The following is a 576716-nucleotide window of genomic DNA, read 5'->3' on the forward strand; positions in this document are numbered from 1 at the left end:
ACAGCTACTGCAATCAGCACTATGATGGAGCCCCGGAACAGAAATGAACTGAACTACTCACCGTTACTAATGCAATGGACAACACTCTGGTGTCTGTTTGACAAGGGTTCCATTTGTTCCTGTTTTATTTGCAGTATGGAATATCAAAGTCGACTATATTATTCTATACTACTAAATAATAAAACAAGCAGAACCCTTGTGAGACGGACACCAAAGTGCTGTCCATTTCACTAATGACAATGGTTCTGTTTGAGGGCTCCATCACAACGCTGGTTCAGCACCTGTGGTGTAACCACCTGACGGAATCCCACAGCGAGGTGAAAAATTCTGTAGGAACAGATAATAACATAATGGCTGATGCAGACATAAAAAGGGGAAACATTATTGCTAATGGGGGCATGAATAGGAAGCATTATTACTGATGGGCATAAGGAAGAGCATGAGAGCATTATTACTGATGGGGGCATAATGGGGAGCATTATTACGGAGACCGCAGAGATTGTAATGCCTGTATGTCTTTCTTATTGGGATTTTACTGATTCTTAATAAATCCAAGTTTTATCGACATTGGCCTTTCTTTGAGTACGCAAACAAAAAACAGATGACACACGGATGTAAAAAACAGACACATGGTGTAGCGATCAGATTCAGATTCAGAGTGCCTAGTCGTAACCGATACAGGTAGGTAGCGTAGTAAGGCAAGCCAGAGGTCGGTACGCAGGAGAATCTATGACGTACAGAAGAGCCGGGAAGTGGAGTAGTCAGGTAGGCCAGAGGTCGGCGCACAGGAGAATCTATGACATACAGACGAGCAGGCAAGTGGAGTAGTCAGGTAGGTCCAAGGTCGGTTCAAGGGAGCAATTATCTTTTGTAAGAGAAGCAGGCAAGTGGAGGAGCTTGACTAGAGACTGGAAGCACAATATCGCACAAGGAGTGTCACATGGTCATACACGCATTGAAATCAGTTTGCTTTTCATGCATCCAAATTGGACATACCAGTGTGAATAAGGCCTAAATGTTTTCAGCATTTTTTGATGTTGGGTGGGGGTGCATTACTGATGTTCACCCATTTGGTCAAATTCCCTACAAAACTGCCCTGGTCTTGTGTCCTCATCTGCTTGAGTGAGCCCTTTTCATTGTATCTTTGTTTTACTTGTCTTAAAAGGGGTTTCCCAGGCAGAGCTTCACTTGTAATAGTAGACTGGGGGCCCATAGATTTCAGCAAGAGCTGCGCCTACGAGTATGATCACCGGCCACTGCACAGGGGTCGGAGTAGCAGCTTCCACGTTGACCCCCCAGTATCCCGGCACTGACAGCTAGGGCTGCCTGGAAGATCCCTTTACGTTTGCACCCTCCTGCATAAGACAGTGAATCCTTCTGCATAAGATAGTACTATTTTATAGATATAGGATAATAATGTAATTATTAACCCTTTGCAATCCAATTTTGGATTCAGGGTTTCCTAGGGGTTTTTCTCTTTCTGCCATTATACAATGTTGCCATCTGCTGGCTAGAGCCAGTACTGCGGTATGTGATATGCTGGAGAGGCCCCCAACAACAGAGCGGCCAGTAATATACAGTAAAAATACCCTGCCGGACGTCTTCCGATATTAGAATGTCTGACGATGTCAGACAGTGGATTGAAAAGGGTTAATACTTATAATTAAAAATGGATCCAAAAGGAGGCGAAGTTTTGAAAAAAGACAGAAATCAGCTCCCAATATTTTAAAGGGTAAATATCCTTTATTTCAAAGTAAGATGTCAACAGTATACCATCACCTTAATTCCCAAGCTGACAAACTCTCCGGGATTAAAAACATTTTACTTTTATTTCATACATAACTTATTACGCACCTTACAAAAACAGTTCGCTTCCTCTAATGTACATTTTATGTCTGAAGTTTAGTATACCATGAAATTAAGATGCCAGTGTAATATATGACAAGCAGAACAACAGACAACGCATATTGAACGCCAAAAAACCTATAGGCAATCTTGTTTTTTTTTTATTTTTTTCATCTAAAACTAGCCTAAAATAAGACAGAATAAAAGAGTTATTGTAGATTATGTCACAGCGGATTCTTCCTAATATATACCGAAGAAATATTATAATTGTCTGACTTCACTAGAAATGAAAAACTAGGATTTTATTTTACAGCCATTAAATTTATTAATACTTTTTTTAACAAAAAATAGTACATTCTTTTATTGCTGGTTTTTGATGGAATGACTAAAAAATAAAGAAATAATATGCGTTGCCGTAATGAGGGGAATTTACCTGGGTCTTTTCAATAGAGAACGTCTAGGGAATATTTTAAGGAGGCTTTTACTGGAGGCCTTTGTTTTGCAGTTCAGATTTTCGAATGTCATATTTTGCATTTTCCTCCTTTCTTGCTGATGACAATGCATTAAATATGGGCGAAATTCATCGTTTTTTTATTTATTTATTAGGTTTTTTTTTTACAATTTAATCACATCACATTAAAATGTAAACCCTGTCTCGAGAGACGAGGGGCACAGGAAAATATTCAGTTAGATAAACACAGAAAATTCACTATTCCGAGGGCTAAGCCAAACTAGATTTTTTTTACGCAACCAACCATGACTTTAAAACACTTATCTGTGCAATTATACCATCAGACATATTAACAGCATTTTCAATTCCTTTCAGTTAAAAAAAAAGAACATTTTACTGATTTAACCCTTTGCAATCCAATTTTGGATTCAGGGTTTCCTAGGGGGCTTTCTCTTTCTGCCATTGTATAATGGCGCCACCTGCTGGCTGGAGCCAGTACTGCAGTATTGGACATGCTGGAGAGGCCCCCGACAACAGAGCGGCCAGTAATAAACAGTAAGAATACCCTGCCGAACGTCTTCTGACATCTGAGCTGTACAGCCTTCAATCAGAATGTCTGAAGACATCAGACAGTGGATTGGAAAGGGTTAATGAGCCTAAAGGAAATGTGTCACCTATATATTTTTTTAAGAGAGTGGATATATTCTATTTTTGAAATCTGTTTTACTTTTCTCATTTACTCTCTTATTTGTACATAAATGGTTGCCATATCCTGACTTTGCCGCACTTATCAGCAATTAGAGATGCAGAACTCACAGGCCATAGGGCCAATGGGCAGGACGGGACCCATTGACTCCTATGGTAAAGTGTTCTAGGCATGTTCTGTGACCCATACGGAGGTCAATATGTAGGGAGGGGGAGTAGATAAGATGTGATCATCACCTATAGTGAATGGTGGATTCTGTGCTATCTCTATATAGGTGTTACCTTTCATGGTAATCCTGCCTGTGATGAGATTGAGATGACTGCTACAAGGTTTTCGCTACAGAACAGGAAGTATCAGACTATCATTAGGCTTAGTGGTCAGTGTGAAAACTGGAGGATATTAGGATTTTTTATAAAATATAGATTGTGACATTGAAAATATAAAAAAAAAACACCCAAAATTCTTTAAAAATATGTTTTAACATAAAAACTTGATTTATTGATACAGTTATTTTCTGATGATACATTCCCTTTAAATATCACCTTTATGCTGCTATTTTTTATGACGCTTCACAGTTCTGAGTAAAATAAATATTGCTGAATTCTTTTAAATTAAAAATATATTATTTTTCAAAACGTGGTTTATTGTTAAAGGCTGCAATACCTCTGGAAGCCAACAGGTGTAGATCGAACTTCTGCAATCGGCTTTTTGTTTGGTTGCAGAGCACAGATGGAAAAATTTTTTTTTTTTGACTTTTTATACAGTTTAGTTTACAAAATGTAATATCATAGATGTCTATAAAACAATGTAGATCACATATCACTAGAAAATGTCAGGTGTGTGAAACTGCGAGATGACCGTCGAGAAATTGAATGACACTGAATATTTATATTTTATATATATATATATATTTGTAAAAATGTAACAAGCTTGGGTGTGTGCCAGTGGTATTACTGTAGTACCGAAGGTTAAATATTGTATTCTTTTTTTTTTCTTTAAAAAAACATAGAAAAACTGTAAATGAGACTTACTTTTAGAAATATATGGCACAAGTATATCGATATGGGTCACTTATTTATTAAAATCTACCGAGAAGTAGAATGGCCTCTTTCCCGTAAGCATAGGTTGTTCACACAGCTAATATATTACGAAAATGGTGATGACAGGATAAATACACTTTTAATGAGTGTTTGATCCCATAGTTTTTCCCTTTTTTTACATACAAGTATTTTTTAATGTTTACAGTAAGTCTACTTACAGTAAGTCCACATCATGAGTCATTAATTTCTGTATGGACAATGGTCAAGGTTAACTTTAATATGATGGCCTGGAGGTCTAAAACATGGGTTAGTGATGAGTAGAATGACACGACATCAACTCTCACAAAAAGTTCCGACTTTTCGAGAAAATAGAAAGTCTTCACCGGTTGACTATGTTACATGAGTTTCTTAGATGTTGAGTTATGATGGAAGGCATGTGAGGTCGAAAGTAGTTGTTACAAAATATTCATATTGAGTATTTTACAGACTTGTGACATCATTTGATTATAGTCTAGAGTAAGTTCCATCCCAATCTACCTACCACATCTATTTACAAAGCAGGTTAAGATAAAAATTGGATGGAGGATGGGCTTTAGTTTTGTGCTTGTTGAGATGCACCCCACTATTTCCTACATTAAGAGAGCAGACGATTTATAGGCACTAATAAATATTCCATGAAGAATGAACCTTCTTTCAGATAAAATTGTCTCCCTCATGCTAGTAGACGTTCATAACCTCACCACCAAGAGAAATGTTGGTAACATACTGGCAAACTGATGAAGGATGAGAGATGTTGAGGTGTTGACTACATGCTACATACTTAAATATTTTATTGGCCTTGTCTGTCTTGCAATAATAAAGCTCTGTCCCCCAGCCGGTATACATATTTTCATCATTGAGCAACTCTTCACTAGACAGCCCGTTAAAAGTGTTTGACCCATAGATAAACCCAAGTGTGTTAGCATAGATAAGCCCTTAGAAAACGCCCTCGATGCCCCTATCTTTTGAATCCAGTTTCTTCTGCTTCGTGTAACCACCCATGACATAGACAAGAATGACTAATGGGCATGAGGTTGACCGATGTGACATAAAATCAGAGGTCTTCTTGGCCCACAAGGCCACTGTAGTGTGGTATCCTGGGACTGCTTCAGTCTGTAACGATTATCTACAAATCACATTATGTAAATCAAACAGTCACTTCTGTTTTGCTAGCTGTGCGATACTGTTGGTGGTGTCCAGGAATATAATGCAGTTGTTCGACTGTGTTGTGCCTTCTTGAAGCAAACGCTTGGCGTTTGGCAGCAGTTTGGTTGATACCCAATGTATTATATAAGTTATTTGAGGCACTGGGATGAGAGTGCATCTTTGTCATCCGATAGCGATCCAATACGGGTGTGGAAACAAAGACATCCGTTTGGGAAATGGCTCTTGACATGGACTTCTCTTGAAAGTCAGACCTCTTGAGGGTAATGGCCTTGTCTGGTGACAGAAGAGGATCTTGAGAGTGTAATCGTTCAGCAGACAGAAGTTGTTCATCTGACAAGATTCGATCATATGGCATTCCATACCCCTCCTCCGGCATGTTCTTGTCTGGAGACAAAACTCGGTCCTGAGACATGGCGCGCACGGGTCTTCTTGGCCTCTCTCTATAGTTTGACTGATCCTGAGTCATTTTGATGACATTGAGGGGAAGTGTCCCCCTAGCAGCCAGGTCTGGAAGATGCCGTCTTCTCATATAATATTCATCGGCTTCTTTGTCAACTGTAACAATAAGAAATTAGGACATAACAATTAGTTTGTGCCCAGTGATAATAGCTTCTCAAATCCTTGGTTTAAAAAAAAAAAAAATAAGACAATGAATCATTGAGATGTATTCAAGCTGTAGATAGATGAGAACTGCAAGAATTAACTTTAAGGGTGCCTGCACACGAGCAGAATTTCAAGCGCGTGATTTTAGGCACATAATCCGCCCCAGACCGCAGCCAATATACTCCTATGAGGATCCGCAGTTGTCCTCAGACGGACGGATGTGTATCGCGTTTTTTCACGCGAGTGAAAAAATCTGCGACCTGTTCTAATTTTGGTCGGATCATGCGTGTGAAGCCTCCAATACAAGTGAATGGGTGCGTTTTTTCACGCAGTACATCCGGAGTGCAGCTGCGGATGGAGTCACTGGTTGCTATGACTACAGGAAGTAGGCATGGTAGGAGGCGTCCCAGCACACAGCACAGAGCTTCACAGGCACATTTCAACTGCAGATCTGTCCTTTCAGTCCCCTCATCTACCAGAGAGCAGCCAGCAGACACCAGCCAGGGTGCACCCAGTACCTCCTTTTTTTCCTGGGGGGCTCTTCCTCCTCCGTTACCGCAGTACGTCCGAAAAAAGTTACATGGATCAACCATGCCCACAAAGACATCTGCTCACCGGGTGAAAGCATGTTGCCAGAATAATTTAACAGTGCTCACACAAGCAAGAGGGACAGAACGGAGTCTGGGTGTTGGTTTTTAAGCTGTTTTCCAGGGAATGGGCAGTTCTCTAGGGGTTGGGTTTACAATAAGGGTGTCTTCCGGATTTTTCTGCGCGTTTTTTTCCGCAACACATCCGCGTATATCCGCGCGTGATTTTTCACGCATCCGCACCTATCCGCAAGCACATTTAGTGAAAATCCGCGAGTGGAATCCGGAACGCTCGTGTGCAGGCGGCCTAACATTGACATTAAACATAACATTAGCATAACATCGAAACATGTAGAAATAGGAGGACAACCAAAAGACATAACGTAAACCTGTGTGAGAGAGTTCTGCAAAGATGCTACAGTATTGTGACTGACTTCTGGTTTGACCTGTGCTTGATTCATCCAGCTTTCCCGTCTTCTCATGGGGTGACCTCAACTTGTACTTTGACCATAATTTAAATATGTGATGGGTATAAATAAGGTTTAGGAGGGAAGTGTTTTAATTATGAAACTAAGTCCTAATGCCCGCGGCCGGATTTCACGTGGTGGAAATCCGCGGCGTTTCACTGCAGCTATTAGGTTATATTGAACCCAATAGCTCAATGTACATGCTGCAGAATTCCACCGCGGAATTCTGCAGCATGAAATTACCCGCAGCATGTCCTATTTGCTGCGGGTATACGCGCGGACGGCTACCATTGTAGTCAATGGAAGCCGTCCGTCACACTATACTTCCGCTGTAGCACAGTGAGTTTGGGGTCTTTGGGAGGGGGGAGCCGTGACGGACTCCGCTGCGGTATTCTGCTTGCGGAGCCTGTCACAGCCGTGTGCATAAGGCCTAAAAGCTAGAACACGAGGGCTCAGTCTGAGATGAGTTCGGTGGGGAGATCAGAAACAATGTCTACAAATAGTTTTACTGACAAATTAGTAGATTCTTGGAACAAAATCCAGATATAGTGGGAAAATTCACAATAAATGAATTCAAGCATGCCTGGGATAAGCTTATATCTACTAAGAGAAGAATTGACTAGTTGACTATTGCCAATTTTCTATGTTTCTATATTTATCTGTCAGCTGACCTGTCAGCCCTGACCTTCTGCCTGTCTCCCCATTGCACAAGAACTCCGCCTGTCCTGACCTTGCCTTGAATATTGACTAATTTCCCATTTACACGGGACGACTGTTGGCTAAGCGATCTCCACAAGTGGGTGAGGTCACCGCTAGTTGCTAGCACTCGTGTAGAACGTTTAGACAGACAGATCATGGCTGACTTCTTGTCCGCTGGTGTTGGGAAGTATTGAAAGTGACACAGCCTGCAGATGGGGATACAAGCGAACGGGCCGTGTGATAGTGGACTCAGTAAATGAAGGTCAACTAGGGAATATATGGACAACGCTTTCTTCCTCTTGTACTCTACGAACCGTGAGTGAGGTTGACCTCCATAGACTTAGTGCTTGTGCACACTCATAGGGACTGAGTCTAACAGGCCTGTTACATAAATCTATATAGGAAAGCTGCAGCTATTATTTCTAAAAGGAACGTTGTTCGCAGAGGATCAATGCGGTACATCAAAGAGAGCTATAGTAGGAAGGATGCTGAGTGCGGTTTATTACACTGTTAGCTGTGAGTGCGACCTTTTCTCGGCAGTACTGTGACTTATAACCTGTCCGCTATACATTTCAGTGTTATAGAAAATATCTTTGTATAAAACCATTAATCTTGTTTTCCTCTCATCGCCGTTTTCTTATTTCTGAAGCGTTTTAGTACTGGAACTGAGTTGGCGCAGATGGCATACAGGGACTTATTTTGATTCAGTTTTCAAAAATGAACTTTGTGTATAGTTTTGGTACTCTGTGGTCTGCAATGTATTCCTGTACCCCGAATCGAATCTACCACCCACGACAACTGCTCTTGGGAGTAACACAAACTCAAATTGGGGGGTCCATACCAGCTACATAACACTCTGTCAGCCAAAGATCCACTTATACAATGATACAAAAATACAGTGAATATAGCAGTAGATGGTGGCATGTCATTGGAGTCCAATAGGATGTGCTTTATACCATAGCTTCTGGATTATGCTATACTTCTCTAGATAACTTTTAGGAACATTTAAGGCACAATGGATCGCTGGTCACCTTCTATGTGACAGATGTGCTGGTCAGAAACGCTATCTTTTTTCCTTAGGGAGAGCACCTAGATGGTGAGGGGGAAATTAAAAGGCCATTTACGCTCCTCTGGGTAATATGCAAATAAGGGAGATGAAACACAACACATGTGAGCACTCTACTGGGACCGTTACTCTTGGATTTTGCAGTCATATAAAGCAGCTCTTCTCAAAGTTGCTGTATGATTATGATTGGAGGAATTAATACTTTATTTTGAGCATATGTTTGGGGGGGCAGGGGTGTAAAGTAGATACAAATCTGAAATGATCAGGGCTACATGACAGCTGAGGTGCTTTCAAGCCACATCATGGCCTCTTTGCGTGTTTTTTGGGGTGCACCCCCAACCCTTTTCGTGTGGTATCACAGTAGCTTCTGAGCAAATACGGTTCTGCTGATAATCCGATAAACTACTTGTATTAAGGATGGCTTCACATCTGCGCTTGGGGTTTCACTTTCCTGAAAGGGGAATCCCGGTGGCCGAACAGCTCTGTCTCGGGCCGAAACTGAGCAGCACCAGACGGATCTCGTTGCTGCTTGGCTTTTGGATGGAAGAAAAGGAGCTGCATGCAGCGCTTTTTCTTCCAGTATTTTGAGCCAGATTTGCACTGAACCCCCAGCCGGAGGTTCCAGTGCTGATGTGAAACCGGCCTAACATATCGTTTTTGCTGTGAGATTTAAGAAGCAATAGTGGTACCATCAAATATAAACAAGGCATATCCTTTTCCGACCATAGGTCTTAGGAGGTGATACATTTGGTTGCTGATGGGCCTCGTGTGGCGCAGAGTATTAAGGCAGCAGAATGCAGTCCTAAGCTCTCACTCACAACCTGAAGGTTGTGGGTTCAATCCCCACTTGGTTCAGGTAGCCGGCTCAAGGTTGACTCAGCCTTCCATCCTTCGGATCCTTCAAATCGCATGTATGTGAAAAACCCATGTTTTTCTACGGGTTCCTTCTAGAGATGAGTGAGCACGCTCATTTAAGGCTGATGCTGAGCATCGGTCTTGTCGAGTAACTGAGTACTCGACCCAGCGCCATGCGGGAGGGAGAGTGAGAGATATCTCTCTCCCCCTCCCGCTGCCCCCCGCATGGTGCTCGCTCATCTGTAGTTCCTTCGCATTTGCGATGTTTTGTTGCATGGGACATTGGGTGTCAAAAGCCTTGCGGGTTTTGTGATATGCATGCAACCTGTGAGATTTTATAGACCATGTTTCCCTATGGAGCCTTCCTCTCTATTGCATCGTATAAAAATGTAGTTTCATGTGGTGCGATGCAACTTTGACAGTAGGAAATCCTAATATCAAAGCCCTCAACTAAGCCCTGGCTGCATAAAGAAAACCCCAAAACACATGTATCACCTAGAAGCACTGTCCGGCTCCACTGCTCGTCTTCTCCCCGATCCCCAGAAGTTTTCTTCAGCATCTCTTTTGGCATAAGTGGTGCCTTCGGGGTGGGGCTTGAAATATAAGCCCTACCCTGAAAATAAGCCCTGACTGCAAAGCGGGATTAGAAAGAAAGAATACATCACCTTAGAAACGCTGTCCGGCCAGCTGCAACTTCTACCTGGTCCCCAGCACTGGTCTTCAGCATCTCTTGTGGCCAGGGATTGGAAAATTCCCACCTCAAGGAAGTGCTGCCTCTGATTGGCCGAGTGCTGTAATGCTTAGCCAATCAGAGGCAGTGTTTCCTGGAGGTGGGGATTTTTCATTCCCTGGCCAGAAGAGACGCTGAAGAACAGTTCCGGGGACCAGGTAGAAGTTGCAGCGGGCCGGACAGCGTTTCTAAGGTGATGTATTCTGTCTTTTTAATTCCTGTTTGCAGCTAGGGCTTATTTTCAGGGTAGGGCTTATATTTCAAGCCCTACCCCAAAGGCACCACTTGTGACTTTGTAGCATTACAAAATTGTGGTATTGCCACAAGCAACTGCAGCGATATCGCGCGGACCACCGATGTGATATTGCTGCCATTTTCTCACAGTCATATGTCGCCCGTGTAAAGGAGGCCCAAAAGGCATTTACCTGAATTAAAAATATAATTCCCAGTGCATATGTGTCCAACCTGTTTCTCATACCCTGTATATATCATGTTTAAACAGTATGTTTGACATAAGCTCCCAAGGTATGTGCCAAATGTATCCATAGGACCTCATTGACCCAACATATACTCAAAAATGTCCTTTTGCTTTTTTGGCACATGCAAAAAGTACAGTTAGATATGCTGGCAAATCAATGGTTGTTCAGCAAAAATATGGCGCTCATGTGCGCACAAATATGCATACGCTCATGTGAAGCTGGCCTAAGAGTCATGCTAAAGGAAAATACATCTGTACATATCTATCTTTCTCTTGATGTGTGGATGGATCTGTGTATCTATCCATCTATCTTACGTATGTGCATCTGTGTGATTAAGAACCAGCAATAGATACGCGCTTTGGGGGTGAACTCCTTCATCAGTCATGATGGGGGGTACACAAATGGTAACGGTGGGGTAGTATGCATCCCATAAGCAGGATAGTGACACCAAGAACAGGGATCCTCGCTTTTCCTTCCCGGGATCACCGCCTTGAATCTCCCAGCTCCTGGTATCCCTATTCTGCTTGTTTGGTACACACTATGGTATAATTGATGTACCTCCCAGCATGACTGATGAAGGGGTTCACCCTGAATTGGGTATCTATGGCTGGTTTTAATATACTTAAATAAAGGAGAAGTCAGATATTTTATTCTGTTGACTTTAGAGTGAAGAGTTGCACCAACTATTAGTTCTTTATTGATTGGTGAACTGTCAATCACAGTGATGCCCCACCCATGCTTAGCTGCTCAGTATCATAAACAGTAGTGACAACACCTTAGTTGCTAGAAAATAAGAATGAAGTATATTTACATAGGGGCATAACTTAAAAACCTATAAGAGGGTCCCCCAAGTATTATAAATCATTTATAGTCTTGGTCCCCTCATGTGCACCAGACCATGCACCCCCTAGAACTACATTAATGTGTATGTCAAGGACGAGGAGGAGATAATTCAGATACTGTTTTATACTATACTGTATGCCCGGCTGTCTTTTTGTCTTCGGGATACAAGATCTTATCAGAGGGGGCTTGTAACTTTAAGCTCTGCTCACTTGGGACAAGTATCTGACGTGTAACCATACTAAGGGGTCTTTCATGCAGATCACTTGTACATCTTCTTTAGGTTGCAGCGACGACAGAAATAGGGCTGCTACACAGAGCGCTAATGTGAGATGCATGAATCCTTTGTTCTCGCTGTAAGATCTGAACCGCAGAGAAGGAACAATTGTTTAAATAAGGTTGACAAGGAACAGAGTTTATTTTTAGAGGGCTCTACCAGGAGCACCTGAGAGGGTACACTCTGGGGTCCTCCTGCCAACTTCCTCCCACACTATGGAAAGGTTGAGAATTGTCTTCACAACATTTGAGATTCAAAGACATCAAGCTGTTGTTTACTGAATTTAGTAATATTTTCCAGCTCGATGATTCCGTATCCCACGACACCAGAGAAAAGTCAAAGCAAATAAAAATTAATACCGGTTTAATCAGAGCAAAAGGGAAGAACAGAGGAAAATATCCCTTTGCTTCCATACTAATCTCGGGCTGTGACATCATCGGGTTGGGGTTACTGCAATATCCTGGTTGTCATGAAATTATCTCATATCTATCTCTCTATTGTGTTTAATGTGACTAGAGATGAGCGAGTGTACTCGCTAAGGAAAACTACTCGAGCGAGTATTGCCTTTTGCGAGTACCTGCCCGCTCGTCAGAGAGCTCTCCCCCCCCCCCCCCCGTTCCTCTCCACTCTCCCCCGCTGCTCCCCGCCGGCACACGAATCTTTTGAGACGAGCGGGCAGGTACTCGCAAAAGGCAATACTTGCTCGAGTAATTTGCCTTAGCGAGTACGCTCGCTCGTCTCTGCATGTGACCCTCCAGGTCTGGAGAAACAAAGATGTTTGCACAAGCTTCAGACTACCTGATGCATGCTGTACATTAGTATTCTTCGTTAGGCCTGTTTTCGCACATGATAGGCGCGCAAAAAGATCATGTCTAAATAGAACCAATGGTTTCCTATCGAAGCATTTAGATGAATGAATTTTAGACACACAAAACGTTCAACCTGCCAAGGATCGGACATACAAGTGCAACTCGCATCTGAGGTCCGTGGTGCAAGAAAAGATAGGACCTGACCTATCTTTGGTGTGTGATTTCCATAGACTCCTATGGGAGCTGGAAAACACACACCACGCACTTCGAATCATGTGAACTGGCTACTTGAAATAGCTGGAATACACACGTTCACGCGATCTTTAGTGCAGTATAGCCACGATCTTTTTGCGTGCCTATCATGCGCGAAAACAGTACTCGTCTGGACAAGGCCTTAGTCTAAGGCATTACATTCTGCTTTGATTAACCAGTTCTACCCATGTGAGCTGCATTGACCAGTCATAGCAGCATGTAGTGTATTAGAGAAGTGGTACGGCCATCTTTGTTTGTCCAGGCTTGCACGGTCGTTCAATGTGCACTGTAGAACCTCAAAATTCTGAGCATAGTAAATATATCAAGAAATGCAATTTAAAATAAAAAGACCATTATAGTTGTATAAATCTTAGCACCCATAGAGTGCTGCTACATCTAGGGGTGTACATAGAACTTATGGGGCCCTATAACAAAACTCAGAATTTCTACTCTTCCCCAATAAAATAACATATATATTAAAGATAGTGTAACTAGCTAACAACCCATATAGCAATGCAGGATTAAATGGGCCTTTCGACGCAACGATTATCGCTCAAAATTCGCTCAAAAGCCATCTTTTCAGCGATAAACGTTGTGTCTAGATGTGCCCATCTTTCACTGTTCGGCCGAACGATGGTTTTCAGTTCTGCTTGAAAACTATAGTTTAGCAGAACAGCTGATAAGCAGGACCGCACACTGTGATCTGCCCTTGGAGAGCTGATTACAGCTGATAACATTGTTACAGCTGTTCTCAGTTCTCAGCCCCGCCTGCAGAACAGCTGATAAGCAGGACCACACCTGCTATACATGGTGCTGAATTCTCCACTGTGAGCCTGTGGCTGGACAATGGAGTTAATGAAAGAGCTCAGACCTCCTGCTGAGTTCTGTAACAGCTCCCATAAGCTCATTTGCATGCAAATGAAGCTAATAAAGTACTAATAGCAATTAGTGCCTATTAGTACTTTATGCAAAACGATCGCTGACCTTTCAATCTTTTGAGAGATATCTGTGTGTGTAAATGGGCCTTAGGGCTCTTTCACATGTCAATAGGTGTTTTTACTTGCGCCTGCCGGCGCTGTAAAAACGTAAACGGTCACACAAATCTAACGTTTGTGTGCCCATTTGGACAGCACAGCTCTGGTGCATATACGTCGAGGCCGCAATGCTGTTGGGCGTGGGGAAGCAGCTCACTGTCTCCCCCTTTCCTCCCCCTCACTGGCTCACCTCCTCTCTCCTCCCCTCCAGCTGTTTGCAATGAAAGGCGGAGGGACGGAAGCGGAGCTTAGCTCCGCCCCTCCCTGCCCTTCGTTTGCAACCAGCAATGAAATGGGAGGGGACGAGGTGGAGCTCAGCTCCAGCCCCACCCACCCCTTCCCAATGCAAACAGCAGGAGGGGAGGAGAGAAGGGGGAGGGAGTTTAGCAGTCATGTTGCTAAACTCCCTCCCACCTCCCTTCTGAGACCACTGTCATTGGCTCTCATTGGAGCTCGTGTAGCGGCTTGGGGGGTTCCATAACATAGTAATTCCTCTTTCTGCCACAACCAGGACCTGAAGGACTATAATCACTGCCCTGCTATTACTGTGTGACAGCAGGTGGCAGGCGACATGGGACGATGTGGACACTAGGCTTGCAAAAATATATGGATTTACTACAACAGTTGTACTGGGAGAGTGAGATGGCAATAGAAACTTTTGCTAACAGCTAATTGATATGCAATTATTACAGAAATGTTAGACAACCTAACTGCCTCACACTAAAGGCAGGTGCAGCTCCAATGTGCGCAGAATGTTATAACAATCTTTCATAAATCACAAAGACCAGCAATACACTTCAACTATAGACAAGTGATATTACTACCGGACGAATACCTCTCAATCAAGGGTTCTTTAAGTTCCTGACTCAAGGCTGGTCACATTTCTGTATTTCTCTGGCGTGTGCTCAAGCTCATGTAGTTTAACTGGCAGGACTGCGTATAAGTCACTACCTGTATGCCCACGATGATTTTTTTCTGAGGACACACCTCACTTACGTATCTCCAGAGTGTTAGGTATGACAATGTAAATGAATCATCTTTGAACATCTATTGGGAGTACCCTGATTCACAGAACCGCAGGATGATGTGTAGCAGTCTCTCTAGCTGTAGTCTCTGCAGATTTGCTCTCTCAGCAATGTTGGATCCAACAAGTTGTGGGGCTCCTTTTAGAACAATTCAGCTATGGTCTCTCTGTATCTGTAGTAGGTCTTTGGCTTCCTTCAGCCTCCCTCTGCTGGCAATAATGTCCAGACGCAGCAACAGTACAGGCAGCGATAATTGGCACTCTCAGTCTCAGGCTGCCTCCTTTCTCAGGTCACTGTCTTTCTGCAGCAGGCACAGAATCTCCAGCTTGCAGTTCTCTCACTTAGTGCCTGGTTCCTCTCTATCCCTGTGTCGGAACTCCTCACTCTAACAGTTCCATGACACTCACGCCAAAATGTGCTCTGCCACATATTAGAGGGGTGGGAACTTCAACTGGCTCAGTAGATACCGTAGGAGCCACTTTTGGGGGCAGAGCTTCCTCCTGTAGCCTCCATGAGACTAAAAAACATGGCGCAGTCCAAAGCTTTTGTAGTGACCCAGAGCTAAAGGCGCCCCTCCATAAGTATGAATACATTTGTCTTGTGCCTATATGTTGTCAGTTTCTTCTATGTTGCATGAATTTGATGTGTATTGCACCTCTGCAGCACTCAATGGGTTAACGTCCGAGAGCTGGAGAGAGAAAGAGAGTATCCGGGAGCAGAACCCCACAGATAACTAGGACTGTGCATTCATCTGACATCCTGTGAATCCTCCCTGTCACACCACCATTCTGTATGCACCAGTTATGCTGGCATGTGTAAAGTTTAATGGACTGTAAATAGTTTTCTTCACAAGTAAATGGGCTCAACCGACCGTTCCCGGTTTTGCACTGAAACTCTTCCCTGTGCATGGATTTAACTATCCGGATTCACAGCACAGGAAGGAACGGTGGCGTCACGACTGACAAAATGGACTTAAGGTAAACCGCATCTTGGGTTACCCTGTAAAACTCCCCCAGCAGTAACTTGGTCGGGTCCCATGCTACCCCAGGGGAGGAGATGGTAGAGCCCTGTGTCAAGGCCTCAATCTACCCCGCTATCTTCTTCGCTGTGGGCCTGCTCCTCGGACGCTGCACTTTTACACAACTCAGATCTGCTACCCTCCTTGTCCGGGTCCCAGACCGAGGAGACTGACCTTGCGGCCAACAGCCACTTATGAAAGGGTGGCTGCCTGCAAGGCAGAGTGTTGGTAACCATTACTCCCCCTACCCCTACAACTGGATAGCCCAACCACTGCACTCAAGATCAGCACTCAAGATAGCCCAACCACTGCACTAAACTAGATCAAACATTGTCAACTTGGAACAATTAAGACAAGAGATTTACAATTTTTCTCTAACAGCTAAACAAGTTATGACTATACAAAGCATATGAATTAGGTTTAGAACAGCGGAGACCAGAAGACCACACCTACATACAGAAGTAGCTGAAGTGTATAAAGCATTATTGCCTTGTTTTTAGAGAAGAGCTTACTGTGGCTTTTGGGGAACTTTGTAATACTGATGACCATATTTCTTCCGTAAGACCCTCAAGTATGCTAGACTATGCTGCAAAAGTACCAGTGATTAGTACATATTTCTGAGAATTAATCATACATTTTTCTAATAGGTCTTTTATTGCTAAGGCATTGGTAATAAAATCAATACCTTCAGAGTGTCAGTATATTTGTAAATGCTCTATAATCATAAAAAATTTGATGATATTGCGAGTAATGAAAAAAATTGTAATAGACAAGCAAAATTAAAATTTTCAGCTCTTCAAAAGACTTGAGTGTAGAGTTTTTTAATTAGTGAGGAAAAGGTAAGTGAAAGGAAAGGGCGACTCACCCCTGAAACAGATTTATAGGGAATGTTCCACTTCTAAGACCTATCCTCAGGATAGGTCATTAATAGCTGATCAGTGGGGACTGCTGCCCAGGACCCCCATAATCATCTGATCACTGAGACCATTGCTCTAATGCAGTGGCCCTGGGAGGTACTGCACCCACTGTGTCTCATTCACCTCTCTGGGCCACTGCAAGGAGCTGTCAGCCAACAAATCGGCTCCATAAAGTGCATTAGAACCCCAGACCCAGTGATCGGCTGTGTCATGTGGACAGTTATCAGACTATATATATATTTTTTTTGCCTAATTCAGAAGACCAGACTCTAAAACTAAATACAAACTAACAGAATTATAGTATAGAGTTTCTGCTTGCAGAACAGAATGTCTGAAAACATCATACACCCACCAAACTAATTGCTGTAATTGTGATTCATCATATTTCAAATCAGGAAGTGCCAAATCACCTCGTTTAATAAAGAGGTTTTTGTGAATCTAGCTTTATTTTTGGATCCCCCACCAGAGAATATCTTTTATAACAGCCGTAAAAGTGAAGACAACTGCATTTGGAATAACTATAGGAGAACTTAGAAAGCAATACTAAATTAAAGGAAGGCATACAATTTGCATTAGGGCGGCCCTTACCACTAGGGGTAAAGGATGTTGCATCATCCCTAAGTTTTTTAATAACCGACATTATGGCCAACCTGATGTAATCTGTGGGTTGCTTGAGATAAAGATATCCTCTACATTTTAGTTGAAATGATGGAAGAGCTTGTATTGGCATCTCTTTCCCAAAAATGTGGACAATGCTACATTCTATTTGCTTTGAGCATTAGATCCGTACTTTTGATTTGTGGTAGAGGAATTAAATTAAAAAAGCATTTTCTATCTCCTGAAGACTGTTAGACAAAAATTGTATGCTAGACCAAGATCTGCTCTGGAGCGGATGGATTTTTTGAATAATAGCCTTCTGCAAAATGCCTTGAACGTTTCTCATAAAAGGTCTGAACCACCAGAACTAGAGCTGGAAAAAAAACCTGACTATTACTAGATAAATCAATCCCTTTTTAAAGCAATGATGACAGCCTGGCACTTACTCTAATAGCGCGGATCGGAGACGCTGCCAAACCCGTTGTTTAACCCTTTACATGTTGTCGTCAATGTGACCATGACATGTAAAAGGCTGATAGAGGTAGAGGGCTCTCCCTGTCACCCATTGGAACCCTTGCAATGTGATCACAGAGTCCCGATGGGTTGCTATGGCTTCTGGAGGCTTTAAAATATCCTCCATGTCTGCCATCTATTGGTGAACCACATGGGACCATATAATATACTGTAATACCGAAGTATAGCAGTGTATTATAAGAAAGATCAAAAATGATGACCTTCAAGACCCCTAGTGTGACAAAAAAATACAAGTTAAAGTATAGAAAAAAGGGGGCGGAGCCTGACCGCTGCGCTGTATGGCCGTGTGAGAGCACAGCTCCGGCGGCAAGACACCCACAGAGGATCTGAAGCGCCGATATGAGAAGAGTTGGGAAGGAGAAGGGCTCGGAGCACACGGGGACCCCGCGGGCAAGCAGGGGACAGGCAGACATGCAGCGCTATTTAAAAGAAAAGAGTTCCCGCTCCCCGCTCTTCCCTGCCAAGATGGCGCCAGCACAGACCTCCGCTACAGCTCACAGTAAGGAGGGGGAGGAGGGGGCTATCTCAGACAGCGAGGATGGTTGATCCCCATCGGAACTCCCAGTGGGGAGTTGAAGGTCTGATTGTTCCAGCCTGATTTACTATATGTCGGACTACCCTGGGTCAGCGGTTGGACTCGGACTAAGTCCCGAAGTTTCCACGCCGTAGCCCCCGCCGATTCGCAAGGAGTTCCTCGTTGGTCTTGCTGGACTTACTGTTTGCTCTCTTTCCTTTCCGCAATGTGCTGAGGGCTTCTCTTACCCTTCTACCCTGACTCACTAAAGTTATGTCTTCTTTGTTTTGTATTCTGCCTTTTAACTAGATCCTCCAGGGTGTCGGTCAGGGCAGGTTTCATGCAACTCGGTCTCTCTGCCTGGTATCGCTTGCATACCAGTTGCCCACTTTCAGTTGGTTATACCGCCTTGCACACCACCCCCACTGACTGTCCTTGGACTAATTGGTCTTTTTCATAACTAGTTTATATATTCAGTTGCTGTGTTACCCCTCCCTTGTGTGTCTTCTACCCATTCCCGGTGTCTATCCTCTCCTCATATCTACCCACCTCATCCCTAATATTTTATATAGTACATACAGATTTATTGACATACCAGACTTTCTCTTCCCTAGGACATTTCTGTGACATTCTATGCCTCCATCTCTACTGCCAGCTGCGGACGATTGTCTTCGCCTTTCCTCCTTTAATGTGAGACGGATCAATTCTTCCTTTGAACGGCATAATGTAGCTCAGCTACTCCGAAAATACAGTACAAAAATCGCCTTCCTTCAAGAAACCCACTACAAGAGGGGTAAGTGCTTAGCTTTACCGGGCAAACAGTTCTCTCAGGGCTTCCACAACCCACATCCAACATCAGCCTCCAAGGGAGTTTCCATCCTGTTCCATAGGTCTATCCCCTTTATATGCGAAGCGCAACATACGGATGGGGAGGGTAGGGTCATCTACTTAAGAGGGCACATCAACAATTTTAAGATCACTCTGGCCAACTTATACACACCAAACTCCAGTCAGGTCTCATGGCTGATCGGGCAACTGGAGACCCTTAGGGAGTTCGCGGTGGGCCCCATCATATTGGGCGGAGATTTGAATCTCACAATGAATCCTTTGGTGGATTCGTCCGTGGGACGCTCTCAGATTTCTCAAATTAAGCTGAGGCGACTGCATCGATCTCTCTCAGAGATGGGACTGGTCGACGCGTGGCGCCAGTGTTCTCCCTCCATCAAGGATTATACCTACTTTTCACATGTACATGCCTCATTTCAGAGGCTAGACTACATCCTCATAGCATCAAAGCTCCTACCTTTCCTGGTTGACTCAACCATCGCCTCTACTACTATTTCTGACCATGCCCCGTTGCATGTAGATTTAAAACCACTATGCAATGCTCCTCGGGAGTGGAGATGGTGGCTGAACCCTTCCCTTTTAGACTCGGAGGAAGATAAGGCCTCGCTCTCCAAACAACTAGAGGAATTTTTTAAGCTCAATACAGGAGGGGACCAGCCAGCTACTCTAGTGTGGGAAACGCACAAAGCGTTCATCAGAGGCCTACTGATAGCCCTGGGCTCCAGGAAGAAAAAGAGGCAACAGAAAGACATAGACGATTTATTGAAGCAAATCGCAAATTTAGAATATACTACTAAACTCTCACTCTGCAAAGAGAACCTAACTAAATTGATCACCCTTAGAAAGGAATTGAAATTATGCTTGAAATTGAGATTCAACAAAAGATGCCTCCATCTTAAGCATCTAGTTTTCGTCCAAGGTAACAGGGGTAGTAAATATATGACAGCACTGATCAAGAAAGCCCACACTAAGAATCAGATTAACGCAATAAAAACCCGCGCAGGGGCGAAAGTCACGTCCTCCTCGGACATTGCGGCGGAATTTCAGCAATTCTACTCCCAACTACAGTATATAATTTACGCCCCCAGAAAGATCGAGACGACACCATAAAAGCCAGTCGCCAAATTACAGATTTCTTAAAAAAGCTCCACCTTCCATGTCTGGAGACTGAGTCAGCCAATGCACTCTTAGCTCTGGTGATGGAGGCGGAGGTAAACAGGGTCCTTGAATCTTCCCCTCCAGGAAAGAGCCCCGGCCCAGATGGCCTCCCTCTTATATATTATAAATCTTTCCGCACCACTCTAGTTCCGCACTTAACGGAAATGTTTAATAATCTTTTGAAAGGCGGCTCTCTTCCAAAGCAGGCTCAAGAGGCCCATATTACCTTAATACAAAAAGAGGGCAAGGACCCGGAGATGTGCGGTAGCTACAGGCCCATCTCCTTAATAAATCTTGATGTTAAGTTATGGGCCAAACTACTCGCCAAGCGTATGGAGAAATACATTCCGTTTCTGGTAGATAGGGAGCAGGCGGGCTTCGTGAAGGGAAGGGAGGGGAGGGACAACTGCATGCGTGTCCTTCACACAATGCACTATGCGCATGTAAAAGGAATCCCACTAGCCCTAGTAAGCACCGATGCCGAAAAGGCTTTTGACAGAGTCGATTGGTTATACATGAGATCTGTCTTGCTCAATTTCAACTTCCGTCCCCCCTTTGTCGAAGCCATCTTCTCCCTATATGCGGAGCCCTACGCCAGATTAAAAGTAAATAACATCTTGTCTCCCCCCTTCGAGATAAAAAATGGCACGCGCCAATGGCATGCACATTTTGGGACCCTTTCAAACTTTAAAATCAACTTTAATAAATCAACAGTTCTGAACATTTCTATTCCGGGAGCTTGTTGCGGGAATTTGATGTCTGGATCCCCGTTCTCCTGGTCCAACACTGCAGTCGATTTTCTGGGGGTAAAACTGACTAGGAAGGCTGGAGACCTTTATGCAGCGAACTTCCCCCCACTGTTAGCTAAAATCAAAACCCTGTTACAGAATTACGACGTCCCTTACATTTCCTGGTTTGGGAGAAAAAACTTAATAAAATCCTACATATTCCCTATAATTTTATACCACATCAGATCCCTCCCGATCCAACTACCTTCCAGCTTCTTCAGTACCCTTCGCTCGATGTTCATAACGTTCATATGGAGACAAAAGAGCCCCAGGCTGGCTTACAGCTTGATGATGAGAAGGAGAGAGGAAGGGGGAATCGGAATGCCCAATATCCATGATTTTTATATAGCCTCCCACATTAGCTACTGGCTGAGACTAACCTCCCCCTCTGTTGACCCCCTCCTGTATCAGATGACTAATGAAATGTACGGAACCTCATTAATGGGGAATCTGTGGTTCCCTAAGTGAGCTACATATAGAAGCAGAAAGTTTAATCCCCTGTTAAAGGGACCCTGTGAGGCGTGGGACTTGCGGAGGGAGACGCTGGCTCCAACGCCCTACCAGATCACCCCTCTAAGCTTTCTACCCGCCCTCCTGGGACTACCGCCGGACCCGTGCACAAATAAGCTCTGGTTGAAATTCGGAAGCAAAACTCTTGGCGAGCTGAGCCATCTGAGCCCTAAAGAGGTAGTGGGGTCCCTGTTGCCCGATCAGCCACTGACTTTTCTCCAACAAGCACAGGTAGAGGGAGTGATTGGAGATTTCACCAAGACATTTGTCTCCACTAGACCCCTCACAGTCTTTGAGAGAGCTGTGAAAGAGAATATGCCATACGGCAAGAGAATTGCGTTCATTTGTAAACACTGCTTCCCCCCTTTGCCAGATGCAAAATCAGCGTTTCTCTTTTCATGGGAAAAGGAGTTACATATCACCCTGACATCTCACGAGATCCATCTAATTTTGAAGTTCGCATATGGGCTTTCTTCTTGCATCATCACACATGAAGCTCACTATAAGCTTCTTGCTAGATGGTATAGAACCCCACAGTGGCTCTCAGATCATCAACTCTCGCCCTGCAGCAAATGCTGGAGATGCGAAGGAGATACAGGCACCTTTCTACACATTTGGTGGAGTTGCCCAGCCCTGAACGTCTTCTGGCAAAGGATAGCAGAGTCCCTCCAAAAAATAGCCCCTAACTTCATACTCACTCCTGAGGTGTTGTTTTTGTGGAAGCCCTCGAGCAGCTTTAACCCCTTAAAGCAAAAATTGCTAGCACATGCGATTGATGCTGCCAAAGCACTTATTTCTCTTCTGTGGCTGCAAAAAACCCCCCCTCTCTTGAGCCAATGGAAGGACAGAATGGATCAGACCTATAATCTGGAGGAACTCTCTGGTTGGTCTAAGGGTTCTCATGAAGAATTTTTGGAGATTTGGGGCCCATGGAGTAACATACGCACTATGATAAGTCCTTAAGGCTCTAGAGGAGTGTGACTAAGACGTGTCCGCATTGTCTGGGAGGTTGGGAGAGGCTTCGGTGGTTGTGGCGACGCCCGCGCCGAGATCCTTCCCCCCCACCACCACAATTGACACTTTCTTATGGTTCCTTCCCCATCTTCCCTTACTCCCATACCCCCTTCCCCTTTCCCCACCCGTCTGTCTTCCTTTTTGGTTTTACCATGCCAAGCTAGATTTGCATTACCCGGTAGGGTCATCGTCCCATTTTCTAATATTAGTTCCAGTCATGTTTATCCGGTGTTTAACCCGTGGTTCTGGCACTATGTTTATTGTATACTTATTTGTCTTAAAATCTAATAAAAATCTGGATTTGAAAAAAAAAAAAAAAGTATAGAAAAAAAAGAAAAAGAAAAAAGTCAAAACCCCACCTTTCCCTTAAAGGGGTTGTCCCGCGAAAGCAAGTGGGGGTATACACTTCTGTATGGCCATATTAATGCACTTTGTAATATACATCGTGCATTAATTATGAGCCATACAGAAGTTATTCACTTACCTGTTCCGTTGCTGGCGTCCCCGTCTCCATGGTGCCGTCTAATCTTCAGCGTTTAATCGCCCGATTAGACGCGCTTGCGCAGTCCTGTCTTCTGTCTTCTGAATGGGGCCGCTCGTGCCAGAAAGCGGTTCCTCGTAGCTCCGCCCCGTCACGTGTGCCGATTCCAGCCAATCAGGAGGCTGGAATCGGCAATGGACCGCACAGAAGACCTGCGGTCCACCGAGGGTGAAGATCCCGGCGGCCATCTTCACAAGGTAAGTAAGAAGTCACCGGAGCGTGGGGATTCAGGTAAGTACTACCCGTTTTTTTTTTTTTATCCCTGCATCGGGTTTGTCTTGCGCCGAACGGGGGGGGGGGGGCTATTGAAAAAAAAACAACCCGTTTCGGCGCGGGACAACCCCTTTAAGTATGTAAAAAAATATGCAAAAAAACCCACTAATTTTGCCACATTTGTAATGACTCATGTAAAAAAGTTAGCACAATTTAAAACTCGCTCAGTGCACATCAAGAAATATAAAAAAAACATGGCAAAAATAGCTAATTTTGCATACCAGTCCTCACAAAAAGTGAAATGGCTTAAATGAAGAATAGAGCTCATCTCACAAAAATAAGCCATCCTAAAGATCTGTTGAACAATAAGAACATTATGGCTCTTGGGATGTAGTAACACAAAAAAAGCAAATCTTAAGAAAATTAAAAAATAAGGTTAGTGTACAAAAATAAAAAAAAACATAAAAAATTGTTTAAACTTGGTAACGCTGGAATTGTGCTGACGCAGTTAGTAGTGATATCACATTACTTTTATTCTGCATGTTGAACGCCATGGAAATGAAATCTATAAATCAGCGGTGCTAAATTACATCGTTTATTTTTTTACTTTTGGTTTATAAAAATAATTACAATTTTTTTTTTGTATTGTTGAATTCCAACAGTCACAACTTTTTTTCTTTTGAAGGAGTTGTGTGAGGGCTTGTTTTTGCATGACGACTTGTAGTTTTCATTAGGGCCATTTTGGGGAACGGAAAACTTTTTGATTGCTTTTTTTTTTTCCGGTTTTGGGGAGATGGCTGAACTCAAAGCAGCTATTCTGACTTTGTTTAATTCTTTTTTTGTTGTGACGGTCACCGCAGGTATAATAACATGGTAGCTTTATTCTAACGGTCAATACAATTCCAGTGATACCAAATTTCTATGCTTTTTTCCCCCTATGTTTGACTACTTTTGTACAATAAAATGGCAATTCTGGCATTGTTGTTCACTGTGCTGGACAAATAGGTAATTTTATAGTTTGTGATGTTATGAATGTGGTAATACTAGTTGGAAGTCATCATTTTTTTTTACTGTTTTGTGTAAAAAAGTGCTTAAGAAAAAGCTTATTTTTTTAACTTGGGTTTTTTTAAAATTACTTTTTATTGGGTCTTTTGTTTTATACATATTAGTCCTACAAGGGGACTTGAAGATGTGATTGTGATTGCTTAACAAAGCATTACTTATGTATTATTATCTCCATGTAGCTGTAGGGTAGGCCCCTAGAATGAAATTTCACGGTGAGCCCTAGGTACTCCAGTCTGACACTGCCTGCAAATCAATGTCTGACCTTCTAACAGGCTTATAACAACGGCTCGGCATATACGCCATTTTAGCCAGTTATTGTACACTGATGACGGGCAAAAACTCTCAACAGTCTGTCTATATATGGTGATCTTTTCCTTCCAAGAAGACTCTGGCTTTGTCTGATATTGACTTGCAGGAATGCTGCCTTCCAATAGGGGGCGCTGTGAAAGCATTATTCCATCTTCCCATTTGCTTTAATGTTTTAAATGGTTTCTAACAAAGAGGATTTTTATGCTATCCAGAAATATTGGAAACCTTTTGCTCTTTCCTAACCTCCTGCTGCTGCCGATGGCACGCCATGCACATGGAGGAACAGACCGGGCTGTGGATCTATCCATAGTCACTTGCAGCAATTGCGTGAATTTTTACTATCGATATCTGGTAAATAGTAGTTTAAAACAGGAATACCTCTTTAATTCCATCCTTTTTTACATAGTTGAAAGATGCCCTATTTTTCCAGATTTTAGAAGCAACATTTGGCAAGAAGCCGAATTTGGTTGCCACTATATGATGGGCGCTCATAGACTTAGCTACTTGTAAGACATGGTTTTGATCCTGGTGGAAATTGCTATAAAGAAACTGTGTGAGCTCTTTGAATAAAGAAGAAATTACTCAGATCTTTACTATCAAAGTTTTAAATAATCTTCTCCTTGATAAACAAAGTATAATTATCTTCCTCGCTGCCCTCCGGGATTCCCAGGAGACGCGGTTTGCATTGTCTTCAACAGTTTTCCAGATCAATTGTTTTTTGAACAAGTTTTAAATTTTCCTCATGTCTTCTATGTACTAATTTCAGTTTCTTTCAAACCGCTCTCTCATTTGATGTATGTTGTCCCTCATCAATGAGATATCCGATTTGATATAAGAAGTTTGCTTAGCCAACTTTTTAATCTCGGGATTAAATAGCTGAATGGCAGAGAAAATATGTCCTACGTTGGTGGTTGAAGAGGAGAGGGAAAATGATGAAAGATATCCGAAATCTAAAAGGATTCTGCATCTAATTCAACTGGGAGTCCAGAGAATCATTAACTAGGAACACTAAATCAATGGTTTCTTCCTTGTTCTTTTCAGTAGTGCTGCTTGTCTTGATTGGCCAAATCGAATGGAGTAAGTCACCTACATCACATGACCTATATAACATAGGCGCAATGCAACCAGCAGCCAATTTTACAATTGAGCACAGGGCAGAAAAGCTGCATCATGTTTATATGCCTATATAACACGTGGTCTGTTGTTAGGGACAGATATTCTACAGCAGATATATTGCTGCTGGTGTGAAAGCTTGTATACCGGCAGAGAAGTTAAACAGGATTTTATTGGAGGGAGCAGAGAAATAAGCTACATCACGTTGTAGTGTACAGGAGATATTGTGCACATCTGTTCTGGAAGTTTCTGGATGGTCTATGGCCTGTGCTCAGATACCCTTAGGCTGAGTACCAGAAGAGATGGAAGAGGCTAAGTTGATATCCTATTAATGCTGCGAAACCCTTCTTCTCCTTCCCCTGTTTCTATGGGGGTACAAATGGAGTTTGCCCGCTGTGCGGTGTGAGGTGAAAAAGTTGCAAAGATCCATGAGAGTGGACCGGTAGAGTGTTGGTGGAGTTTCTCAAGAGTCGTTGTTCGGGGACCAGGGAACCACAGTTAACTAGGCCTGTGTAAGTCACCCTGTTTCTCCCGTGTTTCCTCCCTGTCACTTCACTTGTTCTGAACCCTCACTATTTTGCCAGTGGATGTAAAGAGGACTGTTGTGAACTGCTATTTCAAGTTTCTCAGTAAACAGCTTTACAGAATTCTACCCCGTGTGTGGACTCTTATTTATTCTCCGAAAAGAGATCACCGTGGCGTAAGGAACAGTGGCATCACGAGTGACAAGAAGGACTCAGGTAATCCACTCGTGGGTTTCTTTATTTAATATAGTTTGCCCGCACCCCTTGGATGTGTCCCTAGTTACCTTCTGAATGGGAGACGGTAGAGCCACCATGACAAGTGAACCACTCTACCCCCACTGTCTCCTAGGCTGGTGCCCGCTCCTCGGACGCTGCAATGTCTATATGCCTATATGAAAAATGTTCTATACATTGGAAGAGCATGTATTTCTGCTGCTGTCATCATCTATAGCAGCAAAGCAGAGAGATAAACTACGCTTTGAAGAGGGAATATTGTAGTTCTCTGTGTGTTACCTCAGATGTTTAAAATCGCAAATCTGGCTACTACAAATTATTTGCAGGAATCAAGCAGCTAGCAGTGGGGCGAGGGGAATTAATTAAGCTGCGCAAAACAGGGACAGTTCACAATATACAATCTATACTGTGTGGCCTGTTCTCACATATCGTGCCACCCAGGGATTACAGCCCAGTTAGTTATCAGTGGTTTTTGTTGAATATCAAAGAAAAAATAAAACCCAAACAGGGAAACAGCAAATACACGCAGTGCAAGTCAGCGGTCTTAGACATTGTTCAAAGTCACGAGTCCAGCCACTAACAAGTATTTGCAGGCCTTACAAAGTTAGCTGAAAAGTTACATAAAACCACACTAAAAAGTAATATAATAAAAAATAAACCCCGAACTTTCACCCATGTTTGTGGTCTCACCCCCTTTCTCCTCCTCCTCGAGCCACTTTTCAACACCCTCCACTTCAGCACAGATAGCCGTATGTGACAAAACCATGCCTCCATACAGCGCTACACGTGATAAACGCCAATATGTTGTCCTATATCTCCTCTATTTCTAGGGGAGCGCAGCCACATGGATGAAGAGTTGTTGACGGCTCTGAAGGCTCAGGCTGACAGGTGGCTGACCCCACATAATCTGAAACCAGGCAAGGTCAAATGTAACAATGGGGCCAACAGGTGCTGTATGGAGGTTGGTCACTGTGGAGTGGCTGCAGATCAAAGACCAGTTGTGATGATGCACTGATCAGTATGACCATCCCTGTTGTCTGCCTGTTGGAACACATGCTACAGGGTCTCCGGGACAATGATGTGTTATTGTCACATGAGGAGGAGGAAGTGATATCAATCTTCTATCTGTCTGGCCAGTCCATCATTACTTAACGCCACAAGGATAGTGGCTTTTGGCAAGAAAGGGGGAATCCACTCCAATACGTTTCTTCGCCCATTAGAGAAGTGTACAGAAGGAAGAAGAGAAGGATGTGGATAATATAGTTTTAAAGGAACTGGAGGGGGCTATGCAATGTTTCTTCCATCCATCACAACCCCCAGATATTCTAAGTGGACAGTGGAAACAACTAGAAGACACTCTAAGGCTTGACCCTGAGGAATGTGGGTCATAGAACCTTAGACACTTTAAGGCATAAGGCCGCCTGCAGATGGCAGAAATTCCACGATGGGATTCCCCGCAGAATTTCCACCCGTACACGCCTGCATAGGATTGCATTACAGCACGTAATCCTATGCAGACGGCCGCGGTTAGTCTGCGCGAAATCACGCGCAGCAAACAAACCGCGGCATGCTCTAATTCTGTGCGGGGCTCGCAGAGCCCATGCACAGAAACATCACTCACCGGCCGCCGGCTCCGCTCTGCGCACGCGCTGGCTGCACGGCAGCCGGAACATGAAAGAGCCGGAGCTGCGGGAGTGGGTGAGTCTGCGGTGCTCTCTGCAGGCGCGCTGGGAGAATTCTTGCAGCCGGATCCGACCCGGCAGTCTGCAGGCGGCCTAAGAGTGCTTTTATGTTGCAGTGCTTGCAGAAGGACAGTTACATAGCCCACATCAAAACATCAGATCATTACTGGGTGGCCACTGCCCTTGATCCCTGCTACAAGGACAAAATTACAAAACTGACTGTTAAGCAGATTGAGCAGTGCATATCCCAAGGACCATGGGGATGCATCCGCAATGGATTGCAGTACTGGCGGTCAAGCAGGAAGCCACTGCAGCACCGCCACCACTGGTGGCAGGGAAAGTCTAATAGTGGTGTTGCATGGTTTTTTCAGCCCATTGCTGCCTGCAGTCACAGCACAAGGTAGGTCTGACAGTCGCAGGCAGCACTTACCCACAATGGTCCAAGAGTGTGTCAGTTCCCGTGTGGATGTACTCAGACGTTGGCCCCTTTGAATCCTTGGTGTCTAAGCTGGACGAGTGTGCCCTCAAGGTGCTGCGCGGAATATTCCCTTCAATGTCCAAGGTCCCTAAAGAGCCCAGGTTATGATTCAGCGTTAGTCGTGCTCTCCTCATATGTGGCAGAGAAAGCTTTTTGGTCCCCCGAGCCTCTAGGGTCTGGGTATGAATTAATTCTCTGCCACCCTATAGACATGCCCCTGGCTTCGATAAATAATGAATATTGAAAAAAAATAGCTGCCTTTACTGCATTCATGGGATGGGCACTTTAATTGAAAGTCTATTTTATTAACCTCAGCCTTGTCCCTTTTTGACATCCCCGAATCTGCCACCTAGTGATTTATGTTCTCGCCCATTGAAGATAAAAGTGAATAAATATTCACCGCTCATGAAGCTCAAGGAACGCTTTACAATTTCCTTTCTGTCCTTCTGAAGACACTATTGCTTTACATGCAGAAGAAATTAGATTGTATATTTCAGATAGCCTTCCTGGATGAGTCAGACGATTATTTTGGCCCCTTCCTTAATGCCAGACTTAATAGTCGTCATGGAAATTGAGTGGTCTCGTCTGTTCATTCATATACATGCAAAGGAAGCCTTCAGCCCTCTCGCCGACAGTGATGAATTCCGCTGTTCCAGAACCGTCCTGTGTTCTCTGCAGATTGGGTGTGTCGCCATAAAAGGAGCAATTTGTTGCTTTTTTTGCTAAACTGATTGCATGGTAAATAATGACTTCTCTCTGCCTGGCAAGATGGAGGGGCTCACTGGAAAATCTCTGAAGTGACAGTGAAACGCAATTAATTTTCATGGTCGGCTAAGAAATTCTGCAAAATCCAGGAATACATTAGAAGAAGTGTAATATTATTTTGCATTGTTCCAGTGGAACTAGTCGTCGTCTGCCGGCTTCTACTCTGTGTTTGTGCTTTGCTAATTTACTGCCATGTCACATAGGAAGCGCTAGGATGGTTATCAGCTGCCGCATGAAGTGATGGGGCTGGTGCGCGGTTAGTCCATTCCCTCTTGGTTTCCGCTTGGGCCTGTTTTCCCAAAACAAAACTGGGCAAGGATGATAAAGAAAGGGGATTTGTATTACTGTTCTTTATGAAGCGTAGAGATAAGGATCGAGCTCTCATATGTGACCTTTGCTTTATAAACAGGCTGCATGGCACTAAGGCCGGCTTCACAGAGACACAAAGAATAGAACCCATCGATTCCATTGGGTTCATTCACATTTTCATGTTTTGTTCGCACATTTTGGTTACGTCGAAAAGCAAAGGCAGCGTGCTCTACTGTGCTGCGTATTTGCGCACCAAAGATCCCCACAAAGGTCTAATGAGTTCCAGATGTGTTCTCTTTCCACACCCCACCCCATTTACGCACCCACCTTTCCCCTTCATTGAGACATCCAACACCCTAGAATCCCTTTTTTTACCCTAGGTTGGATGTCTCAATGAAGGTAGGGGATCCATAAATGGGGTGGGGGGATGGGGGGTGGAAAGAGAACACATCTGGGGCTCATTAGACGAATATGCTGATGGGCATGCATAAAAGTCTAGTTTGTTCCACAAGAGCGCTACACTCATGTTCACAAATACGCATGTGCTCATGTGAATCTGGTCTAAGGCCTGGGTCATATGGGCATATGTGTGAAGCGTTCCCTTAGCCACCCCCAGCATACAGCATCATCTAAAACCTCACAACCGTACACAAGTGTAGACGTCCAAGCAGTTTGTGCAGAGACTTTCTGTTAAGGAGTTGTAAAAACTCCTGTAATCCCAGGAGTCCCCGCCCCTTCCTCTGATAAGCCCTCCCACTATGACATCACAAACATCAAGAGAGGAAACCCTTTCTCTGATATTGATTTCACACCTGTGCGGGGGGATTCTGCATTCCCGCTCCAGTTGGGGAGCAGGAAATTGGAATCCCTACGGCTGTCTCTGGATGGAACAGAACAGTCCCGGGCAGACTCCATTGAATATAATGAGGTCTATCCGTTTTCTGCCTAGTTGGCCCGCTTTTGAAAAAGCGTTGCATGTGTGTTTTGGCGCATCTGTGATTGAACGTCCAGCTGGAGGTTCGGGCACAGATGTGAACCAACCCTTAGGGCTTAAACTGATGATAGTATTTACAACTACGCTCACCACTATGGAGTGTAGTTGTGTATGACTCATGGGGTTTTTTTTTCAGACAATTTAAATTCTGAGCTTGAGTTTAGAATTATTAACTATGTGCAAGAAATATAGGGCAAGTCCTATCTTTTCTTGCACTTACTAGTAACACATGAGAATACCGCTAGTCAAAATGCAACTATTGAAATAAATGGTTTTGTTTCATCCTGTTATGTGGCCATGATTTTCATGGCCACAGTATGGGACAAAATTACGCCCATCTCTTTAAGCCTTTTTCATATGCCTGGCCACTCCTTGTAACAAAGAAACAGCTGAAAAACAACACTGAGCACGTAAGAGGTTCTGACTAGAGATGAGCCAGAATACTCGTTAAGGCCCCCGCCCCCCGTAGCCCCCCCGAATCTTCAGGGACGAGCCAGCAGGTACTTGAAAAAGGCAATGCTCTCTCTCTCTCTCTCTCTCTCTCAAGTAAATCGCCTTAACGAGTATGCTTGGTCATCTCTAGTTCTGACATAAAAAAAAAATTCTTTACTCACCTATTCCTCCCCAGGCAGTCTACTTACTGCATCTTCTCCCTACCAATCTTATTCTGTCTCCTGCAGTCTCCCTGGGTCACCTTACCTCCAGCTGGCTGATTCTTCTGCTTCCTGTGACGATGCGTACATTCACAGGCATTCTTCCTGCCCAGCAATGTACGCCATGTCACTAGTTCACAGCCTAACAGGGAGTGCCAAGCTATCGCAGAGACTGCGCATGTGCACTGTCTCTGTAATAGATCAGCATTCCTTCCTAGCCAGTGAACGCTATGTCACAGGGACATGATCTTCACTGACCTGCAGGGAGAAGAATGCGAGGAATGTATGCTTCATAACAAGAATAAGAAGATCTATCCGGCTTGCGGTGAGGTGACCTGGGGGACTGGAGAAGATCAGCGAGGAGAAGATGTGATAAGGAGTCTGCCTGGGGAGGAATAGGTGAATATATATTTTTTCATGACAAAACCCCTTTAAGCAGGGGGACCCTTTGGAAATGGGGGCCCTTAGCAATTGCCCAGTTTGCCCCCCTAAAGGACCTTTCTCATGGGACAGAATAGGCCGCACAATGCACAATAAGTTGTGATGAATTCATCACCATGTCATGAATCTGCAGGCTACCTGAAAATGGCTTTAAACCTGACTGCAATTCCGTATCAAAATCTGCATTTAGATCTGTGGATTTCAGTGTGGAATTCTGCAGATTTTGTTGTATCCTGCGGCTTTATTCCATCCCATGTGAAAGGTCCCTAATGCCTGCCCTGTGTGGAGCACCGCGGTCAGTGTTTCACCTAGGCCCATCATTCAGTTGCGTACAGGACTTCATTCTCTCTCTGCTGCTATTTGTGCACATTTTTTATTGAAAAAAATAGGCACAAAAACGAACAGGAGGGAAAAGTCAAATGTGTATAGACTCCTAGACATCTACTTTGGGACTCATCTCATTTTCAGCAGAAAGTATTCGTGGTCTTGATTTAGAAAAGCTAGAGTCTTCTTGGACGTGAAAACAGGAGGAACATTTGAAAGTTAGATTTGATCTTAGTTTTTGGGGTGGAGGGTTCTTCTAGTGCTCCATGAACGTTAACCAGAGTGAGGTTACTGATTTAAGTAAAAAGACTAACCTTAGTGGTTTTCAGTATGCTGACTATACGGCTGACGGTTGAGGAGTTTGGGTTGGGCTACACCACCACCACCATCAAAATAACCACGCAAACAAGGTCGAACCAAAAACTAATGCTAGACTATGGAGATTAAGCCAACAAAACATCAACTGAGAGATAGATAATATGTAGGATATCATCCTTATTATTGAACCAAAAAAGTAAAAATAAGAAACCAATACCCAAGGAAACAGTACAGCGAAACGGAAAGTAACTGATGACACAGAATCCACCACATTCAGTAAATATCAGAATCAAGTATGAATTTATCATATATATGCATCTTCCCAAAAGTAAATAGATAGGAACAAATAGATGACAACTTATTTAGGTTGCTTTCACACCGGTGTTAGGGTCAGTTTAGGGTTTCTGTCTCTCTGCTCCATTTTTGGAGGAAACAGAAAAAAGCAGATCTGTTTTTTTTCCCCTTTGATTTCAATGGGGTTTCAAAAATAGGCTTCCGTTTGCTTCTATTCCATCAGGATTCCAGTTTTTGGATGAAAAAGTAACACTAAAGACTGCGCAATGTTCCCGTCTAAAAAAATTAGAAACCTAATTTTATTTCAGTTTCTCACCTCCAAAAACAGAGCATAGAGACGGAAACCCCGAACTGACCCTAACGCCGGTGTGGAAGCAGCCTTATCTATCTCTGGTTCTCTCAGTTGGTGTTTTCAATGCCAAATGTGTAGCACATTTTAGTGACATTACAAAGGACAGACTCTAAAGGTCATACGCAGTTTACACGCCAAGACACAGATATGTGATGTCCAAGAAACATGTTAGTACCTCGTTGACTACCTGCCCAAGGCAATGAACATGAAGTGAAATGAACAACACCTACTTAATGTCTTCAGAGAGAAATATTTACTTGGATTGGTCTTGACGGCTGACTCATAGGACGGAGGGAGGTGGGAGAGGTTCTGAAAGGATCTGGAGAAGGACAAGTCGTATGGCTCAGTCGCGGAGGTCAGGATATTGTTCACACGTGGTTTTTCTGTTAGAAATAAAAAATATGGGTTATTTCAGACTCCTGTCCATTTATAACATAGGCTGAACTTTCTACTACTGGCATTCACAGATGGGATAAGTCATACATCTTCCAGGACCATGCTGATATAACCCAAGCATCTCTTATACTGTATATATGGACACTCCTCTTGTCCTGCATGTTGGGTGTCTAAGGTATGTTTTTATTTTGGGGTTTGTAATTTTGCTTCAGGGGTCTGAGTTTTGGAGCCTGGCCACGGGGTCTATACATGTTTTTTGTTTTTTTCTTAGGGTCTGTAATTTGTAGGGGGGTAGGTTTGGGGGTTGCATTTATTTTGGAGCCTGGGCTAGGGTCTAGTATAGGGTCTATGTTAACTGAGGAATTCCGGTCTGGGAGTCTGTACTTTAGAGTTCTGTCTGGTCTGGGGTCTGCATTTATTTTTGGGTTTGTTCTGAGGCCTTTACTTTTTCTGGGATCTGTATGTATTTTGGTGCCTTTACTTATTTTGGGCTCTGTATTTATTCCGGAGTCTGACTTTGTAGACACTTTGGGGTCTGGTCTGGGGACTATACTTATTTCTGAGTGTGATGACAGAGTTATATATACTACTTGTGATTAGGTTAGTGGTATTTGGGGGGCATAGCCTATGCAAATTGGCACCTATATGTTAAAAATTTCTGTCCGTTGATTAACACACATTTTGTATGTTGGAATCACCCTGATGTAATTACTGAAAGGTAGTGTAATATGTTGTGTGTGTTTGTGTGTATATGCTCTACAGTATATATGTGTGTATATGCTGTATACGTGTATGTAGGTGCTGTCTATATGAATACATGTCAGCCTCGCTGTCTCTATCTCTGCACTCTCAACTACTGCAAACCTAACTGCAACAGTGATTGGGCCACCAAACAGCATCGGGGTGGGAGGAGGTAAGTAAATGACTGGACACCAGGAATCAGCTCATTCACTTCTATTAACCCCTTCATTAAGAAGAACATGTAGTTGGGATGTACAAAAAGGGACAGCACTCCCATAATGAAACCAAAAAGTAAAACAATGTTTCTTCTGCAACACATTTCAGGGGTTACAGATTAACAATCCCCCTTTCTGAAGCAGTAAACATATGTTCCCAAAGCAGTGATTTATACAATAAATGGGTACGGTTATTATCTTCATTAGTGAATGTCCCAAAAATGGTAGGAAAGACAGCGCCCCGAGACCGGCAGTGACACACCCGTGACAGTCCAGTGCTTTCCCAACCAGATGGAACGTCGTTGTTAGAAAACCTGCACTTCAGTTCCAGTTATTGGAGCGCAGGATTTTAGAACGCTTATAAAAACCACTGCTTTGGGCACATGTATTTGAGAAAAGGGGATTGTTACCTTGTAACCTCCGAAACGCATAGCAAAATAAATATTGCTTTATTGCCTGACTTTAATAAACTCTGGCAGACTTCATCCAAACTGTGTGTTCTGTACCCCGGACCACTTCTTCTTAGTATATCTGCTCTTCCAGATCACAGGGAGTTGACGGAAGTTTGGTTAGGCCTCACATACCTCCCTTCATTTTTCACCTCCAGCAGCAGGAAGGGCAGCTACACCACTGATATTCTGGTATATCATTATACATATAACTGATATAACTTATCCATATTGTTGGATGTGATGTGAAATACTCTTGTTATAGTTTTATAGAGGTGATACCTTTTCAGAGCACTTGGGCTCCTTCTTCAGGCAGGTAATAAAAGAAGGACTGAGAGAACATGCTCAGCTTAATTTGTTACCCTGCCTGAAGAAGACCCCTCTAAGATATGAAAGCTGGCAAATATTTTTTGGGTTAGCCAATAAAGCTAAAATCACCTGTATATATAACATACACAGCAGATGTAAGTATACATCGCCCTGTAAATAGTAATATGGAGCATGCTGGTATAACCTTGCTATCTCCTGTATATAATTATATATGCACAGCTAGTATAAGTTATACATTTTCCTGTATATAGTGATATGGACCATGTGGGTATAACCTGGGTATCTCCTGTACATCATCATACATGTACAGTTGCTATATGTTATACATCTTCCTGTATATAGTAATGTGGAGCATGATGGTATAACCTGGGTATCCACTGTATATAATTATATATGTACAGCTGATATAAGTTATACATCTACCTGTATATAGTAATATGGAGCATGCTGGTATAACCTGAGTATCTCCTGTATATAATTATATAAGTACAGCTGGTATAAATTATACATCCTGTATATAGTGAAATGGAGCATGCTGGTATAACCTGGGTATCTCCTGTATATAATTATATATGTACAGATGGTATAAGTTATACATCACCTGTATATAGTGATATAGACCATGCTGATGTAACCTGGGTATCTCCTGTATATGATATGTCCAGCTGATATAAGTTATACATCACCTGTATATAGTGATATGTACCATGCTGATATAACCTGGGTATCTCCTGCATATAATTACATACGTACAGCTGGTATAAGTCATACATCCTGTATATACTGATATGGACCATGCTGGTATAACCTGGGCATCTTCTGTATATAAATATATATGTCCAGCTGGTATGAGTTATACATCCTGTATATAGTGATATGGACCATGTTGGTATAACCTGGGTATTTCCTGCATATAATTATATATGTACAGCTGGTATAAGTTATACATCCTGTATATAGTGATATGGACCATGTTGGTATAACCTGGGTATTTCCTGCATATAATTATATATGTCCAGCTGGTATAAGTTATACATCCTGTATATAGTGATATGGACCATGTTGGTATAACCTGGGTATTTCCTGCATATAATTATATATGTACAGCTAGCATAAGTCATACATCTCCTGTATATAGTGATATGGAGCATGTTGGTATAACCTGGATATTTCCTGCATATAATTATATATGTACAGCTAGTATAAGTAATACATCTCCTGTATATAGTGATATGGACCATGCTGGTATAACCTGGGAATCTTTTGATATAGTATTATACATGTACAGCTGGTGTAAGTTATAGATGTGCTTGTATGCAGTAATATGGGCCATATTGGTATAACTTGGGCATCTTCTGGTATATAAGTGTATATATACAGCTGATGTAAATTAATCTTTTTATATATGAAAATATGCTTAATATTCTCAGATATCATCTCCTCTGGCCTGAAAGAAAAAAAATCCAATCATTACGGGGTACATCACAGTGGGTGTAATTTTGTACATAAATATGATTTAAGGAAAAACAGAGTGTGTTTTTGTTTCCGCCAGCAGTCACACATCTGAGCACTTTGGAAGCTTTATGCTTCATTTACATATGTTTCAAGAGCAAACTCCACAGCAGGAGATGTATGTTCTGCAGTCGGCTCCAATTTTTGCAGAGCTGAGGTCACTGTCAATCAACTGTACTCTCTTTAATTGTCTGAATTACAAATAGACGTCTCCAGGAGTTCTAGGGACAGAGCCAGAATCACACTTCTCCCATGAGGAACTTTGCTCCAGTACGAAATGAAAGCGATTTATGTAATTTACAGTCAACACCACTGATCTATGCAATGTTTGTAGCTGGAGATCTAGATTTATTAAAGAATACATTCCCCAGGAACATTGTTAGACATGATCCACCCCATGCAGGTTTCTTCAGATTCTCGGCTCTGTTTGTGATGTGCATTGGTTTTAGTTATAGTAGATGAATCAGTTTGTTGCACTCACATTCCCAATCCTGGGTCATCCTTTGGTTTGCGTATTGCTATTAGTTTTACACATAGTATCTCTAATAATAAATAGTTTCTTCCACTCAGGGATAAAAGGTCGATTTGCACATGATGAACTTCTGCCATTTCAGAAGTCAACATTGGTGTCCAGTGATGGTAGAGAAACTCCTCTGATTTTCCTTTGTTATTATGACATATGGTGCGTTGTGTAGAATTGAAGGGAAATTCCATTTTTGGTTATCTTTTGATAGGTCACAGAAGCAAATGGCAGGACAAGATTGGTGGCCACCGGTGATATGGGACCTCCACAAATTTCTTAGGGGTATCGTTCTTGCTAAAGTGTTGAAGCCCCTTGAACTTTGGTTGAAGGTCTCCATGCCTTGGAACATGACCGATTTCTAGCCAAGTACTTTGAAAAACAATGTAGTCCCAGCCAGATGAATTTAATAAATCTTCATGGTTATGAGGACTAAATCAATCTTAGCCTAATCATACCAAGCAAACCCACTGGTAATAAATCAGGGCAATTCAAATCAGACTGATTCTAGTCTACTCCTACTTGCTATTATGACCATATACTACATACCAAAAAGACTAACTTCTACAGCATACATACAGTACCTAATACCTCTACCCCCCCCCCCACCACCACCCAATCTCTCCAAGCTTCTAAGAATGTGGTCCTTTACAAACTGAGGTCATCAAAATGATGGGAGGCCCAAGTTGACCAAGTCTAAAGGAACATTAAGTCATCCTATCAGAATGGTCATATCTTTCCCATCAATTTACCGTACCTGATTCATTAATATTACAGCTTGTGGAATGCAATGGGTGAGTTTATTTACTGACAGCATACCCAAAAACATATCAGGTTGAGTTGCTCAATGTATTTTAATGGTAGGCAGTCACCTGTATAGAATCAACATTAGTACTTGTCTGGAATTGCCCTGAAATTATGTCGAATTTCTTATTATTACCATCATGGTGCTTTCCACTGCCAAACATTTACAGGTAACACATCTGTGACAGAACATACATTAAAACATTATGGAATACCATACAGAACAGATGCAAACATAGTATAAAGTACATATAAGAGGCATGATGACCCTGCTTATATTAGGTTACAATCTATAGACATAAAATACTCCTTAGCATAGTTGATAAGACCTTCTAACCAAATAGTATCATATATCATTCTGCTCTCTTATGTTGCAAAGGGCCATTGAGGTCCTAAAAAAACATATGGTCTTAGACTCAATTAGGACCTCTACAACCCTAATTGCATTCTAGGGACCATCAGGGTTGCAAGGGAAATTATATAAATCCTCACGAAATCTGGTGTGTTGATTATATCTACATAGGAGGTCCTGAAACCTGGAAACCATCTTACCGTTTGTGGGTGTCTGGGAGGCGTTATTGAGCACGAGATGATTATAATTTTGCAGATGGTCACCTAAAAGAAAATAGAATGTAGTCTATAAAAGAAACATTTTATTTTTGGATGATTATGCTGATAATGGTTGGATGTTGGGAAGGGCATTATTTGGTATATAATGAAGGTTGCGAACTATTTTTGTTTAGGCCTGTTTTTGCCCCTATAAATATTGGTTTGAGGAGTAGGCTCTATCTCTTCCTGCATCACAACAAACCTCAGGTCTGGATTGGCAAGGAAGAGTAATGAGGTTAAAATATTAACGAGCCGGCAATATTTTTTAATTTTGTAGCTCTTTCCAAGCTAGTCCTCCAAGCTGAAGAAAACTACATGGCTATCTGGTAACTCAATCCAGAAGTGTCGAAACACTTACTGAAGTATTAACCAACCACACCTACCTTTATGGTGTGTTATGCTCTTTTGGACCTCTTAAGCACAGAACAAGGAACTGGTGAGCTATGTGAGTTGCTGACAGAAACATATATAGACATTAAATATAGACATTGGTTGATGTTGCCAACATTGTTCTGATCTTTTTAAGTATATACAATTTCTATGGTCAGGTTTGCCATCAATCAAAATCGAACAGGAGCAAGTCCACCAGAATACAAGGCAATCTTAACAGTCACAAGAACGGGATTCGTACCATCTCAAAATACCTTTAAGATCCAACTAGTACAAGGAGCTCAGTGGCGCACCAACACGTTTAATAGAATTATTATTATAACTTCAACATGGCTAAATCCCTAAAAATTGAAGGTCATCAATCACTGCTATCCAACTCTCTAGTGATAAGGTCCACAAGACCAAACCAAATCAGTCAACAGTGTCAACACTTTAGTCTTGAAGGGGTTTCCATCAAAACATCAATTAAACACTGATTTGAGTCAGATTGGTGGGTTTCAGACAGAATGAAAATTTCTATTTCGTATTTTAGGCATGATTACCAAATTGGTTAGAAGCTAAGAAAGTCTAGAGAGCATTGTGGGATTTTCAACTGAGAACATGGAACAGGACCTGCTCATAAAAGTTTACGGTTCCAGCTGCTGGATCCCCACGATCTGACTTTAATCACATGCCATCTGCTGAAAAACCCTTCCGACCTTAAAGAGGACTTATTAACACTCCTATTGAATTCCCTGGAATGACAATCTTGGATTATCTCTTCTTCTTGCTGTTCCTCTGTTATTCTTTTGGAAATATATGAATAAATTTGCAGTTAGGCATTACTATTCCCCTTTTCACTTTCCATACACATTCTTAATGAATTTATTCAGATGGGTGATTTTCCGCTGCGTACAAAGCTTTTACGCACGGCTGGAAAAGAGAGAACTTGTGCTATCTTTTGCCAGAATACGCCGGCCATTCCTATAGAATCCTATGGAAGCTGCTGGAAAAGGGAGGTGGGAGGGAGTTTAGCAGTGGCTCACATTGCTAAAGTCCCTCCCCCTCCCCTTGCCGGCAGCTCCCATAGGCTTCTATGGGAGCTTCTATAACTGCGATCAGCCGGCAAGGGGAGGGGAAGAGACATTAGCAGTGCTAAATTCTCTCTCCTGGGTCCGGTGTGAATGGGTGAGAAAATCGCAATGTCCGTGTGAAAGATGCCTTAAACTGGGTTTTCGCACTGCAGTAACGGCAAGTGAACAAAACCCTTCCCACCTGTGATAGCTAATGGATCTGTTATTTCATTGGGGGAACAGAAGAATTTATTGAATCAGATATGAGAGGTCCTCTCTAACTGTGATAACAATTCTTACCCTGATGTCATAAAATGAAATATCCTAAATAGTCTGAAGCACATCTGGAATACTAACCCTAGCGCTAACAAAATGATAGTAAACGTCCTATAATCAGGCACATGTTGGTTATCATTAGCGTTGCTCATCTTCATCGTCGGGTTGCTAAAATTGTCTCAATTTTTGCGAATTCAAATCGGGTTAGTCCGAACTGATTTTTAGTAAAAGTCGCTGGAAAATTGAATTTCCCATAATGCCTGCTGCAAAAGCATGCAGCCAATCAGCAGCCAGGATGCCTTGCTGATGTCACCAAATGTGTCCTTCATCTTGCATAAGGGGATCAGTTTCATTGTACACCTGTATCACATAACATAGGCACAGTGTAAACACATTACACATGGATATGCCTATATGACACACGGTCTGTTAATAGGGACAGATAGTTTACAGAGACTATATTACTGCTGGTGTGAAAGCTTGTATACCAGGAGAGAACTTAAATAGGGTTCTATTGGAGGGAGATGTGGTCTGTGCATCGGGAGAGCGTATATTTCTGCTGCTGTCGACGTATATAGCAGCAAAGCAGACCAACAAACTCCGCTTTGGCATGGGGAATATTGCAGTTCTCTCAGATGTCACTCAAAGTTGTCAGTCTGGCCACTTGAATCATTTGGAGACCTTACGCAACTAGCAATGGGGCTTGGTGAATTCAATTACTCTGCGCCAAACAGGGACAGCTCACAAAGATACAAGCTGTGCTCTGTGGCCTTCTGTTTTCACATATCGTTCCTGTGTCTTGTTTAGTTGGCAGTGTTTTTTTTCGTTAATATAAAAGACAACCCAACAGGGAAACAGCAAATACACACAGTGCGTGTCAGTGGCTTCAAACATTCTTAGAAGTCGCCAGTCTAGCCACAACAAATTATTTGCAGGCCTTACGCAGCTAGCAGTGGTTTTCTGCAAACTACAAAGCTAGCTGATAAGTTACATAAAACTACACTAAAAACAACTTGAGATAAAAAACATGAAGATAGCAAGGAGTGGAGGTGGTAGAGGACGGGCCAAGTTGGCACTTCAATCAGCTCCCACTGAAGCAACATCTCTGCATTCTGCAGGAGACAAGGCAAGCCCGCTGCTATTCCTTAGAAGAAGCTCTGTCTATGCATTACATCCACAGCATGCAGAATAGATTGTAGAGTGGATCACACAGCTTTCCTCAAGTACCACCACTTCCTCTTCCTCCTAGTCGCAGGCACACAGCAGTTAGTCTGCACCAGTCGGCTATGGCTATATCCCCACACTACTTCATCCAGTGCCAAATCCCCTGGATCCTCCAAAGCAGTCCACATGGATCAGTCTGAGGCGCTGTTTGATCATTCAGTGTCAAGTCAACCGGGCAGTTCAAACAATGGTTTTCTTGAAATTGGCCCAATAGCGTCACAAACTGATTGTTCCACTAATAGCGCGTCACTAGTTATCATCCAACTTTTCCAGGAACAAATATTAGTTGGACATAACTAGAAATAGAGGACATTCATAAAGCCGTATACACCTGTTTTATGGCATAATAGTCACATATTTTTGAGCAAGTGTGGGTTTGCACAAAAATTCACCAGTTTTATAAAATGTGGATGGGGTTTCAGGAGGGGTGTGGCCACCCAGATGGACAGATTTATGTATAATGTACACGGGAAACTGTAAATTCTACCAGAAATGTATGCCAGGTTGGACCTGGTGGAGATCTCTGTGCAGGCGCATGGAGGAGCTAACATGCACCTAATACCTGAAGAGCTGTGCGCCTCTTCAGGTATTAGGCACATCACATGCCAGAGAAAATCATATTAAGCCTGGCATTTAACATACTGGTCTTAAAAAATTTTCCACCATTTTTTTAAATTTGGCATAAGAGGGTGATTGAGGTGAAGGTAAAGTCCCCTGGCGCAAGCATCAAGCCATGATTGACTCCTATGGAGACATCATCTTTACCTCCCACCAAGCTGGGTACTCATTTTACTGACCTCGGAAGGATGGAAGGCTGAGTCAACGGCTACCTGAACCAAGTGGGGATTGAACCCGTAACCTTCAGGTCACGAGCAAGAGCTTAGGACTGCATTTCTGCTGCCTTAGCACTGTGCGCCACATGGGGTTCTTAAGAGGGTGATTCAAGGACTTTGTTAATTTTTCTAGATTTGAGGAAAATTGCAAATTATTGGCTGGGTACTGGCGGTCATTACTCTAAAATCCTCATAGCTGGCAGTTCCCTTCTTCTAATCAGCATCATTGGTTTGTAAAAAGGCAATAATTAAAAATCAAACATAAATATTACCTCTTCTTTCTTGGCACCGAACACACACGAATAAAAGTAGAAACTAATTGGCATTGTTTGAGTGAATTACTACCTGCAAGCCTATCATTTTATGGGAAATTAGCCGTTGGGAGAAGGAGCTTCCCAAGAACGGGAGGAATCGGGGCGTTTTATTGAGGGCTTTTAGAAGAGATAATCAAGTCATTCATTACCCTGGGAGACACGGAGCAGCTCACCTTATCTGTCACCAGACTTGACAAAGGATTATTGGAATTTTTATGTCCCACGGTAATTAATCATGATCTGTGTTCTGTACAAATGAACAATTTGAGCTCGGGAATGCAAATATCACTTTTTATGTTGGAGGAGCAGCATTTCATTATAAGGCGCAGGCCTCGTCGCCGTTAGCTGATGTAGCTCACAGCAATTTCTCATGGGTAATAGCGGTAACCTTTTACAGGCGGAGGAGTTTAAAAAGCTGTTTATGGGTTAGGGCTAAGGTTAGTGCTGGGGTGACGGTTAGGGCTGAGGTTAGAGGTAACGTTTGGGTTAAGGCAAGTGTTAAATGGGTTTTCCAAGTTTTTTTTTTTTTGCTAAAATAGACTACTCATATTAAACAAATAGCAAACCTGGTATTTTTCAGCCACCCTGGATCCCCGCAGCACCAGCATGGCATCTCTGTTCATCCTGCCGGGTCTGTGTTTACAGGCTGCAGTCATTCTCATGAAATCCCAAGTGCTCAGTTGTCAACTAGTTTTACAGGTGAGACGACCAATTACAGAATGTGGCCCCCTGCGGTGAACAGCTAATCCCTCTGGGTCCTTCTCCTGGCACCCCCAACAAATAGCTGATTTTGCCAGAGGAAAAATCACTGCCAGCTAGTCATTTCCCTGGCAGCTAGGCAGTAAGCAGTATTTCATGACAACCATTCGGAAGAAAGTCTGCCAGAACAGAACTCCATTCTGGTTCATGTATGGTGAGGTAGGTTTTTGAGCGGGGCCCAAATTCTATGATGTTCATATACCCTATTAAGCCATATGAACAGAGTTTATGTTCTTGCAAAAAATCTTCGGGTTAAGGTTGGGGTTGTCCAGGATCTGGAGAACATAGCTACTTTTGCCTAGAAACTGTGATACAACTGCCCCATGTTGTGGCTCGGCACCATTCAAACTGCAATGCTATTAACAACCTGTGGACAGATTTGGTGTTTTTGGAAGGAAGCAGCCATAATTTTTGACTATCCATATAAGGTTAGTGTAAGGGCCCATTAAGGCAGACATATTTTTGGGCTGTTTGCTGTCTTTGTATTCCATGGACAGCACCAGGGGCATCACTAGCAGTGGACATCTGGGGAATTTGGCCCATACCTCCAGCCCAGTGCCCCAAATTCCTGGTGCCACTCTCAACTGTATCCTTGTCCACAAGGCACTGATGCAGTTGAGAACTATGGTGGAGCAGGGAGTCAGAAGTTCTCTGCTCTACCTTTCTCCAGCACCACGCATTGTATAAAAAATATATATTATACTCACCTAATCCCCTATCAACACAGCATCTTTTTTCCTCCATGCACCTTTGCCAGCATGGCGTTGGTGGCGTGCTGTAGTGATATCATCATGCCTTGTGCATCGGGTCAGCAACAGGGCAGGAAGGAAAGAAAATGCTGATTGGGGATCAGGTGATTAGAATGTTGTTTTTTCCCTCTGGGGCACAGAATGGAGCATCATTCCAATATAAGGTGGCATTGCTACAATCTAAGAGGGTATTATTGTGATATAAGGGGCATTACTACTTTGTAAGGGAGTATTATTAGTATATAAGATGTATTACTGCTTCGTAAGGGGGCATTATTCCAATATAAGGCGGCGTTACTAAATTAAGGGGGCATTATTCTAGTATAAAGTGGCATTAATACTTTCTAAGTGACATTATCACAATATAAGGGGATTATTATGGTATAAGGGGTTCATTATTACTTTATAATGAGCATGACTACAATATAAACGGGTATGCCTCCCTGAAGAGGTGCGTTTTTAGAGCATGCCTGAAGTTATGTGTGTCAGGGATTGCCCGGATAGTTTGGGGTAGCGAGTTCCAGAGGACTGGTGCTGCTCTGGAGAAGTCTTGGAAGTAGGAATAAGAGGTTTGAGTTAAGGGGGCGCTTACAGGGGAATTATTACCTTAAAAACGAAAAAGTGAACATTATTTCTAGGAGCCACAGAGGGGGCATTATTATTTTCAAGGGAGCACTACTGCGGCTAATATTACTATGTGTGGGCACAAAAGGGGCATTATTACTGTGTAGGAGTACAAAGGGGGCACTAGTATTGAGTTTTTCACATCACACTGTGTGGAGAACTAAGAAGAGCACTATTACTATTTTTTGGTACAAAAGGTGACACTTGTACTGTGTGGCGCACTAATAATGTCTATGGCATAATATGGGGCACCGTCTGTCACTATTGTTTTCAGGGCTACTGTTTGAGGCACTATTTTTGGAAGATAATTATAGTTAGGAAACTTATTTCTGAAGTACAGTATTTGCGGTCACCGTATCACACAGCAGGTACAGTAATGGGGGCAGATAGGGCAGTAATAGGCACAGAATTGGGGGGTGAGGGGGTAGCAGCAGGATGAAGAGTTTGTGTAAGTTAGTAAAGGGCTGCTGGAAAAGTGAGAACCCAAAAACACTTGTGTTGCAAACTTTTCAAAAACAAATCATGGCTGGAAGAAGTCATCATGGTGCTCTGCACTCGATAGACAAGACAGAAAAATGAATGGCTCCAGCCAGAATGGACGTCGCCTGTAATCACTAGATATAACGGTACTGCAATCGCTTTTATGGTCTGCAGAGGACCAGTAGAACTGCTAGTATCTACCGTTATGGTTATTGTATGGTGGTAATAGTAGTCTTTCTATAATGCTTTTTATTCAGTAGCAGTATGGTAATATTAGTCGGGCACTATACAGTAGTAGTGGTAATGAAGTGGTGGTATTATTTGGACTTTGTTTTGTGGTAACTTTGGTATTTATATAGTGTGTTTTGTTCAGTAACAGTATGTAGATAATGTAGATCATATTTAATTATTGTATGTTACTTATGGTATACCTCTATAGAGCGCCCTTCTGTTGATCAGGTGATATGGAAGCGGCATCACCTGACCAGTGTGCTGCCAGTTGCTGGGTGAAAGGCTGTATGAAAGTACAAATAATTGGGAGGAGGTGGTGGTGGTGGTGGTGGTGGGTTGTATCGGACTCGCAGCTGATTCGAATCAAAATCCAAACCCATAGATTTTGACTCTGTTTTGGATGTGGAAATGTCGCAAAATCTGTAGCGGAAATTTCCGCTACAGAAATTCTGCAGCATTTCCGCCCCGTACGCTTAAGTAATTCTCAAGGGCTTAAATTGGTTCTCCTGGCTTTATTTCAATAAAGATAAATATTTTGTGTTTCACGTCTTCATCCTGTTCAGGAACTCTGCCTGCTGTCAGGGAATTGGAGTGTTCTTGTCTCCAGAAGCCAAAAAACTGCCCCATCCATGTCTAAATAATACAGCACGCTCATAGAGATGCCCTACGAGTACGTTAGTCTTGGTGCCGGTCTACGCCCTCACTTTGCTCTTCTCGGAAGCCTTTCCGAGGCCCTCAGTTACAGCGGTAGAGTGAGCCGTTACGTGGAATCAGATTTAATATTATACGGCATCTCATTTATTTTAGACGCGATGGTAAACACAATACGGATTCTTTCTCGGCGCATCCATCCATGTGAGACAGTCAATGAGTAGACCTTGATGTATCCACTAATGAATGTTCTCCGGCATCTCCTGATCTCCGGGGATAATACTGTCACTGTGATTAAAACCTCTCTGAGCTCCCAGCCTTGTTTACTGAAGTTATGATCTTTGAATGTGTCGCAGTGTTCTGTGTCTTACGGACGCCATCGCTCAGCTGTGTCAGACACGCCGGAGATTTATGAGCGAAGGAGGAAGATGCTATGACAACGCTTTATTTTTTTACCGCTGTCTGGACAAGGGTTTACTGTATACATCGATATAAGGGTTTACGGTATACTGCAATGTGTATGGGGACAAGGCATTTGGTCAGACCTCATCTGGAATACTGAGATCAGTTCTGGGCACCCTAATATAAAAAAAGACAGACAAACTGGAGCAAGTTCAGAGAAGAGTTACCAGGATGGTGAGCGGTCTGCAAATCATGTCCGATGAGGAACGGTTAAAGGATCTGTTACTGTTTAGGTTGAGAGGAGCCTTAATGGCTGTCTACAAATATCTGAAGGGCTGTCACACTGCAAGGGATCAGCCCTATTCTCATCTGCACAAGGAAAGACTAGAAACAATGGGATGAAACTGAAAGGGAGAAGAGACAGATTAGGTATCAGACAGTGAGGGGGATCAATGAGTGGAACAGGTTACCACGGGAGGTGGGGAGTTCTCCTTCAATGGAAGTGTTCAAACAGAGGCTGGACAGACATCTGTCTGGGATGATTTAGTGATCCTGCATTGAGCAGGGGGATCCACCCGATGACCCTGGAGGTCCCTTCCAACTCTACCATTCTATGACAATGCTGGCCTTGTTGGTTGGATGGTGCAAATATCTTACCTTACATTAATACCCCTCCGATTTTGGTGCACCATACAGTGCCGAAATAATCCAATGATACAGCGCACAAATAAATATACAGTACATTCCCCAAACACTACCAGAAAAAAACTGCAAGAGAATACAGTTGCAGTTACCTTTCCTTGAGTTGGGAATGCAAGACTGAGGTCCCAATGGCACCACCTTTAGGGCCGGTACACAGGGGGCAAGCGCATTTCAGCCACGTAAATACGCTGCATGATTATATGACTGAAAAATCACTTATACCTGCGTATTGCGCCCACTGCAGCGTGTTTTTGTATGCGCAGGTACACTGTGTGTCAGGACTGAAAAGAGATTCGTCCTGATGAAGCGCTAAGGCAATGTTCACACTTGCATCCGAGTTTTTCATTTCCCAGTTCTATCTTGGGAACAGGAAGAAGGAATGCCAGCCAAGGTCAGATATACCCCAAGACAGAAACAAATGGCACCAAGGGACCCCATTCACTATAATGCATTGACTCATTCTAAGGCTACATTCACACAGGCATGAATCTCGCGTGAGTTTAGAGCATTGCGAGATGCACAAAACCTGCACAAATACAAACTCCACTCTTTTGAATGGACTTATTTCCCATGAGCGATTTTTTACAGCGGTGCTCAGAGGATGACGATCGCAGCACGTTTTATCTTTGGGTGTTCCCTCTGATTTTTTTCAATGGCACCTCAAGAAACATCATATGGCATTCGTAGGGGCCTCGTGGGGTGCAGAGTGTTAAGGCAGCAGTATGCAGTCCTAAGCTCTCGCTCACGACCTGACGTCCGTGAAACACGTGCCTGGTGCATCCACAGGAAAACACGTGCTGGCAGCCGCGATATTGTGCTCACGCGTGTGAATGTAGCCTAGGATCCATAACATTATGTCTGGCAGAGGAGCTCTGCAAGGGCTTGTTTTTTGCAGGAGGAGTTGTAGTTTTTATTGGTACCATTTTGAGGTACAGGTGATTTTGGATCGCTTTTTGTTACATTTTTTAGGAGGTGAACAAACGACAAGCAACAATTCCGCCTTTACATTATTTTTATGGTGAGTTAAATAATAAAATCTTTCCATTGTCCGGGTCATTATAAGTGCAGTAATACTGATTATGTGTTGCCTTTTAAAATGGTTTATTTTTGGTATTTTATCCATTTAAAAATGTTTTTGTGGGGATAAATATTTATTTATTTTAACTGTATTTTTTAAATTAAATTTTAATGAAATTTTTTTACACTATTTTTTAGTTCCTCTAGGGGACTTCAGAATGAGATTGTTCAATCGCTAGGATTGTACACTGCATTACTTATGTACTGCATTCTACTAAACGAATTAGACTGTTCGAGGCGGGGTCTAATAGGCTGTGTTACATGGCAGACATGGAGGCCTTTGTCCGGCTTCCAGCTGCCATGGGAACTCATTGGTACATTGCGGGCTACCGATGGGTGACAGAAAGAGATCCTCCCCTTGTCATCTGCTTACATCCTGTGGTTGCTATTGATTGTGGCATGTAAGGGGTTAAACTGTCCGGATCTGCCCTGGCAGTTAGAGCAGGAACCTGGCTGTTGGTAGTCAGCTAAGCCACTGCCCTAAAAAGAGGTATGTGCAGCTTTAAAGCCAATTAGTGATGTCAGAAAAAAGGTGTATTGGCCGTCACTAAGGGGTTAAAAAAGCAAACTCTATTTAGTGGCTGAAATTAAAATTTGTTCTCGGGAAAGCTGAGTGACAACATAAATGGCCGCTATAGCAGCTTCCACAGAGGTTTTCACCTTGCTTTCCTAGATTCCTGAATGGTAAAGCTTCCCAGCATGCGGCCCTGAGGATGTAAGACTGCAGAACGTCAGGAGTGAAGGAAAGCTGGGTGATGGGAATATTGGGTGCCACCCAGCTTTCCCAGAATTGGATGATGACTCTTTTGCTTTTTCATTCTGCATTAGTTGTAGAACCTTGTAAATAACGTTTTTTTGCCCCCACTCAGGGATAAACTGGTCCAATAGTAAATCTGGGCGAGCGACGGGCTGGGTGAGACTGGGGAGACAGCACCCATGATAGAGATTTTACAGTTGGCAGGTAGAAAGGACACAGCTGGCAGTGCCAACCTGGATCCGCCCACTGCAATAAATGCTTCCCCTTCTAACGGTAGTTATTAGTGAGGGGACGGCAGAACTTGTCACCAAGATTTATCATCAGCTCGGAGCCGGCGAAAGAATCGAAGGAGCTTTTATTATTTTATGCAAAGTTTAATTCAAAAATGCCTTCTCCATCACAATTACAGAAAGCTGACAGCTTATAAAGTGGGCGATGCACTGGAACAACCCCCAGGGAGATAAGGCACAATCCTCCTCTGGGGACACTTCCACTATGTACTTCTCAGGCCTGTGTCACACAAGTGCATGCATATTTACGCATCAGGCATGGCGTATTTGCATGCGCAACAGTGTCTTTTACTGTACTTGTCGTGCACGCAAGACGTGCGCAATTGTGCAAACACGCACCGATGCTCTCAGCCATTGAAATGGCCAATTAGTTTAATGAGTTCAAGATGTGTTCTTCTCCTGCACATTTGCGCAGGTAGATAGAGCATGCTATGTTTTCTTATGTTCGCTCAAAATACATGCTTATGAATGAACCAAAAACTTCGAAATCAATGGGTTCTAATTTCTGCGTATTGCATTCGCCTACGCCCAAGAGACCACAGTCTGTGACTTCACATAAGAGCGAAGTACTGAAGTATTCTGTATCCGGCGCCATCACTGTACATGATGCCTATTCCGATTCGCCACGCTTTTCTTACTAGATCATCTGTAGAATTACAATCCGCTGGAAGCAGTACCGCGTCCCAGGAATCCTTATCTCACCCCCACTTCCTTTTCTTTAAGAGACTGTTACACTTCTGTCTTATCTGCGGCATCGGAAATATTAACAGAGTGAGTGCGGAGCGGCGGGGATTTCTTCACGCCATTATCTCATACGGTCGTCGTGGAAACATTTAGAGATAAATCACAACTAAAGGCAAATAACAGTGAATATTAATGCAGGCGATACAAAGGATGAAGGGAATGCCGCGCCGTCTGACTGGTCCCCGCAGAACACACAGACAGTTTAGGTTTTGATCTCGGGACCGCGGAGCCTTTTGTCTGGGCGTCCTCTTTGACCTTCTCACTCCCCGCTACTCCCAAAACTGAAAGAAGTTCTTTCATCGGTGCTTTAAAACTCTTAAGAGGGTTGTCCCCATGCAAGGCCATTTTATAAAAATTGACCCAATTGACCCTGTTAAAAATCAAAAGCAGAGATATTTACCCGTTCTCTGCCCAGGTGATCCAGCGCTGCAGCCCGGCGGTCCTCCCGATCTTTGTTTTGAAACAGCTACCACTTGACCTCTGAAGCCAATCAGAGGCGGCACCAGTCATGTACCATTCTTCTGGCATCATGGCTCCCAGTTTCTCAGCAGTGATGCTAGGTGAATGGCACCTGACCACTGTGGCCTTTGACTGGCTGCAGCGGACAGGTGGGAGCCGTTCGAAAACAAAAGCCAGGAAGACCGCGGCGCTGCAGTGCTGCTTCACAGGTAAGTATGCAACACCCCAGAGGGGTTACCCTGGGCATCTGGCTAACATACAGAGCTGGGAGGGATAAGTGCTGGCTTGTCACGGCGGCACTTACCAATCTCTGGTCCTTGAGGGATGACACATAGCCAAGCCCAGAGTAGGATCGCAGGCCAGCTTCGACATCCCTATGATAGGGAATGCCAATAAATGGGATGGGAGGAGTAGTAGTACTTATCACTCGTGACGTCACCGTTCCCACCCACCGGTATGCTACGTAGCAGAGAAAAGAACAAAGAGACTTGTGTATAGTACCTGGGGTCCCCAGCAACGGTTAGGGCCCGGTATAACTTAACTGAATGAATAACGTTTACAATAAGTATTCAAGGTAAGGCAGGTACAATTCACTTTCAACGCCAGCAGGCTAAAGCTCAGAGGTCAGGGTGGATACACAGGATGAAAACCAGGCCTTACAGTCCACGTTATCTGTACGGCACCACTCCTGGTCTGGGAGCACTTCAGAGGAGGAAGAGGGGTAGGGGTCACTCCACAGACACTCTGGCAAACAATTATTTACAGGAAGGCTTAAGCAATAAACACCCTGCACAGCAGGTGCATGGGTGTGTCTCAGTAGAATACCTCTGTGCAGTGATCCTAACTATGGATGGCAGCACAGGAAAAGCCTGTAGTGTGAACTGATACCTGTACAGAAGTATTGTAGGGCTTTCTCTCTCTCTGATGATGGGACTCACACCTTCACATCCACACTCCAAACACTACAGGATATCGCTCCTCTTTCTCCATCTACACCTACATGGAAACTGAAGGTGCTTCTATGCAGGTCTGTGTTAGTACCCTCTTGGGTCTCTGAACAAGATGGCACTCACAGATTGAAGACAAAACTCAGATCCTTTCCTGCTCTCAATCACTCCTATTTATATCTTCTAACACACAACATGATATGACAAATTGATACATTTACATGCAGGCTATGATTCTGTTACTATTAACCTCCCAAACACCCCAGTTGTGCAATATACACTCATTGGATAAGACAAGACAAGCTTGCACAGTGCATCTACACAGGACAAAACATGTATGACATTTAGGCCCCCTGTCCACGGCAGTGTATTCGGCGGCGAATCACGTTGGCTGACCCTATCTACAAGCGCTGGCCCCTATCTACAAGAGGAGAATCATTCGCATGCTGCAAATTGCCCCGATTCTCCTTGGCCAGCCTATCTATCAGATAGGGCTGACCATCAGAGATTCAGCGGCGGCTCCTCCTCCCGGGCGGCGGAGATCTGCTGTGGGACTTCGCATCGCCCGTGAACAGCCGACCTTATGCAAGGGACCAGGATGGTGTTCTGGGACGCTACGAGTAGCGCTTCTTTTATTGTTTGCACAGACCTGAATCGATTTTTTAAAAATGGCCTTGCATCGGGACAAATCCTTTAGGGAGCAGCAATTTTTTATTATTTGTCCCCACTTTAATTTTACCGTTTACTAACTTGTATTTTGTGGAACACATTATATTTTTCATGCTACCAATTAATATTCCATATAACGTATTAAAAACTAAAGCAAATTTAACTGGGGTGAAATGGAAAAAACACAGGGTCATCATTGAATGGCTGTGATTGGTTAACGCAGCGCCGGCTTTCATTGGCTGACGCCGCACTTAGTTAGCCAATCAGAGCATTAGCTTTCTGGAGGTGGGGTGTACAGTGTACTAGAGCCTCCATGCCCGCCCCTATCACATCTTGTATCCAAGCTAGAGGCGGTACAGTAGGGTGCAAGAGCCTCCATGCCCACCTGTATTACTTGTTGTATCCAAACTAGAGATGGTACAACAAGGTAGTAAAGCCTCCATGCCCGCCTGTGTCACATCTTACATCCAAACTAGAGGCGGTACAACAGGGTACTAGAGCCTCCATGCCTGCCCAAATCACATCTTGTATTCAAGCTAGAGGTTACCCAACAGGGTACTAGAGCCTCCATGCCTGCCCGTATCACATCTTGTATCCAAGCTAGAGGTGGTACAACAGGGTACTAGAGCCTCCATGCTTACCCGTATCACATCTTGTATCCAAGCTAGAGTTGGCACAATAGGGTACTAAAGCCTCCATGCCCATCCATATCACATCTTGTATCCAAGCTAGAGGTGGCCTAACAGGGTACTAGAGCCTCCCTAACTGCCCGCATCCCATCTTGTATCCAAGCTATAGGTGGTATAACAGGGTACTGGAGCCTCCATGCCCACCTGTATCACATCTTGTATCCAAACTAGAGGCGGTACAACAGGGTACTAGAGCCTCCCTACAAGGGGTCAGTTTTCCACATTATATTCTTATTTTGCCCTGTTATTGTAATCACTTACTTATAACAATGTTACAATCACGCAGTTTCATCCCATCTGACAACTTCTAGGGGAGGGATTGGTTTTGACAGTGAGTGTAAATGCCTCGGGCAGTACGAGGTGTAAACACAGTCCTGCTCTGGGTTGTTGACAAGGTGCTTATAGGTTACATCAGCAACCAGAAAAATTAGTAAAACCGTAAACAGATCTGAATTGACTGCAGTATAAGAGATCATGGAAGAGCTGAATTGTTAATGCTGCTCTGGATGTAACTGCAGTACAAGCGATAGTGTAACAGAATAGTTCATGCAGATATGGACGTGCCTGGTGTACAGGAGTTGCTATACAGTAATTTGTGTTCATTGGAATATATTGTGTAAACACAGGATCTTCTGCTATACACTTCCCCAGAGCATATACTGTACATAATGTGAACCAGCAGGGGGGCGCCAAATCAGATGTGAGCTCAAATTAGCTAGAAGTGAAGTGAACCCTGGCAGAACTGAGCTTGTGTCTCTGGATATGACAGGCGTGTAAGGCATGATGCAAAAAAAATATTTGCATAACTATTCAACTTGTGTTGATTGTAAGTCTTATACTGAAGTCACAAAGCAACATTCTCCATTCTGCACGTTTCCCTCTTAGCTTAACTCCCCCTGGTGTCTTAGTAAAACTATGCATAGACCTTTAAAACCCATACATACTCAATATCTGGTTTAGCTGTTACGTCGCGCCATAAACCTTTTACTTTCCCTGTGCCAAATAAATCCGGGTTAAGCCTCTTACATCCTATTATTATCCTAAAGTAATCCCGTAAAATGCATTCCGGTATAGATGAGATGCGGAGGCAAAGTCGGAGAGGCCACGCTGTACATAATTGGTGAAATCAATAGCATTTGGATTAACGAGGGGCTTACCTTCACTGAGACAATGGGAAAAATAAGTGACGTTACACAGAATTATATCGTAATGCACTAACATTGAGTTAATAATATAATCAACTGCATGGATTCGCTATAAGAAAGGTCAACTTTAAAATTTGGACAGTCCAAAAAAAGTAATGCGATGTTGTCTATTAACCAATTAGATTCCACTGGATGGAAACTAATCAGAATCTACAGAATGAAAACCAATGAAATTTCAGCCCTCAACTTGTATAAGAAATAGAAACAATGACAACCAATCAGATTTCAAGGGATAACCCCCAATCCGAATCTAAGGGATGGCAACTAGAGATGGGCGAGCATACTCGCTAAGGGCAATTACTCGAGCGAGTATTGTCCTTAGTGAGTACCTGCCCGCTTGGAAGAAAAGATTTGGGTGGCGGCGCGGGTGAGCGGTGAGTTGCGGGAGTGAGCAGGGGGGAGAGAGAGGGAGAGAGAGATCTCCCCTCCATTCCCCCCCGACTCTCCCCTGCCGGCCCCCGCACCTTTTCTTCCAAGCGGGCAGGTACTCGCTAAGGACAATACTCGCTCAAGTAATTGCCCTTAGCGAGTATGCTCGCTCATCTCTAATGGCAACCAATCAGGTTTCTGTTGAGTGTTGAAATCAGTCAGTATAGATAACTAATCTTATCCCAAGTAAGGACAGCCAGTCAGATACTACTTTAGTAGTAAGCCCCCCTTGGTTGTCATAAAGTTAGAGTAATCCCTTAATTCTTAGTGATACTCAAGGGGTATCGAAGCCTCATCAACCAGGTATGTCCAATTGTTTGTATGGTGCACCGGAGAAGAACACAACATTGAGCAAGTAGGATTCCAAAGATAGTAGCCAACTCACAAGAGTTTTTATTACAAAAAGTAGAACAAACAAGTGTGTAATAGACCAATCATTGTGGACAACACCCTACGTTACACCCTTTTTGCAGTGCTAGAATAACAAATATGGTAATACGTAATACAACACTTGCATACATTACTACTTTGAATAAGAAGTACAAAAATTTGGATATAATAACTAAATATGATTTCCAGGAAACAATGAACCCCCCCCCCCCCCCCCCTCCAAAGCATCAAGGACACACAGTTTCCACAAGCTTTGGGCCATAAATTAACACTTGAATAACAAGGACACACACAGAATACTTAATAATTTCACATAACCAACATGTACCTCCCGACATCAGAATGCAATATGGCAGGGCATTTCACGTGCCATCCATGTTCCGACTGAGAAAATCCACCAAATTATCCAAAAGTCAACTTTGTGGTACTGCTTGTAGGTAATATTACCCTTTTAGAATGTGTTTAGGCAGCCATATTGTTAGTTAATAGAGATGAGCCCCCGAATCTTTACAGATGAGCGGGGAGATACTCGGCTAAGGCACTACTCAATCGAGTAATGTGCCTTAGCGAGTATACTCGCTCATCTCTATTAGTTAACCAATGCAAAGCTGGTCATAAATTTGCCAGCAGTGACATAAAGATGGGCAGAGACTGGATGCTAGTGCTTCGCGGTGATAGTAGTCCATGGGATGAATATATACAAGTCCAGTCATATTACATCAAATGAAGTGCAGTATTGTAGGATGTTGCAGGTTGTAGAATGTAAGGCAGAAACACAAGGTGAATCTGGCCCTTCTAAGCTGGGGCCCCTCTTCTCTCTGGGTTCCATATTAGGAAAAGAAAATAATGCGTGTAGCCAAATGACTATAGTGATAGCAACAAATTGATGCATTAATCCTCTCCGTTTCACATATTTCATTGCCTACTTGCCATAGATAACTTTTTGATGGCGCTATCCTTTAATCTTTTCACTCCCAGAGTTTTTTTTGAAATTTTGCACCTTTGGAACCCAGGACAATTTTCATACTTTTGACACAGACAAATAAAACCTAAATCGTGGAAAAAAAAAAATCATACAAAACGCTCATACCCATATGTTTTCTTAAAGTGGATTGGCTTTAAAACAATACCAAGATCAAATCTGTAGCTACAATGCAGATTGAAATAGTCATTAGTAGCAAGGACATACCTTGTACATTATTGGCTATGTAAGTGCCTCCCTGTAAGGCCACTGTCACATGGGCGCTGCAATTTTCCGGTTGCTCACATTGCAGCCAAAAATCGCATCAATGAGAGGTAGCCGCATTCAAGTTGTGGCTGCATCTCTCATCTTCTCGCCCATTCAGACAAGCGGGCTGCAGTGTATATATGCTGCAGCCTGGAATACCATTGGCTGGGGGGAAAGAGTTCAGCTCTGCTAAACTCCCTCCCCCTTTTTGCCCCTCGCCGGCAAAGGGAGGGGGCAGGGCTTAGCAGAGCCAGTGTGCTAAACTCCCTCCCCCTCTCCGCCCCAGCCTATGGAAGCTGCCAGCAAGGTAAAGGGGAGGGATGGTGCAGGAGCTCAGCAGAGCTAGTCGTGCTAAACTCCATCCCCCTCCCTCCACAGTGTATGGGAGCTGCTGGGGAGGGACATTAGCAATGCTAGCCGCTGCTAAATTCCCTCCCCCTTCCTTTTTCTGACGGTGCTCATAGGCTCCCATGGAAGTCTATGGGAACGGATGGCGTATTCCCTCAAAAGATAGGGCAAGTCCTATCTTTTCCGGTGTTGTGTAAAAGCGACCGGATGGAACGCGCACCATGTGCGCTATCTTTTCCGGACGGCCAAATTTCCGTGCCGGAAAATCGTACATCGATTTGACATCTATCTCATATATATATATATATATATATATATATATATATATGTATGTGAGATATATATACGCCTTAGTGTTCTGTGTGTCGGTTTGTGACCAAAATACTGCCACCTTGTGGTTGGATAGCCACATGACACACTAAGGCATTTATATATGTGGATCAATAGAGGGGGACTTGACACCTAATTTTTTATACTGTAGAGGACACTGTTGCTCGCACTTACCAGCCATACCACCCATTCACCAGGAACAAGACCTCTGCAGCGCCACTTATTGGAGGGCAACAACCTACTGCACACCGATGAGTGGCAAACACCCTGAAACAGTTGTCTGTGTATGGATTTTGGCTTGACTTTCAATTCCCAGTCATTGCTACACGTCTTGTATAAAGAGTCTAACATTGACTTGCAGGAGTGCTGCCTTCCAATAGGTGACGCTGCAGAGGTATTGTTCCCTCTTTCTTATTTGCATATTACCCAGAAGAGCATGGATGGCTTTCTAATTCTCTTACTTACTCACCTAAAAGATAGCGTACCTGACCCGTTAATTCCTTACACACACATCTCTGTGAAATTCCCAAGAAAAGCCACAGGGGCTTCATGGGGGTGAAGAAACTTGATGATGATATAGACCTACACAGAATCATCTATAGTATACTTAAGGTGCTAGGAAGTGTAGGCGTACGTCAAGCAAAAAGCTTAAAAAGGCAAAGCCAAAAAGTGGTGGTGCAGCCAGAACGGTCGTGTGATTGGGACATAGGATAAGGATGTCATTGGCACTTGTCTGTACCCATCTGCTCCAAAGTGGCAATTAGTTGGCTACTTCATGATTACATGTGGTGGCTTTCCTCCACAAGAAGTCTCACATGTCAACTTTCTTGGCCCCTGCGATGCCAGCTCTTCCTGGCTCAGTGGTTAGAAATAGCATGTGACATTTGCCGTACACATTGAAGATTTTTGCTTAACACACCATTATGGTATTGAGATTGGGGCCTACCATATTTTCATTAGTTGCCTAAAAGTTCATGCCCAGACAACTGTTTTAGGTGTGGGGAAAATCTGGGATTGCAGAAACACTTGTTGGCTGTTTGTGATTTTTCCCAATCCTTCCATACACATGCTTGCTCAGTTTGTCCTAGTGAACATGTGTTTTTAATGGGGAGAGGACTCCTCTGGTAGAAGGACATCTCTTGTGAGAACAAAGGGCTGGGCATGTTGAAATCCAATGTGCTCAATCCTTCCTTCCTTTGTCAGATAATAGTCTGGAGTTCCATATACACATTAGAGAGATCCAGTCCTGCCAAAATCAGTGGGTTCGGCCAACTGACATCCTATATATATATATATATATATATATATATATATGACTTGACAAAGACCGCATACAGTGGTCAAAACGTTGTCTACCAGCTTGGGCTCTTTATTTTTGCCTACAAGATGTATCACTGTACTACCATCAAGATCCCTGGATGCTGCTCGTGTATATTGGGATTCTCTCTCTCTCTATATATATATATTAATCACGCTATGGCTGATCCAGGTTTTGCATTGGGGTGGAAGTCCAGTAGTATACCTCTCCCAAGATGCCATGGACCATATCCACACAGTTCCCATCTTCTTGCCTTTTGTTTTTACTGTACTTCAACATCCAGTAATTGATTTCCATCTAATTGTGTCTGTTTTCCCCATCACCCTCAATGTCATCTCCCTTCTAAATTAAGTATGTCTAATTGGCTACAATTTTAACACAGCTTAAATTCTTAATTTCCCGTGTCTCTACATTGATAGACTTTGAACTACTTTTAGGTCTATTGGGCTTTCAGTGGAAAGTTGTGGAATTGTACTTGTCTCCTGTTTAACACAGAATTTCATAGCAATTCTGAGAGTTCTCAAACTCTTCCAAAGAAAGTCTATTCATTAGATTCCATGACTGCGGCTCCACCTTTAGGGCTCTTATATAGTATATTCTAGATATAAATTCCCTGATATAAAATTGCTATTGCTTTAACCCTTTGCAATCCAATTTTGGATTCAGGGTTTACTAGGGGGCTTTCTCTTTCTGCCACAATACAATGGTGCCATCTGCTGGCTAGAGCCAGTACTGCGGTATGTGGCATGCTGGACAACAGAGCAGCCAGTAACATACAGTAAGAATACCCTGCCGGATGTCTTCCGACATCGGAGCTGTACAGCCTTCAATCAGAAAATCTATAGACGTCTGACAAGGGTTAATTATAATCAGACTGTTCTTCTAATAAAAAAAAATCTTTCAAACTTTAACAATGGTCCTCTTTAAGTTATATCAATTTGACTTTGCCTTATTCCACTAATTCTGGCTCTACAGGGTAAATCAATGAGATGTAGAACTGGGAAATAGTCAGAAATCAACTAAAAAGTGAGCCAAAGGAGATACTAAGAATAAGCACCAAATATGGACAAGCGCCATCATCCATTACTGGGAGCATGACCACTAACCACATGACAAAGGTACGGAATGCAATGGCAAGGACACTACAAATAGAGAAAGAGGTAAGCCACTGTCAGCCACGATGGCTAAACTTATCAATTTGGATACATTTATGCTAAAAAAAATTCTAAAATTGTTCAAAAGTACCTTTTCCATGGAGCAGGAAACAACAATATATTTGTATAGTGGCTCTTTAAGTCCTCAGCGGAATGAAACTCAATACATACATTATAATAAAAGCCTTATTAAGTCAACCAGGATGGTCAAAAATACATTCATTTGATCATATAACCTGTACAATTTCATTACCGCAGCAGACGTCTCGGCTGGCGCTAATAACTTACTGATATATTGAATTTCTTTTTTTTTTAGAACACTTGAAATGAGTAATTGAACGAGATTCATCTCATTACTAAATCTGGCATAGTTACATTGTATCACTATGAATCGCTCCCCCTTATGGTCCGGGATGTTTTTTTCTTTTTTAACCGGGTTTTAACATAACAGTTTAAAAGTGAATGATTCATAAAAGTTGGGATATTTCCCATAACACATTAGGAAATAAAGGCATTGCTCTACAGCGCTGCAATCATTCACTGAGGGCTCTTAGTCAGAAGACAAGTATTAAGCACGGTGCCAGAATTCAAGTTCTAGCATTATCCTTTTGAAGAGTAGAGAGACATTAACCCCTTACGGACGTGGACCCCTATTTTTATCATTTTATTTTTGTTTCTTACCCCTATTTTCAATAAATTCTAACTCATTTATCCATCTCCGTAAATGTCTGAGTTGTATTTTTTAATGGTAGTATTTAATGTACCATCCAGTGTACTGAAAAACTTGAAAAAAATTCTAAGTGGAGTGAAATGAAAAACAAAACCCAATTCTGCCATCCTGGTGGGTGGGGAGGGGTGGGAGGGGTTCTTGCTGTTACGGTGTACATACTGCAGCAAACCTGACATGATGACTTTATTCTGAAGGTCAGTACAATTATTAATACAAAACTTATATAATTTGTGCCAATTTTAAAAAATAAAATATTTTTGGAAGAACAGTAAAATAATTTTCTGGAAAACCAATCACAGTTATCATGTTGGGGAGGCGGGATTTATGAATTGGCCAATCAATGCGGTGCTCAGCCAATTCATAAATCCCACCTCCACAATGCGATGACTGTTATTGGTTCACTGAGCACTGGATTGATTGGCTGAGCAGCGTTCAAGAAGCAATCACAGCATCGCTTCCTGGAGGCGGGATTGGGATTTATGAAACCCACAACCAGGAAGTGATCTACGGTGAGCAGCCAAGGACTGCAGCAAGCGCACCGGAGCACTAGAGAGCAGCGTAAGGACCTGCATTATGCCTGCTAGGCAAGTATAATAAGACTTCCCCCAAAAATAAGAACTAGTGCCTCTTTTGGGGCAAAAATTAATATTAGAAATGGTCTTATTTTGGGGGAAACATGACAGTGAGGGTGCTGGTACACAACGGGCCGTGAGGGGGTGGTGTGCCGACATGGCCAAGAATCACATGGCATCTCTGCAAGCAGTCTTATCATGCATCGGTTTTAGAATACGGTTTTCAGCTGTGTTACTTGTGCAGGTGATGTGAACTATCTGCTTCATCAGTAGAACCTGCACTACCGAAAACTGCGCTGTAAAACCACAGCGATTCCCCGTAAACCGCATTGTGTGAACACTCTTAGTTACGCTAGGTTGAAAAACAATCATGCATTCAACCTTTTTCAGATTAATCAGGCCGCTCTCACACCGGCGTTGGGGTCACTTCAGGGTTTCCGTCTCTCTGCTCCGTTTTTAGAGGAAAGCAACTAATATAAAACTGAAAAAATGGATCCGATTGTTCCCCATTGATTTAAACGGAGCTTCAGTCTGCATCTATTCTGTTAGGCTTACTTTTTTTTGGAAAATAGTGTTATTTTTCCGATTCAAAAAAAAATACGAAAACCCAATGGAATGAAAGCCTTTCTGAGGTTTTTTTTTAACTCTATGGGGAAAAAATTGGTCCGCTTATTTAAGTTTTATTTTACTTTCTCTCCTCCAAAAAAGGAGCAGAGAAATGGAAACCGTAAAGGACCCTAATGAGGTGTGAAAGCAGCCTTATACATTATTCAGTGCTGTAGAAATAATCGAAAATAATAATAGCGCAATAAGAGCTAAGTGATAATAGAAGTTATAACAGTAATGGTGATACTACTACTACTAATAATGAGGATGGTACTAGTAATAATAACATAGTAACCTACCATAGTATGTTAGATTTAAAAAGCCATATGTCTATTCAGTTCCCCAATGATGATCCAGAGGAAGGCAAAAAACCCCAAAGAGATAAGTCGATCAGAAGATAAAAAGTTCCCGCGCTCCAGGCGTACAGTGTAAGACAATCAATTTACATAGAATAGTACCAAAAGAATGGGACTGGTACCATTCTATATAAATTGATTGTCTTATACTGTACGCCTGAAGTGTGGGAAATTTTTAACTTCTTATCGACTTATCTCTTTGCTTGTCTGGAGTGTATTCCACCTGCAGAAATTTCATAGACACTCCCCACCTCGTGGAAATCCAGTAAGGGGGTCCTTTGGCAATAGCTCAAAATTTGAGTCTTAGGCCTTGTTCAGGCGAGCGTGGTTTACACGTTGCTACAGCAGTGTGTAAACCATGCCGCTGTCATGCAGGAATTCTGCGGTGAACGAGCTGCTCCGTGCTCCATGGAGCAGCCTGTTCCCATGTCCGTGCTGCGAGCAGAGTGCTGCCGCAGCTCCCATAGCGGTCTGTGGTCAGCGCCATGGACAGCGCCGCAGCATGGAGCTGACAGGCAAGTTTTATCTTTTTCACCATAACAGATTCTGGGCTGGTAAAAAAGCTCCGTGTGAGTGCTTCGATAGCAACCTATTGGTTGCTGTAGAAGCGTGGTTTACAGGCTGCTGTAGCAGCGTGTAAACCATGCTTGAGTGAACAAGGCCTTAAAGCAAACCCGGATGATAGGTGTGTCAACCATTCCTGTTGGGAAGTGGCTGCTCACACTAGGTGAGTTATCTCTACTTAAGCTTTCTTGTTTTTTTAGTATACCATTTAGATTGCTGACCTTGCTTTAATTGCTTTAAAAACACAATGAGATAGAAGCCAATATTCCTCATTTCAAGTGTAAAATTCCTTCCAAGAATAATCCCCAGATCACAGACCCTTCTGAAGTTATTAATGATTATAACTGGTAATATTGTATCACTCAAGAAAGACGTCCAGACCCCTCTTGTACTCTCATCGAATTCTCCATCACCACATCCTCAGGCAGAGCATTCCATAGTCTCACTGCTCTTACAGTAAAGAACCCCCTTCTATGTCAGTGTAGAAACCTTTCCTCTAGATATAGAGGGCGCCTCCTTGTCACAGTCCTGGGTATAATGACGATGGTAATAATGGTAGTAATGAATCTAGTGATAATAATGATATATTAATAGTAATTCTGATAACAGCGCTGATAATAACTAATATTATAGAATTAGGTGCCATTTATATTATTTGGAATGTTTGCTGATTGCTATTTGTATCCCTTTCTCTTTCTCAATACTACATGTGTGTTAGCGGATGAGAGGAATGATAAGATCTGGATCTGACCTTGCCTGAAATCCCTGCAGGGTGCACTACACAGAGGGGAACAAGATGTTTGATAACCCATGCAGCGCCCTCAGGAGGCGGTGACGCTCCAGCGCTCCGCACCTCCACATGACAATCTCGGTTCAGTAGTAATTGTGATTTGTTGCTGTGAAGCAAAGTGAATGATGAAATCTCTAGTGAGGACATTAGGGATGAGCTCTGGAGCTTGCAGTGAAAACAAATAATTGGCTCCCCTGATAGCAAACACCACATCTACATAAATGCAATGCAGCTGTTATCAACTGCCTTCCATGATATATGAACCGGAGAATATTTATTATCAAGCGTGGAGTGTGAAATTCCAAGTTAGAGTCTATAAGAAACACAAGGTATAATGACGTGACGGGAAAACTAGCAAGATTGATTGGTATCTGTCACTTCAGGCCTCCTTCACACGGGCGACAAAGTTGCGTGATTTCCTCGCGATGTGACAATGCTACAAATCGCATGTATGTGAAGCCCCTGCTTTCCTGTGGGTTCCTTCACATTTGCGATGTTTGGTAGAATGCGACATTGCTTGTTGCACGATATGGCCGCGACTTGTGAGGTTTTGTAGCCCATGTTACTCTATAGAGCCTTCCTCTCTGTTGCATCGCATGGAAATGCGGTTTTCGTGCGGTGCGATTAAACTTTGACAGCAGGAAATCCTACTGTCAAAGCTGTAAAGTAAGCCTTAGCTGCCGGAAAAAAATAGAAAAAGCAGTATACATCATCACCTTAGAAGTGATGTCAGCCCGGCCGCATCTTCTCACCATGCCCCGGCACTGTTCTTCATCATCCATCTCTTCTGGCTGGGGATTAAAAAATACCCACCTCTTGGAAGCACTGCGTCTGATTGGCTTTTGCTGAGCCAATTAGCGCCAGCACTTGATAAACGGCTGTGATTAGTTCATTGAGTACTGGCTCTGATTAGCTAAGCGTCAGCCAATCAGAGGCAGCGCTTCCAGGAGGTGGGAGTTATTCAATCCCCAGCCAGAAGAGATGAAGTAGAATAGTGTCGGGACCCAGGAGGAAGCTGCAGCGGCGGAGCGGACATCGCTTCTAGGTAATGTGTTCTTTTTTTCCCATTTTTCTCTGCAGCTAGGGCTTATTTTCAGGGTAGGGCTTATATTTCAACCCCCTCCTCCCCAAAAGTCGTGTGACTTTGTAGAACCACTTGTGACCTTGTAGCACTACAAAATTGCAGTATCGCCGCGAGAAAACGCAGTAATATCACACGAACCAGCGATGTGATATTGCTGCGGTTTTCTCGTGGCGATGCAGTGTCGCCTGTGTGAAGGAAGCCTAAAGGGGCACTACACTTTAGGACGATCTTCTTTTCACTTCTACTTTATTGGGGTTTTTTGCCTTCCTCTGGATCAACATTGAGGAAGGGGGTACCGTATATACCGGCGTATAAGACGACTTTTGAACCCCGAAAAATCTGCTCTGCAGTCGGGGGTCGTCTTATGCGCCGGTAATACAAAAAAAAAAATGTAAAAAAAAAAAATCATTACTCACCTCCCCCGGCGTTCTGTCGCGCTCCGGCAGGATGTCGCTCGCTCCTCGTCCCCGGCGCAGCATTGCTTTCTGAATGCGGGGCTTGAAATCCCCGCCTCCAGAAAGCTAATACACACGCCGTCAGCCGGTACAGCTATTCAATGACAGCATTGAATGGCTGTGATTGGCTGAAGGCGCACGTTGCTTCAGCCAATCACACCCATTCAATGATGTCATTGAATAGTGTGATTGGCTGAAGCCACGTGCGCCTTCAGCCAATCACAGCCATTCTGTAACTGGCTGACGGCGTGTGTATTAGCTTTCTGGAGGCGGGGATTTCAAGCCCTGCATTCAGAAAGCAATGCTGCGTCGGGGACGAGGAGCGAGCGACATCCTGCCGGAGCGCGACAGAACGCCGGGGGAGGTGAGTACAGATTTTTTTTTTCTCCACTGTAATACCGGCGTATAAGGTGACAGTTGGGGGGTCGTCTTATATGCCCCGTCGCCTTATACGCCGGTATATACGGTAATAGGCTGAAGCAGATGGATATATATCTTTTTTCAGCCAAAGGCCGGCTTCACACAGGTGAGAAAATCACACAAGATTTGTGTGCTGCGACAAGCACAAATCTTGTACGAATATGAACCCCATTACAAGTGAATGAGGTCTTATACATGAGTGTTTTTTTCCCTGCTGCATCCCATCTCATCACGATGCGATGTAGGAAACAAATCGTGGCAAGTCCTATCTTAGTGTGTGCCCTCACATCGCCCATTGTTTTTAATGAGGCCGGCAGCAGCATCGCACCACGTGCTAGGTACATGCAATGCAATGCGAGGTCTTCCGTTGAAAACAATGGGAGACATTCTGTGATCCATCACCATGGCGGAGGATCGCGAGGTGGTTTTGATATAAGAACGCCTCGCACCTTTTGGAGATATCGCACTTGCTGCCTAACATACTAATGCAGAGAATAGAACCTATTGATATCAGTGGGTTTATTCTCACTTTTTTTTTGTGCCCACAAAAAAATAGGACCTGCTCTATCTATGGAGAGAGGTCTATGGGAGGTGCGCAAACACGCATATCTGCACACGCGGTTATGCGTTAAAAGCAGCTCATACCCGCAATCACTGGCACCCCTTTAGGCAAATTGGCCTTTTAAATCACCACACTACTATTCAGGTTTGCAGTTAGGCAGTCTGGAAAAGCTGGGTAAGGCCTCATTCAGACGGACGTTTTTTCGCGTGATTTGCGCATGTGCATGCGTCCGGCAATTTTATAGAACCATTGCTTTGCAATGGTATCGGACACATGAGCACTTTTTATGCGCTTGTCCGATAAATTATAGAACAGAAATCGCAGATCGCACTTATCTGCGATTCCTGTTCTCTTCTCTATATGCGCTCAATGGGGCCAGCGGCAGCTGCGCCGACCCCGTAGAGAACATATACTAGACAAATCATTCTCCTCTGCCACAGGTGTAACAGCTGTGGCAGAGAAGAATAATGTTTGCCCATTGAATTCAATGGAGCCGGCAATACAGCCGGCTCCATTGAAAGCAATGGGCTGCCGGCGATCCCGGGATGAATTGTCGGGAAGGGGTTAAATATATAAGCCCTTCCCTGCAATTCATCCAGAAATGTGTAAAAATAAAAAATATATATACTCACCTGGTCCCGGCAGACGGAGTTCAGCCGCGGCGGCCAGCAGTTCTCCTGAACTGCTCTGAGTAGTATTCAGCAGCCGGGGCTTTAAAATCCCCGCCTGCTGAATGAGCTGCCTCTGATTGGTCACAGCCTCACCAATTAGAGGCAGCTCTCACTCACACCCATTCATCAATTCATGAATGACAGCTGAGAGCTGCCCCTGATTGGTCCCTGCGCTGAGCCAATCAGAGGCAGCACTCACTCACCCATTCATGAATGGGTGTGAGTGAGAGCTGCCTCTGATTGGTGAGGCTGTGACCAATCAGAGGCAGTTCATTCAGCAGGCGGGGATTTTAAAGCCCCGGCTGCTGAATACTACTCAGAGCAGTTCAGGAGAACTGCCAGCCGCCGCGGCTGAACTCCGTCTGCCGGGACCAGTTGAGTATATATATTTTTTTTATTTTTACACATTTCTGGATGAATTTTCGGGAAGGGCTTATATTTTTAAGCCCTTCCCGAAAATTCATCATGAGATCGCCCGCAGCCCATTGCTTTCAATGGAGCCGGCTGTATTGCCGGCTCCATTGAATTCAATGCGCTGGACAGCTCCGGCCCGTTACTAATGAAGCGCGGCTAGGAGCAGTTTTTTCGGGCGATTTTTCGGCCCCGGTCACGCGATTTGCGGATGCGCATCCGTCATGCGATCCACAAATCGCGGGAAAAAACGCCCATGTGACTAAGGCCTGATAATGTAAAGACGGCCACATTGGTGGTGGTTCAACTCTTTAACCCTTTCCAATCCACTGTCTGACGTTTTCCTACATTCTGATTGAAGCTTGTACAGCTCCAATGTCAGAAGACGTCCGACAGGGTATGCTTACCATCTATTGCCAGCCACTCCGCTGTCGGAGCCTCTCTGGCACACACACACTGGCTTCAGCCAGCAGATGGCACCGTTGTATAACCACAAAAAGATAAAGCCTTTTAGGAAACACTAAATCCAAAATTGGATTGGAAAGGGGTAAGACTCCTATATAGGATTGTTCTGCAGCTTGCAGTGGGATTTGCAACTATTGAAATTCTCACCAAAATTCACACGGCTCAATGCGGATTTTGAAATCTAACAATTTCCGGCAGAATTAAGCCGCTTTCAATTCCGCATCAAAATCTGCATATTCGGGCTTATTCAGACGACCATATGTGCAAAAACACTTGCAGCAGCGCAACGTATTAGCGCATGAATGTTGTTGGATGAGGTTGATGTGGTCGCGTGACTGCACATAGTATTGTACTTTTTACACCACGAGGGGCCAGTTCACATGACACAAGCTTTCCGTGGATTAAAAGTTTATTTAGCTTAATGAAGTCCAGATGTGTTCTTTTCCTCATGTTTGGCACAGTGTTTCACACTTCCCCTTGTATATTTGCGCACCTCCCATCTATATATATAAAGGCGAAAGCCCTCACTCTCTGACTAACTGACTCGCCACTAATTCTCTAACTTCCTGGTGTCATACAAACCCAAAATGTGGCAGGATCATCCTTTACATTCTAAATAGGAAAAGTGAAGGGGTCACAACTTGATTATTCAATGCTAAGTGCAAAAGTAAGTGCACCCCTATGTTATGTAACTTCCCAGTGTCTTACAAACCTGAAATTTGCCACGACCATTCTTTACATTCTAATGGGGAAAGTAAAGGGTTTGCAACTTCCACATTCAATTCTAAGTGCGAAAAAACTGTGAAAATCCACGATATATGAGATAGTTTTTTTCCCAGAAACCATAAAGCTTTGGGAAATGATTTGCATACTGAGGATAATCTACCTCACCTTTATATGTATACACTAAGGGGGAATCTACCTCACCTCTCTGTGTATATACTGAGGAGAATCCACCTCACCTCTATGTGTATATACTGAGAAGAATCTACCTCACCTCTATGTGTATATACTGAGGAGAATCTACCTCCCCTCTATGTGTATATACTGAGGAGAATCCACCTCACCTCTATGTGTATACACTGAGGAGAATCCACCGCACCTCTATATATAAATACTGAGGAGAATCCACCTCACCTCTATGTGTATACACTGAGGAGAATCTACCTCACCTCTCTGTGTATATACTGAGGAGAATCCACCTCACCTCTCTGTGTATATACTGAGGAGAATCCACCTCACCTCTATGTGTATATACTGAGGAGAATCTACCTCGCCTCTATGTGTATATACTGAGGAGAATCCACCTCACCTCTATGTGTGTATAATGAGGATAATCTACCTCACCTCTATGTATATATTCTGAGGAGAATCTACCTCACATCTATGTGTATATACTGGAGAGAATCTAATGCTCCTCTATGTGTATATACTGAGGGCAATCTAAAACTCCTATATCTGTATACGCTGAGGAGAATATAACTGACCTTTGTGTATATACTGAAAGGCTGTAAAGTATATAAGTAAAAGGCCATGGACTGCAGGCATGGAGCATGCCTTTAAAGCTAAGAATGGGCTGCAACCTATATTTGAATAAAAAGGGGTGTTAACTTTAGGGATAAATAGTGAGGAGAGTGGGAGGAGTGGCACATTAAGAGAGACATCCGTACATGCAGCCTGAGGAGAATCTAACGCTCCTCTATGTGTATATATATTTTGTCCCTCGGTTCCTCTGAAGTAACCACAACTCCATAAAATGTTCTGTGCGAACAACAGGTAAACACCGGGTGCCAAATTAACTTGTGCAAAGCTGGGTATATCAGCTACTAGACTTCTATGGGGCCTTTGCTGTGCAAAACGCAGAAGAATAGAGTAGGTCCTACTTTTTTATGTGCGTGCAAATTCGCGGGAAACATGCTCATGAGAATGACCCATGGAAATCAAAGGGTTCTATTCTCTGCGTTTAGCACGTGCATATTTTGCATGTGCAACACCTGCACAAACACGGTCATGTTAAGAAGCCATTAGGAATTTGAATTTTGGTACAAAATGTTCCACACAAAGGCAAATTCCACTGTGGGTTATGTGTGCATGAACTGCCCATGACTGCTGAAGATTGGCTGCAGCGGTAATGTGAATGATAAATATAAGGTCATCACTGTAGAAGCTTCTGGGATTGGAGCCTAGGGGGACCGAAATAATGGTGCTAGAACATTAAACAGGGCGTGTAAAGGCTTCTTTTCTTTATTTTATTCAATCATCAACTCCATACAAGCTTTCTAAGACCCCCTTTTAAAGGAGTGATCCCAGCGTGTTTCTGACTATCAGCATTTTTTCTTTTTATTCTTGAAAGGGTTTTCCCAATATTTAAAACTGCTCACAGCCACTCTGTACTTCCTGATTATTGCTGGCCAGGACATGTGAATACTGCAGCCAATCATGGGCCATAGCAGTGACCTTCTATAGCCAGAGATTGGCTGCAGCAGTCACATATCCTTTTCAGCAGCAACCAGGAAGTACAGAGTGGCTGTGGAGCTTTAAGTACAGGGAAAGCCCCTTTAAGGATAAAAAAAATCTGCCGATAGGCAGAGGCATGCTGGGACAACTCCTTAAAAGGGGGATTTTAGAAGAATTTTAGGTGCCGATATTTTGCTATTTAGAACAAGATGATATTTCAAGGCAAATGGGATAGAAGTAAAAGCTGGAATTGTATTTGCATGGAGTTCATTTGAATTCATGGATTGCAGCCTCCCTTGGTCTAATTGTACGTTAGAAGATCATCTTTCGCTCCTTCCTATAATCACACATCTATATGATATGATGATTGTAGAAAGGCGTAGCGGCTTGATATTGCTTGACCTTGGAACTTCCTTTCTGACTAAGTACATGGTCTGTCAATCCTATGTCTGTGCGGAGACGGTGGTTATACAGAGGAGCACATTATGGCAGAGCTAATGGTTTTACTCATTTCAAAGGTTGGGGTCATTTGAAACTTAGAAACATGGGTTTATGAAGGGTGAAAATCTAATGTGACCTTCTATCAGCATCAGACTTCTTATGCGAGGTTTTTTGCAAGGGCCTTGCATATTTACACACCACAGGGCAACTTCAGTCAATGATGATATAAACATAAGAATTTACAATGTAATACAATGCAATATTTCAGAAGAGACATCCCTGTTTTTTTGTATTTTGAAAGCCCTCCCACAATGTCTTAATGAGTAAGACACGGAGTATGACTTATCAGACACAGCAAACAATGTACAAAGGTGTATCTACTATTATACTGCTGCTTTGTACAAGAATGTAATGACTATAGTACTGCTCCTATGCACAGTAATATAGCTACTACCGTATAATATGACTCCTTATGTACAATAATATAACTATTATACTGCTCCGATGTACAAGAATATAACTACTATAACACTGCCCCCTATGTACAAGAATATAACTACTATAATACTGCCCCCTATGTACAAGTATATAACTACTATAATACTGCCCCCTATGTACAAGAATATAACTACTACAATATTGCTCCTATGTACAAGAATATAACTACTATAATACTGCCCCTATGTAGTAGAATATAACTACTATAATACTGCTCCGATGTACAAGAATATAACTACTATAACACTGCCCCCTATGTACAAGAATATAACTACTACAATATTGCTCCTATGTACAAGAATATAACTACTAAAATACTGCCCCTATGTACAATACTATAACTACTATAATACTGTAATACTGCCCCCTATATACAAGAATATAACTACTAGAATACTGCTCCTATATACAAGAATACAACTACTATGGTACTGCTCCTAGGTACAGGAACAAAGCTACTATAATACGGCCTCCTATGTACAAGAATATAACTACTATAATACTGCCCCCTATGCACAAGAATATAACTACTATAATACTGCCTCCGATGTACAAGAATATAACTACTATAACACTGCTCCGATGTACAAGAATATAACTACTATAACACTGCCCCCTATGTACAAGGAATATAACTACTACAATATTGCTCCTATGTACAAGAATATAACTACTAAAATACTGCCCCTATGTACAAGACTATAACTACTATAATACTGCCCCCTATATACAAGAATATAACTACTATAATACTGCTCCTATGTACAAGAATATAACTACTATAATACTGCTCCTATGTATGGTACAAGAATATAACTACTGTAATACTGCTGCCTATGTACAAGATTATAACTACTATAATACTGCCCCCTAAGTACAAGAATATAACTACTATAATACTGTCCCCTATGTACAAGAATAAAACTACTATAATACTGCCCCCTATGTACAAGGATATAACTACAATAAAACTGCCCCCTATGTACAAGAATATAACTACTATAATACTGCCCCCTATATACAAGAATATAACTACTATAATACTGCTCCTATGTACAAGAATATAACTATTGTAATACTGCTGCCTATGTACAAGATTATAACTACTATAATACTGCCCCCTAAGTACAAGAATATAATTACTATAATATTGTCCCCTATGTACAAGAATATAACTACTATAATACTGCTCCCTGTGTAAAAGAATATATCTACTATAATACTGCTTCTATGTACAAGAATATAAATACTATAATACTGCCCCTACGTACAAGAATATAACTACTATAATACTGCCCCAATGTACAAGAATATAACTACTATATTACTGCCCCCTATGTACAAGAATATAACTACTATAATACTGCCTCCTATGTAACAGAATATAACTACTATAATGCTGCCTCCTATGTACAAGAATATAACTACTATAATACTGCCCCCTATGTACAAGGATATAACTACAATAATACTGCCCCCTATGTACAAGAATATAACTACTATAATACTGCCTTCTAGGTACAAGAATATAACTACTATAATACTTCCCCCTATGTACAAGAATATAACTACTATAATACTGCCCCCTATGTACAAGAATATAATTAATTTAATACTGCTCCTATGTACAAGAATATAACTACTATATTACTGCCTTCTATGTACAAGAATATAACTACTATAATACTGCCCCCTATGTACAAGAATATAACTACTATAATACTGCCCCCTATGTACAAGAATATAACTACTATAATACTGCTCCTATGTACGGTACAAGAATATAACTACTGTAATACTGCTCCCTATGTACAAGAATATAACTGCTATAATACTGCCCTTTATGTACAAGAATATAACTACTGTAATCCTAACCCCTATGTACAAGAATATAACTGCTATAATACTGACTCTTATGTACAAGAATATAACTACTATAATACTGCCCCCTATGTACAAGAATATACCTGCTATAATACTGCCCGCTATGTACAAGAAAATTACTACTATAATACGGCCCCTATGTCCAAGAATATAACTACTATAATACTGCCCTCTATGTACAAGAATATAACTACTATAATACTGCTCCTATGTACAAGAATATAACTACTGTAATACTGTTGCCTATGTACCAGATTATAACTACTATAATACTGCCCCCAACGTACAAGAATATAACTATAATAATACTGCCCCCTATGTACAAGAATAAAACTACTATAATACTGCCCCCTATGTACAAGAATATAACTACTTTAACACTGCCTTCTATTTACAAGAATATAAGTATTATAATACTGCCCCTATGTACAAGCATATAACTACTATAATACTGCCCCCTATGTACAAGAATGTAACTACTATAATACTGCTCCTATGTACAAGCATATAACTACTATAATACTGCCCCTATGTACAATAATATAACTACTATAATACTGCTCCTATGTGCAAGAATATAACTACTATAATACTACCTCCTATGTACAAGAATATAGCTACTATAATACTACCTCCTATGTACAAGAATATAACTGCTGTAATACTGCCTCCTATGTACAAGAATATAACTACTATAACCCTGCTCCCTATGTACAAGAATATAACTACTATAATACTGCCCCTTATGTACAAGAATATAACTACTATAATACTGCCTCCTATGTACAAGAATATAACTACTATAACCCTGCTCCCCTATGTACAAGAATATAACTACTATAATACTGCCTCTTATGTACAAGAATATAACTACTATAACACTGCTCCCCTATGTACAAGAATATAACTACTATAATACTGCCCCCTATGTACAAGAATATAACTACTATAATACTGCCTCCTATGTACAAGAATATAACTACTATAATACTGCCCCCTATGTACAAGAATATAACTACTATAATACTGCCTCCTATGTACAAGAATATAACTACTATAATATTGCCCCCTACGTACAAGAATATAACTACTATAATACTGCCTCCTATGTACAAGAATATAACTACTATAATACTGCCTCCTATGTACAAGAATATAACTACTATAATACTGCCCCCTATGTACAAGAATATAACTACTATAATACTGCCTCCTATGTATAAGAATATAACTACTATAATACTGCCCCCTATATACAAGAATATAACTACTATAATACTGCCCCCTATGTACAAGAATATAACTACTATAATACTACCTCCTATGTACAAGCATATAAGTACTATAATACTGCCCCCTATGTACCAGATTATAACTACTATAATACTGCCCCCAACGTACAAGAATATAACTATAATAATACTGCCCCCTATGTACAAGAATAAAACTACTATAATACTGCCCCCTATGTACAAGAATATAACTACTTTAACACTGCCTTCTATTTACAAGAATATAAGTATTATAATACTGCCCCTATGTACAAGCATATAACTACTATAATACTGCCCCCTATGTACAAGAATGTAACTACTATAATACTGCTCCTATGTACAAGCATATAACTACTATAATACTGCCCCTATGTACAATAATATAACTACTATAATACTGCTCCTATGTGCAAGAATATAACTACTATAATACTACCTCCTATGTACAAGAATATAGCTACTATAATACTACCTCCTATGTACAAGAATATAACTGCTGTAATACTGCCTCCTATGTACAAGAATATAACTACTATAACCCTGCTCCCTATGTACAAGAATATAACTACTATAATACTGCCCCTTATGTACAAGAATATAACTACTATAATACTGCCTCCTATGTACAAGAATATAACTACTATAACCCTGCTCCCCTATGTACAAGAATATAACTACTATAATACTGCCTCTTATGTACAAGAATATAACTACTATAACACTGCTCCCCTATGTACAAGAATATAACTACTATAATACTGCCCCCTATGTACAAGAATATAACTACTATAATACTGCCTCCTATGTACAAGAATATAACTACTATAATACTGCCCCCTATGTACAAGAATATAACTACTATAATACTGCCCCCTATGTACAAGAATATAACTACTATAATACTGCCTCCTATGTACAAGAATATAACTACTATAATATTGCCCCCTACGTACAAGAATATAACTACTATAATACTGCCTCCTATGTACAAGAATATAACTACTATAATACTGCCTCCTATGTACAAGAATATAACTACTATAATACTGCCCCCTATGTACAAGAATATAACTACTATAATACTGCCTCCTATGTATAAGAATATAACTACTATAATACTGCCCCCTATATACAAGAATATAACTACTATAATACTGCCCCCTATGTACAAGAATATAACTACTATAATACTACCTCCTATGTACAAGCATATAAGTACTATAATACTGCTCTTAAGTAGAAGAATAGTAACAAAGTAATAAAAGAAATAAAATATAAAAAACGCTATTTGGTGTTGCCATATTTGTACCATCTGCAGAACAAAGTAAAGTCTGATAAAATTATACCAAAAAAAGCAATCCCAAAAATTGTGCAATAGCTGTTTTTTTGCCCGTTACACCCCAAAATTTTTTTCAACTTTCCCAATGCACTGTTATTTTTCATAACATATATTTTGTTTAGGTATCAATTTTTACAATAGCAAAATTTGCAGAGTTTAATTCCAACAATAAGAATCTTTGAATTCAAATAGTATAAAACAATCAAATAAAGAATAAGTACAAAACATTTCTGCACATATTATGTGACATTAAATCATGTCAAAAATACAGCTTGATTCTGCAATAAAAAAAGGCCATCAACTGCCGCATGTCCTGCTCTCACCCATTGGCATCAACAAGAATAGGACATGCAATGTGCAGAGGCAGTGCATACTGGACAGTACATAAAGGCATTACTGAGTACTGTCTGATGTGATTTGTGCCCAAGTCTTTCTCTTGCAACTCATGTATGGCCTACTGGGTATGGCCTTGTCAGCTTGACCATGCAGTCTGATTGGCAGCAGCATGTTATCGAGCAGGAAGCTGTTCAGATTTGTATACAGCATATTTTTCTGACTATAAGATGCACTTATCAACAAGATAAAATCTTACTGAAAAGTGTCTGCACCTTATTGTCCAAAGGCAGGGGGGTCTGGTAGATCCAGAGTCTCCTGACCACTGCCTTAATGATCCAGCAGTGTGCTGCCTAATCATCGCGAGAACACTGCAGCAATTCATATCACGGCTGCACCGTCCTTCCTGCTAGATCAGTCCCCCCCAGCAGATAACATTGGTGATCACTCACATATCTACCTGGGGTCCTCCTCCGCTCATACAGTGACAGAGAAGAGAAAAAAAAAATCTAAGGTCTTACAGTAGCAGCAGGACCGTAGATGATGTTGTAACTATGTGAGCAGGAAGTGGCTAGAGGGGTGATGTATTACTACTCTTGTATGTGGGGATTTAGTGTTAATAAAAGCAGTGTTTACCATACCAGCTTCAGATATTTGTGCATGTAACAGAGCTGTATGAGCTGTGTGTGTGGGCATGCAGCAAAGCTGCATGTATGTGTGTGAAGGTATTATAGCTGTATGTGTACATGTAAATGTATTAGGCCTCCTTCACACGGGCAACTAAGTTGCACGATTTTGTCGCGTTGCTACCATGCTACAAATCGCATATATGATAAGCCCATGCTTTCCTATGGGTGATTTCACACATGCAATGTTTTGTAGCATGCAACAACCTGACACATAAACCTCACAGTTCCAGTGATATGCTCGGCAATATGCCCGTGACACATGAGCTTTTGTAGCCCATGCTTACCTATGGAGCCTTTCTCCCTGTTGCATCGCATTGTATTGCACGAAAACGCGATTTTCGTGCGGTGCGATGCAACTTTGACAGTAGGAAATCCTACTGTCAAAGCTCTAATTTAAGCCCTAGATGCAGGGAAAAATAAAAAAAGACATACATCGCCTTAGAAGCACTCTCCGCTAATTCTCTTCTTCGTCTTTAGGCCAGTGATTAAAGAATCCCGCCTCCTGGAAGAGCTGGCTGTGATTGGCTGATGCTTAGCCAATCCCAGCCAGTGCTCAAGTCAAGGACAAATCTCCTAGTACTCTATAAGATTTCTGAAATTCAGCAAAGCACTCCTGGACAATACATCAATGTGCCTGGCTCTAAAAATAGTCAATCTTCCATTTTCCATGGATCTGGCTGTGATCAATTTTTCATCGACTTTGCAAAAGCAGGAGACTCAATCTAATGCCCCATAGGACCATGGGACAAAACTCATCGCTGCTGGATGTATTGAACTGGCCATTTTTTTCCTGTCTGGCAGTAAAAGTAAAGGAGTGACAAACAGTTAACTAATCCCTTTTATCATGATGGGTTTATGATCCCTTAACAAGATCTGGCTCCCAATGAACATCCTAAGGGGCTAGAGCTTATCTCGAGAAATAAGACCCCAGGGAAGAAAGTTTAGCTCTAAAAATCAAGATGGCCTTCAAAAATATTTTCCATGTTTCCAATATTTTTTGTTTTCGTTTTTGAATTTTTTGCTATTCTCTTCTTACGGAATAATTGGATGTATGAAGGCAATTTGTCCTATAAAATGAAAATTCTGCAAAAATTGGCCCCATTTTTTAAATTTCACAATCTTCATGTTAACAGTTCTTATTATTTTATATGTTTAAGGCATTTTATGAAGGAAGTCTGTCAGATACTTTCAGTATATGAAGTTAATCTCAATATACGATCGGCACAAGTAACCGTTAATTGTATCTTTTTTGCTCTTTCTGCATGCTTTCAATTATGAAATATCCCACTTTCTGTGCTTTCTACAAGGTATGAAAATCAGTAGCCAATAGAGATGAGCGAGCATGCTCGTTCGAGCATTAGCATACTCGAAAGTACTCATTACTCGAGCGAGCACCACTGTGGTGCTCGAGAAAATTTCACCCTCTCTATTGTCTTCAATGGAGCCGCGCGCTCCGTTGAAAAATGGTCGGGTCCCCATTGACTTCAATGGGGTTCTTTACTCAAAATGAGCTCTCGAGGATTAGAAAAAGCTCAGCTCGAGTAACGAGCACCCGAGCATTTTGGTGCTTGCTCATCTCTAGTAGCTAATAGAGATGAGTGAACTTACTCGGTTCGGGTGTTTTTGGACCCGAGCACCGCTTTTTCCGAGTAACTGACTACTCGGCCAAAAAGATTCGGGGGGCGCCGGGGGTGCAGCCTGCAGCCTGACGTGATCTCATGACTCAGAAGACCGGTACCCTCCTCGCTATGACACACACTAAACAGCTGATTGATAAGCAGCAGTGGACCCCAAGACTGATACAGAGAGTGCCCACTGAGACTGACTGAACCTAATTGCCTCGGTTTAGTGATCCTGAGTCAGCAGCCTGAGCCCCCTGAGCCTGACAATGAGAGGGCCCCTCTGTCACATGTGGCACAACTATCACTATAAAAACTACTATAGGGCCCTAGTCATTGGACAGTTAATCTATGCTAAGCTGACAAGCCCAACCACTTGTGCAGCCTTTCTGTATTATCTTTCTACCCCTCTCCTTATTATACAATCATCTCCAGTCCTTAGCACCTATCTAGTGCCACCCCCATCTCATACTTAAAGGGGGATTCTCATCTTGGCTTTTCATAGCCGGGATGAGAAATTGCTTTGGTAAATATGAAAACAGCCAAGCACTTCAGTGCAGTGCTGTTTGCATAACTGAAAAGGACTTGTTATTTGTATAGCACCAACGTATTCCACAACACTTTCAGGTAATTTGTTTATTACTAGAGATGAGCGAGCACCAAAATGTTCGGGTGCTCGTTATTCGGAACGAACTTCCCGCGATGTTCGAGGGTTCGTTTCGAACAACGAACCCCATTGAAGTCAATGGGCGACCCGAGCATTTTTGTATTTCGCCGATGCTCGCTAAGGTTTTCATGTGTGAAAATCTGGGCAATTCAACAAAGTGATGGGAATGACACAGCAACGGATAGGGCAGGCGAGGGGCTACATGTTGGGCTGCATCTCAAGTTCACAGGTCCCACTATTAAGCCACAATAGCGGCAAGAGTGCCCCCCCCTCCCAACAACTTTTACTTCTGAAAAGCCCTCATTAGCATGGCATACCTTTGCTAAGCACCACACTAGCTACAACAAAGCACAATCACTGCCTGGATGACACTCCGCTGCCACTTCTACTGGGTTACATGCTGCCCAACCGCCCCCCCTCCCCCCCCCCCACACCAAAGTGTCCCTGCGCAGCCTTCAGCTGCCCTCATGCCACACCAGCCTCATGTCTATTTAGAAGTGCGTCTGCCATGAGGAGGAACCGCAGGCACACACTGCAGAGGTTGGCACGGCTAGGCAGCGACCCTCTTTAAAAGGGGCGGGGCGATAGCCCACAATGCTGTACAGAAGCAATGAGAAATAGAATCCTGTGCCACCGCCATCAGGAGCTGCACACGTGGGCATAGCAATGGGGAACCTATGTGCCACACACTATTCATTCTGTCAAGGTGTCTGCATGCCCCAGTTAGGCCGGGCTTTTTAATTCATAGACACAGGCAGGTACAACTCCCTATTGTGAAGTCCCTGTGGACCGACAGCATGGGTGGGTGCCAGGAAGCCACCGGCGGTACATAGAAATATCCCATTGCATTGCCCAACACAGCTGAGGTAGTAATGTCGTGCATAATGCAGGTGGGCTTCGGCCCACACTGCATGCCCCAGTCAGACTGGGGTTCTTTAGAAGTGGACACATGTAGGTTAAACTCCCTGTGGACCCACTGCCTGGGTGGGTGCCAGGAAGCCACCGGCGGTACATAGAAATATCCCATTGCATTGCCCAACACAGCTGAGGTAGTAATGTTGTGTGTAATATAGGTGGGCTTCGGCCCACACTGCATGCCCCAGTCAGACTGGGGTTCTTTACAAGTGTACAGATGTGTTAAAAACTCCATGTGCACCTACAGCATGGGTGGCTCCCTGGAACCCACCAGCGGTACATAAAAATATCCCATTGCAGTGCCCAACACAGCTGAGGTAGTAATGTCGTGCTTAATGCAGGTGGGCTTCGGCCCACACTGCATGCCCCAGTCAGACGGGTTCTTTAGAAGTGTACAGATGTATTAAAAACTCCGTGTGCACCTACAGCATGGGTGGCTCCCTGGAACCCACCGGCGGTACATAAAAATATCCCATTGCATTGCCCAACACAGCTGAGGTAACGTCAGCTGTAATGCAGGTGGGCTAAAAATTTATTTGATTACACTGTAGGCGAGGGCCCACAAAAATTGCTGTATCAACAGTACTAATGTACCTCAGAAAAATTGGCCATGGCCAGCCAAGAGGGCAGGTGAAACCCATTAATCGCTTTGGTTAATGTGGCTTAAGTGGTAACTAGGCCTGGAGGCAGCCCAGTGTAACGAAAAATTGGTTCAAGTTAAAGTTCCAACGCTTTTAAGCGCATTGAAACTTATAAAAATTGTTCAGAAAAATTATATGAGTGAGCCTTGTGGCCCTAAGAAAAATTGCCCGTTCGGCGTGATTACGTGAGGTTTCAGGAGGAGGAGCAGGAGGAGGAGGAGGAGGAATATTAGACACAGATTGATGAAGCAGAAATGTCCCCGTTTTGGATGGTGAGAGAGAACGTAGCTTCCATCCGCGGGTGCAGCCTACGTATTGCTTACGTATCGCTGCTGTCCGCTGGTGGAGAAGAGAAGTCTGGGGAAATCCAGCCTTTGTTCATCTTGATGAGTGTTAGCCTGTCGGCACAGTCGGTTGACAGGCGGGTACGCTTATCTGTGATGATTCCCCCAGCCGCACTAAACACTCTCTCCGACAAGACGCTAGCCGCAGGACAAGCAAGCACCTCCAGGGCATACAGCGCTAGTTCAGGCCACGTGTCCAGCTTCGACACCCAGTAGTTGTAGGGGGCAGAGGCGTCACCAAGGATGGTCGTGCGATCCGCTACGTACTCCCTCACCATCCTTTTACAGTGCTCCCGCCGACTCAGCCGTGACTGGGGAGCGGTGACACAGTCTTGGTGGGGAGCCATAAAGCTGGCCAGGCCCTTAAAGACTGTTGCACTGCCTGGGATGTACATGCTGCTCGATCTACGCACATCCCCTGCTACCTTGCCCTCGGTACTGCGCCTTCTGCCACTAGCGCTGTCGGCTGGGAATTTTACCATCAGCTTGTCCGCAAGTGTCCTGTGGTATAGCAACACTCTCGAACCCCTTTCCTCTTCGGGAATCAGAGTGGGCAGGTTCTCCTTATACCGTGGATCGAGCAGTGTGTACACCCAGTAATCCGTCGTGGCCAGAATGCGTGCAACGCGAGGGTCACGAGAAAGGCATCCTAACATGAAGTCAGCCATGTGTGCCAGGGTACCTGTACGCAACACATGGCTGTCTTCACTAGGAAGATCACTTTCAGGATCCTCCTCCTCCTCCTCCTCCTCCTCAGGCCATACACGCTGAAAGGATGACAGGCAATCAGCCGGTGTACCGTCAGCAGCGGCCCAAGCTGTCTCTTCCCCCTCCTCCTCATCCTCCTCATGCTCCTCCTCCTCCTCCTGTACGCGCTGAGAAATAGACAGGAGGGTGCCCTGACTATCCAGCGGCATACTGTCTTCCCCCGCCCCCGTTTCCGAGCGCAAAGCAGCTGCCTTTATGGTTTGCAGGGAATTTCTCAAGAGGCATAGCAGAGGAATGGTGACGCTAATGATTGTAGCATCGCCGCTCACCACCTGGGTAGACTCCTCAAAATTACCAAGGACATGGCAGATGTCTGCCAACCAGGCCCACTCTTCTGAAAGGAATTGAGGAGGCTGACTCCCACTGCGCCGCCCATGTTGGAGTTGGTATTCGACTATAGCTCTACGCTGTTCATAGAGCCTGGCCAACATGTGGAGCGTAGAGTTCCACCGTGTGGGCACGTCGCACAGCAGTCGGTGCACTGGCAGCTTAAAGTGATGTTGCAGGGTGCGCAGGGTGGCAGCGTCCGTGTGGGACTTGCGGAAATGTGCGCAGAGCCGGCGCGCCTTTACGAGCAGGTCTGACAAGCGTGGGTAGCTTTTCAGAAAGCGCTGAACCACCAAATTAAAGACGTGGGCCAGGCATGGCACGTGCGTGAGGCTGCCGAGCTGCAGAGCCGCCACCAGGTTACGGCCGTTGTCACACACGACCATGCCCGGTTGGAGGCTCAGCGGCGCAAGCCAGCGGTCGGTCTGCTCTGTCAGACCCTGCAGCAGTTCGTGGGCCGTGTGCCTCTTCTCTCCTAAGCTGAGTAGTTTCAGCACGGCCTGCTGACGCTTGCCCACCGCTGTGCTGCCACACCGCGCGACACCGACTGCTGGCGACGTGCTGCTGCTAACACATCTTGATTGCGAGACAGAGGAGGAGGAGGAGGGTGCTTTAGTGGAGGAAGCATACACCTCCGCAGATACCACCACCGAGCTGGGGCCCGCAATTCTGGGGGTGGGTAGGACATGAGCGGTCCCAGGCTCTGACTCTGTCCCAGCCTCCACTAAATTCACCCAATGTGCCGTCAGGGAGATGTAGTGGCCCTGCCCGCCTGTGCTTGTCCACGTGTCCGTAGTTAAGTGGACCGTGGCAGTAACCGCGTTGGTGAGGGCGCGTACAATGTGCGGGAGACGTGGTCGTGCAGGGCTGGGACGGCACATCGGGAAAAGTAGTGGCGACTGGGAACTGAGTAGCGCGGGGCCGCCGCCTCCATGATACTTTTGAAGGACTCCGTTTCCACAACCCTATACGGCAGCATCTCAAGGCTGATGAATTTTGCTATGCGGACGGTTAACGTTTGAGCGTGCGGGTGCGTGGCGGCGTACTTGCGCTTGCGCTCCAACAGTTGCGCAAGCGACGGCTGGACGGTGCGCTGAACTACACTGCTGGATGGGGCCGAGGACAGCGGAGGTGAGGGTGTGGGTGCAGGCCAGGAGACGGTAGTGCCTGTGTCCTGAGAGGGGGGTTGCATCTCAGTGGCAGGTTGGGGCACAGGGGGAGAGGCAGGGGTGCAAACCGGAGGCGCTGAACGGCCTTCGTCCCACCTTGCGGGGTGCTTGGCCATCATATGTCTGCGCATGCTGGTGGTGGTGGTGAGGCTGTTGGTGTTGGCTCCCCGGCTGAGCTTTGCGCGACAAAGGTTGCACACCACTGTTCGTCGGTCGTCAGGCGTCTCTGTGAAAAACTGCCAGACCTTAGAGCACCTCGGCCTCTGCAGGGTGGCATGGCGCGAGGGGGCGCTTTGGGAAACACTTGGTGGATTATTCGGTCTGGCCCTGCCTCTACCCCTGGCCACCGCACTGCCTCTTGCAACCTGCCCTGCTGATGCCCTTGACTCCCCCTCTGAAGACCTGTCCTCCTGAGTAAGCGTTGCACACCAGGTGGGGTTAGTCACCTCATCGTCCTGCTGCTCTTCCTCCGAATCCTCTGTGCGCTGCTCCCTCGGACTTACTGCCCTTACTACTACCTCACTGCAAGACAACTGTGTCTGATCGTCATCGTCCTCCTCACCCACAGAAAGTTGTTGAGACAGTTGGCGGAAGTCCCCAGCCTCTTCACCCGGACCCCGGGAACTTTCGAATGGTTGGGCATCAGTGACGATAAACTCCTCTGGTGGGAGAGGAACCGCTGCTGCCCAATCTAAGCAGGGGCTCGAGAACAGTTCCTGGGAGTGTTCCCGCTCCTGAGCAGGTGTCATTGTAGTGGAGTGAGGAGGCTGGGAGGAAGGAGGAGCAGCAGACAGAGGATTCGGATTTGCAGCAGTGGACGGCGCAGAACTGCGGGTAGACGATAGGTTGCTCGAAGCACTTTCTGCCATCCAGGACAGGACCTGCTCACACTGCTCATTTTCTAATAACCGTCTCCCGCGTGGACCCATTAATTGGGCGATGAATGTGGGGACACCAGAAACGTGCCTCTCTCCTAATCGCGCAGCAGTCGGCTGCGACACACCTGGATCAGGAGCTTGGCCTGTGCCCACACCCTGACTTGGCCCTCCGCGTCCTCGGCCGCGTCCACGTCCTCTAGGCCTACCCCTACCTCTCAGCATGCTGTATTACCAGTGATTTGATTTCACAGGCAGCTAATAAATTGGCGCAAGACTGCAGGCCAAATATAATTTTTTCCTTTTTTTGAAAACGAAAGGCCCCACTGCCTCTAGTGAATGAATAATCTAAGTTTAATAACTGTGCTGTTTTCCTGCTAATGTGTCACAGAACGTGAGGGTAGCAGAGTTATTAACTGTGGCAGAGCAGGTATTTTTTTTCCCAATTAAGGAAAGCAAATGGCGAAGCCAGGAGTAAAACGTAGCTGGGTGCGTCTGATTTTTACATGTTGCACACGCAGCCGACACGTGTCCAGCGGCGTTAGGACGGACAGAGGCAGGACAAATAGAATTATTTTCCGTTTTTTTGCACCAAAAGGCAGCACTGCGTATATTCTATGAACATGAGAAGTTTAATAACTGTGCTGTTTTCCTGCTAATGTGTCACAGAACGTGAGGGTAGCAGAGTTATTAACTGTGGCAGAGCAGGTATTTTTTTTCCCAATTAAGGAAAGCAAATGGCGAAGCCAGGAGTAAAACGTAGCTGGGTGCGTATGATTTTTACAGGTTGCACACGCAGCCGACACGTGTCCACCGGCGTTAGGACGGACAGAGGCAGGACAAATAGAATTATTTTCCGTTTTTTTGCACCAAAAGGCAGCACTGCGTATATTCTATGAACATGAGAAGTTTAATAACTGTGCTGTTTTCCTGCTAATGTGTCACAGAACGTGAGGGTAGCAGAGTTATTAACTGTGGCAGAGCAGGTATTTTTTTTCCCAATTAAGGAAAGCAAATGGCGAAGCCAGGAGTAAAACGTAGCTGGGTGCGTCTGATTTTTACAGGTGTCACACGCAGCCGACACGTGTCCACCGCCCTTAGGACGGACAGAGGCAGGACAAATAGAATTATTTTCACTTGTTTTACCAGCAAAAGGCAGCACTGCGTATATTCTATGAATAATAACTGTGTTGTGGCCCTGCCTACACAATTCTTTCCCTGCAGTATCAATGGAGGGTGCAATGCTCTGCAGAGGCGATTTTGAGAAGCAAAAAAAAATGCAGCACAGCTAACAGCAGCCTGGACAGTACTGCACACGGATAAATATGGCCCTAGAAAGGACCGTTGAGGTTCTTGAAGGCTACACTCACTCCTAACACTCTCCCTGCCTATGCAGCACTTCTGTCCCTAATGCCAGGTGCAACGCTCTGCAGAGCCGATTTTGAGAAAAAAAAAAATGGCACTGCTAACAGCAGCCAACACACAGCTATCAGTGGCCCTAATAAGGACCTTTGGGGGGTCTTGAAGCCTACACTAACTACCAATTCTTTCCCTACAGCAGCTCCGGTACAAACAGCACTGTCCCTCATCTAACTCACCAGGCATCTGAGCCGAACCGCGGGAGGGGCCGACTTTTATGTTCGGGTGACACCTGATCTTCCCAGCCACTCACAGCAGGGGGGTGGTATAGGGCTTGAACGTCACAGGGGGAAGTTGTAATGCCTTCCCTGTCTTTCAATTGGCCAAAAAAAGCGTGCTAACGTCTCAGGGAAGGAAGTGAAAGTAACCCGAACACCGCATGGTGTTCGTTTCGAATAACGAACATCCCGAACACCCTAATATTCGCACGAATATCAAGCTCGGAAGAACACGTTCGCTCATCTCTATTTATTACCCCTCCAGCAAGCTGGGTACTCATTTTACTGACCTCGGAAGCATGGAAGGCTGAGTCAACCTTGAGCCGCTACCTGACCCATCCAGGGATTGAACCCACAGCCTTCAGGTCATGAGCAAGAGCTTAGGACTGCATACTGAACCTAACTCTTATTGCCATAATGGTGATCTTGGCCTTTTAACACTTTAGATGCAATATTGGCCCTAGCCATTGGACAGTTAGTCTATGTTAAGCTGACAAGCCCAACCACTTGTGCAGTCTTTCTGTATTATCTTTCTACCCCTCTCCTAATTATACAATCATCTTCAACCTTTAGCTTTAGATGCAATATTGTCCAAAGCACTGAAGGGGTTAAAAAAAGGGATGGTCACCCTCATTTGCACCCCTGCAGTGCAATGACAAGATGCTGATGGATTTTCATGACAGCTGGAGGTCAGTTTACTATCTTTGTACACAAGGCTGTGTGGGAAGCCATGATGTTCTATCATACGCCATCTTGCCTTTGTTCTCCAAAGTTTTTTTGTGTACTTTTCTCTCTGTATCTTCATTCCCAACAAGTGTCCCGGTGCCTGAGTTGATGAAGAATCTCAATCAAAGTCATGCAAGGTCAGTGTGAAAAGCCTCCTTTGTAGCAATTATGTTTTTCATAACTAGATTGGAACGACATGCAACCCCCTGGGAAAGATGAGGGCAGAAGACTGCAAGTGATAGAAGTTGGGAACAGATATGTCTAATTTATCCTTTCCTTATATATGTACACAAATCCTTGTAAGCCTTAAATAAACATGAGCGAGCATACTCGAGCGAGTATTGTCCTTAGCGAGTACCTGCCCGCTCGTGGAATGGAGGGGAGATCTCTCTCTCTCCCCCCCCTGCTCCCTCCTGCTCACTCCCGCAACACACCACTCCCCCCCCCCCCCCACCGCCACCCAAATCTTTTCTCACCAGCGGGCAGGTACTCGCTAAGGACGATACTCCCTCGAGTATGCTCGCTCATCTCTAGCCTTAAACAATTAGTAATTACAAAACGCTTCCAGTAATATGCATTAAGCACCTAACGATTTTACAGATAAATAACATATATAATCATGTGACTAGGAAGAGAATTAACTCAGGAAATGTATAGATTAACTAATTACCAAGTCTAGAAATAGTTAATATACCGAACTGACCATGACCTGCGGAAAGTTCTGCTTGGAGACTGATGTCACTGCACTTGCTGATATTAATAACCAATGGTAATAAATGAATTATAAGTAATTATGCATATATACAATTAAGGCATCTGCTAAGCCTCGTTTTTAATGTCTTTTTCTAAAAACTGTATAAATACTGCTTGTTATCAAATAAAAGAAGAATCAGTTGATTACACACGATGCTGTGTGAGCATTCTATGATTCTTCAAGCAGCTCGAACTTAACCTTAATTTGGAACACAAGAATATACTTGTAGCGCTCCACTGCACTAACAAGGCCTAATAGGATGCACTGCAATACAGAAGTATTGCAGTGCATTACATCAGCGATTAAGCAATTACATGCATTTTTTATCCTGCACAGTGAATGTCAGAAAAAAAATAAAAATGACTGTTTTTTTGGTCATTTCACCTCCAAAAAACAGAATAGAAGTGATCAAAAAGTCATATGTACCCCAATATGGTACCAATATAAACTACAGCTCACCCCCCAAAAAAAACAAGCCCTCACACAGTTCCATCAATAGACAGGAAAAAAAAGTGGTGGGTCTCAGAATATGATGATACAGTAAGCCATTGTGAGTTATTGTTATGTTAACATACACTCTGTACATATATAATATGTTGATTTATAAGTTATATTAATTGGCGGGGGTAGGGTGCATAATAGGTAGAATTAAACTTCAAATTGTTGGCACCCTTGGGCATTGACAAGGTTTGCAACCACTTAGCCCATTCCTTCCTTGGGGTACATTTGCTGACTTACACAATGCCTCGGGCAGGTTTTCCATTGAATTGCTAATGCCATCCTTACTGTTCACCATTTCTCAGTCTGAATATGTGGGTCAGGGAAAAACACTGATAGGTTGGCACAACCTTTTAGATACGTACGGGTTTTTAAAGGAGTATCTCCTTATTAGATTAAAAAACAGCATGGAACACCGAGCGTTTCGAGGCACATGCGCCTCTTCCTCAGTCTCACTGGAGACACAGTATATACAGTTCACATGAGGAAAAATAAGTAAATAAAAATATGGCATTAGTGTAAATCTTTCCTTGTGAATGTAGTTTTTTTGCTTGTCAAACACATTAGTGCTAGAGAAGAGCGAACCTACTCGTTTCGAGTAATTACTCGATCGAGCACCGCGATATTCGAGTACTTCCGTACTCGGGTGAAAAGATTCGGGGGGCGCCGGGGGAGGCGTGGCGGAGTGGGGGTAGCAGCGGGGAACAGGGGGGTGCCCTCTCTCTCTCCATCTCCCCCCCACTCCCCGCTGCAACCCCCCACTCACCCACAGCGCCCCCCGAATCTTTTTGCCCGAGTACGGAAGTACTCGAAAATTGCGGCACTCGGGCGAAAAAGGGGCGTGGCCGAGTAGGTTCGCTCATCTCTAATTAGTACATATCTTATAGCTACCAAGCTCAGCTGTAAATGTGAGGTCATAGACTTAGCTAAAATTTAATATATGCGTATTCATATACCCACCTAAACATGTATCTCAGGTAATAGATTTGAATCAACTATTTATGCCTCCTGACTAGAGATGAGCGAGCACCCAAATGCTCGAGTCCATGTTATTCGAGTCGAGCTTGTCATAAAATTCGAGAACTCTACTCGAGTAACAAACCCCATTGACTATAACGGGAGACTCGAGCATTTTTGTATGTGGGGAGCCGGGTGCCGAACTTTTTTTTTTTTTCTAGGTGCGTCACTCTCTCTCTCTCTCCTGCCTGACAAAAAATTTGCCAATGACACGCGCTGCTGTGGGGAGGGGCCAAAACAGGCACATCACAGCGGGGAGGAGCCAAAAACTGGGGCGTACTCGAACACTGCTTGATGCTTGTTCCAGTAACGAGCACCATCGAGTACGCTAATACTGGAACGAGCATCAAGCTCGGCAGAGTATGTTCTCTCAACTCTATTAATGACCCATTTTCTATAGATTTCTTTCAGCTCTATATATCTCAATATTTATTATTTTTATGATTTTGGACTAATATTCCTATTTTATCAATTAATTCATTTATTGGATCATTTCATTATATTCATTTATTCATTTTATTTCATATATATTTTTATTTATTTTTTCCTCATTTTCCCTTCCTGTTTTTCTTTCTTCTTTTGTTTCGTATTGATTTCTTATTTACCACTTATTTATCTCTGATGTAACCAACTTTATGCACCCATATCATGTACTATCATGTCACCGCAATCATGTATCACAATGTGAACTGTATATAGCGTGTCTCCAGCGAGACTGAGGAAGAGGCGCATGTGCCTCGAAACACTCGGCGTTTCATGCTGTTTTTTTATCAAAAAAAGGGATACTCCTTTAAAAACACAAACAAGTGCATACGTGTCCAAGGGCTCAGTCACACGGACGTTTTTCCGCACGTCAAAAAAGTCGCACTAGATAGAACCAATGCTTTTCAAAAGCACCGGTCACATGTGCAAATTTTACATGCGGAAAAACGCCTGCGGCGACAATTATGGGATACAACGATTCACAGAACGCATGTAACTGCATTCTGCGGCAAACCGGAGTTCTGTGTTTGTGGAACTGCTGGATACTGTCGCATCCAGGGGTTTCACCTTGCACTCAATGGGGCTGGCGGCAGCAGCGCCGACCTCATTGAGAACATATACTGAAGATCGTGATCCTCTGCCACAGTTTTCACAGCTATGGCAGAGGAGAGTGATGTTCTCCCATTGAATTCAATGGAGTAGGCAATACAGCCGCCTCCATTGAAAGCAATGGGCTGTCAGTGCTGTAGTAATTTTCGGGGAAGGGCTTAAAATATAAGCCCTTGCTTGAAAATCAATCCAAAAATGTGTAAAAAAAAAATCTATACTCACCTCTCTGCAGCTGCCGGGGCTCAGCCGCGTCCAACTGGCTCTTCTCCTGCACTGCTCTGAGTAGTATTCAGCAGGCGGGGATTTAAAACTTTATTCTATCTACTCTGAGAAATGGGGCACTTCCTTCCTCTTTTAGTTCCCCAGTGAACTACACATCCCACAATGCCTTGCTTTTTTTGAACTTGTAACCCTATAGACTATAATGTAGAAGACTCTGCTCTGTCTGACCCATCAATTACTAAAGGGGTTATTCTATATAACATTTTATGCCAAAAGTCCTGAAAGACTGAAAATAGTTTTAAAGTAATTTACAGTGTTCCTAGCACAAAAAACAACATTTTTATTGTTTTTGGTTTTTTTTTTGCTTCCAAAAGTCTCTCCTGATGCTGCTACTAAGTTGAGCTACTGGGTGGTGGAAAATTCTGGACAGAATCAATCTCCTTCCCCCTCTGGCGACTGACAATTTTTCTTGCTTCCATTTTTGCTTCCACTGTGGGTCTTCTCCTATATACTGCCAGCAGAGGCTCTGGTCCTTTCATGACAAGCAGATGACAATTTCCACTAGCTCCTGTGTAGCGAGCAGAGGATCCCTATGCAGAAAACTCTCTGTGGGGAAACTGACTGAAAATGCCTTGTCCTCCAGCACTCAGCTCATCAGGCGGCACTATACTATGCAGGTAAATGTCATATATTGGCAGGATAGTTTGTCTTGTAGCATGCACTGTACATGGCAAACATTGTTAAGTCTATACAATGAATGATATGTATCACCCTATTGATGCCTCCCTGTCTTTGGATGGCACAGGGCCTGAGGTCGCAGCAATATAGCGAGCAGGTCTCTGGCTCCGGCCCCGTCTGTCATCGCTACAAGTGTTATTTAGTTGCGTTTACTAACATGACGCTATCAAATATGTTCTTTTTTTTACTGTCTAGATTTTTCTATGGAGTTTTTTAAAGTTTTAATATTCTTTATACCTTTTTTTAGTCCTCATAGGAGACTTCAACTTGAAGCGATCATTTGATACTTGAAATTACTTGTTGTACTTCAATCCAGGCAGGTCTTCATAGGCATCCATGCATGAGAGCCCTGGGAGCTTTCACTAGGCCTCAGGCTACCATGCTAACTCATCAGTTGCATCATGGAGGGGCTGAAGGGATGCCACAGGCATAGACACCACAGAAGCTTTGACATGTAAATAGTTAACAGTCACAATGAGAGCTAGCCATAATTGTGGCCGTTGATGTCAACGGTTTTGAACAGTTGACATCTGCAGGGCATGGAGAAGAGTCTCATCCTGAGCCCATTCCATGCACCCTCCATGACTTCATGATGTATCTGTACATTATGCGGCCAGGTAGGGGTTTAAAGTAAGTATGCTGCTGTTATTTAACTACAGTATTGTGGTTCTATCCAGTCGTGGGATGTTGATACTATTCCAGTATGGCAGTATTCAGTCACAGTATATTATTATATAGTCACTGTTCAGGGTTATTAGAAATGATCCCCCCGATATGAGAACCCCATAACTCACATTTACTGACACTTAGATACAGAAATTTGTTAGCAATGGAAACAAAAAATTTTCATTTAGTAAAACTGTCTTCCATAAGACGTCCTTGTTGGCCGTAGCAAGTAATCACAGTGCAGCTTTCATCTCTCAAGCTGATGATGTGAAATAAAAGCTGCGCTGTGATTGGTTGATATGGGCAACAAGGACATCTTACTGTCAGTTTTCCTAAATGAGGCCCAAAAAGTTTCATTCTGTTGTAGCCGTCATGGTGCAGCGACCAAGAACCAGGCCTTCAGCCGAGGAGACAGTGGGGTTAAAGATGGCAGTGGTTCATGGTGGCTCTAATGTCTCCTTTCCTCAAGGGCTGAAGCATAACCCGGCTCAGCCACTAGCAAGGGAGATAAGATTGTAGCAGACTTGATAACTGCAATTCAGTTCTGGATTATAGTCGTGACGCCAGTGTCCCTACATGAATCATTGTCACTCGCCATGCATAAATAAGTTCATGGACAAACAAAATACTTTTCAAAAACAGGGACACTCGTTTTTCCTTTTACTCACATTTCAACTTTGATTTACCAGTACAGGTAAATTCAGTAGTACTTCTTAACATGAAGTTACAGGTTTCAAAACAACTTCCTGAACTTAACTTTTCAGAAAACTTTTGATAATAGATGGTTTTTCCCCCAAAGCATACGCATCCTCAGTCGCTCTTATCTGAAGGGCACTTGCTTGGGTAACACAGTTTCTCATATCACCCTCACTATAGTCGTTAGTTGTAACGGACTTCTGTGCTTCCCCTCCATATGCAGCTCAGTGGGGCACGTCCAACTCTTGCATTCCCATACCAACTCTTAAGTTGCATCTGCTGCACTTTCATTCCCGGAAGAGAGAAACGTTCCCGCAGCAGAGACATAGTCGCAGCCTAGCCCGGGCAGGAGAATCAGCCCGTCCCTCCTGTGCGCACCTCCTTCTCTGACGCCACACACCACACTACTCTACTCTCTCAATAACTAACTCCTCCCCTAGTTTACTCAAAACCACCAATCACAACACACTGACAAGACAAAGAGACAAACAAACTCACTTACAGACAAACAGACTTATAAATAATGGAGGGACCCTACTCTGGGTCACTACAATGGCTAGATGGATATGAATCAAAATGGCTGCCAACGAAGACAGAAGGTCATTTTGTGTTCTTGATTTTCACGTCAACTGGTCTCTTATTAGTGTGCAATGTCATTTATGAACAAACTTGGGTGAAGCTCCGGACAGCAGGTGCATAATTCGTAAGCGGTACTCCAATTTTAAGGAAAAAGGTTGCATCTGTAAGTAAAAACCATTGGACATCCACCAGTAAGCGTGGAAACAGCGGCACATCTGTGCAAGTTTCACACAAAGTGCTCAGAAAGCCACCATCTGAGCAAGCAGAAAGTTGGATGTCCCGCCACCGACTATGGGGAGGATTCTGCGCAAACGTTTGCGATGTTATCCCTAGCGATTGCAATTGTTACCGGCCCTGAAACTGGATGACAAAGCACGGCGACGCTCTTCCTATGAGAGTACACAGACTGTTACGGTTTCATGCAGCCTTTAGTGATGAAGCCACCTTTCAGCTTTTGAAACTCCGTAACCAAATGTAATATCAGAATCTGGAGAGTGAAAACCCACCTGGAGCGTACGCACGACTCCCCCAAGATGAAGGCATTATAAGTTAACCTGTCGGAAACTGTACGGCCCTTTCTTTTTCCATGAGGAAACAATTCCAAGGATTTCGTACCTGGACGCTACAGATATGACAGTTTGCATCCTCCAATGATGGGGGTACGGGCCCCCCATCATTTTCACAATGAAGCCAGAAGTGAACTCATTAGGTGACAAATGGGTTGGCTATTCAGGTGGTGACGATGGTGAACTTCCTTGGCCTCTACATTCCCTGGACCTTACACCTTGTGATGTTTCCTCTGGGGGAGTGTTAGTCTACATGCCCCTCCTCACCACCCACCATACATGATCTGCAGCATCCCAGAAGCCATTGCATCAGTCCATCGTAATATGTTACAATGTGGCAGGGACTTGACTCCAAGCTCCATGTGTGTCCAGTGACAAAGGGGGTCACATTCACCACCGCTGAGGGGGAAAACATTTTTGATGATGTACCAATAAACTTTTTGAGTTTGTTTCTATCGATATCAGATTTCTGTATCTGAGTGTCATTAAACCGGAGTTATGGGAAGATCATTTGTAATAGCCCGGTATTTGTAGGGATACTCTGTCAGATTTTGGTACGGCCAGGGGCGTAACTATAGAGGATGCAGGGGATGCGGTTGCACTCGGGCCCAGGAGCCTTACGGGGCCCATAAGGTCTCTCTGCTCCATATAGGGAGCCCAGTACTATGAATAAAGCATTATAGTTGGGGGCCCTGTTACAGGTTTTGCATTGGGGCCCCGGAGCTTCAAGTTACGCCTCTGGGTACGGCATAGTATCTCCTGTATTTCCCAATACCAAAAATGAGTCTTGGGATGCAAAGACCACATCCCTGGGTGCCAGGACCAGGCAGCAGTGCCGGGTGTAGATGTCATGGGGAGACATTCAATCTATCAATCATCCCAGAAATGACAATTATTTTTATAGCATGACAAGTGATGATCCAAGGCAGATTTATTAGTGATCTTCTCCCCTGACCAGTTATCACTATGATTGTTCAGAAACAAGAGAATCACCCCATAATCCACTTATAAATAATAAATCCCCAAAAAATAAAATCATCGTATAGGTAACTGCGCCAAGACGGCTAAAACCCTGATGCAATCCTGGATAATGGCTTCTACCTAGCCATTAGCATGTGAATAATTAATCAACGCTTTCAGAGATCTAATGCAGCGGCACTTCAGTGCGCCAGCAGGTAAGAGAAGCAGATAGAACTTCACAATACGGGCTGATTCACACGTGCGACATTCTCAGCACCCAAAACTCACACAAATGTAAAATCCGTTCTTTTCAATGGATTTATTCACATGAGTGATCTTCATTAACCCTTTCCAATCCAATTTGTATCCTGGTTTTCCTAGGGGGCTTACTCCTTTTCTGCCATTATACAATGGCGCTATATGCTGGCTAAAGCCAGTACTGCATGAGGTGACACGTTGGATAGGCTCCGACAGCAGAGAGGCTGGCAATATACAGTAAGAGAACCCAGACGGATGTCTTCCAACATCGGGGCTGTACAGCTTTAAATCATAATGTCTTTAGATGTCAGACAATGGATTGGAAAGGGTTAAATTGCAGCAAGTTCTTTGGGCATTTCCTCGAACATCTCTCCCATTCCAAAGGAATGGGCTAGGGACCTTGAAAGATGTGTGATGTGCATGCCAGTGCGATGCGATGCTTCCCATTGAAGTCAATGGGAAATGCTTGCGATACTAACGCACAGGTGAGGATAGCATTTTCACAGAAGCGATGTGATTTTGAATCAAAAACACTTCGAATTGCCATGATAAATGCACGGTGGGAAGTGCAATATTGGGCCAAGTTTCTGTGCCCGTTGTTCGCTGGCTTGTGTGAATAAGTCCTAACTAGAGATGAGCGAGCGTACTCGTTAAGGCAAAATACTTGAGCGAGTATTGCCATTTTCGAGTACATGCCCGCTCGTGAGAAAAGATTTGGGTGCTGGCGGGGGGTGGGGAGCTGCGGGGGAGAGCGGGGAGGAACTGGGGGGAGATCTCTCCCTCTCCCCCCGCTGCCCCATGCTCACTTCCACAACTCACCGCTCACCCCTGCTGCCCCCCGAATCTTTTCTCACGAGCGGGCATGTACTCGAAAATGGCAATACTCGCTCAAGTATTTTGCCTTAACGAGTACGCTCGCTCATCTCTAGTCCTAACACTACTAGTCCAAAACACAAAGGAACAACCAGGATCAGGGCAGCAACATAGTATTAGCTATTCAAACTCCACGCTAGTTTGAAAAACAAAAAAGTTGGAAGATTGGTCCTGCCCTATCTTTCTCGCACGTAGGAAAACTACATATGAGAAAGCTGGTATTCACTATCCCAATAGTGAAGTCGAAACCATTGAAATTAATGCTCTGGTTTCGTCCCGTTAGGTCGCTGCAAAATACACTCGTGTTAAAGCCCTTAATAGTACAGCTTTGCATGATACTGTTGATCGCTTGATATAGTGAGCCAAAGATACAAAGAATGATATGTAGTATAAACCCTGTTTCGCTGAAAATAAGACAGTGTCTTATATTAATTTTTGCTCCAAAAGATTTCTCTTTTTTATGTGTATAGCTTCCTATTTAAATTTACTTTTTTTATTAAGCGCACTAAGGTACGGCCGTTTTCTTTCTGCCTTAACGTCTCAGTCACACGGGCACATCGGCGCCGGTGTACGGGTGCCGATGCGCCCGTGTGTCTGAGCCCTTAGGCCTCATTTGGAACAGGGTTTATATTTCAAGCATTCTCAAAAATCCTGAAAAACCTTTCTGCATCCTAAAAAATCATGCTAGGGCTTATTTTCAGGGAAACATGATTTATATATATAATATATATGTAATTATTAAGAAATTATAGTAGCAGTGTTTCTCGTGGCGCCACACGGCTCTGCTACATGCACATCATGCACACAGCACTGCAACATACATTGTTCATCCCATATATCAGGGATCAGAAGCAGCACGCATATATTTCTATTCCACAACACTTCTGCTCGATTCACAACCTGATTGGTTGTTTGGGTTGGCTGATTCACAGTGATTGGTTGTTTGGGTTGAATCGAGCAAAAGTGTTGTGGAATATAAATATATGCAAGCAGCACAGCACTGGAGATGAAGGACCTGTGATGACGTCCCTGTTATGCGCCGCCCCTGATCACATGATGGTCACACTCATACTAAGTGAATGACTGAATGACTTACATGCTCTGCCCCTGATCACATGACGGTGACGTCTTCAAACGTCCTTTATCACCAGTGAGGAAGTTATATGGTCCGCCCCTTATTACATGGTCCTGCATCCCTGTGTAGATTACGGACGGACTACAAACCCCCTGCAGCCTCAGTTGCTATGGAATACTAATGAACAGCTAGGCAGACAGTCATGTGATCAGGGGCGAAGCATGTAACTCCCTTACTGGGGATGACGGACCTTTGATGATGTCATCATCATGTGATCAGGGGCGAAGCATGTAAGTCACTTACTCATGCACGGACGGACAGATCGTTGTTAGTAGCTTGATTACATATACACTATATAGTAGGACAATTCAACAATGCTACAATAATATGAAAGCATAAAGAGTTGCCCAGAACTGGTGCAATAATAATCAAAGCAAATATAACAATGCCTGAGCGCCTGCCATGATATCATGCTGCATTCTGCATACTTTCATTAGGCAGTTCAAGTATAGCCCTCTATTTATTCCTATATTGGGGGGATCTCATCTGGCAGTAGTCATCTTTGCGCAGACGCACAGCGCGGATCATATGGTTTTCTTCACCCTTAAAGACCAGGGTGTTTCGGTCCTAAAGGACTAGACATTTTCATAGATTTTACCCATGTGGTGGTTTTATGGCCATCTTTTTTTTACCTGGCCTGCCAATATTATTTTTGCTGTGATTTTTACATGCATAGTGGGCTATATTTTAGTATCTTTTTTTCACTGAAAATATTTTCAGTTTTTTTAAATTTTAGTTGGGGTAATGTGTACAAAGAGCAAAAAACCCATAGGATCCAGTTACAGGGCAAAACACCACCCTAGTGCTAGTCACTAGTAATAGTTACTGTCAGAACTGGTCAGGCATCTGCCAAGCCCCCTCAGCTCTGACATGCCAGGGGTCGTTGGCGATCACGGGATTGCCGAGACCCATGCAGGAAATGGCACTAACGCTTCCTGCATTCACTACATAGCGCTCACTGAGCATTATGTAGCTGCTACAGAAATAGAGTGAAGTAGTTAAAATACGTTTCTGTCTTCTCCTCCAGGTCCTCGGCTGTAACTGACAGACAAAAATCCAATCTGCTCCTTCTCGATTGCTGGAGAAGCTTTAATTCTGCACAGTATTTTTTTACTATCAGCTGATCTTAAAGCCCAGGACCAAGCACCGCAAATTTAAAGTGCTTGGTCCTTAATGGGTTAAGCAGCACAATCAAAGTATGATAAAAAAAACTAACTAAATAAATAAATAATTGAATTATTATTAGCGAGCCTGAAGAATCCCGTGTGAATGATGACTTTGGCATATTCTGTTTTTATTAGAAAAGTTTCCCTTTAATTTTAAAAACGGTGTGTACTGTTCCTTTAAATGAGCAGCGGCTCGTGTATTGAATGCCTGCATTCCCCTGCACACTGCTTTCCATCTGAACATGTTGTGTTTAGACTGTGGGTATTGTCTATTTAGTGAGGCTGCGCACGCTTTGTTGCGGCTGTATAAATCCCGGCACACATAGAGAATGCAGCCATCGACTTGTATGGCTATCAGGACCTTCTGTACTTTTCTTAATTGAATTGCTCCTTCGTTGGGGATTTCTTGTAGTACGAATGATAGCGGTGTGGAAAAAAATTAGATAAATGCTAAATGATTTTTCACAGGGAGAAGAATAAAAAACATAGCTGAAGCCGAACTAAGGGCTATTCAATAACAATCCACACAATAGGAAGGGAAATGCAACAGGCGGCTGTCATCTGCCATTATATTTAACCTCCTGCGCAGATTACTGAGGAGCGACGGGGAGGCCTCCGTCCTGCCAATACCGCTACATGTCATCTGTCAAGCAGATGCATCCCAGTGTCAAATACTCATGCCGAAACACTACCCAGAATCCTCAGCTTACCATGTGCCCATTAACTTCAGAACAAAATCATCAGCATCAGCGGGTTATGATAACGCTGATGAGAATTGTTTATGTGCCTGCGGAAATGTCTAAGTAATACTACATACAGAGAAGATCCTGGGAAGTAGGAACATTCTCCTGCCAGTGTAAATACATATTCTTCTAAATGGGGACCAATATTATAGTAGTAATATTCTTGTACATAGGGGGCAGTATTATAGTAGTGATATTCTTGTATATAGGGGGCAGTATTATAGTAGGTATAGTCTTGAACATAGGAGGCAGTATTATAGTAGTTATATTCTTGTACATAGGAGGCAGTATTATAGTAGTTATATTCTTGTACATAGGAGGCAGTATTATAGTAGTTATATTCTTGTACATAGGGGGCAGTATTATAGTAGTTATATTCTTGTACATAGGGGGCAGTATTATAGTAGTTATATTCTTGTACATAGGGGCAGTATTATAGTAGTTATATTCTTGTACATAGGGGGCAGTATTATAGTAGTTATATTCTTGTACATAGGAGCAGTATTATAGTAGTTATATTCTTGTACATAGGGGTCAGTATTATAGTAGTTATATTCTTGTACATAGGGGTCAGTATTATAGTAGTTATATTCTTGTACATAGGAGCAGTATTATAGTAGTTATATTCTTGTACATAGGGGTCAGTATTATAGTAGTAATATTCTTGTACATAGGGGGCAGTATTATAGTAGTTATATTCTTGTACATAGGAGCAGTATTATAGTAGTTATATTCTTGTACATAGAGGACAGTATTATAGTAGTTATATTCTTGTACATAGGGGGTAGTATTATAGTAGTTATATTCTTGTACATAGGAGCAGTATTATAGTAGTTATATTCTTGTACATAGGGGGCAGTATTATAGTAGTTATATTCTTGTACATAGGGGGCAGTATTATAGTAGTTATATTCTTGTACATAGGGGCAGTATTATAGTAGTTATATTCTTGTACATAGGGGGCAGTATTATAGTAGTTATATTCTTGTACATAGGAGCAGTATTATAGTAGTTATATTCTTGTACATAGGGGTCAGTATTATAGTAGTTATATTCTTGTACATAGGGGTCAGTATTATAGTAGTTATATTCTTGTACATAGGAGGCAGTATTATAGTAGTTATATTCTTGTACATAGGGGGCAGTATTATAGTAGTTATATTCTTGTACATAGGGGGCAGTATTATAGTAGTTATATTCTTGTACATAGGAGGCAGTATTATAGTAGTTATATTCTTGTACATAGGGGGGCAGTATTATAGTAGGTATATTCTTGTACATAGGAGCAGTATTATAGTAGTTATATTCTTGTACATAGGGGGCAGTATTATAGTAGTTATATTCTTGTACATGGGGAGCAGTATTACAGTAGTTATATTCTTCTAAATGGGGACCAGTATTATAGTAGTTATATTCTAGTACATAGGGGGCAGTATTATAGTAGTTATATTCTTGTACATAGGGGGCAGTATTATAGTAGTTATATTCTTGTACATAGGGGGCAGTATTATAGTAGTTATATTATTGTACATAGGGGGCAGTATTATAGTAGTTATATTCTTGTACATAGGGGGCAGTATTATAGTAGTTATATTCTTGTACATAGGGGGCAGTATTATAGTAGTTATATTCTTACATAGGAGGCAGTATTATAGTAGCTATAGGAGGCTGTATTATAGTAGTTATATTCTTGTACACAGGGGGCAATATTATAGTAGTTATATTCTTGCACATAGGGGGCAGTATTACAGTAGTTATATTCTTGTACATAGGGGACCGTATTACAGTAGTCATATTCTTGTACATAAGGGCAGTATTATAGTAGTTATATTCTTGTGCATAGGAGGCAGTATTATAGTATTTATATTCTTGTACATAGGGGGCAGTATTATAGTAGTTATATTCTTGTACATAGGAGGCAGTATTATAGTAGATATATTCTTGTACATAGGGGGTAGTATTATAGTAGTTATATTCTTGTTCACAGGAGGCAATATTATAGTAGTTATAGTCTTGCACATAGGGGCAGTATTATAGTAGTTATATTCTTGTACATAGGGGGCAGTATTATAGTAGTTATATTCTTGTAGATAGGGGGCAGTATTATAGTAGTTACATTCTTGTACAAAAGGGGCAGTATTATAGTGATTATATTCTTTCACATAGTGGTAGTCTTATAGCAGTTATATTCTTGTACATAGTTATCAGTATCATAGTATATTCTTGTACATAGGAGCTGTATTACAATAGTTATATTCTTGTACAAAGGGGGTTGTATTAGAGTAGTTATAGTCTTGTACATAGGAGCATTGGTATAGTAGTTATATTCTTGCACATAGGAGGCAGTATTATAATAGTTATATTCTTCTACATAGGGAGTAGTATTATAGTAGTTATATTCTTGCACAAAGGGGCAGTAATATAGTAGTTATATTCTTGTACAAAGGGGCAGTAATATAGTAGTTACATTCTTGTACATAGGGGGCAGTAATATAGTAGTTATAATCTGGTGCGTAGGAGGAGTATTATAGCAGCTATATTCTTGTACATAGGGGGCAGTATTATAGTAGTTATAATCTTGCACATAGGAGGCAGAATTATAGTAAATATTTTCTTGTACATAGGGGGCAGTATTATTGTAGTTATAGTCTTGTACATAGGAGGAGTATTATAGTAGTTATATTCTTGTACATAGAAGGCAGTATTGTAGTAGTTTTATTCTTGTATATAGAGAGCAGTATTTTAGTAGTTATATTCTTCTACAATGGGGCATTATCATAGTAGCTATATTCTTGTACATAGGGGTAGCATTAGAGTAGCTATATTGTACACAGGAGGAAGTATTATAGTAATTATGTTCTTGTACATAAGGGGCAGTATTATAGTAGTTATATTCCTGTACATGGGAGGCAGTTTCATAGTAGTTATATTTATATATATGGGAGGCAGTATTGTAGTAGTCATTTTCTTGTCCATAGACGCAGTATCATATTACTTATATTCTTGTATATAGGGGGCACTACTATAGCAGTTATATTATTGTACATAGTTGGCAGTATCATAGTATATTCTTGCACATAGGAGCAGTATTACAGTAGTTATATTTTTGTACAAAGAGGGTAGTAATATAGTAGTTATAGTCTTGTACATAGGAGCAGTAGTATAGTAGTAATATTCTTACACATAAGATGCAGTATTATAGTAGTAACATTCTTGTACATAGGGGGCAGTATTATACTAGTTTTATTCTTATACTTAGGGGGGCAGTATTATAGCAGCTCTATTATTGTGCAAAGGGGCAGTGTTATAGTAGTTATATTCTTGTAAACGGGGGGAGTAATATAGTAGTTATAATCTGGTATGTAGGAGGAGTATTATAGCAGCTATATTCATGTACATAGGGGGCAGTATTATAATAGTTATAAACTTGCACATAGCCTGCAGTATTATTGTAGTTATATTCTTATACTAAGGGGGCAGCATTATAGTAGTTATATTCTTGTCCATATGGGGCAGTATTATAGTAGTTATATTCTTGTACATAGAAGGCAGTATTACAGTAGTTATATTCTTGTACATACGAGCAGTATTAGGCCCCCTGCACACGGGCGGAAATTCCGCAATGGGTTTTCACGCAGAATTTCCGCTCATTCCCGCTGCCATAAGATTGCATTAGAAAATGCACATAGACTCAATTCGTCCGGGTGAAAACACGCGCGGTAAACAAACTCCGGCATGGTCTATTTCTTCCGTAGTGTCCGGCCAGCTCTGCCCTGCGCATACTCCAGCTAGCTGCCATCTGACACATAGTAGAGATGGAAGACACCAGGAGTGGGTGAGTCGCAGGTCTCTGTAGGGGCACGGAATTCTCGCAGCGGCATCTGACCCAGCCATGTGCAGGAGGCCTTATAGTAATTATATTCTTGTACATGGGGGCAGCATAATGGTAGTTATATTCTAATACATAGGGGGCAGTATTATACTAGTTATATTCTTATTTTCTTGTACACAGGGGGCAGTAATATAGTACTTATATTCTTGTACATAAGGTGCAGTATTATAATAGGTATATTCTTGTACATAGGGAGCAGTATTATAGCAGTTATATTCTTGTACATAGGGAGCAGTATTATAGTAGTTATATTCTTGTACATGGAGGAAGTATTATAGTAGTTATATTCTTGTACATAGGAGGCAGTATTATAGTAGTTATATTCTTGTACATAGCAGGCAGTAATATAGTATTTATTTTCTTGCACATAGGAGGCAGTAATATAGTAGTTATATTTTTGTACATAGGCGGTACTAGTATAGCAGTTATATTCTTGTACATAGGAGGCAATATTATAGTAGTTAAATTCTTGTACATAGGAGGCAGTATTATAGTAGTTATATTCTTGTACATAGAGGGCAGTATTATAGTAGTTATATTCTTGTACATGGAGGAAGTATTATAGTAGTTATATTCTTGTACATAGGAGGCAGTATTATAGTAGTTATATTCTTGTACATAGCAGGTAGTATTATAGTAGTTATATTCTTGTACATAGGAGCAGTATTATAGTAGTTATATTCTTGTACATAGGGGGCAGTATTATAATAGCTATATTCTTGTACATAGGAGCAGTATTATAGTAGTTATATTCTTGTACATAGGGGGCAGTATTGTAGTAGTTATATTCTCCTATGTAGAGCCAGTATTATAGTAGTTATATTCTTGCACATAGGGGGCAGTAATATAGTAGTTATATTTGTGTACATAGGGGGCAGTATTATAGTAGTTATATTATTGTACATAGGGGGCAGTAATATAGTAGTTATATTCGTGTACATAGGGGGCAGTATTATAGTAGTTATATTCTTGCACATATGGGGCAGTAATATAGTAGTTATATTCGTGTACAGAGAAGCAGTATTATAGTAGTTATATTCTTGTACATAGGAGGCAGTATTATAGTAGTTATATTCTTGTACATAGGAGGCAGTATTATAGTAGTTATATTCTTGTACATAGGGGGCAGTATTATAGTAGTTATATTCTTGTACATAGGAGGCAGTATTATAGTAGTTATATTCTTGTACATAGCGGGCAGTATTATAGTAGTTATATTCTTGTACATAGGAGACAGTATTATAGTAGTTATATTTTTGTACATAGGAAGCAGTATTATAGTAGTTATATTCTTGTACATAGGAGCAGTATTATAGTAGTTATATTCTTGTACATAGGAGCAGTATTATAGTTGTTATATTCTTGTACATAGGAGCAGTATTATAGTAGTTATATTCTTGTACATAGGGAGCAGTATTATAGTAGTTATATTCTTGTACATAGGGAGCAGTATTATAGTAGTTATATTCTTGTACATAGCGGGCAGTATTATAGTAGTTATATTCTTGTACATAGGAGCAGTATTATAGTAGTTATATTCTTGTACATAGGGAGCAGTATTATAGTAGTTATATTCTTGTACATAGGAGCAGTATTATAGTTGTTATATTCTTGTACATAGGGGGCAGTGTTATAGTAGTTATAGTCTTGTATATAGGGGGCAGTATTATAGTAGCTATATTCTTGTACATAGGAGGCAGTGTTTTAGTAGTTATATGCTGGTGCAAAGCACCTAGTATTATGGTACCAACATATATTTTTTTTAAATAAATTGTCCTGACCTGATGCAACAAAAGCATCCCTCCCCGTTAAACTCTGCATTATCCCTTGCTGTCCTTCCCATCTGTGCTTACAGCAGAAGTCAGGTGACTACTGCGCCAACCAGAGGCTGCAGCGTCCTAGGCCTATCTACTGTCATCAGCTCTCACATCCTGGGCAGTACGGTGCCATGAGTTAAGAAAAGTGACGCGGCAGGTATCTCCTGACGTCTGCTGTAATCACAGACCAGGAAGGCAATGGGAGCTGTTGTGCTGCTTACTGGAGGGAGAACAAAGGCACGTTTGCTGCTTTTGTTGTTTTAGTTTATAGCCAGTTGTTTACATTTTTTTATGTCTCATTAATATTCGAGTTGTATTCGACCGGACGCGGACTAATGTCAATATCTGTATTCACATCTGCAATTTTTTTCCCGGGCTTGTTGTCTGCTTAAAAAAAATTGCAGTATATCGTATTCTGGTGCGATTCTCAGACCATAATCACCCATTGAAAAAAACAGAACGCACCCTAATGGAATGCGACTATGTTTCGTTATTTTTCACAGACCCATTAACTTGCAAAACGGATTGCATTCAGCAGAAACTGTACAAAAACTAAAGTAAAACGCACAAACACTTGCATTGCTAGGCTATAACCACTATAGAGCCTTATTCACAGCAGCATCTAGTGATTTCACTCCCTATATGAGGGCTTTAGTAGACGAGCGTGCCATACGCTTGCTCCTGCGCAATTTGTTTCTGCAGTGAACGAGTGTATTTTCTACACGTGCTTTTGCAAATACTGAGAACATTTGCGTAGGTGCCGCTCGTTCACACGGGTGGGGGAATCACCCTGCCCTGATATAAATGGCTAATTAGCCTCACATGGTGATCCTGGGCGTGTGCTGATGTGCGTGTTTGCGCACCTCCAATAGAACTCTTTGGGCTTTTGGATGCGCAAACACACACAAGATAACGCAGATTTTACTTTTTGGTGCCCAGGAATTTTTAAACTGCAGTAATGCAGATAGGCCTTTACCAACAGCAATAGAAAAAGCAGTGTGGGACAGACTTAGGCGACCTCACACGAGCGCATTTGTGGCCGCAAAATCTGCACCCTCAAAGCCCAGCAAATAGAGCCCATTGATTTCAATGGGTTTCTTCACATGTGATGTTTTTCTGCACGCATTTCGAGTGCGGGGAAAACCATGCGACATGCTATATTTTTCTAAGCCATTGCACGTGATTTTGCGGGCTTAAACAAAAACAGCCTACTGAACCGCTTGCAAAGTAGCCTGCCCCGCCTAACCTAACATGGCGCTGCGGGAACCGCAGTACAGTAAAATGCGCCAATCCAGGCAAAATAGCCCACGATCGTGCGCCATGCATAGCACATATACATCTCGCGATAGCATAACTGTAGCGTGCTTGCACCTGAAGGAGGGGAATTCCTTTTCCTTTGCCGGCTTTTCAAACTACACGCCAGAACGCAGGAGTTTAAAAAAAACCCGTGAAGATAATTGGCGCCCGACCTTTTCCGCACAATGTATTTACTACATGTGGGGAAGATTGGGCAGGTGAAATCTTTTCCCGGCTGTGCAAACGACTGAAATCCCATAGAGATCGGTAGTTTGGTTTGTCCCGTTATACTTCAGTGATCATCGCGGCCGCATGAAGGGACAAAACCGCGCTTGTCTGAAGCTGCCCTCAAACAGATGACATTAGAGCATGCTGCTTTTTAAACCCCTTTAAGGGCGCCGCCCTTTTTTGTTTTCGATTTTCGTTTTTTCCTCCTTGACTTAAAAAAATCATAACTCCTTTATTCATCCATCCACATAGCTGTCTGAGGGCGGGTTGTTTTTTGCGGGACGAGTTGTACTTTTCAGTGGTACTATTTAATGTATCATTTAAAGTACTGAAAAACTTTTTTGAAAATTCTAAGGGGAGTGAAATGGAAAAGAAAACTAAAATGCCGCCATATTTGGGTGCGTCGGGTCTTGTTTCTGAACTTTATTCTTATTTTATATTTTTACATTATTTTCTGCCACCATCTTGTGACAGCTACAATTTTTTTATTTTTCCACAACATAGCTGTGCGAAGGCTCGTTTTTTGCGAGATGTTCTGTAGATTTTATTCGTCCGCTTTTGGGGTGCATTTAAGTTTTCGATAGCTTTTTATTATATTTTTTTCTTGGAGACGAAGTGCCTTAAAAAGCGCAATTTTGGCATTTTTTTTTATTGTGACGGCTGTAAGGCATAAATAATGCATTACTTTGATAGGTCAGAGTTTTATGGACGCAGCGATATAAAATGTGTTTTTGTTTTGGTTTTATTTAGTTTTTTTAGTATGAATATGGCAAAAGGGTTTAAAAAAACCAAAAAAAAATCTCCTATTACCTTTCATTTTTTGAATAATTAATAAAACTTTTTAAAACTGATTTTTACATGTTTTTTAGTCCCCATAAAGGACATAAACTTGCAATAGTTTGATCGTCCCTGCAGTATGATGTAATAGCATAGTATTACATTATAGTGTAACTGACAGGCAATCTATCAGGCATGGCTTGATGGACACTCTGCAATGGCAGCACTGGGGGCTTTCAGAGAGGGCCCGAACACCATTGCAGCCGCACGGCAACCCGGGCGGCAGTGCGCACCCAGAACATCGATTGGGGCATTTAAATGCTGCTGGCAGAATTGATGGTGGCATTTAAAAGATTAACAGCTCCAATCAGCGGCGCTGCTGATTGGAGATGTTGTGGGCAGCTGTCAGCTGTAGTAAACAGCCGGAACCCAAATTGTATGGAGCGGGATCGACCCCCAATCCCCCTCCATACAAACCCTGAACCTCTACGTACGTTCTGAAGTGTTAAGGGGTTAAAACACATTATATTTTATGCATGCATGCAGATTCATAGATTTCCATTAGCTCTGTATTATGGTCCACAAAACATAAATTAAATATTGATATAAACCATGCTGAAAGATGTAGGTGACAAGCTGCAGTGGATGCTGGGCTGGATGTGGCGCACTAGTAAGTTCTAGTTCTACATAAAAGCTGTTAGAAACATGTAGTTCTAGAAATACAATTTTTCATGTAAGTGTTTCTATTGTATTTCTATAAAAAATTGTATTGAATTCAATGAATGGCTGAGCCTTGCCTCTGATTGGCTGAGTGCTGTGACCAATCACAGGCAACACTCAACTGTCATTCAATGCGCTCAGCCAATTAGACAAAGCCCTTTCAGGAGGAGGGGATTTTTAAATCCCTGGCAGGAGAAGAAGCTTCAGAACAGTGCTGGGGAAGCCAACGAGAAGACGCACCGGAGCTACACAGCGGCAGAGAGGGGATGTATATATGTTTTTTATTTTTTACGGCAGCTAGGGATGATTTTCATAGAAGGGCTTATATTTCAAGCCCTTCCCCGAAAATCACTGCAGAGGTTGCCTGCAGACCAATGCTTTCAATGGGGCTGGCGGCAGTAGGGCTGGCTTCATTAAAGCAAGAGCATGGAGCTTTGGTCACACACACTTTTAACATGCGTGGAGCGCAAATAGGTGCGCAAAAAAAACCCGCTCATCTGACTGAGCCATTATTGACACGGCCTATTTTGGGCATAAAGACTCACTGATTTTTGGGCGATTTTCATCTCCACTTTTCAAAAGTCATAACTTTTTTATTATTTTGTCGACATGGCCATATAAGGGTTTGTTTTTTGCATGGCGAACTATAGTTGATACCATTCTTGGGTTCATATAATGTATTATAAAACTTTTGTTTTTGTTTGTTTGAGAGCAGGGAGAAAAAGCACAGCAATTCTGCCAAAGTTTTTCTTTTTTACAGCATTAATCATACAGCATAAATGACACAATAGGTTTTTTTCTGCCGGTCAGTATGATTACAATGATACCAAAAATATTATCCTTTTTTTACATTTTTTCCCACTTTTGCACATGATAATTATTGGAAACAATAATTATTTTTACATCGTTGCATTCAAAGTCCCATTACTTTTTTTTATTTATCCATGTAGTTCATCACTTTCTGGGGACTCTATTACTCTATAATCACTTTTCTGTCCTTAAAGGGGTTGTCTTGTTGTAAACTATCCTCAGGATAGGTCATCAATAGTAGATTAGTGGGGTCCGATGCCCAGGCCATTGTGTTCATGCACTAAGCTAATTTCTGCGAGAAGCAGGCAGCTCACCTCTTACTGTAGTGGCTAGGCCTGGTCTTGCAGGCATAATTTCCATTCATTTCAATGGAAACTTGGAATGCAATACCAAGCCAGGCCACTGCAGTAATATAGTTCAGCACATGAGTGCAAACAGCTGATCAGAAGGGATCCTGGGTAATGGACTCCGGCCAATCTACTATTGATGACTTATCCTGTATATGCCATCAACAGTTTACAATCGAAAACCCATTTTAACGTCCATTAGTTGCATCTGCCATAAATCACTCATACACTGTCATTCCATGCTTTTTCATTCTTTTTCCTTTTTTCAATTTTCTACATTATAGTTTTAATGTCTTCAATATAAATCTACAAAGGAACACATATAGAAGGAAAAAACAAGAATGTCTTAAACAAACCAGAATATGTTTTATATTTTAGATTCTTCAAAGTAACCCCCTTTTACTTTGATAACAGCTTTGCACAGTCTTCGAATTCACTCAGTGAGCTTCATGAAGTAGTCACCTGACATACCTTTCCAACAAGTCTTGAAGTAGTTTCCAGAAGTGCCGAGCACTTGTTGGCTGCATTTCCTTCACTTTACCATCCAAATAATTCCAAATTATCTCAATTGGGTTTAGGTCGGGTGATTGCAAAGACCATGGCATAAAATGCAGCGCTCCATCACACTTCTTGTACATAAAATACAACTACTATAATACTGTTCCAATGTCAAAAACATAACTCCTATATAACTGCCTACTGTGTTCAGTGAAAAAACTACTATTATTCTGCAACCTATGTAGAATATAACTACTACTCTAATACTGCTTCCAATTTACAAGAATATAACTGCTATAATACTGCCTCCTATGTACAAGAATATAACTACTATAATACTGCCCCCTATGTACAAGAATATAACTACTATAATACTGCCCCTATGTACAAGAATATAACTACTATAATACTGCCCCCCTATGTACAAGAATATAACTACTATAATACTGCCTCCTATGTACAAGAGTATAACTACTTTAATACTGCCCCCTATCTACAAGAATATAACTACTATAATACTGCCCCCTATCTACAAGAATATAACTACTATAATACTGCCCCCTATGTACAAGAATATAACTACTATAATACTGCCTCCTATGTACAAGAATATAACTACTCTAATACTGCCCCCTATGTACAAGAATATAACTACTATAATACTGCCTCCTATGTACAAGAATATAACTACTATAATACTGCCTCCTATGTACAAGAGTATAACTACTATAATACTGCCCCCTATGTACAAGAATATAACTACTATAATACTGCCTCCTATGTACAAGAATATAACTACTATAATACTGCCTCCTATGTACAAGAATATAACTACTCTAATACTGCCCCCTATGTACAAGAATATAACTACTATAATACTGCCCCCCTGTACAAGAGTATAACTACTATAATACTCCCTCCTGTGTACAAGAATATAACTACTATAATACTGCCTCCTATGTACAAGACTATAACTACTATAATACTGCCCCCTATGTACAAGAATATAACTACTATAATACTGCCCACTATGTACAAGAATATAACTACTATAATACTGCCCCCTATGTACCAGAATATAACTACTATAATACTGCCCCTATGTACAAGAATATAACTACTATAATACTGCCCCCTATGTACAAGAATATACCTACTATAATACTGCTCCTATGTATAAGAATATAACTGCTATAATACTGCCCCTATGTACAGGAATATAACTACTATAATACTGCCTCCTATGTACAAGTCTATAACTACTATAATACTGCCTCCTATGTACAAGAATATAACTACTATAATACTGCCCCCTATGTACAAGAATATAACTACTATAATACTGCCTCCTATGTACAAGACTATAACTACTATACTACTGCCCCCTATGTACAAGAATATAACTACTATAATACTGCCCCTATGTACAAGAATATAACTACTATAATACTGCCTCCTATGTACAAGTCTATAACTACTATAATACTGCCTCCTATGTACAAGAATATAACTACTATAATACTGCCCCCTATGTACAAGAATATAACTACTATAATACTGCCTCCTATGTACAAGACTATAACTACTATACTACTGCCCCCTATGTACAAGAATATAACTACTATAATACTGCCCCTATGTACAAGAATATAACTACTATAATACTGCCCCCTATGTACAAGAATATAACTACTATAATACTGCCCCTTATGTACAAGAATATAACTACTATAATACTGCCCTATGTACAGGAATATAACTACTATAATACTGCCCCCTATGTACAAGAATATAACTACTATAATACTGCCCCTATGTACAAGAATATAACTACTATAATACTGCCCCCTATGTACAAGAATATAACTACTATAATACTGCCCCTTATGTACAAGAATATAACTACTATAATACTGCCCCTATGTACAGGAATATAACTACTATAATACTGCCCCCTATGTACAAGAATATAACTACTATAATACTGGTCCTATGTACAAGAATATAACTACTATAATACTGCGCCCTATGTACAAGAATATAACTACTATAATACTGCCCCCTATGTACAAGAATATAACTACTATAATACTGCCCCCTATGTACAAGAATATAACTACTATAATACTGCCCCTATGTACAAGAATATAACTACTATAATACTGCCCACTATGTACAAGAATATAACCACTATAATACTGCTCCTATGTACAAGAATATAACTACTATAATACTGCTCCCTATGTACAAGAATATAACTACTATAATACTGCACCTTATGTACAAGAATATAACTACTATAATACTGCCCCTATGTACAAGAATATAACTACTATAATACTGCCCCTTATGTACAAGAATATAACTACTATAATACTGCTTCCTATGTACAAGAATATAGCTACTATAATACTGCTCCTATGTACAAGAATATAACTACTATAGTATGCCCTCCTATGTACAAGAATATAACTACTATAATACTGCCCCTATGTACAAGAATATAACTACTATAATACTGCCCCTATGTACAAGAATATAACTACTATAATACTGCCCCCTATGTACAAGAATATAACTACTATAATACTGCTCCTATGTACAAGAATATAACTACTACAATACTGCCTCCTATGTACAAGAATATAACTACTATAATACTGTCATCTATGTAAAATAACACAGACCTTATAATTAGGTATAGGTCTGACTTAAAGAGACTTTGTTATCTTTTTGTAGTCTTTACTGAGAGCACCGTAAGGTAGTGCCAGTCAGATTGAGTACAGTGATATGTCTGCTGTCTGTATCTGTGTGTTAGTAGCAGCCAGACACAGAGCTGCAGTACAGTCAATCAATAGATGGAGGGCAGGGTGGGGGGGCGAGTCTAGCCTGCAGCTCATAAATATCCCGCACTACTTTAAGTAGTCCTCTATGCACGTGCTGCTACTGATAAAAGGCAATTTCCTACAAAGCTACCGCACAGATCCACACAGCAGATATAGCACTGTAATCAGTGTGACGGGCACTACCTTATTCTGCCTTCAGAGAGGGGTGCAAAAAGATGGTGACGGAGTCTCTTTCTGTTGCTCTTTAAGCTGAGCAGCCATTTGGTTATTCTCATAATTACACAATATATATAGTATCAGCATGCAAAGGTCTCAGTCTTCTCCACACATACACTATATCTTGATTTCTGATAATTCATCACTTTCCTCTGTTGATCAATGGCATCATTACTCTTGAAAAGTTCAGACTACTTTTGGTTTTCCAGCCATTGTTTTTGAATGGGCACTCTGTGCCTTCTTACCCGTCTTTTCTTGAGTCTTGAGTGCCTCCCGTCTGCAGCTTCTGATGACATCAGGGCTCCAGTGGGCAAATCCTGCCGCTCCCGCTGCAGATAAAAATACAGATAAATGCTCACAGACGGTGCTCCGATTCAACTTGAATCAGACAACCATCGTGAAGTCCCAAATCTGACATGGAAATTGGTGGATGAAGCACTAGACAACACCAGACATGGAGGCACCTACACAGATATCATTACGCTAAATTCAGTGCGCACATTGATTATACAGAAAGGGAGGATGCCACAGACCCTTAAAGTGTACCTGTTGCCTTCACAGGGAAGGGGGGCTTGGGATACCACACGACATGACCTTCTTCACACCCCAGAAAATCCACTGGAAGTTAACAAAACAACCTCTACTGCATTGTGTAGACAACAGGTACGCTTTAGTGCAAGTAGATAGGTTAATCATGCACTGGCATTCCGTCTAAGGAAATAAAAGGGGTTATCCAACGTTTCAAAGATAAATCCTCTTGGTCCTTATTTACAAGCACCAACATGTGACCGCTGCAGCCAATCAGTGGTTTCCGCAGTCACGTATCATACTACGGTCATCATGGCTCCCATTGCTGAGCAGTAGTATGGCTCTTGGCTATTAGGGCCACTGAACGGCTGCAGCGGTCACATGTTGGCGTTCGTCAAGAAATACGGTGAGGACTGCGGGAGCACTAGCATCGGCTCAAAATGCAAGTGTTGTTTCTTTTTGGGGTTTATACTATTAGCAGCTGTTTTTCAAAAAGTTGGATAACCTCTTTAATAACACAAAAAATACTTATAGATTTACCAAAACGAACAACATAATTTATTTGAGGACGCCTGTGCAGAAATTATAGTCCTCTACTGATCCTATATTATGTCACGTATTTACTCCAGTTACATCCAAAGCTGCAGAGTTCTATTCGCTTCCTGTAAGCTGTAAAACTTCTTTTTATATTACACCACAGTAAATTGTGAGATCTGGATGTGCTTTGGAGGTGACTAGAGTATAAGACAAGATGTACAGTATATCAAGAGCAGTAGGATATGAGTAAAGCAAAGTCGAAAAAGTATATTCAATGTTACTCAACTAGGTTACTTGATTTACCCAAATAGAAAGTTAGTAGACGATTGCCAACCTTAGAGGAGGCTTGATGTACTGCCGATGCCACCTTGTATCCTTACCAAAAGTGTCAACTGAACTGCGCTACTGTCGTTATTTTGTGGACTGCCAACGTTCTAAGAACCATATTGTAGAACATTCAGGCTTAGCACCTTGTTATGGATGTTGCAGTGTTTTGCTATCCTATGTTCCAACTATGTTTATATGCTGGTGCTGTGGAGTCTAAATGGTTAAATGTTACCCTATGATCTATGTGATTGGCCATGGGTGTGGTCCCTAAGTGTAGGGTTACATGTGCTCTGTCTAGGGAGAAGTCCAAGACTAACTATAAGAGTGTTTTTAGACAGAGCAAAACAATCCGCAACAGAGTTGCGAAATATTCAGCAGCGGAAAACGCACTGCTAACGATCAGATTTTGGTGCAGAATTGAAAATTACAGAATTCTGCCCGCAATTCCACATAAAAATCCACAGATGTGCGGACTTTGGTTCGGAATTTCAAGACAGCATAGTCCACAACGCTGTTCCAAAATATTCTGTCCCTGCGAAGCACCCTAATAGATGCTGTTTCATGGTTGTGACATAGTGGCAGTGAGTGCAGCAGTGTTAGGGTGCCTGCACACGAGCAGAATTTCAAGCGCGTGATTTTAGGCACATAATCCGCCCCAGACCGCAGCCAATATACTCCTATGAGGATCCGCAGTTGTCCCCAGACGGACGGATGTGTATCGCGTTTTTTCACGCGAGTGAAAAAATCTGCGACCTGTTCTAATTTTGGTCGGATCATGCGCGTGAAGCCTCCAATACAAGTGAATGGGTGCGTTTTTTCACGCAGTACATCCGGAGTGCAGCTGCGGATGGAGTCACTGGTTGCTATGACTACAGGAAGTAGGCATGGTAGGAGGCGTCCCAGCACACAGCACAGAGCTTCACAGGCACATTTCAACTGCAGATCTGTCCTTTCAGTCCCCTCATCTACCAGAGAGCAGCCAGCAGACACCAGCCAGGGTGCACCCAGTACCTCCTTTTTTTCCTGGGGGGCTCTTCCTCCTCCGTTACCGCAGTACGTCCGAAAAAAGTTACATGGATCAACCATGCCCACAAAGACATCTGCTCACCGGGTGAAAGCATGTTGCCAGAATAATTTAACGGTGCTCACACAAGCAAGAGGGACAGAACGGAGTCTGGGTGTTGGTTTTTAAGCTGTTTTCCAGGGAATGGGCAGTTCTCTAGGGGTTGGGTTTACAATAAGGGTGTCTTCCGGATTTTTCTGCGCGTTTTTTTCCGCAACACATCCGCGTATATCCGCGCGTGATTTTTCACGCATCCGCACCTATCCGCAAGCACATTTAGGCCTCATGTCCACGGGGAAAATCAGATCCGCTGCAGATTCTCCATGTAGAATCTGCAGCGGGTCCCTCCTGCCCCGCGGACATGAGCGCCGAAAATAGCAATTTAAAAGCATTTACCTATCCGGCGCGGGCGGGGAATGTCAGCTGTTCCTCACGGCCGGATCTTCATTTTCGGCCGGCGGATGAATTCCTGACGCCGGCGGCACGTCGCCGGCACGTCGTCGACGTGCCGCGCGCATGCGCCGGGCACATCCGCCGAGCCGAAGCAAGGAAGATGCGGCCGTGAGGAACAGCTGACATTCCCCGCCCGCGCCGGATAGGTAAATACTTTAAATTCCTATTTTAGGTCTCCCGCGGATCCGGACGGCTTCCATAGGCTTCAATAGAAGCCCGCACGAAAATGGAGCATGGTCCAGATTTTTCCATGCTCCATTTTTTTTAAAATCCCTTTTATTGACGATCCGCGGGTATTTATCTACCCGCGGGTGGTCAATGCATCCCTATGTGATGCGGATCCGCATGCGGGAGATCCGCTGCGGATCTTAAATCATATTTTGCCCGTGGACATGAGCCCTTAGGTACCATACGCGCGTGAAAATCCGCGAGTGGAATCCGGAACGCTCGTGTGCAGGCGGCCTTAGTGGGTCTAGGACTGTCTGAAAAACAAGAGCAAGGCTCATTTTTCTATGAGTTTGGAGTTGGGTCCAATGAGCATACTGCTTAGCCAAAGATCCAGATATTCTGTGGGTGGTGATCCGCTGCCTGTCCTCTTAGACTGTAGGCTATGACCTTGCGTGGAGCTGCAACCTGGAGAGAGTTCCCTTCAGCGAGCATTCCTGGTACAGTAGGGTATATCAGGACCGCTACATGGAAGTCTGCACTGTGGACTAGTCAAGCCTTGGGAGAGCGGCCAAATGGACCCCATTGTGGGGCATAACCTGTTCTGTTTAGGTGAGCACCCTGTGAATTAACGTAATCAATAAGCCAAGTGTTCTACAAAGAGGCCACAAGCATTAAGGCCTCCAGCACACTAGTGTATTTAGGTCCGTGTGCTGTCCATGTTAATTCACGGACAGCACACGCACCCATCATAGTCTACAGGGCTATGCACACTGCCGTTTTCATACAGACCTTAGGTCCACATGAAAAAACTCATCACTTGTCCTGTTCTTGTCCATAGCATGGCCTAAAATTAAGACGTGCAAATGAATGTGGATGTGTGGGCTCTGTGTATATCGGACAGAACACAAGCAGGGGTCCATGTGGTGTTCAGTGTGAGCGGTACGCAATACTCTGAAGCGAAACTCGCACACATGGCAATTGTGTGTCCGGCCTAAGTTGTGTGTCATCACTGAGAGACTGCTTCTTCTTCTATGCAATTGGCCCAGCTAAGTGCTTTCTGACAGAGACTGTAAATGGCAAGCTTTGTACCATTATTGTATCGGCCCAGCATTGTGCCTTCTATGGACTCTGTAACCAACCAACATGCACCCGTTGTGACTACAACTTCTACGTTTTCTACCATCTTCGGAGTAAAGAATTTGTAAGATTACTGCTGATGTCCTCCCCATTTATTGTTTGTTACTGAATGGGGTCCTGCAAGTGGGTCAAGGACCACACCTAAAAACAGACCTACTTACAGACTTCCCAACAGATTTGCAAACCATTTGGACTGAGAACCAAATCATAATTGTCATACAACAAGTATATTTTCAGTACCCCAATTAAGCAACACTCAAATCAATAATATCTACTAAACCACGTGTGTCAAACTCAAGGCCCATGGGCCAAATCTTGCGCCGCATCATTTTATGTAACTCTCGAGGTCAAGATGCAGAAGAGCCTCTTCTAGATCGGAAGGTCCTGAGCTGTTAGATAATACTATTGAATCACAAAACCCGAAAAAATTGAAGTGGTTGCCCAGTAATTTAAGAAATAATAGTTGCAACATATGAGAAAACCCACAATCTCATTTGTTACATCTCCTGCCCCTCCAGTGCCAATTTTTATTTACATAGAAGTGGTAATATTTGCTGATGTGGTCCTCAGGGCCTTTTTACACAGACTGGTCCAATGAGAATCTGAGTGTCGGTGAGAGAAAGTTTGAACTTCTGTAATGCTGCTCAGTCATCTAACCCTGCAGAATCAGAGTCCGACTTTTCTGTCACCAGTGGGTTAGGTGGCTGAGTGGCGATCACATGAAGTTCACGCTTATAGCAAGGGGGAGACAGCAGCCATCATAGCGTGGAAAGGGAGGCCCATGGGTCCTCCTAGCTTAGGGGCCAGGTCACAATTGCGACCCCTGCGACCCCTCTAGCTACACCACTGTTCATATCCCCTTTCTTTGTCCATAGCTTGGTAACAGACTATGTCAACTCTCCCTTCTCCTGACAGACAGAGTGTCGCCATGCATTGTTCCAACTTTTCCGAGTCTATCTGAGAAGTTCTCACTGACAGTGCTTGTAGCTTATTCACCAACACATTAGAACAGGAGGAGGACTGATGACTGCCAGGAGCCCATGCTGTTCCTGTCACACCGCTCGCCTGTCAGGAAAAACCTGACAAGACAGATGCTGTGATTGGGTGAGAGTCACTAGTACCAGCTCCTCCCTCTCCTTAGTCTATCGGTCTCCTACTGGAGTACAAAAAAATCACAAATGAGTATTTTTTTTGCTGGACAGCCCAGTTGGAAGAAATTTATGCAAATAGAATGATAGATCAGTACCTCTACAGCACCGCCTATTGGAAGGCAGCATTCCTGCAAGTCAATGTCAGACCTCTTAATCAACCTTGTAGCAATGACTGGGAATAAGAGCCAAAGCCAGAGTCTTCTCTAGAAGGAAAAGATAAACCATACATATACAGCTTGTTTTGAGGTTTCTGTTACTGCATGTACTTGGCCGATGCACACATAGAATGAGAGAATCATTCCTTTCATTATGTAGTAGACCGCGGTGAGCATGCAGCAGTGGCAAGACCCTGAGGAGCGTAAGTATAAAACTCACATCCCTGAATTTAGTGTGCCAGGTCTTATGAACCCATTAGTTTAGTTTATGATAGGGGATAACTTGCCGATCAGTGGGGGTCCAAAGGCTGGGACCCCCACCGATTCCAGAAATGCCAAAATTTGGACATCGGAGGAAGGGCATGTGCTCCTGCGCTCCAATCACTTCAATGGGACCACCAAATTCAAGTGCTCTCCTATCTCCAGTGGTCCCATTGAAGTAAACGGAGCAGAGGTGTGCATGCCTGTCCTCCACTGCCCATACTTTGGGATGTGCCAAGGCTACATTACCAGCATCACACTAGTCGGATCTTCATTGGATAGGGTATAACTTGCTTGGCGGGACAACCACTTTAAGAGAAGTAGTTTTTAAGCAATGTGAACTATAATTGGTAAAACACACCAAGGAGGAGCTGTAAGAAGAAATGTGGGCCTGCTCTCTACAATGCTATGTAATTATACTGTGTATCTGTGGTTATTACGGTGGAGTTAGACTTTAACTTCACAAATTACTAGGAAACTCCATGTTCTGATGATTTCAGACCTCAATCTCTAGGCGAAATATTTCTATAATTAATAAGATCGCCGCAGAGCTCTCTCTAATTGGTATAACACCCACCATGTTCCTGCGGATTGTTAGCAGTGGATACTAATAAAACAGGTAACAGTAGATGAAAATTGTGCATTTTTCCCCAAATCTCGACTAATCAGTGTATCTAGACTCCGTAATGTTGCACTCACAGTGGGATTTCGCTTGTTATAGCGGTGGAGAAGGCTGTTTAATGAAAACCATTAGAAAGAAATGCTTAAAAATTCAATCATGGAGAGAATTTTTAATTTCTTTTAGATAAAACCCCCAATAAAACATTGTCGTAAAGTTAAAAATGTAATGGAAAGGACTGAGCTTCAAGAGAAAGTATTATATTCAAAGAGTTGGTCCTCTCAAATGACCAGCGCTTAGCCATACTATTATAGGATATTAGGTGGCAAGTGAACAATCAGTTCTTGTAGCTTATGTGATGGGAGAAGGAAAAATGGGCAAGCGAAAGGATCTGAGCGACTTTGACAAGGACCAAGTTATGGGTAGATGACTAGGGGAGATCAGCTGCAAAATAGCAGCTTTGTGGCTCATTCATAGTATACAGGGGTTAGTACCTAGCAGTGTTAGGGGTCGCAGAGGTAGCAATTGCATCCGGGTCTCTAGCCTAGGGGGGCTCCCTCACCACTAACATCGCTCGGTGGGGAACACAGAGAGGAATTATTACTTTATGGGGCACAAAGGGGTATTATTACAGTGTTGGGGCAAAGAAGCCTCATGTGGCGCAGTGTTAAGGTAGAAATCTGCAGTCCTAAGCTTCTCGCTCATGACCTGAAGGTTGCAGGTTCAATCGCTGCATGATTCAGGTAGCCAGCACAGATAAGCCAGGTAGGCAGCACAAGGTTGACTCAGCCTTTCATCCTTCTGAGGTCAGTAAAATGAGTACCAAACTTGCTGGGGGGTAATAAATAAGTTACCTGAAAGCGCTGCGGAATAAGTTGGCGCTATACAAATAACAGGTCCCCCTCCCCCCTATTTCTTGCGTTGGTCACTATGGGGGAATGATTACTCTTTGAAAGAACTATTACTTTGTGGAGCACAAAAGGGGGCTGTTTTACTATGGGCGGCACTGAGAGTGGTATAGGAAGTAACAGCAGGATGGAGAGATTGTGCTATCAAATCTTAAGAAATGTTCTGGGCCGGATGGAGAAGAAAAGGGAAAGTGGATGACAGCAGTCAGAGAAGATGTACCTGTGATGATTGTTATTAATCTTTTGCTGTGGGGCAATGGAAAAAAAAGAAATTCCAATGGATTTATGGGATTTATTTTTTGGCACTTAAAATGTGATATAAATGTTATCTTAAAGGGGTTGTCCCGCGCCGAAACGGGTTTTTTTTTATTTTTTAACCCCCCCCCCCCGTTCGGCGCGAGACAACCCCGATGCAGGGGTTAAAAAAAACAAACGGAGAGTGCTTACCTGAATCCCGGCGGTCCGGCGTCTTCATACTTACCTGCTGAAGATGGCCGCCGGGGTCTGCTCCCTCCGTGGACCGCAGCTCTTCTGTGCGGTCCATTGCCGATTCCAGCCTCCTGATTGGCTGGAATCGGCACGTGACGGGGCGGAGCTACACGGAGTCGGCATTCTGCACGAGCGGCTCCATTGAAGAGAGCAGAAGACCCGGACTGCGCAAGCGCGGCTAATTTGGCCATCGGAGGACGAAAATTAGTCGGCTCCATGGGAACGAGGACGCCAGCAACGGAGCAGGTAAGTAAAAAACTTTTTATAACTTCTGTATGGCTCATAATTAATGCACAATGTACATTACAAAGTGCATTAATATGGCCATACAGAAGTGTATAGACCCACTTGCTGCCGCGGGACAACCCCTTTAACTCTATTTTAGGCCGCCTGCAGACGGGCGGAAATTTTGCGGCGGGATTCCCCGTAGAATTTTCACCCCTGGACGCCTGCATAGGATTGCATTACAGCATGCAATCATATGCAGACGGCCGCGGTTTGTCTGTGCGAAATCACACGCAGCAAACAAACCGCAGCACGTCCTAATTCTGTGCGGGGCTCACAGAGCCCCGCACAGAAACGTCGCTTACTGGCCGCCGCCTCCTCTCTGCGCATGCGCCGGCTGCCCGGCAGCCGACACATGAAAGAGTCGGAGCTGCGGGAGCGGGTGAGTTCGCGATGCTCTCTGCAGACGCTCGGGTCGGGTCCCACTGCCAGAATTCTCGCAGCCGGATCCAACCCTGCCGTCTGCAGGCGGCCTTATGGGTTTCTACGATAATGACAACAACAAATTTACATAGCTGTTATTATGTTTTACTACTTTTGCACAACATACACCTTTTTTTTTACTAAAAAGACTTTGTGTGTGTCGCCACATTTCAAGACCAGAGCAGTTTTATTTTTCTGTCGACGGAGCTCTATGCATACTTGTACCAATAAAAACTACAAGTCATCCTGCAAAAAACTAGTTCAAGATAAAAATAGTATTTTGATCACTTTTTTATTGCTGTTGTGCGTTCGTAATTAGAGATGAGTGAGTATACTGCCGGCGCGGGTAACAGGTGAGTTGTGGCGGTGAGCAGGGGAGAGCAGGGAGGAGAGAGGGAGAGAAAGATCTCCCCTCCGTTCCTCCCCGCTCTCCCCCACCGCTCCCCGCCCCCCGAATCTTTAGAGACGAGCAGGAGGATACTCGGCTAAGGCACTACTCGCTCGAGTAGTTAGCCTTAGCGAGTATACTTGCTCATCTCTATTCGTAATATGAACAGAACAACAACTATTTTGGCATTTTCTTTTTGAGCGTTTTTTAATGGAATGTGCTGTGCTGATAAATAATGCAATATTTTATAGTACAGGTTGTTATGGACGTGGCGATTCCGATTATGTTCAAGGTTTTTTTTCGTTTTCTTTAATATTTCAACATTTCAAGCTTTGCGTAAGGGGAAAAAAAGCTTTTTACATTTTTTTTGAAAAAATGTTTAGCTGCTGATGTCATCAATAACTCCAGCATCTGTGGGGTTTAGCGGTATAGAGAAGTGATTCGATGAGCAAGTGTGGCAATTAGAGAATAAATATGTTCTATGATTGATAAGGGGGTGACAACATAAAACTCCATGTCACCCCACCCAGCCTGCTACGAGCAGGAGAACATCACAGCTCATTCTCTTCTGTCTGCTCGTCTCCCCACTGCTCTCCCACCCCACACAGACCTGACAGCTGTGAATTCAGTATTCCTGACCCCACTTCAAATGGCTGGAGCTCCGGCTCTATCAGTTCTACTGACATGCTTCTAGCCAATAATCTTCAAAAGCATGCCACTGATAGAACCGGAGCTACAGCCGTTTGAAGTAGAATGAACTTAATTCATCTAAAAATGTAATGTTCTTTTACTGTAGGGGGATAAATATCCAGAAATGAGACGCAGAATGTTGCCTGCAGTAACGCAATACCAATAGGCCAGCTTCAATGATGATCAAACCTGAAGAAATGGCTAATACAGACATTTCTCTAATTATCTGATTGACGGATATAAAAAATAAAACATAGTAAAGTACTAAACGAAGAACCACCCAACCAGAGAACCATAGAAGACGGAGGACCCTGACATCTGCTGTGTGATAGGCCCCCGGAACATCCCACTGAGAATGCTTGTGTGTTTGTGTGACCCTGAGGAACCAAGTGACTCCGAATGGAGGACTTCATGCTGCTTTCGCTTCATCACCGTTGTGCTTTGTAATTCCGAAGCTTTGCTTAATAAAAAAGCAATTAGCAAATCATACCAGGCTGGATACTTGAAGAAAATAACGAAGGTTACAAGAGTTTGTTTTAATTAGAATATTATTTATTGTACTCAATTTCTCCATCCGGTTAAGCGTTCATAGGATGGAAAATAAGAGTGAACTCTGGACAGCAGAAGGATGTAGGTGACTAAGATTTTAGTTAAACTACCGTAGTATTACTCTTGTACATAAGGGGCTGTATTTATATAGGGGGCAGTATTATAGTAGTTATATTCTTGTACATAGGGGGCAGTATTATAGTAGTTATATTCTTGTACATAGGAGGCAGTATTATAGTAGTTATATTCTTGTACATAGGGGGCAGTATTATAGTAGTTATATTCTTGTACATAGGGGGCAGTATTATAGTAGTTATATTCTTGTACATAGCAGTATTACAGTAGTTATATTCTGGTACATAGGGGGCAGTATTATAGTAGTTATATTCTTGTACATAGGGAGCAGTATTATAGTAGTTATATTCTTGTACATAGGGGGCAGTATTATAGTAGTTATATTCTTGTACATAGGGGACAGTATTATAGTAGCTATATTCTTGTACGTAGGGGACAGTATTATAGTAGTTATATTCTTGTACATAGGGGCAGTATTATAGTAGTTATATTCTTGTACATGGGCAGTATTATAGTAGTTATATTCTTGTACATGGGCAGTATTATAGTAGTTATATTCTTGTACATAGGGGGCAGTATTATAGTAGTTACATTCTTGTACATAGGGGGAAGAATTATAGTAGTTATATTCTTGTACATAGGAGGCAGTATCATAGTAGTTATATTCTTGTACATAGGAGCAGTATTATAGCAGTTATATTCTTGTACATAGGAGGCAGTATTATAGTAGTTATATTTTTGTATACAGGAGGCAGTATTATAGTAGTTATATTCTTGTACATAGGGGGCAGTATTATAGTAGTTATATTCTTGTACATAGGGGACAGTATTATAGTAGTTATATTCTTGTACATAGGGGCAGTATTATAGTAGTTATATTCTTGTACATGGGCAGTATTATAGTAGTTATATTCTTGTACATGGGCAGTATTATAGTAGTTATATTCTTGTACATAGGGGGCAGTATTATAGTAGTTACATTCTTGTACATAGGGGGCAGAATTATAGTAGTTATATTCTTGTACATAGGAGGCAGTATCATAGTAGTTATATTCTTGTACATAGGAGCAGTATTATAGTAGTTATATTCTTGTACACAGGAGGCAGTATTATAGTAGTTATATTCTTGTACATAGGGGGCAGTATTATAGTAGTTATATTCTTGTACATAGGAGGCAGTATTGTAGTAGTTATATTCTTGTACATAGGGGGCAGTATTATAGTACTTATACTCTTGTACATAGGAGGCAGTATTGTAGTAGTTATATTCTTGTATACAGGAGGCAGTATTATAGTAGTTATATTCTTGTACATAGGGGACAGTATTATAGTAGTTATATTCTTGTACATAGGGGGCAGTATTATAGTAGTTATATTCTTGTACATAGGGGGCAGTATTATAGTAGTTATATTCTTGTACATAGGAGCAGTATTACAGTAGTTATATTCTGGTACATAGGGGGCAGTATTATAGTAGTTATATTCTTGTACATAGGGAGCAGTATTATAGTAGTTATATTCTTGTACATAGGGGGCAGTATTATAGTAGTTATATTCTTGTACAGAGGGGACAGTATTATAGTAGCTATATTCTTGTACGTAGGGGACAGTATTATAGTAGTTATATTCTTGTACATAGGGGCAGTATTATAGTAGTTATATTCTTGTACATGGGCAGTATTATAGTAGTTATATTCTTGTACATGGGCAGTATTATAGTAGTTATATTCTTGTACATAGGGGGCAGTATTATAGTAGTTATATTCTTGTACATAGGGGGCAGTATTATAGTAGTTACATTCTTGTACATAGGGGGCAGAATTATAGTAGTTATATTCTTGTACATAGGAGGCAGTATCATAGTAGTTATATTCTTGTACATAGGAGCAGTATTATAGTAGTTATATTCTTGTACATAGGAGGCAGTATTATAGTAGTTATATTTTTGTATACAGGAGGCAGTATTATAGTAGTTATATTCTTGTACATAGGGGACAGTATTATAGTAGTTATATTCTTGTACATAGGGGCAGTATTATAGTAGTTATATTCTTGTACATGGGCAGTATTATAGTAGTTATATTCTTGTACATGGGCAGTATTATAGTAGTTATATTCTTGTACATAGGGGGCAGTATTATAGTAGTTACATTCTTGTACATAGGGGGCAGAATTATAGTAGTTACATTCTTGTACATAGGGGGCAGAATTATAGTAGTTATATTCTTGTACATAGGAGGCAGTATCATAGTAGTTATATTCTTGTACATAGGAGCAGTATTATAGTAGTTATATTCTTGTACATAGGAGGCAGTATTATAGTAGTTATATTCTTGTACATAGGGGGCAGTATTATAGTAGTTATATTCTTGTACATAGGAGGCAGTATTGTAGTAGTTATATTCTTGTACATAGGTGGCAGTATTATAGTACTTATACTCTTGTACATAGGAGGCAGTATTGTAGTAGTTATATTCTTGTATACAGGAGGCAGTATTATAGTAGTTATATTCTTGTACATAGGGGACAGTATTATAGTAGTTATATTCTTGTACATAGGGGAAGTATTATAGTAGTTATATTCTTGTACATGGGCAGTATTATAGTAGTTATATTCTTGTACATGGGCAGTATTATAGTAGTTATATTCTTGTACATAGGGGGCAGTATTATAGTAGTTACATTCTTGTACATAGGGGCAAAATTATAGTAGTTGTATTCTTGTACATAGGAGGCAGTATCATAGTAGTTATATTCTTGTACATAGGAGCAGTATTATAGTAGTTATATTCTTGTACATAGGAGGCAGTATTGTAGTAGTTATATTCTTGTACATAGGGGGCAGTATTATAGTAGTTATATTCTTGTACATAGGGAGTAGTATTATAGTAGTTATATTCTTGTACACAGGAGCAGTATTATAGTAGTTATATTCTTGTACATAGGAGCAGTATTATAGTAGTTATATTCTTGTACATAGGAGCAGTATTATAGTAGTTATATTCTTGTACTTAGGAGGCAGTATTATAGTAGTTATATTCTTGTACATAGGAGCAGTATTATAGTAGTTATATTCTTGTACTTAGGAGGCAGTATTATAGTAGTTATATTCTTGTACATAGGGGGCAGTATTATAGTAGTTATATTCTTGTACATAGGAGCAGTATTATAGTAATTATATTCTTGTACTTAGGAGGCAGTATTATAGTAGTTATATTCTTGTACATAGGAGGTAGTATTATAGTAGTTATATTCTTGTACATAGGAGGTAGTATTATAGTAGTTATATTCTTGTACATAGGGGGCAGTATTATAGTAGTTATATTCTTGTACATAGGATACAGTATTATAGTAGTTATATTCTTGTATATAGGAGGCAGTATTATAATAGTTATATTCTTGTACATAGGAGGCAGTATTATAGTAGTTATATTCTTGTACACAGGGGGCAGTATTATAGTAGTTATATTGTACATAGGGGCAGTATTATAGTAGTTATATTCTTGTACATAGGAGGCAGTATTATAGTAGTTATATTCCTGTACATAGGTGCAGTATTATAGTAGTTATATTCTTGTACATAGGAGGCAGTATTATAGTAGTTATATTCTTGTACATAGGAGGCAGTATTATAGTAGTTATATTGTTGTACACAGGAGCAGTATTATAGTAGTTATGTTCTTGTACATAGGGGGCAGTATTATAGTAGTTATATACTTGTACATAGGGGGCAGTATTATAGTAGTTATATTCTTGTACATAGGGGGGCAGTATTATAGTTGTTATATTCTTGTACATAGGAGGCAGTATTATAGTAGTTATATTTTTGTACATAGGGGGCAGTATTACAGTAGTTATATTCTTGTACATAGAGGGCAGTATTATAGTAGTTATATTCTTGTACATAGGGGGCAGCATTATATTAGCTACATTATATATAACTATGTTTAAGATTAAAATGTAGAGTGATTTCTATGTGAAGACAGTTTTATCATACTCTGGTGAATTGATGATTTTATTTGCACATTCTGCGGAGTGTTGGAGATTTTTAGTATTCTGCCGTCAGTGTTATAGTAGTTATGTCAGTAGTATTATCATAGTTATATCAGCAGGTAGCACGGAGCACTTGTGACTTTTTTCCCTTACTCTTATTCGCAGATTATTTAAAGTACATTACTCAGCAATGGATGGTGAGGAAATTTCTCAAGGCAAAGAGGAAACAAAATCTGTTCTCCTCCGGAGGTATGATGGGTCAGGCAGTCAGAATTAAAAATTTATTCAGGAAAACCTATTGTCATCACATTTTTCAGATGATAACTGCACTATGGAAATAATATCTCCCTCTCTGTCTCTCTCTCCTTTTACACACACAACCTCCGCGTACAGCCATAATATTCACTTTTCTTATCAGTGATTTTAATAACATTGATCATCTCCTACCAATGGCCGTTGTCAAGGGGTGAGTCAGAATAGGCAGCAAATGAATTGTAAATTCTTGAGGTTAAGATGTTAAAAGTTAGAAAAATGACTTTGGCAAGAGCTAAATTGTGATGGCTGGAGGACTGGGTCAGAACATCCTTGTGGGGTGTTTGGGGTATAGAGTGGTTAGTACCTATCAAAGCTGGTCCAAAGAAGGACAACCTGGCACCTACGGCTCATCAATACGCATGGTTGGCCTGATGTCTGGTCTGATTCCACAGATGACCTACTATAGCACAAATTACTGAAATAGTTATAGCTGGCTATGATGAAAGGTGTTAGAACACACAGTGTATAGAGCCTCTTGTGTATGGGGCTATATAGCAGCAGATTAGTTAAGAGTGCTCATGCTGACCCTGTTGAGCACCGAAAGTACCTACAATGGGCATGTAAGCATCAGAACAGTACCATAGAGAAATAAAAGCAGGTCGCCTGATCTGAAGAATCACATTTTCTTTTACATCACATGGATGGTCAGGTGCATGACTTATCTGGGGAAGGAACACTATCTTTTCTCCATAGAGAGAGCAGTGAGTAAGGAGACTTAAGAGGCCATTCATGCTCCTCTGGGTAATATGCAAATAAGGGAGATGGAACAATACATCTGCAGCGCCACCTATTGGAAGCCAGCATGCCTTAAAACCAATGTTAGACTCTTTACACAAGCCTTATAACAATGACTAGGAATTGAAAGCCAAGCCATAATCCATATACAGACAGCTGTTTCCAGGTGTTTGCCCCTAATCAGTGTGCAGTAGGTTTTCGGCTTTGCTAGAGAGAGGCTTGTGATGTGGGTCAGGAACGCTATCTTTTCTCCTTAGGGAGAGCACCTAGACGGTGAGTGAGGAGGGTCTTATAAGTAAGACCATTCATGCTCCTCTGAGTAATATGCAAATAAGGGAGATGGGGAAGAAATGGCAGCAGGATGCACTATGGAAAGAAAGTCAGCTGGTGGAGGAAGTATGATGCTCAGGGCAATGTCCTGCTGTTAAATCTTGGTTCCTAGCATACGGTACTTGTACCATCTAGCTAAACATTGCTGCTGACCAAGTACACCCCTCCATGCTAGCAGTATTCCCTAATGGCCTCTTTCAGCAGGATAATGTGTACTGTCAGGCCTTAGTCAGACGGGCGTTTTTTGCCGCGATTTGCGGATCGCATGACGGATGCGCATCCGCAAATCGCGTGACCGGTGCGCGCAAGTCGCCCGCAAATCGCCCGAAAATCTGCTCCTAGCCGCGTTTCATTAGAAACGGGCCGGAGCTGTCCAGCGCATTGCATTCAATGGAGACGGCAATACAGCCGTCTCCATTGAAAGCAATGCGCTGCGGGCGAGCCCGGGATGAATTGTCGGTAAGGGCTTAAATATATAAGCCCTTACCTGCAATCCATCCTAAAATGTGTTAAAATAAAAAAAAATTGCATTCTCACCTTCTGCCTGCAGCTCCGGGCAGCCGTCCTGCAGTGGGTGTGAAGGGGGTGTGAGTCAGACCTGCCCCCTGATTGGCTCAGCGCTGAGCCAATCAGAGGCATGCCTCACTCACACCCATTCATGAATTCATGAATGGATGTGAGTCAGACCTGCCCCTGATTGGCTCAGCGCTGAGAGGCAGCAGTCACTCACCCATTCATGAATTCATGAATGGGTGTGTGAGTGAAACCGGCCTCTGATTGGTCAGGCTGTGACCAATCAGAGCAGATCATTCAGCAGGCGGGGATTTTAAAGCCCCGCCGGCTGAATAGTGCCGAGAAGCAGTTCAGGAGAACTGACAGCGGCCGCGGCTAGACTCCGGCTGCAGCGGAAAGGTGAGTATACAATTTTTTTTTATTTTAACACATTTTAGCATGAATTGCAGGGAAGGGTTTATATATTTAACCCCTTCCCGACAATTAACCCCACGCACGCCGGCAGCCCATTGCTTTCAATGGAGCTGCTGTATTGCCGCTCCATTGAATTCAATGGGCAAACATCGTTCTTCTCTGCCACAGCTGTTACAGCTGTGGCAGAGAAGAATGATTTGTCTTCTATATGTTCTCAATGGGGTCGGCGCTGCTGCCGCCGGCCCCATTGAGCGCATATACAGAAGCGAACAGGAATCGCAGATCGCAGATAGGTGCGATCTGCGATTTTTTGTTCTATAATTTTTCGGACGAGCGCATAAAAAGCGCTCATGTGTCCGATACCATTGCGAAGCAATGGTTTTAAAAAATCGCCGGACGCATGCGCATGCGCAAATCGCGGCAAAAAACGCCCGTCTGACTAAGCCCTCACACTGCAAGAATTGTTCAAGTATGTTTTGAGGGCTTGATAAGTAGTTCAAAGTGATGACTTGGCCTCCAAATTCCTCAGATCTCAATCCAGTCAAACATTTGTGAGATGTTCTGGAAAACAAGTCCATCCATGGAGGCCCCACCTCACAACGTACAGGATCGGCTGCTAACGTCTTGAGGCCTGATACCACAGGACAACTTCAGAGATCTTGTAGAGTCCATGCCTCAATGGGTAGAGTTGTTTTTCAGTTCATAAAGTGCAATTTGTTCTCATTTTCTCATATTTGCCTAAGAGATACCCACATCTCTGGTTAAATGCAGGTGCCTTAGTCAATGACCTGGGTCAGGCAGACGTAAACCCAAGCAGCTAAATCTTCCAATTCCCTTTTCCATCATGAAGCTTAATATGTAATATATACAGTAAGCTGGTTCCTAATGAGTGTAGAAATGGAATGTTTAAGCCCCTCTACAATGAACTGCACTAACAAAGATTTAAGTCCAAGCTCTCATGTGTCACTGTAATCCTCCCGAGTGACTGGAGAAAAAAAAAATTGCCTGTTAAGAGGGACGAGGGCAACTGAATAATAAAATACAGCTTGTAGCAATGCCTGGAGCGCTCACTAAACTTCAGTCCATGCTTCCGAAAATGGACTCGACGAAGCACAATTTACCTTAACCCCTTGTGCAGGAAGCTGGTCAGGGCCAAGAGTACCCATATTAGTAACACATGGGACTGATATTAACTTATTTCCGCTTACAGGATTCTGCAGTTGCGCAAGATGGAACCCAAATCCCCCCCAGACACGGTCTTGCGCACCTCAAAACACTTTGCTGCCACCACTGAACATTTTACTGTTAGGTAGGTCAGCCACTTCGGTTCTGCTCATTGACTGGATGTAGACCCTTTCTGGCTCTCCAGCAACCCAAATACAATGACTACACTTATTGGGTTCTTGTTTATAGAGCTGCAAGGACTGACTAATTAAAGTATAAGACCGGCTGCACACGGCCGTGACTGGCTCCGCTGCGTGAATTCCGCGGCGGAGCCCATCACGGCGCCCCCCAGAGACCCCAAACTTACCTGCAGATCCAGCGTCCTCGCTCTCGCATGACGCTTCGGCGTGACGCGCCGCAGCGTCACGTGACACGCCGGCCACGTCAAATGACGCCGCGGCGGTAGGTGGAGATGAGATTTCATGCTATCTTCCGCTGTGCTACAGCGGAAGATAGCGTGAACGGATGGCTTCCATTGACTGCAATGGAAGCCGTCCGCGCGTACACCCGCGGTAAATAGAGCATGCTGCGGGTGAGGACGGGAGATTTCACGGTGCGGAATTCAATAGAACCTAATAGCTGCGGGCAATGTAGCGGATTTCAGCCACGAATTACACGGCGGAAATCCGTCCGTGGGGAGTAGCCCTAACACTTCTTTTTTAAAAAAAGGTAGCAGTCCTTATACATAAAAGGGGTAATGTACAAAGGATCAGGGACATATAGTATATACAAAAACTGTTATTGAAAAAAAGGGGTAAAATAATAGAAATACCAGTTCTTATGAAGTTGGGTCGATTGTCCTGGTTGCGAGGAGCATGAAGAAATATACAGGCAGTCCTGTATAGAAGATCCAGCTCATTGGTTTGACAGCTTGGGGTCTGTGCCCCCATAGTCTTAAAGGCTTTGTGAGACCTCTGACTTCCCCTCTGTGACATCAGGGAGAGGCCAGCTGAGTAGATGTACAAATCTTCTGCAATTTATTGTATTGGCCATACTTCCCCAGGAGGCGCTCTGTCCGCCATATTTTGTGACATTATATAGGGAAGATTATCAGTTCAGCATGTATGCGATTCTGCGTCTTCCTGAAATTGCATAACAATGGGAGTGAATGCATTAGATTCAGGCTCAACTCCCGAATTCTTAGACTATGACTAGTTTGGGGCTAAACCCCTCGGATAACTCATAATCGCAGTTATTCATTTTTCTTTGTCTGGTTTCATTGTTTGAACCCCTAAAATGCGCAGTATCGTGACTGCCTATTTGTGTGAATGGAAAGAAACAACGGGGCAAGAATTATTTCATGGCATCTCCTGAGCTGGCTAGTTAACTTCATTACTGTAGGACAAAGGACGTTCTGCGCTCTCACAAAGAGGAGAATGGAATCAAAAGTTCTATTTAGGTATGAGTTAACAAGCCCATGAATCTGGGCCTGTATAGGATGAAGGCGTAATAACATCGATTTACAGGATATATTCATGTGTTTCACAGGCATTGCCCTAGTAGGCAATGACTGATAACAGGGTGTAGTAGATGACACACCATAGCACATGGCACAAGAAGATGGGTGAATCTCCACATATCATAATACATAACTGTCACATTTAGGACTTGGTAGCAAAGGCTGGTCATTAAAAATGCCCTCGTCTGGAAGGTCTTTCAACAAGGCTGGGAGATCTTAGCTCTAAAGCAGTTCTGTGTACTGGAAGGCAAGTGAAGAAAGTGGCATCCAGAAAGGTTTCCATGCCTTTTTTGACCGGAACAGTTGGTATTGTACTTATAATATCATTATGAAGCATTGGTAAATGCAGATAGATTCATTACATTGTCCTACCCTGTTTCCCTGAAAATAAGACATACCCTGAAAATAAGACATGGCATGATTTTCCAGAATTTTTGAGCATGCAAAATGATTTTTCAGGCTTTATGAGGATGCTTGAAATATAAGCCCTACTCCAAAATTAAGCCCTGCTAACAGTTAATTAAAAAACACATAGTGTCCAGGCAGCTATACATGTAAAAAAGTTAAACCTTTTTGAACAAAAATTAATATAAGACACTGTCTTATTTTCAGGGAAACACGGTAGTAAATTATTTCAATAATGCTTTGCAGTCCTATTAAAGCTCAATACTACTCCATCAAATTTGATACCTAACTGATACACTTAAGATCTAAAATTAACGAGCCCCAAGTATATATGATTCTTGCTGTAAATGGAAGGGGGAGGAGGGTTGTGGTGAGAAGGTATAAAAATGCAAAGTCCCTTAAATTTTGAGCATGAGAGGATAAGCACACTATTAAAGGACACAATTGCTCGAAAGCAGTAACCCAGATCTACGTTCTGCGTTTGAAGTGCATTATGCAGATAGCCCCAGAAAACACTATGGAAATTCAGATAGAACTCATGATGGGGGGTTGACGAACATAACAACCCAAGAGCTTGATATCAGTTCTTATGCCTTCTAGAAGAGAGTATGGCCCACCTGGGTTTGGGCCTATTCCTTATCTCCTTCAGGTGTGTGAACCAATAAAGAGTTCCACCTCCCCTCAACCTCATCATCTTAGCAAACAGAAGAGATAGTAATAAGCTGGAGAATCTTGAGGCCCTTCTCTCTTAACAAGGAATGTGAGTCGAACAAACATGGAGCCATTATCTCTGGGTGGGGAATTTGGTTGCACCAACCAACTACACGAGAGGACCCAATTTGATTTTTGCTATAGGTCACCATGTGAATTCCCCTTGGTTATACTAAAATGTGTTTAAGCAAGCCACATATCCTACTCCTCTACCACTAAAACTGAAAATATGTTTTACCCAGGTAGTCTTTGTGTTTCATTAGATCTTCGGTGTACGTGCCCAACAGTAAAGATCTATCTAAAAGCAGTACTCAGTAACTCATTGTTCATCAACCCAACCCACATAGAGGATGACTTAGAAAACCTACAAAGTGACCCCAAGAGTATGGTTATCATTGAAACAGCTGTAATACAGAGACAATTACTTCCGACACCCAGAGGGGACATATAAAGCAGGATTTATATACCAAGGGATCAATAGGACATTAATAATGTAGATTGCGGCATGTTACCAATCATTATTACGTTATATTATCTAATATACATTCAGTTATAAAGAACAAAAAGCAAGAACTTATGAAGGGTTCGAAACAAGAATTAAATCTAACATCTGATTGACCAGAGATATTAAAGTATATGCAAAAATCTTGGGTCACCTTCATACAGGTTCTCTACTAATACAGGTAAAGTGTATATAATGTTCTATGGGTATACAATCATCCAAAATATTTTGGCACAACACCTACTGTGTTTCCCTGAAAATAAGACCCTGTTTTATATTAATTTTTGTCCCAAAAGAGACACTAGGTTTTATTTTCAGGGGAGGTCTTATTATTCTTATCTAGCAGGCTCGGTCCAGGTCCCTCCCGCTGCTCTCCACCACTCCAACACGCTTCCCACAGTCCGTGGCCACTCATACAACTTCCTGGTTATGGGATTCATAAATCCCGCCTCTACAATGCGATGGCTGTTGATTTGTTCTTCGACCACTGCTCAGCCAATCAATGCAGCACTGAGTGAACCAATGCGATGGCTGTGATTGGTTTATCCAGCACTACATTGATTGGCTGAGCAGCAGTGGAAGAACAAATCAACAGCCATCGCATTGTAGAGGCGGGATTTATGAATTGGCTGAACCATGGCCAATCACAGCCATCACAGTGGTTCATAAAGGGCTGCATTAATTGGCCGAGCAGCAGTCAAATGACTAATCACAGCCATCGCTTCCTGGAGGTGGGATTTATGAATCCTGTAACCAGGAAGTGATGTTGTATGAGTGGCTGAGGACTAAACCTCTAGAGAGCAGCGGGAGGGATCTGGACCGAGCAAGCTAGGTAATGTATTTCTTTTCTATGTTGTGAAACTAGTGCTTATTTTTGGGGCAGGACTTATATTTCAAGCCTCCTCAAAAATTAGACTAGGGCTAATTTTCGGGGTACATTTTATTTTTGGGGAAACAGGGTAGTAGTAATCTGAGGACAAAGACTATGTGAGTGATAATGGCATCTATATTGCTCAGCAATTTTCCTGCAAAAATATCAAAGCAGAGGCTGTATGGCTGATAGAATTTACATAGAAAACCTACAGATTCCCCTCAGTGGAGACCCAGACTTTATTTTACTTTGCTAAGTGAGCATTTCCATATGGTGTTGGTTGAAGCCCAGTTAAAGATTATAGTGCGGTAACTTTACTGCTTATGCAAATGATCTACTCAGCCATCTCCATTATGTTTTTGGAAGAAAGCCAGATGATGTATTAAAAGCAAAAAGATCCCATTTTGACTCTTATCCTTCACTCCCATCAAGTAATTACATTAGATTATCCCAACAAAAGGTAGAATATAACCCTTTACTGAAGTTCAGGTAATTATCAATTTGTGGCTTCCCGGCTGTTGACAAAGTACATTTCCCAACAGGTCTTGATGCGGTAGGTGGTCGACGTCACGGTTAGCATGGGGCAGTAGTTTTTTAACACCTGGAGACCCACAGGTTGAAGACCATTGCTATATAGCCTCTCTGATCTATGGCCATGCTGCAGCTCTCAGGATATGCTGGGAGTTGCACTGTAAAAATAGCTGGAGAGCCTCAGGCTAAAACTACTGTTCTTTAGCCTTATACATTTTTGGTCATTCTGGAATTTCTACTTTCCCAAGAGCTGGGGAGCAACAGACTACCAACCACTGCGCTTTAATTGTATCGCCCGTGGTAGCCTGCAGCTGTAAACTCATAGTGGGAGTTGTAGATTCCCAGCAGCCGTACAGTATAGTATACTATATACCATAAAGGGCTTTACATTCAGAAAAATACCATATAAAACCCTAAAATGAAAGCTTTACAGTCATATGGATATCAATCTAAAGGGTGAGCCTTAAATAAATACAATATAGAGTACAGCATAACCTAAAAGGCAAACTGAAAAAGGTTATTAATCACTTTTACCTTTTACAAGTAACGTACACTGCCAGTCAAAAGTTTTAGAACATCTAAATTTTCCCAGTTTTTATTGGTATTTACACACTTTATTGTCTCAAATGCACTTTAAATGAAAGCAGGGAGCAAATAAACAAGTTAAGATGAATAAAAATAATGACGTGTTTCACCAAATTAAAACTAGATTTTTGACTTTTTTCCAGTCGCCCCTCTAGCTGATATGACAGCTTTACACCATCGAGGTGTGCTTTTACAATAGCGTTCAGATATTGTTCAGAAATTCCTTCCCAATATTGTTGCAGAAGTTCCCACAAATGTGCTGCACTTGTAGGTTGCTTTGTTTTCACCCTTCTGTCCAGTTCATTCCAAACAAGCTCAGTGAGGTTTAGGTCTGCAGGCTGTGCAGGCCATTCCATTCTTTGAAGCCTACCTGCTTCTTCTTGACTTCTTAACCCTTTCCAATCCAATTTTGGATTCAGGGTTTCCTAAAAGGCTTTCTCTTTTTGCTGTTATACAACAGTGCCATCTGCTGGCTAAAGCCAGTGTGTGTGCACCAGAGAGGCTCCGGCAGCATAGTGGCTGGCAATAGACGATAAGAATACCCTGTCAGAGTCTTCTGACATTGCAGCTGTACAAGCTTCAATTATAATCTAGGAAGAGGTCAGACAGTGGATTGGAAAGGGTTAAGTAGTTCCTACATAACGTAGAAGTAGGTTTTAGATCATTGTCTTGCTGTAATATAAAACCCTGAGCAACAAGGTGTACACCAGAGGCATATCAAAATGCTGTGGTAGCCCTTTTTGTCCGAACTGGCAGTGATCCTGTACAAGTTGCCAACTCTGGATCTAGCAAAAAAGCCCCAGACAATAACGCTTCCTCTTCCATGTTTAAAAGTTGACGTCACACACTCAATAGTAAATTGGAATTGTGCGATTCAAGCGGCCCATAGGGAGACATTGGCATCCACAGCTTAATTAAAGCATGAAAATTTGTTTGAGAACCTTCTGGTCCGGAAAACCAATCGCAGCATGCTCCATTTTGCTGCGGTTTCTGCATGGACGGCTTCATAGAAATCAATGGAGGCCGTCTGATCCGCAACCCGTCTGCAATTTAATTGCAGACTCACCGTGGATTCCTCGGGTAAGCAGGAGATAAAGAAAAACTCTACTGCGCATGTGCGGCGCGTTTGTGGGCGCTTCCGCGCATAGCTGCAGTGAGGACCCGGACAGGCAAGCACTGTCCTCAGACACGGGCCAGGTTGGATTCCGCTGCGCTCTCCCGCATGCGGAATACAATCTGGCCGTGTACATGAGGCCTCAGGATCTTTTCACCTACTCAGCAGTGTACAAAAACCCAACATGATGTACCAAAGATGTCAAATTTTTATTAATCAGTCCATAAGACCTTATTCCACTCTTCCACTGGAGGTGATGCTTGGCCCAGGCAAGTTTTTCTTTATTCTGAAATCTTAGCAGTGGTTTTCTTATTGATTCTCTACCTGTGAAACCTGCAGATAGAAGTCTTCTCTTCACAGTTGAAATGGAAACTTGTTTATTTCTTGCTGCATTAAGTTGTGCTTGAAGATTTTGTGCTGTGAGGCTCTAATCACGCAAACTACTGACTCTCAAAAACTTGTCATCTGATTTAGTAGTGGCCCTTGGTCTCCAGACCTCTTCCAGCCAGAGTTTCCTTTGGTTTCCAATTGACTTTTGATGGTATAGGAAAGTATACTGACAGCCACCTTGGCTTCCTTAGAAATTTCTCTGTAGGACAGACCCACACTTTTAAGGATTATAATTGTCTAGCTGTCTTTGGTTAATTGCCTTTTTCTTGCCATCATGATGGCAACGTGTTCTGTCCGGAGGAGCAAAACTGTCCAAATCCTACCCTAGAGGCTGTTTGAATGCAGTCTGTTCCAATACTGAATATATAGATTCAGAGGGTTTGAAAGTAATCTACAAAAGTTAAAACATCTGTAGGAATAGCTTGCATCCGATTTCAAACCATAATTTGTTCTCTGTAAGCTTGAAGTGTTCCCAGAAAAATTCTTTGGTTAAAATCAGAAATTCAGACTACTGTTCTGTTTCAGGTTAAAATTTCAAAATACTTTTATGATTTTAACTTACATTTGAACCATTTCACAGGATTTGCTGGACTTGAACTGTGTTAAAGTAAAAAATAACTAGAAAAAAAAGGTGTTCCAAAATTTGTGACTGGTAGTGTATTTGCTATGGATTTTCCAGAGGTGAATCTGCAGCAAAATAGCATGGGTGGATTTTGTCATGGATTTGCAACAGATTTGACTTCATGAATTGTACTAGGTGAAATCTGTGGTTAAAATCCACCACACATCAATTAATGCATAAAAATATCTTCAGCGTGTGGATAAGACTGGTCAGACTCATCTCTGAGCAAAAACCAGCACAAAAAAACCCCACACACAACATGCACATACTGTTTCCCCGAAAAGAAGTCATCCCTTGAAAATAAGAACTAGTAGAGGTTTTGCTGAAGTCCTTAATATAAGGCCTCCCCTGAAAGTAAGACCTAGCTTTGTCCCTGCTGTGTGAGTCTGCTGTGATGAGCTCTCCCTGGTGGCCGGAAGTTGCAATACCATCCCTGCTGTTCAAGTGGTCCATGAACTGCTGTGGGTGATCGTTACAGTCTGCAGACAGTGTGTGGGAGCCAGGTACTTTACAGCCCTTATTTTTTGTGGCCCTGTGTGTGTCAGGCAACCAGTGTGTCACTTTGATTCTATAGGGGGTGATCGTTACATTCTCCAGACAGTGTGTACATGTAAATAATGGTAGTAACAAGAAATGCTTGTTAGAATTCACATCTTGTCTGGTTCTGCTGCTTTGTGATGACAACTACTGTACACTATATAAGAAATGTGCATTTTTTTGTTCAACAATAAAAGTGAATCCATTGAAAATAATACCTGGCGCATCTTTGGGAGTTAAAATTAATATAAGACACTGTCTTATTTTCAGGGAAACAGGGTATACCCTGACATTGAAAACAACAGAAAGAGTCTGAACTTTTGAGAAGTTTTGAAAAAGTTCTGTGCACAAATTTTAGGTAAGAGAGAGATAAATGGAAAGTGAAGAGTATTGAGACTTCGGCTTGTCAAACAAAACAGCAGCCACTGCAGAGATTTTTTTCAGAAGTTGAGCAGCCAGTAACAAGATGAAAAAAGTTTGAAACTAATTCACTCATAAAAACTGCAGCTGACATGCGGAACACAAGACCTTGGTTGATGGGCAATTGTTGGGGTGTAGAAGTGTCAATTACTGAGTTAGCTTTATACTATAGTTCAAGGAAGACGGGAAGAAATCTCATCATGGGACAACGCCAGAAGTGTCAGTCTCTCCACAGTGGGAGGAGGCAAAGAAACAGAACTGATTCTAATAAACAACCATAGTCCAAAGCAATTCCATTGTATTTTAACATCTTTTGATAATTATCAGCAGTTGCTAGTGTGGTCAGACCCCGAGATTGAATGGTAGCTCCCAGAAAGATAGTACTGTGTTTAAGAATGTAGCTATTATAATACTACCTCCTATGTACAAGAATATACCTACTATAATACTACCTCCTATGTACAAGAATATAACTACTATAATACTGCCCCCAATGTACAAGAATATACCTACTATAATACTACCTCCTATGTACAAGAATATAACTACTATAATACTGCTCCTTGTGTACAAGAATATAACTACTATAATACTGTCACCTATGTACAAGAATATAACTACTATAATACTGCCCCTATGTACAAGAATATAACTACTATAATACTGCTCCCCATGTAAAAGAATATAACTACTATAATACTGCCCCTATGTACAAGAATATAACTACTATAATACTGTTCCCCATGTACAAGAATATAACTACTATAATACTGCCCCCTATGTACAAGAATATCACTACTATAATACTGCTCCTATGTACAAGAATATAACTACTATAATACTGCCCCCTATGTACAAGAATATCACTACTATAATACTGCTCCTATGTACAAGAATATAACTACTATAATACTGCTCCTATGTACAAGAATATAACTACTATTATACTGCCCTCTATGTACAAGAATATAACTACTATAATACTGCCCCCTATGTACAAGAATATAACTACTATAATACTGCCTCCTATGTACAAGAATATAACTACTATAATACTGCCTCCTATGTACAAGAATATAACTACTATAATACTGCCCCCTATGTACAAGAATATAACTACTATAATACTGCCTCTATGTACAAGAATATAACTACTATAATACTGCCTCCTATGTACAAGAATATAACTTCTATAATACTGCCTCTATGTACAAGAATATAACTACTATAATACTGCCTCCTATGTACAATAAAACTACTATAATACTGCTCCTATGTACAAGAATATAACTACTATAATACTGCCCCCTATGTACAAGAATATAACTACTATTATACTGCCTCGTATGTACAAGAATATAACTACTATAATACTGCCTCCTATGTACAAGAATATAACTACTATAATACTGCTCCTATGTACAAGAATATAACTACTATAATACTGCTCCTATGTACAAGAATATAACTACTATAATACTGCTCCTATGTACAAGAATATAACTACTATAATACTGCCCCCTATGTACAAGAATATAACTACTATTATACTGCCTCCTATGTACAAGAATATAACTACTATAATACTGCCCCTATGTACAAGAATATAACTACTATAATACTGCCCCATATGTACAATAATATAACTACTATAATACTGTTCCTATATACAAGAATATAACAACTATAATACTACCTCCTATGTACAAGAATATAACTACTATAATACTGCTTCTATGTACAAGAATATAACTACTATAATAGTGTCCCCTATGTACAAGAATATAACTACTATAATACTGCTCCTATGTACAAGAATATAAATACTATGATACTACTCCCTATGTACAAGAATATAACTACTATAATACTGTCCCCTATGTACAAGAATATAACTACTATAATACTGCTGGTATGTACAAGAATATAACTACTATAATACTGCTTCTATGTACAAGAATATAACTAGTATAATACTGCCCCCTATGTACAAGAATATACCTTCTATAATACTGCCCCTATGTACAAGAATATAACTACTATAATACTGCCTCCTATGTACAAGAATATAACTACTATTATACTGCCTCCTATGTACAAAAATATAAATACTATTATACTGCCTCCTATGTACAAGAATATAACTACTATAATACTGCCCCCTATGTACAAGAATATAACTACTATTATACTGCCTCCTATGTACAAGAATATAACTACTATAATACTGCCTCTATGTACAAGAATATACCTACTATAATACTGCCTCCTATATACAAGAATATAACTACTATAATACTGCCTCCTATGTACAAGAATATAACTACTATAATAGTGTCCCCTATGTACAAGAATATAACTACTATAATACTGCCCCCTATGTACAAGAATATAACTACTATAATACTGCTCCTATGTACAAGAATATAAATACTATGATACTAATCCCTATGTACAAGAATATAACTACTATAATACTGTCCCCTATGTACAAGAATATAACTACTATAATACTGCTGGTATGTACAAGAATATAAATACTATAATACTGCCCGCTATGTACAAGAATATAACTACTATAATACTGCCTCCTATGTACAAGAATATAATTACTATAATACTGCCCCTATGTACAAGAATATAACTACTATAATACTGCCCCCTATGTATAAGAATATAACTACTATAATACTGCTCTCTATGTACAAGAGTATAACTACTATAATACTGCTCCCTATGTACAAGAATATAACTACTATAATACTGCCCCCCATGTACAAGAATATAACTACTATAATACTGCTGGTATGTACAAGAATATAACTACTATAATACTGCTTCTATGTACAAGAATATAACTAGTATAATACTGCCCCCTATGTACAAGAATATACCTTCTATAATACTGCCCCTATGTACAAGAATATAACTACTATAATACTGCCTCCTATGTACAAGAATATAACTACTATTATACTGCCTCCTATGTACAAAAATATAAATACTATTATACTGCCTCCTATGTACAAGAATATAACTACTATAATACTGCCCCCTATGTACAAGAATATAACTACTATTATACTGCCTCCTATGTACAAGAATATAACTACTATAATACTGCCTCTATGTACAAGAATATACCTACTATAATACTGCCTCCTATATACAAGAATATAACTACTATAATACTGCCTCCTATGTACAAGAGTATACCTACTATAATACTGCTCCTATGTACAAGAATATAAATACTATGATACTAATCCCTATGTACAAGAATATAACTACTATAATACTGCTGGTATGTACAAGAATATAAATACTATAATACTGCCCGCTATGTACAAGAATATAACTACTATAATACTGCCTCCTATGTACAAGAATATAATTACTATAATACTGCCCCTATGTACAAGAATATAACTACTATAATACTGCCCCCTATGTATAAGAATATAACTACTATAATACTGCTCTCTATGTACAAGAGTATAACTACTATAATACTGCTCCCTATGTACAAGAATATAACTACTATAATACTGCCCCCCATGTACAAGAATATAACTACTATAATACTGCTCCTATGTACAAGAATATAACTACTATAATACTGCTCCTATGTACAAGAATATAACTACTATAATACTGCCCCTATGTACAAGAATATAACTACTATAATACTGCCCCTATGTACAAGAATATAACTACTATAATACTGCCCCTATGTACAAGAATATAACTGCTATAATGCTGCCCCTATGTACAAGAATATAACTGCTATAATACTGCCCACTATGTACAAGAATATAACTACTATAATACTGCCCCCTATGTACAAGAATATAACTACTATAATACTGTCCCCTGTGTACAAGAATATAACTACTATAATACTGTTCCTATGTACAAGAATATAACTACTATAATACTGCTCCCTGTGTACAAGAATATAACTACTATAATACTACTCCCTATGTACAAGAATATAACTACTATAATACTGCCCCCTATGTACAAGAATATAACTACTATAATACTGCCCCCCTATGTACAAGAATATAACTACTATAATACTGCCTCCTATGTACAAGAATATAACTACTATAATACTGCCTCCTATGTGTAAGAATATAACTACTATAATACTGTCTCCTATGTACAAGAATATAACTACTATAATACTGCCCCCTATGTACAAGAATATAACTACTATAATACTGCCTCCTATGTACAAGAATATAACTACTATAATACTGCCCCCTATGTACAAGAATATAACTACTATAATACTGCCCCCTATGTACAAGAATATAACTACTATAATGCTGCTCCTATGTACAAGAATATAACTACTATAATACTGCCTCCTATGTATAAGAATATAACTACTATAATACTGCCTCCTATGTACAAGAATATAACTACTATAATACTGCTCCCATGTACAAGAATATAACTACTATAATACTGCCCCCTATGTACAAGAATATAACTACTATAATACTGCCTCCTATGTACAAGAATATAACTACTATAATACTGCCCCCTATGTACAAGAATATAACTACTATAATACTGCCTCCTATGTACAAGAATATAACTACTATAATACTGCCCCTATGTACAAGAATATAACTACTATAATACTGCCTCCTATGTACAAGAATATAACTACTATAATAGTGCCCCCTATGTACAAGAATATAACTACTATAATACTGCCTCCTATGTACAAGAATATAACTACTATAATACTGCCCCCTATGTACAAGAATATAACTACTATAATACTGCATCCTATGTACAAGAATATAACTACTATAATACTGCTTCTATGTACAAGAATATAACTACTATAATACTGCCTCCTATGTACAAGAATATAACTACTATAATACTGCCTCCTATGTACAAGAATATAACTACTATTATACTGCCCCTGTGTACAAGAATATAACTACTATAATACTGCTTCTATGTACAAGAATATAACTACTATAATACTGCCTCCTATGTACAAGAATATAACTACTATAATAGTGCCCCCTATGTACAAGAATATAACTACTATAATACTGCCTCCTATGTACAAGAATATAACTACTATAATACTGCCCCCTATGTACAAGAATATAACTACTATAATACTGCTCCTGTGTACAAGAATATAACTACTATAATACTGCCCCCTATGTACAAGAATATAACTACTATAATACTGCCCCCTATGTACAAGAATATAACTACTATAATACTGCATCCTATGTACAAGAATATAACTACTATAATACTGCTTCTATGTACAAGAATATAACTACTATAATACTGCCCCTATGTACAAGAATATAACTACTATAATACTGCCCCTATGTACAAGAATATAACTACTATAATACTGCCCCTATGTACAAGAATATAACTACTATAATACTGCCCCTATGTACAAGAATATAACTACTATAATACTGCCTCCTATGTACAAGAATATAACTACTATAATACTGCCTCCTATGTACAAGAATATAACTACTATAATACTGCCCTCTATGTACAAGAATATAACTACTATAATACTGCTCCTATGTACAAGAATATAACTACTATAATACTTCAGCAAAGAAGTTGTGTTTGTGCCATGTTTGAAGTGCAACCTGACTAATCTGGTGATCGTTTTCGTTAATAGGTCATTCAATATAACTCATTTATGACCACATCTGTCATCAAATATTAGAATATGCTTAGCAGTTTGTTTATAGAGGGCACAATTATTAACCACTATTTCATTCAGAACTTGCAATCTAAAGAGACCATGGCTTCATGACCGGTGCTGCTCGTATCTATTTAAGGGTTGCCATTGTTTTTTTGATATATGACTACTATAATATTGGCCCCTGCGTGCGAGGATATAATTCTCTTGGCAAGTAAACAAAGAGAAAATTATCGAACTAGAATATGTTAATGCGTCATCATGCAACTTTTTCATTAGCAGTGACTTTAATAACTTTCCTCAATCAGTGACCCTCTTTGCCTACATGTCTGCTTCCATTCACTATGGTCCAATCTGATCTGGATGAAGTCTCCAAACCCTGAAAGACACAGACTCACCGCTACAAATTTGATTAATGGGTTTGAAAATGTAATGACATTTTAAAAATAAAACACTTAATGCATCTTTCATAATAAATTGGCCACATAACTACATGCTAAGCAGCGATCACGCCGCACAGCTGAGAGCTTTAATTGAAAACCGCAATTAGAAATGAGGGCTATTTTTAAGACACTCAGAAAATTGCATACAAAACTTGAAGCCAATATTATTAAAGACTAATTATATCTCAATTATTATTCCATTAGCATCAACCTGGTAGATTGTGGTTCACCTATATTTGCAGGGCTTTATTCAGCGTTCCTCCCTTTGTGGGAGATGTCTCACAAGGGTGATAGATTGGGAGGAGAAGTTGATATTATTACTGAACGTCTACTTGCCTGAAAATACCCTTCACATTCTTCAATATTGTACGTCTAGCAGTCACCATAAAGAGTTTGGGCAAAGTTTTATGGTTTGAGGAGTTCTGATGAAGATCTAACGCCAGTAACAGAAGCGTAACAAAAGGGTCTTGAAGGCAAAAGTTGAGAATGGCCAGCCCTTCTACAGCTTTCCTCTGCATCGTTGAGTCTCTTAAGAAGCTCACCGATGCAACAGTAGCCGGCGGGGGCATTGCTAGAATCTTAAAAGATTAGGCAGAGGCTAAATGTAGGGGGGCTCAATGCAAAATCTGTAACACGGCCCCTCAGCCACCCATGTGCCATTTATAATACTAGTACCTTCTTATATGATAGAGGGACCTCTTGGTCCCCTAAGGCTCCAGAGCCCGGTAGCGACTGCTACCTCTGCATCCCCTGTAACTACGCCCCTGGTCAGTAGTATCAAAGCAATGAGGTCCTCAGACGTTTTTCACTTCCCAACAAAACTCTTTGTTTATCTTTCGCCTAAGGCTGACCATTATGCAGCCCGCATCATTTACGAAGTAACTTTCCTACGGTATGCACCGAGACTTGAAGTTTTACGATTTGATAGATTGCAACTGTGGTGGGAAAGAGTCACCTTCATTAATTTCTTTAGCATACATGGATCTGTGGGCTGGTCCAAGACAACACAATGAGTTGAGTTTTTCATTGACCAACTTCCTGTCCTTAAAAACGCAAAGGGGTGAGTTTATGGAGACAACCACTTTCTTAACCCATTCGTGACCGGAGGTGTTTTGGGCCTTCATGCCTGGAGTAATATTTCATATTTTGGAATGCTACACTACGAGATGATTTCATTTTGCTTTTTAGTCTACCCCAGTATGTTTTGTTTTTTTCAGAACAAATGGGACATTTTATTTAAAATTTGAATAGATCTCAATTAATTGTGTAAGTCTATTTTAAGGGAAAATGTTCAGAAAGAGGAAAAACGACAACTTTTTTTCTGATTACCGATGCTATATTTTAATGTAGTTCAATTAATTTTTCTCCCAAAGATTAGTCCTCTAATTCTGTACATAACAGTATTAAATATTTGCATGTTGTGTGATGTATGATCAGGGCCGGACTTAGGTTAGATAGCACCCTGTCCAAAAATTTTTTGGGTGCTGCCAACCAATTCCCCATCATAGTAAGAAGCACTAGGCCAAGCCGTGTTGAGTCATCTCTTCAGATAACAGGGGTGAGCTGCAGTTCTACCAGCCGAGTGCAGCACAGGGGCTGGTTGGCAAATTGTGCCCTGGATGGCAAGCACAAAACACTGGCCAATGAATAGATGGGCACATTTGGGTATGATCACACATGGTGGAGTGGCTGCAAATTTACTACAGTGGAAAAAATATATAGCAAACCTGCACCAAAATCGTAGTCACTTTGTGTATACTGTGACGCATAGTTCGGTGTGGATTTTGAGGCAGATTTGATAGAAATCCACAGCAAATCCCCTACATGTGCATGCACCCTTAGTTTAGAAACACGCAGTGCAGCTCGCTGCACCCAGCCAAACAATGACCACACCAACTACTAGCTAAATTGTTCGGCCACTGGCCATCGTGAGTGGCCATGGTTTGGGTATGTGTAGCCAGCCCCACCATATCCTTCCACTCGTAGGCCGGGCTCAATTGGTTGTTATTCGCCATGTGCTCATAACATTACATACTTACTGCGTGCTACCAATATCCATTCACTATCTTGACATGTATGAGTGCTAATATGTGCCAAAATAGTACATGCTAAAAATTATTCTTGCGCATGTTTTTTTACGCAGTTTCTGTGTGACAACATGGCCGCCTATAGGAGATTTGTACAGCATATTCTGTGTGCAAAACTGCAGTGTGGAATAAGCTATACCAACAGAGTCATATAAGTCTGGTCTTAACTTATTTAGAAATATGGCACCAGAACTAACCTCAGTGAAAAATACACAGTACCAGTACCAAGCTCATAACATGAATACAGCACCAGAACCAAGCTCATTATATGAAAACAGCACCAGAACTCAGCTCAGTACATAAATCTAGCTCTAGAACCAAGCTCATAACACAACTATAGCAGTAGAAAGCAGCTCATAACATGAATACAGCCCCAGAACCAAACCTTTACCCAAATACAGCACAAATCACCATAGATATAATACTAGAGCCAAAGTCAAAACATAAATACAGCATTAAAACTCCTAAAAAAATTATATATTTTACAAGACAACTTTATAACGCGGCGGGCATAGATACAGCAGCTCAGCTGTAGTATTCTTCTAATAATAAAATCACCATGTCGGAAAATAACTAAATATTTTAATGGTTTGGGCAATCATTAGGAGTTTGGTGATTAGAGATGAGCGAGTAAACTCGCTAAGGCACATTACTCGAGCGAGTAGTGCCTTGGCCGAGTATCTCCCCGCTCGTCTCTAAAGATTCGCGGGCCGGCGGGGGGGGGGAACGGAGGGGAGATCTCTCTCTCTTCCCCCCACAACTCACCTGTCACCCGCGCCGGCCCCCGAATCTTTAGAGACGAGCAGGGAGATACTCGTCTAAGGCACTGCTCGCTCGAGTAATGTGCCTCAGCGTGTATACTTGCTCATCTCTATTGGTGATACCTATTATTATTGCATTTTTTTATTTTTGTAAATTTAAAAAAAGTGTTTTGCAATGAAAATGCTCTTTTTCCACTGCATCTTTTAAGCTAAACCTTCTTGAAGTATTTTTTTAGTCCCTCAAGGGGACGTGAAGGTTCAATCGTTCAATCGCTAGAATAGTATACTGCATTACTTGCGTAATGCAAAGTAATATGCCTATGATATCAGCCTTTTAGATTCTGCCTATTAGACGGAGGCCTCCGACTAACATGAGAACCCATCGACACCTTGCGGGGTACCAAAGGGTGACAGGGAGTAATAAGACCAGCTGTATGGCTCGCTTAATAATAAGACTCCCAATGTGACCCCACTCCGTACAGGAAAAATCAAAATCAGCAAAGAAGAAACCGAAGCAGTTCAAGTCTTTGCCTCCCTTAGAATGAAAATGGACGGCAGTGGAGAATTAGGACCCAAAATAAAACGATGAATCGCGGTAGATCGCGGCGCAGTGTTAAGTATGGATGACATCTGGAAAAACAAAGACATTAGCGTTGCAACGATATGCCGTCGAAAGTTAGACACTGGGAAAATGGACCGGAGAAAGATTAACACCTTCGAAATGTGGTGACGGAGGAAGCTCCTATGAATTCCTTGGACCACCAAGATCCCGAACAGAACAGTCCGGGACCGCACCAAACTAAAGTTATCACTGGAGGACAAAGTTACAAGACAGAGACTCTCATACTTCAACCACATAATGTGAGCTACAAACATCTATAATGCTTGGAGTGGTCAGCGGCAAAAGAAGACCCGACCGCCAAAGAATGCGTTGACTGTCAAAGCCGAAACTAACATGCAAATGATCAAACTGAAAGAAGCCGAACAAAACAGAGAGGGACAGTCCATAAAGTGTCCGAGAGTCGCCCCGACTAACCGGATAAAGATAGATAAATTAGTGATGAAAATGGAAACTAAATGGGTCCCATTTAATATTTTTGAATGTTTTGAATTTTTCTGCTTGGGCATTATTATCCCTTCTCGGCAGCATTACCGCTTTCATTGTCCCTGTATTGTAACATCTCCCTGAACTATGAGGTCATGTGTGCGTTATACCTACGAGACATCATTATATTTTTCTATGTTGCTAGATCAGGAACATGCTGAGCTTTTGTTTCCTGTCATATCAAATGCTGGTGTGCATTATCCCTATACGGTGACATCATCTTACATTTATATCCCAGCGCATTATGGAAACCAAATAATAATAAGCTTCTCATTCTCTGAACCTGTGATGAAGGCGATCATAGTCGAGAAGGATCCTATTGGCTTTCATTTACTTTATCTCTATGCAGACCCTGAAAAAACACAATTTCGGTGACCCTCAACCTCCTTTCAGGTGTTCTACATGGGACTATATTAACAGAAAATGAAGACTGTCAGCAGAGCTGGCGGTATTATTCCCAGCTCTACATTTGGCTAGACTTTTAACGTAAGCCTCCAGACACGCTTATTAAGAATTTAAAGCTTCAGTGGCAGAAATGTAATCTTCTTTAAACATCTCCGGACTTCACCTGTGATTCATTTTCACAGAGCCACAGAAGATAATTTCATGGCACATTGTTGGGTTTATACTGAAGATTTAGTACTTGTTTTGTTAGGGAGTTCAAGGAGCTGAAAAGCCGCCATCAATAAACGATCCTTGGGTTGCGGATTTCCAGTGCTGGATGAATGAACAATTATTTTCCCTGATATCTGTATTTTCGTGCCTCTGTATATTGGTCACTTATAATGACATCAGATATTATACGGTAAGATGACATGAAAACTATTTTATTGTGGAACCAGGTTCATGAATTAGACAAAGTTGCACCTCAAAGTCATTCACCCAAATCATTACCTCCTTCAAGGCTTCTTGTAAACATCTTGAAACTACCAGATAATTAAACTACTAATGATTTATTAAAGACTGAGCTGGAGCTGAGCCGCTGTTTAGCGTATCAATCCACCAGAAGGAAACAGTGACCTCATCAAGATGCTTCATATTCATGAGAGTACAACCTATCAGTTCACCTAGAGGAAACAGTGACATCATCACATTCATGAGAATGCAGTGGCCTCATCGAAAAACTTCATGTTCATGAGAATACAACCTATTAATTCACCAGGAATCAATGACATCATTAACACACTTCATACTTTCAAAAATACAACCTATCAATTCACCAGAAGAAAGAAGTGACATCACCAACACACTTCATTATCATGGGAATGCAGCCTATCAAGTCACCAAGAACCGGTGACATCACCAAAACACTTCATATTCTCAAGAATACAGTCTTTTAATTTACCAGGAACTGGTGACATTTCCAAGACACTTCATATTCATGAGGATGCAGGCTATCAATTCACCAGGAACCAGTGACCTCATCGAAACGCTTCAAATTTAAGAGAGTATAACCTATTAATTTACTGGGAACTAGTGACCTCATCAAGACACTTCATATTTATGAGAATACAATCTATCAATTCACAAGGAACCAGTGACCTCATCAAGACACTTCGTATTCATAAGAGTACAATCTATCAATTCATCAGGAACCAGTGACATCACTAACACACTTCATATTCTCAAGAATACAACCTATCAATCCACCAGGAGGAAGAAGGGACATCACCAAGACACTTCATATTCTCAAGAATACAGCCTTTTAATTTACCAAAAACTGGTGACATCATCAAGACACTTCATATTCATGAGGATGCAGCCTTTTAATTTACCAGGAACTGGTAACATCTCCAAGACACTCCATATTCATAAGGATGCAGGCTATCAATTCACCAGGAACCAGTGACCTCATCGAAACACTTCTAATTCAGGAGAGTATAACCTATCAATTCACCGGCAACTAATGACCTCATCAAGACACTTCATATTCATGAGAGTACAACCTATCAATTCGCCAGGAGCCAGTGACATCACTAACACACTTCATATTCTCAAGAATACAACCTATCAATCCACCAGGAGGAAGAAGGGACATCACCAAGACACTTCATATTCTCAAGAATACAGCCTTTTAATTTACCAAAAACTGGTGACATCATCAAGACACTTCATATTCTCAAGAATACAGCCTTTTAATTTACCAGGAACTGGTGACATCATCAAGACACTTCATATTCATGAGGATGCAGCCTCTCAATTCACCAGGAACCAGTGACCTCATCAAGATACTTCATATTTATGAGAGTACAACCTATCAATTTCCCAGGAACCAGTGACATCACTAAGACATTTCACATTCTCAAGAGTACAGGCTTTTAATTTCCCAGGAACCAGTGACATCACCGAGACACTTCATATTAATTAGTATACAACCTATCAATCTACCAGGAGGAACAATTGACATCACGAAGACATGTTGGAACAGGGAAATACAATCTATGAATTCACCAGGAATCTCTGATATTGTGACACCACCGAGGCATTTGTTATCCATAGGAATGCAGCCTATCAATTCATCAGCATCCAGTAAAATGTTAAATACTCTTTAGATGATTTCATTAGTTTTTTGGAAGTCCAACCACCAAAGTGCCCCTGTTGCATGTTCTGCTTCTATCGTCCTTTGCTTGGTAGTGCCAGCATTTAATGACACAGAAGTGCTCAATTTCCAAACAAATAGCTGTCATTTGAGCGGTCATGTTTCATCTGTTATAAGTGTGACTGTCTTGGCTGCCCGAGAGTTTGTTATAGTCTCGTCTTAATGGAAATTACGCACTCATTTTGTCAGATGGAATGAAAACACACATATTCTTTTCATCCATTCTGTTGAACTAGCAATTTATCTGATATAAAAATTGTGCTTGGTTCTTGGCCAGCAATATTAGAGTATAATTTTTACATCAATGCAAATTACCCATTTTCTCAGTGCCTCTGTATAAGTTATTGGGATTGTGATAGATTTGCATATTCCCGGAAGAAGAGTCTAAAGAGAAGCAATTGTCGATGTGATTGCAATTTGTCAGAGATATATTTACATTGCAAATACATATATACATAGAGTGGAGATAGCAGACAAAAAGCGTAGTTGATGTATTAAAAAATCTCATTGAAACATATAGGTAACTAATAGGTAAAAGCCTAATATATATACACCTTATTTTGAAAATACGAACAAAATATTCTATACTGATTAAAACTTCCTTGGTGGTCTAAGGGAGTAGAGGGGTTACAGAAATCATCCTTGCATTCCCCTGCTGCTCCCGTTCTGATGGTGTCGTCACTTGATCTTCACTTCCTGGTGCATGGAGCCAATGATGATGTCACCGACACCAGAGCCATATGACCACTGCAGCCAATCACCAGCTGTGCCCATATGTCCTGGTGTTATGATGTCATTGCTCTGCACCCAGATGTGAAAAGATGTAGGAATCCTGTGCCGAGGGAGCAGGTAGGAGAGGAAAAGGGGCGCATGTCTTCTGTTATGTTCATACTGCAGACTGAGATGGATTTTGCAAACATAGATACCCTGGATAACCTCTTCAGCTATCATCTCCTGATAATCCTAATGCATTGTCATTTCCTGACCATTAAAACAATGGCGCACATACAGGAGCTCCCTCATTACACTATTACATAAAATAGTAATACATACAAGACTGTAGCACACACAACTCTGCTACAAGTACAGTATATATATATATATATATATCTCTGCAGAACACACATTTCATACGACCAAAACATACAGAGCTCTGCTGCATATGCACTATACACACATAACACTACAGAACACCCCTAATATACACACACAGAAGTGTTGCATACTGTATGTAGATAGATAGATATGAGATAGATAGATACATATTCGATAGATAGATAGATAGATAGATAGATAGATAGATAGATAGATAGATAGATAGATAGATAGATAGATATGAGATAGATAGATAGATAGATAGATAGATAGATAGATAGATAGATAGATAGATAGATAGATAGGAGATAGATAGATATGAGATAGATGGATACATATTCGATAGATAGATAGATAGATAGATAGATAGATAGATAGATAGATAGATAGATAGATATGAGAGAGATAGATAGATATGAGATAGATGGATAGATATGAGGTAGGTAGATGGATAGATATGAGGTAGATAGATAGATATGAGATAGATAGATATGAGATAGATAGATAGATATGAGATAGATAGATAGATAGATAGATTGATAGATAGATGGATATGAGATAGATAGATAGATAGATAGATAGATATGAGAGAGATAGATAGATAGATAGATAGATAGATATGAGAGAGATAGATAGATATGAGATAGATGGATAGATATGAGGTAGATAGATGGATAGATATGAGGTAGATAGATAGATATGAGATAGATAGATATGAGATAGATAGATAGATATGAGATAGATAGATAGATAGATAGATAGATAGATAGATAGATAGATAGATAGATATGAGATAGATAGATAGATATGAGATAGATAGATAGATAGATAGATAGATGGATATGAGATAGATAGATAGATAGATATGAGATAGATAGATATGAGATAGATAGATAGATATGAGATAGATGGATAGATATGAGATAGATGGATAGATATGAGATAGATGGATAGATATGAGGTAGATGGATAGATATGAGGTAGATGGATAGATAGATAGATAGATAGATAGATAGATAGATATGAGATAGATAGATAGATATGGGATGGATAGATAGATAGATAGATAGATAGATAGATAGATAGATAGATATGAGATAGATAGATATGAGATAGATAGATATGAGATAGATAGATAGATAGATATGAGATAGATGGATAGATATGAGATAGATGGATAGATATGAGGTAGATGGATAGATAGATAGATAGATAGATATGAGATAGATAGATAGATAGATATGAGATAGATAGATAGACATGAGATAGATAGATAGATATGAGATAGATAGATAGATAGATATGAGATAGATAGATAGATAGATAGATAGATAGATAGATATGAGATAGATATGAGATAGATATATAGATATATAGATATGGGATAGATAGATATGAGATAGATAGATATGAGATAGATAGATATGAGATAGATATGAGATGATAGATAGACATGAGATAGATAGATAGATATGAGATACATAGATATGAGATAGATAGATATGAGATAGATAGATATGAGATAGATAGATAGATAGATAGATAGATAGATAGATAGATAGATATGAGATAGATAGATAGATATGAGATAGATAGATATGAGATAGATAGATATGAGATAGATAGATATGAGATAGATAGATAGATAGATAGATAGATAGATAGATAGATAGATAGATAGATAGATATGAGATAGATATGAGATAGATAGATATGAGATAGATAGATATGAGATAGATAGATATGACATAGATAGATAGATAGATAGATAGATAGATAGATATGAGGTAGGATAGGAGATAGATAGATATGGGATAGATAGATAGATAGATATATAGATATGGGATGGATAGATAGATAGATAGATAGATAGATAGATAGATAGATATGAGATGATAGATAGATATGAGATAGATAGATAGATAGATAGATATGAGATAGATAGATAGATAGATATTAGATAGATAGATAGATTTTACTAATAAAATAGGGGATTGAAAGCAGTTGTGCATCTCATTTGTTAGCACTGTTGCCTTTCAGTGCTGGAGTCCTAGATTCAAATCCCATCAAGGGTAACATCTGCATGGACTTTGAAATATTCCATCCAGATGTCATCCTTATTCAGCTTTGAACCTGCAACTCAAGTGCTGCAAAGCTCCAGAAGTGGAGAAGAACAGAAAGAATAAATACAATGAGAACATAAAAACAACATCCAGTTGTTGCCTGTGGACAGATTTGAAACTAAAACTCCAGCACAGCAAGGCACCAAAGCTAACAACTGAGCCACCACACCTTCCACATCTCCGGAGGAGAAAGGAGAGAACAGGAAGAATAGACACAAAGAGAACATAAAAATACAACCCTGAGTTGTCCTTGGAGATATTTAAAGGGGTTCTTGTCAGCAAAATAAAAAAAATTATACTTACCTGCATCCCATTACAGTCTAACTGTGGAAAGAAAAGAGTTAAAAAAACAGAGTAAACTTACCTAATCCTGTTGTAGTTCTTCCCTCCGTTGTTTAGCTGTCGCGTGAAGGGTCATCGCCCAGCAGCTTCTGCACGCTGATGCCGACCTGGCCACGTCTAACCTCTGACGTTCTCGGAGGGTCGACGGCGAGTGCACAAGCACACCAGGAAGGGGGGCGCATGCGCACTCGCCGCCAACTCTCCAAGGACTCCAGAGGTTAGACGCAGCCAGGCCAATCAGTGGAGATGATGCGTTGACCGCTTGCCCGGGGCGGCAGTACTTGCCGTCCAGCAGTGGTCAGAGCGGTGGCGGAAGCTAGCACTTTACCAGCTTCTGCACTAAATAGAAAGGCTGCTGGATGGACATCAGGAGAGCCCAGTAAGGCAAAGGTGAGTATAATTTTTTTTTCTTTGCTGACAGAACCCCTTTAAGGTGGCTTCACATGAGCATGTGTGTATACCGTACACAGGTGCGCACCCACGTACGTGCACAAACATGCGTGAATGCAGGTCCGTGCCCATTGCCTTCAATGAGGCTGTGGCTGCTGCCAACGGCCACATTGCAAGCAATGGGCTGCCAGCAACCCCTGCAGGGATTTTCAGGGGAGGACTTTAAATATAAGCCCTTCCCTAAAAATCATCCCTAGAATGTGTTAAAAATTAAAAAAAAAATTATACTCACCTCTCTTTAGCAACCGGGGCTCAGGCGCGTCTACTTTGTCTTCTCCCTGCACTGCTCTGAAGCTCTTCCAGCAGGCGGAGATTTAAAATTCCCACTTGCTGAAAGGGCTGTATCTGATTGGCTGAGTGTTCAGCCAATCACAGGCTGCTCTTAGCCATTCATTGAATGACAGCTGAGTGCTGCCTGTGATTGGTTATAGCACTCAGCCAATCACAGGCAGTGCTTGGTCATTCATTGAATTCTATTAATGGCCATGAGGAGAACTTCCAAGGAAGATTCAATAAGTAGTCAATAGATAGAGCTATGGTCAATGTTAGAAGGTACAAGGCTAAAGTTCGAAATGTCAGAGGTGACATTCTTGATCATGGCAATGGTAGGTATCCAGAATTGGAGAGACACAGGGGCAAGAGTGGTACACCAGACCATGGTAAGCTAGAGATGTAGCATATGTTCACTTAACTATTTCATGAAAAAGCTATCCAAGGAAAATGCCCTGCTGCTGAGACACTGAGTTGGGACCTGGTTGCTGGAGTGGCACATGGACAGTGGAAAAGGAGACCTGGAAAGAAAGATATTTGTGGAGTCATCTTAGAGATATGAGAAAGGGTGCCACCGGAGGGGTTGGAAGGACCTCGTAAGAGACCACTTGTATGATATAGTATAAAAATAAAGTATTGTTTACTGCACGCTATTGCTTCCAACTGCATACTGTTGCGCCATGACACAACACTACCCCGGCATTATACAGTGTATGGAAGACATCATAACAACTGGTCTCTTCCAGTTGAGGGAAAACAGAGTTACAGATGGTGCTCGTTAAGGGGAAACCTGCTAAAAATACTGGTCATAGTCATATAATGGCCAGAAATACTGCAACTTTTCATGCACATATGACACCTCAATTTGAAATGCTACCAAAAAGTTTAGATACACTTTAAGCACTACTGGTCTATCTGTCAATAAGCAAGAGTAGGCCGAATCAACGAATCCTTTATCCCTTTTTCATAAAAACAACATCCAGTTGTTGCCTGTAAACAGATTTGAACTTAGAACTCCAGCACTGAATGGAAGCAAACTGAGCCACTGCCCCTGTCATTTCCACTTTAGTTGAGGAGAAGAACAGGAAGAATAAACACAAGGCGAACATAAAAACACAATCCAGATGTTGCTCTTGGACAGATTTGAACCTAGAACTCCAGCACTGCAAGATGGTCAGCTAACTCCAGCGTCTACTAACTTGCTGACAGCATCCTGGAGAGCATGTGCACACTACTGGCTGCCCTCTTAAAGGGTCAGCACCCCTCATTGTAAGTGTTGTCCTACCAATAGTCTGTGAGCCTTGGCTATGTCAGGCATCCTTCGTCTCTAGAGGGGGCCTTAGTATTGTGGTCTTGCTCAAGGTGCTGCTAAAGGTTTGTTGCGATCCTCTGGTTCCTTACATTGGCTATCCTTGACTATGTTCCCATCTATGCTCCAGACCTTGTCTTGATATATTGACTACGCTTCTGTCCTTTGCCTATCCTGAACTCTGGCCTGCTTGACCATGCTGAACTTGTTCTCCATGATTTGACCTTTGGCTTATTCCTTGCACTGAAGTGTGCTACCTGCCCCGACCAGGACTGTTTGACAATGCTCCCATTCACACCTCCAAGTACCACACCTCCGCCTAAAGTAGCATCAGCTGCCACTCTACTAGGACCACTTTCTGAGTAACAGCCTGGGGGACCCGCAGTGAAGCCCACATCCTAATTGGGGAGTTAAAGGGTGAAGACCACTAATGCTGAAAGTCTAATGATCCAACATTTGATGCCACCACTCTCTAAAAACAAAAAGTGTGTTTTATACATAACTGTTCAATACTCCAGAATATCTGAGATCAGTTTTAAGGAAATTTCCAGCAAATCTATTGCAAATGTTGTCATGTCTCATTGAAGAACGTTAGCACCTATATTTATGGTTTGTATGTCATGACCGCACACCATCCACTTCTGATGATCCCAGGACTGGAAGATGTTAGCACTAATTCAACCTATCAAGGGTCTGAAAAATGCAGAAAATGGTGAGATCCCAGTGTAGGTTAAATAATCAAGCATAAAAGTGTAAAACCCATTAAGCAATGATATAAACCTCCAGGGTCTATTGAAAAACTCTTCCTGTTCTTCCTCATCAAAAATGTGCTCTATAGGGTTAGCCCCATCTGTTAACACCATGAGTTACGCATTGATCTAATACTTTATGGGAAATAAAAACACCACCGTTAAGCAGCCCTCGAAAATTCCTCTGGGCAACTCATTGCGTTGCTTAAATATTCCAGACTAGGAGAATATTTTTTTTCTCTTTTCTCTCCAACAGCTTTCCCACGTCTAATTCTAAGCCCTCAATGACCTTGAAGAAAAGCCTCATGCATTATTACTGAGGCTGGGTCTAATGAAACTCTTGGACCAGGTTGAAACAATTAAGCCACAATATGGCTCAAAACTTCTGGTTTGTTACGATAATTTTTTTAACTCTTCACAGCAACGAGATCTTCAGACGTCTTCCCTACTTTTTGGCTCCTTTGGTATAATGTGCTGCGTTCAATTAAGAGCAAGATTTGTTGATGCTCTGTTTCTTTTGGATTGTAATTAAGTTGACTGCAGCTTATTGTTAGCTTGGCTTATTCAATGCTAGCGGAAGGCGAGCCTATTATGAACAAAAGTCAAGGAAGATACATTACAGCCTACGTGGAGCATGAGATGTAAAAATTTCAAAAAGAGTCTCATTCCTTCTATTGTTACTAGGAACACAGTGCAGGTATTGTGCATTTGTGTGAATAGAGAATTGTAGGGAGGGTGGATAGAGATACGGGGAGGAATAACACAAGAATATCTAGTCAAACATTCTCCAGGAATCTTAGAATAATAATCTAAACAGGCATAGTTTCACCAAATGGGAAAAAAAGCTACGGAAATTTGGATGAAGAGCAATTACTTTCCAAGAAAATCATAGAGAAATAATTGTTTGTGTCGTAATTCTGTTCTCACACTTGCATATGGAATCTATTTACCCTTTGCAATCCAATTTTGGATTCAAGGTTTCCTAGGGGGCTTTCTCTTTCTGCCGTTATACAGTGGTGCCATCTGCTGGCTAGAGTGAGTACTGCAGTATGAGACATGCTGGAGAGGCTCCCGACAACAGAGTGACCAGTAATATACAGTAAGAATACCCTGCAGGACGTCTTCCGACATCGGAGCTGTACAGGCTTCAATCAGAATGTCTTCAGACGCCAGACAGTGGATTGGAAAGGGTTAAAGTGTAGCTCCCTGTTATTGACATTATGTCCCTGCTCAGACTGGCCAAAAGGTGAATGGTGGGCCTTGAGCCTTCAGCCCCTCAACCCCACATGAGCAGCATATGGTACAGTACACTAGCTGCAGTATATACAAATAGGCAGTGTATCAGCCAGTCTATTAAGCCATATAATAAAGTGGCTGGTTTATATGTTTATAAGGGCGGATGAAATTATATCAAGGTGAATCGGGAGGCTGGCCACTTTCTTCTCATCCTAGGCACCACCTTCATCATCTGTACAGTTGGCCCCCAAAATGAGTTTTACAAATGGGCCCTGGACACTTCCGTCTGATGCTGATTATATAGCATCAGCATAATATACCCTCATCCATGTTTTGCTATATGAGACATCTATAGCACAGATAACACGCTGGCCTGGTGACCCCCTAACACTAATTCAAGGACCATATTTTAATATGCCTGAGGAAGGACCTTGAGAGGTTCAAAAGCTTGCATTAACATCATGTATTTTTGTTAGTCATTAAAAGGTATCAGATCTACAAGATTACTTGGTTTCTCTTGCTGAGAACAATCACATTTTGCTATTTCTTCTTATGTTTCAGTTTTATGCTACATATGAGATATGGAAAATTTTTCCCTCTAGTATTTTAAAAATGTCAAGAAGCTTCTGTTGACGGATCCTATTCTTATTACTTGTCTCTGTTTAGCTATTTTGAGGACAGGGGTCTTCTTAGCTCATTAACATTGTAATATCCATTGCAGCTCTACTCATGAAGATATAATCATTAAGCTCATCATATTGATACACACAGCAACACTAATCATTTAACCCCTTAGTACTAAAGCCTGTTTGCGCCTTAATGACTATAGATTTTTTCAGTTTTTCTCATTGTTGCATTCCTACAGCCATAACTTTTTAACACTTTCCAATCCACTGTCTGACGTCTGAAGACATTCTGATTGAAGCCTGTGCAGCTCCGATGTTGGAAGACGTCCGTCAGGGTATTCTTACTGTAGATTACTGGCCGCTCTGTTGTTGGGGGCCTCTCCTGCATGTCACATACTGCAGTACTGGCTCTAGTCAGCTGATGGCGCAAGTGTAAAATGGCAGAAAGAGAAGGCCCTCTAGGAAACCTTGAATCCAAAATTAGATTGCAAAGGGTTAATCTTTCTGTCAACATAGCTATATGGGGGATTGTTTTTTATGTGGTAAATTGTGTTTTTAATGACATTATTTGGAGGTACATATAATGCATTTTTTACAAACGCTTACAAAATTTTTTGATGGGGATTGGAAAAAAAAGGAATTCTGCCATTGTTTTTTGGATTTCTTTTTTCTGGTGTTCAGCATGCAGAATAAATAATGTGATAACGTTATTTTCTGGGTCAGCATGATTCCGGCGTTACCAGGTTTATACTTGCTTCATGCTTTGCTATTCTTGTACACTAAAAAATATATATTTTAAAGATTTGCTTTTGTGTCACCGCATTCCAGGAGCCAAAATCGTATTTTATTTTCCATTGACAGAGCTCTATACCGGCTTGTTTTTTGTGGGATGAGCTCTAGTCTTCGTTTATCCCATCGTTTGGCCCCGGTCAGACGAGCACTTTTTTGTGCACAAATAGCCATGCAAAAAGAACGCGTCAATGTTTTCCTACTGAAACGTTCACATGAATGATTTTCAGATGTGCAAAATACTCGCACCTGCAAAATATAGGACATGCGTGGCTACAATGCCTGCATCTAAGGTGCATGTGCGAGAAAAGATAGGACCAGGGCTTTGCGCAGGAGTTCCCATTGACTCCTATGGGAGCTGGATTAACACACAGCACGCACCACAGAACATGGGAACCAGCAAATTATGCGCAAATTAGTTGCTGCGTTCACACAATTTTTCCACATGCGAGCGGCAATCCTTTCCGCTACTATTTGTGCGCAAAAGAACGCTCACTGAATGAGGCCTTAGGAACATATAACATTTGGATCATGTTTTTATAGCATTTTTGGGGGGGGACAAGGTTAACAAAATCGGAAATGCTGGTACTTTTTTAATGGAGTTCGCCGTGTGGTATTAATGAGATGATAAATTATTTCTGCAGTCAGATTGATTATGTCAATAGCAAAATTATGGAGGTATTTTTTTGCAATGATTTCAGACTTGATCTATATGACTTTTTGATTACCTTCCATTCCATTTTTGATGAGACAATCTATGCAAAATTAGCTATTTTCGCCATTGTTTTCACTGTGTGAGTTAAACAAATTGTGATTGTTCTCAGCAAGAGAAACCATGTAATCTTGTAGATATGATACCTTTTAAAGGATAACAAAAATATATGATGTTAATGCGAGCTTTCCAACCTACTTAGGGTTCTTATTCCAGCTTAAATTAAATAGATTCGAAGAGGCATGCATATTTATATACATTTATTACAAGGCACAGACATGGATGTGATTAATTTGCACTTAAAGGGGTTGTCCCGCGGCAGCAAGTGGGGTTATACACTTCTGTATGGCCATATTAATGCACTTTGTAATATACATCGTGCATTAAATATTGGCCATACAGAAGTTATACACTTACCCCCTCCGGTGCTGGCGTCCCCGTCTCCATGGCGCCGACCAAAGCCGCCTTCTCCCTGGATTAGACGCGCTTGCGCTGAAGGGGCCGCTCCGGCGAGCTCGCGCCGCACAGGTCTTCTGCGCATGCGGAGGGGGTAAGTGTATAACTTCTGTATGGCCAATATTTAATGCACGATGTATATTACAAAGTGCATTAATATGGCCATACAGAAGTGTATAACCCCACTTGCTATCGCGGGACAACCCCTTTAAAAGAATACCACAACAGAAATACAAACATCTTGAAATAGTCACTGATAAGGGAGCGAAGGTTTTATGGTCCCTAAATCAGTGTAACAATAATTTCAATCAATTTGCAGTGATGAATAGGCACACTTAAAAAGAAATCGCACAACGTATGTGTAAAAAACACATGACCGGAGGTAAAAATCACACATAATTAGTGTGTCCCCATTGAAAGCAATGGGGAAGGATTGATATCCCGTGCTGTGGCTGTGACAGCTGCAGCAGAGGATTCCTTGGATGTGAAACTCCTGGATGCTGTCACATCCAGGGGTTTCACCTTGTTGTCAACGGGAGCGGCGGCAGCAGTGCCAGCCACATTGAAAACATAGGAAGAAGATCACGCTTGTCTGCCACTGCTGTGACAGATGTGGCAAGGGATTCCTTCATCCCCACGGGGAGTCCCCTCCTGTCACAGTGCTCAGTGATGAGGGGACTCCCTGCGCTGTGGATTTTATTTTCTTTCTTTCTTTCTTTTTTTTTGTGTGTGTGTGTGGGGGGGGGGGGGGGGGGAGTTAAAATATCAGGCCTACCCTGAAAATAAGCCCGAGCTGCAGAAAAAAATAATTGTCACCTAGAAGCGCTGTCCGGCTCTGGTGCATTTTCGCCCCTGGTCTTCTTCATATCCTCTAGCCAGGGATTGAATAGCTGTGATTGGTCACAGCGCTCAGCCAATCAGAGGCAGCGCTTTCAGGAGGCAGAATATTTTCAATCCCCGGCCAGAAGAAATGAAGACGACCAGTGCCGAGGACCTGGGGACAAGATGTGCAGAGCCGGACAGCACTTCTAGGTGATGTCTTATTTTTTTCCTGCAGCTAGGTTTTCCTATTGTCAAAGTTGCATCCCATTACATGAAAACCGCGTAATAGGATGCAAGAGAGACTGAGCCTCATAGGCCATTGTAGATAACCATCTTCAAGACTCCGAGTGCCATAGCAACCGGTTGATGGGTATGTTGGGTGACAGAGGGAGCCACCCTCCAACATTCAATGGGTATGTTGGGTGACAGAGGGAGCCACCCTCCAACATTCAATGGGTATGTTGGGTGACAGAGGGAGCCACTCCCCTCTGTAAGCCTTTTATATGTAGCGGTCACATGTAAAAGATTAAATGGTTTAGCAGTTTCTACATGGATCAGAATTCTGAGCATGATGTCACTATAGCATACAAGTAGCTGTTTTTTCCTTCTTCTTATCATTCCTAGTTCTGCGCAGTGCTGTTGTTTTCAGGCGGCCAGGATTTGCTGCGGCTGAGATATAAGGAATTACATTTCCAGTTATTTCTCTCTTATTCTCATACATTGTTTCCACCTGCATCTATGTGGATCTGTTTACTGCAAGGCATGAGGTTGTCTACAAAGACAACACAAATGTGCTAATTAGACACTGTTTTACTTCTCATTGACTGCACAATCTGCTGCCGAGTATGTGAAACATGTTACCTCTAGGGTCAGGAAGGCAAAGGGAAAGCTAGTGATGAATGCAGAAAGCATGGAGAGAACAGACATTTACACAAGTGTACATATGTGAAACATGCTACATAGACATTCATGTGTTAATCAAGTTTTTGTACAATCCAAGAGTTAAAGAAGAACATATAATAAAAGCTATCTTCACCACCTTTAACCTACTTGTTGGTGGTTTCCAGGTGACAACAGAAGATTGTTTTACATGCAATAAATGTATGAAGAAATAATTGAGATATAATATGAAAACTTTAGCTTTCTCCACCAGGTGCGAGTATTTTACTCCTGTGTAAAAATGGAACACTTCATAGGGAACCAATGGTTCCAATAGAGGCAATTTGTTTTGCGCACATAGGCGCGTAGAAAAAATAGCTCGTCTGACTTCGGCCTGAGGGTAAATCTGGTGCCTACACTTTCTTCACCGTCTGCTGATGACAATGTCCAGTGGGCTGGACGACTAGCTGATGGACAAGGGTCCTGAGTGGCGGACCCCCGCTATTAACTACTAATGACCTATCCAGAGGATACATCATTAGTTGAAACAAGCCAAGAGACCCCTTTAATATCTACTAGTATTTCATGAGTTCAGAATTTCTTAAGCCAGTATTATGTACTGTGGCTCTTCCCTTTGCAGAGGGAACGTACTGTTAGCTCGGATGGGCACTTGCTGTAATTCAGCACCATGGACAGGGACACTATTACTCATGTGCACTTGTACAATACGCTTTTGAATTTATGGAGCAGAACAGACATCAATAAGTCAGCGTCTTTTGATGTCTACTAATCTTCACGCTGGATTAACAAAACGGGTCACCTTGCCTTGTCGCTTATCACGAGGAATGAGCATCATCTGAATTAATAATTATCTCTCAAAGATAATTACTAAATAAAACTGCAGCCATATTTAAGGAGATTAACCAAGGTTAAAGGAAGTTTAAAATCCCAGGAAATCATGACTTGCAGAATATGTTTTTTCCATCATGTCTCAGAAGGTAGAAAAGATTTTATAGTTCTTTTTTTTATCATGGGAGGAGCCTGTGATTATAACCAATGACTAAAAAGTACCTGAATACAACTATTATTATACTGCTCCCAATCTACAAGAATATAGTATAAAACTGTCCCTATATAGAACAATATAAATATATTAATAGTGAGCCCTGTGTATAAGAATAGAACTACTCTAATACTGCCCCCTATGTACAAGAATATACCTACTATAATACTGCCCCCTAGGTACAAGAATATAACTACTATAATACTGCCTCCTACGTACAAGAATATAGCTACTATAATACTGCTCCTAAGTACAAGAATATACCTACTATAATACTGCCCCCTACGTACAAGAATATAGCTACTATAATACTGCTCCTATGTACAAGAATATACCTACTATAATACTGCCCCCTACGTACAAGAATATAACTAATATAATACTGCCCCCTATGTACAAGGATATAACTACTATAATACTGCCCCCTACGTACAAGAATATAACTAATATAATACTGCCCCCTATGTACAAGGATATAACTACTATAATACTGCCCCCTACGTACAAGAATATAACTAATATAATACTGCCCCCTATGTACAAGAATATACCTACTATAATACTTCCCCCTACGTACAAGAATATAACTACTGTAATACTACCTCCTATGTACAAGAATATACCTACTATAATACTGCCCCTATGTACAAGAATATAACTACAATAATACTGTCCCTATGTACAAGAATATACCTACTATAATACTGCCCCCTACGTACAAGAATATAACTACTATATTACTGCCTCTATGTACAAGAATATACCTACTATAATACTGCCCCCTATGTACAAGAATATAACTACTATAATACTGCTCCTATGTACAAGAATATAACTACTATTATACTGTCCCCGATGTACAAGAATATACCTACTATAATACTGCCCCACTTATGTACAAGGATATAACTACTATAATACTGCCCCCTATGTACAAGAGTATAACTGCTATAATACTTCCTCTATGTACAAGAATATAACTACTATGATACTGTCCCCTATGTACAAGAATATAACTACTATAATACTGCTCCCTATGTACAAGAATATAACTACTATAATACTGCCCCCTATGTACAAGAATATAACTACTATAATACTGCCCCCTATGTACAAGAATATAACTACTATAATACTGCCTCCTATGTAAAGGAATATAACTACTATAATACTGCCTCCTATGTACAAGAATATAACTACTATAATACTGCCCCCCATGTACAAGAGTATAACTACTATAATACTGCCCCTATGTACAAGAATATAACTACTATAATACTGCCTCCTATGTACAAGAATATAACTACTATAATACTGCCCCCATGCAAAAGAGTATAACTACTATAATACTGCCCCCTATGTACAAGAATATAACTACTATAATACTGCCCCCTACGTACAAGAATATAACTAATATAATACTGCCCCTATGTACAAGAATATACCTACTATAATACTGCCCCCTACGTACAAGAATATAACTACTATATTACTGCCCCTACGTACAAGAATATAACTACTATAATACTGCTCCTATGTACAAGAATATAACTACTATAATACTGCCCCCTATGTACAAGAATATACTGACTATAATACTGCCTCCTATGTACAAGAATATAACTACTATAATACTGCCCCCTATGTACAAGAATATAACTACTATAATACTGCCCCCTATGTACAAGAATATAACTACTATAATACTGCCCCCTACGTACAAGAATATAACTAATATAATACTGCCCCTATGTACAAGAATATACCTACTATAATACTGCCCCCTACGTACAAGAATATAACTACTATATTACTGCCCCTACGTACAAGAATATAACTACTATAATACTGCCCCCTATGTACAAGAATATAACTACTATAATACTGCCCCCTATGTACAAGAATATACTTACTATAATACTGCCCCCTATGTACAGAAATATAACTACTATAATATGTTAATTTTTTTCTTTTATATCTGGCCACAGCACGTGTTAAAAAGAGGGTGGGCCTAGTGATAATGGGTGTGGCTACATGCGGCCTTTCATATTTACAATAACTTGAGCAAAAATTATACTTGAAACCAATACCAGCATAGATCTCCATATGTTTCAATATTGATGATAGATAGATCATTATCTATCTATCTATCCCATATCTATCTATCTATCTATCTATCTATCTATCTATCTATCTATCTATCTATCTATCTATCTATCCCATATCTATCTATCCCATATCTATCTATCCCATATCTATCTATCACATATCTATCTATCTATCCCATATCTATCTATCTATCTATCTATCTATCTATCTATCTATCTATCTATCTATCTATCCCATATCTATCTATCTATCTCATATCTATCTATCTATCTATCTATCTATCTATCTATCCATCTATCCCATATCTATCTATCTATCTATCTATCCCATATCTATCTATCTCATATCTATCTATCTATCTCATATCTATCTATCTATCTATCTATCTATCTATCTATCTATCTATCTATCTATCTATCTATCTATCCATCTATCCCATATCTATCTATCTATCTATCTATCTATCTATCTATCTATCTATCTATCTATCTATCCCATATCTATCTATCTCATATCTATCTATCTATCTCATATCTATCTATCTATCCCATATCTATCTATCTATCTCATATCTATCTATCTATCTATCTATCTATCTATCTATCTATCTCATATCTATCTATCTATCTATCTATCTATCCATCCATCCCATATCTATCTATCTATCTATCTATCCCATATCTATCTATCTCATATCTATCTATCTATCTATCCCATATCTATCTATCTATCCCATATCTCTCTATCTATCCCATATCTGTCTATCCATTTATCTATCTCATATCTATCTATCTATCTATCTATCTCATATCTATCTATCTATCTATCTATCTATCTATCTATCTATCTCATATCTATCTATCTATCTATCTATCTATCTATCTATCTATCTATCGTGTTTCCCTGAAAGTAGGTCCTACACCAATAAATAGTAAGACCTACTCAGTTTTCAGGGGAGGCTTGAAATAAAAGGCCTCCCCCGAAAATAGGAACTAGCTAACAAAAAAAAATCAATACTCACCTGGTCACCAGGATTATCTGCACTGCTTTATATTCAGTGTTTGCCTTTAAAGCGCAACTGAGTCGCCGTGACCAAGTTGTCTTCCGGCTGTATTGATGCTTTAGAGTAAATGTCATTCACTGTCTTTACAGCGAGACGAAATCCTTCAATAAATCTCTTTGTTGACTTGAGAATGCGGTCGTCTCGCTGTTACCGCACGTTAACGCCGGATTCACATGACCGTATTTGCACGTGCAATACGCAGAAAACAGAACCCACTCATTTCAATGCATTAGTTCGCATGCGTGAACGTGTCGTGTGCCATTCAACTGCGCAAAAAAACATGCAGCATGCTCTATTTTCCTGTTGATTTGCGCAGGGAGAGGGCTGCCACACACGAGCTGAAATGCAGAACACTTGCTTCTGCGCAACGTATTTTTGCAGTAAAGAAGTGTTTTTTGTGCTCGTGCCTGCGCAAATACTGAGCTCATTCACAGGGGCGGGGGAATTTCCTGCGCCCTGATTTAAGAGGCTTGTCAGCCTCTCGAGGAGGCGGTATGCACAGTGTTTTGTGCATACCTTTGCGTACATATGTTTGCATTTGCGCGCCCCCATGTACTCCTACGGGGATCTAGAGTGCGCAAACGCACACAAAAACACAGCATTTTGCGTCTCTTTTCGGGTGAGTAAAATACGTGCACAAAAAACCCCATGAGAATGAACCCATTGACGTCAGAAATACGTAGCGCACATTCTTCAAAAACACGCACAAATATGTTTACGTTTACGCAACTCAATTAATCCGTGAATGTTTTACATATAAGATGTGGAGCCGGTCACAACTTCTGGTTTACACTGGGACTCCGTTAGACTGTGGCGGCATCAGACAACTGTATGTGCCTTAGCGCACACTTCAGCGCAAGGCATTTGTGCAGCAAACAAGGTTTAGGAGGCAGAATTGCACGCTTATCGGCGCATAGTACTGTACTTTTTGCGCACATGTACACATAACCACCTCCGCCCTGATTTAACAGACTATTTAGCCTAATGAGGTCCATTCATGGAATTGCGCATTTGTTTCATTTGTGCACCTCCCATAGTTTTCTATGGGAGCCTTAGTTGCGCAATATGCAGAAAGATAGAGCAGGACCAATTTTTTTGCGCATGCAGAAAAAATGTTTATGAGAACAAATCCATTAACCCCTTTGTAATTGAATTTTGGATTCAGGGTTTCCTAGGGGGTTTTCTCTTTCTGCCATTATACAAAGACGCCACCTACTGACTAGAGTCAGCACATGCGGTATTGGACATGCTGGAAAGGCCCCGACAACAGAGCGGCTAGTGATATACAGTAAGAATACCCTGCCGGCCGACTTCTGACATCGGAAGCTGTACAGCCTTCAATCAGAATGTCTTTAGACGTCAGACAGTGGATTGAAAAGGGTTAATATAAATGGGTTCTCTTCTCTGTGCATTTTGTGTGTGCAAAAACACGCACAAATATGGTCGCCTAAAGCTGCTCGTAGGTCACCCTCACACATGCAGGATCCGCTGCGGAAATTCCAATTATGGAGCCGCTGCAGAAATTCTGCAGTGTTTACAGTACAAGTCGAGTGAATGAGACTTTACAAATCTCCATCACAGATCGTGAATTTTTTCTGCTGCGGATACGCAAGAAGTTTGAGAGATGCTGCGGATTACAAATTATGTTGCCGAAACTTAACGGAAATGCAGCAGATTTTTCGCAATATAGAAAATGGCAGGTACGCAGGGATGCCGGGCCAGGAACAGAGCTGGATTGCGCTGTGGGCTTTCGCATGCGGAATCCGGATCACCCGTGTTACTGGAGTATAATAAGTTACAAAAACTAAATGAATGATTCAAGGAATGGCTGAGATTGGTTCCTTGAGTGATGGCTCTGATTGGCTGAGCCAGCAATCGAGAACCAATCAGAGGCAGAGCTTCCTGGATGTGGGGATTTTTAAATTCCTGACCAGGAAGCTCTGCAGCAAGTTTGCCGAAGCTTCAGATGTGCAGGAAGATGACAGCGCCAAAGAGGTGATGTATTCTTCATTTTTCCTGCAGATAGGCCTTATTTTAGGGCTTTGACAGTAGGATTTCCTACTGTCAAAGTTGCATCGCACCGCATGAAAATCACGTTTTTGTGCAATGCAACAGAGAAGAAGGCTCCATATGGAAACATGGGCTATAAAACATCACAAGTTGTGTGCATATCGTAAAACGTGCAAGGTTTTTGACTCGCAGTGTGGCACGCTACAAAACATCACTAATGTAAAGCATACGGATACATGCGATTTGTCACATTGTCACAACACAAGAAAATCGCGCAACTTTGTCGCCCGTGTGAAAAGGGCCTAAATGTACCGTGATGAATTCAGCTTGCTCTGTTACTTTGAAGCTCCGCTCACGTAGCCCAATTTACAGGTTATATCGTCATAAACTGTCTACAAAAGCTTCAGATTATTAGATGTGTATTGATGTTGATCATATCTTGTATTCCAGTCACATCGAAAGCAACGGTACATTCAGAATCCATAAACACTGAGCTGAGAAGCACAGCAACTAATCATTTATCTCCCAATCCAATATTGCACAGTATGATACACTACACCAGAATAAGAGAAATATGACCGCCGTCGCCTTGGATTGGGGGAGATCTCGATTTACAGAATGCCTTATATGTTCTCCAATTCTGCCATTAACTCTCAAGTTGTTGGATCTCACATCTATTTTGCGAATACCACATCTTAAACAACTGATGCTAGAGGTTCAAGAGGGAGGTGGGCCTAAACTTAAGTACTAGGAAGGCTAGGATCATGATAGCAGCCAATGTACGGTGTGGGATCAATAGTGAAGAAATCAAGGCAGTTCAAGACTTCATCTTCCATGGATCAAAAACCAACCACAATGGGGAATCAGGACCCGAAATAGAGCAATGTATCGTACTCGGTCAGAGTGCAATGTTGGTGGTATCTGGAGAATGTGGACACGGGCATTGAGGCAAGGTGCCAGGTGGTCGGAGCAGTCAATGTCTCAATCACAGCTTGTTTCTGCGAACGTTGGACACTTAGGAGGATTGATGCCTTCAAACTTTGGTGCTGAAGGAAAGTCCTACAAATTTCTTGGACCATCAGAATCATGAACAGAACAGTCCTGCATCGCATCAAACAAGGATTTTCATTGGAGAGCAAAATTACGGCACAGAGACTCTCATACTTCGGCCACATAATGCGAGCTAATTCATCACAAACATCGATGATGCTTGAAATGATCAGCAGCAAAAGAAGACCCGACCGCCAAAAAAGGCGCTGAGTGATACTATCAAAGCCGACACCAACATGCAAATGATCGAACTGAAAGAAGCCATACAAAACAGAACCATGTCGAGAAGGCAGATCCATTACATAGTAACATTATGTAAGGCCATATGGCATATCTTGTTACGTATGTCCATCTAGTTCAGCCTATTACTCCCAATGTTCATCCAGAGAGTTGGCCTTGACTAAATGGATAATGAAAGATCCCCTATTTGAATCAGTGTCTACACAGAGCATGTTTTTTTTCTGTTGCACTACGTGAGATTATTAAGGTGATCTGTTACACTGGTTATTGAAGGGTTAACATTTAGTCTGACTCAGCATTTCTTGAAAACCATATTTAGTCATGTTTTTCACATTCCTTTACTCTTCTAGACTCTGTATGTTTTGCTACTTTCTATAATGTTGGTCTACTATGACTGGACACTATACTTTCCTTTGTCCTGCTTTGCACTATAAATAAAGTTAACACTGGGCTGGGCTCCTTAGAAAGAGCACAGTGGTGACTTCACACAGTTGATGCCTCTCGTTCTCTCTCATGATCATTGTTAATTTGTATGTCACATAAGAGAACTCAGACTTTGGTAGCCTTATTGATAACTCTAAATTAAGAGGACTACTCCAACAACTATAAGAGATGCAGTGGTAAAATAAGTGCACAGTAGACCAAGGCTGTCAAACTAGATCTCCTGCAATGCAGTACAATATGGGACCACAGGTTAAGCTGTTAGGGATGTGTCTGTGGGTGCCCTGCTGACAACCAGTATAAATATAGGAATTGGAGAGGTCAAACCTGCACTTTGTCCTGTGATTTGGGAAGGTGGTCTCGGGAGGGGGGGGGGGGAGAGATGCTTTGGATGTGCCAGCAGCATAGCCAGTTCTGGGTGTGTTTTGTGGATTATAGGACATAACAGTACAGAAACGTAGGAGTAGCTATAAGGGGTGCAGAGCTAGCAGTTGCTCCAAAGTCCTGGTACTTGGGCGGCTCAAACACCCCGTTACAGATTTTGCGTTTTGGTCCAGAAGCTTCATACGAACGATCCTTTAAGATGAGCCAAGGAAAATGAAGTAATGGCAGGGAGCCTACTCCCTATAGACTTGTCCTCCAAACTTTACTGACCATAAGGCAGAGGACAAATCATGACCACCTTCTAGTTTATGGGTGGCCTGTAAGATGTTTTGACCCCTCTGGCAGAATACCAATTACTTCCTTCATTTGTAGTTGGAGCAGATTCTACAGTCGGAACATTCGAGCTGAGCCATAAATCTTGGTGACATTATCAAGTTATTAGAAAGACGGATGCTAAACGAATGCAGTCTGTGATCAACTGTTCACTGAGATAAAAGATCGTCCTCTCTCTCTGCTCAACGTGCTATCAAAACCATTTATTTGTGCTAAAGTTTCCAAGCTCTCTCTTCTGAGTCGTCTGTGGCCCCGGAATACAACATCTGGCAGCTAGCTACGTTGTCCCTCAGGATCCAACATTGGCGTACCAGCCTGGTAGTTTATAATGCTAATGTGCTCTGGAATGTGTAAAGACATATCATTATGAGAACGCTCTGTATCTACGACCGAGCTGGGATGACTCCACGATGGGGAGACTCTGTTTAACAAAGGGTCAGCGGCTCTGGAGTGTCTACATGAGCAACACATCGATGGTAGACAGATGGTAGCCCTCAAGAGTCTGAGCGTAGTCTGTGGGGTTAAGAGGGGATAAATGATGAGGACTGTCAATGAGAGGAAGGATGGAAAATTGAAAGATGCCTGTGGAGATACAGGCAGGAAATATACTACATCATGGACCTTACTGCTTACAGGACAGTCCAACCATGTGTGAATTGCATCCATACCCCCTCCTTCCAAGTAAGTGGCATTGGTTTGTCACTTACATTTCAGTATTGGGAGCTGTCTAGGTTTCATCCTCCTATGAGGATTTTTCATACGTGTATTCTAGGTTTTTACAAAACGCCTTTCTGGAGTTTTGGTTAATTTGCAGCTCTCCATTTACTTCAGTTGGATGCTACCCTAGCATAGGAGGGAACCTCTAACATAGGACAGGACTGCAGGTGTGATATCTGGTCCATCAGGCCCAAGTGTTCACACCAGGTGAGTCCTCCATTACTTTCTTTCATCGCTTTTTGTGGTCCTGTATCATCCCTATGAGGTGCTTTCCTCAATATCTATTTGTAAGAGCTTGTCTTCGGTACTCAGTCACAGTGTTACAATGTGTATATATATATATATATATATATATATATATATATATATATATATATATAGAATTAATCTACAGAACCAGTGCAGTCATTATATTTATTATATTGTACTAATCCTGAGTAACATACTGTATTATACTCCAGAGCTGCACTCATTATTCTGCCAATGGAGTCACTATACATGTATTACATTACTTATCCTGTACTGATCCTGAGTTACATCCTGTATTATACCCCAGAGCTGCACTCACTATTCTGCTGGTGGAGTCACTGTGTATATAGATTACTTATTTTGTACTGATCCTGAGTTACATTCTGTATTATGCTCTAGAGCTGCACTCATTATTCTGCTGGCGGAGTCACTGTAATAATCTCTGCTTTGGTGACTCACATTCTCAGAAGCATCATACTTACACCAGTCACTAAACAGTCACCTAATTGCTCACCCTACATTCTAGAAAGCTTGAACTCTTAGGGGTGGGTCTGTCTCCAGGTTTTCTGACTGTTTCCAATGACAATCAGCAGAATTGCAGTTTCAGCTCTGGAGTATAACCCAGGCTGTACTCAGGGTCAGTACAGGATAAGTAATGTATGTACACAGTGACTCCACCAGCAGAATAGTGAGTGCAGCTCTGGAGCATAATACAGGATGTAACTCAGGATCAGTACAGGATAAGTAATGTATGTACACAGTGACTCCACCAGCAGAATAGTGAGTGCAGCTCTGGAGTATAATACAGGATGTAACTCAGGATCAGTACAGGATAAGTAATGTATGTACACAGTGACTCCACCAGCAGAATAGCGAGTGCAACTCTGGGGTATAATACAGGATGTAACCCAAGATCAGTATAGGATAAGTAATGTATGTACACAGTGACTCCACCAGCAGAATAGTGAGTGCAGCTCTGGAGTATAATACAGGATGTAACTCAGGATCAGTACAGGATAAGTAATGTATGTACACAGTGACTCCACCAGCAGAATAGTGAGTGCAGCTCTGGAGTATAATACAGGATGTAACTCTGGATCAGTACAGGATAAGTAATGTATGTGCACAGTGACTCCACCAGCAGAATAGTGAGTGCAGCTCTGGAGTATAATACAGGATGTAACTCAGGATCAGTACAGGATAAGTAATGTATGTACACAGTGACTCCACCAGCAGAATAGCGAGTGCAACTCTGGGGTATAATACAGGATGTAACTCTGGATCAGTACAGGATAAGTAATGTATGTGCACAGTGACTCCACCAGCAGAATAGTGAGTGCAGCTCTGGAGTATAATACAGGATGTAACTCAGGATCAGTACAGGATAAGTAATGTATGTGCACAGTGACTCCAGCAGCAGAATAGTGAGTGCAGTTCTGGAGTATAATACAGGATGTAACTCAGGATCAGTACAGGATAAGTAATGTATGTACACAGTGACTCCGCTAGCAGAATAGTGAGTGCAGCTCTGGGGTATAATATAGGATGTAACTCAGGATCAATACAGATTAAGTAATGTATGTACACAGTGACTCCACCAGCAGACTAGTGAGTGCAGCTCTGGAGTATAATACAGGATGTAACTCAGGATCAGTACAGGATAAGTAATGTATGTACACAGTGACTCCACCAGCAGAATACTGAGTGCAGCTCTGAAGTATAACCAAGCGCTGCGGAATAAGTTGGCGCTATACAAATAAAGATTATTATTATTATTATTATAACCTAGGCTGTACTCAGGGTCAGTACAGGATTAGTCATGGAATGTATCTCAACTATTTTATGGCCTATGACTTAGGATAAAACTGAAGTTACAGCATATCTGTAATAATCAGGGAGGGGAGAGGAACGTATTTTCAGCCCTGACCTCATAGTTTCAAATCCAACTAGACTCCACTTGCAATAGGAATTGTTGCATTTTTTCTTTCTAATTATTGCTCCCTTATAATTTATGGGTATTAGGCTGGTTGATAGACTGAAGGTCCCCATAGACATTAGACATCAGTTGTCCAAAACGGCCAATAAAGTTGGGGCCAGACAACTCCCTAATATGTATGGGGGCAGCTCAATTTTCCCCTGGCATATTGGGGGAAAAAAGGATCAAGACATTGAATTTCAACGCCAATCATTCTGTTCCCCAGGAGATAAGCAGCTGCCAGAGCTGTCTGGCTGTGGCTTACCTCCCAGAAAACTTGAATGTTTGGCCGAGTCGAATTTCCGTGTGCATGAGACAGCTGGAGGAAGCAGCTGTCAGATGAACGATCATTCATCCGACAGTTGTTGAATGTGCATGGGCAGCCTAAAGAGGACAACTTCCCAAGCATAGAGTTAGGTTGGGCATGATCACACCGGGGTGTGACAGCTGGAGACTACGATCTGGAAACTTCCAACTATGGTAGACAGCCATAAACTGGAAGCAGGAAAAACATCCTGCGCACATTTCACAAAGTCAATCACTAATAACACAATGTTCATCTGATAAAATCCCCTCTACAAGGCAAAATGTAGTAGTTTTCTAAATGCCATGTCCTTTAAGAATAGCCGCCATAGTAGAGTGACTTTTTACTATCCATATTGACCCTAAATGGCTCGAATTGTGGCCCTGAAACTTGTACCATTAGTTATAAAATTTGACCTTGAGGATGTGAAGGTCACTGAGTGTGTTTTGTGACACAGCACATTAATTGTTAGGGTTACGAGAAAAATTCATGGCGCTTGTAGGCAGTTGCTTAATAATTGAATAGATTGAATGCCAGGCACAAGAGGTGGAATCGCCCGTCTTTGAACATAGCATTGTGATTCAGAATTATGACCTTAAGTAAAGTCAATGGATGTTAAAGGGATTGTCTGCTTTTTGCAATTCCTTTTTGTTAAAATGATCCCCACAAATAAGGTGATCAAAAGTTGCTGTAATCTCTTGGAAAACCATCAGCCCGGGTTCATTTTCCCTGCAGTGCCCTTAACCGCTTGAGGGCTTATTCCAACGTGTGTATTTTGGCCGGTTTTCCACGCCTGGCCAATATACGCTGTCTCTCTCTGCACGAGAAGAGGCGGGCCGGGAGCAGTGCAATGAGCTCCTGCCCCCTCTCTTCGCCCCTCACCACTATTTGCAATGGGAGGGGGTGGAAGTTAGCTCCGCCCCTCCCATTGCAAACAGTGGCAAGGGGCGGAGAGGTGGCGCGAGCTCAGAGCACTGCTCCCGGCCCGCCTCCTCCCCCTGCAGAGAGGGGCAGCGTGTATCAGCTGGGCATGAAAACCCTGCCGATATAAGCACGTCGGAATAAGTCGTAAGGACCAGGGTGTTTCCGTCCAAAAGGATCAGACACTTTTTAGAGATTTAACCCATGTGGGGGTTTCACAGCCCTATTATTATTATTGTTTCTTTTAAGCTACCAAAACTATTTTTGCTGCGTTTTTTCCCTGTGACATTTAGGACTATTTTTTTATATTTTTTTTTCATTTAATTTTTTTTCAGTGTTTTTAGTTTCATTGGGGATAAAAAGCTGAAAAAATATAATTTTAATTTATAGTTGTTTATTTTTAAAATTAGTATATTTAACTAAAATAAAGTCCAGGAATGGGTTCCTCATATTGATTTGGGCATTTAAGATACAAATTGAATAGTCTCAGTCTAATTTCCAACTACCGGTATTAGCTGGAGCATCCATAAAGGCGGCATGCATAGGAACCCTAGTTACATGGAAAACATCCCCCTAGTGAGACTGTAGTCACTAACTGAGCTGATATGAGTCTGAAAAGCCCTTGCAGCTCTGCCATACCAGTGGGCACCCAGCAGTCACATGATCGCCAGGTCGAATTGATAGATGCAACACTTATGCTTTCTCTATTCACTACATAGTGCTCATTGAACACAATATAGCCTGCAAGAGAGAAGGCAGAAGTGATTAAAAACTATTTCTGCCTTCTACTCCAGGTCCTCGTCTGTCACTGAAAGCCTAGGACCTAACCTGCTCCTGCTACATTGCAGGGGAAGGAGCTTTAATCCCTCATTGTATTTTTCCTACTCTGTTTCCCCCGAAAAAAGGGTTTACCCTGAAAATAAGCCCTACCCTGATTTTTTGTGATCATGCAGGCTTGAAATATAAGCCCTTCCCCCAAAATAAGCCCTAGCTGCATTACACTAATGGAATATTTACCTAGCAAGCTTGTTCTGGGTTCTCCTGCTGCTGTCCGGAGCCCCACCATGCATGCTGCAGTCCTCGTTCACCCAAAGAAGACCACTTCCTGGTTACAGGATTCATAAATCCTGCCTCCAGGAAACAATAGCTCTGATTAAGTGCTGCCCAGCCAATCAATGCAGTGCTTGATGAACCAATGCAATGGCTGTGATTGGTTCATCGAGGGCTGCATTGATTGGCTGATTAGCGGTCGAAGAATCAATCGCGTTGTGGAGGCGGGATTTAGGAATTGTCCAATCAATGCTGCAGCTTAGCTCAATGGAGCAGCAGAACGGACCTGGACCGAGCGTGCTAGGCAAGTATAATAAGACATCTTCCGAAAATAAAACCCAGTGCCTCTTTTGGGGCAAAGATTAATACAAGACAGGGTCTTATTTTCTGGAAAACACGGTATTAGCCTGGGATTAAAGCCCTGGACCAAGTACCATAAATTTACTGTACTTGGTCCTTAATGGGTTAAAAAAGAAATTAAGCATTACAACAATTTCAATTAAATCAATGGGCCATCCATGTAATGCATTGAGCTGCTGTGTCCACCAGAGAGAGTGATACTCTTTGTAGCTCATTGATGGCTTTCCAAAATGCTCTAATGGGGTATTCGAAAATGGGTTTTCTAAACCAGTCAATCCCTTTAATAGGCTCCGGTGTCAGAGATTGAGGAAAACTCTACATGTCCTAAAAGGAAAAGAAAGTTTGAAAAATAATTTTAGGTCCTTGAGAAGATTTAGTAACTTTCAAAGGAAGTAAGACCCAATGAATCATTTCCCAATTCCCCCAAAAAGTAAAAGTAATTAGAGTAACTCAATAGAACAAGATAAAATTGTTGCTCTTTTGGCATTGACCTATTTCTCAGTAGCTAGGAACTTTAATTAGTTGTTTTAAAACTTTCCTTCTATCTGACTTGATTGTCGACTCGTTTTATTTTGGGTCAGAGATAGAAAATCTTTTGGTTAAAGTGAGGAACATAAAAAAAAATGCCATCAAAATGAGTCACCAAAATTGACATATTTAATATGGTGTTGATACTTTTTATATACTTGAAGTGTACATCCTGTTGCATCTCTTTTCGTCTAAATAGGTCCTAGAAATGGTGTAAATTAAATGTATAATATATATTTATAGTGGTCAGAACTCAGTTTTACTAACACAGGGACCCTACATATGGTAGGCACAGTTAGAGAGGTATCCCCATCTCAGACTTTCATGGCATATCCATAAAAGTCTTATAGGAAAAAGTTCCACCATTGGGACTCGCACCTATCTTAAGTTAGGGCCTACAGCACCTCCAGCCAACCGGAATGCCGTGGTCGGTCGGACAGATGGAAATAGTGCCACAGTGATTTCCTAAACTGTGAGCTACACCTTTTTCCATAACATATGCTGTTTGCATAACTCCCACTGACTTCTAAAAGAGTTACAGAAATAGCACAGCCCCCTTGTAATCAGCAGTGTTCCCATCTTGGTCATGTTTGGTCAAGATGTGAACACACCTTTAAATGGGTTTCACAAAATTCGCTGTTTTTTCCCCCAAATCCTGTAGCTTCCTAAACAGGGGTGTAACTATAGGGGATGCAGATAATGACAGCTGTGGCAGGGGATTCTTTCATGCCCGTGGGGAGTCCCCTCATCACTGAACACTGTGACAGTGCTGTCACAGTGTTCAGTGATGAGGGGACCTTCGTGGAGCAGCTGCACCACGTCTCATGCGCTGCACATATGAAACTTTTCCTGTTCACATGTTTTACACTCATGCACATAGGCATGCAAAAAAAACCACGATCGTCTGACCAAGCCCTACACAAGTCCCTACAGAACTCCGTCTATGGAAAAATAAAAACGTTATGGGGCTTTGAATGCAGCAATGCAGCTCTCCCAAAAAAATCACATGCAGCTCTTACCTGGCCAGCAGGTGACATGTAAAAATCAGGTAAAACCAGTTTTAATGGTTAAAACCAACTGCGCGGTACAACCTAGGACTTCAAACCATCAAGGCATCTATGTTACGTAAGAAGCAGAGATCAATGGGCTGCAGGTCCCTTCTAATCATAGGAAAGCTCGAGTCATTTCATGTTATGTGTACATGGAAAGCCAATGGTATATTGATCGACAACACATACACCTACTGGACTAGATGATGAATAGTGACAAAATATCCCAGTGAGTTAATGAAGAGCAGGAAGAGATGGGATGTGAACTATATTGCTTAATTCGACCGTGCTGCAATTACAGACTCTCTACTGACCATGGCTAATTGGAATAGAGTTCCCTGAAGACAGAAAGCTGCAACAATGTAATTTATCTAAATGGTATCAATACATACAGCTGCCATATACTGCAGCAATGCACATCAGTCTATGTCCTCAGCGGGGCTTAGGATAATTCTTGGTATATATATACCATTGACAATCAAAGTCTCATAGGACCCTTTGCCTACACCACCCTTGGCTTGCTTGGTCCATAGACCCACCAATGTGGAGCTCTCAATCTTTTTTTCACTAGCTCAATCACTCATATATACTAGAGCTATACATATATACTAGTTATACATACAATGCCAACTACTAGAAACTGAGCATACCCGAACCAGTTCTCCGAAACAGCACCTGTAGGACAACCTCCCAATCACATATGAAGAGGGACAGGTACCGCATCGCGGCATACCACGGAACAACTTTTTATGTTATGTCAAATTGTAATACTAAGATTTATGTTAGTTATCCTGATCATTATGTAATAGTAACACTAGTAGGCAACAAAAAAAACCACAATGTTTGTGTCTAAGAAAAGTTTATTTGTTCCTTTCATTGTAATATATAATGGAAAGTAACTTTCGAAAAAGTTTGCTTTTGTGGTCAGGACATCGATAATTAAAAATATATGATTTTGAATTTCGAATCTTTCAAGGACAGCGAGAAAAGTACTTACAATCATGAGCCAAAGTCATTATACAATGCTGAGTATGTCCGTACAGGTCAAAATTAATAAAAATGTCTGGCTCTGTTCATTAATGCCTTCCAGTGGCTCACTCTGAACATCGCAAGGAGTGTCACATTCCTGTTGCAAGTTCTGAAGTAGGATCAGTATAGTTGGGAGGTAATTGGAGGCTTCAAGATGATTGCTTTCCTAATGGGTCTTCCAGGTGGTTTCACAAAGTTTCCTTGCTATCTTTGTCTTTGGGGTAGCAAAGCCAAAACTGAACACTTCCATCGATGAGACTGGCCTGAATGTATTGGCTTCACAGTCGGATGAAGCAACGTCAAGTAGACCATAAGATGATTCTGATGCCATTTCTTCACATAAAACTTAGGCTTATGAAACAATTTGACACAGCTCTAGATAAACCATCTAAAGCGATGAAACATCTACTAAAGTCTTCCTGAAGCCAACTGAGGCCAAGGTAGAAAGCTGGCATCTTTGTGGGACCACAAATGAAGAGGATCACAGAATGTCCGAAATTTCCTGACAAACTCACAGAAGAACAGAAAGCAGCTTGGAACAGTTTTGTTGCCACAGTTCAGGGGTTCTTGGGTAATCACAAAGCAGATGACTATGTGGAGTCGGTGAAAACAGTGGTGAAGAAGTACCAGGCTATGGGCTGCAGGATGTCGCTCAAGGCTCATTTCCTGGATTCTCATCTACATAAATTCAAGTAGAACAGGGGAGTATACTCCGAGGAACAAGGAGAAAGGTTCGACCAAGATATGTAGCAGCTTCAGCGTTGCTATCAAGGACAATACAACGAGAATACGATGGGCGACTACATCTGGGGGCCGGTCCGTGAAAGTGACCAAGTACACAATCGTCAATCAAAAAGAACCAGACATTTTCATTAATTTTGACCTGTATGGACATACTCTGCATTGTGTAATGACTTTGGCTCATGATTGTAAGTAATTTCTTTTCTCACGGTCCTTGAAAGATTCAAAATCAAAATCATATATTTTTAATTATCGACGTCCTGACCACAAAAACAAACGTTTTTGGAAATGAAAGTTATATTCCATTATATTTTAAAATAAGCTAACAGGAACAAATAAACTTTTCTCAGATACAAAAATCGCGTTGCCTAGTGTAATTATTGTAGAAGTGTAGCAAACCTTTAACGCGTCAAATATACAAGTCCAGCAAACGTTAGCTTTTTACAATGGGCTTTGTGTCAATTTTAAATTTGCTGGAACTGTGTATTTAGTATGTTATGTGTAGTGTTGCTCATTGTAAGGTGTGTGTGTCTTCCATGAATGTGGCTCATTTGTTAGCACTCTTACCTTTCAGTGCTGGAGTCCTAGATTCAAACCCCATCCAGGATAACATCTGCATGGACTTTGAAAAACTCCAGATGTTACCATTGGTCAGATCTGTACCTACTACTCCAGCACTGCAAAGTAGCAGGCCTAACAACTAAGCTACCTCACTCGCCTGTCGTATACCAGAGGAGAGGAACAACAGGAACAATAAACACAAAGACAACATAAAAACAACATCCAAATGTTGCCCTTGGAGAGTTGAACCTAGTGCTACAACAGTGCTAGCCACCAAGCCACCAAGTTTCCTCCTTCTTCCTCTTCCTGCTTCTTCTCCGCAGGAGAAGGAGAAAAAGAAAGAGGAGGCATAAAATTGTAGAATCACATTTCCTGGCAGCTCCCTGTCCAGCGCTGCAGCCTCAGTGCCTGCCCCACGCAAACAGGAGAAAGTGTCATGTAGTCAGAAGCTGTTCATTGTTCACGTGACTACTCAGCCACTCCTAGGCTATTCTTCCATGGCTGAGTGGTCACGTGCATAATAAATGGCAAATGACTACCTGATGCATCTACCAGGTTGCGTGTTTTGCGGGGCTGCAGCGCTGAACAGGGAGCCAGTAGTATAGGTGAGTGTTCAATTTTATTTTATTTTGAGCCCGTTTAATGTTCTTTTTTTTAATGTTCTGGAAACCTCTTTTAATAAAGTGGTGCTGTACCTTTTATCTTTAGTAGGTCTTGAGTCTCATTCTGTTCTACTTATACAATCTGTTGCATAATCAAACAGCTCTTGTATAGGAGTTGGATCCAGAGTACACAGTCTTCTCTCATTTAGCTATTCCATGGCACTTACTGATTTAGGAAAGAGCGATGCTCGCTCGAGTAACTGCTTTATCCGAGTGTGCTCGCTCATCTTTAATTGTGACATTTTCTTGGCAGACTTGCCTTCCCCACTCATCTTTTTTCCACCCCAGCAAGTTAGGTACTCGTTTTACTGACCGCGGAAGGATGGAAGGCTGAGTCAACCTTGAGCTGACTACCTGAACCAAGCGGGGATTGAACCTGCAGCCTTCAGGTTGTGAGAGTGCATTAACACTCTGCACCACACAAGGCTCATAGATGGAAGGTAAGTCCTTGGAATCAGTTTCTCTGGTAGGTCCTACATACATTACCCTAGTCCCACACTCCATGAAATTACTGGTGAATTGAGTCCAAACCTCACCATGTCTGCCCTTATTTCAGACTACCTATTTGCTTGTTTACGTTGTCACGCCGCTGTAGCTTCCTGGACAGAATGTAAAATACTTACACCCCATTTTTACCTTTATGAAGGCAGTAAGATATTGAGATCGCCTTCTACAACACATTGAAGATATGCAATAGAATCCAATTTCGAAAAGAACAAAAGAAATCCAAATATAGGATGCTGAAAAAAAGAGACATCCCGTTTTTGTTTTCTTCCCCCGCTTCGGACTGTTTCATTACAATTTCTATTTGTGGGTACGCCATCAGGTTGGGGAGATGTGAAGTGTTTGCATTGTAAACTGCTATTTATTACTGGAGGTCCGTTCGGCGGCATCGGCGTCTTTCAGCATTGTGAGCCTGGTCACATTGTGTCAGCAGATTTACTCGGGCAATGTGCACATTGTCCCGGCCTGCATACGTGTTATTATAAAAGCAGCCAATAAGGAAAGGCTAATTTGCATACCGTGTTCCCCGCTGTTATTGTGTAATCAGAAGGTAGATGGGACGCCGTCCAAATCTTACTAACAGATGTGAAAACACATTGGAAAAATAAATCATGAAAAAAAAACTAATTTACTCGATGTGGGGAAGAGAAGATAATGGAATTGTATAGTCTATGGGCAAACAATGGAGAGTTTCAGGAAGAGTCTGCAAGATTCATGTCGGAGAAAGACTCTAAAAGTTCTAAAAAGCAACTTATTTTTGTTAGACACCCCATACCAATAGGTAAATCCTGTCCCTTATAATAGACTCACCTCTACGGTCAGTTTATAAATATAACATGGCAGAATATTATCTTCCTTTATACAGGTTAGACAGAAGATTGGTCAGCTTCCTTACTACTTATCCCCTTAAAGGGGTTGTCCCGCGCCGAAACGGGATTTTTTTTTTTCAATAGCCCCCCCGTTCGGCGCGAGACAAACCCGATGCAGGGATAAAAAAAAAAAAACGGGTAGTACTTACCCAAATCCCCGCGGTCCGGCGTCTTCATACTTACCTTGTGAAGATGGCCGCCGGGATCTTCACCCTCGGTGAACCGCAGGGCTTCTGTGCGGTCCATTGCCGATTCCAGCCTCCTGATTGGCTGGAATCAGCACACGTGACGGGGCGGAGCTACGAGGAGCCGCTCTCCGGCACGAGCGGCCCCATTCAGCAAAGGAGAAGACCGGACTGCGCAAGCGCGTCTAATCGGGTGGTTAGACGCTGAAGATTAGATGGCACCATGGAGACGGGGACGCTAGCAACGGAACAGGTAAGTGAATAACTTCTGTATGGCTCATAATTAATGCACGATGTACATTACAAAGTGCATTAATATGGCCATACAGAAGTGCTTACCCCCACTTTGTTTCGCGGGACAACCCCTTTAAGGACGCGGCCATTTTTTTTCATTTTCGGTTTTTCTCCCGCACTTAAAAAAAATCTTAACTCTTTTATTTAGCCCTCAACATCGCTGTCTGATGGCTCGTGTTTTGTGGAGCGAGTTGTGTTTTTCCATGATACTATCTAATCTACCATATAATGTACTACAAAACTTTTAAAAAGAAACATAATTCCACCATCTTTGGAGGGTCTTGTTTCTAGGGTGCGCACACTGCACCAAAATGACATGATAACTTTAATCAGTTGGTTAGTATTATTACAGCAATACAAAATTTATATACCGTATATACCCGAGTATTAGCCGACCTGAGTATAAGCTGAGTCAATACGTTTTACCAAAAAACTGGTAATACTTATTGACTCGAGTATAAGCCGAGCTATGCTCGAGTATATACTGGGTAAAAAAAAAAACCTCCATACCTCCCAGCCGGCGTCTGTGTCCCCGGCGGTGGTGCGGAAAGCTGCTTCAATTTCTGTGTTCCCGGCAGCGGTGTGGCAAGCTGCTGGACTCCTCTCTGCTATCATCCCCCACCGTCCTCTCTGCTCAGCTCTGTCATCCCCCACTGTAAGGCTGTGAATGATCGAGCACCAGCTGTGATTGGCTGGCGCTCGATCCAATCACAGCGCTTACTTCCACAGTGCTGACGGCGGGGGATTTGAAAGCCGAGCAGGGAGATGACAGTGGGGAGAATTCTAAAGCAGCTTGCAGAAATTGAAGCAACTTTCTGCACCGCCGCCGACGGGGACACAGACGCCGGCTGGGAGGTGAGCATGAAGAGTTTTTTTTTAACCCTTCCCTGACTCCAGTATAAGCCGAGGAGAGCTTTTTCAGCACAAAAAAATGTGCTGAAAAACTTGGCTTATACTCGAGTATATACGGTAGTTTTTCTTTTGCTATACTACTTTTAAACAATAAAATATCTTTGGAAAAAATATAATTATTTCCGGTCACCATCTTCTAACAGCCGGAACGTTTTAAATTTTCATCAACATAGTTGTGTGGGGGCTCTTTTTCTGTGGGTCATCCTGTAGTTTCTATTGGTACCATTTTGGCATGCATGCAACCTTTTGATTACTTTTTATTAAGTTTTGGAGACGGGAGACCAAAAAAGTACAATTCTGATATGTATATTTTTTCCTGACGACGTTGAACATGCGGGATAAATAATGCATTATTTTGATAGATCAGACTTTTATAGCTCCAGTGATACCAAATGTGTTTTTGCTTTTTATTTTTTTATTATAATAATTAGAAAAGGGGGTTATAAAACTTTTTAAAAATGATTTTACATTTTTTCACCAGTAGGGGATTTCATCTTGTAATTGCTTGATCGCTCCTGTAGTATAATGCTATACCATAGTATTACATTATACCATGATCTGACTGGCAATCTATTTGCAATTTGCAATGGCAGCCTTCAGAAAGTCTCTGACTGTCATGGCAACCAAACGGCACCCCACAATCTTACCACGTGGAGGACATTCAGGACCCCTGAACTCCAATCAGAGCATTTAAATGCCGCTGTCAGAATTGATGGTAGGTGTCAGCTGACAGCCGTCACCCGCGCTGTATGTATTGGGAGTGGCTCCCGGTCCCCGTCCATGAAAACCCCACACGCCCAGGACATAAATGTACATCCGGGAGTGTTAAAGGGTTAAAGAGACTTTTTCACCTTGGAAGCAGGGTTATAACAGGGGATATAGGCAATGGTAGCCACCTAGGGCGCCGCCTTCTTACAGCTGAGGAAGGGGGCGCAATTTTATTGAAAAAGGAAAAATGTTGCTATGTTAAGCTTTATTAATAATAACAAGCTCTCCCATCGGTGATGGAAGCACTCATTGCTACAAGAGGTCCAGGGAGCCAGGACAGTGGGCCTGATGTACAGTAATCACCACTCCCTCGGCTGCTGCACTAAGTCCTGACTCCTGTACTGCAATGTGTCCTGGCACTGCCCATCATAAGGCCATTGTGGGTGGCAGTGGTGGTGTCAGGATGTAGCGCAGAACCCCTAGCAGAAAAAGACCAAGAGTGTCAGCGGCTGCTCCTCTTCCTCCTCAAATTACCGCTTCCAGCCTAGGACCCAGTGCAGTGAAGGTAGTGCCGATGCCTAGAAAAGGTCTAGTCTGAGGTCAGTATTAACTACAGAGGCTTATCCTGGTGGTGTGTTATCTGTGGGGGACGATCTGGGGGTCCATATTAACTGTGGAGGCGGGCTGATCCTTACATCTTAGTCAAGCCACACCGAAGAGGAAATCAAGAATTAAAAACAATCACAGAAAATGGCCGTTACTTACTGACTGAGGAGTGCATATAGATGCATCCTCTCACCATGCAGGTAGCTGACTACCAAACGGAGGAGCCAATAACACCTGTGCGGGACACCGATGAGACAGCCACTCACACTGCCTCCTGATAATGAGGGGGGTGGATGCTTGGTGTACACTCCCACACATAGTGGATACAGGGTGCCAGACCATTCTGATATATGTAGTTCACCATGCAGACCAGCAACCTATTAATGATGCCATGATAATTCGTCGGGTCGCCCTGCATATCCATCAGTGAACCACATTGGTACTGCCACCCTGGGCTCCCCCTGGAGTCTTAATGCCACACTGCATGTGAATGATAGATAATAAATGCAAGGCATTGGTTGGATGTTGGCCAAGATACATGAGCCCACTTCCCTTCTCTGATGCATTTATATTACTGTAAGGACTCACTACAACGCAAGGAATCCTGAAGTGGTTAGTGGGCTCATGTATCTTTGCCAACATCCAACCAATGCCTTGCATTTATTATCTATCATTCACATGCAGTGTGGCATTAAGACTCCAGGGGGAGCCCAGGGCACCAGATCACCTGGTCTCAGCTCTGCTCGGACGCCCCCCATAACCTAAAGTAATGAATGACTAGCAGAAAGTATACCAACATCAAATGTGTAATTTGTACATTTACATCCCCACAAATTGTCTTATTCATTGCATACTCATGAACAGAGAGAACTAAACCTCTGTATTATGTGCATTTACATACAGCAAAGGGCGGTTTGCAGGCACACAGCAGGGGAGTGGAGGAGAGTGTACACTCATTATTTTTGGTAATTCCTTTGAAATGCTGTGTACACCTTCACATTCTTTTTTATTTTCCTTTAATTAATGTGTTTTGGGAAATGAAGACGTTTTGCAATTGGCTTTCATTAAAAATTTCTGGCTGTTTGGTTTTTATGCTTGTACTGTTTTCGAAGGCATTGTAGACTGGAAGACAGGTAGATTAGCAACATCTATCAGTGAGAGTAAATAGCTTGCTGTGAGGGGGGCACATTACACAGCAAGGGATTTGTGAGAAATGACCACTCAGGGGCTTCATACTGTGGCAGGAAGAGGGCAGCACATAGTCATTTGTGAGTTCATGTGAATCTTCCACACAGGGAAGTGCAGTCTATGGAATGCTTATATGTCACTGTTTATTACAGTCAGCTACAAATTTCAGTAAAGGACTTGAGGCAAAGCAAGTATCATGTTTTTTACATGCATCAGAACAAAACTCAAAGCAAAACAGATAAGTGCATCATTTTTTCTGCAGGGACTTAATAAGATATGTGTGCATTGATTTTTAATGCATAACATTTTCCATAGCCTTTAACTTTGTGAGTAAGAGGATAGTGCAAAAGAGAGGGTTGGAGTAACCCCCAGGAAGAAATAGGCAGATCCTCTTAAAAAACAAATTTTGGTTTCCCGATAGGGCCAGAATATGCCTGACATGTGCAGCCAACCCAAATACCATCTCAGCCTGTAAGGAGGACAAGTATATAACTGATCCAATAAGCAATTTAAAAAGGAGCATTTTCCTCACATACCCATATAGTATCATGTACATCTTGTACAGAGCTTGTTGCATATCTTCCATTACTGTTTAGTGAGTAATGCAATTGCATCCGCAATTTATTTACATGGGACCACTTGTATGATATAGTACGTGGCTGTTTTCTCCTGTTAGGGTGCATTCAGACGAGCGTGGTTTACACGCTGCTACTGCAATGTGTAAACCACGCTGCTGACATGCAGGAATTCTGTGGTGAACAAGCTGCTCTGTGCTCCACAGAGCAGCCCGTTCACATGTCGGTGCTGCAAGCAGAATGCTGCCACGACTCTCATAGGGGCCTGTGGTCAGCACCATGGACAGCGCCTCAGCATGGAGTTGACAGGCTAGCTGGCACTTGTTGTCCTATCTCTTACCAGCGCAGATTCTGTGCTGGTAAAAAAGCTCTATTTGAGCGCTTCCAGAGCACCCTATTGGTTGCTATAGAAGCGTGGTTTACACGTTGCTGTAGCAGCGTGTAAAACATGCTAGTCTGAATGCAAGCTTAAAACTGATTTCTATGGGATTTTATTCTGCTTAGCGCTACTGTCAGCCTGGCTAGTAAAGGACTATTATCAGGTCCCCCATCTCTCAAAAAAAATAAGCGTAATTTTTTTCGTACACCCGTTTACTAATTGCGTATTTTTCGCCCTGTTTTGATACTGCTTTTATTTGATGATGAAAGTTAGTAAGAGCTGCATTTTACTTATTTGTACTCATATATCAACTGCACATTCTTCAGTCTGCTTTGCTGCTGTTTTTTAATGCTGAAATGAATGGGATCTGCATTTTTTATTCATACCCATATACTCCTTTAGTAATTGCATATTGTTGTGTCTGATTTATTTTCGATTGGTTCACTTGTACAGTACTGGACAGAGATTTTGAAGTTAGTTATTATTTGGTTTTATCCGCCATGTTTTTAGTCTACTTTTAGGATATGAACTTGTTTTCAATCATATAGTAAAAAAAAAAATTTTTTTAATAATGATGTTATTTTAGCTAGCTAGCTCTGCTTTATATGAAAAATGGTCAGGTTTAGAACATAAATTATGAATAATCAATTATGCTGGTTCTCTGCTGCATGGGACTTCTTTTCTTCCTTGAGAGCTAAGTATTGTTTGATTAATTCATTTAATTCAGGGTAACTTCACACTGGCAAGGGAATCACTCAATTTCCCAGCGTTGCGAGACTGCGAGAAATCGCAAACTTGTAAAGCAGATGGCTTCCAATGGCTCCATGCACATTTGCGATGTTTTAATGCTGGCAATGCAGCATTAAAACAAAATTGCGGCATGTCCATTTTTTTGCGATCTCGCCCATTGTTTCCAGCGCAGTCCCATTGAAAACAATGGATGAGCATCGCGATCCTCTGCCCAAGGGACTCTCCGCGACAAGGATTTAGTTTTGGGGGGGGGGGGGGCTTGAAATATGAGCCCCCTCCGGGAATAATCAATAACTGTACAAATAAAAAATAAGAATACATCACCTTAGAAGCGCTGTTATCTCCGGCGCATCTTCTTGTAGGTCCCGGCACTCTTCCTCTGCTTGTCTTCTGGCTGGGAATTGAAAATTGTCTGAGCGCTGTAAACAATTAGAGGCAGCGCTCAGCATTAAATGACAGCTGAGCGCTGCCTCTGATTGGTCACAATGCTCAGCCAATCAAAGCCAGCGCTTCAGGAGGCGGTGATTTTTCAATCCCTGACCAGAAAAGCAGCAGAGAAAAAGTGCCAGGGACCCGCGAGAAGATGCGCTGGAGATGACAGCGCTACTAAGGTGATGTATTTTTTTTTTCTACAGTTACGGATTAATTTCGGGGGGGCTTATATTTCAAGCCCCCCTTACCCCCTGCTGAAAATCCTTGTCGTGTACAGTCTCCTGCCACTGCTGTGACAGCAGTGGCAGAGGATTGTGAGAATCTCACAATGATTTCAATGGGGCTGGCGCTGCTGCCGCCGGCCCCATTGGAGGACATGGGAAAAGATCACTATCTCCTGCCGTGGCTGTAACAGACACAGCAGGAGATTCCTTCAGCCCTGCAGGGATCGCAGGCTGTTTCCCTGGCAAAACGCCTCACATCCAGGGCTTCAAGAAGGATTGTGAGAGTGTCATCGGGGCGTCAATCACATCCCGATATCGCTCTCGCCAGTGTGCAGGAGCCCTGCTGTACTCCTTTAATTTTCTTTAGTTTTTTTTACCCCTGTTCTGCTCCTTCTCTCTAAGGACTCAGTCACACAAGCAATTTTTAAGTGCATGTATAGGCGCAATTTTAAATCGCATCTACATAGAAACAATGCTTTCCATGGGCTTAAAATTCACAACTGCAAAAGATAGAACACATAAGTGTCAGTGGACCCGGTCTTGTGATTTTTCTACACGCAATGTGCGATTTTTTTTTTAATCGCACCTATACATGCATGAAAATATCGGTCGTGTGACTGAGGCCCTTATATACATTTTTTAATACTTCAAATTGTATCCTGATATCTGTACCTGTAAAATATCCCTCTCCTATTGGTTCTTGTCACATGTTTTAATAATGTATGTCCACAGCAAATACTGAGGAAGGGGTGCCTTAGCACCGAAATGTGTCTGTGTATACTGGATTATACTAAGGGTGGCTTCACACGAGCGTGTTTTTAAGGCGTACATACTCACGCACAAAAACACGCTTCTATTTGCAACAATGCAGTCCCTATGGTGTGTTCACATGTCCGTACTTTGCAGGTGTGTGCCTGAAAAGACAGGACATGCATGCACCATGGCACCCCTGCATTCTTTTTCAGGGAAGAGCTATACATATAAGCCCTTCCCTGAAAAAGAAACATTTTAGTGTAAAAAAAAAATGCGGCAGATGTTTCCTTCATCTCCACTAGTTAAAAGAATTCCCTGCTGTTACATCTGCCACATCTCTGGCAGATGCAGCAGAGGAATTCTTCATTTCTCTACTGCAGCTGTCACACAGGATTCTGCTGCCGGCAATTGATTGCAGAGACGGGCTTTAAATATAGGCTCTTTCCTAAAAATCAAGTAAAAGTGGGTTAAAAAAGAATAGATACTCACCTTGCTTCAGCTTCCGGGGCTCAGCCGAGTCTTCTCCTGCTGTCTCCTGCATTGTGGCTCTGATCTATCCCTTCCTGCTGAAAGAGCTAAATGTGATTGGCTGAGGTGCTCAGCCAATCATAGGCAGCTCTCCTCGAATTAATGACGGGCAAGAGCTGCCTGTGATTGGCTGAGCACCTCAGCCAATCACATTCAGGTCTTTCAGCTGTGTTTTTGCTCGTACCTAGGTGCAGACGTATAACTACTATAATACTGCCACCTATGTACAAGAATATAACTACTATAATACTGCCCCCTATGTACAAGAATATAACTACTATAATACTGCCCCCTATGTACAAGAATATAACTACTATAATACTGCTCCTATGTATAAGAATATAACTACTATAATACTTCCCCCTATGTACAAGAATATAACTACTATACTACTGCTCCCCATGTACAAGAATATAACTACTATAATACTGTCCCAATGTACAAGAATATAACTACTATAATACTGCTCCTATGTACAAGAATATAACTACTATAATACTGCTCCTATGTACAAGAATATAACTACTATAATACTGCCCCCTATGTACAAGGATATAACTACTATAATACTGCCTCCTATGTACAAGAATATAACTACTATAATACAGCCCCCTATATACAAGAATATAACTACTATAATACTGCCCCCTATGTACAAGAATATAACTACTATAATACTGTCCCCTATGTACAAGAATATAACTACTATAATACTGCCCCCTATGTACAAGAATATAACTACTATAATACTGCCCCCTATGTACAAGAATATAACTACTATAATACTGCTCCTATGTATAAGAATATAACTACTATAATACTGCCCCCTATGTACAAGAATATAACCACTATACTACTGCTCCCCATGTACAAGAATATAACTACTACAATACTGTCCCTATGTACAAGAATATAACTACTATAATACTGCCTCTTTTGTATAAGAATACAACTACTATAATACTGCCACCTATGTACAAGAATATAACTACTATAATACTGCCTCCTATGTACAAGAATATAACTACTATAATACTGCCTCCTATGTACAAGAATATAACTACTAGAATACTGCCTCCTATATACAAGAATATAACTACTATAATACTGCCTCTATGTGCAAGAATATAACTACTATAATACTGCCCCTATGTGCAAGAGTATAACTACTTTAATACTGCCCCCTATGTACAAGAATATAACTACTATAATACTGCCTCCTATGTATAAGAATATAACTACTATAATACTGCCCCCTATGTACAAGAATATAACTACTATAATACTGCCCCCTATGTAGAAGAATATAACTACTATACTACTGCTCCTGTGTACAATAATATAACTACTATAAGGCCTCCCACCCACTGGCGATTTTTTTTCCTTTGCGTTTTTTCTGAAGAGCAATTAGAATTGAATGTGCTCCTGTCCACTTGCGTTTTTTTTTCCAGTCTGTTGCAATTTTTAACATAGGAACTGTCAGTTGCATATGTGTCCTTATTTTTCTCTTAATGCACCCATGAATGTGAATGGAAAATAACGGAAAAGGCGCGAAATAGCCGTGAAAAACGCACGGAAAACGCTGCGTTTTTCACGCACGAAAATCGCAAAGGCTAGTGGGTGGGCGCCCTAATACTGCCTCCTATGTACAAGAATATAACTACTATAATATTGCCCCCTATGTGCAAGAATCTAACTACTATAATATTGCCCCCTATGTACAAGAATATAACTACTATAATACTGCCACCTCTGTACAAGAATATAACTACTATAATACTGCCCCTATGTACAAGAATATAACTACTATAATACTGCCCCCTATGTACAAGAATATAACTACTATAATATTGCCCCCTATGTACAAGAATATAACTACTATAATACTGCCCCCTCTGTACAAGAATATAACTACTATAATACTGCCCCTATGTACAAGAATATAACTACTATAATACTGCCCCCTATGTACAAGAATATAGCTACTATAATACTGCCTTCTATGTACAACAATATAACTACTATAATACTACCTCCTATGTACAAGAATATAACTACTATAATACTTCTCCTGTGTACAAGAATATAACTACTATAATACTGTCCCCTATGTACAAGAATATAACTACTATAATACTGCCTCCTATGTACAACAATATAACTACTATAATACTGCCTCCTATGTACAAGAATATAAATACTATAATACTGCCTCCTATGTACAAGAATATAACTACTATAATACTGCCCCTTATGTACAAGAATATAACTACTATAATACTGCCCCCTCTGTACAAGAATATAACTACTATAATATTGCCCCCTATGTACAAGAATATAACTACTATAATACTGCCTCCTATGTACAAGAATATAACTACTGTAATATAATATAATATAATATGTAATACTGCCCCCTATGTACAATAATATAACTACTATAATACTACTCCCTATGTACAAGAATATAACTACTATAATACTGCTCCTATGTACAAGAATATAACTACTATGATACTGCTCCTATGTACAAGAATATAACTCCTATAATACTAACCGCTATGTACAAGAATATAACTATTATAATACTGCCCCCTATGTACAAGAATATAACTACTATAATACTGCTCCCTATGTACAAGAATATAACTACTATAATACTGCTCCCTATGTACAAGAATATAACTACTATAATACTGCTCCTATGTACAAGAATATAACTACTATAACACTGCTCCTATGTACAAGAATATAACTACTATAATACTGCTCCTATGTACAAGAATATAACTACTATAATACTGCCCCCTATGTACAAGAATATAACTGCTATAATACTGCCCCCTATGTACAAGAATATCACTACTATAATAATACTCCCTGTGTACAAGAATATCACTACTATAATAATACTCCCTGTGTACAAGAATATAACTACTAGAATACTGCCCCCTATGTACAAGAATATAACTACTATAATACTGCCTCCTATGTACAAGAATATAACTACTATAATACTGCCTCCTATGTACAAGAATATAACTACTATAATACTGCCTCCTATGTACAAGAATATAACTACTATAATACTGCCTCCTATGTACAAGAATATAACTACTATAATACTGCCCCTATGTACAAGAATATAATTACTATAATACTGCCCCTATGTACAAGAATATAATTACTATAATACTGCCCCCTATGTACAAGAATATAACTACTATAATACTGCCCACTATGTACAAGAATATAACTACTATAATACTGCCCCCTATGTACTAGAATATAACTACTATAATACTGCTCCTATGTACAAGAATAAAACTACTATAATACTGCCTCCTATGTACAAGAATATAACTACTATAATACTGCCCCCTATATACAAGAATATAACTACTATAATACTGCCTCCTATGTACAAGAATATAACTACTATAATACTGCCCCCTATGTACAAGAATATAACTACTATAATACTGCCCCCTCTGTACAAGAATATAACTACTATAATACTGCCCCTATGTACAAGAATATAACTACTATAATACTGCCCCCTATGTACAAGAATATAACTACTATAATACTGCCCCCTATATATAAGAATATAACTACTATAATACTGCCTCCTATGTACAAGAATATAACTACTATAATACTGCCCCCTATGTACTAGAATATAACTACTATAATACTGCTCCTATGTACAAGAATATAACTACTATAATACTGCCTCCTATGTACAAGAATATACCTACTATAATACAGCCCCCTATGTACAAGAATATAACTACTATAATACTGCCTCCTATGTACAAGAATATAACTACTATAATACTGCCCCCTATGTACAAGAATATAACTACTATAATACTGCCCCCTCTGTACAAGAATATAACTACTATAATACTGCCCCTATGTACAAGAATATAACTACTATAATACTGCCCCCTATGTACAAGAATATAACTACTATAATACTGCCCCCTATATATAAGAATATAACTACTATAATACTGCCTCCTATGTACAAGAATATAACTACTATAATACTGCCCCCTATGTACAAGAATATAACTACTATAATACTGCCCCCTATGTACAAGAATATAACTACTAGAATACTGCTCTTTATGTACAATAATATAACTCCTATAATACTATTTTTCATATTACTAAAATATAGACCCTCTTATATTATTTTTGTTGTCATATTCCTATATCCTCTCCCCTACTTCCATCAGTTGATTACTACATGTGACAGTGGTTTTGTTTCTCTTCCCTCTGTGTTGTAAGCCCTGTGGAGTATGTTGGCGCTCTATAAATAAGGGTATTTATTATTAATATTATACCCATAACCTTTGTAATTGTGTTGTGTAAGGGTATATGTTTCGCAGGACGACCTGTCGTTTGTATTGGTATCGTTTCAGGGTACATAAGGCTTTTTGAAAAAAAATTTTCTCCAATTCTTTTTTTGAGATGCTGTGTCCAAAAATGTAATTCTTTCGTTTTGACGATGTTCACTGTACAGGATAAATGATATGATTTTATTTTTTTGAACTTTTACAGACACGAAAAAAACACAACTTTGTTTATTTTTTAATATGAAAAATAAGAAAAGGGTTGCTTTTTTTTTAAACTGACATTTTTTTTACTCTCTTTTAATATTTACAAAATGTTCTAAAATGTATTGTAACGTTTTATTTTAGTCCCTATAGCGGACTTGAATGTGTGATCCTTAAGCACTTGTACAACATTCTGCAATACTTCAAGATTGCATTATATTGTATTTTTAACGTTAGTCTATGAAGCGCTGCTGCAGACAGAACCTAATAGACTGCAATGTATGGCAACCCTGGGAGCCTTCACTAGGATCTGGGTTGCCATGTGAACCTATTTGCATCCAGCAGTCATTTGGTGTGGGGGGTGACGGGCACCCCAGAGGTCTCCCATCCAGCTTACTATTTAATTGACAAGGCACCCAAGCACTTTAGAGGCCAGGATCAGAGCTCGCTTTGATCATGGCCATTGCAGACGGATGTCAGCTGTTTCGAACTCAGCTGCTGAGCGCGCTCCATACTCCACCTGCACCCGCCAGCTGTACATCCTGCACGTCTACAGCAGGTGCTCGTTAACAGGTTAAGCAATGCATTATTTAGGTGCTACATCCTGTATTTTATGCTGAGCTGCACTTTTCCCTGAATTTCTATTGTATCCCGGCGAGTTGTTTCCAGACTCAGGAGTGGAATCTGTAATAAATGAGACTTAGTGCAGATATTTGCTGGAGCCGCACATAGGAATACGTATGCTCACCCATCTATCTGCGGCATGTACAGTGAAATCACAGGCTAGCCAGGCATATTAGTTAATGCATTTTCCACACTTTGAAAATCCTTAGAGCAGATGTGTATTAAACATCCTTCAGGGTCCTGCTTACTTATTTTGGAGAGAAAGGAAAATTAATTGATTCCAACTGTGCGCACAAGTGGGATATTTAAGTGTTTCAATTTATAAATATACAGAACACATCTTTCTGACGGGCATAGAAAATATTTACATACATTATTCTAAATCAATTTACTATGGCTGCTGAAAGTGAAGAATGTCGGAATGGAGATTTCCACTTAAAGAGAATGCTGGTTTTGCTCATTTTATATGATATGTAATTCTGTAGGAAATTAATAATTTGAGGTTATTATTCAAATTTTATCCAATTGGTTTTCATGTGATATAGTGACATTGGTGCAGCCAGTTTTGGCCTATGCTTGCCGTTAATAGTGGAGGTCTAAGGCCGCCTGCAGACGAGCGGGTCGGATCCGGCAGCGAGAATTCTCGCCGCGGGACCTGACCCGAGAGCCTGCAGGGACGAGCGCGTACTCACCCGCGCCTGGTGGCCCCGGCTCTTTCATGTGCCGGCTGCGGCGCAGCCGGAGCATGCGCAGACCGGAGCCGGCGGCCGGGTGAGTGCGTGCCCTGCACAAAAATAGGACATGCCGCGGTTTGTTTGCTGCACGAGATTTCGCGCGGCCAAACCGCGGCCGTCTTCATAGGAGTGCGTATTGTAATGCACTCCTATGCAAACTTTCAGTGGCGGAAATCACGCGGGAAATACCGCCGCGGGATTTCCGCCCGTGTGCAGGCGGCCTAAGTGATGGAAGCTCCTCTGTATAGATGGAAAACTAAAATGTAAACTTCTGTCTGCTTTCAACTCCACTGGAGGGAGATCAGCTTTCTGCATAGTGTTGTAGATGATATGGTGGAGGAACCTCAGTGGAGGTCGGGTGCAGTGGTGGTGAGTGGGTTATTGTCCTAATTAGGGATCCTGATGGTAGAGTAGCAAGTGAGGTATATGCATGGGGAGTCACCATGGACACGCTAAAAATGCTCACTGTTGCCCTCATCCACTCCCGGCTCGATTATTGCAACTCGCTGCTGATCGGCTTCCCCTACACCAGACTCTACCCTCTCCAATCCGTCCTGAATGTGGCAGCCAGGCTCATCTTCCTGTCCAGCCGCTACTTGGATGCCTCTGTCCTGTGCCAGTAACTGCACTGGCTGCCCGTCAAATATAGAATTCAATTCAAACTTACCACCCTCATCCATAAAGCTCTCCACAGCGCAGCGCCCCCCCCTATATTGCTTACCTCACCTCAATTCACTGCCCACGCCCTCTGCTCTGCTAATGATATCAGATTAAGTGCCCCTTTAACCCAAACCTCTCATTCCCAACTCCTAGACTACTCCAGAGCAACACCAGTCCTCTGGAATGCGCTACCCCAAACTATCCGGACAATCCCTGACACACACAACTACAGGTATGCTCCTCAGGGAGGCGTACCATATCTCCTAAACCAAACCCATCTGTACTCTGCCTAATAACATGCTCCCTGTCCTAGTGACTGCAACCCCTGCTAGCCGTAATCAACCACCCCCTGCAGTCATACCGATACAGCCACTATACGGTTTATGTCTGACCATTGTTTATGTGTATAGCATCTCTCACTATCCACCTCGCCATACCGGGCACATCTCCAGCCCCTTTACCATCTATATCAGCCCATTGTCTGTAGTATGTAAGCTCGTTGGAGCAGGACCCCCACCCCTACGGTCTCCAGCAACTGATTACTACATGTAACCATAGTTTAGTTTTCTGTATTCCCCTGTCTTTGTAAGCACTGCAGAATATGTTGGCGCTATATAAATAAAGATTATTATATCGGGTGCACCCAACCCAGTAAATGTACAACCCGTGAGTAGACGTATGAAGAATGGAATGCTATAAACCAAAAGGCTGGTAATAAGGCGCAACCGTTAAATGGTAAAATCAGATTTTACTGAATATGTGCAAATCCATTTAAGGGTTAAGCCTTATTCCAGCCTTTTGGTTTATACCATTCCATTCTGCATACTGCTGTCAATCAATGGCAGAGATGACAATATGTGTCTGTATGTCATGGCCTCCGGTGGCCACGATTACAGAAACAGCCAAACTGACTATTCCACACAGTTTCCATAAGTCCCATATAAGTGGATGCACTATTATGTAATCCTGGTATTACATCATGTGACAGTAGTCACATATTTCTGATGTCACACACCGCATTTACCCACGGTTTTGTGTATTGTTTAAGGCCAGAAGATGTCATTCCCACACTGAAGCGCGTTGCCGTCAATAAAGTATTTCCTCTATCCTGCGGCCCCGTGGTTCAGTCTAGCTGAGAATCCACACATCTGCCACTACAGGAAAAAGATGGGACGATTTAATGAATGTCTGATTAAAATGTATCCAGCTAAAACCTCTGGATTCTTGACAATGGACCAAGCAACATTTATCAAACTGCTTTGGATAGTTACCCTTTGGTCAAGGAAAGAGTGATGCTATACGAAAAATGACAAGCTATCATGTCCGACCCGATGGAGGGGTTCTAAAACAACATGGCTACCATGGTTAGAGTTTTTTAGATTTGCACAGCGCCTGTGAGCTCATAATAAGTACTACACAATTGTTCATCCTGTGTCTTGTATTTTGGGAGAGGTAATACCCATCTGCCTGGAATATTGTTTTACATTGTATCTTATCTCTTTTTGTACTTTCCTAGTATGTATGGTTCTTTGAGTTCTCTACTGTAATGTAGGGCGGCTTGATTCCAGTGCCGTACCTTTAAATACAGAACTCTAATATTAGGGTGATTTGCAGGAGTTCATTCTCACTGCTGTTATGAACCACTTTCTTTCTCCTAGCTATGTCTCGCCTCAATGTGCTCCCTGCATGGAGAAATTAGGCACTGTTATGTGAAAAGTTTAATAAAAGTTTGTGAAACTATAATTTATGTTACATACGGTATAACAGTTTTACATGTGAATATATGACATTTTTCTAATTCATTATTTTAGGGTAAATTAGGATTTCTTCACTTCCAGAAGTATTTTGTCCCTATTTTCTATCGACAATCCAATTCTCCTTCGAATGAGTGAGTGACATCACCGCTAAATCGTTCACTCTTGCAGCCTGTTTAAACAAATCACCGTTGGCTTGTTCAAATGACAATTGTTCAGAATTGTTCAGTCCCTGTATTAGCGAATGAGAGAGACTGAATGAGAGCTGTTTAGCCCCTTAAGAACCAAGCGCGGTAAATATATGGCGATTGGTCTTGGGCTTTAATCCCGGCCAATAGTAAAAAAAATGGCGCGAGTCAAAAACCCCTGTTCTGCACTCAAGCAGAAGCAGGTCAGGTTGTCAGCTGTTAGTCACAGCTGAGAACCCGGAGGAGAAGGGAAAAGCGATTTTAACCACTCCTGCCTTCTACTTTCCCCTGTACATAGCACTCTATGAGTGCTATGTACTAAGAAGTGAGAGTGGAAGTGTTTCTTTCACTACGGGTTCCCCTGGCACAGCAGAGCTGCAGGGTACTTGCAGATCCGGATCAGCTGTTAGTGACTATTGTCACTACAAGGGGATGTTTTCCACTGTAACTGGGGCTTCTATGGATGCAACTCACATGGATCCCCAGCTACAAGGGAAAAGTGTCAAATAAAAAAAAATGAAAAACATTTGAATGACCCCCCCGGGGTGTTATATGACATCATGGGGGACAAAGATAGTAAAAAAAGTATATATACATAAAAATGAAAATAACCCAAAGCTGACTCCAACCAAAACAATCGCAGTATGCGCCCTGTAATTCTAAACCATGGATATTATATTTGAAAACGTCTGAAACAAAATGAGGAACCCATTCCCATACTTTATTTTAGTATAACTATACTAATTTTAAAAAAAAACTAAAAATGTTATAAAAAAATCTTTTTTTTAGCTTTTTACCCCCAATAAAACTGAAAAACGGGAAAAAAGTCAGTGAAACAGATATTTAAAAAAAAACGCAGCAAAAATAATTTTAGTAGCTGAAGGGAAAAAAATAGGGCAGTTAAACCACCACATGAGTAAAATCCCTAAAAAGTGTCCGGTCCTTGAGGTACAAAACAGCCTGGTCCTTAAAGGAGATGTCTCGAGGAAGCAGTGATTTTTTTTTTTTGCCCAGTCCCCCCATTAAGCATACATTACTAAGCCCCCCTGTAAATGACTTTTCTAGCTGGTTTGTACTTACCGTTCCAGCGTTTCAGCAACTTATAAAAGTTTCCCCAAGATGGCCGCTGTCTCTTTTCCCGTCGCTTGCTGCAGCCCGACGTGCGCGCTCCCGAGACGCTGCCAGCTGTGTCTCCATGGCAACCAGACGCCCCGCAGCCGCCGACCGGACCCACCGCAGCCGCCGACCAGTCACCCACCGCCAGGCAGCAGGTAACCGGCGCTAGCCCCCGGCTCCCCAGCGCTACGCTCCCGGCTCCCCAGCACTACGCTCCCGGCTCCCCAGCGCTACGCTCCCGGCTCCCCAGCGCTAGACCCTCACCCCAGGTGAAGGCCCCGGAGCCCAGCGCTAGGCCCCGGAGCCCAGCGCTAGGTTCCGGAGCCTAGCGCTAGGTTCCGGAGCCCAGCGCTAGGTTCCGGAGCCCAGCGCTAGGTTCCGGAGCCCAGCGCGTCAGTGAACATCACCCCCGACCCATCACTTACCTGGGCGGCTTCTCGGGACAGCTGGACACCTGGGCGGCTTCTCGGGACGGCAGCTCCAGTTTCTGCACCTTCCTCTAACAGAGGATGGTACAGAATGGCCGCTCCAGCGCGCTCCCGAGCAGTGACAGCTCGTCTGCGCATGCGCAGAAGAGCTGTAGCGGGGAGCACACTGAAGTGGCTCGTGCTGAAAGGAGAAAACCGGACTGCGCAAGCGCGTCTAAAAAAGCAAGCTGCCGGCGAATTTAGACGGAACCATGGAGACGAGGACGCCAGCAACGGAGCAGGTAAGTGAATAACTTCTGTATGGCTCATATTTAATGCACGATGTACATTACAAAGTGCATTAATATGGCCATACGGAAGTGTATAACCCCACTTGGTTTCGCGAGACAACCCCTTTAAGGGGTTAAACAGAATGGGACCTGAATGAGCAAACGATGATTTTTATGCCTGAATTCTCATTGGTTGTTCAGTGGTTGGCTCGCGTTTAGACCGAGCGATTGTCGTTCGCTTTCACTCGTTCCAATGATTTTTTGAACAATAATCGTTATCTCTGAAAGCACCCTTACCCCCCCCCCCCCCCAGCAGGCATGGGGGGCACAAAATATCCATTTGTATGCCCACTGCTACAGGTGCGGACAACATCATGGCATTATCCAATCTGTACGACATAAACCCGGAGAGTGGCCATGACTACTGCCTACCGCTTCTGTTTAGAGACAACAGCCCTTGCTTGCAGGTGCGGAATATGTTCTTTCCCCAGAACTGTCTATTTCCTTGGAATCCGTCATGAAGGTAATTTTGTTAATATTTATGAAGTGACAGCCTTGTGAAGTTACATTAAAAGTTCTCTGCAAAACACCAGCATAAACAATATGGGAACTGTCAGCAGGAATCCTGCGGAGCGCCAAAGGTTTCTACACTGCTTACAGGCATAACAAAAATGGCCCATGTTTTATTCAGCCCACTCTGGGAACCAACATGGAAAAATTATTCATTATTTTAATCAGTTACAATTAGACAACTCTGGCAAATACATGTATATTAAGGACCCACTACCCCCTCCGTGTGCCTTCCAGAAAGGTGATGTGCTGGAGATACCAAGCTGTGTCATCATTTCATTAAATGTATTTTAAAAGCCGTCATAGTTAAGAGAAGACATGGTGGCTGTCTTAAAGTATTGGGACTGTACGTCTGCAGGCGGAGGGGGTCATTTAATTTAAAGCCATTTCTGTATAGCCATTTCTGGAGACCATATGATGTTTCCAGTTCCAGGAAACCTACAGTTTTGGGGTTTTTTTCCTTTTTTTTAACCAAGGTCCTCGAGTACGTATAGTGCTAGTAAAACCCTTGACAGGCTGCATAGCAGCTCACAAGCTGTTAGGGTTTCTGCTGGGACCTATGGTACTACATGGGTTTCCAGCTAATCAGCCCAACAGGTGGGTTGATTGAGCTGACTGGGCGTGGATTTCTCGAGCCAGCCAGTCCCACGGGTCTTAGACCCCTGTGTGTTAGGTGCTTGTATCTCCACAGGCCCCTCTTTAAGGGGGAGGTTTTATTAGGTTTCACTTCTGGAATCTGTTGTACTACATAGATTTCCAGCAGCATAGCCTCACAGGTGGTGTTGATTGAGCTGGCTGGGTGTGAATTGCTCCAGCCAGCCAATCTCCCAGGTCTGTTGCTCATATATACCAGCTGCTTTGCTAGAGGCTGCTGACCTTTTCTCTGTTTGTTCAGTGTGAACATTGTCATGCTCCTGCGTGTCTGTGCAAGTGGCTGGACATAAAGTGCCTGTGCAGCATTCAGGATGCTCAGTGTGAACAGTGTCATGCTCCTGCGTATCTGCGGCTCCTGGTACATGTGCTGTGAACTGTGTCTTGCTGTGGGTCCTTTATCATTTAGAACAAGGTAGGTACCTAGGTTCCAGCGTTGGGTCGTCCCTATCAGGACGATTACCCTGCATTGCAGGCAGGTTTCTTGGGATTATAATATCTCCTTCATTCTATAGTTATTCCATCTGGCTATGTGTACAGATAAGCAGGTGAGTGTTTTGAGTGTTTGTCGGTCAGTGTGTTATGTCTGTCCATGAGTTATGTCTGCTGTTTCTGAATTCGCCTTTCGGTGGGTTTCGTGTCCAATTCGCAGTTGTGCAGTTAACAAGCTGGTAAGACTCTGCCGAGTGTTCATGTCCCCGTTTGACGTTACACAAGCACTTGGTGGCCTCAGTAGACACAATAGACAACTTGTGATAGAGTATCATGAAAACATGTTGTTTTGAAAGGTCGGTTACCTCATAACACATGTATCTGAGTTATGAAAATATCTAGCCTAAAGGAAAGGTAAGGAAGGACACTTCTGTATTTGTATGAATCATTCACATTGTGTCCTATTATCTATACTGCAGGCTGTTACAGCAAATCTCAAGGAGGCTTGGTGATGCCTCATATGACTCAAGCAGCCCAAATATCTCTATTAGTTTCTATCACGGAGTCAAAGCATTGGACTGAATTAGAAAAGACAGCTACCATAGCACCCTCTCCAAGGAAAGACCGGCTATGCTTTCCGCTAATCTTTCCCAAGCCCTATCTCCATGAGATCATTTAAAATAATATGTTCTACTTACTTCCCCTCCATAACCCAGCAGCCACATTGTTGGGTAACCCAAATCTTAGTCCACGTATGTGTACTCATACTTTTGCGCGGTGGCACTTGAGGGGGTTTTGTTGCATGGGTAATTTTCGTCCTATAGCTTAGGTATTCACCCATAATCATTTTTCAGCATATTTGCAAAATGCCAAGTACTGAACTTTATCATCATCATCATCATCATCATCATCATCATCATCACTAAATAACCCCTTTTACTCAGAGTCTGTAGTCTCCAAAGGTTGGCCTTACTGTTCGGAGCAGCTTTGAGAACCAATGTGCTGGAGGTTGAAAGCATACCTCCATTCTATGTAGTCTGGCAATCATGCCAATGAAACTTTCCTATATGACTTTATGGGAAAAGATATAAGAAGGACCCTATCTTTAGAAGACTGCCAATGAATGGTGACATGATCCTGAAACTATGTACTGAAGTTTCTCTTACGGAGGTCATGCTGAAGTTCTCATGAGATGGTATATGTTTCTGTCAAGGATTCGCAAATTTTATTCTCATGTCTTCCCGAACAGTTTTCATGAATGTTGTTTTGATGCATCCATGTATCATATTTGGTGGCCATGTCCTAAACATGAAAGTGCTATGGATTTGTGTATATCATTTTATCCATTCTGTCACTCACTGTAATGTTACAGGATACGGTCGTCTTTAGGGTGAACATTTTTTTAATGTGATTGCATGTATTTTGGGTTGACGATAATTTTTGCAATTGGGCTTAATTAAACATTTTGCATCTTTTAGTCTTCTGCAGTTTCTACATATCACTGTATCAAATGCAGTCTAAGTCTCAATACATCGGTCAGTGAAGCTGGACTAATGGCTTAGCTTCCCTCAGCTCTCTTCTCTCCTGCATTTTCGTATCAGCTTGTTTGTAACCACAACAAAGATTAACTTTGCCATGGTCATAAATTTGCTAATATGAAGGTATACTAGAGAAGAGATAAGGCTAAAAACCAAGCCATCAGTTCAGCATCACTGACTGATCTCCTACTGAGACTAAAGGTCCATTTACACACAAAGATAATCATTCAAAAGAAAGGTTTTGAGTGATTGTTTTGCATAAACTGCTAATGGACACTAATGTCCATTAGCAGCTCATCACCTTCATTTGCATGTAAATGAGCCTCCTGGAGATGTATGCAGAGAACAGCAGGTGGTCTGTTCTCTGCAGTCAGCTCCTTTGTTCTGCAGCGGGCCTGGAAGCTGAATACAATGTAATCAGCGCTCCCGTAGAGAATATAGTACCATACACAGCAAACACAGCATGCGGTCTCTGTTATCTTTACTCCAGCTGAACAGTGGATTTTATGCTCAGCTAAAAATCATTGTTCAGCCGAAGAGTAGTGAAAGATGGGAGCATTTACCCACAATGATTATCACTCAAATGATGGCTTTTGAATGATTATTGAGCAATAATAGTTGCGTGTAAATGGGTCTTTAGACTGTAGTCCCTATATACATTGATATGTACAAGCTTTCTTTCATTTTCTTGGCAATTAACATTATTATAGCTTGTTCCTGGAAATCAGCTTTTCTACCTTTTAAATTATCTAAAAGCAAATCAATGTGGATTGTGATGAACATTTATCTAGTAGGCTTAATGATAGAATGTCAAAATTTTACCTAATTTGGCAACGCTTAATGAATTATTCTTCCAGTCAGGGGCGTAACTATAGAGGGTGCAGGGGATGCGGTTGCACCCGGGCCCAGGAGCCTTAGGCCTCTCCTCTCCATATAAGGAGCCCAGTACTATGAATAAAGCATTATAGTTGGGGGCGCTGTTACAGGTTTTGCACTGGGGCCCAGAAGCTTCCAGTTATGCCTCTATGCAGCATGGTTTAGGTATGGGTACGGGTACAGATACAGATAGAGGGGGGGCCCAGCTCACCTTTTGCATCAGGGCCCCTGAGCCTTTAGTTACGCCTCTGCTTCCAATCCTTATGTAGGTCATACTCTACATGGAAGCAGCCTCTGCACCTATCTTGCCCATAAAGGCCGCCTTAAGACAGATAGGTTTGTCCATTTCTGTTAATAGTTGGCCGCTCATCAACCTGTTGAGTTCCATCAAACATCTTTAACCCTTTCCAATCCAATTATTTTTTCTCAGCCATTCTCCCCAGTTCCAAATAAATTGGAGCTGGTGAGAATGGATGAGAAAAAAATACATTTCCCTGCACCCTCCTGAACTGACAGAGTTCAGGAGGGTGCAGGTGCTCACTGCACCGTGGGGGGGCTGCTTACCTGTCCGGCGTCTTCAGCATTCTCCCTTCTGCCTCCCGGCTCGGCGATCATGTGACCGCTGGGGTAGGTGGCACCCGGGGGTCACATGATAGCCGAGCCGGGAGACAGAAGGGAGAATGCGGAAGACGCCGGACAGGTAAGCAGGCCTCCCACGGTGCAGGCTCCCGACTCGGCGTTCATGTGACCGCTGGGGGTCAGGTCACACCGGCGATCACATGATCGCCAGCCGGAATCTCGGTGCATTACATAGCACTAATTGAACGCTATGTAATGTGTAAAGGAGAAGGCAGAAAGGATTGAAAACCCTTTCTGCCTTCTCCTCGGGGGTCCTCGATGAGGACCAGTGCAGAATTGTATCTGCACCCGATGTGTCTGACGATCGGGTGCAGATGCACTCCTGCACTGCAGTGTCGGGCCTGCCCCGACATCAGAGCTGTGGAGGGAAATTATGATGTCGGGGCAGGCCCGACATTGGATTGGAAAGGGTTAAGCTCTCTTGTGATGAGTAGAGAACGCAAACGCAATACTACAACGTTCCTGAAAAGCAGACAACTCTTCTCTGAAGTGCCTACTATTATATAGAGAAGGCTTTATCTCTTTTCATGATCCCTGATATAACAATTATTTATTTTATTCTGAATTCTATTTTTCTGTCTCTTTGATAAGTCATGTTTTTTTAACCTCATGTTTTTTTTATTCTTCTCTCTTCAAAGAAAGTCATCTCATTCCTCATTTTAAGCCCAGAATATTAACGCTCTGATCTTGGAATAATATCTGTGTTGACAAACCATTCTTGCATTTCAAATCTCAAGTTATTGGGTGGGAAAATGCGAATCTTATATTCCACATCAATGCATGTGCAGGTGCATCTGCCAAATAGGTTTTACCATTTAATAAAAATAGCCAAAAGCTTATTGCTTGTCCAATAGTCATCCACTAAGGGAGTTGAAGGTTACTTTTCTTAAGTGTTATGAATTAGGAGATAAGGGTTAAGACAGTGGTGTAACTATAGAGGGTGCAGGGGGTGCGGTTGCACCCGGGCCCAGGAGCCTTAGGGGGCCCATAAGGCCTCTCTTCTCCATAGAGGAAGCCCAGTACTGTGAATAAAGCATTACAGTTGGGGGCCCTGTTACAGATTTTGCATTGGGGCCCGGGAGCTTCAAGTTACGCTTCTGGGTTAAGATTAGAGTTATGAGTCAGGGTTATAGGCAAGGCGCAATTAGGTCTCATAGGCTGCCCTACTGCTCCACGTTTTGCCCTCTAAGGTGCTGTCTAGTCTTGGACCATCCCTTGCAAATAGCCAGATATGATAACTTTACATAATCAGGGTCTGTTTCCTCTTAAGAAACAGAGTATAAAACATCTTACAGAAGCTGCAAATCATAAATGCAGCTGACTGGAATAAAGGCCCATTTACATTGGACGAATGACGGGCAAACGACTCCCGTGCTGTCACATAGGAGTGAGTATCGCTGGCTCTCTGATAGAATGGCCAAAGATACTCGCTCCTGTGCAGGAGCACGGGAGCGAGTACACACAGGGACGAGTATCGGGCATCGTTTGCCCCACATTCGTCCTGTGTAAATGGGCTTTAACACATCATCCTTGCAGATAAATCTGGAACTCTTCAATATAATCAGTAACGATGTAAACAGCCTTTATAGTCTCAAAAGAAGGTCACAAACAGTGATTTTCACCCTTTCTTTCTAAATTCTGACATTTTCAATTTTCTGGACTCCTTAAATAGGCATTGCAACAGAAAGGGAAACCAAAGATAAATCCTTGATCTAGTATGATGAGGCATTCACACATGCATATTAACATGTTATACAGTTGTCTTGTTTTTCCATATAACAATACTGGAACTAACGGTATAGTAACGTATATTGTACACAGTACAGCATCCAGTGGTCAGCAGTTTTGCTTTACCATTCGGAAGCCAGCGGGGCCTTGGGCATTGGTGTGCAGGGCAAGTGGAGTTAAGATGGTGGTAGGATAGTTTACACTTGTTATCTGCCCTTGGTCAATTAAAGATCCCCTACATGGTATGGCTGCCGGCCCATTAACGCCAGACAGCCGTCCTAGTGACTATCAGTCCTGTACTTTATACAAGAGTGATAATCATTCTGTAAATGCAGTCAGAGCAAGATGGGGATCCATTCACTGCAAACAGCAGTGGCTCAAAGATCTGTTAAAAGGCCAAGTCACTTTGACAAGTCAGCGATTTGTCGCTCAGCGCCTTGTCGATGGCATGTATACTGGGCGACTATCGACCAAATTAGCGGTTTCCAGTGATTATTCCAGTGATAATCGCCCTATGTAATGGTACCTTTAATTTGCTACATGCACAATCAATTCAAACTATCTACTGGAAACATCCAATAAAGATTTGGCAACACCCAATCAAAAGAGGCTCCAGCAAGCCATGTTACAACAACATCTACATCTTTACAGCCTTTGCTTTTTATTTGTCAACCAACCAATGGGGGAGCAATGTCTTGTAAGAAAGTTCCACTGATGATGAGCCAATCACAGGCTGTACAGTGGATGTGAATTACTAAACGATCACTTTCCGCGCAAAGACGTGTAGTCAAGGAAAACGTGCATGAAATGAACGATAAATGAGAGGTGAACGAGAGAATTCTCATCTGTCGTTCAATCGTTGGCCGTGTTTATACTAAACGACTATCATTCAAATTCACATGATCCAGTGATTTTTTTGAATGATAATCATTCCGTGTAAAAGGGCCCTAACATATAAGAGTCCTGAGTAAGAGACATCCCTCCATTCCTTAGGAAGAAATCTGTAAAGTGGGTTTTCCAAACTTTCCAAGCCCTTCAAGCAATAAGTTACAATGAACTGACTGTAACTGTAAGGCTGGGTTCACATAGGGCAGATTCCCGGTGGAAAATCTCGCGGTTTGGCTGCAGCGAAAAACTGCGAGATTTCCGCCGGGAAAAGCACTGCTTCGAATTCTGCGAAACTTAGCCGCGGTTTTGAAGCAGCCTGGCCACTTGCCTTCCTGTTGCGGCCGGCGCTCCCATAGAGTAAAAAAAGAAAAAAAATGAACATGCTGCAGCCGCCAAATCCACGCCGCAGCGCCGGCTTCTGACGGCTTTGCCGCGGCGAATTCGCCGTCCCATGGGGACGAGATTTCTGAGAAATCTCGTCCACTTGGCTGGCCAACTTCCGGATTAGCGGCCGCGACGAAATTCCGGACGGAACTTCCGCGGCATGTCCGCCCTGTGTGAACCCAGCCTAAAACATCCCAATAGGGTATTCCTGAGAACACTCAAGTGACAATTCGACCTACCCGCATACAATACATTCTTCAGTTCACACGACTTACAGTATTTTAAAACTTTCTACTTTTGTAGTTTTTTCCCCTTTTTTATTTTTTTACAGTATCGCCTTGTTATACTGACTCTAAATGTCACTAGTGTGGCATCACTGCCAATTTCAAACAAGAAATCCATTCGCCTTAAATGTCAACAATTTCAGTTCGGTTATTCGGCAAGAAAAAAATCCAAACAGGTCAAACATCCAAATCATGAACAAAATCAAAATGTTGCGGCTATCTGATCAGACGCAATATGAAACCTTCTAGCGTAATGCCTTTCTACAGTATGGTTAATAAAGGGAATAAAAAACTTTTCTTAATATTAGGTTCTCACCAGTAACGGTGCTTTCACTTGTGGCGGAAAAATCCACATCAAGATCCAAATGCCTAAAGTGGATTTTAATGCAGATTTGCTGTGAAACTGCTGTGGATTTGCAAGGGGCAAAATCCACAGCAATTTCAATACAAAATCTGTATGTCAGACATGTGGATTTTTGTGCATAGTTTTTAGTGGCATACTATTCTACATATTACCCTAACAGGTAATTATGTCATTAGCTGTGCTATCGATAATGATGGATGGAGCAGTATCACAAAATACACAGAAATTGGTCAAATTGTACCTTACAGAAATGCTTAGAAGTACTGAACATGGAACACTGAATACTGATGGGAAGTACACAATAAGGACGATTGGATGATTGAGTGAAGAGGGGCAGAAAGGGAGGAGCTTGCATAATTAAGACACACTTTTAAGATGGAATGCAACACCTCCGAAGACCAACTTTATAACATTGAGATTTTACAACTTAAGACTTCACAATCCTTAAAGCCACTAAGCCAGTCATAGACATTTTTTGTAAAGTCGTGGTTGTAAATGTTTTTGAAAGGTTCCAGCAACTTTTGGGTTAACATTTGACAATAATAATGATTCATGAAGGTAACATTTTGGAGGAAATGGGACTGGATGGACAATGTTGGATTATTTCAACTATTCATTGATGACTATGGACTCTCAATAAACTTGTAAGTCAACTACAAAGTATCTGTACAGTTCAGGGGGGTTGATATTAATATTTTCCAGGTGGACCTGTTCATAGGTAGTGCCAACCCAATGAATATTGAAGATATTAGGAGTATGACTGGCCATCTATTAGCCTGCAGACCTTCAACTAATGACTATAGACAGTTATAGTGTGGCTGAAAAGCTAAAATGGTCCATATATTGCTCTGAAGAAGTTCAACATACAGATGTAGCAATTGCCAAATGAACATTCAGCAGTGTGCCAATCAAGGTGGTGATAATAAATCTATAACACCAGAGCAACCAATATTAAAGATTATTTCATCCAGTTCTACGTTTGACCTGAAAAACCATTTGAAATGGCCTAGATTGGTCCCGTTAAAGGACTTTAATACAATCATGGATACATCTACTTGTTATTCTTCAAATTGTTATTAGTCCATTAATCTCAGCGTGGAAAGCAATATACCATTACAGCCCGCTAAATGGGCATCTCCTAAGGGATAAATCTATATGAGTTCATCACTGTATAATAGAATCCACTGTCCTCTACTCCTATATGGGATATATATGTTAGGGCGAGGGGTAACTTATGTGACTCCAGTACAAATCTTGACATTCAGGGCTCATTCACATGGGTGTATACAATTTTGGTTAATTAAAATGCACCATTTTTAATACATTTGTAGGAGCGCTTTTGGTGCGTATGTGCAGTTTTGCATTTGGATTTATAGCATTTTTGCCTGTGCAGAAAAAAACTCATAAGAAAACCCAAGTGATGCCAGTTGTGTCACAACCTGCAGAAAAGAGGGTGTGCAAAAGCGATGCAGTAAATACAGATACTAATGCATATTCACAGCATTTTTTCACACACCCATAGACTTTAATGGGGGATTTTGGTCTTTGAATACACCAATAATTCAATAGGTCCGTATTCTATCTGTACTCAGTTAGTAAAAATATGGACTGAATACATATAGAAAATACACCTTTGTGAATGGGTCCAAAGTATCAGTACTTCCGAGTACTATTTTCTAGAGATCAAGACATAGGAAGTAAAGTTTTCTTGAGAGTCAAAATTGGCGCAACCCAAGATGTTGACATGTAGTTATTAATGGAAACGATGTTGTTGCATCCAGTTAATGTAATAACATAATTTATAAGTTAACCCTACTGATAAATACACAGTAAACAACTCGGCATGTAACTATCTAGACTTGATGGTTAAGCATAACCAATATAACAGTTGCAAGTACTGGAACGTTGGTGGGCGCTGGTAATATGAGTACAGTCACCATAAAATGCATGGGGTTAGAGATAAAAGGTTTGTACTGTACCCTTGAGATGTCCTCTTCCCAGGGTGACAAATCCTGAAGAAATAAAATTGTGAAGGTCTGGTCCTCCACTCCGATATATATCCTTCCCATAGTGTCCTGCTGAGAAGAAAGGAACTAATTACTTCACCATAGTTGGAGATAGGTGGACATAGAGACCTTCAGAGACAACCAAATTGGTTGGTACTGCACATAAACTAACCTAACCTGTTAGCATTCGTTTTCCTTCCTCTACCACAATGATGTTTTTGTGACCAGTTCCATTAAAAAACAATAAAATGTCCGGCACTACCATGATTGGTCAGCAGGGATGGTAGAGAAATTCTGATCTTAATTTGTGTACTATGTGGGATGTTGTTGGAGTTCATCTTTTCTGACTATAGTCTAAAGTATAGAGAAACATTTCTATAGGGTTGATGATATGGATATCAATGAGAGCCTATTACCATTTCATCCAATAGGGATTGGTCTGTAGGTCTTCTAATCTATTTGATATTTCAAGCCGGTCTAGTGTGGTTGGATCTGTATCCAGAAAATGTTCCCATTGGACAACTGCTATGCAGATACAAGAGGATAGTATTATTGAGCTTCTAGCTGTGGAAGGGCTTACCCCAGGGGTGATAGCCATTATATATATAGATTTACTGTAGAGCTATCTGGTTAGGCACCCCTTAAATATCAAGGGTAAGTGGGAGTCTGATATATGTCCCATTGGGGAAGACCAATGGCAGAATGGTTCCTTAGGCTTCTTTAAGTGAAGCTAATAGGTTATCCCAGCTCTACCTTTTCACAGGCTGTAGGACACGACTTATGTTATTTAAAACAGGTATCCATATGGATTCTGGATGTCTTAGATGCGCAATGGAGTTTGCTGATACGTTACATATGTTCTGGAGTTGTACTTCTTCCAAGGCTTTCTGGCCTATAGTGACTGATATTTTGACTACAGGTAGTGATTCCACTAGAACCCCTGATGTGTGTGTTGGGGTGCACTACAGATATACAGACTGATGACAATAGGAAGGTGAGAGATTGATATACCTGCCAGACAGCTACTGGCATTTCATTGGATGTCTCAGGCTCCTCCTTACAGGAGTGACTACATCAATAAGGTAAACTTATAAGGTGTAGCCTTTAGTGTTTTGAAAAAATTTGGGCACCCCAGCTGGACTCACCTGGTTTAGGGTACTTTTACTCGGGTCGACTATCGGCTGAAAAATTGATCAATCGAGCTATTTTGAACAGTAGTTGTAAAAGCGGGACCCAACAGGGTATTGAGCAATCACTCATGAGTCGCTAATCTTTGTGTTTCCGTTTACTGAAACAAAGCAACTAATGAGTGATTATAGTCAATGAGATCCGCCCGGTGCTGTTCGGTTTTATCCAGAGATGGAATTGTTGGGCCGCTGGGATTTGCCTTGCCTGCTCCCCAAATGGAGCAGGAAAACGCAGAATCCCCAAAGCAGATGTGAAACCACCCATACGTACTGTGTATTTTTTGAACTTCAAGGGGGAGGGTGCAGAGAGGGGCACTCCTTAAGGCCCCTTTACATGCATAATTATCGTACAAACTGGTTGTTAGATCGAACGGTTTGCACGATAAAATTGTTAGGAGTAAACACGTTGAGTGAAAGAGCGATCCGTTCTTTCATGCAAACCCAAAAATCATTGTTGGTTTGCTGCTTTATCGGTCTGTGTAAATAGGTAGTCGTTCATCTATGAAAGACTGCCTGTTTGCTGTGAATGGAGGCGGGCCAGAATGATCACCATCCCTCTTCACCTCCATTCACTGAGTGATGATCGCTCCTGGAGCGATCATTGCTGGGACGACTGTTGGGCGTTTGGCGCCTCATAGTCCTCCTGTCTAAAAGGGCGTTTACTGTTTTGGGATGTTTAAGAAAAGTGTTCGATAAAAACTGTGTGATTAAAAAAAGAAACTGTTCCCATGTACAAATTACACATTAGGCAGTGGCTTAGCCTCAAGCAACCTAATCAAATGACTTTGGTCAACCAAAGCTCCCCCAAGAATGAAAACAGAAAAATGATGACCATGGAGGACTTATATCAGTGGTAAAAAAATTAGAGGCTCATGTACTACAGTACCATTATTGACCAGAAGAGGGTGTAGAAAAGGTTGCTTGTTAGTCTATGATTTGTGAACTATTCTAGATGAGGATTGTGTTATGCTTGCTTGTGTAGGCGCTAAAGCCAGCACTCCACATATATACAACATTCACTTAGGCAGTAACATACGAATAAGGCACTATAACCAACAAGTTAATATTAATACATGTTAATATTGCATGCGATACACAGATGACAATATTTTATATCATCATAGAACAGTGCAAAAGCAATGTAACAGAGCACATAGATCTGCATAGTACACTACATACATACAGTAATAATGCTATATCTATATCACAGCAGTACTGTAAAATACCCAACAAGACCATTTATTATGGGGTTAATAATACAAAGAATGGAGACTGGTGACTGCTGTACACAAAACTTGTCACCGTCTTGCCAGCTGCATGTTAAGCAGAGATTAGAACACCCTGAAAATAGGTCAGTGAGTCACTGGTCTCGGAGCAGTCTGAGTGGCGCCCTCTGTTGGTTTCCGGAGGACATGAAGTCACTGTACTTCGTGGGGGGAGGGGGGTATTTATAGCTATGTTCCCATACAATACTATTGACCTTTCCTAGACAGATGGAAGAGAGAAAAGTAGGAAGGGTGAAGGATGAAAAAAGGAATAGATGGATGGAGAGATAGATAAAAATGTTTAAAGAAAGAGATACTACAAATCTGACAACATACACGCTGTACATTACAACACATGTAGTGACACCCCGGGCAGCTAGGACTGGAGGTTCTGATGTCTGAGGAGAAAAGTACACATAAGTGTAAATTGTCATGGAAACCAGCTGATATGATGTGTAACGGATACTTTTTCTTGGAAACATAAGATGCCTTAGCATAGAAGTCCAGAAAGATAAGTATTAATATTTCTATCACAAGTAGAGTAGGTCTGTAGATAGATATGAAATAGACAGATAGATATGAAATAAATAGATATGAGATAGATAAGATAGCTAGATATTAGATAGATAGAGATGAAATAGATAGATAGATAGATAGATAGATAGATATGAGATAGATAGATATGAGAGAGAGAGAGATAGATATGAGAGAGATAGATAGATAGATATGAGATATATAGATAGATAGATATGAGATAGATAGATAGATATGAGATAGATAGATAGATAGATAGATAGATAGATAGATAGATAGATAGATAGATAGATAGATAGATAGATATGGGATAGATAGATAGATAGATAGATAGATAGATAGATAGATAGATAGATATGAGAGAGCTATATAGATAGATAGGAGATAGATAGATAGATAGATAAGATAGATAGATAAGATAGATAGCTATGAGAGAGATAAATAGATACAAGATAGATAGATAGATATGAGATAGATAGATAGATAGATAGATATGAGATAAATATGAGATAGATAGATAGATACATACATAGATCAATATGAGATATATAGATAGATAGATATGACAGATTGATATTAGATAGATAGATTGATATAAGACAAGATAGATATAAGATAGAAAGATAGATATGAGATAGATAGATAGGTAGATAGATATGAGATAGATAGATAAGATAGATAGATATGAGAGAGATAAATAGATATTAGATAAATATGAGATAGATAGATATGAGAGAGAGAGATAGATATGAGAGAGATAGATAGATAGATATGAGATAGATAGATATGAGATATATAGATAGATAGATATGAGATAGATAGATAGATATGAGATAGATAGATAGATAGATAGATAGATATGGGATAGATAGATAGATAGATAGATAGATATGAGAGAGATATATAGATAGATAGGAGATAGATAGATAGATAGATAGATAAGATAGATAGATAAGATAGATAGATAAGATAGATAGATAAGATAGATAGCTATGAGAGAGATAAATAGATACAAGATAGATAGATAGATATGAGATAGATAGATAGATATGAGATAAATATGAGATAGATAGATAGATACATACATAGATCAATATGAGATATATAGATAGATAGATATGACAGATTGATATTAGATAGATAGATTGATATAAGACAAGATAGATATAAGATAGAAAGATAGATATAGGATAGATAGATAGATAGATATGAGATAGATAGATAGATAGATAGATAGATAGATAGATAGATACATACATAGATCAATATGAGATAGATAGATAGATATGACAGATTGATATTAGATAGATAGATTGATATAAGACAAGATAGATATAAGATAGAAAGATAGATATGAGATAGATAGATAAGATAGATAGATATGAGAGAGATAAATAGATATTAGATAAATATGAGAGATAGATAGATAGATAGATAGATAGATAGATAGATAGATAGATAGAAAGATATGGGATAGATAGATAGATAGATAGATAGATAGATAGATATTAGATAGATAGATAGATATGACAGATTGATATTAGATAGATAGATTGATATAAGACAAGATAGATATAGGATAGATAGATAGATAGATAGATAGATAGATAGATAGATAGATAGGAGATAGATAGATATTAGATAGATAGATATGACAGATTGATATTAGATAGATAGATATGAGATACATAGATAGAAGATAGATAGATAGATAGATAGATAGATAGATAGATAGGAGATAGATAGATATTAGATAGATAGATATGACAGATTGATATTAGATAGATAGATTGATATAAGACAAGATAGATATAGGATAGATAGATAGATAGACAAATTAGGATAATATACATCTTGTAGAGACAAATGCAGAAACACATAGATACTCAAGCGCAGAAGCACAGCAGATACAATACAGCGTATATATATTATATATATATATATATATATATATGCGCACAATGCTGTAGATTGTGTAATTCGCAACACACAGAGAGCAGATGTTAGTCTCATTCTGCATGAGGAGAAGGTGGTAACCTTGGAAACGGCAATATTTAGAACTTATTTTTGTTTATTATTAGACCAATTACATGCTGAATAAAGGAGGCATGAGGCAGGGAATTGGCCGTGTGCAGGGTCTGCCTGCGTCTTCCTGGTCTGCAGATGGGGCCATGAGTGTCCTGTCACATAGATTTACATTGACCAGAACATACTGAGAAGCACGGAGCCACAGGATGCACAGGCAAGTGCCCAGCGGACTGACAGCACACTCAGTACCTATGGTGTTCGGGTGGCCATGCGGCTCCACGTTGGTGGGGACATCGGAGAAACGTCGAGAGGCTGCAAGAGAAAAGTCAGGCCCGAGAGCCAGGGGTCAGGGACCTTGAAAACATACAAGCTGAGCAGTTCCTGAGGTTATAATAAGGACCATCACATGCAACGTAAGGCTATAATCGTACTGATGCATACCTCAAGACCATGAAAGGGGAATGGCTTATGCAAACATGCCAGAAAGAAGGCTCCCTGGGCCGTGGTCACAAGTTTTAGATTGCTGGGAGATTGAAATCCTGGTAGATGCCGTAACACTGAACTAGGAGGTGCAATTTCTCCCGGCTTTGTTGCGATCACAATTCTCCCTACATCCCAGGCCTCTGCCTAAATCTTCAAAAACTGGATTTAGATCGAATTCTTGGACATTACTATAGGCTTTCATTAGTCAAACAGAGAGCAACAAAGTCTACGTTCGAGCAGACCGTCCCTTTCCAATATTAATGGCAGACAGAATTGTATAGTCAACTATCAACTTTGGACCACAAATGGAGGTGAGTTTTATGCAAATCTGCATTAAAGTGGGTGGTTCTGAAAGAACTTATTCATAGGCCCTTCCCCTTTTGTGGACCTTCTCAGCCATTCAACAGAACAGACAAAGGTCATATGAAACACTGGCTGCAATTAGACACATTACCCGATCTTTAAGAGAACAAGTCATTGGGGCAAACCCCAACCGCTTGGCCACCCAGCTCTACCATTGGGTTGGACAGCAGGTCTAATGCTACGCAGCTACTCCAGAGTCTATAGTGAGTATACACTGCCAGTATGTGTCCTACAGGGCATAAGCGGCTGACCGCCCGCTGTTCTATTTTTTTCTCATCTCTGTAGAGTCTGCATTTGGGGTACAGCACAGAGACGAGCAGAGATACAAACAGCAGTGGGATAAAATGAGCTGGCTCTTCTTGCTGACCAAAAAAGGGACACAATTCCCATTACTACAACTTGTCACACAGAGGGCAGAGAAGGAACAACTTCCTGGCTCTATATGGTGTCGCATGGTGTATCATGTGATCCCTCTCAGTCAATTAGCAGCTGTGAAAAAGGTCATGTGATGCAGGCTATGGCTCTTGTTTCTGAGGAACCATAGAGTGCATGTCACATGATCCTTTTCTGAGCTGCTGATTGGCTAATAAGGGATCCTGTGAGTATTTTGGGTCCAAAATGTACTGATGTTTATTAGAATAATGTACATACAGATACAGCAAAGTTAAACTTGACTGTGACAACTTTCTGCAAAAAATTATCTTATCTTAAGCCATTAAAAAAACTATTGTTCTCTTAACACAATAAAACTCATTGTAAAGCAATTAAAAGTGTAAATAGACTGGGGCACAAGATATCATAATGCGTTAAAATGGCATGTTAAACTCTGTTACATCTGTAGTATGTAAACCACATGATTGCACAGAATAATCCAAATTATTATAGTAAAAATGATGTAAAAAGATATATAAAATTCAATCTAATGGATTTCTAAATTTTTGTAAATATATTTCTGTCTTGAATATATATATACATTGTATTGTAATAAATGTGACAATGCGCTTTGTCTGCTTTACTCTTCATGAGATGCTATGGGACCTCATTAAAGGCCCTGGGTCTTCCCATGGGATGGAAGTATTCCACCTGTAAAGGACGGCTGCTGAAATGGCTAGATACTTTGCATACAAGATGTACTCATTGTCAAAGAAATACCTTCCCTGGAAGTTGTCGAAATATAATGAGGCTTTGTCTGTGTGATTGTAACATTGCTATACGTGATTACAATATTAGAGCAAAAGCATCATTCATTGTGGAGAACTGACCCCTGGAATGGAGGCTCTAGTACCCTGTTGTACCACCTCTAGCTTGGATACAAGATGTGATACGGATGGGCATGGAGGGTCTAGTACCCTGTTGTACCACCTCTAGCTTGGATACAAGATGTGACACGCGGGGGCATGTAGGCTCTAGTACACTGTTGGGTCACCTCCAGCTTGAATACAAGATGTGATGCGGGCGGGCATGGAGGCTCTAGTACCTGTTGTACCGCCTCTAGCTTGGATACAAGATGTGATACAGGCAGGCATGGAGGCTCTAGTACCCTGTTGTACCACCTCTAGCTTGGATACAAGATGTGATACGGATGGGCATGGAGGGTCTAGTATCCTGTTGTACCACCTCTAGCTTGGATACAAGATGTGATACGAGCGGGCATGGAGGCTCTAGTACCCTGTTGTACCACCTCTAGCTTGGATACAAGATGTGATACGGATGGGCATGGAGGGTCTAGTATCCTGTTGTACCACCTCTAGCTTGGATACAAGATGTGATACGGGCGGGCATGGAGGCTCTAGTACCCTGTTGTACCACCTCTAGCTTGGATACAAGATGTGATACGGGCGGGCATGGAGGCTCTAGTACCCTGTTGTACCACCTCTAGCTTGGATACAAGATGTGAGACCGGTGGGCATGGAGGCTCTAGTATCCTGTTGTACCACCTCTAGTTTGGATACAAGATAAGATCCTGACAGGCAGGCATAGAGGCTCTAGTACCCTGTTGGGTCACCTATAGTTTGGATTCAAGATGTGATCCTAATGGGCATGGAGGCATACGGGTTCTGTATGGTTTCCTGTGACATACTGATTCACATTTGCTGTAACTAAGCCTCTACATCATTCAAACTTGTAGGCTGTCAAAGTTGGTATCCCAGATGGTCCCCTACATGTTCTATTGGTAATAAATCTGGTGACCGGGCAGCCACAGAAGTGTGACAATGTTGTAAAGACATTCCTGTGACCCCCTTGTGTGTGCGGCCGGGCATTATCTTGCTGCCTCTTTGAAGCCGCCATGAGAGGAACACATGTGGCTGCAGGATGTCCTGAACATATCGCTGAGCTGTTATTGTACCTTGTACCTTTCTAGTGGTGATCCACTGTCACATGTGATGGGCCCTCAGACCATCACACCAGCAGGGGGCAGTGTGCCACTCTACAGTAAAGACAGGATTGAGGCGCTCAACACAAACATGGACGTCATCAATGCCCAAACGAAACCCGGATTCATTGCTGCAATCAACCCGTTTTCACTCTGTAGCATCCAGTTTATTAGTTCACGACACCACTGTAAACAGAGGTGACGGTGGATGTCAAAGGTAATACTCATAATGGACACCGTGAAGTTAAATGTCCTTCAGCCAAGTGCTTGTAAATGGTTCAACAGACACAGGGACCTGTAAAAATTGTGCCACCTGTCTCTGGACAATGAAATAGTTGGAGCAGCTTGTACTTGTCAGACGATCACATGATCCTCTATACTGGAGGTCTGTCGAGAGGTCCTGAGCCCGGTCGCCTTGTGTGCCCTCACACACCCACTGGTCTCAACACCTTCTAAAAGTCTAGTCAGAAAGCGCCCAGGTGGTGGGCAATTTGTTGATACGATATCCAGCTTCTCACATCCCAATAATGCGCCCCTCTCAGACTCTGGTAACGGGATGAAATCTCTTCTCTGCGTCGTAGAGTCATCTAGTGGTCAACAAGCTCTACACAAGGGGGAGAAGAGGTCACTACACACAAGGAGCCTCCGAGAGCCTTTTATAGGCCAAGGGGGGAACCACTTTTAGGGCCTAACGTGGCAAAAACCATTCATCTAATCATGCAACAACTCTAATGCCAATTCCTTCTAGTATCCATAGATGCATCACATACAATTTAATTTGCCTCCTTAAAACCACTAATCTTTGTTAGGTATATGGACCCATATCATTATCGTAGCATGCCCACACTATTTGCGTAGCCTGGTAGTCTGTGGACAAACATTCAGCGTGCCAAGAAAGCAGCATTCATTTGCTTAACATTAGTTTAACAAGGGATACTGTACATCGAGTGGTGGACTGTCTAAGAGGCGAGGTGAGTACCCTGCCTCAGGAGGCACGCCTCTTCTCAAATGCAGGGGTCAGCCATTCCACTGTCTGTATTCAGGCTCATACTGGCAATCTGCCAGTGAGTTGCCCTGCAGCCTGGGATCAGTGGGCCGCTGGCTGACTTTGAAGTTAAATGTATCTGTGTCTTTAAGATGTGGATACAATTAACATTGGCAGCAGCGGTGCAAGAAGCCTCATTGGGATCCCTGCATGGTTGCTCAGTGTCTTCTTTGTGACTCAGGTGGCATGATCGTGTCATTACATCCCCTGCAGGAAGTCATCCAGAAGGTGGACAGGAGGCTCCGTGGGACCGTGGGGGGAGGGTGAGTGACTATTATTTTTATATGGGGGACAGTACGATTACCACTAGAGGGGACATTATGGCTACTACTTCATAAGACATTATGGCTGCCACAGGGGACATTATGGATACTATTACAGGGAACATTATAGCTACTACAATGGACATTATGGCTATTGCTACAAAGGATAGTATGGTTAATACAGTGGACATCATGGCTATATATTACTGCAGGGTAACAGTATAGCAGCTTTTTATTACTACAGGAGGATATTATTGCTATTTATTACTACAGGGGACAGCACATGAGCCCAGGTCTTTGATGTAAATGAGCATCTTGCAACACTGAGATCTATTGGCACCTTGGAAAGGAGTTTGCTGCTCACTGAGCTGCACTCGCTGGGGTGGATAGTAGTTCGGGAGTGCAGGATGATCAGACAGCTAGCTGGGTGACAGTTAAAAGGGGGATTTAGGTATAGTTGACATCTCCTCTAAAGTCATTCTCTTTTGCCTTTTCTTCTCTGTCCAGCCCAGACCATCATGAAGACTGTATGAATATGTTCACATATTGTGGAGGCTTTTCCGCAGCAGAAAATTTGCAGCATATTACAGTAAAGGCAATATGAATGAGACTTTGTGAAACCTCGTCCACATGCTACATAGAAAACTAGCATTGTAAATTGACCTGTGGTAAGAATTGTATACCCATAGTATGTCAATCTGGGCTGCTAATTTTCAGAGTGAATTTCACCTTTTTAGATGAGGAGTTGAAATCTGGGTCAAAAGCCTCATTTAACATGTATGGCTTTTGACATGAATTCACAGCAAAAACCACAACACGTGAGAGTAACATACGGTGGTATTATTTAATCAATGTATAGCACTGTTATTAAAAGGAACCTGTCACCTGCCTAAAGCGCCATAAACTAAAGCTACCAGCCCCTGTATCCTGCGCTACCCGCCTGTGAAGTCGGACTATTTTCAGAGTCCTATGTGCATGCTCTCCTATGCAAGTCTATGGAAAAGCACAGGCCCAAGACTCTGAAAAGAGTCAGATTTTCAGCCAGCGCATGGACTTTACAGGCGGGCACTGAGGGATGCAGTGATAGGTTCAGAAAGAAATGCGGGCACTGAAGCCCGCAGCGCTGTAAGTGAAGGCAGACATGACAGAGATAACAAGGAGGGAAGAGGTTAATGGTAAAGGGCTTGCTGGGTAATGGGGGGGAAAGGGGGATTCCGGGAAGAAAGTGCGCGAAAACCAGGTGGAGGAACCAGTTCCAGCAGCAGAGGAGGAAGAAGGACCTGGAGCAGGACGGAAAAGAGTCCCATCCACCCGCCCTAAGAAAAAGAAAGTGGGGGAGGTGACAATTGTAATAGCAATGGTAATGGGGAAGGGGTCATTGTAGTCAGCATAAAAGTGTGGTGGGGGGAGGCAGGGGCTGGATAGCTACCTTCCCCTGTTTGTGATTAATATGTAGGTGGGCCAGTCGCCTCTTGGCTTTGACAGGGCAGTTCCCTGCAAAGATGGTTGGAGTAGCTAGCCCTGGTATGGCTAGTTGGCCTTGGTATCAGGAGGTAGGCGACTAGAGGCTAGTTGGCGAGTGGTGGGTCTCCTGAGTTAGGTGACTTGCGGTGGGAGGCGTGGTTTGTGAAATAGGGTCTCCTGAGTCAGTTGGTAGGCAAAGGGAGGCAGTTACAATTATTTTCCTAGTTGGTAGGTGACAGGCGTTTTCAGGGCTCCAAGGATCTCTCCACAAATAATTTTCCTATTGGGGTTGAAGGTTTTATATGTTTATTGCTAGGTTTGTAATAAAATTGGCTGCTGTGGACAAAGAAAGTTGTTGGTGGTCATTTTAAGTAAGGCTGCCTGTCCACAAGCATTGCGGTATCCTGCGGCGGATCTTCGCCGACCGGGAGCAGGAGCCGGCAGACGGATCTCCGCCGGTCAGCCTGAGAGATAGGCTAACCGCGGAGAATCGCGGCAAATTGCAGCATGCTGCGATTTGCCGTCCACGAGTGGAGAATCGCAATGATTCTGCGCTCGTGGACAGGGGGGGGAAGCGCTCTCCATAGCGTTGCTATGGAGAGCTTTTACTGTGAACAGGCAGCCTAAGATGGTTTTAGAGGGATGGTTATAGCAGACGACTCCATTATTTCTGGGTCATGAAAAGTACAGTGCCCGGCTCCCGGTTACCTGCCCTAACAGCACCATAGGTGCTCTAGGTAGGTGACAGGGTGTTACGTGTGCTGCTGGGTTCTGTGGTACTATGTACTCCTAGCAACACAGTCAGGCGGTTGAGGGTTAATTGAGCTGGCTGGGTGTGGTACTTCCTGCTAGCCAATCTCCTGGATCTGTGCTCACATATAAACCCAGCTCCTGGTCAGCTCTGTGTTTGCAAGTAGGTCTATTGTCTCTCTGCTTCCCCAAGATTGTTTGGACACCTGTAGTCCTAGTCTGCAGTACATGCAGCCCCCCTTTCCTTCCCCCTGTACAGGTGCAGCCTCCAAAGGTCTTATGTCTTATTCTGGGTGTCAGTTGGTGTAACTGGGCACTCCCCTATGTCAGCTTGTGTAGCTGACTGTCTATTCCCCCCGGTATGAGGACACATAGACTTGCTGTGGTTTCATCTGTGTGCATGTGATCTCTGAGTGGAGTCTGTCTTGCTGTGTGCTCTGTACTCTGTCCTGTTCCTGATGCAGCTGGCTGTGTGTCCAGTGCTCTGTTCTGTCCTGTTGCAAGCTTTGCTGAGTAATCTCTGTCTTGCTGGTTCATGTCCGTTTGTACGTTTAAATTCTGTCTGTTTCGTGTCAGTTTGCTGCGTGACCTGCTATCTGTGTCCTGTCCTGTTGCAGCTTTCTGTGTGAACTCTGTCTGGTTCTGTTGGACTCCTGGTTAGTATAGGGACTAGCGGTATAACCAGGAGCCGTGAAGTGGCCCGCTAGCTTCCATGTTTTGTACAAAATGTCAACCAATACCTGGTATTTATATTCAGCTTATTATCTGTTTCTAGTGGTTGCATTGTGGCTGCTGTATGCTGTGTATCCTGTGGTTCTGTTTCTGTCATGTGGCATGTGTATGTCTCCTGTTCTGTGGCGTGGCTCCTAGGTTCAGCTAGGGCCCAGATCCGAAGACTGCTGGGCTGCCCTTATTGGGGCAATGTTCCCCGCTTAGGTAGGGCCATGCCATCCTCCCGCGTAGTACAGGGTCAGTTGCCTGAAACCTGTGTGAATCCCGTTTGACCCTGGTGCTACCTGTGTGCTTCCATCCCACATGATCGTAACACAGGGTCCCTTTAAGTTACTGTATTGCTACTTGGTTTTAACACTGTATTTGAAAATATAGAGACAGGCAACATTGACACTTTGAATGTTTGCAGCACAAATCGCTCACACATCAAGATTCAGTTTCCACAGCAACAGAATATACAACTTTATATATTTTTTACACCTTAGAAAAAAATCATAGCAATGGGTTCCGAACAACAACTTCAAAAGTTAGTGTCAACATGAATAATAATTGGCAGACAGTCACAGTAATGCAGACCTTATGTCGAAAAACTACAGCAAAGTACAGAAAGCTGAAAAGTACAGAACCTGTCAGAAGTGAAAATAAAGAGGGGACTCAATAATGCTTGAATTTCCTGATGGTGTTGGATACTACAGAGCTGATGCATCCCTCAGATTAAGCATGAGAATGTAGTACTCGAAACATGCACCATAGTATATGAAACTTTGCCCGTCCGTGCGTTTTCCGCTAATGCGAGGAATGCATTTTTTTGCGCACATAGGAATACAAAAAAGCATGCTCGTGCGAATGAGGCCTTGTACTCCCCTTTAGACGAGCTGATTCTCGTTTGCATGCACGAATGAGTAAGTGACATCACTGCCAACTTGTTCGCTCTCGTTCAGCCTGTTTAGACCGGCAAATGCATTGTTGGCTCGTTCAAACAATCAGAATCGTTGAGGCGCTCACATTCGCTGTATCACTGAGAAGGACTGAAGAGCACCCTTTAAACCGAACGACAAGTGAATGAACCAATCATGATTGTTATGCCTGCATAAAGTGAACGATGAATGAAAAGTGAGCGATTCTCGTTCGCCATTCAGTCGTTTATGATTATAGTTCCCTTTTGCTTGTTTAAACAATTTTTTAGAATGATAATTGTTACGTCTCAAAGCACCCTCAGGGCGTGAATGATGCGTTTTTGTGCGCAGTTTTGCACGTGTTACTGTACTGCTTGCGCTCACAGGGCCAGTTCCCATGGGCACGGGACAAACCCATGCCGTGATTTTGAAGCCTATTTAGCCTAATGAGTTCCAGATGTGTTCTTTTTCCCATTGCGCTTAATATTGCATATTTGCGCTCATATTGTGACATCTTTGGGGACCTTTGGTTCGCAAATGCGCGCAAATATAGAGCATGCGGTTTATTTCATGAACACAATAAAGAGTAATGAGAATGAACCCATTGAAATCAGTGGGTTCTATTGCCTGCATAGTTTGCGCAAATTTTGTGTGCACAAATATGTTGGTGTGAAGGGACCCTTAAGGTGTATTTTCTAAGCTACGAAGGAAAGAGATGTCTTGGATCTTCCGGTTGGACACGCTGGACCCTAAGGGCTTGAATGAGGTGCTTGAGCAATTATACAAATACTTTTTTTCCCTCTCCCGTTTTCTCCTGGATTATCCTGTTTTTCCTTCCCCCTCCTTCATTCTCTTATACTGTGTGATTTCATTCTTTTTGTATATGGCCCCATGCAGTTCTGTTTTATATGGCCTTATATGGGGTTTTATTCTATTTGACCCTTTGGAAGTCTATCTGGCATTATTCTCTCTGATTTTATATGATCTTATGGTTTTGCTATCATTTTTATGTAAGACGCTTCTGAATTCCATTTTTACATACATTTTAACTGTCTTTTTGGACCATTTCTGTTGTTTTTATCTTTTACCCATCATGCTCTGTGCATTTCTATATCATTTATACCATATGTTTTTCTGCACAATTTTGCAACTGTACACCACCTTATATACTTGCAATATCTTGTATCTATGTTTGCATTATTTATATTTGCATTGTCCATATTATTAGTGCTCAGCGGCATCTGTTCTACGATTTATGGAACGCACCTCCATTCGTTTCAATCAGCTGAATAGTTCTGGCGCGTGGAAAGCATGCGCACTTCCGGTTCTGGAGCACTTCTATTAGTGTAGGCATCTGAATCATCAGTCCTTTTCACACTGACACCAATGGAGTAAAGGTAATTAGATACTTTTATGCTATATATATCCACTTTGGCATGTAGACTTTAATGTGCTTGGCAAAGGAAGTTGTTTCTTCCGCAACGCGTTGCTCTATACCTGTCTTCAATAAACTACTTGGGGTGCTTTTCTGTAAGTGGGGTTCTTTACTGTAAGAGCGGAGTTCTTTACTGTAAGAGTGGTGAGACTGTGGAACTCTCTGCCTGAGGACGTGGTGATGGCAAAATCCATAGAGGAGTTTAAGAGGGGACTAGATTCCTTTATCGAGCGGAAGGATATTACAGGATAAGACATTAGGTGACCAGCAGGGTTGTAGTTCCAGGTCTTATATTTAGGTAGGAACTATCAAAGGTTGATCCAGGGATTATTCTGATTGCCATTACGGAGTCGGGAAGGAATTTTCCCCCAAATGGGCTAATTGGCCTCTGCCTCTTGGGGTTTTTGCCTTCCTCTGGATCAACTAGGGGTTGAAACTGGCTGAACTAGATGGACATTGTCTTCATTCAGCCTAACATACTTGTTACACCTGTTTGTAACATTTCAACATCCCTTCTGAGTGGAATTTCTATGGGTGAACTTGGATCTCTAAGGGGGTTCGTTATGACACCAACTCCCCTCTGAGGTAAGTAGTATGTGACAATTACGAACTTCTTGAGCCACGCCTACGCCTGGAGTACTGGGACAGTTTTTTATGCTTTATTTTGGCTATATATTTTTAAAGTGAGGGACCCCTTTAAATTAATGTTGCTGGAAAAAAATCCCCAATTGTTTCATCTCCAGCATTGACATTATCAAAAACAGAATGTAAATCCTTGGTTAAGTTTTTGATGTAGAAGAGGTTATTGCCTTCACAACATTCTCCACAGACAGAGATGTTCCGGCCAGCATTCGCACTGCACCTCTTTGGCAGCACAGCGTACGGGATTTGCCTGAAAGACTTGTAATTACTGTCATCCAACCTTGTGACACAAGTGGCTATGAAATGTCAGCGCAGCATTTGGATGGCTTCCTGTAATCATACGGTTGTTATTTGTACAAAATTCATAGCAAAAGGGCTAATTGTGTAGGAGAAGAAAAAGTCTGGAGTGGGAGCAGCACTTCTGGCGGCACACAGCGAGAGATGGCGAGTTCTTGATCTGTAGCTCAAGTCAGTCTGTCAGTCATAATCTAAATTTATGGGCTCATAGGAGCTGAAACCTGAATCCAGGGACGTAAGTATTAGGCCGGCTGCACTCGGGCGGCTCGGATGCTGCATGTGGGAGCCCGCAGCTGTAACCGACCCTGTGCCGAGCCGGCATCCCAGCGGACCTGTATTTTCTTCTTCTTTTCTGTACTGCGGATGGTCTGCATGGCTCGCTATCGGACATGCACAGTACAGATTTTTTTTTTTAACTTTCTGTGGGTCGAACGGCTTCCATTGACTTCAATGGACGCGGTCCTTGCAGAATCTGCAGGAAAATGGAGCATGCTGCGATTTTTCATCCGTGAGCGGAAACTGCAATTGGTTTCCGCTCGTGTGCATGAAGAATCATTTTTGCATTGCATGCTATGGGCAGTATTTGCTGTGGAATCCGGAGGCGGGCGCCTGCTCCAGTTTCCACAATTCAAATCCGCCAGTGTGCATTCACCCTTAAACTGTGCTTACCATCCTTGGTGTCCCCCCCACTGAGTCCTGGCAAAATTACCGCTGCATGCATCCGGCGGACTACATAGGCACGCATATAGAATTATTGGACTAGTTCGCTCATTCTATGTACTTGTACAAGTAGTCCGCCGGATGCATGCAGTTGTAGCTTTGCCAGGAACACCAAGCTTATAGGGCTCATAGGAGTTGACAGACTGCCTTTAAAGGGAAGCTTAACCTTTGAGGTTACATTGGCCAAAGCTATAAGGGAACTTATTAAAATGACATGATATACTGTTATTGTTGGGATCCCTCTACAGATTAAGTCCAAAAAAGTTAAACTTCATATGGCTGTATTTTCAGATAATATGCGGTTCATGCATTCCAGGGTCCCATAATAGATTAAGAGGATATTCAGATGAAAGATTTCCATGTGAAAAAAAATGCTGCATGTCCTATTCGTTACCCCTTACAAAGGCAAGAATAGGGCATGCAATGTGTAGGGTCCATGGAGATGATACAGCACACGAATGGGTTTCCTTATGCTGTCCAAGGTGCGTAGCGTCCAAGTTACTCAGGTGCAACACGTGTATGACCATGTGATTCTGGCCTAAGGAATTTTCATGAGCGGAACTCTCCAAAACCATGTCTCAGGGGAAGGACCTCTGATGCTCAGCAGAATATCTGGACCTCATTGATGGTTATCTCCAAGATGGTCCTTTTTTTAGATTTGCAGTTCACTTCAAGGCATGAAAAGATGCATGTAATTCTGTCTCAGGACTGTAGAGGGAAGGAAGTATATTACCTGCATTTGTTCTCTGCCGCCCTTCTAATCCGCTGGTTTCAGGCCAAGTTTTCGATCCTCCAAGATGGCGGCACCAATTTTCTAACTACCTAATGCACACTGCTCTCTGATTGACCAGTGCTGATCACATGAGCAGCTCTAACCAATCAGGCAGAAGGTTTAGTGCATTGGTAGTCTAACACTATTAGGTAGTCTGAAGACAGCTGAAAACAGGACTGTGAACTGGTGGATCAGACAGACGACAGAGAAAAGCAACTGTAGGATATATATATTCCCCTTCCTCCTTGGCTCCCAGGAGAGAATTTTGTCCAGAAAGTGGAAGGTCACTTTAAGGAAGGCTAAGTTGTGGTCTAAGAAGGCTGCTATTCAGACCAGTTATCGAAGACTGCCATACTAAAGAAAGTATTTTAGCATGACACAATATTCGACATTATGATAACCTCTGACACAAATTCATTTCTGTTTGATTAGGGGGTTGTTAGACCTCATCTTGCTCTTCTTTAAGCCTAGGTTGCTTGTCATAGAAGGAAGCCATAGATGACATATAAGTATTAACTGCCTAGTCTATTTACTATATGCAGTTTTTTGTGCTGAAGCGCATCCCCTAACTTCCCTGCAATTTGCTTTGTAACAAAATACCGAAGTGCTTTTATGTTTCGCCTGCTGCACGCCGGGGCCGAGGTTAAATAAAATCTTGTAATGCTGGCAAATAGGCAACAAAAAAGAGGAAACACTTTGTAACAAAGACTCAAACAAACCAGATACTGGCTTAATTCTACAAGAATGAGACTAATAAAGAACAAAGCTGTTCATAGTTGCTCTGATTGGATGAACAATGCATTCAACTACATTGTTTGTATTCATTACAATCTAAAAATGTATCAGCCATCGTCACGGCAACCTCCAGTAACAATAGCATAGGCTTCGGGGAGGTTGGATACGGCTGACTCTCCAGTCTTTCTGTTCACTGAAGCAAAAGAGAACTTTGTAATTCTTAGCAATTTCCACATCTGAATCTATAAAGGACAAACCCCAATCCCCAAATCAAAAGAACAACTGAGGTCACATTCACATCTACACTTGGTTTACATTCAGGAATTCTGTTTTCCTGCTTCTTTATGGTAATGGGAAAATGAAATCCCTGCCTAAATGGATCTGTCCTATGATGGAATTGAACCGCTCTGAATGAAGCCCATTAACTGTAAGGTGCTCCGTCCGGCTTCTATTATGCCCTCAGGCATTTTCCAACCATCAGTAGGTGACACCACTTGATCTCCATGCTATGTCACTTCCCCTATAAGTTAAAGGAGGAAGATGACTGCTGGTCTCCATCCATTAACTATGGATTCTATTGGTCCTTTTAGATGAGCCGATTCTCCTTTGAACGAACGAGCGAGTGATGTCACGTCTAAAGGCTCCCTTAGATCAGTATCTGAGTAAAGGGTCTGTGAGAGAGACAATGGGGGAAATTTACTAATCATGTTAGACAGTGTAAATGTAAGGCCCATTTACACTGGACGAGTGTCGGGTAAACGATGCCTGACACTCGTCCCCGCACATACTCGCTTCCATGCTGCTGCATAGGAGCAAGTATTGCCGGCTCGCTCAGCTGCATAAAATCCTGAGTGATGATCGTTCAGTGTAAACAGCAGCTGTTCAGTACTGAACGGCCGCTGTGTTAAGTGAATGTAGAAAGGCGGGGAAGAGCTAGGAGTCAAAAGTCCTCCAGCTGTCCCGCCACCCTGCTGAGCGAACCAGCGATACTCGCTCCTGTGCAGCAGCATGGGAGCGAGTGTGTGCGGGGACGAGTGTTAGGCATCGTTTGCCTGACATTTGTCCAATGTAAATAGGCTTTTAGACTATAAACCCTGAAAATATGCCAGTTTTATCACAGCTGCTCATGCTGGATGATACATTTGGTCCATCTTTAAGCTCTTTTGTCTACCTTTACACTAGGTATTGGTTGGCTTAGTTAATAGCAACATTTTATGCAAAAATTTTGGAGACTTTTGTAAAGCTTTGTAAAATTTCCAGCTACACTCCTTTTCTGATAAGCCATGCCACTTTGTCAAGTGAGGAACAAATAACTCTGTCTGTCATCATGGCATGTATATCATTTTTTTTTGTTCAAATTCAGCCAGAATTGGTTGCATTTAGTTTAGTAGGTTGTCCACATTAGAAGGTTTCGGTTTTCTACTGGCTATTATGTAAAAAGGACACGTCTCCAGAAAAAATACCTGTTATTACCTCAATGAGGTGCTCATTCAATCACAAGCCAGGTATCTGATGACATTCATAGAATCATAGAATGGAAGAGTTAGAAGGGATCCCTAGGGTCATCGGGTCCAACCCCCTGCTCAGTGCAGGATCACAGACAGATGTCTGTCCAGCCTCTGTTTGAAGACTTCCATTGAAGGAGGACTCACCACGTCCCGTGGTAACCTGTTCCACTCATTGATCCTCCTCACTGTCTAATATCTAATCTGTGTCTCCTCCCTTTCAGTTTCATCCCATTGCTTCTAGTCTTTCCTTGTGCATATGAGAATAGGGCTGATTCCTCTGGTCTGTGACAGCCCTTCAGAGATTTGTAGGCAGCTATTAAGTCTCCTCTCAGCCTTCTTTTTTGCAAGCTTAGCTTTCCCAGATCCTTTTACGGTTCCTCATAGGACATGACTTGCAGACCGCTCACCATCCTGGTTGCTCTTCTCTGAACACAACAATTCAAAACAAAGCAGATATCTGTCGAAGCAGTGGCCACTTTGAATATATTTGAAACACTCATCATTGAATGTAGTCCTATCTTGGGAAATACCCATCTGATCATAAGAATACCATATGGCGTAACTTCAAGCTTACGGCACCGATACAGTCTGGACAGGGTCTCCTACTTACCAGTAGTATGCTGTGCTATGCATAATGCTGGTGCCTTCTTATGTAGCAATGGGGTCCCACTGCTGGTGGTCTAAGGCTTTGTTCACATCTGTGTTGGAGCCTCCAATGTAGATCCAGCATAAAATCTCTGAAAGTATAGCACACAATGCTACTGTATTTTATCCGGTAAACTGCAGGTGGTATGATGGAAGCATGATGGACCCCTTTACAGCCAGTGGAAGCCATTGGGCACCATTAATCTCCTTCATGTGACACGTGTGCCCCAGGCTTATTTTTTCTGTTTCAGTAAAGAAAAAGGGAAAACAGAATGCCTTGACACAGATGTGAACAAAGCCTTAAAGCAAACTTAAAAGGATTGTCTAGTTTAGTGAAATTATTTTTATATATACTCATGGTCAAAAACAATCCCCCTCCCTAGAAGAAGTTGTCGTTTTGATGCAAAATTCGGCATGCAGTTCCATCTCAGGCAGACATGCAAATGATTAGAGTTGTAGAGTGTTTAGATGAACAGTCTTGCCACCTGAGACCTTACAAGTGGTTTCACCATAGGCCAATTAAAAACCTCTCAGATAACTTGTGTGTAGTGGCTTCTTCTTCTGCTTGTGTAGAGCTTGTTGACCACTAGACACCTCTATGATGCAAATGAAGAGATTTCACCCAGTTAACAATGTTTGAGAGGGGCGCATTATTGGAGTGCAAGAGGCTGAATGGTTGAAATGACGAATGGCCCGCCACCTGGGCCATTCTGAGTAGACTGTTAGGAGGTGTTGGGACCAGTGGATACGTGAAGGCATGCCCACGAAATGATCGAGCTCAGGATGCCTTCGACAAACCACCAGTAGAGAGAATCATCTATGATTGTTCGACAAACACAAGCAGTTTCATTTTCTGCCATCCAGAGACAGATGGCACCATCGTTACAAGCCTCTGTGTCTGTCAGAACCATTTCCAAGCACTTGACTCAAGGAAATTTTGTCTCACAGCATCCATTATGTGTACTGCCTTTGACAACCACCATCACCTCTATTTGTAGTGGTGTCATGAACAGCAAAACTGGACAGCTATGGAGTAAAACCAGGTTGACTTCAGCAATAAATCCCTCCAGGTTAAGTTTGAGCACTGTTGACAGCTGTATTTGTGTCTAGATACGTAGGAATGAGCACCTCAATCCTGCCTTTGCTGTGAAGCGGCACACTGCCCCCTGTTGGTGTGATGGTCTGGGGGGGGGGTCATCGCATACAACGGTCGGTAATCCCTAGTAGTGATACGAGGGACAATGACAGCTCACCGATATGTTCAGGACATCCTGCAGCCACATATGTTCCTCTCATGGCAGCTTCCAAGAGGCAGCACGATAATGCTCGGCCGCACACACAAGGGGTCACAGGAGCCCCCACAACATTGTCACACTTCTTTACATGTACGGACCATCTGGGATGCCAACTTCCACAGCCTACGAGTTTGCACAATCTAGAGGCTCAGTTACAGCAAATGTGGAGTGATGTGCCCAGGGATAACATACGGATCATGTATGCCTACATGCCCGCCCGTATCACATCTTGTATTCAAGCTAGAGGCAGCCTAACAGGGTACCAGAGCCTCCATGCCCACCTGTATCACATCTTGTATCCAAGCTAGAGGCGGTACAACAGGGTACCAGAGCCTCCATGCCCACCTGTATCACATCTTGTATCCATGCTAGAGGGAGTACAACAGGGTACTAGAGCCTCCATGCCCGCCTGTATCACATCTTGTATCCAAGCTAGAGGCAGTACAACAGGGTACCAGAGGCTCCATTCCCCCCTGTATCACATCTTGTATCCACGTTAGATGTGGTACAACAGGGTACTAGAGCCTGCATGCCCACCCGTATCACATCTTGTACACAAGCTAAAGGCGGTACAACAGGATACTAGAGCCCACACGCCCGCCCGTATTGTATGCAAGCTAGAGGTAGTACAACAGGGTACTAGCGCCTTCATGCCTGCCCATATCACATCTTGTATCCAAGCTAGAGGTGGTACAACAGGGCACTAGAGCCTCCATGCCCCCCTGTATCACATCTTGTATACAAGCTAGAGGCGGTACAACAGGGCACTAGAGCCTGCATGCCCACCCGTATCACAACTTGTATCCAAGATACAGGCAGTATAACAGGGTACTAGACCTTCCATGCCCACTTGTATCACATCTTGTATCCAAGCTAGAGGCAGTACAACAGGGCACTAGAGCCTCCATGCCCGCCTGTATCACATCTTGTATCCAAGCTAGAGGTGGTACAACAGGGTACTAGCGCCTTCATGCCTGCCCATATCACATCTTGTATACAAGCTAGAGGCGGTACAACAGGGTACTAGAGCCTCCATGCCTGCCCGTATCACATCTTGTATCCAAGCTAGAGGCAGTACAACAGGGCACTAGAGCCTCCATGCCCGCCTGTATCACATCTTGTATCCAAGCTATAGGCGGTACACACAGCCTCCCTACAAGGAGGTAGTTCTCCACAATTAATGATGCTTTTGTATTGTAATCACTTACTTATATCAAGGTTACAATCACACAGAGAAAGTTTCATTCCATTTCGACAAGTCCTTCTAGGGGAAGGATGTTTTTTGACAATGAGTGTACTTTTAAATTTTAGGTCAATATAGGGGTGTACTCTGTTTAGGATCATCACTTCCTGGCCAGAGTGAACAGTGGCTTCAAAGAGCATCTGTTGATCCGAAGAACCTGCCTTGTCTTGCCTTACATGGATATTCAAGTGACACAAATAGGCACTGTGTTTACTTTATTTCACTTGTTGGCATTGTAGGGCAATTGAAAACTACCATCTTTCCCCATAGTTTACAGTTGACCACTTGGGGGCCCCTATAGAGGGACACTTTGTGATTAGCTTAGTGTCAGGGGACCTCTCTAACAATTAGGGATTTTGCAGAGTAGACTATCCCTTTAAGATTCATTGATATTCCTGCTTTCAAATATTGTTGCTGACTGGAATGACAAGTCACACAATGTTTACAGACATCTCATCTACTCGGAGCCCATATTCCGAGACACACTGCAGTACCTTCCTTCGGTGTACAAGGCTGTTACAAAAGAAAGTGTCAGAGTACAATTATTATTCATAATACAAGTCTCATTCAAGCACAATATGAGTGTACATACAGGGGTGGACTGCGGAGGATTTAATCAAGGTGTGCTTTATTCAGGATGAATACATTATATTACAGGCTTTCTCTGCTTTCTTGTACTGTGCATGAGAAAGTTAACTGCGGTCTTTCTGATCACCAGCAAAAAGGTTTGTAGATCAATTTATTTAAAGGGAACCTGTCATGTTGTCACTGTGAGCAACAGAAAGTAATGACAGACGCTGATTTCAGTGGTAAGTACCTTATGGGATAATGTGCAGTAGTATTTAAGAACTTACAGCGTGTTTCTGCAGCTCCCGGCTAGAAATGAGTCTGGTTTATTCATGAGGCGCTGCCACCCATCCACCCTGATTGACAGTCTGCTAGCTACTAGTACCAGTGCTTCTGGTGGCGCAATGTGCCGCTTACTAATATAGTAAAAGGGATTGGAGTTGGGAAAAATATAGTAAGCTATTGCCATTATTTGCTATTTTGATGACCATGTCTCGCTGAGGAGACATTGGCTCATTGCTTTCGCATATGAGCTGCCCGTGATTTACGAATTTCAGCAGCTGGCAGAGGAGACATGTTTGCAAGTAGCTTTTGCACATGAAGTGCATGTATTTTACAAACTTCAGCTGGTGGTTGAGGTGACATCATGACTTGTCGCTGTGTCATATAATCTGCATTGGCTTCACGGCAGCGTTGAACTCTCTGTGGTGACATGTTTGCACGACAGTAACGGTTCGTTTCGTCACCATCATGTGAGGCAGGGCTCAGAGCCCCGGTGACTGATTACATGATAGTGACACCATCAAAGGTCTTGTATGCACACGGCTGCTGCCAGGCTCTCCATGTTTTATGTTCTAGGACCTTTGATGACATCACCGTGATGTGATCAGAGGTGGAGTATATAACTCACACAGTCACTCATGGACATGGGACAGAGAGGATAGAACCCATTGATATCAATGGGTTTATTCTCATTTCCCTTTTCTTGTATGTACAAAAAATAGGACATGCTCTATTTTGTACGCCTCTGCGCACCATAGAGCCCCATAGAAGTCTATGGGGGGGTGCGCAAATGTGAACGCAATATGCAACAGGATGTGCAAAATAAAGCTCCAAACTGTAGGGGAAAGTACACATCTGGACTTCATTAGGCTAAATAGCCTTTTAAATCAAGGTGGAGGGGCGTCCCGTGCCCATGTGAACATGCACAAAAAAGTGCTGCAAACGTGTTGCGCTGAAATGTAAGCAATTGCACATACGCTCGTGTGAAGCCACCCTAAAGCTGCTTTTACATGGAATGATTAAAGTTTAGTGCAGATGCATTCACCAACCAAACGACAAACTAGAAGGGGGGGTATGCGGAAACAATCTCCGGCCTGCTCCACCTCCATTCAGTGAGCGATGCTCACTCCTGTGTAAAAGAACAGGAACAATTAACGCTGGGACGGCCGATCAGGCATCTGTTGCCCAACAGATTGTCCCGTATAAAAGAGCCCTAACAATGGTGAACTAGAAAGGTGCCACCATACTCTCAAGACACCTTTCCAGGATGTTACTTAAAGGGGTTGTCCAACATCTTTTTTTCCTATAACACACAGCTCCCTCTGCCATAATACAACACAAAGACATATGCTCTCCTGCCCCTGCACCCTGGTGTGTCCGCTACCACTGCTCTGGGTCTTCCCTGAGACATCATGCTTACAGGCTGCCCCAGCCTGTTTAAAGGACGTCACAAGCTGCTGCAGCCAATGGCAGAGCTCAGTGATTGAGTGCTGAGCTCTGTCACTGGCTGCAGCAGCCTGTGACATCCTGTAAAACAGGCAGGACTGCAGCTTGTAAACAAACAAGGAGAGTTAGTACTGAGCAGCAGTATGGGACACAGCAGAGAGTGGGAGGAGATGAACATATGACTATTTGTTGTTTTACGGCAGGGGGACAACAAATAGTCCGACAACGTCTTTAACACGGCATCATGACATGGCATGAGAGATGTGTGCAATCAACAGGATAGTGTTCTATCGCCCAACTGCAATAAAAATCTGAAGAGTAAAAAAGGACATTTTGGACATCCATAAGTAATCAAGACTTAAGAAAGACTTTGTCACCATGTTTTTGCACCCCTCTCTGAGAGCAGCACAAGATATCACTGTAATTAGTGTGACAGGCGCTATGTCTGCTGTGTGGATCTGTGCTGTAGTTTGGGAGAAACTTGCCTTTTATCAGTAGCAGCATAGAGGACTACAGGAAGTAGTCCTGGATATTCATGAGCTCCAGGCTAGCTCCACCCATCCCACCCTCCAGCCAATGATTGACAGCTGTCTGACTATTACTGTGCATAGACAGAGATGCCAATCATTGGCCGGAGGGCAGGGTGGGTGTGGTTAGTCTATAGCTTATGAATATCCAGGACTAGTTCTGTGTCTGGCTGCTGCTAATAAAATGTAAGTTTCTCCAAAACTACTGCACAGATCCAACCAGCAGACATATCATTGCAATCAGTGTGACCGGCACTACATTATGGTGTAACGTGATGTTGACAGATTCCCTTTAAATAAGGCCTTATGAAGTAACTCCATCTCTCTAAGAGGTGCATTTGAGCATCATTGAGGGTTGGCTATGTTACAGAGAGAGAGGTTACCTGTTTATGGCCTCACCTATTAGTGAAAGTCAACAATTATGGGAATATTCAGTGCTATCTATCTAACTCTCAATCTCTGCTATCTACCCATCTCTCTATCTATCCCTCAGATCTATCAGTCTCTCTCATATCTATTCAGTAGCATAAGGGTAGTAGCGGTTGCAATTGTGACCAGGCCCCCAACCCCCCCCCCCCCCACCACCACCACCACTGTAGCCATTGCTGGCAGCCCCAGCACCCCCAAAGTTCATCCAGCACCGCAGTCTAATTAGAGGTCATCACTCACATCACACTGTTGTCCGTCCAATTATATGTCTTTATGCAGAACATTGCCCGACTCCCCATTCCCCCGTCTCCTGCTTTCTGGCACGCAGAGCATATACTGAGCAGGAGCCAGGGAGCTGCTAATGCCTCATCAAGGGGGAATTTAAGAGATCCAGCCATCAGATTTGCCAACTCTAATTTTTCTTTTTCCTGGATAACATATCCAAAAATCACAGACAGCCAACATATTTTACAGACTACTTCAAAAACTGTAATGAATGATAAGGAATGTGTAAGTAATAATGTTTATACGTCAGATGCTGTTAGAAACTCAGTACCAGCATTTAGTGTGAGCTGTAAGATGGTGAGAATTACAATCACAGTGACCTGCTCAACGACCATCAGCCTCAAACAAATAGTGGAACGCATCCATTTTTTTTCATGAACACTGAAAGAAACGAGTGTCCAGGAATTTCTAGACGGTTGGCAATCATGCCAGCAATAGAGCTGAACTTTCCAGTTGCGGGACAGAACTCAGAATTTTTGCCCCTCTATCTATCTATCAATCATCTATCTCATATCTATCTCTCTCTCATATCTCTCTCTCTCATATCTATCTCATATCTCTCTATCTATCTATCTCATATCTCCCTATCTATCTATCTATCTATCTATCTATCTATCTATCTATCTATCTATCTCATATCTCTATCTATCTCATATCTCTATCTATCTCATATCTCTATCTATCTATCTATCTATCTATCTCATATCTATCTCATATCTATCTCATATCTATCTCATATCTATCTCATATCTATCTCATATCTATCTCTATCTCATATCTATCTCTATCTCATATCTATCTCTATCTCATATCTATCTCTCTCTCATATCTATCTCATATCTATCTATCTATCTCATATCTATCTATCTCATATCTATCTATCTCTCTATGTCATATCTATCTCTCTATGTCATATCTATCTCTCTATGTCATATCTCTCTCTCTATGTCATATCTCTCTCATATCTCTCTCTCATATCTATCTCTCTCTCTCATATCTATCTCTCTCTCTCATATCTATCTCTCTATCTCATATCTATCTCTCTATCTCATATCTATCTCTCTATCTCATATCTATCTATCTCATATCTCTAACTATCTATCTATCTATCTATCTCATATCTCCCTCTATCTCATATCTATCTATCTATCTAGCTCATATCTCCCTCTATCTCATATCTATCTATCTATCTCATATCTATCTATCTCTATCTCCTATCTATATTCATATCTATTGTGAGGGATTAGCGTTTAGGATCGGTAGCAACCTGGGCATAAGCAGTCAGACAGTGACACTTGCGATAAAGTCTTTAGTCCAGGCTTTGCCTGGGTTTATTTCCAAGCAAACAAAGGAAAATACAGGCCTTAACATCAGGCAAACATAAAGGAAATCCTGCTCGTCTGAGCACTTACTAAACATGTAGCGTTCCTGTCTACACACTGGTAAAACAAATGGCTCCTGCGCACAGCTAGCCAGGCCTCTCAGACCTGCAGAGGTCTCAGCTCTCTCCTAGGCCCTGTAGGTCCAGGCTTTATAAGGCCTGGTACCAGCCTCACCTGGTACGTGGGAGTGACCATCCCACCCTTCACTTTGGTCACTCCAGGAAAAGCCGGCCCGGATTATGTGGCTTGGAGCCACTTACATACTACAACGTGTTAGTAGCTTAATGCTACTAACACTATACTGCCGGCTTCCTCCACCGAGCCCAGGCTGCTCGGTGGCACGTATCTGCCCAAGCGGTCCCCAAGGCAGCATAGGAGAGCATCCTAGGCAATATATACCTGCCCTCCAGCACCTTGCCGGTCACCGTCTCACACTATCCATCTCTCTCATATCTATCTATCTATCTATCTATCTATCTCTCTCATATCTATCTATCTACCTACCTATCTCATATCTATCTATCTACCTATCTCATATCTATCTATCTCTCTATCTATCTACCTATCTATCTATCTGTCTCATATCTATCTATCTCATATCTATCTATCTATCTATCTATCTATCTATCTATCTATCTATCTATCTCATATCTATCTCATATCTATCTATCTATCTCATATCTATCTCTCATATCTATCTCTCTCATATCTATCTCTCTCATATCTATCTCTCTCATATCTATCTCTCTCTCATATCTATCTCTCTCTCATATCTATCTCTCTCTCATATCTATCTCTCTCTCATATCTATCTATCTCATATCTCTCTCTCATATCTATCTATCTCATATCTCTCTCTCTCTCATATCTATTTATCTATCTATCTCATATCTATCTCTCTCTCTCATATCTATATATATATATCTATCTCATATCTATCTATCTATCTACCTATCTCATATCTACCTATCTCATATCTCTCTCTCTCTATATATATATATATATATATATCTCTCTCTATCTATCTATCTGTGACTGTCCATTCATTTACATGAGCAGGTACATTTTAATGTAAGTCGGGGTGATAGGCCCGTAGCCTCATTTTCTCGCAAGGCCATAAGATTATATGAGAATATTATCAAGGAAGATTTACCTGTAATTCTGCAAGGACAAGGGATAAGGGAGGAGAAGGGTTGAAAATGAGTTCAGACACCAAGCGGCGTCTATTCCCAGCGGAGCCCCCTGTGTGAGTCCTGTGTAAATTCCAGACAGCAGAATGTTTAAATCCACACTGCGGAATAATTCCTGGCGGGGAGACGAGGATGTAACGTGCAGCTCTGTAAACCCAGCGCTGTCACTTGGCTGCTAAGTAAAATGACTTAATGTATAACTTAATTTAATTTGAAGTGATTATATGCTTAAAAAGTGAAGTCTGCCGGTTGACTACCTCAGTGGAGACAGATGTTTTGTGGTCTATAATCTGTGATAGCCCCTTTTGTTAAGCGGTTGGGTGATTAAGCACTCCTTTGTTGTACGCACTATTAGGGATTGTTGTAGGGATTGACATCACAATCTTTTAGCTAAAGCAGAGAGCTGTGGAGGATGGTTAAAGGAATACGATAGTGTTCCTGACCCATATCACAGGCCTCTCGCTAGCCAAGCCAAAAACCTACTGCACACTGATGAGAGGCAAACATCCCGAAACAGCTGTCTGTGTATGGATTCTGGCTTGGCTCAATTCCCAGTCTTTCTTACAAGGCTTGTAGAAACAGTCGAACATTGACTTGCAGGAATGCTGCCTTCCAATCGGTGGTGCTGCAGAGGTATTGTTCCATCTCCCTTATTTGCATATTAACCAGAGGAGCATGAATGGGCTTATAAGTCTCCTCATTCACTCAACTTCTAGGTGCTCTCCCTAAGAAGAAAAGTTAGCGTTCCTGACCCACATCATAGGCCTCTCACTAGCCAAGCCAAAAACCTACTGCACACTGATAAGAGGCAAACACCTTGAAACAGCTGTCTGTGTGTGGATTTTGGCTTGGCTCTCAATTCCCAGTCATTGTTACAAGGCTTGTATAAAGAATCTAACATTGACTTGCAGGAATGCTGCCTTCCAATAGGTGGTGCTGCAGAGGTATTGTTCCATCTCCCTTATAGGCAAAACTTAGTTATGTCTAATCCTTGTTCTGAGGGTGTGGGGCATGATATGCGCTTTGAAAGGATATCAATGAGAGAATCCCAGTGCCATATGCCACCAGGCCCAGCAGTAGGCATAATGCAGTGTATTAGGGCCCGTATACACAGGCCAATAAATTGTTCAGATTCTGGCATCTAAGATTATCGCTCAGTGTAAATGCATGGACTGCAAATTGAACAACGCATCATTCTGTGTGAACAGGCAGTATCACTTATGAACGACTGCCTGTTTACTGTACATGGAGTCGGTGGGCTGGGATGACCCCTGATCCTCTCTATCTCCATTCCTTGAGTGATGATCATTCCTGTGTGCAGACACCGGAATGATTATCCCTGGGACAACTAGCATTTGTGTCCAACAAGTTGTCCTATTAACCCTTTCCAATCCACTGTCTGACCTCTAAAGACATTATGATTTAAGGCTGTACAGCTCCGATGTTGGAAGACATCCGTCTGGGTTCTCTTACTGTATATTGCCAGCCTCTCTACTGTCGGAGCCTATCCAATGTGTCACCTCATGCAGTACTGGCTTGAGCCAGCATATAGCGCCGTTGTATAACGGCAGAAAAAGAGTAAGCCCCCTAGGAAAACAGGATACAAATTGGATTGAAAAGGGTTAAAAGGGTCCTAATAACCGGAGTTCATTTAAATGCATGCCAGACTTCCCAGACTGCAATAGATCAGCTGATCACAGTGGCTCCACATTAAGATTGACTGTTATATCTTAAGAGACTTTTTCATGTAAAATACTGCTTAATCCCACCCATAATTACAGACATGTTCTACAATTACATGTATTCAGAAATGTTTCTATCCCCAGATATTCCAGGGCTAAGGTTAGAATTACGCCCCGTTATTCTTGTATTACAGGCCCACCCTTCTCTGCAGAGACCCGTTGAGGATGCCACATACGCTGTTACTGGAAGTACAGATCCAACTATTTTGCTAAGGAGTTAGAGCCTTCACATTCTAGCTAATATCAAGACAAGCATATCCAAAAACCATTGTATATTTACAGTCCTGTAAAATACTTTTTCTTTGTGACACAGCATCTGTTCTAACACCAGAGAATTTTATGCAAATAAGAAAGATGGAAAAATACCTCTACAGCGCCATTTATTGGATGGTGGCATTCCGTCATATCACAGTGACCTTATAACAAGTCATCAATGATTGGGAATATATAGCCAAGCCAGAACCCATACACAGACAGCTGTTTCGGAGTATTTGCCGCTCATTAGTATGCAGTAGGTCTCTGGCTTAGTCTGTGAGGGGCCTATGACTCCCAGAGGAGCATTGCCTTATAAGTCTCCTCCCTTAGCTTTTAGGTGTCCCTATGCCCCTTCTGGGTGCTCTCCTAGGGGAGAGACTATACCATCCCCTGAGCCACTCACCCCCTAGGTGGCCCCACACACTTTTTGTGTGCTCTCCTTAAGGAGACACGACACCGCTTCTGACCAACACCAGAGAAGGCACAGCAACTTCAGAAGCAGCTGCTCTCCATACAAGGATTCCTCCACATACCCCGAGCTGGGGACCGCTGTATGCAGCTCTGCTCCAAAAAAGGCTACCTTAGTGGCCTGCCGGGACCTGCTGCCCAGCCACTTGTGCAGCCAATCAGGTACAGGGGGCATCCCCCTACTGTCAATCTTGGCTCCACCAGGACTTCCTGGTCGCGTCAAGATACAATAATACCAGCCTGAGTTCATAAAAAAGGGCAGATTTCTGGGCTGGTGTATTACGCAGAAACTTCTGAATGAGTAAGAGGGACCAGTGCTGGTATGAGCTGACAGAGCAGAACACAGGGGTGCTGTGTATGGGCAAAAACTCATTCTGCAGGCAAAACAAGTAGCCAATAGAAACTCAGAGAGCAGGATCCTGGACTGGTGCAAGTGTAAAGACCACAGTGACAGCAGAATTGACTTACAAAGGGCATCCGGATAAGTAGCCTCAGCAGTGCAAAGTGATTCTGTAGTACCCCAACCTTCTCGATAAAGTGTGACCCCTAAAGCACAGTGTTCAGCATGAGGTACTGCGCTTGCATCTTAGTCTGTGGATAAGGACTCGGAAATACCTGCCAATACATAGGAACCTAATGTATGGACAAAATTTCCAAGGAACTGCTTAAAGTATCACTAAAGTCTAAAGACTATCCCGACAGTTATATTGAAGGAGCTACCCATCAGTGCAAGTTCGGATTCAGTGTGTGTTACTACCCCATGTCAGGGTGGACTTTATATTGAGCATAATCACTTGAGGGTGAGCACCTATCATTGCAGGTGCCTGTTCTTAAGGGGACTGATATATATATATATATAGGTCTCTCTCTCTCTCTATTATATATATATAATAATATATATATATGTTATTTCAGTTATAGGAAAATCACATTGCTTAGAATTGCCTGACTACAAGTTATTGTTTTGCTTTTTATTGCTTCATTGCCCAACTTTTAGGCCTCCTTCCCACGAACGGATTTACGCCGCGTAAATCCGCGGCAAAAATCCGCTGCGTTGCCCCCTGCTATTAGGTTCTATTGAACCTAATAGCACAATGCACACGATGCGTAATTCCACCGCGGAATTACGCACCGTGAAATCTCCCGTTGTCACCCGCAGCATGTTCTATTTGCTGCGGGTGTACGCGCTGACGGCTTCCATTGCAGTCAATGGAAGCCGTCCGTTCACGCTATCTCCCGCTGCAACCAGTGGAAGATAACGTGAAAAAAACGCTTCCCCGCCTACCGCCGCGCGTCATATGACGCGGCCGGCGCGTCACGTGACACGGCCGGCCGCGTCATGTGACGCGGTGGGCGTGTCACATGACGCGACGGCGGTGGGCGGGGAAGCTTCTTCACGCTATCTTCCGCTGGTAAGTATGGGGTCTCTGGGGGGCGCCGTGACGGGCTTCACTGCGTAATATAACGCGGCGGAGCCCGTCACGCTCGTGGGAAGAAGGCCTTAGTAAAGTATGGTTTTTACTATAAACCTTGGTGAAGCCTTTTCATAAATGGCATCAAATTTCGTATGTGTTACAATGTCACTGAAATGAATCACGTCCCCTGGTCATGTGACTGTAGGCGGGGTCTACGGCACACAACCCTTGAAATCTATACAAATATTTTAGCATTCTTCATGGTGCGGCTCATGTTATTCATTATTTCCGACCTTTAAACACTAATTCCTGTGTGCTCCGCTTTGATGGCGATACATGAAGTCTGCAGTGCGTTCCTTATTTTTTAATCTAACCTCAGATATCTTCCATTGTGATGAACTTTACAAAATGTTCCACATCTATTGGTGAATGTCATTAGCTATTCTATAATGAGACATCTTGTTTATGGCTTTTTAGTGTTGTTTTAATTAATCCTTGTTTGTTCCTGTGCTTAAAAGCTATATTCAATCTCCTTTTTTTTTCTCTAAGCTCTGTGTTTCATTTAATGTGCACATATCTGACAACCAAATGCCGACTTCAATGTTCACTGAGCCCAGAGAGTGGCTGTATCATGCAAGCTTTGCAAGCACAGAAAGGTTACATGGAGCGCTTTGCAAATAGCAATTTAATACTAGGCTGTTTGCAACAGAAAGCTATTAATGGAGACCAGGCAAGATCTTAACGCTCTGGAGCGTCATCACTGAACTTGTTCACCCAGAGCATCCTACCCTTCTCTAATGCATGCTGTGAAAAACGCCTTTCTTATGAAGGGCTAAGATAAAATGTTACATATGAACCAACAGGTATTAAGATTGATATTTACTGGCTCAATGCTGTCTGTGATGGAAGAGACTGGAAACCGTGTTATTACACCTACCACCTACTGTAGAAAATTCCGTTTTGGTTGGACTCGGAGGAGCTGATATTCTTTCCATATGTGGAGGTCTTAACAGCTATAGTTTCTGGTGGAAGATACTACGAGAGTCTGGTGTTGACCATCTTGATGGAAGCCCTCTTGACTTTCCATACATACTCTTATAACGACTTCTCTATGTAATATGTCAAAACTGTCTACTGAGGTTAGAAGGGTTCAGCAATATAATTTCTTACCCAGATCAATGAATAGAATACAAGACTGGTGAAGAGTCTAGAGGACATCTTGGTCCACAAGTAATTATTGTAGAGTAAAGGCCCATTTACACAGAGCGATGATCGCTCAAAAATCGCTAAAAAGTGATTGTTTTAGCGATAATCGTTGCATCTAAATGTGCGCCCATCGTGCACTTTTCGGGCACTGCTAGCTGATCGTTAAACTCAGTCCAACCTAAAAATCATTGTTCAGCCTTATCAGCAGTTCTCCATGGGTAGTACTGATAGCATTGTTTCCCGCTGGAAAACAAAGGAACTGAAAGCAGATAAAAGCCCTCCGGCTATTAACTGCTTTCAGCTAAGGCTTCATTTGCACACTTAATTGCTCTTAAGTAGTTGAGTAGCTACTTAAAAGTTTATGCAAAATGATCACTCAAAGCTGTCACTCAAACAGTGATCTTTGAACGATCATCGGCCCGTGTAAATGGGCCTTTAGAGGTATAGGAAATTACACTTAATGGTCACTTTATTATACACCCATCTAGTAATGCTGTGGACCTTTTTCTGGCCTGTGTCATGGTATAGATTTCACTAGGTCTTGAAATCGGAATCCCCAGGGCAGGTGTGAAAGCAGCCTTAAGTCTTCTATGATTAGTAAAGTTATAACGACAATGTATTTTTCAATATTGCGAATATACGATGGTTTTAGGACGTACTGCTTGTCTTGCAACTAGTTAGAATGTTGAGACTCTCACTCCTTAGTAAAATAGTTAGATCTGTTCTGCCATTAATAGCAGACGCAGCATCCTCAATGGGTCTCTGCACAAAGTTGGATTGTTCCTGCAGAGAGCAGTGGGGCTTGTAATGTATCATTGGATGTCTGTTTGAAGTTGAATATTTGACAGGGATCAATAGATTTACACCCTCCTGTGGTGTCAATCTTGTAGCCAAGGAACAGACTGTTTTAGTGACTCACACTTTGTGTCTGGCATCCCCACACTCCCTTCTACAAGCCAAAGTCTTATCAAGCTAACCCAGGATATTTGTCACGATGGAGATGCAAAAGATTTCACTCCTTGGCATCAAATGGATCCATCAATAACATAAAATACTCGGACATAGTGTGAGGTAGTAAACTGGCGACCCTGCAAACGCTTTAGCAAGACTGATCATTCCTATATTTATCATCAACCATCAATATATTCAATAATGGGCATATTGTACCTTGAAATAGTAAAAGAATTTACAACGTAGCCTCCATTGAAATCTTCAACAAAGGCTTCCTGATGAATTATGTTGTTATTTCAAAGTCCATTAAAGGACGCCCCCTCCTGTTGCTGGATGCGGACAAGGGGCGGGGAGGGTGCAGGTTCTTAGCTCCACCCCCATCCCGCCCACTCCCATTGCAAAGAGCCGGAAGAAAGCAGAGAGGAGGTGAGTCGGGGAGTGGGAGGGAAGAGGAGGCAACGGCATTGCAGCCTCGGTGTATATGCGCCAGGGCCCGTGCTGTCTGACCGGGCGCACAAACATTAGATTTGTGCGTCCGTTCATGTGTTTTTACGGTGCCAGCGGGCACACGTACAAACGCCTACGGCCGTGTTAGAAGGGCCTCAGGTTAAAAAAGCTGTGCAAACTTTATAATCGCATAAGTATTCAAGAATTACAAAAACAACCCAATGAACTCATCTGCTAATAGACTAATTGTCTCGCTCTACAGCCTGCTGCTTGAAAGACGCAACCAGCATGTACAAATCCATTATGTGACAAGTGACAGGCTGGAAAGAAGGACTTCCTTGGAGTGTTCCTAATTTAAAAAAACTATTTGGTTTTGAGAAAAGTAAGTTGTAAGGAATTCTAACAAACAAGCTGCTCAATCTTCAATCCATACCTCGTTAGGCCGTGTCACCTACACAAAGGCTATTTCTAGTGAACTGCGGCCAAATAAAACCTATTCTTGAGGGTTGGTCTGGAATCTTGTGGGGTCTTTGAAAAAAAATGAGCATTTTTTTCCCCAAATCAGCTCAAACTTCAAAGGAATGTATCACTAATTGGTTTCTTAATCTGGCTACACTTAAAGTAATTATGTTGGCATTGTTACTTCTTTGTGCATTAATTAGATATGGTGGGGTTTTTGGCCACTGAGACTTTGTACATTCAAATTGTCTTAGAGCACAAGCTATTTTCACAACAAATTGCCCAAAAAGTGAAGAAAAACAAAAAACAGCTACCGGTAATTAACATCTGAACATAGAGATAAGCAGTGTTTGGAATATTTTGCTTTAGGTAAATTACAGCTCTAAGTTTTTATTTATTGACTTGATCCCATACCCTCATTTGGTGGTCATAACTCAACCTATTTTACCTTATGAGGAGGGTCTGCAGACACCCATAGCCTTCCATAACTACCATCATTCATAATCTCTCCTCTACTGCATCCATATACTCATTTAGAATCCATAGAGGAGTTTAAAAGGGGACTTGATGCCTTTCTGGAGAGGAAGGATGTTACAGGATAGAAATCTTAGGTTAATTGTTAATCTGGGTATACAGGCAGGTAGGAACTATTAGGGGTTGATCCAGAGATCAGTGTGATTGCCATTAGGAAGTAATTTCCCCCAAATGGGTTAATTGGCTCCTACCTCTTGGGTTTTTTTGCCTTCCTCTGGATCAACAACACAGGAGGATAACAGGCTGGACTAGATGGACATGGTCTTCATTCGGCCTTACATACTATGTTACATTAGCCCTCATTTATCAAACCTGTCTAATACTAAAACTGTTTTTGTTGCCCATAGTAGCCAATCAGATTTCTGCTTCCATTTTTTTAAATATTGTGGAAAAATGAAAGCAGAGATTTGATTGGTTGCTTTAAGTAGCAAAGACAATTTTACTGCTAAAGACATTTGATGAATGAGGCTCAGAGTTTATTTATGTAAACATTTCTATAGAAAAACAAAGTAATGGGAGATATGGAGAAAATGATTTATAGCAATGAACTTATGCCCTTATAACAAGCAGAGGGGTTCTAGAGTATGGAATCTATCATATAAAATAGTGGGAAATTAGGGTACAAAATATCCCTAAATTGTGTGTTATGGATGCTATACCAGTCCAGCCTTACTTGGATTCCATGCCGTAGAAGCATATCATCTGAGAATATTGAATCTAATAGGACTATCTCCTCTTAAAAATATTCTCATTGACCATAGTCCAAGACCATTTTGTCTTTGCTAAGTCAAGACTATATTAACTTAAGCCTTGTGTGGTACCATTGGGTCTCTTTGACCCCAGCCTTGTTCATTGCAGTCTTGCACTTTGAAAATGGTACCACATGAGGCATAGAGGACCTCATTGATGGGTTTGATAAACAAGGTCTTAAGTGAGGATTCAGATAAGGGGTCTGTGTCTGAGTGTTCTCATTTTCTATGTCCATTCATCAAGCACATCTCTACCCTCTTAAGCTCAGTAGTTTCAGCTATGCGAACATATATTTTAATGGGAACTATAATAATCACTCTAGATACAGTCGGTACTGCACTAAAGCTCTTTGTTCTCATCACAAATGGTCTCAGAATATTTTTGGGTGTCACCCATTGCCATACATGTTTCATACTGATTTAGCAAACAACTTCTTTGGGGACTCCAAATCCCATACGTATAACTGGTCTTCCAGCATCTAGATGATAAAACCTTGGCTAACCCTAATCTGGTAATATATCCCCTATCAGACATACGGTAGGTTCTTCACTAACCTAGTTTTTAGAATTCACTGTCTTCTTTTGGTTCTAAGTCAATAAACAGATTTTCTGTGTACTGTCATGGATTTCCATTGGTCATAAACAACTATAGACACACAGAGCACTGGTCTAGACCATTGTTATTGATGACATAGGTCAATTATACAGGCATCGGTGGTCAATTCTCAGTATGTTTTAATTTCATTTATTTTACTTTTTTTGTTTTTAAATATACTGCAGTCACATCCAAAGTAAGGGTAAAAGTTTAGGTGGGTGCTGCCTCAATTCATCTGAAGCTTATGAGCACTCTTAGCAGCTTAGTTGTTTCCACCTTACTGCTATTCCACAACGCAAATCACTCTGATAACAGAAATCAGCAAAATTCTATATTCAGCTTTAGGCCGGTGATACAGTGTCAGTATTTTGGCCATGGCATTGCATCCGTAATTCAAAACGGCATCCCGGCCTGTCTGTGAGTCAACTGACCCAAACTCCAAGCGGCATACATACTGCAGTGTTCGGGTCACAAGAGGCTGGGATGCACTTCCGTATTATGAATGCAAAATGGTGGCTGAAATACGGTAGTGTGTCACCAGCCTTAGGTGTTACCGAGGAGCTACCGAATATTATATCTAGAGGGGCATGTATTATTTTACTTTGATTTAGAGTTATGGTAAATAATGAATTTGCCACAATCCTTAAGGCCGCCTGCACACAGGCGGAAATGCCGCGGCGGTATTTCCCGCGGGATTTCCGCCGCTGAAAGTTTGCATAGGAGTGCATTACAATACGCACTCCTATGCAGACGGCCGCGGTTTGGCCGCGCGAAATCTCGCGCAGCAAATAAAACCGCGGCATGTCCTATTTTTGTGCGGGGCTCGCACTTACCCGGCCGCCGGCTCCGGTCTGCGCATGCGTCGGCTGCGAGGCAGCCGGCACATGAAAGAGCAGGGGCCGCCAGGCGCGGGTGAGTACGCGCTCGTCCCTGCAGGCTCTCGGGTCGGGTCCCGCGGCGAGAATTCTCGCTGCCGGATCCGACCCGCTCGTCTGCAGGCGGCCTAAACAATGTATTTTTTCTGGATTGCTTTATGAGAATGATATCACATAGTAGTCAACCTAATCCCAGCTAAAGAATGAAAACTGGAATGTGAAAATAACTAATGTCATTCTGATCAATCTCACACTTGAAGAATAGTGCAACACAGCCAACCAGAGTGTAGTATTTCCAATTTAATAACCAGTGGCCTGGATCTCAAAGAACAATGAGTTTCCATCATTATAATTCTGAAGTCCAACAGTCCCCTCAAGTACTATCATACCATCCCGTTAGTTTATTAAACAGCCAGTTTAGGGCCCGATGAGTTCTGGGGAAGATTCCTGGACCTTGGACGTAAAAGATAGAAAGGGGCACTAAGCCTCAATAGAAGAGAAATGTAGCAATGCTAAGAAGATAATGTTCTACAGAAACTTTCATATGAAGAGGGTCATCGAAGGGTGGCATCTAGGTAGATGGTATATGTGCTTCATTGGCAAGAAACTAATTCTACCCTACTTTCATCGCATGTCTTACAAAAACAGAGCCTATTGAATTTATGTGTAGCATGGTTTCTCAAAATAAAATTCTGACTATGATCCAGGACAAAACTAACAGTAATCTTTTCATTTAACCACCAGGGAAATGTGTCCATCATTATCCTAGAATGGTAGAGTTGGAAGGGACCTCCAGGGTCATCTGGTCCAACCCCCTGCTCAGTGCAGGATCACTAAATCATCCCAGACGGATGTCTGTCCAGCCTTTGTTTGAACACTTCCTTTGAAGGAGAACTCATCACCTGCCGTGGTAACCTGTTCCACTCATTGATCACCCTCACAAGCTGTTTCATTTTTAAGATGCGTTCTAGACTTTTCAGAGAGGAGCATTGACTTTTGACACAAGGGATAAAAGAAGGGGGATATACGGGAGGTTGGATAAGAGGAAGGGGCACTAACACTCAACAGAAGAAAAACTGGGCAATGGCAAGAAGGGAGAACTCAGTGGGGGTTCTAGAACCTTCTATGTGAAGAGGGTCAGCTAGGTGTGGAATCCAGGTATCAGTGTCTCATGGGGCAGGAGACTACAAATGCAGCTGGACCATTATGTAAGACAAGCTCTTGTACCTCTTGTGTCACCCGTATTTCCTCATAGTCTGTAAGCTCTTGCGAGCAGGACCCTCACCCCTATTGTTCACATACTCTAATACTGTATGTTATGTCTTACTTTGTCTATGTTCCCATGTTGGCGTTATATAAAAAAAATTATTATTATTACCCTACTCCCATCTCATGTTTTACAGAAATTGACACAATTGAACCCAAGAATACCATGTTTCCTTAAATCTACATTCTGCCCATGATCCAATACAAGGCACACAATGGGCTTTTTTTTCAGATACCAGGAAAATGTACCCATCGTTATTGCGTTTTTTTCCTTTTTAAGAACCCATTTCCAGTCTGCAAATATTCCGTCTCCAACACATGCACATGATACTTGAGAATGTGTGAGGTAGAAGATAATGGAAGATTTATTCAAGTCAACTGAATTTCAATAATCTTTTATGCCGGCAAATGAGCGTTCAATCATATTGTATAACACAAAATGGGTACAAAATTACACAAATAACAAAATTGGATCCTTAAGCTTTTGATTTTGAAATAGATCCATATTGTTATTATTCATCGCTGCCCTCAGTTCCGCAGCCTTGAGAATAAATGCAATCTTCTCTATAGCCTTAGTGCCACATTATTGTGTTCTCATTTGAAAAGGAGGAATATGTTCAGTCTCCCACGGAGATGCCTCGTTATCGGGCTATAAAAATATTGTATGATCCAGGTGCTACTTGACCGCTGACAACAGTGATATGCATTGATTAGTGGGAGATGAGAGGACTTACATGCAGAGTTAGAATGAATAGACAGTCAATGACAGCTGTCATATGGCTGCACTACCAATTAGCAATCTGTGGATCCAAGGTAGCAGAACTAAAGTCGACGACCATTTATCTAGCGTATAAAATAAGCTGCTGCAGCACACAAGGGGGATCCTGCTAAGGATTGTACGGCATAAAAGAAGGTCTCAGCACCTTCAGACAACAACAGTTGAAAGTAGAGGAAGATGTGATAAAGGTGGTGATAGTGGTAGTGGGGGTGATAGTGGTAGTGAGGGTAGTGGTGGTGATAATGGCAGTGATGGTGATAGCGGTAGTGAGGGTAGTGGTGGTGATAATGGCAGTGATGGTGATAGCGGTAGTGAGGGTAGTGGTGGTGATAATGGCAGTGATGGTGATAGCGGTAGTGAGGGTAGTGGTGGTGATAATGGCAGTGATGGTGATAGCGGTAGTGAGGGTAGTGGTGGTGATAATGGCAGTGATGGTGATAGCGGTAGTGAGGGTAGTGGTGGTGATAATGGCAGTGATGGTGATAGCGGTAGTGAGGGTAGTGGTGGTGATAATGGCAGTGATGGTGATAGCGGTAGTGAGGGTAGTGGTGGTGATAATGGCAGTGATGGTGATAGCGGTAGTGAGGGTAGTGGTGGTGATAATGGCAGTGATGGTGATAGCGGTAGTGAGGGTAGTGGTGGTGATAATGGCAGTGATGGTGATAGCGGTAGTGAGGGTAGTGGTGGTGATAATGGCAGTGATGGTGATAGTGGTAGTGAGGGTAGTGGTGGTGATAATGGCAGTGATGGTGATAGCGGTAGTGAGGGTAGTGGTGGTGATAATGGCAGTGATGGTGATAGCGGTAGTGAGGGTAGTGGTGGTGATAATGGCAGTGATGGTGATAGCGGTAGTGAGGGTAGTGGTGGTGATAATGGCAGTGATGGTGATAGCGGTAGTGAGGGTAGTGGTGGTGATAATGGCAGTGATGGTGATAGCGGTAGTGAGGGTAGTGGTGGTGATAATGGCAGTGATGGTGATAGCGGTAGTGAGGGTAGTGGTGGTGATAATGGCAGTGATGGTGATAGCGGTAGTGAGGGTAGTGGTGGTGATAATGGCAGTGATGGTGATAGCGGTAGTGGGGGTAGTTGTGGTGATAATGGCAGTGATGGTGATAGCGGTAGTGAGGGTAGTGGTGGTGATAATGGCAGTGATGGTGATAGCGGTAGTGAGGGTAGTGGTGGTGATAATGGCAGTGATGGTGATAGCGGTAGTGAGGGCAGTGGTGGTGATAATGGCAGTGATGGTGATAGCGGTAGTGAGGGTAGTGGTGGTGATAATGGCAGTGATGGTGATAGCGGTAGTGAGGGTAGTGGTGGTGATAATGGCAGTGATGGTGATAGCGGTAGTGAGGGTAGTGGTGGTGATAATGGCAGTGATGGTGATAGCGGTAGTGAGGGTAGTGGTGGTGATAATGGCAGTGATGGTGATAGCGGTAGTGAGGGTAGTGGTGGTGATAATGGCAGTGATGGTGATAGCGGTAGTGAGGGTAGTGGTGGTGATAATGGCAGTGATGGTGATAGCGGTAGTGAGGGTAGTGGTGGTGATAATGGCAGTGATGGTGATAGTGGTAGTGAGGGTAGTGGTGGTGATAATGGCAGTGATGGTGATAGCGGTAGTGATAATGGCAGTGATGGTGATAGCGGTAGTGGGGGTAGTGGTGGTGATAATGGCAGTGATGGTGATAGCGGTAGTGAGGGTAGTGGTGGTGATAATGGTAATGAGGGTAGTGGTGGTGATAATGGCAGTGTTGGTGATAGTGGTAGTGAGGGTAGTGGTGGTGATAATGGCAGTGATGGTGATAGTGGTAGTGAGGGTAGTGGTGGTGATAATGGCAGTGTTGGTGATAGTGGTAGTGAGGGTAGTGGTGGTGATAATGGCAGTGATGGTGATAGTGGTAGTGAGGGTAGTGGTGGTGATAATGGCAGTGATGGTGATAGCGGTAGTGAGGGTAGTGGTGGTGATAATGGCAGTGATGGTGATAGTGGTAGTGAGGGTAGTGGTGGTGATAATGGCAGTGTTGGTGATAGTGGTAGTGAGGGTAGTGGTGGTGATAATGGCAGTGATGGTGATAGCGGTAGTGAGGGTAGTGGTGGTGATAATGGCAGTGATGGTGATAGCGGTAGTGAGGGTAGTGGTGGTGATAATGGCAATGATGGTGATAGCGGTAGTGAGGGTAGTGGTGGTGATAATGGCAGTGATGGTGATAGTGGTAGTGAGGGTAGTGGTGGTGATAATGGCAGTGATGGTGATAGCGGTAGTGAGGGTAGTGGTGGTGATAATGGCAGTGATGGTGATAGCGGTAGTGAGGGTAGTGGTGGTGATAATGGCAGTGATGGTGATAGCGGTAGTGATAATGGCAGTGATGGTGATAGCGGTAGTGGGGGTAGTGGTGGTGATAATGGCAGTGATGGTGATAGCGGTAGTGAGGGTAGTGGTGGTGATAGTGGTAGTGAGGGTAGTGGTGGTGATAATGGCAGTGATGGTGATAGTGGTAGTGAGGGTAGTGGTGGTGATAATGGCAGTGATGGTGATAGTGGTAGTGAGGGTAGTGGTGGTGATAATGGCAGTGATGGTGATAGTGGTAGTGAGGGTAGTGGTGGTGATAATGGCAGTGATGGTGATAGTGAGGATAGTGGTGGTGATAATGGCAGTGATGGTGATAGTGAGGATAGTGGTGGTGATAATGGCAGTGATGGTGATAGTGGTAGTGAGGGTAGTGGTGGTGATAATGGCAGTGATGGTGATAGTGGTAGTGAGGGTAGTGGTGGTGATAATGGCAGTGATGGTGATAGCGGTAGTGAGGGTAGTGGTGGTGATAATGGCAGTGATGGTGATAGCAGTAGTGAGGGTAGTGGTGGTGATAATGGCAGTGATGGTGATAGCGGTAGTGGGGGTAGTGGTGGTGATAATGGTAATGAGGGTAGTGGTGGTGATAATGGCAGTGATGGTGATAGTGGTAGTGAGGGTAGTGGTGGTGATAATGGCAGTGATGGTGATAGTGGTAGTGAGGGTAGTGGTGGTGATAATGGCAGTGATGGTGATAGTGGTAGTGAGGGTAGTGGTGGTGATAATGGCAGTGATGGTGATAGTGGTAGTGAGGGTAGTGGTGGTGATAATGGCAGTGATGGTGATAGCGGTAGTGAGGGTAGTGGTGGTGATAATGGTAATGAGGGTAGAGGTGGTGATAATGGCGCAGGAGTAGCAATAATATTGGTGTATACACTGGTCGTTGTGGTGGCAGTGATAGTGGTGGATGTTGGGGTGATGATAATGGTGCAGTTGGTGGTGATTGTGGTAATGTTGATGATGATGATCAGCATTAGCACAATTCAAGATACTTTCCGCTTTACTTTCTTGAACCGATGTGAATAGTAGGATACACACTACCGGTAGGCAATGGGGTCTCCAAAAGGAAAATAACAGACCACCCGCTGTTCTCTAAATACATTCAATGGAGTACTAAAGGGCTGATTTAGCCCATTAGTACCTATGCAAAATGATGGCTCAAAACTGTCAGTTTCTGACAAGTTTTGAGCGATCATCTGTGTATGTAAATGCACCTTAAGATTTAGTGAGTTATCCTTCCTCCTGCATAAGAAGTGAAGTTCAAGTGTTACACAAAAGTTAACCTATGTGAAGTTGCAATTGTACTGCTGTTACTACTGCTGATATATGAGCAGTTCCTTAGAGGGGTTCTCAAGGAAATGAAAAAAAAAGGCCGTCATTCGTGCAGCCTGTGAGAACCCATCCTAGAATATAACTAGAATGGGTTGCATGCAGCTCGAGAACTGAGGGGGAGGAGTCTGGGCCAAACAAAGTCTAATAACATACTCTTCATTTCTGAAGAGGATGAGTGGAGTTGACAGTGGAGATGGAGTCTAATACTGCACTGCTCATTCTAGTCATGCTTATGGGAAGAAACAATGTGATTGTGGCCGTTTCTAGCATTGGATGAGGGTTGCAACCAACCAGGGCATGACTAGCTAGAAGTTGTTGGGGGCGTAGAAGAGATTCTGGCCGTATGGCTAACTAATTCATTAATGAGCTCCATCGTCTCATCAAGGCACCCCGCCCAGCAGCGTGTGTATTTCATCTATTCTCCCATTTTCTCTATTCCGGCCCATAGAAAGAACCAATGAGTAGAAGAGGGGAGGGGGGGGGGGGGGGGGGGGGGTTAAAGATGCTGAGCTCTGGAGTGCCGGGCCATAAAGTGGGCTTCTTACTGTGGGACCACAAAGGGAGCACTATAACTGTAGGGGCCACGAAGAGGACTTATTACAGTTGGATCACAAAGGTTGGTCATTACTCTAGATCACTAAGGGGGCATTGTTATGGTATTATAGTGGAACTTTACAGTGTGGGAATTATTGGAGCACTATTACTTTGTTGCCCCTCCTGTGACCTCGATCGTTGCACCATGGCCCAATACTCTCTGTATAGTCCATACACTTTAAACATACTAAGTATCAATAGTCTCTGAGGCAGAAGAAATACATCTTAACATTCTCATATTCATCGCTCTCCTGGAAACATTTCTTATCTTTGCATAAAAATGTTTTTTTTTCTTAAGCTTCAACTTTTTCTAGCAGAAAAGTGGCAATAATCAGAATCCGGGGCAGCTCCCACTTGCCGGTTAACATTTTATAATATGATTCTACAATATGCTGGGGTCAGAGGTTAATTAATTGTAATCCTGCAGGCTGCCTTGCTGCATGATAAATGTCTCTGCGCTGGGAAGTTGCAACCAATTCGGTCCATGGTATAATTACAATGTACAGACGGACAGCTGCTTATGGGAGAGGAACAATGCTGGGTTTTGGAGAGGTTGGAAAGCACATGTCTTAGGTCAGGGCCATAGGACACAAAGGGACTTTTGAAAATTCATTTCCTGGTTTTATGCAAAAAAACCTAATAGTAAAAGTTTTCATTCCACCCAAAAGCCTCAAAAACTGTCTTCATTTAATATAGATGTAGCAAGCGCCAAACGAATGATTGGCACGGTACAACACCTTATTTACATAGACAAGTGTTATCTATTGACTACTGGGCTACACAAATAGTGTTGGCGCGCTACGATAATTTCATACCATGCTGTGTTATTCAAGATAGCAAATGCTACATCTGTACTCACAGCGGAGAGTTTACTGTAGTTTGCTAACCACTTATCCCGCACTATATGTAAATACTGCTGTCCTATAGGGAAATAACAATAGCGTATTTGAATAGAAAGGCATGACTGCGCTATGTGATGTTCCATGGGGTCCTGGAACATGAATTTCAATTTTGCTTGTGCTATGGCTAAAGTAAGGACTCAGAAGTTCTAGTAGTATGTCCTATGCGAAAGCGTACTCAAAGTGGCCTAATTCTGCTACGATAGGGGCAGATCATCTTGGAAGTTATCTGCAGTAGATTCAGGTACCGATCCATGTTGGGCCTCTTTCAAGTATGCTTTCGCATAGACTGCACTACCAGAACTTGCATTTCCTTGCATCAGTCACAGTACTTAGAAGGAGAAATCTGCTTACCACATCTCCCTAACATAGTATGCTAGACTAAAAAAAGACATGTCTCCTTCTAGTTCAGCCTATTACTAGTTCAGCCGTCTCCCTGTTGATCCAGGGGAAGGCAAAAAACCCCAATAAGGTAGAAGCTAATTTTCCTCATTTTAGGGGAAAAAAGTTCCATCCCGACTCCAAAACTGGCAATCAGAATAATCCATGGGTCACTGACCCTTCTGAAATAATCAGTGACTATAACATGTAGTATTGTAATGCTCAACAAAGGCGACCAAGCCCCTCCTGTACTCTTATCGAATTTGCCATCACCACGTCCTCAGGCAGAGAGTTCCATACTCCCACTGCTCTTACAGTAAAGAACCCCCTTCTGTTTTGGTGTAGAAATCTTTCCTCTAGACCTAGAGGGTGCCTCCTGTTACAGTCACAGTCCTGGGTATAAATAGATCATGGGAGAGATCTCTGTATTGACCCATGATACAGCTATACATAGTTATTAGAGCGCCCCTTTTATCAAACTAAATTTTGATAACCTCTTCTTTCCTTCAAAAAATACCATAGAATTACAAATGGTAGGTACCATGTAACAACCTGTCTACGCTCAGACACATTTCGAGAGACACTTCTTTCTTGATCACAGCTAACAAACTCACATGGTATTCTTCTTAAAGTCAATTACGGACAAATCGTTATACATTTATATCGTATGTGCCCCATATATCATTTCCACAAGCTTGATTGAGACACTCAAAACCTAAAAAAAAAAATTGGTCTTGGGTAGAGATGAGCGAACGTACTCGGCCCCGCCCCTTTTTCGCCCGAATACCGCGATTTTCGAGTACTTCCATACTCGGGCGAAAAGATTTGGGGGGCGCCGTGGGTGAGTGGGGGGTTGCAGCGGGGAGTGAGGGGGAGAGGGAGAAAGAGAGGGCTCCCCCCTGTTCCCCGCTGCTACCCCCTGCGCCGCCACACCTCCCCCCGCCCCCCCCCCCCCAAATCTTTTCACCCGAGTACTGAAGTACTCGAAAATCGCGGTGCTCGATCGAGTAATTACTCGAAACGAGTAGGTTCGCTCATCTCTAATCCTGGGTATAAATAGATGATGGGAGAAATATCTGTATTGTCCCCTGATATAATTATACATAGTAATTGGGGCCCCTCAGCCTTCTTTTTTCAAAATAAATAACCCCAATTTTGATAAGCTCTCTTGGTATTGTATTCAACCCAACACATTTATTACTTTAGTTGGTCGTCTTTGAAGCCGCTCAAACTCTGAAATGTCTTTCTTTTGTACAAGTTTCCTGGTTAAAGCCTCTTTTGCCACTTTGCAGCCCAAGCCCCCAACTTATCCAGATCCATTTGCAACCATATACTGTTATCTTTTGTTTTAATTACTTTACATTCTTTTGTATCCTTTACAAATATTGATATTTTACCCTGCAATCTTTCCACCAGGTCATTAAGATGTCTCGGCACTCCTTCCTGGGTTAAACAGGTGACATTTAGTGGAGAGTTTACTTCATCACTCTGCATCCTGTCTGACATTAATTTTTCTCTGTGTATACACTGGAGAAAAAACTGTTTAATAGATTTGCTTTCTCTTTATCACCCTCTACAATTTTATCGACATTATTTATTAAAAGGCCCACACTTTCAGTATTAATCAAAGTGCTAATGACCACTTGTCTGTCAGTCCGTGTGTGCTGTGTGAGTTACATGCAGAGCCTAATAGCATCTGTGATGATGTCACCATTATGTAATCAGTTACTGGCTGTTAGCTCTGCTCCCTGATCACATGATGGTGACGTCATTACAGGTCCTTTATGCTCCTTGTGCACTGAATGAGGGATTATGGGCGGACTACATACCCCACAAACCTCTGTGGCCTCAGTTGCTATGGATACAGCAGTACTCAGTCTGGCAGTTTGTACCTGGTTGTGAGACAGCTGGACACCTGTATGGAGACTCCAATAAATTACCCCTCACAAATGTACACATATATAGCTGGTAGTGCACATTGACCAACAACATTGAAGCATAGTCCTTTATCGCTACCTTCACATCTCCTGAACGTGATATCATGTCATCTCAAGTGCTAGTGCCGCCAACACAAGTCCAGCCTTCATCTAATTGTCAACCGTTGTCCAGTGTGTGACGTGCACAAAGCAGAGCTGTGTGGCGCACTGCACCACCAGAAACATTGGTACTAAAATTTCCGAATAATTATTAGTCTTTATATAATTGAAGAATAGTTTGGGGTTAGTTTTATTCTCTTCAGCAATAAGTCTCTCTGTCTCCATCTTTGCTGCTTTTATCTGATTTTTACATTATTTATTTTTTTCCTTATAGGTTTTTAGTGCTTGTTCGCTGCCTTCTTGTTTTAGTGGTTAAAATGCTTTCTTTTTGTTGTTTATTGCCTGCTTTACAACTTTATTGAGTAACATTGCTTTACTTCAATTCCTCTATTCCTGTAAGGTATAAACCTCTCACAGGAAGTATTTAAAGTGCTTTAAACATTTCCCATTTATTGTCCGTACTCCTATTTTTGAGGACATTGTTTCAGTCAAAAATGTTAAAAGGCTGATCGAACTTTGTCTTCCTAAGGGTGACTGCCCACTACAGTTTTTTTCACTGCGAAACTCGCAGCGTTTTTTTTCTGCAGCGGTCTATGGGACTTGTAATGTTAAAATTGCGATCGCGCAAAATCACGATTTTGCGGTAAATTGTGATTTTGCGAGATCGTAATTTTAACATTACAAGTCCCATAGACCCCTGCAGGGAAAAAAAACGCTGTCAATTTCGCAGTGAAAAAAAACTGTAGTGGGCAGTCACCCTAAAGCTTAGTATTTTAATAGCTCCCTGATAAAAGTCCCTTTTGACAGACGAGTTGAAATGTATTATATTATAGTCATCGCTTCCCAGGTGCGCCTCAGCTTGCACCCCTGCTATTGTGTCAGATCTGTTGTTTAATATTAAGTTCAAAATGGCCGTCCCTCTAGTTGGGTCCTGTACAAGTTGGGTCCTGTACAAGTTGGGTAAGGTAATTATCTCGTTATGAGATCCAGAGGTTTCAGCTTCCCGATTTATATCTGGATATTTAAAGTCCCCCATAATAACGACCTCATTGTGATTTGATAATTCACCTATTTGCCTCAATAGATTTTTAGTAGCTTATGTTATATATAGTAGTCTATAGAAAACCCATATGAGCATTTTATTGTTGTTTCTCCCTTCATGTATTTCTACCCATAAAAAACTCCACATGTTCATCTCCCTCCAATATATCTTCCTGTAATGTGGGCTGGAAACAGGATTTTACATAAAGACAGACCCTCCCTCTTTTCGGTTTTTGTGATCCCTTGTGAACAGACTGTAACCCTGTAAGTTACAGCTTTCATCCAACCAGGTCTCCGTTATTCCCACTATGTGGTAGTTTTTCTCAGACACTGTTCCAGTTTGTCAAGCTTATTGGTCAGACTTTTAGCATTAGTCATCATTCAGTTTATAAGGTTTTGGCTACTTTTTTATTTTCAGTGTATCCTTACTAACTGTTCTAACCCCTCCCACCACTCCACCCCCATTTCCATTACTTAGTCCCAGGTCACTGTCTACACCATCTTCCCCTCTATCACTCTGGTTCCCCTCTTCCTAATCCCTAGTTTAAATACTCCTCCAACCTTCTGGTGGTCAGAGGGCACGTCGTGCTGCAGCGGTGCTAATCCTGTAATGGCATCCCTCTCATCTGCCAACTTTGCAAAATTGTTAGGATTTGCCAGTTCAGGACTAGCTTCCCTGATTCTCTTCCCTCAACCGCTCCTCCTGTCACCCAGCTAGCTGCCTGATCATCCTACTCTCACAAACTACTGTCCACCCCAGGGGCATAATTAGAGGCTCATGAGCCCAGGTGCAGAAGCTTGGGCCCCCCTCCCCATGCCCTTAGGCTGGTTTTACAAGGGCGATCGCAAAATTGCAGCAATATTGCAATTTTCCTCATGGTTTTCACAAAAGCATCGCTGCCGCTTGTAGTTTTCTTGTGAGAAAGACAATAGGAGTTTCTAATGTTAAAAATCGCATTGCACTAAAATCGCAAGTTCGTGCGATAAAACGAAGGCTCCATAGGGAAACATGGGCGATAAAAAAGAGCAGAACGCATAAAGATGGGGCAGGCAGCGCTTTGTTTCCCCACGCAACATCACATAAGTAAAAACATCGAAAATGTGAAAGAAACCATTGAAAAGCCGGGGCTTCATAATTCTGCGTTATCGCCCGTGTGAGACTGGTCTTGGGGTCTGTGCCCACGTAGTGGGAAACGGGTATTGTTTCAATCGGACGATCCGCGCAAAACCACAAAAGAAAATTGGAAAGGTGAAATCTGCTGCGGATACACATAAAAACCTGCGCCAAAGCCTTCACCAATGGCGCGGATTTTGACATTTTTTTCTGATGTGGTTTTGATCCGGAACTTCGTGTAAATTGTCCGCTGCGGACAATCTGCGCCATTTTACGTACTTGGGAACATACCCTTAGGCCACTTTCACACACAACGCGTTTTTACAGCGTTTACCGCGGCGTTTCAAACACTACAGTAAATGCTGTACAACGCCTGCATTGAGTTCAATGGAACTTGGCAGACTAGCGTTCGGATGAGGCGTTTCTAACAGCGCCATTTTCCAGAGTTGTCTGCTATATTTTCATGTGTTTAAGCACTTTTTACACCTCATCGCCCATCATAATGATGGGGTGCGTAAAGATCTCCGTGTAGAGCCGTACAACGTGTTCTTAAACACCACTCAAAATCACGGCTTTTGAAACGCAGCGTTTCACTGATGGTGTCTGACCGTGGCTTTAGGCCGCTCTCACACGGGCGCTCGGCAAAACCCTGCCATTTTGATTGCGGTATTTTGTTGTAATTTTACTTTTGTTTTTGGCCCATACCGGGTTTTAGCGCACAAAATTATTGATGAGGAGCGCTAAAAGTGGCAAAATAGAGCAAACAACGCTCGAAATCCAGCGACCGTCTGCGAGGCTCCATTAAAAACAATGGGAGTGTTTTACCGCGATTACCGCGGCGTTTAAAGAGCCACGGTAATCAGCACCTGTGTGAGGATGGGCTTATGACTGTCCCATCACACAGGATGCCCATGCATGGTTCATCCCTGCCCCTTCATGGCTGTCTCTGCCCCTTCTGACACAGGATGCCCATGCATGGTTCACCCCCTGCCCCTTCATGGCTGTCTCTGCCCCTTCTGACACAGGATGCCCATGCATGGTTCACCCCTGCCCCTTCATGGCTGTCTCTGCCCCTTCTGACACAGGATGCCCATGCATGGTTCACCCCCTGCCCCTTCATGGCTGTCTCTCCCCCTTCTGACACAGGATGCCCATGCATGGTTCACCCCCTGCCCCTTCATGGCTGTCTCTGCCCCTTCTGACACAGGATGCCCATGCATGGTTCATCCTCTGCCCCTTCATGGCTGTCTCTCCCCCTTCTGACACAGGATGCCCATGCATGGTTCATCCTCTGCCCCTTCATGGCTGTCTCTCCCCCTTCTGACACAGGATGCCCATGCATGGTTCATCCCCTGCCCCTTCATGGCTGTCTCTGCCCCTTCTGACACAGGATGCCCATGCATGGTTCACCCCCTGCCCCTTCATGGCTGTCTCTGCCCCTTCTGACACAGGATGCCCATGCATGGTTCACCCCCTGCCCCTTCATGGCTGTCTCTGCCCCTTCTGACACAGGATGCCCATGCATGGTTCACCCCCTGCCCCTTCATGGCTGTCACTGCCCCTTCTGACACAGGATGCCCATGCATGGTTCACCCCCTGCCCCTTCATGGCCGTCTCTCCCCCCTTCTGACACAGGATGCCCATGCATGTTTCACCCCCTGCCCCTTCATGGCCGTCTCTCCCCCCTTCTGACACAGGATGCCCATGCATGGTTCATCCCCTGCCCCTACATGGCTGTCTCTACCCCTTCTGACACAGGATGCCCATGCATGGTTCATCCCCTGCCCCTACATGGCTGTCTCTACCCCTTCTGACACAGGATGCCCATGCATGTTTCACCCCCTGCCCCTTCATGGCTGTCTCTGCCCCTTCTGACACAGGATGCCCATGCATGGTTCACCCCCTGCCCCTTCATGGCTGTCTCTGCCCCTTCTGACACAGGATGCCCATGCATGGTTCACCCCCTGCCCCTTCATGGCCGTCTCTGCCCCTTCTGACACAGGATGCCCATGCATGGTTCACCCCCTGCCCCTCCATGGCTGTCTCTCCCCCTTCTGACACAGGATGCCCATGCATGGTTCACCCCCTGCCCCTTTCATGGCTGTCTCTCCCCCTTCTGACAGAGGATGCCCATGCATGGTTCACCCCCTGCCCCTTTCATGGCTGTCTCCCCCCTTCTGACACAGGATGCCCCCACCTGTTCTCTCCCCCTCCCACACTGCCTGCTGCTCTGACCCCCCTCCCCCACTGAGGCAGACATGTGTGAGTCACTACTTACACTTTCTGTCAGGCTGCTCCCGCTGTGTGTCGGCCGCTCCACCTCCATTCCCCTGCTGGCTGAGGATGTGACTGTAGGAGCCGGGGGAGGGCTGCATGATGTAAAGCCCTCGGTCTGCCTGCTGACTGCCCTTCTCTAGGTCCTCTGTGCACCGCGGGGAGCTTCTCCTGCACGGAGACACTTCCCCCCGGACCTCCGCTCAGACTCCTCCCCTCTGGTGATCGTGGAGGAGAACAAGACAGGGGAGGAGACTGAGCGGAGGTCCGGGAGGAGGCGCCGGCGTGCAGGAGAAGCTGCAGAGCGCCAAGTGACAGTAACTCTGCAGTCAGTCAGCGAGTGGAAAAGGGGCCCTCTGGCTTAGGGGCGACCCCAGCGACTCCTATATGTACGCCAGTGGTCCTCCCCCACATCTACCCCAGACAGTGCCTGCTCAGTGAGCAGCAAACCCCTTTCTATGGTACCAATGGATCTCACTGTGACAAGCCACACATTTAGGTCTAAGATCTGGGCTTCCACATGTTCCACGCTCACATCTCATACAGCAGTATGCAGCCAGCAGTTCGGGCACCGCATACATGGCCCCAGATGTACACTGGACCGCATTGTCAATCATGGAGCACGTTCTAAATGGGTATGGTACAGAGAGATTAGATACAACGTAATATATGCAAAAATTCAAATAGATAAGCAATGAATAATACAAGGGACTCTTCCAAAGTCCGTGAACCCAAAGTCACCAATCCCAAGTCACACACTTAGAATACAGCGCACACTCGCTTATGTTTGCTTTATATAGCACTTATCAGTAAAACTTCTGCTCCTCCTCTGCTTGGAAATGCTACTCTTCAACTTTGCAATTGGGTTTTACTCTATATATTACAGGGGCCACAACACAAAGTTGAAATCCATGTTCCGAGGCCCCTAGGGGCCACTGCGCAATACCACCATATAGCGCATCCATGCATTCCTATTCAAGTACTCTCTTGTTATTTCAATATAGGACACCAGTATTGCGATATAGCACTGGATCGGCCTTTTTGACTCCGTCCTGTACTTCTCACATATATAGATCATCATTTGGGAGATATATTCAAAAGCAGCTCAAATATCTCTTCTGGTGATTAGTTACAATGTATCAGTGCAAATCAGATGTATCAGCATGGAATCCAGACTGTTTTGATCATAGAGAATTGTCTAGACTACATACTCAGGATAGGTCATCAATAGTTGATCGGCTGGGGTCGGTCCGTCGCTCGGGACCCCGACTGATCAGCTAATTGTGCGACCGTTGACAGCGCTGCAATTACACAGAGGTCAGAGTGGAAGTCTCTGCTCCGACCTCCATGAATTGGCCGGCACTTGTAACTGCAGGTACGGCTGGCTTTGATTTCAATGAGAGACAGGCCTGCAGTTACAAGCGCCGGCCACTACACAGAGGGCAGTGCAGAGACTTCTGCTGCTTCCACTCCGACCACTTCTGATGCCCATAACTTTTTCTCTTGCAGGTTGATAGGCTGTATGAGGGCTTGTTTTTTTATGGGCTGAGCTGTAGTTTCTATTGCTTTCAAAGTTTGCCTTTTTCATAGTTTTTTATTACATTTTATACTCGGGGACAGGGTCGGCAAACAAGCGCAGTTCTGGCGTTGCATTTTTTTAATTAAATTCACCTTGTAAGATAAATAATGTGACATTTTAATAAACTAGACTTTTATGAACGTGGCAGTAACAATTAAAAAAAAGTTTCTATTTTTTGATGTGATAACTGGGAAAAAGGCTTTTTTAAGTTTATAGTATTTTTAAATTTACCAATAATTGAAAAAAAAAAACTTGCCCTGCCAAACAGGAAGGAACAGGAGGCCTAATAGAAAGAAATCCATGGCAGGTCTGGAGGCTTTTACAAGGCCCAGACTACCATAGCAACCAAACAGCAGCTCTGCAATCTCACTTTGAGGCTGAGTTTTCACAGCCGGCCGATATACACTGCTTCTCTGATGCATAGGTTTACAATGTATAAGTTCACATGGGCGTAAAAGTGCCCGGCCGGCGTAGTGCATTTCGGCCGAGCGCTTTTACACCGCTGCCAGCTGAATAGACTCCTATGGGAGCCTATGACAGCTGCCGGAGAAAGGAGGTGGGAGGGAGTTTAGCAGCGTGACTGCTAAACTCCCACCACCTTCCCTGGTCCGCTCCGCCTCTTGACGGATGTTTGCAATGGGAGAGGATGTGGTGGGGGCGGAGCTAGTTGCGGAGCTCCCGCTCCACCCTGACCCCTCCCAGTTGCTGGCTCTAACAAGGGGCGGAGAGAGGGCGGGAGCCTAGCTGAGCTAAACTTTCTCCCCCCCACCCAACGACACTGCGGGCTTGGCGTATCTGCGCCAGGCCAGGGCCGTCTGAACGAGCACACAAACGTTAGATTTGTGCGCCCATTCAGGCATTTTTATGTCGCGAAGGGGTTAAATAGGCAGTGTTATTTCACAAACTTTGAATGGAGCAATACAACAAGTGAGTATACGGAAGTTTGCAGTATAATCTCATGTATACACACATGCAGTTTATTCTGAAAAGGCATCTAAAATGACAGGTATACTTTTAACCCTTTGCAATCCAATTTTGGATTCAGGGTTTCCTAGAGGGTTTTCTCTTTCTGCCATTATACAATGGCGCCATCTGCTGGCTAGAGTCAGTACTGCGGTATAGGACATGCTGGAGAGGCCCCCGTCAACAGAGCGGCCAGTAATATACAGTAAGAGTACCCTGCCAGACGTCTTCTGACATCGGAGCTATACAGCCCTCATTCAGAATGTCTGAAGACGTCAGACAGTGGATTGGAAAGGGTTAATGGGGGTCATTAACCGAGATCGGCTAATACCGTTCTGGAATCTCCCTAATATTGTTGTAGGGGTGATGTATGTAGTGATAAAATGACATGATTTATCGGTATTCGGAGAGCTCTCCTGTATGAGCTACTTTTGAGCTACTTTAGCTAAATTCTGACTTTTTCATTTTAGATGAGTCGCCTTTCTCTTTAAATTTCTGCTCCATGGTTTTGCATTGTGAGCGAAAATCACCATCAGTTGTGCAATTTTTCCTGAGTCTCCTAGACTGACCATATGGTACGCAGAGCAGCCATTTTTGTCATGGGATCTCCTGACGTCCTTAAGGCTGCTACTGTTCACTGCTTTACAATATGTTTGGGCTTTAATGTTGTCGCCGATGCTTAATGCAAAGATATTCCATTTTTTTCAACAAAACGTAACCCTGAAAATGAGACCCACTATTGGTTGTTGTGAAAATACGGTCGGCAGTGAACGTGTCAACTTCAGCCTCCGACCATATAAAAAACACGTCATCCATATATCGTTAGAAACAATGTGGGAAATTTATGACTCGATAACTCAAATTTTGGTGGAAAAGTTATATCACTTTTAAGAAAGGAGATCTGGCTGGTCAGGAGGGTCCGCGGCCGTGCCAATGGATTTATGTACGATTTATGCCAGTTTGTGGCATAAATTACACCATCTAACTGCTTCAACTTGTAGCTAAAAGGTAGTCCCCTGGTCAAGCCCCGAGTCATGACTGACTCCTAGGGTGACGTCACATTGTGACATTTTCTTGGCAGACTGTTTCTGCGGGGTGGTTTGCCATTGCCTTCCCCGGTCATCTTTTACCCCCCAGCAAGCTGGGTACTCATTTTACCGACCTCGGAAGGGTGAAAGGCTGAGTCAACCTTGAGCCGGCTACCTGAACCATGTGGGGATTGAACCCGCAACCTTCGGGTCGTAAGCGAAAGCTTAGGACTGCATTTCTGCTGGACAGCCAGAGATGTGGCCTAATATATCTGTATGTCTCTTCATGCATTAGTCACATCTTGCACCTGCCGTATCATATAAGACTGATATATGAAATGTTAGTCTTAATAAATCTCCTGCAATAGTCTTACCAGACCAAGCATGATTGTCATAAATGTATGAGTTCTCAAGGTCCACAATGTACAAAATTTGCAACACTTGGTGCAAACCCCATGTCTATAGCGTCCCTCGGTGCATGAAAATTCAGTTTATCATTGCCGGGATTTTTAAGTAACAAGGAGTTACCCAGGCAGCATCGGCTGTCAGTGCTGGGATACATTCTGAAGTTGGAGTGGAAGCACTGCTCCGACCACTGTGTAGTGGCCGGAGCTCGTAATTTCAAGCACGCTGTCATTGAAATCAATGGGCCCCCAGCCTGCAATTACAAGTGCAGCACCCATTGATATCAATAAGAGCTGCACTTGCAGTCATGAGCACAGGCTACTACACAGGGTCGGAGCAGTACTTCCTCTCCAACCCCAGTGTATCCCAGCGTCCGCTTCCTGGATAAGCCCTTTAATGTTCAACGTGTTGCTATTAATGAACCAATAATTCTCAATAACCAGGTTATGTGTGCCCCACACTTCAGATGACATGATATGGGATTTGGCTGCTAGTGCTCGATTTGTTCAGCACTGCATCTGCTGGAGCATAAGCAATCCAGCAGGTTACATGACTCACTCTATAGTGTCAGGCATTACTCTGGGAGTAATCCAAGAGTGCAATGATGAATATACCCCATAAGAAATGAAAGCTGTGCTCTAATTGGTTGCGGTGGGCAACAAAGACCATTTTTGTTTTAGGGAGTTTGATAAATCATTTTGTGTCAATATGAAATGTACATCCTCCAAGAGTCAAATTCCTTCTGTGTGGAGGGGATACTTGGAATGCTGTAAATAAGAAAGATCTTTCTTATTTGCATACATTTCCCAGAGGAGCATTGCCTTATAAGTCTCCTTACTCATCTTTTATGTGTCCCCACACCCCTTCTGGGTGCTCTCCTTGGGGAGAGACTATACCATCCCCTGACCCACTCACCCCTTAGGTGACTTCACACACTTTTTGGGTGCTCTCCTTAAGGAGACACGACACCGCTTCTGACCCTTGGAATGTTGTGAAACATGTTTCCACCGATCCAACTCCTAGGTTGGGTAGAACATGTGAATAGAATGAGTCAATGTCCAACGCCATTTAGTGTCCCCTAGCACATGAGTGTGAATGGAAGGCTATGTTTGTCAGATATTTTTGCAATAATATTTCAATGTGTTGAGATAACGGATTTGTTAATCCCTTCCCAACCGCCCCATGACTCGTTAATCCCTTCCCGACCGCCCCATGACTCGTTAATCCCTTCCCGACCGCCCCATGACTCGTTAATCCCTTCCCGACCGCCCCATGACTCGTTAATCCCTTCCCGACCGCCCCATGTAAATAAATGGTGGCTAGAAGTGGACCAGTCTGCAGAACTATCATATGTTTATGGTCTCCCTTCCTCAGGAGTCACAGAGTTCCTGCTTCAAGGGGTGTTCGAATATAGCTGTAACTAACAGCCTCGGGTCTGGATATTGACATCGGAACCTGATTGTTTCTGGTCCTGATAACAACTGGATCAGAAACTATTTATTTTCTATCCAATGCCAGACGCTCTTATGAAGCAGGAACGCTGTTCTCAAGACTCGTGAGCGCTCAGCTGTCATTAACATAGAGACCTGAACGCTGGGTCCCAATGACGAAGGGCTTTTAAGCTTTCACATGCAGCAATGGTCTGGGGAAGGAGTACCCAACCACGACTGAAGACATAAATATGGCTCCCTCTTGTACTTTTTCTTGCAAGCAATTCCCTGAGATTTCCTTGATTGGTTCTTTCTTGAAGCAAGCAAGTCCTGATGAAGTGATTGCCAGGAAAAAGACAATCATGGTAATCACAGGAAAAGTTGGCAGGGTAGGGGCACTAAAGCGGGTGCGATATGTAGGAAAACCATGACATCATGTGACCAGGGTGGTTTATAAATCGCAAAACTGTTGCCAAGTGCAAAATCACAGCAAAATCAAGGGATCATTTAATATAAAAGCCACAATAGCCACATGCCAACAGTTTTCAGACTTGTGCTGTTCTGGGTGTCTCTACCTCAACAACTGCAGCTATACTGTATATACTCTCCTCCCTATCTGCCCTGTCAGATCTGAGTCCATATATACAGTACAGCTGGTAGGAGTGTGTAGTACAGTGTTTAAGAGACCCTGTCATATACTTTTATCTCTATGAGCTAAGCTTATGGGCTGAAAGTAGAGGACCCACTGATTCCGGAGGTGGAAGAGTTACACTTAACTTCACCGTAGTTCCCTTGGTGTCCTAAATCAGTGTTTCTTGACTCCAGCCCTCATGCCCCCCCAACAGGTCCTGTTTTCAGGATTTCCTCAGTGTTGCACAGGTGATGTAATTATTGTCAGTGCCTCAGACATTGCCACAGGTGTTCTTACTATAGGATATATCAGGAAAACATGACCTGTTGGGGGGGCTCCAGACTGGAGTTGGGAGACACTGCCCTAAAGGACCAGACAATTTTTAGGGATTTTACCCATGTGGTGGTTTAACTGCTCTATTTTTTTCTGCGTTTGTTTTTCGTGATATATAGGGCTATTTTTTGTCTCTGTCTTTTTTTTTTACCTGTCTTAAGGTTAAAAAGATAAAAAAAACAATATTTTTTAATTTATAGATATTTTTTTTATTAGTATGTTTATGCTAAAATAAAGTACAAGAATGGGTTCCTCATTTAGTTTAGGATGCTTTAATATATATTTGCATAGTCTCAGATCACATGGCGCATACGGTGGCAGTTTGGGTTGGCGTTGGCGGTGCGTCATTTTCTTTTTTATATATTTTTATTTTTTTACTTATTTTATTAACTATTTTTTAACATATAAGAGTTCTGGGGGTCATTTACATTGTGTGTTTTTTTTTATTTCATACTTTTCCAATATAACTGGAGTATCCACATGTGCAGCATCCCCCTAGTGTGACAATAGTCACTGCTAGGACCCTGCAGCTCTGTCTTGGCAGGGAGCACCTACAGTCACGTGATCGTCAGGTTGAATAGCGTAAGTAACACTTCCACTTTCTCTCTTCACTACATAGCACTCACTGAGTGCTTTGTATCCTGTAAAGGAGAAAGCAGAAGCTGTTATAAACCGCTTCTACCTTCTCCTCCGGGTCTTTGGCTGTCACTAAAAGCTAAGAACCTGACCCACTCCTGCTACATTGCAGGAGCTTTAATCCCACGCTATATTCGATTGGGGTTAAAGCCCAGGACCGAGCTCCATAAATTTACTGTGCTTGATCCTTAAGAGGTTAATGACTAGAGATGAGCGAGCACCCAAATGCTCGAGTCCGCATTATTCGAGTCGAGCTTTTCGTAAAATTCGAGAGCTCTACTCGAGTAACGAACCCCATTGGCTACAATGGTAGACTCGAGCATTTTTGTTTGTGGGACGCCGGAAGCCGAGCTTTATTATTTTTTTTTCCTAGGTTCGTCTCTCTCTCTCTCCCCCTGCCTGCCAGACAAAAAATTTGCCAATGACGCACGCTGCGTCGTGGTGGGGAGGGGCCAAAACAGGTACGTCACAGCGGGGAGGGGCCAAAAACAGGGGCGGGGTCGAACACGATGCTCGTTTGAGTAACGAGTCCATTGTGTACGCTAATACTCGAACGAGCATCAAGCTCGGCAGAGTATGTTCACTCAACTCTCATAATGACCCATTGAGCATTGGAAATACTTGTACAGACTGGGCCTAATTCTATATGTAAAAGGTTTGTCTACTTTGTACCATAGCACAAAAGGTTAAATGAATGGGAGTTGATTTTTGATTGGTACAAATGTGTCCACGCTAACATTAGCTTTAATTTGGTTAAGGACTGCAATTTCTCATGAAACCAACTCAATATAATATCGCAACATGCTTGCAAAACCCTTGAATTCTGCAATTCAGAACACAACCACTGTGTAGCCACAATAGACACATAGAAGATAGAGATCTCACAAAGTACGTTCATGTTGTTCAGAAAAACTGGTCATCTGGTGACACACATACTGAACGTGAACATATCCAGCCGAGAGGAAAGGTAAGACACATCTGTACTTCTAAAGCCAGTAGCTAAATACAGATGTGTGCTTCCTTGCCTTTCCTCTTGGCTGGCTATAATCAGATAAAGTATGCGGGTGATTGGGGGGGTGCTGGCGTTATGGCGCGGTGGTGACAAAAAAAAACTTTTCCTAACAAACATAATGGTTAAAGGGGTTGTCCCGCGCCGAAACGGTTTTGTTTTTTTTTTCAATAGCCCCCCCGTTCGGCGCGAGACAAACCTGATGCATGTTATAAAAAAAAAACCGTCCAGTACTTACCCAAATCCCCGCGCTCCGGCGACTTCTTACTTACCTTAGTAAGATGGCCGCCGGGATCTTCACCCACGATGCACCGCGGGTCTTCTCCCATGGTGCACCGTGGGCTCTGTGCGCTCCATTGCCGATTCCAGCCTCCTGATTGGCTGGAATCGCCACACGTGACGGGGCGGAGCTACAAGGAGCAGCTCTCCGGCACAAGCGGCCCCATTCGGAAGGGAGAAGACCGGACTGCGCAAGCGCGTCTAATCGGGCGATTAGACGCTGAGATTAGACGGCACCATGGAGACGAGGACGCTAGCAATGGAACAGGTAAGTGAATAACTTCTGTATGGCTCATAATTAATGCACGATATACATTACAAAGTGCATTAATATGGCCATACAGAAGTGTATAACCCCACTTGCTTTCGCGGGACAACCCCTTTAACTGTCTACACTCCATAGGAGGACACTCATACTTTAAACATTCTAAACCGGAAAAACACACTAATAACATGTATTCACATAACTATGTCTGGGGAGCACCTTAGCGGGACAAGGCACTTCGAACTTCAAATATTACTAAGCGCTGTCTTCGTAGCACTCCATAGTCAATGCCACTACTCAGAGTGCCTTGTTGTCCTGTTATAGTATATCACATATCTTCACATGGCATCACTTCGCACATGGTGCTTTACATAACATATTATATCCTACTACTAAACATACGATACTGCGTTGCCACAATTCCCGCATTCCATTTATCACAGTCCCTGGGGAGATACTCCTTCAGTCATATCAGTTCATTATAGTACCTACAGTGTGCACAATTTTGCGTCAAATTGGTCTGACATATTCTGTAGTATTGCTTCATGTTTTCAGGTCGATAGCTCTGTTGTCTGTTTCAGCATCAAGTCCCCTCCTTCAGCCCCTGGTCATCAAAGCCCTTTAGTGTCTACATTTTCAGCCCTCTGGTCATCGGGGCTTTTTTGGTGGCCTCCACTGCACTGATCCCCAGCCCTGGGACAGCACTGCTCACAGTGCTCCCATTATACAGCGCCCACTGCCGAGTCACTGGCCCACTACTGTGTCTCTGCTGGGCTCACTATCCTGTGTTCTACTAGATAGCGCGTACTGCTGTTCAGTCTCTTTAGCTGTGTCACACACATTCTGCAGGCTCTTATGTACTGCTCCTCCGTGTCCACTTGTAATACAGCTGTAATAACTTATATCGCCATGATGGCCACTGTGACATCACCCAAGGGCTGAGCTTAGTATACATTCACAGCCCCAGCACAGAGGCAGTCCTTGAGAGTTCCAAGACCATTCTGAGGACAGGGCCAAAAGCCCTTTTCACTCCAGAGACACAAAAATCATGTGACCTCTGTCTTTGAAAGTCCTTGAATATATAGACGTCTACTCATGAATAGGCAGGCACATCAAAAGGGCTTTAACCCTTTACGTTCCCCCCTTGCATGGGTCATAAGATGACTAGCTTTTTGAAAGCAACATGATTTTGTGATTTTCTGTCATGAGATGCCTATCTTATATATGTTTATTGTTAACCCAGCAGTTGTGTTATGATCGTTTTACTGAAAATTAGACCTATCCTGAAAATAAGCTGTAGCCGGATTTTTGGGGATTTTTGGGGAGGCATGAAATGTAAGCCCTACCCCAAAAATAATCCCTAGTAACAATACATAAAAAGGAATACATTACCTAACAGACGCAGTGCGGGTCCCTCCCACTGCTTTCCGTAGCTCCGGAGTCCCGCAATCCTTGGCCGCTCATACAAAATCAGTTCCTGGTTATGGGATTCATAAATCCTGCCTCCAGGAAGTGATGTCTCTGATTGGTTCTCGAGCGCTGCTCAGCCAATCAATGCAGTGCTTGATAAACCAATCACAGCCATCGCATTAGCTCATCGAGCACTGTATTGATTGGCTGAGCAGTGGTCGAAGAACCAATCAACAGCCGTTGCATTGTGAAGGCGGGATTTATGAATTGGCGGGCCGCGACTCAGCCAATTCAGAAATCCCGCCTCCACAACGTGACAGCTGTGATTGGTTCTTTAACCGCTGCTCAGCCAATCAATACAGCGGTCAATGAAACAATGTGTTGCCTGTGATTGGTTCAACGAGCGCTGCATTGATTGGCTGAGCAGCGCTCGAGAACCAATCAGAGCCATCGCTTCCTTAAGGTGCAATATAAGAATTCCATAGCCAGGAAGTGATGTTGTATGAGCAGCTGATGACTGTGGGACTCCGGAGCTCTGAAGAGCAGTGGGAGGCACCTGGACTGAGCCTGCTATGTAATAATAAGACCTCCCACAAAAAAGACCTAGCGCCTCTTTTGGAGCACGACCCATCTTCATGACTCGGAGCTCAGTTCCAAGTCAAACCTCATGAACCTGGTGACAGAATCCCTTTAGCTAAATTAGAACTAAAGCAAGGTTGGACACACCTATACTTCAGGCATGGAGAACCACAAGCATCACTTCTTGGCAACTATGAATACTTTGCAATACTTTGTCTTCACTGCAGAGGAAACAAGAACCTACTGTCATGCCTGTGTCCTGAAATCTGTTGTACTACAGGTTCCCTGGAGCTTTTTGTTTGGTTATGTCGCTAGACTCCTGGTTAGTGTAGGAACTAGTGGTATTGCCAGGAACCATGACGTGGCCGGATAGCTTCCATATTTTTCGCCCCAATAGGGGATGGCCCAGCGGTTTTTGGATTTGGGCCGTTGCTGCCCCTAGAAACCCATGCACCCATGCTAGGACACATGCCACCCCCGACAAGGACAACTGGACAGGAAAAGACGACACCCAGAGCCATAATCCCACCATACAGCGGCCAATACACAAACACTAGTAGCAGATGTTAATGCTATAAATGCCAGGTATTTGTTGACATTTTTGCCAAAATATGGAAGCTAGTGGGCCATGTCACGGCTCCAGGCAATACCGCTAGTCCCTACACTAACCCTGAGTCCAGCAACATAACCAAACAAAACCACAACACACAAACCTTTCTTGCAGCCACCACACATAGAACCTGCTCATACCACACACAGAGAGAGAATGAGAACAGAGAAAGCTGACCACACCCACACCTGGGAAGACAGCTGACCACATCCACACCTGGGAAGACAGCTTTATGTGCATAGACCTATGGTGATTGGCTGACTGGAGACACACACACACCCAGCCAGCACAAACCCCCACACCTGAGCAGGAAAGCTCCAGTGATCCTGTAGTACAATAGATCTCAGGAGGCAGATGTGACACCTACATTATGCTTTCCCTACTGCTAATGGTTTGTACGTAGATCCCTTTAATGACCCTCACTGTGAACTGGATATTTCTTTTAAGTTTCAGTTAAAAAAGTACATTGGGAAGTTCACTCTCCAAGCAGATTTCCTCAGTTACTGCTCACATTGTCACTAATTGTCTGCTGTTTTCTATTTTACACCTGACATATGAAAAGCTCCTGGCGATGGGACGGTGGTGAGGAGCGGGTTATTCTCACTTTTGATGAATCCGTGTAATTAGTGTTGCTGAAATAAATAATGTGCATTAATGATGGTGGAGCTGTAAAGGATGAGGCAGAAGACAGCTGTTACCCGTTAAATACTTCATTAGGATCAGGAAACACCTTCCTTTTCCTGTATGATGTGCTGCTATTGAAAGAGTAACACTTCCTAGAAAAGAAGCTTCTGTGTGTTAGGAAACTGCATAAGTAGCAAATCCCTGCAATATTCTTATTACCAGGATCACTTCCCTTATAAGTGGGACTGATCCAGTAATAGAGCAGGAAGTCAAGCCTGTGTCTCCCCTGTCATCCCATTGGCATATACAGGTTGTTATATGACATCTTGAAACTCTATAGCAGGGGTGTCAAACTTATTTTCACCAAGGGCCACATCAGCATTATGGTTGCCTTCAAAGGGCCGTCTGTAATAGGAAGACTATACAGTAATAGTGACCACCATAGTGGCTGCAGCAGTTAAAGTGACCCCATAATGATCCCAGTAATTGTAGTGACTCCTCTATGGTGGCCCCAGTAGTAATAATGCCCCCATAGTGGCCTCAGTAGTAATAGTGACCCTCACAGTGGACATATTTGTAATAGTGGTCCCTGTTGTAATAATTCTCCCATAGTGGCCCCAGTAGTAATAGTGCCCACCACAATGGTCATGGTAGTAATAGGGACTCCCATAGTGGTCCCAATGGTAAGAGTGACCTCTATCATGACCCCAATAGTAGTGACCCCTATAGTGGCCCCAGTAGTAGGTGTTTCCTATATTGGTGGCCTCAGTAGTAATAATGCCCGCAGACAGGGGAGGGATTGGTGATTATAGACCCTGCACTGCCACCACCGGCCTGGAGCTGCAAGCTGGGTGAGTGGAATACCTGTTAGTTTTACTGCATGGCCAGTAGGTCACATACGATGTCCATTGTACTAGGCTGCCTGGTAGTGACTGCCATCTAGTCATGGTTTATTACAGTTGAAATGCATTAATCAAACTAGTGTTATTGGGGGCATATGGAAAACTTCATTACTCACAATTTTGTGATTGCAAAATATATGACATTGGTGGTACAGCGCCATCCAAAGGTTAACACTAGCAGTAACGACCAAAAGCGCACAGCAATCTATCATGATCATATAGTGAGATAATCATCATGGAGTCCAGACCTAAAAGGAACATCCATATGTATAAAGAGAGGCGTTCTGACTAGAGATGGGCGAGCATACTCGCTAAGGGCAATTACTCGATCGAGTGTTGCCCTTAGCGAGTACCTGCCCGCTCGGAAGAAAAGGTTCGGTTGCCGGCGCGGGTGAGAGGGGAGTTGCGGCAGTGAGCAGGGGGGGGGGGGGGGGGGGAGAGAGATCCTCCAGAAGCAGATAGAACGGAATAGAAATTTGAGGACGACTCAAGGACTTGTAATTACTGGGATTTTTAATTTGAGGGATAGGGGTCCCCTGAAGAAGGTAAAGAAGGCATTGTGTGCCAGGTTGGTACATAACAAAAATTCTGAGGGACTGGCAGTTTTACCGGCTGAAAATGTAGAGATTTGCTTCCGTTAACTAGTCCAGCCATATGCTCGCATTACTAGGACTATAGGAAAATGATTAAATCTAGCAGGGTCATTTGATGACTCTAGGCGACGGCGCTCCTCCTGATTGTGCTCCAGCTACTGCGAATCCCTAGATAGTGGCAGCTCAAGATCTGCCAGATGGCTCCGTCTTCGAAATAGGACAGCTCAAAGGCTGAGGATGATGAGAGCGCGGGGGGTCAGAAGACGGCACAATAATCGCAAAAACATCACAGAGCTCACAGCATCCTAGAAACTGTCAATTAGTGAGAAGCGATGATCTGCAGACACGAGATTCATAAGGCCACCATTGGTTCAAAGACCCATATAGCCCTGCAGGTCGAGGAGACGTCCAGTGATCTATAGAGTACCTGCACCGACCCAATAAAGACACAGGCTGAACCCTACTGTGTCTTCAGTTGACTTCAATCTATTATCTCCTGTTATCAACCATCCCTGAGTGGGAGACGCTGACTGCAGCACAGGTGAATACAATCTTCTGCTCTCTGTTATCAGTCATTTCATGCTTAACCCCTTAGTGACGGCCAATACACCTTTTTACTGAACTCACCAATGGGCTTTAAGCCTGCACATAGATCTTTTTAAGGCGGTGGTTTAACTGACTACTGACAGCCCGGCTCCTGCTCTACCTGCCAGATATGGAGAAAACCCAAATCCTGGCAGTTTAACCCCTTACATGCCACAAGCAATAGTAACTGCAGTATGTAGGTGACAAGGGGAGCGGCTCTTTCTGTCACCCATCAGCACCCTACAGTACGATTGCAAGGTACCAATGAGATTACATGGCAGACAGAAGCCTGACAAAGGCCTCCATGTCTGCCATGTAACTCAGCCTATTAGGCCCTGCTTCCGGCAGAGTCTAGTAGGCTGCTCTCATAGGCTTAGTAGAATGCACTACATAAGTGAACGAATGATCGCATCTTCAAGTCTCCTTCAGGGGCGAACAAATATATATGGACAGATTTAGGAGCGCTCCGAATAAGGCGCCAAAGTGAATTCAATCTCCTCAATGTCAAAACAACGCGTTTCAGGGTGTTCTTCAGGTCAAAGGCTTAAAATGTGCACCAGAGCACGTAGTACATCGAAAAGAGGGGATCCCGCACCAAAGACTACATTGGGATCTTCACTAAAGCTGGTCTCACACAGCGTGTGTGTATTCGCGTGTGTCCAGCCGTGGCATTTTTGCTGAATGAATGATGCTTATTATTTCCGCTCATTAGCCCATTCTACCGCACGTTTTGCGCCCGCAGGGCATGTTGATATGAGCGGAAAAACGCAGTGATTGAAATAGCTAATTAAACTAATGAATTCCTGCGCAATTACAGCATGTTTCGTGCATCTCCTAGAGTATTTTGTGCACATTTGCGCATCCACATTCTTTTTTAGGGTGGACTTACATGGCCGTATACACAAATACGCACATGGTAGCGCAACTTTGTGCGCTGTGAACGTTTTAGTGCATTTTACTGCACTTTCCGCACTGCCTGGAGACTGTTCACTTCGCCGTAGGACACCCCTTGCTTTGATTTAAAAGGTTCAGCCTAATTAGTCACTGGTGTGTTCAATTTCTCGTGAAATTGCACAACATAATGACCAGTTATGTGGATATCATTTGCGCACCCCCATAAGCTTCAATGGTCCCTATGGTGCACAAATGTGCACTAAGATAGAGCATGATGCGTTCTATTCTCTGCCTATGTGAGTCCGCCCCTAAGGGGAGTCTTGGTGCGCAAATGCGCAGCAAAATAGATCATACTGCGATTTTTTTTTTGTTCTAATGCAATGCAGCTTGTGAACAAAGACATTGAAATCAATGGGTTCTATTCACTGCGTATTGTGCACAAATCTTGTGCGAGTAAATGCATGCTCAAATATACCCATGTGAATCCAGTCTAAATGCGGGAAAAATCGATTACTAATTAGGCTTTGCAGCCTTTTAATCACAGCGTGGATGTGAAGGTCTTCGGCAGAGCGGAAAGTACAGTAGAATGCGCTAAACTGTACAATAGGGCAACCTTCGCAGTTCAAAAAGTCACGTTACCGCAGGTGTTTTTGCACTTACGGACATCTGAAGCAGCCCTAAGGCGCAAGGACAAAAGGGCCCATTCCATGACTCTGGAGAAAAGAGTCCTGCATGGGTTCTTTATACCATCATCATAGAGTATAGGACCACCCATTACTGTCCACCACTCTCCAAGGGGTAGCAGCCAAGTGGTCCATCTCTATGGCTCCTTGTACATTGCACATTTCTCGTTGACTCGTTGACCTCTCGTTCAGTGTTCACATTCCTATGAGAAGTGAATAAACGGAACGACAAGCGAATGAGCCAACAATGATTTTTGGTCCTGCAGAAACTGAACCACAATCGAGAAGCGGACGATTCTCATTCATCATTGAGTCGTTGGCTGCATTTAGACTGAACTATAGTCGTTCCTCTAAAAGCCCCCTTAGATGTCTACAACCCCTGACGTCGTAAAAGTAAATACTTTTGCATAAATAAAAAGTTGCCAAAGTAATAAACTAATGTAAGTATACTGCGTGTCTTGGTGTAATTGTCAGGCTGTGGCGGGTGATATGTGCGCTCCTGACAGAACGGATCTGCTCTGTCTGGTGAGCGCTGGCCAGATGGCGCCTCACAGTAGGCTCAATCCTATCAAGCAGCGCTGTTATTGTTTTGAAGAGAAGAAGTCTTGTTGTGGACCGGCTTCACACCTTGATGTTAATTCATCTGCTTAAGCACTGCGGTGCCAGTCACTCCCCGTTACATACGGGCACAGAGGCTTCAAATTCTTAAAGTGACATCTTAAAGTTAAACAAAACACATAGAAATATAAAAGAATAAACATGAGTCGTATCCTACACTGCGTTTCTTCTACCTACAATCACAACCCAAAGGGCGAATACGGTAAGAAGAGTAGGTCAAATGCTGAAAAGGGGTGAGGCCAAGGGTGCACATACCATGAGATGGTACTTAGACAGAGGGGTCCCAGTTTTGATCGCATCACCCCTTTTGCTACTGTGTAGCGAGAACATATAGAGAACCTTCTCACACTAACACACGCACACATACATACACATAGAGCAGCGGCTTGGAGAGAGAGGGAAAGAGAAGCGGCATGGAAAGAAAGGGAGAGAAGCAGCATAGAGAGAAAATGGAGGAGCGGCATGGAGAGAGTGGGGGAGAGAGAAGCAGCATGGAGAGAGGGGGAGGAGAAGAGAAGTGGCATGGAGAGGAAAAAAGATGGGGAAGAGAGAAGCAGCATGGAGAGAGAGGGACAGAGAGGGGGTGAGAGAAGCGGCATGGAGGAGAGGGGAGAGATGTAGAGAGAGGGAGAAAAAAGCGGCATGGAGCGAGAGAGAGGGGAGGGGGGTGAGGTAGAGAGGGGAGACAGAAGCAACATGGAGAGAAAGGAAGAGAGAAGCGGCATGGAGAGCGGGGTAGAGGGGGAAATTCACAACAACCATTTTCCCAAACATCTTATATTCGTGTAGTGAACATCAGGTCAATCTAGTTTAATAAAAGCTGCAACCTCTTCATAAATTTGGCGCATTTTGGATAGTTCCATAATGTTAGAAATTGTTGAGTAATGGTATAATGCCTTCACAGCGCCACCTATTAGAAGGAAGCTACTCTATGAGTTGCGTCTTTGCAGGAAGTCTTGAACGATCTATAATGCTCCCTGCATCCTCTTGTTGCTCTCTACCAGCAGAAACATTGAAATAACCCCCAGAACGAAAGTCAGCAAAAATGTGTAACTGTGCTATTTTCTGGCTTTAGTAGTAATAACTTTGTCCAAAAGTTAATGACCACGCCCTCTCCCCGTAAACCACATCCTCTTTTTTATGTCATTTTCAAATTTTTTAGAAAGGAAGTGAAAAAACTGAAGTTTTTACACAACTTTGGCACACATTTTAATTTATAACATTGATTGCCACAGTTTGCGTCAAAACCGGTGCAAGTTACTGAATACATATATGTGACAGTATCTGGGTTGCATTGCATGCACCCGTTTACTTGGTTACTGGGTTTGAAATGTACAATAGTCAGTATGAACTAGACTATATATATACATGATTTGGTAATGCTCTGTGTTGAATCCTTCCATTCCAATCTGCCTGTATCCTCCCTACCTGTACAGCAGGTCATCATCAATAACAAGTGACACTAGTAGGGGAGCGAAGAACATTAGAGGGGCCAAGGCTGCTTGTAGAATTTGAATAGATAGAGGTTCCTAATGATAACTATTGGTAAAGAGTATCCTGGAAGCTCTTGCGCCTCATAAAAAAACGCATTTTAAAAAAGCATTGCGGATATAAACTATTGGTCACCTGGAATAATCCAAAAGCTGAAAAAGTAAAAAATATATATATTTTTTCAAAGCTAACCTAATAAGCACGAGGCAGTGTGGGTTATACTCCAACCTTGTGCCATCGTTTTCTGATCAGCCATAATGAGAGCAATATTGGAGAGGTACACCACGCGTTTTACTGCCAAAATCTCATTCTGTGTTCTTCCTAAGTTGCTCGTAAGCTTCCTTTTCTTTTCTAATCAATACGGTTGCCATGGTTACTTTAATGTCATGAATATCACAACAGTTCATGCACGGCCTACAAGAGAGTATTCTTACTAGTGGCGGCTGATAGTGTCTAACATGAACTGTACCAAAGGTAGTGGGGAGGAGATGTTGGTGTGCTTGTATGAAGGGTCGGACATTAATTTGCAGGGATGCTGCCATCCAATAGGATGCGTTCCAATTTCCTTATTTGCATGTAGCCATAAATACACTGGAAGAATATCTCCACTTTTTAGGAAGCTTCTGATGCGTTATATGATACTGTACCTAAAGGGGCTCCTTTCTTGCCTCTTTAAGTAACATTCCATATGTTCTTGGCTGGTACTTGTGTAATGCCCTGTGGGGGCCAGTCCAGTATGGCCTGGAATTATTTTGGCACAGCAGAAAGAACTTGGCCGCAGACAGATATAAAGACTGGATCTCAATTTTATCTCATTCAGAGGCAAAAAGGCTTGGCCTTTACCATCTCTATGTAGTTGTCAGGCTCAATGGTTACACAAGCTAGGCACTAGTTCTTGGTGGTTACTTTGAACACTTGGCTCAAATGGGTGGAAATTTCACAAGGTAACTTTCTCAGTCTGGACAAACTTGTATCAATAGAAACTGATCTTTTTTATAGTCCAGTTCCACTTTAACCCTTTCCAATCCACTGTCTGACGTCTAAAGACATTATGATCTAAGGCTGTACAGCTCTGAAGTTGGAAGACATTTGTTGGGGTTCTCTTACTGTATATTGCCAGCCTCTCTACTGTCGGAGACTATCCAATGAGTCACCTCATGCAGTACTTGCTTCAGCCAGCAGATAGCGCCGTTGTATAATGACAGAAAAAGAGTAAGCCCCCTAGGAAAACCAGGATACAAATTGGATTGGAAAGGGTTAAGAGGCCTAAGATGTCTGGTTAAGTCTGCATTGAACTCATTTATTCATCCGTAACCACAATACGCAGAACTGCACTTACTCTATAGCAGCATTACTCGCTCTTAATTGAACTATGCCAGGCTGGAATCCCTGCTGACCAGTGAGTGCCTCTTTGCAATCCCCCCACATTACACAATAATCTTCAGGACTCTCTTTGCAGTTTGCTCCCTGCCTGGCTAATTGACTCGCTACTTTGATCCAACTCCTTCGTAAAGGACCCGCAGCTCGCTTACAGCAGCTTCCCCTCTCAACCCATTTGGCTTCAGCCCCACGTTACTAGTTGTTCCCGACTGCAAGCACTTATAAGGTCCCATTGTACAGGTGGTTGGATGGGAGGGAGCTGACGGCTGTGTGTTGCCCTACTCTGCGAACGCACGGATGGGGCTTCTACATATACTTCAAATTCAGGTTTGCTGCTCAAACTTGAAAGGGTATTCCCATCTCAGAAACCCAATGTTAGATTTGGTTTGGAGAGGCAAGCAGGGGTTTTGTATCATCTAGTGAGTAGCTTAAAATATTTTTCTTGCATATGGACACATCTACTAAATCCATGGGAATTGTAAGGATTTTGGTTGTGTCTTTTCTGCAGAAAGTAGTTTTCAACTCCCTCTCCCATTCTCTAAGGTACCGAGATTTATTAGGGGCGGAGTTAAGTAATAGCCCTCCATAAAGTTGTATTCAAAGTTTACTCGGCACACGTAGCAGCAATTTGGGACACGTGATAACATGCACAAAACCGCTTATCTGCAGGAGCCCTTATAAGAGCCAACTTTTCCCTGCGTTATCTGCCGGTCACACCCTTTCGCTCGCATTTTAACCTGCCATAGACTTTTATCACAGCTTCCTGAGTAAAGCGCAGAGAGATAGGGCAGATCCCATCTTTTCTCATGCACAGGAATTGCACGCGAGAAACACACTCTTGAAATCAATTGGCTCTATTCATCATGTTTTACGGACGTGATTTTCATGCGAGTAAGACGCACACAAATGTGTTTGTCTGTTTAAGCCTTAAGGGGGAAATAGGGCTTTTTTGAGGTGTTTTTTTAATTAATTCATTTTTTAAAAATATCTTCATTAAACCTTATTGCACTTTTTATTTTTGTCCCCCTAGGGGAACTGAACTTCCTTTACTTTCATGCTTCGTAGAATACACTACAACCCATCAGCACCCTGGGATCGCATCAATCATGGAGGGAGCCCCCTCCCTCTCTCAACTTCTTAGATGCTGTGGTCGTATTGACCTTGGCATCTAAAGGGCTTGATTCCAGCTGACTGTAAACAACTCCTGCCATACTCATTAGGGGTAATGTTGCAAATGTACAAAAAAGGAAAGTTTTCACCAATACATGTACCTAAAAATGTCCCTTTTTTAGAAAAGCCTCAGTTTTTATTGTAACTATTTATTGGCCGTTGCTATGGGAATCGATCACCTCCGCAAAGAAGTGGACATGGCCGGGACTTGCACACTTCTAGCTTGATGTGCAATGATCTTCTGGGCGGCCGGGATCTCTGGAGCGCATGCACATTAGCTCCTGGCCCGGCCAACGGCTGCAGCTGCTCTCTGCTCTTTATTTGCATTGATGGGCTTCTGAGCAGTGCGAACAATGAAGACTTGTTCGTGCTGCTGTGAAGCCCTTCTATGCCAAGAAACAGCAAAGAGCTGTTACAGAATTAGACTGAATCAGGAGAAAGCAATATAGATCTATAGATAACCTTATAACCTGAAGAACAGATTCGGGAACAACTGGTCTTCTGATGGAAATACAAGGCAGAGATAATTGAGAAAGGTAACTAATTGCGCCGAATGTTGAGAAGAATGGCCAAGGATGGGGGTGAGGGAAAAGAGTGGAGGGGCATTGGGGGTTAATGTAAATTTTTAATGAAATCAGATCAGGATTTCCAGGTGGCTAGAAAATTATGTCTTTTGCCCTTTCCCCAACTTGCAATTTCTTGCTTGGTGGTGTTAGATTTAGTTTGGAGAGGCAAGCAGGGGTTTGGTATCATCTAGTGAGTAGCTTAAAATATTTTTCTTGCATATGGACACATCTACTAAAGCCATGGGAATTGTAAGGATTTTGGTTGTGTCTTTTCTGCAGAAAGTAGTTTTCAACTCCCTCTCCCATTCTCTAAGGTACCGAGATTTATTAGGGGCGGAGTTAAGTAATAGCCCTCCATAAAGTCGTGTTTACTCGGTAGAGTCGGAAAAGAAAAGTTGGCTTCAAACCAGAGTGAGTCTCTGAGTATATCATGATATGAGGTTTGAACTCTTTCAATAGATGTAAAGATATCCAAAGTCTCCAGAAAAGTGAAAAAATGGTGTTGTGTGAGGGTCCTAACTTGGATAGGTGGGTATTGTGTTGTTAAGGCTATCTTGTACCATCAGGTGATTCATTTATTCCATGTTTAAGATATTTTTAGAGGCCAGTTTGCTAATATTGAAGGGATTAACCCTTTGCAATCCAATTTTGGATTCAGGGTTTCCTAGGGGGCTTTCTCTTTCTGCCATTTTACAATGGCACCATCTGCTGACTAGAGCCAGTACTGCTGTATGTGACATGCCGGTGAGGCCCCTGACAACAGAGTAGCCAGTAATATACAGTAAGAATACCCTGCCGGACATCTTCTGACATCGGAGCTGTACAGGCTTCAATCAGAATGTTGGAAGACATCAGACAGTGGATTGGAAAGGGTTAAGGAGGCAGGAATTAGAAAGGAGAGTTTAGTGTTTTCTAGGGCCTTTTTGTGAATTTTTTGTAGGACTAGAATTGTGCCCTTAGTACTAGGACTGATAAGTTGTTTATATACTTTTATCAGGGAGTTGAACCAAAATAGATGGCGGTGTTCAGGGGTTAGAAGTGATTCTTCAAGGTTTATGGTAGGGGAGTTTATGGGTTTGCTAAGAAAATCCACCTAGCTATTATGATTTGCTTGGTAATGGAGATATATGCTTGGCAGGCTAAAGACGCCTTGGTTCTCTGACATTTTATAGAGAAAGTCAAGTCTGAAATCTCTTTCTTACATTTTTTCCAAGGCCAACTCTTAGCGCCTGACCCCGCTCAGTAACCTTGGAAAAGCCAATGAGCAGCAATCAATGAAGTACTTGGAGATCTTTACTTAATCCTTATTTGGACACAGCTAATTAACTGTAAAATGATGTATGGAATGGTGATCATACACGCGAATGCCAAGAAAAGATATATATATAGTGTATTATATAGTGGTATATGTTGTATTGTATAAGCTGCTTTCAGTGGGCCTATGTGTGTACAGATAATCAGTGGTTGATTAAGGCCCAATGTCTATGGGCAAATCAAGCTGCCCATAGAGAAGCATGGGTGTCCGCAAATGGATTAAAGAATGTGAATTTGTTTGGACCTTTTCCCGCATGGACGGCTTCCATTGAAGTCAATGGAAGCCATCTGATCTGCAGCAGACCCGCAGCTGACACTGCGGACGGGCTGCAGATCCTGCGGTAAAGCAGGAGAGCCGTGAGGACCAGTATAGCGAACCCAGAAGTGGAGAGGTCTGCGCGGATGCCGCTGCCGGAATCATACAGGTACGCAGGGCTCTTCGGCCGCAGGCAGGGCTGGATTCCATGCAGGATTTCCCGCACAGAATCTGACCCGTCTGAGGACATTGGGCCTAAGGAGACCATGGGCCCAGGGCTGTTCACACAACGTGGGCCCTCACCCCCCCACACAATACCCCTTCTTCCCTGGTAGAATATTCTCTGATATAACATTAAACAAGCAGCCACAACAATAACCATAGAGTCACATTTGTGCCTACAGGGATTGTTGCAAAAGCGGAAGACACCCCTACAATGAGGTTGGAACACCCACATGAGAAACTATTTGTATGCTCTGGGGGCAAGGAATGCAAACTGCAGGAATCTTCTGTAGGAAAAAGTAGACATACTCATATTGGGAACATATATTTTTGCAGCATATTTGTGCATGAACCATGTTTGAAGAGCCAGGTAATATTACTGTAATATCTGCGCACACAAGGCTAGTTCATATGCGCGCGTGACGCTCCCTTTCCGTGGAATCGATTGTCCAGCTATCTTCTTTTCCTGTGTTTCTCGCAGTGTTTAACGCTTCCCCTTGTATATTTGCGCACCTCCCATAGACTTCTATGAGGCGATTGCTGCACAAAACGCAGGAATATAGAGTAGGTCCTATTTTTCTGCGCACACACAAAATACGTGCTCAAAACGCACTTATGAGAACGAACCCATGAAAATCAATGGCTTTTATTCTCTGTGTTTAGCGTGTGCAGATTTTGCATGTGCAAATACGGGCCAACATCGCCGTGTGGATGAGCCCTAACAGCGTAGGCGTATGTACGCTCGAGAGAGCATGGTGTGATTGCGCTGTGAACGGAGAGCTATCACGGGCTTTCGCTCACGTAGCAGCACTGTTTACTGTACTTTGTTGCGCAGCCAGGAACGTTCACAAGTGTCCCGCGCTGCGATTTGAGTGGATAAGCAGCATAATTAGTCCCTGACGTTATAAAATAACTCAGTTCCACGCGCAATTTCGTTTGCGCACCTCCATAAACTCCTATGGTGCCTTGGACGTGTAAGTGCGCACAAAAACAGCGCATGTTGGCTATATTTTCACTCAAAAACGCAGAATGTGAGGGAACCCATTGATATCAATGGGTTCTAATATTTGCGGTTTGCGCAAGCAATTTGGGACACGTGATAACATGCGCAAAACGGCTCATCTGCAGGAGCCCTAATAAGAGCCAGCTGTCTTCTTTTCCCCACGATGTTTGCCAGTCACACCCTTCCGCTCGTACTTTAACCTGCCATAGACTTCTATGGCAGCTTGCTGGGTAAAACGCAGAGAGATAGGGCAGATCCCATCTTTGCTCATGCACAGGAATTGCGCGCGAGAAACACACTCATGAAAACAAATACATTGAAATCAATGGGCTCTATTCATCATGTTTTACGGACGTGGTTTTAAGGCGAGTAAAATGAACGCAAATGCGTTTGTCTGTTTAAGCCTTAAGGGGGAATTAGGGTTTTTTTGTGAATTCATTTAAAAAAAAATATCTTCATTGAACCTTATTGCACTTTTTATTTTTGTCCCCCTAGGGGAACTGAACTTCCTTTACTTTCTTGCTTCATAGAATACACTACAACGCATCTGCACCCTGAGATCGCATCAGTCATGGAGGGAGCCTCCTCCCTCTCCCAGCCTCTTAGATGCTGTGGTCGCATTGACCTTGGGCATCTAAAGGGCTTGATTCCAGCTAACTTTAAACAACTCCTGCCATACCTATTACGGGATAGCTGAGTCGGGTGTCTGATGCAACGCTGAAAAAAGGCATATCGGCAGTCATAAAGGGGTTAACTATATCAGAAAGTTGAACAACTTTTCATTACAAGTGCATTATACCTAAGGCTGGCTCCACACGGGCGATGACAAATTTGCTGCTAGAAAATTGTGGCAAAATCGCATCTTTACTCGCTGCGATTTGTGAGCATCAGCGATGATTTTTTTTTTTTTTAATAATCTAGCATCGCTGCCGACCGTGATAAAATCATGTGACAAATTTGCGCAATTTTTTATTTCATAAATCAATAGACTTTGTAATGTTAAAATCGCATCGCAATTGTAGCACTGTGATGCAATAAAAAGCCTCCATGGGAATACATGGGAGATAAAAAAAAATCGCACATCGCAGAAAGACAGAGCACGCCACGATTTTTTATTCCCTCAACATTGCATGAGTAAAAACATCGCAGATGGGAAGGAAACCGTTGTAAGTCATTGGTTTCATAGTCAGCTATTTTACTGACTCTCGCGTCAGGCAAAAATCGCGCAATTTTCTCGCCCGTGTGGAGCCGGCCTTATTTATGTGCAGCTAGGAAACACCCTTCATTCTAACATTCTTTAATCCAGCAATTCCGAAAGCTAAATGTCCAATAATCTGTAATCTTGGAAAGTAAGATAGTGTGAGAGTGAGCAAGTGGTCATTACTGGTTAAGTAACCGCACATCACGCCCGTTGCCCTTACTGCGTAGGGGTGTATTCAGATGGGCAGGTAAAGCTACATCAAGACGCTCACCTGAGGACAGCGCAGGGGGTTTTACCGTTATTTGCTGTGGTTTTTAGTGCGGTTTTACTGCAACCACATTGAAAACTGTGCAAACTGGATTCACACTTAGTGCAGCTTCACACGGGCGGATGCGCAGTGTATTTGGGATATGAAGGAGTTCCCTTTGTGAGCATATTGGCGGATTCGACTGTACTATTTGTGCCGCAGGGCATAGTTTTTAGCACAAGGGACACAATCACACCCCGATTTAACCTTTTGCAATCCAATTTTGGATTCAGGGTTTCCTAGGGGGCCTTCTCTTCCTGCCATTATACAATGGCGCCATCTGCTGGCTAGAGCCAGTACTGCGGTATTGGAGATGCTGGCGAGGCCCCTGACAACAGAGCGGCCAGTAATATACAGTAAGAATACCCTGCCGGATGTCTTCCGACATCGGAGCTGTACAGCCTTCAATCAGAATGTCTTTAGACGTCAGACAGTGGATTGGAAATGGCTACTTAGCCTAAAGAGTTCCAAATCTGTTCTTTTTCCAGCGCGCAAAAAAAGATGTGAAGAAACCCATTGAAGTCAATAGGTTCTATCCTCTGCCCAAATTTTGTAAAAAAGCACACAAATACCTCCATGTGAAGCCGCCGTGGACGGAATATCTTGTGTATGCTCATCTGATCATCTGTAATGTTTCATTATTAAGTGGGGTTCTTTTTTTGGGGGGGGGGGGACTTTACTTTTTTAACATTTTTTCCAAAATATGACAAAGTCTTTTTTTCTTGGACATGAAGGTTCCCACCGCTTACTTTATTTTCATGTAAGTGAAGCTAAACCTTGTATAACACTACCAGTACATCAGATGGGGGATAACATATGGTAGATATAATGTATTTGCTTTTGAATGACTTAACATATGTTTTTTTTATATTTATAGAAAAAGGCAAAAATATGCAAAAAAAAAAAACATGTAAAAAGCAGGAAAAGTCACAAGATGGATAATGTGTCTTATACATACATTACAGGGATTCTGTCAGAGGGTTGATGAAGTGTGACTTTGAGTCATAGAGGCGGGCCGTACCGGCCTCTCCTCGCCCACAGCATGCAGATTGACAGCTCTCTCCCTATATACACAAGTTAAGGACGAGTTTCAGGGAACCAGATAGGTAATCTTCAATCATATATATATGCCTTGATTTAATTAACTATGAGTCCTACATGTGCTTAATAAAGGAGGTATTCCGGTCCTCCGAAACGCTTTGACCCCATTTATTTCATTTCGGTATTCCTGTTATATACGGTAAATAAAAAGTGGTTCTTCACCCAATCACTGTGGACCTGGACTTTAAAGATACAGCGTCAACAGTGAGATTTGGCATATCTGAATTAAGGAGGTGCTCTTGCTTGGGGCCCCCTGTAAAGTAGGTGCATTTTTATTAAAAAATATTATCATTAGTGTCTCTAACCCCCGGAGCAGCAGGACTCGTTCTTATAGGTGTAAGTGCTAGGTATAAAGTCTTATATGTAGAAGATAGTAAACAAAGGCAGCGCTCCCTGGGTATGGAAGTAAGGCCGGCTGCACGTCCCCAGATTTGCACTGCGGAATCCAAAATGAGGGTCCACCTCCGGATTCCACAGCAAATACCGGCCATAGCATGCTATAGAAAAGGGTTTTTATTCTGTACACGAGCAGAAATCAATTGCTCTATTTTGAGGCAGATTCTCTGCGGTCAAGTGAAGCCATCTGACCCACGGTGCTTCCACAATCATCACTGTGGAAAGGCCGCGGGATCCATGTATTCACCTACCGATGCCGCGGCATAATCTGTTCTGCACATGTGCCCTGGTGCGCCAGACGGCACATTCACAGTACAGAATATGAAGACTCCGGACAGCTACACGGGGTCACCGGCTTGGCACAGTGTCGGATTCTGCTGCGGGATCCCACATGTGGAATCCGACCTGGCCATGTGCAGGCGGCCTAAATAGATACTCAGTACTAATAAAGGTGACTCATCTGGCGTGATCTGGCCACCCAGCAAGGGGCAGTCCGTCACGCCTGAAGTCCCTGTAGGCTGTTAAATTGACTTTAGGTTATTGGGTCAACCTGCCCTGGACACACGAACATCCATGGGTGGAGGGCGTCGATGGGACCCCAATGTGCAGATAAACAATTATGTCCATGCCACTACTCCATACCATTTCCTTACCATGATATATTCTTATATTTTTTACGTTTCCCATGTTGTCTGTATGGTCTATGCCCTTAGGGTGGTCTAATGCCCATTCCTTCAAATATTCCCTGGATTTTATTTTAGATTATTATTTTATGTTTTGTTGGTTCCTATAATATTTTTGATTTAAGGATCACATGTTTCCAACTAATCTATATTTGTGCAGTTTTAACATCAGTGGGCATTTATAATTATATTGAGAACTGTATTAGAACTATAATACATCATACAACCTCGGGGCCTTAATAGCCTTCAACCCCTTTGGACCACAATGGCGTGCGCTCCAGTGATCTATGCATACAACGCCATTCGGAACGCAAAACATTTGCTCCACTGAAGGTTTCCACTCCTTCATGCACAGCGTTGGCAAACACTTGTTGTTCACACCACGATGACCGCTACAGTGGGTAATTACACCCATACGCCCACTGATGTTAAAATCTTCCCCGAAATGCGTTGTACACCTCTACTAGCCTGCATTTTTTTATTTTTATGTGTTAGGACTGGCAAGTCCATCTATCATTTCTGAATAAACCTTGAAAACCTCTTCTCCGCTGGATCTATCTCAGCCTTTGGGAATACCATTGTGGTACACTGCAGACCAGGAGTAGGGGGTGTCGTCATCTGAGACCCCCTGTGAAGTAAGTGAATGCTCCTTACTCCTAGTAATTGTACATATCTGGTCAATTCCCTGGAGCGCTGGGCTTTTTCATTTATTGTTTATTGCAAAGTCTTAGATGCGTAATGTTTTGGGTGAGATCATTCGTCATCAGCCATGGTTGCGATAGATTATTGGCGACAACCGGGCCTGAATTAGGTTCAAATAACCCAGATAGGAAACCTGGTTGTAGATGATAGGGGTATGTCCAGTGGACAAAAGGGTAATCTCACCCGAAACGTTGCAAATATATGAATCAATAACCAGAACGTATGCCAGGTGTACGTCTCAGTGTAGGAGCACGGAGGTGCCAAGATGCACCCAAGACATACAGAGGCATGTGCGTCTTCATGTGTTAGGTGAATTCTGTGCCAGAGAATATCTATGTCTGGAATTACTTAAATAGTCAAGCTTTTTATCCTGGTGTGCTGATCCACATGTATTGTTCCATCTCCCTTCATCCATTCTTGAGTGCTAAATAATATAATGAAATCGGATTCATTTAGACACCCGTTTTTTATGACTTTGAAAGGTGAAAAGTCATTAACTTTTGAAAGACATGAATGCAAATTCCCAGCAATCATATTTACAGCTACTTGAAGCTACTTTAAATGTTCCGTGACCTCAGTACACCTAATGACAGTCATTCCAGAATGCTGACAATTATGGGGAGGTGGCCTCCATAGAGAAACGTGGGGATCAGCGGCTATTATGGCTAGTGTCTCTCCTGCTCCTCTATTATGTGTGCCAGGTTATTCCTAAAAATTCAACAGGCCAAACAGGTAACATATATAGTAACATAGTATGTCAGGCTGAAAGGAGACAATGTCCATCTAGTTCAGCCGCTTTCCACCCTCCTTGTTGATCCAGAGGAAAGAAAAAAAAACCCCAATGAGGCAGAAACCAATTTAGCCACTTGGGAGAAAAAAATTCCTTTCTGACTCCATAGTGGCAGTCTGAATAATCCCCGGTTCAACGTTTGAAAGTTCCTACCTTACTCCAAGACCCGGATCAACAACCCCGCTGATCACCTAATGTCTATATCCTGTAATATTATAGCGCTCTAGAAAGACGTCTAGTCCCTCTTAAACTCCTCTATGGATTTTGCCATCACCATGTCCTCAGGCAGAGAGTTCCACAGTCTCACTGCTCTTACTGTAAAGAACCTCCTTCTATGTTGGTGATGAAACCTGCTTTTTTCTAGACATAGAGGATGCCCTCTTGTTACCTTCGTAGTCCTGGGTATAAACAGATCTTGGGAGAGATCCTTGTATTGTCCCCTCATGCATTTATACATAGTTATTTGATCGCCCCTTAACCATCTTTTTTCCAGGGTGAATAATCCTAATTTGGATAGCCTCTCTGGGTATTCCAGTCCCGTCATTCCATGTATTAGTTTAGTTGCTCTTCTTTGAACCCCCTCAAGCACTGTGACATCTTTCCTGAGCACCGGTGTCCAGAACTGTATGCAGTATTCCATGTGGGGCCTGACTAGTGCCTTATATAATGGAAGGATAATGTTCTCGTCCCTCGCCCCTATACCTCTTTTAATGCACCCTAAGACTTTATTTGCTTTTGCAGCAGCTGACTGGCATTGGTTGCTCCAGTTAAGTCTACAGTCACCTAGTACCCCCAGGTCTTTCTCCATCTCACTCATCCCTAGCAGTACGCCATGTAGTAACACACTACATGTATTGCATTAGGAAAGACATTGCTTTCAAGCCTTAAAAGTTTTACGAAACGCAACAATGTTTTTCTGTATTTTTTCTATGTCATAAATGATCTGTTTGGAGTGGTGGCTTTCACTGCACAATCTGAATACTTTATACTCTTCTATACTTTTCCAGTACTTTCTTAAATACAAAGAAGGAAATTTGGGAACTGAAGTTCTCCCATATCTATACAGTATCTTCATCACTGAGCAAGGAGACACAAAACACTCGGTAACCTACCCAATGTTTATGCCACTGCCAAACACATGCTGAAACATGGCCTTCAACCTAATGATGATAAGCCTCCCCACTAAGGAAAATTCTCATATGACAATTGTCAGTAGGATATTTTGAAATACAGGCCCCTCCAACCATCCTGAGCTCTAGAGTCCAGATGACCTTCCGGAAGAAGACGATTAAAAATTACGTGCAGATTAGAAATAGGAAAGGGTAGACCAATGACTTAACATGCAGTAGATCAAGCATGGTTATTGAAGCCTCTCTGTTTGGAATTTATGTTTATATAACATCCTAAATCCATGATGACAACATGCCAGTCTACATATGAAATTGTCGAAGGACCCACAACATCTATGTTCTTGTATAGGTCTGCGATTTCCATTATCTAACATCTACTGTATGCAATATTGAAAAGATCTATCCAAGTTTTTAGAACCATGTAGGATTTTTAAAGAACCCACCTGTTCCATGGTTGGCCTTGGTCGTTCGCACTGGAGTATACTGACTTTTTGAAGTTCTTACAGGCGTATTCTCTTTGGGAGAGTTATCAACGGCAGAGATAGCCTCTCGTTCACAGTGTGGGATAGGTATCGGCCCCTGTTGTATCAAAATGTCTGCAAGTGCCCTGCGAAAGAAACAACAGAATTAGGATATATCTAGAAAGAATCTGGGGCTTCACTGATTATAGCATCATTTAATTAGTAGATGTCTCTAGATGAAAGTTGCCTATAAATGGAGTCAGTTTGTGGTAACCACCAGTTCTCATTGATCAATTTTGCCAATACGATCCAAATATTTAAACAAGGCATTTAATATTTATGGAAATGTATTTTATCAATACAACAAACCCAGAGATGTTACCGAGACGGTTCATGTTCATTAGAATCCCGCCTATCAGTTCACCGGTACCAGTGGCATCAGCCAGACACTTCATATTAATGAGAAGTCTACCTTTCAATTCATTCAGAACTGTCGATGACGATACAGCCAGGAACCAGTAACATCATCGAATTACTACAACCCCAATTCCCAAAAAGTTGGAACACTGTGTAAAATGTAAATTAATGCAAAAAAAAAACAAGAATGTGATGATTTGGAAATCTCATACAACCATATTTTATTCATAGTAGCACATAGAATATATTAGAACGTGAAATGGAGACATTTTCCTATTTCATTAAAAAAATTAACATATTTAGAAATTGATGGCCGGAGCACATCTCACAAAAGTTGGGCCAGGGTCGTGTCTATAATTGTGTAGCATCCCCTCTTCTTTTTACAGTAGTCTGTAAACATTAGAAGACCAACTGCTGGAATTTTGGGAGAAAAACCAAGCTGCAGAATCTGGGAGGCGGTGCAGTCCCTCCGGACCTAGACGTAAACAGCCAGAGAGTCGACGCAGTGAGTGAGTTTCTGTACCTCGGAAGCGTCCAGCACACAGATGGGAGGGCGCTTCCAGGCATCCTGTGGAGAACAGCGCTGGCAGCCTCGGCCATGAGGTCCCTGGGTAAACTCTGGTGGAGGCAGAACATGACACTCAGGACTAAGATTCGATTCTACCAGACCTGCGTAATGCCAATATTATTGTATGGCTCGGAGACCTGCACCTAGCTGTCACAAACCACTGAGCGTCTGGAGTCCTTTCACATGCGATGCCAATGCCAGATTCTCTGTGTCCGTTGGTTCGACTTCATCAGAAACAGTGAGATACAGACTTGCACAGGGCTTGAGTCAATCACAAAAACAAGAACAAGGAGACTACTTGCATTTTTTGGTCATGTTGCACGCTTCTCAGAAACTGTTCCGGCCCACTGTGCTCTAACCGCAGCAATTGCTAGGAAAATCGAGAGGCGACCCCTGCTGGATGGCGGAGGCCTCCTGGTCGTCCGCGGCGCTCATGGGTGCAACAGATAGGCAACGGTACCTCCTCCGACATCTACACTGAATGGAACAGTGCTCTTGGTCATGGTCATTCTAGATCGGCGCAATAGACCCTTGTCGTCCAAGCGTGATAACTAACTAATGTGGCCCATTCTTGTGTGATGTAGGATTCTGGCTGCCCAACAGTTCTGGGTCGGCTTTGCCGGATTTTTCGTTTCATAATCTGCCAAATGTTTCCTATTGGTGAAAGGTCTGGACTGCCGGCAGTCAGCTCACATCTGGACTCTGGTTCTGAGAAGCCATGCTGTTGTGATGGATGCCTTCCATGAAAGAGATGTCTGAACCTCTATCTACAGCTCAGCATTAGCGCCTTTCAAGATGTGTAAGCTGCCCATGCTATAGGCACTAATTCAACCCCATGCTATCAGAGATGCAGGCTTTTGAACTGAGCTGATAACAAGCTGGATGGTCCCTCTCCTCTTGAGTCCGCAGGACACACATCCATGGTTTCCAAAAAGAATTTCAAATATTGATTCATCTGACCACAGAACAGTTTTCTATTTTGCCTCAGTCTATTTTAAATGAACCTTGGCCTGGAGAAGACGCCGGCATTTCTGGATTGTATTGATAAATGGCCTTTTCTTTAAATGATACAGCGTTAACTCGCATACATGGTCATGTAGAAAACTTAGTAGAAAACTGACCCTCCAGCTGTTTTTCATTAGTACAACTCACTTTTCCAGCCATGGGTTAAACCTGTTCCAACTTTTTTGAGATGTGTTGCTGCCATCAATTTCTAAATGAGGTAATTTTAAAAAATGAAATGGAAAAATGTCGATTTTATATCCTTTAACCTTCTGATATGTTCTATGTTCTATTGTGAATAAAATATGATTAGAAGAGATTTCCAAATATGACATTTTTTTTTCTTTACATTTCTTCCCATTTTACACAGCATCTCAAATTTTTTGTAATTGGGGTTGTACTTATTCCTAAGAATGCCACCTGTCAATACACCAGGAACCAGTAACATCACTGGGACACTTCATTTTCAAGAGAGTGCAGCCTATCAAGTCACAAGGAATGTGTGATCTCCTCACCAGGAACTAGTAGCACCAAGGTGGCTAATCGAAATTATGTTAGGGGGCCAAGGAATTGACTTTCATATCTTTATTTTTTGAAGCGGTTTTCTCGATCCATGAACAAGCTTTGCTATGACAATTTGTTTGCAGCCATAAAATATATGCAGAATATGCAGCCATTGTGTCTACATCTGCACTAAAGCTGTCTAATCATTATATCACAAAATAGATTCTGTTCTGCTGTGAGACAGAAAATAATTCCCCTGATATTTTAGGACCATGACCCAAACACCTTTTTAAAAGTGACTGTGTCATTAGGGAATAAAATGTGTCTGTTTCTGGAACATGAATTTCAACTCAGCAGCGAGACCTTAGGACTCTCCATTGCTGAAGCATTTTACAAACAGTGTTACTGACATCTTCAACTTAAAGGGATGGTCCAGAATTAGGAAAATATAGATGTTTTTTTTTCAGAAATAGTGCCACACCTGTCCACAGGTTGTGTGTGGCAATGCACTTTAATGAACCTGAATTGCAAAACAAGACACGACCCATGGACAAGTGTAGCACTATTTCTTGAGGAAAGGGGCCAGGTTTGTCTAATCCTGGACAACCGCTTAAGGGCTCAGTCACACGGGCGTTTTAACGTGCATTTTTTTCGCGCTTAAAAAAGATCGCACTATATAGAACCAATGCTATTTAATGGCAGCGGTCACATGAGCGAATTTTACATGCGGAAAAATGCCTCAGGCGAAAATTATAGCACACTGTTTTTGAAATTGCAGGTAACTGCGGCATCGGTGCTTTTTGATTGTGAAATTGAAAGGGTTTCACCAAGGGTTTCACCTTGTGCTCAATGGGGCCGGCGGAGAGCATATAGTGAAGATCGCAAACCTCTGGCACAGCCATGACAGCTTTGGCAGAGGAGCGCGATATTCTTTGATTGAATTCAATGGAGCCAACGCTACAGCCTGCTCCATTGAAAGCAATGGGCTGCCGGCAAAACCTGCAGTGATTTTCGGGGGAGGGCTTTAAATACATTTGCTGATTGGCCGAGCACTGTGTCCAATCAGAATTCATGAATTCAATGAATGGGTGAGTGCTGCCTCTGATAGGCTGAGCGCAGGGACCAATCACAGGCAGCTCTCAGCTGTCATTAAATATTGGTCACAGTGCTCAGCCAATCAGAGGCAGCTTTTTCAGCAGGCAGAGACTTTAAATCCCCGTCTGCTGAAATCACTTCACAGCAGTGCAGAAGAAGACCCGGCTGAATGTGCCTGAGCTCCAACAGCTGCAGAGAGGTGAGTATATATATATTTTTTATTTTTCACACATTCTAGGGATGATTTTCAGGGAAGGGCTTATATTTAAAGCCCTTCCCCGAAAATCACTGCAGGGCTTGCCTGCAGCCTATTGCTTTCAATGGAGCCGGCTGTAGCGCCGGCTCCATTGAATTCAATGGGAGAACATTGCGGTCCTCTGCCACAACTGTGGCAGAGGACCGCAATGGCCATCAGATTCTTAGACTACCCTATGTGCAGTCTACTTCAGCAGTCTGAGACACCTTCTCAGGTAGGTGAACGGCAGAAGAAGATAAAGGATAGACACGGTGCTGATGTCATCAGCGCTGATCTATCCAAGCGCAGGGGGAGTGTGAGGCTATTTTACATACTATGCATGAAGTGAGGACTAGGAATAGGATGAACCATGGCAACAAAACTGAAAAGGAGAAGACTAGTTACAGTTGTAATCAAAACTATTCAACCCTCATTGCAAATTAGGTTTATTGGTCAAATTTATTAACTTTTAGCTGTCTGCAAAAAGAACAAACAAAAACAATTTAAATAGCTCAGCACAACTAATAGAACAAGTTGTTTCTCGAAGTTCAACACAAAATGTTACACAGATGTTTTTGTACAGCGTTTAGCGCTGCCTTTTCAGCGCAGCACTAAACGCTGTACAACACTCCTATTCATTTCAATGGGGCTGTTCACACAAGCGTCAGAACGCAGCATCTTCGACGCTGTGCTTTGACAGTGATGCATGTTCTATCTGCCCATTGTCAGCCCTGCGTCGCCCATTTATATGAATGGGCAGCATTAGCAGCGCTGCTGAAAACGTGTCTCAAGTTGGTGCCACGTTTTGGGCAGTGCTAAACGCAGTGCTAGATGCACTACTAAAAAAAAAGCTATACTCACCTAGCTGGCACTGTCCGTGTCCCTGGCGCTGCTTTCTGGGGCTCCAGGCACTTGTCAGAGGATCTTTTGCTAGTGACAGGGTTTGAAGACCCCGCCTCCAGCAAGAGATTGCTCTGATTGGCTAATCCAGCACCAATGACAGCCAGCGCTGGGTGCACCAATCACAGCCAATCAATCAATGAATGGCTTGCGGCTCAGACAACCTCTGTGCTGCCCATTTATATATCTGTACATTGTAATAAAATGGCCCCAAGCCATATTTTTTCCAAACTGAATAGTGCAAGTTTGATAACCTGTTTTGTTATTGTAGACTACCCATTTCCTTAATTACCTTAGTTGCCCTCCTCTGCGCATGCTCTAGTCACCTATGTCCTTCTTATACACAGGTGTTCAAAACTATACACAATATTCCATATGTGCTTTGACTAGCGATTTGTGGAGAGGCAAAACTATGTTTATGTCTTGAGAATTTATACCTCTGTTGATGCATCCTATTATTTTTTTTGCCTTATCAGCACCAGTCTAAGAATGTATCAATGAATGTCCCGAAAGATGAAACACCTACTGTATGACACCAAAGAGATATTCCATCAATGTCTACCTTGGGAAAGCGCATTTAGGTCTATAAAGGCATTGACACAGCTTTTGTAAATAAAAAATACCACTACTAGTAAAAAATAAAAACAATCCAGAACCTAGAAGAAGTTGTCGTTTTGCTGAAAAATTTGGCATGCAGTTACAGCTCAGGCAGATATGCAAATGATTAGAATTGTGGCATGATTAGAGAACAGTCTTGCTACCTGAGGGACTGAAAGTGGTTACCCCCTTGGCCTATAAGAGGCTCTCGGAGGCTCCTTGTGTTTAGTGACCTCTTCTTCCACTTGTGCAGAGCTTGTTGACCAATAGACACCTCTACGACGCAAAGAAGAGATTTCACCCAGTTAACAGAGTTTGAGAGGGGGTGTATTATTGGAATGCGAGAAGCTGAATGGTCGTATCGACGAGTTGCCGCCACCTGGGCTGTTCTGACCAGACTGTTAGGAGGTGTTGGGACCAGTTGATGTACGAGGTCGCACATGGCGACCTAGTTCAGGACACCCTCGACAGATCACCAGTAGAGAGGATCTCTCTGGCAAGTACGAGCAGCTCCAACTGTTTGTTGTCAACCACTCAGAAATAAGGGGTACGATCATTACAGACCCCTGCATCTGTCGGTTTAGCATCTTCCAGCACTGGATAGGAGCCACGGGTGTAGTAGCCATGCAGGTCACTAGAGAGTAGTCAGGATAGCCAGGAGTTGTTATCAGAAAGCTTCAGGTTGCAGTACAGATGGATGAGGTGGGTAGCGTTGTTGGAAGGAAAGCCAAGAGTAGTAATCAGGAAGTCCCAGGTTGTGGTACAGATGAGGAGGCGGGTAGCATTGTCAGGTGTAGTAGCTATGCAACTCACTAGAGAGTAGCCAGGATAGCCAGAAGTTGTTACAAGGAAGTCTCAGGTTGCAGTACAAATGGGAGAGTGGGTAGCATTGTTGGAAGGACAGCCAGGAGTAGTTATTAGGAAGTTCCAGGTCGTGGTACATATAGAGGAGGTGAGTAGCATTGTTATGATGAAAGCCAGGAGTCATTATCAAGAAGTATCAGGTCACGGTACAGATGGAGGGGGCACATAGCATTGTCAAGAGGGAAGCCAGGAGTAGTTATCAGGAAGTCTTGAAGTCACTTGTAGTGGAGAAGGAGGAGAGGAGCTAGATCATGGCTGTGTAGCACAATAATTGCGTGCTGGAGGAGAGACAGGGCCGAGTTTAAATTGTGTCTCTTATTAGGAGCAGTGTGGAACCAAGACAGACAAACAGAGGGTGAAGCCAGTCAGGGAAACACAAGAGCATGGCTAGGTTTTAGCCGAGGAGGTATTCAAGTCCTGGACTGTAGTGCAGGAGGTCCCAGGTTTGAGCCCTGACAGTCTGAACCCTGTCTAGGCGCTTGGCTGAAGGACATTCTCACAACACCCATTACGTGTATTGCCTTTGACACCCACCATCGCCTCCACTGGCTTTAGTGTTTTGAACGCTGAAACTGGACTTCTTCAGAGTGGAACTGGGTTCTCTTCAGCGATGAATTCAGGTTTAAGAGAACTAGGTGAGTGCCTCAATCCTGCCTTTACTATGGAATGGCACACTGCCACTAGTGCTGGTGTGAAGGTCTGGTGGGCCATCGTATATGTTAGTTGGTCAACTCTAGTAGCAATGCAAGGCATAAAGACAGCTCACTGATATATTCAGCAAATCCTGCAGCCATGTTACCTCCCATGGCAGGGCATCCAGGAGGCATTTTCCATCAGGACAATGTTCAGCTGTACACAGCAAGGATGTCACAGGAATGCCTACACAACATTGCCATACTCCCATGGCCTGCCCGCTTGCCAGATATATTGCCAGTAGAACATGTATGAGGCCATTTGTGATGCCTACTTCCACAGCCAATGAGTTTGCATGATCTAGAGGCTACTGCAGAATGCTGTACAGAATCTATATGCCTCCATGCCTGCCTGTATCACATCTTGTATCTAGGGTAGAGGCAGCCAACAGCGTACTAGAGCCTCTATGCCTGGCTGTGTCACATCTTGTATCTAAGCTAGAGGTAGCCCAATAGGGTACTAGAGGCTCCATGCCTACCCAGATCACATCTTGTATCCAAGCTAGTGGCGGTACAATAGGGTACTAGGGCCTTCATGCCTGCCCGTATCACATCTTGTATCCAAGCTAGAGCTTGTACAACAGGGTACTAGAGCCTCCATGCCAATCCATATGACATCATGAATCCAAGCTAGAGGGGTACAACAGGATACTAGAGCCTCCACGCCAACCCATATGACATCATGTATCCAAGCTAGAGGGGGTACAACAGGGTACTAGAGCCTCTATGCCCACCCATATTATATTTTGTATACAAGCTAGAGGCTGGACAAATATCTGTCTGAGATGATTTAGTGAATCCTGCACTGAGCAGGGGGTTGTACCCAATGAACCTGGAAGTCCCTTTCAACTCTACAAGTCTATAAGTCTAAAGGTGACCCAACAGGGTACTAGAGCCTCCATGCCTGCCCATATTACATCTTGTATCCAAGCTAGAGGCGGTACAACAGGGTACTAGAACCTCCATGCCCGCCTATATCACATCTTGTATCCAAGCTAGAGGCGGTACAACAGGGTACTAGAGCCTCCCTTCAATGTGTCAGTTCTCCACAATAAATGACCCTTTTGCTCTGATATTGTAATCACTTACTTATATCAACAGTACAATCACACAGAGAAAATTTCACTCAGTTCCGACAACTCCTTCTAGGTGCTTGATTTTTTTTGACAATGAGTATGTATTGCAATTGACAGATGTCCCTTGCTAATTATCTTTGGATCACAGATTGTTCATGAAAATCTGAATTTTGCCCACATGGAGGAAAGAAAACAGGTGTCACATGATGGATGCATAATTTAGAGATTGTCCTGTCCTTTCTCTCCACTAATGATGGTTCTCAAAAGGTGGTTACAATACCAATTATGAAAATATAAAAATACCTATTGAACCTTTCTGCCCATGCTTAACTCACAAAATAAGAAGCTCCTTTTTCAGTGAGTTGTGTACATTTATTCTCTCACCTTTTTGATTTTATTTGGCTATTTGTGAGATAGAGTAGGTGCTGATGTATGCGTGGTGGCCTTACTGCAGCCCGTCAGCTTACGTGTTTTGACCAAAATTCAAACTAACACAGCAGTTATTAATGTTTTTTTGCATGCAGTGTGCTATAGATGCTGGGGGAGCCCGGAATGCCCCGCCAATGTGGTGCACTGTGGTTATACATGGCAATCCACTGCTTTGCCAGTAGGGTTGTATTCCTGTATTGTGTGGCGCACTTATCTATGGCTGGCATCCTTGGTATCAGTTCACATGTGCAGACTATGCTGTTTGCAGCCATCCATCCCCTAATCTTGGGTTGAGGTGAGTACAGTGCACATGAGTCTGCACTGAACATTTAGCTCCCTCATATTACAATCTGGCTTTCTGCATGCTACTAGGGGATGTGCTGATTGGGCCTACCCTACAGTATCAGGTGATGCATATTTGGCTTCCTTTTCTGAGAGTTATGTCTTTGTTCATTTTTTCTCTCACCTCTGTGATTTTTTTTTGTGCCCATATTTGGCCATTATGAGATGCTAACATTATCCCAAGAATATGCATCTGCAGCAGCGACTGCTCATGGAATCCTGTATATGGTATTCAGCAAGTAGAAAGTTTAAGGTAGCCATGTAGTTCACAGTAAAAATTCCACTAAACACACATACGTAAAGGGTTGTCCAGCTACAAATCCCCTTTTAACCCTTTCCAATCCACTGTCTGACGTCTGAAGACATTCTGATTGAAGCCTGTACAGCTCCGATGTCGGAAGATGTCCGGCAGGGTATTCTTACTGTATATTACTGACCACACTGTTGTCGGGGGCCTCTCCAGTATGCCCCATACCGCAGTACTGGCTCTAGCCAGCAGATGGCGCCGTTGTATAATGGCAGAAAGAGAAGGCCCCCTAGGAAACTCTGAATCCAAAATTGGATTGCAAAGGGTTAAATTATAGCTAAATGAGTGAAACAAATATAACAAATGCTACTACCAGTCTGTGTTGACAGGTCTGACAATCAGAGGACACGGTGTCACCGTTTTGAATTCCTATCATCATGGCACCCAGGAGGTGAGTGCTGATGCCAGGAGAACGGGTGGTGACACTGCAGTCTCTGTTTGGCAGGCAGCAGTCGCCTGACTTCTGCTGTCAACAGAGGCTGTGAGAATTGTGGGGATGCAGCTCTGGATCGCCGGGCCGGGGGGCAGCTAACTACTGTGTGTTTTTTTATGTTCACTCATTTGGTTCTAATTTTAAAACATTGATTTGTAAATGAACAACCTTTTTAGCATATTATTGCAATCACAGGTATTCTACCCCATCGTAAATTAGATTTAATTGCCAAATGTACAAATTTTCAGCAGTTTGCAAAAAACAATCATACAAGAACAAATTATATAACACAACTAATATAACAAGTGATTTTTGCAAATTCAACGTAAAATGCCACTTCTAATGACTACTGCAGTCTCAGGATTATTCTACCCCTTCATGACAAGTATCTTCAGTACTTCGCGGAGCACGTTCTGCTGCTGTGACCTGCTACAAATGTTATTGCTAGCCAGACATCAGCTTCTGACAACATTCCTGAAGAATCGTAGTCCAATCCTCATGGACAATGGCATCCAGTTCACTAAAACTCTTAGTTTTGAGCACAATTACCTTCTTCAAATTCCACCATAGATTTTATTTGGGTTTCAAGTCAAGCAACTGTGATGGCCATTCCAGAATCATCCAGGACTACTTCTGAAATCAAGCCTTAGCGGACTTTGAGTTATGCTCAGGATCATTGTCCTGCTGAAGGGTCCAATGATGCCCAAGCTTCACCTTCCTTACAGAAGCCATGACGTTTTTTTCTCTAAGATTTCCTGATGCCTCATTGAATCCATCTTGCACTCCACACATTGCAGATTTCCAGTGCCAAAGGAAGCAAAGCTGCCCCAGAGCACGACCAAGCCACCACCATGCTTCACTGTAGGCAGGGTATTCTTCTCAGCTTATGCTTTATTCTGCCTACTCCAGACCTACCGCTGCTCCATAAGCCCAAAGAATTCCAGTTTTGTTTAATCACTCCACAGAACAGAATACCAAAACTTCTGTCGATTATTTCTTTGGTTTTGAGTATACTGGAGCCAACTTTTCTTGTGCTTTTAGGTCAGTAGAGGCGTACATCTTGGAATTTTGTGCATGAAGACCTTACATACTGTGCAAATGAAATCCTCAGAGGCTGCTGTCAGCAAATCTTGCTGTAGGTCTTTTGCAATCAATCAAGGGTTTTTGACCACTTGCCTGCTCGGGAACCTGGTGGTAGTTGGTGATAGTGCCCAGTTTATGCCACATCCAGGTAGTGCAGCCAGTATTCCTTTAAATTTGAACTTTATAACTATGCTTCCAACTGTGTTTCTAGGAACATTCAGTGCCTCTGCTGTCTTTGTGTATCATTTTCCTTGTTTGTGCAAGGCAATGATCTCTACTATTAACTATTTCCACCACCCACTTGACCTAGGCATATTTTTAACATGCAATCAAATCTTACAGTCAACAAGACCCTAACCAGTCCAGGTATTTGATGTGTTTTAACTAGAGATGAGCGAGCATACTCGTCCGAGCTTGATGCTTGTTCGAGTATTAGGGTGCTCGAGATGCTCGTTACTCGAGACGAGCACCACGCGGTACTCGTCTCGATTAAATGAGCACTGACCATTGAATTCAATGGAGCCGGCAATACAGCCGGCTCCATTGAAAGCAATGGCCTGCCGGCGAGTGCGGGATAAATTGTCGGGAAGGGCTTAAATATATAAGCCCTTCCCTGCAATTCATCCAGAAATGTGTAAAAAAAAAAAAATATATATACTCACCTTGTCCCGGCAGAACGATGTTAGCCCATTGAATTCAATGGAGCCGGCAATACAGCCGGCTCCATTAAAAGCAATGGGCTGCCGGCGATCGCGGGATGAATTGTCGGGAAGGGGTTAAATATATAAGCCCTTCCCTGCAATTCATCCAGAAATGTGTAAAAAAAAATATATATATATTGGTTTGTGTTGAGCTATTTAAAATGTACTTGTTTGAATGACTGTTTAGCAAACTGCTGAAAGTTTATAAATTTCGCAAATAAACTCAATGGGAAACCAACTTACTGAGAAGAACCTTAAAACATAATCTAATTTCATAGACTAAAAAGAGAAATAGACTGAGCAGATATAAATATATGACCAAAATACCAATATCTATAACATCTGCAACATGATGATCTATGTCGCAGAGTGACGCTATAGAGAAACCCAACAAATGGAACTAATGTAAAATAGGATTCTTCTGCTACTGCATACAAACCAGCGAATTTTAATTGCAACTTTATGTCATAATCAATACACCATAAATGTATTGTGATATTTGGGGAACGTCAAATCTCTGCAATCACCATCTCCCTGCGTAAACCGGTTGGTACACATGCAATATACTCCAATATACTGCTTTCTGGTTTAAAACTGGTCGTATCCAGCTTTTTTGTGCATCACACAGCACAAAGCACTTCACAAAATACAGTGTAATACAAAAAATAATCCTAGGTCTATCGGGCTACTGACTGTTACACTTCAGCTTTCCCTAGCCGACTAAGGTTGCAGGTCTACCACCTGCCCCTTCAAAACCCCAAACAAGTTTGATACCAGCTTCTGTCATGGGCCTGGCTCCCTGAGGCTCCTCTTATTCCTAGACTGAAGCAAGAGACTCATACTTGCTTTAAAGGGCCCTCCCAGGTGAAGCATAATTAGCCTAATTAGCAAAACACCTGCCCTGCCACTAAAGCCGCATTTACACACAACTATTATCGTTTGACCGAATGAACAACTGAATGAATCAACAACTTTTTTGCATAGAAATGCCGAGCATTTAAATGCAGAGATAATTGTTTGAAATCATCTCCATTTCCCTCATTAGCTAAAGTAAACTCTGTATATGTTTTTTGCTCAGGTGTGTTTATGCGTGGAATTTCTGTCTGGCAGGGGTTTAGTGTGAAGAAAACCCATTGTCTTCTGCCAAAATGTGTAAGCAAGTAGTCATTGTGTTTTAGCAGGATAAGCAATCACTCCTCCCCTCAAGTTGTTTAATCTTTCAAAAACTGAACAAATGACATTCAAATTAAGCAAAAAGTACACAAACTAATGACCATTTTATGCAGGCTGAAACTTAGCGATAAGTGACAAATGAATGAATAGTGCACGGTCGCTTTGCATTTAAACATGACGATTATCATGGAAATTCGTTCGTTTGAGCGATATCGTTACATGTAAATGGGCCTTAAGGCTACCTGAAAAGTCGGTAATTAAGCCCCCTAATAGCCACTTTAGTAGCTGCACTACTACAGCCTATAACAGGAAAACTCCTGTAAAGATGTCTGTATACGAGGCCAGCCAAGTAGTTTATTCCTCTCATCATGCCTAGTTCTCTCCATTCATTCTTTCCCCTGTCTATCTATAATATTATTTATTGTGCACCAAATTTCTATGCGTTCCAGCCAAGGATTTGCTGCTCTCATTAATCACCCTTCTAATGGCTTTTTGCTACGTATCATTAGAAACAGTATTTTGCATTAGTCAAGCCATAGTCCAAGACTTTCCAATAAATGACGCAAACACCTTAAATAATCACGTAAAAGGTCACAATAACCAGTGAAATGAAAAAACAAAGTTCTTATGACATGAAACACTATACAAGCCAAGGTAATTACAGGCATAACATTTGAAGTGAAGTACAGTATATGGATTAAATGGAGAAATTTAATTTCTGCTGAAGTATATATAATAGCCTTAAGAATGGATGGCTGCTTAATATTAGTTAACGTTACTGTAAATAATCTATTGGCAAATTGATAAGTGAAAATAGCATTAAAATCTAAACTCATATTGCATCAGATGCTGCAACATTGGTCACCACTGACCCAGGTCACTGGCCAAGGTCTAATTAAACAAAAACTATGTCACTGTAGACAAACTCCTAGAACAGCTGTCAATTCCCTACTATCATGCCCCAGAGAGGTATTGGGATTTTGAAGTAAGTTAAAGACCTGCCTGAGCTATATGAAGACCATCTAAATTACCCAAGGTTCATGAAGAGCAGGAAGACCTGCCTAAGCTATATGAAGACCTTCTAGACTTACCTAGAGTTCATGAAGACAATGAAGACCTTAGGCAAGCTATATAAAGACCTTCTAGACTTACCTAGAGTTCATGAAGACAATGAAGACCTGCCTAAGCTATATGAAGACCTTCTAGACTTACCTAGAGTCCATGAAGACAATGAAGACCTGCTAAGCTATATGAAGACCTTCTAGACTTACCTAGAGTTCATGAAGACAATGAAGACCTGCCTAAGCTATATGAAGACCTTCTAGAATTACCTAGAGTTCATGAAGACAACGAAGACCTGTCTAAGCTATATGAAGACCTTCTAGACTTACCTAGAGTTCACGCAGACCTGCACAGGCTACATAAAGACCAGGCAAACTTACTTCTTCTCACCCCACCTGGATGATACTCGTTTGACTCCTACACATCCAGCATATGAGTAAATTCCGGTGACATTTCTGTGTTTGCCCCAGCAAGGATGTTGGTCAGGAAATACTGGTGTTGGGCTTTGATATGTAGGAATGATCAAACAATAAATGGCAGGAACAATGCCCAACTCTTCTTATTTGTATGTATGGAAACATATTCCATCAGAAAACACATAGTCTTTCTCTGAGATGAATAATCAAGACAGGCCACATTATAGTCAATGGATAAAAAGAGGGTCTAGAGATTAGATAGACACAGAAGAAAGGCAGGAGGAAATAGTAGACGCCACCACACCACAAAACAATAGGCTGATAAGTAGCACCCCACTTTTCTATACTGTCCTACCCCCCCCCCCCCCCCATATTCTCTTCCTGCAAACCCCGCACCCTTCTTATCCAAAGGCCCTTTCACCCTGAGCAGTCTTTCCTTCCTGCCATCACCATTCCATCTGTGTATAGCTAGGTGGGCAAGAAAGTGGTATTTACTACTTGGGTGTTTTACTGTGTTACAACTGGGTATACTTTTAGTTTACAGATTCCATATTTGTTTAGTCTATGTTCTGAAATATACTGCTGTTATATATAATTTGTACTGTACTCTGATTCAGTGGGATAATGGGAGTTAATGAACCTGTTACACTTTATTATGACAAGATGTTGTCATGCACCAGAGAGGTGTTGGGATCTTTGCGCACACTATAAAGTAAAAGAATAGCAATAACACAAGGGAAAAGGAGGGAGCACTAGCTAATCCCAAGTGACCCCAACGGGCAGGAGTTATTAGGGATATTTAATAACTCTCCCAGCTCTATAACATTTGGCGATCCAAGCAGGAGCTTCCCATAGAAATAACTAACCAAGATAACACTAGCTAACTATTCCAGCCCAAACTAATTTTCATGATAATTGACCAAGAGGATGCTTTGTGTATATTTAGTTTCTTGCTACGTCTTAATGTAAATAGTACTTCGGCAGGAACATTTTTAAGTTCAAGAAAGCTTAAGAAATGAGAAGTTGAGTCTGGACTAAGAAGGACCAAAATGTGGGCCTGTTATTGAATGCACAAAAGCGAACTAATGAAATGTAACGGTCCCCGTAAATGTTCCTCATCTCTTAGGGCTCACACTCACTTGCGATAGCGTTTTTGTGAGAAAAAAATCGCAGCGATATCGCAGGTGCGAACTTGCGTTTTTTTTGTGCGATTGCAATGAGTTTTTGTTCTCTGAAAATTTGCATGGCATGGTAGGAGTATTTAATGCCTCTCTTGCTGATGTACTGCTGTTTCCTTGTAAAAGCCCGCCCTTCCCATTAGTCACTATTCCACACAAAAAACATAGCCCCATCGCATCGCATTCTTGCATGCGTTATGTGTTTTGCGATGCGATTTTACAGCACTCCATTGACTTACATGGGCAAGAAGAAAATAGCACCTCGCAAAGAAATAGGACCATAGCACGTGAGAAAAAAATGCAACCTCGCAGACGTGAAAACATCGCAAATGAACACAGCTACATTAGACTCAATGCATTTCAATGTCATACAAAAAAATGCAGCCTCGCAACATTGCAAAAATGCTATCACAAGTGAGTGTGAGCCCTTAGGGCTCCCACCCACTGGCGTTTTTTCTCCACTGCGATGCGATTCTAAAGTTAAAGTCTCGCATCGCAGTTCGAGAAAAAAGCAGGCAGATATCCCAAAATCGCTGGGATATCACTGCGACATCGCCAGTCTGTTTAATGGGGCCAGCGGCAGCAGCGCTAGCCCCATTGAAAAGATATGGAGAATGCCGCTGACTTCTGCCACAGCTGTGACAGCTGTCACAGCTGTGGCAGAAGTCAGCGGCATGCTATCCCATTGCTTTCAATGGGATCTGCACTGCTGCCGATCCCATTAAAGCAGTGGTTTCTGACAAGCCCTGCAGAATGATTATCGGAGAAGGGCTTGAAATATAAGCCCTTCCCCAATAATCATAAAAAAGGGGTTAAAAAAATAATAAAAAAGTTACTCACCTCTCCTGCTGTCAGCCACGTCCTCCGGCTGGCTCCCCGGCACTGCTACTGAGCTTTTTCAGCAGACAGGGATTTAAAAATCCCCGCCTCCTGAAAGGGCTGTGCAGATTGGCTGAGGGCTTAGCCAATAGCAGCTACTGCTTAGCTATTGGCTGAGCGCTCAGCCAATGGCAGATAGCTCTTAGCTATTCATTCATGAATTGCTAAGATATTGCTATTCATGAATGAATAGCTAAGAGCTATCTGTCATTGGCTGAGCGCTCAGCCAATAGCTAAGCAGTAGCTGCTATTGGCTAACCCCTCAGCCAATCTGCACAGCCCTTTCAGGAGGCGGGGATTTTTAAATCCCTGTCTGCTGAAAGAGCTCAGTAGCAGTGTCAGGGAGCCAGCCGGAGGACGCGGCTGACAGCAGGAGAGGTGAGTAACTTTTGTATTATTTTTTTAACCACTTTTTTATGATTATCAGGGAAGGACTTATATTTCAAGCCCTTCTCCGATAATCATTCTGCAGGGCTTGTCAGAAACCACTGCTTTAATGGGATCGGCAGCAGTGCCGATCCCATTGAAAGCAATGGGATAGCATGCCGCTGACTTCTGCCACAACTGTGACAGAGGGTTCCTTCATCCCCGCGGTCCCCGCGGGGATGAAGGAAACTCCTGCCACGGCTGTGACAGCTGTCACAGCTGTGGCAGAAGTCAGCGGCATTCTCCATATCTTTTCAATGGGGCTAACGCTACTGCCGCTGGCCCCATTGAAAAGACTGGCGATGTCGCAGCGATATCCCAGCGATTTTGGGATATCTTCCTGCGTTTTTCTCGCACTGCGATGCAAGACTTTAACTTTAGAATTGCATCACAGTAGAGAAAAAAACGCCAGTGGGTGGGAGCCCTAAGGGCTCACACTCACTTGTGATAGCATTTTTGCGATGTTGCGAGGCTGCATTTTTTTTGTATGACATTGAAATGCATTGAGTCTAATGTAGCTGTGTTCATTTGCGATGTTTTCATGTCTGCGAGGTTGGATGTGACAGCTGTCACAGCTGTGGCAGAAGTCCGCGGCATTCTCCATATCTTTTCAATGGGGCTAGCGCTGTTGCCGCTGGCCCCATTGAAAAGGCTGTCGCAGCGATATCGCTGCAATTTTCTCGCACTGCTCTGCGAGAGTTTTCACTTACTCTCGTAGCGCAGTGGAGAAAAAAATGCTAGTGGGTGGGAGCCCTTAGTCTGCACATGGGTCAAGAGGGGTGTCGACTGCAGACTGATGAGGGGCAAACACCCAGAAACAGCTGTCTGTGTATGGTTTTCTGGCTTGGTTTTCTAATCGTTGTTTTACAACTTGTTAAAAAGTTGTACATTGATTTGAAGGAATGTGGCCATCCAATAGGTGGCGCTGCAGAGGTATTGCTCCATCTTTCTTATTTGTATTAGTCTGCACATAACCTTAAGACCCATTTAGACACAATGATTATTGCTCAAAATTCGCTCAAAAGCTATTTTTTGAGCGATAATCGTTGTGTGTAAATGTGCGCATCTTTTAGTTTTCTGCCGAACGGTGGATTTCAGTTCTGCATGAAATCCATTGTTCAACAGAACAGCTGAGAAGACGGACCGCACGCTGTGCTCTGCCCAGGGAGAGCTGATAACAGCTGATTACATTGTCTCAGCTGTCTTCCCCTTGGCAGAATGAAGGGAATTTATTCAGCAAACAGCGGGTGGTCTGTTCCCTGAATACAACTCCCAGTGGCTCACACACTACTAATTGGTACTAATAGGCATTAGTACCAATTAGTAGTTTATGCAAAATGATCGCTCAAAAGCCATTTTTTGAGCGATCATCTTTGTGGTGTAAATGCACCTTTAGTTTTAGATCAAATCAGTGCTCCAGAGCTACTATGGTAACTGGAGATAGGACGTTGTAGCAACAGTCAGCCGCTTTGGACGTTATGCGCCCAATTTTTTACCACTCCGTCAATGACCTCTAGACCACAGTATAATCTCTTTTGCAGTCCTCTCATTGCCCCCTTTGTGTCTGTCAATCGTATGTTTGCCCAACACCCCCTTTCCATACTCATATTATTTTGAGAAATGGAATCCATCTCACAATAGCACTAGAATGCAACATTCCAGTAAGTAGGTTAAAACAATATGTGCGTATTACATAAAGTTCCTATACAATAAAATGACACCTTCCTGTCACACATGGGTTAACGTGTATCACCTGCAGGTCTACACAGTGTTCGCCTACAATTTCTTTAGGAATCAATGTTCCTTGAGTTTCCTTAACATAAGTTTCTATGGAAACTAATACAACTTTAATCCCCCCTCACTCCATTGTCCTACTGTATGTATATTGGATTTCCAGCTGGTGAATGACTTATAGAGCATGAAAAGCTCAAATACTGACTAATCCTCCAGGTTTCCTTTACTTGTAAAAATGTAATGTTAAGATTACAGCTGTATACTTCAACAATTACTTTAAGAGAATAGATAACAGTATATACAATATACAACCCCAATTCCCCCAAAAAGTTGGGACGCTACGTAAAATATGAATAAAAGTAAAGAAAAAAAATGCAATGATTGGGAAATCTCATTTAGGACCAATACACACGGCCGGACTTGCATTGCGGAATCTGAAGTGGGCGTCCGCCTCCAGATTCCGCAGCAAATACTGCCCATAACATGCAATGTAGAAGCGGGTTTTCATGCCCACGAGACGGAAATCAATTGTGATTTTCCCCTTGGGGTGAAAATCGCAGCATTCTCTATTCCGTGCGGATGGCTTCCGTTGAAGTCAATGAAAGTTGTCTGACCTGCGGCCCTTCCGCAATCATCATTGCGGAAATGTCGCAGGATCAGCATCATCGCCCAGCGACGGCGCGGCATTATTTCTACTACACATGTGCGCCTGCCGGCACATCTGCAGCACAGATAACAAGAATTCGGACAGGTACGCAGGGGTCCTTGGCTGGGCACAGGGTTGGATTCCTCCCGCATGTGGAATCTGACCTGGCCGTGTGCATTCGGGCATAACCATATATTATTCATAATAGAACACATTTTAGAACTCCAGCAATTGGTCTCCTCACTTCCCAGATGCTTACAGACTGTTGTGAAAAGAAGAGCAGATGCTACACAATGGTGGAAATGGCTCCAGCCCAACTTTTGTGAGATGTGTTGCTGCCATCAATTTCTAAATGAGGTCATTTTTTAAAAATGAAATGGAAGAATGTCTCCCTTTCCCTTCTGATAATGTGTTGGAAGATCAAAACATTCATAATGCTTTGTCTGTTCAACTTCAGCATGGCCCTAGGAAAGCCTATTTGATCAGCTGGTGACATAGTGTTACAGTTTTAATCACCCCACACCCCCAAGTACTTGACAGTACTCAACAGATCTAACAGCACTACAGGTATGGGTGCGCTTATCATAGCGGCACCCATGCAGCAGTTATGGGACCTATTTATGAAGGCAAACCCCAGTCTGTTATATGGCTGGGCAACCTTCCTGGAATAACCTATAGATGCCATCTCCATCCCAAGGAGCAATAGAGTCTGATGGACAAGTCAGCAGGTAATGCTGTTCCTCCATGGGGAACCAGTAATACAAGCACATAGGGAAGCCTTCTGGACTGTTCCTGTGGGACTTCATTAGCTCTATGTATTTGGAGTCTATGTTTCGCTATTATAATCCTACCTAGAAAAGGAGAATCCACCAAAGCTAATCTGTAAGGCAGATACGTCAATGATTTCAGATGGATGGCAGATGGGATGTTACAGGACGGGCCCCTGTAGGAAGCTACTGAGATACTACTTGGATTTTAGTATTACATAACAGTTTTTTCTCCGACAAACAGATAGGAACATCAGCCAAATGTTCCTCATCATGTCATATCATGTGTCATGTGAGTCAATGAATGTGACTGAGATGAGGTGAATCACTTACATTTAGGGGACTCAGACGTACTTGATGAAAATGAGTAATATAGTAATATCATGTGAGATCAGTGAAATTAGTTATTGTAACGAAATAACTGTCTGGAAATTAAATGGCGGATTAGTCTAATATTTGAGAATTCAAAGGCTACAAAATAGAATTTGCGTGTGATTTTTCTGTACCCCAATTGCCACTGTATCATTGTCCAGCACCCCAAGTATCACTGTTGTCATCCTATACCCATAATGCTTTATTCATAGTACTAGGCTAAGGCTGCTGGGCCCGGGTGCAACTGCACCCACTGCATGCCCTATAGTTATGCCAGTGGTTCTTTTCCTGCACCCCTGGTGTCAATGTGTCATTATCCTGTACCCCAAGTATCAATGTGACAATGTTCTCCCACCCTAAGTGTCACTGTGCCATTGTCCTGTCCCAAAGTGTCACTGTGTCATTGTCCTGTCCCCAAGTGTCACTGTGCCATTGTCCTGTCCCAAAGTGTCACTGTGTCATTGTCCTGTCCCCAAGTTTCACTGTGTCATTGCCTTGTACCCCGTGTCATTGGCCTGAACCCCAAGTGTCACTGTGTCACTGCCCTGTATCCCAGGTGTCAGTATATCATTGTGCTGTGCCCCAAGTGTCAATATATCATTTTCCTGTACCCTAAGTGTCACTGTATAATTGTCTTGTACCCCAAGTGTCAGTATCTCATTGTCCTGTACCCCAAGTGTAATTATAACATATCCCAGGTGTCAGTATATCATTGTGCTGTACCCCAAATGTCACTGTGTCATTGTCCTGTATCTCAAGTGTCACTGTATCATTGTCCTGTACCCCAAGTGTCAGTATAACATTGTCCTGTACCCCAAATGTCACTGTGTCATTGTCCTGTATCTCAAGTGTCACTGTATCATTGTCCTGTACCCCAAGTGTCAGTATAACATTGTCCTGTACCCCAAATGTCACTGTGTCATTGTCCTGTAACACAAGTGTCAGAATGTCATTGTCCTGTACCCCGTGTCCTTGTATCATTGTCTTGTACCACAAGTGTCACTGTATCATTGTTTTGTACCCCAAGTGTCAGTATATCTTTGTCCTGTACCCCAAGTGTCACTGTGTTATTGTCCTGTACTCCAAGTGTCAATATAACATTGTAGAATACCCCAACTGTCACTCTGTCATCGTCCTGTATCCAGGGCCGTACCTAAAGGCTCAGGGGCCCGGGTGCAAAAGTTCAGCTCGGGCCCCCCCCAGGTCCTATTTCCCCCTCGCCCCGTATCTATGTCTGAGGGCCAATGTCCACGTGCGTATTTTATTTATAAAATCCGCACATGGCCCCCGCACGGGAGATCCGTGCATCTTACTGCCCATAGGGATGTATTGGCATCAGTAGGGCAGCTAAAAGCATGCAGATGGGATTTCTTCCCGGTTTGCGGGTCACACGCACAGGAAGAAATCGCAGCATGCTCCATTTTCCTGCAGATCTGCCACACGGACGGCTCATGCGGCTTCCATTGAAGCCTATGGTAGCCGTTCGTATACGCGGCACACCCGCAGCTGTTTTTGTACTGTGCCATGGATACGCGGTATAATGTATTTTCCCTCCCCATGTCTGCGGGCATGCACGGATTTCACTGCGGGATTCAGCAAGTGGGCATGAGGCCTAAGAGAGAGAGTTAGGAGAGAGAGATAGATAGATATGGAGATAGAGAGATAGATAGATAGGTAGATGGATAGATATGAGATAGATAGATAGATAGATAGATAGATAGATAGATAGATATAAGGTAGATAGATAGATAGATATGAGATAGATAGATAGATAGATATGAGATAGACAGACATATAGATAGATAGATATGAGATAGATATGTACTAGATATGAGATAGATAGATATGAGATAGATAGATAGATAGATAGATAGATAGATAGATAGATAGATAGATAGATAGATAGATAGATAGATAGATATGGAGATAGATAGATATGGAGATAGATAGATAGATAGATAGATAGATATGGAGATAGATAGATAGATAGATAGATAGATAGATAGACATTAGATAGATAGATATGGAGATAGATAGATATTAGATAGACAGATAGATATGGAGATAGCTAGATAGCTAGATAGATAGATACATAGATGTGGAGATAGATATGGAGATAGATAGATAGATATTAGATAGATAGATATGGAGATAGATAGATAGATAGATATGAGATAGATAGATATGAAATAGATAGATATGAGATAGATAGATGGATAGATAGATAGATAGATAGATAGATAGATAGATGGATATGAGACCAGGCAAGATAGATAGACAGACACATAGAAAGACATACAGACAGACAGATAGATAGATAAATACCCTGGTGCCCGGACTACTTCTCTGCTCAGGAGAGCAGGTGTATGTAGTGTCAGCAGGAAGGAAGCAGCAGGGAGCTGACATCATCCCTGGGCCACTCGATGCCTTGCTGTGCCTGTGTGGCGGTAAGTCCTCTCTGCTCCTTCCCCCACCCCCTCCTCTTCCCCTGTCCTCTCTCTAAGTCCCACCCCTCCCTTCACATACTCTCCTCCTGGCTTGTGCTGTCGGCCGGACCGCACTAAGTTAGCAAGCGCCGCCGACAGTGCAAAGTGAAAGTCACCTGTATATGATGCAGGGCGGCCTCTGGGCCCCCCTACCGGTACGCCTATGCCTGTATCCCAAGTGTCACTGTGTCACTGTCCTGTAACACAAGTGTCAGAATATCATTGTCCTGTACCCCAAGTGTCAATGTGTCATTGTTCTGTAACACAAGTGTCAGAATATCATTGTCCTGTACCCTAAGTGTCACTTTGACATTGTCTTGTACCCCAAATGTCACTGTGTCATTGTCTTGTACCCCAAGTGTCACTATGTCATTGTCCTGTAACACAAGTGTCAGAATATCATTGTCCTGTAACACAAGTGTCCTTGTATCATTGTCCTGTACTCCAAGTGTCACTGTGTCATTGTCCTGTACCCCAACTGTCACCGTGTCATTGTCCTGTACTCCAAGTGTCACTGTGTCATTGTCCTGTACTCCAAGTGTCACTGTGTCATTGTCCTGTACTCCAAGTGTCACTGTGTCATTGTCCTGTAATCCAACTGTCACTGTCATCATCCTGTACCCCAAGTGTCAGTATATCATTGTGCTGTACCCCAAGTGTCAGTATATCATTGTGCTGTACCCCAAGCATTACTGTGTCATTGTCTTCCGTCCTGTCAGTATATCATTGTCTTGTATCGCAAGTGTCAGTATATCATTGTGCTGTACCCCAAACATTACTGTGTCATTGTCTTGTACCCCAACTGTCACTGTGTCATTGTCCTGTACCCCAAGTGTCAGTATATAATTGTGCTGTACCCCAAACATTACTGTGTCATTGTCTTCCGTCCTGTCAGTATATCATTGTCCTGTACCCCAAGTGTCAGTATATCATTGTGCTGTACCCCAAGCATTACTGTGTCATTGTCTTCCGTCCTGTCAGTATATCATTGTCCTGTACCCCAAGTGTCAGTATATCATTGTGCTGTACCCCAAGCATTACTGTGTCATTGTCTTCCGTCCTGTCAGTATATCATTGTCTTGTACCCCAAGTGTCAGTATCTATTTGTACCAATATTAAATACTACATTGGCAAGGATCACCTAACATTGGGTTGCTGTGCACTATTACACATGATTATTCCCTCTGTGCTCTCTTGACTTGTATATTTGGGTTAATGGTCTTATTTATGGGCCTCTTATTCATGCATCGCATAAAACACTAAAATCATATTTGCATTTCTCATTAAATAGATATTTGAAATGATCCATTAAAGAAGCACTACAGTTTTTTTTGTTGATCAACCCATGACAGTATTAGTGACCTCTGCTGTGAAGAATCAGCTCTGTGGCTCGCTCCTTCCAGCCTTTATGTTCTGCACTTTCCTTCCGGCCTCCAGTTGACATGACCAGCACTCTGACAACACTCTGACAACACTTTCTGCTTTACAACAGTTGATGGGGCAGAATGAAGATAACGTCATAAAGACTGTCTTTCTTGTCCATTGCAACTAATCACAGCCCAGCTTTTATTTTGAAAATTAAGCCTGTGCTGAGATTGGTTGCCATGGGCAAGAAAGACAGTCTTTATGACTGCAGGACACAGAGTGTTGTCAGAGTGCTGGTCATGTGATGTGGAGGATAGTCCAGAAGTACAGACAGCCCGGAGGGGATGAGCTACAGAACTGGATTCCTCACAGCAGAGGTCACTGATACTGTGATGGATTTCTCAAAAAACAAACCATGGAGTGCTTCTTTAACCATTCTGTACTCAGCATACATCATGTAGTCTATGCCAAAGACTCTACGTCAATAACATCTCAATATTATATAATATTTAAATAGTACACGTAATTATACTCTGATTTCATAAATACACTAATTGCAAAAAACAATCCCTTCCCTAGAAGGAGTTTTCGGAATCCAATGAAACTTTCTCTGTGTGATTGTAACGCTGAGATAAGTGAATGATTACAAAATCAAAGCCAAAGCATTATATTGTGGAAAACTGATCCTTTGTAGGGAGGCTCTAGTACTCTGTTGTACCGCCTCTAGCTTGGATACAAGATGTGATATGGGGGTGCATGGAGGCTCTAGGACCCTGTTGTACCGCCTCTAGCTTGGAAACAAGTGGTGATATGGGCGGGCATGGAGGCTCTAGTACCCTGTTGTACCGCCTCTAGCTTGGATACAAGATGTGATACAGGCAGGCATGGAGGCTCTAGTACCCTGTTGTACCACCTCTAGCTTGGATACAAGATGTGATACGGGTGGGCATGGAGACTCTAGTACCCTGTTGTACCACCTCTAGCTTAAATACAATATGTGATACGGGCGGGCATGGAGGCTCCAGTAACCTGTTGTACCACCTTTAGCTTGGATGCACGATGTGATATGGATGGGCATGAAGGCTCCAGTACCCTGTTGTACTGCCTCTAGCTTGGATACAAGATGTAATACAGGCGGGCATGGAGGCTCTAGTACCCTGTTGTACCACCTCTAGTTTGCATACAAGATGTGATATGGGTGGGCATGAAGGCTCCAGTACCCTGTTGGGCCACCTCCGACTTGTATACAAGATATGATACGAATAAGCATGGAGGCTCTAGTATCCTGTTGGGCCACCTCTAGCTTGGAGGCAAGATGTGATACGGACGGGCATGGAGGCACATAGGTTCTGCATGGTATCCTGCCACATATTGTTCCACATTTGCTGTATCTGAGTCTCTAGATCATGCAAACTCGAGGGTTGTTGAAGTTGGCATCCCAGATGGTCCCATACTTGTTCTATTGGTGACATATCTGGTGACTGGGCTGCCGCAGAAGTGTGACAATGTTGTGGGGGCTTCCTGTGACCCCCTTGTGTGTGCGGCCGAGCATTATCCTGCTGCCTCTTGGAAGCCGCCATGAGAAGAGCACATGTGGCTGCAGGATGTCCTGAACATATTGCTGAGCTGTTATTGTCCCTTGTACCACTACTAGGGGTGACCGACTGTTGTATGTGATGGCCCCCCAGACCATCACACCAGCAGTTGGGGCAGTGTGCCGCTCCTCAGCAAAGGCAGGATTGAGGTGCTGAACCCTAGGTCTCTAGACACAAACATGACTATTGTCTGTGCGCAAACTCAACCTGGATTCATCTCCATAAACAACCCGGTTTCATTCCATAACAGTCTAATTTCATTGTTCCCAACACCACTGCAAATGGAGGTAACAGTGGGTATCAAAAGCAGTACCCATCATGGGTGCCATGAGACTAAATGAAATTCAGCCAAGCACCTGGAATTGCTTCTGACAGACATAGGAGCCTGTAAAAATGGTGCCACCTTTTTCTGGATGGTGGTCAACGACACAGTTGGAGCTGCTCGTGTTGTGGCCCAGAGTTGGGGTATCTTTGCAGTGTGTGTATCTGTCACGTGTCTATCTGTGTTGGTGTTACTAATCTTTGTCGTGGCAAGTTTGTCTACCCTAACTTGTTGTGTGTGGCGTGATTGGAGGTCTAGAGACATTAGGGGAAGAGTTAAAGGGAGGAGAAGAGAGATGTAGTCAGTGAAAGAGGACGTGGGAGCAGGAGGCCGAAACTCTGGTGTTTCTGCCTGAGAGGAGCCTTGGGCTATGTCATTTGCTTGGGATGTGTCCTCTTTGGGGACTGGAGCCTGGAGTGCTGAGCCTTCTGAAGGAGTTGGTAGTTTTGATCGTACCTTCCTCTGCTTAACTACTGAGTCACGGGACAAGGTTGAGCATAACTAAGGAGTGTGATGGAAGTAACCAAAGACAGGACATAATAAGTAAGAAAGAAGAACAAGTGGTGTGTTTTCCCCACCGTGTCAGGAGTGTATCCCCATGGACTGTATTTCAGATAACTGAGGACACCTAAAGTGTCGGGAGAGGAAAGTAAATCCTAGACATTTGTTTTTCAAAGAATTGCATTAGAGGGAAGATTTGTAAGAAGTGTTATGCCTAAAACTGGCACCATATTTTGTTCTTGGGATGTCACGGTTGGACAGGCCGCCACTTTGGATACACCGGGTAGAGACGGTAGAGCCACCCGTGACACAACAGAAGTTCATTCCCTGCTGCCTCCCGGCCAAAGGGCCGACCCAGCATGCAACACTCGTGTTTGTCAGATGATCAGACGATCCTCTCTACTGGTGGTCTGTTCAGGGCCTGGTTGTCTCGTGTACGTGCCCTCACATATCCACGGTTCTCAACAGCTCCTAACAGTTTGATCAAAATGGCCTAGCTGGTGGGCCATTCATCGCTATGACCATCCAGCTTCTCGCATTCAAATAATGCGCCCCCTCTTGAACTCTTACTGGACAAAATCTCTTCAATTGCGCTGTAAAGGCATGTTTAGTGGTCAACAATCTCTGCACAAGCATAAAACAAGGTCCATAACACACAAGTAGCCTGTAAGAATAACAGAATAACAGGGGTGCAGGTTGAGGGGCACATGGGAAATAGTGACCATAATATAATAAATTTCCACTTGTTGTTCATAATGGAGTTATATCGGGGAGCTAAGAAATAATAAACTGTAGGAAGGCAAAGTTCAACCAGCTCAGAGATGCCCTTAACCTTATTGGCTGGGACAATTTTCTCAAAAATAGGAATACAAACAATAAATGGGAAATGTTTAAAAACATTCTAATTAATTACTGTAAGTGGTTCATACCTTATAGGAATAAAGGAATTAGTAATAAGACAAAACCAATATGGCTTAATAAAGATATAAAGAGGAAAATAAACAGCCAAAGGAAAGTGTTTAAGCTGCCAAAACAAGAAGGCAGAGAAAAAGCACTAAAAACCTATAAGGAAAAATATAAACTATGTAAAATCAGCTAAAAGCAGCAAAGGTGGAGACAAAAAGACGTTTTGCCAAAAAGAGTAAAACTAACCCTAAACTGTTCTTCAATCATTTAAATAGTAAAAAGATTAATGCTGAAAGTGTTGGCCCTTTAATAAATAATGCAGGAAAAAGTGTTGAGAAGGATGATGAGAAACTAAATCTATTAAATAACTTTTTCTCCAATGTATTCACAGAGGAAAATGAAATATCAAATGAGATGCAGAGTGATAATGTAAACTCTCCACTAAATGTCGCCAGTTTAACCCTGGAAGAAGTGCAGAGCCTCCTTTAAAAAGCTCAAAATAGACAAATCGCGGGGTCTCATTGATACACACCACTGGGTTCTAAGGGAATTAAGTAATGTGATAGACAGACCATTGTTTCTTTCATTTAAGGACTCTATAGTGATGGGATGTGTTGCACTGGATGGGTGCATAGCCAATGTAGTGCAAGTGTTCGAAAAGGGGTCGAAAAGTGAACCTGGACACTACAGGCCAGTGAGTCTTACTTCTATTGTGGTTAAAATGTTTGAAGGGTTTCTAAGAGATGCTGTCCTGGAGGACCTCAAGGAAAATAGCTGTATAACTCAGAATCAGCATGAGTTTATGAGAGATGGCTCCTGTCAAATTAACCTGATCAGCTTCTACGAGGAGGTAAGTTGTAGACTGGACCAGGAAGAGTCACTGGATCTTGTGTATCTGGACTTTTCCAAAGTGTTTGATACTGTGCCACATAAAAGATTAGTATATAAAATGAGAATTGTTGGTCTGGGTGAGAATGTATGTAAGGGGGTAAGTAACTGGCTCAGTGATAGAAAGCAAAGGGGGGTTATTAATGGTACATACTCTGATTGGGTCACCGTTACTAATGAGGTACCACTGTCAGTTTTGGACCCTTTTTAAAAAAATATATTTAATAATGACCTAGTAGAAGGATTGTACAGTGTAATCTGAATTTTTGCAGATGACACAAAACTATGTAAAGTAAACACAAGAGGGGACAGAATGCGGTTGAAAATGGATCTGCATAGGTTGGGGCAGGAAAGTGGTAAATGAGGTTTAACACTGCTAAATGTAAGGTTCTGCACATGGGCAGAAGAAATACATGTCACCATTACACACTAAATGGGAAACCACTGGTAACACTGACATGGAAAAGGATTTGAGGATTGTATTTAACTGTAAGCTCAAGTGGAGCAACCAGTGTCAGGCAGCTGCTGCCAAAGCAAATAGGACCATGGGGTGCATCAAAAGAGGTCTAGGGGCACATTAAGAGAACATTGTTCTCCTCTTTACAAATCGCTGATCAGACCACACATGGAATATTGGGGACAGTTTTGGGCACCTGTACTCACGAAGGACATATCAGAGCTTGAGCGGGTACAAAGGCGGCAACTAAAGTAATAAATGGAATGGGTGGACTACAATACATAGAGAGTGCACATCGTGCTCCTGGGACCTGAAGTTCTATTGGTTTCCAAGAGCACACTGCTGTAGGTGTAGTTGATTTGGCTGGCTGGTGGTATGGAGTTCTCCAGCCAGAAAATCACCATAGGTCTGTGCACTTATATACCAGCCCCTCTTGTTAGAGGATACTGATCATTTATACCTTTACATCTCCTAACATATCTAGGAGCTAGGATGCATGCTGTGCAGATTTTTGTTCCATTTGTGTCTGGTTCTGTCCATCTCCTTTGTGGTCTACATGCGGTTCAGTTTGGTTCCTGTCTGTATTGTATTAACTCTGTCTGATATTCTGTGACGGTTTGTGTCTGAATTATGTCCTTTGTCTGATCCAACCATCCATTGGTTGTCCGATGCCCGATTCATGTTTGTCTGATCCACCCATCTGTTAGTGGACAGATGCCCGAGCCCTGTCTTGTGCCCTAGACTGATACTAGAGCCTTGTTTTGTCTGTCCGTCTGTAGGTGTGCCTTGTGTAAATGATGTTCTGTGTTTAGTCTTGCTTGTATGTTCTCTGTTCCTGCCTGTTACTATCTAGGGCAAGACAGTGGCCCCTAAGTTCCAAACTGGGGCACCCTTATCGGGATGATCGCCCCGCTTGTAGGCAGGGTTCACTTGTTGTGGTTTTAGTTGTCTTGTTATAGTAGGGACGGACAAGACAATGATGACTTTTGATGTGGGCTTGTGAGCTTACATATTCTGGCTAAGATACAAACCAAAACCTCGTACTTATTCATATTCCCATCTGGTTGCGTTGTAGTACATTTGGTAAGTAGTTTGGCATCTGTTGTCTTTGTGGGTGTTTGTATGTTCATTCGGTTTATGTTATTGTTGGTGTTCGTTCAAGTGCATAGTCTTCCCATTTTCCGTCTCCCTCCAGCCACTATTTAGGTTGCGTCCGTGTGGGTCGTTGTTCCTACGGCCTGCACAGACGTAACAGAGAAGTTATCAAAATTGGGGTTATTAGCTTTAGAAAAAAGACGACTGCGGGGCGACCTAGTAACTATGTATAGATATATCAGGGGACAATACAGAGATCTCTCCCATGAACTGTTTATACCCAGGACTGTAACAAGGGGGCATGCTCTACGTCTAGAGGAAAGAAGGTTTCATCACCAACACAGAAGGGGGTTCTTTACTGTAAGAGCAGTGAGACTGTCGAACTCTCTGCCTGAGGACGTGGTGATGGCAAATCTAATATAAAAAAAGTCTACTTTCTTTTTCTTGCCCTACTTTGCCTCCTTTGCGTGACTTTTGTTGTATGATTTTGGTGTCATTAAATTTGTGAAAATCCTCACCACCGCCGTAAAATCGTAAAATTTGAGTTTGATACATTGAGTGACTGTCAGGCAAAATTCCTATGTTAAGTCTAGTAGTACTGTTGTGCTTTAGCCAACAGCGCCTCTAGGGAGAGTCAGGGCTCCTTCACACTGGCGAGGGTGATATTGGGCCGTGAATCATGGCCCAATATTGCCCTTGTAATCCATGTGGAAACCTGTAAATGTGAGCCATTTTCACATGGAAACAGCCTCGCATACCTGCGGGGCTGAAGGAATCCCTCGGCGTGGCCGTCACAGCCGCAGCAGGGGGTTGTGATGTTCTCCCATTGTTTTCAATGGAACTGGCACTGCTGCTGCTCACCCCATTGAAAGGAACAAGTAATATCTCAAAAAGAAAGGACATGCTGTTTTCTTCCTGCATAGCATGACAACGCAGCGCCACACAGGAAAACATCGCAAATGGGAATTATCCAGTTTTATGTTCGAGTAGTGAACATTGCGTTAATCAAGTTCGATGAAAGAGTATAAGAGGGGCCTGGAAAAACGTTCTTGAGCGTTACAATATTACATGTTATATCAGGAGGGTCGGTGATGCTGGATTATTCCGATTACCAGATGGAAGTCGGAAAGAAATTTTTTTCCCCTTAAATGAGGAAAATTGGCTTCTACCCCATTGGTTTTTTTTGACTTCCCCTGGATTAACATTGGGGGGTAATAGGCTGAACTGGATGGACATATGTCTTTTTTCAGCCTAACATACTATCTTACAATGTAAGGTTAAAATCACCTTTTAGGGCACTCTCCCCACATGCGCTTTTTACCACATTTTCTAACGCTGTCTGCTTTATTTTGGCGCATTTTCACGCTTTTTAACACACCTCGTCACCCATCACAATGATAGTGTGTTAAAAAATGCTGTCGAACACAGTGACATCCATTCGAAAACGCTCATAAAAGTAGCATTAAAATGCCAGAAAAAATTGGGGTAAAAACTCCGGAATCAAAATTGCGGCGTTTTACCGATGCCATGCGTGAGAGTGGCCTAAGCATTTGCATTGCTGCCTGAGATGGAACTGCATGCCAACTTCTTCTAGGGGCTGGATTATTTTTTGACAAAAAGTGTATATAATCGCCCTACTCTTATCCCTTTCAGGACACTGCAGTACATACATTCAATATCATGGAACTGCTGCACAGGAACATCGTACAGGAACATCGTACAGGAACATCGTAGCACAGGAACATCGTAGCATCTGAGGGCTGAGTGATGATATTCACACCATCTGACTTCCTTTCCAGCGATCTGTGATTGGTTTTAGCATTCACTATTGTAAAGCTATTTGGGCTACAGAGCTCTGTGTCCCCAAAAACAATATCTCGTGCTTCTATGTCTTGACCACATAATTATCATAGGAATACTCAGGCTTGGACTGGCCCACCTGGGGACAGGTGAATCCCCTGGTGGGCCCTGACCCAGTGGGCCCCCAGCCTTTACATATATTGGATAATTGAGGATAATGAGAGTCTGCCTATTCCTGCCCACTGTATTTCCCATATAGTGTGGGCCAGATGCGAATGCAATCACCTTTCTATTGACGTTTATGGAGAGAACAGCAGCGAAGAATTTGTGAATGGGGATGGGGTAATCAGGTAATATTTGCATGTGGCTGTACAATGGGCTCCAGTTGGATGCTGGGACTATTGGCTGCGTAGCAACATTTTAGATCATTTCTTACATTATAAAAATAAATGAAAGCTGGATTCCGAATGGTTTCTACCAGTTGGCCAAAGCACGAGGGGCAGAAAGTGTTATCATATCATAGTTGGGAAATATTTTTCACAGGAGCCTCTGATAATTTGGCTCAGGAATAAGATATTTAGTGATTAGAGATGAGCGAGCACGCTCGGATAAGTCAGTTACTCGAGAAGTCAGTTACTCGAGCGAGCATTGCTCTTCTCGAGTAACTGCATTCTTGCCCGAGCATATGCTCGGGGGGCGTGGGGGATAGCGGAAGGTAGCGGGGGAGAGAGTGAGAGAGATCTCTGTCTCTCTCATCCCCGCTCAGCCCCGCGGCCCCACCTGAGCACGCTCGGACAAGAATGCAGCTACTCGAGAAGAGTGATGCTTCCTCGAGTAACTGACTTATCCGAGCGTGCTCGCTCATCTCTATTAGTGATGTTTTCACATTTTAGAGCTTCTATAATGGAGTGATATTACCTTGCAAATGATTTCTTAGCTTCTGATATGTTATAGACAGCCTGCGGGGATGTGCGTGTCTGGGGGGCGGGGGCGGTTGGAGGGAGCGGGGGGGGGGGGGGCTATGAGGACTTTAATAAAACGAATTGGGCTAAATTTTTCCTGTGATTTTCCAAAATCACTTCTTGAATGTGTCCTACTGACAAAGTTTTCTGCCTCCGACACCTCATGGTAGTCAGTGGGGCACAGAAACCAATCAGATGTTCTAGCTTATAAACGTTCTAATTCTGTATAGATAGGGCCTTCAGTACACATCCCTCTTATGGGGTGTCACTTTTTAGGGTCCTTTTAGGCAAGCTGCTTTTCATTTTGCCGAGGAAACGATCGAGTAACTCGTTTAGACAGACAGATGCCTCATTGGCTCATTAAACGAGAATCGCTCTGAATCGTTTAGTCCCTGTATAAGTGGGCGAGAGGGACCGAACGATTGCTGTTTAAACTGAACGAAAAGCGAACGAGACAACGGTGATTTTTATGTCTGCAGAAAATGAAAAAAAAAACGAACGAAAAAGCGAACGATTGTCACATGCGTTTTTGCGCTACGTATTTGCGCTGTGTACGATGCTTTTTTACATGCATATCAGTGTATTTAATGTACCTTTTGCGCTCGCACAGCATGTTCATTTGCGCGCGACAAACACGCCCCAAATTAAATGGCTATTTACCCAAATGAGTTCTAGGTGTGTTCTTTTTGCGCACCTCCCATAGACGTCTAATGGGACCCTCCGTGCACAAATAGAGCACGTCCTATTTTTTCGTGCGTCTGGGAAATGTATGCGCAAAAAAAGGAAATGTTAACAAACTCATTGAAATAAATAGGTTCTATTATCTGCTTATTACACCTGCAAATTTTACGCAAATACGCCCGTGTGAAGCCCTTAGTAAGAGTTGTCTCGCCAACTTTAATCACTCATGACGGTTTTTCGTCATTAGATTTGTCCTTTAGTGCATCTGACAATCCAAGGTGATAGTATATTTGCACTATGCTGGCACTCACTGCATATTCAAGCCATCCATTGTGAGCTTACATGAGACTGGAAAGATTAACAAGCGTGCACAAATGTTACTGTCATAATGACCTTTGTGATAACACGCATCACACCGCTTCATACACTGTGTTACTGCAGCAACCAGTTCACCGAAATACCAGAGCTGGTCAAGTGGAACCTGGCCCACATATAAAATGACCCATGTTTGTGGCCATCACGCCCCCTGCCATACATCCCAACTAAGGGTGCGTTCACACGGGCAAGAAGTTGTGCAAGTTTTGTGCTTTGCGAGATGCTCAAAACTCACACGAAAGGACAATCCGTTACGTGTAATGTGTGTTTTACATGGGGGAATTTTTTTCTTGCAGACGGAAAAATTGCTGCATGTTGTATTTTCGTGGGAGTCTCGCAAGAGAATAGAGCATGCAGATGTGCGGTCTGCGCCCATCACACGGAACACGGACGGGCACCACTCGCCTGTGTGGATGCACTCTAAGAGTACGGCCAATGTGTGACCGTATAAAATAGATAGGGGAGATAGGGAGATTTACTGAGAGAATGAGATGATAGAAATATTGTGAGCCCCAATATCTGAGATGGAGAAAGAAATAAAGCTTAGTGATGAGATAAAGGGTAAAGAGAGATCTATATATTCAGCTATGTATCCTCCCTGCATCTATCTATCTATCTATCTATCTATCTCATATCTATCTATCTCATATCTATCTATCTATCTCATATCTATCTATCTATCTCATATCTATCTATCTCATATCTATCTATCTATCTCATATCTATCTATCTATCTATCTCATATCTATCTACCTATCTCATATCTATCTATATATCTCATATCTATCTATCTATCTATCTATCTATCTATCTATCTATCTATCTATCTGTCTCATATGTATCTATTTCATATCTATCTATCTATCTATCTATCTATCTATCTATCTATCTTATGTCTGTCTATCTCATATCTATCTATCTACCTATCTCATATCTATCTATCTATCTATCTCATATCTATCTCATATCTATCTATCTATCTATCTATCTATCTATCTATCTATCTATCTACCTATCTCCTATCTATCTATCTATCTATCTATCTATCTATCTATCTATCTCATATCTATCTATTTCATATCTATCTATCTTATGTCTGTCTATCTCATATCTATCTATGTATCTATCTATGTATCTATCTATCTATCTATCTATCTCATATCTATCTATCTCATATCTATCTATCTACCTATCTCATATCTATCTATCTATCTCATATCTATCTATCTATCTCATATCTATCTATCTATCTATCTATCTACCTATCTCCTATCTATCTATCTATCTATCTATCTCATATCTATCTATCTACCTATCTCCTATCTATCTATCTATCTATCTCATATCTATCTATTTCATATCTATCTATTTCATATCTATCTATCTATCTATCTATCTATCTATCTATCTATCTATCTATCTATCTATCTATCTTATGTCTGTCTATCTCATATCTATCTATCTATCTATCTCATATCTATCTATTTCATATCTATCTATCTATCTATCTATCTATCTATCTATCTATCTATCTATCTATCTTATGTCTGTCTATCTCATATCTATCTATCTATCTATCTATCTATCTATCTATCTATCTATTTATTTATCTCATGTTTGTCTATCTCACATTTATCTATGGTATCTATCTATCTATGGTATCTATCTTATGTCTGTCTATCAATCTATCTACGGTATCTATCTCATGTCTATCTTCCCATCTATCTACAGTATCTATCTCATATCTATTTACTGTGTTTCCCTGAAAATAAGACAATGTCTTATATCACTTTTTGCCCCAAAAGAGGTACAGTGTCTTATTTTCAGGGGGGCTTATACTCAGTTGGTCAGCGGCATTCCGATACCTAACGATGGTCCCCGGTGGCGCTGTGGCAAGCTGCAGTGTCCTCTGCCCTGACATCTCAGCTTCTTTCTGGTGACGGGGCTTTGAATACCCTGCCTCCAGCAAATCGAGCACGAGCCAATCACAGCCAGCGCTCGATGAGCCAATCACAGCCAGCGCTCGATGAGCCAATCACAGCCATTCAGTGATGTCATTTACTGAATGGCTGGGAATGATTGAGCGTCAGCCAATCACAGCCGGCGCTCAATGAGCCAATCACAGCCATTCAGTGATGTCATTTACTGAATGGCTGTGAATGATTGAGCGCCAGCCAATCACAGCCGGCGCTCAATGAGCCAATCACAGCCATTCAGTGATGTCATTCACAGAATGGTTGTGGATGATCGTGTGCCAGCATATCTATCTATCTATCTATCTATCTATCTATCTATCTATCTATCTATCTTATGTCTATCTATCTCATATCTATCTCATATTTATCTCATGTCTATCTCATGTCTATCTAACTCATATCTATCTATCTCATGTCTATCTATCTATCTATCTCATGTCTATCTATCTCATATCTATCTGCCTGTCTCATATCTATCTATCTATCTCATATCTATCTATGTAATGTCTATCTATCTCATATCTATCTCATATCTATCTGCCTGTCTCATATCTATCTATCTATCTATCTATCTCATATCTATCTATCTATCTATCTATCTATCTATCTATCTCATATCTATTTATCTATCTCATATCTCTCTATCTATCTATCAATCTATCTCCTATCTCTCTATCTATCTATCTATCTATATATCTATCTATCTCATATCTATCTATATATCTCATATCTATCTATCTCATATCTATCTATCTATCTCATATCTATCTATCTATCTATCTATCTATCTATCTATCTCATATCTATCTATGTCATGTCTATCTATCTCATATCTATCTGCCTGTCTCATATCTATCTATCTATCTATCTATCTCATATCTATCTATCTATCTATCTATCTATCTATCTATCTCATATTTATCTATCTATCTATCTATCTATCTATCTATCTATCTATCTCCCTCTCATATCTATCTCATATCTATCTATCTATCTATCTCATATCTATCTATCTATCTATCTATCTATCTATCTATCTATCTATCTATCTATCTATCTATCTATCTATCTATCTGTCTCATATCTATCTATCCATCTATCTCCTGTCTATCTATTTCATATCTATCTATCTATCTATCTATCTCATATCTATCTGTATATCTGTCTATCTCATATCTATCTATCTAGCTATCTATCTCATATCTATCTATCTCCTATCTATCTATCTCATATCTATCTATCTATCTATCTATCTATCTATCTATCTATCTATCTATCTATCTATCTATCGTATATCTATCTATCTATCTCCCATCTATCTATCTATCTATTTATGTACAATAGGGGAGAATTGGAGTAGTTTTTGGTTGAATAGTGTTCTTCCAAGTGCAGCAGCGGTGAATGTAGAATATTTTTCGCCCTAAGGCAAATCGGGAACATTAACCTCTAGTGCTGAACAGTTGGTTGTATGAAAACATGCATTTCATATCTGGAGAAAAAAAAGATGGTGTGATTTGGGGATGGAACTGATGAAACTATCAATCTGTTTTATGCAAGGAGCAGATTTATTTGCATCCTGTGCGTTTTTTATTAAGTAGTAAAAGAATTAAAAAAATGTTTAGATATTGTAAATCAATAAGAATGGACGTTTATACAGTATGATAGATAGACAGATAGATATGAGACGGATGGATGGATAGATGGATAAATAGATAGGAGATAGATAGATATGAGACAGATACATAGACAGACAGATAAGAGATAGATAGATAGATATGAGATAGATAGATAGTTAGATATGAGATAGATAGATAGATAGATAGATAGATAGATAGATAGATAGATAGATAGATAGGAGATAGATAGATATGAGACAGATACATAGACAGATAAGAGATAGATAGATATGAGATAGATAGATAGATAGTTAGATATGAGATAGATAGATAGATATGAGACAGATACATAGACAGACAGATAAGAGATAGATAGATAGATATGAGATAGATAGATAGATAGATAGATAGATAGTTAGATATGAGATAGATAGATAGATAGATAGATAGATAGATAGATAGATAGATAGATAGATATGAGATAGATAGATAGATAGATAGATATGAGATAGATAGATAGATATGAGATAGATAGATAGATAGATATGAGATAGATAGATAGATATGAGATAGATAGATAGATATGAGACAGATACATAGACAGACAGATAAGAGATAGATAGATAGATATGAGATAGATAGATAGATAGTTAGATATGAGATAGATAGATAGATAGATAGATAGATAGATAGATAGATAGATATGAGATAGATAGATAGATAGATAGATATGAGATAGATAGATAGATATGAGATAGATAGATAGATATGAGATAGATAGATAAATAGATAAGTAAATAGATAGATAGATAGATATGAGATAGATAGATAGATAGATAGATAGACTGCAAATCTCATTACCTGGGACCTGTATTATCAGAGTTTACAATATATATTCTATAGGCACAGAATAACATACAGTATGCTGCCATATATAAGTCATCGTCACATGGCAGCATATGCTATAATGACATATTAGTGAATATCGTGGATGGTTACAGTATGAGCTACAGTCTGCAATCTTAGGTTTCTTTCACACTGCATGGGCAATGTACATTTACCATATGTGTCACCCAGAGAGCTCCCTGTGCATATAGTAAATGGAGCCATAGACCCCCACTCACCCGACTAGAGGCCAACTTGGCCTCTGTTCTAGTCATTTCCGTCATGGGTTCCATGTTACTTACAGTATGGAATAGCGCAGTATTGTGTAGTATATTTTTACAATTGCAGCCTATGGGTGACGGATACCACTAAATGGTGTTGCAAAAATGTGTACATTCAAGGCTTCCATCATAAATCCTACAGACGGAAATCTTGGATGTTCAGTAGGATGATGAGTGAACGGAGCCTTTCTAGACTCCTACCCAAACCCTAACTTTTACAAGATTTCTGTTTTTATATAAATAAAGCTTAATCATTGTGCTGCATAATGAAACGTTCTGCACATTTCTGACATACTTTGAGTTTCACTTCCTCATGATTTTCAACATTTTACTTGCTGAGAACTGAAACATTCACAGTAACAACTTATTCTGATGAGGCGCTGCCGACGGGCGCTCCGCTTATTACTAGACAGAGCTCTGACACACGGAATGATCTATACACTTATGGCACTTATATATGACCAGGATACACTTCCATTAAGAACCCGCTACATTCACTGACAGCAAGAAGAGGTACTGAAAATGGTGATGAAATGAAGCACACAGTATATTAGAAAGTTGTAGAATTGTCTTTAATCTTTATACAATGGAGTTAGCTTCATTTACAAGGAACTGGATAACCTATTAATGTCCCCTAAAACAAGTAGCTGAGCTGAGTTTGGCAAAACTATATACATAATTGTGGATTGTGAAGTAGTGTTGGGATAATTGGTAGATGGTTAAATAATGAAGAAATAGATGGATGGATATTAGATAGATAGATAAATAGATAGGAGATAGATGGATAGATAGATAGATAGATAGATAGATAGATAGATAGATAGATAGATCTGAGATAGATAGATATGAGATAGATAGAAGATAGATACATAGAAGATAGATAGATAGATAGATATGAGATAGATAGATAGAAATTAGATAGATAGATAGGAGATAGAAGATGGATAGATATGAGATCAATATATAGATAGATATGAGATAGATAGATAGATATTAGATAGATATGAGATAAATAGATATTAGATAAACAGATATACAGATATTAGATAGATAGATAGATATTAGATAGATAGATAGATATTAGATAAATAGATAGATATGTGATAGATATTAGATAGAGATAAATAGATAGATATAGATAGAAAGATATCAGATATGTGATCTATCTTTCTATATTTATCTATTTATCTCTATCTAATATCTATCTATCTATATGTCTCATATCTATCTATCCCTCTATCTATCTATCTATCTATCTATCTATCTATCTCATATCTATCTATCTATCTATCTATCTATCTATCTATCTATCTATCTATCTAATATCCATGTATCTCATATCTTTCTATCTATCTATCTATCTATCTATCTATCTATCTATCTATCTATCTCATATCTATCTATCCCTCTATCTATCTATCTATCTATCTCATATCTATCTATCTATCTATCTAATATCCATGTATCTCATATCTTTCTATCTATCTCATATCTATCTCTCTATCTAGATATCTATCTATCTCTGTATCTCATATTTTCCTATCTATCTATCTCATATCTATCTATCTATCTCATATCTATCTATCCCTCTATCTATCCCATATCTATCTATCTATCTATCTATCTATCTATCTATCTATCTATCTATCTCTCTCATATCTATCTATCTATCTATCTATCTATCTATCTCATATCTATCTATCCCTCTATCCCTCTATCTCTCTCATATCTATCTATCTATCTATCTATCTATCTATCTATCTATCTATCTATCTATCTATCTATCTATCTATCCCATATCTATCTATCTATCTATCTATCTATCTATCTATCTATCTACCTATCTCTCCTTCCATTATCTTTCCTTGATAGTATATTTAGAAGCTATATTTTTCACACATTTGCCGGTTGCTATGGTAAACTATGGAGTATTACACTTACTCTAAACAATGTCCATTTGACTTAAATCCGTGCTATATTATACTTGTCATAAAAGATATGTATATAAATGTTCGTCCTGCATATAATTGGTTACTGCCATTTAGATGAAAGACGCCCTTTCTCCCAAGTCTATAACGTGCTAATTGGTTGGGTCCTTCTTCAGACTCCATTGGAAATCCTACAGCGGCAACCAATATGGCTGAAGCAGAGGTTGACACCCAGCTTGTCCACAATGGTGCACAAGCCTATAAAAGCCTGCTGATATCTTGTATTTTAGGTATAAAAGTTTTTGTTACTTTTTTAGGCCTATTACACTGGCTGCACATGGGTGGGTTGGATTCCTGCATGTGGAATCCCGCAGCAGAATCCGACCCTGTGCCGAGCCGGCATCCGCGCGTTCCTACCTTTCTTTACTCTTCTCTGTACTCCGGATGGTCCGCATGTTGAGCCGTCAGACATGCACAGTACAGATTTTTTTAAACCTCTGCTTCTCCCGCGTCATCGCCTAGCGATGATGCAGAATCCACAACCTTTCCACAATGTCATTGTAGAAAAGCCGCAGATCGGATGGCTTCCATTGACTTCAATAGAAGCCCTCTGCATGGAGTCAGCGCAGAAATAGAACATGCTGCGATTTGTCCTCCGCAAGTGGAAAATCGCAATTGATTTCTGCTTGGGTAGAGGAAAAAGCGTTTTTCTCAATAGAATGTTATGGAAGGTATGTGCTGCGGAATCCGGAGGCGGACGCCCGCTCTGGATTCCACAATGCAAATCTGTCCGTGTGCAGGCGACCTTAGGGAAGAAAGATGAGAGCCGAGATGACACAAGGTAACATGTCGCTGCTTCTGATTGGCGTAGAATGATCTCATTGGAATAGTGTTCTCTCCCGGTATCGATAAAGCTATGCAATAATCTAGACTTTCTGTCTTATCCTGTGGATCATGATAATTTTTTACGTTTCCATCGTTGACTTAATGTTGCTCTGTTCATCATGTCCGGGCTGAATACACCAACTGATATCTTGTTTTAAAAAGCCCTTAACTTGCAGTTAGAGCATCAGTTATGGATGATTTATATTATATAGTGTATTCAAATCTTCATTTACATTCCATACTTCAGCACACCGCTGTCTATACGGGATACACCTTTACTCAACCTGGTCTTCCTGGTTCATGAATAGAATAACAGAACAACAGCACAGACTGACACAGTAGATACCTGGAAGCGGAAGTGGAGATCTATATGCCAATCAGTGTGTATAAAGCAGGATGACAACCCGTTATGTGCACTGAAATGACTTCCATTAGTGGCTGTCATTGAGTCCAAGTTCATTCTGAGGTAGAAGAATATAGTGTGAGCTAATGCAATTGCTAAAGTAGCTTAGATGTTAAAGATGTATGTAAGAATTTAGCTGATGGGATTCTGTGATGATGTTTTTTTTAAGTCAATGGACAGGGTGGCAAATTTATGACTCTTGTGTTGAGTTGTCTCATAACTAGAAGAACAAATGACAGCAGGTGACACAACAGAAGAAGACCTAAGGACCTCTTGTGCTAATTCTGATCTTCTCTGCCCATGGACAGCAACATCATAAAGAGTTTGTCCCACCATAGTAGGAAAGGGTGAGATGGTTACTGTCCTTGACTTCATAAACATCTAGTTAGTAGTAGAGGTAACTATTTCACCATCTGTGGTCAGAGGCGTTACAGCTTTGGTCTAAAGGTTCTTCTTATTGAGATGATTTCTTGGATGAACTTTGATTTGTATGTTTTGATCACAGTGAAAGAAGACAAAGCTTCTTTATGACATTCAGGACATCTCGTAGACCTACTTTATAGGTCATCAATGTAGCCCTTGTAAGCCATGTCATTGACTGTACTACAGGATGTGTTTCCTCAGCCCCTCAATAACTTTTACGAAGAAAACAAATTATTCTTTGGCCAGGGAACGAGACCCCAGAAATCTGAGAGATCATAGAAGGATACCCTAAATAAAATATCCTGATGCAACACAAGGATGTTGAGAGACTCAGTTCTCTATGTACCAGATGTGGTGTTAATAACATTCTCTGTTCTTAAACCTATTAAATATGCAACAGCCATTTATTTTCTGTACAACAACTAGCTGTCACATCAGGTTTGAGGAAGCATTAATGGATTGGAAGAGTCAGAGGACTCATGTGTCTCATTAATGGACAATAGGGGCTCTATATCCCAAATGTATGTTATGTAATACAAAAGAAACGAAGCATGATATAATAAATGTATCAATTCTTCATCCTCAAAACAAGGATTAATGACCTTTAGATAGGTTGTTCTTGCAAAATTATTCTCAAGAACATCTTTCGCTTCCATGACACATTTCAAAATGACCTGGGACACTCCTGGTGTTCATTCATCTAAACTAATACAATCATAAATAAATCAAGGAATTACCAAGGAGTGGTATAAAATGAGATTCTTGACCAAATCAATCAATCTTTCAGTAGAAGACAAAGACTTTATCCTATTCCTATACTAAGAAAAGATCCAGATCCTTGCTGTAGACGGCTCTAAAGAATTGAAGGAACAACCAGCAACACGATATATAAATGTAATGGCGACACTAAAACGCCTGAGACCCCAACCAAAAGTTGGGATGATCTCAAGAAACAGACCTTATGTCACATAGTAATAACAAAACCTTGTTGCAAAAGTTATGAAGAAGCTTAAGGTTGTTAAGTAATAGTTTGGACCTCCAGCAACAGTTTTGGAAATCATTTTTGGTGGTACTGGGTTTTCAGAACCAAGGAGAAAGACAAAGTCTGTATTCATGGGGGTTTAATATTAAGTAATGCATTATTTTCAATTTTTCTTACACATATTGTGCCCTACATATGGCCAATATATTGGTCCATCTTACCTGTGGATGTTCATTTCCCGAGGTGGTCGTCTTGCTTTGTCATAAGCCACTTTGGCAAATACCCCAACAATAAATATGAATGTGATGACCCCACAGGTAATGTATACAGTGGTGTTGGTTTTGTCATTGAGTGGGTCATAGGCATCAACTTCCACCATAACATCGTTCGGTTTGGTAGTCACGACCCAAATCAACTTCTTACACTGGATTTGGTCCAGTCTTTTGCTCCGTTGTTCACAACAATATCGTAAAGAACATGTCCCACAACAGTAAGGATGAGTGGTGTGGTTACAGTCAAACTCTTTGTCCCATTGACCACTGACATCATAATAGCCCAAGCACTTCTCATAAGGTAGCACGACCGGGATTTTTACCTTCCTTGTGGTGACTGGAAGGGGCACAGCTGTGGTATTAAGGTCCTTCCCTTTGGCAGGTTTTTTGGAAGGTCCTTGGTTTTTGTTACCTTTAGCTTTTGCAGCAGCTTCACAATGATAAAGAAGACCTAGTGGATCTAAGTAGACCACAAGAAGTAGCACGTGTTGCCACCTCATGATCAACCAACACCTAGCCTTGAACCTTGAAAATAAGGTGAGGCACGGATTTTTTTCCCCCCTTGCCTAGTAGATATATGGCAAAATGTAACGGGAAGGCTTAAATGATTGTCCTACATATAGCGTCCCCTCCAGTCTGACATTGTCCATGGACTCATTTCTTTCTCCGTCATTGAGATATTCCACTGATGGTAGCACTAGTAGACTTCAAAGTCACACAAGTTATCCCAGACTGAGTGCTGCTTAAATGTTCAACATGTAGATAGGCTTCCAGATACATCCCAGTGAGAGCAATGCCAAGAAATGATAGACATTTACCATATGCATGTCAAGTGACACTTTAGCTCATCATGTATGTAGGCAGCTCCTGGACATGGGGAATAGAAAATAAAAATCTGATTAACAACAGCTCGCTACCCCTCCTTATGCTAATGTGTACACAAGCATTATAAAACCTACCACCCCATGGGGTTGGATCCACAGAGTAGATAGTGTCTCATTCATTGCATGTATAATGCACATTATCAGTTAACAGCTGACTCCATATATTAATTCAAAGGCGAAGAAGAAGGCAAAAGAGGAGACATAATATTGATTTTCAAAGCTTCCCTTTCCTTCCTTTTTGAATCCGTAAAAAGTCTGGGTGAAAGGATTCTGCATGGTGGAGCTCTAGGATCCCATGAGTAAGCCTTCAGCATCAAACGGCTCTGATTGCAGACACATCAAGGAAAGCTTTGGAATGAGCTTCAGTACAGCCAGTGCCAACCTAAGTGGTCTAAGTCCCAGTTCACTTATTTTAACACTCTGACAACCCATCAATAAAACGATATCTGGAAACGTGACTCTAGGAAGCATTATACAAGCATAACCCTCCCCCCCACCCTTTCGATTTCTCAGCCAAGCCAAGATTCTTACATCATTAGAGTTTTAAATCATATAACCTTATGTCCCTTTGCGGCTGCCCAAGATACATCTGCCATGGAATAAATCTATTCTTGTTTAATCCCTTAAAAATATCCAAATTGTGGACACAGTCATGCAAAAACCTTGGGTCATAATCTACTGCATTTAGTCAAAAGCATCATCTGCAAACCCCATGCATGATCCTACAGCGAAGGGAACTGTACTCACCCTCATCTCTCACTGCAGATGTTAAAAGCTGTTCTTCAATGAATAGGAGAAGCTGCTGCCTGCACTAGTAAAACAAGAGGAGGAGATGTTCTTCGTGTAAGTCCGCCCACAGTGGTTTTATCCCTGCATCAATTGATACGGGCATCAGGATTTCACTAGTTAAGGAACACGTTTACCCCAGGATGAGTGGTCATGTAGAGCGGTTGGGGGCTATTAGGGGTATATTGGGATAGTAGGGTGGGGGCAACGGGGCTGGTAGCTGCAGATTGATTTGATATCTAGGGTTGGTTGAGGAGGTCATGTTCACTCTTTTGTAAGAAGAGCACACTCTTCTATGTGATACAATGTGTCGAAATCAATGGAATTATCCTGGAAATGACACAACCAGGGATCACAGATGTATGGGGGATTTTCATGGCTCTGTTCCAGAGGAGCCGAAGAATGCTTACCCCCTTTTGGTTCAAGAATCCAGGCTCTTATTTGTCACTCAGTTGGAATTCTTCTGCGTCTGTATCCTATGGGATGTTGGGGCGATGTGGATGACGGGCCCCTTCCCAGTAGGTGTCCTATACCATGACGTGCGTATTATTTCACCTGTCAGTGTGGGGAGCAGCCAAGATAAAGAGTCTCGAATTAAGACAAATTCCTTGCGCAGAGAGCTTGCAATTAAATGAGCGGGAGGTGATCCCATAATCTGTATGGTGTATGAGATTTTATATGTAGAGTACTTTGTTTTATGCCGTGACATTGCCATTCTCATTTCATTATATGCATGATGTTTAATGGCCAGACTCGAAGGGTTTACAAGCCGCCACTGTGCTGAAGAGCTGGCAGTCATTAACCCTGTGCATTGTGTTTGCTCTTCCTTCCTTTCGAGCTGCGGCTCTCTCTCTTTTCTACTTGGAAACAGTTGCAGACATGATGTTAGGAAGGATGTGAAGGGTTAAAGAGGACGTGGCTTAAGGTAGCACAGTATACAAGACAAGAGAGCAAGTGGTTTATGGCTTGCTGGCGGGCGGGAAGGTGGGGGGGTATTAGGCGCAACAGATAAGGTATATGGATGAACTGCTTGCATATTAAGAGCAGTGGATACATGTATATATATATATATACAGATACAGACGCAGAATCCACAGACACACATACATACAAGTACGAACAGCCATGCACATATTATACATACATAGAAACAGACACACAAGCATGGACAGCCATGCAAACACACTTATATAGACACATACAGGTAGGGCGGACTCACACGAGCGCGTTTGCGTCCACGTAAAATATGTGTGTGCAATACACAGAGACCAGAACCCATTGATTTCAATGGGCTCATTAGCATTACTCTATTTTGTGCATGCATTTTGCACGCAAGAAAAAGAATGCAGCAGGCTTTATTTTTGTGCACTAAAAGCCCCATAGAAGTCTATGGGAGGCGCGCAAATGTCCAATATGCTGCACTATTCTGCGGAAAAAAAGACCTCATTCGGCTAAATAGCCTTTTAAACCACGGATGGGGTGTGTCGCGAGTGAACTGGCCCTGCGTGAACAAAAACTACAGTTTGATATACGCGCAAATCTACCTCAAGCAACCTCGTTCACTGAGCAAATACGTTACGCAAGAGCGAGCGTTTTTGCACATATGTTTGTGTAAAGCCGCCCTTAGGGTCCCCTCACATGAAAGAATGCACAAAAACACTTGTGTAACCACAGCGCATTTGCACCGTGAACGACGTGTTTTCGTGTGCATTTTGGTGCATCTTACGGTACTTTTTGTGCTCGCAGGGACAGTTCACATTGGCTCCAGACACATCCGCGCCGTGATTTTAAAGGCTATTTGGCCTAATGAGTTCCAGATGTGTTGTTTTTCCCCGTGGAATTTCGAAGCGTATTACGCAGTCATGCATGTATTGAGTGCGCATTCGCCCCCCTCCCATAGAATTCTATGGCGCCTTTGGTGCACAAATGCGTATAAAAATAGAGCATCCTGCGTGCTCGTACACATCCACACACAACGCACACTCACGGAGGGCTCCTTCAGATGGCCGTATGGGAAATACGCATGTTTCTCTGCAATGTATTTGCACACTGAAGGAGGTTGATTTTCACGGGTCTCTGCGCATAGTACTGTAGTTTATTGCAGGGCATAACCCAGGGTATAACCTATGGGTATAACCCAGGATTATACCCATGGGGTGGGTATTCTGCAGGCGACTAGTGATGGCCATAGCTGGGGCGCGGCCACAACACCATGTTGTATATTTGAATGAGGTCTTACGGGACGGTTTGGTAGTGTGGGGAGAGTTTTGAGAAATCTACAACGGCAGCTCAGTGTGTGGAAGGCCTGGTGTCTGACATAGAGTTGTTCACAGACACGGCGGGGCGCGCGCTTTTGGAGCGTTTTCTCAGGGTGAATGATGTGCAGAGAGTTGGCCGGTGGCTTGGAGGGAGTCAGATTTGGTATCCAATCTAGCGCCACTCAAACTCCTCCCTATTGAAGTTGAAAGAGATTTGGGGTAACAGGCTGCGGAATAAGAAAATTTGTTTTTCGTGTGCCAACTTGGGTGTAGTCCAAGTTATCAACTGGCAGCCCGCAGTAATTCTATGCCAATGGTGGCATTGCTTTGAGTTTTGAGGTGGCTACTGCTTAACTCTCAGTTTGTGGTGGTGCATGTGGTCCAGGTTCCAATAACCTCATTGCTGATTCTCTCTTTCGTTTTCGGTGGGGCACGTTTCAGGAGTTGGTGCTTGATGCAGAAGCAGAGGGGATTCCATGTCCTTCTTGGGTCTGGAATCTGGTATGACCACAATCCTGGTTCCTGTATGGCAGTCCATGAGTATGTCGATTAGGGAGGATTATATTAGAATATGGCCTGAATGGGAGGAGTTGATGGCCAGTTTGGGTCTAGGAGCTTCGGGAGATAGAATTTCATGCCTGTTGTATTTTATGGGAAAGGGAAGTGGTCAGGGAGTTTCATCATCCACAATGCGTGAAATGTTAGCGGCATTGGCCTAAAGGGGTTGTCCCGCGAAAGCAAGTGGGGGTATACACTTCTGTATGGCCATATTAATGCACTTTGTAATATACATTGTGCATTAATTATGAGCCATACAGAAGTTATTCACTTACCTGCTCCGTTGCTGGCGTCCCTGTCTCCATGGTGCCGTCTAATCTTCAGCGTCTAATCGCCCGATTACACGCGCTTGCGCAGTCCTGTCTTCTGTCTTCTGAATGGGGCCGCTCGTGCCAGAGAGCGGCTCCTCGTAGCTCCGCCCCGTCACATGTGCCGATTCCAGCCAATCAGGAGGCTGGAATCGGCAATGGACCGCACAGAAGACCTGCGGTCCACCGAGGGTGAAGTAAGAAGTCACCGGAGCGCGGGGATTCGGGTAAGTACTATCCGTTTTTTTTTTTTAACCCCTGCATCAGGTTTGTCTCGCGCCGAACGGGGGGGGCTATTGAAAAAAAAAAAAAACCGTTTCGGCGCGGGACAACCCGTAAGGATTCTTGGTGTGGCAGGCGATGAGAGGTTATTAGAGAGGCGGTGGCAGTTGGGGGGTATGCTGGGGATGTGTGTTTGGATGGTTTTGTGGGGGGTTTGTTGTTTACTGAAGTCTATGTGGTGGGGTCAACAGCTTCCTCTGAAAATCGAAAACAGATCAAATGGGGCACGGGGTGAAAATTAGGTTACTAGCTCTACTAGGTTCGAACATGTGCTTGCAGGAATATTTCAGCATTTGCCAGGGGGACCCTTTACTATTGTTTCACATGCAGATGGTTCCTTTTTACCAATGTTTACATTTGCACTGTTTTGTTGGTGGTGCCTCAAGCAATTGGTTCATTGGTAATTCAGTTTCCACTCCTTTTGGATCGGGACCCCAATGGAAGTAACTCGGTGAGGGGTGAGATGGTATGGAGGATAGGCATTACAAGTTATATGTACACCCTCATTTACTTTGACATTGGGGGTGGCATTGTTCTTGGTGGGCTAGGAGATGTTTTCATGGAGGAAATAGCTTGGTTGGGTGATGCCGTTTCTGTATCGCTGTTGTCCCTTTGTACTTAGTTGCCTATTTCTTTCAGGAGGTAATCGGTACCTGGTATAGATTGTTGGTCACTCGTATGTATTTTGGGGTGATATGAGAGCATTTGCACGGTCGGCCGGACATCAATTGGGATTTCCCAAGTCTGAGGTACAGATCAGATGGCTGGGAGTGTGTGGAGTTTTATGGAGTCGTTTGCTGCCAGAAGTTCAATTTTATGCAGGAATTGATAGGGCCCCTGATATTCTGGTTGTGCATGCAGGGGGTAATGACCTGGGGGTCCAATCATCTAAGGAACTCATGCATGATATTAAAACTGATCTTCTTTGTCTGTGGTCTTCCTTCCCATGGCTTTTAATAGTATGGTATGACATGATGGCCAGGCGAGTGTGGTCTCTATCTAGTCACTATCCAGCATTAGCAGAGCCAGGGTGAAAGTCAACAAGGTGGTGGGGGGGTTTGCAAAAAATTGTTGCATTGTGGTGCGTCACAGGGATTTGGAGGACGACAATGCACAGTTCCTCAGGAAGGACGAGGTTCACCTCAATACCATAGGCCTGGATTTGTGTATTTTGGGATTGAGGAAGGGATTGAGAAATGCTTCACTTGTGGAGGGACGTCAGGTGTCAAATGTGGTCGTCGTGGCGGTAGGATAATGGTATGCTTGAAGGCAGGTCCTGACAAAAATCTAAAGGTGTTCCCAGCCTGTAGTTTATTTCCTGAGGTCCATGGGATGGGTGTATCTCATTGCTCAGTGGGTCCACTGGCTAGGTGAGCACAGCTGAGGGCAACACTGGTGATACAGAGGCCTTCAATGACTCCTTTTCCTGGCTTACTGAACTGTGGTTTCAAGTACACTATGATACTGTGTTAATAATGGTTATTTCTATTTCCGATGTTGTTTATGTTCTGGTTTATATTGTATGTTTATACTATGTGTTATTAAATGGCTCGCTGCGGCCTTTTCACCACTAACACTTAGTCTACAGAATTTTTGCAGCAGTGATAGGTGAGTTACCAGCTTGAATATCTATTGTCCCATGGTCATGGCTTGCATTGATGATTTATAAGGGTGATGTTTGTTATGATGTAGTTCACTCTTTCTCAACTAGTTGGCAATATTGGGCACATAAATTGGCAGATATTCTGGCTGGTAGAAAACGGAATGCAGGTTTCTCAAAGTGTTAAATATGTGTACTGGGAATTCTAAGATAGACTGTCGTGTTTGAAACTAGCGCTAATGACTTGGAGTGGTAGGTTTGTTGCTGCAGATGATTTGAAAGTGATATGGGCTTTAGTTTAGATCTCCTCATACTTCATGATAAATTCTAGCCATTTCTCTTCAGAATTCCTAATTTCAACTATAGATTTTACGCGTAATACCATTCCCAACCACATTCTGTGTTGTTAAAGGGAAAAATGTCCAATGGTAACACAGGGCATAAATGATTACACTCATTGTAAAAAAAAATAATGAAGCATCTAGAAGTTGTTGGAATCGAACGAAACTTTCTGTGTGATTGTAACATTGATATAAGTAAGTGATAACAATATCAGAGCAAAAGGGACATTTTTGTGGAAAACTGACTCCTTGAAGGGAGCCTCTAGCACCCTGTTGTACCGCCTCCAGCTTGGATACAAGATGTGATACAGGCAGGCATGGAAGCTATAGTACCCTGTTGTACCATCTCTAGCTTGGATAGAAGATGTGATATGGGTGGGCATGGAGGCTCTAGTACCCTGTTGTACCACCTCTAGCTTGGACCCAAGATGTGATACAGGCAGGCATGGAGGCTCTAGTACCCTGTTGTACCGCCTCTAGCTTGGATACAAGATGTGATACAGGCAGGCATGGAGGCTCTAGTACCCTGTTGTACCGCCTCTAGCTTGGATACAGGATGTGATACGGGCAGGCATGGAGGCTCTAGTACCCTGTTGTACCACCTCTAGCTTGGACCCAAGATGTGATACAGGCAGGCATGGAGGCTCTAGTACCCTGTTGTACCATCTCTAGCTTGGATAGAAGATGTGATATGGGTGGGCATGGAGGCTCTAGTACCCTGTTGTACCGCCTCTAGCTTGTATACAAGAAGTGATTCGGGCAGTCGTGGAGACATGTGGGTTCCGCATGGTATCCTGTGGCATATTGATCCACATTGGCTGTGAGGGCTCCTACCTACTTGCGTTTTTTTAATGCGAATGTCAATGGGACTTTCTAATGTTAAAAGCTCATCACAATTTTTGTGCAATGTGTTTTAAACATTAGAAAGTCCCATTGACATTTAAGTTAAAAAAACTCAGTGTTAAAAAAACGCATGTCGGTAGGAGACCTGACTGAGCCTCTAGATCGCACAAACCTGTAGGCTGCCAAAGTTGTCATTACACATCCCCTGGTCCTAACACCTCCTAACAGTCTGGTCAGAACGGCCCAGGTGGTTGGAAATTCATTGCTACAACCATCCAGCTTCTCACATCCCAATAATGCGCCCCTCTCAGACTCTGGTAACGGGGTGAAATCTCTTCTCTGCGTCGTAGAGGCGTCTAGTGGTCAACAAGTGGAAGAAGAGGTCACTACACACAAGGAGCCTCCGAGAGCCTTTTATAGGCCAAGGGGGGAACCACTTTTAGGGCCTCAGGTGACAGGACCGTCCATCTAATCACCACAACTCTCATCATTTACATATCGGCCTGAGATGGAACTGCAGGACGAGTTTTGAAGCTGCATGTTGAGTTTTTTTTTTTAAGGGAATAACCCCGATTTTGATAACCTCTCTGGGTATTGTAGTCCGCCCATTCCATTTATTAATTTAGTTACGCGCCTTTGTACCCACTCAAGCTCTGATATGTCCTTCTTCAGTGCCCAAAACTGTACACAATATCCTATGTGTGGTCTGACCAGTGACTTATAAAGAGGAAGAACAATGTTCTTGTCATGCGCCCCTAGACTTCTATTGATGCACCCTATGATTTTATTTGCCTTGGCAGCAGCTGCCTGACACTGGTTGCTCCAGTTAAGCTTACAGTTAACTAATATCGTCAAGTCCTTTCCCATGTCAGTGTTGCCCAGTGGTTTCCCATTTGGTATGTAATGGTGACATTTATTTCCTCCCATGTGCAGAACCTTATCAGTGCAGAAATTTATCAGTGTTAAACCTAATTTACCCCTTTTCTGCCCCCAACTTATCCAGATCCTCTTGCAACTACCTTCTGTCCTCTCTGGTTTTACTTACTTTACATTGTTTTGTATCATCTGCAAATATTGAAATTTTACTGTGCAATCCTTCTACCAGGTCATTAATAAATATATTTTAAAAAAATATGTCCCACTAGTGCCCCCTGTGGGACCCCACTAGTGACAGTGACTCCTCCAATACTGACCCCTGTGGTACCCCACTAATAGCAGAGACCACTCCAGTACTGCCCCCTGTGGTCCCTCACTAGTAACGGTGACCCAACCCGAGTATGTACCATTAATAACTACCTTCTACTATCCATCATTGAGCCAATTATGTTCCCACTTACACACATTCTCGCCCAGACCAAGCATTCTCATTTTATATACCAACCTTTTATGTGGCACAGTATCAAACGCTTTGGAAATGCTAGGATATAAAAAATCCAATGACTCTCCCCGGTCCAGTCTGGCACTTACGAGCGATCTCTCATAAACCCATGTTGATAGAGTTATATAGCTATTTTCTTTGAGGTCCTCCAGGATAGCATCTCTTAAAAACCCTTCAAACATTTTACCCACAATATTAGTAAGACGTTCTGCTCTGTAGTTTTCAGGTTCACTTTTCAACACCTTTTTGAATTTTGGTACCACATTGGCAATGTGCCAATCCAGTGGAACGGACTCCATCACTATAGAGTCCTTATACGAGTATATAAGAAATAAGGGTATGTCTATCACATTACTTAATTCCCTTCGCACCTTGGGGTGTATGCTATTGGGACATGGCGATTTATCCATTTTACTCTTTTTAACCCGTTTAGGACCAGCCACAGTAAATTTACGGCGGCTGGTCCTGGGCTTAGAGCACCGCCGATAGTAAAATTACAGCGGTGCTTTAAGTCTCCTGCCTCTGCAATCACTCAGAGGCAGGAACGGGTTATCAGCTTTTAGTGACGGCTGATAACCCGGAGCAGAAGGCAGCAGGGGTTTTTAACCCTTCTTGCCTTCTGCTTCCCTGATATACAGTGCTCAATGAGCACTGTATGGGGAAAGTGAAAGTAACATGTACTTTCACTACGGGAGCCTCGGGGGGTCATGTGACCTCCTGGGATTCTCTGCTACTGCAGAGCTGGAGCGTCAGACTAGACCCTGGCAGCTCTGCAGGTGACTAATGTCACCACAGGGGTTGCTTTCCCCTGTAACTAGGGCTCCTATGGACGCCCCAGCAACAGTGGGTAAGTGCCAAAAAAAGAAAAAAAAAATATGTGAATGTCCCCCAGAGGTCTTATATGCCGTCATGGGGGACATAGATAGTAAAAAACATAATTACATAAATAAGTAAAACAAAATAACAGAATAAAACAACAATACACATATAAGAAAGAGACTAACACAAAGCAGACACCGACAAAAACCGTCGCCGTATGCGCCATGTAAACCAAAACCATACATACTATATATCAAAATGTCCGAACAAAATAGAGGAACCCATTTCCATACTTTATTTTAGTGTAAATATAAAAATAATTTTTAAAAAATTATAAATGTTAAAAAAATGATTTTTTTTTAGCTTCTTACCCACAATAAAACTAAAAAACGGGAAAAAAAAGTCAGTGAAAAAGATATAAAAAAAAAAATAGTCCTATATGTCACAGAAAAAAAATGCAGCAAAAAGAATTTTGGTAGCTAAAGGAAAAAAAATAGAGCAGTCAAACCGCCACATGGGTAAAATCCCTAAAAAGTGTTTGGTCCTTAAGGTACAAAACAGCCTGGTCCTTAAGGGGTTAAGATAGTCCAGGCATTTCTTCCTTTGTTACACTGGTGGCATTTAGGCCGGCTGTCCACAGGCGTTGCGATATATTACACCGCAGATGTCCACCATGGGAGCCACTGCAGGAGAACAGTTTGTCACCGCGATTTTCCACGATGCACATATCATTTCGGTGTGATTTTCCTTGTGTGTACATTGGGCTGCGCTTTCCATATTTATCCTATAGAAAGCGTTCATTGCGTTACTTGCGTGCAGATTATCACTGCGGGTAATACAGTGAAATATCGCCCCTGGACAGGAGGCCTGAGCTGAGAGTTTGCTTTATCACTCTGCGTTTCATCTGACATTTCATTTTCCTCTGTGAATACTCTGAAAGAAAAAAAAACAATTTAATACATTTGCTTTTTCTTCATCACCCTCTACAATGTTTCCTAGATTATTTATTGAAGGACCAGTATTCATTTTTTTTTTACTATTTATATCAATGAAGAACAGTTTAGGGTTAGTTTTTGGCAATGAGTCTCCCTGTCTCCATATTTTATTTGCCATTCACATAATATTTTTAGTGTTTCTTCGCTGCCATCTTGTTTTAGAAATTTTAACCATTTTTTTAATTGCTCCCTTTACATCTTTATTGAGCCACATTGGTTTACTCCTATTCCTAATTCTTGTAAGGTCTGAAACTCTCACAGCAGGGGCCCAACTATAGAGGATGCAGGGGATGCGGTTGCACCCGGGCCCAGGAGCCTTAGGGGGCCCATAAGACCTCTCTTCTCCATATAGGGAACCCAGTACTATGAGTAAAGCATTATAGTTGGGGGCTCTGTTACAGGTTTTGCATCGGGGCCCGGGAGCTTCAAGTTACGCCTCTGTCTCACAGTGAGTATTTAAGATGGTTTTAAAAATTATTTCCCATTCATTGGCTTTATTCTTACTACTGAGGACATTTCGCAGTCATTCAGGTTAAGAGCATCTGTAAGCCAATCGAATCTTGCCTTCCTGAAGTTTAGGTTGTAGCAATTACTAACATAACTTAACATCATCCTAACTTAATTTACAGCATTATAGTACATTTTAGTTATTGTAATGTGTTAAAACTCAAGTTATCATTTGCTACATCTGTAAGTATGTATCTATGTTATCTAGTATATCTCTATCTCTATCTAGTATCTATCTACCAACCATATAGTAATGGATAATATAAGATCCATATTCAGTAATATAGACTTTTATAACATGTCAAACTAATAAAGTGTTCTAGTTATATTGTTAGGGGTCTCTTAGGCTGAACTCCCACCAATGTTACGAGTGAGATAGTCCCAGCCTGTATTACTTCACTGCAGATATGGTAATTGTGTGAGGTCAATCGATTTGAATTTTGTCCTTCATTGAGTCTCATTAATATTAGTTCTTGTTACTCTGCAGCCTTTTGCATTGGTGCTGATTAATTAATTAGTACACATCAGCATTCACTGTCCAGGGCACACAATACAAATCCCTATCAGTACACCCCAGGCACATCTCTTCTTCTCAACCCATCCTCTTATCCCCTCCTTGCTGCACCCATCTCCTCCATCCCATTCTCTCCCCTTTATGCAACTAGGCTCTTTATTGTGAAAGTTAATGAACCTTGAAATACTGTATACATCAATAAGAGTCTGGGATTGGAGTCACTGTGAGCTGCAGGACGATATTCAGCCTGTGGCATCTGGAAGAATTACTGACAACCACAAAAGGCCATTTCCAATTTTCCAATCAGAGATTGCTACGAGGCAACTTTAAAATATGGAGTCCTCCTGATTACGGCTTATAGAGGGGGATTCTTTAGCTTCGAGATGACTTCATCACTGGAAATAACTCAGCGGCATTGCCACACTGTATGACAAATTCTGCAGTGGATGTTTATGCTGTAGGATTTCCTTTCTTAAAGGGTATGGCCACTTTTGGATTTTATTTTATTGCATATTACGTATTTTCTGCAATATAAAAAAAAGCGTTTTGCAGCGTTATTCGTCCACATGCTAGACGAATTCTCATACGTTGCAAGCTGCTCAGTGCCACTCACTGTGAAATCCAACAATGGAGCTCCCATATGGCTTTGTCTACATCCCCTCTCTTCTCCATAACCTATAAGTACATAAATTGAGTTTCCAATATGGCCGCCTGAACTATACTGGACTAAGTCACTAATAACGGCATAGAAGAAGAGAGGATTTATACAAAGTGTCCAGATTTTCCCAGGGTCAAAGCAGGACAATGGTGTGTGGTCAGGGGTGGGCCTTATCACGAAATATGATTTACATATGGCCGGTTCAAAAAAAGACAGAGAGCAAATTCTGCAGCATTTCTGCATCCAAAAGACAGTCAACATACTTATCAATAGTGCGCAATTTCACTGGAAATCAGCCGCATATCTGCAGCTGATTTCACACTATGCCGCACTCCCCCTCACCTACTTCGTAGGATTCAGTCAGCTCTCTCCGGCTTCCAGTTCCCAGTGGCCTGTAGTGTCTGCAACTGACAAGTAACCCCCCCTACCAGCAGTGCCGCACCTGACCAGCATCACTTGACCAGTAGCGCGGCACCTGACCAGCATCACCCGACCAGCATCACCTGACCAGCGGCGCTGCACCTGACCAGTATCACCCGACCAGCATCACCTGACCAGCATCACCCGACCAGCATCACCTGACCAGCGGCGCTGCACCTGACCAGCATCACCCGACCAGCGGCGCCACACCTGACCAGCATCACCCGATCAGCATCACCTGACCAGCGGCGCTGCACCTGACCAGCATCACCTGACCAGCGGCGCTGCACCTGACCAGCATCGCCCGACCAGCGGCGCCGCACCTGACCAGCATCAACCAACAAGCGGCGTTGTACTTGACCAGGTCGCTGGGAACTGGAAGCCGGGAGCGCTCACAGCAGGAAGCCTACGGAGGAGGTGAGAGTGAGCGCTGCAAAGTATGAAATCAGCTGTGGATATTCGGCTGATTTCCAGTCAAAATCTGCACCAACAGTACAGATAGTAAAAAAAATAATTGCATAAATAAGTAAAACAAAATCACAGAATAAAATAAAAATATTTACATAAAAAAGAATAACCCAAAGCAGACGCCAACCAAAACCGTCACCGTACGCGCCTTGTAATCCAAAATCATACATATTATATATCAAAACGTCCAAAACAAACTGAGGAACCCGTTCCCATAGTATATTTATGCTAAAATAAAGTAATTAAAAAATATATAACTATAAATTTAAAAAACAACAACATTTTTTTAAGCTTTTTACCCCCAATAAAACAAAAAAACTGGAAAAATGCTATAAAAAGATATTTTAAAAAATAGCCCTATATGTCACAGGAAAAAAAAACACAGCAAAAATATTTTTGGTACCTGAAGTAAAAAAAAATAGGGCAGTTAAACCACCACATGGGTAAAATCCCTAAAAAGTGTCCAGTCCTTAGGGTGGCTTCACACGAGCGTGTTTTTGTGCGTACATAGGTGCGTACATAAGTGCGCACCCATGTACATGCAAAAACACGCATGAATGCAGGTCTGTGCATTGACTTCATGGGTGAATGCTGCCTCTGATTGGCTGAGCGCAGGGACCAATCAGAGCAGCTCTTAGCTGAGAGCTGCCTCTGATTGGTCACATTGCTCAGCCAATCACCGGCAGCCCAGGGGCAGACCATTTTAAATCTCCACCTGCTAAATACTCCTCAGAGCAGTGCAGGAGAAGAACCGGCTGGACGCGGCTGAGCCCCGGCAGGTGCAGAGAGGTGAGTATTGCTTTTTTATTATTTTTATCACCATTTTTCTTGTTTTTCAGGAAACGGCATATATTTAAAGCCCTTTCCTGAAAAACAATTACTGGGTGCTTGCAGCTTGATCCACTACCGCAGCTGTCATCTGTGACAGCTGTGGTAGAGAATTCTTTATTCCCCGCAAGGATGAAAATTCCTTTGCTGCATTTGTCACAGATGTGGCAGGTGCAGCAGGTAATTCTTTTTCCACGCAGAGATGAAGGAAACACCTGCCGCATGCGGCAGATGTATTCTTCATCCCCGTGGGGAAACGGCAGCGGCGGACAGGTAAGTTTTTTGTTTGTTTTTTTTTTTACACTAAAATTGTTGTTTTTCAGGGAAGAGCTTATATTTAAAGCCCTTCCCTGAAAAACAATTATGGGTGCCGGCAGACCATTGTCTTCAATGGAGCCACCTGCAGCAGCTGCAGATCCATTGAAGACAATGCATGCATTCCCTATTGTGCACGCATGTCCTATCTTTACAGGCACGCATCTGTAAAACACGGGCATGTGAACACATCATAGGGAATGCATTGCTCGTAATACATGCATGTTTTTGTGCGCACGTATGCACACACAAAAACACACTGGTCTGAAGCCACCCTTAAGAAACAAAACAGCCTGGTCCTTAAGGCTTAAAATCACAGAGGTGAGAGAAAAGAAAATGTACAAAGACATAACTCACAGAAAAAGAAGCCAAAAAGGCACCATCTGATAAACTGCAGGGCAGCTCAAACACCATTAGACCCCGGTAGAATGCGGAGAGCCAGATTGCAATATGAGCAAGCTAAATGTTCACCGACGACTAGTATACAGCCACCCAGCTCCTTCCACCATGCTTCATAGTTGGGATGAGGTTTTAGTGTGCAGTGTTCTATTTCCTTCAAACACAGAGTTGTGTACTTGTGCTAAAAGTTTCGCTTTTGTCTCATTGTCTCACAAAATGTTTTCTCAGAAGCATCATGGAACATCCAGGCCATCTTGAACAAAGTAGAGATGAGCCGCAGTGTTTTTTTGGACAGCAGCTGCTTCCTTCATAGTATCTTTCCATGTATTCTTTGAGTAATCTTAACTGAACGTGCACTGCTAAAGAGAGTAGCAACAATCCAGAATTTTCTGTGTAGATAAGTTGTCTCCTACGGATTAATGTACATCAAGGTCTTTAGCACTGGTTTTGTTGTCTTTTACAGCTTCAATAACACACATTCTGGAGTTTGCATAAACACATGGTTTAGACTAACCAATCTATCTTGAAAAGAGCAGCTTTGTCAGAAACCTGGCCTTGCATGTCTTTATTTAATAGGAAAAGCAGCTGTGAAACCCATGACCCAGGTGTGCTAGAGTCACATCCGGTGTGACCCATCCCCCCTACTATTTTATGCCACCTACAATACACTGAGACCATAGTAATACTTTTGGATATTTTGGCCACAGCAGCCATTTAATTACCAAATAACAATACATAATAACTCTTTATATACGGAGAGGAGGCCCTTGGAGCCACAATACATAAAACCCAATAGGGTGCTAGAATATCAAAAAATGATCCAGGCCACCTAGGATCCCTTCCTTGGCCTTACCCAACACACCAGACCCATCCACGATGACCAAAAGGGAAAGGGGCAGGAGTTTTAAAGGTGAGGCCATACCCACGATACTCCCTCCACCCAATATAAAAAAACAGCCTCCAAGGACCCCCACCCGCCCCAGGCTGCCACAACAGGAAAAAACACAATTCTCTCCATACATACTCGTATCCCATGAGCTTCTTGAAACTCCTATTATGACTTCCTATCATTCCATTAGTATTAGTGTAATATGTCTCCACCGGAAGTATGGGTGAAGACATGGGTTGGCCTGCATGAGTTAAAGGAACACCCGCAGCCGGTGGGCACTTGTTGGTTTACATATAGTAAGCTTCATCACTCCCGACGCTGCTCCGGCGGGTCTCCACAATCTGCAAACCGGTGCCCCCGCCAGCTGGGTGGCCAGCACATTATGCTGGAAGCAGCGCAGGCACTGCTGCTGTGGCCGCTCTTGGTCGGCCACCTCCAACCACCCCACCACCGCCGCTGCTCCTCTCTGCCCCCACTGTGTTCGGTGCTTGTTGGATGACTGCAGGAACTCCCACTCTGGCAGCAACAATGTCTCCAGGACACAATCCGCAGCTGTGGGCATTCCAGCAATGCCTCCGGCAGCCAATCCCTAGCTGGGGGCGTTACCTGACCCTTCAGCCCAGCCAACCCATGTCTCCACCCACATTTCCGGTGGTGACATATTACACTAATACCCATTCCATCACCCTTTCCAGGGAGGGTGGGCGAGACTCTTCTAATTACCATAACCCAATCTCCAACCAATCCCCATCTTCCCCCTCTTTCATCCCCCCTCTTCTCCTTCTCTCTCCTTTACCCCTTTCACCCCCTGCTGCTCCCTAGCAACCCAGTCAGGTAGGGCCTCCCCTTAGGGCCCCTTGGCCCTGATCTGACCCTATACTCACTTCCAATCTCACCTCAACTAAAACAACTTTTGCACATTAGTTCTTCTCTAGAAGTCAATAACACAGAGGTTCACCCTCTTTTTCTTCCTGCATGGAGGATATGATATTTGCTCAATAAAAGACATTATCAGTAAAACGGTTTGTGTGTTTTTTTTTTAGTTTGGTTGGATTTGTTTGTCTATAATAGTAAATAAGATAACAGCCGGACGACATTATATTAGTAATCAATGCAGAAATCCATGTAATTCAAAAGGGTTTACAGTTCTTCTTTCTTCAAAACTGTATCTATTTTCTGTAGCCGGAGCAGCTCCTTCTCTTGTCTACAAATGTTCACCGGGAAGATGATGACAATTTGGCTGAATTGCTCATGCATGGAGACTTCAGGCTGTGGGTCTTGACTTCACTGAGGTAAAATAATTATACAGAATTTAATCATCCTCTTGTACAGAATTTATCAGCTGCATTTTAAATAATGAGTTAATCTTGTTAATTAAGATTTCTTAGTAATCAAATGGTTACAGCAGAAATAAAATTTCATTAAACTGTCCTAAAAAAACATCTTTTAAATGGACCTACGCATATCGTCATTGTTTTCTCACTAATTGACACTTTTAATTGGATTCTTAAGATCAAAAATATACATTCTGTAAAAAAAAAAATCCTGCCTTTAGAAGAAGTTGTCTTTCTGCGAAACTCGGCATGCAGTAACATCTCAGGCAGACTTGTAAATGATGAGAGCTGTGGTGTGATTGGATGAACGGTCTTGTCACCCCAGGCCCTAAAATTGGTTTCACCCTTGACCTATAAAAGGTCTTCACCAATGCTAGCTGGTTGTCCCCAGCTAAAATATGGAGGAACGGCCCCGAATTGTGTCTATTGTTATATCAGATTAATTCTTAATAAAAACAGAGGAGTCGAGCTTAGAAACATGTCTCATGTCTCATCCAAGATAGAGGTGGTAAAAGAGGGTATTAGAGCCTCCATGCTCGCCCATGTCACATCTTGTATCCAAGCTAGAGGTGGTACAACAGGGTACAAGAGCCTCCATATCCGCATCACATCTTGTATCCAAGCTAGAGGCGATACAACATGGTACAAGAGCCTCCATGCCCCCCCCCTCCATATCACATCTTGTATCTAAGCTAGAGGCAGTACAACAGGGTACTAGAGCCTCCATACTCCCAGTATCACATCTTGTATCCAAGCTAGAGGCGGTACAACAGAGTACTAGAGCCTCCGTACCCGCCCATATCACATCTTGTATCCAAGCTAGAGGCAGTACAACAGGTACTAGAGCCTCCCTGCTCCCCATATCACATCTTGTATCCAAGCTAGAGGCGGCACAACAGGGTACTAGAGCCTCCATGCCCATCCGTATCACATCTTGTATCCAAGCTAGAGGCAGTACAACAGGGTACTAGAGCCTCCATGCCTGCTTGTATCACATCTTGTATCCAAGCTAGAGGCGGTACAGCAGGGTACTAGAACCTCCATGCCTGGCCATATCACATCTTGTATCCAAGCTAGAGGCAGTACAACAGGGTACTAGAGCCTCCATGCCCGCCTGTATCACATCTTGTATCCAAGCTAGAGGCAGTACAACAGGGTACTAGATCCTCCATGCCCGCCTGTATCACATCTTGTATCCAAGCTAGAGGCAGTACAACAGGGTACTAGAACCTCCATGCCTGGCCATATCACATCTTGTATCCAAGCTAGAGGCGGTACAACAGGGTACTAGAGCCTCCCTACAAGGGATCAGTTTTCCACAATAAATGCTACTTTTGCTCTGATATTGTAATCACTTACTTAGATCAACAATTCAGTCACATAGAGAAAGTTTCATTGGCTTCCGACAGCTTTTTTTACGAGTGTATGTATGCAGTACATTACTGTTTGATCAACCTATTACTTTACTGCACACATAGAATTAATCCATAAAAAGAGTAGTCCATACATTACATTACTTATCCTGTACTGATCTTCAGTCACAGCTTGTATTCTACTCCAGAGCTGCACTCACAATTCTGCTGGTGGAGTCACTCTGTTCATATGTAAGGGTGAGGAGAGACACTGGACTGTTCCAAATGTTTTTATGCTGTACGTTAACCCCTTCTGTTGCAGGGATTATTAAATCGTCATTGGACATTGCATAGTCTGCATGTAATTTTGCATTTTCAGTCAGCATTTGTTACATACAGCATTGCTTTCCCCTTTAATTGACATATGTTCCTTCATTCAGGACCGGCGATGAAGAGAAAAGCCCTCAATCTCCATTCTTATGGGTGGTATTTGCTATAGATGATAAACAGTTAAAAAGTGCACTAAGTGCTGGGACGCTGAATTACTTCCACTGGGCAGTGCTATGTTGATAAAAGGGTACTTCTTTCACCAATAGGAGCTCAGGGCATGGTGTTGGGAGTCTGCAAGTTCAGCTGTTTGTGGCAAGAGTCACGGGAGAAAGTTCAAACTTGAGAGTTGTTAAGTGAGGAACCACATGGTCCTGAGAAGGGCGATTGGTCCCTGCAGTAGTAATAGTATACAATCTGGGCTGTGAGCAAAGCCTAGGGAGAGAATGGAGTACACTCACTTGGACCTCCAAGATGGTGGGGCATGTGTGTGACTAGGCCCAGGAGGAATCAGAGTCCTGTGAAGAAGAGGCTGCAGAGAAGAAAGCAGTAGATGTTGTCTCAGCCCTCAATCCTACAGAACTGTATGGTTCTCAGATACAAGTCCTAATCACTGTATTTTTCTGGTGGAGCAATACGGGCCCTAAATTGTTAGAAAGGGTACTGTTCCCACCACAATTGGTTGAATTAGTGCGCTATGGTCTGGATGACAAGGTGTGGTGTTGCAGGTCTGCAGAAAGAAAGGCCCGCAGAGTCAGCAGGTGTGATTGGAGCTACGGTAAAAAGTTCAGACCGGAGAGAGACTGAGTGAGGCCCTGTGCGGTTGGGAGGCGTTTGATTGGACCCGCTGCAGTAGTGACGTATAATACGGACTCTGAGAAAGCTGTGTCCCTGGATCAGAGAGATACAACAAAAGGGAATGCCCCACTGCCATTGACACATTGCTGCTCTTCAGAGATTGTGCTTCTCTGGGCAGAGAGGTATGCATGTGTAAGACTAACTGACCAACCCCATCCAGTAAACAACAACTTGAGGTTAGGTATAAAGGGAGTGGCCACAGCATTTATTAACATATAAATATTTTAAACATTTAACCCCTTAAGGACCAGACACTTTTTAGGGATTTGACCCATGTGGTGATTTAACTGTCCTATTTTTTTTACCTTCAGCTACCAAAATAATTTTAGCTTGTTTTTTTCCCCATGATGTCTATTTTTTAAAATATTTTTCACTGCTTTTTTCCGTTTAATTTTTTTTATCTGGGGATAAAAAGTTAAAAAAAGTTTTTTTTTAACATTTATATATTTTTTAATTTGTAAATTTAGGCTAAAATAAAGTATGGGAATGGGTTCCTCATTTTGGTTTCAGACATTTTGATAAATATGTACGGTTTCAGATTACAGGGCGCATACTGGGATGGTTTTGGTTGGTGTCGGCTTTTGGGTATTTTCTTTTTTATGTATATATTTTTATTTTATTCTGTAGTTTTGTTTTACTTATTTATGTAATTTTTTTTTACTATCTATATCCTTCATGACGTCATATAAGACCTCTAGGGGTCATTCACATGTTTTTGTTTTAATTACACACTTTTCCACTGTAGCTGGGGCATCCAAAGGAGCCCCATTTACAGGGAAAACTTTCTCCTGTTGTGACAGTAGTCACGGGCAGATCTAATCAGGGCTTGCTAAGTCCCTGCAGCTCTACTGTTACAGGGGATCCCTGCCGTCTTGCATAGTGGAAGAAACACTTTCACTGTTTAGTACATAGCGCTCATTGAGCGCTGTGCACTAGGGAAAAGGAAAAGGCAGAATGGGATAAAAAACACTTCTGTCTTTTTGTCTTTGTGGTATCAGCTGTGACTAACAGCTGACAGCCCAACCTGATTCTGATTGATTGCAGAAGCAGGGGCTTTAATCCCGTATTTTTACTATGGGCTGGGATTGAAGCCCAGGACCAAGCACCATAAATTTGCAGTACTTGGTCCTTAATGGGTTAAGGAAAACACGCAGACCCTGAAGGAGTGAAAACTTGAAACTTAACCAAAAGTCCTGCAATGCTAACTCCTAGCCCGAATGAACAGCATGCATGTATTTGCTCCATCACCTTCAGGGACCAAGCAACCAGCTGTCACATCTGTAAAGCAAAGAAATCGAGCCAATTCTTGTCCAAATTCAACCATCAATCTGGGTGAAAACCCAGAACCACCGAATTGCAGGTGTAGTGGCCCGGAAGGTTCTACAGGATAATTGCACAATCACTGGTCCTTAAACACCCGTTTATGTACTCCTTTGGAGACATTTCTGCTATTCTACGTCAGAAAGACCATGTCTTTCTCCTTTTTTTCATGGGCAATGGCCTCTTCTGTCAAGTAACATCTGGCTCCAGATTGGTTGGTGTCATAAAAATCCCTGATTAGTAAAGGGGGATGTAAGCCCAGGAAAATGAGCAGGGCGAGGCAGGATGTAAGGAGGAGTTAGAGAGCAAATGAGGGAGAATAGAGAGGAAGTGAAGGAGGAGTTAAGAGTAGTAGTCGACTGGATGTAGACGAGGGAGGAGGTATACAGCAGTGCGGAAGGAACTAACGCTGCTTGGAGAGAAGAAGGAGAGACCACAAGCTTCTAAAGACAAGTACAGTGTGGAGTAGAACAAGTTGGGATCTTTCTACACAACAGTGAGTGATACACGCCATTGTTACACTAAAGCCAGGGAGAGTACAGTTGACACAAGTTTCCATAGCTACAAATTCTGCATCACAATCTTTTGGAAAACAACCCTCAGATAAAATAGGCTGACGGGATTCTGTCTAGAGTAATCTTAAACCAAGTGAGAGAGCGTTGAAGATAGAACTGCTTAATTTCTTGAATGTACTGAAACCAGTGTTATTGGCTTGGCTAAACTGAAACCTGCATACTGTGAATTGTACAGATGCTTCAAGTTAAATAATTGCTTAGTAAACTGTGTGCCTTTGGTTTACAACAAAGCTAAAGTGGACTCGTCTCAGTTATTTCATTACCATCTATGGTAGTTCACACCCCAAAGGTACTGGCGTCATGTGACATAACCGTTAGATATAGTCGCTATAAGTTTTATTCCTGTTCAACTGTGTGTGACCGAGCTGTGCCCATTTGCTGCCATTATTGGGAGGGATTGCAGAGCCACCCGTGACAACCATCTTGTTCACCTATGGTCTTCCCCCCATTTGGCTTGCCTGTGCTTGGCCATCGCACAGGGAGGGGTGAAAGGATGTTCTGTACGCAGTCCAGGGGGTAAGAGGGAGCCATGGATCCCGGCTGGTAATCACTCACTGGCACTGCTGCGGGATGCACACACTGATGGCATCGTGTGCATCCAGGATTTTCCTCCCCTGAACTCTCCTTGTTGGTTTCGCAGGAGGTGAAGAGAGGGGAGGAGGAATCCAGACACACACTGCCATCCAGTAGCAGTACCAAGCAAAGGAGCAGGGGCACTCTGAAGACAAGGAGGTAAGTATATTGGTCTCAGGGGGGCTCTTTTACTACTGGGGCTACTGTGTATGTCACTGTTACTACTAGGGTCAATATAGGGGACACTATTAGTAATAGTGTCCCTTATATCTGCCCCAGTAGTAATACTATTCACACTGAGGCCACTGTAGGGGGTCACTATTACTACTGAGGCCACTGTGCGATAACTATTACTACTGAGACCAATATAGGGGTTACTATAACTATTACTACTGAGACCAATATAGGGGTTACTATTACTACTGAGGCCACTGTAAAGGTCACTATTACTACTGAGACCGCTGTGAGTGTCACTAATATCAATGGGGCCGATCTAGGGGACACTATTACTACTGAGGCCACCGTGGGGGTCAATATTACTACTAAGGCTACTGTGGGTATCACTATTACTTCTGGGGGCTATATAGGGGACAGTATTACTACTGAGGCCACTGTGGGCGTCACTATTACTACTGAGGCCACTGTGGGATAACTATTAATACTGGGGCCAATATATGGGTCACTATTACTATTGAGGCTCCTGGATAAGGAACAAAACGGCAGAACATGTGACACTGGCTTCCAACGTGACATTGTAGTGTGTGCACATTTTATAGACTATGACGAATGATCATGCACTAATAATACAGGAAGTGTGATACAATGTTTATAGTTGGCTGTGATAGGTGTTATTTATAGTGGTGGCATTATGCACCAATGTAAAAGGTACGGCTGCAGTAGGGATGTTCTGCTTTTTGTACTGATGTTTGTGTTATGCTACAGACCTTCAAAAGTGTAGTATAGAGGATGATGATGATGGTTAGTTATAAATGAAGACGAAGTTCCTTGTAGTTTCGATGTGCTACTCTGATAGGAGTACAGGTTATACGGGTGAATTACTGTTAAACACAGTAATTTGTGCTCTCACATTTTGTGTTTAGTAAAAATTTATTTGGATTAAAAAAAAACACTTAGCCTCTGCCATGTTAGCAGTGACCAGCAATATGGGCACTTACCTGCCACTTGTTTCACACTCACTATTCTGTTGGTGGAATCACTGTGTACCTACATTACTTATCCTGTACTGATTCTAAATGAGAGTATTATACCCCAGAGCTGCACACATTATTCTGTTGGTGGAATCACTGTGTACATACATTACTTATCCTGTACTGCTCCTGAGATATATCATGTATTATACTCCAGAGCTGCACTCACTATTCTGCTGGTGGAGTCACTGTGTACATACATAACTTATCCTGTATTAATCCTGAGTTACACCCTGTACTATACCCCAGAGCTGCACTCACTATTCTGCTGGTGCAGTCATTGTGTACATACATTACTTATCCTGTACTGATCCTGAGTTACATGCTGTATTATACTCCAGGACTGCATTCACTATTCTGCTGGTGGAGTCACTGTGTACATACATTACTTATCCTGTACTGATCCTGAGTTACATCCTGTATTATACTCCAGAGCTGCACTCACTATTCTGCTGGTGCAGTCATTGTGTACATACATTACATATCCTGTACTGATCCTGAGTTACATCCTGTATTATACTCCAGGACTGCATTCACTATTCTGCTGGTGGAGTCACTGTGTACATACATTACTTATCCTGCACTGATCCTGTATTATACTCCAGAGCTGCACTCACTATTCTGCTGATGGAGTCACTGTGTACACACATTACCTATCCTATACTGATCCTGGGTTACATCCTGTATTATACTCCAGGACTGCATTCACTATTCTGCTGGTGGAGTCACTGTGTACATACATTACTTATCCTGTACTGCTCCTGAGTTACATCCTGTATTACACTCCAGAGCTGCACTCACCATTCTGCTGGTGGAGTCACTGTGTACATACATTACTTATCCTGTACTGATCCTGAGTTACATCCTGTATTATGCTCCAGAGCTGCACTCACTATTCTGCTGGTGGAGTCACTGTGTACATACATTACTTATCCTGTGCTGATCCTGAGTTACATCCTGTATTAGGCCTCCTTCCCACGAGCGTGACGGGCTCCGCAGCGTAATATTACGCTGTGAAGCCCGTCACGGCGCCCCCCAGAGCCCCTATACTTACCTGCGGGAGATAGCGTGAAATCGCTTCCCCGCCCACCGCCGCCCGTCACCGCCCACCGCCGCGCGTCACCGGCCGTGTCACGTGACGCGGCCGGCCGTGTCACGTGACGCGGCCGTGCGTGTCATATGGCGTCATATGACGCGCGGCGGTGGGCGGGAAAGCGTTTTTTCACGCTATCTCCCGCTGGTGACAGCGGGAGATAGCGTGAATGGACGGCTTCCATTGACTGCAATGGAAGCCGTCAGTGCGTACAGCCCGTCCTCACCCGCAGAAAATAGAGCATGCTGCGGGTGAGGACGGGAGAAATCGCGGTGCGTAATTCCGCGGTGGAATTACGCATCGTGAGCATTGTGCTATTAGGTTCAATAGAACCTAATAGCTGCGGGCAACGCAGCGGATTTTCGCCGCGAATTACGCGGCGGAAATCCGTTCGTGGGAAGGAGGCCTTATACTCCAGAGCTGCACCCTCTATTCTGCTGGTGGAGTCACTGTGTACATACATTACTTATCCTGTACTGATCCTGTGTTACATGCTGTATTATACTCCAGAGCTGCACTCACTATTCTGCTGGTGGAGTCACTGTGTACATACATTACTTATCCTGCACTGATCCTGTATTATACTCCAGAGCTGCACTCACTATTCTGCTGGTGGAGTCACTGTGTACATACATAACTTATCCTGTATTAATCCTGAGTTACACCCTGTACTATACCCCAGAGCTGCACTCACTATTCTGCTGGTGCAGTCATTGTGTACATACATTACTTATCCTGTACTGATCCTGAGTTACATGCTGTATTATACTCCAGGACTGCATTCACTATTCTGCTGGTGGAGTCACTGTGTACATACATTACTTATCCTGTACTGATCCTGAGTTACATCCTGTATTATACTCCAGAGCTGCACTCACTATTCTGCTGGTGCAGTCATTGTGTACATACATTACATATCCTGTACTGATCCTGAGTTACATCCTGTATTATACTCCAGGACTGCATTCACTATTCTGCTGGTGGAGTCACTGTGTACATACATTACTTATCCTGCACTGATCCTGTATTATACTCCAGAGCTGCACTCACTATTCTGCTGATGGAGTCACTGTGTACACACATTACTTATCCTATACTGATCCTGGGTTACATCCTGTATTATACTCCAGGACTGCATTCACTATTCTGCTGGTGGAGTCACTGTGTACATACATTACTTATCCTGTACTGCTCCTGAGTTACATCCTGTATTACACTCCAGAGCTGCACTCACCATTCTGCTGGTGGAGTCACTGTGTACATACATTACTTATCCTGTACTGATCCTGAGTTACATCCTGTATTATGCTCCAGAGCTGCACTCACTATTCTGCTGGTGGAGTCACTGTGTACATACATTACTTATCCTGTGCTGATCCTGAGTTACATCCTGTATTATACTCCAGAGCTGCACCCTCTATTCTGCTGGTGGAGTCACTGTGTACATACATTACTTATCCTGTACTGATCCTGTGTTACATGCTGTATTATACTCCAGAGCTGCACTCACTATTCTGCTGGTGGAGTCACTGTGTACATACATTACTTATCCTGTACTGATCCTGAGTTACATCCTGTATTATACTCCAGAGCTGCACTCACTATTCTGCTGGTGGAGTCACTGTATACATATATTACTTATCCTGTATTATACTCCAAAGCTGCACTCACTATTCTGCTGGTGGAGTCACTGTGTACATACATTACTTATCCTGTACTGATCCTGAGTTACATCCTGTATTATACTCCAGTGCTGCACTCACTATTCTGCTGGTGGAGTCACTGTATACATATATTACTTATCCTGTATTATACTCCAGAGCTGCACTCACTATTCTGCTGGTGGAGTCACTGTGTACATACATTACATTACTTATCCTGTACTGATCCTGAGTTATATCCTGTATTATACCCCAGAGCTGCACTCACAGCTGGGAACAGTCTATATACACAAGTGACCCAGTGACTAAATACAGCTGTCCACAGTTTTCAAAATGGCCGACTACAACTCCCTGCCCCTAGATACAGTAGAAATAGTAGCCGTGGGGCCCAAACTACTGCTTGGACAAGAGAAAAGGGATATTTATGAGAAGAGTTAATTGGATCCATTGTCCTAGTGTCCTTAGGTTATGAGCAGGCTTGGACAGGGCCATAGATGAACAGGTGAATCCCCCGGTAGGCCCTAGTACCCAGGGTGGGCACTAGCTGCACACACGATCTGCAGGATTAGGTAAATGGGAGTCTAATTAGAGATGAGCGAACGTACTCGGTAAGGGCGATTTCGCAATCGAGCACCGCGATTTTCAAGTACTTCACTACTCGGGTGAAAAGTACTCGGGTGCGCTGTGGGGCGGGGGGTTGCAGAGGGGAGTGTGGGATAGCAGCGGGGTACAGGGGGGAGCCCTTTCTCTTTCCCTCTCCCCCCCACTCCCCGCTGCAATCCCCCGCTCACCCACAGCGCCCCCGAGTACTTTTCACCTGAGTAGTGAAGTACTCGAAAATCGCGGTGCTCGATTGCGAAATCGCCCTTACCGAGTACGTTCGCTCATCTCTAGAGTCTATCAATTTCTTCCCGCGGCATTCTCCATATACTGCAGGCGAGAAGGCCGCATACAAACCCTTCTATTGAAGAATATGAAGACTGCAGCGGCAAGAAATTAGTGAATGTGGATCAGGTAATATTCCCATGTAGCTGCATAGTGGACTGCCAGATTGAATTGTACTAGAAGGCCCTGAGCACCGCGGTCCGACACTGTGGACAGGGACCTCCGTGATGAGTAGTCTCCGAGGCTCCGCGGTCTCATTACTTCATATTAGATAACTCTACACAAGGTTCCTCTATGAGGCTGATTTAACATGGTGTCAGAAATAACTTAATGAATGATGAATCATCCGGCAGAGCAGCGAGACGTGTTTATTTTCTAGCTCGGTATTTATGTTTCCCCCACATGCATTTAAAATTTCCTTCTTGATGAATCTGCAACGTTCAATTAAATATTTAATATTCAGGACGCTCGCTTCTCCTACAATAGCCATGTTTTGTGTTCCCTGTAATTTGTGAGCCCCTTACAACTGCAGAAAACGTTCCATCGTACAGCAATGGAGTCATCTGGTACTTCACAACGCCACCTCAGTTGCCTCATGTATCAAAAGTGTGTAAAAGAACAACGGTCTTTGTTGCCCCTAACAACCAATCACAGCGAAGCTTTCATTTTACCAGAACAGTTTCAAAAATGAAAGCTGTGCTCTGATTGGGTGCTAGGGGCAACAAAGACCATTGTTCTTTCACACAGTTTTGATAAATGAGGTCCAACGTCTGTTACTCATAAAAATGAGTGGTGGAATGTAGTGCTGTGTCTATCACACATGATAGGCTTAGATACCCATGCCCAGCAAACTGTAGAAGGGCTCTTTCATGCGAGCGTAAAAATACGCAGTGTATTACGCAGTTATTTCTATTTTTTTCACACGTCTAGTACGCAGTGAATAGACCGTCACAACTTTTGGTCGTGTGAAAAAACAATGCAAAAAGGGAGGGCCGCAGCAAGGCCGCTTTAGGCGGAGACCCAGGTATGACGGGGTTAACAGGGAAATGGAATGTTAAGTTGATGTCAGAAGAAAAGGTGGAGCTGGGGCGAGAAGAAGAGGGAGTAATTGCAAAGGAAGGGGCGGAGCCAAACAAAAATCATAAGCTATGGATGTGAACACAATGATAAAGCACTTCCGTGACGACTTGGCTACAGAAGATGATCATATAAGCTCTGGGTTTGTCCGAAAATCCAATCGTTACACCGAGGGCCCGAGAGCGTTTATCAAGGAGAGCGCGCGCTCCAGCGCAGATAAGTCCTGAACATGTGCCAAGGGTTCGCCACTGCCTAGGGAGCCCTTCTTAGGACCCTTCAGGTCAGAGCTCTTTTGCACCACCTACTAGGGGAAGGTCTCGGCCTGGGAGGAATCCCATAAGGCCGCGGGGATCTGCGCTGGGATCTAGGCCCCACTCCAACAAAGGGGTGGATTGCGGCTGACACCACGGAGCAGAGGAAGCATGTGGGATGCTCGCTTGGCGATAAACTGGTCGGAGAGTGTGCCAGTCACAGTTGGTGATGAGGATGATGCCAGGAGTTCATGTCTGGAGGGGCCAGAAGGCCAGTCAGTGGCAGCAGGCGAACTGCGGTTGATCAGTTCAGTAACAGAGGAAAGATCTGTCTGCGGGAAGTTTGGGGTCAGCTTCCAGAGGTAGAGAGATGTCACAGGCCATCCAGAGACAGGCGATCCCACAAGGTGGTGCTGAGGAAGCCGAGGTGGTCTGGCGGGAGGCAGAATCTGTGGCTGGTGGGTTCATAACCGCTGCACAGCCGGGTGAGAGTACATCTATGTTGTGTCCATTTAATTTGGATAATGCATTGCTACAAAGGGGAAGCAGGATATATAGGGGCTTGGGCAGTTAGGTGATTGGGGCTAGCGAGCGACGTGCTGGTGAAGATGTGAGAGACATTTTTGGGTGCATGAGGAAAATTTTAGCTAGGTTTGAGAGGGGAGCTGGATTAGGGTTGCAGAATGACTCATCTCTGGTGGAGGCTTGGATGACATAGTCACTGCTAAATACCAGTGTGAGTACGCCAGGGGTAAGATCAATGGCGGGGACTGAGGGCTCACCAAAAGCTAGAGTGATAGTTGCCTTTCAAACTAAAATGGATGGTGAAGGGATCTGGTTGGATGATAGGGCAAAAGGGGAGGTGTATGTATGTTATGAGGGTCCACTGGGAGCGCATTTAAGGAAGGAGGTCAGGGAGAAAATATGGTGGGACGAGTATGTGGAGATATTGTCGCTCTTCCTATTGGAGAAATTTAACTTGGATAAAGGGAAGAGGACTGAATATAAAAAAGAGAAGGAGGAGTGGAGAAGATGGCGTCTCATTCCTCAGACTTTTTCCAACTGGCTGCTATTTTGGCTGGAGTGATCTGGGAAAAGGCACCGGAAACTTGTTCTGCACTTTTCTCTTACTTAGGTCCTATTGGGGAGGCATATAGAGTGCATGGAGGACAAACGTGGCTGCGATATGAAGAACAATTTAGGCAGAGAAAAGCAGTTCGGCCCAGTATAAGGTAGGACCATAAGGACATAGGCCTGTGGTTGAGGGTCATGGTACCTGCAAGGTTCGGGGAGCCTTTTCAGGGGGGCGCTGGGGGAGTGGGCACCAGTGGAATTTTGCTGTCTGAGAGCCAGCATGGGCAAACAGGGAGGAAAAAGTTTGGAGTCTGCTGGCAGTTTAACAAGGGCCAGTGCAAATTTGGGGGAAATTGCAGGTTTAAAAACACAGTGCAATGGTACATAGCACAGAGGCCCAGTGATTTAAGAGAGGTAAGGGAAAGGGATCAGCTAGTTCTGGAAAAAGGGAAGACGTCGGAAGAGATGGTGCTGTACCTAAATAGGTACCCGGATAGGGTTAAAGCGGAATTGTTAATGTTAGATTTCACCGACGGTTTTAAAATTCCTTCCCCGGTTCATTGTGTTCCATTTTCTAGAAAGGACCTGCAGTCCACAGGCTGTTATGCGGAAATGGTTACAGAGAAGTTACGGAAGGAGATGTTGCTGGGCCGCATGGCGGGGCCGTTTGAGGGACCACCTTGTATGGATTTTATGGCTTTACCGTTGGTAGTAGTGCCCAAAAAATAACCGAACACATTTTGGTTGATTCATCATTTATCGTACCTAAAAGGGGCGTCGGTCAATGATGGCATTGATCCCGATTTGTGTTTGATGGTTTATACATCTTTTGATGAGGCCGTGAGGTGGTGAGGAAGTATGGAAAAGTGGCATTGTTAGCAAAAATGGATATTGAATCTGCGTTTTGCCTTTTACCAGTACACCCTGAGAGCTGTCGCTTGTTGGGCTGCTACTGGAAAGGGAATTATTTTGCTGACAGGTCTTTGCCCATGGGATGTGCGATTTCATGTGTCTTTTTAGAATGGGTGATCAAGGATGTGGTGGGTATTGGTTTGGTGATCCATTACTTGGATGACTTTTTGTGTATTGGGCCAGCAATTTCAGCAATATGTTCAACGCTTCTTGCCATGGTGCAATGGGTGGCACAAAGTTTTGGTGTGCCGTTGGTGCCAGATAAGACAGAGGGTCTGGAAACATGTTTGAATTTTTGGGGCATCTCTATTGATACGGAGGCTATGGAGTGTAGGCTACTGGTGGAAAAAGTGCAGTCTCTGCAGCAGGAATTGGAGAACTAGGTGGGTAAGCAACGTTATGCTGAGGAAGTTGCAATCGCTGTTGGGTAAGCTTAATTTTGCTTGTCGGATTATGCCCATGGGAAGAGTTTTATGCAGAAGACTGGCATCTGCGAGATTAAAATCGGCTCATCATTTCATTCGGCTGGGGAGAGAGCATAAGGATGATTTGGAGGTTTGGTCGTCTTTTTTAGAGCACTATAATGGTAAAACAGTAATGATTGAGGAGGTGGTGAAAATTTTTGATTGTGAGCTGTATACAGATGCAGCAGGTAGTTTGGATGTTGGTGCTTATTTTCAAGGACAATGGTGTGTGGGAGGATTCTTTACTGATTTTTATGAGTGACACACATTGGGGCTCATTTATCAAAACTGTGTAAAATAAGAACAGTCTTTGTTGCGCAAATATGCTCATGTGCGGGAGCCCTAAAAGATGATAGGCTTAGATAGAGCACATCAGTATTAGATACATTTACTCAGCACACAGTATCACATATCAGGGCCAATGTAAGGTATTTTGGCGTGCTAGGCATTCAGGACCAGTTTCCCGTCCCCACCCCCAGTGCTCGTCACTGTCACACTGTGGTTTGCACTATTCACTTGATGTATATTTTGTGAACGCTCCCGCCAGCATCTACTTCAAATTTTGGCCTCCTGGCAAAGGCCAAGAGACTCTCCTACATAGTGGAGAGAGCATATCTATAAGACAACGTTTCTAATATGGCAACCAAGAGACAGTGGCATAGGTCAGCAAGCAGTAAAATGCCAGTTCTACACAGTGATTGTAATTGTACAGGTACCTTCAGTGATCACCGGTGATGTCTTCCCCTGATTTGCAACATTCTATTTCCCTTTTCTTCTATATCTGGGCCCAGACCGCCATGATGAATTTTTCCAGTCACAACTCATCTCTGTATACTCTCACCATCTTGCTGCTAACTTCAGTGCTACAAACAAAAAGAAACCAGCTGCAGCCTCATATAACCTTTTATCATTAAGTACAAGAATCCCACTCTGACCTGATGTCATGCCACATGAAAAAGCAAATAGGAAAGATGAAACAATACTTCTGCAGCATCAACTATCAGAAGGCAGCATTTCTGCGAGTCAATGTTAGACTCTTTATACAAGCCTTATAACAATGACTGGGAATTGATAACCAAGCCAGAATGTATACACAGACAGCTGTTTCGGGGGGTTTGCTCTTCATCAGTGTGCAGTAGGTTTCTGGCTCGGCTAGTGAGAGGCCTGTGATGTGGGTCAAGAAGGGTATTATTTTTCCTTAAGGAGAGCACCTAGAAGGTGTGTGAGGAGACTTATAAGGCCATCCATGCTCTTTTGGGAAATATGCAAATAGGGAAGATGGAACTATACCTCTGCAGTGCCACCTATTAGAAGACAGCATTCCTGCAAGTCAATGTCAGACCTTTAAGACAAGCCTTATAACAATGGCTAGGAATTATAAACCAAACCAGAATAACAAATAAAAAACCCTGAACCAAACCTGCTGATATGAACATTCCCTTAGCCTAAGGTCTCATTAAGATGGTCCTATGCAAGTTACATCAGACAGCACACGGACATGCCATGTGCTGTCCAATCTGCACGGGCAATGGACATTGCATGTCCTACTCTTGTCTATGATACAGACCAGAAGAAAAAAAATAAGAATGTGCTCCATTGTTGAAAACTGCATCAAATAAGGTGAAATAATGGAGTGGTACCTGGGACCATATAACAACGGCGGTATAGCAGAGTCCAACTGCTGCAACCTCCCTGGTCACCGGACAAGCTCCGGTATAGGCAATGTAGATGTTGATGTAGCGCTGACTCTCCACGATTTTCCCTTATCTATGATACAGACCAGAATAGGACGTGCAGCGATTTTTGTCACACTGACCATCGGTCCATGTGATAAAGCGCTCATGGGTAAAATTGCTTAATGCTCTGTCTGTGAAATATACAAAGAACACAGGGACAGAAAATACAGCTGCCTGAATGAGGGCTAATGGTCTCACCAGATTTTGGTAAAATTTTAACTCCCAGCATGCACTGAAGGTTTGCAACTCTCGAGCATACTGGAAGCTGTAGATTTTCTTAAACATTTTGATCAAACATTTTGGTATAACTACAAGTCCTGACATCTCATGACAGTTGTAGAGCAATGACATGCTGGGAGCTGTAGTGGAAAGAGCCTAACGTCACTAGCCTTAGAGTATGCTGATGACATTTTTTTATGTTAAAGTGCCAAAAAGAGCCCCAAACACACTTATCTTTCTTTTGCTCTCCCTCCCAGTCCCATTACTTTAACAGTGGTCTGGCTATATACAGCAGCCTGCAGTCAGTGGATCCGGATGCCTAGTGTGGACTGCAGGCCATGCCCAGAGAGAGGTGAGATGAAGTAAGTTGAGATTGACTGCAGACACTGATGAGCCACGGACCACGGTGGAGGAAGAGTTCCCACCAGCCTGCTTTAGGAGAAGCTGCAAGTGCCAAGTGGTGGGTCACACTGACTGTGATATCGTTGGGGATGCGGCCACAGGGTTTTGGGTGGTGTGGCCATATCTAGTGAAATAGGGAGGCAGATCTGGGAAATGGATAAACCACCTGGGACCAAAACGATTGAATTGGAAATAGCACCAAAGGTCCTCTTCTAGCATTACCATGGAATCTAGCAGTCCATCTCAATCAGGGGTGACCGACCCCAGTGTCAAAAGTCCACGAAGAATAAAAAGTAAGTATCTCCAATAGCAACTTTATTGGTCCCAAAACAGTTTACAAAGAATGCAACTTTTCTCAGAGCCTTTTTCAAGTGGGACATTGATTGACAATCAGGACTTTCCCGCTGGCTCCGGAACATTGGCCCCCCCTTTTTTTTAACTATTTGAACTCTGCGTTAGTGTCAGACATGAGAAGCTTAGATACAATGCATCAGTCAGAATATAATCAGGCGGACATCTTTGAGATAACATCACATATAAAAGGCTTAGATACACAGACTCATCAGCGGCACAATAGATTATTTACATAACTAAACATTGTACAGAAGTATTAAGTCACTTCTGCCTCATTCAGCATGTGAGTCGCAGCCAAGATTCTTGAGCACAACTTGCATCAGGTGAACATAGGCTTGAAAAAGGTGCATGTCGCACCGAAACGCGTTGCCTTCCTGTAAATTTGATTTTATTTAATTAAAACTGGACTAATCAACTTGGTTTTCGCGATTTCCATCGGCGACGGAGAGGACTTTGAGGAGTCGGCACACAGAGGAGGGGGCTTCTTGTTCCATACACCCCCCTCCTTCCGAGTAAGTGCCATTCTATTCTGTTTTACATGCTTTCCGTCTCTCACGGGATGGACAGTGTTTACATCTTGCTTGTCCCAATTGCTTCTTCCACGAGCGCATAACGTTTTTACTTAAAACCTACTGTTTGTTTTCTCTTTGGGGGCCCACTCTCCTGGCGAGAGTCCCCCCTTTATTGTCTTTGCAGCTCTCCTCCTTCACGGAGGATTGGAGAAAAGCACATTGGGGAGCCTGCTCAATATCCATTTGGCGCTGTCTGAACTATTGTGTGTTCATTTACATTATATAGGGAGAGCAGGGCAACGCCTAACACTAACCTAGTCAACAAGAGTTATGAGATCCAGCATTTCTAACTGCGATATAATATATAGCCGAAATGTAACACTTTTATGTCCTTGCTGAACATCTCATATCACACTAATTGCTGCTAGACCAGTCTTCAATTTTTTTGGAAGTTTCTCATAAGGCTGGTTTGGAACAATAAAAACTAGGTTGCTGTTGACGTTCCACTTCATCTCAGTTATGTCGGATGGGGTTGAGGTCACAGCTCTGTGCAGTCAAGTTTTTCCACATAAAGCTATGGTATATAAATCATTTTAGGCTCCTGTCCTGTTTTTGTTTTCCTACTTGCCATTTTGTTCGGCTCTTGTGTTTAGTTTTATAATATATACTAGCTGATATACCCGGCTTCGCCCGAGTTAATTTGGTACTGGTGTTTATCTGGTGTTCACACGGAAAATCTTATGAAGTCGTGCTTACTTTAGAGATACCGGAAAAACATATGTTCACCATTTTGCATAATTCTCTGCGTTACCCAGGAAACACCACGTGGAGGTAACCATGCGACGCTTCCTTTATATAAAATGACATCGGGAAGTAAGAGAATTAGATTACGTACGTAAAATTTGGACACTAATTCTTTTGCACATAGAATTGAATAATCAAGTTGAGACCCATTAACTTTTCCTATTTATGACATAATCAATGCTCGTGCCAAATTTCCCGTTTCTGACACCGGAAAGTGAAAAAATTACATTCCGCACGTAAAATTTGGACGCTAATTCTTTTGCGCTAGAATTGAATAATCGAGTTGGGACCTATGAACTTTTCCTATTTATGACATAATCAACGCCCGTGCCAAATTTCATGTTTCTATTACATTGGGAAGTGAGAGATTTAGATTATGTACGTAAAATTTGGACGCTAATTCTTTTGCGCATAGAATTGAATAATGGAGTTGGGACCCATTAGCTTTTCCTATTTATGACATAATCAATGCTCGTGCCAAATTTCCTGTTTCTATGACATCGGGAAGTGAGAAAATTAGATTCAGTACGTAAAATTTGGACGCTAATTCTTTTGCGCATAGAATTGAATAATGGAGTTGGGACCCATTAGCGTTTCCTATTTATGACATAATCAATGCTCCTGCCAAATTTCCCGTTTCTATGACACCGGAAAGTGAAAAAATTACATTCCGCACGTGAAATTTCGATGCCCATTCTTTTGCGCTAGAATTGAATAATCAAGTTGGGACCCATTCGCTTTTCCTATTTATGTCATAATCAATGCTCGTGCCAAATTTTAAGTTTCTAAGGCATTGGGAAGTGACAGATTTAGATTATGTACGTAACATTTCGACGCCAATTCTTTTGCGCTAGAATTGAATAATCGAGTTGGGACCCAATTACTTTTCCTATTTTCGAGATAATCTATGCGTGTGCCAAATTTCATGTTTCTACGACATCGGGAAGTTGGAGAACTTTTGGCGAGTCAGTCAGTCAGTGAGTGAGTGAGTGAGTGAGTCAGTGAGTGCTTTCGTCTTTATATATATAGATGTGGGTAGATGTCAAACTTCTAGTAGTTGTCACAGAAAGTGTTCTCTTCTTCTGATGTTTATGCTATGTATTTCCTATTAGTTAATGGTGGTCATGCAAGGAGGGCGCAGCTGCAGGTCTTGATAGAAGTACACATCAGTGCGTACGCAGATGCGAGAAGAGTGACAGATGGATACTGTCTCAGTCCTCTGTCCACAGAGCTGTACCCCGCTCTGGTATCTAGGTGGGATGGTGTCTTGTTACTGGAAGTCACATCTGAAGACCTGATACAAAGGAAATATTTTTTCACTCACTCGCGCAATCACACTTGCAATTAAATTGCGTGATTTTCGCGAGCAAGAGTGAGTGAAAATGTAGAATTATGAAACCAATGATTTTCAAAGACAGAAGAAAAGCACAGTTAGGGCTCTTGGAAGGGGAGGACAAAAATAACACACTGAGAATATAACTAAGTAGTTATTATCTTACACACAGCTCAGCAGTCCTGACAGAAGACACCAACCTACTACCCCCACAGAGATCCAGTGGGCTGAAGGACCAGTGGGCTGTGGTGATGTCACTGCTGTGGGGGGAGCCAAGCTGTGTGTGTGATGTGTGCGGTGTAGTAGAGCTGTGTGTGATGTATGGGGATCATAATGCATGTACCATGAAGCACAGCTTCAGAAACACTGGTACTGTAATGTCCTAATAATTACTAGTCAAACTACTAATGACGACCTGTCTGTCTGTGCGTGATTGAGTGGGTTTGCGAGTGACTCACATGCTCCGCCCCTGATCACATGACGTGTGACATTATCACAGGTCCTGTATGCACATGGCTACTGTCCGGCTAGGTGTTCATTAGTATTCCATAGCAACTGAGGCTGCAGAGGTTTGTAGTCCGCCTTTGATCTGCACAAGGCTGCAGGAGCTTGGATGACATCACCGCCATATGATCAGGGGCGGAGCATGTAAATCAATAACTCGGGATGAGCGTCACCGTCTTGTGATCAGGGGCGAAGCATGACTGTGACATCATCACAGGTCCCTTATCTCCAGTGCTCTGCTGCTTCTGATTCTTGTTGTATGGGATGAACAATATATGTAGCAGAGCTGTGAGTGTGACGTGCATGCAGCAGACCTACTAGTAGTACTAATTACTAGTACTTTATGAAGTACCTCTGCACTGGGCCTTAGAAGTTGCACTTAGTTCTTTGCTGACGCTCTCACTCTCTCTTCAATTGGGGCTCAATCCTCTTTCATCTCTGTAACATGTACTCTCAGGAAACCTCTCTTCTTCTTCCATTCTTCATTACATGGGAGTTGATGGTACCCCCATGTGGCTGTCACTCTCTGTCAGGAACCCCGAAGAAGTGGAAATCAGAACTGACTGACTAATTCTCCAACTCTCACACACTCAGATTTCACTCATACCATGTGACAGAACATAAATTGATACATTTACAGGCAATCACCAGGCTTTTGCAAACACTTAACCCATCACACGCTGCAGCTGTCCAATACATATAACAGAATGACTAGATAGACTTTCACAGAGCACCAACATAAGACAAGACATGTATGACATTATGGAGGGGGCCAGGAATATATGTACTGGGACACTACACTTTTTTTTTGCGGGGTGGTTTGCCATTGCCTTCCCCAGCCATCTTTACCCCCCAGCAAGCTGGATACTCATTTTACCGACCTCAGAAGGATGGAAGGCTGAGTCATCCATGAGCCGACTACCTGAACCAAGCAGGGATTGAAACTGCAACACGCTAAGTGGAAAGCCTTGACAACAAGAGACTATCAACTTTGTATCATTCTGTGTGCTAAATAATCTCAAACTCCGATGAGAGACAGAAGACTATGAAATGACTGTTACCCCTCATGTCCACTGGCGGGTCAAATCTGACCCTGTCCGTGGTCGAGGACCCTGCGTACCTGTCCGGGTCTTCTATTTTCTATTCTGCGGATGTGTGTGGAAGCGCCGTCCAGCGAGCTGGCGCACTTGCGCAGTACAGCTTTTTTTAAAACTCCCGCTTTCCCGCAGGCCATGCACAATGTCAATGTCAATTGTGGACGGGCCACAGGTCGGACAGCTTCCATTGACTACAATAGAAGCCATCCACATGGAATCCGCCCTAAAATGTAGCATGCGAAATTCGAAAAAACAAATCTGCATGTTTTAATTGAGGTGCGGACACCCATGCTTCCCTATGGGCAGCTTGAATTGCAGATCTTCCGCGCAAATTCTGCAAGTCAAATCTGCCCCTGGACATGAGGCCTTAAAGATGCTAGGAAACCTTCCTACCAGTGGCGTAACTATAAGGGTTCGCAGAAGTTGCAACTGTGACCCAACTCCTAACCCTGGCGCCCATCCATTGTCAGCGCTTCAATACAGGGAGCAGAAGCAGACAGCGCCGACTCCTGTGTAGTGGCCAGTGCTTGTAATTGCAGGAACAGCTCTCATTGATTTTAATTGTAGCTGCGCCTATATTTACCAGCGTCCACCATTACACAGGAGTCGAACCTGTCCAATTCTGCTCCATTCCCTCTATTGTGGGCGCTCGATCAGCTGGGTTTTAAGTGGCAGACCCTATCCTGAGGATGGCTCAACAATAGTATTTAGCTGGAAAATATAGTTTATTTATACTAAGAGTTACAAAATAAAAGTATTAGAAAAATATAAGAGATGTGTGCACAGAATCTATGGTCCGCGCAAATGCACCCTCGTCCCCAATGAAATGCGCTATTCAAGGTGCAATTTTGTGGTGTTAATCGATAACGCCAGGGACTAATTAGGCTGGTCCGCCTACTCATTAGAATGCCTTGCCTCCACCTACTCATTAGAATGCCCTGCCTGTTTAAGCATGGGGCGGGTGTCTCCTGCAACAATGTTAACAGGGTCGTCAGTGGGGCAAAGATCAGTAAGAAGCATGGATCCGAGGAAGGGATCTGGCTCCATTCAGAGCGCAATCACGTCCTCCTCTGGTGATTTCGTCTCATATGAAGGAGACTGAAACCAGGAAGCCAGAGCTGGACAGCCTGCATAAAATATGCAGCATATTTGCAGCCATACTCAAGTAAATACGTGACAATATGCAGTTCCTTATGCTGGGAAAACGTTGCGATTTTTCCACATCGGGTGGTGTGAGCCCGGCCTAAGGCAGATCTCTAGTCTGCTGCCATGATGAATTTATGCAATAATATTAGAAAGCGTTTGCACGGAATTGCACATACTGTACAGCACAAAATAAATCTATGAGGATTATCTTGTTTTTCCCCAGAGGCCTCGTCTCCACCAACCACTTTATCTTATCAGTGGCCTCTCACACAGAACATTGTACTCTGCATTCTGTTAAGCAATGCAAGGGAAATATAAAAACCGTGTTCAAAAACATAGATTATAATTCACAATATATGGGCAGTGGATATTGGCAGAAGCTGTTACAATTATTGGGTATTTACTTTATCAGCACGGTGAAGTTATGGAGGTTTGTAGGAAAAGCCAAGATCGATATGATGTTTGGTCAAGTGCCTGGATGTTTCAGGTTAAACTGATGCAAATAAGGAAGATGGAACAATACCTCTTATTTGCATAAATTACCCAGAGAAGCATGCATGGCCGTATAAAGGCCGTTTTACACACCACAATGAAAGCCATCTTTTGAGCGATATCGTTGTGTGTAAATGTGTGCCCATCATGCACTTACCATGTACTTTTCGTCCATCGCTGACTTCAGGTCAGCATGAAATCCTAATCCCTCAGGACGATAAGATAAGACAGACCGCACGATGTGTTCTCTGTGGGCAGCGCCAATAACATTATCTCTGCTGCTGTCCTGCTGGAGAACAATAGCGGTGTATTTGGAGAACAGACCACCGGCAGTTCCCTAAATACATGCAATGAAGTACTAAAGAACTGATTTAGCCTATTAGTATCTATGCAAAATGATCACTCGAAACTCAGTTTCTGACGAATTTTAAGCGATCATTTGTGTGTGTAAATGTAACCTTAAAGGGGTTGTCCCGCGCCGAAACGGGTTTTTTTTTTTTTTCAACCCCCCCCCGTTCGGCGCGAGACAACCCCGATGCAGGGACCTAAAGAAAAATCCGCACAGCGCTTACCTGAATCCCCGCGCTCCGGTGACTTCTTACTTACCGGCTGAAGATGGCCGCCGGGATCTTCTCCCTCAGTGGACCGCAGGGCTGCTGTGCGGTCCATTGCCGATTCCAGCCTCCTGATTGGCTGGAATCGGCACGTGATGGGGCGGAGCTACACGGAGCCGGCATCCTGCACGAGCGGCCCCATTGAGAAAAGAAGAAGACCCGGACTGCGCAAGCGCGTCTAATTTGGCCATTAGACGCCGAAAATTAGGCGGGCTCCATAGAAACGAGGACGCTAGCAACGGAGCAGGTAAGTGAAAAACTTCTTATAACTTCTGTATGGCTCATAATTAATGCACAATGTACATTACAAAGTGCATTAATATGGCCATACAGAAGTGTATAACCCCACTTGCTGCCGCGGGACAACCCCTTTAAGTCTCCTCACTCAACTCTCAGGTGTCTTCTCACACCCCTTCTGGGTTATGTACTTGGGGAGAGATGATGCCATCCCACGATTATCGCTCAAACGATAGCTTTTTAGCGAATTTTGAGCAATAATTGTTGCGTGTAAATAGGGCTTAACATTCTAAGAAAAAGTTCTGTGCCACAGTTTGCCCCTAAGTTATGTAAATTTGTATATCAGGGACATTCGAAACATGCACTGATAACCCATGGATAAGGTTTATAGTAGAGTTATTGATGATATGCTTATCATTTTGGATGGCTAGAACCCTCAATAATAACAATTGGGGTTTAGAACTTAAAAGTCTATAATTAGCATTGAAATCACTTTTTTGGACCTGCAGATTTTTATAGAAAATGGGAATATTGGAACAGAAACATTTTTCAAGAAGGTTGACTCAAACAGTATTTAGATTTCAATAGCTGTCACTTGAAATCTAGGAAGACAAATATTCCTTTTACCCTATCTGAGAGAGTACATAGAAACAGTACATCAGAAAGAAGCTTCTGTCCTAAAAAATGATTTTTAGAAAAAAAGCTACCCAAGGGAACTAATTCCATCAGCAATGGAAAGAGCTAACGCCCGAGATCAGACTCCATGTTAGCTGAAGATAAATAAGGAACCGCAGGATGATAGTTTTAAAACTGCTCTTATCCAGGCTTGGACTGACTGGCCCACATGTGAGCAGGTGGATTTCCCGATGGGCTCTGAGCCACAAATGGGCCCTCAGCTCTCTTCCTCCATGTGAGCAGCTGCACTACATACAAATTATCAGTATACAGCATTTCAGCCAGCCTATACATAGATATAATAAACTGGCTACTTTATATGTAGGCTAGCTGAGATGACATTTAAGTCCACTGGGAGTGTCTTGGCCTGGAGTTGGGGTGTCTTTAGGGTAGGTGTATGTCTGTCTCGCGTAAACTGTTTTGTGAATACATATCTTATGTGTGTGCTAACAACCTGTCACTCGTTCCACCTTCCCTTAACCTGTGGTTACTCTTGCAAGGAGGAAGTAGATGGGAGGAGTTAGAGAGGGAGAAAATTGTCCAGATGTAGTCGGTGGAGGAGAACGTGTCAGCATGAGGGTGAAGCTGACTTGGGCTTCTGCCCCCACAAAGCCGTGGGTTTGTCTCACACTCCGTGAGACATACTAGCAATAGGACTAGAACCATGGCCTGTAATGGTGCCAGCTGGGAAAAATAGCTGAATGCCAAAGGAAAGAGACAGGAGCGTTGGCGGAAACACTGTGTTAGGAGAGTACCCCCAGGGTTCGTCAAATCAGATAAATTGGACTGAAGACGTCTAGTAATGGGAAGGAAAAGTGCCTCTTAGAAGGACGTGTGTGAGTGTATATAAATGAGATGAATCAGAAAGAAGCCTGCTAGAAGTCTTGTCTCTGAACTGTTATCTTGCTGTATTCTTGGAAAATCAAGGTTGGATTCTGTGAGTAAAGGAAACTGAGTATCTCCGTTTATGAATGTTAACTTTGTGTGTGGACTCTATTATTTGCTGATGAGTAACTATCTATGGGAAAATAGGTACTGGCGTCACGTGACAACACGGTGGAGATTTATTGCCACCATCTTTTGCCTGTTCTGTTTTTGCCCTCATGTGCGACTAAGCTAGGCACTTGCCACCATTGCCAGGGGGAGATCATAGAGCCACCCATGACAATCATCTGAAGAACATCCCAGTGGTCCCCTTCGCAACCACATGCCTCAAGCTCGGACACCGCAGGAGTGTGGCCAGTAATCTCCCCTTTCAACGATGCTGTTGGAGGGCCCCATTGTAAAACACCTCGCAGCTTCTTGCTGCCTGGCTCACTAAATGGCTCACATTATGCCTGGCTCACTAAACTGAGAAGGCCACTAGTCCAAGGCAAGACTAGCTAGCAGACTATGGAGAGGCACAGCTTTCAAATTGTTAAAGTTGGTTCACCTGCAAAACTGCACAGGCATTGAAAATCAATTTGAAAGCTGGTGCTTTGAGATAAAACTGCATGCTGTGAACTTTTCAGCCATGCTGTGGCTGTCGTGTGTGATCTCGTCCTTTAGGGGATATGCAATAAATGCCACCTCTCTGAAAAGAGTCAGATTTCTATGTGGCATGCCACTTCATTGGGTGACAGCCCTGGATCACGGGAGCGGATGAGTATTTTCCGTACACTTCAATGACATGGGAGCTGCTTTTGCGTGCAGACTTCTCTCCACTGACGTGCGCAAATAGGTGGACTCTTTCTCACCTCATTCTCACGGATGAGGTGAGAAAGAGTCCATTTATTTGCACTTGCTGCATTTTTCGTACACATTAGTGGAGAGACGCCAGCCAACATTAAAATATAGGGAAAGTACTCAGTCGCTCCAGTGATCCAGCACTGTCACCCAATGAAGTGGCGCGCCACACAGAAATCTGACTCATTTCCCGTTCCCGCATTCTTCTATACAAGTCTATGGCCGGTGTCACACGAATGAGTCGGATTACGCATTCGGGAGCCCGCAATGAAATCCGTCTCTGACCCCGGCCGGTGAGACCACTCACCTTCTTTTCCTTTTCTGCGGATGCTCACTGTCGGTCATGTGGAATGCAGATTTAAAAAAAAAAATAAAAAAAACTTGTATTTTCCATGCCATTGATGCAGGTTCCCATGGCATATCCGCAATGTCAATTACAGATGGGTTGCAGTTTAGACGGCCTCCATTGATTTCATTGGAGGCCGTTCGCGCAGAGTCCGCAGCAAGATAGAGCATGGTGTGATTTTTCCTCCGCTTGTGGAAATCACAATTTGTTTCTGCGAGTGTGAAGGAAAAAGCGAAAGTACATACCTTTCAGTGCATGCCATTTACTGTGGATCCTCTGTGCAGACTCCGGCCGCGGATTCCATAATGGAAATCCGGTTGTGTGAGACCAGCCTATGAGTCGGATTTTCATGCCGCATGCCAATATCACTGGGTGACAGCACTGGATCACGGAAGCGGGTGAGTATAAAAAAATACATCACCTTGCTCCCTGTCAAATGGCCTAAACTCAGTTATGGTGCTAAGTAGAGATGAGCGAGTATACTCGCTAAGGCACATTACTCGAGTGAGTAGTGCCTTAGCCGAGTATCTCCCCGCTCGTCTCCAAAGATTCGGGGAGCGGCGAGGGGCGGGGAGCGGCGGGGGAGAGCAGGGAGGAACGGAGGGGAGATCTCTCTCTCCCTCTCTCTCCCCAGCAACTCACCTGTCACCCACGCCGGCCCCAGAATCTTTAGAGACGAGCGGGGAGATACTCGGCTAAGGCACTACTCGCTCCAGTAATGTGCCTTAGCGAGTATACTCGCTCATCTCTAGTACTAAGGGGAAATGACAGGTTCCTTTTAAGATACATTTAATTAGTACTTAATTAGATTTAGCTAATTCTGTTTAACCCATAAGATGCCTTGTATATAAAAGAAGAGTATTGGCTGATGGTTCGCATTGTTTTCTTTAATCTTATGAATTGGATATCATTTATGATATAAAAACGCAAGCTTGCTTCATGTTTTGCTCAGCCTGCTAAACTTCTATCATTTGTCATACTTACATGTCGGTGGAAAGAAAATAGTCTAATATCTTATGTTCTATATTTATGTACTAGAAGTGAGAAGCTGTTCAGGAAGATTCATTGACGTATGGATGTCTGTGATTCAACTAAAACAAAGGTACCAACAATAGACTGTGCTACCCAAGGGCTCTTTCACACTGGCACTGCGATTTTCGGCCGCCCGCATCATGGCCGAAAATGTCATGAACGAGAGGCAGCCGTGACCAAGTCGCGGCTGCATCTCCCATTTTCTCGCCCATTCGAATGTCGCCCAGGGAGAGAGAGTTCAGCTTTGCTAAACTCCCTCCCCCTCTCCACCCCTTGCCAGCTGCAGGCAAAGGGAGGGGGCAGGAGCTTAGCAGAGCTAGTGCGCTAAACTCCTCCCCCTCTACACCTCAGCCTATGGGAGCTGTACGCAAGGGGAGGGGAAGAAACTTTAACAACGCGAGCTGCTGCTAAACTCCCTCCCCCTTCCCTTTTCTTACAGCTTTCATAGGCTCCCATAGAAGTCTATTGGAACAGCTGGCATATTCCCACAAAAGACAGGACAAGTCCATAAATGCCGGAATGCACACCACATGCGCTATGTTTCATGGCCAACTGATTTTAAGCACCAGAGAATCGCCCATCTGAAAAGATGCAATGGAATCCAATGCTACAGATAGTCGCGACTTTCACACGGTTTTTTATTGCGGCAAAATAGCCACGATAAAACGCTTGTGTGAAACTAGCCTTACCCTGATTAGAATCCCACTAATTAAACTGACCTATATGCTGCTAAATATATATGTGAAGAATCTACTTACTGGAAAAATCCCAAAGTATGGAGTAGATTACTAATTCTCTCTTGCAAGACAGCGCCATAGAGGTCTCAGGTTTTTATGTAATGATAGAAATAGCTACTGCAAATGAAAGGCTAAGAGTGAGCTGACATTTGCGGTAATTAGTTGAATACCATACGGAGGTCTACTTCTAAAGTGAGAAATAGTAAAACTATTTGTTCAGTGGATCCTCCTATTTCTTGTCTCCTTCCTGTCTGCTTACCATTATCACCTGGCACTTACACAATCCCTATTGGTTAAATAATTCTGTCACCTGGTTTTTAAGCTATAAACAATGTATACTATTAAATGTGTAATGTGGAATGTATTGATACTTTTCTTTTTTCTCAGCATGTCTCCATGGTGCAGAGATCAGCCCTAAAGTTCAGCCCACACCATATGCAAATTAGCGATGGACCATCCGATGGGCGGACCACTGCTGTCTGTGGCCTGGGTTCTGTTCCTGTCCATTGTTTCAAAGCTACCCCGTCCATGAGTAGCAATGTCTCCTGCTCCACCCGCTAAAGATGTAATGCATTTTACAGTCACTCTAGTTGCCCCGTATTGACGAGGACGCATGCGCTGTGACATCTCAGCCCGGACTGACTGTGATACACATGACGTCTCCAGTGGACAGAACTAGCGACATCATTAAACATGGATGGGTTGGTTTTTGAAACAATGGGCAGGGACAGAACCCAGACTGCAGACAGCGGTGGACCACCATTGGGCAGTCCATCGCTAATTTGCATATAGCTTTGGCTGAACTTAAGGGCTCTTATCTAAACAGTGGGGACTTCTTTTAAGACTTTCCTTACACTGCAGGTCCGATTATAGCGTATATATTTTTAGAATACCCACATAAAACAAAATATGTTAGGAGAATAATTAAGGCAGGGCTCACATGACCATAATTCATAGAGCGTTGCCCACGAGAGGCACACGCGTGGCACACAGCAAGTATTGTCCGGACGTAAGAAACATCGCAAGCAGGGAATGACATCAGAAAGTAGTGCATAGCCCTGGCAACACCCTTGTATCGCTCAAGCGACATTTCCTTGTGCTGTCGTGGTGAGATGTTCTGAGAGCCTTCAAAACGGGATACTGCTTTCTTGGCTTGGTGGTTTTATACTACTTTTTTGGAAGTAGTATAAACCACTTAAAAAAAACAACTTATTGTTGTGCAGGAAGAACCCAGAAGAACAAATGGAGGTTGCAGGCAATCTGGATAGGGGTGTTGCTCCCCAGATTCTGTCCTGCATTATCTGCCCTGAAAGTCTGCTTTCTTTTTACTGTTTGTTATCTGGTCTCCTAGCAACTTGCATGTGAATCTGTGATCATAGGCAATGCTAATTGCATATCCACTGCGGATCGAATGCATCCATAGAGATCAATGGAGCTCATACGTGCAGAATACACAGTAAGGGTGCGGGCAGACGAGTGCATAAACGGCGCGTTTTTGCGACCAAACGTATATACGTGACCATCTGAGGCAATGGTTTCGAATGTATTCGTTCACATGGGCGATTTTATGGCGCGTAAAAACGGCAATTCGAAAAAAACCGGAACATATGCGACCGAAATACGCGCCAACGCATATTCGATCGCCGAAAAGACCGTTTGCAAAGTAGGAACAAACGAAAATACGCTTTCTAGCTCTGGTCGTGATCGGTGAAAAATTATCGCTTGGGCGATTATACGTTGCGCTCGTGCGAACGTAAATACGCCTACGCTCGTCTGCCCGCACCCTAAAATAGAGCATGCTGCGATATTTCTTCTGCTCATGGAATCCACAACCCCTACCCGTAAGTGTGAATGAACCAGCAAAAGTCCTTGCATTTCAATGCCTGTGCATTACCACGAATCATCCGAGTGGACAGTGATCGCAGAATCTGCAATTCAAATCGTGTGAGACCCCCTTGTATGCTTTTGTTCAAGCCCTATATTTCATATATGCAACTATATTTTTATTTACATCAAATAAAATAGAAGCGCCCATATGAGACAATTGGTGTGTATGCATACAAATTATGTTACAAATACTCCGAAGATAAAAAGGTGTATATTTATAGATTTCAGATATTTTTATCTATTTTTAAAATGAGAACCAGTTTTTTTTTAATGTGACTTTAAGATATCATTGGCTTATTATACATAAATTATTGTATCAGTATGGAGCCTCCCAGCTATAGGAAATCCCACTTCTGACCAGAACATTACCGGGTAGTGAACTTAAAGTTGTTTCCAGTCCCTCATTAGGTAAAATGAAAAAAGGGGGTTTGGTCCGGTGTTAGCCAGCAGAGCAAAGTGTGATTGTTCTCAGTAAGCCAAACCAAGTAATCCTGTAGATATAATACCTTTTATTGGGTAAAAAAAAATACACGATGTTACAGAGAGCTTTTGGGTCTTCTATTGACTCTTCATCAGGCTGAATGAAACTGGCTTGGACGGGGCACATATATAATATAAAAATGCAGAGAGTAGTACACCCTCTTTATCGACACCTCTGCGGTGTTACAACTCACAATATTCATCCTCACACAATTATTTCTCCTTTGGCAAAGACCTATTACTGCAACTTACCGGGACCGCCATGGCCAGTAAAATGGCGCTGCAATATGCCAATCTTTTCATGGCAAAACTGGAGAGTGACTTTCTGGCCTCCTGCCCCAACAAACCACTGGCCTACTTCCGCTACATTGCTGACATCATAATCGTCTGGACCAACACTGAACAAGAACTAAGAAAATTACATAAGAGATTCAATGCATTCCACCCCACCATAAAACTGACATTAAGCTACTCATATACAGAAATCAACTTTTTGGACACCAGCATAAAAATTTCAAACAACTCAATACAGACATCCCTATACCGAAAAAATGATTGATCGGCCCACATACCTCAGAGGGGACAGTTCCCATTCTAAACACATCAAAAAATCAATCGACTACATCAGATACAACCAGATCTGCTCAAAGCCAACAGACAGAGAGGAACATTTACACAATCTCAAAAATACATTGTTTAATCAGGGCTACCATTCCACCACAATAGATGACCAAATCACAAGAGCCACCAGGATACCCAGGAATCAACTACTCCAATACAAGGAGAAAGAAAAAAAAAGGGGACATATGCCTCTAGTAGTGACCTACAATTCACAACTAGAGGTACTAAGGAAGACTGCAAAGAAACTCCACCATACCCTACACAAGGATGACCGTCTGAAAACCATATTCCCGGACCCTCCCCTTCTGTGTTACAAGCAACCTCCTAATTTGAGGAACTTTATAATCGGTAGTGTATTGCCCTCCGACACACAAAAAGGAACTTATCCCTGTAAGGTAGGGAGCTGTAAGACCTGCTCACATGTATGGACTGCGGACAGGATACAGATCCCCAACACACAGCAGGACTATAAGATCCCGGGGACATTCACATGTTCCACCTCTGATGTTTTGTACCTGATCCGATGCAATGAATGTCCTGTTGTTTTTTTTTTTTTTCTTTAGCGGGAAAACAGGGCAAAAACTGAGGGCCAGGATGAGATCTCATCACCACTCAATTAGAAAGGGAAAGACGGTATTACCTGTGGCAAAACATTTTTTCGGTCACGGACACAGCATAAAGGAGATGAAAGTTATCATACTGAAGGGCTACTTCAAGTTGCAGCATCACAGAAGAATTTGGGAGCATAAATTTATGACCATGTTTGATACCCTTAAGAATGAAATGAACTTGGCCCGGGATTCTTGCATAAGTGGAGAATATGAAAAGTCTGAAGTAGGTCAAGAGGGATGTCCTCTTCCCAATCATTGTTCTTTTGTTTTGTTTTTGTTAAAAATGTCATAAAAATTCAGAAATTGATTTGTAAGAATGTTGCCATCCAATAGGTGGAGCTGCAGAGGTATTGTTCCATCTCCTTCTATGTGCAGGTTGAAGGAGAGATAACACACATCATAAAACTGTCACATTCCTGAGCTCAGTGGACTGATTAAGTATTTATCTCTCAACTCAGTTTGTCTGGTGTTTTAGGTTTTGAGTCTCAAAATTCTGTGTGAACATTTGTATTTCAATCAAGAAGGGTGTTATCTCTGCATTTGTATATTACATATGTGCCACATCCAAACCAGTTTCAATTAGCCTGATGAAGGGTCCATAGAAGACCCAAAAGCTTGCTGTAACATCATGTAATTTTGTTAGCCCTTAAAAGCTATCATATATACAAGATTACTTGGTTTCTCTCACTGAGAACAATCACACTTTCCAAACCCTAGAACGCATGCAATTCCGATTCTTTCCGATCATGGAATTGTCTATCCTCTGGCTGGATAGAACACACCATACATCCGGCTCGTGGGCCAGGGGTGGTGTCAGGACAGGGTCCGGGATAATGGAAGTCCCTGAGATAACCCACAACCCCTGTCCCTGCCTACTTGCCCCCCCTGGGCTAACCCCCAGGGCGACAACTGGGCGGCGATCTCTACACTCACTAGGGAAGCGGAACACGGGAAAGACAAACAGACACTGGAGACAAAAAAAACAGTAGAATGGTCAGACTATCCGGGTCGCAATAGGAGGGTATGCGGTACAGAGGGGTCAGGCAAAAACAAAGTCAAGTCCAAAAAACAGAAAGTCAGAAAGCCGGGGTCACAACAGTAGTCAAACAATACGCAGGTGCAGCTGGAAGACCAAACTAACACTGGCATTGCTGGAAGGAAACAGACACATTTAAATGCTGTCAGAACTCCCGCCCCAGCAGCTGATTGGGGCGGGGAGCCTGACAGTAGCAGGGCCCAATCAAAGAGACTCTGGGAACACCACCCCCAGCCTTGCTGAACAGACAGATACCAAGGAAGCACGCCTGGTAGTTATGGAAATGGGGACGCGGCGTGATGCAGCACCCACTGCATCCCTAGCAACCCGGTGGCGACCAGATCTACAGCCGCCCGGGGAGATCACTAGAACCGGAGCTCCCCTGCGCCGCACTCCTGCAACCCGGGTGGTAGGACCCGCAGTGTGGGCACAGAGGCCCCGAGAGTCACCAGTTCTGACAGGTGGTTTTTGGCACTCGGAACACACGCAATTTCCCACTGGGTGAAGTACACTTCCATTTTGTAGAGCGCAGATGGTTTCCTGTATCCGGAACAAAAGCTTTTCCCTATACTTCACACCTGCCCGCAGACAACCATTATTGTACTACTCTTCACCATGCTTCACTGTTACCTGCAGACACTTATTATTATACTGCTCTCCATCATGCTTCACTGCTGCCTGCAGACACTCATTATTGTACCACTATCCACCACACTTCACTGCTGTCTGCAGACACTTATTATTGTACTGCTCTCCACCATGCCTCACTGCTGCCTGCAGACACTCATTATTGTACCACTCTCCATCATGTTTCACTGCTACCTGCAGACACTCATTATTGTACTGCTCTCCATCATGCTTCACTGTTGCCTGCAGACACTCATTATTGTACTGCTCTCCATCATGCTTCACTGCTGCCTGCAGACACTCATTATTGTACCACTCTCCATCATGCTTTACTGCTGCCTGCAGACACTCATTATTGTACTGCTCTCAACCATGCTCCACTGTTACCTGCAGACATTCCTTATTGTACCGCTCTCCACCATGCTTCACTGCTGCCTGCAGACATATCTTATTGTACTGCTCTCCATCATGCTTCATTGCTGCCTGCAGACACTCATTATTGTACTGCTTCCCACCATGCTTCACTGCTGCCTGCAGACACTCATTATTGTACCGCACTGCATCATGCTTCACTGCTGCCTGCAGACACTCATTATTGTACCATTCTCCAGCCCTTTGGTGAACTGCCTTCTGTTAGAGTCAAATATTTTACATTCTCACTCCTTAGTTCACAGCATTTTCTGCCGTCTTTCTGCACCCCAGTTCCTATGATTGTGTGCATAGTTGAGTTGCTTGGCCTTTTTTCTACGTTGAAAGTATGGCTTTTTGGCAGCAATTCTTCCATGAGGACCTCTTCTGGCCAATCCTGACCATAGCATCTACGGGGTAATTATTGTTTCTGTACTTCCATTGGTCTGTCTACTTCACTGAGTCAACGTACATCGGGACTGCTGGTGTGAGTAGGAGATGAATACAGTCATGATCAGCCATTACTGGTAGCAAATTATCCGGATATTTACTCCCCTGTAACTTTCCGTCCGTTGGGTCTGCTCCTCATAAAATGGTCTAGCAATCGCTATCTTGGCTATAAGCAATGCATTTGGGACTCTACATAATTAATCTTGAGTCAGACCGGAGTCGGCTTGCATACATTGCATTCAATAGTCCTTCATCATAGTAGGGGATTTTCCTTTATATCACATCCCTGTTCAGGGGGGACTTTTGGGACACAATCATCAGAAGGGTTAATATTTCCCACCTTATAAAGGAGAAAGGACATTACTTGGGTACAAAATATTGTGTAAGGAACTCGTTTCTCTGTCACTGGAGAATCAGAGATGTGTGAGCACCGGTAGATGTCAGAGCACTGGTTATCGGGGCAATAGTCATTTTGATGGACTCAATAAATAACTGTCATTACTACTAAAGGTGCTTTTAGATGATCATCGTTTAAACGAGCGAAAGTGAATAATTGTTTGGTCTAAACGTGAGCCAACAGCTGGACGACGAAGGAGAATAGTTCACTTTTTGCTCATCGTTCACTTCATGCAGCATAAGAATCATCGTGGGCTCGCTTACTTATCGTTCGGTTCAAACAGCGATTATTTAGTCGTTCTCAGTCACTTATCAGCGAATGTGAAAGACTGAGTGATTCTTGTTTGAACGAGCCAACGATGTATCTGCTGTATTAGCAGGCTGCACGAGAGCCCATGGGGTTAACGGCAACGTCATTCAATTATCTGCTTGTTCAAATGAGAATTGGCTCATCTAAAAAGACCCTGAGCTGCGTGAAGCATATGCACACCTGGCGCTATATTTCACACCTGTTACACCTTGCCTAGGGCAGGGTCTAAAATACTAATAGCCACGGCAGAATACACTGCAATACAGTAGTAATACTAGTGCAGCATACTGTAGAAGCAGTCAACAGATCGCATGTTCAAGTCCCACTAGGAGATTACAAAAAAATGTAAAGAAAATAAAAAATTCAATCTCCCCTTTTTCCCACTTTTTACATAAAAAACTCAATAATATAAGTCAAAATTAATATAATATAATTAGAGATGAGCGAGCATACTCGATAAGGCAAACTACTCGAGCGAGTAGTGCCTTATTTGAGTACCTGCCCACTCATCTTTAAAGATTCGGGCTGCCTGCGCGGGTGAGAGGTGAGTTGTGGCGGTGAGCAGGGAGGAGGGGGGGGGGGGGGGGGGGAGAGGGAGAGAGAGATCTCCCCTCCATTCCTCCTCGCTCTCCCCCGCTGCTCCCCACCCCCTGCCGACACCCGAATCTTTAGAGACGAGCGGGCAGGTACTCGAATAAGGCACTACTCGATCGAGTAGTTTGCCTTATCGAGTATGCTCGCTCATCTCTAAATATAATGCTATTCATCCCGCATGGTGAAAAACATAAAAATAAATATATACAATGCCAGAATTTCAATTTTTCTTACCTCCGCTCCAAAAAAAAATAATAATCAAAAAGTTGTTTGTAGGACTCGGCTATCTCTACCAGTCCCATGGTGTTGAATGGAGTGGTAGCATGCATACTAGTCCACCACTCCCTTTAAGCTCCTCCTCACTGGGGAGGGTACAGTGAGGAGGAGTGGTGGACACAAGGTCCCCATTCACCTGATAGCAGGGGTCCCAGTGGTTGGACTACCACTCTCTTTTTATCACCTATTATGTGGGTATATGAAAATGGTGTTTCAAATAGTTACATTTTCCAAGATCTCTGCTTGCTGTCAGTAATTGTGAGATTCTTAATGCAATATCCATTGACATGTATCACAGTTCTCTCTGCTGTGCCCTTTAGTCAGCAGGATATGAAATGGAACATGTTTTCAGCAGCTGAATGTAGACAAGAATATTTCCACTCATTGATAGCCAGTCAGAGAACTTGAAAATGGTGAGAAATTGGGAAATGTAATAAAACATTCCAGAACTTTTCATTATACGGTAATTTATATAGGAGTGAATGATCCCTTTAAATTTCTCACTATGTAATTAGAACTGGACGAGAATGGGAAAGGTTCACTGAGCTGGAAGATCTAAAAACACAACAATTGACAGATTGCATGTGTCATGTTGTTATGTACTTTTCCCTCATTTTATTATAAATCAGCCTAATTAAATTTCAGCATTTTTTTTTTTGTAAATACGCTACATAGTCGACTGCAAAAACTATATGGGGATGCAAAGTAATAATTCACAATAGATGGAAATTTGGCTGCACAAATATTAAATACAATCAATCAGAATGTTCATTACTATGAAAACGTTATATTCTCAACTTTAGAAGGAAATATTCTATATAAAGAAAACCCTGGTGCATCGTAAGAAGACCACTCCCAATGTCTTGTAAGCCACTCCCTTTTGCCATATGGGTTGGTAGAGGGTCAGAACCTCAAGAAGGCTGAGAATTGAGTTCAAATGATGAGGAAATGATAATGGAATGGTCATGTAATTGGCCAGAATGTATGTTGGGGGTGGATTTGTGTAAGCCTAGTATATCTTATGTACTCGAGTATAAGCCTAGATTTTTAGCACATTTTTTTGTGCTGAAAAAGACCCCCTCGGCTTATACTCGAGTCAGGCAAGGCTTAAAAAAACCCCTCCATACTCACCTCCCAGCCGGCGTCTATGAATCCCGCGGTGGTGCGGCAGGCTGCGTGAATTCTCTCCGCTGTCATCCCCCGCCATTCTCTTTGCTCGGCTCTGTAATTCCCCGCCCTCAGCGTGGTGTAAGTAAGAGCTGTGATTGGATCGAGCATCACCCAATCATAGCCGGCGCTCAATCATTCAAGCTGCTTTAGAATTCTCCCCACTGTCATCTCCCTGCTCAGAATTCAAAACCCCTGCCATCAGTGCTGTGTAAGTAAGCGCTGTGATTGGATCGAGCGCCAGCTGTGATTGGCTGACGCTCAATCCAATCACAGCGCTTACTTACACAGCACTGACAGAGCCAAGCAGAGACAGAGTCAAGCTTGTCACACAGACACAGATGCCGGCTGGGAGGTGAGTATGGAGGGTTTTTTTTGCCTAGTATATACTCGAGTATAGCTCGGCTTATACTCGAGTCAATACGTTTTCCCAGTTTTTTGTGGCGAACTTATTGTCTCAGCTTATACTCCGGTCGGGTAATACCCGAGTATATACGGTATCTTATATACTATATATTCATATCTTAGATTTATTGTATTCATATAGCACATACTTATTCCATAGCAAGGTACACGGTATCTTGAGTCGACTTATTAATGTTTTGGAGTTTTAGGGAAACTCATACGAACACAGATACACTGAACATACAAACTCTATGTGCTTGATGGGATTTGAACCTAGAACTCCAGTACTACGAGGTAACAGTGCTAAAAACAGTGCAACTGTACTGCCATTTAGGTCATGCTCACAAGATATGCCAGAAAAGTCTGAAAGGTGCGGGTCTCACTGCTCCCAAACATTGAGTGCAGGGGTGCTCCCATCTCAGCAATGTTTTGGTTAAGATGTGAACGCCCCTTTAAGAAAGAATGTACAGGTAAATCTAGGATAAAATACCTTCATAAAGGAATTGTGTATTTTTGAGTTAGTTTTTATATGTTGTGAATCTCAGAACTGTGTGACCCAAAAAATATTTTTTAAATATGATGGGTGTGATGTTAGATGGTGTTGATACTGACAGGTTACCCAATAACAGTGACAGCAACAGCATCTCCATAATAGTGACACTTCGTAGCTACCCTATAATAGTAAATGCAACAGCGCCCCCATAACAATGGCAGCTACATTGCTCTCTGTTAAAATAATGTGTTTTTAGGCAAATATATTTCTTTCTCATTCTACCAATACTTGTATTCTGTAACTGTGTGTCATTCTGATCAAATACTCTGTTCTTGAAATAGCAATATATTTTAAGTCTACTGGAATAGAATTGGATGACCTAGAACAACTCTAGCTTCTGGATTTCTCAGAAGTTCATAAGGAGCATCTGCTGGGACACTTTGTGGGATTCATGTGATCTATATTTAATTAATACACAATTGTCAAAAATCCAAGCCACAGATAAGAATACAACTGTCCAATAAACTGTGAGAATGGTACCTTCTCAGAATACATAACTATTAATAAGCAAGTAAAAAGACAGGTGTATTTGCAATTATTCATATACTCCCTACTTTTTGAGTTTTGTACTACCAATGTGTATTTCACTATTCAACCCTGACAGTACACCCAGAAAGACATATCTGATGTTTTGACAGATTTATGTAAATTGTGATGTAGGTCCACAAAGCTATTTTGGAAAATACAGGTGGCATGTAGTTAGGAATAAACAATGACAGCTGTGATCACATGGTATGGGAAATTCCAATGTTACGTGATCCTCACATTCTCTGCGCAAAGTCAGTAGGCCGTTTACTGATAATGAAGACTATAAATTATGCTGCTTGTTACATTGAGATCTGGAGTACTTCGATCACACCATGTCTCTGAGCCCTTTTAGACGTGACGATTTATTGTGTGAATGAACAAATGAAGTCATTGTTAGCTCGTTCACCTGTGTACCCTGTTTAGACAGGCAGATACACTGCTGGCCCACTCAAATGAGAAATAGCTCAGAAGTGTCCAACCTTACACATTAGCTGTATAAGTGACTGAGAACGACTGAACGAGTTTAAACCAAATGATAAGTAACGAGCCAGCAATGATTTTTATGCCTGCATAGTATGAACGACAAGTGAAAAGCGAACAATTCTTGTTTATCGTTCGATCATCGGCTGGCGCTTAGACCAAACCATTACCAGTCACTTTCACTTGTTTGAACAACTTTTTGAATGACAATCATTCCATCTAAAAGCACCCCCCCATACAGATTATTGACACCTTGCTTTACAGCTGCTGACTGTATGCAGAATGACCTCATACGGATGATCAGTCTTAGTGGGCAGTGATTTATCACACTACCTCCACATCAATGATGGCCACGACTACAAATTCTCAACAGTAAGGGCTCCTTCACACCGGCGAGAAAATCGTGCAAGATTTGTGCATTGAACAAGAGAGAACATATCTCCCTCGTTCATCACAGCTATACTCCATGCTGCCGAGCGTAGTTGCGCCTATGGCAATGTGCTTTCAGCCAATGTGTTGGCTACCACTCCTGCCTACCTCTTGTCCCAGTCCTCGTGGACACATTAGAGACACTTGGTCTGGCACCCATAATGGGACTTGACTGACCTTAGTGATGACCACAATGCTTCGAGTGTAAGTGTGGTTAGCTGGCTTCCACCTGTGTTGTGGGGGCACTCTGCAGTGCTATCTAGCCTCACACCCTCACAATAACCCTGACTTTCTATATGCTTATGACTTTTCAACAAAGTCGCAGTGCAATAAACTGTTACTTTTAGGCCTCATATCCACTGGCTAATTCTATTTACAAAATACGCGTGGGTGTCCCGCACGCATGATCCGCACCCGTAGAGATATATTGGACACCCGCAGGATGTCATTTTTCCCTGCCGTACGGATCACACGTGCGGGAAATGGTCCATTTTTCCCGTACGGACGGCTCCCGCAGGCTTCCATTGAAGTTTATGGAAGCCGTCCGTATCCTCGGCACACCAGCAACTTTATTTCTGCTCTGCTGCCGGGCCACAGGAAAGCAGGGATTGAAAAAAAAGGAGCGCATGGCGCATGGAAGCAGCACGCTGTGGACGTGCCGAGCACATCCACCGGGCAGAAGGAAAGAAGATCCGGCCGCGACAGATGGGAACCCGCAGGGTCCGGACAGGTGAGTATAATCAATTTATAGGCCTCATGTCTCATGAAAGGAGGGACCTGCTGCGGGATTCTGCATGGAGAATCCATTCGGGCCCGAATTTCCTAGTTGACATGAGGCCTTAAACCCATATTCTTAGGGTACATTCACAAGTTGTGGAAAGGGTGCCGATTTTGCACTATGGAAAATCAGCACCAAAAAAGCCATGCAAGTTTTGCATTAGAATCCCTGTCAAAGTCCTCATTGGTGTAAATTTTGACTTGGATTTTGATGCAGATCTGCAACAGACTTGACACCTCCTATTGAGAGGGTGAAATCGGCTGTGGCTCTGCATCAAAATCCTTGTCAAAATCTGCCCCAATGGTGTAGATATTCAACACAATTTTTGATATGGAGTTTGGTGCGTATTTTCTGCTGTGGAAAATCCACACAATTTGCGCTATATGTGAATGTACCTTTAAAGGGTTTTTTTTCCTTACACCAAAACCCCGTCCACCTACTCTGCCCGGCCTAAAATAAAAAAAATAGGGCATACTCTCCTGTCCTGGATCCCCAAGATGCAGCTGAGAGCCGCCGCCGGTATTTGCGACGGCCCGGCGGAAGACAAGTGTGTTCTACTGCCAATCAGAGGCCGCAGCATCACCATACATGTTCACTAGGAGCATGTACAGTGATGTATGTACAGTTACACCGTGGCCTCTGATTGGCAGCAGACAACACCTGACTTGCGCCAGGCAATCAACCTGAAAGTTGACGCCCATACTGGTGGTGTCCCTCAGCTGCATCCCAGGTCTCCAGGACAGGAGAGTATGCCCTCTTGGGGTTTTTTTGGGCCCGGCCGAGCAGGTGGACGGGGTTTTGTTGTAATGACAAAACCCCCATAAGCTTGAGGCAGTAGTAGCTCACCTCTCCTTGCACCTTCTGCTGATTCAATGTGCTGCATCTGTGCAACAAGTTTTTGCTGTGCAAGCATGTCTACCATGTGCTGTAGACTAGTCTAGAGCCTTCTGGCTCAGCCAGTGTGTAATCGTGCCTATACTTTGTAATTGTGTAATTTGCAATCATGCCTATACTTTATGCTAATTGAATCCATTCTTCCACTGCCTTTCAGACACCAAGACAAAATTATCAAAGAAGCCTGTGTGAATGATTTATCTGCCTCTAATCTCCTGCCTTACACTACACAATGTGGCTGGAGAGCTGTCCTCTGCATTAATGTATTCCGCAGACGGGTCCTGGGCGGCACTGACCTCTCTCGGGCAACTATGAGAAAAAGGTAAGAAAAAAACCCACTGAATGTCTGACCTTTAGTGCAAATTCAATTACGTGCAGCATCCTGCTTCAATTACCTGTGTGCGGATTACATATGGGAAACCTTTTTCAATTTAGTTAAATACACATTAAGATGGAGCCCTTTTATAGAAAGGGTAATACAGCCAAGGCTTTTAAGGGTAATAGGCGGCCAGTGATTGAATTGGACTTTCAATGCTTGGATGGAACAAGCAGTGACGCAACACGGAACATGGAATTGGAAACCTTCCTGGTGGAGAAAGTGCAGCCAGCTCTCCTGGAACCGTTATTAAGGGATAAAGTTATCAAAAGTAGTTTTACCCTGCCCCTTCTGGTGGCCATTCTGGAAATACGGTCTTTGATTTTGTAGTTTAAGTAGCAGACTGGACATGAAGTGCCCGAGTTGGTACTGGAGAGCCAAGGTAGAACCCAATGGGGATGTTCAGTTCAGTTTATTATCACACCTGTTTTCGTGGTTCAATGGCTTGAGTGGAAACTCAACAGTTAAACCCTTCTACCTTATGTATTGTCCACACCATTATAATTGGGCTATAGGCCGGCTGCACACGACTCGGTCAGATTCTGCATGCAGAAGCGGGCAGTGGAATCCGGCCCTGTTCTCGGCTGGCAACCGAATGCACCTGTCTTTGCTTCTTCTTTTCTGTACTGCAGATGGTCCGCATGGCGAGCCGTCGGACATGCGCAGTACAGGTTTTTTTTCTTAAATCCCTGCTTTTCCTGTGCTGTCACTAGGCGATGATGCGGGAACCTGCTACCTTTCTGCAATGTCATTGTGGAAGGGCCGAGGGTTGGACAGCTTGCATTGACTTCAATGGATGCCGTTCACGCGAAATCCACTTAACAGTAGAGCATGCTGCGATTTATTTTCCTTCATGAGCGGAAAATCGCAATTGATTTCCGCTCGTGTGCAGGAAAAAGAATTTTTCCATAGCATGCTATGGGTAGACGCCCACTCCAGATTCCACAATGCAAATTTGCCCATGTGCAGCCGCCCCTAACCTCAACCGTGGACAATTATAAAGGTGTGGGCAATACAGTGGTACGTTTGCTATACTGATTGTACCTTCTTCCGTGTTGTGTGCATCAATTTGAAGCATCAGGACCTGCCAATCTCAATTTTGTAGTGAAACCATTTAATGTCTTGTATAATGTATTGGAAAATTTTTTAAGTATGGGCAAATGGGCAAATAACATACTTTTGCCATGGGTGGGTGTTTTTATGGCATTCATGGTGTGGTAAAATTGACATGTCTTTATGCTTTGGGTCAGTGCGATTATGGAGTTTCCAAATTTATGTACATTTTTAATGCTGCACTACCTAAAAAAAATAAAATACCTTTAAAAAAATTATTTTGTCATCTTTTGACCCCTAAAACTTTTTTCATTTCCTGTTCAGAGGCCAATGTGAGGGAATCGTGAGCTAATACAACTTTTTGATCATTTTTATTTAGATTTACTCCTGGAGACGGGGGAACAAAAATCACGCTTCTGGCATTTCATTTTTTTTCCAACAGTGTTCACTGAGTTGAATAAAAAATCTGATGTTTTAAGAAAGCGGACTTTTATAGATGCGACGATACCGATTTTTAAATTTATTTTTGATGCAACAACTTGGAAAAGGAGAGCTATTTAAGTTTTAACAGGGTTTTCTGGGACTTAAGGGTAGGACATCAATAGTTTATCGGCGAGGGTCCACTGAAGTATCACATTGTACTGTACATATGATCAGACAATCACTAGTGCAAGTCCTCTAAGGATAATTTAGTAGTTGATTGGTGGAGTTCTGCCACTTGGGATTCCTGCCAATTAGCTGTTTGTCGGGCTCACTGTCATTGTGGACAGAGCCGGAAGTTGACATAGTAACATAGTATGTAAGGCCGAATGAAGACATTGTCCATCTAGTCCAGCCTGTCTATCCTACTGTGTTGATCCAGAGGAAGGCAAAAAATCCCAAGGCCAGAAGTCAATTAGCCCTTTTGGGGGAAAAATTCCTTCCCGACTCCCTAATGGCAATCAGACTGTTCCCTGGATCAACCCCTAATAGTTCCTACCTGCCTATATACCAGAATTGACACTTAACCTAATATTTATATCCTGTAATATCCTTCTCCAGAAAGACATCAAGTCCCCTTTTAAACTCCTCTATGGATTTTGCCATCACCACTTCCTCCGGTAGAGAGTTCCACAGTCTAACTGCTCTTACAGTAAAGAACCCCTTTCTGTGTTGGTGATGAAACCTACTTTCCTCTAATCGTAGCGGATGTCCTCTTGTTACCGTCGTGGTCCTGGGTGTAAACAGATCGCGGGAGAGATCCATGTGTTGTCCCCTCATGTACTTATACATGGTTATTTGGTCGCCTCTTAACCTTCTTTTTTCTAGAGTAAATAGTCCCAATTTGGATAGCCTCTCTGGGTATTCCAGTCCCGTCATTCCATGTATTAGTTTAGTTGCCCTTCTTTGAACCCCCTCCAGCACTGTAACATCTTTCCTGAGCACCGGTGTCCAGAATTGTACGCAGTATTCCATGTGAGGTCTGACAAGTGCCTTATATAATGGAAGGATAATGTTCTCATCCTTCGCCCCTATACCTCTTTTGATGCACCCCAAGACTTTATTTGCCTTTGCAGCGGCTGACTGGCATTGGTTACTCCAGTTTAGTCTATTATCCACTAATACCCCCAGATCCTTTTCCATATCACTTTTCCCTAGTGGTACCCCATTAAGTGAGTATTTGTGACATCCGTTTCTCCTGCCCATGTGCATAGTCTTACATTTTTCAACATTGAACTTCATTTGCCATTTTTCTGCCCAAGCCCCTAGCTTATCCAGGTCCGTTTGTAGCCGCACATTGTCTTCCGTTGCATTAATTATATTGTATAATTTTGTGTCATCTGCAAATATTGATATTTTGCTGTGCAGCCCCTCTATCAGGTCATTAATAAATATGTTGAACAGAGTGGGGCCTAATACTGAACCCTGTGGCAATCCCGCTAGCGACTGTGGTCCAATCAGAGTACGAACCATTTATTACCACCCTCTGCTTTCTATCGTTGAGCCAATTTTTTACCCACTTACACACGTTTTCGCCCAGTCCGAGCTGCCTCATTTTGTATATTAGCCTATTATGTGGCACGGTGTCAAAGGCTTTAGAGAAGTCCAGATATACAAGATCAATAGATTCTCCCTGGTCCAGCTTAGAGCTTACTTCATCGTAGAAACTGATCAGATTTGTCTGACATGAGCAACCCTTCATGAATCCATGCTGGTGAGGAGTTATTCCCTTAATCTCCTTGAGGTACTCATCGATGGCGTCTCTCAGAATCCCCTCGAAAATTTTTCCCGTTACTGAAGTGAGACTTACTGGCCTGTAGTTACCAGGCTCACTTTTGCTCCCTTTTTTGTAAATTGGAACCACGTTGACAATGCGCCAGTCCAATGGTACTACTCCGGTCTTGATAGTGTCTAGAAATATTAGGTATAGCGGCCTAGCTATCTCGTCACTTAGTTCCTTTAGTATCCTTGGGTGTAATCCATCTGGGCCCGGTGATTTATCAATTTTAGTTTTCTTTAGATGCTTCCGCACCTCCTCCTGCGTTAGGTATGAGATATTTTGTGAGGGGTTCGTTTTATTCCCCTGCATCTCGTGTGGCATTTCCTTTTCTTTGGTGAACACACTTGAGAAGAAACTGTTTAGTAGATTTGCTTTCCCTTCGTCATCATCAATGATTTCTCCTGCATTGTTTTTTAAAGGGCCAGCGCTCTCCCTGCAAATCCTTTTGCTGTTTATGTAGTTGAAAAATAGCTTCGGGTTGTTTCTGCTCTCTTTTGCGATCCGTCTTTCTGCTTCCTCCTTGGCAGTTTTAATCGTATCTTTGCATATTTTGTTTTTTTCCCTGTATGATTTCAGCTCTTCTTCGCTGCCTTGTTGCTTTAGTAGTTTGAACGCTTTCTTCTTTTCGTTTATTGCCCCTCGTACCGTCTTGTCGAGCCACATTGGTTTCCTTTTAGCTGAGTTTCTTTTATTTTTAAAGGGAATGAACTGCTCACATGAGGCGATTAGGATCCTTTTGAACATTTCCCATTTTTCCTCCGTACTGATATTTTTGAGGATGTTGTCCCAATTAATGTTACAGATAGTAGTTCTGAGCTGATCAAATTTTGCTTTACTAAAGTTTAGTTTCTTTGTCGCTCCCTGATAAGGCTTCCTATTGATTGACAGCTGGAAGTTGATTATATTGTGGTCGCTGTTCCCCAAGTGCCCCTCAACCTGTACCCCCTTTATACGTTCCGGTTTGTTAGTTAGCACTAGGTCCAGAATGGCTCTCCCTCTTGTTGGTTCCTGCACAAGTTGGTTCAGGTAATTGTCTTTAATTACTCTCAAGAACTTATCACCCCTGTGAGATTTGCAGGTTTCGTTCTCCCATATTATATCTGGGTAATTAAAGTCCCCCATGATAATTACTTCGTATCATTTTGACACCTCTTCTATCTGCCTTAGTAGTAAGTCTTCAGTTTCTTCTGTTGCTTTTGGTGGTCGATAGAAGACCCCTATCAGGATTTTGTTATTTTTTCCTCCCTGTATTTCTACCCACAGAGATTCCACCTGTTCGTCTCCTACCCCTATGACAGCTCTGTCCACATTGCAGCAGTCCAGGTTGGTAATGGTAGGCACAGCCTGCTTTGAATCTAGTTGCAGCTTGTTCTGCAATATCAACCCAGGCCTCTACAATGCTGGCTGAGCTGTCAGCTTCTGGCTCCATCCACAATGACATTGAGTCCAACGAACAGCTGATCGGTAGGGATCCCAAGTGGCAGAACTCCACCAATCAACTTGTAATGCTTGAACTAGTGATTGTCTGATCAAATGTACAGTATACTGTAATACTTCAGTATTGCAGTACATTGTAAATTTGCAGTCATCAGGAAGGACTTAAGAAGATATCTATGGCAGACCTAAGGGCCTTCAAAAGGTCCCAGGTTTGCCATGCTAACCAAGTGGCATTATACAGTCTTGTCATGGGGGTGCCATTTGGGTGACAGAGATAGAACTCCCTCTCTTTGTTGAGCCATTTACATGTCACTGTCTATACTGTACTCTGATCCTGTCTGTTAACACTTATCTACCCCGCGGTTGTGGTTAGATATCAGCTGTCAAAAACAGCAGACAGCTTCTCCATACTAATGGCACTTGACTTGCTCTGTGCATATACGATGCTTGTTGGTATGGAGTTAAAGAACAGTTTTGTGTCTCAGACAACCAAATTAAATTGAATAAGTGGTAGAAAGTGCTGTGAGCTCCCTGCCCCTCACACATCTCAAGAGCTTAGAACCTCCAGTAATATTCACATTCTTAAGTCCCATTCACACGGGACCAGCTGGCAGGCGAACGATGTCCAGCTGCGCATCCCAGTGAAGCTCCTCCTGCGCTGTTACACAGGAACGAGTATTACTGGATCGCTCACAGCGCAGCCGGCATGGAGGTGGAGCGGCCGGGAGCGTTCTCCTCCCACCGCCTCCATTTATAGTAAGGAGACAGTTGTTCAGAACTGAAGGACTGCTGTTTACACTGAATGCCACATCATTCCGTTTTCTGCATGCATTTACACGGGCGACTATTGTTCTAATTCCTGTGGGAGTGCGGAAACTTCAACAAATCTGAATGATAATTGTCCCGTTACTGCTATCAGCTCTCCTTCCCATAATGCTCCTGTTCTATTATAAATTGCCAGTTTAGGGTTACTCTATTAACTCTTGCTTTTAATAAATAAAAATAAATAATAAATTTTGGCATTTGTATAGCGCCAACTTATTCCGCAGCGCTTTCAGGTAATTTATTTATTACGCCCCAACAAGCTGGGTGCTCATTTTACTGACCTCGGAAGGATGGAGGGCTGAGTCAACCTTGGGCCGTGTACCTGAACCATGCAGGGATTGAACCAGCAACCTTCAGGTCGTGAGTGAGAGCTTAAGACTGCATTTCTGCTGCCTTAAGAGGTTAAATGCTTGATAATATTGCCAACAGAATCCTTATCAATTTCTACCTGTGGTGACCTATGTTTTTGCCCTCCCGTTCTGTATGAGAATGACAAGGAAGGGGTCAAACTAAAGAAAATGCCCACAAAACCCGAAAAAGGGGTCAGTGCCTAAGATGCTGGCACACAGAGAGATAGACAAAAAATATGAGCGTGCGCAGTGAGTGTGAGAGTGTGGAGCAACGATGACAAATAAAATACTAGGAGACTCAAGAAAAACTGGTAATGAATCCCATGGTTAAGTCTCTGGTGAATACCGGGTTAAAAAGGCCATTGAGACGATTCCTATCCAACATCAGGGAAAAAAATATTTAATAGAAATTGGACCCAATAACACCCATAATAGAAAAAAAGGTTTTAACAGAAGTCATTTGCAGTGAGAGGCTTTAGTCTATTGTGGAGGGATTGATAATCTGTAGACATCGGGAATGACTGTCAAGACAAGAGCTGAATGAGTGTATTTAGTCTTCCAGCATTCCTGGGGCACAAAGTACATAGAAAATAGAGCGGAAGATGAATGGATTCTGATTAGAAATGAGCGAGCACGCTCGGATAAAGCAGTTACTTGAGCGAGCATCGTTCCTCTCGAGTAACTGCTTACCTGTCCGAGCAGGCTCGGGGGGTGGGGTTGGGGGGCAGCGGAGGTGAGCGGGGGGCGGCGGGTGTTAACAGGGGGTAGAGAGAGAGAGATCACTCTCCCCCCCGCTACCCCAAGCCGCCCCCACTCACCCTCACCCCCTGGCACTCCCCCGAGCATGCTCGGACCAGTAAGCAGTTACTCGAAAAGAGCGATGCTCGTTCAAGTAACTGCTTTATCTGAGCATGCTCGCTCATTTCTAATTCTGATATTTTAAAGAACCAAGGCTACTGATGGAATATTACTGAAAGTCCAGTTTCAGCACCAAGGACAGCAACACTTTCTCATAGCGTTCATGAGAATATTTTGAGCTAAAGGGTTTGTTGGGTTTATTAAAGGGAAGGAGGGGTTCTTGTCCTGCATTACATCATTGATTTAAATGGGCACTGTCTAATTCTGAATTTCCTTCTGTGGTGGCATTAAAGTAAAGACATACAACCAGGTCTCCCCACAAATTATATATGATTACTGGTGATCCCAGCAGGCTGACACCAGGGGCACTCCTATCATGAGTCAACCTGAGCCTGATGCTTCAAGGACCTCAGATAGACTGCGTTGGGTAGCCATAACTGCAATAATCAGAGTGTGACCCCTGACCTCTCCCCCCAATGTCTGTGTTCTTGCATGCAGTACAGACTACTGAAGGAGTGGTCAGGGGTCACAGACTGGTTATAGACTGATTAAATGCTTGTGAGGTTTCTGTCCTACTGAAGGTTCACTAAGAGGTACTAATACTACTGGGGCAACTATGGGAGTCACTATTACTATGGGGGACACTATTGCTACTGGTGCAACTATAGAGGTCACTATTACTACTGGTGCACTATCACAGAACTATTACTGCTGGGACCACTAACAGGGTTACTGTTACTACTGGGACAACTAACCATGTCATTATTACTACTGGGACCATTAACCGGGTCATTATTACTACTGGGACCACTAACGGGGTCACTATTACTACTGGGGCCACCAATGGGGGTCATATCACTACTGGGACCACTAACTGGGTCACTATTACTACTGGAACCACTAACAGGGTCATTATTATTACTAGAACCACTAACAGGGTCATTATTACTACTGAGACCACTGACAGGATCATTATTATTACTGGGACCACTAACTGGGTCATTATAACTACTTGGACCACTAACTGGGGCACTATTACTACTGGAACCACTAACAAGGTCACTGTTACTACTGGAGCTATTAACACGGTGATTATTACTCTGTCACTTCAAGGAAGTCTCAATAGTTCAAATATGTGTTGGGTATCTTGTGTATTGGAACTTTCAATGTGGTTATTTTTTGCTGGGATGAAGGGGGCGCCAATTCACACATTGCCTCAAGCAGCATAAGGACTTGGAGTACCCCTCCTGACACTTTGTAATTTCCCTAATCTGAAAGAACGCTTCTAACAACTTTAGGCTGCATTCCCACGAATGTATATCGGCTCGGTTTTCACGCCGAGCCGATATACGTCGTCCTCATCTGTGGGGGGGGGGGGGGGGATGGAAGAGCCAGGAACAGGAACTGAGCTCCCGCCCCCTCTCTGCCTCCTCTCCGACCCTCTGCACTATTTGCAATGGGGAGAGGCGGGATGGGGGCAGGGCTAGTCCCGCCCCTGTCAGTCTCCTTTCATTGCAAATAGTGCAGAGGGGCGGAGAGGAGGCAGAGAGAGGGCGGGAGCTCAGTTCCTGCTCCTGGCTCTTCCATCCTCCCCCCCCCTGCAGATGAGGACGACGTAGATCGGCTCGGCGTGAAAACCGAGCCGATATACGTTTGTGTGAATGCAGCCTTAGGGTGACTACCCACTAGCGTTTTTTTTCTGCTGCGAATTTGCTGCTATTTTTTCTTCCAATTGTCAATGGGACTTTCTAATGTTAAAAAGGTAAAGTTGCGTTGCGTCACGTTGCGGTTTTAACATTAGGAAGTCCCATTGACAATTGGAAGAAAAAATAGCAGCAAATTTGCAGCAGAAAAAAAAACTCTAGTGGGTAGTCACCCTTATCCAAGGCAGTACACCCCTTTAACATTACATTTCATTAAAGTTCACCACAAGTGAGGCAGGATGTATTTCTGGTTAAGTGGGGTGTTCAAGCTGATTGTATCATTCCTTAATCCCATTGTACAAGAAAATAACTGCTGGGTCATTACCATGAGAGCTCAGCTATCACTCATGGCCGGACTCCTGCAATGATCACACGGGCACAGTTTCCATGCCCATGTAATCACCTTTATATACCTATATGGCATTTGGCACGAACTCCTATCTGCTCATGATGAAGTGGTAATAATGCCTTGGTCCAAGGAGAGCTATATCAATGTGGCTGGGGGAGCAAGTGACACATGATTTTAATTGGAAGCCATATTCCCATATAGACCCTTACACTACATGATTATACAGGACGACACATCTTGTATATCTTGACATCCATCTCAAATGGTCCAAAGATTACCACCTTTAGGCCCAATGTCCATGGGCAGGCTTGATTTGCGGAAACCACGTGGGGCACCCGCACGGACGATTTGCAAATCAAGCAGCCCATAGGGCAATTCAGCCCATTGAAGTCAAATGAAGCCGTTCGATCCAGGGACCGCACCCACAATTCAATTGCAGACAGGCCACAGATACTGTGGGTGAGCAGGAGTTTAAAAAAGAAGTACTGTGCAGGCACGCTCGCACGCATCCGCTTTGCAGAAAGAAGAAGATCTGGACAGGTAAAAAAAAAATGTCCTCTGCCACAGACATGGTCAGATCCCGCTGCGGGCTCCATCGGGTGGAAATCGACTCACCCGTGGACATGAGGCCTTAGGCCTGAGGAGTAAGAACTTGTGAACTGGTGCACAAATCTAATGTTTGTACGCCTGTTCAGATGGCATGGGCCCCAGGGCATATATGCCGAGGCCTCCATGCTGTGCCCCTTCCCTCCCCATTAGAGGGGTGAGAAGGAGGCGGGGCTAAGCTCCTGCCCCCACCCCGCCCCTTGTCTGCAGCTAGCAATGCTAGTAGGCAGGATGGGGCGGCACTTAGCTCCACCCCCTCCCTACCCCCTCCCATTGCAATCAGCTGGAGGGGAGGAGAGAAGGAGGAGGGAGTTTAGCACTCACGTTGCTAAACTCCCTCCCACCTGCCTTCTCCGTCCGTCGTCATTGGCTCCCATAGGAGCCCATGCAGTGGCTGACGTATTCCAGCCTGAAAAATAGTTCAATTTTTTGGGCCCGACATAAAAGCTCCCAGCACTATATTGGCCCGGCTGGACGCTTTTACATCAGGGTAATATGGCCATGTGGTCTGATGCATTGGAATCCAATGCATCAGATCAAAGTGTATATCAATGGACCGTGAAAACAAAGGGCAGATATACGCATGCGTGAAAGATCCCTCCCTTTTTTGAGCTCTCATAGGAATCTATGGGAGCCACCAGTGTTTTTTATTAAAAGATAGGTCAAGACCTATCTTTTGACCTTGTGAGACAAATCGGCGACTGCAAATGGTAATCGATTTGACGATTTTCACGCGCCCGAAAATCGCCCATGTGAATGAATGCATTGCAATCCAGTGATTCACATAGTAGCAATTCTCGGGCGACGTTTTATTGCGGTAAAATAGACGCAATAAAACGCCCATGTGAAAGAGGCCTAAAGTTGGATCTTGTGCCCCTCCGCATCCCAGTTTACTTTGAGCTGTACGGAAAGTTTCCTATAATGACATGTATAAATGTGGTGACAAAATGCCCATCTGCCAGAACAGGTGCGGACCATTCTAGAAGCCGTATAGTAATAATTATATTTTATCCTTATTAAATGGCTTTTAAATGCCATCAAACAACTAATAGCGATTAATTATCCTGTAATATATGACACGGCGCCGGGTAAACAACGCACAACTCATTCATTAATTCTCAATAAGAAACACTTATTATCACAATTAAATGTTCTGCGTTACTCAAAGTTCAGCATCAAATCCCAGAAAAAATGAATTTAATAGCAAGAAAAAATCCATTAAAAAGATGCAGCAACCAACTGTCAGTAGGACAGAGGCGAATGTAGATGCAGAGACATCAGCCAATGGCCTCTAAGGCCGGCTTCAGACGGGCGCAAAGCTATTTTACGAGCGCATAGGCGTATTTCACTGCAGTTTTTGAGCTCGCCAGCCAAGCTTATTTGTGCGCCGCTTGAAAACAGCAGAATTGCGCAGTGTTTTTGCGCATCTTCTTGTGTATTGTGCATGTTTCCCCCCCTTCCCCCGCCATTGACCTCTATAGGGATCTTTGGTGCGTTATACACAGAAAAGTTGGGCATGCACTTTTTTTTGCACAACTAAAATGTGCACACAAAACATGGAACTATGAACGAACGCAAAAGTGGTAAAAGAACACATCTGGAACTCATTAGCCATTTCAATTGGTTCGTCTTTGTGTGCCGTCTTTGTATGCCGGCCTTGGACAGCTTATGGCAAGAGACGCCTAAAGGCCCTTTTACACACAATGATAATCGCTCATAGTTCGCTCAAAAGCCATCGTTTGAGCGATAATCTTTGGGTATAAATGTGTGCCCATCATGTACTTACCGTTAATTGAATTCAATGAATGGCTGAGCGCTGCCTCTGATTGGCAGAGCGGTGTAACAAATCACAGGCAGCTCTCAGCTGTCATTCAATGAATGGCTGAGCACTGCCTGTGATTTGCTGAGTGCTCAGCTAATCAGATTCAGCCCTTTCAAAGACACAAATTTTTAAATCCCCGGCCAGGAGAGAATGCTTCAGAAGAGTGCCGGGGAGCCAGGGGGAAGACATGCCGAGCCCGACAGTGCCAGAGACGGCATATTTTTTTTAGGAAAGGACTTATAGGAGCAGTTTTATCGTACTTATATTCTTGTACATAGGGAGCAGTATTATAGCAGTTATATTCTTGTACATAGGAGGCAGTATTATAGTAGTTATATTCTTGTACATAGGGAGCAGTATTATAGCAGTTATATTCTTGTACATAGGGGGCAGTATTATAGTAGTTATATTCTTGCACATAGGAGCAGTATTATAGGAATTATATTCTTGTACATAGGAGGCAGTATTATAGTAGTTATATTCTTGTACATAGGGGGCAGTATTATAGTAGTTATATTCTCGTACATAGGAGGCAGTATTATAGTAATTATATTCTTGTACATAGGAGGGAGTATTATAGTAGTTATATTCTTGTACATAGGAGCAGTATTATAGTAGTTATATTCTTGTACATAGGAGCAGTATTATAGTAGTTATATTCTTGTACATAGGGGGCAGTATTATAGTAGTTATATTCTTGTACATAGGAGGCAGTATTATAGTAGTTATATTCTTGTACATAGGAGGCAGTATTATAGTAGTTATATTCTTGTACACAGGAGGCAGTATTATAGTAGTTATATTCTTGTACATAGGCAGTAGTATTATAGTAGTTATCTTCTTGTACATAGAGGCAGTATTATAGTAGTTATATTCTTGTACATAGAGGGCGTTATTATAGTAGTTATATTCTTGTACAAAGGAGTAGTATTATAGTAGTTATATTCTTGTACATAAAGAAGGGTAATATAGTAGTTATAATCTTGTACATAGTGGGCAGTATTATAGTAGTTATATTCTTGCACATAGGGATGTAGTGTTATAGTAGTTATATTCTTGTACATAGGGGGCAGTATTATAGTAGTTATATTCTTATATATAGGGGCAGTATTATAGTAGTTATATTCTTGCACATAGATGGCAATATTATAGTAGTTATATTCTTGTACATAAACAGCAGTAATATAGTAGTTATATTCTTGTACATAGGGGGCAGTATTATAGTAGTTATATTCTTGTACATAGGGAGCAGTATTATAGTAGCTATATTCTTGTACATAAGAAGTAGTATTATAGTAGTTATATTCTTGTACATAGGAGCAGTATTATAGTAGTTATATTCTTGTACATTGGGGGCAATATTATAGTAGTTATATTCTTGTACATAGGGATGTAGTATTATAGTAGTTATATTCTTGTACATAAGAAGTAGTATTATAGTAGTTATATTCTTGTACATAGGGGGCAGTATTATAGTAGTTATATTCTTGTACATAGTGGCAGTATTATAGTAGTTATATTCTTGTACATAGGGGCAGTATTATAGTAGTTATATTCTTGTACATAGGGGGCAGTATTATAGTAGTTATATTCTTGTACATAGGAGCAGTACTATAGTAGTTATATTCCTATACATAGGGAGCAGTATTATAGTAGTTATATTCTTGTACATAGGACGCAGTATTATAGTAGTTATATTCTTGTACATAGGGGGCAGTATTATAGTAGTTATATTTTTGTACATAAGGGGCAGTATTATGGTAGTTATATTCTTGTACATAGGAGGCAGTGTTATAGTAGTTATATTCTTGTACATAGGGGCAGTATTATAGTGGTTATATTCTTGTACATAGGGCAGTATTATAGGAGTTATATTCTTGTACATAGAAGGCAGTATTATAGTAGTTATATTCTTGTACATAGGAGCAGTATTATAGTAGTTATATTCTTGTACATAGAAGGCAGTATTATAGTAGTTATATTCTTGCACATAGGGGGCAGTATTATAGTATTTATATTCTTGTACATAAGGGGCAGTATTATAGCAGTTATATTCTTGTATATAGGAGCAGTATTATAGTAGTTATATTCTTGTACATAGGGACCAGTATTATAGTAGTTATATTCTTGTACATAGGGGGCAGTATTATAGTAGTTATATTCTTGTACATAGGGAGCAGTATTATAGTAGCTATATTCTTGTACATAAGAAGTATTATTATAGTAGTTATATTCTTGTACATTGGAGCAGTATTATAGTAGTTATATTCTTGTATATAGGAGCAGTATTATAGTAGTTATATTCTTGTACATAGGGGGCAGTGTTATAGTAGTTATATTCTTGTACATAGGGATGTAGTATTATAGTAGTTATATTCTTGTACATAGGGGGCAGTATTATAGTAGTTATATTCTTGTACATAGTAGCAGTACTACAGTAGCTATATTCTTGTACATAGGGGGCAGTATTATAGTAGTTATATTCTTGTACATAAGGGGCAGTGTTATAGTAGTTATATTCTTGTACATAGGGGACAGTATTATAGTAGTTATATTCTTGTACATAGGAGGCACTATTATAATAGTTATATTCTTGTACATAGGGCATAGTATTATAGTAGTTATATTCTTGTACATAGGGGGCAGTATTATAGTAGTTATATTCTTGTACATAGGAGGCAGTGTTATAGTAGTTATATTCTTGTACATAGGGGCAGTATTATAGTGGTTATATTCTTGTACATAGGGCAGTATTATAGGAGTTATATTCTTGTACATAGAAGGCAGTATTATAGTAGTTATATTCTTGTACATAGGAGCAGTATTATAGTAGTTATATTCTTGTACATAGAAGGCAGTATTATAGTAGTTATATTCTTGCACATAGGGGGCAGTATTATAGTATTTATATTCTTGTACATAAGGGGCAGTATTATAGCAGTTATATTCTTGTATATAGGAGCAGTATTATAGTAGTTATATTCTTGTACATAGGGACCAGTATTATAGTAGTTATATTCTTGTACATAGGGGGCAGTATTATAGTAGTTATATTCTTGTACATAGGGAGCAGTATTATAGTAGCTATATTCTTGTACATAAGAAGTATTATTATAGTAGTTATATTCTTGTACATTGGAGCAGTATTATAGTAGTTATATTCTTGTATATAGGAGCAGTATTATAGTAGTTATATTCTTGTACATAGGGGGCAGTGTTATAGTAGTTATATTCTTGTACATAGGGATGTAGTATTATAGTAGTTATATTCTTGTACATAGGGGGCAGTATTATAGTAGTTATATTCTTGTACATAGTAGCAGTACTACAGTAGCTATATTCTTGTACATAGGGGGCAGTATTATAGTAGTTATATTCTTGTACATAAGGGGCAGTGTTATAGTAGTTATATTCTTGTACATAGGGGACAGTATTATAGTAGTTATATTCTTGTACATAGGAGGCACTATTATAATAGTTATATTCTTGTACATAGGGCATAGTATTATAGTAGTTATATTCTTGTACATAGGGGGCAGTATTATAGTAGTTATATTCTTGCACATAGGGGGCAGTATTATAGTAGTTATATTCTTGTACATAGGAGCAGTACTATAGTAGTTATATTCCTATACATAGGGAGCAGTATTAAAGTAGTTATATTCTTTTACATAGGAGGCAGTATTATAGTAGTTATATTCTTGTACATAGGGGGCAGTATTATAGTGGTTATATTCTTGTACATAGGGCAGTATTATAGTAGTTATATTCTGGTACATAGGGGCAGTATTATAGTAGTTATATTCTTGTACATAAGGGGCAGTATTATAGTAGTTATATTCTTGTACATAGGGGGCAGTATTATAGTAGTTATATTCTTGTACATGGGGGTAGTATTATAGTAATTATATTCTTGTACATAGGGGGCAGTATTATAGTAGTTATATTCTTGTACATAGTGGCAGTATTATAGCAGTTATATTCTTGTACATAGGAGGCACTATTATAGTAGTTATATTCTTGTACAAAGGAAGCAGTATTATAGTAGTTATATTCTTGTACGTATGGGGCAGTATTATGGTAGTTATATTCTTGTACATAGGGGGCAATATTATAGTAGTTATATTCTTGTACATAGGAGTCAGTATTATAGTAGTTATATTCTTGTACATAGGGGGCAGTATTATAGCAGTTATATTCTTGTACATAGGAGGCAGTGTTATAGTAGTTATATTCTTGTACATAGGAGGCAGTGTTATAGTAGTTATATTCTTGTACATAGGGGGCAGTATTATAGTGGTTATATTCTTGAACATAGGGCAGTATTATAGTAGTTATATTCTTGTACATAAGGGGCAATATTATAGTAGTTTTGTATATAGAGTAGTTAGAAAAGAACAAAATATTGCATTTTAATTGCAATTTTGTAGCACATTCTTTCCTTTCCATGTTGATTCCAACAGTGTTGCTGCAGTAGTCAATGTTTTTCATATCTTAAAGATGTGGAAAAAAGTTACTGAAGAGAAAGAGGGCTGGATTGCTAATGCCCGCTCTCTGTGGTTCTGTAAACTGACTGTTACTTTTGCAATTGGTTCCTGAGAACCAGATGAGTTCAACCCCTGGATATTTCCATGGTCTGTTCTTCTGTGTGTCTGCTAAATGAACACATACGAGACGTTGGGTGCTAAACAGTCCACAATGTCATATTAACTTGTTCAATGACACTGACAGACTTTTATAGCCTATTGTGTTGGAGATGATTTTATTCTGTTCTAGAACTGCTCCGTCTGCGTCATTCCACAGAATCTTGGCCAGAAAAGGCCAAGTCAGTGGGTGGAAGATGTCATCTGAGTGTGTGGAAGGTGAGGGAGATTAGCATTTTATTGCAGGGAGCAGTGTGTCTTATTAATTATTACAGGGGGCAGTACAGTTTATTAATCTGGAGGACAGCATGGCTTATTAAGTATTTCGGGCACAAGCGCAGCATTTTATTGTGGGGGAAAAGTGCAACTAATTAATTATTGGGGTTGATAGTGTGGCTTATTAATTATTGTGGAGCGAGTACAGCTTATTTATTATGGGCTCAATGCAGCTTATTAATTATTACAGAGGGCACAGTGCAGCTTTATCAATTATTGTAGGAGACAGTCTGGGTTAGTAATTATTACAAGGGGCTTTTTAATTATTGTGGTGGTCCAGTGTGGATGGTTAAACACTCAGGGAACACGGTGTGACTTACTAATTATTCCCTGTGATAGTGTAGCTTATTATTCAAAGGGCACGATCTGGCTACCTTTATATTCAGGGGGACAATGTGGCTTGTTAAATATATTCACGGGCTACTATGTGGTACCACTAATAGTTTGCTTAATTTAGGGGATAATAGTATGAAAAATCAAACAAAAACATGACTTGTAAAGTGCTGCAGAATATGTTGGCACTATATATATTAAGATCATTATCTATGTGACAAAATCTGAAGAGACAAGTTGCATCTGTGAGAAGTTGCCACGGTGGTCTGGACTGGATGAAGGAGAAAATGATAAGGAATCCAATCATAGATGGTATAAGGGAGTCACTAAATGTCATTGCTTATTCTACCACTAACTGCATCTGTTCAGTCTTGTAGTCACTGTATGGTCTGCAGAGTGATGATGGGTAGTAGCATTCTTGTATATAAAGCATTTATGTACGATTGCTCAGGTCATACTGGTGGATGTACTGTAGTTTCACATGGTTAGGGGCTAACCCGACTTTGCAATTTATCCCTTTATTGATCTATAGTATGTACTTGGCTTTGGTTCTGTATTTATGTTATGACTCGCAGAAAATGAAGCCAGATACAAGATATATACTGCAGGGAAAGCTGACTGTTGACATATGATTCATCATGACAACTCTATTTACATCATTGGGACAATTGTGTCAAGTTACCATAAGCAGCTAAATGACAAGTTAATGTTTGCTACATTGTATGGTCTTATTTGGATGCTGTATTTATGATACAAGCTTGGTTTTAGTGCTGTGTTGATATTATGAGCAAGGTTCTGGTACTGTTTTTCTGTACTGAGCTTAGTGCCTCTGCTGTATTTCATTTATGCACTAGGTTCTGGCACTATTTTTATATATTGTGCTTGGTTCTGGTTCTGTGTCTATGTACTGTATGTGCTGAGCTTGGTTCTGGTGCCGCAGTTATGTTATAAGCTAGGTTCTGGTACTGTATTTTTGCACTGAGATTGTGTCGGGTACTGTATTTTTGTACTGAGCTTAGTTCTTGGGCTGTATTTATGTTATGAGCTTGGTTCTGCGGTTGGATTTATGTACTAAGCTCAAGGCTGGGTTCCCACTGGGTGTAATTGCCGTGAAATTTCCTTGCAGACTTTCTGCAGAGAAATTCACCCGCAGCTTTTTATCCTGGGATAAAGCAGCAAAGTGGACGAGATTTGCAAAAATCTCGTCCATATGCTGCGGCCGACCCGTAGCCGACAGGCCACATTGAAATTGACATGCACAGAGTTCAGAGCCGCGGCATGTCAATTCTTTCCCTACTTCCATGGTGGCTGCTCTCCTCTCTATGGGGAGAGACGGCCGCAGTGGAATGCAGGTGGCAAAGCTGTGTGTCTTGAAGCTGCATTTCTGCCACCGAAATCTTGCGGTATTTCTGTGTGGTCATTCAGTGAGATATCCATGGGATTTTGGTCCCATGTGACCCCAACCTAAAAGGCCCCCTGTCCATGGCAGTGATTTTGCCAGTGGTAAAACGCTGGCGAATCACGCTATCTAAAGCTTTCCATATTGCGAATCTCCGCTCGCAGCCGGCAATTTGCAGCATGCTGCGAATTGCCCCGATTCTTTGCGGTCAGCCTATCTGTCAGATAAGGCTGACAACAAAGATCCGTCTGCGGCTCCTGCTCCCGGGCGGCAGCTCCTGCGTCAGAGCTCCGCCGCGGGATACCGCAGCGCCCGTGGACAGGGGACCTAAGTCTGAATTTATGTTACGAGGTTGTTTTTGAGGCTGTATTTATGTTATGAACTTGGTTCCAGTATTTATTTATACTGGAACCAAGTATTTATGTATTTATTTACTGAGCTTGGTTCTTGTATTGTACATATGTTATGAGTTTGTTTCTGGTGCTGTATTTATGTCATGAGCTTGGCTCTGCTTCTGAATTTATGTACACTACCTGGCCATCTTCTATCAATGACACTAGGTGGCCATTTTATATCAGTGGCAATAAGAGAGCCATACACAATCTTGGTCTTGTTCACTGGAAAGCCGATGAATTCCCCAGTTTTACTGGGATACTCTTGCTTCTTGTACTGCAGTTGTGCCACATTTTGCACAAAATCGGTGCCTTTTTACCTCTATTTTGTGCAAAGCAAGGCCAAATTACAACTAAGGAAGCTGCTTCAAGATTTTCTGTGACATCATAAGGTCTTGGAGAGCAGAGGAGAGACAAACACATGGGGGGATTTTGCTGTAAACTGAACATTACAGGGGTTGTACTACAAATGACTTTTATCACCTATCCATAGGATAAGTAATGAAAGGCTGATCAGTGGGGATCTCAGTGCTGAGACCCCCACCGATCCCAGGGGTTCTGTGACGTTCTCTATTCCTTACTGTGGTCTCTCTGTACCCTCCACCCCAACCCACACACACACAGTGCTGAGAAGATTGAATGGAGTGGCAGTCGTGCATGCATGGCGCTGCTCCATTCATTTATAATTGGATTGCCAAATATAGCCAAGTGCTTGTACTTGACTATTTCTGTCAGCCCCATTGAAATTAATGGAACAAGAGCGTGTGCGTTTACCTGCTGCCCAATTCAGTCTGACATCACTGTAGGTAAGTGCAATCATCCTGCAGTGATGAGCAAAGGGGGACATGGGACTCTTATTTTTGGGATCCGTGGGGACCTCAGTAGTGCGATCCCCACCAATAGGACTGTTATCTTCTATCCTATGGATAGGTGCTAAATATCTGTTGTGGTAATAGAATGTAATGGGAGAAATCCTGAGTCACAGTCTGAAAGGGGCTCTCAGGAGCAGTTTGAGAGGAGCCCAGAAGAGCTTGATTTTGGTGCTTTAGTAATATAACGGGCTTGATTCTGGTGCCATAGATATGTAACAAGCTTAGTGCACATAACAAAAATATGTAATAAGGTAATGAGGTTGGTTCTGGTGCTGTAGTTATGGAAGAAACTTGGTTCTAGTACAGTATATATAACAAGCTTGGTTCCGGTGCTGCATTTATGTGCTGAGCTTGGTTCTGGTCGTGTAGATATGCAATGAGCTATAGATATGTAACAATGCTGGTTCTGGTGCTGTAGATATGTAACAAAGTTGGTTTTGGTGCAGTAGATCTATTATGAACTTGGATCTGGTGCTTTATTTATGTACTGAGCTTGTTTCTGGTGTTGTACATATGAAATGAGCTTGGTTCCCATGCATTAAAGGGTTATTCCCTTCTCAGACAATTATGGCTAGATGGGAGTACTCTTCTGAATGCGGCAGATGGTTTGGCTGTTTCCATCCAATGTGAAAGCCATCCATGCTATGATCACGGAGGACTGCCGAATATCAGCCAAGTATTGCTACATATCTGGGGATATCATGGGAGAGAGTTGGTGCCGTTATCCACAACGACTTGTGAATAAGAAAGTTTACAGCCAAGTGGATCCCCAAACGTTTGACAACGAACAGAAGAGGAGACATCGGTGGGGGTTTTGGAGAATCTTGCAAGAAAGGAGTCAAATTTCCTGAACAAACTGGTGATGAGACATGGATCTACTGTTATGATCCAGAGACAAAGGAACAGTCTAAGGAATGGAGGCACAGTGGTTTCCCAAGGCCAAAGAAGTTCCGTGCACAAAGGTCAGCACAGAAGCAAATGGTGACCATGTTTTGGCATTAGAATGGAGTTCTGCTCGTGGATTAACCTCCCAAAGGGTTCAACCATCAATGCAGCATATTACTGTCCGTTATTAACAAAGTGAGGCCAAATATTAAGGAAAAATATTGAGGAAAACTCTCCAAAGGTGTCATCCTGTTGCTTGAAAATGCCCGTTACACACTGCAGGTGCCAGTATTGTAAAGATGACCTCCTTAGGCTTTCAACTGATGCCCCATCGACCCTATTAGCCCGGCCTGACTTTGTCTGACTACCATCTGTTCCTCAATCTCAAAAAACACCTAAAGGGACAACAGTTTGGGATTGTTTTGGAGGCAGCTAATGCTGCAAATGAGTGGTTTGACCAGCAGTCGGAAGAATTCTATTTGCAGGGACTCGAAAAGCTGCAGGAGAGATGTCACAAGTGCATTGCCATCCTGGGGGAATGTGTAGAATAGTGTGGCAGTTTTAGCTTCCCAGCTCAATTTTTTCTGGGTAAGGCTCACTACCTATCAGCACCCCCTCGTATATCCACAAACTGGAGCAAGTTCTGAGAAGAGCTACCAAGGGTACTGGTATATCTTGTCTCCCCCACAAGTATGGGTGGAGACTAGAGATGAGCGAGCATGCTCGCTAAGACAAACTACTCGAGCGAGTAGTGCCTTATGCGAGTACCTGCCCGCTCGTCTCAAAAGATTCGGGTGCCGGCAGGGGGCGGGGAGCGGCGGGGGAGAGCGGGGAGGAACGGGGGGGATCTGTCTCTCACTTCCTCCCCCCTGCTTCCTCCTGCTCACTCCCGCAACTTACCGCTCTCCCATGCCGGCACCTGAATCTTTTGAAACGAGCGGGCAGGTACTCGCATAAGGCACTACTCGCTTGAGTAGTTTGCCTTAGCGAGTACGCTTTCTTATCTCTAGTGGAGACCTTTGTGATGGGCTGTATCCACCCAGTGTACGCCCAGCAGCTATTGATTGGCTGCCTGCATCAAGATCCTAGCAGCATGGTGATGGAGTTTTGGCTGGGATGGAGGGTTAGGGTTAGTTTTAGTGTTAGGCTTACATTATTAGCTGTAAATACTTCCATGTGAGAGCAGGGCCACATTAACATGAAAGCATTTTACAATGTAAGCCTAACACTGAAACTAACCTAACCCTCCATCCCAGCCACAAAACTCAGTGCACATACCTGCGCTGGTGAGCCCAATGTAACTTGCCCTGCTGCTCATCTCTCCTGCCACACTTTTCCTTGTGTCCCCGGCAGTCTTCCTTCTCCCCTCAGGATGCCAGAGCTGTTACTGTGCGATGCGGTACTATTCCTCCGTCCCCCTATCGCATCTCCGCTGCTGTAATGTGCCTTCCTGTCACCTGTCAGCGGCGCTTTGCCTTCTGGGTTCCCTGCTGCGACACTGTGCTTTCCCCCCTCTTAGTGCTCCAGGCAGCCTGCCAGCAGTGCTTCAATCTCTCCTTATGTCTGCTGGCTGGGCTGAGTGCTGATGGTTACACGACAACAGTGACAGTGCCGTGGCCATTCGGTTGTCTCAGTTGTCAGTGGCTGAGGCATCGGTAGCCAGGTCGCAGCCAGGGTACATGTTAGACATCGCACAGTCTCTGGTGCCAGGTGTCATCGACTACACTCACAGCCTCCAGCAACCAATCAGCAGTAGTGGGCGTTACCTGCCTGTCAAGCCTCCTAACCCTTGTCTCCACCTACCACATCCGGTGTCGACAAGATACAACAGTACCGCTACCAAGATGGTGAGCGGTCTGCAAATCATGTCCTAAGAGGAACGGTTAAAGGATCTGGGAATGTTTAGCTTGCAAAGAAGAGAAGGCAGAGAGGAGACTTAATAACTGCCTACAAATATCTGAAGGGCTGTCACAGTGCAGAGGGATCAGCCCTATTCTCAGTTGTACAAGGAAAGACTAGAAGCAATGGGATGAAACTGAAAGGGAGGAGACACAGATTAGATATTAGACAGTGAGGGGGAACAATGAGTGGAACAGGTTGCCAAAGGAGGTGGTGAGTTCTCCTTCAATGGAAGTCTTCAAACAAAGGCTGGACAAATATCTGTCTGGGATGATTCAGTGAAGCAGAGGGTTGGACCCGATGACCCTGGAGGTCCCTTTCAACTCTACTATTCTATGAATTTTTACCTGTGTTACTGCATCTGCAAATGTGTAAATGTATAAATAAACTGTGTTACCATTCTTACATTACCCGGCTATGCATGCATGTACCTGAACTAAAGTTCTATAGGATCATTTGGTCAGACTGTGCAAGTGCTGGCTCTTTCCAACACAGTACTGATTGTCAAAAATGCGCAAGCACTGTTCAGCACATGCGTGTACTCTTTTAAGGGATGGGGTGGGCCAGTGACGTCACTATTGACGCCTAGATGGCATTCTAGTTGCACAGTAATTCTGTATTTCTATTGGTAGGTCTATCTGTCTTTCTTACAGGGAACATCTTATTGGTTAATTGGAGCAAGTCACCCTTTGGTGACATCATGCCCAAGCCTTTAAACTATCGTCATTTGGTGACAGTTGTCAATTAGCCCTTTCCCTCTGATGAAGCCAGTCACAGAAACATGTTACGGGAGACTTCATTTATCCTTTTAATAGCAAACTATGCCTATCAGTACTTCATAACACTGGTCCATTGACAGCATTGAAGCCTCTGCTAAGCAAGGCTACCTGTATATTACTACTCTCCATCTATCCATCTGTCTGTCTCGCTCTGTCTCTTCATCTATCTGTCTATGTGACTCTCTCTACCTCTTTCCATCTATCCGTCTGTCTGTCTCTCTTCAGCTATCTGTCTGTCTTTCTCTCTCTGTCGCTCTCCATCTATCCATTTATCTGTCTCTCTTCATCTCACCGTTTTTCAATGGTACTATTTAGTGTATCATCTAATGTACTGAAAAACTTTTAAAAAATTCTAAGTAGAGTGAAATGGAAAATAAAAGCAGGAGAGTCCCATTTTCACTAGATACTGTGACAATGCTGTCACAGTGTGCAGTGACAATGGTACTCTCCGCAGAGATTCAGCAATCCTCTGCCACAGCTGTCACAGCTGTAGCAGAGGATCACAATGTTCTCTTTATGTCAGTGGGGCTGCTGCAGCTGCCGCCGGCCCCACTGACCACAGGTGAAACCCCTGTATGTGACAGCATCCAGGGGCTTCACATCCAAGGAATCCCCTGCTGCAGCTCTCATAAACGCAGCAAGGGATAGCGGGCAGATGTCTTTTCGAGCAGATAAACGCTGCTAGCAGCGTTTTTTCTGCCCTGAAGCCCGCTTCGGTCACGCGAATTTTTGAAAGCATAACTGATGCATTCAAAAATTTGTTTGGCAAAACGCCCGTGTAACTGAGTCCTAAAGGGGGGTTTGAGGGCTTGTTTTTGCAGGACGATCTGTAGTTTCTACTGGTACCATTTTAGAGTACATACAACCTTTTGATTGCCATTTATTAAATTTGGAGATGGAGTGACCAAAAAAAGCACAATTCAGACGTTGTTTATTTTTTTTCTGATGGCGTTCATCGTGTGGGATAAACAATGCATTGCTTTGATAGATCAGACTTTTACGAACGCAGTGATATCAAATATACTTTTTTTTAATAAATATGGGAAAAGGTGTTTTTTTTAACTTTATTACCTTTTTTTCTTTTAGTCCCACAGGGTACTCGAACTTGCGATCATTTGATTGCTCCTGCAATATAATGTAATACCATAGTATTACATTGTACCGCAATCTGACAGGCAGTTCATTTTATCAAGCCTCGCCACATGCATAGCTTGATAGGCAATCCGCAATGGCAGTTCTGGGGACTTTCAGAAAGCCGCAAGGTACCAGGCAACCAAACAGCACCCTGCAATCTCAATGTGGGGGCCATTGAGGACCCCCACATTCCGATCAAGGCATTTAAGTGTCGCTGTCAGAATTGAAGTGTTAATGCCGCAATCAGCGTGAGCGCTAATGAGCGTGTATATGTACTAATAACGATTGTTCATAATATTCGTAGTTATGGCACATCTCTTGTTCGTTGGTCTTTTTGAGTTAAAATGCCCTAGTTTTCCACAGCATTTTAAACAAAAACGCCATGGTCAATAGTGTAGTGGCCCAGAACATCTATTGTTGGCCCCTCCATAAATATCATACATATAACGTCTTGTGTAGATGCCCTGTGCAGAAATTGTCTTGTCATTTGTTATGTGTATTGCACAGTTGCAGTGGATGAAGAGTTAATGTCTATGAATGCATCCACCTCATGTCATGTGGTATGTTTGGAGTCTATAAATATGAGTGATTGGGTGTGATAAGGAGTAGTTCTTCTTCAGAGTTTGGTCATCAGGAGTTCTTCTGAGTGCCAGCCACATGGGGATACCTTCAACCCTCATGTGGTGAAGAGAATGGAAGAGGAAGAAAGGTATCTTCAGGACATCAATGTGAAGAGCCAGTAGCGAGTGAGGAGAGGGTGCGAGAGAGAGAGAGAGTGTGAGTACAAAGGCGAGTCCAGACCACCATGGAGAGGTACTGTGTCCAGAGATTATCTGTGGAGAGTCTACCCCTTCCCTTCTTCGAGGAGCAGTCCTGGACAGATAACTAGGACTGTCGGGCTGGTGTCATCCTGAGTATACCCCTTCCTGGAGTGGTTCCATACAAGTCCTAAGGATTGTAGGACTAGCATCATCCTGAGTTGGTCCCAGATCTTCTTCCACCGTGTTGCCTGTATTGGTGTATCATCACTTTGTAAAGTGTTCCAGTTATTGCAGTAAAGTTCTCCCAGGTGTTGACCGTTCCCAGGGACTGAGGTACGAAAAAGTTCAAAGTGTGTGGACTCTGCTTATTACCGCCGACGTCCTATACTGGTGGGAAAAGGAATGGTGGCATCACCCATGACAACCTGAAAATCTCCGTAAATGTTAATTGGCCATCCCTATCCTAGGGGTGTCCAAAAGCGGCCTAGTGGCACTTGGGCCGAGGTTGCGTGTAGCCCTCCAGGAAGGAGACTGGTGAGTGCCACCGTGACCCGTGACTGTTTTACCCTCTTCACGTGCACCTCGTGTCCCGAGTAGACCCTCAGGGTCACCACATTGGGAAATATTAAATACACTACACACCTGGCTTTGTTTGTGGCATTTTTCTCTCTCTAGTCTTGAATTTTTTTGGTCTATGGTGTTTTTTCCCATGCAGTATGCTCTAGTGTTGGTACTTTTTTAGGCATTTTACCTTTAAATTCTTTGCTGGAAAAAAAAAACACCAGAATTTTTTTTATAATACTTTTATTAGGACGGTTTCACACTGGCAAATGTGCAATTGTGTGCGACTTAGTGAAAGGTATTTGCGCTATGAATAAGTTTTTTCTGCATGCGTAACTTTTGGGCACGGGACACTACCACACCCCAATTTAAATGGCTTTTTAGCCTAATAAGCCAAATGTGTTCTTTTTCTATCCTTGCGCATTGCTCGTGCCCCCCGCATAGACGTCTATGGGGACCATTGGCGAGCAAATGCACACAAAAGTAGTGTGGAGGAGCCCTTATAGATATATATGCCCCTCCTTGGAACAGTATATCTTTATAAAATTTGACAAACGCACTGGACCTGTGCATCAAAGAAACTATATAGGGGATACCTGGGGGGGGGTGCAGGTATAAAATTTGTCACGGGGTCCATAGGAAACCAGTACAATTCTAAATGATGCTTTGGATGGGGCTGCAGTATAAGACGTGATGTAACCCAATCGCCGCTGCTGAGGCTGAAGAAGCAGCTGTGCCCACGCTAGGCAAGTGAGGAATGAACCTGTCTGTCTGTGCCAGCAGCAGACAATGACTCCTGCCCATTGTTGTAGCGCTGGTGGTAAATCCCAGACAAGGAGGAATGAAGCAGCAATTACATCAGCTGCGTGTGAACATCAAATCTCATTAAGTGGAGGGATTATTTTTCTGGCTTGTGCCTGGTCTGTTCAGGTCTCTATTATTAGTGGAGATGTAATCCTTCATAAGAACATTCACAGGGAAAGTGCCACCGCATTGACGGCCCCAACTGTGTTAACACTTTGTGGAGACTTCTCACTTGTATCAACTAGAAAAACGGGTGCTTAATACTCAACAAGTTTGGAACAGTTGCTTAGTGTAATAAGATAGAGAAGGCTGTGACTGGCATGGTTGGATACATAAAACTTGAGCCTTGTAAATCAGTGGGGTTGCCACCCAGCCGGTAAGCCGCCGGCCCGATAGGTAATTTGTCATGGAGTTTTGTGCCGGACTGCCGGTATTTATTTTTTAATGGCGATATTAATGGCTGGTAAAAAAAATAAATGCTCCTTTGGAGCTCCTCTAGTCGGCTGACAACCAGCGCTTTCACTTAATTTCTATTTCAGATGCTGCCACTGGACTCCCAAAGGACCCTGGACTCCTTCCCTTGGCGTTTGCACTACGTACAGCATACAGGATCCTCTGCAAGTCAAGCGGTGTTGGCCAAAGCGGAAGTTAAGTGAAAGATGCTGGCTGCCCCAGTTGCCCCCTGGAGAGAGCGTACTAGTTTGGGCCACTGAAGTAGGGGTTGGGTGCCACTATTACCATTGAGGCCACTAGGGGGGTCCATTATTAATATTGAGTAACTGTAACTATTATGCTTGCTACGGGGATCCACTTTTCCTATTGGTGCCTCTGAGAGTGGATACTGTTACTGAATATTCTTAATTGGAGGCAAAATACATTTTTAGGGGCCACAGAGGAAGCACTATGGTGTGATTGTGGAGAGGTTCGTTAAACGGTAGCAACAAAACTGAGAGGTACAAGTCATGGCTGCAAGAAGTCTTCATGGCGGTCTGGGCCATAAAAACTGAAAGTAGACATCTCCTGAGGAGACATCACCTGTGAGTGCTGGAGGTAACTGCACTGTAATCACTGTGTAGAGCTAATATCTGACTCTTATATAGTGACTGCATTATTTATAGGTATACTAGAGCTGAGTTTCCGTATTTAAGTCTGCTCCATCTAAGACCATTATGTTATAAAGCCTGCCTTATAGAGTATATGTATGAATTTTCTCTGAGTTTTGCTCTTCGCCCCCTGACTTCTGTGTATGCCACTAACAATAGTGCTTGGTTAGTGGCCCCCAAACCACCCACTCATGTTTGTGAAGCAGTCAGCAGCTAGTACCCCAATATGGAGGGTTTCTGTATCTGGCGCCCCATTACAGGGCCATCACCAGCTGGCGTATAATAAAGGAGGCTAAATAATAGTGCTCATACGGCAGGTTACCTGGAGTCTGCAGTGGTATTTCTTATACTTACCTGGCTTCCTGATCCACCGCGGTCACCCCCAAATGTCAGTGCGGATCAGGCATCTGGACTGCTCATTGCAATCATTGGGAGTGCGCATGCACAGCATGGAGCCAGCGGTCCAGCTGCAGGTTCATGCTGACTTTTAGGGGTAACAGTGCTGAGAGTAGGGAAGGGTTACTACAGTTAGGGAGAAGAGAGTTAGGGTGCCTTTATGTGGGACACATCACCTGAATAATCGATGGAAATAGCGAATTTGGGGTTATAGCCATGCCGTGTACATGCGGCCACCGGCACAGCACTTCGGAAGAAATCACTCACTTGTTGGAGTCACTCGGTTTTTAGCTTACCTAAATGGAGGAAGCAAAGAGATCTCCGGCTTCTCAGCCTCCATTCTCTGGACGACTACTACTCCTGTCTAACAATACAGGCGAGCTCGACAGTCGTCCCTGTAAAGGTACCTTTAATAGAGTACTTGGCAGAGGGAATGCTTGTTCTTGAGGGGGAAGGAGGTTACTCAGCCAGGTGAGCATGTGGTCCAGGGGTGATTTCGATGAGCAGACCTTCCGATTGTCGGGTGTCAGTCAGCCCTAATGTGGGGAATTTTAAACTTTTTTTCACGCAGCTCTTTTGGGTTGGCACAGCGATATATCATCCCCCAGCTGACCCATGAGTGCAGGAAACAGGCGGCTTATATCAAGGCTGCCTGCAATCAAAAAGGGAAAACTCCCTGCGGTCTATGGGCCTGGAGGGTGAAAAGACATGCTGCATTCCCTCACCTGTGAAAACAAAACGGGACATCTGGTTTATTACCAGTTCTCTTATTCCTGCAAATCTATGTTAGTCCCAAGGCAGTTTGCTCATATGGGCATGCATATTCATGTTTTTAATGTGTGTACCGTGACCTGATATTTCATGGACATGGGCATATTGAAGATAGATTTAGATAGATAGATAGATAGATAGATAGATAGATAGATAGATAGATAGATAGATAGATAGATAGATAGATAGACAGATAGATTGATATGAGAGAGACAGAAAGATGAATAGACGGACAAAGAGATATTAGATAGATAAATAGATACATAGATACAGACAAACAAAGAGATAGATAGATAGATAGATAGATAGATAGATAGATAGATAGATAGATAGATAGATAGATAGATAGATAGATGAAGAGAGACAGAGAGATAGACGGATAAATGGAGAGAGACAGACAAATGGATGAAGAGAGACAGACAGATGGATAGATGGAGAAAGAGATAGATAGATAGATAGATAGATAGATAGATAGATAGATAGATAGATAGATAGATAGATAGATAGATAGATAGATAGATAGATATGTGCAGCATTTAAGGAGCAGGGCCACAGCCTAGGAGACAGCGGGATAGAGTTTGAGACTTGTCATGGGGCTCTACCATCTCCCACCCTGAGGGTACCTAAGGACCTGTCTCTAACGGTCGGCACTCACATTTGGTAGGTACTCCACTCTGCATGGCGGATCCACGCTCTCTCCTTTAGTGGCTCTGGGCACTACTGGCATCTCCTGGGTAAAGCAGGCCCAGGGAAGGCTGAGATCACCTTTCAGCTGCTTCCATTCCTAGCCTCACAATCACATGACTAACAAAAAGATACATTTCTCAGACATCTCACATACCAGACAATTAACTCATTCAGTGCTGCAGCTATGCAATACACACCGTGTTCACTCAACATAAAAGACACTGACAATACATAGGCACAAGACAAATGCATTCATACATTATGAAGGAGCCCCATTAACTCTGGGTCACTTCAGTCTCTCGTACTTGAAACAAGCCGACTCCGGCGCCTTTTCAAAACAGAGTATCTGTCCGGCATGGGCCAGTCTTAGTGCACTAACCAAAAATCATTTAGCGATCTCACTGTTCAATCATGGAGGGTGCAAGGCGTAACCTTAACACTTACTCCCCCTCTGGTTACTCCTCAGAGCTTACCCATCCCAGTGTTCTCAGACAAACTAAGACGTCACTTTCTTTGTAAAGCATTATTTATGACAGTGTCTTTGTGAAGTGGTATGGCCATAACCACTGGAGTTGATTGCTAGGTTAGACAGAATTTAAGATGCACTAGCATTGCTATGGGGCACTTACATAACTCTTCTTCCCAAAGACTAAAGAAGATTGAAAAATGAATACATCACTGGAGCTATACAACAAATAGAAGAGGGTGACTGACAGGTTTAAAGAACACAGGACAAGTAGATTGATAATCACTTTCCCAAAAAAAACTATGTGAAGGGCGGTAGCTAAAAGTCAATACCCCCAACTGAGTTGAGAAAAAAATGATAATGAGGCTGTATCCCCTTTAACAGAAGAGATTACAGTCAGGCACTGACTCACACTTAAGGTGGATTAGATGGAGACATGCAGACAAGACCTTCTAGCACATTTGCATACAATGCACTCAGAGACAGACATACTTTGCAATGCAAGTAACTTTACTTTCCACACTTTTGTTACCCTCCTGCACATTTCTTAAACATATGAACATTACTGTAACATTTTTGCAGACAATAATGCAGTTGAAACAGCATTTGCAAAACACATATTGTCCTATGAAAAAGGGAACATTAACTTTTCTGTCATTTTGGGGGCTAAAAGGAGAAAAACAAAGCAAGAGTCTCTTAATAAGAGTCCAAACAAATAAGAGTCTTTTTCTCTTAGCACCAAGTGACTTTACAATACGGGTGGCCCCATCGGCTCCTCAACTTCTGAGTCCGTACTATAACCCGTAGGAGTCGACATGCTGCTCCAAGAGCTAACTCCTATGGAGGCAGTGTGTGATGGGCTATTGGGATCTCTCACCCTTACTTCAAAGTCCTCAACAGTGTCAACATGCAGCATCTGATGAAATGGCTTTGAGCAACTCGAGTCCAGTTGCCGCCGTGTAATAGGAGAGTCCTGAACAGTGTTTGGTTGCGATGGACCAGCCAGCCCCTGCAATGTTGAGGGTTCTCTCCAAGGCCAAGGACATATCTTGTATGGAGCTGGTGTAGCATGCACTATTGGAGGTTGGCTCGCTGGGCGATGAGCAGGCTCCCATACAAAGGTGAAAGCAAAGTTCTGGTCACTGTACACCTTAACAAACAGTAACAAATAGGTTGATAACAATTCTCTGACTTCCCGGTTGAGGTAGTGAATTAGAATCCACGGAGGGTAGTGACTCTCCATTATGCCTGCCTCAGACCGGTATTGTTGCAGCCTCCGCGGTCATAACTCTGGCAGAGAATAATAAGTGGAAGACAGACGCTCCCACTCACCAGAGTTCGCTGTAGTAGGTTCCCTCAGCCTTTCCTCTGGAGGAGGTGAAATAGGTGACTGAGGGGGAAGACAGGCCAGCATCTCTTGCTGATCACGCAGACAAGGTTGTGGTTCTGGCCATGGTCCAAGAGGGAACCTTACTCTGTTCTTTAATGTACCTAAAATTGTTCCAATGGACATGCCCTCACTGGAATATTCAGGTCAGTCTGCAAAGACAAGTCTAGCGGTACACTCACCAAGCAGCATGACTCCTCCCCTGGGCTGTCCTCAGCTTGCTGTAATTGGATTGGATATTTACTTTGCTCCATGGTAGGGTTGACCCCCTTACTTTTCTTACAGCCTTGGTGGGAACAGCAAGGTGGGAAATTTTCTTGGGCTTGGGTTTAGGTGAAGAAGAACAGGAAGGCTGGGCGCCATCTTGCACCAGCACAGAGTCTAAGTCCATAGTCACACTTGGTTGTTCAGTATGAAGCGAGGGCAATTCCACTCAGTCTAACACAGTCCCTTTTCAACTTGTAGCACATCTTTGCCACGTATAACTGAGACTGCATTTTTGGCAGATGACTCAGTTTTCTCACTCAGAGGATCTGTGATCGCATTTACTTTAACTCCTGGAGGCTCCGAAGAAACACAACCATGTCCCGCTACACTTTTTGCTACAGGCTCAGAGAGTTAGAGGGATCTTGTCCTCAACTTTAGAGATTTCAGAGGTCTTAGAACCGGAAATTACTCTATTTAGCTTGGACACAGGCAATGAATTTCTTCAGTGACCAGAAAATGGCGGAGGCGGTTTCTTCTCCGTTTTCTTGAACAGGCACGCAGGAATCATCCTGTACTATTTTGGATAACAAAATATAGCTTTGGAGGTTTTTTAAGACCTGAGACTACTGGACTGATTGGATCCCCGGTGCTGCCGATCCCCCCTTCTATCTTGGAGTTCTTGTTTGGGTCCTAGGTGTCCGGTCCTGGATTGAGGAGTGCACAGTAGGTATTGATATACCGAATTTATATAAGGACTGTGTGGTGCTGCTGTTCCCTTGCAATACTGAGAAATCATCCTGTTCATCATGCCATAAAACCCCGCCCTGCAGCGTCTGAAGAGCAGGCCTACAGCATAGGAGACAGCGGGGTAGAGTTTGGACCTTGTAACGGGGCCCTACCCTCTCCCACCCTGAGGGTAGCATGGGACCTGTCCCAGTTGTCGCTGGAGGGGAATTGCACAAGGGTAACCCAATACGTGGTTTACCATAACAGTCTTTTGTCACGGGTGACACCACAGTTCCTTCCTCTGCGGTGAATCTGGATGATAGAATAAATGGTCCACACACAGGGAACTTTAAATAGCAAAGCTGAGAATGGTCGGCAGTGCTTGTTTACTTGAAAGAAACTATTTACAGTCCAAAGGTACAAATTCACGCCAGCAGGAATAATGGTGCAGAAATCATGAAGTGGTGCGACAGGGAGGAGAATCACAGGATGGCAGAATAAACTACAGTCCTAGTTATCTGTAGGGTTGGGGTCCCGGTACAAACTCCTTTACACTTGCCAGCTTTCTACCAGTCGGCACTTACATTTGGCAGGCACTCCACTCTGCATGGCGGATCCACTCTCTCTCCTTTAGTGGCTCTGGGCACCAATGGCATCTCCTGGGTAAAGCAGGCGCAGGGAAGGCTGAGGTCACCTTTCAGCCACTTCCATTCCTATCCACACAGAACTGATGGTGTCTGCATGACCCACTTGCATCTCAGACTGGAATGGACTGACTTGCAGACCCCTTGCATTCACATATATAAAGCACGATCACATGACTAACAACAAGATACATTTCTCAGACATCTCACATACCAGACAATTAACTAATTCGGTGCTGCAGCTATGCAATGCACATCATGTTCACTCAACATAAAAGACACTGACAATACATAGGCACAAGACAAATGCATTCATACATAATGGAGGGGCCCCATAAAAAGTAGATAGATAGATAGATAGATAGACAGATATGAACATAACACTTTCCTCTACAACTGGGCAGGGTCGCTTATACTCTATATACTGTAATATAATGGTTTGGGTCCTGTCTAGAGATGAGCTAACATATTCGCTAAGGGCAATTGCTCGATTGAGAATTGCCCTTAGCGAGTACCTGCCCGCTCGGAAGAAAAGGTTCGGCTGCCGACGCGGGTGAGGGGTGAGTTGCGGCAGTGAGCAGGGGGGAGCTGGGGGGGGGTGGGGGGGTGGGGAGAGGGAGAGAGAGATCTCCCCTCCGTTCCTCCCCGCTCTCCCCCGCCGCTACCTGCCTGCCGCCGGCAGCCGAATTTTTTCTTCCGAGCGGGCAGGTACTCGCTAAGGGCAATGCTCGATCGAGCAATTGCTCTTAGTGAGTATGCTCGCTCATCTCTAGTCCTGTTTCTAAGAATTTTCTGCCTTGAATGAATGGAATGTTTTCATAGGCCGGACTCCAAATTTATATTGTATTTGATTAATGTGAAGAGCAAAAGCTCTCACTGTGAACTTCCTCCTGGCTACTAATTGCACCATCCTACAACTTGTCATCCCATTAGATGAAGCAGATGCTATAGCCTGCGACTCAAGTGATTAAACCCATTTTTCAGCTTCTATCTGGAGCCTGACCTTCCACTGTGCTGCAGAGAATTCGGCTGCCTACAAGAGACCCCTCTAATTTGAAAGGAAAAATTAGCAACATGGAAATTAAATAAGTTGCCATTATGCAAATGTGATGTGATCAGATGAAGCGAGGAGGCACTTTCATTAAGTTTATGACTATGAGTAGGCCTTTCTTCAGCTGCATGGCATCACAATTCAGAGTTGCTGTAGAAACAAATGTTTTTAACTTTCAAATAATCATTTCCTCAAATAATCATTTCCACAACAGATCTGCCTTGACGAGAACGACAAAAGTTAATTAATTTGTATTTGTCTTTAAAGACTGAGATTTACAGTGGAAATGTAAAATATTTGCTGAAAAGCAAAACAATCATTATGAAAAATGGAATCATTATGAAGAGTGAAAACATTACCGGCATGCAGAGAAGACACAATCTTTTTCTTTTTTTCTTTCTTTCTTTCTTTCTTTCTTTCTTTCTTTCTTTCTTTCTTTCTTTCTTTCGTTTTTTTTTCTCTTTCTTTCTTTTGTTTTTCCTCTTTTTCTTTCTTTCGTTTTTCCTCTCTTTCTTTCTTTCGGATTTTGACACATTTGGTGGGTACTGATTTTCCACTGAGGAAATTCCGTAATGCGTGAAGTACTCTTAGGGAATATTAGCATGGTGTATTACGAGTAGAGCAGAAACAGAACGCTGTAATTAAATGTGCTGCTTATTGGCCTGTGGTTGGAGGCTGACTTCGCGTACGTAACGCACTGCAGAGGCAGGCAACAATTATGCGCAAGGCTGGGTATTAATTCAACAACTACTACTCCCAGCAGAGACGCAGTAAACTGAAGGCAGTGACAGGCAGGCCTAATATTGTATTTTTTGGAACTTTTTGGGAAAAAGCCCATTGCCTGGGATATGCACTGTATTTCGATTGCCCTGTTGGAGGCTGACTTCGCGTACGTAACGCACTGCAAAGGCAGGCAACAATTATTCACAAGGCTGGGTATTAATTCAACAACTACTACCCCCAGCAGAGACGCAGTAAACTGAAGGCAGTGACAGGCAGGCCTAATATTGTATTTTTTGGAACTTTTTGGGAAAAAGCCCACTGCCTGTGATATGCACTGTATTTCGATTGCCCGGTTGGAGGCTGACTTCGCGTACGTAACGCACTGCAGAGGCAGGCAACAATTATGCGCAAGGCTGGGTATTAATTCAACAACTACTACCCACAGCAGAGACGCAGTAAACTGAAGGCAGTGACAGGCAGGCCTAATATTGTATTTTTTGGAACTTTTTGGGAAAAAGCCCACTGCCTATATAGCCAGTATACCTCTTTCCCTGTACCACTGTCCCTGCCTCACCAGTACTGGCCCTATACTCTGTACAATGACTGCAGACTGAGGACGCAATGGTCTGCACGCCCGATATACAAAAAAAAAAATTGTGCAACACTGCTAAAAGCAGCCCCAACAGTACTGCATACGGTCAGATGTGGCCCTGAGAAGGACCGTTGGGGCTCTTGAAGACTAAAATAACACCTAACACTCTCCCTATAGCAGCAGCAGCATCAGCCGCACTGTCTCTGATCTCTGTCACCATGCATCTGTGGCGAGCCACGGGAGGGGCAGATTTAAATACTGGGGTGTTATCTGATCTCCCCAGCCACTCACTGCAGAGGGTGGTATAGGGCTGGAACATCACAGGAGGAAGTTGTAATGCCTTCCCTGTCTTTCTATTGGCCAGAAAAGCGCGCAAATTTCTCAGAGTTGAAAGTGAAAGTAACTCGAACATCGCGTGGTGCTCGTCACGAGTAATGAGCATCTCGAACACGCTAATACTCGAACGAGCATCAAGCTCGGATGAGTATGCTCGCTCATCCCTATTTATTATTGTTTTGACATAGTTTGTGTGTTTATGTGTGAGTTCTGTGGGTTGCGGTTCCAGCTTGTCCTGGGTGGACGTGACAGGGAGGAGAACAGGGGCACAGAGGGACCACCGTGACTTGGGGAGGGCTACAGGAACACAGAGAAACCACCGTGACTTGCATTTTTTCCTCCACTGATTTTAGTGGATTTTAAGGAGAAAACAGAAAGGTTTTCGAATGCTTCCTTTCTGTTATGTTTTTCCTTTGTTAGTGATTAGAAATATTGGACCAACACCAAAGGATTTTTGGTGCTTCAATAAGTACCAGTCCACCCTCAGTTTATAGGTAAATAGAAATTTCATTACATTAGATATCTTCTTTACACTTCTTAGGAAAAAATCCCTGTCCATGTGTCCAAAAGGACATACAGACATCATAGAGGAGGGTTTCATCTATAAGCCAAAATGGGGAGCCACTGTGTCACAACAGCTCCTTCTGTGGTGGAAACAGCCCATCCATAGATTACATGGAAGTCCATTCAATTGAAAGGCTGTCATTTAATTCAACTTTTCCCTGTCTCCTGGAAATGTCTATCAGAAGCAATTTTCCTGGTGACAGCATCTTATTTTTGCAAGTTAGAGAAGCAACAACCACAACAATCAGCTGGTTGTCTTCATGAGACAGCCCTTATATAGGTTCAAATGCAGCAGAAATCATGTGGATTTTCCACTTTGGAGAATATGCATCATTTTCACATCAAAACTACGCCAAAATCCACACCATTCGTACAGATTTTGATGTGGTTTTTGACATCGATCCACAGCAGACTTCACTCCTTCAATTCAAAAAGTGCAAATTTTGGTGCAGATTTTCCGCAATTTGCACTATGTATGAATTACCCTGAAAATAGATTTACATTTAAAGGGGTTGTCCAATTTAGAGAATCCATTTTCATATAAACTCGTAAGGGTATGTTCACACGGCGGATTAAGACGCAGAATCTTTCGCATGGAATTGGTCTGTAAAACCAAGGCAGAACTCTGTGGCTATTCTGACATGTCACTTTTTGACAGGGATCTGCACAGAGTCACATTGTAAATTCTACACACGGAATATTGTCCATTGAGTTAAATCCTCAGAATCGCACCACAAACTAAGGTAATATAGCTGCAGATTTCTGCTGTGGTTTCACAGGGGAATTCTGCACTTAAAATTTTGTGGCGGTATCTGTTGTGTGAACGTGGCATTGTCCAAAGCAGAGAAGCCCTTTAAGAAGATTTTGAAAATGTAGCCACCAGGATGGACTATTACTGCTAGAAAACCCAAAATGGTGACCAAACTTAATAAAAAATGTACAGATATCACATTTATATTATTGCAGCTGACCTTAAGCAATGACAATCACTATCTGAGCAACTTCCTTTAGCTGTAGATCTTCTGTTGGCACAAGAGAAACATCAAACTATTCATCATGATTAATTTCACTGAAGATGGACGTCTAGATCTGTAATCTTCTCTGCTTGACCTCCTTTCAATGCCTTCCCCATTGTTCAAAATAATTTATTTTTGTTTTTAGATATCTAATTTCCTCAGCTTGGCAGCATCCAGGATAATTTTTATTGTGAAATAGAGGCATTCAAGAGTTGTTCGGTCAATCTTTCCTTGGGTTCAATCCATTAAAGCCATTACTTTCTTGGTTAGAATTCAAGTAGCTGAAGTTCAAGTAGTTGAATTTTATACATTAATAAAAAAAGCTATTGAAAGTTGCTTTCTCTACGTAAACATAGTCTAAAATTAGGTCTATTGCTCTTGGCTATCCAATAAAATGGTCTACAACATAATGTATATAAAACATGTTATAAATTAGGTCCTTGTCCTCCCAGAGCCGGAGGTTGTGATGACATCTGCAAACTCTTTAACTAAGATAGGAGTGCCGTTTCCTAAAAAGTTACCAAAATGATTGAATATGTAATAGAAAAAATGAAGTTGTTACATAGGAATGTAATTTTCTGTAGGGGGTGATGGACTTCAGCCCATTGATGGTGGAGACATGTCTACGAATAATATTTAATAAGAATGTCTCTGAGTAATGTCTACAAGGGATACACTAAAACTGTCCACATCTATGAGGAAAATCTCTATATATAAAGACGAAAGCCCTCACTGACTGACTGACTGACTGACTGACTGACTGACTCACTGACTCACTGACTCACTGACTGACTGACTGACTGACTGACTCACTGATTCACTGACTCACTGACTGAGTCACTGACTGACTCGCCACTAATTCTCCAACTTCCCGATGTCGAAGAAACATGAAATTTGGCACAAGCATAGATTATGTCCAAAATAGGAAAAGTTAATGGGTCCCAACTCGGTTATTCAATTCTAGCGCAAAAGAATTAGTATCCAAATTTTACGTACGGAATCTAATTCTCTCACTTCCTGATGTCATAGAAACTTGAAATTTGGCACGAGCATTGATTATGTCATAAATAGGAAAAGTTAATGGGTCCCAACTCGATTATTCAATTCTAAGCGCAAAAGAATTAGTGTCCAAATTTTACATACGGAATCTAATTCTCTCACTTTCTGATGTCATAGAAACTTGAAATTTGGCACGAGAATTGATTATTATGTCATAAATAGGAAAAGCTAATGGGTCCCAACTCGATTATTCAATTCTAAGCGCAAAAGAATTAGCTCCAAATTTTACGTACGTAATCTAATTCTCTCACTTCCTGATGTCATTTTATATAAAGGAAACGTCGCATGGTTACCCCCACGTGGTGTTTCCAGGGTAACGCAAAGAACCATGCAAAATGGTGAACATATGTTTTTCCTCGGTATTTCTAAAGTAACCACGACTTCATAAGATTTTTCTGCGTGAACACCAGATAAACACCAGGACCAAATTAACTCGGGCGAAGCTGGATATATGAGCTAGTATGTAATAAAGGGAGTAACTTCCATGTACATGGATGGTGGTGCTGACATGCCTACTGTATGGATGATATTTATTGAGCAAAATATCTGATAATGCAAGAAAGTCCATGGATTGTTGAGGGAGACATTTATCTATATATGCATGAAATATAATAAAAATGTCCATGGGTCATGTCCCATAAAGGGAGAAGGCAGGGAACATCTATGAATGATATCTAAGGAGGTACTGTAAATGAAATGTGCAGCTATGGAATTGACTAAGAAGTAAGGCAATCCAGTTATGTCAAAAGACCTGCCAGTGGAAGGTGGTCAGAGGCACCAGAAAGTGAGATGGAACCCATTAGGAAATTGCTTGTGGAGCAGATTGTATTCAACAGATTTTATACTTTTTCGCACCAGTGTCTCTCACTAAGTGATGTCACAGCATCAGGAATGATGATATCACCAGTCTGTGTTCACTCCTATGAAGTTCATACTATTACCTTACCTATCAGGTATTGGTATTCTTTCCTTTTTTGAGATATGTATAAATAGATGCAATCTGTACGTAAATACTGTATTTTTGAATACTTTTCTAACGCATCACTCCTAAAAGTTGTTACCATGACCCTGGGATTCAAGACTATACTCGATTGTGTATGGAAATAATTCCCAACCTATTTACCATGGGAAAGCCGTGCACAACCTGCTGTTCTATGCAACAGGATAAATGCTTGCATAATGCAGTGCATCAGTAATACCCAGAGGCCCCCTTAAAAGGTATTTTCCAACTGATGCATTTATGCCATACCGATAGGACATGTCATAAATGTCTAACAATGAACCTCTCCGTATCTCCTCATATTACTATTACTCCCCTTCCCAGTGCCTCCACAATGTAATATTGACCCCTGTATGTCCTCCACAAAGTAATAGTGCTCTCTCTGTGGCCCCCACTTACTAATAGTGCCTCCTGCATGGCCTAACTTGTTAATAGTGCACTTTCTGTACTTAATAGCAATCCCCCCTGTGGTCCTTCTTAGTTATAGTGCTCCCTCCTGTAGATGCACTTAGTAACAGTGCTCCTCTGTGGCCTCACTCAGTAATAGTGCCCCTTGCATGGCCGAACTTAGAACAGTGCCCCTCTGAGGTGCCCCACTTAATAATAATGCTCCTTCTGTGGTCTTACTTAGTAATAGTGCCCCTCTGTGGCCCCAGTTAGTAATAGTGTCTCCTCTGTGGTCCCATTTAGTAATAGTGCCCCTTCAGTAGCTTAACTTACCAATAGAGTGCCTACTGTTGCCCCAATTAGTAATAGTGCCCCTTCTGTGATCCCACATAGTAATAGTTTCTCCTCTGTGGCCCCACTTAGTAATAGTGTCTCCTCTGTGACCCACTTAGTACTAGCGCTTTCTCTGTGGACCTACTTAGTAATAATGTCCTCTCTGTACCCAAGCAGTCTACAGCTCCCACTTTCAAACCTCCAGCAGCAGTATCAGAACTATATTTGATACTTACACAGTTTTGTCTGATGCCATGCACTCTATGTACAGAGCACAACCTGACTGCTCCCCCCATCTTCAGCACATATTGTACTGAGAACTGGAAACACTGAGGAGTTTGGTGGAATATGCTAGTGGGTAACTATAGGGGATGCAGGGGATGCGGTTGCACCCAGGCCCAAGAGACTTAGGGGGCCATAAGGCCTCTCTTCTTCATATAGTAAGCCTAGTACTATGAATAAAGTATTATAGTTGGGGGCCTACTTACAGGTTTTGCATTGGGGCCCAGGAGCTTCAAGTTACGCCTCTGGTATATGCTGTTGGTATGTCAAAGATGATAATTAGAGATGAGCGAGCACCAAAATGCTCGGGTGCTCGTTACTCGGGACGAAATTTTCGCAATGCTCGAGGGTTCGTTTCGAATAACGAACCCCATTGAAGTCAATGGGCGACCCGAGCATTTTTGTATTTCGCCGATGCTCGCTAAGGTTTCCATGTGTGAAAATCTGGGCAATTCAAGAAAGTGATGGGAACGACACAGCAACGGATAGGGCAGGCGAGGGGCTACATGTTGGGCTGCATCTCAAGTTCACAGGTCCCACTATTAAGCCACAATACCGGCAAGAGTGCCCCCCCCCTCCCAACAACTTTTACTTCTGAAAAGCCCTCATTAGCAATGCATACCTTAGCTAAGCACCACACTACCTACAACAAAGCACAATCACTGCCTGCATGACACTCTGCTGCCACTTCTCCTGGGTTACATGCTGCCCAACCCCCCTCCCCCCTGCACGACGCAGTGTCCACAGCGCACACCAAACTGTCCCTGCGCAGCCTTCAGCTGCCCTCATGCCACACCACCCTCATGTCTATTTATAAGTGCATCTGCCATGAGGAGGAACTGCAGGCACACACTGCAGAGGGTTGGCACGGCTAGGCAGCGACCCTCTTTAAAAGGGGCGGGGCAATAGCCCACAATGCTGTACAGAAGCAATGAGAAATATAATCCTGTGCCACCGCCATCAGGAGCTGCACACGTGGGCATAGCAATGGGGAACCTATGTGCCACACACTATTCATTCTGTCAAGGTGTCTGCATGCCCCAGTCAGACTGGTAATATGTACCTTAACAGTAACCGCGTTGGTGGTAATGTGGTGGTGACTGCGGACCTAGTAGCGCGGTTTTATTTTGTTGGTTTTCGGAATGTGGCCAGGATTAAGTGGGCCGTGGCGGGGGGATGGTGGGGGGGCTCTCTTGTTGTGTCGGTAAAGGTGAAATTCTTGGACTGCCACCAGACGAACCAATGCAAAGGCATTTGCCAAGAATGTTTTCATTGTTGGAGGAGGAGGGGGATGTTTTTGAGGCACTATGTGTCCTCTCCACGTGTCCGTGGTTATATGCACCTTAACAGTAACCGCGTTGGTGGTAATGTGGTGGTGACTGCGGACCTAGTAGAGCGGTTTTATTTTGTTGGTTTTCGAAATGTGGCCAGGATTAAGTGGGCCGTGGCGGGGGATGTTTTTGAGGCACTACGTGTCCTCTCCACGTGTCCGTGGTTATATGCACCTTAACAGTAACCGCGTTGGTGGGAAATGGCCTCGCCGCCATCATGTCTTTGGGAAGCCTCTGTTTCCACACCCCAGAGACATACCATTAGCAGCGGTATAGGCAGAGCCCATAATTCGTAACATTTCAGCCGTAGCATTAGGACAGGCCCCCCTAACATATCACTAGCAGCATTATAAGGGGAGCACAGTATTAGTTCCATTTCAGTAATAGTAGCACTCAAGACAGGCCCCAGTAACAATTCCGAAGCAGCAGTATAGTGGGAGCGCAGTCTTCGTTCCATTTCAGTAATAGTAGCACTCAAGACAGGCCCCAGTAACAATTCCGAAGCAGCAGTATAGGAGGAGCATAGTCTAAGTTCCATTTAAGTAATAGTAGCAGCCTACACAGGCCCCAGGAACAATTCCGAAGCAGCAGTATAGTGGGAGCGCAGTCTTAGTTCCATTTCAGTAGCTGCAGTATAGCCAAGGCCCAAGTTACATTTATGTAGCTAAAGTGTAGGCCAACCCCACACACCTTTCTGTACCATGAGTGCAGGCGAAGAACATAGAAATTGCTATGATTACACTGTAGGTGAGGGCCCAAAAAAATTGGTGTACCAACAGTACTAATGTACCTCAGTAAAAATAGGCCATGCCCAACCAAGATGGCAGGTGAAACCCATTAATCGCTTTGGTTAATGTGGCTTAAGTGGTAACTAGGCCTGGAGGCAGCCCAGTTTAACGAAAAATTGTTTCAAGTTAAAGTTCCAACGCTTTTAAGACCATTGAAACGTATAAAAAATTTTTAGAAAAATTATATGAGTGAGCCTTGTGGCCCTAAGAAAAATTGCCCGTTCAGCGTGATTACGTGAGGTTTCAGGAGGAGGAGGAGGAGGAATATTATACACAGATTGATGAAGCAGAAATGTCCCCGTTTTGGATGGTGAGAGAGAACGATGCTTCCATCTGCGGGTGCAGCCTACGTATTGCTTAGGTATCGCTGCTGTCCGCTGGTGGAGAAGAGAAGTCTGGGGAAATCCAGGCTTTGTTCATCTTGATGAGTGTTAGCCTGTCGGCACTGTCGGTTGACAGGCGGGTACGCTTATCTGTGATGATTCCCCCAGCCGCACTAAACACCCTCTCCGACAAGACGCTAGCCGCAGGACAAGCAAGCACCTCCAGGGCATACAGCGCTAGTTCAGGCCACGTGTCCAGCTTCGACACCCAGTAGTTGTAGGTGGCAGAGGCGTCACGGAGGACGGTCGTGCGATCGGCTACGTACTCCCTCACCATCCTTTTACAGTGCTCCCGCCGACTCAGCCTTGACTGGGGAGCGGTGACACAGTCTTGGTGGGGAGCCATAAAGCTGTCCAGGCCCTTAAAGACTGTTGCACTGCCTGGGCTGTACATGCTGCTCGATCTCCGCTCCTCCCCTGCTACCTGGCCCTCGGAACTGCGCCTTCTGCCACTAGCGCTGTCGGATGGGAATTTTACCATCAGCTTGTCCGCCAGGGTCCTGTGGTATAGCAACACTCTCAAACCCCTTTCCTCTTCGGGAATGAGAGTAGGAAGGTTCTCCTTATAGCGTGGGTCGAGCAGTGTGTACACCCAGTAATCCGTAGTGGCCAGAATGCGTGTAACGCGAGGGTCACGAGAAAGGCATCCTAACATGAAGTCAGCCATGTGTGCCAGGGTACCTGTACGCAACACATGGCTGTCTTCACTAGGAAGATCACTTTCAGGATCCTCCTCCTCCTCCTCCTCCTCCTCCTCCTCAGGCCATACACGCTGAAAGGATGACAGGCAAGCAGCAGGGGCACCGTCAGCAGTGGGCCAAGCTGTCTCTTCCCCCTCCTCCTCATCCTCCTCATGCTCCTCCTCCTCCTCCTGAATGCGCTGAGATATAGACAGGAGGGTGCTCTGACTATCCAGCGACATACTGTCTTCCCCCGCCTCCGTTTCCGAGCGCAAAGCATCTGCCTTTATGCTTTGCAGGGAACTTCTCAAGATGCATAGCAGAGGAATGGTGACGCTAATGATTGCAGCATCGCCGCTCACCACCTGGGTAGACTGCTCAAAGTTTCCAAGGACCTGGCAGATGTCTGCCAACCAGGCCCACTCTTCAGAAAATAATTGAGGAGGCTGACTCCCACTGCGCCGCCCATGTTGGAGTTGGTATTCCACTATAGCTCTACGCTGCTCATAGAGCCTGGCCAACATGTGGAGCGTAGAGTTCCACCGTGTGGGCACGTCGCACAGCAGTCGGTGCACTGGCAGATTAAACCGATGTTGCAGGGTGCGCAGGGTGGCAGCGTCCGTGTGGGACTTGCGGAAATGTGCGCAGAGTCGGCGCACCTTTACGAGCAGGTCTGACAAGCATGGGTAGCTTTTCAGAAAGCGCTGAACCACCAAATTAAAGACGTGGGCCAGGCATGGCACGTGCGTGAGGCTGCCGAGCTGCAGAGCCGCCACCAGGTTACGGCCGTTGTCACACACGACCATGCCCGGTTGGAGGCTCAGCGGCGCAAGCCAGCGGTCGGTCTGCTCTGTCAGACCCTGCAGCAGTTCGTGGGCCGTGTGCCTCTTATCTCCTAAGCTGAGTAGTTGCAGCACGGCCTGCTGACGCTTGCCCACCGCTGTGCTGCCACGCCGCGCGACACCGACTGCTGGCGACGTGCTGCTGCTGACACATCTTGATTGCGAGACAGAGGTTGCGGAGGAGGAGGAGGAGGGTGCTTTAGTGGAGGAAGCATACACCGCCGCAGATACCAGCACCGAGCTGGGGCCCGCAATTCTGGGGGTGGGTAGGACGTGAGCGGTCCCAGGCTCTGACTCTGTCCCAGCCTCCACTAAATTCACCCAATGTGCCGTCAGGGAGATGTAGTGGCCCTGGCCGCCTGTGCTTGTCCACGTGTCCGTTGTTAAGTGGACCTTGGCAGTAACCGCGTTGGTGAGGGCGCGTACAATGTGGCGGGAGACGTGGTCGTGCAGGGCTGGGACGGCACATCGGGAAAAGTAGTGGCGACTGGGAACTGAGTAGCGCGGGGCCGCCGCCTCCATCATACTTTTGAAGGACTCCGTTTCCACAACCCTATACGGCAGCATCTCAAGGCTGATAAATTTGGCTATGTGGACGGTTAACGCTTGAGCGTGCGGGTGCGTGGCGGCGTACTTGCGCTTGCGCTCCAACAGTTGCGCTAGCGACGGCTGGACGGTGCGCTGACAGACACTGGTGGATGGGGCCGAGGACAGCGGAGGTGAGGGTGTGGGTGCAGGCCATGAGACGGTAGTGCCTGTGTCCTGAGAGGGGGGTGTATCTCAGTGGCAGGTTGGGGCACAGGGGGAGAGGCAGCGGTGCAACCCGGAGGCGGTGAACGGCCTTCGTCCCACCTTGTGGGGTGCTTGGCCATCATATGTCTGCGCATGCTGGTGGTGGTGAGGCTGTTGGTGGTGGCTCCCCGGCTGATCTTGGCGCGACAAAGGTTGCACACCACTGTTCGTCGGTCGTCAGGCGTCTCTGTGAAAAACTGCCAGACCTTAGAGCACCTTGGCCTCTGCAGGGTGGCATGGCGCGAGGGGGCGCTTTTGGAAACAGTTGGTGGATTATTCGGTCTGGCCCTGCCTCTACCCCTGGCCACCGCACTGCCTCTTGCAACCTGCCCTGCTGCTGCCCTTGCCTCCCCCTCTGAAGACCTGTCCTGAGTAGGCGTTGCAAACCAGGTGGGGTCAGTCACCTCATCGTCCTGCTGCTCTTCCTCCGAATCCTCTGTGCGCTCCTCCCTCGGACTTACTGCCCTCACTACTACCTGACTGCAAGACAACTGTGTCTCATCATCATCGTCCTCCTCACCCACAGAAAGGTCTTGAGACAGTTGGCGGAAGTCCCCAGCCTCATCCCCCGGACCCCGGGAACTTTGCAATGGTTGGGCATCAGTGACGATAAACTCCTCTGGTGGGAGAGGAACCACTGCTGCCCAATCTGAGCAGGGGCCAGAGAACAGTTCCTGGGAGTCGTCCCGCTGCTGAGCATGTGTCATTGGAGTGGAGTGAGGAGGCTGGGAGGAAGGAGGAGCAGCAGACAGAGGATTCGGATTTGCAGCAGTGGACGGCGCAGAACTGTGGGTGGACGATAGGTTGCTCGAAGCACTTTCTGCCATCCACGACAGGACCTGCTCACACTGCTCATTTTCTAATAAAGGTCTCCCGCGTGGACCCATGAATTGTGCGATGAATGTGGGGACGCCAGAAACGTGCCTCTCTCCTAATCGCGCAGCAGTCGGCTGCGATACACCTGAATCAGGAGCTCGGCCTGTGCCCAAACCCGGACTTGGGCCTCCGCGTCCTCGGCCGCGTCCACGTCCTCTAGGCCTACCCCTACCCCTCAGCATGCTGTATTACCAGTGATTTGATTTCCCAGGCAGGAAATAAATTGGCGCAAGCCTGCAGGCCAAATATACTTTTTTCCCTTTTTTTTAAAAGGAAAGGCCCACTGCGTCTATTCAATGAATAATAAGTTTAATAACTGTGTTGTGCCCCTGCAAATGTGTCACAGAACTTTAGTGTTGCAGAGTTATTAACTAGAGCAGAGCAAGGAATTTCACAGGCAGGATAGAAAGTGGCGCAAGCCTGCTGTAAAACGTAGCTGGCTGCGTCTGATTTTTTTACGTTCTCCGCGCAGCACACACGTACCCAGAGCCCTGAGGAGTGTCAGAGGCAGGCCGAATATACTTTTTTCCCTTTTTTTTAAAAGGAAAGGCCCACTGCATCTATTCAATGAATAATAACTGTGTTGTGCCCCTGCAAATGTGTCACAGAACTTTAGTGTTGCAGAGTTATTAACTATGGCAGAGCAGGTATTTCCTAGGCAGGAAAGAAATTGGCGCAAGCCTGCAGGCCAAATATACTTTTTTCCCTTTTTTTTAAAAGGAAAGGCCCACTGCGTCTATTCAATGAATAATAAGTTTAATAACTGTGTTGTGCCCCTGCAAATGTGTCACAGAACTTTAGTGTTGCAGAGTTATTAACTAGAGCAGAGCAAGGAATTTCACAGGCAGGAAAGAAAGTGGCGCAAGCCTGCTGTAAAACGTAGCTGGCTGCGTCTGATTTTTTTACGTTCTCCGAGCAGCACACACGTACCCAGAGCCCTGAGGAGTGTCAGAGGCAGGCCAAATATACTTTTTTCCCTTTTTTTTAAAAGGAAAGGCCCACTGCGTCTATTCAATGAATAATAACTGTGTTGTGCCCCTGCAAATGTGTCACAGAACTTTAGTGTTGCAGAGTTATTAACTATGACAGAGCAGGTATTTCCCAGGCAGGAAAGAAATTGGCGCAAGCCTGCAGGCCAAATATACTTTTTTCCCTTTTTTTTAAAAGGAAAGGCCCACTGCGTCTATTCAATGAATAATAAGTTTAATAACTGTGTTGTGCCCCTGCAAATGTGTCAAAGAACTTTAGTGTTGCAGAGTTATTAACTAGAGCAGAGCAAGGAATTTCACAGGCAGGAAAGAAAGTGGCGCAAGCCTGTTGTAAAACGTAGCTGGCTGCGTCTGATATTTTTACGTTCTCCGCACAGCACACACGTACCGAGAGCCCTGAGGAGTGTCAGAGGCAGGCCGAATATACTTTTTTCCCTTTTTTTTTAAAAGGAAAGGCCCACTGCGTCTATTCAATGAATAATAACTGTGTTGTGCCCCTGCAAATGTGTCACAGAACTTTAGTGTTGCAGAGTTATTAACTATGGCAGAGCAGGTATTTCCCAGGCAGGAAAGAAATTGGCGCAAGCCTGCAGGCCAAATATACTTTTTTCCCTTTTTTTTAAAAGGAAAGGCCCACTGCGTCTATTCAATGAATAATAAGTTTAATAACTGTGTTGTGCCCCTGCAAATGTGTCACAGAACTTTAGTGTTGCAGAGTTATTAACTAGAGCAGAGCAAGGAATTTCACAGGCAGGAAAGAAAGTGGTGCAAGCCTGCTGTAAAGCGTAGCTGGCTGCGTCTGATTTTTTTACGTTCTCCACGCAGCACATACGTACCCAGAGCCCTTAGGAGTGTCAGAGGCAGGCCAAATATACTTTTTTCCCTTTTTTTTAAAAGGAAAGGCCCACTGCATCTATTCAATGAATAATAACTGTGTTGTGGCCCTGCCTACACAATTCTGTCCCTGTAGTATCAATGCAGGGTGCAATGCTCTGCACAGCCGATTTTGAGAAAAAAAAAAATGCAACACAGCTAACAGCAGCCTGCACAGTACTCCACACAGTTAAATGTGGCCCTAGAAAGGACCGTTGGGGTTTTTGAAGCCTACACTCACTCCTAACACTCTCCCTGCCTAACCACCACTTCTGTCCCTAATGCAGGGTGCAATGCTCTGCACAGCCGATTTTGAGAAAAAAAAAAATATATCCACTGCTAACAGCAGCCTGCACACAGGTAGATGTGGCCCTAAGAAGGACCGTTGGGGTTCTTGAAGCCTACACTCACTACAAACACTCTCCCTACAGCAACTCCAATACAACTGGACTTTCCCTCAGCTAACTCACAAGGCATCTGAGGCGAGCCGCGGGAGGGGCCGATTTTTATACTCGGGTGACATCTGATCTCCCCAGCCACTCACAGCAGGGGGGTGGTATAGGGCTTGAACGTCACAGGGGGAAGTTGTAATGCCTTCCCTGTCTTTCAATTGGCCAGAAAAGCGCGCTAACGTCTCAGAGATGAAAGTGAAAGTAACCCGAACATCGCGTGGTACTCGTTAAGAGTACCGAGCATCCCGAACACGCTAATATTCGTCCGAGCTTGTACGTTCGCTCATCTCTAATGATAATACTTCTTTAAATTTCGTTGTGGCCTTTGGGAGTGATACAACCTTACAATGTGGTCCTTGGACGTGAAAAAGTTGTTGCCAAAGAGTAAGTCATTAAAAAATGTTCTCCTTCAAGGAAACTCCTTCAGCTCCTAATGTAATTGTGGCAAAAGATGCTGGTGTTGTCTTCTGAGAAACCCATCAGCAAGTTCCAAGGATCCCAAGCATAAGGAAGCAATAGTGTATAGAGTGGCCTTCACATCTCTGCTAGTTTCAGTGGGTCTAAGCTCGAAGAACTATTGCACATCTTTCCAAAACACAAACAAATTTGAAGTGGAAGTGGCCACCACAGTATTGCTAGACAGGTCAATTTTTTACCTTTGTAGTTCTTGCTTTACCCCATCTATTGTAAGTGATAAGACCAAACACGATCTTACTAATGTTCAAGGATGCTAGTAAGGGCAGTGGAGGTCCTACAAGTGACTTTTATGAGAACTAGAGTGTCTGTCACACTGAATAGGAGAAGCTGTACACATACCGTAGTCGGTGCAGTACTGCACATTAAGTATTTGCCTGGCCTCAGAGATTTACAGGTGCCCAAACAAGCATATTCATTGTAGCAACAGTATATAATTACGACTTGTTTCATTGTCATACTCGGAATAGGCTCTGTATTGTAGAAGGGCAGTTCATTGCAATGCTGCTTAGATGAATAATTTATTAAAAGTGTCTGTTCAGTAAATGAGACCCAAGGGGTGAAATCACTTGAGCCACAGATAAAAGTCTCCAACAGCACAATATGATGCAAATATCACATTAATACAGAGACAATGGAGTAGCTAAAAAATATTAATTATAATTAGACGATCTGTTGGACAGGAGGCATCATGAAGAAATGTCAACTCAAACTGTGAAACTCAGTCCACAGTACAATATCTGCATGAACGGAAGATCAGGAGAAATGGAGGGAGCCCTAGTTATTAAATGAGGGCATGATAACGGGCCATAAGTGGTTTACTAAATGGACAAAAAATAAGTAATTATTAGAGATGAGCGAACGTACTCGTCCGAGCTTGATGCTCGGGCGAATATTAGCGTGTTCGGGATGCTCGTTACTCGTAACAAGTACCACGCGATGTTCCGGTTACTTTCAGTTTCCTCTCTGAGACGTTAGCGCGCTTTTCTGGCCAATTGAAAGACAGGGAATGCATTACAACTTCCCCCTGTGACATTCAAGCCCTATACCACCCCCCTGCTGTGAGTGGCTGGGGAGATCAGATGTCACCCGAGTATAAAAGTCGGCCCCTCCCGCGGCTCGCCTCAGATGCCTTGTGACTGAGTTAGCTGAGGGAAAGTGCTGCTGCTGGTGCTGCTGTAGGGAGAGTGTTAGGAGTGAGTGTAGGCTTCAAGAACCCCAACGGTCCTTCTCAGGGCCACATCTATCCGTGTGCAGTACTGTGGAGGGTGCTGTTAGCAGTGTTGCACAATTTTTTTTTTTCAAAATCGGCTGTCTGCAGAGCATTGCGCCCTGCAGTAATAGTCCAGGGACAGAAGTGGTGGTTAGGCAGGGAGAGTGTTAGGAGTGAGTGTAGGCTTCAAGAACCCCAACGGTCCTTCTTAGGGCCACATTTAACCGTGTGCAGTACTGTGCAGGCTGCTGTTAGCAGTGTTGCATTTTTTTTTTTTTCAAAATCGGCTGTGCAGAGCATTGTGCCCTGCAGTAATACTACAGGGACAGAATTGTGTAGGCAGGGCCAGAAGACATATATTATTGATTGAATATACGCAGTGGGCCTTTTCTTTTAAAAAAAAAGGAAAAATTCTATGTGCCCTGCCTCTGTCAGTCCTCAGCGTTCTGTGTACGTGTGTGGTGGGTGGAGATAGTAAAAAATTCATACGCAGCCAGCTACGTTTAACAGCAGGCTTGCGCCAATTTATTTCCTGCCTTCCTGGGAAAAATCACCGCTCTGCTGCACTTCATATAACTGCATTTCTGTGGAACAGATTTCTTATCTGATTGAATATAGTCAGTGGGCCTTTTCTTTTTAAAAAAAGGGAAAAATTCTATGTGGCCTGCCTCTGTTAGTCCTCAGCGTTCTGGGTACGTGTGTGCTGCGTGGAGAACGTAAAAAAATCAGACGCAACCAGCTACGTTTTACAGCAGGCTTGCGCCACTTTCTTTCCTGCCTGTGAAATTCCTTGCTCAGCTGTAGTTAATAACTCTGCAACACTAAAGTTCTGTGACACATTTGCAGGGGCACAACACAGTTATTAAACTTATTATTCATTGAATAGATGCAGTGGGCCTTTCATTTTAAAAAAAAGGGAAAAAAGTATATTTGGCCTGCCTCTGACAGTCCTCGGGGCTCTGGGTACGTGTGTGCTGCGTGGAGAACGTAAAAAAATCAGACGCAACCAGCTACGTTTTACAGCAGGCTTGCGCCACTTTCTTTCCTGCCTGTGAAATTCCTTGCTCAGCTGTAGTTAATAACTCTGCAACACTAAAGTTCTGTGACACATTTGCAGGGGCACAACACAGTTATTAAACTTATTATTCATTGAATAGATGCAGTGGGCCTTTCATTTTAAAAAAAAGGGAAAAAAGTATATTTGGCCTGCCTCTGACAGTCCTCGGGGCTCTGGGTACGTGTGTGCTGCGTGGAGAACGTAAAAAAATCAGACGCAACCAGCTACGTTTTACAGCAGGCTTGCGCCACTTTCTTTCCTGCCTGTGAAATTCCTTGCTCAGCTGTAGTTAATAACTCTGCAACACTAAAGTTCTGTGACACATTTGCAGGGGCACAACACAGTTATTAAACTTATTATTCATTGAATAGACGCAGTGGGCCTTTCCTTTTAAAAAAAAGGGAAAAAAGTATATTTGGCCTGCCTCTGACAGTCCTCGGGGCTCTGGGTACGTGTGTGCTGCGTGGAGAACGTAAAAAAAATCAGACGCAACCAGCTACGTTTTACAGCAGGCTTGCGCCACTTTCTTTCCTGCCTGTGAAATTCCTTGCTCAGCTGTAGTTAATAACTCTGCAACACTAAAGTTCTGTGACACATTTGCAGGGGCACAACACAGTTATTAAACTTATTATTCATTGAATAGACGCAGTGGGCCTTTCCTTTTAAAAAAAAAGGGAAAAAAGTATATTTGGCCTGCAGGCTTGCGCCAATTTATTTCCGGCCTGGGAAATCAAATCACTGGTAATACAGCATGCTGAGGGGTAGGGGTAGGCCTAGAGGACGTGGACGCGGCCGAGGACGCGGAGGGCCAAGTGAGGGTGTGGGCACAGGCCGAACTCCTGATCCAGGTGTATCGCAGCCAACTGCTGCGCGATTAGGAGAGAGGCACGTTTCTGGCGTCCCCACATTCATCGCCCAATTAATGGGTCCACGCGGGAGACCGTTATTAGAAAATAAGCAGTGTGAGCAGGTCCTGTCGTGGATGGCAGAAAGTGCTTCGAGCAACCTATCGTCCACCCACAGTTCTGCGCCGTCCACTGCTGCAAATCCGAATCCTCTGTCTGCTGCTCCTCCTTCCTCCCAGCCTCCTCACTCCACTACAATGACACATGCTCAGGAGCGGGAAGACTCCCAGGAACTGTTCTCGGGCCCCTGCTCAGATTGGGCAGCAGTGGTTCCTCTCCCACCAGAGGAGTTTATCGTCACTGATGCCCAACCATTGGAAAGTTCCCGGGGTCCGGGGGATGAGGCTGGGGACTTCCGGCAACTGTCTCAAGACCTTTCAGTGGGTGAGGAGGACGATGACGATGAGACACAGTTGTCTATCGGTGAGGTAGTAGTAAGGGCAGTAAGTCCGAGGGAGGAGCGCACAGAGGATTCGGAGGAAGAGCAGCAGGACGATGAGGTGACTGACCCCACCTGGTTTGCAACGCCTACTCAGGACAGGTCTTCAGAGGGGGAGGCAAGGGCAGCAGCAGGGCAGGTTGCAAGAGGCAGTGCGGTGGCCAGGGGTAGAGGCAGGGCCAGACCGAATAATCCACCAACTGTTTCCCAAAGCGCCCCCTCGCGCCATGCCACCCTGCAGAGGCCAAGGTGCTCTAAGGTCTGGCAGTTTTTCACAGAGACGCCTGACGACCGACGAACAGTGGTGTGCAACCTTTGTCACGCCAAGATCAGCCGGGGAGCCACCACCAACAGCCTCACCACCACCAGCATGCGCAGACATATGATGGCCAAGCACCCCACAAGGTGGGACGAAGGCCGTTCACCGCCTCCGGTTTGCACCGCTGCCTCTCCCCCTGTGCCCCAACCTGCCACTGAGATCCAACCCCGCTCTGAGGACACAGGCACTACCGTCTCCTGGCCTGCACCCACACCCTCACCTCCGCTGTCCTCAGCCCCATCCACCAATGTCTCGCACCGCACCGTCCAGCCGTCGCTAGCGCAAGTGTTTGAGCGCAAGCGCAAGTACGCCGCCACGCACCCGCACGCTCAAGCGTTAACCGTCCACATAGCCAAATTTATCAGCCTTGAGATGCTGCCGTATAGGGTTGTGGAAACGGAGTCCTTCAAAAGTATGATGGCGGCGGCGGCCCCGCGCTACTCAGTTCCCAGTCGCCACTACTTTTCCCGATGTGCCGTCCCAGCCCTGCACGACCACGTCTCCCGCAACATTGTACGCGCCCTCACCAACGCGGTTACTGCCAAGGTCCACTTAACAACGGACACGTGGACAAGCACAGGCGGCCAGGGCCACTACATCTCCCTGACGGCACATTGGGTGAATTTAGTGGAGGCTGGGACAGAGTCAGAGCCTGGGACCGCTCACGTCCTACCCACCCCCCGAATTGCGGGCCCCAGCTGGTATCTGCGGCGGTGTATGCTTCCTCCACTAAAGCACCCTCCTCCTCCTCCAACGCAACCTCTGTCTCGCAATCAAGATGTGTCAGCAGCAGCAGCACGTGGCCAGCAGTCGGTGTCGCGCGGCGTGGCAGCACAGTGGTAGGCAAAAGCGTAAGGAGGCCGTGCTGAAACTACTCAGCTTAGGAGAGAAGAGGCACACGGCCCACGAACTGCTGCAGGGTCTGACAGAGCAGACCGACCGCTGGCTTGCGCCGCTGAGCCTCCAACCGGGCATGGTCGTGTGTGACAACGGCCGTAACCTGGTGGCGGCTCTGCAGCTCGGCAGCCTCACGCATGTGCCATGCCTGGCCCACGTCTTTAATTTGGTGGTTCAGCGCTTTCTGAAAAGCTACCCACGCTTGTCAGACCTGCTCGTAAAGGTGCGCCGGCTCTGCGCACATTTCCGCAAGTCCCACACGGACGCTGCCACCCTGCGGACACTGCAACATCGGTTTAATCTGCCAGTGCACCGACTGCTGTGCGACGTGCCCACACGGTGGAACTCTACGCTCCACATGTTGGCCAGGCTCTATGAGCAGCGTAGAGCTATAGTGGAATTCCAACTCCAACATGGGCGGCGCAGTGGGAGTCAGCCTCCTTAATTCTTTTCAGAAGAGTGGGCCTGGTTGGCAGACATCTGCCAGGTCCTTCGAAACTTTGAGGAGTCTACCCAGGTGGTGAGCGGCGATGCTGCAATCATTAGCGTCACCATTCCTCTGCTATGCATCTTGAGAAGTTCCCTGCAAAGCATAAAGGCAGCCGCTTTGCGCTCGGAAACAGAGTCGGGGGAAGACAGTATGTCGCTGGATAGTCAGAGCACCCTCCTGTCTATATCTCAGCGCATTCAGGAGGAGGAGGAGGAGCATGAGGAGGATGAGGAGGAGGGGGAAGAGACAGCTTGGCCCACTGCTGACGGTACCCATGCTGCTTGCCTGTCATCATTTCAGCGTGTATGGTCTGAGGAGGAGGAGGATCCTGAAAGTGATCTTCCTAGTGCGGACAGCCATGTGTTGCGTATAGGTACCCTGGCACACATGGCTGACTTCATGTTAGGATGCCTTTCTCGTGACCCTCGCGTTACACGCATTCTGGCCACTACGGATTACTGGGTGTACACACTGCTCAACCCACGCTATAAGGAGAACCTTCCCACTCTCATTCCCGAAGAGGAAAGGGGTTCGAGAGTATTGCTATACCACAGGACCCTTGCGGACAAGCTGATGGTAAAATTCCCACCCGACAGCGCTAGTGGCAGAAGGCGCAGTTCCGAGGGCCAGGTAGCAGGGGAGGTGCGGAGATCGAGCAGCATGTACAGCCCAGGCAGTGCAACAGTCTTTAAGGGCCTGGACAGCTTTATGGCTCCCCACCAAGACTGTGTCACTGCTCCCCAGTCAAGGCTGAGTCGGCGGGAGCGCTGTAAAAGGATGGTGAGGGAGTACGTAGCCGATCGCACGACCGTCCTCCGTGACGCCTCTGCCACCTACAACTACTGGGTGTCGAAGCTGGACACGTGGCCTGAACTAGCGCTGTATGCCCTGGAGGTGCTTGTTTGTGCTGTGGCTAGCGTCTTGTCGGAGAGGGTGTTTAGTGCGGCTGGGGGAATCATCACAGATAAGCGTACCCGCCTGTCAACCGACAGTGCCGGCAGGCTAACACTCATCAAGATGAACAAAGCCTGGATTTCCCCAGACTTCTCTTCTCCACCAGCGGACAGCAGCGATACCTAAGCAATACGTAGGCTGCACCCGCGGATGGAAGCATCGTTCTCTCTCACCATCCAAAACGGGGACATTTCTGCTTCATCAATCTGTGTATAATATTCCTCCTCCTCCTCCTGAAACCTCACGTAATCACGCTGAACGTGCAATTTTTCTTAGGGCCACAAGGCTCACTCATATAATTTTTCTAAAAATTTTTTATACGTTTCAATGCTCTTAAAAGCGTTGGAACTTTAACTTGAACCAATTTTTCGTTAAACTGGGCTGCCTCCAGGCCTAGTTACCACTTAAGCCACATTAACCAAAGCGATTAATGGGTTTCACCTGCCATCTTGGTTGGGCATGGCCAATTTTTACTGAGGTACATTAGTACTCTTGGTACACCAATTTTTTTGGGCACTCACCTACAGTGTAATCATAGCAATTTCTATGTTCTTCGCCTGCACTCATGGTACAGAAAGGTGTGTGGGGTTGGCCTACACTTTAGCTACATAAATGTAACTTGGGCCTTGTCTATACTGCAGCTACTGAAATGGAACGAAGACTGCGCTCCCACTATACTGCTGCTTCGGAATTGTTACTGGGGCCTGTCTTGAGTGCTACTATTACTGAAATGGAACTAATACTGTGCTCCCCCTATAATGCTGCTAGTGATATGTTAGTGGGGCCTGTTCTAATGTTTCGGCTGAAATGTTACTAATTATGGGCTCTGCCTATACCGCTGCTAATGGTATGTCTCTGGGGTGTGGAAACAGAGGCTTCCCAAAGACATGATGGCGGCGAGGCCATTTCCCACCACCGCTGTTACTGTTAAGGTGCATATAACCACGGACACGTGGAGAGGACACGTAGTGCCTCAAAAACATCCCCCGCCACAGACCACTTAATCCTGGCCACATTCCGAAAACCAACAAAATAAAACCGCGCTACTAGGTCCGCAGTCACCACCACATTACCACCAACGCGGTTACTGTTAAGGTACATATTACCAGTCTGACTGGGGCATGCAGTGTGGGCCGAAACCCACCTGCATTAAGAACGACATTACTACCTCAGCTGTGTTGGGCAATGCAATGGGATATTTTTATGTACCGCTGGTGGCTTCCTGGCACCCACCCATGCTGTGGGTCCACAGGGACTTCACAATAGGGAGTTGTACCTGCCTGTGTCTATGAATTAAAAAGCCAGGTCTGACTGGGGCATGCAGACACCTTGACAGAATGAATAGTGTGTGGCACATTGGTTCCCCATTGCTATGCCCACGTGTGCAGCTCCTGATGGCGGTGGCACAGGATTATATTTCTCATTGCTTCTGTACAGCATTGTGGGCTATCGCCCCACCCCTTTTAAAGAGGGTCGCTGCCTAGCCGTGCCAACCCTCTGCAGTGTGTGCCTGCTTTTCCTCTGGCAGACGCACTTATAAATAGACATGAGGGTGGCGTGGCATGAGGGCAGCTGAAGGCTGCGCAGGGACAGTTTGGTGTGCGCTGTGGACACTGCGTCGTGCAGGGGGGGGGGGGGGGGGGGGGGTTGGGCAGCATGTAACCCAGGAGAAGTGGCAGCAGAGTGTCATGCAGGCAGTGATTGTGCTTTGTTGTAGGTAGTGTGGTGCTTAGCTAAGGTATGCCATGCTAATGAGGGCTTTTCAGAAGTAAAAATTGTTGGGGGGGGGGGGGGCACTCTTGCCGGTATTGTGGCTTAATAGTGGGACCTGTGAACTTGAGATGCAGCCCAACATGTAGCCCCTCGCCTGCCCTATCCGTTGCTGTGTCGTTCCCATCACTTTCTTGAATTGCCCAGATTTTCACACATGAAAACCTTAGCGAGCATCGGTGAAATACAAAAATGCTCGGGTCGCCCATTGACTTCAATGGGGTTCGTTACTCGAAACGAACCCTCGAGCATCGCGAAAAGTTCGTCCCGAGTAACGAGCACACGAGCATTTTGGTGCTCGCTCATCTCTAGTAATTATGTCACAAATTTCTTTAGCTCCTTTTTGGCTTTTTTCGAGTTCTGTGGCTTAAAAGGTACTTACTAATTCCCCCTTAAAAGGGTAAATGGTGAACACAATGTCCTGTTCCTTATAATCAATATATCTGATTGGTTGAGTTTCCCATCTCTCAGGCTCAGGGTGCTTTCACACTGCAGTCGCAGTGTCCATTGAAGGTATATGTATACTGTAGGCATACAGTGGCTTCTGTCCATCATAGGGTCCCATTTTGAAAAGAGTGTATACTATGCAGTATGTGTTTTTTCCCTAGATGCTTCTGTATTTAATAGCATAGTTACACAGATAGAAAAGGGTCCATCAAGTTCCATCTCCTTTGTACATTATTATTTACTAGATTAATTGTAACCCACAATGCCATTTCTTAGATAATCATCTAGTCCTTTTTTAAATGCTATCATAGTATCTGCCATTACTACCTCTTCTTGTACAGAATTCCATGGTTTGACCGCACTAACTGTAAAGAACCCCTCCCTTTGTACAGTATAAATTGTCTTTCCTCCAGGCATACTTAGGCGTCTTTTTTCCAAGTTAAACAAGCCCAATTTTATTAGCCTCTCATTAGAAGGGCTCCTTCACACGAGTGTATATATGCAACTAATTATCCATGTAAATACACCGGACCAGCTCAATGAATGCATTCTTTCTGATGGCTGGCGTATTTATGCAGGTAAATAGCTGCGTATATACGTTCGTTCGAAGGCAGTCTAAAGCCTCATTTACACGCAAAGATGATCACTCAAAATTCGTTAAAAAGATAGGATGATTGATACTTTGAGTGATCATTTTGTATATGCTGCTAATGGATTATAATGCCCACTAACAGCTTATTAGCTTCATTTGCAAGTAAATGAGGCTTCCTTCACTGTATGCAGATAACAGCAGGTGGTCTGTTATCTGCATACAGCCCCTTTGTTCTCCCGCGGAACTGTAGCTAAATACAATGTTATCAGCACTCTCGTGGAGAATCACAGCGTGCGGTCCCTGTTTTTAGCTCTCTGGCGAATGATAGATTTTAAATTCAACTAAAAATCATCGTTTGGCCAAAAAGCAAACGATGATAGCATTTTCAAACAACGAATATCATTCAAAAGACATCGTTTGAGCAATAATCATTGCGTGTAAATGGGGCTTAAGAGAGACCTTCCATGTGGCTCATATTGGATAATAATAATCATCTTTATTTGTATAGCGACAATATATTCCGCAGCTCTTACATAGACAGGAGGAATACAGAAAGTACAAAAATTACAGAACCATGGTTACATAGTAATCAGTTGATGGAAACAATAGGGGTGAGGGTCCTGCTCCAACGAACTTACATACTATAAGTAATGGGGTGATACAGAAGGTAAAGGGGCTGGAGATGTGCACGGTATGGCGAGGTGGAGAGTGAGGGATGCCATACACATAGACAATGGTCAGACATTAAGCCGTGTGACGGCAGAAACAGTATGACTGCAGGAGCGGTTTATGATGGCTAGCAGGGATTGCAGTCAGTAGGTCAGGGAGCATGTTATCAGGGGGAGTACAGAGGGGTTTGTTTAGGGAATGCGGTATGCCTCCCTGAAGGGGTGCGTTTTTAGCGCATGTCTGAAGTTCTGCGAGTCCTGGATTGCTTGAATAGCCTTTGGTAGTGCGTTCCAGAGGACCGGTGCTGCTCTGGAGAAGTCTTGGAGGTGGGAATAAGAAGTTCGAATTAAAGGGGCGCTCAGTCTGGTTTCATTGGCAGAGCTGAGAGCCCGGGCTGGCTGATGGATTGAGATGAGGGAGGCGATATAGGGGGGCGCTGCACTGTGGAGGGCTTTGTGGATGAAGGTAGAGAGTTTAAATTGTATTCTGTATTTGACGGGCAGCCAGTGCAGTGACCGGAACATAATAAATTTGGTGCATCTTTGGGAACTTTTGCCTAACTACTCTTTTCTAACCTTACAACACCTATTGATTTGCTTACATAGCGCTACTATTTTATGCCACACTTTTGGGGCCCTCTCACTACAGAGCCACACCCTTTTGTCTAAAATACATAATAAATGTGATGCATGTGGTGCATTTATTTTAATTGCCCCTAGGGTGTGAGCTCTAGTGGAGGGCCTAATGTTGTGAGAATGTCATGCTCTGACCCGTCAAGTCCAGTTTTTTCTTAAAGGAAAAAACATTTTTTTCTGCATCTACCCCAAACAGTCTCATAAACAATATTACACTGGGCTGGTTTTGTTGAGTTTCTCAGTTTACTGTCATCCCGTGTGAGGCTCTGATACCTCTGATGTATTCTCAGTTAAATATACCAGCGGGGACTTGTGTTTTATGTTGGCTCAAAGGAAGGTCTGATTCAAAGTTTCATAATAAGCTGTACTTTGACCACATTACAGCTCCCAGTATGGACATTAGTGCAAATTTATGTTAGCAATAACAGCAGAATGATCCTGCAAGGATATGTGGTTACAATATTGTTTGGAAGTAATGTTTCACATTCCACAGGGTAAACTGACCAGACGGCAAGAGCGACGACCAACAAAAACAAATTATTTCATAGACAGCAATAAAAATAAGAAGTAGATACGTGACTGTGATGTCACTGGGGGATGTTGGGATACAGTTATCAATCACATGTTAGGCCAAAACATTTTAGGAAAAAAATCAACACATTTCTCATGTTTTAACTCAGTAAGGAACAAGTGCACCCAATGAGCGCTACCGTATGTAGGTAAAAGAGAAAGCAGAATTGCCACTTCCGTTATTCCACCCAGCGATCATGTGACTGCTGAGTGTCACCTGCCACAGCACAGCTGCAGGGTCCTAGCAGGCCCAGACCAGCTCTGTTAGTGACTACTGTCACACTAGGGGGATGCATTCCCCTGTAGCTCAGGCTTCATAGATGTAAAAAAAATAGTTAAAAATATAAGTTAAAAAAATGACAGAGTAAAATTAAAATAATAATTAAAAAAAAATAAAAAAAATAAATATATATATACATATATATATATATATATATATAAATGACCCACCCTTAATCAGAAAAAAATATATGAAAAATAGCCCTCAGCGCTGAGCCAATCAGGGGCAGGTCTGACTCACACCCCCTTCACACCCACTGCAGGCCGGCCGCGCTGAACTCCGGCTGCCGGGACAAGGTGAGTATATATATTTTTTTTATTTTAACACATTTCTGGATGAATTGCAGGGAAGGGCCTATATATTTAAGCCCTTCCCGACAATTCATCCCACACTCGCCCGCAGCGCATTGCTTTCAATGGAGCCGGCTGTATTGTGCTGGACAGCTCCGGCCCATTTCTAATGAAACGCGGCTAGGAGCAGATTTTCGGGCGATTTTCGGGCCCCGGTCACACGATTTGCGGATCCGCCATGCGATCCGGAAATCACGCGAAAAAACGCCCATCTGACTAAGGCCTAAGGGCTCAGTCAGATGAGCGCGTATTTGTGCACATCTGTGCTGCGCAAAAAAATGCGCTGTATGGATGTGCAAAATACGCGTGGCCGAAGCTCTGTGCCCATTGCTTTCTAAAGCAATGGGATGCAGGCAACCCCTGCAGTGATTTTCGGGGAAGGGCTTGAAATATAAATCCTTTCCTGAAAAGCATCCCTAGCTGCATGGAAAAATAAAAAAAATATATACTCACCGCTGTTTGGGCTCAGGCATGTCTTGTTCCTGGCTTCTCTGCCTCCTGAAAGGGCTGTATCTGACTGGCTGAGCGCTCAGCCAATCACAGGCAGCGCCCAGCCATTCATTGAATTAAATTGAATTGATACAGCCCTTTCAGGAAGCAGGGATTTTTTAATCCCCGCCTGCTGAAAGATCTTCAGAACACTCCTGAGTAAGCCAGGGTGAAGATGCGCCACAGCTGCACAGCGACGGAGAGGTGAGTATATATTTTTTACACATGCTAGGGATGATTTTCAGGGAAGGGCTTATATTTCAAGCCCTTCCTCAAAAATCACTGCCGAGGTTGCTTGCAGCCCATTGAAAGCAATAGGAGAAGATCGCGATCCTTTTCCACAGCCTTGACAGCTGTGGCAGGGGATTCCTTCAGTGCTGTCACAGTGTTCAGTGATGAGGGGACTCCCCGCAGGGATATTTTACGCGCAGCACGACCTTTCCGCTGCACGGATGTCCTATATTTTGCAAGTGCAAAGATTTTGTGCTTGTAAAAGACGGACATCTGAACACTACATAGGGAACCAATGGTTCTATCAGACGCACTTTTTTTGCGCTCATAGGCGCACGCAAAAAAACACTTGTCTGACTACTCCCTAAAGGTGCAAAAATAAAAAACAAAAGTTGAATTTATTCCTCTGACATAGACTTTGTTATCCATAGACTCAAATGACATTATAGTACAGATGTGTTCTTCCTCACCACTCGGCTGGATATGTCCAGATACGGTAAGTGTGTCACAAGATAACCAGCTTTTCAAACTTACATGATTCCACAATACTTTGTTTCAGGAGCTGAACATCCTGGGACTTGAACCCTGATCTTCCCCATTATGGTCATTAGCCTTACCATCACGTTATCCAAAGTGTCGTTCTGAGTCTTATTCTTTAGTTGTGCGCTTCATGCATCCTGAGATTATTTAGGGACTGCACCTGCTTTTGGACCAATCACAGTTGCTGTTGCTCTATTTAAAGGGGTTTCCAGGCCATTCCAGATGTCAGTGCCAAGATTCACTCGAGTCGAATACTAAGCCACTGCTCCGACACCTGTGTAGTGTCCGGCGCTTGTAAATGCAGGCTGGCGCTCATTGATTTCCAGGAGAGCTGTGCCTTAAGGCCTCATGTCCACGGGGAAAATAAGAATTAAAATCCGCAGCGGATTTTAACTCTTCTCCCGCGCGCGGATCCGCACCCCATAGGGATGCATTGACCACCCGCGGGTAGATAAATACCCGCGGATCGTCAATAAAAGTGATTTAAAAAAAAATGGAGCATGAAAAAATCTGGACCATGCTCCATTTTCATGCGGGTCTCCCGCGGGGACGGCTCCCGCGGGCTTCTATTGAAGCCTATGGAAGCCGTCCGGATCCGCGGGAGACCTAAAATAGGAATTTAAAAGCATTTACTCACCCGCAGCGGACCGAGAAAGTCTTCTCTTCCTCACGGCCGCATCTCCCTTGCTTCGGCTCGGCGGATGTGCCCGGCGCATGCGCGCGGCACGTCGACGACGTGCCGGCGACGTGCCGCCGGCGTGACGAATTCATCCGCCGGCCGAAGAAAGAAGATCCGGCCGCGACGCAGAGAAGATGACGCCGCAGCGAAGAGAAGAAACGGAGCGGATGGGAGGTGAGTTTATTCTCATTTATTGCTATTTTCAGCGCTCATGTCCGCGGGGCAGGAGGGACCCGCTGCAGATTCTCCATGGAGAATCTGCAGCGGATCTGATTTTCCCCGTGGACATGAGGCCTTAATTATGAGCGCTGGCCACTAAACAGGTGTCGGAGCAGTGACTTCCGATTCGACTCCGGTGTATCTTGGCACTGACAGATGGTACTGCCTGGAAAACCCCTTTAAACCCTTAACTTCTTGTGCCTGAATATTTGGGCTCATTATGCCAATCTCTGAACTTTGATGATATGCTTGATCTCTAACACTGTGTACTGAACTCTACTTATGGCCACTTTCACAGCAGCGTATTGTAATATGTTCGTAATACAGATCAGTATTACAGTCACATTACAGATGACATTCCAACTGCATGTCATCAGTATTTCATTACTATTTGATCCGTATTTGCCTCTATATATTTTATTTTCTGCTGGGGCAATACTGATCCATAGTTACCCAACAGAAAATAATAGCAATACTGAGGCAAATATGGGAAAAATAGGTCATGCTGTGTTTGTAAAAATGGCCATGTGATTAGATATATAGATTTACATTCGCTCCGTATTACATTACACAAAACACAGACCCTGAAAGTAGGCCTATACCTTACTATGCCTGATCTTCACTCCTGTGTACCGCATTCTACTTATACCTGGCTATAGCTGCCTCTCCCATTGGATTGCAGTCCCGAGAACCAACATCATTGCACAATGTCATGAGCTCTCTATCCAATTTGTGATACGGGCAGGCATGGGGGCTCTAGTACCCTGTTGTACCACTTCTAGCTTGGATACAAGATGTGATACAGGTGGGCATGGAGGCTCTAGTACCCTGTTGTATCGCCTCTAGCTCGGATGCAAGATGTGATACAGGCGGGCATGGAGGCTCTAGTACCCTGTTGTACCGCCTCTAGCTTGGATACAAGATGTGATACAGCAGAGCATGGAGGCTCTAGTGCCCTGTTGTATCGCCTCTAGCTCAGATGCAAGATGTGATACAGGCGGGCATGGAGGCTCTAGTACCCTGTTGTACCGCCTCTAGCTTGGGTACGAAATGTGATACGGGCAGGCATGGGGGCTCTAGTACCCTGTTGTACCACTTGTAGCTTGGATACAAGATGTGATACGAGCAAGCATGGGGGCTCTAGTACCCTGTTGTATCGCCTCTAGCTCGGATGCAAGATGTGATATAAGCGGGCATGGAGGCTCTAGTACCCTGTTGTACTGCCTCTAGCTTGGATACAAGATGTGATACAGGCGGGCATGGAGGCTCTAGTACCCTGTTGTATCGCCTCTAGCTCGGATGCAAGATGTGATATAGGCGGGCATGGAGGCTCTAGTGCCCTGTTGGTCCGCTTCTACCTTGGATTGAGGCACTCACCCCTAGGTCTACAGACATGATCTCTTCCCTCTGTCATAGAGGCGTCTAGCGGTCAACAAGCTCTACACAAGCAGAAGAAGAGGTCACTACACACAAGGAGCCTTTAAAAAAACTTTTTTACAGGCCTTACGGTGGAACCATTTTTAGGGCCTGAGGTTGCAAGATCTAATCACACCACAACACCCATCATTTGTTTATCTGCCTGAGATGTAACTGCATGATGAGTTTTGCTGCAAAATGACAACTCCTTCTAGGCGCACAATTTTTTTCTTTACAAAATGCCCATTTAGACACAACGATTATTGATCGATATTCACTCAAAAGCCATCTTTTGAGCAATAATTGTTGTGTCTAAATGTGCCCATCTTTTACTGTTCAGCCGAATGATGTTTTTCAGTTCTGCTTAATGAAAACAAAGGTTTGGTATGGTGTTAGCCAGCAGAGCAAAATGTGATTGTTCCCAGCAAGAGAAACCATGCAATCTTGTAGATATGATGGCTTTTAATGGTTAACAAAAATCATGTATTTTTGTTAGCCATTAAAAGGTATCATATCTACAACATTACATGGTTTCTCTTGCTGGGAACAATCACATTTCAGTTCTGCTTTAAAACCGTCCTTCAGCAGAATAGCTGATAAGCAGGACAGCACTTTGTTCTGCCCGCGGAGAGCTGATTACAGCTGATAACATTGTTACAGCTGTTGTGGTCAGGACAGCTGATAAGGAGGACAGCACTATGTTCTGCCTGCGGAGAGCTGATTACAGCTGATAACATTGTTACAACTGTTGCTGTCAGGACAGCTGATAAGCAGAACAGCACTGTGTTCTGCCTGTGGAGAGCTTATTACAGCTGATAACATTGTTATAGCTGTGGCTGTCAGGACAGCTGATAAGCAGGACCACTGGCTGTGTCTGCTGTCCATAGTGCTGAATTCTCCATGGGGAGCCTGTGGCTGAACAATGGAACTAATTACAGAGCTCAGACCTCCTGCTGAGTTCTGTAACAGCTTGCAGAAGCTCATTTGCATGCAAATGAAGATAATAAAATACTAATAGCAATTAGTGCCTATCAGTACTTTATACAAAATGATTGCTGATCTTTCAATCTTTTGAAAGATATTTGTGTGTGTAAATGGACCCTAATGTTGAACTCAGTGTCTTATCTTATTGATAGCAACAATAAACACATTGTCATGCTGATTGTTCTCCTATATGTTCCAGAATCCTTACTTCAAAATTCCTCGTTTGGCCCATTTACACCAGCAGATGATCGCTCAAAGATCGCTCAAACAACAGTTTGAATGACAGCTTTGAGTGATCATTTTGCATAAAGTATTAAGTAGCTACTCAGCTACTTAAGTACCAATTAGGTGTGCAAATAAAGCCTCCCCTGAATGCAGTTACTAGCCCTAGGCTATTAGCTGCGCTCAGATCCTTTGTTCTCCACGGGAAACAATGCTATCAGCACTCACCCTGGAGAACTGCTGATAAGATTGAAGGATGATTTTTAGGTTGGACTAAATTTAACGATCAGCTAGCAGTGCCTGAAAAGCGGACGATGGGTGCACATTTACACGCACCGATTATCGCTAAAACGATCGTCGATTTGCGATTTTTCTTTAGCGATCATCGGCTGGTGTAAATGAGCCTTTTTTTTGTGTATCTCTTTGATTGTAATGTTGTTGCTCATCTGCTAATGGCAGAAACGGTAGACTGCTTGGTGACTGCCAGACTGTGGTAACAAGTAAACGAATTCAGGTGGAGGATGGATCTGTACAGCAAGGTAGTAAAGTCCAGACAGAGCCAGATGTAGAACTGCAGATTTTAGACTGCAGAGACCTAATTTACCTAAAAACTAATGATGGCCCTCCTGCTCCTTTAGATTTATTGCAGGATTTGAAGTGATATACCGATCTTTGCATTCTAAGTGAGAATGTCCGCCTTTAACTCCACCACAGCATCTCCACAATAACCATCCACCGCCAGCTATGACTTGTCATCAGGAAGAATCAAATAGCATTATAACACAGAGTAATAAAAGTATATAATATGAAATACGAAGAAATAAGCAACTATCTTCGATAGGGTGGACAGTTCCAATGAAAACAACTGGAAAGACACCACTCAAAGATATTAAACTAACTATGGAAGGTACCATGCTATGTCAATAGGAGATGGGGGTAGTTTTAGGTCAAATAGAAGCACAAGTATGAAAAATTCAGAAGTTCACAAATTTTCAAGCACCACTGTATACTTTTCACTTTTCCTCTTTTATGTAAATAGTATGTAACACTAGGGAATGTGTTAATATATTCTGCTTAAGAGTATCAATTGGAATAGGGTGATATATCCAATTATATTATTTTGTTTGTGTATCAGTGGGGAGTCTGGTATATTTCTCTGAGTGTATCTGCTTATTGATTAATCTATTTTGGCCTTATGGGCCCCCTAAGGCTCGTGGGTCTGGGTGCAACCGCATCTCCTACATCCTCTATAATTACAGCAGTGAACGAGAGAACTATGTCAGAGTTTGCTCAGGCAGCCTGATTATACAGCCGATACATCATTGGCTTGTTCAAGCGAGAAATCATTCAGTCTTTCACATTCTCTGAATAAGTGACTGAGAAGGACTGAACGATCGGCCCTTAAAGGGGTTCTGTCACCAAAAAAGGAAAAATTCTATACTTATTTACTCCTCCCTTGTCAGTCTACTTGCCAGATCTTCACCTCCCCCATTTTCTCTTGTCTCCTGCAGTCCATGGGGGTCACTTCACCTTCAGCTACCTGATTCTTCTCCTTGCTGTTAGGTTACGTACATTGGTTGGTAATCTTCTGCCTGCCAGCCAATGTATGTTACGTCACAGCTCACAGGCCAGCAGGGGGACTGCCTATTTGCTTCAGAGATTGCTCATGCGGGCTGTCTCTGAAATAGATTACAATTCCTTCCTAGGCAGTGAAGCTACAGCACAGGGATGTGACCTCCACTGACCCGGCTGGAAGAAATTTGTGATAACCAGCCCTCATAAGAAGCTGGGTCCAGCATGCAGTCAGGTGACCCAGGGGCACTGCAAAAGCTCAGCTAGGAAAAAATGTGCTAAGGAAACTGACAGGGAAGGAATAGGTAAGTATAGATTTTTTTTAAAATGGCAAACCCCTTTAAACCGAACAATTAGTGAACGAGCCACCGATGATTTTTATGCCCGCATAAAATGAACAATGACCGAAAAGTGAATGATTTATCATTCGTCGTTTGATGTTGGCTGCGTGTACACTAAACGATTATTGTTAGTTTTTGCTTGTTTTAACGATTTTTTTTAACAATAATTGTTCCGTGTAAAAGGGCTTTGAGATCCAATTAGTTTTTTTTTTTCATGGACCCTTTTGATTTCTTCTTTGCCTGTCTTACTCATATTTAACATAAATACATATGGTTTCAGTATGACATATCTTGCGGCTTTTAAGAATTAACGATTGTGTTTTAATGGCAGTTTTTTCTGATATCCGTTTTGGTAATTGTATGACTTCCATTAAGTTTATAGCGGCACTCTGACAGCTTCCTTGTCAGTTCTGTGATATTGGTGTTAGAAACAGGCCTCCATCCCTTAAACATTGACTATACTAAACGATTTCCCTTGGAAAGATAATGAATTATTCTTTAAATCCTCCTCACTGCAATTTCCACAGCAAAAATTCTTCATCCATAAGATTATTAGAAATAGAGAATCCAAACAGTTATTACAGCCTCTAAGAATGCACCCATCCCCCACAGTCTCATTTCATCTCTCACCCTTGTGGTTAAATCCATTTATATCACAGATAACAATCTGTCTGTACAAAATAGTTTTTTTATTTTAAAGGGGTTGTCCCGAGGCAGCAAGTGGGTCTGTACACTTCTGTATGGCCATATTAATGCACTTTGTAATGTACATTGTGCATTAATTATGAGCCATGCAGAAGTTATAAAAAGTTTTATACTTACCTGTTCCGTTGCTGGCGTCCTCGTCTCCATGGTGCCGACTAATTTTCGCCCTCCGATGGCCAAATTAGCCGCGCTTGCGCAGTCCGGGTCTTCTGCAGTCTTCTATGGGGCTCCGTGTAGCTCCGTGTAGCTCCGCCCCGTCACGTGCCGATTCCAGCCAATCAGGAGGCTGGAATCGGCAATGGACCGCACAGAAGAGCTGCGGTCCACGGAGGAAGAGGCCATCTTCAGCGGTGAGTAGAGAAGTCACCGGAGCGCGGGGATTCAGGTAAGCGCTCCGGTGAGCTTTCTTTACCTCCCTGCATCGGGGTTGTCTCGCGCCGAACGGGGGGGGGGTTGAAAAAAAAAAAAACCCGTTTCGGCGCGGGACAACCCCTTTAAGTTTTACAGAAATTCCATCAAGTTTTTGTAATTGATCACATATGGCGTTTGAAAATTGAAAAGTTTTCTTTGCTGCTTTGCTGAAATTCCTTCTTAAAAAAGCAGGGCTTTATTATGTACAAAAGGTACCATAAAAAAAAGACCTAAAAAATTAATTAGCAACTTTCTCGGAGTCCCTATCAACGAGCTTCCGTCTGTGAAGCTTTTTGATGCCTTCCAATTCATCCATCCTTTGAGTGGGTTAAGCAATAGAAATGTTTAAACAATGAGCTTTGTGAAACCGTTGGTAATTACTGTATGTAAATTAGATACAACTGCCCTATCTTAATTGTCGATTTAAAAATATAATAGAGTAAAGCTGTCATTGACCACATTAGCAATCTGTGGTGTGTGGTAGAAATTGTATAGAGCTATATAGCATCAAAGGGAAAAAGCTGTTAGACTGAGGATTTTAATGTATCTGGAAATGTTTATTGTGAGGTAGAGAGCTGAGGATGTGTCTCCGGGATGTTGGGGTCAAACCATTTCCAATTTGTTTTGATGGTGGATTTAAGTAATTCCGCTTTCAAGTTTTTAGGATTGTGGAAATTAACTTGGTGCAGCAGTTAAATACTTTCATGAGTAAAGTAAAACAAGTTTTAGATTTGATAGGCAAGAGAATTTAAACATTGGCAACTTTTTATTATCTCAGACTGGGATGAAGGATGATGACAATAACAACCATCTATCAGGACTTGGTTATTTAAAACCCACACAATGGGACTTGGGATTTGCTTACATAAAATTGGATGTAATTATTACTTTTGGTCAAAGGGTCAAAAGTATAGATTAGCTAAAAATACTGTATATACTCGAGTATTAGCCGACCCGAGTATAAGCTGAGTCAATAAGTTTTACCACCAAAAACTGGTTAAACTTATTGACTCGAGTATAAGCCTAGCTATACTAGGTAAAAAAGAACGCAATACTCACCTCTCAGCTGGCGTCTGTGTCCACGGCCCTTGATGCTGTCCCCGGTGTGATGCTTTTTTCTGGCGGTGCGGAAAGCTGCTTCAGTTTTCTCCCTGCTTTCATCTCCCTGGCTTGGTTTTGAAATCCCCCGCCGTCAGAGCTGTGCGAGGAAGCGCTGTGATTGGATTGAGCGCCGGCCAATCACAGCCGCCGCTCGATAAACCAATCATAGCCATTCAGTGATTTAATTCACTGAATGGCTGTGAATGATTGAGCGCCGGCTGTGATTGGCCGGCGCTCGTTCCAATCACAGCGTTTCTTCACACAGCGCTGACGGCGGGGAATTTCAAAACCTAGCCAGGGAGATTACAGCATGGAGAAGACTGAAGCACCAAGGAGAGCATCGCGCCGGGGTCACAGACGCTGGCTGAGAGGTGAGTATTGTTTTTTTTTAACCTTCCTTGAGTATAAGCCAAGGGGAGCTTTTTCAGTACATTTTTTGTGCTGCAAAACTTGGCTTATACTCAAATATATACGGTAAATGTGTTAAATGGATTTAAGTAGAATCATAGAAAGGTAGAGTTGGAAAGGTCTTTGGGTTCAACCCCCTGCCCAATGCAGGATCACTAAACCATCTCAGACAGATGTCTGCCCAGCCACTGTTTGAAGACTTCAATTGAAGGAGAACTCTCCACCTCCCGTGGCAACCTGTTCCACTCATTGATCGCACTCACTGTCTAATATCTGATGTGTCTCCTCCCTTTCAGTTTCATCCCATTGCTTGTAGTCTTTCCTTGTGCAGATGAGAATAGGGCTGATCCCTCTGCACTGTGACAGCCCTTCAGATATTTGTAGACCGCTATTAAGTCTCCTCTCAGCCTTCTCTTCTGCAAGCTAAACATTCCCAGATCCTTTAACCGTTCCTCATAGGATATGATTTTCAGACCGCTCACCATCTGTTTGACTTGAAATAATAAAGGAAAAATTAGAATTTCTGAACCATTTACTTGGATTTACTACAGGCTACTCTGGTTTTTAGAGGAGTCCCACCCCACAGCGGACTCCTCTATTAAGTATGTAATCTTCGTTTTTCATCCATTATCCAGTCACCTAGTGCAAATAAGGCAGATGGAACAATACCTCTGCAGCGCCACCTATTGTAAGGCAGTATTCCTGCAAGTCAATGTTAGACTCTTTTATACAAGCCTTGTAATTCGCTCTCTGAATCTGACAATGAGAGGACAGACGAGGGTCTATTACTCACGGATACTTCCACCACAGTGCCTTCTGATGAACTACGCCGCAGAATTTAGCAGACTCCCTCGTCACCCTCGAATGTCACAAAACTGACAGTGGAAGGAGAGGCCTGCAGGGAACTCCCTTCAGAGAATGAAGTATCCTGAATGGTGATCGGGGACATACGTCTCCTCATAGGTGGCCCTAAGGATGGGCCGGGAACAGTCTGACGTTCTCCAGTAAAATTAAAAGTTAAATCATAATCCTCAGACTCCAGGAAGAAGGACATCAAAAGTTCCAGGATGTAGTTCTGCACCACAGAATTATGATGGTGGATGAGTATCCATGGCGGGTATTCCGCCTGGGCAGTAACATTGTCTCTCCTGAAAGGTAGAGTGGGTGCGATGATTCTGTAGCATCCCTGGTGGCCACGTCAGGTAGTGGAACAACAGTAGAATTGGTGGGCAACCATATAAGCTGGGGATCCTCTTCCCAATAGAAGGGTTGCCTCCTGGCATTCAGTCCAGCTGCAGCATCTGAGGTAGGGCATAGCCTTAGGTGTCTGTGCACTGGATCCATCTTGCTCAGTTATAATCTGTTGATGGACTGACATAAGGGGTCTACAACCGCAGGTAACGCCTGCTCTTAATTAGTTTTAGTGAAGGGTCCTCCCCCTACTTTGAGTCTGGCCAGGGCATGGTCCTCTTGGCACCAAGTGTCTAGTGGGAAGATTTTGGTGGGAGTGAGCGCAAAAGAAGAGAACGTTGGCGATTGATTGCCATTTTGAGCTGCTTTGGCAGGAACGTGAAGTGCAAACATTTGTAATCAGTTGGGACACTGTACAACTTTGCACATTTTCCTTTTTGTAGTACCTCTGCATTATACCAGGCAGGATGATGCGGCACAAAGGATTCTTCCCTGTTTGTGACGAGGCTAAGAAGAATTAGGCTGTTGTAGTGTCCTGTAGCGTGACCCTGGTCACAGAGCGTATGTTGAAGAGCTGGGAGGGCAAGATGCTGGCTTGTCATGGTGGCACTTACCACGCTCCTTCATGGAGGGACACACGTAGCCTTGGCCAGGGCAGCGCTGGGCCTCTTCTGGACACCCATAGGATAGGGATGCCCAATAAACTGGAGAACAGGGATAGCAGATGTCACGGGTGATGCCACCGTTGGTGATAAATAAATGGAGCAATAGAAAGAAGTAGTGTACCTCAGGTCCCTGTGAATGGTCAGGGCCTGGTAAAACTTTACTGGAACAGCTTTTTGAATACAAGTCACAAATGACAATGATTTGCAGTGCAGGTATTAGACAGACTTGAAAGTACCTCCACTCAGTGATCCCAGACTTCAGGACGGCCAAGTGTGAAAAACAAATGGGTGTACCTCTACGTGGTGATCCACTAGATCAAATGGCTGCGTAGGAAAAATGAATAAGGAGTACCTCTGCACTAGGCCTTGGAAGTGGCACCTGTTCTTGCTCACGCTCTCTCTCTTAAATTGGGGCTCACTCTTCTCTCATCTCTGGAATATACACTCTCAGGGAACCTTTCTTTTTCCTCCATTCTTTACCACATGAGAGTTGAAGGTACCCCCATGTGGCTGGCACAGTAAAGCCTCAGGAACCCAGAAGAATCTCAGAAGAATGGACCCTTTCCTGCTCACACACACTCACATTTATAGCCTCACTCATACCATGTGACAGGACATAAATTGATACATTTAGTGGCAATCCCCAGGCTTTTGCAAACACTTAACCCATCACACACTGCAGCTGTGTAATACATATAACAGACTGACTAGACAGGTTTGCACAGTGCACCCACAAAAGACATGACATGTATGACATTATTGAGGGGGCCAAGAATAGATGTACTGGGCCACTACATCAGCACAGTAGTCGAGTTAATTTTATTCAGTCTTATTATTAAAATTAAAAAAAAAAACGATGTACTTACCTCACCTGTCGCTCCCCACTTTTGGGTTGTGTGATCATCTGAGACACACATGATTACTTTGGCTAAGGATTGATCACAGTGATCATGTGTGTGTCACATGATCATGCAACCCAGCAGCCCGAGCCCTCTTTCCCTCTGGAACCCATCTACACTTTGCCCACCACCTGCAGACACAGTGAGCCCTGGTAAGTTAGAGAACATATAGAGAACAGTGTGTGTGCGCTGTCACTAAATGCAGAGATAAGTCCAATGCACAGACCAAGCTGTGACTATCTGGGCAGACAGCGAAGGAACAGGGAGGCAATTAAGGCTAAAAAGCATAACCTGAACTCCTCGGCCACTGACCTATGAGCCCGTCAACTTATTTTATGGTGCTTGTAGGACATGACAGGTTCTTTAAGTAACTAATCAGCTGAGGTGAATTCTGCCTCATTTCCTAGCGGAAAATGAATGTTACCAGTATGACTTATACAAAAACATCTCCAAATCATTATGGCTCTAAGCTATGAGCAGAGTTGACATCTTATACCAATTAATTTAACAGCTTATCTATTTTTTTGCATTTTTTTATCCTTTTTTTTTTTTGCTACCGGTTCTTTGTATTGTAACTTTTATCTAATCTAATAGGGATCATCTGAGAATGAAGACCTTGAACCTGACAATCTCTGTGTTGCATCATTTTTATTTTTCTTGGATCACAGTCTGAATGAGGTGGGAAAGGGTCAATGAGATGATTACAGAGAACCTCCGTGTGTTAGACTGTGGGTGATATTGCAAATATCCATCAGTTTGATGGCATTTAACAGACCTACTGTAATTAATTTGAAGTTATTAAATCAATATTTTATGAAAGCAGACAATAGTAATTGAACACACAGGAGGCAAATGAAAAATGTAAAAAAAATTGTATTTTATGCCTAGAAATATGTTAACAGAGTAGGAGCTGTGAAATGATTTCAAGCATCGGTGAAAGAATAGACAGGAGGGAGTTTCTAATGGATTTTTTTAAAATTCATAACTAGTGTTGAGTGATTATTGAACTTTCAGGACGGAAGTACCCAACACAGTTTTCAAAAAATAGTCATAAATCGGAACATCACTAAATTGACCTCTCCAGGGGTGTTTGTGTCTTAGTTGTTAGCACTATTGCCTTTCAATATTGGCACACCACTGATGCTGACGCTTTTTTATTGTACATTGGACTTTTCTGATCCCGTGTGGCATTCATCTAATCCACTCCACCCAAGTTTGGGGTACTGGTGAGTGTAACTGACAATTTTTTGGTTGTTTGGAGTGAAGTTAAAGCCGTTGTACCAAAATATCAAGTTATCCACTACCCAGAGGATATCCACTGCTGATCAGTGGGGGCCGTGAATATCACCAATGGAGGTCCCGTGTCCCCCATCCTCCTCACTGCAAGATTACTACATCCCCCCAAAATAAGGAGGACACTGAGTGGAGTGCTGATCACGCAAACGCACCCGAGTGGCGCACTTGCTCAGGTATTTAAGTCACTCCCATTGATATGAATGAAGTGCTGAACGTGCGTGCTTGGACAGTGCTCCATTCAGAGTGATGAGAAGGGACCCCTGCTGTGACAGGAGAGTGGGACATGGGAGTCCTGTGCTCCAGATCAGCAGGGGCTCAGCGGTGAAACCCCCACTGAGCAGCAAGTTATCCCCTATCCTGTGGATATCCTGTAGATAGGGGATGACTTGATATTCTGGTAAAACCCCTTTTAAGGAAGAATAATTATAATATTCTATATTTGTATAGAGCCAACTTATTCCGCAGCGCTTTTGGAGCACAGGGGAGCTCAAATAGTACAAAGGTTACAAATGGTACTCAAAAATGATGGAAACAAAAGGAGAGTGGGGCTGATACATAAGGTATAGGGCAGGGGATGGAGCAAGGAGGAACACAGTAATGTGATTAAATCATTTTTATTTTTTTTATGGAGCTGATAGGGTGTGGATATTGCAGGAAGTACGGGGTCAAGAAATGTACATGAAAGACATATTATGAGGGACTAGATCAGAAGATTTGGTATGCCTCTTTGAAGAGGTAAGTCTTTAGGGCGCATCTAAAAGGCCGTGCTTCAGGGATTGTCCGGATGTCTTGGGGTAGAGCATTCCATAGGATTGGTGCAGCTCTGGTGAAGTCCGGGAGGCGAGCATGTGAGGTTCGGATTAGAGGAGCGTCTGAATGTGTTAGAAGATATATACATCTGTATATATCTCAAGTTCTAAATGCATTACTGATAACAGGACTGAAAATACATTTTTTATTAGCCTAGACTCACCAGCCAGAATCAAGAAATAAACTATTTTTCAGGATTGCATGGGAAATGAAGGCATACTCATATCTTTTTATGAAGGTGATAATGCTATATTTACATAGAAAACTTATATACAAAATTTTGTATTCTGGTAAATTTGATAGTTTTGAATTTCTTGTTGAATTGTTGGAGATTCTTACGGAGGCAAATGAAGAATGATTATCTACGGGGGCTATAAAATATTGTATTGGCCTCAGTCAACCCCATTTCTTCAAGAGGAAACAGTTCATCATGGTGACGTGCTTGGCGTTGCAGCACACTGTGTTTGTAGTCTTTTTTCTTAATTCATTGGTGTGTGTTTCTTCCACAATAGCTTGTATTACTATAAATTGCTATAAATAACCAATACCTCATTGCCCTGTGAATTACAGTTGTCAAGAGGCAGCAAGTGAGAAACAGAAAGCGAGTGAAAAATGTAATAAGCGGTAGTGAAAGGCATGCTTGTTGCATTTATTTTAGCAAGGAATGGCACAGCAACACACAAGCTGGAGGAAAGAACTTTATTCTGTAAAACCATAAGCTTTTTGGTTGCAGTACACAGAGCACAATTCTTGGGGACTACACTATTAGAACCCACGTACGCTTGATGGTTACAGTGCAACAACTTTAAACAACAGTCTATGGCCATATTGGACACTGTGATGGTACTTAGCAAAGTTTCTAGTATGCAGTGAGTGGGATGGTTTGCTACATCCATATTCAGTGAGTATGCAGATATAACCAGAGCACACGGAACGGTGATATAGCTCAAGTTCCTGTGGTGGTATACATTCTGCCTCTATAGTTGCAGCTTGCACCATGCCCAAGCACTCTCATATTGCATATTAGCAACGTTCTGCTTGATCAGCTAACTGCAGCTGTCACCCTGCCCAGAAATTCGCAACTTTACACGACCTCTTTGACCATTTCCTCTTAGTAGAGCTTGCAGCTTCTCTCTTTCTGTTGTCAACTGTTCCACAACAACTGCGTGCACACTCAAGACAGTCTCTAACATGACTATCGCTCTCCAGAAACGCATGTCCAGGCATGTCAACTCAGCTGGTTTTCTGAGGAGTCATATGGTTTTATACCCCTTGACCCGGCCAACCAATTACCTTTGCTGTTCACCTGGTCAGTAGCCAGCAGTGGAGTCCTTCAATGCTTCTTTCTTCCTTATGTAATGCATACCCCTTATCTGCTTCCCTCTTATGTTCCACATACAGCGCCCAGCATTTCTCTTGACATGGTCAGTCTGGGAAAATGGCACACAGAGAAGGTCACCATGCAGTGATACTAGGAGCTGGGAGAAATATAAGGGGCATTATTACTGAGTGGGGGCATGAAGAAGATATTATTACTGAGTATGACACTTTTATTGTGTAGTGGGCACTAAATGCTGCACTTACTGTGTGGGGCTTATAGGAGGCACAAAAAGGAGATCTACACTTCAGACGCCAGGAGCTGCACATGCGGCCTGGTTCTCTCCCTATAGTTTCCCCATTGGCCGTGCTGGCATGGCCACCTAAATACTCACAGTAGCCCTCCAACAATTACAAAAGGGTTTTTTCCTTGAAACTTGTTTGTTCTGCTGATTTTACTCCTCACATAATAAAATCTTTATATCTTACCATCATCACCATTTTTTGGAGTTGTTTCGCCTTGAGCCATTTTTCTCTCACACTGTGTACTCCTTGACCTGTCTCGTATCTGGCTGGTAGCACCTTCTATGTACACTTGTACCACTATTCATCAACGACCTTTATACATCCACCCATGGAGTAGCTCCACCACTTTTCTTTCACCCTTATTACTATCTTAGGCCCTATAGATGTGAAGATTGTGTAATGGTGTGGAAAATGAAGGTAAGTAGCTGAAAAATTAAGGAGACAAAGCTGTTTGAGTATCAAATTCTGCAGAGAAAAGTTATGACTATGAAAAGTCATCATGGTGGTCTGGGCCTGATGGAGAAGAAAAAGTAAAATGAATGACTCCTGTTAGAGAATATTGCAGATGGCCCTGTCTTTCCCCCTAATAATTGAGCCTCCCTCTACTAGGACCTGTCTAGCCTGCCCTGCACTCCTAGTACCCTTTTAACTGGAGCAGACATTCCTCTGGCGGTCAGAGGGCATGTCATGCTGCAGCAGTGCTAATCCTGTAATGGCATCCCCCTTATCTGCCAACTTTGCTAAATTGTTGGGGTGTGCCAATTCCGGACTAGCCTCCCTGGTTATCTTCCCTCTACTCCTTCTGTCACCCAACTAGCTGCCTGCTCATCCTGCTCTCCCAAACTATCATCCACATCCACCCCAGCGAGTGCCTGCTTAGTGAGCAGCAGACTCCTTTTCATGTTGTCAATGAATCTCAGTGTTGCAAATGTAGTAGCCCAGAGTTAATAGGGTCCAAGCTACCCTCAAGGAGGAGATGGTAGAGCCCTGTGACAAGGTCTTTCTTGGTACTGGTGTATCTTGTCTCTACTGGAAGCTGGGGGCTGACCAGCTTTTATGGGAGTTTATGGCCCCTGGCAGGCCCCTAGCTTCTGATTGGCTAATGGTTTGTCTGTTGTCCCATCCCCACAGCGACGGATTGCATGGATTTTAGCTTCTCCCAGACAGCAGTGGCATCTGACATGGATCACACTGCAGTGCTGGGGGAATCAGAAGACAGCGGCCGAGACCCGCTCCCTCCTAACCTCACACACAAGCAGCGAGGGAAAGTAACTGTCTTGGGGCACTGGGCAGAGCTGTACTTGGGACTTTTCTACGGCATCCAGCGACGGATCCTTAAGTGCAGAAAGGAACGCCGCCGTGGGACGTGCCTGAGAGAGACGCAAGTCAAAATATCTCTATAGTTTGCATTTTGAATCAGAAAATTTGGAAGGCTCTACTGAATCTCAAAATGGCACTCAGCCTTCTTCTTCTAAAGAGACAAAGAAGCCTGAGAAACTTTCCCACCACGGAGTTCCCGCTGTGGCTGAGGGAAAAGTAGGGGGGACACCTGCAGAACAGCAGCAGCAGAACGCTGAAGAATGCCCAGGGGAGGAGCTACTCGTGCTGGTGAGTGAGATGCCTTAAACCACCCAGCAGACCAGCGAGAGCACCCCTGCATGCGAGATCACAACAAGAGTGCTGAACGGGATTCCGGCTGGATAACCTCCACCAAGGCCAAGATTTTACAGGGGTGACAAGACAGAGCTAATGGATTGGTTGGCACAAATTTCTCCAGTCTCCCCTGAACCTGAGAAGCAGTTTGAGGAGCCACAGAACCCAGATTCTAACATGGGACTGGAGGAGTTGAGCATGCCAGCTTTCGCTACAGCTTCTACATCTACTACCTCCTCCAAAACTTTCACTGCTCTCTTACCTGCAATAAGGGACCTGTTTGCAGGGAGACTTGTCCAGAGAAATACCTCCGCTAATTTTTCCCCATCCAGGAAGTTGGATTTAACACCGAAGGTCTACAGAACCCATGATGGATTTATTACTTCTCCGTATCCACCATGGATCTTAGTCCACCAGGATGATCGAGCAGCCAAGGATGCTTTACCAGCCCATCTACAACCATATCTAGTGGAGTACAGAGACACTAACTTTTCCTTCATCTTCACGGATGACCGGGAAAACCATTCGAAAGGACCCCCGTATTACACTGCGCCTGCTGAAAAGCCTCGAGGTAGGACATTTTAATTCCCAAAGGTTTCATTAGGATCAAGGCGGCAGCTCCCAGAATTTTCCATGCATTTGAGTTCCGAAGAGAAGAACCCTTGCCCTTTGGACTTGTCTGCACTGCCGTGACAGTCAGTTGATTGTTTTGATCCATGCACCTTTGGGGAGGACAATACATCCGAAGACAGTGAAGTGAGTACTTCCTTGTGTGCTAGCCCTTAACCTTGCTCGTCCCTAGGAATACACTTGTGGGAAAGTAGCATAACTCCTACAGGCTGCACCGCACCATGATCTCTGAAACAGAAGAGCCTATGGTACCACTGATATGGAAGGTAACATGGTGTTAGAGAGACTTTATGTATCCCTGTTTTGCAAGACTGTTTGTGAGACTTTATTTTCATTTTTATTGCCCAAAGGACTTTGAAGATATTTTTCTCCCTAATGCATATCTGATGGATGCATCTGTTTATAATGCAATGTTTATTTGCAGAAGTTTAAAGTAATGTTTATATTGTCAGGAGGACGTAAGTGGTACAAAGTAAAAGTTTTGCTGCTTCCACTGATTGACCGATTTGTATTGCATAATGTGTTTAAATAAGTGAGACAGGAGGTCTAGATGCTACACCCTACTATCCACTAAGTGCACCAGTGTTTGTCAGTCATTTTATCTGTCACAGGAGATGCAGCTTCATTATTATTTTTCCTAGAAAGCTCGGGTTGGGGTATAGACTGAGCCTACCACCCTTCATGAGATTCAGAAGAGTGATGTTCATGCTACTTTCCTCATTTTTTAAAGCCTACCAGTCACCCTTTTCTATTCATATGTTTAGCTACAGTGTTGCATCTTTCTTCAAGCTTTGGGGAGAAGTATAATGAAAGGGCCCCATAGCAATGCTAGAGTATCTTGGATTGCGTCTAGTCTAGCAGTACTTTTCTGAGTGGGTATGGCCATACCACTTCTTTACATACTGTCATGTATTACGGCTTTGCATAGAAAGTAAGATCCCAGGTAGTCTAAGTACACCAGGATGTGTTAACTCTGAGTAGTAACCAAAGGGGGGAGTTTGTGTAACAGTTTTGCCTTAGATTATCCTAGATTGCGTTAGATAGTTCTCAAAGTGATAATGGGTAGAACACTGAGGAATTCCAATCCCGGACTTATACTTTGTTTTAAAGAGGAGCCGTGATCGGCTTTACTTTAAGTAGGGGGGAACTGTAGTGGCCCAGAGTTATTTAGGTCCCCTCCAGAATGTTCTATGTTTGTCTCATGTCAATGTCTTGTCAGTGTCTAATGTGTGGAGTGCATTTGATTTATATGTATTGGATGTTTGCAGGACTGCAGTACTGAAAGGGTTAATGTCTGGTATGTTCTGTCCTGTTTGAAAAATGTATAGTTTGAGGTAACATGATGGTGATATATATATATATATATATATATATATATATATATATATATATATATATATGTGTGTGTGTGTTTGCATGTATGCAAAAGGAGAGGGAGGGAGAGTAAGTCAGTCCGGAGATCAGTCCGTGAGTGGAGAAAATGGAGGAGGCTGAGCGATTGCCTAATGCTCAACCCAGGAATCATCGGTACTACTGCTGAGTGCTTAGAGAAAGAAACTTCTTCATAGTGAGAGGAGAAGGAAAGTGTGAGTGTTTTGCTGGTGGAGAAAGTGAGTACCGGTAGTGAAGGAACCTGCAGATAACTTGGACTGTTAATTGTACAAATGCCCCGTGAGCTCCAACGAGATATAATTCTTGTAAGCTGTGTTTTTTGCAACTGTTTTGCAACTGTTATTGATTGTATTGAAATGTTTAAGCAAATGGACAAGATTGACCGTTCCTGGTTTTGTTCCAAAATATACTTTTCTAGTGGTGGACTATTTTATTCATCTGCAAGATCCATCCCTGGAGAAGAAATGGTGGTGTCATCTCGTACAACAGTACGCACTCTTGACTGGCTGTTCAAGGACTGCATACATGGCACAAGACGCACGCTGGACAGTATTGCCAAGCATGCAGCATATTCTAGTGGGGATCTATAGTTAAAAAAGAAATGAAACTCAACTCCGCCCGTTTGCGACCACTCACGTCCCTGGGCCCCTTCGCGACTTCTCACGTGCCTCCCCGCCCGTTCATGTTTTTTTCTTTTTTTTTTAATCGCATTCATGCTCCCACTTTCATTCACACTGATTTGCCTCACTTACACATACTCCCTTGCACATACTTACTCATTTACCGTTTCTCACTTGAGAATATACTTATCTACCTGTTGTCAGCAGAAATCTTCTTTCTCACAGCAATTCTTCAGCCTGGTTGGGCTACCGATTACGTCACCCAACAGGTGCAGGTTTAGTGTTGGGATCTCTCTTTCACCAGTGAGAGGTCTGACGCTGGCTGAAACGCATTCCTGGTTTTATTGAATGCGGAGACACTATTAATAAAGGCGAAAGTTTTCCATACCTCTGAAGGCAAACCTTTTTTTTGCTGAACTTTTCAAATGAATTTTGTGGTGGACTGCAGGACTTGCCAACAAGGTTGGATACACAGCCGGAGTACAAGGATCGGATGAAAACAAGACAAGGTGAGCACAAATGTTTTTTGTCTTCATCTCTCACCAGTGGTCAAACTCTCTGGCCGCCTGCCACTCCTCACCCTTTTACTCTTCTCCCTGCCGAACGGATCCTCCAGCAGCTCATCTGCCGGCTTTCCTGGCGGCTTGGTGGCTCCTGATGCCACTCAATGCTGGGAACTTCTGCCTGTCATGTAATCAGTGATACTTCCCTCTATTTTAACCTCAATGTTCAAACAGTAGAAATGTTGGATGTCTGAAAAGGGTTAGGACATCTTTCTGTTGACCACCACAAGCTATTGAAACATTAGCCATATTTGATTCTTTTTCAGTCATTATCAGGTCCTGTCACTGAAAAGTTGTTCATGCCGAATAACAGATCTGTATCCCATCAGTAAAAGCTCAGACCAGACCACAGATCACGGCAGAGATCAAACAGCGATTTGTCATTTAATTTTATGGCACTGCCCTAGAAAAAGACAGCCTTCAGAGGCCAACAATGAATGACATAGAGAAGATAGTTGGATTATCTATATATCTATCTAAAGTTGCAACAAAAAGGAAAGTGAACTCCTGGTTTTAGAATTACCTGGATTTATTGATTGTCTACGAATAAAATGTGGTCTGATTATTATCTAAATCAAAATTACAAACACAATCTAATAACACACAAATAGTTGTAGCCGTCATGTCTTTAACTCCTTAACATGGCAGGACGTAACTGTAAGTCCTGGAGCTTCGGGGTATGTATGAAAGGAGATCGTGGGGCGATCTCACCTCATACAACATGGGTGCCAGCTGCTTCCTACAGCCAGCACCTGCCTGCAACAGCTCCGGTAAGCCGCGCATCGGAGCTATTAACCCTTTAAATGCCACCGTCAGTTCTGACAGCGGCATGTAAATCCCCCGACCAATGTTTGGCGGTACCATGAGCGTGATTTATATATTTGGATGCAAGAAAAAGGAGAGAGAGAACTTGAGGAGCAGAGAGCCTAAGAACCAGAGAAGGAGATAGTGACGGCCACATGGGGGTACCTTCAACCCTCATATGGTGAAGAATGGAAGTGGAAGAGAGAACCCCTATCCTAAGAGAGAGTGAGAGTACAGAAGAAGGAGAAGCAAGGAGTCTGCTGTGAAGTGCCTAGAATCCTACAGAAGTGAGTGTTTTTTGGAGTGTTCTTGTCCTCCTCCGGAGTGCGTGTGTCTAGGAGCAGAGCCATACATATAACTAGACTGTAGGCCCGGTTTCATCCTGTGTTTCCTCCCTGACCTCTTAAATTGTTTCCTGCAGTGGTGTGTGAATTTGTCTACAACTTGTAAGCCCCTGTCAAGATTTTCATTGCAAGTAAAGTTCCGGTTGTGACCATTCTCAGCAACTGAGTGTTATCAAGTTAACCCGTGTGTGGACTTTCTTATTTTCCGTTTGATATCCCACGGAGCAAGGGAAGGTGGCATCACCCAAAACTCTACAAGTTCACGACACAACTATTTCAGGTAACCACTGCACCAGCATTGCCTGGAGAGGCCTGTCAGGGCCTTGGCCAAGGGGCACACGTGTTCCTTAAGGGCGGAGTTGGTTATGCCACCGTGACAAACCTAAACAGCTACCCCGCCATCTCCTCAGTGGTGTCCCTTGTGCCTCAGTCACTGCAGTTGGAAGTATAAGTTTCATATGTGCTCTGTCCATGAAATAAATGAACACATCCTTGGTACCGGCAAAGCTGTTCTTGTCATGAAACAATGGGCAGTGTGAACCATGCCTCAATGCAAGCAACTTTTAGAAGACCTCAGTAAACATATTATAGAAACCCATGGAGCTGGAAAAGGCTACAAAACATGTTTTGAAGAAATGGTTGAACAAATTATCTGCAATTTTGGGACTGCTGCTATTCTTTCTTAGGTCGGGAACCATAATACAACTACTTCAAGAGCAATGGGAAAGAAAATGGTGATGTAGAACTAAAGGGATAAAAGAAGAAGACCTACAGAGCACAGTACAAAGTGCAAAAACCTCTGTTAATGTGTCCAATATTAGAAAAACACTGAACAGGAATGGTGTTTATAGAAGGACACCAGGAAGGAAGCAGATGAGGACCAGAAAAAATAATTTTGCCAAATTTCAAGTTTGCCCAAGATCATCTGGATGTTTTCCAATGCTTCTGGGAGGTTATTCCATGGACAGATTAGATAAAAGTGAAACTTTTTAGTACAAATGCAAAATGCTGTTGTAGTGGCCCACAGTTAATGGGGCCCCTCCATAAGTATGAATATATTTGTCTTGTGACTATGTGTTGTCAGTGTCTTCTATGTTGCATGAATTTGATGCATACTGGACGTCTGCAGAGCTGAATGGGTTACTGTCTGGGTTATGTCTGAAAAATATATCTTGTCGTTTGTAATGTGACCATGTTATATTGATTGCAAGGTGTATGCAAGTCAGTCCAAGAGAGTCTGAGTCTAAGGGCGAGCACCCACTGGCGTTTTTTTACCTGCGTTTTGGGTTTTGCGTTTTTCCTGCACAGGCATAGAGATAACATGTGTTCCTGTCCACTGGCGTTTTTTTTGCATTGCGTTTGCGTTTTTAACATAGGAACTGTCAGTTGCATATGTGTCCTTATTTTTCTCCATGGAAATTAATGGCAAAGCCGCGAAAACGCTGCGAAAACGCCGCGAAAAACGCCGCGGAAAACGCGCGGAAAAACCGCGGGACACGCGGCGAAAACGCTGCGTTTTTTTCCCGCGGGAAACGCAAACGCCAGTGGGTGCTCGCCCTAAGACAGGACATGAGTCTATGCAAGTCTGCAAGTCTGCTTTGGAGTTGTGGGAATTAAGAGACTTTCAGTGATTAGGAGAAATTGTACCTTGTCTTACAAGGAGCCGCAGGATGGAAGAGACTGAGCAATTGCCTTGTGTGTGCCCTGGGCCCAATTCACCCAGGCCTTCCTATTGTTAATATGGAGGACTCAGAGAGTGAGGAACATGCATCGCTGAGTGCCTTCTCCTTAAATATGAGTGTTGATCGGTTGAGAGCTAGAGAGAGAGAGAGAGAAGGAGAGTGGCTGGGAACAGAACCCCGCAGATAACTTGGACTGTTGACTCGTGTGTCATCCTGCGATTCCTCCCTGTCACACCACTAATTTGTCTGCACCAGTGTCCTGATGGCCTATGTACAGACTTTGGACTGTTAACTATTATTACAAGTGAACGAGCTTAACTGACCGTTCCAGGTTCTGTTCTGAAACATTATCCCTGTGTATGGACTCTTTACTAACAATGTCTTGATTCACCGCAAAGGACGGAATGGTGATGTCACGAGTGACGACAGGATTGAAGGTAAACCGCCACTTAGGTTTTCCTATGTGAGACTCCTTCGGCAGTAACTTGGACAGGTCCCGTGCTAGCCCCATGACAAGGCCTCAAACTACCCTGCTATCTCCTCGACTCTGGGCCTGTTCTTCGGACGCTGCAGTGTGTTTGAAGAAAAATTACTACATACCAAAACCTCATCCCAACTGTGAAGCATGGAGGAGAGAACATCATGGTGTAGGGCTATTAAACTGTTTCATGGTCTGGATGCCTTGTAATTATTGAGGAAGCAATGAATTCCAAGGTGCATGAGAACATTTTACAGGAGAGGACAGCAGTCCATGACCTCAAGCTGAGATATTAGATGATGCAAAAAACAATTACTCAAAGCAGGCAGAGAAATTAACTAAGGAATGGCTGAAAAAAAAAATTGTGTCTCCGAATAGCTAAGGCAGTGCCCGGACTTTAAAGGGGTTTTCCTACTTTTGGCTGTTAATGACCTTATGAGGTCATCAATAGAAGATCGTCGGACATCGAATGCTTGAGACCCCTTGTAATCAACTGTTCCCACGGGTCGGTCACTGCCTGTATGTATTAGGCCTGTGTCTCAAACCTACCTGCCTCCAGTTATTTCCGGCAGGCGTAGGTGTTGTCTGGTTTCTATGGTAACCTGAACTGCTGTACATTTCTTTCCAGCAGTGCAGGGGTTAATCTGTGCAGTGTGCCAGTACAGCTGCAAAGCATCAGCCATCAGCTTCTTATTTAGCTGAGCTGGGATTTTAGTCTCATTGCCTTAGTGCTGGTGTACCCTGCTACAGTTATCCAGTCTGGTTCCCATTTCCTAGTTATTTCTTGCTCTCCTTCTTGTACTTCTCCCATGTTCGAGTACCTTAGTACCTTCCTCTCTTGTATTGTATTTATCTCTGAGATGAGTCTCTTCTGTTTACGTTTATTGTTCTCTGTTTGTGTGTTTAGTTTTCAGTTCACCTTTCCTTTGCTTTGTCAGGGATAGACAGGTCATAGGTGAAGACCGCAGGGCCGCTCTTGTCAGAGTGATCACCTTGCTTCTAGGCAGGGCTTTTCTACTAATCCTGTTTCAGTTAAGGGCAAGATCCCATCTCCCGTAGCCTGTCAGAGGATATCTGTCTCTATCTATACTTGGTATTCCTTGTACCTCTCCTGCTTGTGGATCGGACGGACTCGCAGTATCGCGCTCCAACACCTCTGTCCACCGGGATCAGCTGCTAACCCCACCGTTCCTGGATCACGGCCCAGCTCATAAGTTGGCACAGTGGTTCCATACCCGTCAGTTGCATACTGTTACGGCTGTCTTTCTGCCGGACGCAGAAAGCTGCTGTTAGTGTTACATCAGTGAGAGAACATGGTAGGATGATGCAACATATAAAAAAATCATGTGATCTGATTGGGTTTTCAAAAAAGTTCTTTGAGTGGACTAAATATAGACATGAAGAAATTACATGTGGTGATGACTTCTTATATGAGGTTGTCAGTGTCCTTAGAAAACTCACACTGGATGATGTTTGGAAGAAGGAAAGGAAAAAGAAGCAGCATTTAAACCCAATTGTAATTAACAAGATAGCTTTGATAGCAGTACTACCTCTTTAAGTAGTGAGTCTTGGGACTTCATGTCATCAGAGTCTCTCAGCAGTGCAATCTCAGGCCTCAGGTCTGTATCTTTGATCCATTATATCTCAGTCAAGAAGTAAGATATCAAAAGTGGTTTGCACATTTTCCCTATGACTTCTCAAACTTCTCCCTGTAGACAATAACTAAAGATCAAAAAATTTCTTTTCTATTGATTCTCTTTGACATATGTTTTGCCATCTCTACTGCTCAGTAGATGAATCTGTGTTTTCTTGGAGTTTCTAATCTCAGATCTTCAAAGAAACATATATTTGCTCTAAGAATTCACCTGGAGACAATAGGTCAACTGAAAAATAATCTTTTACCTTCAATGACTTTACCCCTGGGACCCAGTCACAATAGTCACTGTTATATTTGAATCTCTTCCATTGATGTAAGACTGACCAAATACCCTCTACTTTTGTTCAATCTTCTGATGTGCTTAATAACAGTTATTCTGCAGGATTATTCAAAATAAGTATTTCAAAGTCTTTGCCCTCCCCTCCCCATACACACACAGAGTCTGAAGATAGCAGCACAGTAAAATAGCTTAATTTACAAAGCTCGGCTCTCATTGAACGGGACAAGTTGTTTCTTGCAAGTGCTAAGATAATTAAGGTCATCATAACCCAGAATGATTTTTCTTTGCAGCTGAGAGACGATTTTGAGAGTGACATTTTTTTTCCTAATTCCAGACCGCTCTTAGATATTCTTCAGAATGTAATGTGTACAATTGAAGATAATTAATAGTACATTCATTTTAATCTAGATAAAAGGTAAAGGAAAACGATGAACTGTCAAGGAACGAGAAGTTCTTAGGGGGCCAAGAAGGCAGAGGGTCCTGGCTCTGGAATTTTTAGGGGGCCTCTTGTTCTGAGAAAGCAACCATGTGAACCAGGAAATGTGTAAAATGTTTTAGCCAGTAGAGCAAAAAGTGATTGTTCTCAGCAAGAGAAACCAAGTCATCTTATAGATATGATACCTTTCAATGGCTAACAAAAATACATGATGTTATAGCAAGCTTTCAAACCTACTTCGGGTTCTTCCTCAGGCTTATGGAATAGATCTGAAGACACATGCATTTATATACGCATTCGTACATATGAAAAGGCACAGACATGGTGTGATTAAAGGGGTTGTCCCGCGCCGAAACGGGGTTTTTGTTTTTTTTTTCAACCCCCCCCTCCCCCGTTCGGCGCGAGACAACCCCGATGCAGGGGTTAAAAAAGAACACCGGAGAGTGCACAGGGCTTCTGTGCGGTCCATTGCCGATTCCAGCCTCCTGATTGGCTGGAATCGGCACGTGACGGGGCGGAGCTACACGGAGCCCCATTCAGAAAAGAAGAAGACCCGGACTGCGCAAGCGCGGCTAATTTGGAAATTAGACGGCGAAAATTAGTCGGCTCCATGGAAATGAGGACGCTAGCAACGGAGCAGGTAAGTGAAAAACTTCTTATAACTTCTGTATGGCTCATAATTAATGCACAATGTACATTACAAAGTGCATTAATATGGCCATACAGAAGTGTATAGACCCACTTGCTGCCGCGGGACAACCCCTTTAATTTGCACTTGTATTAGTTAAGTAAATACTTAACTAATTCACTAATAAAGATGTGAAAGTTTGATGGTCTCTGACTTCTGTATTGTGTCCAGACCATTTGTAATACATATAAGAGATAACTAATTGTTAATTGCTTTTTATAAATAACTCAGCTCCTCTTAGTCAATAGTTAAACTAGTTAATACTTCAAAAACTTGGTCAACCAAGGTAGATGGTGTACATAAAAGTAAAGGGATCATATAGTAATAAACATTATGGTCCTTCCTTCCATTATGGGTACAGGTTTTACCACCCAAAGGCCTTGGGCAACTTCTTAACCTCTGTGTTTGCTGACAATGCAGTTCCTCTCTAGAGGGAAGTCAGATATAAGAACACATTGAGGATGATGAATGTCACGAAGCTTCTCTTCGCTATGATGACCAGCCCTGTGAATATAACTGCTTTGGAAAGAGCACTTCTAGGCTGGAACCTCACATTCACGATATGTTCCTAGCAAATGCACTCTAATATTCCCTTTCAGACAATTTTCACCAGTTCAGATGTATTCCTGGCTTATACATAAGTGCTAGAAATATAGTATAAAACATAAACATTGGTGTCAAAGGTACACATAGGACACTGAGCATGTCAAAATAATGGACCACCTAGTTTGGGTGGGGGTCATATGTATCCAATCCATTTGATTGCTAGAGCCTCTGGGTGTTCTGATCAGTCAGGGCTCCATAGTGTAATCTTCTGGATAGTGGTGGGGAGCTCATTTTACTCCAGGCTCCATGCAGGGGTGTAGCTAAAGGCTCATGGATCTGAGTGCAAAAGTTTGTCTTGGGGCCCCCCAACTTCTCTTAACCCTTCCATGTACTGTACAGCCTCTCAGTTTACATGAGTCCAAAGGTCCATTTAGCCATGGTATATTCCTAGAAAAAGTCCTATAGAATCAGCACACAGTATTCTAATCCCAGGAGTTCAATTATTTTTACTTATGGATGTCTTTCCAGACTACGAGGAATCAAATTGAGAATCGCCATCTCTGTTTTAAATGACATGGCCCAAGCCAATAGTTGCCATTCTATCCTTGGTTTACCCAAGACATATTTTATAAATTGCGTACTCAACAGATCACAACACTAGAAAATAAACGGAGCGTGGGTTACCGCTACACTCCATTGTTTTGTGTTCTGTGTAAGGTTATCCACTAATTTAAAAGAGAAGAGATAATCATTTATTTGGTTCGCTCTACTGATGTCACTTTCCTGATGTCTGGTTCATGTTCTTTCAGAAGCCTGGAAAGTTGGCTCTTGATTAAGATAATTGGCTTGTCTAGTCTGCTCATTGCATATATTAATTGTTTATTCTCGTGATGAAGATGAATTACAATCACTTAGTGGATGAAAATAGTTTGTGTCTACAGCAAAAGCTATAAAGCAAGGGAGGGCCAATGATGTCTAATTGATTGGTGGCACATTTTACGTTGTTAACAGGAACCCCTCTGCATATGCATCTGACATCTGAGCTGAAATTTATGACAAGAACATTAAAGTGAAGACTTTAATTATTTTGACTTTGAGTTCTCCATTAAACGTGGTTCAAATAACTATTTCTTAAATAAAAACGGGTTTGGTGTTGACAGGCAGAGAGCAGGTTAAGTGATGGTAATAACTCCATGAATGAATCAGGACATTCCCTTAATTCTAGGGTTAACTATTGGCAGTCTTCTTAGTAGTCTTATACACCCTATTATGGAATTTTTAGTTATTAGAGGGGGTTGCTCTGTTCAAATCAAAATATCCTCAAAAGCAAGAAACCTGAATAGTCACTGTGTAATGCATAATTTCCCCTGTGGTGGCGCTGCAGGGAGATTGAACACGTAAAGGGGTTTTCTGAGACAAATATTTTCTTTTTACAAATGGGTCCCTCGTGGCACAACATAACAAAGGAGCTGATACTCACCTCACTGAACTTTCTCATTGGTTGCAGCAGCCTGTTTATGGGACAGCACAAGCTGAATGCAAAGAGACATCAGCAAGAAGACCCGTAGCCTCTGTCAAGTTGGGAGAGGTGAGTAACAGCTCCTTCATTAGGTTGAACCATGGGGGACCTGTTTGTAAAAAAATATATTTTATCTGAGAAAACCTCTTTAATCTCTTAATGACCAGACCGTAGTGTTTTTACATCCTGGCCTGCTGGGCTTTAATCCCCGAGTACGTAAAAACATGCATCCTCTGGGGATTAAAACCCTGCAGGCTCTGGACGTGACAGCTCCATGCTGACGGTTACCGGAGGTAGCCGACATCCTGGAGCTGTCATCCTGGGCCACGGAATGGGCCAGGAGCTGTTATCCCGGGTCACACGATTGCTGGTATCCACTGGATTGGATCCATGAGGGGAGTTGAGTGTACTCACCCCCATCCCCCATGGTGTCCCCTGGTGTTCTGGTGCTGCACCCTGCACTCCGAACAGTGAGGGGAGGTGAAATTACTTACCTAAGGCCTGCGACAATGTCCCCTGATGGGATTCTTATCCGTGGACCTTTCCCCAGCTTTGGCACATGTGCCCGTCACCAAAATGATGGACGCAAGCGCAGAAGCTCGGGAGGGCCTGGGAAATTTAAAATCTCCTTGCTCCTGGAAACTAAAGGTAGCCGAGAGCCTGGAGCAGTGACCAAGGGCCGCAGTGAGTGGTCTCTGGTTACCTGATGGCCATCATCCAATGAATAATGGCATTCACGTAAAAGTTAAGACATTTAAAGTTTGATGCACCATTCGGTTTGGGCACCGTTGTGCATCCAGACAGAACATTAGGTCCACAATGGGTATGTTTCTGAACATGGGACAGATGGCGGAATTCATTTTGAGGTGTAAGTCTTCATTCCTATGTCTGCTGTACAAAAAAAACTATTTTTAAAACGACACAATTGCCAAAAAAATGAAAATTCAAATTTTTTGCTCTGCTTTGCTTTGATTCATTGAAAATCTGTGGGGTAAAAATGCGCAATACACCCCTACATTAATTCTATAAGGGGTCTAGTTTTAAAAATGGGGTCATTTGTGGGGGTTTTCTGTCGTTTTGGCAGCTCAAGGGTCTTACAAGTGTGCAATGGGGCCTAAATCACCTTCAAGCAAAATGTCTGTTCTGAAAGCCACCCGCTGTTCCTTTCGGTTAGGGCCCCATTGTGCATACAGACATAAAATTAGGCACACAAGGGGTATGTTTCTGAACACAGGACAAACGGGTGTATCCATTCTGGGGTGCAAATCCTCATTTTCATGTACATTATAGAAAAAATTCCTGTCTTTAACATGACATATTTGCAAAAATATGAAATTTTATTTTTTCTCCTCTAAATTGCATTAATTCCTGAAAAGAAACTGTAGGCTCAAAATACTCCTGACCCCCCTCAGTGAATATATTAAGGGATGTAGTTTTTTAAATGGGGTCATTTGTGGGGGTATCTATCATTCTGACACCTATGAGCCTTTGCAATCTTGGCTTAGTGCAGGAAAACAAAGTGCTCCTCAAAATGTTAAATATCAATGTTAAATTTGTCAGTCTCCTAAATGGTTAAAAAAAAAACTAAAGTTTTTCCAATGTGCACCCAGAATAAAGTAAACAGATGGAAATATATATCTTATCAAAAATTTCTATATTATGTTTGCACATTTTTAAGATATTGCAGTTGAAAATGTGAAAAAATTCATTTTTTTTTCAAAATTTTCCCAATTTTGACGCTTTTAATAAATATACAGAAATTCTATTGGTCTATTTTTATCGCCTAACTGAAGTACAACATGTGGCAAAAAAACAAGGTCAGAATCACTTGGATATGCAAAACCCTTTACGGAGTTATTCTATGTTATAGTGACACATGTCAGATTTCCAAAATTTGGACTGGTCATTAAGGCGCAAACAGGCTTGGTCACTAAGGGGTTAATGCCTGGTTTTGCACATGTTCTATCTCACTGCTGGGGATCCTAGATGGAGGACACTTTGTGATCAGTTTATTGTTAAGGGATTGTGCAGTGTGTCCCAAATGTCATGGTGGAGTTTCAAATAATTATGCATTTGGAATAAAGCATGATGAACTCATGAAACAGGTGTCAAACGAAAGACAAAATCTTCAAGTCTCCAAGTTCTCCTTTAAAGTCTTTAAAACAACTTTTGTTACATCCCAGTAATCTAACCTATTAATAAGGTAGAAAGAATGATTGTTTCTGCCATTAATAGATTAAAAGCCAAATAGTGATGTACAAATCTGAAAGAAGAAAAGCTTTATTCTACCTAGCAACACAAAAATACCTGAGACGGGGGTCTAGCTGGCATCCACTTTGTAGCTTCTGGAACATTTCTCAGAAACAATGATAGAACTTTTGAGTCAGATGTGTGTGATAGACTTCGTAATAGAGATCCATTACACAACTCAGAACTATATTCTCAATTCCTCTTATCAGTATATTAAGTGTTAAAATACACTCTTTGTCAAAAAAAATTCTAGAAGAAGTTGTCATTTTGCCGTAAAACTTGTCCTGCAGTTCCATCTCAGGCCAAAATGTAAATAATGAGACTTGTGGTGATTAGATTAGATGTCACCTGAGGCCCTAAAAGTGGTTCCCCCTATGAAAGGCTCTCGGAGGCTCCTTGTGTGTAGTGATCTCTTCTTCCACTAGTGTAGAGCTCATTGGCCACTAGACGCCTCTACGACGCAGAGAAGAGATTTTGTCCAGTTAACAGAGGAGATGCAGTGTTGGAATGGGAGAAGCTGGATAGTTGTATCTACTAACTGTCTGCCACCTGGGTCATTCTAATTAGACTGTTAGGACCAGTGGTTATGTAAACACATGTACACAAGGCGACAGAGGTCAGATTGTCCTCAACAGACCACCAGTATCATCTGATCATCCGACAAGGAGGAGCAGCTCCAACTGTTTTGTTGCCTGTCATCCAGAGACAGGTGGCGCCATCGTTACAGGCTCTTCTGTCTGTCAAAACTATTTCAAGATGCTTGGCTGAAGGACATTTTTTTCTCACAGTGCTTATTATACCTTTAACACCCACTCACCATCCGCTGCTTCACAGTGGTGTCATGAACGACAAAACCAGACTGCTACGGAGTGGAACTGGGTTGTCTTCAGTGACAAATCCCAGTTTAGTTTGGGCACTGGTGAAGAATGGATGAGTACCTCAATCCTGCCTTTGAGGTGGAGAAACAAACTGCCCACTGCCGATGTGATGGTCTGGAGGTCCATCACATACAACAGTCGGTCCCCCCCAGGCACGAGGGACAATGACGGCTCAGCGATATGTTCAGGACATCCTGCAGCCACATGTGTTCCTCTCATGGCGGCTTCCAAGAGACATCTTCTAGCAGGATAATGCTCAGTTGCGCACAGGGTGTCACAGGAATGTCTCCACAATATTGCCATACTTCCGTGTCCTGTCTGGTCATCAGATTTATCGGCAATGAAACATGTATGAGACCATCTTGGATGCCAATTTTTGACAAATTACAAGTTTGCACAATCTTGAGGCTTGGTTACAGCAAATGTGAAGCGATATGCTGCAGGATGCCATATGGAACATGCCTCCATGCCTGTCCCTATCCCATCTTGTATCCAAGCCAGTGGTCCAACAGGTACTGGAGCCTCTATGTCCTCTCATATCACATCTTGTATCCAAGCTAGAGACAACCCAAACGAGTACTAGAGTTTCCCTTCCAGGGTTTAGTTTATGCACCAAATTTGCTCTCATATTGTAATTGCTTACTTATATCAATGTTACAATCACACATGGAAAGTTTCATTTGATTCAAACAGCTTCTTCTATCACCACAGCCTTGAGGTGAGCCAGTTCAGGCAACCTAGCAGGGACATGAATAGAGATAGCTCCTTTAAGGCCATCTGCATTCAGGGGTACCCCAAGCCTTTATGCTACCTGAGACGAATTGTGAGAAGGTGTCGCCCCAGCAAAAAACTTCACTCATTTTACAGGCATTGCAACTGCCAATACACAAAATACCCAACACACATTTGAACCACTGAGACTTCTCTGAAGTGACAGAGTAATAATGCCCACAACAGTGTCCACCTTAGTGGTCCCAATAGCAATAGTGTCCCTCCTAATGCCCCCTGTAGTAATACTGAACCCTTTCGGGCCCCCGGAGTAATAATGACCTCCATAGTGGACTCAGTACTAATATTGACCCCCCCATAGTGGCCTCAGTATTAACCATGACCTCTATAGTGGTCCCAGAAGTAATATTGACCCCCTTAGTGGCCCCAGTATTAATAGTGACTGCCATAGTGACCCTAATAGTAATAGTGATCCCCATAGTGATCTCAGTAGTAATATTGACCCATAAGCATTGCACTCACGCTATCCACAACTCAGGTTGGGCATCCACCACTGCTGTAATCAATCGGAACCCTGACTTCTCAGCCCAGCGCCTGCACTGTGTACAGGAATGCTGTTGCGGGCAGGAGAGGTCAGAGATCACAGTACAGTGGCCACCCAACCGGAGCTGCAGACGGAGTGAGTGCAATGCTTGCTGCTTGGCCAGCTCGTAGCTGGCAATTATTTTTTAACACACATTAATACATTTAATTAATTTAAAAAAGAATACCAGCTGGGTGGCAACACTAGCACTGCCCCTGTGAGACCCTGCAGACTGCCGCCTGACGGGGCAGGTTCAGGTTGCCTCGTTATAGAGGCACCCCTGGCTGCACTGGTAATGCAACTGTAGATTGATAGCCTCTATGTCACGTTAAACCTTGGTAACATACTTGCCCATAATGCATTTACATCTGGAACATGCCGAAATTAGTTTTCTCTTTGTCATCCGTGTTCACAAGGAACTGTGAAGATCTAGCTACAAGGTATCAGTAGTCTGGAAACCAGTTTTCATAACATTGGCAAAATAAGAACTTCACTAACTTGTCTAACACAAGTTGAAAATTAGTCATGTTCTAGATTAGACAAAAAGATGCCAATAATGTTGAAATATTTGGGTTAGGAGTAACTGACCTGATTTTCCAAAATATTTGTGACTAAAAATTGGCTTCACTAGTTTGCGTTGCTTTTTAGTGCTGTGGTCATAGGTTCAAATCCCATCAAGGATAACATCTGCATGGACTTTGAGAAACTCCATCAAGCTGTTGCCATTAGTCAAATTTGAACCAGCAATTCACCACTGCAAAGCAGCATCACTAACAACAGTTATCGTGCATCCCCAGCAGCTCCATGTGCCGAGACAGAAATGCACACCAGGTAGTCTCTTCAACTAGCATGTGCATGCATGAAAATCACGCAATCAAGTCAAATAAGTCAGCAGCAAGTGAAAATAGATATATCTGGCATAAATAATCCATGGCTCCATGCAAAAGGGCGCAAAGCCAGAAACACATTGGAGAGGCTAAATTGCCAGTGTTGGCTGGTCTCATCATGTGAGATTTTTAATACATTGTTGAAATAACGGCTTGTTTTTATCCCTTGGACTATTGGTGCCATATCCATTTTTTTCACTTCTGTCAGTTTCCGACGTAAATTATACATAAATCTGTCGGTCCAAGAGGGTCACACTCCCTCCCAACAAGCCCCACTTAGTTTCCAAAAAAGTGGTGGAGGCCGGTGCAGAAAGGAAACAACTTTTTGTGCAAATACAGGTTTGCGCAAAGATTGGTTACTTTCTTACACCAGAAACTGGTATAAAAAGTGTTATAAATGTGCCCCATATAGAAAAGACTACGCAGATGTTGTTTTTGGACAGATTTGAACCTAAGATCCCAGGACTGCATTGCAGTAGTGCTAATGACTGAGCCACCATGCTTCTCTGCCTTCGTCTTCTTTCCCTCATATAAGAGGGGAAAGACAGAGGAGAAATACGAGGAGAATGGGAAAGGGAAGAAGGTGATCAAGGAGAATAGGAAGATCATATTATTTTTTTCCTTCTCCTCTGGAGAAGAAATAAGCAGAGAAAGAAGGAAGAATCTTGGTGGCTTACTGGCTAGCACTGATGCCTTGCAGCTCTGGAGTTCTAGGTTCACGGTTGATTATGGACAACATCTGCATGGCGTTTGTATATTCTCTTTGTGTTTATTATTCTTGTTCTCCTCCTCCGGAAAAGGAAGAAGGATGAAGTTTGGGGACTCAGTTGTTAATGTTGCCGCCTTGCGGTACTGGAGCTCAAGGTTCAGATCTGTTGAAGGGAAACATCTGGAGGGGGTTTTATATTCTATTTGTGTTTATTCTTCCTGTTCTTCCCCTGCTCTGGAGCAGGAAGCAGAGGTGTGGTGGCTTAGTTTTTAGCATTGTTGTTTTGCAGAACTGGATTTGTAAGTTTAAATTTGGCCAATGACAACACCTGGATTGTTTTTTTCTGCTCTCTTTGTGTTTATTCTCCTTGTTCTTCTCCTCCTCGTCTGGAGCAGAAGGGATAGGTGTGATGGCTCAGTTTTGAGTGCTGCTGCATTGCAGTACTTGAGTTGTAGTTTCAAATCTGAGTAAGGACAACATCTGGGTGGAGTTTTGCAAAGTCTGTGCAGATGTTACCTTTGATGGGATTTTAATAAAGGACCTCGACAGTTAAAGGTAACTGCTAACAACTGAGCCACATTAGTAGGAAAAGAATGCACAGACTTTCACACCTACACCTGCAGCGTCTCGTAGGGTGACCCTGGACACCCGGCATATGCTGAGAAGCTGGGAGGGCACTTACCACGTTCCCTCCCGGAGGGATGCACGCAGCCAAGTCCAGAGCAGCACTGGACCTCTTCTGGACACCCCTCGACATGGGGATGCCCAATAAACAGGAGAACAGGTGTAGCAGTTGTCACGTGTGACACCACCATTCCAGCACCCACCAGCAAGAACATCGGTGGGGAAATAAATGAGTCACAGACAGTAGTATAGTACCTCAGCTCCCCGGGAACGGTCAGGGCCTGGAATAACTTTACTGGAAAAAGCTCTAAACAATACAAAGCAAAATAGACAGTATTGCACGTGCAGGTAGAGTAATGAATATATACAGACAGACTTGAAGATGAGTACCTCCACACAGTGATCCCAGACTTCAAGACGCTTGGGCATCAACAGTTGAAGGACAAAAAGAGTACCTCTGCACGGGGCCTCGAGAAAGTCTCACTAGTTGCTCACTCTCTCTCTTGGGGGCTCACTCCATTTCATCACAGAAACAAGCACTCCGGGAAACCTCTCTTTCTCTTCTATGCTTCACTTTACGAGGGCTGAAGGTGTCACCATGAAGCTGGACCTCCTGACTATGACTCCAGAAGACATGGAACTCCTATCCCGCTCTCAAGCACTCACATTTATACCCTCTCACATACCACATGACAGGATAGAATTGATACATTTACAGTCAGCTCACAGATTAACCTCTCATTTTCTGCAGCTGTGCAATACATATAACAGAATGACAAGACAGTTTTGCACAGCGCACCAACACAAGACATTACATGTATGACATTATGGAGGCGGCCAGGAAAGCACCACACACCTACCTACCTCATTTTGTTTTTGCTAAAATTTGAGTCAGAATAACCCAATCTGATTTTGCAAAAATCATTACTCTTTTATTGCCGACAAGAATCACTAGATGCCAACATTTTTTAATTAAAAAAGAAGTCAAGAGAAATTGAGAGAGCTTAAGGATATCATTCTTGGTGGCCAACATTCCCGTAGATATCAGGACTGGTCTTTGGAGGTTCAAGAGATGCGATGGAAAAGAGCAATGTGTATTTAATTGGGCTTCCAGGGTTAGATAGTAGTCCAACAGATGATGGCTTTTACTGTAATATAAAATTTTAATAGATTTGGTTACGTCACAATTTGAACTTCGTAACTTCAACCATATTCAGACTGTATGTAGGAAGATAAATGGAATGTCCAGCTATTAAATCTTGTTCTTATTTTATATGTATGATGTATCATTTCCAGTTAAAAAGCAGGCAATCTCAAGGGCATTTTAATCAAGATTAGAGCTAATTACTCAGGATAATTGCTGGGTATCATGGCAATTGAAAGACCAGTAAGAGAAAAAAAAATCTTGGACAGTGTTCCTTGTCTTATAATTAAGTGTCACTTAATGATGACTGATATTGTGGCCTGATGAATGATGTAGGTATTCTTATGTACATATGAGATATCTCACTGTCACATTGTATTACCTTAATTAACACACAAGAGTGACCCTGCTTTCCTTTATAGAAGTGACCTCAAGTATTGTTTGAAAATGATAGTGTTCAGTTGTAGGAGAGGCATTCTTCATTCAGCAGCTGCCGTCTTTTCTCAGCACACTAACTAAATAAATCTGGCACATATTTGAATATAGATGTGGCATTTAAAGTGTATCTGTCATTTCATCAAACACTGAAATAAACACATGGGCTTGCAGCACTTATGCCTCAGACTGTGTAATAAAGTCTTTGCGGCACATGTCTTGTTATTTTCCTGAAAACGGCCCCAGAGCCATCTCCTCATTTTTCCTGGGCGGTGACCCTGCCTGAGATGTCTGCCAGTACTACACGTGTTGCCACTTTGTCCCATAGATGCCTTCTGCATTCGACCAATGGGAATGCTGCCCTGATCTGAGACCACGCCTCTCTTCAATGAATCTTGTGGCAGCACTTTGAGATGATTTTTTTCAGGTAAAAACTGTAAGTTTTGGTAAATAAATTGAAATCTAATTTTCATGGATATCATATTGGCTACTATATTAAGCTAAGTCTACTGAAACGACAATGACCATTTACGAAACATAATCAATAACTTTGCTGTCTACATGCTACTGGTGGTCTAAATGTTTGGAGTTTAAGCAAAGCAAGGAGCATACAAATATACACAAATGTTATAAAACAAAAATGGATAAAATAACAACAAAATACCAGTCTATGTTTCTAATAGTCCTGGACGCAGAGTCGGAATGCGGATCAGCCTACATTTAGATGGCACTCCTGGGTCTGACAATTTGGAGAGGGGAAAGCCTTCGTAGAACCACACCACCTTCTTCTGATGTCATCAATGGGCAGGTTGAGTATATGTGTGGACACATCTGGATGGAACCCCGATTTAACATTCCGGCCATATTTTCCCATGAGGCACTCCAATAGGAAAAATATGACATCCATATTTAATATCAGGAATCCACCGATGCGTGCATACCAAACATGATAGGTGACAGATGCCTGGCTATGCATATAGGCAATTCTGGGGGTTCTGGGGGTTGCACAGCAATGGGAGTAATTCCCTCTGGTTTGCAGTACCCTCACGAAGATATACCTGCTGTTGGGCTAGGACCTTCAGATGACCCATAATTCCCTATATAAATTTCTCCTTTGATTATCCTGGCGGGGTGCCACAATGTCTGCTTGGAGTACGCAGGACACAAGATGGGAGACAAATGGTTGGTAGAGGGTGGTAATTGACATCCCCTTGTCACCTTGTAACTTCGTTACCATCAGAACAAAGGACTTCCTTGCTGGTCCCAGAAACAAATGTACAGATCTGAGGGAGATAGAATGAATATTGAAGAGTTCAACCCATCTTTCCCTAGACCAGAACCAATGGCAGGTTGACACGGAAAGCTGGGTGACGATTTATTAATATCGTTATATCACACGCTAGTTTTTCTACATGCGAGAAAGATGGAGCAAAACCTATCTTGCCACTTTTTTTTCAAAGATGTGCGCAGTAGCGCGGAGTTTGACTAGTCAAAAAAAAAACGATTCACACGCTAATACGCTTCGTAGCATATTAGCACACGCGCCCATCTGTTTAAGCCCTAATGGAAGAAAGGTCCTAAGATGAGCATCCTGAACCCCCCTCTAGTAACTCAAAATTCCCTAATAACATGAGTTTTCAAAATTAGACCCCCCCCCTAACCTTTTAATTAGAAGTGGACTTTTTAACTCTGAAGTTTCTCTCCAAGTAGGTATATTTAACCCCTTAAGGATCAGAGTGTTTCAGTCCTAAAGGACCAGACACTTTTTAGCGATTTAAAAAAAGGGAATTTTAAATTTATAGTTATTTATTATATTTCAGTTAAAATAAATCCCAGGAATGGGTTTGCCATTTTGTTCCAGACATTTAGATATATAATTTGTATAATTTTGGATTACAAGGTGGATATGGCAACTGTTTAGGTTGGCGCTGACTGTGGGTTGTTTTCTTTTTTCATATATTTTTTAAAAATTAACTTAACTTTGTAATTTTTTTTAACATCTATGTTCCCTATGATGTCATATAAGATGTCTGGTGGACAGTCACACCTTGTTTTTTTCTAATTCACACTTTTTTCCTGTATCTGGAGCATCCATAGGAGCCCCAGTTACGGGGAAAACATCTCCCTATTGGGGCAGTAGTCACTGTCAGAGCTGGTCAGGGGTTGGCTAAGACCCTGCAGCTCTGACACACCGTGGGTCACCGGTGATCATGTGATTGCCGGGTCCTGTGCAGGAAATGCTAGTGCTGCTTCCTGCATTGTCTACATAGCGCTTACTGAGTACTATGTAGCTTGTAAAGGAGAAAACAGAAGCAGTTAAAAACCACTTCTGTCTTCTCCTTCAGGTCCTCGGCTGTCTCTGATGCTGCTGGATTGCAGGAGCAGGAGCTTTAATCTCATGCTATATATTAACTCTTGGCTGGTATTAAAACATAGGACCAAGCCCCATATATTTATGATGCTTGGACCTTAATGGGTTAAAGGGGTTGTTCGGGACTTCTACTGTTGATGACCTTTCCTTGGGATCGGTTATCAATAGTTGATCAGCTAGGTCCACCTCTCAGGATTCCCACCAATCAGCTGTTTATCAGGCCAGCCAACATAGCACTGCCATACTGCAGTGCCAACCTGGGCCCCCACCAAACAACTATTGATGACCCATCCAAGTGCCATTGTGTTGAGCTGTACTTGCAATACTGCGATATTGCTGCGTTTTTTTTCAAAATGGGACTTTCTAATGTTAAGATCGCATCGCACAAAAATCGCAAGAGCACAAACTTGCTTAATTTCCTGCTCTTAATCTTATTATCTCTGGACATCATTTGGCAACAGGCAGTGGACAGCAAATTAGAAGGAAGTGGGACTCCCAGCACTTTACAGTTATTCTTCTTCACAAACACATCATTTTAGGTAAAGTGAATTACATTTTTGCTAGCTTTCACATTGGCAACCACATAAGCACGCGCTGTTTGAAAAGCCAGCGACTATTTAACTAGAGTCCATTTTGCATTGCTACTTTAGTTGTCTCTTTTTATTTCAGAACGCAGCCCGTTTGATGGCAATATATAAATACAAATGCCGGGACCCGAAAGCCCTATGACATCTTTGAGAAACTGTGACAAATTGATCTTGCCAGCTACGTTGCTTTGTGGAATCGGGTCCTTGGTTCTCAATATATTATTTACATGGCAACTTTAATAAAACACTTCACTTTGACAAGTAGGATTTGGCTTCTGTTAATAAAACCCTCTTTGCTCTGACAGCTCCAATATTTAGCAGCTACTTTGTTACTCTGTTGTCCTTTCCAATTTCAGGGGCATGGAGTATTTTTTTTTCATATTGTTCCAAGTGTTATCATGTTCCTATTGTTTTGACCTTATTGATCTTCATATTTCGAAGACCAAAGGTTTTCTAATGCGCCATGACATGAACGGACTCTGTATTTGGGGAACTGAATGAAATGTCACAGCTAAAATTAGGCTGAATGTTTTCTCCCGTCTATAGACAACCATTTCATTTTGATTTCTTTCCAGATAAATGTTCATACGGAGAAACAAAATGTACAAATATAATCACTGAGGGAAATAATATGAATCCATACAGCTGCACTACCTATTTAATAGATCAACAATGTCATCAAAAACTCTATGCCCCCCATTATACCATGACCAAACTATGCACTATAGCTACAAACAGGCCATATGTAATGGTAAAAGTCACTTACACAATATGAACCATCAGAAAGTTTAACCCTTTGCAATCCAATTTTTCGATTCAGAGTTTCCTAGGGGGCTTTCTCTTTCTGCCATTATACACTGGCGGCAACTGCTGGGTAGAGCCAGTACTGCGGTAGGGGACATGCTGGAGAGGCCCCAGACAACAGAGCAGCCAGTAATATTCAGTAAAAATACCCTGCCAGATATCTTCCGAAATTGGAGCTGTACAGCCTTCAATCATAATGTCTTCAGACGTCAGACAGTGGATTGGAAAGGGTTAAAACAAACTGCTTGCAGGACATTAAAGTGACAAGGACAAAATTATGTCACAGTATCGGAGTCTGAAAGGGGGTACATTGCCTGCAGTTATTCTTCTCCATCTGATCTGCCAATTCCAGGTCCTGTTTTCTGCCATCGATGATTGTCCAACATAATCTTCAAACTACCTAATCCCACAGTGCATTGGTAATGCTAGACTACAAATGCACTATACCTGCTCTCTGATTGGTCAGAGCTGCTCATGTAATTAGTTAGAAAATTGCTGAGTCCATCGTGGATAGCTAAAAACAGGGCCTGGAAATAGTGGATCGGAGGGGCAACAAAGAATGACAACTGCAGGTAATGAATTCTCCTGCCCCTTCTGTCTTGAGATAGAATTTTCTCCTGAAAACAGAGGGTCGTGTTAGGTTGTGCTCCTGGAACCTATCGTTCTATGGGAGAACACTGCGACAGGTGTGGGATGTTTGAGTTGGATGGGTGTGGAGTTCTCCAGCCAGCCAATCACCACCAGTCTGCTGCACATAAATACTAGCCCCTCTGGCTAGAGGGTGCTGGTTTCCTCATTTCTCTTCCAGTATCCTTGTGATTGGTGTGAACAGTGATGTGTTCTGTGTGTCTGTGCAGGTGGCCAGACATGTGGTGTGAACAGTCATGTTCTGTGTAGTATATGTTCCCTTGTGTTTTCGTGTGAATTGTTTCCTGTTTAGTTTGGATTGATTTCCATCTAGCGAGAGCCAGGTCCTCAGATTCCAGCGTGGGGCCGTCCCTATTGGGACGATCACACTGCTTGCAGGCAGAACTCATAGGGTTTTTGTCTTGTGAGAGTAGGAACCCATGAGTCAATGAGGACCCTTGTCGTGAGCTTTAGTATATTGCCAAAAATGCGAACCAATAGCTTGTACCATAGCAATTCCATCTGTTTATGCATGCAGGTATGTTAGTTGAGTGTTTTGGGTGTTTGTCAGTCATTGTGTCATGTCTGGTCACAAGTCCTGCTCACAGTTCACTCTTCTTTTGGTGTTTAGCGTGTGTGCAGTTGTATGAGTATCTCAGGGTTACGGATCCAGCGCGTCCTGCTTGGACGTGACAGGTCGCTTTAATACAGTACATTAATATATAAATATGAGGGAAAAAATGAGTGGGAGGGAAGAATAGAGAAAAAAGAAAAAAAAAAGAATAACCTGATTGAGGAAGACGAGTGAAGATGAGAAGAAAGAAAGAATAAAGAAGAAATGAAAAAATTAGTATCCGACACCCTGAATTCATCCATTTTTATGATGTGAACATGCCTACACCTATAAATATACCTCCATCAATCCTAACAATTCTTTATACTGTATGTGATGCGCTGCAGTAAAAGTCCCAGTTACAATCTAAATCCCTCATAATACGGATACGGAGGGATATTGATTTTTCAAGTAAAACACAATTATGCTGACATAGAACCTGAGTCAATTAAACCTAATTGGAAGAAAGGACACAACACATTTTCTCACAATGCGTCATACTGTCATGAGACAAACGTCAATTGCTTTCTTGTATACGATAAACCAGTGTATCTCTACTATGTGAAGAGAACTGACTAATGAAAAAATCGTGTTAATGTATTGTGGGAAAATTTACTATGAACATCATTCCATTAGCTAGTCTTGATCTAAACTACACTGGGGTAAAATACACCAAATTTATTAAAAAACTATTAATGACCTACTGTATCTTCAGGATAGGTGATCAATAGTTAATCACCGGAGACCCCCACATGGGATACCCAGTGATCGAGCATCATAGGAGATGGGACTGGAAGTGGCCTAGCTGGTTTTACTACCATTGAAATCAATGGGAGCTGAAGCAGTTATTATACTTCAGGCACTTCCATCTCCGACACCAGGGACAGGCATGGAAATGTGTTAGCCACTTCAGCTCCAGTTAATTTCAATGAAATTGAAGCCACCTAGGCCCCTTCCGGTCCTATCACCTGACGCACATCCAACCCGCTAAAGCAACAACCAGGCTGGGCGATCAGGTGATGACCAGGGATCCCGTGTAGTGGGTCTCAAGCAATTAAGGGTGTGTTTCTATGTAACAGGTACCGATTTGTAGCTGCCATTCCACCAAGCCCTGGTTGCCAATAGAAGCATAATCTTGCCGACAAGGTCAGCAAGATTGTGCAGCTATTTGCAGCCATAGCTGATCAGAGTCTCAGCCCCAAGCTGGTACCTGTTACTTGGGAATATACCCTAAAAGGCGTACACCCCTTGAAAAGGTTCCAATATTTTTGGCCATCTTTGCATCAGCTAATTTATGTCAATTCTTGCATAAGATGTGCTAAATTTGTTGGTCTACCGAAGGCCCTGCTCTCTAAGGCCTTAGTCAGACGGGCGTTTTTTCGCATGATTTGCGGATCACATGACGGATGCGCATCCGCAAATCGCGTGACCAGTGCGCGCAAGTCGCCCGCAAATCGCCCGAAAATCTGCTCCTAGCTGCGTTTCATTAGAAACGGGCCGGAGCTGTCCAGCGCATTGCATTCAATGGAGACGGCAATAGAGCCGCCTCCATTTAAAGCAATGCGCTGCGGGCGAGCCCGGGATGAATTGTCGGTAAGGGCTTAAATATATAAGCCCTTCCCTGCAATTCATCCTAAAATGTGTTAAAATAAAAAAAAATTGTATACTCACCTTCTCCCGGCAGCCGGAGCTCTGCGCTGCCGTCCTGCAGTGGGTGTGAGTCAGACCTGCCCCCTGATTGGCTCAGCGCTGAGCCAATCAGAGGCATGCCTCACTCACACCCATTCATGAATTCATGAATGGATGTGAGTCAGACCTGCCCCTGATTGGCTCAGCGCTGAGAGGCAGCAGTCACTCACCCGTTCATGAATTCATGAATGGGTGTGTGAGTGAAACCGGCCTCTGATTGGTCAGGGCTGTGACCAATCAGAGGCAGATCATTCAGCAGGCGGGGATTTTAAAGCCCCGCCGGCTGAATAGTGCCGAGAAGCAGTTCAGTAGAACTGACAGCGGCCGCGGCAGAACTCCGGCTGCAGCGGAAAGGTGAGTATACAATTTTTTTAATTTTAACACATTTTAGGATGAATTGCAGGGAAGGGCTTATATATTTAACCCCTTCCCGACAATTCATCCCGCTCACGCCGGCAGCCCATTGCTTTCAATGGAGCGGCTGTATTGCCGCTCCATTGAATTCAATGGGCAAACATCGTTCTTCTCTGCCACAGCTGTTACAGCTGTGGCAGAGAAGAATGATTTGTCTTCTATATGTTCTCAATGGGGTCGGCGCTGCTGCCGCCGGCCCCATTGAGCGCATATACAGAAGAGAACAGGAATCGCAGATCGCAGATAGGTGCGATCTGCGATTTTTTGTTCTATAATTTATTGGACGAGCGCATAAAAAGCGCTCATGTGTCCGATACCATTGCAAAGCAATGGTTTTATAAAATCGCCGGACGCATGCGCATGCGCAAATCGCGGCTAAAAACGCCCATCTGACTAAGGCCTAAAGCTAAACACCGCCCAAGTTTATCGTCAGTTTGAAAAAGTGGCAATGGAAGCACAAGAAATCAAGAAATTGAATTTTTTTTGTGGAAATGTAGCATGTACCAAATTTGTGATTTTATTTTTTACATCAAATATTAATTCTGATACCAACTTAACCAGCATAGTCAATACCGTATATACCGGCGTATAAGGCGACGGGGCGTATAAGACGACCCCCCAACTGTCACCTTATACGCCGGTATTCAGTGGAGAAAATTTTATTACTCACCTCCCACGGCGTCCTGTCGCGCTCCGGCAGGATGACGCTCGCTCCGGCAGGCTGTCGCTCGCTCCTCGTCCCCGCCGCAGCATAGCTTTCTGAATGTGGGGCTTGAAATCCCCGCTTCCAGAAAGCTAATACACACGCCGGCAGCCATGACATCATTGAATGGCTGTGATTGGCTAAAGCACACGTGGCTTCAGCCAATCACACTATTCAATGACATCATTGAATGGGTGTGATTGCTAACACGTGCGCCTTCAGCCAATCACAGCCATTCAATGATGTCATTGAATAGTGTGATTGGCTGAAGCCACGTGTGCTTTAGCCAATCACAGCCATTCAATGCTGTCATGGCTGCCGGCGTGTGTATTAGCTTTCTGGAAGCGGGGATTTCAAGCCCCGCATTCAGAAAGCTATGCTGCGGCGGGGACGAGGAGCGAGCGACAGCCTGCCGGAGCGAGCGACATCCTGCCGGAGCGCGACAGAACGCCGTGGGAGGTGAGTAATAAAATTTTTTTTTTTTACACTTTTTTTTTTTTGTATTACCGGCGCATAAGACGACCCCCGACTGCAGAGCAGATTTTTCGGGGTTCAAAAGTCGTCTTATACGCCGGTATATACGGTAGTTACAATATGTACTTCATAGAAATATATGACTATGCGAAGTAGCTAAAGTAGACATGTGTCCACGTGCTAATTGCTTATAAAAAGATCTGAGCTTGCTTTATGCTCACTGGTTTAATGTTCCATAAAGTTCCTTTTATGGAATGTCAATGCCAATGGAGCATAGGTAAAGACAACTGCATTTATGTTTTAACCCGGCAATCCTGGTTTCTGCTATGTACTACCATTGAAGGTTCAAAATCTATTCATCTACACATAAACTGAGAAGCTACCATAATGTCATATTTCCAAAACAATGGCCACGATTTAAAGGAGTTGTCCTATGAAAAGTATTGTTTATGGTTAAATCCAGCCTATAATTATAAACATTTTTGTATTTACACTTATTAACCCCTTAGTGACCAGGCTTTTTTGCTTTTTTCCATTTTTGTTTTTTCCTACTCCCTTTTAAAAAATCGTAGCTCCTTTATTTATCCATCGACTTCACTGTAGGAAGGCTTGTTTTTTGCGGGACGAGTTGTATTTTTCAATGGCACTATTTATTTACCATATAATGTACTGAAAAACTTTTTAAAAATTCTTAGCGGAGAGAAATGGAAAAAAAACGACCTTCCACCATCTTTCGGTGCGTCCTGTTTCTACGGCGCACAAACTGCAACAAAAACGACCTGATATTTTTATTCTATGGGTCAGTACGATTGCTACGATACCAAACTTATATAGGTTTTTTTTTTGCTGTAGTACTTGTATTTTTTTTTAAGATATTTAATTTTTTTCAATTATTTTCTGCGGTTATTTTGTGCGCACAATAACTTTTTTATTTTTTCGTCGATGTAGTTGAGCAAGGGCTCATTTTTTGCGGGATGTCCTGTAGTTTCCGATAGTATCAATTTGGAATACATACAAATTTTTGATCGCTTTTTATTGCATTTTTTCTGGAAGACAGGGTAACTAAAAAAGTGTATTTCTGGCATTCTTTATTTTTTTTTTCAGACGACGTTCACCATGCAGGAAAAATAATGCACTACTTTGATAGAGCGGACTTTTACGAATGCGGCGATATCAAATACATATTTTTATTTTATGATTTAGATTTTTTAGTAATTGATATGGCAAAAGGGGGGTGATGTAAACTTTTATAACTTTTTTTTTTTAACAATTTAAAAAACTTTATTGATCTTTTTTTTAACTTTACTTTGAAGTCCCCCTTGGGGACTTTAACATGCGATGCTTTGATCGCTCCTGCAGTATGACGTAATGCTATAGCACTACGTCATACTGCTTTTTTACAGGCAGTCTATCAAGCCACCCTGTGTGGATAGCTTGATAGGCAGTCTGCTAAGGCAGCCCTGGGGCCATTCATTAGGCCCCCGGCTGCCATGACACCTGCACGGATCCCCCGATCTCACCGCGGGGGGGGGGGGGCGTGCGGGACCCCAAAACAGCGTTCGGGGGATTTAAATGCCGCTGTCAGAATTGACAGCGGCATTTAAAGGGTTAATAGCCGCGATTGGCCAAACGGCCGAGCGCGGCTATTGCCCGCGGGTGTCAGCTGTAATAAACAGCTGACGCCCGCGCTGTATGGAGGGAGATAGCGGCGCTACCTCCCTCCATACACATCCTGCAGCTGCAGGACGTAAAAACACTATAGGGTGGTCACTAAGGGGTTAAAGAAGAGTTCTATCCCCAGATGTTCAAAGACTAATGTTAGAGTCATAGAAAAATCACAGAATCTTAGGGTTGGAAGGGACCTCCAGGGTTCTCGGGTCCAATCTCCTGCTCAATCATCCCAGACAGATGTCTGTCCAGCCTTTGTTTGAAGACTTCCATTAAAGAAGAACTCACCACCTCCTGTGGCAACATGTTCCACTCATTCATCACCCTCACTGTCAGAAAGTTTATTCTAATATCTAATCTGTCTCCTCCCTTTCAGTTTCATCCCATTTGCTTCTAGTCTTTCCTTGTGCAAATGAGGATAGGGCTGATCCCTCTGCACTGTGACAGCCCTTCAGATATTTGTAGACAGATATTAAGTCCCCTCTTAGCCTTCTTTTTTTGAAAGCTAAACATTCTCAGATTCTTTAACCATTTCTCATAGGACATGTAGACCGCTCAACATCTTGGTAGCTCTTCTGTGACCATGTTCCAGTTTGTCAATGTCTTTTTTTAAATTGTGGTACCAAGAACTGGACACAGTATTCCAGATGAGGTCTGACTAATAAAAAGTAGAGGGGGTAATTACTTTTTGTGATCTAGACTTCATGCTTCTCTTAATATATCCCAGAATTGTGCTTGCCTTTTTGCTGCTGCATCACACTGTTAACTCACGTTCAGTCTGTGATCTAATAAAATTGCCAAGCCTTTTTCACATGTGCTGCTGCTTAGCCCGATTTCTCTGATTCTGCATGTGCTTTTTTTATTTTCCTCACCCAGATATGTTAAATACCATTCTATTAATCGACGCCCACTGTTCAAGCTTTTCTAGATCTTTCTGAATTCTCTCTCTCACTTCTCTAGTATTAGCCATCCCTCCTAGCTTTGTGTCATCTGCAAATTTGATCACTTTTCCCTCAATTCATTCATCTAGCTTTTTATAAAAACATTGAACAAGACTAAGCCCAGGACAGAGCATTGTAGTACCCCACGTAAGATATTCTTCCAATTGGATGAGCAGCACTGATGACTACTCTTTGAGTACGATCACTCAGCCAGTTGTGAATGCACCTAACAGAATAGTGTTACTTGCTGTTCTCTCTTCAGTGTTCACCTCAGTAAATGTTTCATCTGCTCAGCTTTGCATGTCTCTCTGCTTGACTCGGTATATGGAGAGATCCCTGGTGTGATGAGTGGCGGTTTCTGCAGTTGCTGTGTCTTGTCTGATGTCAGAAGAGATATTGAGCAAGTGATGAGATACTTAGATAATGTTACTGTACAGAACAAAAGACTAAGCAGATGTGACCACTTTGGGATATTTACTGAGGTGGACCGGACCCAGAAAGACTCTTAAATAGAAACAGCAGGTGGCGCTATTCTAACATTAGTCCTGGAATATGTGGGGGTAGAAACATTTTTATTTTATAAGTGTAAATACAAAACATATATATAATTGTGGGCTAGATTTAACTATGAACAATATCTTTTGTGGGACAAACCCTTTAATGAAGCACAACCAGAGCTGTTTGAGTTCTTTCTATGGACTTTACTGCCAAGTTCCAGATTGCTGAGTTCCTACTGAATGCCTGATATCTATTGATTTCTTATGTAAGACCTGAGATGCACTATGATGCCGCATTTCCAAAAACCCATTTAGCGGGGCACAGCAAAAGATATTTACATTGCTTTTATGTACTTTTCCGACTATATATTCTGGATTGCTCTACTTCTGCTAAAGGAAAAAAATATCTGCTTATTTACTATGTATAACTTAAGATGCCACAATTGTGTCTGAACACTGGTCAGCTTTTAATAGAGCACAACCAGATATGTTTGAATTGATTATATGAACAATCTTCCATACTTCTTTATTCTTTCTGAGAATCCAAGATTTACTGAGCTCCTATGCAAGACCTGAAATAGTACCACGACGCCAGTGTTCCAAAAATTTGTCCATAGAATAGAACCAGAAACACCTAGATTAAATAGTTTGTCCAGAAGTAGAAAAACATGGCTAATTCTTTCAGGAACATTGGAAGAAACGTCCATTTGTTGTGTCTGGTATTGCAACCCATTCCCTTCAATGTAGATACGTTACAATTGAAATCATGTAAGAGCATCATCTGATCATGTATCATTCCCTCTTGAAAAAATAGGACCGCATTCATTTCACATTTGCATATTTTGGTGGGATTGAACAAACGTGAAGATCATATTATAATAATAGATATGGAAGATCTTAATCAACAGCAGATTTGATCATGCCAACATAAGAATGATTTTAGTTCAGTTACATATTTTAAGGTGCTTTTAGGCCTCCTTCACACGGGCGACAAAGTCGCATTGCTACAATGCTACAAATCGCATATATGTGTAGCCCATGCTTTGCTATGGGTTAATTTACACGTGAAATGTTTTGTAGTATGCGACATCCCGACACAAAAGCCTTGCGGGTCCGGTGGTATGCACGCGACTCATGAGGTTTTTTAGCCCACGTTTCCCTATAGAGCCTTCCTCTCTGTTTCATCTCATCACATGAATACACGATTTTCGTGCTGTGCAATGCAACTTTAAAAGTAAGAAATCTTACTGTCAAAGCCCTAATCTAAACCCTAGCTGCAGGAAAAAATAAAAGAGCAGTATATATCACGTTAGAAGCACTGTCAGCCCGGCCACATCTTCTACCCTGGGTTCCCGACTATTCTCCCTCATCTCTTCTGGCCAGGGATTGAAAAGTCCCCGCCTCATGGAAGTGCTGCCTTTGATTGGCTAACTCTTAGCCAATCAAAGCTAGCACTTAATAAACCAATCACAGCCATTCACTGAGCACTGGCTCTGATTGGCTAAGCAGCAGCCAATCACAACCAGCGCTTCCAGGAGGCGGGGATTTTTCAATCCCCAGCCACCAGAAATGAAGAAGACCAGTGCCAGGGCCCAGGAAGAAGGTGCCCCGGGCAGCGCTTCTAGGTGAAGTATACTTTAAAAAAAAAAATTTTATGCAGTTAAGGCTTATTTTCAAGGTAAGGCTTATATTTCATGCCTGAAATGACCCAGTGAGGATACAGTAGGTATATGGTCATTCGGTTTACTAAAAATGTCTATAACTAGAGATGAGCGAGCGTACTTGCTAAGGCAAATTACTCAAGCGAGTATTGCCATTTTCGAGTACATGCCCACTCGTGTCAAAAGACTCGGGGAGGGGCGGGGGTGAGCAGTGAGTTTTGGGAGCGAGCATGGGTGAGCGGGGTGGAGAGAGAGAGAGATCTCCCCCCCCCTTCGTTCCTCCCCGCTTTCCCCCACCGGCCACTGAATCTTTTGGCACGAGCGGGCATGTACTCAAAAATGGCAAAACACGCTCGAGTATTTTGCCTTAGCAAATTCACTCGCTCATCTCTAGCTATAACCAGTTAGGTTCTTGATGAGCCTACTGGTGGACACTGATGAACAACCTACACAAAAGAGTAAATACACCCTCAATATAAGGAGGGTTTGTGAGTGGTTGCTCATCAGTGTCCTCCACATGTGTTACTTGCTCCTCCATTTAGCAAACTAGCTGTCTGCATGTTAAGGACTAAGTGGAGTATATGCCTGCCCTCTTATATCCGTATATCAGTAGGTATATGGCCATTTTCTGTGATTTTTTTATTCTTGTACAAAGTAGTATATTATAATTATTATCAAACTACTAACGACCACCTGACTGTTTGTGTGAGTTACACGTGTTGATGTCACCATCATGTGATCAGTCACGTTGCTATGGATACAGCAGTACTCATTCTAGCAGTTTGTAGCTGGTTGCTGATGCTCTCTCCAGACTACCTACTTCAATAGAAAATTACCCTGAAGACGAAACATGGGAGGACATTGAAATGCGGGACTTTACTTCACATTAAGCCCAACAAAACTGCCAAGCTGTTTTTCTTAATCCAAACTCTTTATCACAAAATGTGGACACTTTAAAAAAATGGCCCTTGCTCCAACAACACAGTCGGACATTTAATAACCTACAGGAGCATTCGTTAACAAAAGCCATTCCAAAAGGTATTTTACGTAAATCCGTGGACCCTGAGTTACAATGACTATGGAGACAGAGAAAAAGATTATTCGTAAAAAAAACATCATCTTCAGAAGTTCTATTGTCCCCACCTCTGGAAACCATTTGCACCAAATGGTAATTCCCCGCAGGGACGCTAACCAAGTTCTACTCTCATACCATGATCAATCTGGACATTTAGGCGTACATAAAACAAAAGCTGTAATCCACCAGTGTATTATATTGAAAAATGGTATGATATTGAATAATGGTTCCAGGAATGCAAGGTATGTGAAATGAAGAGAAGAGCTCAAAATGATAAAAAAAAGCCACGCTACACCCTATCGTCACATCCAAGCCTTTAGAAATTCTCACCATTGATCACCTAAAAATAGAAAGAAGTAAGTCCTGGTATAGCTATGTACTCACTTTGATTGACCATTGCACCAAATTCAGAGTCTCCGCTCCCGTAAAAGACCTTACCGCCAGAACCACAGTCGCCATTATGTGGAAGTATGTCATCCTCAACTATGGATGCCCTGACCAAATCCTATCAGACAGAGGACCAGCCTTTAAATCCCAACTCTTCCAATAATTATGTGCCCCTTATAATTGCAAGAAACCTCGAACCACAATTTATTATTCCCAAGGAAATGGACTTTGTGAAAAAGCAAAACAAACCATCCTAGAATTACTCAGAACTATTCCACACAAACAAAAAGCTTATTTGCCCAATCTACTATCTGAATTGATCTACACCTACAACAACACCCCACATTGTTCCACAGGATATACTCCCTATTACTTAATATTTTGCCATCAAGGAAAGTTGCCCACGGACTTCAAATTAGGAATCCAAGTAACAGATGACCATAACCCTTTGCCCAAAACAGAATGGATAAAAGACCATCAAAGAAGACTAAAGGAAGCCCAGGAAATCATTGATATGCGCTTAGAAAGAGTAAGAGAAAAACAAGCTTGTGATTTTGATAAGAAAGCCCACGCATCAGATTTACAAATTGGAGACCAAGTCTGGTTAAGGAATGAACATCCTAAAGGAAAGTTAGACACCAGATGGGAACTTACCCACTATACAGTCATCACTGCAATATCCAAAGAAAAAGGACTGTACTGCATCACCCATCCTGAAGGAAAAATCCAAGCTGTCCACTGCAATCGCCCAACCTGCTTCACCTACAGACTCTGAGATGGAAGAAAATGAATCGAACCAAGAGGAAGAAATCACCAGATCTACTCCCGAACCAGTCACAGAATGTCTTTCTCTATTTACCTTAGAAAATCAGTTGCTTTGCTATCTGAACCCTTTTTCTCGCCTAGTATATCAAGCAGCACCAACAATGCAATACTTCAGAAAAGCATCACCAAGTCCTTCAACTTCACCCCCATGCTCAAATACTTCTACTTCTACTTCAACTACCCCATCCAACGCTGTATCAGCTTCCCTATTATTGTTGCCAACTTCAAGAAGAAGATTACCAGCATTGCCCAGCATCCTCAGGAGATCTACCAGAACCACATGTGGTCAACCACCTCCAAGATTTCTGGAATAGACTTTGTTATACAAAAGTCAATTTATCAATCCTATGGATTCAGAGTCATATCTTATTTATTGCAACATTTGTCTCAACCAAGCTTAGTACCCTGAGAGACTACTCAGTGCGTCCTAAAGTTCTAAAAGTTTCCAAGTTATAAGTTATTGCAACGTTTAAGTCATGTGCCTCGAGACTACTTGAAGTTTGCTACCAGTTGTTGTTTGTTTTTAATGTTCACATTTATTTTACCCTATTTGCACCTCAATATCACATAGTAGACTTTTCATGTTTTCCATGGACTCTCGCACATCTGTAGTAGAAAGAAAGACTTCGGCAGCATCCAGGGTGCACATTTAGTATCCAAGACTTTATTTCCCCATCACAAAAGAACAGGCAATGTTTCGGCCATGTTGGCCTTTGTCAAGCTTGTGGATTTTTGGAATAAAGATGCTATTTAATATACACAACCAGCGGTAAGAAAACTCATTCCTCTGTGCTGCCAGTTACTATTTATATTAGCTGGTGTCATATTGGCTGATAGTCAGCTTCATACTCACTAGTGCAGAGTCCAAGGGTGAGAAAACAATAATACAAGTCCCTATGCAGATGGGGAGGAGTTGAGAAAGTGTGGGAAAGAGAAGAGGTGATAAAAGAAGGAGACAGTGAGCAGTAAGGAGAGTTGCAGCCAGGAGGGAGAGGTTGTAGTCAGGTCGTGTTGGAGGAGGAGGAGGTGCTTGCACAAGAGAAAGCAGTTATTAGCATGCTTCTTCCCAGGGTCTAGCGAGGTCTCATTTTTGCTTCCTTGGCGATCCACAGCAAAGAGGAGGAGGAGAACCTTTCTGAGGTCGGTCCTCTACAAAACAGTGAGTCTAATGTTAACCCGGTGAAATCAAAGCCAGGACTAGTCTAGTGACCTACCTACACTCTGCTTCATCTACACTTTGTTAAATTCGCTTATCCCTTCAGCTAAAGGAACTAGTGGGGAAATTGTCTTTCAAATAAGTTTGAAAGGAAAGGAGAGAATGTTGAAGTTGGTTCCTAATCAAGTCAATATCACTGTATTCTTCAACATGTTCAGTTCACTGCATACTGTTGTATCTTCTTGTGCCATTTTCCAAGTACCATTGCGGAGATTGTATTTTCTACTGTTTCACATATCAGCTTAGTAAATCTGCGTACTTCCAGATTACTACCACAAGCTACTGGAGTCATCTCAGTTATTTCTTCGGCATTCCATCCCAAGGGTCCGGTTGGAGTACTGGCGTCATGCATGACAAAACAGGCCTTCCTGTTAAACGTACCACTGTACATTTTTGGGTCGCTGCACAACCCTCGAGCTGAGCAATCTTAGCGCTACTGTCTGGAGAGACCAAAGAGCCACCCACGACAACCCTTCTGCAACCCTTGTGGTCGACCTCACTTTGGCGCGCTTGGCTCAGCTGTTGCACTAACATTGATGCCGAAATACAACACCGTCTGAGCTTTATGAGTGCAGCTTTTTTTCTAATGAAGCAGAGGGTGTTTGCGGACCGGGACATTCGTACGGATACCAAGATGCTCGTTTATAAAGCTATTGTCTTTTCAACCTTGTGGACCATCTGCAAACATCACTCTCAATTCCTGGAATGATTTCATTAGCGTTGCCTTCGAAAAATCCTGCAAATCTCTGAGGAAGACAGGCAGACAAATGTCAGTGCTCTGGAAGAAGCAAAGTCCACCAGCAATGAAGCAATTATCCTTCATCATCAACTTCACTAGACTGGCCACGTTGTGCGAATGCCCGACTGCCATCTTCCAAAGCAATTACTATACTCTCAACTCAAAAGCGGAAAACGGAATGTTGATGGACAGCAAAAGAGATTTAATCCCTTAATGCTATAGGACATATATTTACATCCTGCAGCGTTGGGGTATGTATGAAGGGAGATCTCCCTCCATACAACGTGTGCAGGCTGTTTCTTACAGCTGACAAGTGGCGGCAACAGCTCTGATAACCCGCATGGCTCATTGGAGCTGTTAACCCTTTAAATTTGCTGTCAATTCTGACAGTGGCATTTAAATCCCCTGTGCGAAATTTGAGGGACGCGTATGGCCCTCCGCAATGAGATCACAGGGAGCTGTGCGGGTGTCATGGCAGCCAGGGGCCTAATGAAAGACCCAGGGCTGTCATGGCAGAATGCCTATCAAGCCATGCCCGTGGGGTGGCTTGATAAAATGCCTGCCCAATCGCAGTATGATGTAATGCTATGGCATTACATAACACTGCAGGAACGATCAGAGCATCGCAAGTTGTTATCCCCTATGGGGACAAAACAAAAAGCAAAAATATGATCAATAAAGTTTTACTAATTATTAAAAACAAAAGTAATAAAAGTAAAAAAAAAATCTTTTGCCATATTTATAATAAAAGATTCTAAATAATAAAACAAAAATACATATTTGGTATCGCTGCATCCATTAAAGTCTAGAGATGAGTGGGTACACTCGTTCGAGTATTAGGGTACTCGAGATGCTCGTTACTGGAGAAGAGCAAGACATGGTACTCGAGTCAATTTCATTTCCTTCCCTGCATGTTTAGCGCCATTTTTTAGCGACCAAACATGCAGGGAAGGCATTACCACTTCCTGCTGTGACGTGCTAGGCCTGTGCATGTCTACAGCAGTGAGTGGCTGGGCCGATCAGGTGACTGCCGAGTAGTTAAACTGGTGCCGCCCGTGGCTCGCCTCAAACGCATGCTGGCAGAGGTTAGGGAAAGAGCAGCTACTAAGATAGGGAAAATGTTAGGGTAGGATCGCTGCTCACCATCTGGGTAGACTCCTCAAAGTTTCCAAGGACCTGACAGATATCTGCCATCCAGGCCCAGTCCTTGGTAAAGAGATGAGGAGGCTGACTCCCAGTACGCCGCCCATGTTGGAGTTGGTATTCCACTATTGCTCTACGCTGCTCATACAGCCTGGTCAACATGTGCAGCGTAGAATTCCACCATGTGGGCACGTCGCAAAGCAGTCGGTGCTCTGGCAGATTAAACCAATGTTGCAGGGTCCGCTGGGTGGCAGCGTCCGTGGTGGACTTGCGGAAATGTGCGCAGACCCAGCGCACCTTGCTTAGAAGGTGTTCTGACAAGTGTGGGTAGTTTTTCAGAAACAGCTTCCTCCACTAAACCACCCTCCTCCTCCTCCTACGCAACCTCTGTCTCGCAATCAAGATGTGTTAGCAGCAGCATGTCGCCAGCAGTCGGTGTCGCGCGGTGTGGCAGCACAGCGGTGGGCAAGCGTCAGCAGGCCGTGCTGAAACTACTCAGCTTAGGAGATAAGAGGCACACGGCCCACGAACTGCTGCAGGGTCTGACAGAGCAGACCGATCGCTGGCTTGCGCCGCTGAGCCTCCAACCGGGCATGGTCGTGTGTGACAACGGCCGTAACCTGGTGGCGGCTCTGCAGCTCGGCAGCCTCACGCACGTGCCATGCCTGGCCCACGTCTTTAATTTGGTAGTTCAGCGCTTTCTGAAAAGCTACCCACGCTTGTCAGACCTGCTCGGAAAGGTGCGCCGGCTCTGCGCACATTTCCGCAAGTCCCACACGGACGCTGCCACCCTGCGCACCCTGCAACATCGGTTTCATCTGCCAGTGCACCGACTGCTGTGCAACGTGCCCACACGGTGGAACTCTACGCTCCACATGTTGGCCAGGCTCTATGAGCAGCGTAGAGCTATAGTGGAATACCAACTCCAACATGGGCGGCGCAGTGGGAGTCAGCCTCCTTAATTTTTTACAGAAGAGTGGCCCTGGTTGGCAGACATCTGCCAGGCCTTGGAAACTTTGAGGAGTCTACCCAGATGGTGAGCGGCAATGCTGCAATCATTAGCGTCACCATTCCTCTGCTATGCCTCTTGAGAAGTTCCCTGCAAAGCATAAAGGCAGACGCTTTGCGCTCGGAAACAGAGCCGGGGGAAGACAGTATGTCGCTGGATAGTCAGAGCACCCTCCTGTCTATATCTCAGCGCGTTGAGGAGGAGGAGGAGGAGGAGCATGAGGAGGATGAGGAGGAGGGGGAAGAGACAGCTTGGCCCACTGCTGAGGGTGCCCATGCTGCTTGCCTGTCATCCTTTCAGCGTGTATGGCCTGAGGAGGAGGAGGAGGAGGATCCTGAAAGTGATCTTCCTAGTGAGGACAGCCATGTGTTGCGTACAGGTACCCTGGCACACATGGCTGACTTCATGTTAGGATGCCTTTCTCGTGACCCTCGCGTTACATGCATTCTGGCCACTACGGATTACTGGGTGTACACACTGCTCGACCCACGGTATAAGGAGAACCTTTCCACTCTCATACCCGAAGAGGAAAGGGGTTCGAGAGTGATGCTATACCACAGGACCCTGGCGGACAAACTGATGGTAAAATTCCCATCTGACAGCACTAGTGGCCGAAGGCGCAGTTCCGAGGGCCAGGTAGCAGGGGAGGCGCAGAGATCAGGCAGCATGTACAGCACAGGCAGGGGAACACTCTCTAAGGCCTTTGACAGCTTTCTGGCTCCCCAGCAAGACTGTGTCACGGCTCCCCAGTCAAGGCTGAGTCGGCGGGAGCACTGTAAAAGGATGGTGAGGGAGTACGTAGCCGATCGCACGACCGTCCTCCATGACGCCTCTGCCCCCTACAACTACTGGGTGTCGAAGCTGGACACGTGGCCTGAACTCGCGCTGTATGCCCTGGAGGTGCTTGCTTGTCCTGCGGCTAGCGTCTTGTCAGAGAGGGTGTTTAGTGTGGCTGGGGGAATCATCACAGATAAGCGTACCCGCCTGTCAACCGACAGTGCCGACAGGCTTACACTCATCAAGATGAACAAAGCCTGGATTTCCCCAGACTTCTCTTCTCCACCAGCGGACAGCAGCGATACCTAAGCAATACGTAGGCTGCACCCGCGGATGGAAGCATCGTTCTCTATCACCATCCAAAACGGGGACATTTCTGCTTCATCAATCTGTGTATAATATTCCTCCTCCTCCTGCTCCTCCTCCTGAAACCTCACGTAATCACGCCGAACGGGCAATTTTTCTTAGGGCCACAAGGCTCACTCATATAATTTTTCTAAACAATTTTTATACGTTTCAATGCTCTTAAAAGCGTTGAAACTTTAACTTGAACCAATTTTTCGTTAAACTGGGCTGCCTCCAGGCCTAGTTACCACTTAAGCCACATTAACCAAAGCGATTAATGGGTTTCACCTGCCATCTTGGTTGGGCATGGCCAATTTTTTCTGAGGTACATTAGTACTGTTGGTACACCAATTTTTTTGGGCCCTCACCTACAGTGTAATCATAGTAATTTCTATGTTCTTCGCCTGTACTCATGGTACAGAAAGGTGTGTGGGGTTGGCCTACACTTTAGCTACATAAATGTAACTGGGGCCTTGTCTATACTGCAGCTACTGAAATGTGAAAGAGACTGTTATCTCCCTAAACTGCTGCAATGGGAATGTTACTGGGGCCTGTCTTGAGTGCTACTATTACTGAAATGGAACTAAGACTGCGCTCCCCCTATACTGCTGCTAGTGATATGTTAGTGGGGCCTGTCCCTAATGCTACCGCTGAAATGTTAATAATTCTGGGCTCTGCCTATACCGGTGCTAATGATATGTCACTGGGGTGTGGAAACAGAGGCTACACAAAGACATGATGGCGGCGAGGCCATTTCCCTCCAACGCTGTTACTGTTAAGGTGCATATAACCACGGACACGTGTAGAGGACACATAGTGCCTCCAAAACATCCCCCTCCTCCTCCAACAATGAAAACATTCTTGGCAAATACCTTTGCATTGGTCCATCTGGTGGCAGTCCAAGAATTTCACCTTTACCGACACAACAAGAGAGCACCACCACCATCCCCCCGCCACGGCCCACTTAATCCTGGCCACATTCCGAAAACCAACTACATAAAACCGCGCTACCAGGTCCGCAGTCACCACCACATTACCACCAACGAGGTTACTGTTAAGGTACATATTACCAGTCTGACTGGGGCATGCAGTGTGGGCCGAAGCCCACCTGTATTGTATCTGACGTTAGCTCTGCTGAGTAGGGCACTGCAATGGGATATATTTATGTACCGCCGGTGGGTTCCAGGGAGCCACCCATGCTGTGGGTCCACACGGAGTTGTAACTGCATCTGTCCACTTGTAAAGAACCCCAGTCTGACTGGGGCATGCAGTGTGGGCCGAAGCCCACCTGCATTAACCACGACATTACCTCAGCTGTGATGGGCAATGCAATAGGATATTTTTATGTACCACCGGTGGGTTCCAGGGAGCCACCCATGCTGTAGGTGCACACGGAGTTTAACCTACATCTGTCCACTTGTAAAGAACCCCAGTCAGACTGGGGCATGCAGTGTGGGCCGAAGCCCACCTGTATTAAGCACGACATTACCTCAGCTGTGATGGGCACTGCAATGGGATACATTTATGTACAGCGGGTGGGTTCCAGGAAGCCACCCATGCTGTGGGTGCACACTGAATTCCCATTGCGGAGTTGTACCTGCCTGTGACTATTTATAAAAAACCGCGGTCTGACTGGGGCATGCAGACACCTTGACAGAATGAATAGTGTGTGGCACATAGGTTCCCCATTGCTATGCCCACGTGTGCAGCTCCAGATGGAGGTGGCACAGGATTGGATTTCTCATTGCTTCTGTACAGCATTGTGGACTATCGCCCCGCCCCTTTTATGGGGGGGTCACTGCCTAGCCATGCCAACCCTCTGCAGTGTGTGCCTGCTTTTCCTCTGGCAGGCGCTCTTATAAATAGACATGAGGGTGGCGTGGCATGAGGGCAGCTGAAGGCTGGCCAGGGACAATTTGGTGTACGCTGTGGACACTGTCGTGCGGGGGGGGGGGGGGGGGGGTTGGGCAGCATGTAACCCAGGAGAAGTGGCAGTGGAGTGTCATGCAGGCAGTGATTGTGCTTTGTTGGAGGTAGTGTGGTGCTTAGCTAAGGTATGCCATGCTAATGAGGGCTTTTCAGAAGTAAAAGTTCTTGGGAGGGGGGGGGCCTACTCTTGCCAGTATTGTGGCTTAATAGTGGGACCTGTGAACTTGAGATGCAGCCCAACATGTAGCCCCTCGCCTGCCCTATCCGTTGCTGTGTCGTTCCCATCACTTTCTTGAATTGCCCAGATTTTCACACATGAAATCCTTAGCGAGCATCGGCGAAATACAAAAATGCTCGGGTCGCCCATTGACTTCAATGGGGTTCGTTACTCGAAACGAACCCTCGAGCATCGCGAAAAGTTCGTCTCGAGTAACGAGCACCCGAGCATTTTGATGCTCGCTCATCTCTAGCAGTTATATTCTTGTACATAGGAGGCAGTAATATAGTAGTTATATTCTTGTACATAGGAGGCAATATTATAGTAGTTATATTCTTGTACATAGGAGGCAGTATTATAGTAGTAAAATTCTTGTACATAGGGGGCAGTATTATAGTAGTTATATTCTTGTACATAGGAGGCAGTATTATAGTAGTTATATTCTTGTACATAGGAGGCAATATTATAGTAGCTATATTCTTGTACATAGGAGGCAGTATTATAGTACCTATATTCTTGTACATACGGGGCAGTATTATAGTAGTTCTATTCTTGTACATAGTGGGCAGTATTATAGTAGCTATATTCTTGTACATACGGGGCAGTATTATAGTAGTTATATTCTTGTACATAGGAGGCAGTATTATAGTAGCTATATTCTTGTACATACGGGGCAGTATTATAGTAGTTATATTCTTGTACATAGGAGGCAGTATTATAGTAGTTATATTCTTGTACATAGGAGGCAGTATTATAGTAGTTATATTCTTGTACATAGGAGGCAGTATTATAGTAGTTATATTCTTGTACATAGGGGGCAGTATTATAGTAGTTATATTCTTGTACATAGGAGGCAGTATTATAGTAGTTATATTCTTGTACATAGGAGCAGTATCATAGTAGTTATATTCTTGTACATAGGGGGCAGTATTATAGTAGTTATATTCTTGTACATAGGGGGCAGTATCATAGTAGTTATATTCTTGTACATAGGGGGCAGTATTATAGTAGTTATATTCTTGAACATAGGAGGCAGTCATACAGTAGTTATATTCTTGTACATAGGGGGCAGTATTATAGTAGTTATATTCTTGTACATAGAGGACAGTATTATAGTAGTTATATTCTTGAACATAGGAGGCAGTCATACACTAGTTATATTCTTGTACATAGGGGGCAGTATTATAGTAGGCATATTATTGTAAATAGTGGGCAGGATTATAGTAGTTATATTCTTGTACATAGGAGGCAGTATTATAGTAGTTATATTCTTGTACATAGGGGGCAGTATTATAGTAGTTATATTCTTGTACATAGAGGACAGTATTATAGTAGTTATATTCTTGAACATAGGAGGCAGTCATACACTAGTTATATTCTTGTACATAGGGGGCAGTATTATAGTAGGCATATTATTGTAAATAGTGGGCAGGATTATAGTAGTTATATTCTTGTACATAGAAGGCAGTATTATAGTAGTTATATTCTTGTACATAGGGGGCAGTATTATAGTAGTTATATTATTGTACACATGAGGTAGTATTATAGTAGTTATATTGTTGTACATAGGGAGCAGTATTATAGTAGTTATATTCTTGTACATAGGGGGCAGTATCATAGTAGTTATATTCTTGTACATAGGGGGCAGTAGTTATATTCTTGTACATAGGGGGCAGTATCATAGTAGTTATATTCTTGTACATAGGGGCAGTATTATAGTCGTTATATTTTTGTACATAGGAGGCAGTATTATAGTAGTTATATTCTTGTACATAGGGGGCAGTATTATAGTAGCTATATTCCTGTACATAGGAGCAGTATTATACTAGTTATATTCTTGTACATAGGAGGCAGTGTTATAGTAGTTATATTCTTGTACATAGGGGGCAGTATTATAGTAGCTATATTCCTGTACATAGGGGGAGTATTATAGTAGTTATATTCTTGTACATAGGGGCCAGTATTATAGTAGTTATATTCCTGTACATAGGGGCCAGTATTATAGTAGTTATATTCCTGTACATAGGGGCAGTATTATAGTAGTTATATTCTTGTACATAGGGGCAGTATTATAGTAGATATATTCTTGTACATAGGGGGCAGTATTATAGTAGTTATATTCTTGTACATAGGGAGCAGTGTTATAGTAGTTATATATTTGTACATAGGGGGGCAGTATTATAGTATTTATATTCTTGTACATAGGAGGCAGTATTATGGTAGTTATATTCTTGTACATAGGGAGCAGTATTATAGTAGGTATATTCTTGTACATAGGGGGCAGTATTATAGTAGTTATATTCTTGTACATAGGGAGCAGTGTTATAGTAGTTATATTTTTGTACATAGGGAGGCAGTATTATAGTATTTATATTCTTGTACATAGCGGCAGTATTATAGTAGTTATATTCTTGTACATAGGGAGGCAGTATTATAGTATTTATATTCTTGTACATAGCGGCAGTATTATAGTAGTTATATTTTTATATATAGGAAGTATTATTCAAACAAAATTAAAAACAAACTCAGGAATTCCTCTTCCTTTCATGTCTATATCTTGTTTGGGGACCATTTGCTTTATGAATTGACCAGATTTTCAGATCGATAATCCAATCCTCAACATTTTATTTTTGGAAAAAAATCAGTACATCATTTTAATAATCACATTGCTGTGAGGCTGAATCTCATTTTCAAAAGTTTTTTGTTTGGGGGCGTGGCCTAACCTCTGAAGCGGGAAGTCGCACTGCGAGCGAGCTCGTCGGAGATCTGCCAAAACGGGTGTTTTTAAACACCTTCTCCACTCACCCAAGGCTCCTCTGCTAAGAAGAAGTCCTCCCGGTGTTGGAGGAAGAAGCGGGACCGAAACGGAGACTCCGCTGTGAGTTAAATAGGAAGCGGCAGGTGAGGCCTACATATCCGGCCGGAACCGGGGACTAAATTTTCGGCTACAAAAGAGCGCGAGCGGGCCGTGCTCGGCCTGAAGCATCCGGAGTACACCTCAATCCAGTACTCTTCCCCGTGCTGCTGCACGCTGCGGCGGTGCTGGAAGAGGCAGACAAGAAGGACCGGAGGGTCCCGACATAGCAGAGGACACCGGAGCCGAGCGGTAAGCCTGCATATACACCCCGCACAGAAACATTCGGGATAGTCACCCAGGAGTACCTAAAGTGATAGAAGTCCCTGCTCCTCTCTCCATATCAATAAAGGAGGCGAGTGCCTTTCCTGGGGAGAGCTAACATCCACCGACAGACCAGGCAGACCTTTGGCTGAGAGCCAAAACGACCATCTAAGCAGCAATAAGCATAGGGAGTGCAACTTACAGCGTATACAGCTTTCCCCTGCTCTCTGCTTTGGTCTGCACAGACTCTCTTAACCCAACAGTGGTGACCCACGTCCCCCCCACCACCACCTAAGTTCTCCAGCTCCCACTTCCTGCCTCACACCCTTGCAGGAAAGAATAACATAACAAAATACTCTCCCTAAAAAAAAAAAAAAAAAAAAAAAAAAAAAAGGGGGAGACTGCAGAACACCGATGCAGTAAAACACGCTCCAAATTTGTGCCCCACGTAAAGGCTTTAGCCCTTAACTATATGCAAGATGGTCAAGACGGCGAAAGAAAAAGCGATATCCGCCTCCAGTCAGCAGACGTTATCTAAAAACCAACCTGACATGCAGCGCTTTTTAAAGAGGAAGAGCGTTCATTCTCCTGCGAGTACCTCTAAGAAAAACCCTCCGCCAGTAGCAGAAGACGAGAACGGCTCTGCATCAGACTCAGATAGCGAAGACGATACAGATTTAAGCAGCGCCCATAGATCAGGTATAACCAAGAACTTTCTTAAAAAGGCTCTGGCACAAGCGCTCCAACCTATCCTAAAAGAACTGACCGAAATAAAAACAGAAATCCAACAAATCGGCAACAGAGTAGAGGATCTGGAGAACACCTGCACTGATCTTATCGCACAGTCGAACGATCTGACTGACCAAGTAGACACACAGAGAGACCAGATAGATAGAGCTTTGGTCCTCATTGAGGACCAAGAAAACAGAAGTCGCAGACGGAACATTAGATTCAAGAATATTCCAGAGTCTGTTCTCCCTGAGGCCTTAAGAAGTATGGCAGCAACTATATTCACTGACCTATTGGGCGAAGAGCGCGCCAGGCAGATCACGATTGAGAGAATTCATAGAACTCTTAGACCCAAGCCGAAATCTGGCGATCCCCCCAGGGATATAATCTGTGGCTTACTTTCTTTTGTCGACACACAAGCAATACTAACAGCCTCTAGAGATAGGGATGAAGTACAGTACCAAGACGCCATCATCCAACTCTACCAAGACTTGGCCCCTTCCACCCTAGCAAAGAGAAGGCAATTGAAACCCCTCCTCGAGATTCTCAGAGCTAAAAATTTGAAATATTCATGGCTCTTCCCCTTTGGCTTGGCAATTCAAAAAGACGGCAAACGCATTACTATTCATACTCCAGCAGATCTGGAAAGAGCTTGGAGTGCACTAGATACCGCACCAATACAGATACCCTCATGGATGCCTCTGGGGGAAAAAGAGGGCGCCAAAAAATTAGAGAAACAAACCCCATGGAAGGAGGTCTCCCGCTCTAAGTCACCTAAGAGCAGAAGATCTAGAGCAAGACTCGATTTTCAGCAGTCTCGGCTCTTGGAGACTCCCAGGCTGCAGGATGAGTAGTCGTCCACGGACACCAGAGTTTTGATAGATCAGCATGAGGACCAGTTCAGGTTTGGCCTGGCGGCCGAAGGTTGTCCCACCAGCGGAGGATCGGGCGATCCTAACTAACTCTTTCTGCTCTTCATCGCACCTTCGTTACCCCCCTTTTTTTTACTCCCGTCCCCTTTTCCGCTTGCTTTCAAGGATGTCTCCCCACAGCAGAAGATATCTTCGACCTGCTTGCGCAAGGAGTTGGACCCACTTATCGAAGAGAAGACGCAGCCGGGGTGGGATATTGGTTCCTCTGCTGATAAGTACCACAGTAACTCATCACCTGTTTTAGATTGAACTGCCCCCCGCAGCGCCCTCTCTGGCGCCGTGGACACATGGCGCCTGTGGGCATGTGGGTGGCAGTTGTGTTCGGATCACTTGGGGGTCTCGCTTGCTGCTCTGCTTCCCTGGGGGGCCGGGGGGTTTGGGCCTGCGCTGGGGACACCTTGTCTCCGGTGGTGGGCGTGGCCCCTCGGCCGCCCTGGGTGGCTGGGGGTTGGGCGTTTGATCGACGTATTGTTTTCTTCCTTGTCATCTGGTGTGGCGGCTCTCTCCCCCCCCCCTGCCTCCCCTCCTGGTGGGCGCGGGGTGGGGCGATCGCCTGCCGCTCACACTTCAGACCTGTTGGCTGTTTGGCAAGACTTGTCAGGCGTCGCACTCTCGCTGACAGTCAGAGTTATATTAGAGTTTTCTATGTTAAGAAAAATTGAAACTTGATAACATAATCCCACTGCTTTGAGTGGGGCACACTATCCCTACAATACATTCTATTCTCAGACTTGCATCCTCTTCTTGCGGATCTGAGAAGAATTAACACTTTTCCCAGGACTTAGTCCCAGGACCTTTTACTAGTTTTCGTTTACTTTTTGTACCTTCCCTCCTCCCTCCCACTTTCCTACTAACCGGAACCTATCCTACGTCCTTTATCCCGTGCATCTGATCACCTCTGGTAAACTCTACAATAGCACGCAAATATACACCCCGACCGCAAATGGCGGAAGAATTTGTAATTACTACCCTAAACGCTAAGGGGATAAATGCACCCCAAAAAAGAAGCAGGATAACGTGGCTTCTTAAAAAATTAAACTCGTCAATAATTTTCCTCCAGGAGACACACATTAAAGGTGAAAATTCCCCAAAATTCCCCAAAAGACCTTTCGATAAATGGCACTTTAATAGCCATCCCTCAAGCGCCTCAAAAGGAGTTGCCATAGCGCTCCATCAATCTGTACCATTTATTCTTGAAAATACACTCTCTGATACAGAGGGAAGAATGCTCTTCCTAAAGGGCAAAATACATTCAGAAACATACACCCTAGCAAACCTTTACGCCCCCAACCAGGGCCAAATTCCGTGGCTTTTAGAAGCCTTAAATAAACTTAAATTGTTCGCAGAGGGCAAAATAATAATAGGAGCTGACCTAAACCTAACTATTAACCCTTCTCTCGACTCATCCTCGGGAAAATCTCAGATACCTCAGAGGGCGAGGAAGAGGTTGCTTGGTACACTTCAGGAACTACAGGTTATAGACGTTTGGAGAACTCTCAACCCAACAGTCAAAGACTATTCATTTTACTCCCAAGTACACAAATCCCACCAAAGAATAGACTACATCTTTGTCACCTCCTCTCTATTACACCAAATAAAGAACCCAAAAATAGGTAATATAACAATCTCTGATCACGCACCTGTAACAGTCTCCCTCGTCAAACCGAGCGCATTTCATAAAAACTGGTCTTGGAGATTGAATGAATCTCTTTTAGAGAACCAAGAAATAGCCGAAACAATAGCTAAAAATTTAGAATTCTTTTTTAAGGAAAACACCCAGACTCCAGAAAAGCAACCTTTGATTTGGGAGACACACAAGGCAGTCATCAGAGGCACATTCATAGCTCTAGGAGCATCCCAAAAAAAACGCAATCAGAAAGAAATAGATGACCTACTCTTGCAAATCTCCTCCCTCGAGCAGATAGCAAAGCAAAAAAAAGCTCAAGAAGTCCAACCAAAATTAACGGAACTTAGAGAAAAGTTGAAAGATATCTTGAATAAGAAGTTTGCAAAATCAGTACTTTATTTCAAACATCATCTATACGCACACGGCAATAAAGGAGGTAGACTTATGACTTCTATGATAAAGAAAGCCAGGAGTAAAACCCATATCCCCCTCATCACAGATCGAGCAGGAAATCTACACAACTGTCCAAAAAAAATAGCCCAGACCTTCCGTGAGTTCTACTCAGAGCTGTACAACTTAAGTAAAACAGATAACCAAGAATCAGAGGACAAAAAGAAAAAAATTAAAGATTTACTCTCTCCATTAGACCTACCAAGTCTGAAAGCTGAAGATTCCTCTAACTTAACAAAACCAATAACTCTTGACGAACTAACAAATGTTTTAAATAGCTTTGCACAACATAAAAGCCCAGGTCCTGACGGATTCCCTTTGGCGTATTATAAAAAGTTTCAAGATATAATACTACCCCAGTTAGTATCCTCTTTCAACGCCTTACTAAGAGGAGCGCAATTGCCAAGACAGGCTCAAGAGGCCTTTGTCTCCCTTATACACAAGGAAGGGAAGGACCCTCTTTTATGTAGTAGCTACCGCCCGATTTCGCTCCTAAATTTAGACGTCAAAATATGGGCTAAATTACTTTCCAAAAGAATCAACACAGTAATATCAAGTCTGATAAACGAGGAACAATCCGGGTTTGTGACAGGCCGAGAAGGTAAAGACAATTCAACACGTCTCCTGCACATAATTAGATATGCCCAGAACAAAAAAATACCCCTGGCACTGCTAGGAATAGATGCTGAAAAAGCATTTGATAGGGTAAATTGGGATTTCATGCGGGCTGTATTAGACAAATTTAATTTCCCCCCCGCCCTAACTCAAGCCATCTTCTCTTTATATTCGAGCCCCCATGCGAAAATAAAAGCGAACGACATATTTTCTTTACCTTTCACAATTTCAAATGGAACAAGACAGGGCTGCCCCCTTTCCCCTACTCTTTTTATCCTTTCAATTGAAATCCTACTTCAGATGGTAAGACAGTGTGATGAGGTGCAAGGTATAAAACTGAACCATCACCAAATAAAAACTTTGGCATTTGCAGATGATATATTATTCACCACAACCAATCCTGAAAAAAGCCTTAGTAAAATAAATGACATATTACAAGTCTATGGCTCAGCCTCAAATTTTAAAGTGAATACTTCAAAATCCATCATACTAAATATCTCTCTCTCCTCGTCAATGGTAAGTAAACTGCAGTCATCATCCCCCTTTGGTTGGGCTAAATCCCATATAGATTACCTAGGAATACACATTACAAAAAATCTTGAAAACCTATATAACAGGAATTTCGCCCCCCTCCTAGATGAGGTAGCAACACTTCTAAAATCATACAATTTACCATTCCTCACCTGGTTTGGTAGGAAAAACTTGATCCAAACGTACATCGTACCAAAAATCTTATATAAACTACAAATGATCCCTATTCGCCTGTCAGCCTCTTTCTTCAAGTGTATTAAGACCATTTTCTCCAGATTTCTCTGGAATGGTAAACGCCCTCGCTTATCACACAAACTACTTACACTGAGAAGAGAGACGGGAGGCATAGGCCTTCCCGACATAGAACATTATTACAAGGCCATTCAGCTTAGCAGATGGCTTGAACTAGTCAACCCCTCAAAAAACACTATTGTGAGCTCACTAGCGCAAGCAACATATGGCTCAACCCTTCTCAAAGACTTATGGTGTCCCTCTAGGAAAATTTATAGGAAAGCTTCAACTGACCCCCTCATAAGCGGCGCGTGTGAAATCTGGGACTCGTTTCAAGGAGAGCTGGCTCCTCGCCCCTCTCCTATATTACCTTTGACTCTTGTCCCGGAGCTACTAAACATAAAACTGGACAAACATACAGAAAAACTATGGTCTCTCCTAGGCAAACTTACCATAAATGACTTGTGGTTCCATCGGACCACTAAAGATCCCCAGCTCATTGAAAAACTCCTAGCATTAACCCACCATCCACCTCTTAACCACCTCCAAACCCTCCACCTAACAAAAACACTAGATAACTTCAATAAAACATTCCCATCCTCGCGGCCGCCTACCGAATTTGAGAGAGTCGCTGCAGCCAGACTCAATCACGGTAGAAAACTGTCAATCCTTAAAAGGAAGTTCATAGACCACCGCGATATATCCAGACCCGCGTTTATTAGGTCCTGGGAAACTGATCTTAAAATAAACCTATCAGACAAGGAGGTAAAGTCTATTTTAGGAAGCGCTCAAGGACACTCCAGATGCATTAGACTACAAGAAAATCACTACAAGCTTCTAACACGCTGGTATAAATCCCCAGAATGGCTATTTGCCTACAAGCTCTCAAATTCAAACAAATGCTGGCGCTGTAGCAAATATATAGGTTCTCTAGTGCATATCTGGTGGTCCTGCCCACAAATAAAACCCTTCTGGGACCAGATAGAAACTAAAATCCAAGAAATAACAAATAGGTCCTTTACCCTCCTCCCAGAACAAATCTTTCTAGCGAGGCCATCAGCAATTTTCAGACCTTCCAAATATGATCTGACCACCCACCTTATAGCAGCCGCTAAATCTCTCATACCACTACTCTGGCGACAACCTCAAGCTCCTACATTTGCACAGTGGCTGTCCAAGGTGAATGAAATCCGCAGATTCGAAGAACTGTCAAGTTGGGCTAATAGAACCCATAACCAATTTGAGAAAACTTGGGGCCCCTGGACAGGAACTTAATCCACTTGTCCGAATATTATCTCAACGGTAAAGAACCTACCTTCTGGTAAGCACTACACAATTTGACCCGCTGGCAGCTTAGCGCAAGTGGGTTTTGCCTGACAGGTAACTCTCAATTGCTCAGATATACATTACTTCTAATCCCATAACCACTGGTGATTTCAGGATGCACTCTCATCCACGTATCCCCCCCCCCCCCTACCCCTCTTACCTTCTCCCTTTCTACCCTTTATAATTTCAGTGTTATTAAAACTAAATGAAAAATTATTAAACTTGTTCATTTATGCTGTTCAACTATGACTGTACATCATATTCGATGCATGTTTCATTGCAATTGTTGATAATATTATGCTTCTTATAATAAATAAAGAATATACAAAAAAAAAAAGTTTTTTGTTTGTATTGATAATATTTTTACAGCTTGTTCTGAACATTAAAACTATTGAACTGTGAATATTTGTATCAAAAGATTGGATTGTTATAAACTTTCAGAAAATAAGATATCCCCCTGACTAGAAATTAACATTTTTAGTATAAAGCATGAATAGAAATATGAAAGAATGGATGTGATCTGTGGTATACTGACCACAGTGACCATTTTGCAATGTTTTGAGGATCTTATGGCAAGCAGGCAGATGAATTTGTCAGCAATAAAATATTCTTGATTTGATACCAGTGATGAAGACTTTCTACTGCTCTGGCATGTCATTAGAATAGCCATTTTTTGTGGGGGTTATTAGAGACTGCAAGTACCAAGGTGTAACCCCCATACATTTAACTTATAGGTTACCTTCTTATATGTCTCTGTATAGGGATATATAACCTGTAATAGATCCCCTAATCTGCAATGTTCAATATCTGATACTAGTGTCTTCTGATGTGGCAGAGGGACCCATGGCCACCCTCATCTACCAGGGCCCAGTTGCAGCTGCGACCTCTAGACCCCTATACCTATGCCCCTGTCTTTGTAGATACCCTTTTCGACCATGATGATAATATCCCTGCTACATTGACCCCCCACAAACTACTCTCAAACAACTGCATCCTAATCCCAGGCTTACACCCATCATTAACCTGGGAACAACAATGTGCTGCAAACACTTCATTTCAAAGTAAGTGACAAAAGTGAGAATGCAATGATGCAGCGGTGTCACACATGGTCCACATTTGTTGATAAGCATGGCGGGCACTTTTTTGTTGTTGTTTACAGGAGTCTCCCTTTAAGTTGGTTGGGGGGCGGGATATTCTTTCTTCTTTTTTCTTTAGGTGGTTCCATTTTTGTAAATACAAGCAATTTCCATGAGTGAGTAGAGCTGAATGGCAGAGCTCCTAGCAGTAAGTCACCGTGTTATGGTACAGAGTGTTCTGCTCTTGTTAAGAGGCTTCCCTGCCAATAGAAGCTTTTATAATAAGCGTACTGAGATGATTGTTGGCAGCGCGGAAACAACCTGACAGATGGGAATATCAGGGAATGTCTTCTGCTGTAGTACCGGTAGTGGAACCGACATATCGGTAGATTCCCCGATATGTACTTAATCCAAGTACAACTTATTAGAAGTCAAAGTCAGAAGGGTCTAAATCGGAAGAACAGACATTTTTCACGCACACATACATAAGCATGAGTAACGAGCATCAATACTGCACAAAGAAAGTTTAAGGCCAGAAACTAATTTAAGAACATCTACTATTCGTTTAAAATAAAGTTTTCCTTTAAGCAGCACTCTTTATAAACAACTGCTTTAAAGACTATGGACGCTTGGGAGGGATTTTTTCCACTTAAATACATATACTTTAGGCAGACAATCATTTTTGCAGAGGGGTTTCATTAAATATTCCGTTCCATTTGTCTTCTACATATCAATGCATACAAGACAGAGAGTGCGGTATAAGAATCTTCAGTAAATCTGTCAAGGAAACCTGGCTTATACCCCATTTACACTGACAGATGATCGCTCCAAAGTCGCTCAAACGATAGTTTGAGTGACGCTTTTGAGCGATCATCTTTGCATACTTAGCTAAGTAGCTACTATAGATCTATGCAGGCACAGCAGGACACCGAAGCTTTCTCTGGCTGAACAATACAGCTGTTTTGCATAGTGTTCTCCGTTCTTACTGCCTGTGCCCCGCTGTGAATTAATAGTGGGACACAGGCAGAGAGAATCTTATAAGCGCAGCCGGCTGTGATAACAGCCTGCTCCGCTGATAACAGCTAACCGCTCAATTCAAGAAAACTTGAAGTGAGCGATCAGTGACTCGTGCATGAAAACTGCACAATATCAGTGCATTCAGACAGAACGAGAATCGCTTTTGAGCGAATTTTGAGCGACTTTCGTTGTGTCCCGATCAGCCTTTAAGCCTCTTTTACAAGACATGATTATTATGCAAATCACTTGCTAGATCGAGCTGTTTGCATGATAACTGCACAATGCATGCCGTGAAAGAACGACCAGCCACGAATTGCTGATCAGATCTTTTGTGAATCGTCGTTGATCTGCAACCGCATCATTCTGTGTAAACAGGCCATCATTCAGCTATGAAGGACGGCCTGTTTACTGTGAACGGAGGCCGGTGGCCAGAACGATTCCGTCTCCAGTCACTGAGCGATGATCACTCCTGTGTAAAAAGTCAACAGTCATCCATTGTAAAAGTGCCGGCGCAGGTGACTGGTGAGTTGCGGCGGTGAGCAAGGGGGAGCGCGGGGGGGGGGGGGGGGGAGAGGGAGAGGGAGAGAGAGATCTCCCCTCCGTTCCTCCCCGCTCTCCCCCACCTCTCCTTGTCTGCCGCTGGCAACCGAACCTTTTCTCTCGAGCGAGCAGTTACTCACTAAGGACAATGCTCACTCGAGCAATTGCCCTTAGCGAGTATGCTCGCTCATCACTATTTAGTTGTCATCCGTTATCTGTCCTCTCCTGCACTTTTCATCAGCTAATTTATGACCACAGCAAATATAAACTATCAGACCCCTAGCAATCACCCACCCATCTTAACCCCTTGAGTGGCGGGTTTCTTACCACCCTGTCAGACCCACCAGGGCAGGTTTTTTAAATGGTCTAATCATTTAATTTCAACTAATTTTGCAATTGCATTCCAAGAGCCATAACTTTTTCATTTTTCCATTGGCACAGCCATATGAGGGCTTGTTTTTTGTGGGACGAGTTGTACTTTTTGATAGCATCATTTTTGGGTATATATAATTTATTGCATAACTTTTGTAAAAAACAATTGCAGGAAGATTGGGGGAAAAAAAGAAATTCTGCCATTTGTTTTTTGGATTTCATTTTTACGGCGTTCAACAGGCAGAACAAATAATGTGACAACATTATTCTGAGTCACACGATTCGGGCGATACCAAGTTTATACAGTTTTTATGGTTTGCTATTTTTGTACATTTAAAACATTTTTTTTCTTGCTTTTGTGTCGCCACATTCCAAGAGCCGTAGTAATTTTTTTCCCATTGCCAGAGCTCTAGAAGGCCTTGTTTTTTGCGGGATGAACTCTAGGCTTCATTTATATAATTTTTTGGAACATGTAAAATTTTGATCGCTTTTTATTCCATTTTTTCTGGTGGCAAGATTAACAAAATCTGTAATTCTGGCGTGTTTTTTATTTTTATTTTTCACTGCAGCAGTATAATTAGTATATTAAAGTAATTCTACAGGCCGGTACGATTACGCCAATACCAAATTGTAATACTTTTTTTTCCTTTTTCACGACTTTTTCACACTTTTTCACAAAAAAAAAAAGTAATAAAAGTTTAAATCACCCTCCTTTGTGCTCTGCAGTTCCCATAGTGAAACATAGCCCGGAAATCTTCTGGGCTATATCGCTATGGGCAGTGGAGCTCGTCCTGGAAAATTTCCAGGTGTGCCAATCAAGGGGGTAATGCTGCAGCATCCAGCAATTAAGTGAACGATTATCATTTTGTCTAAAAGGCCCCGTACTCTGGACATCATTACCCCTTCCTAAATAATTCTGTTTATCAATCTGTGACATCACAGCCCTCCCTAGATCAGTTTGCTCTTGTGTCATCATCTCCGAAGTTAATCCCATCTCCTCACTCTGCGAGATTCTCAGGCCACCATGCCCTTCACAATGTGACATCACTAGCCCTTTTCAGATAAATTCATCTTCTGAGACATGACAGCGCCCCATAGACAACTCGACCCCTCAACTTTGACATCACTAGCATTCCCAAAATAAAACCACCCCCTTACTGTGTGACATCACCAATCCTTATCAGGTAACCTGGTCCTCCTAACATGTGACAGACCAAAGATAAACCCTCTTCCAAATGCATTCGTTTGGCCAGAGACTTCGAAATATAGGACTTAAGGGCTTCGTACTCACGCCCAGACAAATTGAAAATGGCTCCCTTAGGGATGGGACTGTCGGGGATTAAATCAATACCACAGTCGCACTCCTTATGAGGAGGCAAAGTCTCACACAGTTTCTTGGAAAATACATCATGAAAATCAGACAAATACTCAGGGATAAGTATGGTATCTGCTGAACACATGGATATAGTAGCTAAGTGACTATGACAGGACAACCCCCAACGTGTCAATTCCCGAGTGGACCAATCAAATCAGGGATTGTGCAGTGCCAACCAGGGCATACCGAGCACCACATCAACAGACATCCTTTCCATTACCAAGAACGACAGATTCTCAGAATGGAGAACACCCACAGTGAACTGTAACATGGGAGTCCTCCATTGTACAACCCCTGCAGACAGAGGGGTAGAGTCAATACTAGTGAAGCGTATGGGAATCTTTAACGCTGAGAATTCAATTATCAGAGGTCTGACAAAACTTAAACTAATCAAATTGGCGGCCGCACCCGAATCAATAAAAGCTTGACGGGACCGAGTGAAATTCCGGAAGCCAATCTGACAAGGCACCAACAACTTAGGGAGTATCTGTGATCCTAGGTGATCCTCCCAAAGATCGCCTAGTATGTGAAGTTTTCAACCGGTTCAGATTGATGTTGTTGACGCTTCTGAGGACAGGTCGCTACACGATGTCCGGCTTTCCCACAATACAGGCAGAGGCGATGAGTCATCCGGAACCGTCGCCATTCCTCGGGACCTAGTTGATCCACTTCCATAGGCTCGGCACCATAAGTTGGCATGGGAGAAGTGGGAGCGAGTTTGCCGGATTCCCTAGCCTTCCGGCAAGACATTCCTCTTTTCTAGATCTCAGCCTCCTGTCAGCTTTGACTGCCAATTCCATCACATCATTGAGTGTCACGGGAGCGGGATGAAAAAAGATTAGATCCCTGACAGCGTCAGAAAGACCCAACAAAAACACATCTAAATTTAGAGCAATAGTCCTCTACCCACTGCTACCCATGACGTAGAGACATGAGATGGGATACCGCCAACCCCACACGTTCCGGCTCATCAAAAATACCTCCAAGTTCCCGAAAAAACAAATCAACTGACTGCAGGCAAGCCGAACTCTCGGGTAAGGAGTAGGCCCATGTCTGGGGGGGGACCCCGAAGTAAGGACATAATCAATCCAACTTTCTGGGATTCTGAGCCGGAGGAGCGGGGCCGCATTCGAAAACACAATCTACATGCCTGCTGAAAAACAAAAAACTTGCTCCTCTTCCCTGAAAATACCTCAGGAAGTGGACACTTGGGCTCAAGAATAGAAGGGGCAGTAGAAACATGCACTAACTCCCGACTGGACAAGTCTTGGATCACGACCACTGAACCCTGCAACGAACTTGCAAGGGTATTCATGGCCTCCATTGGAGAGCAATTTTAAGGGCCAGTTATTATGTTACAGTATACTACCCTTGATACGCCAGCCCGGGTGCCCTAGATCTCACCCACAACCCCTGTCCCTGCCTACATGCCTCCACTCCTGGCTAACCCCAGGCAGGCATCTGGGCGGTGGTCCCTACTCTCACTAGGGACCGAAAAAGGGACGCTGGCGTACCTGGATGGAAAGGGTAGAATACCGACAGAAAAGGCAGATGTGAATAACCAACATGAACAATACTAAGCAGAACTGAGGCAGATGGAAGAACCTGGCAGATAATAGCAAAGTATAGCAGACAAGATGACAGAAGCAGGAGACCAACAGAGGCAGACTAGCTAGCACACTGAGGGAAACCAATAACTGGCAGTGATTGCCAGTCTCTGCCCGACCTTTAAACAAAAGCCTCCCCCCAGGGGCGGAGCGAGGGAGACAGCCAACTCCCAACAAAACATAATAAAAGGGAGCTCGTGCACGGCAGTTGCGCTCACATGTCCGCTCGTGCCACCAGCACCATGCCGCCCACATCGGCCAGGCACCCGCACCCCCGGCAGCTGGACCACAAGCCGGGGGGATGCACCCCGACCGCGGGACCCCGCACTCCGCCGCTCCGGGATGACCAGCAACCGCTGCATGGTAACACCTTCTTTTCCCAGGTCCACTCCTCTTATCAGAAATTGGACTACCTGTTTGTATCCTCTGGCCTCCTAGCATATTTGGATAAAGCTATTATAGACTCAATGACAGTCTCAGATCATGCCCCGTTGCACGTAGACCTTTGACCTCTTCAATCGACTCCACAGGAGTGGAGATGGCGGCTTAATGCTGTTCTTCTGGATTCGGACAAGAAGAGGGCACACCTATCCAATCTTATTGAGGAATATTTCCAACTTAATGTTAAAGGGGGCCCCGGGACTCCAATGGTATGTGAAGCCCATAAGGCATTTGTGCGGAGTTTACTGACCACCCTGGGTTCCAGAACCAAAAAGTTGCTGCAGAAAGAGATATACAATAAGCTCCCTGAAATAGCAAAACCAGAGCAAGTGGTAAAGCTCTCCCAACAAAAGCTAATTTGGAGAAGCTGACTGAGTTGAGGAGGGATCTCCGGCTCTGCCTCGAGTCCAAATTTAATAAGAAACATCTGTATCTGAAACATGTAGTTTGTGTGCAGGGCAATAGAGGGAGTAAATTCATGTCCTCATTACTCAAGAAAGCTTGTGCAAAGAATTTCATCAAATCCATTAAAACTCATTCGGGCAACTCGGTCACTTCTTTCAGAGAAATAGTTAGAGAATTTCAGCAGCTTTATTCACACTTATATAACCTTAGAGAACATGTAGCTCCACAAGAAGTGCTGAGAACAAATGGGTTGATAGATTTCTTTTTGAAACATGCACACCTTCCTAAGTTAAGCGGTTACATTAATGACACCTGTCTTAAATTCAGAGGTTGAGAGCTTACTAGACTCGTATCCCCTTACTTTAATATATTACAAATCATTCAAATCAGTTTTAGTCCCTTGTTTAACTGAGGGGGAAGCATTATCAGGAAGCACATATCACGCAGATTCAGAAAGAAAATAAAGACCCTGAGATGTGTGGAAGCAATCAACCGATTTCTCTGATTAATTTTGATGTCAAGCTTTGGGCCAAACTTTTGGCTAAAAGACTTGAAGAATACAATCCCAACCTGATAGATGGGGAGACGTTTTTTGTTAAGGGGATGAAGGGTAGAGACAATTGTTGTAGGTTACCCCATGCAGCCCACTATGCCCAGCACCATAATATCCCCCTAGCGTTAGTGGGAACAGATGCTGAAAAGGCGTTTGACAGGGTTGACTGGAGCTATATGGAAAAAGTCCTACTTCAGTATAATGTACCTGCTGCGTTTGCCTCCGCCATCTTCTCTCTGTTTGCAAGGCCCTATGTTGGCTTAAAATTAATGATATCCTATCCCCCCATTTGATATCAGGAATGGAACCCGTCAGGACTGCCTGCTCTCCCCTACCCTCTTTATTCTAGCATTAGAACACCTCCTTCAGAGGGTAAGATGCGACCCTGACATCAGGGGACTAAGTTGTAGTTAGCACTCCCTTGCCATGGAGGCTTTCACTGACGACACTGTCTTTTTAATAACAGACCCAGAAAGTGGCTTCCCGAAACTCACATGGCTTCTGGAGGAGTTTGGGCATGTATCCAATTTTAAAGGCAACTTCTCAAAATCCACAGTGCTAAACGTATCAATTCCTGTGGCCTGCTGCAGGGTACTAAAGGTGTCAACAGATTATCTGTGAATTAAGCTAATCAAAAAAGCTGAAGATTTATATTTATCCAACTTCTTCCCCCTGATGGGCCATTTAAAGAATCTCCTGCAAACATATGATCTGCCCTTTATATCATGGTTTGTCAAGAAAAACATACTGAAACCATATGCACTCCCAATAATTTTGTATAAGATCCGGATGTTTCCTATTCACCTCCCTGTGAGCTTTTTCAAGACCCTCCGCTCAGCTTTCACTGGATTTGTGTGGAGGCAAAAGAGACTGAGGTTGGCATACAGCCTAATGATTAAGAGAGGTTCAGAAGACGGTATTGATCTCCCTAATGTCCATGACTTTTATCGGGCTACCCAGCTAGGATATTGGATGGACCTGGTCCTTCTGTCTGGGGACTGGATGTTATACCCATTGGCAATTACAGATCTGGGGGTTTCAATCCTCTAATTAGGGGTCCCTGCAAGACCAGGGATAGGATGATGGACGTTTTGGCTCCAAAGCCCTCCCCGACCACTCTGATGCAAGCTACTTATAAGTTGCTCGATATACCCTCCGACCCATGAACCGCTGCTATTTGGAAGAAATTTGCAGATTTTAACATAGATGACCTGCAAGCACTTGAACACAAAAACCCATCGGATAACCACAAATCCTTCTGCCTGACCAGTCCTTTTCTTTTCTGAAGAAGGCCCATGTGACTAAAGTGTTTGGGGAATTCCTCAGGCTGTATAGGTCAACCAGACCTCGGACGCATTTCGAAAAAGCTCTGAGCGAAGGTAATCTTAATTCTAGGAAAATTGTGACTCTACATAAACAGTTTATTTCCCCTCCAGTATTAGCTAAACCTACCTTTCATGCCTCCTGTGAGAGGGAGTTTGGTATCTCTCTGTCTATGCGGGATACCAGGCTAATCTTGAATACAGCCTTTGGACACTCCCCCTGCATTTTGCCACTAGATAGTCATTGCAAAGTGGCTCTTTGCATATAAACTAGCCCCACATGGAAGATGTTGAAGGTGTGATGAAGAAGTAGGTTCATTTTTACATATTTGGTGGAAATGCCCGATCATTACACCCTTTTGGCAAGAGGTGGTAGGAGTTTTGAGGAAATTCTCCCCAAACTTGGTCATCTCACTCGAGAGGGTTTTCCTATGGAAACCCTCTGCAACCTTTGATCCTTTAAAACATAAATTAATTGCCTTCCTGTTAGATGCGGCTAAAGCCCTCATACCTCTGCATTGGCTTCAAAAAATATGCCCATCACTGACACAATGCACAGAGAAGGTTGATAGAATCTGTAACCTTAAGGAATTATCTAGCTGGTCCAGGGGCATGCATAATAAATTTCTGCAAATTTGCAGTACCTGGCGGAGTCTGAGGAATGATGGAGGTCTGGCGAATTTAGACGTAGACCCTGACTGAGCCGTGATGATTTTCCATTTCTTAACTGGGATGGCGTCTTGTCTTATAAAACCTCCTCCTAGTGTATGGGGTGTTATATGTCCAGCGATGAATAGCTCCATATTGTTACTGCTCTAATATTGTTCTCTAAATGTGGTTCGTTGTTTCCATGCAAGACTTTGCAACCGTCTTGTTGAGCAGATCCGTAAGGATTTCCAGGAATTTTGTGGTGGACAAGTTGGATGTAAGACAAGATATTTGTATTTTCTTGACAGTGGACTGTTCTGTATAAAGCTTCGAAAAAATTACCAACAAAACTTGATAAAAATAAAAAAATAAAAAAAATAAATAAATATATATATATATATATATATGTTTAATATAAATGTACACCTGCTACCTTAAGTGTTTGCCCTTGAGCCTTATTGATCGTCATCGCAAATGCTATTTGTAGAGGGAATTGCAGCCTTTTGAATTGAAAAGGCGATCTCAATCCATGTTAATGTGTCTTTCTTTCAAGTTGTAAGGCATAATCTCTCTGTTTGTGTCGTACAGCCCAGCTTTCATTGTACTGCTGAGGTAAAGTGAAAGCTGCACTGTGATTGGTTGCTGGAGATTAACTTTCACTTCTTACACAGCTGAAGTAAAATAAAAGCAGCACTGTGATTGGTTGCTTTGGGCAACACAGATTTTCTTTAGATCAATGAGTGGAACAGGTTGCCACGGAAATAGGTGAGTTCTCCTTCAATGGAAGTGTTCAAACAAACACTGGACAGACATCTGTCTGGGATGATTTAGTGATCCTGCAATGAGCAGGGGGTTGGACCCGATAAGCCTGGAGGTCCGTTCCAACTCTACTAGTCTATGATTCTATGAAAATCTCAATCCGTGTTAACGTGTCCTTTGTTCAAATTTTTATTCTGGGCAACACCAGGTATCCCTGCTAACTTAATAATCGCATATGTACGGCAATGGCATCTGCCCTCACATCTCTGCCTGTTTGTGTAGGCATAGCTTATAATGTGCACCCCCTTCCCCTCCGCTTCGCCTCATGGTGCAGCGCCAGTGGTGGAGCAGAGGTGCGCTTGTGCATCACCAAATAAATCTGTCTTGTCATGCTCCCTGGAGAACTCTATAATATTTGGGCAAAATTCATCAAAACTGCTTCACATTTATAATATTAGTATAGATTTTGTAGTAAAACGGAAGAAAAAGGTTGCACTTTTTGCTCATAGTGTCCCTTCAAAATGACTAGCGGATCTACTAGAAGGGAGCAGAGTTTACTTTGGCAAGTTCACTGTCCTTCCCTCCAGCAGACATACTAACATCCTCACAACGTTGACCATGTGGATGGGAAGTTGATTTGAAATTCCCAAGTTATTTTCGAATGATATATGTTGTAGGCTCAGAGGAAAGTGAATTAGAAATGATTTCCAGGCCAGAAGATTATCTTGGAGCGCTGCAAGGACTTTAATTCCTTAAACACTGTAACATCATTCCAGCCCGGCACCAGAGTTTGTAATACATTGAAGTGACACTGGCGATGAGTCACTTTTCAAAGCAGTTCTGCTCTTATCTTAATCTCTCCGGGCTCAGCTCGCAGCTCGCTTAACGCTTGCTGCTTGAGCCACACGTGCATCTTCGTACCCTACAACCTCACAGAAAAGAATAATGATCCAGTGTTGCGGGGGAGGAGGGTCCCGAGCTTCCAGGAGACTTTATACAAACATGAAATTATATCAATATGTGTCGTGTGTTCCTCAGCTTCAGCTGAACTACCAAAATGGCTTTTTTCTGGGAAATGATTTGGTAAATATACACTCATTGTCAAAAAAATCAAGCCCCTAGAAGGAGCTGTCGGCATCAAATGAAACTTTATATATGTAATTGTAGCGTTGGTATAAGTAAGGCTGCTTTCACATCTATGTCGGGGGTTCTGTTTATTTGCTCCATTCAGGGAGCAGAAAAAGGGAATCCCCTGGCCGAACTTATCTTATGATGGAACCAAACAGCACTGAACGGACCCCATTGATTATAATGGGGTCTGTTCAGTTTCCACTCAGTTGTCAGGCATTTTATCAGAAGAAAAGGCACCTGGGACCTGTGGTTCTACAGGTTTCCATGAGCACACCTTCACAGGTAGGGGTTAATTGAGCTGGCTGGGTGTGGTGTTCTTCACCTGCCATTCCCCTCTGGTTTTCTGCAGATAAATACCAGCATCTCTTGGTAGAAGATGCTGGTCATTTTACAGTTTTATTCTGTTGTAATCCCACTCAGAGCTGGTGTTATGCATGCTTGTCCGAATTGTCTCTCTCAACTTCTCTGAGGATGGTCTGGACACCTGTTGTCCCTCCTCTCCTTGCGTTCTGGGGTGCGTGTATCGGGTAGTGTGCGGTACGGTGACCACACAGGTTCATACACCCGGAGGTTTCTCCCTATCACTTGGAAGGTGCACCCCCAGACGTCTGATGTCTTGTGTGTGTGTCAGGCAGGTGATGCCTGACACTGTTCCCTGTTATCTCAGCACTGTGGCTGACTCTCTATCCCCTTGGTGTGAGGACACTTGTGCTAGATATAGTTTGCTACCTTTATGCATGTGAGTTCTGGTTGGGGTTTCTATTCTATGTGGTATGCATAATCTTGTGTGTGGGTGTGAATAGCGACATGTTTTGTATGTCTCAGCTGGTGACCAGACATGTGGTGTATGTGCAGTCCTGTTCTGTGTGGTATGCATGACCTTGTGTATTGGTGTGAACAGCGACTTGTTCCATATGTGTGTGTGAACAGTATCATGACCTCTGTTTTGTATTTATCTCCAGGTTCCAAATCAGGGATAGCTAGGTCCTAGTTGAAGACAGTGGGGCTGTCCTATTGGGACAATCACCCTGCTTTTAGGCAGGGGTTCCCCACTTGCCCTAATTAGTAAGGGACAGGGGTTCTTCCATCTTTACCTAGAGAGGTGTAATTGGTCTATGCAACATTATGAGTTGTTGCGGTTTTATTAGGACATTAGGTGCCTCGACCACTCCAAAAATGGTTTGGGCATTGCCTAAAGTCACCCAACATCAATTTTAACACCTGAGTGGCATTGTGGCTCCATCTTCGAGTTTGAATATTGCTGACTAAGCCAAATATAAGAGTGTTAGTTTTAGTTTGTGGCCCTTAATTCTGCTTAGATACCCACTTGAGGATTACGCAGTCATAGTTACAAAACAGTGGCACATGGCTTAGGGGTAACATTCTCGAACAGGAACACAGCTTGCTGATTGCAGTCTCTAACAGATACAAAGTTTGGTGGTTGCAGCCTTGGATGACCAAACAGCTTTTGTTTATGGTATTCACCATGCAGTTTACCTTTGTGTACTTCTTTCATTTTTTTTTAACAAGTAAAGCATTTGGGAACTGGAATATATTTGATCCTGATCACTGGTATTTACTTCTTACAGGTAAATACTTCTGTATTGCAGTGCCTCATGCTGACTAGAATCCTATTAAAGGGGTTGTCCCGCGGCAGCAAGTGGGTCTATACACTTCTGTATGGCCATATTAATGCACTTTGTAATGTACATTGTGCATTAATTATGAGCCATACAGAAGTTATAAGAAGTTTTTCACTTACCTGCTCCGTTGCTGGCGTCCTCGTTTCCATGGAGCCGACTAATTTTCGGCGTCTAATGGCCAAATTAGCCGCGCTTGCGCAGTCCGGGTCTTCTTCTTTTCTCAATGGGGCCGCTCGTGCAGGATGCCGGCTCCTTGTAGCTCCGCCCCGTCACGTGCCGATTCGGCGCGGGACAACCCCTTTAAGCCCTGCCTTTTTCATATCGGTTACAGTTGGGTTCCCGTAGTTGTCAGAAGGACCAGCATCGTGCTGCAAATACATGATGTTTTTCATTTGTCTATATTTCAAACACTAAGCCCTTCGCAGTTACAGACAACTAAAAGATTCAATCTTTAGTAAACAAATGTTAAAATAGGGGCCAACATGGACAAACTCACATAAACTCATACATAAGATCCTCAATAACTAAGACAGACCGATCTAAGTCGACTTATGAGGATTCCAAATGTATTTGAGGTCACCCTATTCAAAAATTGATTCGAAAGCCAAAGTGACTATCTCCGCTAGCAGCCTGTTTGGCACCAAACTTCGCCCCTTTCACCTCCTCTGATGTGGTTGACTCTGCCAAGTCTCGCACATGCTTCGCTGCTGTTGTCAAGTGGCTCATGTGTAGATGATCTGACCCATTTGTGGACAGAATCACATTGCCAATCTGCATATGTGCCGATTCACAACCTCATGGCGCACTTGACGGCACTAATGGATGATGCTTACTGCTTCATCCACGTCAGAGGAGGACAGAATAACAAATTTTATCACTTTTAAATGCCTCACTTGAAACGCCTGTAATTGTTCAGCAGAGCTAGCCGCTATTAAACTCTCTCCCCCTCCCATTTAAGGACGGCTCCCATAGGAGTCTATGGTACCTCCAGTGTTTTGCCGTCAAAAGATAGGACAACACCTATCTTTTGATACCTATAAAGTTCAGTGTTGAATCTTTTGCGGTCTGATGTTTTTTAGGCCTGTCAAAAAAATTGTTCAACTGAAGGGATCCATAGAACACCATTGGTTCTAATGGACGCGTTTTTTTCACGTGCCTACTTAGCATCAAAATAATGCCTGTGTGAAAGAGGTCTAGGGCAATTACACCACACAGAGGACATAGTTACACTTTATTTTGCAGTAAAGAACTAATATCAGTGCTAGTTTTAGAGTCTCTTTAGTGTGGAAGCTCGGTGATGAGTCTCTAGAACGGTTTGTTAGGGGACATTATACAGGGTTCCTATAAAAGAAATAGACTCTTTCAATGCCATATAGAACTAAAACCGTTAGACAGGTAGAAGCGCAACGATTACTTTTTTCTTTGTATGTTTCTTTTTAAACTCAGTGCGTTCGCCATGTTCTTCTGCTATGACTAAGAGCCGCTGTGACAGCTTGAAACTCATCAGGTTAGGTTAGTCTAATAGAGGGAGACGCCCTCTAGACACCCCATGCGGCATTGGTGACGGTGACCCTATGGGTTGTAAACCCTGGGACATTTGTGCCATACTGGACTGTATTTGTGTACTGTGGAATAAAACTGGCAGGCATCAGATTTACAGAAATCATGTCTCCTGAGCCATTTCTACGCACGTGGCGTCCATTCCGGTACGAGAGGTCGAGTAACCCCCGGATAGCTACAGTATGTAGATGTCTGTAGGCTTGTTTTTTGCGGGATGACTTGTATTTTTCAATGGTACTATATAATGTAACAAATAATGTACTTAAAAACGTGAAAAAAATTCTTAGTGGAGAGAAATGGACACGACATTCCGCCATTTTCAGATGTGTCTTGTCTCTATGGTGTACACACTGCAATGAAAATGACATGATAGTTATATTCTATGGGTCAGTACAATTACTACGAAACCAAACTTGTATACTTTTTTTTGCTGTACTACTTTTTTTTGTTTCCAAAGATATTAAATTTTTTTTAATTATTTTATACCACCATCTTCTGACAGCCATAACTTTATTTTTCCATCCACATAGTTGTCTGATGGCTCATTTTTTGCGGACCGTCCCATAGTTTCTCTTGGTACCATTTTGGAATAGATACGACTTTTTGATCACTTTTTAATCCTTTTTTTTCTTGCTGACAGGGTGACCAAAAAAAGCGCAATTTTGACATTGTTTTTTAATTTTTTCTGCTGAAGTTCACAATGCGAGGTAAATAATACATTACTTTCATAGATCGGACTTTACTATTTAGATTCCTTTATTATAAGTATGGCCAAAGCGGGGGGAAGTTTTATTTTTCTTAGTAATTAATAAACCTTTTTAAAGTAATTTCTACATTTTTTTTAAGTCGCCATAGGGAACAAGAACGTGCGATGCTCTGATCTCTCCTGTAGTATGATGTAATGACATAGCATTACATTATACTGCGATCTGACAGGCAACCACACAGCAACCAAAGAGGACCTCGAAAATTAAATGGGGCATTTAAATGCTGCTGTCAGAATTGATGGCGGCATTAAAAGTGTTAACAGCTCCGATGAGCAGCGTGGCATATTGGAGCTGTTGTGGGCAGGTGTCGGCTGTTTCTTACAGCCGGCATCTGCATTGTATCGAACCCCAAACCCATTCCATACGTAACTGTATGTCCTGTAGCATTAAGGGGTTAAGACTGTGCCTATGTTTATAAGGATAACTTCACACATAGCGGATCACAAGCAGCGTCAACATCTGAACCTTTGATACAGAATTTATTACAGATCTGCAGCAGACATCATCCCTACTATTGAAAAGGTAAAACATCCTACAGATCCGCTAAAAATACCATGACAAAATCTGCCACAATGGTTTTTGTTGCATTTCCAAAACTGTACTACTGTCAACAGCACTCACCACACTTCCAAATACTTATATGGTAATTGGTGCGCGCCTCAGGAGGGACTGGATCCAAAATCCCATGTAATTCCAGGAAAGATAGACGGTAAAGGCAGCACTCCGCACAGCGATAAACGATCAATATGTGACCTTTATTAAGTCCATGGTCCTAAGCGTCAGCAAGCTTGAAAAAGACCCGGTCAGGGTTGAAATGTTGCTGACGCTTAGGACCATGGACTTAATAAAGGTCACATATTGATTATTTATCGCTGTGCGGAGTGCTACCTTTACCGTCTATCTTTCATGGCTTTTGTTGCAATTTAGATGCATATTTTTCCCGTACGCATGAATGTACCCTATGGGAATGTTACCAGTGTTTTTCACGACACTGTTGAATTCCGTCTGGAGGTTCTACTACAGGTGCCAAAATCAGCACTGTGACGGAACCCAAAAATAGATACGGCGCCAGCAGCACTATCCAAAGCACATTCAGAAGTGGGGCAATTGATGCATAGTCACCTGGAACCAGAAGCCATGGATCCAATCTAGAATCATAGAAGGAAGACAAGACAGCATTCAAGGTGTAAAATTCAAAAAGTCTTTATTCCTCCAATGACATAACAGCAGCAAAAGGTCTTTATCAAGCATACAGATACATACAAGTGTCTCATATAAATAGTGATACAAATTAAAGGCCCTTTTAGACACAATGATTTTTGTTCAAAAATCGCTCAAAGTCGTCTTTTGAGCAATAATCGTTGTGTCTAACTGCACTGACAAGGTCAGCGATCAGTTATCGGGAATTCACAGCGGGATACAGCTGGTACTATTGTTTCAGCTGCATCCCTCTACTTGATGACAGGCATGGTATAAAGAACAGAGCGCTCTAGCTGTGTTCTCCATACCCCGGTCGAAGCGCTCAGCTGTATAACAGCCAGGCGGTCCGTGCAGAAAACATCTGGATGCAGAAGACAAGCAGGAACACCTCGCTTGTCTTTTGCATCAACTGCTCCGAGCGCTCGGCTGTATAACAGCCAGGCACTCTGAGCAGAGAACAGCTGGATGCAGAAGACAAGTGGGGCCACCCCGCTTGTCTTCTGCATCCTCCGCTCAGAGCACTCCGCTTTATAACAGCCAGGTGCTCTGAACAGAGAATAGCTGGATGCAGAAGACAAGCGGCCCGCTTGTCTTCTGCATCCCCCACTCGGAGCGCAAGGTGATCACTCAATGTTTGTGCGATCACCTTGTGCTTTTAAGCACACAACGATTATCGCTCAAAAATTGCTCAAAAGATGTTTTTGAGCGATAATCGTTGTGTCTAAACTAGGCTTTACATCAGTCATATTGGCCCCTCCCAAGTTAACGAGTCAAAACACTTACATCATCATTGATCAGCCTTCAATGTAGTGTGCAGGCCAATCATGGCATTATCCAAATCATTCAGCATCAAGGCAATTTAACTACAGGAACATAGTCTCAAAATCCCATGAGATAACGATCAAAGAACGCTATCTATGTGCGCCAAGTAGAAAATTCATAAATATATTGGCCCAACTGACAAGTATAGTCATGTGCAACCATCAGTCAATCCACACAATATGGGGCTCCAATATCCCAATCAACATATGGGAAGAAGAGCACATCTACCATTAAATAGTAGATTCCACATATAATTACACTTGCATAAGAATCCCATTCGAACAAAAGAGGATTTGAACAAAAGAACATTTAATAATGACGGATAATATCAATAATGGTCTATATATGACTGGTTAAGGAACCAAATAAGAGGAATAAGCAATACACGCACAAATATGCTCAATGTAGCATCAGCATATATTTATATTTCTGGTTTACCTTCCAAATCCAATAATAACAAAACCAGACACACCGACAGCAATGCGGTCAATCAAAAATTGTGCTCAGACAGAGTTCATAATAAATGGGAAAAATCAACCGCACAAAGGAATGCCCCCAAAAGGTTGTAAAACACCCAAGTGTGCATTTGTCCTAGCGCAAGATCACCCGAGCGAACATCATGATGAAACACATATCCACAATGGACAATAAGCCTTCAATCAATGAACAGACTACATAAGTCTCACCCAGTCCATAGGTATACCAGATATATTCCGCAATTGCCTGGGATCAATCGATCGCACAGGAAAACGTGTCTATAATAGATGATTTCAGACAACTGTCTATCCGTATAGGACGCACACAATATCGGAGGGTGTGAATGATCACCAATATTTATAATCCTCTTTAGAAAAAAAAATATTCTGAAGATCACTAGTAGTGCTAAGGTATACGTAGATGATATACCTGGAACACAGGACCCCTATCATAAGATGAAAGGATATTAGTTATTTAAACCCCATCCTACACGTTTCAAAGGCGACAATAATTAAGAAAAAAATCATCAAAGTTCTGTTTAAGTTGAAACAACATCCCAAAGAGACCAACGACATCCAACTTGGAAATTGGGAAAGAAGATTTTGTGTGAAATAGGGCTTAAACAGACAATCACATTCGCAAATACACTTGCTGCTACAGAGCATATTTGAGCATAAACAAATCAATTTTTTTTTTGTTACCGCTTAAATTTCACACTATTGCATGCGGTTAAAAAAAAAGCAGGAAGTTAGGTCCTGTCCTATCTTTTCTCACACGTAGTAATATCGCGCGAGAATCAGGCTAGTCAAAACAAAATCATTGAGATCAATGGTTTTGTTTTGCCACGTTTTGCAGGAAACATGACAAGATCATGGTCATATGTTTAAGGTTGCGTTCACAAGAGCGTGTTTTTGTGCGTACTTAGGTGCGTACATACGTCCGCAACTAGGTACGTGCAAAAACACGCATGAACACAGCTGCGTGCTTGCTGCCAGTGGAGCTGCGGCTGCCGCCCGCGGCTCCATTGAAAACCATGCTCTGCCGGCCCCCTGCCTTCTTTTTCAGGGAAGAGCTTTACATATAAGCTCTTCCCTGAAAAAGAATCATTTTAGTGCAAAAAAACCCCAAAAAACTTACCTCTCCGCCGCTGCCGTGACCCCCGCGGGCATGAAGAACACATCTGCCGCATGCGGCAGATGTTTCCTTCACCCCTGCTAGTTAAAAGATTCCCTGCTGCTACATCTGCCACATCTGTGGCAGATGCAGCAGAGTAATTCTTTAATTCTCAACCTCAGCTGTCACACATGACAGCTGCAGTAGAGAATCCTGCTGCCGGCCTCCCCGTCAATGGCTTTTCAGGGAAGGGCTTCATAAGCCCTTCTCTGAAAGGCCATTTAAAAAAGTGTATATAAAAAAAAAGCAATACTCACCTCCCTTCAGCTGCCGCGGCTTAGCCGCGACTCCTAAGCAGTTCAGCCAATAACAAGCAGAGCTACCAGCAGGCGGGGATTTTAAATCCCCAGCTGCTGATAGCTCAGCAGCGCTACAGAGTCGGGGACAGCGGCAGAAGTCGCCACTGAGCCCCGACAGCTGTCAATGGCTTTGCAGGGAAGGGCTTCTTCCCTGAAAAGCCTTTTAAAATAGTGTACAAAAAAAAAATTGAATACTCACCTGCCAGGGCTCAGCGGCGGCTCCTGCTGCTGTCCCCGGCTCTGTAGTTCTGAGCTATCAGCAGCCAGGGATTTAAAATCCTGGCCTGCTGGTAGCTCTGATTGTGATTGGCTGAAGTGCTTCAGCCAATCACAATCAGAGCTACCAGCAGGCGGGAATTTTAAATCCCCGCATGCTGCTAGCTAAGAACTTTAGAGCCGGGGACAGCGCCAGAAGTCGCCGCTGAGCCCTGGCAGCCGTCAATGGCTTTTCAGGGAAGCCCTTCACTAAAAAGTCAATTAAAAGTAGTGTAAAGAAAAAGAAAAGTTTACTTACCTGTTAGCCACTGCTGTGTTCCCTGTGGGGATGAAGATCACATCTGCCGCATGCGGCAGATGTTTCCTTCATCCCCACTAGTTAAAAGAATTCCCTGCTGCTACATCTGGCACATCTGTGGCTGATGCAGCAGAGGAGTTCTTTAATTCTCTACCACAGTTGTCAGACATGTCAGCTGCGGTAGAGGATTCTGCTGCCGGCAATTGATTTCAGGGAAGAGCTTTAAATATAAGCCCTTCCCTGAAAATCAAGTAAAAGTGGTTTAAAAAACAAAAAGCATAGATACTCACCTCCCTTCAGCTGCCGGGGCTCAGCCATTTCTTCTCCTGCTGTCCCCTGCACTAAAGTCTTTATTTTTCAGGGAAGAGCTTATATGTAAAGCTATTGCCTAAAAAACAATTCAGGTGTGCCAGCAGACCGTTGTCTTCAATGGAGCCACCGGCAGCAGCAGCGGCTCCATTGAAGAGAATGCCTGCATTTTTTTTTTTACACTAACATTTTTCTTTTTCAGGGAAGAGCATATATGTAAAGCCCTTCCCTGAAAAAGAATGCAGGGAGCCGGCAGACCATTGTTTTCAATGGAGCCGCTGGCAGCAGCCGCAGCTCCATTGAAAACAGTGCGTGCATTCCCTATAGTGCACACATGTCCTATCTTTGCAGGCACACGCCTGTAAAGCACGGACATGTGAACACACCATAGGGAATGCATTGTTGCAAATAGAAGCGTGTTTTTGTGTGTGCGTATATACGCACAAAAACACGCCCGTGTGAACCCACCCTAAGCCCTTAGCCGCAGATTTTACTGATTACATTGAAAAGAGTGAAATCCTCAATAAAATATTTGCAACAAATAGAGCCTGCTGTAAAATTGAAATTTGACTCAAATCTGCAACATATTTTTTATCTGCTGTTAGTGAATGGGGCTTTTTAAATCCTCAGTCAATAAGCTTTGTACCGTACTTAGGTGCAAAATTTTAGTGTGGAATTATTATACTGCTGAGGGCAGCAAAGAAGCACTAAAAACTATAAAGAAAAAATAAATTGTGTAAAAATCAGATAAAGGGGGGATTCACATGAGCATGTTTATGTGAGTACAGTTGTGTGCACAAAACCGCGCTCCTATTAGAACCATTGGTTCCCTATGGTGTGTTCATATGTCCGTGTTTTACAGGCGTGAAAACGCATGTATCTGCAAAACATAGGACATGCGTGCACCAAAGGACCGTGGTGCGCATCAATATTCCCCAGCGAGGAGTCCCCTTGTCACTGAACACTGTGACAGCACTGTCACAGTTATCAGAGCCAAGAGGATTCCCCGCAGGGAGTAAAGAATCCCCTGCCACAGCTGTCACACCCTTCCGAATTTCTGTGGTTGTTACCATTTTTGGATTATGGGGGAAGTCTCATGGGATTTTTTTCCTTTTCCTTTTTCTCTCTTCTTTCTCACCCCCTTTCTCCCTAAGTCTCTACCTTTCTTCCTTTCCCTTCCCTTCCCCCCTCCCTCCCCCACTTCCTTTCCTTTTTTCCTTTCTTTCCCCATCTTTTCTCCCTCTTTTAATTTACTCTTCTTTATATATCAACATTTTTTAATTTTTAATTTTTTTGCTTTTTAGATTTTTATTATATTTTTCTTGTTTTTTTTTTAATCATTATTTATAATTTATTATTTTTCAGTTTTTTAAATATTTTTTATTTATTTATTTAATTTTCATTTTTTTCTTTTTGAATTTTTTTCTTTTTGATAATTTCATTTTTTGCTTCTCATTTTTGCCTTATTTTATGCTCCTCTTCACTTCCCTCCCCCGCATTTTTTTGCATCACCAGTTCACTGCTGTAGATGGTATCTCATGAGGTATTCGTATTATATCCTATGTGCTTTTGGTTGGTGGGGTATGTACACATATTGCCATACACAAGATGGCGGAGTATTCTACACTCCAATCAGCATGTATGATAATCAAGCCCAGTCACAAGATGGCGCAGCCATACACAAGTTGGCGCGATACGCGCATGCGCTGTTGGATGTACTTGCCACACACAAGATGACGCAGGATCGCGAGATACACTCTGCAAACCCAAGCATACACATGCAAGCTATTCAAACGCCGGTGGATGGCGGCAGAACTTGGAGGGATCAGCGTGGCAACACAGCCCACATGTATGTTTTAATTGTATGTAAATATGTTTTTAACATTTGATTAAGCACACCCTGGTGGTAACCTGTTCTGTGATTTGAGATTTACTTTGTGTGGGGGCTATTTAAAGGGGGTATTTCTATTTGTATGACAGCTTGAAAAAACGATCCGGTCGAATCGTCACAGTTTTCATATCATGGGAGAATAAAGTTTATTAAGTAACTTCCTGCAACCTGGATGCTGCTGTATCATCTCCTCATAAGGATCAGGGATGGTTTGATTGGTTGTTTAGGTCCTGGTTCAGCCTATCTGGGCTCCGACAGATGCTTGGGATAATATGTGGGGTAGTGGTCATGTCTATATTGTTGTATTGCTGCATACAATTTATACCTTCTCTAATATCTCTTATGTATGGCATGTTTCAGGCACGGCAGGAACAGTCTCGATGAAACTTTTAGCTTAAACACGAAATAAATAGAAATAATAGTAATGCAATCTGTAATTTTACCCTGTGGTCATTTAGTTTTCTTATATCCTGTTAATAATAATGAGCTTGGTATTAATACTGTTTTGCCTTTCTGCTTCCATCTTATGTCTGATAAACATGTGGACCTTTTGCAAAGTACGGAGACAAGCAAGAAGACTTCAGAAACGCCTACCTGTACATAAAACAGCCACTAAAGAGTCAGTAACAGTGGGAATGGGGCATAAAAACAAAAGAAAAAGAAAAAGACAAGTCCTGCAAGGGTGGAGTAGAACCCTAGAATGTACCTTTAACGCTAGGTCACCAAGAATCTTTATATGAACTTTTTTTAAATGGGGGAAATGTTAAAATCCTGCTTTTACCTGTCCATCTTGTATCTAGTCAGCCATCTTATAAGCTTCAGATTAATTCTCTTTGCAAACTAACTAGTGTCTCCTTTAAGCATCTCATGCGCTTTAGATCAATTCCCTTTTACAAATTGAGATATGAATTTTCTAAGCATGCAGCCAGCATCACTAGTACAGCAGAATCTCAGGCTCACGTATCAGTTGTTATGTCTTAAGTGTAGTGAGAAAATGTATTGTTTGTCTGTTTTTCAATCAAATGTCTGATTCTCATGACTACAATTGCTATCTGTGAGGAAAGACTTGTATACAACTTTGGCATAAAGCCACTCCCTTTCTTTCTCCATAAAGGTCTATGTTTTTAGAATTAACTTTAGAATTCCTTGGAATACAACCTGTCTGGCTGTGTCACATTGAATTTTCCAGGCCTGAAACACTGTACTAATTCGGAACTCATTAGCATATCAACTGAGGGGTCCCTAGAATATCCCTAACAGTATCATATCTACAAGATTAATTTGCTGTTCTTACTGACAACAATCACATTTTGCTGTTCTGGCTAACATGGCACCAAACGTTTTGCTTTTTACCTAATAGGGGGCCCTGACAAGGGAACATACTGATTTTCTTCAGTCTTAGACTTTGCATCTTGAACAAAATAATTTAATCAGTCAAATTGCTACATTAAATAGTGCCTGTTCTCAGTTTAGAGAAATTGTAGGATGCTATTGGGACATCTTGACCTAAGACCCCAATCTCCAGCGGATCATCACTAATGTATCCAGTATCACCTATAGGAAAGGGCAACCACTAAGAGACAGATTTGTACATAGTTACATTCAACCTCCTATAACATGTGATAACTGGTTAGAGTGTAAAGTAGTGGGACCACTACAAATTCACGTGACTTTCTAGTGCCACCGCAACAGACCACTACAAATTCACGTGACTTTGAAGTGCCACAGAATTGTGATATCGCCGTGAGAAAACACAGCGATATCATGCAGCACACAGCTGTGATTTCCCTATGATTTTCTCGCGGTGATATCGCTGTTGCCCGTGTGAAAGAGGCCTGTAATTGTTTCTTGGAAACAGGTTGACTAAGAAAGTGCAATACTGATGTTGTGTTTTTTTTTCTGATGACATTTACCATGCGGGATAAAATAGTTACCCTGATATATAACACTTTTAAGGACACCGCAATACCAAATATGTTTTAGAGATTTTTTCTTTAGATTTTTTTTTACTATTACATGTGTAGGAAAAGGGGTCTTATTTAAACTTTAAATACCTTTTTTTAAATAATAATTAATAAAAGATTTTAAAAACCTATCTTTACATTTTCTTTTAGCCCCTATAGGGGACTTGAACTTGGGGTTGTTGGATCACTCATCGAGTAAGATACAATCTGAAGATATTGTATTATACTGCTTTCCCTGATAGGCAGACTATCAAGCCAAGCTACAGACATTGTTTGAAAGGCAGTCACTTATGGCAGCCCTATGGGGCCTTCAGAAGGCCCCTGGCTGCTATGGCAATTGAGAGGCATCCTGTGATCTCATTGCGGGAAGCCCTTTTGGGACCCCTGAATTCTGATTGGGCCATTTGAAGGGTTAAAAGCTGTGATTCCCCTTGTATCACTTCTGGGAAGCTGCGGCTGACAGCATCACATAGTTTCTTCCATTGTTTTCAATGGGGAACCCTCGCATCGCACTATGTGCACCTAGCACGTGGTGCGATTCTACCGCCAGCCCAATTTAGAACAATGGGTGATGCGAGAGTATGCTCAAAGATAGGACATGCCACCATTTTTCCCATGATTTGGAGAAAAAAAAATCGCTTATGTGTATGACCCCATTCAAAAGAATGGGGTTCATATTTGTATGAGATTTTCTCACCCGTATGAAGCAGGCCTTAATGTGTTAAACTGTGCTTCTCTCAATTTTACCAGGCTTTATTGACTTTTAGGAGAGATGTTTGTTGGGATTCTAATTGGCTGCGGCAAGTTCTGTCATTCCTTGCCTTGGCACTTGGCTTACATTCCATCCTGAATGGCAGCAGTAGACGACCCCCTTCTGCCACATGAAGGAGCTTTTGCTGAAATATTCAGGGAACATCTTGAAATTTTTAGTGGTGCAGCAGTTCAACGTTCAAGCGGCCTCCTAACTTTTGAGCTGTGCTTTTTTTTTTTTAAATATTATTATGCTCTTGAGTGCCTGCTGTCCTTGGAGACGGTGGTCCTAGCAACAGCTTCCCTTTCCTCTTGGCCTCTAAATTTATCTCAGGTTTTTTTTTCTAATCTTATATCTTGGTTGCCTCTTTGGTTTGACTCTATTCTCTAACTGCACATCAATCTGGTTTTGGTTAATGTGATCAAAACTTTTCAGTTCAATTTTGGTTAAGGTCTACATAATCCTTAACTCTAACCATTCTGAATCTACACTGAGAGGTAATGACCATGAGATACATCTGCAATGGCGTCCAAACTACGGTGGAAGGGTCAAGATTAGAGATGAGCGAGTATACTCGCTAAGGCACATTACTCGAGCGATTAGTGCCTTAGCTGAGTATCTCTCCCCGCTCGTCTCTAAAGATTCGGGGACCGGCACGGGTCACAGGTGAGTTGCGGCGGGGAGAGGATGGAGCGGGAAAAGAGAGGGAGAGAGAAATCTCCCCTCCATTCCTCCCCGCTCTCCCCCGCCGCGTCCCGCCCCCCGCCGGCCCCCGAATCTTTAGAGACGAGTGGGGAGATACTCGGCTAAGGCACTACTTGCTCGAGTAATGTGCCTTAGTGAGTATACTCATTCATTTCTAGTCAAGATGAATCCATTGTGCTCTACATCTCATTTTAACTAGCACAAATCAGATCATGGCACAGCATGTTCACCCTCTTCTGCTATCCAGGAACTGGATGAATGACGCTAACCAAGGACCCTATAATGGTGAAGTCTCTGCAGTATTCCTTAGCTGATGCTACATCATGACCCAACATGCTTTTATCCTGACCAGAAACTCCTGGTTTGACCCTCGATTTAGTCATGTTCTTGACCACAGTAATATCTAGCCTTGGCTTCTTCTACCTTTCCTTGGTTTGAGTAGCAATGAACAAAAGACTCAATATATAAGATTTTGAAAATGTATGTCTTTGCAATAGTCTTGATGAAATGTTCTTCATGTTATGTGTGTATGTTTGCACATTAGGACTAGAATATTCCATTTAATTTAATAACAGTCCTTGGCATCTCTGGGACAAAATTTGGCGGCATTTGGACAAACTGTGGTCATTAGGGTTTTTTGAATGTTCATAGTTATAGAAAGTTTCCCAGGACATGATGTTTGTTTTTTTGTTTCCATGGTGGTGACACAGATGGTGTCTTGACTAGTCCAAGTGGGAAGTAGAAATTAGCAAAAAGTCAAAGACTGCAAATTAAATATGAAATATGCAGGCTATTCCAACAGCACAGAGTAGCGAAGGTTGACTCAATTTCTCTTATAAGACTGGGTCAAAAGGAAATATAAGTCAAACACCCCATTCACTTACCACTAAAGAGGGGTTTATATAACTATTTTTGCTTCTCAAAGAGTAGAAGATTTATTAATTAATTTATTAATACTTGACCAGAATCTCAAAAGCTTATCAACACTACTCTTAACCCTTTCAATTTTGGGAAAGCTGTAAAAAAAAGTTGCAGTGAAGGGTGCTTAAACACATGATAGCTGCCTGCGTACACTCATTGCCATCTGTTAAGATGGCAGGATTCCTGCTTACAAGTTGGTTGGATATTTGCTCAAGGGCATAGATGCCAGCAATTATAGGTTTTAAGAGATGGTTTGCGCTACACTGCAAGTGCCATCTGCTCGGCATTAACTCCCTAGAAGATGCCAACACATTGACAATGATACACACAATCACACACACACAAGGGAACTGTCAGGAGAGGGAAGATGCAGGGTGGAACCAGGCTGTTCACTCTACTACCTGCTGTGCAGTATGAATCCCAGGCAAATTTCAGTAGCCACCTGGCCTCAACAAATTCCAGGAACTTATTGTTCTCCATGTGTCATTGTAAGGCAACCAGTTATGGAATCCAAAAAACTGCAACTCCAATTATTAGACCTATATACATATTGGACAAATCATTCCTCATTCCCATATTGGGTTTGGAGTTTCAAGTTGTCTAAGATGATAGCTATATCTTGCCAGTAAGTTTGAAAGTCATTGAACAATGAATGGGGAAGTGGTAGGGGTTGGAAGAACACCCACTAAGGTAATCACCTATCAAGATGTGATCATAGAATCCTAGAATCATAGAGTTGGAAGGGGCCTCCAGGGTCATCGGGTCCAACTCCCTGCTCTATGCAGGATCACTAAATAATCCCTGACAGAAGTCTGTCCAGCCTCTGTTTGAAGACTTCTGTTGAAGGAGAACTCCCTACTTCCTGTGGCAACCTGTTCCACTCATTAATCACCCTCACTGTCAAAAAGTTTTTTTTCTAATATCTAATCTGTCTCCTCCCTTTCAGTTTCATCCCATTGGTTCTAGTCTTTCCTTCTGCAAATGATAATAGACTGAACCAGCACCAGTATGAAGTTCCCATTTGAATCTTCTATGTATAGTATACATCCTTGAGAATATTTAAGAGCAAGAATCTACTCAAACACAACCATCTACAAATTTCCAGTCCAACAATCACTGCCCTAATGCCCTATAATAGTGTTACCACGTATTGTGATGACCTGGGATTATGTGATGAATGGAGATTTTCTTTGAAGGGCTTTTACCAACCTCAATCATTTATAGCATTGTAATGCCTGCATGGGCAGATCAACTAGGTTGAGAAATGCAAGAGACTGTACTGGCAGGTTAACCATGTACTAGTTGTCAATCCCCTTAAAAGGTTAATGCTTTTACTTACGGTAGACTGTCATTTTATTAAAAGTAACGACTACGCATATCTGTGATGGTGTTCCAGCGGCACTTTGGGCAAGCATGGTTGTGTGAATGAGAGGCATACTTTGTGTATGCTATGAGCTAAAACAGCCTTTGTTTCCATGCGGAGTATGATGACATACTGCAAGCAAACATGGTGGTGCAATGTGTGATTGTTGTAGAGTGAGCAGAGTCAATGAGCAGTCGCAGAGTGTGCCAAAGAGTTGTAGCAGTCGGTGAGAGGAAACGAGGCCAGCATTGTAGAGTTGCCCTTAACCCTTTCCAATCCAATTTGTATCCGGGTTTTCCTAGGGGGCTTACTCTTTTTCTGCGGTTATACAACGGCGCTATATGCTGGCTAAAGCCAGTATTGCATGGGGTGACACGTTGGATAGGCTCCGACAACAGAGAGGCTGGCAATATGCAGTAAGAGAACCCCGACGGATGCCTTCCAACATCGGAGCTGTACAGCCTTAAATCATAATGTCTTCAGACGTCAGACAGTGGATTGGGAAGGGTTAAGATTTCTAACTGTTACAAGAGTGTCACTCGTGATCACTGGAAGAATTGTATGGAGAGTCGAGGCTGTTGAGGGAGTGCCATGTGATGCATCTTCAGTAAGCACTGAACAAGCAATAGAGCAAGCTCTGTCTTCAAAATGTACAAATAGGTGTCACTTGCTTAGGCAGTACAGGAGTCAAGGCTCTTTAAGAGGTGGAACATCGGCTTACATGGTGGACACCAATAGGGGGCACCAGTAAGACAGCTTGATTTCAAAAAGAAGTTACTTAGCATAATTTTTCCATTACCTCTGTATGTTTTTGCTGGATATACAATTAACAGCACTACACTAGCTTCATGCATCAACCAGCTTCAGGTTGGTCACTGCCCAGGGCCATAAATAATCTGAACTTTTTGACCATGGATATAGTAATTGCAGTTTAAGTAAAATGGGAATATTTATCTTAAAAAAAGTCTTCATAATAAGTAGGGTTCTGACCTCTAGGAGCCTAATGGATCCTGAGAATAAAGGGGCTGAAGAGCTGGTGTAACACTGCATCCCCTCTACTATTTTACCCTCCATAGCAGCACCCCAGCCACCAGTTGTGCATAAAACTCCATAATGGCATCACTAACTGAAAGTGGTCATGATACAGTTGCCTACACAGCTGCATAGCTGGGAGGGCATCTGGACAGGGAAAACTTAGAAAGGGATGCAGCATTACTTCGGTGCTGTGACTCCTTTGTTTTCAGCATTGACAGTGGTTTGAGGTTGGAGCTTTACCCCTTTTATATTTTTAAATGCTAAACATATATTTATGATATGTATAAGAATATGAGTTTAGGGGGGCTGTCAAATAGTGGGCATCAGAGTTGCCATCCATCCATAAATTCATGGAAATGCGGCACTTTTTTCAATGTCCAGGAGACCAGAAAAAAAAAAGATTTTTAGGATCCTTTTACACAAAAACATTTGTCCAAAAAATCTTGGAATCATGCAAAAATTAACAGTAACCATTCAATGTAAGCACGGCCAATGACTGAACGATGAATGATAATTCATTTGCTTATCATTCATCATTCATTTTATGCAATTTTCCTGACCCATGTCACAGACCTCTCACTAGTCAAGCCAGAAACCTACTGCACACTGATGAGGGACAAACACCCCAGACAAACAGCTGTCTGTGTGTGGATTCTGACTTGGCTTTCAATTCCCAGTCAATGTTACAAGGCTTGTATAAAGAGTCTAACATTGACTTGCAGGAATGCTACCATCCAAAAGGTGGCTCTGCAGAGGTATTGTTCCATCTTCCTTATTTGCATATTACCCAGAGGAGCATCAATGGCCTTATAAGGCCTCATGTCCACGAGGAAAATCAGGCCCGCCGCGGATACTTCATGCAGAATCCCGCAGCGGGTGCCTCCTTTCCCGTGGACATGAGGCCTAAAAAGAAGAATTACTTACCTGTCTGGACGCTGCGGATCTGCCCTCCGTCGTGGCCGGATCTTCTTTCTTCGGCACGGCGGATGTGCTCGGCACGCCGGCAGCATGCCGCGCGAATGTGCCATGCACTCCAATTTTTTAAAACTCCTGCTCTCCCACGGTCCCTTGCCGGAGAGCAGGAATTCAGCTGTTTTTGTGCTGTGGATCCGGACGGCTTCCATAGGCTTCAATAAAAGCCTGCGGGAGACCCGCACTAAAATGGAGCATGCTACGGGTGTTTTCCCGCACACACAATCCGCTCCTCAGGGGGAAAATGACATCCGCAGGTATTTAATTACCTGCGGGTGTCCAATGCATCCCTATGGGGCGCGGATCACGCGTTTGGGTGATCCGCTGCGGATCTGTCCCCGTGGACATGAGGCCTAAGTCTCCTCCCTCACCCACCTTCTAGGTGCTCTCCCTAAGGAGAGAAGATAACATTCCTGACTCATTTAATGCAGGCAGAAAAATCATCATTCACTGCTTGCTAGTCGTTGCATGCAAAAAAAGTGATCCTTCAGTCATTTATTCCCAAACCATTCCCAGGTATTTCTAGACTTCCCTCACAGACCAACTATGGACTAAATGAGCTGATAAAAAATGTAAAAAAGCTTATCTGTGTGTGTAAGTGGACATTGAAAGCAAACAATTTGTTCGCTCATTCGCTTGTTTGAAAAATGTATTACTCTGTGTAAAAGGACCCCCAGGGCTGATGGTACTTGAGCAGGTCATTGTATATGCAATATTGAGCTATAGATATATATCACTTGTCATTTTTCTCATTTGTTATTTTTTTCTAACATGTCCATAAAAAATATCCATGATTTTGGATGAATTGTCTCAAAAAAGGAAAAATTCGGTTTAGTTGCCCTGGTAGGCATATGTGATACTACCCTGAAAGTAGCCTCATGTTTGATGCATATATTAGTAAAATTAAGTTTTCAGCCATTATGCTCTTGTGTTGATCTACGAGACGTTCAATTTTGAATTAGGTGTAGTCCACTGTATTAACAATTTTCTGAACATTTGTGTTAAGACAGGTGCGTCTGGGACCTGTGGTTCTACAGGCTTCCTTGTGCACACCTTCACAGCTAGGGGTTAATTGAGCTGTCTGGGTGTGGTATTCTCCATCAGTCAATCCCCCTCGTGTGCGGTAGATAAATACCAGCAACTCTTGTGAGAGATCGCTGGTCATTTTATGTATCACTGTTTATGTATCTCTGTGTTAATCCCTCTCAGAGCTGGTGTTATGTATGCTTGTCTGTAGTGTCTCTCTCTCTCCTTCTCTGAAGATGGTCTGGACACCTGCTGTCCCTCCCCTCCTTGCGGTTTCTGGCATGCATGCTCCTGCAGGTTTCTCCTTATTCCTTGGCAGGTGCGGCCTCCAAACATCTGATGTCTTGTGTTTGTCAGGTGGGTGATGCCTGTCACTGTTTCCTGTATGTGAGCGCAGTGGCTGACTTTCTTTCCCCGGGGAGTGAGGACACTTGGACTAGCTATGGTTTTCCATCTTTATGCATGTGAGCTCTGGGTGGGGTTCCCGTTCTGTGTTGTATGCAGAACCTGGTATGTTGGTGTGAAAAGCGACGTGTTTGGATGTTTATACAAGTGGCTAGAAATGTGCTTTATGTGCAGTCCTGTTCTGTGTTCAGTGTGTGTGAACATTGTCATGTCCCGTGTTTTGTACATCTCTCCAGGTTCGTAATCAGGGATAGCCAGGTCCCAGAGGAAGACCGTGGGGCTGTCCTTATCGGGACAATCACCCCGCTTTTAGGCAGGGATTCCCCACTTTCCCTGATTAGTAAGAGGGGTCCTTCCATCTTTACCTGGCGAGGTGCAATTGGGCAGTGTAAATACTATGAGAGTGTTTGCAGTTTTTAAAGGACACTTTCCCTTGTGTTCATGTGGGTGCAATGCTATAGTGCACTGAGCAGAGGTAACAATTTGCATCAGCAAATGTTTAATTTTGTAGTCCAAATGGGATTATTAGCATTACACTATCAATGCATTATTACTCATAAGGACAACAAAAACAGCAGGAAGAGTTCCTTCCTTTTGAAGCATGATGGGAGGGGCATTTTAACCTCTTAGGGACCTAGCACAGTAATTTTATGGCACTTGCTCCTGGACTTTTAATCCCAGCCAATAGTAAAAATTTGGCGCAGGAATAAAGTTCCAGTAATTTAGCAGGAGCAGATTGGGTCCTTGACTGTTAGTCACAGCCAAAAACCCAGAGGAGAAGGGAGAAGTGGTTTTCAACCACTTCTGCCTTCTCCTTTACAGATTCCATAGCACTTAGTGACCACAATGTAGTGAAGAGGGAAAGCAGAAGTGTTACTTTCCCCCCAAACAGCACAAACATGACCCGCCTCTGGAGCCATTGATTTAGGAACCCCCAAGAGTGGCTAGCTTTGCCAAAGTGGTCAACTGGGCTCACAACTCAGCCCACAGGCCTGCATGAGTGCTCCAATAAGCCAGGCCACGAATACAGACTCACCAACATTAGTTGGCTGAGACTGTGATGGCGGCGTCGGCTAACGCAGCAAAGGCAATGGCAAGAAGATGGTGTTAACGTTCCCAACTATATGTATGATCACAAGAATCAAAACAAGAACCCGACTAATGCACAATAAACTGGCAAAGAAAATACAACTTGGTAGAATATATTGCCCATTCTCAGAACCGACCCTAGTGGGCCTCTTTCTGTCCCAACTGGGGGTGGTTCCCAAAATGGATCCAGGGAAATTCCAGCATGTCATATCCATAAAGCAAGCCAGTCAGCGCCAGTCACTCTAGTTAGGTCCCTTGGAAAGGAGCATTGATGGCAAAAGTGGACATAGAAACTGCTTTTCGGCACCTACCTTTCCACCAAGACAGCTTTAAAGGGGTTGTCCCGCGCCGAAACGGGTTTTTTTTTTTTCAACCCCCCCCCCCGTTCGGCGCGAGACAACCCCGATGCAGGGACGTACAGAAAGCTTACCGGAGCGCTTACCTTAATCCCCGCGCTCCGGTGACTTCTATACTTACCTGTGAAGATGGCCGCCGGAATCCTCTTCCTCCGTGGACCGCAGCTCTTCTGTGCGGTCCATTGCCGATTCCAGCCTCCTGATTGGCTGGAATCGGCACGTGACGGGGCGGAGCTACACGGAGCTACACGGAGCCCCATAGAGAACAGGAGAAGACCCGGACTGCGCAAGCGCGGCTAATTTGGCCATCGGAGGGCGAAAATTAGTCGGCACCATGGAGACGAGGACGCCAGCAACGGAGCAGGTAAGTAAAAAACTTTTTATAACTTCTGTATGGCTCATAATTAATGCACAATGTATATTACAAAGTGCATTAATATGGCCATACAGAAGTGTACAGACCCACTTGCTGCCGCGGGACAACCCCTTTAAGTATACAGGCTGTTACTTTAGAGGGAGTACTAAGTGGACAAGTGCCTTCCTATGGGATTTGCTGTATCATACCAGTTGCTTGAAACATTCATCTGTTTCCTACATTGATGCCTCAAAAGATCATTCAGCTGGAAGCACATTGCTCATTACTTGGACGACTTCCTCCTTATGGACCCAGCCAGCTCCCCAGGGTGTAAGTTATTTAAGTGACAATTCAAAGTTCTTTTGGAGTCCCTGTGGCACATGACAAAAACTGTTGAGCCTATAATGAAACTAGTTTACCTGTGCATTGAAACAGACTCTGCAAAAGGGTTCTGTAAACTATCAGAAGACTAGGTCAGAAGCTTGACAAATGCTGTGTCAGAAGCTGCGAACAGTAAAAAACACTATGACAAGTGCAATCCCTAATGGGGTCACATAACTTTGTGTGCAGGGTCATACCCATAGGCAAGATGTTTTGCAAAGACTAGAGAGAGGCACAGCGGGAATCAAAAGGCCATTCCATAAAATATTACTAGGCAGTTATAATTGTAAACCTTTCTTTGTGACTCCAACTGGGTTGCGGTATGGCCAGGAAACCACTAATTAAACCAGGAAATGCGCCTGTCTACAGGCTCTATGGCTTCAGGACATTTTATGCTGAACATTGGTGTGCAAGAAGGTGGCCAGATTCCTGGGAGGGCACTAGTCTAGTATATAATCTCACGCTATTAGAACTGTGGGTCGACAAAGTCATACTCGGCAATAAATTTAATGAGATTTCTAGTCCTTCCATGCATGCAGTTTAACATACAGTTCAAAGCACAGCATGTACCAGGCATCAATAACAGTATGACGGACACAATATCCAGGGGAAGCTTTTAAGCTTCTACCCAATTCATAAAAATATGAGAGCAATGTCCTAATCACATTTGGCAGGTGATGAACCCTTGTTATACAACTCATCAGAAATACCTTAGCACACAATATCTGGAATACATACAAAAGACACTTGGACAGATGGACCCATTTCGGAGGGTGCAAGAAACGGTAAAACCACTATCATATCAGTGTCTTTTTTTTCTCTAGGCTCTACAAAATTGATGATCCCTCTACATCCTTTGAAGTAAGACATGTGCTAAAAGGGTGGTCCAGAAACCAAGGTAAGACGCAGGACATATGCAAACCCAAAGCCTCTAACAGACTATTGCAAATTTTAGAAGTATTGCCATAAGTATGTACCGCTGTTTATGCACAGCTCCTATTCTCTACCATGCTCATTATTATCTTTGCTGGGACATTTTGAATAATGTTATTGCAAGTACAAGCATGTTGGGCATAGAAAAACGCAATATTCGGATAGGTTTGTGTTTTATCCCAAGGTCAATAACTGATTAACCAGCGGTGGAAGCATGGATAATTTTTCACAAAGCCGGGGGTAAATTGTGCCCATGGCCGACTGTACAGCGGTTCACTGCCGTAAGAGGCCAGGCCCTGGGAAGTCTCTTAAGACACAATGGAGAGTCGTCTAATTTTCAACCAACCATAACCTTTAAATGTTATAGCCTCTACAGACCTAGTGGGGTACACCTGTCTGAGATATGGTTAGATATTTTCAACAATGCTCTTAAGGACAGCCTGTTAGCATGGTGGCAGTCCACCAGAAGTGAGACACAGGTGGCAGAAAAGTAGGGCACCAGCAGGAACCCAGCTTTATTGTGACAGGATTATGGCTCTGCGTTGGGCAAGAGGTAGCAAAGGATTCACATTATGACCCTTTGTGTGGAGCTAGAGGTAGACGGTGGATGGGCGAGTGGGCAGAAGGCTAGAGAGGAAAAGGTGAAATAAAGAGGCAGACCTTTGACTAGGGGTAAGGAAGTCAGTCTACAGCATAACACAGTAAAAAATACCCACCCACCTAGTAAAGCATGTTATGACAATATGCACTGTTATCTTTATTGATTGGTGATTTTCTATTGTTCAAGGAGGGCCCAAGTTGGGAGTGAGAGATAGCATGCGGAAGCACAGGTTATAGTGGCATTGCTGTTAGCGGTAGAGCTGAGACTTACAAGGGCTACTCCACAGGGGTAAAGGCTACCACTCAGCCTCTCAGCACCTAGTGGTACTTCTGTAAGTGGTAGCAGGCCTCACAATAGTGCTCAGTAGAGACAGCAAATGGGCCTTAAGGCTTAGCGGTACTGCTGTTGGTGGTGGAGCTAAGGGCTTCATGAGGAGACTCTTGTGGGCTCTTAGCACCCAGCGGTACTGCTGTAGGTGGTACAGGAGGGTTGTGCAGGAGGCCACGCCTTATGTTGTGTGTGGTGCCCAGGGAGCGGGTTGGGAGGGGGTATCATGGCTACACTGAGTGCAAGAGTTAGTTCAACTAGCTTTGAGGAGCCAAGCAGCAAGTTCAGGTCCAGCCCAATGATCTCTGGAAAAACTTCACATTGCGTGATTAGCATTAGGCACCTGTCTGTTTTTTTGTATATAATATGTGGTTTAATGCCATAATTGCACAAAGCAAGGATTGTGTCAAGAGTCGTCATTGCAGGGGCTGTAGACAGGGAGAGGGGGGCATAGCGGGCTCCTGCCCTTAAAGCAAAGACGGTCGTGGGCTGCTGACATTGATGAGACTCTAGCAGATTGTCTGAAAAGTATATAGAATTTCTCTATCAGTATGTCAGTTTTGTGTATGTCAGAATATTCCTTTGCAGGTGTTTCCATTTACAGTGCACCTCTTTAACAATCCAGATAAAAGCAGCCATCGATGGGCAAATTATGAATTCTACCTCTAATCACTGTCACACGGGAGCCAATTTATACTTTGCAGATGTGAAAAGCACCTAACTCTGCAAAAAAACATCCCCCCTTCCCCTTCCATCTCAACCATCACTCCATGAGTGATCAGCTCTCGTCAGGAACATTCATTCTATGGAAAATGATCTACAAAGCCCAGTCTGTTTAATAGTGATGAATACAGGAAGATTTCAGGAAATCTGTGTCAGCAAGGCTGCAGATAGAAGCTCAGAGCAATTGTACTCTTAAAGGACCAATGCATAGGAATTTAGGTTTAGAAATCAGTTTCTACAACATTTAAAAATATATAAGAACTGAACATAAAAATGCATCAGATTTTTTTAAAGCAGAAATCTGAAGTGAATGATTTCTTCATTCACGGAAAGCTTCTTGTGTCCTGTGATATTGATAAAGGATGCTAGTCTGCAATCAATTATTCTCAGTTGTATAATGAGTGTATAACCTATCAAAGAAATAGGAACAGGAACCATCAACAACACCAAAATACTTCATATTCATGAAAATGCAGCCTATCAATTCACCAGGAACCAGTGTATCAGGACTTAAACCTGGGACCTCCTGTGCTCTGGACAGTGTCTCTCCCCAGTGAGCTATCCAGCTTGCTGGACAAGCTCCTCTGCTGAACCTAGCCTTGTCCCATGCTCCTATGAGATCTAGTTCCTGTCTCCCTGTCCTGGCCACATCCTGCTTCTAATCAGGCTCACTATAAAAGCCTGACCTTGTCACTGCACCAGCGTGCGATTATTGTGCTTACAGCCGTGATCAAGATCCTCTTCTCCACAACAAGCGACCTAAGCCTTTCTGATAACGACTCCTGGCTTTCCTCCCAACAACGCTATCCGCCTCCTTCTGCACCATAACCTGAGCCTTCCCGATAATGACTCCTGGCTTTCCTCACAACAACACTAACCTCCTCCAAGTGCACTGTGACCTGAGAGTTCCCATTAGTGACTCCTGGCATTCCTCCTGACAATTGCTACGTGCCTCCTTTATCTGCACCGCGACCTGAGACTTCCCAGTAACGACTCCTGGATATCCTGACTACTCTCTTGATCTGAACAGCTACTACACCTACGGCTCCAACCTATTGCCTGAAATGACATCACTGCTGTGGTAGGGGCAGGCGACACAGGAATCAGGGTACGATGTGGACACCGGACTTACAAAATATATATATTTTTTATTTTAACCTATAAACTTGGAGATGAAGTTGTTGTAGAAGTTTATGTTAATAGATAAGTAATATGTGGTTATTCAGAAATGCTTTACAACCTAACTGACATATAAGTGTATGCTTAACTCTAACATGAGTGGGATATGGTATTAATCTGTTATAAATCGCAAAGATCAGCAGCATACTTCAACTGTGGAACATGTATTAGTACCACTGAACATTTCAATCCAGCCCATGCACAGTCCAAACGTGACGCAAGTGCTGTCCAGTAATATGCCCACAACTGGCAGATGAATGTGTGTTCCGCTGGTGTTGACTCAAGCTTGTGTATTTTAGTTGATAGGCTTGCTATAGGTCGCTATGCATATGCAGATGTTGGACCTTCTTCTGGGGGCCACCTCACTGGAATACCTCCAGCGTGTTTGGTACCATAATGTAAGTGACACATCTTTGGACGTTTGTTGGGAGTACCGCGATTTGCAGAGCTCCAAGACAATATGATTCTTTTGTAGAAGTCTCTCTAGCTGTAGTCCTTGCAGAAAAGTCTTTTCTTATGAAATATGGAGTGCGCTTCTGCCTCTTTACTGTCCCTCTCTAACAGCCTCTTTAGCTTGCAGCTCTTTATGATCTCAAGTCCTCCAGATCTCCCACCTGACCTGTGATGTGGAGTTATAGCTGTATACAGCTATTATTCTTCAGGTACTCCAGGATAGCATCTCTTAGAAATCCTTCAAACCCTTTACTCACAATAGAAGAGTGGTTTCACACTTGCGCTGGGGATTCCTCCTTCCTGCTCTGTTCGGGAAGCAGGAAAGAGGAATCCCCGTGGCCCAATGGTTCTGTCTCTGGACAGAACCAAACAGTCCCGGGCGGACCCCAATGACTATAATGGGGTCTACCCACTTTCCACCCAGCTGCCCGTTTTTAAGACAGAAGAAAAAGCGTAGCATGCAGCGCGTTTTCTTCCAGAAATTTGCAGCTGGATCTACGACGAAACCTCCGGCCAGAGGTTCCGACATAGATGTGAAACCACCCTAAGACCCATTTTAGAATATTGGCACCACATTGGCTATGTGCTAATCCAGAGGAACAGACCTTGTCATTATAGAGTTCTTAAATATAAGAATCAATGGTTTGTCTATTACATTGGATAATTCCCTTAGAACCCAGGGGTGTTTACCATTGGGACCTGACAATTTGTCTATTTTAGTATTTTAAAGACGGCTCTTTACTTCTTCCTGGTTAGACTGGTGACATTTAGTGGAGAGTTTACTTTATTACTTCGCATCTCATCTGACATTTCATTTTCCTCTGTGAAAACACTGGAAAAAAAATTTAACATATTTGCTTTTTTTTCTCATCACCCTCTACAGTTTTTCCTATATTATTTATTACAGGGCCAACACTTTCAGTAAAGCTAAAGGTTATTATTCAGTGACAGGTTATAAATCACAATAATTCACAAGTGACTGAGATATTTTTAACTGAGCTACAGAAATCACTGATGCTGCATTACAGGATAATAGCTGAATAATGAGGTAATTTATGGCCATGTGACTGATTGGCACAATAGATGGATAGATGTGTTTATATACTCATTGCTGAACTGAAATATATATGCACAGATTTAGCTTGGCACTACTTAACGAGAATAAAACCAGATAGTTAGCCAGCAGTGGAACAATTAATTGGTAATTTTCTCTGGTGCAGATATATAGTCAAAGAACAAAGCATAGCTGTGTTTACGTACAAGGGGTTTCGTATGACAAAGCTGTTCGAAATCCATGTGCTCAAAAATCCTTGGTAGACAGTTACTCGGTTTTCCCAAACTATTGGTTAATGAGCAATCTGAACACTAGGTGCAGCGTGTCGTAGGGTGACCCTGGACACATGGCATGAGCTGAGGAGCGGGGAGGGCAAGATGCTGGCTTGTCATGGCGGCACTTACTACACTCCCTCCCAGAGGGACGGCACGGGGATGCCCAATAAACTGTAGGAGAGGTGAAGGGGTTGTCACGTGTGACGCCACCGTTCTGGCACCGACCGGTATGGACATCGGTGGGGAAATAATAGAGCCACAGACAATGTTATAGTACCTCAGGTCCCCCGGCAACAGTGAGAGCCTGGAATAACTTTACTGGGTAACAACTCCACAGATACAAGGCAAATATAGACAGTCTTCCAAATGCAGGGAGAATTAGGAATATTTACAGACAATTTGGAAGATGAGTACCTCCTCCACACAGCGATCCTAGACTTCAGGACGCCTGTGTGTGTGACAATTGTAGACCCGTACCTCCACTCCACAGAACCCAGACTTCAGTATGCTGGAGTGTGAACAATTGAAAAGAAGAAGAGTACTTTTGCACTGGGCCTTGTGTAGTAAAGACTTAAGGCTGGCTCACACTGTCTCTCTCTCTCTCTGGGGCTCACTTACTGCTCATGCTGATCCTTGCGCTAGGGAAATCTCTCCTCCTCCATGTTTCACTACTTGAGGACTGAAGGTGCCCCCATGCAGCTGGGCCTCCTGACTATGACTCCAGGAGATATGGAACTCCTTTCCCGCTCTCAATCAATCATATTTATAGACTCTCACTCATACCATGTGACAGGATAGAATTGTTACATTTACCAAACAGTCAGCTCACTCTTTGCAGACATTAACCAGGAAAGCATGTACTGGGCCACTACATAGGTGCACCCATAAGAAGAAATTACAGAACAGTTATCCTAATGTGTGACCCAACTTATCCAAGTTTACTTAGACCAATAGACAGTGATAAGTTCCTAGATCAAGTTCACTGTATATTCTAGTTCAGATGGTGGCTAAAAATGGCATTACATCGACATAAGCATCATGGGTTTGGGTGCACTAATTTGGGCCTAAAGGCTTCCTCAGGCAACTACCACCACACACAGCTATTGTACAGTATGCTTTCTCCAGGGCTTGTTCTGTCACTTATCATTATGCACAGTTCATTACTGTACTTAGATGTTTATAGTACAGGATAAAAAAATGCAAGGTATATGTTATTCTCACTACTGGAAGACAAACATTAAAAACACTTATCAATATCTTTGGACATAGGAAATCTACAGACAACAAGAAAAAATTGCAAACAATGTATATAGTAAAGCTAGCCCTAGTCAACAGTATCACATGTAATTACAAGAATAGTTGAGATCTAGGCTACTGTAAAATCGTATCTTTGCCCATATCATCATAGTCATAGTTAGGTCATTCAACTTTCTATTCTCCACTGTAAGTTGCATCTGTCTCGAATCACAAAAATAGAGATGCAACTTTGGATGCAACTACTGTTGTGATAGGCGATGATCCAATCATACCCAATATATATATATTTTTTTGTTTTTCCAAACACTTTTTATCACATTTTATATCACCAATAACAGTGTAATACCCTACAATTAACACAATTGACAAAAGAATATAAAAATAAAAATCATAATAATTTGACTCTTATCTTCCCTATCTCCAACTATTTCTTCTCTCATGATATAGCAATTAACCCAACTCTTCCACTTGGGCCGCAGTCAGTTGAGCAATTTTTTGTGCGTGCCTATGTGTGCAAAAAAAAACCCCTGCGTCTATTAGAACCATCGGTTCCCTATGAGGTGTTCATATGCCGGTCTTTTAGAGGCGCAAAATACTCGCACCTGCAAAAGATAGGACATGCGTGCCTAGGTCCGTGCTGGGCATAAAGTTACAAAGGAGACAGGGAATGAGGGGACTCCGGGAGAGTTCCGTTAATCCCAGTGGGGAGTCCCCACATCACTGAACACTGTCACAGCACTGTCACAGTGTTCAGTGATGAGGGGACTGCAGCGGGGACGAAAGAATCCCCTGTCACAGCTGTCACACCCAGATGCCATGCCATTGCTTTCAATAGGGTCGGCGTTGCTGCCGGCCCGTTGAAATCAGTGGGATGAAGGCAACAGCCACATGGATTTTTGGGGAAGGGCTTGAAATATAAGCCCTTTTCTGAAAATAAGCCCAAGCTGCTTAAAAAAAATATATATATATATACATCACCTCTCCAGCGCTGTCCAGCACCGGCGCATCTTCTCCCTGGCTCCCCGGAACTCTTCTGAAGCATTTTCTCCTGACCAAGGATTTAAAGATCATTGAACTCAATGAATGGCTGAACGCTGCCTTTGATTGGCTGAGCACGGTGACCAATCACAGGCAGCGCTCAGCTGTCATTCAATATTAAATAAATGGCTGAGCACTGCCTGTGATTGGTCACAGTGCTCCACCAATCAGACCCAGTGCTTTCAGGAGGCAGGGATTTTTAAATCCCCGGCTAGGGGAACATGCTTCAGAAGAGTCCTGGGGAGCCAAGAAGAAGATGCACCGGAGTTGGACAGTGCCAAATAGGTGATGGATATATTGTATTTATTTTTTCAAGCAGCTAGGGATTATTTTCAGGGAAGGGCTTATATTTCAACGGCTTCCCTGAAAATCACTGCAAGGGTTGCCTTCATTCTTTTGCTTTCAATGGGGGCATCAGCAGCGCCGGCCCCATTGAAAGCAATGGGATAGCATCGTGGTCCTCTGCCACTGCATGGATATTCGGTCACGTACATTTGACAGATCTGTGAAGCGCATTTTTTTGTGCACATAGGCGCACGGGAAAAAAATCGCTTGTCTGACCGAGCCCTTAAAGCATACCCATCTTTTCAAATAACTTTTAATAACTAATTTAATAGCCGACATGTATCTCATTAATTCTGTAATATACTTCAACATAATTTTTTGTTTTGTCACTGCAAATCATGGCTGAAGTGCAGTCCCTCTGAAATCCACCATGGATAGGGAACACCAGGTGAACTACCACAAATTAGCACCTCTCCCTATCTTCTACTAAGGTAAGTGACACAGATAAATAAAGGGCGTCCCAGCGGTCTTCGGATCTGGGCCCTACTTGTTCCTAAGAACCCACGCACCCTGGATAGGACACATAAACAAGCCACCACCAGTAGGGAAAACTGGACAGAGTAAGAAGACACACAGAGCCAGAATCACACCATACAGCAGCCAAACTGCAAACATCAGTAGCAGATGTTATTGCTATAAATACCAGGTATTAGTTGACATTTTGATCAAAATATGGAAGCGCCACGTCACGGCTCCTGGCTATACTGCTAGATCCGGCACTAACCAGGAGTCCAACAACATAACCAAACAAAAACAAATCGCAAACCTTTTTTGCAGCCAACATACATAGAACCTGCTCACATCACACACCACACAGAGAGAGAATGAGACAGCTGAGAACAGCCACATCTGGGAAGACAGCTTTATGTGTAATGACACATAGTAACATAGTCGGTTTGGCTGAATGAAGACAGTGTCCATCTCGTTCAGCCTGTGACACAGAGTGATTGGCTGACTGGCAGACTCACACACGCCCAGCCAGCCCAATCCCCCACACCTGAGCAGGAAAGCTGCAGATAATCTGTAGTACCACACATCCAAGGAGACAGACGTTACATATGCATAGCAGGTTAAGTTAATATATGTTAGGAGAGGCAGAGACTGTATACAAACTGACTGCAGATCAGAGAGAAGTGAGTGCAGGGAAACTGATCTTGTGAAGACAGTGTTACGGTATACTACCCTTGATACGCCAGCCCGGGTGCCCTAGATCTCACCCACAACCCCTGTCCCTGCCTGCTTGCCTCCACTCCTGGCTAACCCCAGGCGGGCAACTGGGCGGTGGTCCCTACTCTAACTAGGGACCAAAAAAGGGACGCTGGCGTACCTGGATGGAAGGGTAGAATACCGACAGAAAAGGCAGATGTAAATAACCAACACGAACAATATTAAGAAGAACTGAGGCAGATGGAAAAACCTGGCGGATAATAGCAAAGTATAGCAGACAAAATGACAGAAGCAGGAGACCAACAGAGGCAGACTAGTTAGCACACTGAGGGAAACCAATTACTGGCAGTGATTGCCAGTCTCTGCCCGACCTTTAAACAAAAGCCTTCGCACAGGGGTGGAGAGAGGGAGATAGCCAACTTCCAACAGAACAAGATAAAAGGGAGCTCGTGCACGTCAGCTGCACTCACAGGTGCGTGCACGCCCGGCGCCGCGCGCCACCATCACCACGCCTACCAGGCACTTGCACCCCCGGTAGCTGAACAACAAGCCAGGGGGACGCGCCCCGACCACGGGACCCCACACACCGCCGCCCCGGGAGGACCAGCAACTGCCACACGGTAACAGACAGACCCTCCCCCACAGCTAAGAAATTTCTTAAATTTCCTAATTGCTAGGGAAGCTAATTGCCTTATGACAAGCAGTGGATTACAGAAAGGCTGCACTTCAGGCTTGATTTACAGTGGTAAAGTAAAAGAAAATTAATGAACGTATATTACAAGATTGATAAGACACACAGGCTATTGAATGAGCATAAGTTTTAAAAGTCAGGTACTGTAAGGAGGTAGAGCTGTCCTTTCACCTTATACATAGAAGTTGTACCAGCCACTTTGCCTGGCAACCAATAATTGTGCCAAGCCCCCTACCTCCTCCTGGTCTGAGATGCAGCTGAGAGAGGAGATGAGTAGAGAGAGAAGAAGGCACTTGCACTTGCCAGCACTGTGACACTGTCTGAAAGCCTCTACTATGCTGGCCAGAGGCACAGCCAGGGAGGGTAGGCAGGGAGATCTGGTTCGAGTCCCTCTGCTTCCCTACCAGAGAGAGAGGGTTGATGAGCTCAGGAGGCATCTAGAAGTCTCATGTGAGGCTTCAAGAGAAGGCTCCACCTCCAAGATGACGCAAGAGGTGTCATCGATAGGCCCGTTATGCAACTTCCATTGGTGCTCGCAGAGCCAAGAATTGTACCAAAAAGTTAGTGTAAGTAAGAGTCCTCAGCCAAGGCTAAGGTTTGTGTCTATTCAAGGAAGTGGGACATTTTGTTAAATTCTTGGAATATTGTTGATACAAGCAAGACTCTTAAATCACAGCAATTTTTTGAAGCTGTTTATTCTACCTAGTTCATTGAACCATTCTTTGAAAGTAGCTGTATTTCCTCCTTTCCAGTGTCTATTGATCGAAAGCTTTGCAGAGCAATTGGGTGTTTAGTATTAGCTATGTGTGTATTGAATAGGTTTAACAGGATCAATCTGGGTGAAGACTGAACAGCTGATGAGTAGATGCAATTTAGCATTTCCACTATTCTGGCCCAGAGAAGTTTTATATGTGAGCATTTTATGAAAATATGTGATGAATTCTCCATTTCTTTTCCCCATCTCCAGCAAAGAGAGGAAAGGAAGGACAGACTATGTGTAAAAGGTTAAGTGTTTTATACCAACGCTTGATTATTTTGTAGTTGAGTTTCTGTATTTTAGTGCTTATTCCATTAGAAAGAAAGCTATCTAGACATGACCATGCTTAAAAGTAGACTTGAGTTCTGTTGCCCATTTATTAACAAAGTTTGTTTAAGGGCTCAGTCACATGGGCGCATCGGCACCCGTACAAGCCCGTGTGACTGACAGTTAGAATACGGCCGTACCTGAAGACGGCCGTCTCTCTCCAGCGCTGATGAAAGAACAGATGATCTGCAATGGAGCCGGTCACATGTTCTTCCTCCCGGCGCTGCAGAGAGACGTCCGTCTTCAGGTACGGCCGTCTGCTGGCTGCAGTAACACGGGCGCCGATGCGCCTGTGTGACTGAGCCCTAAGTTATATAATTTGTGATTAACTATGTAAAGGGTGAAAACTCAATGTGGGAGTTGGTTTTCCTCCTAATTTGGAAAAAAAGAACCAGCTCACTGGCAGGATGCATGAACTTTACTGGAATCAACCACAGAAAACAGCAAGAAAAGGATTCAGCATCCAGGAGATTCCTTCAGATGACAGTAGTGTTTGGAGCTGGCTGCCACACCAGGCGTGTTCTCTTCTCAGGATGTCTCTGCATTGTCAGATCGTGGCTTCCAACTCACAAACATTTTGTGTTCCCAATAACTTCAATTATTCATATCTCAAAAACATTTACTTCATGTGTCACTGGTAATTCATACGATATTAACCCCCTAATGCTACAGGACGTGCAGTTATGTCCCACAGCTTTGGGGTATGTATAAAGGAGACATAATTCAGTCCAAAGAGGTCTTTATGATCTTTACAGTTCTTGACTCCTCGATACATGAAATATCTATTGGTGGGTTTGAAACGCTATAACTTCGATATTCTATCCCATATTTTGCCAAAATGTTGCTGTAAAACATTTCAGATTTTGATACATTAACTTTGAAGTTTGAGATTCTATTAAAAGAATCTAATTCAGCTAAGAGGGCTGGGATTGAACTATAGGGCTTAGTAATAATAAATATATAATCATCCGCAAATGCTCCTCACTTATGTTCTCCATCTTGACATTTTAAACTTGAGATTCTTTGATTCATCCCAAACTTAACCCATTTTAATTATCATATCGTCATAGCAATCTATATATGTACCACTTCTTGCAAAATATCACTACCTAGGGTACTCATTAAAAAGTTAACAGCGTTAACCCAATACCCCTTTAATCTTTCAACTTCTCTTGAAAGTCATGTAAATTAACCTTGTTATGAGGCCCCAATTAAATGTATGTACTATCATGAACAGGGGCAGATTGGACATTGGACAAATCGGGAAAATTGCTAGTGGGACCTTTGGGTTCTGGGCCGGAGGATGGGCTGAATTTTTTAAAAATTTATTTGGTTAAATGCACTAAAATAAAATAAAAAACACTTTTACCCAACTCTGTCGCTTCTGCCACTCCTGGCCTCTGCAGCCCGCACCCGCAGTGTTGACTCGCTGAGTTCTGAGTAGAGCAAACATGTGACAAGCCACATCAATCTCACAATCGCTTAACCTGGAACTTAGTGAGTGAACAGTATGGTCATGGACTGCAGACGCCAGATGTGGAGGAGAGACAGAGGTGAGTATAAGTGTTTTTTTATTTTGATATATATATTAAGGGTTTTACTGAGTAGGGTCAATGAGGGGCAATGTTACTGAGATGGGGGCTGGGGCCTGTGAGTGACACTGTTACTGAGTGGACGTCTATATGGAGCATTATTACTGAGTATGGGGTCTGTGAGGGGCATTATTACAGATTACAGGCCCATGAGGGGCTATATTACTGAGTAAGGACCTATAAGGGGGGAGGGGGGGGGGGTTATGAGAACATTATTAATGATTGGGGGCGGGCACTTTTACTTTGTTAAGGACACTAAAAGTGGCACTTACTGTGTGGGGCCTTCAGAGAGCACAAAAATGTCTAAATACTATCACTATGTGGTCATCAGGTGTACTTTGGATGGGGAGATTATTTAGAGGCTTGGAAAAAGAAGCCAAGAGGCTAGAAAATTGTGGCATCAAAGATGGCTGTGTCAAATTCTACAATGACAAATTGTGACTAGGAGGAGTCATCATGATGGTCTGGGCCAGATGGTCCAAACTCATCACAATCATTGAGAGCTTTACATGCAATTACCAGCACTGGCCACTACACAGAGGTCAGAGCTATCTGCTTCTATTCTGTGCCCTGTTTATTTTGTCTGTGACAGCGGACACCCAATCAGCTGATAAGTCTAGATCCTGACTGGTGGACCCCAGCCGATCAACTAATGATGACCTATTATGAGGATAGGTCATCACTTAAAATAGCCTAGAAAACCCCTTTAAGATAAATAAAGTTTCCCAGCACAACCATAAATTATTCAGCTCATGGTAGAGTCAGTGCATTAGTGAACAATGACCCTTAGATGGTGAAATTGAAAGAATCGTATCCATATTATAAATAAAAATAACCTTCAGCCTACACAGCCTGTACAACCACTCCCCGCGGCACTGTCCAATAAATACAATCATGGGACAGACAATTTCTGTTGAAAAATTGTAATACCATATAGCAAAGTGGTATAGATGATACAATAAAATCACCATATGCAGTGAATACCCATAGATCCAGAGATAGTCTTCATATCAGATACATATCCAGGCGAGTAGTAGTCCATGTGTAGTACACTGAGGAGGTAGAAAAAAATACATGAACTCACTCCAGCAACGTTTCAGCAGGACTCTGCCCTTTATCAAGTCAAGAAGCAAGCTAAGGGTGGACAGCCACTGGCGTTTTTTTCTCCCCTGCGCTGCGAGAGTAAAGTTAAAGTCTCTTCACGGTTTAGGATTCTATGCAGCTTAAAACGTAATTTTTAATAAATATCCACTCAAAACTTAAAATAGACTTAAGAAAGTCTAGAACTAGGACACACAAACATAAAAAAAGTCACAAAAAATTCCTCATAGGCCTACTATATGAGTAGAAACCAGGGCTGGAGGGAAAGGAAGAAAGAGGGCAAGAGGGAGAGGCCAAGAACAATGCCTCTATGCAGAAAGCCCTCTATACCAGGACAGGTATCCTTAATCAAGAAAGCCAGATCAAAAAGCGCTTGGCTCACATCAATATAAAAGGGTCCTGTAGGACAATTATATGTCCCTGTGACTTTAAATCCTGGAAAATATTCAATTTTCTGCCACAAGACTGGATAATCCAGTAATATATGCCAATCAAAGAGGCGATCGTTATCACGACCAGCAAATCTAAAGGAGATCGTTATCACGACCCGGTTCTATAAAACGGTTCGACGCGTTTCCACCAGTAAGCCTGGTTTCGTCAGGAACCAAAAAGAAACTGCCAGCAGCCACATCAGTAAGCTGCTGCAAAAAGGAACTAAGATTTCTGATCCTCGTATAACTATAGCTGGGTGAGTGATAGCCGATCCTATCTAGCTGCAGCTATTCTAGCATAGCATTCACACCCCATCCCGGCCCCAAGGTAAGAGCAGAAAATAACAAAAAGAGTAGCAGCAGCAGCCATCATGGTAGGCTGGCGGCTAATGTGAATGCTATGCTAGAATAGCTGCAGCTAGATAGGATCGGCTATCACTCCTCTACTGCCGATCCCATTGAAAGCAATGGGATAGAATGCCGCGGACTTCTGCCACAGCTGTGACAGCTGTGACAGCTGTGGCAGAGGATTCCTTCAAACCCGTGGTCCCCGTGGGGATGAAGGAAACTCCTGCCACAGCTGTGACAGCTGTGGCAGAAGTCCCCGGCATTCTCCCTATGCTTTCAATGGGGCTAGCGCTGCTGCCGCTGGTCCCATTGAAACCACTAGCAATATGCCATTTCTATACCGGCGTCTTTCTTGCGCTGCGACGCAAGAGTTTTCTCATGCTCTCGCAGCACAAGAAAAAATTGCGAGTGAGCGTCCACCCTAAGACAATTGTGAAATGCTAGAGCCATAGCCACTGACTTCCTTCACCTTTTTTCTTGAGTGGTTGCAGCTCCAAGTTTCCTGATTCTGGTATCCGCAGCTCATCCCAGATCATCTTTCACTAAAATCCATTGAGTGCAAACCTGTTATGACCCACCTCTTAAAGGGCCAGCATGTGCACTCAGCTTTCCCATCCTCAGCCAACCCCAGATAGGCTCTATTTAAGGCCCCATCCCCCACTGAAGAGTTCCTGAGCAATAAACTTCTCTAGTGTACAAAGGTGTTGCATTGTACTGACTGTACTCCTGGTTTTCATCAGTGCCTGTTCTACTCAGCTTTTCCCATCTTCTTCACTCCTGACCTTGGCTTGCTTGTTGAACATCCTTATTTTGTCTGTTGTGCACCCTAAGTCTTGGCCTGATTGATCGTTACACAAGAACACCATATTTTGACCGTGTTTTCCTGAAAACAATGCCCAACAATGATTTTGTTTTGGGCTCAATATTAGCATATTCTTATGTATTTCCATCTGCCGAATTCAAAAATCACCATAAAAATGACCGATTAGCTTTTGTTTTGGAGATACAGTGACATGTCATTTTTTAGAGTTTACATTTTTATTTTGTGGGAATTTTTGTAGTGGGGAGCTGTCACACCTCTCAACTGACATGACACAACGTTCTCCACATGTTTGTAGCTTACAAACATAATAAATGTTGCTATAACTGAGTTTCATAGTGTTTCTGTTTTTCTTTTTTTCAGAATTTCTGCTTTTTCGAGTGCCTTTGAAATGTAAAATTTGCTACATCAAAATGTCCCAAAAATGTGTAAATTTAGTGAATAATTTTTGTTACATTTGTGGTGAAATAACATTTTTGTCACAGAAACGCAATCTGACGCCTCTTGTGAAGACCGCCTATCATCATTATTTTGGTATGAAGGTCGGGGACCAGGATAAGTCATGGGCTCCTCATATATGTTGCAACTCTTGTTCAGTTCAACTACGAGAATGGATGAAAAATAAAAACCGATCTATGTGTTCTGCTGTGCCTATGGTTTGGCGGGAGCCAACAAACCATACAGATGCCTGCTATTTCTGCTTGACTCCGCCTATAAAGGCAGGAATGTCATTGAAGAAAACAGGAACAGTTCAATACCCGAATCTGCTATCTGCTATTCGACCTATTCCACATTCAGATAGTTCACCAGTTCCAACTCCACCCCAACATTATGAGCTTGAAGTAGAAAATGAAGAAAGTGTGGAAAAAGAAGAACCCAACAAGCCTTCCACATCCCATGACCGTGACGTTGAGGTAAAAGGTGATACACTGCACAAACTGAATCAAGCGGAATTGAGTGATCTCATTGAGACCTTGACTTGTGAAAGGAGGGGTCGGAACTTCTAGGGTTAAGACTGCAGCAATGGAATCTTGAATGTGATGCCAGGGTCTCACAGTACAGAGAACGTCAGAGGGATCTGCTTCCTTTTTTTGAGAAGACAAACAATCTGGTTATTTGCTGGACATGAATGGCTTGATGAAATGTTTGAATTTGAGCTATAATTAGGGATAAGCGAGCACACTCCGCCGAGCTTGATGCTCGTTCGAGCATTGGGGTACTCGAGATGCTCGGTACTCGAGTCGAGCAACACGTGGTACCCGAGTCACTTTCATTTCCCTTCCCCGCATATTTAGCACCTTTTTTTTAGCCAATAAACATGCGAGGAAGTCATTACCACTTCCTGCTGTGACATGCCAACCCTGTGCACATCTACAGCAGTGAGTGGCTGGCTGGATCAGGTGACCGCAGAGTACTTAAACTAGGGCTCGCCTCAGACATATGCTGGCAGTGGCTAGGGAAAATGATGCATTACTGCTGTGGCTGGCTGGGAGCAGTAGTGCACCAATTTTTAAGCATCTAGACCTGTACAGAGCATTTCATATCTACCATTCTCTGTGTGCAGTGCATTAGGCAGAGTTCTCATCGCTAAACAGTACGCTAATTTTTCCTGGGGCACTGTAGAGCATTTCACATCTACCATTCTCAGTGTTGGGTGAAGTAGCCGCAGTTATCTGCCCTATCCACTGCGTTAATAGTTCTCTGCCCCTGTGCAGAGCATCTCACAATACAATTTACTTGTGTGCGGTGAAGTAGCCGCAGTTATCTGCACTATTCACTGGGTTAATACTTCTCTGCCCCTGTGCAGAGCATCTCACAATACACTTTCCTTGTGTGCGGTGAAGAAGCCGCAGTTATCTCCACTATACACTGGGTTAATAGTTCTCTGCCCTGTGCAGAGCATCTCACAATACACTTTCCTTGTGTACGGTGAAGTAGCCGCAGTTATCTCCACTATCTACTGGGTTAATAGTTCTCTGCCCCTGTGCAGAGTATCTGACATCTACCATTCACTGTGTATGTTAAAGTAGCCGCAGTTATCTTCATTATCCACTGGGTTAATAGTTCTCTGCCCCTGTGCAGAGTATCTGACATCTACCATTCACAGTGTGCGTTGAAGTAGCCGCAGTTATCTGCACTATCCACTGAGTTAATAGTTCTCTGCCCCTGTGCAGAGCATCTCACAATACACTTTCCTTGTGTGGTGAAGTAGTCACAGTTATCTCCACTATCCACCAGGTTAATAGTTCTCTGACCCTGTGCAGAGTATCTGACATCTACCATTCACTGTGTACGTTGAAGTAGCTGCAGTTATCTGCACTATCCACTGCGTTAATAGTTCTCTGCCCCTGTGCAGAGCATCTCACAATACACTTTCCTTGTGTGCGGTGAAGTAGCCACAGTTATCTCCACTATCCACCGGGTTAATAGTTCTCTGCCCCTGTGCAAGGTATCTGACTTCTACCATTCACAGTGTGCGGTGAAGTAGCCGCAGTTATCTCCACTATCCACCGGGTTAATAGTTCTCTGCCCCTGTGCAGAGCATCTCACAATACACTTTGCTTGTGTGCGTCGAAGTAGTCACAGTTATCTCCACTATCCACTGGGTTAATAGTTCTCTGCCCCTGTGCAGAGTATCTGACATCTACCATTCACAGTGTGCGTTGAAGTAGCCGCAGTTATCTGCACTATCCACTGAGTTAATAGTTCTCTGCCCCCGTGCAGAGCATCTCACAATACACTTTCCTTGTGTGCGTCGAAGTAGTCACAGTTATCTCCACTATCCACCAGGTTAATAGTTCTCTGCCCCTGTGCAGAGTATCTGACATCTACCATTCACTGTGTGCGTTGAAGTAGCTGCAGTTATCTGCACTATCCACTAGGTAATAGTTCTCTGCCCCTGTGCAGAGCATCTCACAATACACTTTCCTTGTGTGTGGTGAAGTAGCGCAGTTATCTGCACCATCCACTGGGTTAATAGTTCTCTGCCCCTGTGCAGAGCATCTCACAATACACTTTCCTTGTGTGCGGTGAAGTAGCCACAGTTATCTCCACTATCCACCGGGTTAATAGTTCTCTGCCCCTGTGCAAAGTGTCTGACTTCTACCATTCACAGTGTTCGGTGAAGTAGCCGCAGTTATCTCCACTATCCACCGGGTTAATAGTTCTCTGCCCCTGTGCAGAACATCTTACAATACACTGTGCTTGTGTGCAGTGAAGTAGCCGCAGTTATCTGCACTATCCACTGAGTTAATAGTTCTCTGCCCCTGTGCAGAGCATCTCACAATACACTTTCCTTGTGTGCGTCGAAGTAGTCACAGTTATCTCCACTATCCACTGGGTTAATAGTTCTCTGCCCCTGTGCAGAGTATCTGACATCTACCATTCACTGTGTATATTGAAGTAGCTGCAGTTATCTGCACTATCCACTGGGTTAATAGTTCTCTGCCCCTGTGCAGAGCATCTCACAATACACTTTCCTTGTGTGTGGTGAAGTAGCCGCAGTTATCTCCACTATCCACCAGGTTAATAGTTCTCTGCCCCTGTGCAGAGTATCTGACATCTACCATTCACTGTGTACGTTGAAGAAGCTGCAGTTATCTGCACTATCCACTGCGTTAATAGTTCTCTGCCCCTGTGCAGAGCATCTCACAATACACTTTCCTTGTGTGCGGTGAAGTAGCCACAGTTATCTCCACTATCCACCGGGTTAATAGTTCTCTGCCCCTGTGCAAGGTATCTGACTTCTACCATTCACAGTGTTCGGTGAAGTAGCCGCAGTTATCTCCACTATCCACCGGGTTAATAGTTCTCTGCCCCTGTGCAGAGCATCTCACAATACACTTTGCTTGTGTGCATCGAAGTAGTCACAGTTATCTCCACTATCCACTGGGTTAATAGTTCTCTGCCCCTGTGCAGAGTATCTGACATCTACCATTCACTGTGTATATTGAAGTAGCCGCAGTTATCTTCATTATTCACTGGGTTAATAGTTCTCTGCCCCTGTGCAGAGTATCTGACATCTACCATTCACAGTGTGCGTTGAAGTAGCCGCAGTTATCTGCACTATCCACTGAGTTAATAGTTCTCTGCCCCTGTGCAGAGCATCTCACAATACACTTTCCTTGTGTGCGTCGAAGTAGTCACAGTTATCTCCACTATCCACTGGGTTAATAGTTCTCTGCCCCTGTGCAGAGTATCTGACATCTACCATTCACTGTGTATATTGAAGTAGCTGCAGTTATCTGCACTATCCACTGGGTTAATAGTT

At 43.1% G+C, this 576716-nt stretch overlaps 1 protein-coding gene across 3 annotated transcripts; it reads right to left on the minus strand.

Annotated features, from left to right (window-relative positions):
- Nucleotides 1-3571: 3571 nt before the first annotated feature.
- SHISA6 (shisa family member 6) lies at nt 3572-337776 on the minus strand. Of its 3 annotated transcripts, XM_066586594.1 has the most exons (8): nt 337749-337776; nt 336067-336984; nt 293118-293281; nt 215629-215691; nt 210339-210434; nt 38996-39058; nt 33734-33859; nt 3572-5803 (listed from the first exon to the last, which is right to left on the minus strand). In XM_066586594.1, the coding sequence occupies exons 2-8, from the start codon at nt 336615-336617 to the stop codon at nt 5229-5231; spliced, it is 1638 nt and encodes a 545-aa protein (XP_066442691.1). In that variant the 5' UTR covers nt 336618-336984; nt 337749-337776; the 3' UTR covers nt 3572-5228. The 3 variants fall into 3 exon arrangements, with proteins under 3 accessions (XP_066442691.1, XP_066442693.1, XP_066442692.1); XM_066586596.1 differs by lacking the exon at nt 215629-215691; XM_066586595.1 differs by lacking the exon at nt 215629-215691 and having other exon boundaries at nt 210339-210437.
- Nucleotides 337777-576716: the final 238940 nt, after the last annotated feature.

The sequence above is a fragment of the Eleutherodactylus coqui genome, chromosome 13, assembly GCF_035609145.1.
Source record: "Eleutherodactylus coqui strain aEleCoq1 chromosome 13, aEleCoq1.hap1, whole genome shotgun sequence".
Lineage (NCBI taxonomy): Eukaryota > Metazoa > Chordata > Amphibia > Anura > Eleutherodactylidae > Eleutherodactylus > Eleutherodactylus coqui.

Excerpts from the sequence above, each read along its gene's own strand:
- SHISA6 (XM_066586594.1), bottom strand. The coding sequence starts at position 336,617 with ATGAGGTGGCAACACGTGCTACTTCTTGTGGTCTACTTAGATCCACTA. Across the intron at positions 293,282-336,066 it reads CGGGAAATGAACATCCACAG|GGCACTTGCAGACATTTTGA; the intron begins GTAAGATGGACC and ends TTTCTTTCGCAG. Across the intron at positions 215,692-293,117 it reads CAAGGCCAACCATGGAACAG|CCTCTCGACGTTTCTCCGAT; the intron begins GTGGGTTCTTTA and ends TTTCTCTTGCAG.